The sequence below is a fragment of the Lutra lutra genome, chromosome 3, assembly GCF_902655055.1.
Source record: "Lutra lutra chromosome 3, mLutLut1.2, whole genome shotgun sequence".
Lineage (NCBI taxonomy): Eukaryota > Metazoa > Chordata > Mammalia > Carnivora > Mustelidae > Lutra > Lutra lutra.
Genome location: NC_062280.1, coordinates 125,320,277 through 125,896,992, shown reverse-complemented (window position 1 = coordinate 125,896,992; position 576,716 = coordinate 125,320,277). Strand labels below are relative to the sequence as shown.

Here is a 576,716-nt window from a genome sequence, read left to right as displayed (position 1 = left end):
TCCCTCCTTCCAGGTTTATGCAATGCATGCAAAGGTCTCTCAACTGTAGAAAGGGATTGCCTTATCCATTCAGGCTGCTATAGTAAATTGCCACAGGGCTGCATGGCTTATAAACAGCAGAAACTTACTTCTCACAGTTCTCGAGGCCACACAGTCCAAGAGCAAGGCACCAACAGACTCAGGGTCTGGTGAGAGCCTATTTCCTGGTTCACAGACAACACATTCGAGCTGTGACCTCACATGATGGAAGTGGGGAGGGAGCTCTTTGGGGTCTCTTTTATCAGGGCAATAATCCCATTTATGGGGGCTCTATCCTAACGATCTCATCACCTTTCAAAGGCCCCACCTCCTCATACCATCACCTTGGGGATTAGGTTCCAATATATGAATTTGGGACAGACACAAAATTCAGTCCGTAGCAGTGGACCATCATACCTCCCTCCTATGGTATTTAGAAGCATTGAATTAGATAGTGTGTGTGAAAGGCTAAGCAGTGTCATTCACAAGGTCATTACGTAACTGTTACCTTTCTTTTTTTTTTTTTTAAGATTATATTTATTTATTTTACAGACAGAGGTCATAAGTAGGCAAAGAGGCAGGCACAGAGAGGGGGAGGCAGGCTCCCTGCCAAGCAGAGAGCCTGATGTGACGAGGGGCTCTATCCCAGAACCCTGGGATCACGACTTGAGTCGAAGGCAGAGGCTTTAACCCACTGAGCCACTCAGGCGCCCCTGTAACTGTTACCTTTGACTCTTGCACAAAAAAAATCTTGGAGAATGACCAGCTATTCTTTAACAGGCAATGCAAGGGTACGGTTCCGGGTACCCTCATCAGATGCAAGGTCACATCACCTGGTGGGGGTGGGGGTCAGTTGTGAGCAGAAAGGACAGCAAATTTCCACCTTTGCTCTTTTGTCCTCAGCCTCATGCATGAGTCTGAGTGCAGACCCCTTCCATGCTCCCAGGGCCTGACAGCTCAGGATTCATTTTTGACTATTTATTGTGGATGGACATAAATGTAGGCTTAAGATCATCCCACAGCCGAAGGCCCCAAGGGTCTCCCTCACCTTCCTTCCTTTCTCCCCACTCCCTAAAGGTCAGCAAGAAACAATTTGACTGGGTAAATGAGGTTCACAAACTGGAAAACCTGCCTTATCATATAAGAACAATAATACACTGGATAAAAAGGTCAGATGGGGGGGTGCCTGGGTGGCTCAGTGGGTTAAAGCCTCTGCCTTCAGCTCAGGTCATGATCCCAGGGTCCTGGGATCGAGCCCCGCATTGGGCTCTCTGCCCAGCAGGGAGCCTGCCTCTTTCTCTCTCTGCCTGCCTCTCTGCCTGCTTGTGATCTCTGCCTACTTGTGATCTCTGTCTGTCAATTAATAAATAAATAAAACTCTTTAAAAAATAAAAAGGTCAGATGGGCTTAATATAATAAGCCTTGACATATTCCATTCAATGAAATTGATAGTGACATTTGCCTGGAATCACTGAGACACTTTTCATTCAGTCAGTCTTTCTTAAAACATCGCTGTGCTTATCGAGACACTATATAAATATGTATTTGCTTTCACTTACTTGGAATAAGTGTACTCCTAGTAAGCTTATGAGATTACTCATAATAAGATTTTAAACACATTTCTCTGCTTCTGTGCTACACACACCTGTTTGCATGGGGGAAAGGAAGCATGAGCACAGAGAAGATGAATTCTTAATCATTGGAGAATGAAGATCTGTGACTCCTTAATCCAACACTAACATATTCTATTCTTGGCTTGGAAGCCAAGAAGGAGGTGGGCCAGGTCTGTACGCTCACGTAAGTTAAGAACAAGTTGGGTTTGCATCTTCTCTGTAACTATGAAAAAGGGTTAGATAATTATGACAGTGGGTATACATTTTTGGAAAACACTCTCCCTATAGAAGGTAAAGCAAATTCTGTTGAGCAAGCCATGATGGGAGTTTAACTCCCTAGATGCAGAAATGCCCAGCAAGGGACCTGCCACTTGGAGCCTCTTAAGATGATAGCTCTACGTACCTCACCTCTGACCCCAAGTCACCCAGGCCCAGGGCCTGGTAAGACAGGAAGCTGCCTTAGCCTTCCCACTCTGATTCCGATCTAAAAAAAAAAAAAAAAAAAAAAGAAAGAAAAGAGAAAAACAGAATCTCTTTACTCCCCAAATTCCACATTCCTGATATATACACGGGCAATATGATAGTTGGGATTATTGAATCCTTTCATTTAAATCTCTACTGTCCTGTTAAGCATGATTTGTCTTCTCTTCTCTGTTCCTGTCACCGTGGCTTCTCCTGCATTCAAGAATGAACAGAGCCCAGCAGGCAGTGAGGGAGGTGGGATGGGCTGGCCCCAGAGGCAGGGGCACCGGCATGGGCACATCCCTGCTCCTCCTTGCATCCTGGGTTCTTGTCATGAAAGTGATGGGCTCCAGCTTGGCAGGGTCTCTGGTCACCTCCAGAGCCCCTGCCAACCCCAGAGAACCTAATTCACGAGTCATACATTTCTGGGGCTCTTTGCTAGGTGCACAATGTTTATAGAGGAGAGGAATTCCACAGACTGTGATGAAGGCAGCTCTGCTCCTTAGCCTGGTCTCCTCACGGTAGTGGAAGCCTGGATCTGGCCAATTTGAGTAACCCAGTCACTTCGGTTTAAGCTCTGTCGCCTTGGGCTAACCCCTCACTGTGTTCAGGATCCTCCCTTTTGTTTTTTCGTTTCCTCCTCTTGGGATAGGATCTGGCTTAGGAAGTCTTAGTTAACATTTTGTCATGTTTGTGATGGGGTAGGGGACAAGAGCAAGTTCTGACTCTTCTGAGGTTGTCTTTGGCTTCCAGTGAGCTGGGATTGGCCTCTCGGGTCCAGAGTATGGCCCTCGGTCCCTGCTGATGGTGAGGCTTACCCTGGTTGTGATGTCCTGCCCATGGCATCCTTCTTCCTTTGGCCCTTCTTTGTAACCTGAACTGGGGAAAGATGGTATTGGGGGGCCTATAAAATGCTCCCCGGGTGTCATGCTAAAGTTGGGGGTGGGGCTTGTGCACGTTGCTCTTGGTTTTGGAGCCAAATGTGAGCCAACATCCCCACCTTATGAGGGACCTCTCTCAGGGCTTGTTTTGCTAAAAAATGCTGCCCCTTTTTTGGGAGCCCATCCATGTCCGGACCCAAGCCCCATTTCCTCCAGTTCTCCATCACTGACCCAATTAAACTCATCTCGGCTGGAAAAATAGCTCTTGTGTTATGTTGACTCCCTTCCCCCCTGATGTTTATGGTATAATTTATTTATGGTATAATATAAGTTGTGAGAGTGAGGGAGCCTTTTGGGCATATGAACAGCAGGCCTGGCTAATCCTCAAAGGAACTTAGGTGAGAAGATATATATCCATATACCATTCTAGATATATATAAATCCCCATATCATTTTTAAAATGTGTATAAAGAAACATTAATTATATAGAAATCCGAGAAAGGTCAGAAATGACAAATGACACAACAGGGGTGGAATTCATCTGAATTGCAAACAGCAATCCAAAGAGAGGGAGGGAGAAGAGAGTGGGGGTTCCCATCAGCAATGGAAGAGATAGGAGCCCCAGGTCTGGAGGGGGCTCAAGTGAACATCCACAGGTTAGAGGTGAATGTGGAGTGCACGGGTTGGGGTAGAGATGGGGCCAGGAAATACTCTTGATCCGAACAGAGCTGACAAGGAGAGCCTAGGTGAAGATGGAGAAAGTAGGCAAGCAGTGGGGGAAGGTTTGAGCAGGACGGTGTGGAGTCTGGTTTGATGAGATGCTAGGGAGGAGGCAGAAGATCAACCCGCGGGAGGAATGAGGAGGTGTTCAAGACCGCTGGGGTGGGGGAGGGGGTGAGGAGGGCAGCAGTGGGTTGAGGAGGGTGGTATTGTGCAGGGAGTAGATAGCAGGAGCCATGTTGCAGCTGCAGGGACAACAGGGCCCCGGTCAAGGCACTCGGAGGGGACTGTGGAGAAGGGAAAGATTTGAGGAGCTGCGAGGTGGGCTGCGAGGTGGGCTGCAGAGAGGGAAGCCGCCACCCTTGGCAGCTGCAGGTGAGTGCTGAGACCGGAGAGGCGGCCAAGATGACTGAGGTGTGGGACTTGCAGGAGCAGCAGGACACTGACACAGCCCAGAGGACGAGGTTGGGCAACAGGGAAGGCTGGGTGAGGAAGGGTGGGGAGTTTGAGGTCTCAGGGCTGTTTACATTGAGCTAGAGACGTCCTGGAGCCCTTGGTACGTGACTTAGGGAAGAAGAAAGACCAGGGTGTGTGCTGGGGTAGGAGGGTGGTGGGAGGCAGTAACGGACGGTGCCAAGTGAGCAGAGGAGTGGGGCACTGGGCTCTCTCCGGTGAGAAAGACGGGGGTTCCAGTGTGTATGGCAATGAAGGGCCCTGTCAGCCCTCTGTCCCTCCATCTCTGAGCTCGGAAGGCTAAGAACCAGGGCCAGGACTCTACTATCTCATTTCACTTCCATTTCACATGTAAGGTGAAGTTTGCTGTTCTCTTTAACTTATAGCGCTGACATGGTAACTCACAAGGCAAGAGCATGGGACTTGGAGCCTCACAAGCCTTGGATTAAAATCCTAGCTCTGGAAGCCAATGTAGTATAAACATATAATGGAATATTAGTGAGCCTTAAAAAAAGAAAAGAATTCTGACACGTGCTACAACTTGGAAGAAGCTTGAAGACATCATGGTCAGTGAAAGAAGCCAGTCACAAGAAAAGAAATACCATAGGAATCTACTTACATGATGGACCAAGACTAGTCAACTCACAAAAACAGAAAGTAGAATGGTGGTTGGCAGGGGCTAGAGGGAGGATGGGTGGGAATTTCTTGTTCAATGGGTATAGAGTTACAGTTTTGCAAGATGAAAGATTTCTAGAGATCTGTTGCACAATGTGCTATATATAGTTCAAGTATAGTTAACACTACAGTACTATAACCTTAAAAATGATTAAGGTGAAAAATTGTATGTGCTTTTTACCACCATTATCATTGAAAAAAAAAACCCATATGATGGGCATAGAATATGCACTTCATAGAGATATTCTAAAGATTAAATGAAAGTAAGTATATGAAGTTCTTAACACACCACTAGCCCATAAGAGGTAGTTACATTTTAATTAAATGAAATACATGCAATTTAGTTCCCTATTATTCATACCCGAATGGTTTTCCTCTTCTTTTTCTTTTTTTAAGATTTTATTTATTTATTTGACAAAGAAAGAGAGAGAGCACAAGCAGGGGGAGTGGCAGGCAGAGAGAAAGGGAAAAGCAGGCTCCCTGCTGAGCAGGGAGCCCAATGTGGGGTTCGATCCTAGGACCCCGGGACCATGACCTGAGCCAAAGGCAGACGCTTAACCAACTGAACCACCCAGATGCCCCATGAATGGTTTTCTTTTAAGGATCTAGACCTATTTCAGCCTTTAGCAGCCTGTCACAGTGCAGCCCACACAAGAGTGACGACGAGACAGTTAATAGCAACACCCCTGAGCTCCTATACCCAAAAGAATTTGTAATGGAATTAAACAAGAAGATCTCAGCATCTCTGGTTTTGATCTGAGGAGGGTCCCAAATAAATATGTCACTATTACCACTAAAAAAACCTGAATGTAATCACTTCCGACTACATGAATGGGCAGAATTTAAATGCAACTGGCCAGAATACCAGTTTACAGACTTGCAAGGCCTTGAAAACATAGAGAAGCCCTTTGCAAAGCAGAAGTGATGAGCAACAGGCATTTGGGTGAGTCTATGGGAGAGAACAAACCTCCTTAGGAATCTTATTACTACATATTTAGGGTGTAATGTATAATTTGAACAAGTCCCAATGTAGAGACCAGACCTCACTGGAGGTCTGTGACAAGATCAATGTAGAATATTCTCAGGAGAATCACCAGAACTTGGAAACCCAAGACCTAGAGGAATTCAGAGCAGACTGGAACATTCTCTTAGCCACCCTTGGTTAAGACTTTTTCTAACTCCTTAGAAGGATTTGGAAGTTGACACTAAAGTGCCTTTCTGTATCACCTGCAGCTTGCTGCGTGAGATTTTAAGTTAACCGGAAGTAACTGGATTGGCCTTATTTTGCACCATGAGTTCAAGCTCTCTTGATACTTCCTTTTGTCATCTTCTTTAAGTCCTGGGTTACAGACAGCCACCAGCTATTATTATAGCTAGATACCTGCACAGGGTGGACCCCTTCTGACTCTTACAGTTAAAATCCTGGTGCCCGGAGTTTCCAGGTAAGCAGCAACCCTCACACAATGTTGTCTGGGTGTGCGGCCTGTAACAATAGTGTACCACACCCAGAAAGACAATATGCCAAAATATTAAAATATCCTACTCAGGCACTATGTCACGTAGAACACGCATGGCCCAGGACAGGTCAGTCCCTCCTAAGATGTCAGGGCTCTTGAGAGGGTCAGTCAGACTAGATGTGATACTTGCTTATTGCTCTCGCCTTTCTTAGGTTTGTTTGTTTGTTTTTGAAGGTATTCTGTGGTCTGTCCCACCTTGAATGACAAGATGGTCAAGGGGATGGAGCAAGGGGCTTTGCTAGCAGGCGGAAACGAGTTGACATCTCCTCTCCACTGCTGTAGTGGCTGTGCAAGCTGATCGTGTTACTTAATTGTCTGAGCCTGGGGATTCCTGGCCCTAGAGGAGAATCCTAGAAGCCCCCTCAAGTCCATGGGAAGAAGAGAGGCGATGCAGCTGAAGGGTCTGGTACACTGCCTGAGCCACAGGAGCTGCTCCCGAAGTGTCATTTGCTGTCCCAACCCCTCCCTGTGTTACCTTCTCATTTCCCCTGATTCTGAGTCTTGCTTCATTCTTTCTAATCCCAAGAACCTGCTCTTAGGCCTTGACCTCTTTCTTTGATGAGTACTTGCATTCTTGGGCACTCCCGTTCTCACACACGCTCACAGACTCTGATAAACAACCTCTTCTGTTCCTGCAAATTTCACCTTCCCTGCTTTGCACACGCTCCCCTTGCCCCCCACCCCCCCCCCCAATCCATTATTTTCCCCTGGTTAAGAAGAGCTGCAGGCCCCTTGGTTTCACAGCTGTCCCAAATGCCTTGAGGGCATGTGCCTGGCCGGCTGCTACTTCAGCGTTTTCCCATCTTGCTCCTGTTGGGACACAGATCTTTTCCCCTTATGCTTCCTACCATTAATGGATCTGGGTTCCACGGAAGGATCGTTTGTTTTGTGTCCCCGTCCTCTGCGTGTGTGTGTGAGAGGGAAAGCACGTTGTGTTTTCCCAAACGCGGCTGTGTTTCCCTCTTGAATGCCAGAACCACTTTTTAATCTAGACCCCTGCCTCCCATTTGTCGTCAGAGACCCAGCAGGACCGTGCAGCCCTGCGTGCTCTGGTGGGCCCCTCCTTCCACCTCCGTATCCTGCTCCGGAACTTTCTCCTCGTAGGCACGGTTAATTAACTCGGACTGAAGCCCCGTGTCCGCAGCTACGTGTTCAAATGAAAGGGCAACGGAGACACGGAGGATCCCCCTGCTTCCTGCAGGGAGAGAAGGTCAGTCTCCCCTTCCCCTTGACCTCCAGCCCACTTCCTCCCGGAAGTCAGGCGCGCGGTTCCATGGGGGGCTTTTAATCTGAGAAGCCGAAGGGTTTCCACACGCCTTCCAAAGCAGGTACTCTTCCTTCACCCCTGCCCGTAAAATTAACGTCTGGCTCCTGGAGGTCCTGTTCATGTAAAGCGTGTCCGTGTTCCAGAAACCACTACTGCACTGCGTATCAACTACCTAACATTTTATGAGGCCTGCCCTGACATTTAGACACGGGCTGTAGGTCCCCGCAGTGAGCTCCAGTAGGACAGGGGGCTGGAGAGGAGGGCTTGGAGAGGACATTCGATAAAACCTGGGGCTTGGCCCCCCGCAGCTTCTAGAGCGCGTGCGCGTGGAGGCAGCCGCTGTGGGGACAGGCAGCTTGTTTGTCTTCAGCTCTTCCCCAGAATGCTCTCTGGACACACAGGGTTGCTCTTTTTGTTTTGACTAATTTTGATTTATTTTTTTTAATGCCCTCATGCTTAAAAGAAAAAACAAATCTTTAAGATGATCTCATGTTTGTCCAATGTTACTTCACAGGAAATCACCAACCTCCAGGGAGCGCGGAGTCCAAGAGGGCCCGGCACGGAGGGGAGGCTGGGTTGGGAATTCGGGACCTTCAGAGCTGGGTCGAACAGCCGTTCAAGTACGGTGTGACTCGGGACCTTGTTCCCCGGGTGCAAAACCAAGAGTTACCGTGTGTTGGCTGCCAGGTTGAAACAAGGAAGAAATTTCACAGTACTTGTGGAAAGAGTATAAAGAATGATTGAGGCAATGATTATTACAATGATACTAGGTAATATAATAGAGGTACGGTATTCATGATACCCCTTTTCATTCTCAAGCGCCCCCCCCCCCAAGTAAGTACTGTTATTACTCTCACTTGACAGGGCCAGACGTTTAAGGAGGACAAGCCAGGGGGGTGGGAACGCTGCCCCCTCAGTCAGGCTCTAGTGGTTTTGCCCTTCAGCACCCACACTACTGTGGTGGTTACTTCAGCGTTGACTTTTGTAAATAAATGATCAATCACAAATATAATCCATGTTCATTGTGAAAAAAATCCAAACAACAGGAACACTGAAAGTAGTTACAGCAAAAAGGGATAGGACCGCCTCCTCAGATGGGGTTTAGCCTTTGAGGGACATCCGCTCGGGCCTTTTCCCAGAATGCACCCCGAGGGCTGTGGGTCTGCTTTAACACAGGTTGGATCACACTCTGTGCCTTGTTCTGTGTGACATTATATCTTTGGGTTTTTTTGGGGGGTGGGGTGGGCAAAGAGGCTAGCAGAGGGGGGGGGGGGGAAGCAGGCCCCCCGCTGAGCGGAGAGCCCATGTGGGGCTCAATCCCAGCACCCTGGGATCATGACCCCAGCCGATGGCAGAGGCTTTAACCCACTGAGCCACCCAGGTGCCCCGACATTATATCTTCATTTGCCAACGGAAGTAATGTGGGTTAGAGATCAGTATAGGGCTAATCTACTGGCTGTGTATTCTGGGGCAAATTACATAACTTCTCTGAGTTTCACCCTTAAAAGGGGTCTCACGCTACTTCTCTTTGAGAGCTCTTGTGAAGATGAGAGGCGAAATATGTAAAATGCCAGACATATGTTAAATAGTGGGAATCATTACTAATTCTAATAAACTATTTAAATTCTAGAATATTTTCATTCTTGAGCTGCAAAAATACTATATTTTTCTCTTGATTCGAACAAGATGGATTGTAATTTATACAGTCTTCAATGCTTTATTTTGATACATTCCCAATGGGATTTGTTCCTGTTTCCTTTTAAATATATATTTATATTAATATACATATGTATGTATATATTTTCTTTTATTTAAATTCAATCAGGCAACATATAGTACATCATTAGTTTTTGGTGTGGTGTGTTCCTGTTTTCTTTGTTTAAATCAGATTTTTTAACCTTTGATGCTCCTTGGAATTACTTGGGAAGCTTGTAAAAACCCCAAAGCAGGCCCAATGGCATCTAACTATATCACAGTCTCTGTAGTTGGAAACAAAGCTCCAGTTTTCTACAAAAGATCTGCAGGTGATCCCAGTATCTGGGCAAGGCAGAGAATCATCACTTCATAGGATGCTGTGTGTTCTCAAGAAATGAGCATATAATCAGGGAAATACAAATCAAAACCACAAGATACCACCTCACACCAGTCAGAATGGCTAAAATTAACAAGCCAGGAAATGACAGATGCTGGCAAGGATGTGGAGAAAGGGGAACCCTTCTCCTACACTGTTGGTGGGAATGCAAGCTGGTGCAACCACTCTGGAAAACAGCATGGAGTTTCCTCAAAAGGTTGAAAATAGAGCTCCCCTATGACCCAGCAATTGCATTACTGGGTATTTACCCTAAAGATACAAACGTAGTGATCCAAAGGGGCACGTGCACCCGAATGTTTGTAGCAGCAATGTCCACAATAGCTAAACTATGGAAAGAACCTAGATGTCCATCCACAGATGAATGGATAAAGAAGATGTGGTATATATATATACAATGAAATACTATGCAGCCATCAAAAGAAATGAAATCTTGTGATTTGCGATGACATGGATGGAACTAGAGGGTATTATGCTGAGCGAAATAAGTCAATTGGAGAAAGACAACTATCATATGATCTCCCTGATATGAGGAAGTGGAAATGCAACGTGGGGGGTTTGGGGGGTAGGAAAAGAATAAATGAAACAAGATGGGATCGGGAGGGAGACAAGCCATAAGACACTCTTAATGTCACAAGACAAACTGAGGGGGGCTGGGGGTAGGGGGGTAGGGAGAGGATGGTGGGTTTATGGACATTGGGGAGGGTATGTGCTATGGTGAGTGCTGTGAAGTGTGTAAACCTGGCAATTCACAGACCTGTACCCCTGGGGCTAATAATACATTATATGCTTATAAAAAAATTAAAAAATTTTAAAAAATTAAAAATAAAAGAGACCTAAATGATGTACTGTATGGTGACTAACGTAACATAAGAATAATTTAAAAAGGACATGTGATAGGATAGTTATGTGTTTTATAGTCTATTGATAGAAAGAATACATATACTAATGCTAGTATACCAGCAGAAACTGATAAGATAGGAAGGTGGTGAGACTATTAGTAATTGTTTTATTTCTTTTTTTTCTATTTTTTGAAAAACTCTTTAATGTGCTTTATAATTAAAATATGTGTACTTTACAATTTATGATATGCTATTGGATCTCATTGTCTTTTTCTGGCATTCAGCCCACATGTGTATTTAAATACTGAGTATTGGGTAATTAATAATATTTAATACACTATACCATTAAAAAGGAAAGGCAGTGAGCTCTTCCATTAGTACAAATACACTGAACAAATGAAATCCAATTTAATTCTTGCCTATATGCACATTTCCTTTTTTTTTTTTAAATTAACATATAATGTATTATTAGCCACAGGGATACAGGGCCCCCCTCAGTTTGTTTTGTGACATTAAGAGTGTCTTATGGCTTGTCTCCCTCCCGATCCCATCTTGTTTCATTTATTCTTTTCCTACCCCCCAAACCCCCCACGTTGCATCTCTACTTCCTCATATCAGGGAGATCATATGATAGTTGTCTTTCTCCAATTGACTTATTTCACTCAGCATAATACCCTCTAGTTCCATCCATGTCATCGCAAATCACAAGATTTCATTTCTTTTGATGGCTGCATAGTATTTCATTGTATATATATATACCACATCTTCTTTATCCATTCATCTGTGGATGGACATCTAGGTTCTTTCCATAGTTTAGCTATTGTGGACATTGCTGCTACAAACATTCGGGTGCACGTGCCCCTTTGGATCACTACGTTTGTATCTTTAGGGTAAATACCCAGTAATGCAATTGCTGGGTCATAGGGGAGCTCTATTTTCAACCTTTTGAGGAAACTCCATGCTGTTTTCCAGAGTGGTTGCACCAGCTTGCATTCCCACCAACAGTGTAGGAGAAGGGTTCCCCTTTCTCCACATCCTTGCCAGCATCTGTCATTTCCTGGCTTGTTAATTTTAGCCATTCTGACTGGTGTGAGGTGGTATCTTGTGGTTTTGATTTGTATTTCCCTGATGCCAAGTGAGTACATCATTAGTTTTTGATGTAGTATTCCATAATTCATTATTGGCACATGTTATAACTCTAAACGTTTGTGATTAGTGAACAAGCAGAGTGAACAATGGCATTGTAGGACCAGTGGCTTCAGGCTGAGAGCTGGGCAGCAAGGAGAGCCCCACCCACCTGGCTGAGCACAGCTCCTCACTAATGTTGCCCACAGTGACCAGTCTACATTCATTAAAACCCTTTTGGTGACTTTGATTCATTTTCTCTTTCAAGGTGTAATCCCTCAATGAGAATGTCAGGGAGGTACCAGGGATGGGCTGAGAGCAGGCAGGAAGGATAGACAGTCATTTCCACATGTAACTAAAGCTGGAGTCTAGTAATTAGTTCTCCATAGAGAAGCCTCACTTATTAAGAGGCTATTCATGAAACCCCTGGAAGGATGGACAGGCCACAGGCAACAGTGGCTACCTGCAGAGGGGAAATGTGTGAATTTGCCCTACACACTTTCATATCATATTCATATATTCCTTCTCCAAAATGGTAAATAGAGTTCTAAACCATCTATTCTTCTATTCTTCTGTCCAGTAAGTATTTTCTGTTGTCCCTTCTCTGGGACAGGTGCTATATTTTCCCATTTGCTTAATTTATACATTTACTTTGTGATAATAATTGTGCAAATAAACAGACAACTCTTGACCTCTGGAGGCTTACTGATAAGCCCGCCCATAGGTATTCAGAGGAACCCAAGGACAAACAGCAGACAATTCACTCGATGTCAACCACAAGGCAGGTGTATTTGAGGGAACAGGTCGTGGGAGGAACATACTTGGACAGGGTGGAGTGAAAGGGAAAGAACCTTTCTTACAGAAGAGATTCCGGGGAAGGAAGGAAATTTTCAGAGGTTGTTTCAGTGGCAGAAGAGAGGTTTGTGCAGTGTGGGGGAGGAAGCCCATTCCAGAGACAGGTGCAGCCTTAGAGGTAACCAAACCAGAGCAACACCACAACTCATGAGGGGGCCCATTTATCTTGGGGTACCATGATTGACAACTTCTTCATTGTAAAATGACATGTGGGAATTTTAATATGAGCTTAGAACAGTGCAGGCCCTCAATAGGTGGGTGTTAGCTAACTGCATTTATCTAACCCCAGGAATGGGGAGCCCCCTCATTTTAGAGGGCCCTCTCCCCTGCATTGCACAATCTGGGAAGATAGCACATTTATTCCTATTCTCCTAAGTGAACTGGAGACAAAGGAACAGAGACATTGAAAAGTAGGCTGGGACAGTTTAGGCAGCCCAGAGCTGCCCAGTGATAGGCCTGGAGACAGAAGGAGAGGCTCTTGGCATCTCTTGGAAGGAGAATGGTCAGTGATTAGATGGAAGGGAGGAGAAGTTTTAGAGTAAAATGAATGACCCCAAATAAAGTACTGATGATGATTCTCTGGTCAGGTCTTCACCGAAGAATTTCTAGGTAATTGTCATCAGCCCCAGGGAAGAAGACAAGAGAGGCACAACCTTGACCATTTTCATGGCCCCCTCGACCAACCTTCACTACACAACTTGTCATCTTTAATTAAATGTACCTTTCATCAGATTCATATCGTTTTGCTGCAAGTAGGTGCCCTCAGTTTTCAGATTTTATTACAACTTGCAGTGATTTTAACTCTTTGTCTGTTTTCTTTGTTTTTTTCTTTTATCCCCTGGACAATGAGCTCTGTGCGGGTGGGAAGTAGGACGTATGTCCAGGTTAATCATCCCTGTGACTTGCACAGTGACTGACACAGAGTAGGCACTTAATGAATATTTAAAGCATTAAAAGAACAAATGAATATTAAAGAAGAAATGAACAAATGAAATTTATTAACTTAGTCTAACACAAGATTAAACTACTAATCACTCTCCTGTTTTTTCCTGTTTCATTCCATTCTATCTTAGACCCATGGCTTCTATGCTAATCCCAACACTTTGGGGCACTACTCGATTGCTTTTTATCTCCTTCATCTGCCAAGAGAGACTGATACGGCAGTTAAATTCCAGAACTAGAAAATTTATCCCTTCATCCCTGCATGATCTGTTCCCTCCAGCTTCACTTCTCATCCCTTTGTGACATGTGTTCCAACTGACCCGAAGACCTTCCAGACTCTTGAGTGCACTATGTTCACTCTCTTTTGCCTCCAGGTGTTTGCACATCTGTTTCTTCTGTCTTCTTTCCTGCCCCTGCCTTTGACGCCCACGTCTGAGTTTAGCACCCTTCACCTAGGCTCCTATCCTGTATATCTCTGATTTCATCCTTAGCTTATTAACCTGGAATTGCATTTTTAAGTAATGTTTTCATTTGCTCATTCATCAGTAAATATTTATTGTGCATCCATGATATCTCAGGCACCACTTCAGGTACCAGGGACCCGGTAGTGAACAAAACAGGCAAAATCCCTGTCCTCTGATACTTACCTTTTGGTGGAAAGAGATGAGCAATTAACAAGTGGAGATACAACTATATAATAGGTCACGTGTTAAGTGCTCTAAAGAAGCAGGGAAGACAGAGGGAAATAGGGGTGGGAAGATTATTTTAGGTGAAGTTGTCCAGAAGGGCATCCTGATAAAAGAACATTTTTTCATCAGCTCACAGGAATCAGGAGAATAAGCCATGAAGATGTCTGGGGACACATATTCCAGAAACAGAGCAAAGGCACTGAGGCAAGGATGTGATTGACATATTCAGAACATTGAAGAAGCAGGAGGTGATGTAGCTAGAACAGAGTAACCATGTCTGCCTCTAGCCCAAGCTGTAAGCTCCATATGGTGAGAGATCATGTCTGCCTAGCTCAGTGTTATATTCTCCAGTATCTCTCATGGAAACTGGCACATTCTTTCAAGGTACTGTATGAACTCATCTTCTTGGAACAGCTTCCCCATTTGTCTGGCTTCACCCATCAGGTCCTGAATGGGATACACAGGGAGGAGGACACTGAGCTTGGACAAGGGCAGGTCTGGACAATAGAGGAACCTGATAAATAAAACAAGAACAGGAAAGGGTTGATGGACTGAGAACCAACCTGAGGGTTCTGCTTCATGCTCCAGGGATCAAAGCAGACCATAGGACAGTGCTTTGGAAATGGCCTCTTGTACCATATCACATCATTAAAGCTGCACTCTTTGTCACGAGTAACTTCATATTGGCTCAATCCAGTATCCTCTCCTTACTACATGTTTGATACTGCACTGAATATTTTCCCTGGATTAGTTTAGCATGACTGTTAATGGAGATTATTTGAGATGATATCTCCATTTTACAGATGAACAAACTGACATTTGGAGAGTCAGGGAACCTGCCCACCAACCCACAACTATGGCAGAGACAAGCAATGAACTCAGGTGACAGGATTCCAAAGGCTTCACTCTTAACCCCTGTACTACAATTACCTCCCTCTTCCTCCTGCCCCTTCATGGTGAGATGATCTTGTTATTGTGGTTTATTTAGACTTGCAGCTAAATGAAGGGACAGAAAGTAAATAGATCTGAGTTACACTTGACCCCAAATCAGTGTGTTTTCAAATCATATGATAGCAGTTACCCCATGGTTTTGTTTTGTTTTGTTTTCTGGATTGAGGTCAAACCTATAGGGATGAGTGCAAGAACCAAACACAGTGAGAGAGAAGGCTTTGACAAGGAATCTGTGTCCCATGAAGCTTCAAATTGTCTGACGACAGCACATCTCATGAGGAGGGAGCCTGGTGGTAAAAGCCAGTTTTCCTAATAAGAGAAAGTCTGGAGATTTTCATAAAAAATGGCAGCGCAGTTTGGGAAAAACCCTGTCATGCTCTATCTCTCCAAGACACAGATGAGATGTGTGGTGCTCCCACTGGGACAAGAACTGACAGGAATTCTTGTTCTAGGAAGGACAGCAGCACCCACCATAGGGATCAAGATATGCCTCCAAAAACAACAGTTAATGATTCATTCGCTTATAATGGAAAGGACACAATGGAGATGTTTTGGCTGTTGATGCTGAGCCTCGCTATACAGGTCCCACAATGTGAAGTAGGAAGGAAATGGTTGAGTGGAAGTTCATTAGATTTCTCTAAGTAACCTCTAACACTACCACAACCCAATTCAAAGAGACTATGGAATTCAGGATGACTGACTCAAGCCCTGCTAAGAGTGGTGAGTTCCCCAAGAAAACCTTTAAAGGAGCGGTATGGGTTTTCCCATCTCTATCTGCTTCCCTCTTGAGATTCTCTAAAGACGAAATCAAAGAGACTAAAGCCAGGAAGTGGCCTTTATCCTGTGATCTCACTATATCCCACTTGGTGTTACAGTGCCCAAAGGGGGGCCTCTTCCTTGAAGCGATAAGAAGAGCTGCTTGCTTGAAGATATCAGTGGTCATTGGAGCCTATGGTAGACTTAACAGGACAAGCGGCCTAAGTCATAATCTCTAGGAATCTCCTGTGGCTAAAACTGTGAAGAGAGTTGGCATGTGGGCAAAACAATGGGTGAATCCATCCTCCAGATTGGAGGAAAGTGAGCAGACACAAGAAAGATTCTTAGGCCAGGCCCTTACATCTCAAAAGAATTCAGAACCCCAGATCAAATGTCCTTCCTGCCCTTTAACATTCTGGGCTTTCAGTGAGAACACTGATGTCGTTATCAAAGAAGAGGGAGGCATGAGCACCATTGCTCAAAAAAGAGAGAGCCCGTTAAAACCCATCAGGATTAAGACAGAACACACCAGAACAAACTATCATGGGGAAAACTACAACATCTGCTTCTAACTGGTCTAAAGGCCATGTGGTTAGTGCAGCACGTGGCCCTGTAATTTGGAGCCGACTGCCAGGAATCCAGTCACTAGTCTCTGTGAACCACAGCGCAAATTCTGTGTATTTGAGGACACGACATTGGTTTTTATGATTGTAAATATGTTCAGTCAGAAATTGAGTGGCAGTCGTTAAAGTCAGGAAGCCAGATCTCGTTTCCAAACACAACACAATTTTGTTTTGTTTTGTTTGTGAATGAGGTTCCACTGGTGCTTGGCAGCAAAGAGAGCATCTGGCAGAGGGTTAGGAAACCTGGGGGGAGAGGGGGCTGTGGTTTTGCCACTAATTGGGTGACCGCTGGCATTTCAAATCATTCAGGATTTTAGAGCCTACAGGGTGCAGTTCCTTGGGTTTACCGCAAGGAGAGAGAGAAAGATGAATAATCCAAGGCATCAGTCCTGCCCGAACTGGCATCCATATTGAAGAGAGAAAAAACCTGAGAGCAGAAGAGAGGGCATGATGGGTGCTACAATAAAAGTATGAAGTATAAAGGAAGAGATCAATTTCAACTGGGCAAGATATTAAATAAGCATATATGGGGGCATTCTAGGTAGAGGAAAGAGCATAAGAAAAACCCCACCATGAGATACCATCTCATGCCCATTACAATGGCTACCACAAAAAAAAAAAAAAAAAAAAAAAATTGCAGAAAATAACACAAGTTGGTGAGGATGTGGAAAACTGGAGCCCTCATGCACTCTTGCGGGGAATGGAAAATGGGGCAGCTGCTTTGGAAAACCATCTGGCAGTTCCTTAAAAAAATTAAACATAGAATTCCCATGTGATCCAGCAACTCCACTTCTGGGTACCTGAAAGCACTGAAAACACAACTTGAGCAGACATTTGTACATTTTCGTTCAGAGCAGCATTATTCACAAGAGTCAGAAGGCGGAAGCAACCCAAGCATCCACTGATGGATGAATGGATAAACAGAATGCAGTCTCTGCATACAATGACATTTTATCTAGCCTAAAAAAGGAAGGAAACCCTGATCCATGCTCCAATATGGATAAATCTTAAGGACATTATGCTAAGTGAAATTAGCCAATCACAAAAAGACAATTTCTGCGTGATTCAAATTAGATACATGGAGTTGAAGTCATCAGAGCCACAGATACAGGAAGTAGAATGGTGGTTGCCTTGGGGCTAGAGGTCACGGATAGGGGCTTATTGTTCAGTGGGGACAGTTCCAGTTTTGCAAGATGCAAAGAGTTGGATGGATCATGGCGATGGTTGCACAACAGGGTGAATGTAGTTGACGCCATTGAGCTTCACACTTCAAAATGGTCATAAGGTGGTAAGATTTTTTGTGTGTGTGTGGGGGAGAGGACGCAGAGAAAATCTTAAGCAGCTTCCATGCCCAGCACAGCCCTTTACAAAGACATGGGTGGGGGAATCTCAAAAAATAGAGCAGAATCTGGAGGGAGTAGTAGGGACTGTTACCATCCCTAGACCTGTAGGGTAAAGGGAGGAAGCAGTTACTAGTTCAAAAAGGAATGAGTCCTGTGGCTCAGAGGCTCTCCTGAGAGTTACAGTGACCTTTGACGCAGGGACACTTGCAGCAGTAGACAACCCCACAGGAAGGTGACCTGGGTGGAGGGAGGGTGAGGAAATGCCCTCACTCTCTCCTTCTTTCTGGGATCTCCTGCCAGGATTCCCACTGGCCAAGGCCCAGCTGGAAGCCAGAGGTTTAAGGAACCAGCCCATGTTATCCCGTGTCTCCTTGAGTGAACATCAGCCTCACCTGGAAGGCTCGGTCAAACACAATATGCTGGAGCCCCTCCTCCAAGTTTCTGATTCAGTAGGTCTGGGGTGCGGGGCAGAGAATTTGCTTGTTAAACATCCCAGGTGATGCTGATGTTGCTGGTCTGGGGACCACATCTTGAGATGCAACTCATATTTGGTCAGCCTCTCACAACAAACAGGAAAACAGATGGAGAGGAGGCCTGGAAAGGCAAACAGGCTTTAATGAAAGGTGTTGCTGGACTCACGTTAATGTCACAACCTTGGCAGGCCTTCGTTTCTTACCTATGAAATGAGAGAGATCTGTGAGGTCCCTCTGAGCGGAAGTACAGAATCTAAGGCCGTATCTTTGAGTGAGCACAGAGGTGACACTTCTTTTTTTTTTTTTTTTTAAAGATTTTATTTATTTATTTGACAGAGAGAAATCACAAGTAGGCAGAGAGGCAAGCAGAGAGAGAGGAGGAAGCAGGCTCCCCGCCGAGCGGAAAACCCGATGTGGGGCTTGAACCCAGGCCCTGGGATCATGACCCGAGCCGAAGGCAGCGGCTTAACCCACTGAGCCACCCAGGCGCCCCCAGAGGTGACACTTCTTAAAGGTAAGGCAATTCTTACCACTATCGACTGTCTGTGGTGGATAGTAGTTCATGGAACTGGGCATGAAGTTATGTGGATCGATTCGTATCTCTGTTTTCTGATTGTTTTTCGTATTGGGTGTAGAGCTATTTGGCAAAGGATATAAACAGTTGACTTCTCCATCTTATTTCTCTACAATGAAAGGAGGCATTCACTGCATCAGATAAGCTATGTTCCAAAATTGGGGTGGGGGGGCACTTCGATTTGTGTAAAATCAGTCATCAAGGAGATACCACAGGAGGATATATCTAATTAACAAAAGCCCGGTGGGTTTATGCGAATGATGCCTATAGAATCATTATTTGGCGTGACTTAAAAGATACTTTTCTCTTTTCAAGAGCTCATTTGTTAAAACCAGAAGAAATCAGTTGTCCTCCTGGGCATCCGTGGCTGTGCACATCTGTGAGCCCGTGTTTGGGCACAGAATGTTTATGCATCCCTTGCCGTGTGTTTGTCTTTGTGTGCCATATTATTTACAGCAATGCAGATGATGCAGAGGCATAGCTGAAAGCCTTTGGAAAATTCCCATCTGTTCCTTGGTTTCCCTTTGTCTTCGTTCTATTTTGTAAAAAAAAAAAAAAAAAAAAAAAAAAAAAAAAAGGAAGAAGAAGGAAAAAAGAAAAAAATTCTTAAATTTTTATGCAATGTCTGGTTAAAAATAGTCTCCCTTGCAGCAGTCATCACAGGCAACTTCCAGGAATCTTAAAACATCTTTTGCACAATCCTTCTGCTTTCTCTTCAGGGTATTTCTGACCCAGAAATTGAAGCTGCTTGTAAATTACTGATTCATGTATTCATTCATTCAACTGTGACTACGAAGGCAATTCATGGCTGAAGGACACATTAGTTAAGTCAGGGGGAAGATGGCAGTTGGGAATTTGTGTCCCAATTCTGAGAGACGGAAGAGTTTCAGCTTTCTTTAGGGTAGATTTTCATGAGAGGCTTTCAGAGGCCTGGGCCTATGGAATAGTCAGGGCTCTATAGAACTGGTTCATTTGTTGGACAGGTTTTATTGAGTATCCGTGGCGGCTGAGGACCGGTGCTGGTGTCCCCTATGAGCTCCTGGTGTCCTGGACACAGACATGTGCAGGAGGAGCCATAACAAGGTGATGAATTCTTCCACCACATTTCTAAGGTCCTTGAGGACAGAGACTGAGTTGGGCATTTCGTGACTGTAGCTCTAGTAGTCTAGCACATAGTGGGTGCTCGGCACGTACTTGCCAGCTGCGTGCCGTAATGGAAAAATAAGCAAAAAGCTGTAGTTGCACAGAGGAAGTGCTGACGAGTCCTTCAGGGGTGGGGGAGGAATCCCAGCCCACTAGGGGAAGACGGAAGAAGAGCACCCTTACCCCTGCCTTCCTAGGAGGCCCTGGGCAGCCCACATTCTATCTTAAAAGGTTCTATTCGTTTTGACAAACAAAAGAGACCAGCAAAACAAGCCTGGATTCTGTTCTAAACACATTACCTTGAGCTGTCAGCCTGAAAATGCCTGTAGCATTTTCCATGTAAATTCCATTCTGATGGGTTTCACTGGACTCTAGGGTGGAGGGTGGTTGACTCAGGTCAAATTTCTTCTGACTTTGAAATTGACTCATTGTGAACAGAAGAGACCTGATCATTACCTTTCCAAAGAGTGTGGCGAAGGCATTTCACCTACTGCTGTCCCTACCTGCCTCCTTCTAGTTCCCTTATTTCTGGGAGCATGGGCAGGATGTTAGGTGGGGGTGTAGCTGAATATGGTCAAAGCTGGAAATCTTATTTAAATACAAAGAAAAAGAAAACTCCCAATTGATTTACACTTTTCCAGGAGCTGCCTGATCCTGGGTTAGTGAGGCAGGGCATCCTGCTTTGTTAACAGTGGGGGCAGGCAGGGGTAGGAGTGGTGAGAGGGAAAACTTTGCCCACCTGTCTCTTCTTCTGACCAGCCACAGACTGAGACACATGAAGGAACCAGTGGTTGCTGGAGCCAACTGGATCAGTTCTTGAGAGCCAGTTGTTATATTTTCGGAAATTTTGCCAAGTCATCATCCATTATTAAAATTAATTATATAAGCTTACCATTTAATAAACTATTTGTTTATAGAAAGTATTGAATGATTGAAACTCTTCGCTTCCTAATTATTTTACTATATCTTGCTATTGCTTATGCTTTTAAGGTTATTTACATCTATTGTATTGGAATGGTAGAAATACTGTATGATGGTATATTACCACCTTTCTTGTCTCCATTTTATATCTCGTATCCATTCAGCGATACCATGTTGGCAGCTTAAAATGGTCCATGGTGGGAATTTCTACACCAGGGAAATTGGCAGTGCTAGAAATAGTATATATGTTTTCCCAACAGAGAGTTGGTTATTAAACATTTACTAGCACACCACCATAAGGGACCTTCTGAAATTTCTTTGGAACAGACTTGCTTAAGTTTCCATAGACTTTGGGGTGCTATGTGCAGCCCAACTTGGTGAACTCTGAAAATAAGACAGAGATTCTGAGCAATGTTGGCTGGACCATAATACTGGGTCTCTTCCTTGCAGGCTGGTTGTTCTGTAATGGGCTAAAACCTCATTCTGTGGTTGAAAATATATAATTATATGATAGAATATAAGTCATATACCACTTATCTGTGCAGTTCAATGATTTTTAGTATATTCACAGAGTTGAGCACATCAATTTTAGAACACATTCACCATTCCCAAAGAGATCCTGTGCCCATTAGGAGTCAGTCCTTACTTTCCCCAGTCTCCTCTTTCCCCTCCAAACCCTAGGCAACCACCAATTTCTGTTCTTTCTCTATAGATTTGTTTATCTGGTCATTTCATATAAATGGCACCATATACAAGGTGGTCTTTCTTGACTGGCTTCTTCCACAAAGCATAATGTTTTCAAGGTTTAGCCATGCTGTGCCATGTGTCAGTCCTTCATTCCTGAGTAATATGCTATTGTGGGGACATACTACATAAATATACCCGCCCATCAGTAGATGGATATTTGGGTTGTTTTCACTTTCTGGCTACTGTGAATAAGGCTGCTATGTGCATTCATGTGTAAGATTTTCTGTGGATATATGCTTTCAATTCTCTCGTGTGCTCCTTTTTTTTTTTTTTTAAAGATTTATTTACCTGAGAGAGAGTAAGAGCAGGTGGACGAGTAGAGGGAGACTCCCTCCCAAGCACAAAGCCCAACACAGGGCCCAGTCACAGGACCCTGAGATCATGATCCCGAGATCATGACCTGATCTGAAACCAAGAGTCGTCCAGTCAACTGGCTGAGCCATCCAGGTACCCCTTATATGTTTTCAATTCTCGTGCATATACACATACCAAACAGTGGAATTTCTGAGTCACATGGAGACTCCATGTTTAACCATTTGAGGGACTGTAGAACTGTTTCCAAAGTGGCTGCCCCAGATTATATTCACACCAGCCATGGAGGACATTCTACTCTCCATATCCTTGATAACACACTATTGTCTTTTTAAAAAGATTTTATTTATTTGTTTGTGAGAGAGAGAGCACAAGCAGGGGGCTGGAGGGGAAGAAGGAGAAGCAGGCTCCCTGTATAGCAGGGAGCTCAATCATGGGGCTCAATTCCAGGACCAGGGGATCATGACTTGAGCCAAAGGTAGATGCTTAACCCACTGAGTCACCCAGGCACCCATGTCTGTCTTTTTTATTTTAGTCATCCTAGTGGATGTGAAATGGTATCTCACTGTGGTTTTGATTTGCATTTCCTTGACTAATGATTTTGAACATATTTTCATTGCTTATTGGCCATTTGAATATCTTCTTTAGAGAAGTTTTTGTTCAGGAGTCTTAAAAAAAATAAAGGAAATTTAATTCTCTCTTAAGCCATCTGCTGTTCAAATTAACTAGTTCCCAATCTCTTTGGCTTTTCCTCATGAGGGCTTCAACCCCTACCCTCTTTGGAATGGCTCCAAGTTCCTGCACTTCACTCTAATTGAGCCAATGCCCATGGAAATATTTTTGTGCATTTCTGAAAGACTCACTTTTGCTGCCAACTTTGCAGAAACCTCACCCAAAGATCCCACCTGTCTTTCATTATAGACCAGTGATTTAGTCCTTCCTTACCTATTCTGAATAATGTTGGCTGTAGTTGGGTATCTCCTCTCCTCTGTAGTGAGACCCTCTCTGTCTGTCCTTGAAACTCTCTTAGGCCACATCCTGTACCTGAAACACCCCTTCATGGCTAGCTCAAAAACCTTCTTCTGATATTCAAATAATCCTAAAATCAGACTTTTCTCACAAAGCCTTTCCCAATAAGCTGGACCAAGATGGTGACTTCCTACCCTTTTCCACTCCCCACTAAAATCCATCTTGTCTGAACTTGTCATCCACACAACCACACCAAAAACTCTTGCACCATTCCTATATTCATTTCATTTCACTAACTAACACATTTGTTATTTGTCTGGGGCTGGTTTGCCCAGTCATAGCTGTTAGTCTGAATCAGTGAATTCCACCTTACATTGAACTTCTAGAAGAAAGGAGCTTTTCATCCTTGGTTACAACTGCTAATGAGAATGTTCTGCTTTCTGGGTGCCTGGGTGGCTCAGTCGGTTAAGCATCCCACTCCTGATTTCGGTTCAGGTCATCATCTCAGGGTCATGAGATCAAGCCCTACATTGGGCTCTGTACCTAGCTTGGAGCCTGCTTGAGATTCTCTCTCTCCTTCTCCCTCTGCCCCTCCCCCTGTTCATGCTCATAAAATAAAATAAAATAAAATAAAATAAAATAAAATAGAATAAAATAAAATAAAATATTCTGTTTTCAGACCAGAGAGATTTGATTCAGGTTTTTGTCTGTGATCACTAGAGATACAGAACTGAAGTGATACTGTTTGTTCCCATAGCACACATGTTAACTAGAGGAAAGGAAAGCAAAGCTGAATGAGACCAACATTCATTAAGACCCTTTTTCATGTGTCCTGCCCTGTGTTTGGTGCTTTAAACACAGCACCTTATGGATTCTCACCTGAACCCGATGAGGAAAGTATCATCATTGTCACTCAAATGAGTGCCACTCAAAGCTCAAAGAGGTTAAAGAATGTACCTGAAATCAAACCATAAGTTCAATCCCTAAATTCAATCCATAAGTTCAATCCATAAATTCTGGAACCAATATGCAAATTTATGTCTATACAAATTTCTCTGTTCCTGTGGTTTCCCTAAGCATATATGGGAGGTAGTACTATTCACCATACTTTTTTAAAATATGGAGACTCAGAGCTTTCTCAGTGCATACATTGATCACAAGGGATGGAGGATAGCAGTGAAAATCCATCTAGTCTACAAAATTTATTCAGTATATATATTGTACTAATGATGGATGAGTAGTTTCATGTAGGTACAAGAAAGAAAAAATACAATGAAGTATGGTTCTAAGTAATATTTTCATAGAGAAAAGCCATATGGATCATAAGAATAAGTTTTCGACCCAATTCTTTCCTGCATGATGGTAAGAATAGATTGCTCTGGGGAAAGATAATAGGCTACTATGTATGGACTAAAAACCCTTTAAAGGGTCCCTTTCTCTGCGCATTTCTGGACTTGTAAGGTTTTTTGCTGGGGAAAGATAATAGGCTACTATGTATGGACTAAAAACCCTTTAAAGGGTCCCTTTCTCTGCGCATTTCTGGGCTTGTAAAGTTTTTTGCTGTCTATAACAGTGGGCCAGTTAGTATCCAGTTGAGTGGAAAGGGTTTTAGGAAAGATTCCATTAAAGCCACAGTGAAAGTCTTTCTCACCCCCTAATTATGAGCAACTATTATGAGAGCACCACCTGGGCTTGTAGATGGAGTGTAGTTTATTCCAGATGAGACTGTGTCTCTCATCTATCTTGCCTTTTCCTCTAGGCCTGTTTCCCTCTCAACCACTACTTGGAGAGTGGAGAGGTGAAGGCTAGGACAGGGAGGAGAAAACAAAACAGCTCTTTTGACCTATTCCTGACGATTTCACCATTGGATCTTCACATTTTTATACATCTATTTTTTATTTTTAAATGAAAATTATATGAAACATTTAAGCCACCATTGAATTTTACAAGCAGTGTGATTGAATTTTGACTATTTCTTGAGAGCATGTTTTGACAGACCAGCAGGATGGGGCCAGGGACAGGACTGTATAATACGTATATGTGTGGGGGGGGTGGGGGGATGGAGATGGTGGAGCTGAAATTTAGAAAGTAGCCTTGAGGTCTGGAGCTTCTGTTTCTCTTGATTTGTGGGGACAGAACTTGACACAGAACGATGGCAGTGGTTGAAATTTCTCCCAGTCACCAGGAAGGACACAGTCCAATGAACATACCATGTGAGCCATAAATATAAACCATGTATGTAATTTTAAGTTTTTTAGGAGCCATATTTTATTTTTTTAAAAGATTTTATTTATTTATTTGACAGAGAGAAATCACAAGTAGGCAGAGAGGCAGGCAGAGAGAGAGGAGGAAGCAGGCTCCCTGCTGAGCAGAAAGCCCGATGCAGGGCTCGAACCCAGGACCTGGGATCATGACCTGAGCCGAAGGCAGCAGCTTAACCCACTGAGCCACCCAGGCGCCCCTAGGAGCCATATTTTAAAAACATTTTTAACATTGTTAAAAAGAAATAGGTGAAACTAAATTTAATAATATACTTTATTTAGGGGCACCTGAGTGGCACAGTTGGTTAAGCGTTTGCCTTTGGCTCAGGGCATGATCTCAGGGTCCTGGGACTGAGCCTTGCCTCAGGCTCCTTGTTCAGTGGGGAGTCTGCTTCTCCTTCTCCCTCTGCCCCTCCCCTTTGCTCATGCTCTCTCTCAAATAAATAAATAAAATCTTTAAAAAATAATAATAATATACTTTATTAACCTGCTATATTTCAAATATTATCATTTTGACATATAATCAATTTCACCTCCTATACTTCTACACTTAGTGAAGGAAGAATCTCCAGGGGTATAAAAGGTCAAGCCCCAATATATTTTTGCTTTCATATCATTACTTGCATCACATTGCCAACATTCCTTTGGCCCAAGCAAGTTGTATGGCCAACCTTAGTGTCAGTGTGAAAGGGAACTATGCAATGGCATAGATTTAGGGAGGTGTGATTCTTCAGGCTATTTCTGTAACAATCTACCATACCATACTTTATAGATTATATGCTATTTGTGTTTTATGCTCCCCACATGTGCAACTTTTTATTTTGGAAATATTGGTTCTTAGAGTGCCTTGTTTTCTGTTGTAGCCAGTCTGGAAGATGGTCTCCAATGATGCTAACTACCTGGTTTTTACATCCCTAGGTACTACCCTCCCATGTTGAATAGGGTGACCTGTGTAACCAATAGGTTACTGTGAAAATGACAGGGTATGACTTCAGAGGCAAGGTCATAAAGGACATTACAGCTTTTGCCCTGCTTACTTGGACCACTTGCTTTGGGAAAGTCAGCCACCATGTTTGAGGACACTTGATCAGCTATATAAAGAGATATACATGATGAGGCATGGAGGCCTCCTACCAATAGCCAATATTGACTTATCAGTCCCATGAGTGAGTCACCTTAGAAGCAGACCCTCCAGCCTCACTCAAGTCTTCAGATGCAACTATAGCCACAGCCAACTTCTTGACTGCAACCCGATGAGAGACCCTGAACCAGAGCCACCCCTGAAGCCATTCCCAAATTCCTGACCCATAGCAAGTCTGAGATAGTAAATACTTATTATTGTTTTAAGCCTCTGAGCTTTGAGATAATGTGTAATGCAACAGTAGGTAACTAATACAATTGCCTACTAGCTTCATTTAGAAAAGAGATCAAAGACCTGAATTAATCTATGTCATATTTTGGTTACATAGAGAAATAAAATATATTTGTCTTAGATACTAAATCTAAATGTTTTCCCCAGAGGTGAAATGTAATTTGCCTTTTATATAAAAATGTATTTTTCTTTTTTTAAAGATTTGATTTATTTATTTGAGATAGATTGAAGGTGGGTGGGCAAGAGAGAGAGAGAAAGAGTGCGCGTGCAAGCACAAGCGGTTGGGGGAGGGGGAGAGGGAGAGGGAGAAGCAGGCTCTCCACCTAGCAGAGAGTCTGATGCAAGGCTCAATCCCAGGATGCTGGGATCATCCCCTGAGCCAGAGGCAGACACTTAAATGACTTGAGCCACCCAGCTGCCCCTATATAAACATATTAAAATAAGAAATAAAAAATGAATAACCAAACTTTATATCTTGAGCCAAACGTATCCAGCACCATGAAATGTATAGTTCCCTGTAACAAATGAAACTAACAAATGTTTACTTTGATTTTTATGCAAAAAAGATATATTTTTTAAACATTTTGGAGTATAGTGAGCTAAGGAATTTAGCTAAACAGCATGTCCACGGGGACTTCTAAATTTTCTTCAAACAAATCCTAGAAACAAAAATGGTTTGTGGAGATTCCCTTGGGAACTCCCCTAAATCCTGCTTTACTGCTTGGTACATTATGTGCTCTCAGTAAATAACATTGAGTCATTCAAGATTTAGGCAATACAGTGTTGTGTTGCTTTTCCTTCCATTTCTTTCTGCCTTCTTTTATAATGTCAGGAAATGCATATAAATGCAAATGGCCTTCAGAATGATAAAATCTGCCCATATATTAAAAATTCAGGCTTTCAAAGCTAATGGTCATAGCTATTAAAACATAGCCTAACATCATATACCCACATCCTAACCCTCAACCTGAGAAACTGAGTTCCTGAACACATGACAAGTTGAGAAGCAGCCTAGTTATTGTGGAGAAGACCCCAAACATTTAATAATTGGTAATATTTCTGAAAATGGTTGTGGAGGTAGGAATAAAAGCAGAAGGAACAATTGATTATCTATTTAAACAGTATTTAGGGTTCCAAATACCCTTCTTGCCTCAGTATAGTAGATGGTTGCTATGTCTATTCTCACCCTAGCAGAAGTTTGGGGTTTTATTCTCTGGAGAGGTCTGTGAACTGCAGAATATCAAGCACATACCCTCACCCTGCCCATAATCCTAACTCTAGATTTGAGAAGAAAAAAAAGAAGGTGTGGTGTATATAGACAAAGGAATATTACTCAGCCATCAAAAAGAATGAAATCATGCCATTTACAACAATATGGACGGACTTGAGAGTATTATGCTAAGCAAAATAAGTCAGAGAAAGACAAATACCATATGATTTCATCCATATGTGAAATTTAAGGAACAAAACAAATTAACAAAGGGGGAAAAAAGAAAAGAGAGAGGCAAACCAATAAATAGACTCTTAACTATAGAGAACAAACTGATGGTTACCAGAGAGGAGGTGGGTGGGGAGGGGAATGGATGAAATAGGTGATGGGAATTAAGGAGGGCACTTGTGATGAGTACCAGGTGTTATATGGAAGTGCTGAATCATTATATTGTACACTTGAAGCTGATATTACACTATATGTTAACTAACTGCAATTTAAACAAAAACAAAAAAAAATAGCCTAATCTTGGAGTGTACGTCAATTGCTAGCAATAGAATTTATACCACAGACTTACTTTGATAGTACTCTTAACTGTATAACCTCGTCTCTTATTTTGTTTCTTTTCTGTTTATTTTTTTATGCTTCCTTTTTGCTTTTCAGAGGTTTCCATGTTTTATATCCAGCATCCTGTTTCCTCTTTAGTAAAAACTTCTAAATCTCGAAAAATTAAAAATCCAGTTAAGACATTTGTGGTTATGTAATGAATGGAATGTAACCTTGTTTATCCAATCCTAACCTTAGAGTAGTCCTACCTTTGTTTTCTTTGGGTACTTCTGAAGCTTCTTTTTGAATATTGTTTTTCTGGGCCCTTTTCTTGACTTTTAATCTGGGAGCTAGGAATTCTGCATTTTCAAAGCTATTTCTCTTCCTCCTTTTTCATTCTGACTTCAGGGAAGCTAGCTACTTCAACTCTTTCCCATTTGTGTTTTGCTCTGATGATGCATTTTGGGGTTCAGCTATCTGGAGTCCTTAGACATGGTCCTGGGCCTTTGTGTCCTATAGGTGCTCTGGCAGCTTGTGTCCATATTCAGCGCTTTGGCCCCAGCGTATACTTCATTCATTCATATTCCCCCTCGCTCAGGCTTTCTTCTTCCTCTTTTTCTTTTCTCCTGTAACAGTACTATCATGAGTTTCCTTTCACTAAAGCTCCATCTGCTTAAATATTAAATAAATAACTCACCAGCTACTCTTCGGGCAGGAAACAGTTGATTTTTACCGTCTCAGGGACTATATCAGGTTTTCTTGGTGCCTCTTATGGTGGATAACGTAACTGACATGGTTGCCAAAATGTTTCTTACAGTTTTTAATATTTGCTAATTTTTTTTTTCTTTTTAGAAATTGGGCTTACCTCAATAGGTTTTGCTACTTGTTCCTTTGCTTCAGGTTCCACAAAGGCAGATCCCACTGGATCTCCAGGAGTTCTACAAAATAGTATACTGCTGTAAACAACATTGTCACATTTCCTAAATGCTCTTTCAGTGCAGCTGCAACTAACATTTTTTTGGAAAGTAACTTCCATGATCATTTAGAAGCAGCGTTAAATATGTAAGGATTTAATAACTATATCGATTAAGTTTTTCACAAATCCTCTTAGCAGGTCAGTGAATTTTACCTTGAATATAAAATATGTATAATCTATAGCTATCTATATCATATCATATCTTATCATATCTATCTATCTAATCTCCTAACCAGATAAATATTTTTAGTGTTTTATTACAGGTAGTACATGGAGGTTAAAGACTCAACTTTTAGAGTCAAATGGAGCTGGAGTTGAATTCTGGCTCCATGATTCATTAAAGTAATTTCTGAGCTTTGGCTGCCTCATCTCTCAATGGAGATAATAATGGGCATCATGTGGGGATTATATGAAGTAGCATATATAAAGTACTTAGCATTGGACTTATGCAAATCAGTGGGATCTGCCATTATATTCTTTGTTGGGCTATACTATATGTGTTTCTTGTCTCTTCCATATCATACATTTGTTTTGTGCCAAGGAGTATGTTTCCTTAGTGAAAAGTTTATTCAATATTGTACTTATTGCCCTGATGGTCTAACATTAACTTTCTGTTTGTAGGTGTGATTATAGTATTTCTATCTGTGAAATAAACCCAAAAGAAGTTGAGATATTCAACTAATTAATAGAGAGTCTCACCTAAGACACAGGGTCATTAAAAAAAAATCAATGAGCTTATGCCAATTGCCAATTCTCTACATCACATGAAATCCAGACTCTTCCCTATTTAGAATACTTGGGCTGGTAGAACTTAATGGTAGGCTTAATCTGGCCATATTTTACTTGAAGTTTCATTCAACAAATGAAAGAGAAAGACCCCCAAAATAATCAATTATAAAGAGTGAATGGGCCCAATCCAACCCTAATCCCAGTCCCAGTTCTGTCTTTTGTCTACAAGTTGCCTACACTTTATCTGATGCCACCCCAGATGTGGAAAAAGGAGTGGAAGAAAAGACAAGAGAAGGCGGACCAGGGCCCCCTCCCTTGACATGGAAAGGACATATGGATCTCCTGTGGGTTTTGGATACAGTTCAGAAAATGGCTGGGCTTTAGCTATCTTCAGGTACCCCACCCAGAGATGGGTCCTCCAGGCAAGGGCAACCCTAGAAGCTGTGTTGGGACTGTGGGTAGAAAGAGCTCAAACTTGAACTTGAGCCAGACCTCCATACCAAGGAACTACACAGCAGAGAAGGCCATCTGAAGACTCATCCAGGGAACCCACAGATGTGTTCCAGCAGAGATCCAGCATGCAGTTCCTACCATACGAAAGTCAGACTGTGTGAAGAGGCAATGGCAATTCAGAGGAAAAGTATTGCCTTTCAGTCGGGACAGCCCAGCAAGGAGCTGCTCCCCTTCCTGCCTGCCCACTGAATAGGCCAAGTCACTGGATGAGGGTGAATGAAAGTGTTTGCAGACCACCCTCCCTTCCCTTATGCTGAACTGCTGGGGAAGAAGAGAAAGGCTTGGAGTGGAATATAAAGTTAATATTTTGTGAAGAAAACATTTAATTGTGCAAAATAGCCAATGTAAAGATAGGAAGAATAATGCAGTAGCTTCTACCAATCATCATCAGTAATTAGGAACTCAGCCAAGCACATTTCATTTATGTCCTCCAACTTCCTCAGCCCCAATTATATATGAAGCATGTCCTAGATATTATACTATTCCACCCACAAATATTTTAGTATAAGTCTCTAGAAGATAAGAACTTAAAAACAACCATTAGATTCCTGAATGTTATCACATGTTCCCTGAGTGTGTCATACTTTTTAATGGCTTGTTTGAATCAGAACCCAAATAATTCCATACACAGCAATTGGTTTTTATTTCTCTTAAGAATTTTACTCTATGGTTTCCTCCTCCTACTACTTTTTTCTTTTGCAACTTATTTATTGAAGAAACTCTGTTGTTTTCCTGTAGTTTCCCACAGTTTGGATTTTACTGATTGCTTCCATGTGATGTTGTTGAACAAGTTCCTCTGTCCCTGCATTTTCTGTAAATTGGTAGCTAGATCCAGTGGCTTGATCAAGTTTAAATTGTTGTGACTTTTTTTTGGCAAGACTGTTTTGTAGGTGATGCTATATTCCTCCCCAGGAAGACTGTAATAGCCAATTGTCCTGGCCTCTCTCTTTTTTAATTGTGGCAAAAACATATATATATGTATATATAATTTCCCATCTTAGCCATTTTTAAGTGTATAGTTTAGTAGGGTTAGGCACATTCACATTGCTGTGTAGCCAATATTTGAAGTTTTTCATTTTACAAAACTGGAAGTCTATGCCCATTAAACACCAGCTCCCCACTTCTCCCTTCCCTCCAGCTCTCAATAATTCTCTCTATAAATCTGACCACTCTATATAAATGGAATCATACCATATTTATCTTTTTGTGACTGTTTTATTTCAATTAGCATCACGTCTTCAAGTTTCATCCATGTTGTAGCATGTATGCAAATTGCCTTCCTTTTTTTAGATTGAATAATATTCCATTATACACATTTTGTTTATCCATTCATCTGTCAATGGACATTCAAATTGCTCCTACCTTTTGGCTACTGGGAAAAGTGCTGCTATGAACATGTATGTACAAATAGCACTTTGTGACCCTGCTTTCGATTCTTTTCGGTATATGCCCAAAGGAGGAATTGTTGGATCATATGGGTATTCAATTTTTAATTTTATTTTGGGAACTGTCATACCATTATCCATAGTGGCTGCCCTATTTTACATTCCCCAACAGTGCAGAAGGGTTCCAATGTCTCCATATCCTTGCCAACACTTGCCATTTTCTGTTGTTGTTTTTTTTTTTTTTTCTTTTCTTTCATTCTCCTCCTCCTCCTCATTTTTCTCCTCTTCCTCCTCCTTGTTTTTATTATTATTACTTTTGGCTGTAGTCATTCTAATGTAATGGGTGTGTACTGATATCTCATTGTTGTTTTGATTTGCATTTCCCTAATTTAGTGATGTTGAGCATCTTTTCAAGTGTTTGTTGGCCATCTGTATATCATCTTTCAATGTCTATTCAAGTCTGGTCAGAGATAAATATCCCCCCCCCCATTCCCTAAGTTATCCTTTCACTCTGTTTATTGTGTCCTTTGATGCACAGAGGTTTTTGATTTTGATGTAGTCCAATTTACTTTTACCTTCGTTGCCTGTGCATTTTGTCTTATCCAATAAATCTTTGCCAAATCTGTTGCACAGCTTTTCCCCATTTTCTTCTTTCTTTTAGTCATCATTGATGATCATAGCCAAAATAACTATTTCATCAGAAGTTCCAAAATTCCATTTCTGTTCTTCTTCATTTATCAGTTGGAATGTTTCTATGAAAAGAAGTTTCTTGGGGTGCCTGGGTGGCTCAGTGGGTTAAAGCCTCTGCCTTCAGCTCAGGTCATGGTCTCAGGGTCCTGGGATAGAGCCCCACATCGGGCTCTCTGCTCAGCAGGGAGCCTGCTCTCTGCCTGCCTCTCTGCCTCCTTGTGATCTCTCTGTCAAATAAATAAATAAAATCTTAAAAAAAAAAAGAAGTTTCTCCTCATCAACTACTTTATTACCCCGAGCCTCATTTTAAACACGAAAATGCATACTTTCTCTCTAATTACAAGTTATCAAAATGATGTCTTAGTTCCCTAGCATCCTCAAAATGAGACAAATGAGTTGAGTTTTTTTTAAGTTTCATTATGAACTAACAGACTTAATAATTTTTATGTGTTTAATCCACTGCAGTTATTATTTTTTTTATGATTGATCAAATGTTTCTACCTTTAGACTCTTCAAGTTGACTCCCAAATTATTTTGGCAGGGCCCCAGAATTCTTCAATTGATTTCTTGATTTCTGGTGTCCTAAGATTTTTGAGGCCTATCTTCCACATTTTCTGCCCCAGACCTGAATTGACCATTGAGATATTATTTAAGATGGGCAGTACAGAGATTTTAAAATCTAGCATGAGACAGCTTTATTAATCTCAACATTGCACAGTTGGGCCGAACCATCCCAAGATTCTTGAAGAACAGCATAATTGGGCAGCCATGGGAAAACATAAAATGATCTCATGTTTATACCCTCCAATGAATTGAAAATTCTTAATAAATGTATAGACTCCAAGTGGAGTGGAGAGACTCCAAGGAAGCAGCTGGAGACCTAAGTTTTGAGCTTAGGGAGAAAATCCAGGCTGAATGCACAAATTTGGGAGTTATCCACAGAGACTTATAAGTAAATCTAAAGATGAATGAGATGATCTAGAAAAAAAATGCTGAGAGGGAAGAGAAAGTCGATGCTAGAGCCTTGGATATGCTGACATTAAACCATTGAGAAGAGGCAGAGCCAGCAAAGGACTCTAAAATGTTTAGCAAATTAGGAGGAAACCAAGATACTAAAGTAGTTTTGAAACTAAGAGGAGAGTGTATTTCAAGAGGTCAGTTGTGTTAAACAGAAAGTTTAAGAGAGAAAAGGACCAAAAAGTGACCCTTGGATTTGGCAGTGAAAATCATTGTGACTTTGACAAGGAGTGTGGCTGGGGATTGATGGGGATGGAGGCATCAATGGAGTGGACTGAGGAGATGGACTGTGTCCTCATGCAGATTGCAGAATAGTGGGTTCCAGCTGTGCCACCAAACGAGAGGTCAAGGAGTCTCATTACCAAAGGCCAGACCTCCAAACAAGAAAGCAGATGACCATGTTTGAGTAGACAGCTTGGAGCTAGAAGAGGATAGCAAACTAGGGGCACACCAGGCTCACAGCTTGTCTGCTTATTTTTTTTAACCACAATTAAAAAATTATTTTTTTAATTGTGGTTAAAAAAAATTGCACAGCTTCTTAGTCATTTTGAAGCATACAATTCAGTGGTATTAATTGTATGCCCACTGTTGTGCAACAGATTTCCAGAATTATTTCATCTTGCAAAACTGAAACTCTGTCCCTAGTAAACAACAACTCTCCATTCCCCCCTCCTCCTGGCCCATGGAAGCCACCATTCTACCTTCTGTCCCTATGAATTTGACTACTCTAGATATCTCCTATCAGCTACATGCTTGCTTAAGAAGGCTGAACTCAGATCCCAGAGAGCTATGAGGGAAGGTCTCTACAGAAAACTATTCGGACGATAGTTGCAAGCACAAACTGGCAAGTCCCAGAAGAGGGAAAGTGCAGCTAACCAAAAGCAGCATTTTGGGAATCCAGGGATAAAAGAGAGACCACTGAGTGGGTGAGATATTTCCACAGCCTGCAGCTGCCTGAGGGATGAGCCAGGGTGAGCTGAGGATGGACAGGGAGAGGAGTAAGATTCCAATGCCCCACGTGGAGAGAAACAGCAGACAGTGGCTGTTGTGACACCATTAGGGAGTGGAGAGAAGCAGGGTGGCTTCAGCAACAGCTGCACAGAGGCTCAGCTGTGAGGACTTTGCCCAATCTGTTCCTCCTCTCAACGGACCAAATGGTGGAAGAGCCGGGTGAGGTCCATAACAAATGTTTCTACCCATTCTCACTTCGAGCAGGCTCCAACCAGTCCCTCAGCTTGGGAAGAAGGACTCAGTCCTCCTACAGCACTCTGCCTAAGGAGGCAGGGCTAGGAGGCTGCTTCAAGAGACAGAATGCACCCAGCACACTTAGCCCATTCTAAAGGCTTGAAGATGATCTGAAGTCAAGGTGCCAAATGTTGCAACCAAAGTCTCAGATTTTCCAGTCCTAGTGCCATAACATGGGATGACATAGGCTGAGTTCCTTCCTTAGTTACTTCCTGAGAAGCCTATACTAGGGGGAGGTGGTGACAGACGAGTTCACTTGTTCATTCAGTGTGCTCATGTGGTAATGGCACTGTATGAATTTTAACTATCATACCAGCGGCCTGACATTTAGTGTTGTAGACTGTTTTTTAGCTTGCTTCCTGGTAAATTACCCAGAACTCAGGCACCCCTGCTTCTCTTCCCGATCATGCCACCTACTAGCTGTATGACCATGGCCAAGTTGTTCAACTACTCTGAGCCTCTGTAGCAGGTGTATGATGAGAATAAATAACACCTACCCCACAGAATTGTTTCATTGAATAAAATCTTGTCTATGAAGTTAGTTTATTAACTGCATATTACCAAACACTTACATCTAATTTTTTATCCTTTAAAAGATACAACTTGTCAAATTGTCAATAAATCGAACTCTTCCCATGACTTCCCATTGCCATGGAATAAAACTCAAGCTCCTTACCTGGCATTAGAGTCCATATGATTTCGTCCCTGCCTAATTCTCTGACCTCATTTCTTAACACCTCTTGCTCTCTTTCATGCAGATTCTTACCACATTGAAGTCTGTTCCTAAAGCATTCCAATGCTGTTCCCACTTCAGGGCCTTTGTAATTGTCCTCTCTCCTGCCTGTAATGCTTTGCAGTTGGCTCAAAACTTCACCCACACTGGTCCCAGCTGAAATATAATTCAGATTGGTTATCATAGCTAATGTTGTTCCCTGAACTGTTGACAGTCTCTATTACAGTAACTGATTTTATTTTCTTTATGAAATTATCGCTCTTAGGGCGCCTGGGTGGCTCAGTGGGTTAAGCCGCTGCCTTCGGCTCAGGTCATGATCCCAGGTCCTGGGTTCGAGCCCCACATCGGGCTTTCTGCTCAGCAGGGAGCCTGCTTCCTCCTCTCTCTCTGCCTGCCTCTCTGCCTACTTGTGATTTCTCTCTGTCAAATAAATAAATTTAAAAAAAAATCTTTAAAAAAAAAAAAGAAATTATCGCTCTTAAGTATGTTTTGCTTATTGTCTATGTTCCCTACCAAAAGGAACGTAAAGAATAGAATTTTGTTTTAAATATCTCTGTCTCTCTCACCTAAAATGGTGCCTGGCTTGTAAGAGGAGTTTAATAAATATTTGTAGAAACTATTTACCGCTAAGGAGATTCTTTTTGTTAGATTTTTAAGGAGCTATATTCATGGAAGCAAAATAAATTGGAAACAATAATTTTATATCGCAAAGAATATGGTTTTTCAAATATATCTCTAGTTTTTACGTACAACATTATATTAGATTCAGGTGCACAACAGAGTGATTGGACAATTCTGTGTGTTATGTCGGGCTCCTCCTGAGCAGAGCTCCCATCTGTCACCACACCGTGCTCTCCCAACACCATTGACTGTATTCCCTGTGCTGTGCCTTTCATCCCCAGGACTTACTCATTCCATAACTGGAATGAATTGTACCTCCCACTTCCCTTCAGCCGTTTTGCCCATCCCTCCACCCTCTTCCCTCTGTCAGCTATCAGTTTGTTCTCTGTATTTATGAGTCTGTTTCTCTTTTTGTTCATTTATTTATTCATTTGTTTTATTTTTTAGATTCCACATATAAGTAAAGTCATAGGGTATTTGTGTTTATCTGTCTGCCTTATTTCACTTATCATTACCATCTAGGTTTATCCATGCTCTCACCAATGACAAGATCTCCTCTCTTGGGGCGCCTGGGTGGCTCAGTGGGTTAAAGCCTCTGCTTTCGGCTCAGGTCATGATCCCAGGGTCCTGGGATCGAGCCCCGAATCGGGCTCTCTGCTCGGCAGGGAGCCTGCTTCCTCCTCTCTCTCTCTGCCTGCCTCTCTGCCTACTTGTGATCTCTGTCTGTCAAATGAAATGAATAAAATCTTAAAAAAAAAAAAAAGATCTCCTCTCTTTATATGGCTGAGTAACATACATAATTTTATGTACACACCACCTCTTCTTTATCCGTTCATCTATGGAGGGACATTTGGATTGCTTCCATATCTTGGCTATTGTAAATAATGCTGCAATAAATATAGGGGTATGTATGTCTTTTTATATTAGTGTTTTCATTTCCTTTGAGTAAATACCCGGTAGTGGAATTCCTGGGTCATATGATATTTTTAATTTTAATTTTTTGAGGGACCACCATACTGTTTTCCACTGTGGCTGCACCAATTTACAGTCCTACAGACAGTATACCAGGGATCATTCTTCTCCACATCCTCCATGTTCCTGGAAGCAAAATAAATTTCAAACTTAATAATTTTATATAACTGTAAAATAATTATGATTTACATAATATTTGCATTTTATTAGAATGATAATTTATGTAAATTTTATAAGTAGGTTTATGTGCTCAATAATTATATCACAAAGAATCTGGTTCTTCATGCCTATGTATTTTTTAATAAAAAATTAAGTTTGTATTGAATGTTATTTTGTAATCTGCTCTTTCATCCGTGACCCTGATGTTTCTCCTACAACTTTTTTAATGGTGACATGTGGGTGAACCATATTCTATTTAACTAATTTCCTGTGGTGCATGTACTAAGGAATGCTGGGTCCTGACAAATATGCCAAATTTCCCTCCGGAAGGGCTGTGCCAATTCACACTCCTACCAACAGTGTAAAAGAGGTACATTTTCCTGAACCCTACCAATACTGAATTTTATCACTCATAGAGCAAAACAAATTTTTTTTTGCTAATGTGATAAGTGAGGAACTATCTCTTTGCTTTATTTTGTGTTCCTTTATCTGCTTGTAAGTATGAACTGTTTTTCTTTGCTTTTCCATCATGTTGTATTCCTCCCCTTATGAACGTTCTCTTTATATTTTCATTGGGTCTGTTTGGTTTTGTTGCTGATTTTCTATTGTAGTATTCATCTTTTATTGATTTTTCAAGAGCTCTTTTTATAGTAAGGTGATTGACCTTTGTCACGAATTGCAAATATTTTCCCAATATGTTGTTTGCTTTTTATTTTGGTTTTGGACCTGAGGTCCTATAAGTCTCTAGCCAGGCTCATGTCCTGGAACCTAAGCCTGCCAGGAGTGAAAGTTCAGCACAAGGAAATCTAAGTCCCAGCAACAGCAGGCCTGGGGCTCTGGATAGTACACGTTCAGGGCAGGGTGTATGAGATGTTCAAATAATTCAGAGCTAAAGAATCCCAAGATAACCTCTAGAACAACAAGTTACTCTTTACTTACTGATGGACCTATGGAGTACCCTTCACTTCTGATCCAATTTTGTTTAGATTTTAAATAGGAACTTGAGAGATCCAAAGGAATGAAGCTATAATGATGAAATGATAGGTATTAGAAATCTTTTTAAATGATTTTACATACTTTCTTTCATAAAGCAGTCTTCCTCTGCCTTTTCAGAAGGCCAGTATGCAATCATGGCTAGACCTATGAAGAGAGATTCTCAGTGAGAAATATTTAGTGTGTGTGTGTGTGTGTGTGTGTGTGTGTGTGTGCGCGCGCGCGCGCACACACACACAAGGAGGAAGGGGAGTGCATCATATTACCTTCCATGTCCAAGTGATCATTTTTGATAAAATGCTTTTTGAGTAAATACCTGAGTAGATATCCTCAAAGAGGTGAGGCTGCTTTTCAGTGTGGCATGATAGCTAGAACCCATGACTCATCTTTTGCCAAAGACTTCTGGAAGATGGGCGAACCTTTCCTTGGTCGACTCTAACTCCACTTGGAATGTAAACCTACTCTTCTTGTCCCTTACCAGTGGAAAATGCTCCTGGAGTCCTATCATCAGCCCTCAGGACTGTTATTAAATATCGCTCAGCTGTCCCACGTTGGGACTTCAATATGGCTGCGGCTCCTCTGGCCTCTCTGCCTAGCAGAGGGCTTATTTCCCAAACCTTCCCTCAGCCTGTTTCATCGGTAACTTTCTATTCATTTCTGTTGGCTCTGCTTTGTGTCAAAAGTGTCAGAGAAGAAGGAAGATGATGACTTATAAGGTGGTGGGCAGGAGGAATGTGAAAATAAACAGCTAAGGCCCCAGGAGCAATGATCCCACTGGGTCAGAGTCCAGTTTTCTCCTGCTCCCTGAGGCCCTTGCTGACATCCCACGGAATCCCCTGGTGCCCCGAGGGGGCCTTTCCATGGCCAGAAAACCTTATGGTATCAGCAACATGGAGTCTAGGGTAGTGAGGAACCATAGCGTTTTCCAGCTGTATGAAAAGCACAGTGTCTCATGCTAAATACGGTTCCCTTCATGAAGCATGTGACAAGAATTATCAAAGAGCTTCATAAACATAGTGGGACAAAAATACTCGATATGAACATTTTAATCAGAATATGTGTTTTGACAGAGGCGGAAGTTCCATGTGCCAAATATTCCTACATAAATCCCCCACCCACACTACTCCGTTAACATACTAGCGCATCCAAATATTGCAGGCTTGTTACAGGATTTGCATGTGTGTCTACAAAGCTTTAACAGACCTTCAGAAAGCCAAACTTTGTAATTACAGCCTACCTTTCCTAAACCACAAGAGTTATTTAAAAAGCAGATATTCTTCACTGCCCGCGTCCCATTCCGACCTCTTACTCACTATTTCCTATAGACCCGAGTTAATCATCCCTTGTTTATTAGGCATAAATACGTTTCCATCTGTGTCCTGCGGTTCACTGGTATTTGCTCTTTTATGATCTGTCACTTGTGTCCTGCGGCATGAAGGCCCTTTTTTTTTTTCTTAAGGTAAAAGAGCAAAGTTTTGTCTGCACATCTTTCTGTTTTAGCAGACAGGTAGCAAGCAGGATGGCTGGAAGAGATACACAATGACACACTGGAATCTCTCCATCATGAAACTGTTCAGATCCTAGAGAGCTGGTCCTCACATCACATCAGGTAACCACCTTGAAAGTAAAACTAATCTTACTCTCCATCGTAGGAAACACAGTTTAATGTGGCCACAAGCGATCATACATGTCTTTAATCAGTTCAAAGGTATTTTATTGAGAAACTACTGTGTGCTGATCATTAGTTGAGATTTGGAGGAATCTCAGTAGAGACTGAGGTTAGTAGAAATGGGAAGGAAAGGAAAAACCCTTTTCTGATGTTAATCCTTCTTTAGACTGGCAAATCCTACCTTTCCAAGTTCTTTAGAATAGGAATAGTCTCACAAGGGGGAAACCCACAAATATTTCCCCAACCAGCCTGTTCGATGTCCTAGATGTCTCATACCACCCTCTCATCTTTAGGGTCTGTCAAGGCCAGGGTAAAGTATGAAGCCAAGAGGAAGAAGGGCCTCAGGAACAGGACAGAGCTCCACTCCAGTTGGAGTGGAGTTCCCAATTTTGACTCACCTTTCTTCATTTCTTTCACACATTCTTCCCTAATCTCGAGTGTGTTTTCCACCCCACAGCATTTCCAACAATTCCAACTTTCTCCCCAGCCAATAACATCCTTGGTATTTATAAAGTTTGCTGGTAATGCCACCAGTGAAATTAGATTATAACAACATCTATTCAACAAACCAAGAGATCTCTAAACCCTATGCAGCCAGACTCTCTCATTGGAAGTCATCTTTGTTATGATGCATTTTATGATCTCCTCAAGTTTGTAGTATTGTGATTTGAATCATAATAGCCCTGGAATGTGGCATCAGTTCCCATTTTATCTTGTAAATTCCAGAAAACTGAAGACCACAATATATGGTTTTGGTGGCCTCCTTGGAAGACTGGCATGGGTCCTTACATGCGGACTACATGCTATTTGGGGACTCTGTCCATGGGAAATTGACTTAGATAAACTTTATTCACACATCTCTTGAAACAATGTAGGGCAAAAAGTACTTAGATTCATTTGTTAACATAATCAGTATGTGTTGACTGTGGGTTTTTTCTTTGTTATACTCCATACATAAAGAACACTTGTGGATGGAGGGAAATCTGTAGGTGTTAAATGGGAACCAGTCAAAATGGCCTGGTCTCTGCACTCAGGGCACCTGGTCCAGTATGGACAGAGTCTATGGCAGGTGCTGGGACACCACAGTGCCAGGCAGAATGTGTCTGGTGGAATGAGAAGCATGTGTGTGACCTGAGGTAGGGAGTTCAGGGCGGGAGAGGCCCCCTTCAGCTGGGGCGAGGAAGCCAGCTCTGCAGAGTGCAGACATGTTATCTGGCAGAGTGGAATAGGGAGAGAAGCCACCAGGAGCCCACAGCTGCCTGCTGTCCCACTGGGAATGGAATGGAATGGAATGGAATGGAATGGAGAAGAAGGGAAAGGAAAGGAGAGGAAGAGAAAAGAAGGAAAGAGAGGGGAAGGGAAGGAAAAGGAAGGGAGAGGAAGAGAAGGGAAGAGAGAGGAAGAGAAGGGAAGGGAGAAGACAGAAGACAGAGAAGGGAGATTACAAAGGACTTGTCTAGGATCTGGTGCAGAATGAGAAGAGGCAGGGGCAAAACTCACTCACTTGGCTTTCAATAATAATAATTGTCATAACAATAGCCATTGGTTGAACATTTAATATGTACCAGGCACTTGGCTTTTCACACATTAATTCTAAGGAACCCCCCTACACACACAACACACACACACACACACATTGGCCTGGTTTACAGATTAGGACATTGAGGCCCAGCTACTGCATGTCAGAACTGGGGTTTGACTCGGCATGTCTGACCCGAGGCCATGTTTTCTTCCCTCCATTGTGTTGCCAACTGACCACTAGAACGGTGATTTCTGAGGGTTTTACAGAGCTGCTGTGGTACTATATCTGTTTATTTGCATGTCTAGTCTGTTCGTTCTTTTATGCATTCTCCTCAGTATTTTGGTTTCCTCCGTGTTGCTGGGCTGCAGAGTCTGGGTCCTCCAGATTGCCTGGCCAACGGATCTGAGTGTTGAACAGCTTCCCCCGCGCTAACCCCCCCCAACCCCTATGACAAGACAGTGTTTACTTAACTGGAAGTGCTGGATACCACGTGTCCATGTGCACACTGACAATCCCTGGGGAGTGTCAGTCCACAAAACCTTTCCTTCTTTTCCCAAGCAAGTGTGTGAGGCCTTGAGGTGGCCCAGATTCTGCACTCACTGAACTTCCCACAGTTGATGAGCGCTGGATTGTGGTCGAACATTCTCTCCAGCCGGCCCCTCGGGCTGCTTCAGGCTGTGATTCCTTCATTTGCTGCCCACAGAGCAGACAGCCCGGGCCCGCCGCCAGGCATCCTGGGCACTCACCACCCATGCAGGCCCTCTGATGTGGCAGAGGCCCTCAGCACCTAGGGTGCCGTATTTTCCCCTGGATTGCTTTTCCTCCACTTCTCAGGCAGTGCCTGGCCTGCTCCAGCCCCCAGGCACCTGGAATGTAGCACGTCCCATATCACCCACATTGCATAATCCGACTCTGCCCCTGGAGGGGAGCCCCTTGAGGGTCGAACTGTTTCTAATTCAGCTGAAAACGGTGGGACACCCCCTTCATGCACGCAGGATTTGGCACTTTGCTACATTCCATACATATTTGCTAGAAAAACAAATACAGAGTGTTCAGTGAGGTAAGGGCAAGCCCTCCAAGGGGACATGCCTGCAGGCTGTTTGGATCTGGGCCACTAGAACTTTGGAGAAAACGCGGGCCTAGGAATAGAACTTTGCAAACACAAATATGAAGAGGATATCGGATCTACTGAAGGAAAAACCGGTGAGAAAAAAAAAAAAATCGGGCCATCCCAGAGCAGAGCAGAAGGAGAGGCGCACACCAGACATCTCTTTGAGTTTTTCGGTTCAGAAGATACCGAGTAGATTATATCATGAAAACGGCAATGCAAGGTGAGGCTTCCTTTTCCAGCGAAAGAGTGGTTTGTGCTACGCTAAATGCGTTTGCTGGAGATCTAGAAATACAAAATGAATTTGAACCCATGTACTTCAGCCCTGGGGAGAAGAAATAGTATATATGGAGTTCCTATTCTGCCCTTTACCACTTTTGTCATCATCCCAGCAACTTGGTGAGGTGGTTCGGTTCCAGCTTTTGAAAGACGAGGACATTTCATCTTGGAGAAATTAAACAATGACCCAGCATCCCTCGAATGGGAAGTCTGGTCTCTCTGACTTCAAAGAGCTCAATCTGCTCCGTTTTCAGCTTTAAGGCAGGCCCTCCCCTTGGTGTCAGACCTTCTGTAGCTTGCTGCTGGAGAAATCCCAGCTCAGTTCAGCTGCAGGAAAGAGACCAAACTTCAAAGTCCCCTGGGGATGTTACCTCATCTGCTCTGAGGTCAAATACTTTCTTTTCACTGTCAAAGCGGTCTCCACTTGTGAGTCCATTTTTCCAGCCCCAGCTGACATCTCTATCTACGAACCGGGACCAGGACCCAGACAGGGGGACCGAGGTTGCACCTTCCCCCACTGCCCTGAGATTCCCAGGCTCTGTGAGCCTCCCCTCGGCCCATCCTGCTGCTTATCTTGTGCTCTTAACAAGTGGCCCCTGGACCTTTCCCCACTTTGCTTGCGTCTTGAGATGGAAGCTCTTAAAAAACAAACAAACCAACAGTAATTTGAGGTTATGTTAAAAACCTGTTAGAGGAAACCAACTGCCCTTGATGAGTCATCCTACATAAAAAAGGGAATGAATTTTATGGCATAATGAGCACTCCCATGCTAGCTAGGGATAACGGCTGGTAATCAGGCACATGTTCTCAACCCTGCTGCGCCTGGGGAACGGACTATGGCAGAGAAGCCTGCCAACCCCGCTGGTGGGGAGGAAGGAATGTGGGGCTCCCCTTGCCCTGCTCCTCACTGGCTCAGCACTTTGGACCAGACTGTAACCTCACAGAACTTACAAGATATAGAGGGAGAGCTCTTTGTAAATGTTAAGACTTTTTTTTTTTTTCCTAGACCTACCCATTGTTGTTTCTATCCCAATCCACAGGGCCTCTCTAGCTTCTCATTGGTGACTTCAGTATATTTGCATGTATTTCGGAAACTTATCTATTTTGGACTTATTTCTACTACCCAATTTTTGTTTTCTATTTGCCATGCTTCCTTCCTGCCTCTGTTTCTCTTAATGCTTTTAATTAATGGATAATTTTTAATAATTTGTTTAACTCGGGAAAGCTGTTATACTCACAGTTACGGTCTTTGCAGAGAAAGGATACAGATTAAAATGAGCAGTGGCAAAAGGCACATGTGTGGAGTCCAGGAGGACCAAGCATGAGCCTCCAGCTGTCTTCTCCCAGAGGATTCATGCACACGGCATTCTGTTCTCCCAGCAATAATGGGTGACACACGCAGAGGCTAACTCTGCTAACTAGCAAGCTCTCATGAGTCTTGGTGTCCAGGGTTTTTGTTGGAGGTAAGTCACTGCGACACTTTTGCTATGTGGGCCTTCGTTGTCATATCAACAAATCACTGCCAAACCCGATACTGTGAAGCTTTCGTCCTACGTTTTCTTCTAAGAGTTTTAGGTCTTATATTTAGGTCCTTGATCCTTCATGAGTTAATTTTTGCATAGGGTGTTACGTAAGAGTCCAGCTTCATTCTTTTGCATGGATGGATGGATATCCAATTTTCCCAGCACCATTTGTTGAAAAGACCATCTTTTCCCGCATTGAACGGTCTTGACACTCTTGTCAAAAATTATTTGACCGTATATACACAAGGGCTTTTTTCTGGGCTCTCTCTGCCTTTAATATTTTATCCCCACTTTTACCTCTGCAACTTTGGAAACAAAATATTCTACTTCTAATTCTTTAGTGGTTCTCAAACTTGATTGTGCACCAGAATCTCCTGTAAGACTTCCCAACACAGACCACTGGACTCCTCATCCAATGATTCTGATTTAGCAGATCTGAGATGGGGCCCAAGAATTTGTATTTCCCTTCCTTCTTTCCTTCCTTCCTTCTTTCCTTTCTCTCCCTCTGTCTTCCTTCCTCCCTCCTTCCTTCCCTCCCTCCCTTCCTTCCTTTTTTAGAGGGGGGAGGAGGAAGAGAATCTCAAGCAGGCTCTACACCCAGTGTGGAGTCCAGTGCAGGGCTGGATCTCACAACCCTGACATCATGACCTGAGCCAAAATCAAGAGTTGGATGCTTAACCAACTGAGCTATGCAGGAGCCCCACAATCTTTTTATGACAAGGAAACTGAAGCACAGAGAGATAAAATAATTTTCCCATGGTCATAATGCTAATGGCTGTGATTGTTGACATTTGAACCCCGGCACTCGCCTTCCATCCCTTGTTCTGTACAGTGTCTTCTATGGAAACAATAGATATAATGGTAATGAGAATTGCAACCAGAAATTATGTCAATATTTGTGTCAATTGCCTCACTCAAATTTAGCTAAGGAGACCCAAGGCAAATGAAATCGTAATCTGACTGTTGCTAGATTTAGTTTGCTTTTTCCTACCTTCTTCCTGTCTTCCCAGCAACAGACTTGGAATAAGATGGTGGCCCCATGAAAGTGGGGTCACAGGGATCATGTCACACAGCGGGAAGAAGGTCAGTTTTGCCATCAGCTCGCTGACCTGCTACTCCTGATCAGGGTATCTTGGCAGGGGCAGACCCTGGAGAACACATCCTCAGAGGCCATTTGATGTTGATTTTATGACTTCATTCCCCTGAAATTTCCTAGGAAACGTTGGCTGTCCTATTACCATCACAGCTGAAGGGTCTCTTGGTATTTCTCTATTGTGGTTCATTAACCACAGGGCAGGACTGGTGAAAGGGAGGTACATCTGGGTAGATTATGACTCAATACCAGTGTTTTATCCTATTTTAGTTTCTATATATTACCAGTTTACTTAGGAATCTAAACAAAAAATGTTCAAAATTGTTTTCTAATAATTTTGTCCAATCAGTCTTGTCAAACTTTACCAACAAGTAGCTCATGCATTATTCATACTTTTGTCAAATTTTGTAATTCTTAGGTATTCTTGACTTAGTCTCATTTTTACATTTAAGGCTCATTCATTCCTGTTCATTTCCAAATTTCTACCTCAAAAATCATTCCAAACTTTTTCCCCCTCATCTACCTAATACCAAGTAGACCTGCCTTGGTTCATGGGGCTTATGAGGTTAAATGTGGTTCGTACAAGTGGGATTGAAAGCAGGTTTGATTCCCCTGACAAGATCAGATTTGATTTAGTAGGCAACATTCCAGACCACATGGCTCTGTAAGTTGTGCTAGCTTCTCCTCACCCCCCCTTCTCCCTGTCCCTGTCCATACCAAAGATGCTCCATCTCATACCTCTTGATCCTGGGATTACCCTTTCCTTCAGGTTAACTGTCTTTGATCCAGTATCAGCAATGTGACCCAAGCCTAGTTCTTTTCACTGGAGTCTCTTAGAAACATACACATCTTTGTCTAGTCAGATGGTGAGTGTGGCTATTCCACTGCAGAGACCTCTCTCTGTCTTGCCATCATCCTGAAGTTTCTCTTCCTCTTGCTCAACTAAGAGGGACAGAGTAGAACCTCTACTAGATAAGCTGATGTTCAACCAGGGAATAAAATACAACTCTCCCCCTCTTACAGTCTTCCCAGACCTTTAGAGCTGATTCTCTCTTGGGGCCTTACCCTTGGTTTTAGAGAATGGAAGGAAATAGCTTCTCATAAACACTGTATTAGTGAAAAACCCGAGGACTACTTTACCTCTTAAGTTTTTTCTTATGGTCACTGGGTTTAAGGTGGGGTGGGAAAATAGGATTGGCTCTAAACTGGTGCCTCTCATAGGCTCTGAGGTGAAGAGATAACCCCAACTGTTAGCAGCTTTCTCAATGTGGGGTACTTAATGCCTCTGGTTAATTCTAGGACACTGGAAAAATTTCACTTTATGTTCTATTAGATATAATGGCATGTCTTAATAGTTTAGAGCAGAATTTATCCAAATTATTTTTCAGCAATAAAATCTCAACTTACTAAGATCTGTGTGCTTAGTAGGAGGTCCAACATCCATTTTTCCTATCCTCCTTGCTAGCAGAACCATGATTTTGTTCATGAAGAAATCCTCTTCTATCTCCTGTCTCTCTCTCATTATTTTTCTGGATCATTAAAGAATGAGACACAAACATGGTGTTTCATCATTCCTAAATATTTCTGTGCATATTGTCTCAACTCAAGGAATTTTCTTACAAAACCACAGGACAATTATCAAAACCATCAAACTAAGGTTGATTAAAATATTATTCTCTAATCTATAAACCATATAAATATTTTGTCAGTTGACCCAATAATATATGTTACAGAAAAAGAAAAACCAAGACATTGTCACATTCTTTAGTCTCCTTTTAATCTACAACTGTTCCTGAGTCTGACTTTATATTTCATGACATCAATCTTTTTTAGGATATAGGCCAATGGGTTTTGTAGACTGTCACCAGTTTGAGTTTGGCTGGTGTTTTCTGGTGATCAGATTCAAGAATTCACTTTAAGAATGACCTGTTGATTATGCCCATTGGGCAGAGAATTCAATTTCTTTTTTTTTTTTAAGATTTATTTATTTTTGAGAGGAAGAGAGAGAGAGAGAGCAGTGGGGAGGGCAGACAGAGAGGGAAAGAGAGAGACTCTCAAGTGGACTCCCCACTGAGCATGAAGTCCAATATGGGACTTGATCCCACGACACTGAGATCGTGAACTGAGCTGAAATCAAGAGTCAGGTGCTTAACTGACTGAGGCACAGAGGGGTCCCAAGAATCTGCATTTCTAATAAAGTCTCCAAATGTAGCTGAAGACACTCTTGTAGGGACCACAGTTTAAGAACCACTGTTTCAGAAAAGATTTGTTAACTTTGGGCTGAAAGCTACTTTGAGTTTCTGATAAAAAAAAAATTTATCATCTCCTTCCCCAAACTATAACAGTACCTATAAAATTTTACATTCAATCTTCAGGATCCACAGTCCTTCCACCCAGGCTAGTTCATGCATGCTCTGGGTATCCCTAAGGATCTTTAGAGGCTTGTTGTATTATTTGGGGGAAACTCAAGTATTAAAATGCAGGATTTTCCATCTTAGGATGCTATAGTAAATTGAGGGTGCATATTCAATTCTTTCATTCATTGCTTTAGCCAGAAAATATTTCCCAAGCTCTTAGCAGGTCGCAAGCATTGTGTGAGGCAATGAGAATAAAATCCCAACCTCCACAGAGGTCACATATGGCAAGTGACAGATGTGACTTGGACCTACAGGCAATTGTACCCTTCATGATAAGTATAATCTCAGGGAAAGGAACAGGTTAATAATGGCAGAATCATAAAGCCTTCCACCCCAGACCCTCCCAAGTCAAAGAGGCAACCCCACCCATTTTTAAGTCAAGGCCTATAGTCCCATTTCCAAGTGTGTGCTTATTTCAATCCTTTTTCTTTGACATGGGTGACTGGTGTTTCCATGTGAAATTCTTCTGTGTTTGGTCCTGGTGCTATGAGGTCAAACAAATGAAGCTCTTAAACAAGAGGGTCGTGGAAAGTTTCATAGAGAAAGTGGTGTTAAAACCATGATCTCAGTGATGAACAAGACTTACTTATGCCAAGGAACATAGGAATGGGATAAATGTGTTCCAAATATTGAGCATGGTATGTCAGAAAGCCTAATGCTAAAATTCAGGTTGAAGCATTTGGACTTTTTTCCTTATTTAAAAAAGAAAAAGAAAGAAAGAAAGAAAGAAAGAAAGAAAGAAAGAAAGAAAGAAAGAAAGAAAGACAAAGGAATGTGAGCTACTGAAGGATTTTTTTTCAAAGATTTTATTTATTTATTTGACAGACAGAGATCACAAGTAGGCAGAGAGGTAGGCAGAGAGAGAGGGAGAGGGAAGAAGGCTCCCCACTGAGCTGAGAGCCCAATGCGGGACTCAATCCCAGGACCCCGAGATCATGACCCGAGCCGAAGGCAGGGGCTTAACCCACTGAGCCACCCAGGCACCCCAAGCTACTGAAGGCTTTTAAGGAGAGCAGGAAGAGCTGGCATCAGGGACAGATGGGGCCAGTGCAGTTGCATAGGATGTGTACTTGGATGGTTGGAGTTTAATGATCCTATATTTGCTATATTAAAATTCTTAAGAATTCTCTCTTTGAATGTGTCTTCTGTAGGTGAAGTTGAATGGGACAGTGTAGCATGTCAGGAGCTTGGAGCCTCTGCTCATACGTGGTCCCAACTCTTGATACTTTCTTACTTCCTAGGATATATGCTTAGCCACCTATTTCCTATGCCCTGGTGCCTGGCCCTGCCTAATTCTCTCTCCTGACCCTTGCCATACTATGGCTTCTGCCCTCCACCCAGGGAAAGGAAAGCAGGAGGAGTCCCATGTTCTGCTGTTACCTTCCATTCTTGGGAGGGGTCCAGGTGCACACATGTGGAAGGTTGGATATAATAGCCTCATGGCATCTTGGGGAAGAGCAAGGCAGTGGCCATCCCCACCCCAAATTGGAAGCCCCATGGCACACCCAGTGGGCAACCCAAGCAACACAGGGTACCAAGTACATCCCAGTGTGGAGGTTGAAGCCCCTCGGGAGGTCACTATTGGCCATGGGTTGGGAGAGTGGAGCCTGTGAAGAGAGGAGATTAATTTCCTTGTCCCAAGCTAGGTCCCCATATTTCCCTGGTCCTGGCAAGAGCTTTTAATTTCCTAAAGATGACCACAGCTGTGATGTCAATGATGTGAACATAGATAGCACTGGGAGTGAGATGAGAGAACCCGGAGGGGAGTTAGGACATTTATGAATGTGAGTGACCACACTCTGAAGGAAGTGTCAGAGAAGAGGTAGAGGGCTGGATGAACTTGACAAAGCTGGCTGAAAACCAGAGGATTTGGAGACGAAGAAGTCAGATGATCCCACATTTCCAACCTGAGCAATGAGGAAATAGTGCTATAATTCTCTATTAACAAGGAAGAAACATAAAAGGTTATGAGTATGGGGAAGGGGACATCCCAGGGAAGGTGGGAATTTGGTTTTGGACACAAGTGTCTGAGTTTTCTATGAACATGCAGGTAAAGATGGCCAGCTGCCATTTGGGTGTGGAAATCCAGCATATAGAAGAAACTGAAGGATATGCATAATGTTTTCTTGAGAAGAAGCTTTCTCTAGGGTTTACCAAAAGGAGATGGTTGTTCTTTCCTCTTCTCAAGGGGACACTGCTCACTCCCAACCCTTCCCTTTACTGTGGGCCCAGGAGAAGAGGTAAATGCATGAGAATGTTCTTATCTTCCTCTTGTCATTTCAGGCCACCATCCTCTACCTCCCTATACAGAGGCTAATGCCCCACAAGGCAACCAACCCCCAACCCTACCTATTGTCATCTCCCTTCCCATTCACTTTCACACTCATGATTGATACTTTGGGTTCTGAGCTCTCAGCATGCCCTCCACCCATGTTCTTATAAATGATTCAGTTAATCCTCCAGCCTTGTAATTTCTTGATTATTCATTATTTCAAAGACCTTCATGATCACAGTACTTGAGCTACCACACCCAGGACCAGCTCACCATAACCCTGAACAATTGTGCCACAGAACACATGGACCTCCTGATCTTTCCCTACACCCCCTAATCCTTCCATTGGTCTCACTCTCTTGTTCCCAATATACCTCTGCCTTGACTGAAGTGAAACCTGCACCCTACTGTCTACTCTATTTTCTGCAAACCATTGGCTTCTTTTTATTTCCTTTTCTCTCCAGCCTATACCATGTGACTGACACACCATTTCAATCCCTCTCTCACTCATTACATCAGACCTTCTCCCTTGGCTCTCTGCTTCACCCACCCCGTTCACCTCCAGTCTACCCATTAAGTTGCTGGCGAGCGGAGTGTTCAGTGTGCCTTCCTCACTTAGCTGCTGAGCACTGCTAAATATATATCCCACTTCGGCCCTTGATATATGGCTTCAACTTAGCTGAATCCCACTGAGTCTAGCTAACATTCTACATGTCTGCTCCTTCTCTTGTTCTCGTTAGTGGTGAGATGAGGGAGTCCTTAGTGTTGCTCACTGATAATGCTGCAGGTGAGCCTGGGGTGCTTGAGAACGGATGTGAGAGAGAGGAAACCCCATGAACTCAATCTGAGCAGAGCAGAGAGATCTAGAGAGATCTAGGGACGGGCCGGGAGGAGGAGCTGAGAGAGTGAAGGCTGGATAGGAGCTCAGAGATCCAGTTATATGTCCCACCAAGGAGTCCAGACTTTATCCAGAAAGTTATCAGAGCCACCTCGTGACATTCAGCCGAAGAGTTACATGATTAGATTTGTGTTGTTAAAAGACTCCATTTCAGGGGCACCTGGGTGGCTCAGTGGGTTAAGTCTCTGCCTTTGGCTCAGGTCATGATCTCAGGGTCCTGGGATCAAGCCCCACATCTGGCTCTCTGCTCAATGGGGAGTCTGCTTCCCCCCCTGCCTTTCTCTCTGCCTACTTGTGATCTCTGTCTCTCTCTCTCTCTCTCTCTCTCTCTGTTAAATAAATAAATAAAATATCTTAAAAAAAAAAAAAAAGCCTCAGTTTCATATGAAAGTTGAGTCACCAGGCTTGAAAAGACTGGATGAAGGTGAGAGGTGGTGTGCAGAATGTCAAGAGATCCTAAGGAACTCGAGTCAACAGGACTTAGTCACTGCCCAATCCATGATGGGAAAAAGCCAGGAGTCAGATGAAGACCGTCCAGTTTCAGTGGGGCTCTTCGCCATGACAGGGGTGAATATGCTCAGCATTGGGAGAAATAAGCTCAGTTTGGGGGAAGACGCTAGCTTCACTTTCTTATCAGCTGTTCCTCAGTTCGCTGCATATGGCTTTTATCTCAACCACTGAACATGCTGTTATTAAGGTTCCCAGTAATCGTCAAGTTGACAAGCCCAATGATGAGCCCAAGCCTGTATTTTACTTCTCAGAGGCATCGAATATTACTGATCACTCTGATACTAGACAAACCCACCTGGGTGTGTGGCACCACAACAAAATTATCAGTCACACCCCCACCCAACTCATCATCTGCCTCCTTGAACCCTCTGTCTTGTATTCCCCTTGGGACGGTGCACCCACTTGGGCACTCCCTTCCAGCCAGAGCTCTGCAAGTCCCTTGTTCACCTCCCTGTCTCACAGGCTATAAAATTCATTTCCCCACATATGTCTTCAGTCTGAACATGCTCTTCCTTCACGAAGCCCCAGTCTTGGTTCAGGCTCTCATCACTTCTCACTGGGTTCCTTCACGTGTCACTTACCTGGTCTCCCTTGTCCCTTTCTCCTTTCCTTGTCTTCCACCCTGTGACCTGAGTTTTTTTTTTTTCAGAGGAGAATCTGATTCTGTCCTATCTCTGATTAGAATCTTTCAATGATCTTTGTAATTTTCAAGACCAAAGTCGAAAGCCTTAGCGCACAGGTCTCTTCCTGACTGGACTCTTCTTACCTTTTCAGCATCATCTCCTGACACTTCCCCAGAGAATCCTCTCCCACATCCTCATGCATTTCTCACCTCTAGGGGAACAGAGAGCTGTTCCTGTTCTCCTGGCTTGGAAGTGCTTCCCTCATTTCTTCATCTAGAACTTAAATCCTAGTTAACACTTACTTGTCCTTCCAAATATGGCTCATTTTGACAACCCAAAAGTCTTCTCTGAGTCCTTATTCTGAATTCAGTGTCTCTCTTCTGGACCTCTATATCACTGAGGTAGTCCTCTGTCATAGAGTGTACCAACAATGCTGTGTAATAGTCACTTACCTCTCTGCTTTTCTCTTAAACTAGATTTTGCCCCTCCCCCACATTGAGTATAGTGTCTGGCATATAATAGATATTCCATAATCAACTGTGTAGCAGGGTTGCTAATTCATGCATGGTAACTTTTGATGTGTAGACAAAAAAATAGTGACTTTGGTCTTTAAATAACCTTATCATTTTTTCATGCTACTGGGAAATTTTTAATTAAATGTCTCATCTCGTGTAAAGCTTAATCTATCTGATAATTGACGTTTTTCTTCAGGTAGCATTTTGCTTCTCTTATACAATTGTTCATTCTCTCACATAGGAGGCCTCCATTCCCCCTGCTCCTTTCTCCAAGATGGTATCTGATGTTTGGGGAAGAGACATGTAGCTTATTTGTCCTGTGGTAGTGGAGGAAGAGAGGTTCCCTGAACTTCTGCAGGCCCTAGGGTCCATATTCTGTGCTATCTGCTGGCCTTTGGTGTAAAGACCCTCTCTGCCTGATTGTCACTTGCCCAGCTTATCCTGAGTCTGAGGTCTGTGGCTGGTGAGTTCATAATCTGCCTTTCTGCCATGGGGAGAAATTGTACGGGTGCCTCCAGCTGGCTCCACCTCCCCTTATTTCTAACGGATTGCAAAATGAGATTTCACTTCATCCCCCATAGGACAAAATCAATTATTGCATTTTTCAAGACTCAGTTATTAAGTTTTCTGTCAATGCTCCCCCATGATGTGTTCTCACTCAGAGTCTCTCCTAAGTTCTCACCATGGGAAACATTTTGTCCAGGCTTACCTTCTGTGGATTTGGACTATCAAAACCTATTAATGTGAAATATGCCCTCCTCCAGAAACATTGCTCTGCTGACCCTAATTGAGCATCCGTGATAGAAAATCAGCCCACCAATAGTGTGTGTGGTAGCATGCCCCCAGTGGTGTTTCACCTACACAGGAAACACCAAAAACTTCCTGTTCCCAGGGGAAAGGATTTTTCCTAACATTCCCAATAAAAGCTAGTAAACAGAGGTGTGACTCATTTCATTGAGTCCTCTGAAGAAATAGTCGAGTAAAGACTCTTTTATGAGTCATCTGGTTATATTATTCGACAAGAACCATCTCAAAGCAGTTACCACAAAGGGAATCTGAGAGATGTGTCAAACATTTCCTCTTCCTCCATAACACGTGTTAGAGGAAGTGTATGCCCTGGGTATGCACGACGCTGTGGTTGAACATTTGCTGCTGGGCCCACACTTCATCTTCAGCTTTGGGTTCCCTCTCTCACTGTGGGTCCAGAATGACCTCAACAAGGGCTCCAAGCAGAACTGGAACCCACTGCCAACAAGTTGGAAGAAGGAGACCAGGATGTTGGAAATGTGGAGAACTGAGGAATACAACAAAAAACCAAAGGGACAGTAGTAAAGACGTGAAGTGAAGGGGATTGTTGGGAGCATCATTTATTCTTTGACTCTTTCTTGTCCCTCCAAGTAAGACCAGATAATCACCTCGCACCCACCTCCCACGGGCCCACTTCTTCACACTTTGTGACCCTTGCCTTAGGACTTGACAATGAAAATCCAATTAAAATGAAAATCCTTAGGATGCCTGGGTGGCTCAGTTGGTTAAGTGTCTGCCTTCAGCTCAAGTCATGATCCCAGGGTCCTGGGATCGAGCCCCGCATCGGGCTCCCTGTTCAGTGGGGAGCCTGCTTCTCCCCCTGCTTGTGCATAAGCTCTCTCATTCACTCACTCTCTCTCTTTCTCTGAAAAATAAATAAATAAAATCTTAAGAAAATAAAATAAAATCCAATTTGGCCCCAAAAAGAGGAAGACTTGGAAGTACAAGGGAAAGTTTAAAAGACCCGTATGGACCTGGCCCTAGAGGTAATCTTGAAATAGGCTTTGGATTTGTATCCTGAGATTGAATAGGCCATATCTAGAAGTATCAAAATGCAGGATGTAACAAGAAAAGAAAGCTGAGGTGGGGTGGGGGTGGAGGGAGAGTCAGACAGACAGACAGACAGAGAGAGTAACACAGACAGTGTTACTCAAGATAGGAGGAGAATGCACTGGGACAAGGAGAACTGAGTCAGAGCTCAGAAAAGAAGCAGAAGCAGAGCTCAGGATGTGGAATAAAGAACAGAATGTGTCCAGTGTCTTTCAAAGCTATTTGTGTATCCATGTGGGTACAGGGCCGGCTTGATGGGCAGGCAAACTACCTTTCCCAGAGCCCTGCACTCAGAAGGACCCACACTTGGGTTAATGCTGTGCGGCACCCTCTTGAAATGCTTAATCCTTTGTGAACAAGGGGCTTGTCACTTTCACTTCGCCCTGGACCCCACAAATAACACAGTCAGTTCCGGGTGAAGGAGGAGAGGATTCTGTCTGCACATGCCGGAGCAAAGAACCCTTGACTCATGACAGACCAATGTCCCCAGTTTGTCCAACGAGTCAGGAAAGGGGGTTTCCTCAGCTGTTGCCTTTCAAGCAATTGCAAAGGCCCTCATACATATTCAGTTAGCAAACAAGAGGCTTAAGAAAGATGCGTCTTCTGTTTTATATGATAGCAAAAGCCTTCTGGCAATAAAGATGATAGAAGCCATCTTTCATCTAGATTTGAAAGTGCTCATTTCAAAGAAATCCCAATAAGTGCATCCTTTGAAGAAAAATCCTCCAAAGAAATACCAGTAAGTTTGCTTTTAGTATTTGGCTTTATATACTTGATAAATCAATATAAAAGCATATATACTTATGCTCTACTTATTTTTCTGTACTTTTGGTTATTAAATGTCGGCATTTTTATGATACGAGCTCTTTTTCCAAGAATTTATTCTCTATAACATTACAAGCATAAGATGGAGATTAAGGCATCATTCAAGGTAACATGAAATTTCAATAGGTGATATTAGTATTTTCATACTATAGGTGTAGAAAATAGGTGTAAAAACATCCAAAAAGACCCACTAATTTCTTGTACCTTCAGTGTCTCACACACATAAGCACAAGCACACACGCAAACATGCACACACACGCAGACACATGACCACATATGCAAAAACACATGCAAATGCACAGACAAACATGCATGCAAACACACACAACCACACACACTAATATACACAGGCAAACACACACACATACACACACACAAACACACATTTCCATCAACCTAAACCAAATAGGCATAATTCATTTTTCTTCCAAAGCAATCTAGTTAAACAAGGGTGCCCATATTTTCACCATACAGGAAAAAAACAGTGTATCTGTCTTGTTCATTTCGGTATCCCTGTTGCTCAGCAGAGTGTTAAATCAATACTGTATTTGTTGAATAAATGAATGGAAACATCTGACTGAAAATGTTGTAGGTTTTTCCGCAGTTCCAATGTCAAACGTTGGCATGGTTTCGAAGGATCACTTACCATCGTGTACTATTGAAATAGTGTTGGTATGCCTATGGGTACATAAAGGAATATCCTACAAGCACTCACCAACAAGAGAAGTGCTATCAGAGAGACAGATGGGCAGGGAGGATGTTGGGAAAAAATTGGAAAGAAGGAAGTTTTTTTCTTTGGTATCTTCAGCCTCATCTTTTTGCTTCATTTTTCCTTTAACCCACTTTCCCCTCTTAACAGCCTCCACTGCTTGGGGCCCCTGCTCTCATCTGCTTCTTTGCCAGTGACTTCTATAAATGGAGTATCTGATAAACTCATTCATACTAAAATATAAATGGCTGCTACCATTTTTTGAATGAGCTTTCTGAATGAGTGTTTATATTTTAATAGATGATAAAGGAAAGAGTTACAACCTGTGGCACCTCCACAATTAAGGGATGCCATAAAAATGTGAGGAGCTGGGGCAAGGGGCTATCAGTTAAGTAGAATTAATCCTGTTTAAGAACAACAACAACAACAAGAATTTTTCCTTTTGAAATAGAGTAACTGCCCAAGTTGGGGCATTCTCATAGAACTCCCATACCTTTGCCTCCTTTTTATGTGCCCCAAATGAGCTCAATGTACATTGAGAGAGAAATAGAAAAAGAGAGGCAGAAAGAAAGAGAAGCAAGAAATATAAGAATCTGAGCCGACTGATCCAAATGAAAAATCATGTCTGAATGTCAAATCCTCAGTGGAGGCTCTGCTCTCTTCTTGGAGGAGTAAGCAGCCAGTCTCAAGTGAGTCAAGGCAGGACAAGCCCTCCTGGCTGGCTGACCACAGGGCGGGACTCTCTTCCGCCAGGCTCAGTCCATTTTGCCCCACCTTGATCTGCTTGGACAGCCAGACCTACATTTTCAATTAGTCTTTGACTTGTTCTTTATCTTCAGAGTCAGAACTGCCAAGACAAGTCATCCTCTTGGTTTTGAAGGAAATTGCCTGGTCCAGCTGGCCATCAGCCAGCCACGCAACGTTGATGGAACCTCTTCTATCCGCCCAGGGTCCCAGGACAGGGTCCGTGAGGTACGCAAAGATAAAGGAAAGGAGCTCGCAGTTCAGCTAGGAAATTAAGATCTAAGCACTTAAAAGGTAACCAGTAAAGAGCAACAGAATCAGGGGACTCCAACCTCTGGTGAGAAAGAGATCCCATCACCATTTTTAGAACAGGATACAACATAATTGCGTCAGGGGTTATGCAAACCAGGCTAAAGAGAAAAGAATCCAGAATTCCATTCATCCCCAACTCCGATTTTGCAAGTCACCTCAGGATGGGCCACAGTTTGCTTTCAAATTACCCAGACAAGTAGGAGAAGGGAGTTGAGGGAAATTGGAAGGGGAGGTGAACCATGAGAGACTATGGACTCTGAAAAACGATCTGAGAATTTTGAAGGGGTGGGGGGTGGGAGGTTGGGGGCACCAGGTGGTGGGTATTATAGAGGGCACAGATTGCATGGAGCACTGGGTGTGGTGCAAAAATAATGAATACTGTTATGCTGAAAAAATAAAAAAATTAAAAAAAAAAAAGAAGAAGTATAAAAAAAAAAAAATTACCCAGACAAGTAAATCACTTTAATGCACAATACAACATATATGCACATTTTGTGTGTGTGTGTGTGTGTGTGTGTGTGTGTGTGTGTGTGTGTGTATGTGTGGGGTTTATGTATAAACCCATAAGAAATACCTCTTTACCTTCATCAAGAACTTTTTTTGCTGGGGCGCCTGGGTGGCTCAGTCGCTAAGCATCTGCCTTTGGCTCAGGTCATGATCCCAGGTTCCTGGGATCGAGCCCCACATCAGGCTCCCTGCTCAGTCACAGGCCTACTTCTCCTGCTCCCACTCCTCCAGCTTGTGTTCCCTCTCTCTCTATTTCTCTCTCCATCAAGTAAATAGATAAAATCTTTTAAAAAAGAAAAAAAAGAATTTTTTTGCTGACATTATCTCTTAAGACATTAAGAATCTTTCACTGCAGGGACGCCTGGGTGGCTCAGTTGGTTAAGCAGCTGCCTTCGGCTCGGGTCATGATCCCAGCGTCCTGGGATCGAGTCCCACATCGGGCTCCTTGCTTGGCAGCGAGCCTGCTTCTCCCTCTGCCTCTGCCTGCCACTCTGTCTGCCTGTGCTCACTCTCGCTTCTCTCTCTATGACAAATAAATAAATAAAATCTTTAAAAAAAAAAAAAGAATCTTTCACTGCATAATTGTTGATTTTGTCATCCATACCTTACCTACATTTCTCTTGAATATATATACATACACATACACACATGCCTAGTGCAGAGCAATTATTCTTCAAAAGGGACAATGATCATTTTTTTTATTATCTTATATTTTCCTCCTTTTTCACTGAGAGGGGAATGATCTCCCCTTAATAAAATGTAGCACTGTAGTAAAACCACTCACCGCATTACATATGAAGAGTTTAAGTGACATCTCCCTATTTTCTTCCTCTTCCTGCTTCTGTTTCTATCCTTCCACCCTCTCCCCTTGTGTCCCGTCTCCCCCCATCTCATATGGATGTCTGTTCTTTAGACCCTTTAACTGGGATGAGAACAAGAAGAAAGAGAAGATGTGCATGAAGAGGGGAGGAGTGGGAGCTTGGGGGGAGAGAGAAGCCTTGGAAAGCTGCCCCCTAATTCTGGCTTTGTGACTTGGTGTTGGGACTTGCTGGCAGCCTCAACATCAGCTGTAGGGCCGATTTCACCCTTTACTTTCTCAAGGTCATCAGCTGTCCCAGGGGCATCCAGTGAGCATCGAATGGGAGTTTCAGTTAGACGAGGGAGTTACATGCAGATGAAGTTGAAGTGTATCAATCAGAGGTATTTGGCAACACATAGGGTTTCTTTCCCTCTACATGATCCTAGTCCTCTCCCAGCTTTATCTCAAGGACTCTAGTCTTCCACCTCTCTAGCTCTCTTCTTTCCCAAACCTGCATTAGTCACTGCATTTCCCGTAAACTATCCTGTGACAACAGTCAACCGAGGGGGGACAAGCCCTTCCCTCTTCGGTTATTGTTGGACGAACAGGCACTGAGGGTTTCAACCTCAGTGTTCAGTAAGGGCAGACAACAGCAGCAGCCGGGCGATGGACGCTCTCCCCCACATCCTTTCGGACAATCACTCCATGGTCAAGGAACTGTGAGATGGGGACGAGGAACAAGCTCTCTGGTCCCCAGGTGTGTTCCCTACAGTGCAAGGGGTTGGAATACTTTGAACCTGTCCTCCCTTGGAGTTCTCACGACGCTTATCCTCACGTTCAGTGGCACGTGAGTTTGTTCTGTTGGAAACCAAAAGATGGGGCTGCGTCCTGGGGGATGTGAGCTTGAGAGCCCTGGGTGGGAAACAATGCCCGTCTTGGGACGTGTGTGAAAAACCCAGGCAAGGAGACCCAGGACCTAAAGTATGTCTAAAGCTGGCAGTCGGACTGTGAGGGGAAGTAGAAGATGAGGAAGGTCATGAAGGAGAAGTAGATCTATGTATGGAGAGTATTGCCCATGGAGTGGGGGCAGGAACCACACACTGGAAGGGGAAAGAACCATGTGAAACAAAGGTTCTGGCTTGGGAGTTTGACAGTAGAAACCAGTGCTGATGGGGCCTGAAGTATCCTCTCTGTCGGCTTTAGAAGGATTCCAGCTGAAGAGTGTTGAGGAATAAGCCTTGTGGTCTGCACTTCACGCTGGAAAAGGAGAGACTGGCTGATGGGGGTGGACAGGGGAGTGGGTCAGGCTGAGCCAGGGAATGAAGCAGAAAGGACCGAGCTTCCTTGGTACTGGGGGACCAAGAGAAGGCTCTGGTGTGGACTTTGTGTAAAAGCAAAGGGCAGCCTGAAGGGACACTGGACGAGGACTGGATACTAGATACAGGCGGTGCAACAGACATTGAAAAATGATGACCAAGGGGTGGCTCAGTGGGTTAAAACCTCTGCCTTTGGCTCAGGTCATGATCTCAGAGTCCTGGGATCGAGCCCCGCATAGGGCTCTCCGCTCAGCGAGAAGCCTGCTTCTCTTCTTCTCTCTGTCTGCCTGCCTCTCTGCCTACTTGTGATCTCTGTCTGTTAAATTTAAAAAAAAGAAAGAAAGAAAGAAAAATGATGACCAAGGGTCATCATTTGGATTGGGCCTCTGGGCCACCAGTAAGAGGGCTGGCTAATTTGAGCCACAGCTAAGCAACTGGTCCCTAATACTATAAATGTTCAGGCTCCAGGAGATGTTCTTGGGCCTGGTAATTCTCTCTCTCTCTCATTCTCAGCTTGAGTTCCTTCTGCATTAGCTTCACCCTCAGACCCTCTCCACAAGGTGGCCACATTCCCCAGTGGGGCAGTCCCAGCCAAAAGAGGCCTCTTCTCCCCACTGTTTCAGAAGAAGCTCTAGGAAGGGGATGTAGTGGACCAAGACAACCCTCATACTGTCCCTGGGCCAGTCACGATGGGGTGGCCTATGTTCATCAACCCAAGTGATCATACTCAGCCCTGGAGCTGGGGGCAGGAGGGAGCAGGGATGAGACAGAACTGACCCCATCAGTTCTCAGCTGGAATGAGAATGGTAAAACGGTTCCCTACAGGACAACCAAGGAGCTGTGATCAGAAGGGAGGATGGGGGGCTGGGCAGGAGAAGCACACTGACCCAGCATATACCCACAACTAGACTTATTTGCAAGTAGCAGACATCCAGGAATTTCTGTCCAGAGAAATAACTTTACAGTCACTGGCTCGATCCCTATTGTATGGATGACCCATTATGAACCCACAACTTTCCAGGAGAAGCAAAAGGAAAAGGTGGATATCAGAATGGGGAGTGGTAGAAGTACTGAGAGACAGAATTCAAAGGCAACTTCTGCTAAATCTATTCTATTTCAAAGTCATAAACCCTCCCAGAATGATTTGCGTGTCTACACTAAAAGTCAGGGGGGCACAGTCCCCTTGTTAGCCTACCGTCCTGTTTATAACCTTTTTTATTTTTCACCCCCTGGGGATAAAGATCCTAATCCTTATCACCCTCTACCAGGTCCAGCCTCATCTTGGGCCACACTCCACATTATTCTTAGCGTGTCAGCCATCCTGGCCCCTTTTAGTCCTTCAAATAAACCACGCTGCCTCAAACCACAGGACCTTTGCATATGTTATTCTTTTGCTTGAAATGCCCTACTCCCTACAGCTCTTCCCTCCCCCAGCTTTACCTGGTTTACACTTCATTTTTCTTCAGACTCAGCCAGTCTTAACCTCCTCAAAGTGACCTCTCTGGCTATAATTATGAATTCTCATAACACCAGGTCCCTCTTCCAGGTACCAGGCATCACAGTTATAATTTCGGTTTGTTTGTTTGTTTTGATTGAGGTAACAGTTGTCATTTAACATTTATTTTAGGATTCTTAAATTCTATCTACTACTAGACTGTAAGGCCCATGATGGCAGAAACTGTTATTTTTTTTTTCTTTTCACCATGAAGTTGCTAGCATAGTTCCTGGTATTTGGAAGGAATTTAGATATTTATTGAATGAATAAATGAATGAAAATATAATGGAAATGAGACATACTGACCATAAAAACAGTGTCTATGCCCATTAGGAGACATTCAATTTCAGGGTAATTTCAAAATATTTAATAACCAGTACAGCAAAATCATCATCCACTCAGAACAGATACCGGTATGGCTGTCCCTGTGTGTGCCAGTGGAGGGTCAGCCCTGACTTAGATGATGTGGGAAAGTGCTTTGAACCCTCCATGGATGAGAAAACAATGTACTATAGTGGTTACAAATCTTGGTCCATGAAACTCAGAGATGCAAAAACTACATTCCCCCCCCCTTTTTTTAACCAATTTTTTTCTTGAACCTCAAGCCATTGGTGGTAAGAACCTAACCACTTCAGAACAAACTCGGTCAGGATGTTCTTGATTGATTTTGAGTTTTCCCTCCCTGCCCATGCACCTGGGATAAGTCCAGGTTCTAAAATGCTAACATGCTACCCCTTCAAGGGATCAGATCCCTGTCATCATCTGTCCATTCTGACATCGGCCAAGATGTTCCCTCTCCCTACATTGGCATTGGCTGGAATGATCACGTTTCTTCTGGTCTGTTGTTGAATCCATATGGCTCATGCTTAATCCTTCTCTGCAGGTTTATTGACTATCTCTCAATAGGGGAAGGAAAGATGGCAAACTTTTGGATGCTTTACAAGGGGATGTCTCAGACATTCCCCATGTAGGTTGGCCAGGCTGCCATTTTCATCTTCCTGCTGCTCTACTCCACCACCATGAGTGAGACTTGCCCCCAAATCAGTCTCCTCTTAGATGGAAGCATAGTTCTCCTCTACAATACCCTGCATTCCCCCTAATGTCTTCTCCTCTGCCCACCCTATTTGGTCTGGATGACAAGAGAGTGCAAAAACCCATTCTCATCTGATTATTCATTCTCCTAACTATGTTGTTTATGGTACAACTTCTATGCCCTAAGTCCTTTAAAACCCTGTTTTTGGTCTCAAAACCTTTCTCTTTTATCTTATCTCCACTATGAGACTCAAAAATCTATTTTTAAAAATATTTTATTTATTGGAGAGAGAGAACAAGAGAGCAGGGGTGGGGAGGGGCAGAGAGAGAGAGGGAGAAGCAAGCTCCCCCACTGACCAGGGAGCACAATTTGGGGCTCAGTTCCAGGACCCCAAGACCATGACCTGAGCTGAAAGCAGATGTTTAACCAACTGAGCCACCCAGACACCCCCAAAGTCTATTTTGAAATCCAAAGCCAAGGGTAGCTTTATTCTCTCTACATTTCTGCTCTAACCTCTCAAATACAAAGGCAGTGAAAAACAGAACCTCTTACTGCTTTCTGGTTGGACTGGGGATCACAAAAAATACCAGGAAGAGAAAAACACAGATAAACCCATTGAACAAGATGGTACTACCGCAATGCAAAGATGTCAATAGCTGCTTGCCCCATGAGTATATAAAGAATGCTAACCAAAAAGGAAACATTTAAATTAGTCAATCAATGGTCAGCAGTGTTTTGAAGCAATATTTACAGAGAATTCTTATTTTATTGGTCTGTACTAAATGCAAGAGTTTCCACATGTTTTCTCCTTTAATCTCTTTTTTAATCTGATGTTTTTTAGATTGAGAAAACTGAAGCCCAGAGAAGTTAAGCAACCTGCCCAGGCACCACTGCTGGTAAGGGGCACAATGAGACCAAGGAGGAGACTTCCTGGCTTCCCATCCAGAACCCTTCCCATGACATTGCACAACTAGAGAGGGGCAGGAGAAAAGACAGGTTGGAGTTGAAAGTGATTACACTGGGGCAATTCACTTGGCTGGACCTTAGGAAAGGCCCATTAGAGAAGCAGTGTGGATCAAGTCATCTTTCTGTATTTTGGCTGTTGGGTCATCCATATCTGTCTGGGGTCTTTGGGACCACTGTCATGTAGCAATGCCATTTCTTTAGCAGAGCTTGGGCTCTAATTGAGCCATGTCTGAATTCCAATTCACATCAAAATGAAGGTTCATGGATGGGAAAGTATGAAGTTACAAAAGATTTAGCTGAGTGGCCAGACTCCCAGAAGACAGTCCTGGGGCTGCCAACCTCCTTTATACTCTCCCGGCCAAGAGCAATCAACCAACCACGTTTGGTAGGCAAGTCCTCTGAGCTGCTGGGTCCAGAAAGAAATTCGAGATCTAATTCAGTCCTAAACTTAACTTCTTGGATTGTCTACTAAAATTAGCTCTTTCTGTGATCCTCCAGCTGGCCAGGAATCCAGTCATCTCCTCACAGGCTCAGCCACGTCTCGGAGGGTAGAGAGAACAAGACAGAAGAGTCTTTCTCCGTCAAACTTGAATCTGAGCCGGGGGCAATTTGGAGATTCTTGGAGTTGCTCTAGCTCCATGCTGGTGTAGCCCCAAGCCTTACTGCTGAACCTAAGAAAGCCCTATTTACCTTAAATTCCTGCTAAAAGTCCAAAGTGTGTCTTCTGTCAGGGCAGACCTTAGAGAAAAGCAGATGTGCTGGGATATTTAATCTAAATCTGCCAGCCCCAGGCAGAACTGACCCCAAATAGGGTCCACACAGGACAGACAGGCCAGCTGGGAGCATGATTTAAGATAGCGGGTTAGTGGCTTCTTAGTTGGGATGGGGTGTCTTGCACGAGGAGGGGGAAGAACGTGTTTGCCTGGAGGCTAAGTGATTCCATCAAGAAAGCGTTCAGCTGGAGTGGAGGAAAGAGAAGAATGCTCAGAAAAACTGGTGGAACCAGTTACGGTGGAGTATGGCAGGAGTGATTTGAGGGGGGTGAGGAATGAGCGTGCAGGAGGTGCCTGGTGATTCCCAGGGGAAGGGAGCCAGAACCACGCCTTGGAGCCTCAGCTGAGGTTCTGCCAATGCCCTGAGCAAGCAAGAGAAACAAAATGGATTCCAGACCACAGCACTGGATGGCCCCTGCAATCTCATGGGTATCACTGGCAATGGCAGGAGAGTGGCATTTTGGCAGGATTGGTGTCCAATTCAGTGAACCATGGGAGGGGCCAACCATAGCAGGACAAGTGCTCCCATCACAGGCACTTCAAAATGAACCTGGGCATCCTCTTCCCCCATCTTCTTACAATCCCTATCTTGAGAATAGCACCAACATGGACTTAGTCACTAAGCCAGAAATCAGCCTTCCCTTTTCCCCCGATCCCCAAAGCTGATCCATCACTATGATCTATTGAGATCCCTTTAATCTCCCTCTTCTCTACAATCCCCACAGCCAATGCCCTTATTGAAAGATCTCGCCATCTCTTGCCTGGCCATTGTCCTAGCCTCCCAGCGGGCCCTCCTATCCCCAGTTCTCCACACTATTGCTAGAGAAATCTTGCCAAAATGTAAAATCATGTCACTCCCCACTTAAAATCTTTCAGAAACTTTTCATTGCCTTGAGGGTGAAATATAAAAGAGCCTGCTTATCCCTCCAGCCTCACTCCCTTCCCCTCTGCTACAGACGCTTTGTGCTCCAGTCATTCTGAAGGACATGCCATGTCCTCCTCTGCCTCTACATTTCCCTTCATCCCTGCCTGGAGCGTCCTACCTCCCCTGCCCTACCCCTCAAAGTCTAAAAAGCTTGTGGGCCTCCAGAACTCAGTTCATGTACCCTTCCCACAATCTGTGCTGGGAACACCTGCTCTGGGCTCCCTAACCTCCTGGTCTACCTCCCTGGGCACCTGTACACTGTACACAAGACCCTTGGCCTTGAAAACTCTGGGGAATGTAAGAATATTGGCATGGATGCCCAACTTTTCCCATGTCATGTGTTTTCAGTGTAGATCTCCCCAGTATAAGCTAAATTCTGCTGGACTATTTTTCACAGGGAGACAAATCTTTTCTCATTCCCAGCTTTTTTGCCTGTGACAACAAGCCCAATTATGGCAGGTCCTGGGCTCTTAGCCTCAGGAGCTGAGTGGCCAGTAGGACTTCCAGGAAAGCAGTGAATTAGCCAGACTTTCCCCACAGCCTCGGACACTGCAAACTACCCACACCCTGGGAGAAGAACCGGGAAACTCACTGCTTGGCCTACTGGGTTTCTTCTTCCAAATCACCAACCATCTGATAAATCACATAATGTATTCCTAGTAGTGAGCAGGGAGACAGAGAGAAGGTGAACTGACTCCTCCTTCATTTCCTTCCTAGGAAACATAAGAAGTGGGAGATAAGTGTGTGCCCATATCACCTGGGCCTAATTTTAACCCCCTTCATCTCTGGATCCCTGGGGTTCATCACAGCACCTAGCACATAGTAGCTGCTTAAGAAACATTTGCTGAATAATGTAATACAGGAACATCCTACTACGTGTGCAATAGTTGGGAATGCAGGATTCTGAAATCATATTGCCTGGATTCAAATTCAGGCTCCGTCACTTACTGTGTGACCTAGAGCAAATTGCTTAACCTCTCTGGGATCTATTTCTTCATCTGAAAAATAAATATAATAACAGTACCCGGGGCGCCTGGGTGGCTCAGTGGGTTAAAGCCTCTGCCTTCGGCTCAGGTCATGATCCCAGGGTCCTGGGATCGAGCCCCGCATCGGGCTCTCTCCTCAGCGGGGAGCCTGCTTTCCCCTCTCTCTCTGCCTGCCTCTCTGCCTACTTGTGATCTCTGTCTCTCAAATAAAAAAAAAAAAATCTTAAAAAAATAAATAAAAATAATAACAGTACCCACTTTTTACAGTTTTGGGAATTAAATGACTTAATACATGTAAAGTAATTAGACAAGTGCTTGGCATGTAATAATGCTCAATTAGCATCAGATTCTTGGAAGGAGCACTGCAGATAGGAACAAGTCATTTCCAAAGCCGGGCAGTCCAGAAATTTTTCTTAGTAAAAGGGAAAAAAGAAACATGATGATGTCTATATATATACATAAGTATGTGTATATGTACATATGTCATATTTTCAGTACTCTGAGATTATGTTCTTTCTGCTCTCCTGATAGAAAATGTCCTTTACTTCATGAACTGTTCATGATAGTAAATAGTTAGTGTTGTACTTATTATCTTGACCAATCAAAGCATATATTGCTCCTCCAAGTGCTTTTTGAAATATTGCTAGTCTGTGAATAAGAAGCCTTGGAACGTCTCGGTTATTGATGTGGAGACCTCCGGGGAGTCTCTCACTCATGAGGTTATATCATCGAGGACAGTGGTTCCCAAGCTTGGCTGCATTTTAGTATCACCTGGGGAGCTTACCAAACAAACAACAACAACAACAACAACAAAACACAAAAAAACCTGATGCCTGGGTCTGACCCCCTGAGGTTCCGGTGTAATAGGTCTGGATGTGGGACATAACATTTGGCCAAGGGGAGATAGGTAAGTGATCTGGAACAAGGAGCCGGACAGTGGTCATTTATTTTACTTTTTTAGTTCAATTTCAATACAAGCTCCTCTCTCTTCGTTATTTTCAGAGCGGAAAATGGACCAAATAAAAACAAACAGGAGTAGAGAAGGGCCAGGAATGGAAAGAATAGACAAAACACTTGTTTTATAATTAACTAGCATTTTGAAACACTATCTCATCAACTAACTTTTCTCTTTATAACGTTTAAGTTCAGGAATCCCTTGATTCCTAATTATATTTGATAAAGTCTCATTCTCTTGTTTGATTTCAAAGTGACTTTTTCTAAAAATAGTGACATGACATAAGGAAAATAATTTCTCTAAATCTTCTAAAGAGCCTTTGGTATTCCTCTTCATGCCATTATTGTGACATCATCTCAAATATTTAGTCACCCAGAAATGTTCTTCCTCTCAGCTTTTAAAATTCCTTATATATTAAGATACATTTCTAATTATATTTCAAATAAGAACCAGATGTTTTGAACACTTTACTTCGAGACCTCTTCCTGAATCTTGTTTAAAAACTATTAGGTGGGGGTGGCATTTTGGCTCACTCTTCCCCTGCTCCCTCTGTATATTTCCCAAAGATTTAACATTCTCAGAGCTTTTGCCTGGGAATGTATGAGTTTGCCTCTAACAGAAAATTGTTTATAGCATTTCACTTTTCATAAAACTTGACTGTGTGTTAAGCAAAGTGAAGGGTTAATTTTGCAGGTCATGGTATTACCAGAGTTTTCTGTAACATTCTTAGAATTAAAAGGTTGCTCATTTAGTTGGTTACTCCCTTCCCTTTATCAATCCACGGTCTTCACCTTTCTTGTAAATGGAACAAGCACGCTTTGTTTTAACACCTCACTTTAACTCATGCTGTATCTTGCCTCAAGCATGCTTACAGCTCTTGTAATAAGGAAGTGCAAAATAATACGGGAACAATTAGCCAAAACTTAGAATACAAATTTCTTTTCCTCCTGAGATCTTGCCAAATCACTATTGGTTGGAGATCACATGTGAACCTAGATTAAGTTCCCACATCTTGAACTGTATGGAACACAAAACCCTCACTCCTCCTGGGTGGCAATGGCTGGGGTCTGGGTGTGAAAAATAGAAATAGAGACTTCCATGTTTTCAAAGGTCAAGACCACAGCTGTGCTTCTTACTCCAAACCAAGGTTCCTGAAGAGGAAGAGTGATCAAAGGGACAGGAACTCTGCAAAGCTGATTCCAGTGGCCAATTACTCCGTCCAAAGGTGGCTTCACTGGGAGGGGGTCTGGAAAACACACCTTTAGTTTGGTCTTTTTCATTCACTTCTGGGAGCCCCCCATGTAGAAAGAGTAGGTAAGGTAAGACTCAAGACCATTTAGTCCTCTGGTTGATATACAGAGTGGAGTTAACTATTTAAGTCCTGGACTATTTGACTCCTAGAATATGCCAGTACAAAGTCTAGTCTGGCCTCCAGCTTCTACACCAACTTCATCTTCTGCTTTGCTCCCTCTTTGCTCCACTTCTTGCTATGCCTGGGATAAGCTATGCCCTTCCAGGCCTCCCTCCACAGGCTTTCCTCCTCTTCTGGACCTAGTGAATTCACGGTCAACACTTGTGATCCAGGTCCAATGTCATGTCTCCAGCACAGCCCTCCCAGGAGTACCCCTACTCAGCTAGTCGTGGTCACCTCTATGTACCCATAACTATTTTAGCATGTCTCTCTTTGCATTTCCTCTTGTTGTAATATAAAGTTTGGGTCACAGCTGTGAACCTCACTAGGCTGTGGACCCTGCAAGGATGAGGACAGTGCCTTTGTGTCCTCTGGGCCCCACAGTGATGGCTCCAAGGAGAGAGAACATATATTTGCTCCAGGAGGGAGGGGAGGGTGGCAAACACATGGAGTCCTGGTGATTCTGCCTGTCGCTGAGTGACCGCAAACACAGTGCTCTCACTCTCATTTGCTGTGACCCTGGGAAGATGTGAGTGCTTTTCTTCAGTGTGAGTTTACGTCATGGACCGCAAGCTTACAGCAACCGTGCCTTCCCATGTCAAGTGAAGTAATGGTGATCCCTTCCAAGGCTGGAGGCAAGATCGGCTGTTAGGTTAAGAGAATAGACTGCTATCATTTGTGGGCTACTTAAAAGACTTTCTAGCATAGTTCTGCCCATAAATGAGTTTGGCCTTGCACGTTACCTCGGGAATCCAAATCCATTATAGTCATTAAAAGCCTTTTTTGCCTTTTTAGATTTTTTTTTTTAAGATCTTATTTGTTTATTTGACAGACAGAGATCACAAGTAGGCAGAGAGGCAGGCAGAGAGAGAGAGAGGAGGAAGCAGACTCCCTGCCAAGCAGAGAGCCTGATGTGGGGCTCAACCCTAGGACCCTGGGATCATGACCTGAGCCAAAGGCAGAGGCTTTAACCCACTGAGCCACCCAGGCACCCTGCCTTTTTAGATTTGATGAGCTGCTAGCAGGTGGGAGTAAAGGGACATACCAGAGAACTTTTTAGCACCCTCTTTCTCCAGGAGGAAAACACCAGAAAAAAAAAATCAATACTCTAAATACACAAACGAGGTTTAGTTAAAACAAAAAACACTGCATAGTGTGGCATTTTCCCAGAGGCAGGAGGGTGTGGCACTGATTAATGTGATCAGAAAACATCCTTGCTGCCTCCCAATGGGAGTCTTCCCAAAAAAACCCACATTTTTAAAAAACATTTATTTATTTGTCAGAGAGCGAGCAAGAGCACACGTAGGGGTGCAGCAGTCAGAAGGAGAAGCAGGCTCCGCTCTGAGCAGGGAGCCTGATGCAGGACTCAGTCCCAGGACCCTGGGATCATGACCTTAGCTGAAGGCATACACTTAACTGACTTAGCCACCCAGGCATTCATTAAATTTTTTTTTTGTTTTTTTTGACAAATGCTGCCTGAGGCTGACGCATACATATAGCAGAGGACACCAGCCCCACATAGCAGCCCATGATCACACCAGTCCTCCCATCCTCACCCTGGCAGACAGAGGCCTCTGCTCTAGAGTCTTCGTGGAGAACTGGGCAGATTTGGGAGCCTCAGCTGGAGCTGGAGCTGGTGCCAGAGCCACAGGCTGGACCATGGTTTGAGCCTTGCTCTTGGACTTTGCTGGCAGAGCCTGAGACCTTGGTGATGCACACAGGAGCACATTTCCGGAGCTTGGAGTAGGCAGTGTAGGTAAGGCAACTGAACTTGTGATTGACACTGTGGGATCTTGGGCCTGACCTCCTTGGGCTGTAGGAGAGCCTGGATAGCCTTGATAGTGCATATTCCTCAGGACCTTGGGGTCCACCCCTAAGAGATTCATATCTTTGTGACTGGGGTTTCTCGATGCTTTCTGTGCCATTTTCAGGACTGGTTGTGCATGGTGTGGTTCTTGGACTTGGCCATGTGTGCACTAAAGTCCAAGGCTCCCAAAGTGCCTGGGACCTGAAGAGAAAGAGGGAGGCCACCAGGAGATCTTCAGTCTTGGAGCAAGTTTTGTTCTATGAACTTGTGAGTTAGTGGCTGCACTGAGAGGACTTCAGGTATGCCCCCAGAATCGATCATTTCCCACTTCCTAAAGATGCTAAATTAAGAAGAGTAGGGATTGTGTCAGAACATTTCCCCCCAAATAAGGACTTTGCCAAACTATCTTTTGCCCCAAACAAACTTGTTTCCTTTGACTCTGTTTCCTTTTCTTCATGTGTAGTCTTTCCATTCTTTGGTCCAACCAATGTTTACTAAACACATAATGTGTACTGTGCTTGGCTCTGTGTATGCAATTGTAAATGAGTCCACCATAATTCTGGGATGGGGGAAGAACCTTAAACCAATGATTACAAGGAAGAATGCTGAGGGTGTTGTGAGGAAGACAGGTCTCTTACAGGGTCATATGGAGCCCCCCTTCTCTGTTGGTGGGGATGCAAGCTGGTGCAGCCACTCTGGAAAACAGCATGGAGGTTCCTCAAAAAGCTGAAAATAGAGCTACCCTATGACCCAGCAATTGCACTACTGGTTATTTACCCTAAAGATACGAATGTAGTGATCTGAAGGGGCACATGCACCCGAATGTTTATAGCAGCAATGTCCGCAATAGCCAAACTATGGAAAGGACCTTGATGTCCATCAACAGACGAATGGATAAAGAATATGTGGTATATATACACAATGGAATATTATGCAGCCATCAAAAGAAATGAAGTCTTGCCATTTGCGATGACGTGGATGGAACTAGAGGGTATCATGCTGAGCGAAATAAGTCAATCGGAGAAAGACAACTATCATATGATCTCCTTGATATGAGGAAGTGGAGATGCAACATGGGGGGTTTGGGGGTAGGAAAAGAATAAATGAAACAAGATGGGATTGGGAGGGAGACAAAACATAAGACTCTTAATTTCTTAACCCAGAACCCAGAACAAACTGAGGGTCGCCAGGGAGAAGAGGGTAGGGAGAGGGTGGTGTGGTTATAGACATTGGGGAGGGTATGTGTTATGGTGAGTGCTGTGAATTGTGTAAGCCTGAAGATTCACAGAAGTGTACCCTTGGGGCAAATAATACATTATATGTTAATAAAAATAATTTTTTTAAAAAGCCTGTTTCTTTCATCCTGTAGGCATAGCAGTATTTACCTTATAGAATTTAATGTTTTTTAGTGTTTTTTTTAAAGCCTAGTGAGTGTAAAGTATCTAATAAGTACCAACCGATTGTACTATTATTTAAAAGCCAGTTTTTTTAAAGCTTTTTATCTATTGACAACTTGAAAAGAAAATAGTGTAAACCTTTGTAATGTGTAGTTCTGTCAGCTGCCAATAAATTAATGCACTAAATAGCTTCTCAGAAAATAGGCCTACTGACTTCCTTCTCTCTTCTGCTTGATTAAGTAATTAACAGCCTGCTAGGGGAAAATACCTGACAGGACCCTTGATTCTCTGTGCCTCTGCTGAAGGAGTCATAACGTTCTGCCTCAAACAAGTGTATGGAGACATTCGTCCTGAGTGACCAGAATGAAGGCCGCTCTCCAGCCAGGTCACCTCCCAGATGCTGCGACGACCAGCCACGCTGTTGGGAATCAGGTTCCAAAGGAAGGACACCAGCCCCATACCTCCAGGCTAGGTGTGGTGCCCATTGTTTCGGAGGATTGCATTATTTAACCTCACGGGAGTCCATTCAGTATGGTGGGGCGTGGCCACACGATTCACTCTTTAGCTGTCAAATCCTGTCAGTATCAAGGCTTGTGTCCCAACTTCCAAATTCCCTGACTGCTTGCTGCAAACTTGAATGGGGGAAGTGGGGAATGTAGTGTCCTTTGTTCTCCTCTTCACACCAAGGACGATGGATTTTCCAGTGGACTTTTAGTGAGTGTGTGCCTCTAGACCAGGAACCTCACCAGGGCTTCCTGTTTTTCTCTCCTCCTTTAGGTGGGAGAGCACGGCTAGAGGGGGCTGACATTGGGTACTTGTCTTCTCCTGGTCAGTTAGGCTTTAATAAAACCACAGCAGATGAGGGGCTGGTTAACTAATTTCCCCCAAGGGTGTTTCAAAATGGTTCCTTTTCCCCTCCTCCTGTCAGAGTATGAAGGGAATTTTTTTTTTTTTTTTTTTTTTTTTTTAGCTGAGAGTCACTGTGAAAACCCAATAGAGCGCTGGGAGCTAAAATTACCCAAAGTGAAGTGGTCACCTGATGACTGGGTGTCCTTGGAGTTTTTAATCTCTCAGATATGTCCACACTGAGCCTCCAGCAACTCATCCATTCAGGTTTTCCTATCCCGCCCTGGTTCCCCAGCTTCCTGCTCTGGTAAGTTGTGACTCTATCTGCCTGTGTGTCTTTCCAGTTTGGTAGGGGAGGGGGGTGCGGTTTGTCCTGTGTCCTCACTTCTCTTACAGATTTAAGAAGAGTTGTTGACTTTTCAGTTTGTTCCGTTTTGTTTTTACTCGTTAGCTCGGAGTATCAGCTTCGAAGTTTATGGGCTGGACCCAAAACCAAGTCCCCAGTGTATTTTTCTTCTATCTATCCACAGAGCACTCTGAATAGATATGAGAATTTGCATAACTGAAACTCTGGTCATTGATTTCAGATAGTCTGTGATCTTCATAGTTCAGGAGAACTTTCTAGAAACAGTTAATTATGTATTTGGAAAGGGGCTAAGTTCTCCACGGTGTTGGCAGAGTTGAGATCTCAGATCATGGGGGTAGGAAGGCTTGCTTCTGGTGGAGACTTACTCTCATGCTCATAGTTTAATTCCAACTTGGTGTGATTAGGGTGCTTTATGTCCAGTCCACCAGGGTGAGGACAGGTGCAAGGATTTTCTCTCCCACCCCTCTGGTCCATGATAACCCAAATTCACGTTCTCCGGGACTGGTTTCATCCTCAGGACAAAAGCAGCTCAGGACTCACTTAACTCTCTGGCCTCCTCCCACCCACCCCAACCCCCACCTCCCCCACCCCCGCCGCTGATCTCAACCTAGTAAATTCCTTATTATCGTATCTGAGCTTTTAAGGTGTATGTGTGTGTTTTTAATGTAATTTACATAGCATTTTTAGTGATTTTCAGTGGGAGGGCTGTTCTAAATAACCTACCCCTACCCAAACCTGATTGTAGAAAGGGAAAGATACTCTATTTTCTTAATAGAATTTGTAAATCTGAAATTTCCCTCCTTACTCTGCTTATTATCTGACAAATCCAATGAGATTATACACTCCATTACCTTCTGTCTTGATCATTTGTGTATCCACAAGTCTTGACTAGTGCCTGGCACATGGTAGGTATCTAATAAGTGGTCATGACAGTAATAATAATAATAATAATAATAATAGTGAAATCATAACAGCAAAACATCTTTTTTTTTTTTTATGTAATCTCTACCCTCAATGTAGGGCTCGAACTCACAACCCCAAGATGTAGAGTCATGTGCTCCACGGACTAAGCCAGCTGGGCACCCCTAACAGTAGAGGATCTTAAACATGGGACACATCTAGTGTCTTAGCCGACAGCTCTACTCCAGTCCCCTCTTCTCCAAGCCATCCTACCTGTGGTGGGAGATATAACTTTGGAGAGCACATGCTCTCAATTTCAGTAGCGCTCCACTGCCTTTCCCATAGAGACCATCCATATTTCTTAGCTTGGTATCCACACAAGTCTGGCCATAAAGTGATTTTGTATTCTTTTTGCACCACGTGTTCTCTCCCAAAACCAGTCAATTTGGCATTTTCCAAACATGCAATGCAACTTTGCGCTCACTAATTCCCCTGCCTTGGCTGTTCTTCCCATTAACCTTGTCGTTCTGTTCCAAACCTCCTATTCCTTTGACACACCACTCAAATTCCACTTCTACAATTCCTTCTCATCTCCTGGCAAGAATTAATGCTCCTTTCTTTAAACTCCCAGAGTGTTTTGGGCTTCCTTATATATCTCTTATCACATGTGCTTTGCATTATAAGTATTTCTTCACATGGATTAATGCTTCCCCCAAACACTTGATGGTGCTTTGCACATTACAGACACTCAACAAATATGACTAGAAAAATGCATCATCAAAACAGGCTTAACTTGTGAACCTCCCATAATACCAAACAAGGGGCAGCTGGGTGACTCTGTAGGTTAAGGCTCAGGTCATGATCCCAAGGTTCCTGGGATCGAGCCCCGAATGGGGCTCTCTGCCCAGCAGGGAGTCTGCTTCCCTTTCTCTCTCTCTGCCTGCCTCTCTGCCTACTTGTGATCTCTGTCTGTCAAATAAATAAAATCTTAAAAAACAAACAAACAAACAAACAAACAAGATTAGAGCCAAAAATACCTGATCTTTCAGGCTCCTGGAGATTTCTGAATATAGTAGGATCAAGCTATAGTCATGCCAATGGACGCTTACTTATTTTTATTTAAAATTATCATTTAAGGGGTGCCAGGGTGGCTCAGTCAGTTAAGCATCCGCCTTCAGGATAGGCCATGATCTCAGGGTCCTGGGATTGAACCCTGCATCGGGCTCCCTGCGGAGCACAGACCCTGCTTCTCCCTCTGTCTGCTATTTCCCCTGCATGTGCTCTCTCTTCCTCTCTCTCTCTCTCTGTCAAATAATAATAAATAAATCTTTAAAAAATAAAAATAAATAATAAAATTATTTAAAATAATAATTTTAAATTGTGACATTATCACAATTGCGTGACATTGTCGAATAATGTCAATTGTTTGACACCTTTTACAAAATGGCTGGGGCCCATTGTTCTTTTCATTTCTTTTTCTCTTTTAAATTTTAAAGCACATGGAGAATTTCATCAGAGGACTCCCTTAGAAAATCTAGAACTAAAAGTTAATTCTAGCAACACCCACACCAAGTTGAGTCTGACTCACATTTTCTATCAGCAGTTCCTGTAACCTTGTTGAATTTCTCATTTGTACTATTACTTCACTGAATGCCACAACCCCAAGAAAGAGAAACCCAAGATAGCATTTCTCTTGTTTCCAGAGGCCACGTTCTACAGGTGGAAAATTCCCAAGTTACAAAACTGAGCATTTGGGGTGCCTGGGTGGCTCGGTGGGTTAGGGCCTCTGCCTTTGGCTGGGGTCATGATCCCAGGGTCCTGGGATCAAGCCCTGCATCGGGCTCTCTGCTCAGCAGGAAGCCTGCTTCCTCCTCTCTCTCTCTCTCTCTGCCTGTCTCTCTGCCTGCTTGTGATCTCTGCCTGCCAAATAAATAAATAAAATATTTTTTAAAAATTGAGCATTTGAAATCCTGTGCCTTCAGCATAATTTTGTCTGAAATAGGAATTGGTAGCTGTTATATTATCAGTTAATTACTGCAACAGATTTCATTATCGCATGCTGTTGACTACTAAGAATCTTCTAAGTTCTGCAGAAAAGTACTTGTGGTCGATGTATTCCTTCTGATTCTCTTTCAAAGGATTGACAGGGAGGAGTACTATTACTGGATGTATGACCACTAACACTATTCCAAAATGAATCAAGGCAATTTACGTGGGTCTGTATGAATGTTTTTGAACCTCCTTGTTGACCAGGAGAAAAGTTTGAGTAATCAAAGAAAAGGCTCTAAGAAGTAGTATGTTTGAATTAGCATGAAACTAAGGGAAAACAAATCTTATTGAAGAAACACGATTGCAGATCACACATGGATAGCTTAGAAGGAGAAAAATAAAAGAGGACATACAAAGGATAGATGTAATTAAATTTCAGAGAGAAAAACTCTCTAAGGAGGGAATGTCAGGGGCCAGAAAGTCTACATTGGATGCCAGAAATCTGGACGAGAACCCAAGAGGTCCTAACTGAAGGAAGGGGTCAGGGGTGGGGGATGCCAAATGATGCTTGATAGACTTTCAGTCTGCTTAGAGGTTACATCAGGTAATGTCTCATAGGATCTCAAATCTGACATCTTGTTGATAATGTTGGAGGCATATTGGTGTGGAATGTGTTGTATCCCAACAAGATTATATGCTTCAAATCCATCCTTACCATAATCACAGCCAGAAATCCAAATTTCTCTGTTCACCCCAAGTTATACCCCCATAATACTGTGTGGATCCCCAGTTGGACCCCATCCCCAGCCTAACCCCTCCTCCAACCCACTACCACTCCTCCAACTGGAGCCTTCACTTTGCAATCAGCAAAACCCTCCAACACATCTCCATTTCTTCACAAGCACCCAGCTCACCCTGAAAAGTCTTCACCGCAGCCCAAGCAAGTGTGCTGTTTCTCTCTCACACACATCTTAGAACTCAGGACCAGAAGCAAAAGCCATCTTTCCTGGGCTGCCATTACCCTTTGCAGGCCATATCTCTCCCTCTCTGTTGCACAAACCCCCACTTTTTGAGACTCCTACCCTTCACATGCCACCTTCATGCACAGACTTCCAGAACACACCCTCCGCACCTCACATACACACACTCCCCTCGTATGCTCAAGGCTTTGGCTCCTGGCTGCCTTTCCACCCCAGCTCCTGCAGGATTTTCGGCTTTTTCTATGTATGTAGGGATAACACAACTACCATGCCCGCCTCTTAGACCCTTGACCATGCAACAGTCTTGAAAACAGTCACCCCCACCCAGGTGGACGTGTGGATTAGGTCATCATATATATAGTCCCCCAATCTCTATTCCCACACCTCTCTCACCCACCACACCTTCCCAACCTTCCGACACTCCTATTCAAATACTTCCACCACACAATCCTTCAACTGCGTGCGGCTGTCATCCACTAACAGCCATGCTCTGACAGCCTTGTCTCCCAAGACAAGAGAGAATGGGGGCTTTGGAGGGGAGCCTCCCTGCTCTTCCCATCCCCAAACTGGCAGACCTCTTAGCACATACACCTGGTTCCTTCCCATCTTACCTGTCTTATGTATACTGTCCTAACGCAGTGCTCTCTCTTGCTCCCCAGGATCATTCCAATAGCTTGCTGATCTGTTTTAGTGTCTACATTCTGAGAAGGAGCATCTCTCTGATGCACTGGCAGGCTGCAGTTGGGTCATGCTGACTCTGAAGAGTCAATTGTTAGATTTTCAGGGATCTTGCCAGCTCTTGGGCATTATGTTGGTGACTCAGAATGGGCTGTGCTGAGAGTGTTTATACCACTGCAAAGGAAGCCTCTGGTTTTCCAAAGGGGATTTTATTAAACATCTAGGGCACAATCCTGTCTTACTGTCATCCTCCTGCTGCTACCGACTGGTTCTCTGCGGCTCCTCCCACCTTTATCCCTAGTGACGCAAATCTTCACAGGAGCTGACCCAGGGTTGAGTTCCAGTCACCTGTTCCCTCCTCAAGCCCATTCTGGTCTAGCTTCTGTCCCCGTCAAAGCCACTGAGCACCCCCTCGTTCACTGCTGCCCTGCCTAATAGAGCCTCCACAAAACAGCTAGGGGAAACTGTTAAAAAAGAAAATCCTTGGGGCGCCTGGGTGGCTCAGTGGGTTAAGCCGCTGCCTTCGGCTCAGGTCATGATCTCAGAGTCCTGGGATCGAGTCCCACATCGGGCTCTCTGCTCAGCAGGGAGCCTGCTTCCTCCTGTCTCTCTGCCTGCCTCTCTGCCTGCTTGTGATCTCTCTCTGTCAAATAAATAAATAAAATCTTTAAAAAAATAAATAAATAAATAAAAATAAATAAAAAAAATAAAAAAAGAAAATCCTGGAAGTTAAAATGGCTTTTAAAAACTCTGAAGGGGGGGCGCCTGGGTGGCTCAGTGGGTTAAGCCGCTGCCTTCGGCTCAGGTCATGATCTCAGGGTCCTGGGATCGAGCCCCGCATCGGGCTCTCTGCTCAGCAGGGAGCCTGCTTCCTCCTCTCTCTCTACCTGCCTCTCTGCCTGCTTGTGATCTCTCTCTGTCAAATAAATAAATAAAATCTTTAAAAAAAATAAAAATTAAAAAAAATAATAAAAAATAAAAACTCTGAAGGGCACCTGGGTGGCTCAGTCGGCTAAGTGTCTGCCTTTGGTTCAGGTCATGATCCCAGGGTCCTGGAATTGAGTCCCGCATCTCATTTGAAGAAACAATTACACTGCAATTACAATTACATTAATTAAGGCTTTGAAATAATAGCTGTCATTTTGTTTTGTTTTTATCTATTTAAGATTTTATTTTTAAGTATCCCCTATACCCAACATGGGGCTTAAACACAACGCCGAGATCGAGAGTCACATGTCCTACCAACAGAGCCAGCCAGGCATCCCTGAAATGGTAGCTCTCCTTTTAAAAACAGCAATACATGCAAACAGAATTTTAAAATTCAAAGGTGGGGGGGGTCCAGAATACACTTATCTTAGTGGGCACGGAGTATTATATGGAATTGGTGAATCACTCTGTTGTACACCTGAAACTAACACTGTTAACTATGCTGGAATTAGAATAAAACAGGGGAAAAAAAAGAAAAAAAAGGAAAGTTTAACAACATCTTTGCAAATGATCACCAAAGCCTTCTGCATTTAAGCTACCAAAATAAAGCTCCTGAATGTAAAATCTGCCTGAAATTATCTAATCAAATAAAAATTACTAAACTCATGTTCATCCTTTGCTATGGTATAAGAAGGAAATTTAAAATTTTACAAAGTTTCCACATACCTATAGATTTTTGTCAATTTACTTTTTAAAACAAATCAGCTACCCGCCCCCAACCTTTCCTTCCTGTACTAGACTGGAAAGTAAAATGGCTTTTAACAATTTCAAGGACACATGGAAAAGCGATTCTCTTACCCTTGAAATTGTTGGTAATTTTTCTTTGGAAATTATAGATGTTTTCTGATTAATCCAGAGACTCCACAGTCAGATCATCTTTTTAAACGGAAAACAGATCGTTTTTAACACACTGCTTAAAACCTTCCCATTGCGTCTCAGATAAGATCCACATGCCTTTCCTACAGGGCCCTGCATATTACAGCAATTACTTTTCTTTCAGCTTTTTCCTGTCCTCCTTTTTCTCTAATTCTGCCAGCATCAGATACACTGGCTTCCTCTCAGTCCCTGGGACACCTTCTTCCTTTACGATTAGTGGTGCTGGTGGAGGTGGTGAGGGTTGTTTTGTTTTGCTTTGTTTCAGGGCCTTTGCACAAGCTCTTCCCTCTGTCCAGGGGCACTTTCCCTTCTACTTTCTGCTGACTTCATCTCATCTTTCAGAGCTTATTTTGACTGTCACCTTCCCAAAAAAGCCAAGCAGGCAGGGGGTTCTTGTAAAGCAATATGGATAGATTAGGTCAGCAAGTTCCTTCTCTCTCTCTCTTTTTTAGAGGGAGGGGAGGGGCAGAGGGAGAGGGCGAGAGAGAATCTTAAGCAGGCTCCCCTTGGGCCCAGAGGGGCTCAATCTTACAACCTTGGGATCCTAACCTGAACTAAAATCAAGAGTCAGACACTTAACAGACTGAGCCACCCATATGCCCCTCACATCTCTTTAAAGTAAGTAAAATTTAAATACCTTAAATTTACTATCTGGTTGATCAAGTAACACTGCCTTGAATTCACTGTCTCTTCATCATTTTCTTGAGGGATGGCTTTGGCCGAGCACCCTGGGGCCGGAAGTCAATGGCAGAGAAACTCCATGGGGCAGACCCATGTTCTTCCAGCTGCCAGGGGCTTAGGAGGGACTGGTTGGTCTTTCCAAGCTCTGCTTTCTCTGTTGACAAATGTCAGCCAGCCCCACGCCGTGGGTCAGTTCCCCAGAAGTAGAGCTGAGGTGGGGATTCTTGTACACGTGGTATATCGGGAGCGTGCCCTCAGGAGGAATCCGTAGAGAGGTGGGAGAATCAGGAAGGGGGTGGGGAGCAGCTAACAGAAGATGTGGTGTCGGCTCAAGTCTAGCCTCAGCTCTGATCCCAGGGTACCACATGAGCTGTTCCTCTTTGAAGTGGAGGGTCTGGGCTTTTGTGTCCTGACTCTAGTCAGTCATTGGCTAAAGGCACCTCGGTCGTGGGGAGTACAGTAACCTCACAGATCTTGAGGTAGCTCCTTCATTGCAGGAGGCAGTGGTGAGCCCTTAACAGCCAACACTCAGCAGTCCTATGCATCCTCCAGGTAAAAGGGACCTGGGTGGGGAACCAAAAGCTATGGATCATTTTAGGGAAGGATTATTCATCCTTGGCACCATTCACATTTTGGGCTGGATAATTCTTTGCGGTGAGCGGGGACGGCTGTTCTGTGCATTGTGGTACACTTATCAGCATTCCCTGGTCCCTACTCGCTAGATGCCAGTAGCACACCCCCACCCCAGTGTCTAGACATTGCCAGATGTCCCCTGGAGTACAGAATGGCCTTCTCCTCTCCAGCCATCCTGGTATTCTGTGGTGTCCTGAGCCAGTCCTCGGAGGGAGCTCCTAGCCATGGTACTGTCTGTTCACCAGGATATAGCGTCTTATACACACATTCCATTCTGTGTATGTGTGTACACACATGTGCAGTGGGAAGCCTAAGCTTCTCTGAATATGACTGGCTAATGAAAACTGGGTCAAGCCAGAGGGAAAAGAAGGATCAGTACAGTGTAACTATTTAGCAAACTGCATGAACAGTTAAATGACTGATTGACCATGGGTGTTAAGGGAGAGGCTGGTTCCTAGGTTTCTGGCTTTGGCAAATGCAGACAGGGCAAAGAGAACAAGCTCTGAGAAGGAATAGACTGGGTGAAATTTCAGACACTCGGAGTTTGACATGCTGGGGCTCCCTTGCAGACAGACACCTGTGGAAGGCACGCACAGATCTGAGTCTGGGCTGCTGCCCTCAATCTGAGAGTCATCACCAGCAAAATCAAGGACACAATCACAGTTGTCTAGGGAGGAGGTATTTGGTGAGAAAAGAACGGGGCTGAGGGCAACCTTCACATTTAGGGGAGAGAGGAGATGGTCCTAAAGGGCACAAAGAAGGTACAGCAAGAGAGCGAGAAGGAGAAGCAGGAAGCAGTGGGAGAGAAGCCATAAATCACAGAGACAGGTAAGAGAAACAATTGTTCTAAAAAGAAAGATACAGTCCCTTCACCTGTCATGAGGCTCTGTTCCTCCAGGCCGTTAGGGTTTTATGAATACCTCCAGAGTGGAGTCAAATGAAAGTGACATTCAGGCAATTTGTTGACCTGTAATTGTTCCATATTAGGCATTCTCATGCAAGAAAAACAAAACACCTCACTTTTAATGAACATATTTTGTAAGGTGAGTGGTGAACATAACACACAAACTGCCCATAGAGCAAACAAATCTCCTACAAAGATATTCCAGAGCCCCCAGCATGGTGGGAGTAGCAAGAACTGGGAACAAGGCCTTTGTGTCGAAGCTCTTGCTCTGTGCCCCCTCCGGGAGTCTGATTTAGTTTGTTAATCATAAAAATAGGTGCTTGGGTAAAGTGACTTCCTGGTGTTCCTTCTACTCAAACATCCTAAGGCTCTAACCAAATCCACACACATTTATTACTTAATATGTCAATGGAAGTTCCATCCGACTGTCTGTGCATCAGAAGAGTGATGCAAAAGGCCTACAATGCATCAGAATAACCCAGGGAGCTTGTTGAGTCCAGGTTCCCACACAGAGGATGCTGTTGCCTAAAAGAATCCCACAATACCACCCACTGAATGGAAGGAAATTTTTGCAAATCATATACATGACAAGGGGTTAGCATCCAGAATATACACAGAACTTCTACAACTTGACCACACCAACAAAACACAACCTGATTTTAAAATGAACAAAGGACTTGAATAGATATTTCTCCAAAGAAGATCTACAAATGGCCGAGAAGCACAGGACAAGATGCTCGACATCACTCATCATTAGGGAAATGCAAATCAAAACCCCCATAAGACACCACCTCACACCCAATCAGATGGTTACTGTTAAACAACAACAACAACAACAACAACAAATGAAAATAGCAAGTTTTGGGAGGGACATGGAGAAATGGAAACTCTTGTGCACTCTCGCTGGGAATGTAAAATGGCAAAAATACTGTGCAAATAAGAGTCTGTCAAATAATTAGAAATAGTATTACCATATGCTCGAACCAGTCCACTTCTGGATATCTGGATAAATATGTATATCTCAAATAATTGGAAATAGGGCCCTAAAGTGGTATTTACACAAGGATATTTATAGCAGTAGCATTCACAATAGCCATAAAGTAGAAGCAACCCAAATGTCCACTGATGGACAAATGTATAAAAAAAAAGTGTGGTATAGAGGCTTCTGGGTGGCTCAGTCAGTTAAGCGTCTGACTCTTGTGATTTCGGCTCAGGTCATGATCTCAGGCTCCTAGGACCAAGCCCTGTGTCTGGCTCCATGCTGGGCATGGAGCCTGCTTAAGATTCTCTCTCCTCAGGACGCCTGGGTGGCTCAGTTGGTTAAGCAGCTGCCTTTGGCTCAGGTCATGATCCCAGTGTCCTGGGACTGAGTCCCGCATCGGGCTCCTTGCTCAGCAGGGAGCCTGCTTCTCCCTCTGCCTCAGCCTGCCACTCTGCCTGCTTGTGCGCTCTCTCTTTCTCTGACAAATAAATTTAAAAAAAAAAAGAAGATTCTCTCTCCTCTCTCTCCCTCTGCCCCTCACCACCTCCCCCCATGCTCGCTTGTGTGCATGCTCTGTTTCTCTCTCCCTCTCTCAAAAAAAGAAAATGTGGCAGATACATACAGTTAAATATTATTGAGCCTTATAAGTTAAGGAAATTCTGACACATGCCATAACGTGGGTGAACCTTGAGGACATTATGCTCAGTGAAATGAACCAGCCACAAAAAAACAAATATTGCATAATCCCACTTATATGAGGTATCTGCAAGAGTCAAATTCATAGAGACAGAAAATGGGATGGTGGTTGCCGGGGTTGGGGCAAGAGAGGAATGGGGAGTTGCTTAATGAAGATGGAGTTTTAGTTTTGCAAGATGAACTGAGTTCTGGAGATTAGTTGCATAACCATGTGAATGTACTTAACACTACTGAACTGTACACTTAAAACGGTTTAAATGATTTTTTTTTTAAATTTCTATGAGGGGCGCCTGGGTGGCTCAGTGGGTTAAACCCTCTGCTTTCGGCTCAGGTCATGATCCCAGGGTCCTGGGATCGAACCCCACATCGGGCTCTCTGCTCCGAGAGGAGCCTGCTTCCTCCTCTCTCTTCCTGCCTCTGCCTATTGTGATCTTTGTCTGTTGAATAAACAAAATCTTTAAAAAAAAAAAATTTCTATGATAGTCATGGGGGAAAAAGTGACATAATAAAAGTAAAGTAACAGTTCTATAAATTCAAAATAGTATATATTCATATATTCCTAAAGTCCAGCTATACTCTTAGAGTAATTAGTAATAATATATTACTTAAATTTTGGGGGGGGGGGGGTGTGTTTTAAGACCTCTTTGTTTTATAATCAATTTCCAAAGACAACTGTTAGATTAGAAACCTGGAAAGTGATATCAATCCTGTGGAGTGACACTTTTCATTTAGAATCCCCTGTTCCTCTAGGATGGGAATTTCTCCTGCCTGTGTGACCCCAGCCAGTCCTCGCCATTGCAGACCCCCAGACAACAACCACATGTCTCAATATTGAGTTGTCTGCTGGGTATTTCCTGGATGAAGTTCCCAATTCCAGATGAATAAGACTTCTTCAGAAAACTGACTTGATAATCAGGGTGATGCCTCTTCCCAGAAAAAGGATGTCCTCCCACACAACCTCCATGTCATGAGGGATGATGGAAAAGGCGGGTCCCTCAGACAGAAGACAGAGCATGTTTGTAAGCTTTGACTTCACGAAGAAGCAAAACTTCCACGCAGGTTCATTCATTCATTCTGCAAATATTTCTTGTGTACCAATATTATGCAAGTCACCAGAAAAAAAAATCACTTATTAATTATTATTATCAGTTATTAAAAATACAGGCAGAGTTTTACTAAGGCCATTTTCTTGAAGCATAATTTACATAAAACAAAGTTCAGTCTTTCAGGTATATGGTCCAGGAGTTGACAATGTATATTGTATAACCACCACCAAAATCAAGATACAGATTATTTCTATCACCCTGGGGAAGTTCTCTTGTGCCCCTTTGTTGACAGGCCCTCCCCTTTCCCCCAGCCCCTGGCAACCACTAATCTTGAGTTTTGTCCCTATAGTTCTGCCTTTTCCAAACATCAAATAAACAAAATCACACAGTATAGTAGCTTTGGTGTCTGGCGGCTTTCACTTAGCATAACCCTGTTGCGATTCCTCCATGTTGTTGCCTGAATCAGTAATTCATTCCTTTTCATTACTGAGTAGTATTCCATTGCGTGGGAGGAGCACAATTTATTCGCCCATTCACTGGCAGATGAGCATTCAGGTTGTTTCCAGTTTTCAGCATTATGAATAAAGCTGCTACAAACATTAGTCTATGGGTCGTTGTATGGATATAAGTTTTCATTGTTCTTGGAGTATTATCTGGGCTGGCGTCGCTGGGTCATTTAGAGAGTATATGTCTAAATTAATAAGAAACTGCCTGATTGCTTTCTAAAATGACTGCACCTTCTTATATGCCTACCAGTAATATATACAAGTTCCCGTTGTTCTGGATCCTCTCCAGGCAGACAAAGTTCTTCACAAATATTGGTCTCTTATTTAATTTCAAACCTGTAGGGGCGCCTGGGTGGCTCAGTGGGTTAAAGCCTCTGCCTTTGGCTCAGGTCATGATCTCAGGGTCCTGGGATCGAGCCCCACATCAGTCTCTCTCTCTGCTCAGCAGGGAGCCTGCTTCCTCCACTCTCTCTGCCTGCCTCTCTGCCTACTTGTGATCTCTGTCGGTCAAATAAATAAATAAATAAAATCTTAATTTCAAACCTGTAGTAATCATGGTCATTATATCATTGGCAACACATGGTTTTATCTTGAAGCTTCTCACTCTATAAACTAGGGTCCCAAAATATGCACTGTTTGGTTGTTTCCATATGTACATTTTTCTTTATGGAACAGTAATATGGAAGTGCCTTAAAGATCTCATTAAGTTTAAGAAACTATAGCAAGGCAGAGTTAGCCCTCAGCAGAAGAGAAATGGACATAGAATAGTATTTGCTTAGTGGTAGAAGGAATCCTAAAAGCCCTCTCTGTCCCAGCCCCAAGGGATGCTTAAATCCCATCTTACTATGGCCCTGTCGAGGGGTCATCCAGGTTATGCTCTGGTCATTTCTGTTTTGGGGATCTCATTTCCCCCTGAGGCAGGGTAACTAAAAGATACAGTCACCAGGAACATTGCCAACTATGGACAGTCACTCTCATCTCAGGGTTCACTGGTCCTCCTCTGGAGCATGGGGGCCCACATAATTCCAATCCCTATTTTTATTTGACATCTCTTTAAATATCTGAAAGCAGGGGCCCCTGGGTGGCTCAGTGGGTTAAACCTCTGCCTTCAGCTCGGGTCATGATCCCAAGGTCCTGGGATCCAGTCCCGCATGGGGCTCTCTGCTCCGCAGGGAGCCTGCTTCCCCCCCTCTCTCTGCCTGCCTCTCTGCCTACTTGTGATCTCTGTCTAATAAATAAATAAATAAATAATTTTTTTAAAAAAAAGTAAAAATGTTCTCATTATAGATTCATCTAATACTCCAATCTGCTAGGGCTTTGGGTGACTCTGATTTTATAATCATGTTTACCATCTTAACTTTGTGTCACCTCTAAATTTAATACGCAGACCTACAAAATCTTTGTTCAGCAATGCATACTGGTTGAGTATCCACGATGTCCTAGGCACTTGGGCAGGCAGTGTGAATACAAAGACAAATGGGGCTGTTTCTGGAGAGGCTCACAGCAGATGAGTGGGTTGTGAACCACACTGAAAGCTTCCCATAGGATTCTGTGAGTGTAACCATCAGAACTTGAACTCTGACTAAGTCAGGAACTCACCTACTTGCACCAGCTTCCAGTCCAGATGTCCCCATGTTGCCTGCATGGCTGGCATGAGAAAGCCTGAAGAACATCTAGAAATCCAGATACACTATGTCTGTACATGACCGCTGAGGAACGGGTCAGAATATTCAGAGGGATGAGGACCACAGTCTGCTGTGAATTGTGTTTAGTAAGAGGCCAGCCCACACTCTCACCACATCCTCACTGTCCTCATCCCATTTTCCCTAATCTCAAAACAATTACCTAAACTTACTCACATGGACATAAGGATTACTGAAAAGCTACATCACTATGAAATAGACAATGCGCTCCCGGAGTAGCCCAGTTTACAGGAACAGGTAAATAACACCTGCGTGCTTGAGTAATGAATGGATATCCTTTCAGGGGAAATTGCATCCTGGGCTGTAGCCTTATTTCAGAGTAATAGATCTCGTGTAGTGCAATTTGGGCAGTGTCCAAGAGGCTGTTGCACCTCCCACGAGGTACTTCTTGGGTTGGGGAGATTGGCAGTCTAGGAACTAAGTGAGTTTTTGCAGGAGAGGAGGAGAGAGGAGGCCCGGAAAGCGCCTTGCTCCCTCACAGAAGGGAAAAGACTGCTTTGGGCACTCAAACTCCCTCGGGAGAAAGGTAAACCCTTCAGGTATGCATACTTGATCTGCCCCACGGAGCATCTGCAGTTCCCTGGATTTGTTCCCCCTTACCTCTCCCCGCGGGCCACCCCCTCCCCCAAGGGCATAGCCTTTACCTAGGTGAGGAGGTTTCCTTTAACATTAAGAAATCCCCTTAGAACCACAGAGTCCTGAAGGTGGTTTAGGTCCCTGACAACTCTGAGCCCAAGGAGCAAACCTTGGGAAGAGTGTGGCTTCCTCAGGAAATTCTTCCTTAGCCTCCCCTTCCAGAAAACCCCCTCCATCTCAACCCCTGCTCCAGAAAGGTTTCCTCCAATGCCCAGGAAACAGGCTTCGCATCCAGAACGTGACAAGCGCCAGTCACTGTAAAGGACAAAGTCTGAACCGTGTGCGGCTTGTTTTGTTTTGTTTTCCCCCTCATTTCCCCTGGAAGAACACCCCCTCCCCAGCCCTCACGCCCCCTCTCGTGAAAGCCCGGGCGGGGGAGCGGGGGACACCGCGTCTGATTCTCTCTGCCGCCAAGGCTCCGTGAACTCTCTCGGGTTCTGTTGTTTACTCACTTCTCGCCGAGTTTCTGTTCGGCCGGGGAAGCTGCGTCGCGGCTCCTCAGATGTTATTTATCTTTTCCTGAGAGGGACTTGTGACAGTCCAGGGTGTCGTGTATCCTGTGCGATTGTTTATCCCCCGGCCCCGCCGGGGCCGCGAGCGGCCTCCTCGCCAGCACTCCGCGTCCCGAAACCCGGGACTACGTGAGCGAGCGAAGGGCGGGGAGGTTACACTTGGGCGCTGGGATGAACCCGCGTCCCCTGGAGCCCGCGGCAACGTGTCCTCAGGCAGAGGCGGTGACCCCGGGCGCCCAGGTGAACCCGGGCGGACAGCTGCGCGCTGCTCCCGCGCCCCCGCCAGCTCCGCGGAAGTCCCCGCCGAGCGCCCCCGGCTCGGACGCTCGTCCCGGCGCGGGCGGGGCGGGGGCGACCCCGAGGCGCAGCGACACCCCCACCCCATCCCCCTGCCCCCAGCAGCCGGTCCCGCCCCGGCCCGGCGCCACCGCCGCCAGGCGGGGATCGGGGCGCACCGGGCGCTCTCTGGGCCGAGTCACCAGCGGGTCAGCCCTGCCGGGCCGCTGGGCTCTCAAGGGACTCCTACGTGACCCGCTGGCCCCCCGGCCTCCCTCACTCCCTCCTTGCAGCGGCCGACGCGCGGCTGCGCTCCCGGCGAGTCCAGCCACGGTCCCGGCCACTCGCACCGCGTGGGCTCGCCCTCGTCTCGGGGTCCGCGGAGGAGCAGGCTTGGCACCCGGGCGGGGGTGGGGTGGGAGACCTTCGATTCTGCCTCGGACCCGGGCCGATGGAGGATTTGTAATGAACCGATGGGGGGGGGGGTACTTTGGGGTGAGTCTTGTCTTTTCCTTTCTCCTTTCCTTTCCTTCCTTTCCATTTCCATGCCTTCTTCAGGGTTTTCCTGCCCTTCCCCTTTTCCTTGTGTCTTGTGGACGCTTTAGAGAGTTAGGTCTCCCCGGGCATCTTCAGGAGCGTGCCCCGGGAGCGACGGCAGGACGGAAAGGGGCTGTGCCCTGGCTCTACCAGCCCATCCTTACGCCACACAGGCACACACACACAGGCACACTCACACACTTATGAGGAAAGATCAAACGCTCAGGGCGGCCCGAGGTCTGTTTTCTCAGGCGTCCTTCCCCCATCACCGCATTGTTAGCGGGACAATGGGCTCCTGTGTCAGTCTTGTTGGCACCAGTTTTGTACGATGCAGGAAACAGCATTTCCTCTCGGCGCTGGAAAATTAACTTGGATCGTGCTTTTCCCTTTTTATTGAGATTCCGCACACACCCCGGGAAACCCGAGCTCCCGGAGAGGGGAAGGAGCGGCAGCAATAGACATCCCAAAGTCCTGCCCCAGCCCGTCCCCTTCCCGCTCAGCTCAGGGCTCCAAGTCTCTGCCAAAGGAGGAAACTCCCGGCGCTGAACAATAGGATGGGGCTGGGTGTCTTAGCAGTGACCCTCCCAATGGGGCCATAAGGGCGGACTGTGCCAAGTGGCAGTCAGAGCCCTCTTGCAGCCCGTTTTATTTGGAAGGGGAACTTGGCAGAAGGAGCCCCCAGCTCCCCAAAGACCCTCCCCACCGTCTGCCTGGCCATTGGAAGTACCAGCGGGGTGCTTCAAGTTGGCTAACTTTGGGCACTGGGAGGAGTTGTCTGGGTGGTCCCAAAATGTACAGATATGAACAGCTGTTAGGTCTACAAAATTGCTAGTAAATATTATCCTACTCCCCTTATTATCCTACTCCCCTTCTATCTTGGTATTCCTGCTCCCTTTGCTCTGTCTCTTGTCTCTTGGACTAACACTTGATTGTCAAATCATAGAGATAGACAGGTGTCTTCTCTGTCTGCAGTTATTGTTCTGAATGTTTACTAAAAATGGAGACATTGGTGCCTATCCTAGATAGCCCTACCACCATCTCGTACTGTTCACATTTGTAGGTGGGGTATACTGCCAGCTGACTGCAGAAAATACTCACAAAATTTATACGTGTGTCATTTACATGCTATACACATACTACACTGTATGTTTAATGACTGAAATACCTGTACCATCCCCATCTCCTCTACCTGCCTTGATGACCCTCTGCAGAGAGGAAGATAGAGGCTCCATCTCAAATCTATTATAGGCATACTTCCCCCTTCTCGTTAATCTTTTGCAACAAATTCGTCAAACATTTTATAGGAATTTAATTGTTGAAAATGTTATTTACCATCAAATTGTAAACTCCCCACATTTTTGGTAGACTTTATTTTTCAGAGCACTTGTGGCTTTGCAGGAAAATTGAGCAGAAGGTACAGATTTCGCATATACCTCTCCCCCAAATATGTGGAGCCTCTGCCATGGTCAACATCCCCCACTAGAGAGGCACGTTTGTTAAAATCCATGAACTACATGGACACGCCATTGTCACCCACGTCGATAGTTTATATTAGGGTTCCCTTATGGTGTACATCCCATGGTTTAGATACATGTATAATGACATGGGTCCACTACTATAGTATCATACAGAGTAGTTTCCCTGCCCTAAAAATCCTGTGTTCCATCTGGTCATCCCTCTAAATGCTCAGTTTTTGAGTTTATCAACATGCCTAACTGATGTTAAGATCAAAACAGGGAATGTCAACAATGTACGTTGAGGACTTTTATCCTATATGAGTGAGATAAATCAGTGACAGGGATCAGTGGTCTATTGTTAGCACTGGCTTCCAACATTTCAGGTTTAGATCTACTTTTTTTTTCCCCTGACCATCCACATTTATCCCTTCTTCCTCTTCCAGCTGCAAGAGTTAATGGTCTGTAAAGCAACACTTAAATATTTAAATCCTCTAGGGAAGCACTAAAAGGAACCCTTTGTATTGTGAAAATCATCCCCAGTTGCTGGAGTCCTGAGTCCTGACTGAACTTGGTAAAAGCCAAGGCTGCTTAAAGCTTTGAATGAATGAATGATTGATCATATTCTATTTTGTATTTACATATTACTTTATTTGTAAGCTTAGAGAAGAGATTACAGCTTTGTGGTCCATAGAAATAAATTTGGGGAGAAACAGATGGAGCGATCTCTAAGAAGGCATAAATTGGTTGCATCCTAATTGTTCAACAAATATTTTGTAATAATGAAAATGTCGGCTGGTTCTTATGGTTAGTCTTGATGCAGTGAGACTTGTCCAGCAGAGTGTGCAAAAAACCCTGTATGACACTGTGAGTTTGCTCCTTAAGAGGTCCTAGCTGCTTTTGCAAAATACTGTCCCTGAAAACATTGTTGCTCTTGTCTCACCATGGCTTTTTGAGAGTGCATGCAAGTCTGATTTGAATTTACCCCAGGTTTCATGTATTTGTTTCAACGGGACTATGAGCGCCTTAGAAGATCACTTTGGATCTGCTGTTCAATCATCATTTCCTTCACCTAGAAATAGATCAATGAATGTTTGATGGTGGTAATAGGGATAAACTAGCAAGTAACCTGGTGATATGAATGCAGAGGTCAGAAAGTCATCATGTAGTAAATTAAATGATGTCTAATGCCCTCCAGTGGCAGCTTTCCAATGGCATTACATGGGTGGCTTCAAGGGACCAGTGGAGAAAAACCTTCTACTAGAGTGACTTTTGTATTTGTGGTCCCACGGTTTAGGACCGTTTTGCAAACATCGATCTCAGGTGAATGACAACAACAGGCAAACGCAGATTGCTATCCCAAAGCTATTCATAGGGGAAAATATTTAAAATTGAACTTTCCCTGTCACTAATCCTTAAAAAACAGCTTTCTGAACATGATCTATGAACTAGAAGATAGAAGAAACCTTTTCAGAAAAGAAATACTCAGAGCTGGGGAAAATGACGAAGGGTTTGAATCCTCTGTTCTCTTCAATGGAAATAGTTATCTGCACCCAGATTCCTAAGGCTCCATGTGTCCACACATCCTCCTGGTGTTTCCACCTGCTTTGTTGCTGCCGGTGTTCTAGAGGAAGGCTGCTCCCCCATAGCCTTCTCACCAAAGGATTAGCCCAAATTTAAGCTAAATAAGTCCAGGGCTTACTGAGCTCTGGAGCTTTTTTGATAACCTTCAGTTAGGAGGATTTCAGGGCTCCCTAGCAGCTGGCAAGTGCAGAATGGTCACATTTCAGCTTGCTTTCCAATGGACTATTCATGTTGGCTTAACTTGTGTGGGTGACTAGAGATGAGTCTTTTATGTTCCTCATGGGTTGCTGAAACATATCGGTAAAGCTATTCCTTGGCTCCGTTCAGTAGAAGTCTATATGAAAGAAATTCATTCAGGGAGCTAGTAACACACCCAGTCTTACTATTTGAGGTATCCCACCACTGCCCCTCATTTCCTCTTCTATTCCTGGGCCTCTGATCTGGTTCTTCCCCAGCCCCTACCCTTCATGTTCCTACCCTGGTTTCCTCCCTAGTAATCTTCCTTCTAGAACAGTTGCTAGGTCTCTTTTCTAGAACTCTGGTGCTGATGCTGAGACCTGGTGGAGAACCCTATCAGACACCCTTTGCCTCCTCCCTCCCTGAGAAGTGTGCCCACTCTGACATCTTACTGTGCTGTTCTGCCTATATTTTCCAGTGTCCATTTACTTCATCTTTGGCTCCTTTCCCCACTGCTGATTAATTTCTTGGACCTGGCCTAAAGATTCTGATAATCCGTGGGGCACCTACCTCTGATACAAACATCCTCAGCATTGGCGAATTCTCTCAGTCTCTGTTTTTCTCCTTTCTGGGGCTTGACTTTCCTTTGTGGGCATCAGCTTATCGTGAGTATCTGACCATTTCCCCACTGGGCCCGATGACAGCTTGAAACCTTTCTGAAAAGGAGGCGGGTTTAAATTAAAAAAAATTATATATATATATATATATATATATATATATATATATATATATATATACACATACCAAGGGTCATAGTTACAGCCCTGAAAAAAGAGAAACATGTGAGTCACGACAAGACTTGAAATACCCTGTGATGTTTGCAAGCACCTTTCAGGTTTTAGTCTGCAAGGCCAGATTCCAAGTCTGCTTCTTTTCTCCTGGGTAATCTGCTCACATTTTAGGCAAGCTGCCATCTGGAGAGCAGTGATAACTTAGGTTTTCCAATGACTAGTTTCCCTGACAAGTTTGACTCACTGAGTCAAAAAATGACTCAGTCTTTAAAAGCCACATGCCTTTCATGAATTACACGTATAAAAAAAGAGTCCTCGAATATAGAAACGCTTGGTGTATGAAACATTTCTTCCAAAATCTTAAGCATAAAAAAAAAAAATCGTAAGCATCAATATTAAAGAGGAGTATGCAGCCCTCCTAATGTCAATAGTCTATAATATTTAAAACTTTCATCTTGGGGCATCTGGGTGGCTCAGTGGGTTAAAGCCTCTGCCTTTGGCTCAGGTCATGATCTCAGGGTCCTGGGATCAAGCCCCACATCAGTCTCTCTGCTCAGCAGGGAGCCTGCTTCCCCCTCTCTCTCTCTGCCTGCCTCTCTGCCTACTTGTGATCGCTGTCAAATAAATAAATAAAATCTTTTAAAAAAACCAACTTTCATCTAAATAGCTCTACCCTTTCCTCGGTAGTTTATGTTCTGTAAATGAATTTAAACTTATTTTATTACTTAGAACATGATTTAATTAAAACACCTGGAGAAAAGATAGTAAAAATGAAATTACTTGACTTTGTTTCCCTTCTCCAGCTGTGTTGTCCCTGGTCCTACATGTATGTATTTGAGGGGGAAACAACTTTTTTTTTTTTTAAAGATTTTATTTATTTATTTGTCAGAGAGAGAGAGGGAGAGAGAGCAAGCACAGGCAGACAGAATGGCAGGCAGAGGCAGAGGGAGAAGCAGGCTCCCTGATGAGCAAGGAGCCCGATGTGGGACTCTATCCCAGGACGCTGGGATCATGACCTGAGCTGAAGGCAGAGGGTTTAACCCACTGAGCCACCCAGGTGTCCCGGGAAACAACTTTTTAACTCACTTCCAGCTTTTCAGTCCTATAACACCTCTCCCACCAGCTCTTTGCCTGCATTAACTCTGGGTTCATACTAACAGAAAGGCTCTCCTTTACCCATGTATATGGAGCCTTTTTATAAAAACGCCTGTTTTACCTCTCTCTTGCCCTCTTTGTTTCCCTCCCAACGGCTCTGAATGGAGAAAAGTGAAATGACAGGTCCAGGCCAGCAACAGAAGCACTGTGGTAGCCTTCTTCCTTATCAGAAGAAGAATTTACATTGTGGCCGTCTTTCTTAACAAGGTTCTTTGCCATTTGAAGTCGGAGTTCACGTTCAAGCATCAGACATGCCTGCACCCGTCTCCAGGCAGGTGCATGCACATGCACATACACACTCTCACAGTCACACATGCACATCTATGCACACACACCTGGTCACTCTGTCCAGTGCAAACCCATCCACACGACTGACAGGGCCATCAAGACTCAAGTGCTTGGAAATTTAAATCATTAAGAAAGACAGCGGAGCGCCTGGGTGGCTCTGTTGGCTAAGTGCCTGACTCGGCTCAGATCCTGATCCCAGGATAATGGGATTGGGTCCCATATCCATCAGGCTCCTGCTCAGTGGGGAGTCTGCTTCTCCCCCTCCCTCTACCTGACCCCTCTGCTGGTATTCTCTCTCTCAGATAATAAATAAATAAATAAATCATTAAAAAAGAAAGAAAGAAGGAAAGAAAGAAAGAAAAGAAAAGAAAAGAAAAGGAAGGAAGGAATACAGGCAGAGTGAGTAGGTTGACAGATGAATCATTTTAACGGAGAAGCCTTACTGAGCACCTACAATGGGCGGAGGGGTTAAGCACCCACATGCCTTTTCCTTGCAATACCCCTATGAGGTATGTGCTGTTTTTAAAGATTTTATTTATTTATCTGACAGATAGAGATCACAAGTAGGCAGAGAGGCAAGCAGAGAGAGAGGAGGAAGCAAGCTCCCTGCTGAGCGGAGAGCCCAATGTGGGGCTCAATCCCAGGACCCCGGGATCATGACCTGAGCCAAAGGCAGAGGCTTTAACCCACTGAGCCACCCAGGCGCCCCGAGGTATGTGCTGTTTTTAAATCTTAATCTAAATCCCTACCACCCAGACCTCCTCTACAGCTTCTTTTTAAAAATATTTATTTATTTATTTGAGAGAGAGAGAGAGAGAATACACGTGTGCAAGTGTGGCAGGGAGGGGCAGAGGGAAAGGGAGAAAGAGAATCTCAAGCAGACTCTTAACAGGGGGCTTGATTTCACGACCCTGAAAGCATGACCTGACCTGAAACCAAGAGTCAGGTGCTCAACTGACTGAGCCACCCAAGCATCCCTGCAATTTTTAAATTTTTTTATTATTTTATTTTTTTACCTGACTGAGCTGTTTCAGTCAACATTTGGGCTCTAAGAAAGCTTCAGAGCTATCGAGGAAAACCTGCAGCCTACTCTGTCTCAAGAACTAAAAATTCCTTTACGCTCTCCTAAATGTATAGATCAAAATATTAAGGCAAATTTAGGAAAGAAGCTTATGAAAAGAAGGAGACTAGGTAAAGAAAACTCCCAAGGTGAATAAGAAGGTAACTATTGCTAAATATTATGAATCAGGATTACTTCCGTGTTACAGTAAGCATAGTCTACAAATAGTGAAAACTGAATGCATAGTGTAGTTTTCCTTAAATTGCTAAATTAATCACCACTTTAAGGTGAAAGTTTTTCTGTTTCCATTCATAGGACTTGCCACTTTTTGTTTTTTTTTTTTTTTAAAGATTTTATTTATTTATTTGACAGAGAGAAATCACAAGTAAGCATAGAGGCAGGCAGAGAGAGAGGAGGAAGCAGGCTCCCTGCTGAGCAGAAAGCCCTGTGTGGGGCTCGAACCCAGGACCTGGGATCATGACCTGAGCCGAAGGCAGCGGCTTAACCCACTGAGCCACCCAGGCGCCCCGCCACTTTTTGTTTTTAATGTATGTTTTCTTTTCATTTTTTTTAACAACATAATAACATTATGTATATTTTATGGTAGTAATATGTGGTTGTACCTGTTTGGCATACCCTGGGAAAGAGTGAACAAAATTAAGCTTCAGATTTCTGTGACTGCTAAAATTAGTGAAGAGTCAAGTTTACAAATTACCCACAAATTAGGGAATCAAGATCCTGAAGATTAATTTTTTAAAAATAGGCTAAAAATTTTGGGGGTGCCTGGGTGGTTCAATGGGTTAAAGCCTCTCCCTTGGGCTCAGGTCGTGATCCCAGGGTCCTGAGATCGAGCCCCATGTTGGGCTCTTGGCTCAGCAGGGAGCCTGCTTCCTCCCCTCTCTCTCTCTGCCTACTTGTGATCTCTGTCAAATAAATGAATAAAAATCTTTTAAAAAATAGGTTAAAATTTTTTAATAGAATTTAGTATTTTTTAATCCTTTAATTGGAGTAGAGTTGACAATGTTAACATTAGTTTCAGTTGTACGACACAGTGATTCAGCAAGTTTATACATTGTACTGTGCTCACCACAAATGTAGCCACCTTCTGTCATCTGACAACACTATTACAGTATCATAGATTATATTCCCTTTGCTGTACCTTTCATCCTGTGACTTACTCACTCCAGAACTAAAAACCTGTATCTCCCACTCTTGACCCATTTTTGTCTATCCCTACCCCTCCCCTTTGGCAACCATCAGTTTGTTCTCCACAATTATGGGTCTGTCTCTGCTTTTTATTTATTTATTTGTTTGTCTTATTTTTAGATTCCATGTATAAGTGAAATTATATGGTATTTTCTTCCTACATCTGACTTATTTCATTTAGCTTAATACCTTCTAGGTCCATCCATGCTGTCACAAGTGGCAAGATCTCATCCTTTCTTAGGGCTGAGTAATAGTACACTGTGTGTATGTGCATGTGTGTGTGTGTGTCATCTTCTTTATCCATTCATCCATCTATGACACTTAGGTTGCTTCCATATCCTGGCTATTGTAAATAATGTTGCAATAAACATATGCATTAGGGAGCATATATCTTTTTGAGTTAGTGTTTTCCTTTTGGGGGGACAAAATACCCAGTAGTGGAATTACTGGGTCATATGGCATTTCTATATTTAATTTCTTAAGGAAACTCCGTACTGTTTTCCATAGTTGTTGTACCAATTTGTATTCCCACCAACAGTGCCTGAGCATTCTTTTTCCTGCATATCCTTGTCAACACTTGTTATTTCTTTTTTTTTTTTTTATTCTAGACATTCCGACAGAGCTGATGTCTCATTGTTGTTTTGATTTGCATTTCCCTGATGATGAGAGATATTGAGCATCTTGTCATGTATCTGTTGGCCCCCTGTATGTCTTTTCTGGAAAAATGTATAGTCGGGTCCTCTGCTCGTTTTTAAATTGGATTATTTTTATTTTGGTGTTGAGGTCTGTAAGTTCTTTAAATAATTTGAATATTAACCCCTTATCAGATATATCATTTGCAAATATCTTCTCCCATTCAATAAGGTTGCCTTTTCATTTTGTTGATGATTTCTTTTGCTGTGTAAAAGCTACTTACTTTGGTGTAGTCCTAATAGTTTATTTTTGCTTTTGTGTCCCTTGCCTAAAGAGACATAGCTAGGAAAATATTTTTATGGCTGATGTCAGAGGCATCAATGGGTATGCTTTTTTCTAGTAGTTTTATGGTTTCATGTCTCACATTTAGGTCTTTAACCCATTCTAAGTTTATTTTGTGTATGGCAAAAGAAAGTGGTCCAGTTTCATTCTTTTATATGGAGCTGTTTAGTATTCCCAGTGCCATTTATTGAAGAGACTTTTTCCCCTCGTATCTTCTTACCTCCTTTGTTGTACGTTAATTGACCATATAATCATGAGTTTATTTCTGGGCTCTATTCTTTCTATTGATCTTTACACGTTTTTCTGCCAATGTTGTTCTATTTTGATTCCTATAGTTTTGTAGTATATCTTGAAATCCAGAATTTTGTGATATGTCTAGCTTTGTTCTTCTTTCTCAAGATTACTTTGACCATTTGGGGTTTTTGTGTGTGTGTGTTTTCAGACACATTTTAGTGTTATTTATTATAGTTCTGTGAAAAATGCTGTTGGTATTTTGCTAGGGATTGCATTGAATCTGTAGATTGCTTTGGATAGTGTGGACATTTTAACAATATTAATTCTTCTAATCGTGGAATGTGGAATGTCTTTCAGTGTATGTTGTCTTCAATTTCTTTTGATCAATATTTTATATTTGTCAAAATCCAGGGTTTCATTTCCTTTGTTAAGTTTATTCCCAGTCATTTTATCCTTTTTGGTGTAATTATAAGTGAGATTGTTCCCTTAATTTCTCTTTCTTGTACTTTGTTATTAGTGATTAGAAACACAACCAATTTCTGTGTATTAATTTTGTATCCTGTAACTTTACTGAGTTCATTTATTACTTTTAATAGTTTTTTTTTTAACTATATAGTGACAGTTGAACTTCTTCTCTACCCATATGGATGCCTTTTATTTCTTTTCCTTCTCTGACTGTGTGGCTAGGACTTCCAGTACTATGTTGAATAAAATTGAAACTGGAAACCTTTGTCTTGTTCCTGATCTTAGAGGAAAACCCCTAATAGACTTTATTTTTAGGAGCAGTTTAGGAGCAATTTTGTCACAGCAAACTTGGACAGAAATTATAGAGTTCCCATATATCCCCTGACATGTGTGGCCATGCCCTCACATACACACAGCATCTTCTACTATCCACATCCCCTACCAGAGTGATATATTTGTTATAACTGATGAACATAAATTGACACACTGTGATTATCCAAAGCCCATAGTTTACAATAGGGCTCACCCTGGTGTTGTACATATCGTGGGTTTGGACATATGGATAAGGATATGCCACCACAATTATGGTATATGCTGAGTAGTTTCACTGTCCCAGAATCCTCTCTTCTTTGCTATTCATCCCTCCCTCCCAGCACTAACACTAGCATCCACTGATCTTCTTACTCTCTCCATAGTTTTGCCTTTTCCAGAATGTCATACAGTTGGAAACAGAGTTTCTAGCCTTTTCGAAATGACTTCTTTCGCTTAGCAAATGTTGACTTATTTATCTATTTATTTATTTGACAGACAGAGATCACAAGTGGGCAGAGAGGCAGGCGGTGGGGGGGCAGCGGTGGTGTTGGAAACAGGCTCCCTGAGGAGCAGACAGCCCAATGCGGGGCTTGATACCAGCACCCTGAGATCATGACCTGAGCCAAAGGCAGAGGCTTTAACCCACTGAGCCACCCAGGTGCCCAAATGTTGACTTTTTAAACCAGCAAAGGATTCTCTTCATATCAAACTCCTATCTTTGTATTTACCTCTAAAACTTGTTCTGGTTGCTTTCTTCTGCCCTCTGATGGCTAGATATACATTCCCATGTCACTCTTTGTGTCCCTGAGACATTACCTCAAAGCATTGAAATGTCACAGCTTTCTGTCTTTAATTACATAAAAGACAATGGAACATTTCTAATCAAAACATTCTTGCCTCCACTTATCAACTAAGAGTGACATGGACCCATTGGTGGGGTAGGGGACACATTTGGAATATATGTCTGGGGCCAGAGTATAGCAGTCTTAACTATTGCCATTTAAGAATCATAAACATCTTATAAAAATAGTTCTAACTAATGTACAAAAAGAGCATGTCCTAAAAAACATAGTCTATGTTCTCTAGATTCATTTAGTTAGAAAATATTTTATTAATATTATTGCACTGAAAGGAAAACTACTATAAAACTTGTGTTTTTATAATCTCAGTCTCGAAGATTCCAAGTAATTCTCCCTCATAATAACCAATGGCTGTTACCCCAGGTCATCTTAAGACTTCATGATTTAGTAGGATTCTAAAGCTACAGGGGGTCCAGAACCTCTGTCTCCAAATAGCTGGACCTTCCAAACAGGGGTTCTTAGGCATATAAAGATAGCGGAGCTCCTGCCTATCATGGAGTTCTTGGAGGAGTACCATGAATAACATGTTAAAATTAAGACAATAAATTCAATAATGATGATGGTGATCGTTAACAATAGCTATCATTTATTGAGTGTTACTTACTGTGTGTTCTTATACTACTTGCTTTGCATATTATCTCATATAATTCCTCACAATGAGGTTAATACTATCATACCATGATTATCCCCATTTTACAGAAGAGTAAACTGATATTCAGAGGGGGTAAGTACCTTACACCAAACAGAGGCAGATCTGGTTTTGTGCGCCAGATGCATATGCAATTTTAGAGGCTACCATTAAGAAAAGGAACTCAGGGGTGCCTGGGTGGCTCAGTGGGTTAAAGCCTCTGCCTTCAGCTCAGGTCATGATCCCAGGGTTCTGGGATCAAGCCCCATATAGGGCTCTCCTCCGCGGGGAGCCTGCTTCCTCCTCTCTCTCTGCCTGCCTCTCTGCCTACTTGTGATTTCTGTCTGTCAAATAAATAAATAAAATCTTAAGAAAAAAAAAAAAGAAAGAAAGAAAGAAAAAAGAAAAGGAACTCGGGGCGCCTGGGTGGCTCAGTGGGTTAAGCCGCTGCCTTCGGCTCAGGTCATGATCCCAGGTCCTGGGTTCGAGCCCCGCATCGGGCTTTCTGCTCAGCGGGGAGCCTGCTTCCTCCTCTCTCTCTGCCTGCCTCTCTGCCTACTTGTGATTTCTCTCTGTCAAATAAATAAATAAAATCTTTAAAAAAAAAAAAAAAGAAAAGGAACTCAAATCCATGAAAACAAATTGAGTGAGGACCTTGCATGAGGGGTCCAGAAGCTTAAGTTTCCTGTGTCATTGGCCTCTAATCTAGGACCATTCAACAAGGAGATGAGAGAGCTAGAGTTGAGCTCAGGCAGTCTGGCTTCGAAGATCAGGATTTCACAGAATTTTCTGGCAAAATTGTATGCCATCTCACTCTAGCTTGTTGTATAGACAGGTGGAGGGAGGTATCAAAGTTATGAGAAATGGTTGATAAAATATTTTAAATAGAAAAAAATTAATAGAGGAAAAGTTTCCATTAATTTGGTATTTTTTGGAAAATTTTTGCTCAAAACCTCAGTCCAGTTCCTGAGTACAGGAGTTTCACAAAAATATGGTTAATAACTGTTGCCTGAAATTACTCAAGAAAAAGAAATCTTCCTACTTGTTTTGTTTTTTAATGTCCAATTACTACATAATTTTTGGGTTATACTCTTATATTGAAAAATATTTTTAGGGATGCCTGGATGGCTCAGTAGGTTGAGCATCTGCCTTTGGCTCAGGGCATGAGCCCGAGGTCCTGAGATCGAATCCCACTCGGGTTCCCTGCTCAGTGGGGAGTCTGCTCCTCCCTCTGCTTAGGGCTCCCCTCCTTGTGTTCTGTATCTCTCTCTCTCTCTCTGACAAATAAATAACATCTTTAAAAAAATATAGGGCCAAAGTATAAAAGTGAAAGTCTTTTTTTTTTACTGTTTTATTTACTCATTAAGTTTTTAGTTTTAATTGCAGTATAGTTAACATACAGTATTATATTAGTTTCAGGTGTGCAATACAGTGATTCAACAATTCTATTCATTGTTCAGTGCTCACCATGATAAGTGTACCCTTAATTCCTTTATCTATTTCAGCTATCCCTCCCTTCCCTTCTGGTAACCATTGGTTTGTTCTCTATAGTTAAGAGTCTGTTTCTTGGGGACGCCTGGGTGGCTCAGTTGGTTAAGCAGCTGCCTTCGGCTCAGGTCATGATCCCAGCATCCTGGGATCGAGTCCCACATCGGGCTCCTTGCTTGGCGGGGAGCCTGCTTCTCCCTCTGCCTCTGCCTGCTATTCTGTCTGCCTGTGCTCGCTCGCTCTCCTCTCTCTCTCTGACAAATAAATAAAATCTTAAAAAAAAAAAAAAGAGTCTGTTTCTTGGTTTGTTTCTCTCTCTGGCTCTCTTTTCTTCCCATGATCATGTGTTTTGTTATATGAGTGAGATGGTACGGTATTTGTCTTTCCTCTGACTTACTTATTTTACTTAGTATTATACTCTCTAGCTCTATCCATGTTGTTGCAAATGGCAAGATTCCATTCTTTTTAGGGCTGAATATAATATTCCATTTTATATACCACATCTTCTTTACCCGTTTTTTTATTGATAAACACTGGGCTGCTTCCATAATTTGGCTACTGAAAATAATGCTGCAGTGAACATAGGGGTGCATGTATCCTTTTGAATTAGGATTTTTGTATGCTTTGAGTAAATACCAAGTAGTGTAACTGCTGAATCATAGGGTAGCTCTATTTTAAATGTTTTGAAGAACCTCCATACTGTTTTCCACAGTGGCTGCACCAGTATGCATTCCCACCATCAGGGCACGAGGCTTCCTTTCTCTCCACATCCTTGCCAACACTTATTGTTTCTTATGTTTTTGATTTTAGCCATTCTGACAAGTGTAAGGTGATAGCTCATTGTGGCTTTGATTTCATTTCCCTGATATTGAGTGATGTTGAGCATTTTCATGTGTAAAAATGAAAGTTTTTTTTTTAAACCTATTCCAAACCTCACCATTAAGAAAAAACCATCATGAACTAGATCAATATTTATTCCAGACAATTCTTAATGCACTCATACAAATAAAATGCAATGAAAGACTGATGAATGATGGATGAATGGTTATTTATAAATACCATTTTTAGGAAGATAAATAGGCATAGTTATAAATTTGTTCATTTTATTTGAAATTTTTCAAAAAAAAGGAGGTTAAAGTGAAACTAAATTGCAGATAAGAGAGATAATTCCTTTAAAATTTCCCTGTAGGTTAAGAAGAAAAAAAATTTTAACACATTAAGGTATTATATCCATTGTGCTTTTTTTAACTTTTTTTTTTTTTTTAAGATTTTATTTATTTATTTGACAGAGAGTGAGAGAGAGCACAAGCAGGGGGAGCAGCAGGCAGGAGGAGATGGAGAAGCCGGCTCCCCACTGAGCAGGGAGCCCCATGTAGGGTGATCCATTGGAGGACCCTGAATCTTGACCTGAGCCAAAGGAAGATGCTTAACTGACTGAGCAACCCAGGTGCCCTCATTGTGATTTTTTTTTAATTACCTTTTTTTTTTCCTTCAAATTTTAGGCAGTATCAGTTGACTCTCTGACATGAAAATATTTTATTTCCTCCTGTTTTTCTTCCCCTCCTGATCTTTGCCCCAATTTGCAATATTTACATTCTAGTAAGTAATGTATTTCCTGAAGCTGTTTACTGTGTATGTATGAATGTATGCATGTCTTCAAATGGTGTTCATTTTAAATCCTTTACCACAGTTTCCTCATTCCTGAGTTCTTCTATTTGATTAATTTTTTTAATTGGCTGGAACTTGTTGTCAAGTCATCTAGCTTTCCCCATGAAGTGTCATAGGACTGTATTCCCTGAATTCCACCATTTTCGAGAGATGTTTGCCCTTGCCTTTCTCCCTGAATGACACCCAAGGCTTTATCCAATATCCCTTCCCTTAGATCTTTGAAGGCAGTGCCCTGCTGTCTTCTGCCACTCAAGGTCATGAGGAGAGCCCTGTGGCCAGCCTAATTTCCGTTTCTTGTAAGTAATTGGCCTTTCTGCCCAAAAACCTGATAAATTCTTTCTTTATCCTTAAAGTTCAATAGTTTCAATAGAATGTATCTCTTTGGTGTTGTACTGTATTAAATTTTCCTGAAAGACGATTTGTCCTCTTGATGTGTGGAGTCAGGTTTTTATTTTATAAAATTTTTCTTACATAATTTGAATAAATATTCTCTTTAATTTTTAAAGATTCTTTAATTTTGTAATTTTTCACCCATTCTTTACTTCAGGGACATCAGTTGTCTTAAGTTGAAGTAAATTAATCTTTCTTTACTTCTTTGAGTTCTCGTTAGTTTCCGTCATATGGTTGTATTTTTTGCATATATTATCTCAAATGTTTTAAGACTTTCCTTTATGTTAATAATCAGGTTTTCAGTGGTACCTGTCTGTTCTTTTTGTTCCTAATTTATATACCTGTCATATAGTGATGTTGTTTGGCTACCAATTGGTTTTCTTGTGCCTGTAGATTCTTTTTACACTTCATTTTGTTGTTTCAAGATAGTAGGGTGAGCTCAGTTATGCTACAGTAACTAATTAGCCACAACTTCTCAGGGGCTTATCACTTACGGTTTATTTCTTTTACATGCAAAGTGTTCCAGGGTAGTTCCTGTCCCGAGATAACTCAGAGCCCAAGGTATTTGCATCTCAGAAGTCTTGTCACAGGCTAAATTGCCTTGGCAGGAGAAACTTCAGCATGAAGAATTCATATCTGCTGACCTCAAATTGGCTGAAGTTGGCCTGGAATTGATGCAGGCCATGCCCTTTACGTTTATCACCAGAATGCATGCTCTTTGCCCGGAATGGTCATAGTAACTACAAGAACAAAGAAATGCAAAATATCTGTGTTCTGGGAGGAAGGAAATGACCCAAGCTTTGGTGAACATATAGCATTATCTTCTCCACATTTGCCATACCATCTTTAAGTTCTTGTTTTATTGTTTCATGGGTTTAAAAAGGAATTATTCTCTAGCGTAAAGAGATCAGGAAGAGTTTTCTTCTTTTATTTGAGTGAAGTGTTCTCCTAAGTTAAATCTTTGCTGATCTTGTGCTTGCTTGTTCCCTCTCTTCCCCTCTCTTCTTTTCTTTCATTCCCGCATATAGCATATTTGCATAGTTGTCCTGCTGGTTTTTTTCTTTATCTTGAGTAATTCTGTCCAGACCTTGTATTTTCTCTGTTACAAAGTGGGTGACTTTTTTTTTTTTTTTACTCCTTTCCCACTGTATCTAAAAACAGTTTTTCTCCTCCAAATTATAGTTTGAGGGTTAAGCTGTGCATATTGTATTTTTTTAAATAGGACTGAGAGGAGAGTGGGAAGGGGAGAGTTTAGGGGGCTAAGCAGTATTTGCTAGGCTATCTGATTGCTTTCTCTCTTCTGAGATCTTGTTAAAATGCCAGAACCAGGAATCCCAATGCCCATGGAGAGAATATTCTCAGATTTGAGACTGTTTCTTGTGATATGCTCACTTGTTTCCCTGTTGTTGCTGTTTGTCAGACAGAAAGTGGAAAAAAGTGAAGACACTTGAATAGCTTGTCCCTCCCCAGTGTATTCATGGAGGTCATCAGCAAGAATTCTTTTGGTTTTGGGTGAAGGGGTGAAATTAGAAGTCTAGCCTTTCTATGCCTCTCAGTTCTGCTCCAGAAGGTCCTGTCTGTCCTTGGCTATTGATATTTGAAGTGTATTTCATTAAGCTGTAATTCTATCCTTGCCTCTTTGCTGTTACGATATATTTGGAGTATTTTCATGTTTTTTATTTTTCTTTTAGGTATTAAGGGAAGGTTATTATTTGGTATAAATCTCATCTCTTATTTTATTTTATTTAAAAAAGATTTTATTTATTTATTTGACAGACGGAAATCACAAGTAGGCAGAGAGGCAGGCAGAGAGAGAGGGGGAAGCAGGCTCCCTGCTGAGCAGAAAGCCCCGATTGGGTGGCTGGGGGGGGGGGTGCGGGGGGACGGACCCTGGGATCATGACCTGAGCTGAAGGCAGAGGCTTTAACCCACTAAGCCACACAGGTGCCCCTCATCTCTCATTTTAACCAAGACATCTCTTCAGTCTAATCTTGTATTTTTTTTCCCTATAAGTAATTGTCAAATTCACTACTTAAGCTTTCAAAATGATTTGCATACCATGGTCCAGCATTTTCTTGTGATTTTTTTTTAAAACACCAAACTGTACCTGTAGATTTAGCCACTTTGTTGTTTGGATCCTTTGTCATTATTACTACTGTGTGTGTGTGTGTGTGTGTTTTAATATATATACATATATACATATGTATATATATATATATATTTGTTTTCTTCCTTTTTTTTTTTTCCTTACCAGTTCTGCTAAAAGACTGTCTAGCTTTTGGTTTCAAAATTACAATAGCAATAGAGCTTCCTACAAAAGTTTAAGGTATGTTCCCTACCCTTAGTGAAATTTTTAAAAAGGTGTGAGGAGGAGAAGATTTAAGCTGTGTGTTATCAACTAGAAGATAAAATTGTAGTTTTAAGAATTAAGAAAGCAGTCAGGCAGAAGTAGCTTATTAGTCTGGTAGGACCACTGTAACAAAGTAATACAGACTGGGTGGCTTAAACAACAGATATTCATCTTCTCACAGTTCTGGAGGCCAGAAGTCCAAGATCAAGGTTTTGGTAGGTTTGGTTTCTTCCTCTCTCATTGGCTTCTAGTTGGCCATCTTTTTTTCCTGTGTCTTTGCATGGTCTTCCATCTCTGTCCAATTTTTTTTTCTTATAAGATACCAGTTATATTTGACACTAACTATATTAACCACCCCCACCCATGAACTCATTTAATTTTAGTTACCTCTTAAAGGAACTTATCTCCAAATATAGTCATATTCTGAGGTACTGGAAGTTAGGATTTCAACGTGCATTTTGAGGGAATGCCATTCGGCCCATAACAAGTAATCAGGAGAGACTTACAGTAGTGCATAGGCTAAGGGATTAAAAAACACAGTGTCTCAAAAAAAGACAAAAAAGGTATATATTTTTTTTTCTCATGAAACAATCTAGATGAAATAGGTGGTGTAGGGTTTCCTCTGTGTCATCCAGAGACCCAAGTCCCTCTTGGTTCTTGCTCTACCATTTTCTAGAGAATTGCTGTCATCTAATGCCTAGAACTTGACAGGAATTCAATGATGCTTGTGAAAAGAAAGAAAGAATGAATGAATGACGTAGTGTGCTCTGAGGCAATGAATGGGCTAGCATAAAGGAAGTAAGAATCTTAATAGAACTAACTAAGCAGGAAATATGATTAAATACATATGTCTGGCCAGATTTGAGGAAGCCTTGAAAGTCAAAAGGGACTCACAGGGGACTGGAACTGAAAGAGATTAATCAACTCCAATTCACTATTTTAAACAAATGAGGAAATTGAGGCTCAAGAAAGTGAATTAATTTATCCACATAAGTCATGCTATCCAGAACACTAAATCAATTCCTCTGATTCCATGTTAAGGTCACTGCTTCTCTACCGTAATAGGCAAAAGATGGATACACAGTCTGCAGTTTTCCATGTGGGAAGTGACGTGATGTATGCCATATTTTAGGAAAGTCGATTTTTATGGCTCTTACATATGGTATACCGGTGACCATCCATATTTTCACTGCAGCTGACACTGATGCTTATACAAACTATGATGTGTCTTTCTTTTGGTTGTTAAGAGACCCCCTTCACTCCCCCCCACCCCCATGACATTGGTCTAGTTGGTGGGAGCTGAAAGAAGATCCTTTATTTTAGGAGACAGAGCATCCTGCCCAGTATGTGTGTGGCAGACAAGGGTGAGAGTGAGAACTAGTCCTGACTGGCTAAAGCCAGTCACGTTAAATCTACTTCCCCTTGCCAATGATTGGTCTAAAGTTTGACATGTGACCCTTTTCTAGCCAATGAGACATAAAGGGGAGTCTGCTGGGTAGCTCTTGGGAGATTCTCACTTAATAGATGAGAGCCAGCTAGGAGCAGACCTCTTTGCCCCACTGCCTACTTTGAATATAGTTGCACAAGTCAACTTGAGACCATAAGCAACATCGGAGATGGCAGAGCAGAAAGACTGAGACAGGTTGCTTGGGTACTTTGTAACATTGTGGGATTATCGCATATCCATCCAACCTGGAACTGCCTTCCCCAGACTCCTTGCTATATGAGATAATTACATTTTGTCTTTATTGTTTGTTAATTTCAGTCAGGTATACTGTTACTTGCAATGAAGTATGCCTAACCAGGATATGCATTATATTTGCTTTTTAAACAAGCATTTAACTGCCTGAAGACATCCCTTTGCAGTTCCCTATAGTTTTTTTTTTTTAAGATTTTATTTATTTATTTGACAGACAGAGATCACAAGTAGGCAGAGAGAGAGGGAAGCAGGCTCCCTGCTGAGCAGAAATCCCGATGTGGGGCTTAATCCCAGGACCCTGAGATCATGACCTGAGCAGAAGGCAGAGGCCTAACCCACTGAGCCACCCAGGTGCCCCTCCCTATAGTTTCTAAACAAGACAGTACAAGATAAAAATCCAGAGCTCTGCATTCTAGGGGAGTGCAAGGTAGAGAGGGATGGGGCTGACCAAAGTGCTCAGGAAAGTCTTCACAGTGCATATGGTACTTGGACAGGACTTGGACTGTGAGTAAGAGAAGAACAGGCAGATGGAAATTGTCAGTGCACATCATAGGCAGGCGGAAGGTCCCAGTATAAGCAAATGACAGCCAGTCCTTTGGATACCATAAAGGACTTGGATTCCAGTCTGTAATTAAACTCCTGAGTGTTACAGGTCTCATGGATCCCACAGAAACCTTGTTCTTTCAGTCTTCCAGCACTCCCTGAGGACGATTGCAGGGAACAACACATCAACGGTCCTCATGGACTCCAAATCTAGTCTGTGGTGTGTGCCTTTGCTCTTTGTTGGGTGGGTTCTCTGGGTTCCTAATTTACTTTCTTCCTGAGACTGAGAAACTCTGTCCTCCTTCGTGGTCAGAGGTGGTCTTCATTTTGGTGTCAAGGGACCAGACCAACATTCTGGAAATTTCCTTCATGGTCCTAGAGGGTTCCTCTAAGCCAATGGTACTCCTGGTAGCCTGTGGCAAATTTTCTGACTTCTAGGTGTGATCAGGCTCCTTAAATTGCCTAACACTATTGCTGATGAAAAATGCCGTACATGACAAAATATTGTGTTTTTAAGTTACTCTTCAACTGCAAAGCCAGACGCCGTGGCCAGAGAAGAAAATCTGGTTTCTCATACTGCTCTACCACTAAGAGTTATGTAGCCTTCGTTGGATAGATCACTCCATATTTTGGGACTTCATTTTCTTCATTTATAAGAGATGAGTCACTGGGGCTTTTCTAAACTAAAATCATCCTTGAAGTGGTTGTTTATCATTGCTGCTCTTTCTAGATACTGAAGTCACAGGATTTCTACTTTTTTTCTCCAACACTACCGTTTTTTTAAAGCTGGAGAACATTTCAAGCACAGGGAACCAAATAAGCAAAAGCAAGTCACAGCTTGCCCAGTGAGGCAGGAGGAATTGTGGCCACAGGAGGACCCCGGCCGGTCAACTGCCTGTCACCTTCTGCCTCCTCTAGCTTTTTTACTGTAGTCCCTTATCTGTGGATTCTTCCTGGGCCCAGAGCTCAATCCGATCATGTGGAGTCATTGAAGAGGGACAGGAAGAAAACATCCCTTGGGCTCTGGAGAGGCAGGAGTCAGCCTCTGCTGATCTGTCGGAGCCTTTGGTAGGGTCCTGATGTTGACTGTAGTCAGTTTCAGCTCTGCTGAAGGAAGTTAAAGGGAGCTTTGATCCACACATGCAAAGTGGGACAGGGGCAGCTCCATGGGGACAGTGGCGATTCGTGGGAAACTCAAGGAAAGGAGATCTCTGTAGGAGAGGAGAATGGGGAGGCCTTCTCCCAGGTGATATTCTCCCATCGCTATCCACCTTGGTGGGTTATGGTTTTTGCTTATCAAAGGAGCTGATGGGTTTTCTTACAGAAAGCAGGAAACTTTGTGCTAAAACTTCAGTAATAGGGACCCATGGAGAGCAAGAATGGACAGCTGGACCAGGGCAGAATGGAAAGGAAAGGAAGCAGGGAAACATGACAGTATGACCTGGACCCCACAGGGGATGGCTAGGAAATGCAGCAGTTACTCAGGGTCAGGTCCCAGCAGACAGACAGCAGAGGGCTCCTAATCCAGAGGATGGGGTCAGCAACTGGAGGCTCTAAACATCAGGGAACACCTGAAGTCCAAGAGGAGACAGGGTCTCCAGCACTGCTTAAGGGTAAGGATAAGAGGGTCTATCCTATAGGGACAAAGCTAGGAAGGATAGACAATGGGTTAGGCCATTCAAGGCCCAGTCCCAAGGGAGATCTGGAATTTGAGGGCAGGAGAGTCAACCCCACTGCAGGTGTGGGAAGATTAGTAAGGGAACCTGCAGAAGGGCATTGCTAAGGTAATAATAGCTAACATTTATTCAGTGTTAATTTTAATCCAGGTACTATGATAAATTCTTTTCTGGATTCCTCTTTTAATCTTCCCAGCAACCATATTATGTTATCCTTGCTCTAAAGCGTAAGGGCCGGACCCAGGGATGTGAAGTGGTTTGCTCAAGGTCATATACCCAGCAAGGGACAGGGAGGGCTGGAAGCTGCCCCATACCAGGAGGGGCTCTTTGCTCTCTACTTAGTTTTATGTTGCTTTCTGGGTTCAGGTGACCTTCTACCCAAAAGTGGTGACCTTCACCTGACTGTGATATGAACTGACTTGCAGGCAGAACCATCCTTCCTTCCCCTGACTGATTAGATCATCCCACACTGACCCAGTGGATGAAGTATGGGGTTACAGGAACCAGCTCTTTCCTTCTCTCTGCTAGGCTTGGGTTTAAGAGACCAGAAGGGCAGGAGTTGGGGGGAGCATGAAGGTGCTGCTGGGGAGGGGTCGGGGGGGACTGCTCAGGGGAGAGTCCAAGCATACGGCCTCTATGCCTCTTTTCCTCCATCATATCAGGTGGTTGAAGTAAGTCATCTCTGAAGTCCATTTGTACGCTAACATTTTATAATTTTTTAAAAGATTTTATTTATTTATTTATTTGACAGAGAGAGATCACAAGTAGGCAGAGAGGTAGACAGAGAGAGGGGGACCAGACTCCCTGCTGAGCAGAAAGCCTGATGTGGGGCTCCATCCCAGGACCCTGGGATCATGACCTGAGCTGAAGGCAGAGGCTTTAACCCACTGAGCCACCCAGGTGCCCCAACATTTTATAATTTTATCTTTTATCTCCATCAGTCAGTCTTGTGGAATCTCTTTCTTTCTCTAACCATTGGAACCTCTCTTTTTCATACATTCTAGAAAAAATGGTCAATTATCTTGCAATATTGTCTTCCTATTTCTAAAATTGTCTCTGATGCTTTCCAATAAATCCCTTTCTTTAAAAACACAGTTTTTAATAAATAATATTACCATGTACCATCTTTAATAAATTTTAATAAATATCATGAAGAAAAGGGATTTTCAAAACTGGTGCATTTTTCTTTTCTTTGTCATTAGATAGTATTTTCCTAAGAGATCTTCCTATTTTCTTTTCTTCTTTTTCATTTTTGATCTTGTTTCTACTTATCTGTGTTACTTCTCAACACAGCTGTAGTTTTCAAATCAAGTGGATTTTTAAAACTGTAAGCTGTCTCCTGTCATTGCTTTACATTTATTCATACCTCTTTATCAGCGAACTTTGGATTTGCTGGAAACTCATGCCAAGGACACATATCACGACTATCCATGACACCCAAGTTCTGGTCACTGTCCCTCTTTTCTCTCTAGCTTTTTTCCTAGGTTCAGATCCTAAAACTTAGTTTGAGCTGATAGTTTGTGTGTTTCTTTCTTTCTATCTTTCTTTCTTTTTTAAGATTTTATTTATTTATTTGAAAGAGAGCATGAGAGAAAGAGAGAGAAAGAGTGCGTGCACAGAAGCAGAGGGAGAAGCAAACTCCCTGCGGAGCAGGGAGCCCTGATGTGGGACTCAGTCCCACTTGAGCCAAAGATGCTTAACCAACTGAGCCACCCAGGTGCCTGATAGTTTGTGTCTTCAATTTCAGATGAGGAAAGAAAAAAGTATTTTTATTAAGAAAACACTTTAAGGGCGCCTGGGTGGCTCAGTGGGTTAAGCCTCTGCCTTCGGCTCGGGTCATGATCCCAGGGTCCTGGGATCGGGTCCCGCGTCGGGCTCTCTGCTCAGCGGGGAGCCTGCTTCCTCCTCTCTCTCTCTCTCTCTCTCTCTGCCTGCCTCTCTGCCTACTTGTGATCTCTGCTTGTCAAATAAATAAATAAAATCTTTAAAAAAAAAAAAGAAAAAAAAAAGAAAAAAAAAGAAAACACTTTAAATATATACATAAGAGGGGGGTCTGGCTGGCTTAGTCAGTACAGCATGCAACTCTTGATCTCAGGATTATGAGTTTGAGCCCCACATTGGGCATAGAGATTACTTAAAAAATAATAGTAAAAATCTTTAAAAAAACACATAAGAAAAAAAGAAATGTATATAAATTATATGCCCATTACTCAGCTTCACATTATCAATATATGTCCTAACCTGCTTCATCTTTACTCCTCTTGGATAATTTTGTTTTTGGGGTTTTTTAAAGATTATATTTATTTATTTGAGAGAGAGAGAGAGAGAGAGAGAGAGAGAGAGAGAGAGAGCATGAGAGGGGGGAGGGTCAGAGAGAGAAGCAGACTTCCCACCAAGCAGGGAGCCCAATGCAGGACTCGATCCCCAGACTCTAGGATCAGGACCTGAGCTGAAGGCAATTGCTTAACCAACTGAGCCACCCAGGTTCCCTCTTCTTGGATAATTTTGAAGCAAATCTCAGATGTTCTAGTCATCTGTGATTACTTTAGTCAGTGATACAAGAGAATTTTATTTAATAATATTTTAATTTTAATAAATTAATTAAAATTTTAATAAGTTTTAATAATGAACTGTTATTTCAGCAAGAAATGTAAATACTTCACACTAATATTTGAATTGATGCTTTGGACATTGATACGCTTTATGTCTAAAACCAAGATTTGTCTGTCATCTCTTGACCCTAACTTTTTTTCTCTTATGTTGATAAGCAGGAGTTGTACTCTGAAATACAGAAGCAGTGATCCTGAGGAAATTTTCATTATAAACGTTTAGACACAAAGTTATCTAATAGTCTAAAAATTGGCAGAACGCAGTTTACAATGTGTCTTTCAAGTAATTTCAAGTAATTGGAAGCTGCGCTCTCCGTTTAGCTAGAACTCGATTTTATGGAATATCCTTTTTTCAACAGAAAAAACCTAAAGCCACTTGGGATACTCAGTTTTTCCACCCACCATAGGGTTAGGTGAAATTGCGGTGCGGGGAGGAGGGGTGCGGCAGGGGGAGGGGTCTCACTTTCCTACAGAAGGCAGATTTGCCAGTTTTACATCTGCTAATGACTTAGAATATTGCCACCCCGACCCCGGCCCCCCCCCTCATGTTTCTGCATTCCCGAGGACTTCTGGTTCAGATGGGTCCCTGAGCTTGGGCAGAGTGGCCCCGGGTTTCTCCGTGACTTCTGCAGCAGCTGAGACAGAAGTACGTCTGGGAGGAGCCTGGAAGAGAGGCAGGAAGGAAAGGGATGGTCTTCCACTGAAGCTGCCAGCAGACCTGCCCTGAGGCTGTGCCTGGGGTTAGGAGAACTTTTGAAAAAGGAAGGTCGAAGATGGATAGCTCTGCTGGTCACCCCTACTTACTCAGAAGTGGAAGTTAGATCCATGGCTTTTAATAAACCTCCTAGTCATTGCCCCGCCATTACACAAAACTCAGACATTACATTTAGATGTATAAGATTTTTGCCCAGTGTTAGGGTGTGCCAATCTGATGATTATCCCTTCAAACCCTGCCTTGGCTCAAGAGGAAATAAAGTGGGTTGCTTTTAATTGCCTACTCACCTCAGCCTGCCTGAAGCCAAGTCCTTCATACCCTCCCTTTCTTCCCCTACCTTGCTCATCTCCACAGCTGGTCTTCCCTCTCCCTCCTCTTCTTCTACCTCCCCTTTCTCTCCATCACCCCCCCTTCCTCTTCAGCTCCCCTTCTTCCCCTTCCCCCTTTTCTTCTTTACCCCTCCCTCTCCCTTACCCCCTCTCTTGCTCTCCGTCCCCTCCTCTCATTTACCCCTTCCCTTTCTCCTTTACCCCTCCCATCCTCTTTCCTCTCCCTCCCTTCTCTTCCTCCCCCTTCTCTCCTGTACCCATCCCCTTCCCTTATCCTTCCTCCCCTATCCTCACCTTTACCCTCCCCTCCTTTTCTTCCCCACTTCTCTCCTTTACCCTCACCCTTCCTCACCTTTCTTCTCCCCTTTACCCCACCCCTCCCTTCCTTTTCCTCCCCTCTTCTCTCTTTTAACCTCACCCCTCCCCTCCTTGCTCTCCCTCTTTTCCCCCTCCTTAGCACCCTCCCAATGTCCCCATCCTGGCAATGCTTACTATCTTCAAGTCCTCCTTGGATCCCTGGAGTTCTCTCGGGCCCCTCCCTCTTTCTCCACTCCACCCCTGTTAATTTCCCTGGACATCCCTTCTCCGAACTGCTAACCAGCCTCAAAAAGAAGCCAAAACCCTGAATAAACCCAAGCGAGATAAACAGCAGCAGCACCAACTTATGTGAAGAGCAGGTGGCCAGGAAGAGAATGAAGCCCGCAGAACAGAAAGGAGAGAGTAAGGATGTTGGCAGCCAATGTTCCCTCTGGAACTGGAGCAGAGTTTAGCAGCATCCGTCAGATCAAACCCTGAGTGCACCTGCCTGGTGAGCTCAGCAGGGTTCCCTACATGTTTGTGAGCCTGGGCTTCTTAGACCAGGTTAACTCTTGAATGAAGAAGCATGGCCAGGTGGGGGGTTTTCATATAACACAGAGGGTTTATAAGATCCTTTGGTTCTTGTAACCAGCCATACACATTTATGCTCCGTGGTGTGTAGCCGCAGAGTATCATTTGTCTTTGCGCTGAAGCTGCCTCACTCAGGTGAGGGTGAAATTCCTGATTGAGCCTCGGTTCTGAGAAGCTGAGTCGCTCCACACTTGGTCCACGGTAGGAAGGTGAGGCCTTGGCTTCCCTCCTGTCTCTCCCACTGGTGCTTCCACACTATTATTCAGTCTTGAATATTAAAGCTGTCGGTCTAACCAGCACTGAGCCTCTGAATGGGGACTAGAAAGAATCCTCAAGAGAGTGTTTGTAGCTGATAACAAGAGAGAGTGTCTGGTTTTGCAGGAGATGAAATGTTCTTTTGTATGCGAGCAGGAAGCAAGTAGATAGTCTACTTCAATAGCTTTTTATACCCACCAGGCATGCTGAAATTGATCTTTTCCATCACGATTATCTATAAAACCTCTTTGGTCAGTGGTTCAGTTAGAAGAGTGCCAATAACCCATTCTCATTCAAAGGCATTATCTCTTTGGAGGGAGGGGAGCTGAGAGCCAAACCTTTATTCCCCACAATTTTGCTTAGATATTCGCTTAACTAAATACTAACATTTAAGCTAAAAATAAAATCATGAACAAAACCTTGCAACAATTTGTAGGATCTTGAATTCTTTGTGAGGAGGCTAACACGGCTGCCAAAATAAGAAGCAGGAAGCAAACTGCTGACTATAATTAAAAGCTTGCAACTTTCCAGAAGGAGAGTTGAGGAATTTGAGGAGGATCACTCTTAATGCCGAATAATCTGGGCATAAATGAAGTTAGACTGATTTGACCGTGACCCTTTTAGCTTTATTTATTTACTTGTTTCTCTTTTAACTTCAAGTAATTGAACAATATATTAGCACTGTGGGGTGGCATCTTAAAATTATGAAGGCTGTTTCAGTTGTCCATCAAATACTTGTGGCTTTACAAATAAACTCAATGCAGAGTAGATAATCTATATGTACTGATGTAATATACAGCAGGTATATAAAGTGCTTGTCTCTCTGGGTGTTTACAAAATCAAATGACATTTTTAAAGTTCAATTACATGTTTGTAGGTTGTACTATGGGCTGCTTTCCTCCAGAGTCAGCTAAATCCCTGTCCCTGAGAAGCCCTCCTGAGCTCCCAGGGCAGATCACCTCTTCTCTGCACCCATGAGGACTCAAACCCCTCTCCACACTGTGGTCCGTGCCCTGTATTGTCATGGCCTCTTTACCTGTCAACCTCCTCTCCAGATTCTAAGCTCCTTAGAAGGTAGAGATGGTGTCTTCCCATTTCAATGCTTTTAGACCCAACACACTGCCTGGCCCCTGGGAGGTGTTGCAGAAAGCCAATGTTGAGGGCTTCTCCTTGGGAGGGAGCCTGGGAGTGACAAGCAGCTCTGAGGTGAGGCAGAGGGACACCTTGGCTCTTCCAGTGCTCCTGGACGGTGTTTGAGAAGGATCAGCTGTCAGCTTCCAGTAATTCATATTTACTATTTGCTCATGGGTCCACGATCGAGGTTTGGGGGAGGCAGAGAAAAGGAGCCAGGGAGAATGGTGAGGAACGTTGGAAACAGAAGGCCAGTGAAGCTGGCAGGGAGCCATGACTCCACGCGGTCCTCCTTTCTTCCCAACCATGAGCGTCGAGGGTCTTCGACTTAGGCTCCAAGGCACCAGGTGTGGGTTTGCAAGTTGCCTGCATGGGGCAGCCGGTGGCGCGGACCTGTCTTCCCTCGCTCTCGGGCAGCCCATAGGTGTGGCAACTTCGGGTTGCCCAACCTTCCCAGGCAGGGAGGTAGTCCAGTCCTACAGGAAGAGTCGCTGGTCCCGTTTAGGAGCCATCACAGTCCCTTTTATCAAGACCAACCATCTGGCAGATGAATAGAACTATTCCAATAGAACTATTTTTCAAACCAGCGGTATTTATAAAGAAAAGACTGGGCTGCTCAGTGGAGTCTAGGACGATTTCAGCCTTTGAAGTAATGGACACATAACTGAGGAACAACGTGGAATTAGTGTCATCGCGAGTGATCTAGTGTCTCAAGTCAATTTCATCGGGTTTTGTTCGAAGAGCAGCAGTCACTCATCTTGCAAGCAAGATGCCATCAGAAAGATTTTTTTTCCCTGAATCATTTAGGAACTAAAGCTCAAGTGCTCGACCCTTACAAGTTGCATGAGCAGTTTCACGCCTCAGCTTTTTAAAAGGTATCTTGATGTTATTCGTTGTGCTGCTTCTAGGTAGCACAGGGTTTAGGAAATGACTTGGGCGGGTGCATCTCTGCCGCCGAAAGAGACATAGACGTCCTCCCCAGGGACCTGAGAGGGTTCTCTGTCTTCTCCAAGGTGCCGGGCAAGCGTCTGGTCCCCTCGGATGCTCCCGGTCCAGTCCCCGTGCAGAGGGTCTCCGGCGCCCTCCTAGACGTCTGGGGACGATCTGGGGGGTCTGGGGCAGCTAGACCGGGCGGCAAGAACAAGGAAGAGGAGGGAGCCGGGCTGCGCCTAGCTCCTCCTAGCCAAGGACACTGTCGCGGAGACGCGGCCAGCTTCCCACGGATCGGACTTTCCGCCCCCGGGGCTGGGCGGCGGAGCTCCAGCCCGGTCCCCCTTCCCTGCTTCGGGCGGCCCCCAAAGGCTGAGTAAGCCGGGAGGAGGGAGGGAGACTGCAAGGATTTCCTGAGCGCTAAGGGAAGGAGGAAGGGACCCGGGCAGAGGGCGGGGAGCAAGGACCCTGAACCTGCCCGGGCTGCCTCCGGACGGAGTAGCCAGCGCCTCCCCACTAGCGCTCGCGCTCCGTCCCGACGCGCGCTCTGCCCCCAACTACCCGCCCCCCCCCCCCGGCGGCCCCCGCCCCTCTCGAGAGCCGTAGGGAATCAGGTCCCGGAGGAAGAGGGTAGGTGGGGAGGCGGATGAGGGGTGGGGGACCCCTTGACGTCACTGGAAGGAGGTGCCGGGGTAGGAAGTGGGCTGGGGAAAGTTTATAAATCGCCCCCGCCCTCGGCTCCTCTTAATCGAGGTCCGCTGAAGGCTCGGAGCGCGCCGGGCGGACACTCCTCGCGGCTCCTCCCCGGCGGCGGCGGCGGCAGCAGCGGCGGCTCGGAGCGGGCTCTGGGACTGGAGCGCAGCGGCCAGAGGACGCCGAGCTGCGAGGATTACGCGGGGAAGTGGTTGTCCCCCTGGTTGGAGCTGCGGAGAGGGGCGCTCGCGGCGGAGGGCCGGAGCGCGAGGAGGCAGATTCGGGCGGCTGTGGGTCTGTGGCCCGCGAGCGGCGCGGGGAGCGGGCAAGCAGGCCGCGTCGCGCTCACCATGGTCAGCTGCTGGGACACCGGGCTCCTGCTGTGCGCGCTGCTTGGCGGTCTGCTGCTTACAGGTGAGGCGCGGTCGGGACCAGAGGCCCGCGCGGGGCCGGCACGGGGCGGCGGGCGGGCACACCCTTGGGTCTGGGGCCGGGTGCACGCGGGGAGGTGAAGCTGCAGCCGCAAGGAGCGAGCCTCGCTGGGAGCCTGGGACGCCAGTTGTCGTGGGCACGCCTGGGGCCGCAGTGCCCTTCTCTTCCGTTGGGCAGGCAGTGCAGGCGTCTCGGAGAGTCGCCGGCGGAGGTCCGCGGGCATCGGCGCCCTGAACGGCTGCCGGCGCCGCGCTCGGGTCCGCCCTGGGGCTGCCCCTTTGCGGCTGCAGCGGCCGAGCCTCTTTGCCCAGCTGCCGAGTCGGCTTTCCCCTCCCGGGAGCTGGGAGCACCGCGCGCCCGGACCTGCCTGACCCCCACAGCCTGCTCCCCGGCGGCCTGGCGCGGGTCGGCAGGGCCCGCGGGAGCCCGGAGCAGTGGCTTCTAGAACGCCCGCCACACTGCCTGGGGGCTGGGCTGAGGCGCGGGCGTTCGCGAGGTTGGGCACCGGCCACTCCGTCGTGCCTCCAGAGAGGAGGAGGAGAGCCCCCTCGGAAGGGGTCGCGTGCCTGCCGGTAGCCGACAGATCCCAGGAGAGGGCAAAAAGCTGGTGTCCTTCGACCCACTTCGGGTCCCCCGGCCCGATTGCCCCCAGGAACGTTTCAGCAGCTTCTGCTCCTCCCCGCCGCTTGCCGACCGCCGGGCAGAGCGCGCCGCGTTCAGCCACCCGGGTGGGGCCTCTGCGGCCGGTCCAGCCCAGGTCGCCGACCTGAGTGAACCTGGCCAGGGCAGTGGAGAACCCAAATACCGTTAAGTTTCGGAATTGCAGGCCTAGTCTTTAAATTCCCAGAGAAGAGAGAGGACGATTTGGACCAAAAGATGCAGTTTGAGGAAACGGCGAGGTCCGCCCCTTTGCCGGGAATTCGAGAAACGCGCGGCAGAACAGTCCGGGGCTCCGGAGGTTATATCGCCGTAGTGCGGAGGTTACCCCGCACCGGGGCGTCAAAGCCCAAGGGGACTTCGGGGCCCAGATTTGTCTTTTCTGCCCATTGGGGCTGAGTGGCCAAGCCCTCCGGTTCAGTCCCCATGGACGCGGAGAGCCGTATTCCTGGAGAAAAGGTAAAATAGGAAATAAAGTACAGTAACATAAACAAGTTACTGTAGTAATTCCAGGGAAGGAAAAAGTTAGGGTTGAGCGAATTTTTTAAAATGCTTGTTAAACCCCAAAAGCAGTAACTGTTAAAAAACATTCTTTCTCAGTGGGAAGACTAGATCTTCGGTTTCTGAAAACATATAATGGTTCCTATTAGGTTGGCGAAACCATTAAGCTGAAAGGTAGGCGAAGCCCTCATGTCTGGGAACTCGCTGTAAGTTGGGGAAGTCGGTAACATAGCTATATTATATGAAATATTGCTTTTCATTTTCAAATTTTTTTTTTTTTTGGTTTTGAAAAGTCACTTATATTGAAGTATAGTTGTTCAGAGCACTGAAGTAACTTCTGAAGTCCATTCACCTGTTCTGTAAAGGTAAATGTAGGTTAATTCCTGCGAATCCAATGAAGGGAAAAGTATATGTTTCACTGGCTTTTCTGCTTCACACAAATACATCTTTACTTTTGTTTTAAAAACGTGGTTGACCAATGAAGTATAGTTCTGTTGGTGATGAGGACCAATTTAGATCGGTGCAAGCTTTTCAGAAACCTGAGTAAGATTCTCTTGAGATTTCTTTTAGATTTTATTTCCCTTAAATGATGCAGAAACGTTGAGACTCTTGTTTGATTTTTTAAAAATTGTGTATGTGTTATTATAAGAAAGCAAGGCAAAACATGAGCAAGGTGAGAGCCTCCTTACCTCCTGGGTCAGGGACTGTTGTTATCAGTGGTCCGGGGGTGTAATTCCTGAAGCATGGCTTTGTAAACCACAGGTTTGTGGCTGGCTAACAGAGAACCCACAGAACAACAGTCAGCTGCCTACTTTGTAAATTGCATCAGGGCTTTCAGACTAAACCGAGGGGCTGTGAGGGGCTGCTTCTCCCGGAAGTGGTGTCCAGAAAGAGGCCAAGTTTCTGCTCTGTGGATTTATCAGGAGTCTGCTCACTTTCAGGTGCCTTTGAATATTTGTGAGTTATTAATATTTTGAGTGTGTGTGTGAAGGTGTGTGCATGCACTGAGATATAAAATAACCAGAAGCTCAGTCAGACAAAACGATAATGCATTTCCCCCTAAAGATTACATTTACCTGCTTCCAAATATCCTGAGAAATGAAAAGATGACAGTAATTTGGGTATTTTCAAGTCCTCTATATTGCGATCTTTCCCTCTAAAAAGAATACCTCCCTTACTCTGGCTCACAGTCTCGTTTTCTTACTTTTAAGTCACCATGTCCATGATTAAAGCCACAGGCCCCTTGTTTCTGTCCCCATCTTTTGGGGGTTTTTGAGCAGCTGATATTTACAACTAACTAACTGGAAATGTATGACTTCTGAATCTTGTGAGGGAAATCTACATTAATAATACGAAGTTGAAATGTGCATGAAAATAATACTCATTTCCAAATACAATGTAATAAATCTTTCATAGTAAAGCTAATTTTACATGGCAGTTTTTGTTGTTTTCTCGAAGGTTTACGAAGCTACACTTTTTTGGTAGTGGTTTTCCATATTGCATATTGGACTATTAATTAGTTAGCACTTTTGGCAGTCCACATGGGGAGGTTCCCCCCTGTTGGATCCTGTTGCCATTGGGCTACAGGTGGTCACCTGGTCTATTCCTTAATATTTTTACCTTATTTGTTTATTGTTATTTTAAGTTTTTTCTTTCTCCGTTGAAAATTCTATAACAGGTTCTCCAGTGTCTTCCCTGGGGAACTCTAAGTGGATTTTTCGTTTTCACTGTGAAAGTCAGAAGTTAGAATAGATACCTATTTCTAATGCCCCTTCCCAATTCTTTAAGACTCAGTGAATGGTTCCAAGGAGTAGGCTGAACACGGTGTGTCCCTTTTTCTCCTGCCCTTACACATTTGCATGTAAAATGGATAAGCCCGGTAATGCCAGAGCACCTGCTATCAATCACATTGCATTTTCTTTTTTATCCACCAGCTGATTAGCTAGCTCTTTAATGGGTTGCAAGAGCTAAGCTGTTAGGTTGTCTGAACCAGTAGTAATCATAGGCTTTTTTCTTTTCTTTTTCTTCTTCTTTTTTTTTTTTTCTTTTTCCAAACAGAATCCTTAACTCTAGGAACTAAACTCTACTTCCTGACTCTGGTTACATTACCTCTTCTAAAAGGCCATCAGTCATTTTAAACTCAGAAGAATTTCTTGTTTGTTTGTTTGTTTGTTTAAGTTAATTCTCACATATTTGATTCAAAAATAACTTCATTTTAAAATTTCAGATTGCCACAGGGACGCTAAGCCTCTTATTTAAAATTGGACCTATTTTATATGATCTTTTAGAAGCAACCAAATAATCACTTTGTTCTTACCATATGTATTGAGACATTCTAAATCTACTTTGAACATGTGTAATAGAGCAGCTGAAAATATGTTGCCAAAAAGTGGGTTTTATATTGACCAAGGGGAAAAAAATGCAGTGTCCCGGAGGAAGGTTAGCCAACACATTTCAGGGTTGTGCCTGCCGTTTACCCTGGGTTTGGGAAGTTCTGCAAAGCAAGAACAAACTGAGATGTGTATGCAAGTGGGCATAAGAATGGAGAGAAGGCGAAAGAAGCTCTCTTGGCGCTTGGGTGTTAAATGCAAAGCTTGCTGGCGTTGGGTTTTTGGTGCAGTTGCATGGTTGGGAGTTTATTGGATATCAAGTAAATACAACCTTTCAGAGTATTGGTCATTGTGGAGAGGAGAGGAGGGACTGTGAAACGACACCAGACCTAATTTTTTTTAAAACAAAAATATATTATGAGGAATGGTTAAAAGCATTAAAAGCATCTGTTGCATTGCTCTAAATAATTTAATAGAAGAGGATAGTCCCTTCCATTCCACTGGTCTTAGTATACTGGTGAGGCTTGTAAGGAATGACAAGATCTCTTTCCAAATGCTTTCCAGGATCATTGTTGATTCCTCACACACTTGGGTGCCTTGGAAATTGCATGCTGCTGATGACTACTGGATTTTATACCAGATTGAGGGAGGGGAAGGAAATGGGAGGAATGGGGTAATTGAGGGAAGGATTGAGAGGAAAGCCTCTGGCTTAGCATCTGGGACTGCAGGGGGGTTTCATTAAGGAAATGGTTCCATTGAGTCTGCTGAAGATAGTGGACTAGATTTCCTGCATTGCTGCTGGGGCGGATGTGGGGGGATGTCAAGAATTCCTGGGGATTTCCCATCAGTCTCGGTAAGCTGGATGCCTGAGAGCCATATCTGATTCTTGCTCCTTTCCTTGATTTTGAGCTCCTTGTGAGACCTGATCTTGTCTCTCAGACATACAGGTTGTGAGGGCTAGATCCAACATACTCATTTCAGAGATGAGAAAACCCACCCAGAATAGTGTTCCCCCCAACCCCACTACCTCCCAACAAGTTCAGTAGCTGGTTGGTGGCAGACCCAGGCATAGAATCTGATGGTCCCAGTACAGATAATACTTTTTCTTCATTTCTGTCTTTCCTCCACCCCAAGCAGGGTAGAGATGTTCAAACATTTGCTGAAGGACAATATTACAGCGCTCACGTTTTTTTTTTTAAATGTCAGGATCTTTTTCAAATGTGGAATTTTCTTCTATTTTCTTATAGCCCACAAGGGCTTGAGATTAAGAGTACCAAAATTACGGCTGCTTAGTAGTGCACTGACAGATTTGATGATCAGATTGGTTTTCCTTGTAACCCTTCTTTTGAACTGCTGTGGTTTAAATAGTTGTAGCCTACATGACTAGCCTCGTTTCTCACCACTTTCCCCCACGCACCCTGTGACCCAGCCACGCAAGCCCTTCCCCAGTCAAAGAAATTACTCACCATTCTTAAGATGGGCCTTGTGCATTCATCACTCTGTGTTCACGCCCTTTTTCTTCAAGACCCTTTCCCTCTTTCTGCATTTCCTCCTCCTCTGCCTTCAAAAGCCTTTCAAAGCTCCGCAATCACCATCTCTTTGAGTTCCTCCTTTTAGCTGCAGACGGAATCTGTGGTTTCTTCTGTTCCGATAGGTGCCCTCCTCTATAGAACCCTTATGCGTACCCCTTTCTAGTTGTTTTCACCTTGCATCGTTACTGTTTCTTCCCCTTGCTCTCTGATCCCCGGCACCTAGTGCATATGCCCAGCGCAGAGGCCCTCGGTAAGTGCTGGAATGAATCAGTGATGTCGCCGCACTACCATGTCCAGGAAGAACGCTCCCAGGGCCAGATACGAATTTATCCCATTATATTAATGTGCTCCTGTCTGTTCAGTTGGCCTCAGTTACAGCGTATTCCTTAGAAGGCTTGCTCCCAAGAGATAATGTTGGTCTGCAATGATGACATTGTAGCAAGTGGCTAAGATGTAGGAGTTCAGCTAGGATCTTCAACCTCCGAGATCCCTCTCTCCTGTAATCCTCTTCTTTTTTGTCCTCATGCTTCACTGGGGACTCGAAGCCACCAAAGCTGGATTTCAGTCTGCACAGAAGTTCTGTCATAGCCTCTGTGGATGAGGTAGCGCTGCGGTTTTGCCCAGCAGCGTATTATACAATTTTTTAGAAACAACAGTGCTCTCAGATTTTATGGTTTGCCTTACTCATCCTTTTGTAGACTCAAACCTGAGTCCATGGGTGCTGGGCAGTGATATAAACCCAAAGACAGAGACCTGGCCACACTCAGCCCGGATGCTCCGTTTCCATTAGGGCCATTTGCTATGGGACCAGGCTAGTCTGCCGGAGTTCCTCTTTCCATGGGATGGGCTCTTCTTGATCCTTCATGCAAGTTTGTTCCTGGCTGGACCACTCTACTAGGAAGGTGTGAGACCTGTTCTTCTAAAAAACCTGAATCCCATGATTGGGGATCCTGGTGGTCCTTGCCTTCTACCACCCCCACCCACACACTCTGAACATGCCCACAGAATTATCCAAAACAAGCTTCTCAGACTGTATTCCATGGTGCAGCAGCAGCAGCCCCCAGGAACTTAATGAATCAGAGAACCTGTGTATTAATAGAGTCCACTGACATTTTCTTTGCACATTAAAAATGGAGAAGCACAGATTTTAGCAAAGGATTCTTAGCTCTGGTGTCAGGATCTAATTCCTTTTCATCTTCATACTAAAAAAAGATGGCTAAGGGACTAGACCCGGGCCAGCCAGGAGCCTCTTCTGGATCCCACATTATGTTTGTGCCCCATCTTCTCCTGGGAGACGTGTGTCCTTCTTGAAGATTTCTTTTTATAAAATCTTAGATGTGGCTTGGACCTGTAATCCAAAGAAACAGAGGTGGTGGTCTTGAATGATACCACGGTTAACCAAATCATGGGTGGCAAGATCAAGTTCTTAGAAAATAACAGACTCGGTGGGAAAAAAAATGTAAAAATGGAATTAAACAGATAGGTTTCAACCATAAGTAAAAGTTTTATGAGGTATTTGCTTTCAGAACAAAATTAGTTGGTGACATTACACAACGAAGGTAAGTGTCCTCCTCTGGAATCTTAGTGGTCAGGGAGGCATCGCTGTCCCATTGTGTCCTGCTACCCTGACAACAGGTTTTTTGGGGGCTTCTTACTGGCTTGAAATCCAGTGTGTTTGTATTCTTTCTTCCTTGTCTCCTTTCGCAAATCTTGGCAAATGCCTTTGTCTTTTCACAGATTACCACAGTGCCTACAGGCACTTTTCCTCCGCCTGGTCTTCTAACCTATTTAACTGATGGAGTGTGAATGAATTTCCTTTCAAGCCGCAGACCCACCCATGTGGTCCCCACAAGCCAAGCTATAACAATGATCAGGTGCTCGTGTTGAAAGGGGCCCGAAGTGAGCCTTATTATATAAAGGAAAAGCCTTTGCTTTCGTTATATACAAATATGAAACCACTTAAACTCAAGGCCAGCTTTAGCAAGACCCTGATTAGTAATTAATCTGCCAGTTGATTTCTGTGAAACCCTTTGCGTTTGGCTAGGGTCATGGTCCCGAGTGTTGGTTCTACATTAGAATCATTTGGGGAGCTTTGAAATATCCCTTGCCCTGGCTGCACCTCTCATCAATTTAATCACCATCCCCTGAGTGGTAGCTAGTTATCGGTGATTTTTAAAGCTCCCAGGTGATTTCAGTGGGCGGCCCGGGGCTTAAGAACCTCATATTTTATCATCCATCCCAATCACCTGGAGAGCTTGCTGCACGACAGTCCTGGGCCCCACCCAGAGTTTCTGATGCGGTAGCCTGGGGTGGGGCCGAGAATTTGCATTTCGAACAGGTTCCTCTGGGTGGCTGGTGCGCCCAATTCAGAGACCACAGTGGAAGAGCCACTGCCCTAGGGGCTGGTTGGAGAGGCCTGGCCACCTGGGAGACCCATGTGCCAATCCGTAAAAGGCTCCAAGTCATCACTAGACGTAGAACAAGGTAGAGAAGGCCTTTTACAAGAATTCTTGCCAGGAGGAGTATGTGTTAGTAGCATGACAAAAGGAATATTAGGATCAAATGCTTGGACCATGCAACCAAGAGGGGGCGAGATTGCCTTCTGAGGAAAGCTCGATCCTCTTGGCGAGTGGGGGTTGTGAGTTAGGAGCTGGAACCAAATTGCAGGTCTAGAGAGCTAATCGTAACCTTCCTCTGCCTGACACCTCGGAGCACGCAGGCTTTCCTCCAGATAAACACTGGTAAATGTCTGCATCGTCCTGTTGGAAGGTGCCGCCGTGCCATTGACCTGTCCAGAGCGCCCACCTACCTCAGGCCTGCCTTGCTGCCCTCTGGGATCCCCAGCCTTGTGGGCCTCTGCCCCCGTAACTGAGCTGCTTGGCCTAGATTTCCTTTGCTGGGAATCGGTGTCCCCCGACTTGGGTGGCTGAATTCTTCCCGTTGGTTCTGTTGACTTTCACGGCGCACCAGGGGTCTGTCCCCCCTCGGTGAGAGGAGTCGCTGCTTGTCTGGAAAGAGAGCTGTCCTCCCCTCGTGCCGAACCATGTGCTGGAAACATCCTTGTTGAACATCAACAATCCCAGCGGCGTCACTGAGAGCATGTCAGGGTACCTATGGGGCCTTCGAGGCCAAAGGGCGTATGTGCTATTTGTGCACTTGATGCTCAGATATGGAAGGAACAGATCTTTCACGCACTCTCACCACTGAATCACCGTCTGGGGGGCTGAGTCACGGAGGCATTCGTCATCTGCTGCCATGAAATAGGTTGCCCCCAAACTAATGGCCTTCCACAATAAATCATTATGCCTGCCTGAGTCTGTGGGTAAGGAATTTGGGCGGGTCTCCTCTGGCTCCCTTATGCCGCTGTCCATTGCCCCTGGCATTGCCCCTGGGACTTAGGTGCTGGACATCCCCGGGTGTCCCTCCACACCCAGCGTTTGGCCACTCAGTTGTGTAGCTCAGACTTCTTAACTCAGAAGCAGGGGCGGTCCAGGAGGGTGACTGTGGAAGCCTCCAGGCCCTTGGACGCCTGGACTTGGCCACTCCCACGACACTATTCCTCCACATCTGATTGGTAAAAGCAGGTCCTAACCCAAAGTCAAGGGCTGTGGAAAAGGGCTTCTCTCTTGAAGGCAGTAGCTGCACGATATGGTGGCCGTGTTTTCCAGTCCGTCCCCCCCACCCCCCACCCCACTGACTGTCAGCTTTTCAGTCTAGCTCTTAAGCCGACACCTGGCCAAGAAAATAAAAGTGAACAATTCTTTGGCCCTTCTAAACACTACCTGTGATTGAGATAGCTGGCCCCCTGGAAGAGCTTCCATTTCATAAATCTTAAATCATAAATCGGTCACGGTTAAGGTATCGTGTCTTGTTAGAGCTGCTGGCCTCTGATGGGTGCTGTGGTCCCAGCAAGGGAGCATAGTGGGCGCTCAGACTCTGAGGTGCGCAGGCCCGCAGCTTCGTTGTACTCGCATCAGAGGATCTTTGATGGAACACCTTCTGGAAGATGTGGGGAGGCTGTATGCTTTGAGGAAAGGAGAAAGGAGGACACCAACCCCCGAGGGTTGTCAGGCCCTTTGACTTACCTATAGGATTTGACTCAGTCCCGAGAGGTAGGTACAGTACTCTCAAACATGAAGAAATCGAGGCTGTCAGAAATGAAAGATTTACCTCAGATCGCAGAAGTGGTAAGTAAAGCTGGAATTATTCCGGTCTGCTGTGCCTGACTCCCAGACTCCCTCCACCTGCCATGCCCTGCAGCCTAAATGAAAACGGGAGAAAGAAAAGAGTATCGATGGGAATGTGCTGGTCTTCCCCTTCTTTCAAAACTCCCTCTCCTTGGAGTTTTGCCATCTCCCAAGAATGTGAGACGCCGCTGCTACTCCAGCCTGAATCAGCCTTGGGAAGTTCCACTGTTGTGTGTGGCAGACACCAGCGAAGTCTCCATCAAGATGGGATTGTGGGGTGCCTGGGTGGCTCATTGGGTTAAACCCTCTGCCTTTGGCTCAGGTCATGGTCTCCTGGGATCCAGCCCCAGATCAGGCTCTCTGCTCAGCAGGGAGCCTGCTTCCTCCTCTCTCCCTGCCTGCCTCTCTGACTACTTATAATCTCTATCAAATAAATAAATAAAATCTTAAAAAAAAAAAAAAAAAGATGGGATTGTGACCATGTGGGTTTTCTGATCCAGGACCTTCCAAAAAAATTCACGTCCGAAAAGGATCCCCAATGTCAATAAGAATTTTTTTTTTTTTAAAGATTTATTTATTTCAGAGAGAGAAAGCAGTGGGGAGAGGCTGAGAGGGAGAAAGAAACTCAAGCAGACTCTGCACTGAGTGGGGAGCCTGGCACAGGGCTTGATCTCATGACCTTGAGATCATGACCTGAGCCAAAACCAAAAGTCAGGCACTTAACTGATGAAACCACCCAGGAGTGCCTTCTTGTGTGTTTCTTAAGAATATGATTTTAGGAGCGCCTAGGTGGCTCAGTGGGTTAAGCCTATGCCCTCGGCTCAGGTCATGATCTCAGGGTCCTGGGATCGAGCCCAGCATTGGGCTCTCCTCTCAGCAGGGAACCTGCTTCCCCCCCACCCCCCGCCTGTCTCTCTGCCTACTTGTGATCTCTGTCAAATAAATAAAATCTTAAAAAAATATATGATTTTACATGGGTTTTCAAACTGCTCTCCTGTATGTGGCTTTACACTAATCAGACTGTGTAGAAGGACAAATGGGCCAAACCAGCACTTTGATTCTGGAAAAGTTCTCGTCAGAAAGGTCCACTGAGAAAGCCGGGGCTGCCCTCTGTATATTGCTTTCAGGAATCAAATGTATACCTCTCTGTGGACCTTTTAGGTCTCAGAAACCCCAAAGACTTGGAGCTTTTTCTTAATGAGACTGGACCACAGGGAAGGACCCACACACACTGGGGGAGGGGGAGATGCATGCACTGAGCCCTTCCTAAGCACAGGCTCTTCGTAATTATCCAGTGTGCACACTTCCTAACTTTATTACATATTGAAACCCCGAGGCTCGGGGAAACTGAATGATTTACTGAGGATCACACACTTACAAGTGTCCAGCCCAGTGTTCAAACCAGGTCATTCTGATTCTGAAATGGTACTCTTTCTGCCAACGTGTACCCAACGTATCTAGAATGACAAAATCTAGGAATGAAGGAAAACCAAAGAGTTTGGCTTCTGGGATGTAGAATTGATTGCTTTACGTCTGTCAGAAAAACACAACTGTCTGAGGGCATTCTCCTAGAGAGAGTTACTTTTCAGTATAGGATGGACACAGCATAGGTTTTCATTTCTTTTTTCTTTCTTTGTCTCTTTCTTCAAAGCAATTTTCAGATACACAGCAGGGTTAATTATAGTCCTGGTTTTGTACTGTTAGGTTTCCTGATGAATTACCTTGTTGATTAACAGTCCTTATAACACTGTCAAAAATGGAAGCCTTTCTTTCTTTCTTTTTTTTTTTAAGATTTTATTTATTTATTTGACAGAGATCACAAGTAGTCAGAGAGGCAGGCAGAGAGAGAGGGGGAAACAGGCTCCCTGCTGAACAGAGCCTGACGTGGGCCTTGATCCCAGGACCCTGAGATCATGACCTGAGCTGAAGGCAGAGGGTTTAACCCACTGAGCCACCCAGGCACCCCCAAAATGGAAGCATTTCTTTCAAGCCCTGTCATGTCTTGGCTCTCTCCTCCTCTGCTAGATCGTTCCTTTCAGATATTCAAACCTGCAAGTAGTCGAGGAAAGAGGAAAAAGCATTTTACTTCTTCCTTGATCAGTTACTTGGAGAGGGACAATTTTCCAGTCCACCAGAATATGGCTGTGTTCATCCAAATCTGCGAAAAACCCTGTCATGCCACCTTTTATCGTTTGTTCCAAGCCAACAGTGGAAAATGTGGTCCAATGGATATATACCTTGGATGGAAATTATAAGGACTAGTAATATATATACTGTTTGATTTTTTTTATTATTGTTTCCTTTTTCTGAGTTGGCCTTAGAGCAACCAAAAGTAGATGTAAACACTTGGAAAGGCAGCGTTGTATTAGAGGAGATTACAAACAATTTGAGAAGGCAGTGTAAACTCTCGTTATGGCATTTCGCCTGTGATTAATGGTATTGTTTTCTTTTTGGAAAACATTGTTTAACTCTCCTTTCCACTTAATGTCTCCTGCTAGATCACATTTTAGTTCAATGTTCTTTGGAAATGTTTATAGCTTTGAAATCTTTTCCATAGGGAATTCTGCTGGAACTAGAGACAAGGAAAAATTGCATGGGAATTGAGCAATCCTAGGGTCCCAGGATGGACCTTGTGTACCTATAACTTCTGGAGGGTTAGAGAATATTTGACGCACATCCTTGATGTACAAATTGACAAATACTTTGCATAGGCTATTGGCAGGGGTTCTATCGTACACTCTCCTATCCCGTTCCCTGTCCTCAAAATGGGTAAAGGAGAAATAGCTTATGTAAAGTGTTTGTCACACAGAGTCACCTGGAAGGCAAACGGGAAATTCAGGAACCTAACACAAACGCCTATTTTCAGGAATTTCTATCTCACCTTAGTCTGTCTCGACTGACATTGAACTTAGGAATTCTGTATCTGGTTATCTCTTTTTAAGAGCAGCGAAATTCCAAAATGTTGAGGTAGAGTTGTTTTGGTTGTAAAGCCCAGTCCAAGCAGATGGGAATAGGATTGCCTTTCTGGAATAACTCGCTCACCATTTCAGGATAGTGTTACGGACAAACTTGGGGTGGGAAATTTTTTTTAAGAACTATATTTCCGTAGAATGTTTTGGAATGCTATACTTTCTGCCGTGATTTCATCAGGAAAAGCGTGGATCATAACAAATTTGATTCTTCCTGTTGCCTTTTCATAACCAGTCATCATTCTAGGTTTATGTACGACTGTCTGTGGAATTCAGGCATGTGCAGAAGACAATTTCTTTTTGAAGACTATTTTATTTTAGAACATTTTAACATATTCACTTAAAAGGTGCTCAGTTATCATCAATTACCCCATTATATTTTATTTCAAGATATAAACACAGTTGTGTTTGTCGTGCTGTGTGTTTGTCATCGAGTACGTGTTTTAGTTTGTAGACATGAACTGAATTTTACCGAAGTGAATCACTCAAGTTAGTGAAGAACTTATGACTCCCTCAGAAATATGTCTTTGAAAACAAGCTATACATAGTTATGAGGTGATCTCTGTTTGTTGACTTAGATAATCTTCTACATTTCTTCGTATTCACCTTATCTACGTCTAGATGACTCATGACCTAAGAGGCTGCTCAGGGCTGAGAGCTCTTCAAAAGGAAGTGCTTGTTTCTGATTCATCTTCCCAGCTCTGAATCCAGTACAGTAGCTGGTACACAGCAGTCACTCAGTAAATGCTGGTTGAGCTGACTGAAACTATATCCTAGCCATTCCTCCAGTTCTTAGAGGCCCTTGTAGAAATCATGGTTCCACATTGGTTCACTTTCTAAGAACCTACGTGGGAGTATGGGTGAAGGAGGCTGGCAAAAATATGCCCGGGAGCAGGCAGTCAGTTTCCCAGCATATCTGTAATGTTCTGTTCCTTCCCTGCGGGCATCCTCTGATTCCAGTGACCCCTTTCTTGTCTTTGGCTGAACTGGCCATGTTCTCCTGAATTGAATCTAGACTTAGGATTCAAAATGAGGATGGAAGCTGCCCAGCCCTAGAGAAATGGTTCCCCCAGAGGTCTTTTTTCCTTAGATGAGCCCTTCTGTTGGGAAATTCTTAGCTGGTCAAGGTTCCCAAACAGCACAGAAGACAGACCGTTGGTTACGAACCTGAATTTCTAGGTACGCCAATTCAGCCTAAAGATATTAGGTGATGTTGCTGCCCCTGCTATTGTTTTTGCCATCTTGGATAAAGACATTTGGGTTGAAAACTATTTCCTCTTGGCTCTGCACCATCCCCAGGGTAAGCTAGGAAGACGAGAGGGTTGAGGAGGAGGGACAAGTTCAGTCCTGGCTAGTGTAATCAAGCAAATGAAAACTCATCATTTTCTTCTTTTCCTGTCATTGCTTCACTTCCATCTGAGGCTTCTTCCATGATTTCCAAAACACAGCATGACCTGGGCAGATCTTCTAGAGAATGTTCTTCTTTGGCTTTTATTCTAGTGGCAAGTAAAGTCAAATAAATCTCCCATTTTAAAAAAATATGCAAACCGGGGCATTGCCTCTCAGCAAAGAGGTCAAGGAAAGCAGAGTCGTACGGGCAAGAGAGTCAAGGGTAGTTGGTAGAGGAAAAGAGTTGGCTAAAAGTAAAGATGAAGCTTTAGAGGGTTTGAAGGTTTGGAAGTCTTGGAAAGAGAAAGAAAAGAGAACCAAGTATTTCCTTTACCCAGTACACCCTCATTGTCAGGTCTTCCCTTCAACATTATTCTTCTGTGAGAACGTCCTTCACTCTCTGGGCTGGGCCAGCTTCCCTACCTCTGGTGCTTTGCTGTGATAAGACATAAGGGTAATGTAATTTTATGTCTATATAGAAAGTAATTTGTAAGTAGGAAATTATTTATGTCTATGTTTACCTGTTGCTTTATCTGGCATCCAGCTTAAGTTACAAGCACTTTAAAGAATCTTGTGTGTCTTGTTTATCATTGTATCCTTCTCTTAATATATGGTGAAAATATTACATGGAGGAATAAATGCTGAGGTTAAAGATCAGAGGAATCTACAAGGTGAGGAGTGAGAGAAAGGGGTCCTATTGGGAATATACTGGGGAAAACACCAGGGTTGGCCAGCAGTAAAAGAGAGATAAGAAGGACAGATAAATGATGGGAACAAGTTCCCATATTCCTGGGATCATTGTTGGGAGTCCAATCCGTAACCCAGTGCCTCAGTCCCATTTCAGGGAGTTGGTGGCTTAACTTTATAGGGGCAGCTCCAGGACAAGGGACCTTCCTGCCCTTCTACAGAGTTCTTCCTTCTGGTTTTATATAACTTTTGCTTATTGATTTTGGGTTTGTCCTCCAGAGTCAGCTGATCCATAAGTTATTTTAAAGCCTCTTAGGTTGATGGCCAACTGGTAGAAGAAAATGGTGTTCTGTTTTATTTTTTCTTCCATCAGAGGTGTGATATCTTGGATGATATCAGACCTGCTAAGTCTAGAAACAAAACTCTAGATTAGACTAAAGAGAGTGTATGGGTAAAAATGCCCTGAGAATTAATATTCTTCCGGTTTGGGGTATAAATGACTTTAAAGTCATTCATGGATATTTGAAGGAAGCCCTTGCTATCACATACTGAAGTGAGTGAAAACCGTTCAGTAAATTCTTTCTTTAAAAATTGAGATACTGAGTGCTGTGAAATGTGTAAGCCTGATGATTCACAGACCTGTACCCCTGGGGCAAATAATACATTATATGTTAATAAAAGTAATTTTTTAGAATTGAGATATTGAGATACTTCTGCTGGAAGCATACTGCCTTTAGTGGATGACTTTCCCTTCCAGAATCCTGGCTTTCAACAAAATCTGTAGAACATTGTTCCATTTGATATAGGATTTTTTAACAGTTTGTGAAATTTTAGGAAGATTACGAATATTTACTGTGTAAATTAAGTGAGGCTTAAGAAAACATGAAAGTTAAAGGAAGCCAGATTTAAAAAGAACAGCTTGGGCAACATATCCCTCCATTGTCTAAGCGGGATTAGTCTCCAAAATATCCGTAATGAAAGCAATTGTATTTCAAATTGTTTAATTTAGAAGGAAACTGATTTTGACAACAGAAACACAATGGTCAGGAATAGTGTTTTAATGAGCCTTCGAAAGTATGCTAACATAGCTTTCAAAAACTCAATTCCCCTATGATGGATAACTTCATCGCACACACTTGGCCATTTAAATCTCAGAGGTCAGAGGGTTTGTATATATTATTGGTTACAAAGGCAGAGATCTCTCAACTTGCCTCTTAGGGAGGGAATTTATAAAGCACCTCCTTTATAGACCGTTTAAAGCACTCCAAAAAAAAGTTCTCTGTGTAGTTTAGCTTTCATAAACTGGATCAGCGTGAGCCTACAATTTACGTGAGAACCTTATCACACTCTGCCTGCCAATCTTGTTTTATTTCTACTGTTTTTATACGCAAAGCAAATGCTATTTGTCATTATTTGCAATAGATTACAAAGTTGAAGAATACATGAAAAGAAGAGACCAAACACAGGTTACCTATAGAAACGTTTTTGGCTCTTCTTGTTGGATAGCTAGTTAAGGGGCGCTCTTGCCTGCCTGCCTACTAGCTTGCTACCCTTATTTTTATTACACGCACATTTTAAGACCTTATTTTGGATTCAGAATTAAAACCTCAGCACAGTGCACTTTTTGGTTACTTAATAGCATCACAGCGCACAACTCCATGTTATACTCATTCTTCAAAAAGAACTGTGTATGCGTCTACAGATTATTTGTGTGTTATAACATATAATAGGCAGTGGCTATGCTACAATGTAAAAGTTCCACTTCCTGTCCTTCTGCTTTAACCATTCTATGGCAAGGCCCTATTGAATTGATAAAATGTTTCTCACACCTCTGGTGTGAGAAGGATGCTTTCCTTCCTAATGGAACCTACCGGGACCGCAATGTAAATAACATGTCCATGAAATTCGGGTACCTGCTCCCATCATCTCCATAGATGCCTGGCCCTTTGGCAAAGAGCACCAATGAATACAGAGCATTTGATAAAATATTTGGTAGTAGACCAAACTGTAATCCTAATGTCAGGCAGAATGGGGAAAACTTTAGGTTTCAAATTGTGGGTTGCATACACATTGTCCTAGGCTTCCAGACTGATCACTGTTTGTTTGCATTTGTATAAAGGTTTTAACCATTAAGAAATTTTTTTTTAATTGAGGTATAGTTGATATACAACATTATGTTAGTTTCAGGAATAGTTGTTTATTTGAAAATAACATGGAGGGAGGGTACCTTTGGCAGAACTAAAACTTGGCTTTCTAAACAAAAATGAGAGATGAGAAGGGTATGCTAAGGCACTTCAAGCATTTTATTAATGCTACTATCCTTCCTAATGCAGCTCTAGCCACATGCCTTCATGTCTGTAAGCATTCTGTCACTGACCACAGTGCCTTGCTTTAGAGCCCTGTGATTCTAAAGATGGTGTACCAAGTGCTGAAAGATTAACAAAACAGTTGTTTGTTACACATTACTTCTGTAAAACCAAGTATTGTGTATTTAACCTTGCAAATAGTGCATGCGTTTTCATTGAAATGGCACCTTTCCTGAACAATCTCTTTCCACGTATTCATAATGAACTGTGAATTCATTTAAATAATTTTATTTAGATTATTTATTTAATTTATTTTTATGAATAATTATAAGTTACAAATAAATAATTATATACAAATATATAGACATGATTTAAAATAATTATACATATATGAATTTAATTCATTATATATAATTATACATAATGAATTTAATTCATTAAGCAAATAAATAAAATACATTTGAAATTGAATACATTGTGAACTTCAAGTGTTCACAGCCTGAAAATGAATATGTTGTGGCCGGAAATAACATGTAAATCAACAGAAGCAACAGCAGAAGGCTGTGGGTGATGACGATTCCTTTTGTACGAGGTGGTGTCAGGCCAAGTTGCATACAGTCTTCGGAACAGTACCACTGGGTAGAACAGAGGCAGGTGGTGATCTGCTCCAAATGTAATGCTTTTCCTGCTACTGATAGAGAAGCACCACCTAACAGACGAAACCTTTATGCGTTTCTAGGGTGTGAACATTCTTCCGTTCTTCTCTCTTCACATCAGCAGATGATGGTCTACCAGACTTCTCCAGTACATACTTTCTGAGCCGTGTCTTGTGCCCTGTCAACCAGATCTTGACCCTTGCTCCAGGCAGCTCAGATAACTTTCATGACATTGTATGGTAAATTGAAATGACATGTTGTTAGACTGCTCTGTGGAGGTGGTTTTTGAACTCGTTCAATAAAAGAATAGCAGCGTGGGAGTAGAACATTTTGTGGGGGGAGGAAGGTACCTCCTTGGTCAGCAGGAGATTTCTCACTGACCGACCTTAATTAACTCTGATGTCACATGAAAAGGAGCTGTGCACGGGTACAGGTCATTGGGAGGGTAGGCTCCTGATGGTAGCCCATTGACAGGCCTGATGATAAATGAAGATGCCCTGTTACACCATGACCCCTGAGAGAATCCAGCGTCAAGGAAAGCGCTCAGAGAGGTACACTGGAGACGCGCCCTTATAAACACTGATAGTAAGAACGTCGAGGTTATTAGAGTACTTCTTTCTTGGTAAACATCTTAAGCCACACAGAATTTTCTCTTTTAAGTAACTTATAAAGGAAAAATGAACAATGCCAATAACTCATGGATAGAGTGCAGACTGCCCAAGTTCTGACGATTTTAGACATCGGCCATGTCACTTGCAGATAGTGTGATGTCCTCTGTGCCTTGTACTGCAAAGCTATTTATGGATTTTGTTGACTGACAGTTAAATACAAATTGTAAGACAGCTCTAACACGCACTATAGCAGAATTATTCAAATGAACATATCTCTAGGGTGATGCCAACACTAACTGCTGAAATTAAACATTTAATGATTTCTTGTTTTTTGACCCTTGAATTCAAGACACAAATTCTATGTAAATGACTATTTTAAATTTTCTAGTAAAGCGTGGAGATCAGATGCTCGACATTTCATTTGGGGATTACTTTGGCAAAAACTTTAAAGCAAAAAGCCAGTGACTTCTAGCTTGCTATTGCCAAGTACGTGTCAATTTCCAAATCCCAGCCAAAAAGAGCTTTCCCTGTGCCTAAAACAACAGAGAAAATTCAAACACCTCCCCCCAAACCTCTTTCCCTATTCTACCTGCTTCCCCTCACCCTTCAAACAAACTTGTTGATGTATTCACAGACAGAAATCCAAATAGATAGGTGTGTCTATGTGTTTAGGTTAACAGCCTTTTTTCTTTAAGGTTTTCCTGGACTCAATGCTAATTGTTTTGGGGGAAAATTTTTTTTTTGAAAACGAATATCATGCCTAATCGTGGGGTTCAAGTTCTGCAGCTACCATGCAAATCCCCGTGGCTTTCCTATCTTTGATGTGGTCTGTTGGTGGATGGAATATGAACCCTTCGGTCTTTCTCCATCATGCCACAAACGAGAGCAACATGCATGGTGTAATGCCCCCCATCAGAGTGGGTGCTGTCAGCTTAGCTGGTGATGTGGTCATCATAGAAGACAGACATTCTAATAGTGCATTCAGTTACAATCTACACTTCGTATTAACTTATAAATACTGTAATAAAGGCACAACACAGAGGTTGAGACCAAGATCTAGCTTTTTACTAAGCACTAGAAGTACTGTAGGAATTAATAGCCCAAACCAAAATTGTGGTAGTTTCTAGAAATTTGGATCACTTGCAGTTGCAGGCTTAACCTTTCCCCCAGCCTTGCCACCAGCCAGAAAGATTCTCTAAAATTTAGTCTGTGAGACTTAAGCTTTTAATAGCCTATGTCTTGGGGAAAGAAAACCTTCTTTTATTATGAATTATGTTTAATTAACCTCACACAACCTTGGTAAAGGCTCATGGTCTTAAAATCAAATTTTGGAAACATGATACTTGCGACTTTATACTTAGATAAAGAGGTCATTTATCATGTAGGATTATGTACTATTGAAAACATGGTATGCAGAAATCAAAGACAGATGCATCTCGCTTGAAATAAATCTAATATACAAAGCTTTGCATTAAAAAATAATCGGAAATCAATTTTAATATAGGGGGAAACACCAATAGGTTTCTTCAGGGAGCTCTAACAACATAATTTTTATGTGACTCAATTTGTTAGAATTCAATTTAAATAGTTAAAATTCAAAACAGGCCATTAGAAGTGACTTAAAATTAACATCAAATTAAATATAGAAGGTTGTAATTTGGGGAAACAATGAGTTTTCTGCAATATGTTTGTGAAAGTTCTAATACATAGAAGAGTGATGTTACCGAGCATGGAGGAAAAATGATTTCTCTAAAATCAGTCTTCTAAAGCTTTCGGCTGGAAAAATAACTAGTATAAAATCTAATACCAATGGGGTCATATGTGGCAGCAAAGTGAAAAATAGTTCCATATTCTGTGTCTTCAACTTATTGCTGTGATTACTTAATCATTAAAAAAAAAAGTTTTATGGAGGTGGAGTTCATATACCATAAGACTCACCATTTTATTTTATTTTTTTAAAGATTTTATGTATTTATTGGAGGGGGAGCACAAGTAGGCAGAGGGAGGAGGAGAAGCAGGCTCCCCACTGAGCGGAGAGCCAAATACAGGACTTGATCCCAGGACTCGGATGATGACCTGAGCCAAAGACTGATGCTTAACTGACTGAGCCACCCAAGTGTCCCAAAACTCGCCATTCTAAATTGCATAATTCGATGCTTTTTAACTATATTTCAGAGCTGGGCAACTGTCACCACTATCTCATTTTAGAACATTTTCACCACCCCGGAAAGAAACCCATACCTGCTATTAGTCACTCCCCATCCCCCACTACCCCTAGCTCCTGGCTCCCACTAATGTACTTTCTGTCTCTGTGAATTGCCTATACTAGACATTTCATACAAATGGAATCATTCAGTATGTGGCCTTGTGTAATGGGCTGCTTTTACTTAGCATAGTGTTTTTGCTTTGGGTTCTTAAATAAGAGAAATTTATTTTCTCACGGTCTGGAAGTTGCAAGCCCAAATTTAAGGTGTTGGCAGGTTTTGTTTCTTCGGAGGCCTCTCTCCTTGGCTTGTAGACAGCTGCCTTCTCCCTCCATCTTCAAAGGCCTTTCCTCTGTGCACCAGCATATTTTCAAGAGTTTTCTAATAGTACCATGTATAAATATTTCATTCCTTTGTATTGCCAAGTAATATTCCATTGTCCGGATAGGCTACATTTTGTTTATCTCTTTGTCATTGATAGACATTATGGTTGTTTCTACTTTTTGGCTGTTAAGAGTAATATTGCTGTAGGTACTCATTTGTGCACCAGTTTTTATGTAGACATGTTTTTAGTTCTCTTGGATAGATACCTAGATACCTAGGAGTAGAATCGCTGGGCTGTATGTTTAACCAGTGTTTAACCATTTGAATAAACACCATACTGTTTTTCAAAGTGATGGTACCATTTTATAATCTGACCAACACCATGTGAGTGCTCCAGTGTCCCCACATCTTCACCAACACTTGTTCTTGTCTGTCTTTTTTCATTTAATCGAACCTAGGACGTTTGAAGTGCTATCTTACTGTTGTTTTGATTTGCATTTTTCCTGCATTTTTTCCAGCATCTGCTCATGTGCTTATTGGTGGCCATTTATAAATCTTCTTTGGAAGAAGGTCTATTCAGATCCTTTGTCTATTTTTTAAATTGGGTTATTTGTCCTTTTATTAGTCATAATTATTTCTTTGACATTTCTAACTTGCACATTGGTATCAAACACTGTAATCTCAGGATCATAGAATTTTTAGGCTGGACGGAATTCTAAAAATCTGAGGCCATCCCCCGTCCCCCGTGCTCCCATTGGCAGGTGGAGAATCTGAGGCTTAAGTGCATGCCCATGGCCACAGCAAAGCTAGTAGGTGAATTGGGGAGACGACTGACTCTAAATCAAAAAGGAGAAAACGTAGATGTTTCATGATTTATCTTTAGCTAAGCCCATTTCTTACAGACAATAACCCTTGGAGTTCGATATAGTAGAGGTGACAGGAGGGGTGGCATCTGGAAGGAAGAGGGGCTAAGAGGTTTGTCTTGAAGTTATATTCAACTGTTTTTGCTTAGGTCAATAAACATCAGTTTTCTTTTTTTTTTTTTAAGATTTTATTTATTTATTTGACAGACAGAGATCACAAGTAGGCAGAGAAGCAGGCAGAGAGAGAGGAGGAAGCAGGCTCCCTGCTGAGCAAAGAGCCTGATGTGGGGCCCGATCCCAGGACCCTGGGATTATGACCTGAGCCGAAAGCAGAGGCTTTAACCCACTGAGCCACCCAGGCGCCCCTAAACATCAGTTTTCTAATGATGCTTTTAGTCCAACTCTACAGAAGCATCTTCTTTCAGTCTTAAAAGTGATAGGCAAGGCTGTCTGGTTCCCAGCGACCTAGGGCAAGTTTGCTCTGTCAGGATCCAGCGGGGTAGCTCTGAAGAAAGAGCCCGGCTCATTTGGGTTTGGCTTTGATTGCAAAATAAAGCTGTACTTTACTTGGAACTGTACTCACTCTTCCCCCCGAAGTCCAAGAAAGTGCTCTGTTCTGCGTGACGAAATGAAGGTAGAATGGAAAACTGTGTTTTGGAACCATCTTGGTGTGGGCATTCCAGTAGAGGTTTGGCGTGTGGGGAAGGAAGGACTTTTTTGTCAAAGAGTCATAATGTTCTATTCTTTCTCAACCTGCCAGACAATACAGAACAGAATGACAGTGAAGAAAATATTCAGACAAGAATAATACCCGTTTCAGGGTTCACCTACATCCCTGCACACATACTGTTTTTTTTTTTTTTTTTAAAGATTTTATTTATTTATTTGTCAGAGAGAGAGAGGGAGAGAGAGCAAGCACAGGCAGACAGAATGGCAGGCAGAGGCAGAGGGAGAAGCAGGCTCCCTGATGAGCAAGGAGTCCGATGTGGGACTCGATCCCAGGACGCTGGGATCATGACCTGAGCCGAAGGCAGCTGCTTAACCAACTGAGCCACCCAGGCGTCCCCCACATACTGGTTTTTTACGGCTATTGCACCGCAATGCTTAATAGCTGATTCTAATTATTCTATGAAGCATGTGGTAAAGCCCACTTCCATGGTCTGCGTGGTTTTTTGTTTTGTTATTTAAATAATAATTCTCCTGACAGAAGGACATCTCTTTGCCTGTCTTAACGGCAGCGATCCCTCCCACCCCCTGTGTGATTTTGCTTTCCACAGTTTCAGTCACCTGAAGTCAGCTGTGGCCCAGAAGCTGGGATCCTCCTTCAGACGTAAGGTCAGAAGGTCATTAATAGCCACACCATGCCCACGTCGTCCCCCTTCACTTTGTGTCATCATGTAGGCCTTTTATCATCTCCCGTCCTCATCGGGAGAAGGAGAGTGCAGTACGAGAAGATATTTTGAGAAAGAGAGAAGCCTTCACATAACTTTTATTGCAGTATGTGATTATACTTGGTCTATTTTATTATGAGTTATCATTGTTAATCTCTTACTGTGCCAACTTTATAAATTAAACTGTATCACAGGTGTGTATATATGGGAAAAAACACAGTACCTGGAGCGTTTGGTACTGTTGTGGTTTTGGGCATCCACTAGGCGTCTTGGAATGTGTCCCTGCAGACGAGGGGAGACTGCTCTATATTGTAGTGGACTTTGATGGAAACAGTGGTTCATAGACCACCTAAGCACCGAGGGACAATTATTTGGTTCAACCAGACTTTTAGGCCACCATGGCAAACAGTAGAAAGTTCCGATCTTCATCTGAGGATCACAGGGGGAGAACTCCTGTTCGGTTCTAGCACTCTGCCCTTGGAAATAAGTAACCTGGGGATTTGTTTCTAATTTGGCAGTGTGACTCAGAGCTACTTGCTGCAGAGAGCAAACTGGTTTTCACGTGGCTATGGATATGTACATGTTTACATTTTACATTTTTGCAAAAATCACTACCAAAATTGAGGAAATACTGACCTACAGTAGATACTCAAAAAATGTTAGTCAGATCTTCATTACTCAAGTAGGGGTGTGGACATTCAGTTGCTTTAAAGAAATGTTTTAAGACCTAAGGTGACTTCAGAGCATTTGAGGAATAAATATTTCACTTTCCTTTTTCCCTATGAGTTTTCCTGTTAAACTGTAGTCTTGGCACCTCCATTATTTTTATGAGATTCTAGTTTCCTATTAATTGAAGAATGATGGTATACTCACAGTGTCCAGTTACTTGGAAATAGTTTCCTTCTACTTCTCCTTTCCTTTGTTTGATGAACTTCTTTAACCTAGCTTCTTCATTCTGAGTGCAAAATTCATTGATGTCAGTGGAGACTATATAGCAAAAAAGTTTACTTAGCATTTTCCCCCTAGACTTTCTAATAACTCTAGTATTTTCTGTGTCTTATTTAACCAACCAGTCAGTTTTGTTGCTTTCTTTTGTTGGAAGGATGGAATGGGGAGTGCAGAGAGGAGCGTGTGGATGGCTGTGATTTGGGTCTTTGAGGTCAAAGCTTCTTTCTGATAAGGGTCAGGAGTATTGGTTTTCTACGGTGCTGATAAAGATTCATATGATTTGGAAATGAACTAGCAGGCACTGGGGTTCACCTCATGTCATGAAAAGGGAGGCTTCTTTCCCCTGGCTTCTCCTGGGTGAGAAAGCACACCATCTCCACATAAACCACAGAGACCTCTCTAGGTCATGCCAGAATTTTACACAGGGAACTTTGCTGGATTTTTTCCAGCCCATGAACAACTACTCAATGAAATCTCCAGAATTCCATGCCATAAAGAAGGGCAGAAACTATTCTGGCCTGGAAATTTTTTCAGGATAGGTGTTATCAGTTCCTGGCTGTGGCTGTAGAAAATCTTAGTGTTCCTGTGGATCACTAAAGTTGAGCTCTCTGTTGCCTCAGGAAACTCATAAAGATGAATAAAGTACAAAATGCTTTGCTGAGTACCTGAATGGGTTGACTTATTCTCTGGGGTTGTTTGATGGACCAATTAGATCTATATGAAACAGTGATTTTAATTTAAATTAGTTAATATCAAGTCATTTTTTTCCCTAGCAGTAATTTTTTTTTTTTAAAGATTTTATTTATTTATTTGACAGAGAGAGATCACAAGTAGACGGAGAGGAAGGCAGAGAGAGAGAGAGAGAGGGAAGCAGGCTTCTTGCTGAGCAGAGAGCCCGATGTGGGACTCGATCCCAGGACCCTGAGATCATGACCTGAGCCGAAGGCAGCGGCTTAACCCACTGAGCCACCCAGGCGCCCATCCCTAGCAGTAATTTGATACCAGGACCTATTGTGTATAAAAGTTACTTTTATGTTAATTTGTATCCACCAGCAACATCGGAAATGAAGCTTAAATTAATGTAATATCTTTGCAATTACATCTCAGCAAAATATTCTCTGGCAGGAAGTGGGGGAAGCAGTTCTGCTAGATGGCAGTGACTGGTCATCTCCCCCACACCAGGGCAGCACCCTCGCTTAGAGGACCAAGCTCTGAATCCACACACCACGTCTGCAAGGTAGATCGTGGGTTTTCCGGTTTTATGCCTGAAGATACTAAGGAGCAGCAATGACGGCAGGCCAAGGCCAATGAGCTAGGAAATGGAGAAATGAAACTTCAAATGCATATTTTAAAAACAGAGTCTAATTTTCCTTGTGATACTAGGACCCACAAGTAACACTAGAGAGCACTGCTAGACTTAACCGTGGAATTTGACATGTGTATCACATCTCACAGATCTGTGATCTGACATAAAAGCCTAGAGGATTCAGCTCGGTCTTCTTTCTTGAATTCTACTGCATGAACCTATTTTTTAAGTAAAAAAGTATTCCCAAAGAATGGCTCCAGAATTGGCTTAACTTTTCTTCTAAGAATATCCATTCCCTCACGCTTGTCCCTGCTAATCCTGGGCCCCTGATCTCCTGCTTTTGCCAGGCATGTGCAGCTGCCTCCGTAGGAGGGAGGGGGTGGAGGGAGGAAGAGGCGGGAGAGATCCTTATTAATATTTATTATGATGAGTTCATGCCCAAGGCCGCTTCAGGAGAGGATCACCCTCCATAGCATCCGTGGCTCCAAGATCACGGGACTGGAAATGTCAGAAAAGGAGTCAGGGATCCAAGGTCATCTAGCCCCATCTCTCATTTTCCAGATAAGAAAACTGAGCTCTGGAGAGAGAGTTGGCTTGGCTAGTGTCACACAGAGTCCCTAGGGTGGATATTATTAACGTGTTGTATAGAGATGTGTAGATTTCTAGACACTTTCGCTTGGCTTATCTCATTATCTCACAACATTCCCCATGAAGTATGCTTGTCAAATGTCACGTAGGGGTGAATAGTTCCCTTTTTCTCTTTCCATGATAGAGGGAACTTGGAGATTATGTAAGACAAACCAAAAGACTTCTAAAACTGATTGTTGGTCTATAATTGGTTATCTGAAAGAGGAAACTGGTTCAGAAAGAGAAATGACTCGCCCAAAATATCATGGCCTTGCTAATCATTGAGCTATGTCTAGAACCCAGAAAGCTTCTATACTTTGTTTGTATTTGGAAAGGAAGATCAGCCAGGCCTGTAGGACTAGATGACCCACCGTGGTAGAAGTTCAGTTTTGAATGACACTAAATTTAGTTAGACATTTAATCCTGAGAGTTTTTAATGTCACTTTATATTCTTAACATGGCTGCATTTAGGAATATGTTTGAATCTATTAATGTTCTGGATCACTGGGTTTTGGATATTATTTAAATGATTTGGTAAACTAGGATGTATAATATTTGTGAACAAGGCTTGGACTAGAAAACATTGGTGAATTAAGACATGTTAATATTACATGTACCTTTTTGCAAATGTAAGTAAGTTAAAGCTTAAAACTTGCCTTCATGGGAAGATACGACTTTAAGAAACCATGAGAAGACAATTTGCAAATAATACATTTCCAAAATTTGTTTTCCAGGATCTAGTTCAGGTTCAAAATTAAAAGGTCCTGAACTGAGTTTAAAAGGCACCCAGCACGTCATGCAAGCAGGCCAGACACTGTATCTCAAATGTAGGTAAGTGATGGTGTTGGTTTGGGGATAACCTGGTTGCCTTTTCTAAGGCCAAATCATTCCCTGGCAGAGTAGAAGGGGTTGCCTCTCAGAGAACAAAGGTGGGGACATAAGTGGTCTCTTGTACTATGCAAAGCGCAAGCCGCATGTATCTAGCTTCGCAAGGAGAGACTCACTCATTGGAGGGGAAACAGGGAAGCAATGGCCTGAATGAACATCTTTGCGTTTTTCTTCCAAGTTGTTTAAAAGCTTTCTAACATTTCAAGACCCTCAGAATAGTGCTTCCTAATGATATGGATGCTTAGGACCTGGCCTGCCCTAACTGTGTTTTGTTTTCTTATCTGTGATTGCAGAGGGGAAGCAGCCCATTCATGGTCTTTGCCTGAAACAGTGAGAGAGGAAAGCAAAAGGCTGAGCATAGCTAAATCGGCCTGTGGAAGGAATGGCAAACAGTTCTGCAGTACTCTGACCTTGAACGCGGCTCAGGCAAACCACACTGGCTTCTACAGCTGCAAATATCTATCTATACCTGCTTCAAAGAAGAAGAAAACAGAATCTACTATCTACATATTTATTAATGGTAGGGTTTCCATTTTCTACATTGTTTGTTACCCTTTGCAGTGGGTTATAAATCCGCCCTGTTGCCCTGGAAAGTGGGCATTCCTAGCGATGAAGGAAACGGGCCAAGAAAGAGCTTCTGCCCTGGAAACTGGTGGAATGCATTTTTTAATGCATTTCTTAAGGGTCACTTTCAACCATGATTTTCAAGGACGCAGGGTCAATTGTGTGTTCCCTGCAGGGAGAGACTCTTGTCTCTTCTTGCCTGTTTTGCTCACTAGATGTATCCATAGCACCTAGAACAGTGGCTGGTCTGTAGCATAGCTGGATGAATAAATGAATGACAAGATTTTAGTTCTATGTCTTAATTATCTAGAAGAGCAAAACAGAATATAAGATTTTTTTTGTCCTTTAGCACAATTGCATTCACTTATATGTCAGAATTGTAAAATACTGCTCTTTCTACTAGATTTAAATATGTAATGTTGCTAACATCCCTTGAATGTTACAGAGTTGGTTCCAAAAATGTTGTTGTATTTCATGTTCATTAAGCAACTATTATAATGACATAAGAACGGGCATGTAACCTTATATTGTAGAAAGGGCAAAGGCAAAAATGAATCATTTTCCAATTACCGTTTTTATGGTACTCTTTTTCACTCCTCGAAAGATGAACATATGAAGTGATACTCAGAGGGAAGAGATGCAAAATCCTTAAAGAAATATCAATTGACGGTAGAAATGGATGCCCGAGAAAGAATAAGGAAAATGGCCTGTCATTTTGTTCTCCCTCATTTATCAGTTCCAGCCAATTTCCCAAACTTACCGAATGGGATTTTATTTATTTATTTATTTATTTATTTATTTTTTTTTTTTAAAGATTTTATTTATTTATGACAGAGAGAGAGATCACAAGCAGGCAGAGAGGCAGGCAGAGAGAGAGGAGGAAGCAGACTCCCTGCTGAGCAGAGAGCCCGATGCGGGGCTCGATCCCAGGACCCTGGGATCATGACCTGAGCCGAAGGCAGCGGCTCAATCCACTGAGCCACCCGGGCGCCCCCTGAATGGGATTTTAAAAAAAACAACCCAAAAAAGCCCTGAGGCTCTAGACAACACAAAGCAAAGTTAGTAGGCACCTCAGGCACAAAATCAAATTGAAAAACTAAAACAGGACAAGCCACCACCCGTGTCAGTAGCCCAAATATACAGTATGGTGGGTCTACTTCCCAGTGAGGCTTCCCATGGAAGGCAAAACTACAGAATTACGTTTTGGCAGGATTCTTTTTTTATTTTTTTGAAGTAAGGTAACTAGATAGTGTTTCACCCAAGTGTAACGTATAATAACCCATAATTCAGGGGTGCCTGGGTGGCTCAGTCATTAAGCATCTGCCTTTGGCTCAGGTCATGATTCTAGGGTCCTGGGATTGAGCCCCATATCAGGCTCCCTGCTTAGCAGGGAGCCTGCTTCTCCCTCTCCAGCTCCCCGTGTGTATGTTCCCTCTCTCACGGTCTCTCTCTGTCATAAATAAATAAAATCTTAAAAAAAAAAAAAATCCAGGGGCACCTGGGTGGCTCAGTGGGTTAAAGCCTCTGCCTTCGGCTCAGATCATGATCCAGGGGTCCTGGGATCAAGCCCCGAGCTGGGCTGTCTGCTCGGCAGAGAGCCTGCTTCCCTTCCTCTCTCTCTCTCTCTCTCTCTCTCTCTGCCTGCCTCTCTGCCTGCCTGTGATCTCTCTCTGTCAAATAAATAAATAAAATCTTAAAAAAAAAATCCAGATTCAGAGCTCCTGTTTTAGGAGACAGTGGAGCAGCTGTATTTAGGGTGCTGTCAGAAACCTCTTTTTAGCTTTTATCAGCCTGATCGAGACTAAGCCACTTTTTCTGCATTCTGTTCTTCCAAACTCCTGTTTTTACATTTTGCACTTTTCCAGGGTCAGGGGTGGGGGTCAATTACAACTTACTAGCTATGCTCCATCATAGGAACATAGCCAATGTGCTTGAAAGTCTGAGGGGGGAGGTCGGCCTGGGATCTTGGCTTGGGGAAGTCAGCCCACGTCCATAGGAGGGAAGTGAGGGTGGCGGGCAGGAAATGGGTAGGGTGGAAAAGGTGCAGAGCCGGACAGACCTCCAGACAGCTACTTCTGCAGCTCAGGGAGAAAGCAGACACAAAATTTGATAGTGGTGAAAAAATAAAAAACTCAGCCATCTGTTCTCTTTTTCTAGTTCCACGTAGTATGTTATATTCTTTCTGGCACTAGTGGAGGAAAGAAAACACTTTTATTCCCATCTCTCCAGGGAAAAGAGGGAAAATTCATTCATACTAAAAGTCTCATAAAACTGTCTCCTGTGGGTTTATCAGAGTCTGACTTTCAAATCAAATACTTAAATGAGTAAAAAACAGACAAACAAACAAAAAAATCTCTTTTATTTTTTTTTCCTAAAAAAGAATGTTCAACTATCTTCACTTTTACCTTCTACATGCTTGTTGAACTGGGCCCTGAGTAGTAATGCTGGTTTTGTGGTTTTTCCCGGTAGTGATGTTGATCTCAAAACACACTCTCCTGAAGTCCAAGGGAGCTGTGATATAATTTATTAAGCAACAGTAACTTTTTCAAATAGCCTAATGTTTTATGCATTTCATGTTTTCATTATTATATCAATTCCTTTGAAAAAAGTTGGTCTTTAAAAAAAAATTCATGAGAGACAGAGAGAGAGGCAGAGACAGAGGGAGAAGCAGGCTCCCCACTGAGCAAGGAGCCTGATCTGGGACTCAATCCCAGGACCTTGGGATCATGACCTGGGCTGAAGGCAGATACTTAACTGACAGAGCCACCCAGGCGCCCAAAAAAAGTTGGTCTTATGCTTCCATTTTAATTGAATACTTACTACATTGCAAGTTTAATTTCATTCAGGGGCATAAAACTTGTCCCCCATGACTCACAATTGTCTCTAGTGTTAATAAAACTCCGACCAGGTCCTGATACACAGCTGCTATTGCTTACTAGGTACTAACTGGTTATCACTTATTTATTACTGTTGAATATTTACTTCAGAGCTCATTGTTCTGTTTGGAGAGTTTCTGCCCTGATAAGCATCTGTGGATGTATTAGCATTTCACTTTGATTTCCATGAAGTTGAGAAACAGCGTTAGATTAATCTTTTTTTTTTTTTAAAGATTTTATTTATTTATTTGACACAGAGAGAGAGAGAGAGAGATCACAAGTAGGCAGAGAAGCAGGCAGAGAGGGGGGGGGGGAAGCAGGCTCCCTGCCGAGCAGAGAGCCTGATGCGGGGCTCGATCCCAGGACCCTGGGATCATGACCTGAGCCGATGGCAGAGGCTTAACCCACTGAGCCACCCAGGCGCCCCTAGATTAATTTTTTGAAAAAGACCTAGATTTGTAGTCTGATAGGGCCCCAAGAAAAAGAGTCAGGGCTGTATAGCTTTGTCTGTGTAGAGCTAGCACGTGAATTATAACCAAACTATCATCTAGACATTGTTGACGGCCTGCTGGGTAATGGGCACCCTTCCCACCTGAGCAGTGATTCGGACATATCTGATATGTGATGTACAGAGAAATCAACCTCACTACTTTGGCATTACAGCTTTTATAAAGTCCACCAAGCCTCTGACCTAATACATTACATCAATTTAATTATTCAAGTAATTATATTTAACCACTTTAATTGCTAAATTTTCTGGTAAATTACCATTTCCTTTAATGTAATAACGTCTTACATTTGTAAGAAGTTTCGTTTCAACAAACGGTTTTGTTTACATTATGCCATTTAATTCCCACAACAACCCCGTAAAGCATCCCTCTCTTCATTTTACAAGTGAGGAACCTAAGATCCATTTCACGTTGAAGCTACAAGGGGGAGCGACCGCAAAAGTATTAGCCACAGAGTAAGGTAGTCAGATTTTTCCTTTCAGAGTCTCAGTGGTACAAGGAGATCCAGAGAGGGCAAGGCAGAGGTGGGAAGACCAGGGATGGGGCTGTTGTGCGCATTGATGCAGGGGAGTTGTGGTCCGAGGTCACTCTGAGAGCTGTGGGGAAGGAGAGAAGTTGGGGGGGTTGGAGGGATTCAGTTGGCCTTGGTGAGCAGTTGGGTCATAGTGGCTGAGGAAGAGGAGTCAGAGACCCTTGGAATTCTGGACGGGTGCCTGGGCGGCTTGTACCCATAGCCAAGTAGAGCTTTGTGTCCCCGAATTACACTGATGTGAAGACAGTCATCGCCCTCTTTTGGTATACCCTTGGCTTGTTCTTGATAAATGGTGGTTGAATGGCAGTACCTGAAAAAATATTGTATACATTCTAGAAAATTGCCTAGCAAAATGAATGGAATCTCCCCATAACTACAGCTGCAGAATTCTGGATCATAAAGAAAAACAGATTGTAAAGCACTCCTCCATGCTTTGCTAATTGCAAAACAGAGAGATTTCTAGATGAATAGTAATGTAAGGCCTCCTGAGGTGGTGTTCATCCCCTTCAGAGAGAACGAATGCTTTTGCGTGGCTTTTCTGACCCTCTGGTATACATGAGAAATTGGCTGCAGCTCAGTCTTTCCTAAAAGTTGGAGGATTTCTTTGAAATTAGTTTTGTAATATATGAGTTGTGGCCATAAAGTAAGAAAGTTGAGCAGAAGAGTTTTTAATGGCATCTCCGGAGTATGTGCTATCTTGTCAGCGTCTCCGGTTTAGTTACGAAGACCTTGAACTTAGCATGCTGAGCTCCCCACACGGTGAAGTCAGCCTGAATTCCTCCTCCCTCCACAACCAAGCCTTTCAGGGCTCTTTAAAGTATAACGTCTTCTCTTAAAAAATTATAATTGAAAAGGGAAAAAAATGGATGTGTGTGTGTGTGTGTGTGTGTGTGTGTGTGTGTGTGTGTGTGTGTTATTATTGGGCGAGTATCCTCTACTTCTTCCCTGTAAGAGAAACTTGTCTCTTTTTTTCTGCTTCTCTTTACTGATTGTTTTTCTCTCTGAGTCTATGAAAGCAAAGGGGTTGAGGCATTTTCCTGACAGATTTTCCTCCACTGGTTCTCTCATTTGTGTCAAACTGGTAAGATGTGCATAACAGCTTCATTTTAGGTAAAAAAACAAACAAAAAACCTCCAAAACTATCAGACCCACTAGGTACATCATTGAAAAGTAGTAGAGGTTCTGTTGACTCAGATATTCTGGGACAGGCGGGGTGCCTGCCTGGCTCAGTTAGGTAGAGTGTGGGACTCTTGATGGTGGGGTCAAGAGTTCAAGCCCCACGTTGGGCATAGAGGTTACTTTAAAAAGTGTTTTCCAGGTATCCTGGGAGAAAATAATCATCATGCCTTCATGTAAATGAGAGAAAGCTCTCCCTGGCTGTGCGGTGGAGACACAGACCTTCTGAGAAGGGTCCTGTGTTCTCAACTTGTACAGATTTTCCTAAAGCGCTTTTACATAATGATCTCTGAGATAAACTATGTTGGTATTATTTCTTCCATTTTATATACAAGAGAGCAGCCTCCGTGACCTTCAGAAGACAGAACTAAGAAAATAACAAGCCAGGTCAGGGATCTAGGTCTGATCCCTAGCTATTCAACTTGGTACACAGAGAGAGCTATATCTCTCTTCCATGTCGCATGAGCTAGAACATAGCAGTGGAACAGTGTGTATGCAGATAGCCCCAACTGGGCTCTGTTCCCCACAAGTGACAACACAAAGTTCTCTGGGATGGGGATTTGTGGCTCTAAGGTCCATCGCTCAGAAAAACACTCTGCCACCAGCTTAACCTGTCATTCCTCAAAAAAAGAAAAAAAAGATACTGAATCTGAAATTTAAAAAAATTTTAATAACTAATATATATTCTAAAAAATTAAAATAACAATTAGTTTAATAGTTTGAAGGCCCCGGTAGCTGGAACTTGAGCGGAGTGGGAATAGCTACCCAGGCGCCCTGAGGAAGCATTTTTAAATAAAACTTGTGTTTCCATCTTACACACATATGCACACACACATACCCACATGTAGGTAAAAGACATCAGCGTGTCTGTGTGTGTGAGTGTGTATGTAAGGTGGAAACAGAAGTTCAGAGGGTCTGATGTGAAATGTGTGTCTTATTGTGGAACTCAGAATACATATGTTTAAAATTTCGAACTGATCAAAGTTTAAACAGGTAAATGTATGAAAGTGTTAACCTGGTTTAGACAAGGTAGGTCCTATCTGTACTTTTTATTTAGGAAAAGAGCACCAGGGGCACCTGGGTGGCTCAGTGGGTTAAGCCTCTGCCTCCAGCTCAGGTCATGAGCTCAGGGTCTTGGAATCGAGTCCCGCATCATGCTCTCTGTTTGGCAGGGAGCCTGCTTCCTCCTCTCTCTCTCTCTGCCTGCCTCTCTGCCTACTTGTGATCTCTGTCTGTCAAATAAATAAATAAATTCTTTAAAAAAAAATTAAAAAAAAAAAAAAGGAAAAGAGCACCAGTTATAGAAGCACTATGGTTGTTGTTTTTTTTGTTTGTTTTGTTTTTTGGTTTTTTTTTTTTAAAGATTTTATTTATTTGACAGAGAGAGATCACAAGTAGACAGAGAGGCAGGCAGAGAAAGAGAGAGAGAGAGAGGGAAGCAGGCTCCCTGCTGAGCAGAGAGCCCAATGCGGGACTCGATCCCAGGACCCTGAGATCATGACCTGAGCTGAAGGCAGCAGCTTAACGCACTGAGCCACCCAGGTGCCCCATGGTTGTTGTTTTTTAAAAATTTTTATTTATTTATTTATTTGACAGAGAGAGAGAGAGCATAAGCAGGGGGAACAGCTGGCAGAGGGAGAGAGAAAGGCAGGCTCCCCGCTGAGCAGGCAGGCTCCCCATGGAACAAGGGATGGATACGGGGCTCTATCCCAGGATCCTGAGATTATGACCTGAGCCAAAGGCACACGCTTAACTGACTGAGCCACCCAGGTGCCCCACACTATGGTGTTTTGGGCACACCACTTCTAAAACAGAGGTGTGCAGAGAACTCAGTAGTGGGGTAAGCCCTATCCTCCTGTTGCTGACTCTGTACCGCGGCTGTGTGTTCTGCACACCACAGTCCTGAAAACGTGTTTCCCACCAACGGGTCTGACCCCCAGAGGTGCCATAGGCAGGTGGGATCCGTCTGCAGAGGGGACATGCACACCTGCTAGGTACCAGACCCTGTTGCTCGTTCTGTGCCAGCACAAAGAGCGAAGTTGGGGGATCTTATGATTTTGGGAGTCCCTGTGGTCTACAACTGTGACCCCAAATAGATTTGTGAGCACAGGTTTATCTTTTTTAGAGAATAACTGTTGCTCAAAAGCGGGTCTTTCCAAGGAGTAACAGGGACTCCTCCGACCCTCTTACTGAGGGCGCCCTGTGAAGCCTGCAGGTTCTGTGGTTTCTGTGATGCCTGCGTCCCAATGCTGCCCTCCATGGGGCCCCTTCCCCATTCTCACACCCAGTGGGGCCTGCGTGACGTGCTCTGTGGACACTGCTTAGCTGGGTGATGTCTGAGCGGTTGGTGTTTGTTGCCTCATTTGCCATCCTGGTAGGGCAGACAGCACAGCCATTGTCACAATCCGGGACATCAGTGGAAAGAGTAGCGACCTGCCCAGGTACTTAGAGCCTCGCGGTTTCCATCTCTTCCATGGTAGTGATGACAGCATTTGTAGGGGAGCGTGCACAGAGGATGTCAGCCCTCTGGCCTAACCTGAAGGGGGGTGTCTTCGTGCTTTGGACTGCATCAGCCAGACGCACCGCCCCATGCAGGGCAGATTCGTGATGGGCGGGGAGGGCCTCGCAAGGCTGAACGAACTTCCCGCGCTTCCAAAAACATTTCAGTGCAACCACCATTGTATTTTCGTGAAACTTGAAGGAGAAAATATTGTATCTATTCATCAAAATTCTCCTCCAAGGGCAAAAGATGCTTAAACAGTTTACATCTTGTAGGAAGAAAAAATTTGGAACCAATTTAAAAAACAAAAACAAAACTCTGAGCTACACTAGTTGGGTGAATTCTTTAGGTCTGGATTTCTTGGCAAATCTATGACATTATCTGTGATTGCTGGATTAATGTCTAGAGTCATCTCCAGGTTTAAGTGTCAGTTTACAACCTGTAGCCATTCTCCCCTCCTCCTGCCCCTCCGAAGAGCTTCTCCCCACACCTCCCTTACTCACTTCATCTCTATCCCTAACTTGTGGCTCCTGCCCCTTATTTTCTGAAACTTGGATTTATTCTAACATGGGATCTTTCAGTAAGAATGGCTTTCCAGAGTTTTGGTCTGGGGGCAGTCTAAGATTCCTGCCCCAGTAGTCTCTCCAGCCCAAAGTTGTTGTGAAGAAAACTTACAAGTCACCTTGCAGCACCAGGAAGCAAAGAATGAAGCCAGGTCGGCTGATAGATTGTGTTTCTTATTCTTTTTACATCGTTGCCTGATATATTTGCTCAGGAGACAGAGGAACACATTGAGGTGAACAGAGTTTGGACTCTCAGTCTTTGGAAACACAGGTGGGCTTCCTCAAACCGCAGCGGTCTGAGGCTGGTATGCATTTCCAGAATTCTACTACAAATGATCTTCTATAAAGATTTTCTAGGAACACTCTGGCTTATCTCTGCATACAGCTTCATCAGAAACTTAGTTCGAGGCCAGGTTTTGCTGGGTTGGTGTTTTTTGTTGTTTGTTTGTTTTTCCTCCTTCCTTTTTTCTCATTTGATGAAGTTGTATAAAAGGAGAAAGAAATATTTCTAGGATTTAAAATATACACTGATGACACTGTTGATTGGAATAGCAGGTTTTTCCTTGGGAAACAGACCCCTCTGCCTTTCAGCTCTGTACTCCCTCTAGGGCGCAGTCATGAAGATTATCCATTCTGTCTGTCCCTGGGGACAGCTGATGAGGACCACATGGTGAGAGTTTAGAGAAGAGTAATTTAACTCTCATCCATTCTCCTTTCCAGCTCTGTGAAAATTTGATAGAACACCTTCTCAGTATCTTCAAGCCCTGCCGTTTCATAGTTCGTTTCTAGAAACATTTTGTCATTAGATAGCAAGGGTCTTTGGCGGTAGAGAACATGTACGTGTGATTGGGGTAGAAGCCACTCCTCTTGGTAGATTCGTTGACAATCGGGGGTGTTGCACCTTCTTTCCTTGGTCCTTGCTGTTCACCTAGCATATTCCTAGGAATTCAACTTTAGCCCTTGGTGGTACCTGGCAAACATTCCGGCCTTGCCCTCAGAAAGAGCATTTTCTGATACTCCTCAGTCTCCCTACCAGAAAATTTTGGCATAAGCTGGCTAAGCTTTGCTATACAAGTGTGTATCACAAGGCATTGAGTACTAAAAAATAATCAGAATGAACATAGTCTTGAATGAGCCATTTGGACACAACCTAAGACTTTGAGAAGTTAAAGACTGAGGTACAATCAATGAGATCTCCAGATGGCAATAGAGTCCAAAAGCAATAAAACTGACCATACCCTCCCATTGTCCTTCTACAATCAAAAAGTGTGAAGAACAGTCCATCAAAACTTTATGGCTTTAAAGACTTCTAAAAATCTCCTCTAAGTGATCTTTTAAAAAGAAGAATGAGCAAGGGACTTTTTCAGGAGAAATCCCCTTAAGCTGAAAAGGCTTTAAATTTCTGATGTTATGTAACTTTCTTTAACCATGGTAACGAAACGCCTGCTTTGCCTGGAGACCCAGAGGTCTGTTTTGATCTCTATGGTTCTTGCAGTTCTGACATTCTTACGTTTTCATTTACTATTTAAAATATTCATTGCTTTGTCATCTGATGCATTTTGCTGGGTTATCTTGGCATCGTCTTGGCTCACAGATGGTGCTTCTCAAAATGGGTGACTAACTAAAACCATAAACACCCTGCCTTCCCTCATCAGATGTCAACCAGTGAGCTGTAGTCGAAACCACATGATCTGGTTCAGATTAGGTTTAAATCCCTGTTCTGACAGATGCTAGGTCTTTGACTTTGCACCAGTTTCTTAGTAAGAGTAGTGGTTAACGCTGAGGTCTCACTCTGCTGGACACCACGGGAAGCTCTTTGCACTGGGTAATGGTTTTCTTTTCCTCCGCAGTGCTCTGAATGGTGCTCGTTTTATCTCCATGTCGCAGAAAGATTAAGCAACTTGCTCACCTAAGGAGTCCTGGAACTAATACATGGTAGAGACGGCAACGAAGTTCTTGCTCTTTGCCACCTCGAACAGTCAGGAGTTCACACCTGTGAAACATTTAGTCCCAGGCTTGACCTAGGGCGTGTGCTGTGTGTTTACTGGGATGGCTCCTGCTGTTGTTATTACGATCTAAACTTCAGAGCCTTAGCTTCGTCCCCTACAAAATGAGAAGAGGACTACTTCTCGGGGTTGTCAAGAGATGAAATGACATGATAGACATAACACGGTGCCTGTACTTGGCAGGATCAATCAGCAATAATTACTTTGTGTGAAAGGCGCTGTGCTGGGCAGAATAGAAATGACGAAGATGACACCCTTAACTCTTGAGGGGCCCGCAGTTGTGGCAAGTGAGATCTGTTACAATGAGCCAATTGCAAAGCACTATGGGAAAGAGCAGTAAGAGGAACATAGACTAGGGACGCTCTGCCTGGGACACTTGTCCCCTCCCCACACCTCCCTCCAGCTCTCCTTCACCAGCTGACTCTTACTCTTTAGGTCTCAAGTTAGACATCATCTCCCCAGGCTCCCCCAAACTAGGTTTGGTCTTCTGCTGCCCTACCGCTTTCACATAGAACTCCCTTCTCCCCGGCTCTGGGAGGACCAGGACTGACTGCGCTGGTTCCAGCACCCAGCACAGGGTCTTATACATGGGAGGTGCTCAAGAATGTTTATTAAATGAACAAAAGAAAGAAACTTGGGATTTTTCAGTTACATCAGCCTCGCCTCATCTCCTGGACTTTGATGAGGAAATTGAGGGCACGCTGAGCAAACGGACAAAATCTGGGGGCAAAACTCACCTATCCTGTGGCAGAATCATGATCCAAAAAATTTCCAGCAGGCTTAAACAGTAAACTAGGATTAACAAAATGGGATTTGACAGGGGTAAGTGTAAAGGACTACATTTGGCTTGCAAAACCCACGATCTGTCCTGGGACCATCCAGAGGAGGCTGTGACTGAGCGAGCCTGACAGAGACTCCACATTAGCCCAGGCACAGGATCCAGTTTTGGACTGTGTTAATACGTAGCATTCAGAATAAAGGTGGTGTGCATCTTACCATTTCATTTATGCTTCAAGACAGACAACAAAAAAACAGGAATTCTGAGCAAATTTTTCAACCTCTCTAAACTTTATTTTCCCCTCTGTAAAATGGGCACCGGCCTCATGGGGTTGTGAGCATCAAATAATTGGATGACTTTATTATCCCCATTGGCAAGGAACAACCAAAGAAAGGAACTGCTGTGTTTAAAGAAGTAAAGAATTGGGTGGGAAAACAGGAGACACTATAGGATAGTCTCTTTCAAAGTTTTCTTATATGAGGAAGAGACTAAGCTGCTTTGTCTTTATGAACCTAGATGGCAGAAAAGTGTCATCTAAGAATGAAAGAAGTCAAAATAAGCATTTCAGTGTGACAGAAGGAAACACTTCCTTCCTAATGTTTAAAGCTATCCAAAATGAACTGTCCTGGGATGTGGTGAGTTCCCCATGTGTGTAGGTATTCAAGCACAGGGCAGGTGCTCCGTTGGTGGGTATAATTGAGATGATGCCTCAGGGTCTTCCCCCTGTTGGGATTCATTGAGGACTGGGTGTGTGTTGCTGTCATTTATTAATATCTGGCTCAGATTCATTTCATATATGGTCTCATTTCATCCTAACAATGCAATGAAATAAATTCAAATACAAGTCTCCTTTTACAGAAAAGTTGGCGAAATTCAATACCATGCTTAAGGTTGCACACTTCGTAAGTTACCAAGTCAAGCTTTGGATCCAGATCTGGGTGACACTGAACCCCACTCTTTCCAACATGGTCTTGCCCCGAGGGGGCTTCTGCCCCAGCCCCCTCAGACCTTTGTGTGCAGGATGAAACAGAGTGGGGGAAGGTGGAGTGCGGAGCAGGATCGCAAACTGGAAGTGTATGGGGCCAGATTCAGCTGACATACATTTTGATTGGCAAGCAGAGTGGTTTTGGCTGCCAATATTTAATAATTGGAGGAGTTCACATAAAAACCTGATTCCCTACTTATCTTTTAAAAATTGGAAAGTAGCCATATTGGCCCCTATTCCGCTGGCTCCCATGAGCAAGGATTGCTTCTTCCAGACCTGGTCCCCACACTCTCAGTGGCCAACTTTCTCACCGTTTCTCATCCTGCTATTCCCTTCATTTGCCTTCCTGGCCCGGCCCCCAGGGGGATATCAGCGTGCCGTGCCCAGTCAGAGCATTCCAAGTGAATGAATGACAAAATCATAAGTTTGGAAACAGGAAGGTGCTTGCCGTGCTTTCTAGATGTGGAAGCTGAGTCCGAGGGAGTCCCGTGGTGGCACAAGTCGTGGGCGCACGACCTGAACGGAACCCTGGCTGCCTGCTCCCCATGACTCTGGAAGGAATGTTTGCCTGGTAGCTGCTCCCTAGAGGAACCCATGTCCTGGCTGGGGAGGGGTGTGACCAAGCGCCCCCTGTACTCACTGACTGTACCTTTGGAAGGAATTCCATCTCTAGTCGCCATAAAACAGGACTTTCTCTGGTTTGGCTGCTCTTGGTCGGGGCAGTGGGGCGTGGGGGCTGTCACAGAGACCAACAAGAGATCACTGGCATTGATAGCAGAGAGAACTAAGCTTGATTTCAATAATGAGAATTACTTATCAGTCTGTTCCGTATTTCTGAGTTCTGTCAGAAGGACCATACTATCCCTGTGTCTGTGCCACCATTTCTCCTATTGGGGTGGATATTTGAAGGTGGTGTTGCTCCCCAGTCATTCAGGAGAGTCAGGTTTTGGTGTGGTGGAGAGAGATGATCTAGAATCAAGAATCCTGAATTCCGTTTTGGCTCAGCCATTCATATTATTCCTGTGCTCCTTCTTTCTGGGCCTTCTTTCTGGGCCTCAGTTTCCTCTTCTGTAACATGAGAGACAATGTTAGGATATCAAAATTTTACAGTTTGATGATTCAGAGGCAAAACTGGAAATAATAGGACTTGGGACGTGGCCAAAATCTTGACAGTAGAAGAGAGAGCCACAATAGTCCTTCAGAGTTTCTTCCTTCTTCCTCTCCTTTCTCCTTCATTTCTGCTTCATTCCTTCCTTCCTTTCATCTTCTTTCCCTCCATCTTGCTTTCCTTTCATCTTTCTATCCATCCATCCATCCTTCCTTCCCTGTTTTTCCTTCCTTCCATCTTTCCGTCTATCTTTCTTCCTTTCCATCCATCCGTCCTTCCTCCTTCCTTCCCACTCTTCCTCTCTCTTCCTCCTTACCTTCCTTCCTCTTTTTCTTTTCTTTTTGAGATGATTCAGGTGATCAAGATGAAAAGCTGACTGAGGTCATTCAACTAAGCCGCTTTGCGTGAACACGCAGTCAGCAAGGTTCCAGGGCATGTGGAACGCCTGAGACTGTCTCTGCCTGCCTGGCTCTTAGAGTCTAGTCAAGCTCGCCATCTACTCAGCACTCCGCTCTTATTTAGATCTTCAACTAATGTATTTAGATCTTAGCTGTAATTTTTAAAAACTGATGTTCCGGGGCGCCTGGGTGGTTCAGTGGGTTAACGCCTCTGCCTTCGGCTCAGGTCATGATCTCAGGGTCCTGGGATCGAGCCCCACATTGGACTCTCTGCTTAACAGGGAGTCTGCTTCCCCCTCTCTCTCTCTCTGCCTGCCTCTCTGCCTACTTGTGATCTCTGTCAAATAAATAAATAAGATCTTTAAAACAAACACACACACAAAAAACTGATGTTCCTCTTTTCCTTTAAGGCAACATTTAGTATGTCCTTTTTCCTGTAATCAATCTGAAAATTCCTTTGTGTGGGAGGTATGCATGTTGACCAGAAAGCTGGACTATAGTAGAAGGACCTTGGGTTCATGGACTATTCTTTATGGCCACCTCTGGGTATATAATATGTCCTGATTTCACCTTTTCTCTTGCTTCACCTGATAGCTTCTCCATAAACATCAGCTGACTGTCTCCCATGTGCCCAGCCTGTGCTGGACACTGGCCTGAGATGGTTGATTACCCTGATCTGCTCGCTGCCCATGTTTCAAGGAGCAAGTTCATAAAAGATGCAAGAGGAAGGAGTGATGGTGGACCGTTGCCTGTGTTTTCTGCTCTGCTTTCTAACTCTTGTCCTTTTCTCCTCCCTTGCTATTCAATTAGCTGTTACAGTTGGGCCAGTGGGGGTTCCAAGCGAGATAAGGCAAAACAACGTGTTTCTCTTCTGAAGAAAGGTGGCCAGGAAAGAGCTTTTCCAAAAAAGAGGCATTTCTTATTTTGTACCACACAAATAATACATTTTTAAAATTTGTAATTCGGGGAGAGCATCTTGGGGCTGGGACATGAGGACCTTTCTCTATTGGCCTTGCTCGAACAAAAATATCTGTGTGCGCTTGCTGTCTGTCTAGATGGCAGAGGCTAGCCGCTGAGCCACCACTAGGGGTAACCATGATTATATCTGTATGGTTGGTGGTAAAGTACAGCTGAGCTTTTACAATACGTGTTTGGAAAATCAGGATAATTCACTGGGAAATACCCACTTGTATACTCTGTGTAGACTGTCGTCCTCAGACACGTTAGTCAAGTGACTTCTTTAAACGAAGGTAGAGAAGTTCCGCTGGGCTCCTCACTGACCTGGGGCTGCTGAGGGGAACGGAAGGACATATCTTTTGTCAGGATGACTTTGTCACAGGGGAAAATGCCATTTTTCATTAGTAGCCCACCCGGATGCAAAGCAGACTGGGAAAAAAAGTTGCAAAGACCCGTAACATGAAGAGTTTGCCCCGGATAATCTCCAGGAACTATTCTGCCTCAAAAATCCAGCCTGTCACTCTTTCTAAGAAAGAGCCCCAAGTTCTTTTTTTTTTTTTTTCAAAGTGAGCTTTTGAGATGTAATTTAGATACCATGTACTTCACCCATTTTTTTTTTTTAAGATTTTATTTATTTGTCAGAGAGAGAGAGAGAGAGAGAGCGAGCACAGGCAGACAGAGTGGCAGGCAGAGGCAGAGGGAGAAGCAGGCTCCCCACAGAACAAGGAGCCCGATGTGGGACTCGATCCCAGGACGCTGGGATCATGACCCGAGCCGAAGGCAGCTGCTTAACCAACTGAGCCACCCAGGCGTCCCTGTACTTCACCCATTTACAAGTGTACCATTTAATAGCTTTCAGCCTGTTGACACATATATGCAGCCGTTAGCACCGTCTGTTTTAGAACATTTCCTTACCTCTAAAAGGACCCCTGTACACTTCAGCTATCCCCCCATTATTCATCCCTTAGCTCCCAGCCAGAAGCCACCACTAATATATTTTCTGTCCCTATAGATTTGCCTATTCTGAATATGTCATATAAATGGAAGAAAATATGTGGCATTTTATTATTAAATCTATAAATACATGCTGGCTTTCTTCACTCAGTACGTGTTAAAGTTTCTCCATGTTGTGTTGTACCAAGTATGAGTATTTCATCACTTTTCGTTGCGGGATGATATTCCACGGTAGGGATCTACCACATGTTAGCTATCCATTTATCTGTAGAGAGACCTTTGCATTGTTCCCACCTTTTGGCTGTGATATCCGTATCCAAGTTTTTGTGTGGACAGACGCTTTCATTTTCTTGGGTAGATACCTAGGGGAGGAATTGCTGGGTCCTTTGGTAACTCAGTGTTTAACCATTTGAAGAAAAGTCAGGCTGTTTTCCAAAGCTGTTGCAGTTGTATGTTCCTGTCAGTGGTGTATGAGGGTTCCAGTTTCTCCGAATCCTTGCCAGTACTTGTTATTGTGGGTTTTTATGTATTATTATTATAGCCATCCAATTGGGTGCAAAGCACTATCTCGTTTACTGTGGATTTGTGTTTCCCCGAAGATTCCTCTTCATGTCCTTATTGGCCATTTGTGTATCTTCTTTGGGGAAAGGTCTCTTTGGAGCCTTTTTCCAGTTTTTAATTGGGCTACTTGTCTTTACTATTGAGTTGTAAGAGTTCCTCAGTGTTTTATTATTGATTTATATATACACGTATTTTATATAATTATATATTTAAATATTTAATAGCATCTAGATATATAAGGTAGTGACACGTTATAGATATATGTGTATATCTAGATTTTTTAAAGTCTAGATTTGTATAAATGTGTACTAGATATTCTAGATAAAAGTTCCTTGTCAGATATATAATTTGCAAATATTTTCTCATTCTGTGGATTCTTTTCACTTTCTTGATAGTATTCTTTGAAGCACAAAAGTTTTAAATTTTTGATTAATTCCAGTGGATCAATTTTTTTCCTTTGTGCTTGTGTCATAGTAAAAATCCAGTGCTAAATCTGAGATCATGAAGATTTATCTCAAGGGCTTCTTTTGAGAGTTTTATAATTTCAGGTCTTACATTTAGATCTTTGATCCATTTTGAGTGAATATTTGTGTATGGTGTGATAGAAAGGTCCGGCTTCATTCTTTTGCATGTAAAGTTACTCCACCACCATTTCTTGAAAGCCTATTCTTTTCCCATCGAACGAGCTTGGCACCTTTATCAAAAATCAACTGACCAGGGGCGCCTGGGTGGCTCAGTGGGTTAAGCCTCTGCCTTCAGCTCAGGTCATGATCTCAGGGTCCTGGAGTCGAGCCCCACATCAGGATCTCTGCTGAATGGGGAGTCTGCTTCCCTCTCTCTCTCTGCCTGCCTCTCTGCCTACTTGTGATCTCTCTTTCTCTCTGTCAAATAAATAAATAAAATCTTTTAAAAAAAAATCAACTGACCATAGACTCATGGGCTTATTCCTAGATCCTTAGTTCTACTCATTGATCTGTGTATCTGTCCTTATGCCAGGACCATGCTGTCTTAATCACTGTTGCTTATAGTTTTCATAGTAACTTTTGAAATTGAGAAGTGTAAGTCTTCCAACTTGCTTCTTCTTTTTCAAGATTCTTTTGATTATTCTGGGTCCTTGGCAATTTTGAAGTTTAGAATCAGCTTGTCAGCTCAGCTGAGATGCTGATAGGGATTGCATGGAAACTACAGACTAATGTAGTGAGCATTGCCATCTTAACAACGATCAAGTCATTGAATCCGTGAACATGAGACTTTTTTTCATTTATTTATATTTTTAAATTTCTTTCCACAATGCTGTTGTAGTTTTCAAAGTATAAGTTTTACACTTCTTTTTTTTTTTTTTTAAGATTTTATTTATTTATTTGACAGATACAGATCACAAGTAGGCAGAGAGGCAGGCAGATGAGGAGGAAGCAGGCTCCCTGCTGAGCAGAGAGCCTGATGTGGGGTTCGATCCAGGCCCCTGAGATCATGACGTGAGCTGAAGACAGAGGCTTTAACCCACTGAGCCACCCAGGCGCCCCAAGTTTTACACTTCTTGTGTTAAATATATTCCTAAGTACTTTTTTCTTTCTGATGGCTGTTATAAATGGAATTGTTTTCTTTATTTCATTTTCGGATTGCTCATTGAAAGTATATAGAAATATAATTCACCTTTGTATATTTTTCTTGGCTCCTGCAATCTTGGTGAACTTACTGGTTCAAATGGTCTTTGTGTGTGTGTGTGTGTGTGTGTGTGTGTGTGTGTGTTCCTTAGGATTTTCTATGTGCAAGATTATGTCATCTGAAAATAGAGAAAAATCTTACCTCTTCTTTTCAAATCTGGATGCCTTTTATTTCTTTTTCTTGCCTAATTGTGCTGGCTGGAATGTTTATTGCATTATTCACAGTAGCCGTGGAGCCTTTAATATAGTGTTGAATAGAAGTAGTGAGAGTGGACAACCTTGTCTTGTTCCTAATCTTAAAGGGAGAACTTCCAGTATGTCATCATTAATGTGACATTAGCTATTAGGGCTTTCTGTTTTTGTTTTTGCTTTTGGTAGATTTCCTTAACAGGGTGAGGAAGTTCCCTTCTATTACTGGTTTGTTGAGTGTTTTTATCATGAAAGCGGTTTGGATTTTGTCAAATGCTTTTACTGTATCTATTGAAATGATCATATGCCTTTTGATTTTTGATCTTTATTCATTATGGCATATCAGTGACATTGATCTTTGTTAAGCCTATCTTGCATTCCTGAAACAAATCCCAGTCTGTCTTGGTGTCTCATTCTTTTTATATGTATTCAGTTTGCTAGTGTTTTGTTGAGCTTTTTTGTATCTACCCTCACAAAAGATAAAATCTGTGGCTTCCTTGTGATGTCTTTGGTTTTGGTGTCAGGATAATGCTGCCCTCAGAATGAATCGGGAAGTTTGCCCTTCTGTTTTAGAACAGTTTTTGAAGAATTAGTATTATTTTAATGTTTGATGGAATTCATTTGCCATGTAGGCCTGAGCTTCCTTTGTGGGTAGTGTTTTGGTTACTGACTCAATCTCTTTACTTCTTATAGGTCCATTTGGGTTGTCTGTATCTTCTTAGTTCTTGAAATGAACTCTTGTTGACTTAGTTTCAGTAGCTTATGTCTTTCTAGGAACCTGTCCATTTCGGATTATCTAACTTATTGGCACACAATTACAATATTCCTTTATAATGTTTTTTATTTTAGTAATGGTAAAATGCTGGTAGTAATGTCTGCTACTTCATCTCTCATTTATTAATTTGTTTTCTCTCTTTTATTCTTGTCTTGGCTTGTTTGTTTAAATGTTTTCCAATTTGTTCATTTTTTTTTTTTTTAAAGATTTTATGTATTTATTTGAGAGAGAACATGAAAGAGAGAGTGAGAAAGCACAAGCCAGGGTGGAGGGAGGGCAGAAGGAGAGGGAGAGGCAGATTCCCCACTGAGCAGGGAGCCCACTGTGGGGTTCCATCCCAGGACCCCAGGATCATGACCTGAGCCTAAAGCAGACGCTTAACTGACTGAGCCACCTAGGAGCCCGACCCAGTTTTTTCATCTTTTCAAAGAAAAAGCTCTTGGTTTCACAGATTTTTCTCTATTGTTTTTCTGTTTTCTACTTCATCAATTTCTACTCTGATCTTTATTCTTTCTTCCCTTTTGCTTCCTTTAGGTTTAACTTTCTATTCTTTCCCTAGGGTTCTGAGGTGGAAGAGTGGGTCATTGATCTGAGATCACTCTCCTTTCTCGGTGTAGGCATACAGCTCTAAATGTGCCTCCATGCAACTATAAATTTTAGCTCCGTCCCGCAAGTTTTGGAACATGACATCTTCATGTTCATTCATCTGTTTTCTCACTTTGCTTTTCATTTCTTCCTTGTTTCATTAACTAGTTAGGAGGGTGCTGTTTAATCTGTGGGCCTCTCAAGTTCGTTGCTATTACTGATTTCTGTTCTCATTCCACGATAGAGAATACTCTTAGTATTATTTCTATCCTTTTAAATCTGTTGATGGTTGCTTCATGGCCTAGCATACAGTTTATCCTAGAGAATGTTCCACATGTACTTGAGAAAAATGTATATCCAGCTGTGATGGATGGGGTCTCTTATGGGTGTTTGGCCTCACTGGTTATTAGTGTTGTTTGAGCCCTGTTTCCTTTTTGATGTTCTTTGTAGTTCTATTGAAATTGAGATATTGAAATCTTTATCTATGATTGTTGAATGGTCTGTTTCTGTCATTTCCCTCAGTTTTTGCCATGTGTATTTTGCTACTCTGCTCTTAGTTGCAAATGTTTATAATTATTATATTTTCCTGATGGATCAACCCTGTTCTTATTATGACATGTCCCTCTTTATCTCTAGTAACATGTCTTGTTTTAAAGTCTATTTTATCGAATATTAGTATAGCTACTTCAGCTTTCTTATGCTGCAAAGCTCTGGTTTGAATTTTCATAGGCTTTGATGGGCACTGGAAATGAGTGAAGAAATCACCTCTTTTCCTTTTTTTCCCCTTCATCTTTCAAATGAAATATTTTACCAGTCAACCAGCTCTCCCTGAGCATGAAGTAGAGTCCCCCACACAAAGACCTGCGTGATGTGAAAACTCTTGTGTCTAGATAGAACCCTTTCATGGGATTGGTTCATCCTCTTCATGTTATCCTCAACAAATTAAAATCACATCCTCCTCTAAAACAACAAGGAGGCCTCATGACCAGAACTTAGAGGTAAGGAACTAAAATTAAAGGAAAGAGAAATCAGGAAAAATTTTATCAAAATCAGAGGAATACGAAGATATTAGGAAATAAGATGTTTACTCTTGAACTCCTTAAGTCAGAATAGCTCCCCTGAATTCTTTGGGTCATTCACTTGCCCCGAAAGCAGTGGAAGAACCCCCAAGTGATGCTCTTGGGAAATGGCATGGAATGAGGACAGCATACCGGGACCTCTGTGTCTCTGGGCCTTACTGTGCCAGAGTGAGTACAGATTTCAAAAGGAAAAAAACACATTTAAAAAAACAGGTGTAAACCACTCAGCAAGAGCCCCCTGTTTGATCATCCACTGTGTCTGAGCCCACTTGCTGTCCTGGAGGAGTATAGTCCTGACACTGCCACTGGAGGAGCACACCTCACATTCGGTGCCAGTTTCCTGTCCCTGCTTTGAGCTCTAGGAGTTCAGAGAGGGGAGGGTGGCGTGACCTCTGCCTAGCTGTGTGTTGGCCCAAGTCCCTGGTGACAGTGTGTCTGCACCGCCAGCACGCCGACAATCTTTGGAGCAGCTCTTCCTTGCTCAATGACCAGCCAGTTTGGTCTCAGGAAACCACTCTGCAGTGCTGGCTGGGTTCAGAAGTCATTTTTAATTTTGTGACAAAGACAAATATGTCCTATGGGAGTAGTAAGTGGTTTTACTGGTGATATTAATGGAACTGTGACCTCTTCTGTATCTATGGTCCTACAAAACAAAAAATGTTTGTATTATAATATGTCAGGCAAGTTCATTCTTAGCCCTTCCTTGAAGCAAATTGCAGAGGAAGTATACTATTATTAAGCCCAGAGCATAGTGTGTGTGTGTGTGTTTGTGTGTGTGTCCGTGTGTGTGTGTGTCCACAGTCATAAGCTCATTGGCAAACATGGGGGATTTTAATGCGACTGCTGACTTTATACAAATGAGGTATCTTGAATTAGGTTGCGATGGGCACAATTCATTGCATTGCTGAACAGAATTGCAGGGGGCCCAGGGTTGATATTGGTATTGGCTTATAAAAGCCAATAGTTGTAGTAAAATTCAAGTGTTGGGAGGCTCCAAAGTGGCAAAGGGGAAGGAGACATTCAAAGACACATCGAGCTCACCTCTTCTGTTTTCATTTGGGGTGGGCATTCATTCGCCTAGAAATGACTACACTGATGTTTACTATTTCCCGCACAAACTTTTTATGCCAGTGTCCTTTATTGCAAATAGTTGCTTAAGGAGACAGTAAATTAAATGTGAAGGATTTACAGTTTAGTTATATGAATTAAACCATTTCCTGGTGTTTGTGTTTACCTTGGGACTCACAAAGAAGACAAAAATATAAACTCATAGGAGGAAGGAAAGGAATGATCAAATCCCAATAGTTTCTGCCTGAACATCTAGCTCAGCAACTTTATTTAAGGGACGAATTTTGTGCTGATAAGTGAATCTTTGTCTCTGTATAATTAACTTTTCCTCTCTGCATACATTGCTACACCCACTGAACTCTCCAAATAGACATGTAACTATTAACTGTGCAGTGTTCGTGTGTCATTCTATTGGGCAAAACTAAAGTAAACCAAATGCAGAATTGGTAGTTTTCCTCAGGTAAGAATGGATGCTGTTTTATAATTTGAGACTTAAATTCAGTATTCAAAATATAAAATAATACATGATCATTCTAGAAAATCTGACAAACATATAAGAAGGTAAATAAGAAAATAACAACAAGCCACTACTCAAACATTTTAGTGTATTTGTTTTTTTCCCTATGCCTTATCTGAATATATATTTATGCCTTTTATAGTTAAGATCATGGGTATAATTTGTGATCTTCATATATCCCAACCCCCACTCTCCATAACTTCAGATCTCTCCTAATAATAAGTAACAGCCTGCACATATCCAGTATTAACTGTCTGCCACGTACCATTCTAAGCACTTTACATTTATTCCTTCATGTAACCCTCATCATAGCTCTTGAACTGGATTTTGCAAATGAAGCACAGAGAGTAAAATGATTTGCCTGAGGTCTCACAACCAGGAAGGGGTAGAGCCAGGATTCCACCCCAATTTGTAAAGTGTGAGCTCTGCATGTGCTGACTCCCTTTGACTCAGCCTTGTAACCGCCCTGTCCCCAAGCCTGCCGTCATAGCCCTCCTGCCCCTGGGTGATTGTCCTCTTGTCATAATTTCTCTAAAACTAGACTGTACATCCTCTCCCCACCGTGTGTGTGAAAATCAGCCTTCATCTCTGAAGAGCAGTTGCCAGCTACAGCCTTTGTGTGGTGAGGAGGAGGCGGGGAGCTCCAGTCCTGAGGGTGGTACGGGGAAAGGAGGTCAGGAGACATTGGCCTCCAGGCCTGGCTCTGCTCATATCACCTCACGCATTTACACCCCTGTCTTATCTGTCAGAGGACAGAGTTGTTGGAGAGCTCTTCCTCCGTTTTGTTAGGTTCATTCATTCATTCATTTACCACACGTCTGACTGAGATGAGTACAGTCTGTCTCCTCTCCTCTAGGAACTCATCAGCCATTTTGCAGCCAGAGAAGTAACCTGCCAGTTCAATGTAGAATGTGTGAAATATTATTATTGGAGAATGTGGAGAATTTGGGGAGGGCCGCTAAGGTGGGGATGGAGAAAGGGTATAAGGAAGGGGCTGGCCTAGCAAGGCTTCCCCGAGGACAAGGAGGAATTATTTAGAAATCTAGGGCATATGAGCTAGGCTGCGATAATAGGGCCTTTCTAGTGTCTAGTGTGTGTCAAATGAGTCTGTCTTAAGCAGGCTACACCAATGTCACCTTTTTTTTTTTTTTTTTTAATTTAATCTACAGGAATTGTCTCACATTCTAGAATTGGAGGTTAAAATCAAGGTGTCAGTGGGGTCATGCCCCCTCTGAAACCTGTAGGGTTTTCCTTCTATGTCTCTTCCTACCTGTGGTGGTGCTGGCAATCCTTGGCAACCCCCACCTCGCACCCCATCACTCAGTCTCTCCCTGCATATTCATGTGTCTTCTCCCCCCACCCCATGTCTCTGACCCTGGGACACCCATACTGGAGTAGGGACCCACCCTCCTAATTCCACTGACAGTGATCCCATTTGATCCAAACGAGGTCACATTCTGAAGTACTGGGGTTGAGGACTTGCGCATTTTGGTTTTGCGGGGGACACAGTTCACCCCACAACAACATCATAGCCACCATCAAGTCTAGGCAACCACTGCCTACTCGCTGCTCCATGTCTCCATTCAGCATCCAGACTGAGCTTCCTAAAGCCCAGCAAGCCTCTGGGGGGTCTTGTTGGGTCTTTCAGGTCCAGATGGAGAGAGTTAACAGCAGACTTTTTTCCATCTGGCTATTTAAGGCTAAAGCCAAGGGTGGAAGGTGGCACAGTGACTCCTGAAGAGATCATGAGATATCAGTGGGTTCCTGAGCGTCAGGGCATGGTAGACTGCGAATGTTTCTGAAAGATCTGATGCTGATTCTGGTCCCCAGAGGAATCACAGAGAAGCTGAACAGGTGGTTTGAATCCTTGTGGCCTCTGAGACTTGGCCAGATGCCCTCCTTCTGAAGGGTGGTATCTTGGTGATGATGTAAGCCTTTTCCAGCCCCCTCTGGAGGCGCTGGGACTTACTGTGCTGTTAGTAGATAACACTGCACATACTAAAGGAATCTAATAGGCCTGGGAAGTCAACAAAGTCCTCAACACGGCTTCTCCAGACTCTCCCCCTGGCCCTGAACAGCTCAGAGCTCCTCACTCCTTATGAGTCTGCAGGAAAGGTCTAGAAAACCTTTAAGTCAGGCTTCTGTCATTCAAATGCTAATCCTCTCTACAAATTGACACCTCTGCATTACCTCTATCTGCTCCTAAGTCAGCTGACTATTGTACCCAGGGCCCTTGGACGCCTTACAAAGGCTCTGGAGGCTGCTTCCGGAGGTACTTAGCATAGCGGTGGGAAGAAGTTTATGCACAATATTCTCCTTTCTTTCTCCTTGCACTTTTATGGCTTTTTGCAATGGTGACATAAGCCTATCCCCCCACCCCCACCTACATCACAGTTGCATCTTAGGGCATCAGGGGCAATCTGACCCAAGGTCGAGATCTGAATAAGGAATTTGGTTTCTTTTTTATTTTTTTAATTAATTTTTAAAAAGATTTTATTTATTTATTTGACAGAGATCACAAGTAGGCAGAGAGGTGGGCAGAGAGAGAGGGGGAAGCAGGCTCCCCGCGGAGCAGAGAGCCCGATATGGGGCTCGATCCCAGGACCCTGAGACCATGACCTGAGCCGAAGGCAGAGGCTTAACCCACTGAGCCACCCAGGTGCCCCAAGGAATTTGGTTTCTTACAGAAGCATTCTGTTTCTGGGCAAAAACAAAGAGGGCCAAATTCAGAGATAAGAATGCAAATTTATGGATTATATTAAGGGGGACATGTGTCAGTGACCGTCTGCCTCACCTAGCTATGGTGTCTAGATGTTGATACAACCATTTATATATATATATATGTATATATATATATACACACACACATATATATATGTATTTTTCATTTTCTTCTCATTCAGATACAGGTAGACCTTTCTTAGAGATGCACAGTGAAATACCCGAAATTATATATATGACTGAAGGAAGGGAGATCGTCATCCCCTGCCGGGTCACATCACCTAACATCACTGTGACTTTAAAAAAGGTAAAACCGAGCAATGCTTCTCTCAGAAAATCTTTTCTGCAAGTGAGCACAATGAATTTCAAGTCCTTTTATCTCTCTGGAATGATTTTCTTACAGACATTTGGGCTGCTCAGTGGACTTTTCTCGAATATCCTTTTACTATAAAGGATGAGTGCTAGAGGTCATACCCAGGCATGAAATAACATGACACGTTTATGTGGGCATAAATTGGTGTGAATATAATGAACGAAAATTGTGCATATGTTCATCTAAGGCCACAGATCCAATTGTCTGCAGATGTGAGAAAAACCAATTCTTTTGCTTATCCAAATTAGTAACTTGGCAGAGAGGGATTACTCCAGATTTTGCTAAGGACAGAACTGTGAGACAGGTGCCTACAGCCACCAGCTTTTGTTTGAGTTGTGAAGTTCCCAGTAACACAAGCTTATGTCCTGCTGGGCAGCCAAATTTAGCTGCTTAGGGAAAGGGGAAAAAAGTGGGGAGGGGTGCAAGAAAGCCACACATGACATTTTTTTCTTCATATCATGTTGTAAATTATGCATGTGAAGAAAAAAAAAAGATTTGGGATGGAATCTAATAAAGATAAAAACTAAAATGTGACATTCCAGCTAATTCATAGATGCTGAGAGTTTGGGAACAGACTAGGGTGAGAGGTGGACAGGTACTCCCCAAATGGAAAACAGTGGTGAGTCCTGAGAGCTTTGAGGTTTAAGAGGAAAAGTTTAGGCTGTCCCAAGGTAGCGTGAAGCACCACCGTTGCACTTAGGTTCTCAGGAAGTGTTTGGTGGTCGTAGTAGTGGAGTCAGAAAAACTTGGAGTGATTTCCGGTATCACTGGTTGGCCTGAAATCCTGCAATATGTTGGAGGTGTCTCCTGGTCTCCTTCCCTTGCATTCACTTTCCTACATTATTGATTTGATTGAAGCCCTCAGGATAGTCCATCAGTGACAGGTTTTAGCTTCCATTATATCTATGTGTCACCACCAGTAATTATAAAGTCACTGTATTTCGGAGCTGAGAGCATCAGAAGATTCAAAACCAATGGTGGAAGGGAAAACTGAGGTCCTGGGGGAATTGGGGAGTTGGGGACCTCCCACACCACCCTGGGCATTGGAATCCGTATCTTGACTACTTCCGTGCTCTTGCCACCTTTGCTAACGGTTTAGTTTGCACTGGAGAGAGACCGGAGCGGTTAAGAACAGAGCCTTGTGCCATGCTGCGTGGACTCTGGTCACCCAACCACTTAACCTGCTGGACCAACTGGCAAGTTATCTAAACTCCCTCCACCTCAGTTTCCTCATTGGAGAGATGGGAATGGCTACAGTCACACCCACCTCACACGGGTGTTAGGAAGTAACTGAGGAGATACAAAAAAGCCCCTAGTTCTTTGTATAAGCTGAGCCCTATCAAGGGTTAACTATTATTATTTACCTAACAATTTAATACCCAATATTTGATTTATTATCAAGTGATATTTACTACCAAGCGTGGTATCCACTCCTCTTCATCTGAGGTAATAATCACTGTGTGATTAATATGGAACATGCCATGGGGCTGTGGAACGTCTCTGTTTTGGGCAAGCCCCTTTCCTTTTTGCTCTAGTGCAGATCATTTTTTCTGTGGTAAGAAACAGTCCCAAATTCCCCCATGTAAAAATCTGAGGGGGGGGGAGCTTATTTTCTCTGTTTTTCTACCTAAGATCTGTAATACACTTGAGAGAGTGGAAGAGAGAGAGAGAGAGAGAAAAGCATGCTGTTCTCATAGGGATTTGGGTTTGCCACATACATACTGAAACTATTCTAGTTATAAGATCTTTCCCTTCTACCTCTCCTCTTGTCCCTTTTAACCTGCTGTCCCTTCCTTCTCTCCCTCTCACCTACCCCTGCCGTAGGAGCCGTGGTCAGCTGGAGGCAGCCTCCCTGTCCAGTCCTTTCTTTCAAGGCTGTTTCTCCCCTGCCTCTCTGTGATACTCATAGGCACTGCCATAGCTGATGTGCTACATGGCCTTTTGCTAATTCAGCTCAGAACAAAGTTTCTTTGTCAGTAGAATACTGCTGGTGGCGGTAAGGGCAGATCAGTAAGTGAAACTTCCTCTGAAACTTTAAAGGAAACTTCAGTATATTTCTGAATTGTGCTGAGGAAGTCCATCAGCAAACCTTTCTTTTAGATTCGGCCCAGGCTTGGGGTCGCCTATGTTCAAAGCATCATAGATCTCAATCCCTGACTGAAACTTGTCTGAGCTTTTCCCTTAATAATTGGTATCAGGTTAGAGAAAAGTTCTTTTTCTCCCACTGGAGATAGAGCCGTCCTGAGCCTGCAGATAGAATCATGATTTACTAGAACATGAAATGCCTCCTTCACTTGCTTGCAAGTTCTTCGTAAACAGGGTGCAGCTCATTTCAAAGCTGTGGGACTTTCTGGTAACACAGACCCACACAGACATGCTCCCTGGGAGAGGGCGCTGGGGGTCGCCTCCCAGAGGAATTTCTGCCATGGAGTTGCAAATCCCAGCCAGATTAGGTCCTTCAACAAGCAGTATAAATAAGTGATAAACCGATAAGCGATTCCAGGTGCACTTTTTAAAAGAAGAGGAGACAGGGCTGAAAGGTAATCTGATTCTCCACCCTCACCCTTTTCCAGCAGGGGGATAAGTCACAGTGGTAGTCAGAGATGCCTCTGAAATTGGGCCGGGAATCTGGCATCAGGGGAATTTGGCTGGGCCACTCAGTGGAGCAATAGCCCTTTATAAAGTCTCATCCCCAGGCGGACTGTTTATACGGTAGTCTTCAAAAATAAAGTTCTTGGCGTCCAGCAGAAGGCATAAGGGAAAAGCAAATCATGGATTCCTTTCTTCTGTCTGGACTCATGGTATTTGGGAATACTTCTAAGAATCTGAGAACGCCTCACTCATGACAGCATCTCTGGGCTCCACATCTGTTTGCAGCTGTCTTCACTGTCCGTCTCCCTGGAGTTTCCCTCCCAGAGGCAGACTCGAGGCCCTCAGCCTTCCCAGAATGATAACGCCAGCGAGCGCCAAGTGAAAGCTATGTATCTCAAAGGACTGGGAATTACTTACCGTCCTCTGAAGACAGCCACCTCTTTACTAAATCATGCAAAATGGGAGGACAAGTGATGGCTTGTTAAAAGCTCCAGATGACGAAGCTCGGGAAGGTGACCTGGCGGACCCAGTGGAAAAGTTCCTAATTGGTTTCTCAGGCCAGTCCGTGACAAGGGTGATTCCCAGAGGCCAAGTGATAGGGGCCCCCGCTCCAAGTCTGACATGACAGCTAGGTCCACCCCGGGGGGTGCTGAGGCTGATAATGAATTACTATAATTTATCCTCATCATGTATATCTTGCTCCACGCAAAGCAAACTAAAGAGCCAAACTGGAGTTTTTACCTCTACCGTTTTCATTTTCGATGAAAACTGGGATTTCACAGACTACGAGTGAAACACTATTGTCACAGCGCTCCTACGGTTTTCTTAAAGCATCTTTTTTTTCTTCTTCCTTTTCAGTTTCCCCTTGACACCCTGATCCCGGATGGAAAACGAATAAGCTGGGACAGTAGGAAGGGTTTTATAATAGCAAATGCAACATACAGAGAGATCGGCCTTCTGACCTGTGAAACGACAGTCAACGGACATTTGTACAAGAGCAACTATCTCACCTATCGACAAAGTAAGTGGGGTTCCAAAGGCATGAGGGCAGGCCAAAACGCTTCAGGGCTTCCTTGCATAATGAGACCTTGATTTGGGGGGAAAAAAAAAAAAAGAATCTCATTTCTTATGCTTGCAGCCAATACCATCCAAGATGTCCAGATAAGCACGCCAAGCCCAGTCAAGTTACTTCGAGGTCACACTCTTACCCTCAACTGCACCGCTACCACTGCTTTGAACACAAGGGTTCAGATGACTTGGAGTTATCCTGGTGAAGTGAGTGGCATTTTCCTCTGGCTTCTGGAAGGCAGTATTTCTTTCTGGCAAGGGGCTTGCCACTGGGTTTTGGAGGTGGGACAAAATCAGCATCTTCTGACTCCTGTGGCAGTTTGAGCGAACAAGGAAGCTGTGGGTGTGGTTTGGGGGCTTGGCTCGTCTGATGTTCCATGAGTGTGTGTGCACAGATACGGTCTTTTGATGTCTGGAGGTTTTGTTTTGAAGTATATAGCCTGGTATTTCTATTGCATGACTCTGGGTGGAAAAGGGGATTGTTTCATCCTTGGAAACTGTTCTCTGGGATTTAGAGATGAGAGGGAAATTTATCACTCAGTGCCAGGCAGGGCCTATCTGCGGTAAGAACCACAACAAAAAGTTTTTGTCAGCGTGTTAATTTTAGATACCAGCAGACAGCGAGGCACCTGATTGGAGCATGTTTGGAAAAGATATTTCAAGCCAGTCGGCCAGTATTCCCTTTGTTCAGTGAAAAAGGAGCAGTGCTGTCCTTCAGAAAAATGAGAAGAATGGAGACCAAGTTGGGGCTCTTTATTCAGACCAAACGTCCCCGCAAACAAACAGTCCTGGTTTGCAAACGTGTAGATGGGGAATTGAAGATCAGCTGTTAAGAAACTTTAACTGTCACTGTGGCCCCATTGGCTGTGTGCCGGCATAATGGAGGGGGCGGATCCCAAGCCCTGTCGTGTGCCCTGTCATTCAGATTGCCCAATCACAGAATTAACTGATGATTAAATTATATGCCAAAGATTAACACGTCAGCCCCAAGCTACTGTTGTTTCTCATCAAACATCTCTTGCCATGGAAATAAAATAACTTGGCAACAAAAAAATGGAACGCATGGCCTGAAGGACTCGTCCATCGTATTTTCTAGAAAGTGATAGTGTTTCATTTAAATAAAAATGCTGTGACTTGTGGCAGTCGTTTCTGGGTTTTGATAGAAGTCAGCTATTCTTCAGTAAACAACAAGAGGGAACAAACTCTTATCCTGTTGGTGGCCGACCGCCAGTTAAACCTTGGAAAATGGCGCCATCCAGTAGAACTCTGTATGACTGAAATATCTTGTCTGACTTTTACAGTCACCACTAGCCACAGGTGGCTAAGAGGGCCTGGAGTGTGGTTCCTGTGACTAAGGAACTGCATTTCTTATTTTAACAGCCACGTGTGGCTGGTGGCTACAGAGCCAGACAAAACAGTTGTCTGAAACCCAGGATCAGCTGTTTTCCAAAGGCAGAAACAATACCAATGTTACTCAAATTTGGGAAGGAAGGAGTTCTCTAACAGAGAAGATAGAAGTAATACCTACAGAGAGTGGCTGAAAATCCCTCAGGCTGGCATTTAAGGGACCGCTTCTTTGATTTTTTTTTTTTTTTTAAGATTTTATTTATATATTTGACAGAGAGAAATCACAAGTAGGCAGAGAGGCAGGCAGAGAGAGAGGAGGAAGCAGGCTCCCCGCTGAACAGAAAGCCCGATGTGGGGCTCGAACCCAGGACCTGGGATCATGACCTGAGCCGAAGGCAGCGGCTTAACCCACTGAGCCACCCAGGCGCCCCCGCTTCTTTGATTTTTGATGGTGGTGGTTGGCATCTTCTTTCTGGTTACTGCCAAGAAGGAAGAAAATGGCCTCCCCATGTGTCTGTTCCAGCAGGGCAATATAAGGACAGGTGGGTAGAAGTTTCCTAAACATGGCACAGAAGACAGCTAAGTTCAAGACCCAAAGACCAGTTCTGTACTGCTTTCACAGTTGGTTTTTTGTTTTTTTTTTAACCCCATGCCTCCTCACATGGCAAGGATGGAGAGGGAGATATAACATATTATGTGTTATAAAATGTAACGCTAAAAAAAGAGAGAGAGCAAGAGAGGGAGAAGGAACAATGGAAGGAAAAGGCAACGTAATCCCAAAACCAGGAAGGAGGCATTGTGACCAGTTTACGCTGCTGAGCCTTGGGGCCTGCTCCTGGTGTGCCGTGGGGCAAACACAGGACCATGGCCCACCACCACCACCACCATCAGATGTTGCCTAAGCTTGTAGATGGCTTTGCATGGCCTCAGATCCATTCTGTGTGATTTAGCAGAAATTGGTAAGCCTTGCTCAAAATAGTGAAATGATGGGAGCAGGATTATTACACCTCAGCGTGTGGAGTCAGGACTCCTAATTTTTTCCTTCATTTCTAGTAAGGGAGCAAAAGAAGACTTACACTTAGAGAAACAGTGTCATGGAGTCAGGCACCAAAGATACTTACTGCCTAAGTTAGCCACATCTCTGCCCAGAGAGCTGGTTGCTGTTTAGAGAGGTGTGAGCTGGAGGGAAGGCACTAGATTTATATCCTCCAGAGACCTGGGTTTCCTGCCCATGGTGACCTCTGAGGCTTCAGCCTCTTCATGTCTAGAAGGGCAGTGATGCTGCCTATCTCCCCAGTGAGAAACTGCTGGGTTAATGTACGTGGAAGTCCATCTGGAGAAGACGACGTGCTAAATGAATGCTCCTATGGCAAATATTGGAAATGCATCAAGACACAGTTTGAGTTTCTAAACATCTTGGTGTTAGGTGGGTTTGTTTCCCAGCATAAAATGTTGATCATCTCAGTGATGATCTGAGAAATGCTCTCACCTTGAGCGTGAACAGTTACTACGTCCACCTTTGCTATACATTTTCTTTCTAGACAAAGAAGAGAGCGTCTATAAGGCAACGAATTGGCCAGCGCACCTCCGTTGCCATTGTGTTCTACAGCGTTCTTACTATTGACAAAGTACAGAACAGAGACAAAGGACTTTATACTTGCAATGTGAAGAGTGGCCCGTCGTTCAAATCTGTGAACACGTCAGTGCATATATATGGTAAGCCATTCCTGCTCTGCTTTCTATCATCGTGGATTTGGGGCGGGTTCTATAAAAAAGTATATTTTCTTTTGGCCAAGAGGTACTCTATCATGAATGATACTACTTGGTTCCCCTCTTCCTGCTGCCAAAAAGCAAAGCACATTAAGTGTTGTTTAATACTTTTGAATTAGAGAATCTTCTCCTTGCCAGTTTATTGTGGTGAGTAATTCAGTTAGATCATATTATAACCTATATTAAACTCTTTTCTTAGCATTCCATATAAACAATACAGAAAAATATGACAGATTGACCTTTATTTCTCAGGTACTGCTGTGAGTTAGAGAAAAATGTGGTGGGATAAGTTATTTAGAACTGATGTGATTTTATTCCCGGTATTACTCTGATGAAATCCTGATATTGTTGCTTAATGCCAATAGGCAAATTCTATAAAGAAGATATTTAAACATCTTTAGAATCCTTAAAAACCTTATTTATCTCCACTATCGGGGAAAAAAAAAAAAAAAGGCAAGAAGCAGAAACTTTTGAACTGTCCTGGCAGTGGCCTGAGATGTTCTTTTGATTTTCTCCCGTAGGGTTTTTTGGGTTTTTTTGTTTTTTTTTTTTTTAAATCAGATCATTTGTTTTATGGCACCTAAAGGAACTTTCTTCCATCATACTCATCTTGGGCATGGTAGATTTTCAGAAGTCTCTCTACTTTTCTGTGATTGCCATATGGATATTTGAGATGTTCCATTCTCTGTGGCTCTGCCTCTGTTTTTCTGTTCTCCTCGCAACCCTCTCACTTGAACATACCTCACTAGTTAGTGTGCTTCTGGATTATTTTAGTTAGGGATCAGTATTTGGGCTCCTTGATAGTCTTTTTTTTTTTAATTTATTTATTTTTTTTGACAGAGAGATGACAAGTAGGCAGAGAGGCAGGCAGAGAGAGAGGGGGAAGCAGGCTCCCCGCTGAGCATAGAGCTCGATGCGGGGCTCGATCCCGGGACCCCAAGACCATGACCTGAGCCGAAGGTAGAGGCTTTAACCCACTGAGCCACCCAGGTGCCCTGGGCTCCCTGATGGTCTTGATTGGAATTCTGCTCTGTTTGGTCACTGCTTCCACCCTCCTAGGAGGCAGGGGTTTGGGCTGGTGTTGCTCTGTTAAGATAAACAGGGCCTTTCCTAATCTCTTCATCGCCTTTCCTCTCCAAGATAAAGCATTCATCACGGTGAAACATCGAAAACAGCACGTGCTGGAGACCATAGCCGGCAAGCGGTCCTACAGGCTCTCTGTGAAAGTGAAGGCATTTCCCTCACCAGAGGTTCTATGGTAGGACCGTAATTATTTTCCTATCAGTTTGAGATATGCTTTGTGAGTAGGAAGATGCAGGAGCCCAATGATGGGAATTCCTGAGAAAATATCAAGAGAAGTGTCCCCAGACCCCAGTGGAAAGCCAAGAACTGAGTTGATTTCTGGGGCTGGGAGCGGAAGCAGGTAGGCGGGGCTGGAGGGGAAGGGGAGGGATGTCCCAGGATGGAGTGGGAGACCGAGGTGTTTTTGAGTGCTCCCTTCAGTTCAGCCCTTCACATGCAGTGACTAAATTTCTGCATCTCTAAACCTCCCCATGATGTCAACATCCTTTGAATGGAGTATGTTGGGCAATGAGTAGGAAGCGTCTTGAATATCTAACATGCTCTATTAACCCTGAAGAAGTGGGCCCTTGTAATGAGGATAATAATTCTTTTATTATCTGAAAATAATTCTTTTATATACAGCTGGGATGAAAGTTCCAGTCTTGTAAAATTAAACAAACATTAAGAGAGACAAGACTTATTCAGTTGTAGGGGTGGAGGAAAGGACCTACTTGAACTAATTAAGGTTTTTTTTTTTTTTTGGCTCAAAGTTTGCATATTCAGAACCTCCCGAAGCAGGTTCTTTTTGTGTTAGTACAACACCTGATGTAAAACAATGTAATCTGTTTATAATCTGCAGTCATTTTGTTAAATCATTTTTAAATGCTAATATCTTTGGCTCAAACCATTACATTTTAAACAAAGAGTACAGTACAAAACCCATTAGGAAAACAACCTGCACAATATGGAAATGGTACCATTGTAGAATCACCTCCACCAGCCCTCATTTTGCTTACAATATCACACGATTGCAGTGTTTGTTTTCAGTTTCCTCAAATAGTTAACAGGGAGTTAAAGAGAAAATTAAACTTCATGCTGCGCCCCTTTGTGGCGTCATGGTAGAAGAGAGGTCTTTTTTGTTGTTTTATAATGTATAAAAAGTCCAATTGTAAATTTCTCCTGTGAGTGTACATTAATTCCTTCATTGGAATTTAATCAGTCCAGGCTATACATTCCCTCCTTCAAAAGGGTCTGAGAGTATCCCCATCTATTAAAGAGTGCTAATTTCTTTAGTAACTAAGCAGCTAGGACCTAAAACACATACACAATAAGTCCATCCATCTTTGAAAACACTGACTTGTTCATGAGAAATACAGTCAATTAAGATGACATCTGCAGTCATAACATAGAGCATAGTCATTTCAACCGCTTGGGAACCAAGACCCATTAGTGATGGGTATTTGCGTACAGGACAAGGTAATGTTTGTGGATATGAACTAATACCATTTCCAATGTTAAAACTTCCTACTGAATACAGTAAACTCCTAACAGATTAAAAAAGAACTGTGCAATTTAGTGAACTTAGACTTGTAGCATTAAATCTTTGAGAAGCTCTAGAAAATTTGGAGAAACTGAGGCTCGCACAGACAAGCGCAGAGTGGCAGAGCTGGGACAAGCATTCAGCCTCCTGGCTCTCAGTTCTGTATGCAACTGCGTGATATCTAGGCATTGATTCTATATTTAAAGTTAAAAAGAATTTTTTTTTTAAGTTTTGTACCTTTTGTTTGTGAGTTTTGTGCCTTAACTGTTCTTCCTCAGGGGAAAAATCTTGATAATCTTGATTTTACTCTAGCTTATGAAAGGGACAACTGGTGTGACCATTTATACAACTAATAAGAACTCCACATGAGACCACAATAGGAAAGTCTATTTTTATTTTTATCTGGAGAAGTGATCTAGTTGATCTGACTTACAATGGCCCTTGTATTGCCGATGAGGCCTCACACAAAACTGAAAAACATCTCGATGGGATCAGCTAGTGCTGCTGGGTGAATTCTTAAGTCACATGGGTACCTTAAAACCCTTGCTTTTCTTTCTCCCTTCACCGTACTTCTTCGACCTTGCCAATAAATGTGAAGCATTTCTCCGCTTAAAAACCACACCTGGATTTACTGAAAAGTTGGTGTCTACATTTGTAAAATGAATGTGGAGGACTAAAGGCTTGGAGAGTCTCAACTTGAGCTCACAAACGTAAATGACAGTGTTAGAATGATCTCTGAGAGGCTGTGTGGAATGATTTCCCAATCACACTCTTCACCACAGGTTAAAAGATGGGTTCCCCGTGACTGAGAAATCTCCTCGCTACCTGGTTCATGGCTACGCATTAATTATCAAAGATGTCACTGCAGAGGACGCCGGGGATTACACGGTCTTGCTGGCCATAAAGCAGTATGGCGTGTTCCAAAACCTTACCACCACTTTAATTGTAAATGGTAAGTTTGTTGTTGTACTTTCTTCCGGTTCAGGAAAATTGGGGAACCAAAAGTCAATAGGACAAAGTCAGAGAGAACACACTTTTTTTTTTTTTTTTTTGAGAAAACACACTTTTAAGTAATGGTTTTAAAAACTGCATCCTCCTCCATTATACCGATTTCAGGTCTGCTCATTATCTTCCATAAGCAATAGGATTTTTTTGTCATTGTAATCATGATGTACATACCATGGAATCAGTTTTTTACTGTTATCAAAACACTTCTACTTTAAAAAAAAAAAGAAATGGCCATAATGACAACAGATATGTGTTCGTTTCCCTGACATCAACACCAGGAAAATGCGGTCCTTCATGTGGTAGCCCGGAAGAAAGTTACTGGACAGCTCTTGACTTCTGTCCTGTTCATCTTCCTTCCAGTGAAACCGCAGATCTATGAAAAAGCCGTGTCATCCTTTCTAGACCCGACTCTCTATCTCCTGGGCAGCAGACAAATCCTGACTTGTACCATTTATGGTATCCCTCAACCTACAGTCACATGGTACTGGTGTCCCTGTAACCATAGTCATTCCAAAGCAAGGTAAGGACCATCTGTTTCCTGACTAACTTTCAAATACTTGCTATACTTGGACTCAAGATTCTTTAAAGGACATAGATGGAAGTTGACAAATGGGATATGCAGTTATCTTTGGGGCAAAGGCTTTCCCTCCCAAGGGAAAAAGTAGGCAATATCTACTCTTCTTCCTTACTCATTTCTAACCATTTCATAATTTTTCTCTTTAGTTGATAGTTTTAGGAGCGCAGGGACAGAATCAAGGTCACCTTGTGAGCCTTTTTTGAAACTCAGGTTGGAACTCCAGTCTTGTTTTCAAAGGAGAACCTCCAGACTTGGGCTAATTCAGCTGCCATGGCCTTCCCATTTCTCATTTTGTGACCATTGGATAGGATAGAAGATCTTCCCTGCCTGGGGATCACTTCCTGTTATAGGCTTTGCTCATGCTCTTTCGTTCATCTGAAATGTGCTTCCACCCATTGGCTGCCTCCTGAGAAGTCCTTCCTTATCCTCCCAGGCTTAGCTTCTCTGCGAACTCTCCTGACTGCCTCCTTCAGACTCCTTTCCCCCTCTTCAGTAGGAACCGCACCTCATTGACACCTTCTTACTTTGCTGGGTTTGCATGTATGTGTTTTGTCTCTAAGCCCTGAGCTGACTGAGAGCACCACTGTATCTTCAGGGGCTGGTACACACAGTAGTAGAGGCTTACCGTGTATTTGCTGAGTGGCCGCGTCCCTACCTTCTGGTCATTGTGCAGCATTTCCTTGCATCCTGTTGATGACTGAGTCCTGTTTGCTCTTTTCCCATTTTTGTTTAGTCTAGAGGAATGATGCTAACTAAGGACAGTTCGTGAGAGCTAATTCGAAGGACAGGAATAGAATCGATAAGTGCAACAATCAGATACTGTTGAGACTGCCCAAGAACAATCATTCTGCCCTATTAATTGCCTTGTTGCTTTTAACTCCACTTGTAGACTGTTGGGGAAATTTGCTAATTAAAACAAAAACAAAAACAAAATTAGCTTGAGAATAAGTAAGACACAACTCTGGCTTAAACAGAAATGTCTGTTTCGGTTTCTGGATTGTTCCTGCCATTTCAACTCTTCATCTTGTGTCGTAATCTTTTGCTTAAGGTCATTCATTCTGATAGTGAAAGCTGCTGGTGAGTCCTGGGGTTCCTGAGAAGTCGCTTTTTCCACACTTGTCCCAATTTCTCATGGGAATGTCATTTTCTAAGAATAGAAATATGGAGAAATTGTAAAGCTTGAAAATCTTCTTTATCCTGTGGATGCTTACCCCAAAGGAAAGTGAGATCTACTGAGATTTTGTGTGACTTTGCTAACTTCGGGTTGCTAACTTCGGGGTAGACATCCATATTTGGGTCTCCATTTCCTTAAGACCTGGATATTTGTGCTAACCTAACATGCAAGTAAGTGAAAAATAACTAAATAATTTAAGCTATTTGGAGAAAAGTATAAAGTTGAATTTTCAGGGAATAATATAGCCTTTTATAGATTTTTTTTTAAAGATTTATTTATTTTTTTTTATTATTTATTTGACAGAGAGAGATCACAAGTAGAGAGAGAGGCAGGCGGAGAGAGAGGAGGGAGCAGGCTCCCTGCTGAGCAGAGAGCCCGATGCGGGACTCGATCTCAGGACCCTGAGATCACGACCTGAGCCGAAGGCAGCGGCCTAACCCACTGAGCCACCCAGGCGCCCCAGCCTTTTATAGATATTTTTAACTTTTGTTTTGACAATAGCAAATCTAAAATTTCAATTCCAGGGGCACCTGGGTGGCTCAGTCGGTTAAGTATCCAACACTTGATTTTAGCTCAGGTCTTGATCTCAGTGTCTTGAGTTTGAGCCCCTCATTGGGCTCCATGCTGGGCATGGAACCTACTTAAAATTTTTTTAAAAAATAAAAATAAAATTTCAGTTCTATTTAGGGAAAAGCTAGGAACTCTATTAGAAAATAACAATGTGAGGGAATATAATGTTATAAAGTTGGGTTTGAATAATGCTAGTAAAATATGGTTTGGGGAATGAAGTCATTGTAAGTAAAACTTTGGAGACATTAGCTCTCTTTTCTGATTTCTTTGTGGTACATGGAATCCTTCTCCTTGTGTCACAGAGTAAGCTTGCCAAGGTCTAGAAAAATCCTAATTCCTCTTCTCTCAAGACTCAGAGCAGTGCCTCAGGTCTTCAATAAATGATTTTTGACCATTGACTTATTCTCTCATCAAGGTACTTTTTTAACCAATCATAAGACATAAAAAATGCAAGCTTTAACTTTTTCAGTGATGCTTCATATAAGAAAAATATATGTTGTTTCTTGAAATTACCTGATACAAAATGTGCATATCCATAAGAAGGTTTTTTTTTTTTTTGTTTTTTGTTTTTTTTTTCCCCCCTAAGTCAGCATACCGGTTAGCCTATGTAAGGCCCAAATTCGGTGCTTGGTGGTTAAATCAGTACCTTTGACTTAGAAATAGTTCAGAAATATATACAGGACCTTTGTGCTCTAGGACACAAATAGAATAATTCTACTTCACCCTGTCAGAGAGGTAGAAGCTAAAATTGACAAAGAAATGGATCCTTCCTTAATTACTAGAAGTTTTCAAATACATCTTTAGGTAAATGTATTTCATATACTTAACACCTAGATTCCACTGCAGAGGAATTTCAGTGAACAACATTTGAATAAAGGAGGCTGTATTGCATGAATTTTGAGAATCTTATTTTGAGTTACATAGTGACATATTTGTTTGGTGGTATCTCTATGACATGACAGTCAAAAGAGATTAAATGATTAATACATATGCATTACTCGTGAATATGTAGACTAATGCTTGGTATTTAAATTTTAGGTTCTACTTAAAGGACATATCTATATGTGGACACAACTGAAGCACTAGGTTAGTTTTGAGGTTTAATGTGTTTAAGTAGCTCAGACTTACTAATTGGTTTAATATGGCCAACTGGTTCATGTGTCTAAGTTAAAGAGGTTCAGACTTAAATTGCATAGTTTTCTGGAGTCCGGTAAATACCTAAATATATCTTAAAGCTGTCAGAACTATTGTTCAAGTAGTCCACCTTTGTGGAAATTAAGAACCATAAATAAAATGAACAGGAATTTCCTCCTGTGATATACTGCTGAGCTGTGTTTTAGCTATGCTTCTGATTCACCTAGAGTTTGTTCTTATAAAACATTAGGAATGAAAGAAAGGAGGAAAAAGGTAGTTACTTTTCAACTCACATTCCTAATGAGCTGAGAGGAAATACAGCAGAATCTTCTCCCCATTTGCTTTTCTGCACCTTTGGGTGGTAAAGTAGTAGGAGAGCTAGAATATTTCTCTTGAATTTTTAATAGCATTGAAATAATTCATTAATATCAAATGAAGTGGGATTTTGGATTTTTCCTCATCCTCAGCAACTAGCAGAGAATTATAAGTAGATACTCCTTAACTCATTCCAGGTCAGTGGGGGCATAAACGAGGGAGTGTGCATAAGGGCAGTTAAGCTCAGAGTACCTTTCACGCGTGTGTAGTTTACAGCTTCTGTTCATGTAGAATACAGATAATTCCACGCACTTCAAAGAGACAATATGAGGTTCAAATGAGGTCATGCATTTGGGAAAGGTACAGAATGCCATTGAAAGGCAAGGTTGTGATTACTGCTTGCAGTGGGATAAAAGTGTCTAAGGCTCCAAAACTTTTTTTTTTTTTTTAAGATTTTATTTATTTGACAGAGATCACAAGTAGGCAGAGAGGCAGGCAGAGAGAAAGGAAGGGAAGCAGACTCCCCACTGAGCAAAGAGCCTGACGCGGGGCGGGTCTCTATCCCAGGACTCTGGGATCATGACCTGAGGTGAAGGCAGAGGCTTTAACCCACTGAGCCACCCAGGCGCCCCCCAAAACTTTTTTTTAAGATTTATTTATTTATTTGACAGAGAGATCACAAGTAGGCAGAGAGGCAGGCAGAGAGAGAGGGGGAGGCAGGCTTCCTGCTGAGCAGAGAGCCCGATGGAGGGCTCCATCCCAGGACCTGAGCGGAAGGCAGAGTCTTAACCCACCCAGGTGCCCTAAGGCTCCAAAACTTTTAAGGAACTTGAAAAGAATTTTCTGCCTATTACAGAGCTAGTTTCACAGAATTGACAATTTTTAATCTAAGGCTTCTGAGAAATGAACACAAGCTGTGGAAAATAAAGTGTGATTTTTGCTGTGCTTGAGAAACAGAGATATAGTAGGTGTGGGCTGTAGACTCGAGGAAAATAATAACACAATTTTTCAAAAGAAGAGAAAGGAAAGAAATACAAATGAGTTAGGCAAAAGCAAAAGGAAGATGACACAAAACTGTGCAGCAGGAAACTAAAGTAGTCGTCCCAGTTTGTGCGGCCTCCCTCACCCGCTCATTTCCTGTCATGGGAGGAAGTGGTTCTGACCTGTGCATTGGCAAAGGCCAGGGTGGGGCAGGGTGGGGCAGAGTGGGACGTGGCATAGCCGATTCCTACTGAGCGAGTCCATCCATAGTAGATTCTAGAACTCCACGTCCCCCCTGGATTTTGAAGCACTAAGCGGGACTACTGACCTGCCCATGCAATGAGCTGGTCTTCCTCACGTAGTCCTTTGCCACAGCACTGGTTCCATCTCACAGGAAGTTGTGTGGATGACGTTGTCCACTGCGTGGAGACTGGTCTCTAAAGGGGAAAAGTAACCGTCTTGGACTGGAGGGAAGGGACTCCTTCTTTGGGAAACGAAGGAGATGGATTTGTGGGGCCCCGGCAGGAAATGGGGACAAGAGCCTTGGCTTGAGGCTGGTACTCCAGACCACCAGTTCCATTTTTCTCAGGAAGAGTCTGAGATGTCTCAAGACTACTTTAATTGACGCATGCTTGAGCACCCAGGAGCCCAGCCAGTGACTGACTGGAGAATTTCAGGCCTGGCTGGGTCATTTACTCACCGCAGACAGGAGGGTGGTGAGTGGGCCGCTGCTGGGTCATCCTCCCTGATGCTTGCTCTCAACCCATTAAAATGGCTTGGCTTCCTGTCCATGTCCAGAGTCTCCCCAGTTGTTTCCGAGGTTGTCTTGTCTTCCTTCTAAAACTAAGGCCTGCTTTCCAAATGTTGAATGTGTCTGGGTCTTTTCTCCAGGGACAGTGGCCACTGATGACTCCAGCTTTGTTTTTAGAGCGCGTGTGCTTTCCATCACAGTCTACTTTAATTCCCTGTCCCCAGCTAACTATCGAGGTCTCAGATAACAGATGATAACGGAGTGACCTTTAGTGGAAAAAGACTGTTATGTGTATTGAGTTCTTTGTGAAAATCTCATTTTCTTCATCGGCTCTCTGTGGCGACCAATGAGAATACACAGAGAGAAACTTCGGCTGCTTCTGTGGCATTCACATTGTTTGCATCTTACAAATGTGTTTTGCACATCATCAGGGTTCAGCCCAAATATATTGTCACACCCATCTGTTCATCGCACCGACTGTGTGCAAAACAAAGACACACACCGTTAGCCTTCAGCATGTATGTTTTAATGATACACCATCAACCATAGCGGGCCGTTACTTATTTTCTGTGTGTGTGTACCTGGAGAATATCTAATTCCCAGTGTCAGGGATAGAGACCTGGGAAGCAAGGAAGTGGGTTCTATTCTTGGCACAGGCCTTGACTTCTGTGTGACCTTGACCAGTTATTTAATCTGTGCTTCAATTTCCCCTTCTGTAAATGGTAACGGCCCTGCTTCCCCTTTCCTATAATATACAGCTATTCATGAGTGAAATGAGAAAATCTCTTAAAGTGACGTTTTCTTCATTCAAAAAAGCTTGAAATAATTTCCTAGTTGTGGCACACGGATATTTCCCTTCTGCTTCTTACAAATTATAAAGCAATTTGACCTGAGGGTTAACTCTGAGGGTCAATGCCAAATTCACTGAAAAAAAAATCGGCCTGTGAAAGTTGAATGGTTATAAGAGAAGTCTTACATGGAAGTATGTATTCTGTGGTACAGAACTGCCTCAGTAATTATAATGTGAGTAATCACCCATTTAAAAAAAAAAACAAAAACAAAAACCCACCGTTCCTCCACTGCTGGTGTCAACCCACATTTTCTTCAGGGCTGAGCTGAACTACCTTTGCTGGTCTTGGTCCAACCCTCCAAGCAGAAGTATCATTCTTTTTGCCCAGTTAGTCCTAAAGCCTTGCAGGCTTTATTTGATCTTTCGCCAGTGAGCTCCTTCAGAATGCCAAAAAATGTCATTGGATTCTCTGCTCATGGCAGGTGAAGTGGGGTGAAGGGTATCCTGTATTACTTTCTTAGCCAAAATAGTGGATTTGCTAAGAAAAAACCCGATAGGCGTACATGGAATTTCAAGGGACTGCATCCGGAACTCTAAAGCTAGTCAGATCTGGAACCTCAAATAGTTACATGCTTGAGAAGTTTCATAGGATATAATCATCCCCGCCACACAATTTGACATCCCGTTCCTGGACTCCCTTCCTCTGCCCAGCAGTAGAGGACTGGGGATTGGGTCTAGGGAAAGCCGAATGCTCCAGGACCAACTGTGGTTTGCAGGGCTTCTTTGGGGGAAGTGGGGTGGGAGGTAGCCTACAAAATAAAGGAAGGCAGAGGCCTCTAGGAACTCTGAGAAGGGCTTGCTTAATTGCATCCCTCTATTGTTTACATCAGCAAATTGGCAAAGAAAGGAAGGCCTGAATCATTAGAGATGTGTGAGAGATAGATCATCTGAGAGAAACGTAATTTTACATACCCCACTGATGCACAAAACTAACAGGACCAAAACAAAACAATTGTTAACGGTAGTTAATTAGAAATGTACTCAAGGACTTAATTGACTGCCAGCATGAATGTCTGTTATTTTTTTTTTCTGAAACAATTTTATGTCCCCTATTCTACTATCTACGAAATGAAAGTGTTAACAGTGTAAACATTGAAAAAAGTCAACATTTCCTGGGGAGCTAAACATAGGTCCGACGTCAGAGGGAAGCATAATTTAAGAAGACCTCTTCTTCTGGAAATATCATGAACTGTGTGTTTTAAATATTTATCACATTCCTCCTAAGGGTACATATAATTTGTATCCACGTGTCTCTTGACATATTTTCTGTGCGGGGTACATAGGGGTCTGTGGACCCAAACCAGACATGCTATCGAGAATTTTAATTCGCCATATGCAAAACCTTGAATCAAAATGGGGACATTAAAGAAGATTCATTCTCCAAAGACCCCCTTTAGCAGGACTTTGAGCTTGAACAAAAAAGCTCAACTAAATCTGGCCATCTTCTCCAGGAGGCTTTCATCACAAGCAGAACGTGAATGTTCACGTACTAATGAGAAACTTCTTGCTTTCTGTTCTGTAATTGCTGGACGAGGAAGTCCAGGCTGCCCAATGTGAATGTTTGGACGCGGGCCCTTATTAATATTTCATACAAAGTCCTGAGAACCGAGCGTGAGTTCATTTGCCAAATGCCTCCCTGCCACTTTTCTTTGCTTTGTGAGATTTGCCTCTTTTTCCCACTCCTCATGGTAATACAGCGAGTCTGAGGAATAATTGTTTCTAATGAATTAACTGTCTCCTGTAATTGCTATCAAACATTTCATTGTGTGTTTAAATTAAACCAAAAGGCTGAGTCATAGGAATGGTTTTTATAGGGATCTTTTGAGCGAAATTCAGTGTTGCTTCCCAGGATTAGGAATGCCAGAAGGTAATGACACGTGGTTTGGGAAGATTCCTTAAAGAGGATCGGCAGAACTTCTCACATTTTTCTATGGCCATATTCACAGATTTCTAAAAATCAAATGGGCATTTTCATGACTAAATCTAGAAACTAATGTCCAAACACAAGAGCTTTAGATAATGGAGAAATAGGACAAATCACTTATAAAACATGCACCTGTTCTTGGAATCTACATTTTTAGTTACATCTTGACTTACTAGACTGCCCCCCTATCCTGCCCACGTTGCTGTAGCACAAAGAATAAAATCAGTAGACTGTTTCCTGAAATGTGAACTCTGGTCTGTGGTTTTGATGTAACCTCATTGCCTTTGTGGGTGAAGAAGAAGAGCCTGGTGCATTGAGAAGATAGAAAGGATGTAATGGATTTAGACCATGGCCAACTGGTGCCTTATAAGCACTTCAAGTCACTAGAACTTGTTTCTTCATACTTTCTCTCGAAGCTTCGGGGGGTATCTTATCACCTTGAATGCCACTGTCTACGTAATGATAACCAATGTAATCAATGAGCCCTTCCTAGTGTCAAAGTGTCACCCCTTTCTATACACTCTCCCTAATCTGTACAATGTTTCAGAATGGACATAATTTCCCCATTACGAGACTGAAGCTCAGTTATTTCTCAGGTGTCTTCAGATCATGAAATAAGAGAGGATCAGTAGGTGGGCATTTCAAAAGGGTTTTTCCCTTGGTGTCCGACAGGACTCCTATAAGTGCACACCTGTGCGCTCCTAGAGGAAGGCACAGAAATCCTTGAGGGGGATGGGTTCAGGGAGGCTCTGGCCTCTGGGTTTACTCTTGTCACCAGGGATCCTGTAGAGTCCGCCTGTTAAATTAGTTGCCCTGAGGATGGGATGGGAGAGAGGAAAGAGCAGCTGGGAGCTTTCGACTCAGATTTCACAATTATTTGGGGAAATGGTGATAATGAGCTGTACTGGTTTAGGCCCTAGACCTGCAGGTAGGAATAGCTCCTTTGAGGGGGTATAAACCCCAATGGGATGAGCAGGTCTAAATACAACCAACCTGAGGAGGGTGACAAGTCAGTCAGTCAGTTGGGCACTTGTGCTGCGTGGCACTGTTCCTCTCTGTGACTTTCTCACCTTGCAGGTGTATTTGGTCTCTTGCCAGAAGTCCCGTTCCCTCCTCTGTTGTTCAGGATTATTTTCTGGATCAGGGTTCAGCAAGCACTCAGTGCTCATGGGCTCACAAAGCTGTGGATTTTTGCAGGAGGTACAGGGGAGCAAAGGAGATGAAGAATGGGTGGGGGTTCGGGGACAAAAGAAAATGAAGGAGAAAGCTTGAATTTATGGTTGATGAGTAAATTATAGGGAGGACCTGGGCACCTCCACAGGCCTCGACCTAGTCACCGTGAATGCTTTATTCACTCAGAATTAGGGAATTACGGAATCTTCGAGATGAAGAAGAGCTTGTTCTATAGAGGAGAAACTGGCTCAAAGATAAATAATTATCCTTCACCTCAGGGCTAGTTAACGGCAAGCCCGGGACTAGACCGGAGTCTCTGGTTGCCCGTTGATTATTCCTGTTCATTCTTATTTCCACTATAACACTGCCTTGAGTCTCCGTGGGAGGTGCCCTGTAATCCGGATAAATAAATGAGCCATGTTGCCGTGGATGTAAGGTGGGAAGTACTGCAGTTTAGAGGAAACTCTGTGGAAGAAATAAGATCTGAGTCCTAAAGATGATGGGTAGGTTCTAGAAGAGCGAATGGAAAGGAACAAAGATGTGGCAGAGTGATGTGGGGACAGGAATGGGTCGAAGAGTTGAAAGGGACATGCTTGAAGAGGAACTGGGCTGGCTCCTCAGATCTGGCCTGAGAAAAATTAAAACCAAAAATTGGAAATGTAGGTATGGACCCGTTGTGGAATCATTCAAATGAGGGCTCAATGGATGAGCCATCCATTCATTCTACTTCCGCCCACCTTCCTGGCTGATGCGTGGCTGTTCTGCATCTGCTGCCCATAAGCCCACCCTGTCACTTGCCTGTGGAGACATAGACTTTCCTAAGCTCACTGTTGGCGGTCTTACTCCTATAGCCCAAGTCTTTGGCATGTGTCATGTGCCATGTGTCCCTGAAACTCTGTCCTGCATGTCTGAAAATCAAAGCCTCAGAATCTAAGAACTTGGATTTTTCACTTGAGCTCATAAAAAAATGATCTGGGGGTGGGGGTGGGGCCCCTGGGTGGCTCAATTGGTTAAGCATCAGCCTTCCACTCAGGTCATGATCTGGGAGTTCTGGGACTGAACCCACACTGGGCTCTGTGCTTAGCAGCGAGTCTGCTTCTCCCTCTCCCTCTGCCTCTCCCCCGCACCCCTGCTCACATGCATGTGCACACATCCTGTCTCTCTCAAATAAATAAAATCTTTAAAAATAAATAGATAAAAATTTTGAAAATGATCTGGGGGTATGTTATCCCATTTCCTGAGGCTTTTAATGTTCCATATGCCTTGTTTTCCTCATTGAACACTATGTAAGAAGATCACTGATGGCTCCCTTATTGAGAAATTCTCTCGCGTGAAAAAGCCTTTGGTGAGGTAAGGTGAGGAAAACAAGAATGGATGTTTAGAGACTGCTGAGAGCCAAACAGAAGGTTATGTCCCAAAGAAGATCCTGTGGCCTAGGATTTCTATTTTTCTTTCTTTTATAGCTGAAAATTATTGAGCATGTATCTACAGGACATTATTGTCTAATTTAATTGTCACAGAACTTCAATGAGGCAGATCCTGGGATGATTACCTTTACAGAAAATTTAAGTACCTTGTTAGGAAACCAGCCCTGGTTGGGATGTGTCAGAGTGGCCTCTCACGCATCATCTACCAAGCCCTTCATTTTCCCTCCTAGCATTGGCTCTGGAACAACTAACTTAGACCTTAAGTTGAGTAATTTGGGGACAAAGGCTCATGATCCAGAAAGCAAATGTGTTTCTTGAGGCTTGGGTAAATGACATCAAGAAGCAATTTTAAAAGGTGTTAGAATGCAGAAATACCTAGCCTCGAGTTTAAGGTCCTGGGCTCTGAAGCCTGAATCCTGCCTCCACCTACCACCATCAACTAGCTTATAGGTCAAAGAAACGATCTCTGGGCGTATGAGTTTCCAGTCCTACGTGGTAAATAGAGAAATCGCACTGACAATCGTAGGCTGTTCAGCGGACTAAATGAGCTAATTAATATACACGAAGTATTTAGCTCCCTGGCTGGTGCATTGTGAGCACTACATTTGTTTGCTGGAACTTGTCCAGTATTTTTAGATCACTCTAGGATTGCCCACTGCAAAGTAGCTTCCCTCTGAGGTGGCATCATACACACACTGTGTGTATCCTGTCTATCCTGTGAAAGCTGATAGTGGTGACAAAATGGACAAAAAAGGAAACATGCTTGCATCTTAATTTTTTTTCAAAGATTTATTTATTTGAGGTGGGGGGAAGGGAAGAAGGGCAGAGGGAGAGGGAGAGAGAATTTCAAGCAGACTCTGCATGGAACGCAGAGCCTGTCCCTGGGCTTGATCTCCAGACCCTGAGATCATGACCTGAGCTGAAACCAAGAGTCAGACACTTAACTGACTGAGCCACCCACTGACCCTGTGTTTGCATACTTAGACAGGTCTTCTGACTATGGTGATTTACTCCAAAGAGATTAAGATGGGACCAGAAAGGCAGAATTTTCAGGTTTTTTAGGAAATTAGAGGAGCTATAATATCCTGAATCTACTTGCATTTGAGAACTCTACCTCAGCATTCAAATGCGCATTGACCCAACTCTTGTCCAGTCATGGTCACGTATGGGCTCTTGACATCTTACTTGCTTGCGCTCAATTATATTCTGACATTTTTCGGATATTTTGATACATGAGCATGTATTTGACTTATCTCTTCGATAAATGTATATGTTCCTTAATAACAGAAGGAACTGAATGCTCTACTTCTTTCGGAGGACATGATTTTACTTCCTAAGTGGAATATGGATGAATGTGTATTAGCGTCGTTAAATGGTGCTGAGGATCATGAGCCCACATTTTGGCCTACTCTTGAGGAAAGCGGGGGATGATTGCTGGTTGATTTTCTATTTTCTGTTAGACCAGAAGATGCTTCTCCATGTGTGAACATCATTGCCTAAGTTGAAATCGCCTGTGACTGTCAGTTTGTCAGATATGGATAATGCTGTGCAGAGTAGGTCCAGGTCCCAGTCAGACCCTCTGTCTGCCTGTAGACAGGCCCTGCTGGCAGTGACATAGTGCTTTACTGAAGGGAGATTTGTGAGGTCATTTGAGGGTCAGTAGTGTTCCTTTTTCAGCACGTGGGAGGTAAATGATGGATGGTGGGTTGACACCTGACATGGGGTTGAATCCACATCTAGTCAGGCCATTGTCAGGATTCACTCTTCTCATCAGACGGTCAACTGAGCGAGAGATGGGGATGCTCCTCCTCTGTTGACCAGGTGGCTGGGCTAGGCCTGAAAGTTATAATAGTGAACAAGTCACAGGCCCTGCTTTTTTTTTTAAATTAACATATAATGTATTATTAGCCCCAGAGGTACAGGTCTGTGAATCATCAGACTTACACAATTCATAGCACTCACCATAGCACACACCCTCCCCAGTGTCCATAATGCAACCACCCTGTCCCTACCCCCTAACCCCCAGCAACCCTCAATTTGTTTCCTGAGATTAAGAGTCTCTTATGGTTTTCCTCCCTCCCCCGTCCCATCTTGTTTCATTTTATTCCCTCCCCACCGACCCCTGACCCTGCATCTCAGATTCCTTATATCAGAGAGATCATATGATAATTGTCTTTCTCTGATTGACTTATTTCACTTAGCATAACACCATCCAGTTCCATCCATGTTGTTGCAAATGGCAAGATTTCATGAGGTTTTTGATGGCTGCATAGTATACCAGTGTGTGTGTGTGTGTGTGTGTGTGTGTGTGTGTGTGTGTACACACACATACATATATATATCACATCTTCTTTATCCATTCATCTGTTGATGGACATCTAGGTTCTTTCCATAGTTTGGCTATTGTGGCCATTGCTGCTATAAACATTTGGGTACACATCACAGGCCCTACTCTTAGATAGCTCTCTATCTAGTGAGATAATAAAATGACAGCTTACATTATCAATCCATCTACAGTATGTTGGGCACTGTGCTAAGCACATTATGTAAATTAACTTGTTTAGTGTCACCGTGATGTTCACCATTATTGACAGGAAAGACTCTTCCATAAATTATTTCCCTTCTGTTTGTCTTTTAACTCCTATTATAATAACTAGTAAGACATGGTAACATGGGGTTACTTCTTCCGAGTTGGCAATGTTAAGAACACATTCATTTCCCAAAGAATTCGAGGCAGTTCACAAAGAGTACAATAAATAATTCAGCAAATCTGAATGAAAGGAGAAAATGTGGTAAGGCTAGTACAGAGATATGGCCCATATGTTTTTTACTTTCTAGTTGTCGAGAGACAGACACATGAAATAGACATTTGCGAGCTGAAGGGGCACATCAGATAAAAACAAATCAAGATTTCAGGGAACTAAAACCTAAGAAAAATTATATCTCCTCTCATAATCCTTGGGACATAGCATATCCTATACACATATTCCTGAACCGCATTTCCACTATAGCAAGTGTCACGGGATAGGAAATCATCACATCCCTTAGAGTTGATCAGTGGCCTAACACCAAAGCCGAATTTATTAAAAGTGAAATGATCCAGGGTGCTTGGGTGGCTCAGTGAGTTAAGTGTCCAACTCTTGATTTTGGCTCAGGTCGTGATCTCAGGGTTGTGAGGTGGAGCCTGGCAGTGGGCTCCACACTTAGCACAGAGTCAACTTGAGAGTCCCCTCCCTCCGCCCCTGCCCCACGTGTGTGCACGTACGTGCTCCCTCTCTCAAATAAATAAATCTTTAACCAAAGTTCTATTTCAGAACTACTCAAAGGATTGAAAAGACTGTAAGTCCTCCAAGCAGTTTTCTGTGTCTGTGACTCTCACAGTTGGGCTTTTGCTTGTCCAGGCTTACAGATCTGGGAAGTTGTAAAACTATGATTTGAACACAGGTCAGGCTAGGTCTGTGTTCCTAATGCCAAACTGTGATCGCCTACCCACTCCCCCTGAAGGCTCGCTGCACATTTCAGCCTTGACAGCAATATAATAAGCCATGTGTTCTCTTCCTTTCCATGACAACAAAATGTAGCCATAGCTTGAGATATCTAGAATTAATACCCCAAGACTCCTTGAATGGGTTTAAGGATATTACTTGCAGCTCCTCTTGAGATTTCCCTGAAGAATTCTAGTTTATCAAATCACCCTTCCTCAGCTGATTAATCTTTCACTTAGAGGAAAAATGAATGAACAAAATAGGTGTTCATGTGAAGACCCACATCTGGGTATGGCCAAGTAAGTATCCATTCTCAGTCACCCCGGTGACAGGGTTGCAAGGATGCCTTGGCCCTTGGCTCAGATTCTGTACAGGGGACAGGGGCAGAGTCCTGGGTAGCTTGGGAGAGCGGAGGAAGGAAAGCAGAGGCTGGGAAGACAGGCCTTGTTCTGAGTGTGAATGGACCACGAGACCCTGGAGGGCAGGAAGCAGCACAGGCCAAGACGCTCACGGAAAAGCTCTTATCGAAACAGAGGTGGCCAGGGCGCTGGATCACCTCCACCATTGTCCAAGGAGCTGACCCAGAGCCTTCAATCCCCGAAAAACCTTCTCCACTCCCCGCTCTCCATTCAGACAAGAAGTAGTTTTCATTATGGGCTCTAAGGCGTCACAAGGTCTCTCCGTGCACAAGAGAGTCACTCATCCAGGATCCCCTCATTGTGACCCTGTGACCAACCCGAAGGCCCAGGCCCTTTTCCTGAGGCAGAAGGAGCAGGAACCATTCTGTCTAAACACTCCTTCCAACTCCACACCTTTTTCTGCCAGCATCCCCTCCCCTATATTGTTTTATTTGTTTTGAGAGAATGTGAGAGGAGGGGAACAGAGAGTGTTTGCAGATTCTATTAATCTGATGGCTCAGGCCCACTGTCACTAATGTTTTGACACAACACTCATGGTAGCAGGGGAAAGTTTCCATCAGGCCCTTCTACACGATGGCGCGCCATCATGGGGAACCAGCCCCGGCTGTGCCCTCTGGCAGACTGCCAGGTGGCCCTTTTTTTTTTTTTTTCCTTTCTAGTTTTTTTAAAAGACATTTTACAGCCTTGATTTGCTTTTTATTATGGCTCTCCCTCTTTGTTTCCTAACTTGAAATGGTTCAATATTCTGTACAAACAGATTCTAATCAGAGTTAGCATGTGCGGTCAAATCCCATTAAACAGATAAGCAGAGTCCCCACCAGAAGTGCTCAGATTTCATCATCCAAGATAGAAAAAAAGGCTGGGGAGGTTAGTCTCTGTTGTGAGACTTTGTAGAGATTTCTAGAGCCTCTTTTCCAGGTAAATGTGCTTTCATTGTAAATCGATATAGACCTTCATTCCCAGGCATGGCTCAGTCTCAAGTAGGTGGCCATTGGGTATTGGGTGCTTGGCTCACCGCGGCGCACACCCACCCACCCCCACCCCAGAGGTCCTCTTTAAAGTCTGCTGCCTGCTACCAGTGTATTGGGGTTCATAATAAAACAGGCGAGCTTCATCCCAGAACACGTCCAGGGGTCGTGCAGATGCAAGGAAGTTACAGGGAAAGACAAAGATTGTGATAGAAGTTGGATTTGTTATTTCATTGCAAGATTTTTTAAAATGATAAAATTCCAAGAGTTCCTATAGTTTTAGCATCAAGACATCCTGATGATCCAAACAAACCAGAATTTATGTCAAAAATGTAATTATAAAATATGCCCTTCCCTTTTCCCCTCCACCAAAGGACTGGGCGCCGCTTCTCCTCTTGAAAGCTAATTTTTCACTTTCTCTTGGTGTCTGACTTTGTACCAGTTTGATTCAGAGGATTCCTAGAGATTTCCTCTAACCTGTGACTCTGAGCCAGACTCACTCTGTGAAGCATGATGATAAAGGTTTGGGACAGTTCCTTGGGAACAGAATTCATCCTGTGTGATGGGTTGAGTTCTGGTGTGGTAGAAAGAGTGGAGTGTATCTGGGTTCTGATCCCAGGTCTCCTGCTTTCTCTGTGAGTCTGAGCAAGGTATTTGTTTTTTCTGAGTCTTGGTTTCCTTTACTGTAAAATAATTTTTGAAATGGGCATTATAATGCCTGCTTCACTGAAGGGGGACAGTGAGAATTAGTTGGACTGTGAGAATTAAATGTGTATGGCCCCTCCCCTCCCCACTCCAGCCCAGGCCTGGCATATTACTAGTAGCTCAGAAACAGCCAGTTTCCCTTCAGCCAACCAAGAGTCAGGCTTTAGCAGAACAGAAATATTGAAAGAAAGATCAGTTTAATATAATTTATTTATTACAGGATGAAAGGCAAGCCAGAAAAAAGAAAAAAAAATCTCTCTTTATCCTGAGATTCAGCCTATGGAGTCGACCATCTAGAATTTGCTAGAAATTATTTAAGAAATGAGAAGTCTTACTGGATATCTCGAGGAGATGTGGGTATCCTAACAGGCACTAAACAGATGGTCAGTTTCCAGAAAGGCTCAGTGAAGTGTTGAGCCTTTCTAGAATGCTGCTTCAAAAAATACACAGACACTAACCATCAATGGCTGAAGCTCACCCTGCTGGAAGCTTCCTTCTGATTCCACCAGAAGTAGCCACCCACCCTCTAAAGAAAAGAAAGTGTGAGCTCTGCATTGAGGTAGGGGGAGGGGAGAGGAAGGCAGGAGGACTGAACAAAGTCTGAAAATCAGAATTGTTCAAAGCCAGCACTAAGTAAAAGCACAAGGAACACAAAAGGTTACCTTTGGGTGCACTGTGCCCCGCATTTCCTGTAAAAGGGATCCAAAGGATTTATGAAGGTGAGTGGGAACCAGGTTCGGAGACTAGGATGCCAAAGGGAGCTCTAATTTATATGACAATTGTGCGAGTTGCTTGCCATATTTTGGAAGGAAGTTTTATTCCAGAAAGGGCTAAAAAAAAAAAAAAGGCATTAACTCCCCAGTGTAATAATAGAATTGGTGTAGTGACTGTTTGAGAAGCCTTTTTCTCCTATATGCAAAGAAGCACTGAAGTGTAATAATCTCTTGTATGTGATGATAGTACATGGAAATTATGCTGCATGTGGGGTAAGGGTTAATGCACAGATTCTGGAATGAGCCAGAACTGGTGACAAATTCTGCCTCTGCCATTTACTAGCTGTTTAACCTTGGGTAATTTACTTACCTCTCTAATCTTTAATTTCCCTGTCCCTTAAAGGGGGGGGCAGTGATAGTACCTACTTTTTAGGTGGTTATGTGGATTAGTGAGAGAGAGAATATGAATCACTTATCCTGGTGCTTAGCATGTAGAAAATGCCATTATAGGAGAGTATATTGCATGGTGTAGATTACAATTATTCTAGCCCATAGCTGGTTAGCTTGTGTGTGAGGACCACAGTCAAGATGGTAGCTTTGACCTCAGTGTTGGCTCTGCCTCTGTCTGTGGCCCCAGGCTGCCATTATCTGTCTTTCGTCACAGAGGAGACAAATATTTATGATTGTGAAGGGAATAGGGCAAATCCATCACTACTACAGGAAAAATCAACCCAAAGCATCGTCCGTCTATGGAGGGTGGCATTTTCCCATTACGTGTGGAAAGCAGCAGCCTGCCTGCTTAGACCAGAGTCCCACAGACCGCTCCTACCTGCTGTTTAACCCACACATCACATGTAGGGTCTCAGTGTTGGATATACAATTGGCTGTTTTGTTTTAACGTGTTTATTATCAATTCTAGTCCAAAACTAATTTGTTTCAACTCCAGGGCAATTGACGAGATGACATGGAGTACACCCTAACCCCGGAAATTTTTTGCGTCTCAATGGTTATAAATACCTCCTTGCTATTGTATTTGTCGCGCTGTATGCAAATGGAGGTAGGAGTCCGAAAGCTCATTAGGCAAGGGACAGAGGCTTGGAGCATGGAGAGGACCCAGTGGAGCTAAAGCTGATAACGGTGGCCTTGTCCAGAATAGTGCCTGGGAGCTTTCTTATCTCCCTTTGGCAGGAGGTGCTGTGGGCTTCCTGTGCGAAATCAGGAGTGAACGCTGCTTTCCTCTTGTTGTTCGGCTTCCTCCCCCCTCAAGACGGTTCCCAGCACAGTGATTATCTTTGCATCTTCAAACATGGCACAATCTACTTCCTTAAGAGCTTGATGTATTCTTAAGGCTTAGGCAAATTCCCCTCCCCCTAAATCTCTTTTCAAGTGCTGTTATAAGTCAGGCTCCTAAATGACATTCTATTTTTATGGTTCCAATTACAAAGAGGGAAAAGGAAAAAAAAAAAACACAAATAACAAAAAACAGTCCCCAAATTAGAAAATGGCCACAGACTCTGTCCTTTACACTGGGAGGACCTTGCCATGAGTCTACCGTATAGCTTCCATACTAGGGCTTTTGCCACCAGTGGCCGCCCCTTGGGGAGGGGGGTGGGGAACAGAGGCCGACAGCCCCTCATGAACTTGGGCAGCGGACTGCACTTCCCTCGGAAAATGCCTAGACTCATTGTACTCCAACATATTTCTTTGCCTTTCCTGCAGACCAAGCATATGCAATTAAGATCTCTGAGGCATCCGTTATCTTTTTCACTTCTTTGTGGGGGGAAGAACACAATTAAAAGCGTCTTTTCCCGATATGAGAGAACTTCAGCTGTTTGACAAGGCCAAGTACACACGCACGTGTCCCATACAGGTGTGCACGTTTGTAATAAACCCCATCTACATGTAAGGCATATGTGAGCTGGTATATTCATATGTGTCCTGAGCGTGTGTGAAGGATGGGAGGTCAAACGGAGGTTCAAGGCATGGATGGAACAGTCCAGAGAACAGACAACGAAAAACAGCAGAATGACTTAGGATTTTAATAGCATTACAATGTTTCAAGTGAAGGAGACAGAATATAATTTCTCTTGGGTTCATTTTCCTCTACTAATCAGTAACAGTTTAGACTTTCACTTATTTTGCCTGATGACTAGAAAGAATATCCATAGAAATTGCATAAATTCCTTAAGGAATGGCCAGTCCTTATTATTCTTTCTTAGTTTAAATTTTATAATCTAACTGTAGAAGGGAGACATTTTGCCAACATTTGGGGAAATCTGATATATAGAGCGGGTACAATGAGGTGTCATAATGGCATTGTTGTTATCTTGGAAAATGTGCATTCTTTTAGAGATATGTGCTGAAGTATGTAATGGTGACATGACATCTGAGATTTGCTTTTAAAATACATCACATAAGGATAATAAGGATAGACCAAATGGCTGTAGCAAAATCTGGATAACTGTTAAGTCTGGGTGATGGGTGTATGGACCTTTATTATGCTAGGGCTGTACTTACCGAGATGTTTGAAACTAAAGAGCAAAGAAAACAAATGAAAGCTCTTGCTAGAAACAGCGTATCGGTCCCCATGCCTGTGTATGTATTAACAGGTGTTCATAGAGTGCCGATGACATGCTCGGCCCTTGCTGTGGTGTGAGGACAAAGTGTACAGTAGATGCAGCCCCGTTCCCTGGAGCTGCTGGCCCACTGGGGCCACTCAGAATGTGGGGAATGTTCTGGACCGGACATGATAGATCGGGGCAGGAGACCACCCAGCAAGACTGGAGTTCCTTCTCAACTCAAGGACCAGAGAGGGATAATCACAGAACATCTTCCTGGTCATCACAATCCCATCTATCTTACCTTCTTCCTCGACTTACTTTATTCTCTTGCTGTCATCTTAGGTAAATCATGATGGCCATTGGCTGCCTAGGATCACCCGCTCATTCTCTCTGGAAATTGGGCTGTGAAATTCCTCTTGGTTTGAAAATCCCCATAATCTGACCATGACAAATACACATGAGAGCCCAGAAGGCTCTCTGCTCACCACAAATTCTATGGAGGGAATGGACTATGAATGGCCCTGAGTGTCAGACAAGCATGCCTGGGCTTTAAAAGTTCAGTACAGTTGCTGGAGCTTTGGGAGCAAAAAGGATTCCACTAAAAACCAGAACATTCAGAATTTGGTCTGGGAGCAACTTTGTAGGTGTTGAGATTAATAACTATTTCCACCAAAATTTGAGTAATAAACCATATGAAAACAGAAGCTTGCTGAAAAGAATGGGTGTTTGAGAGAACATGCCAATTTCTCTCTTTAAAATGGTACTCTACCAGCTAGTTTTATATAATAAGAGATCTAGTGGACTTTTAGAAACAGAAAAGATCATTTTACAATTAAACACTTAAGGTCTGAGCAGTTAAAGGGCTTCTCATGATACCCCAAAACTTGGAAAGAAACAGACAGAATGTAGTAACTGCTTCATGCTGTGTGTTTCCATATACACTTGATTAGCCCTGGAAAAAATTAGTGGAATATTCTGATTAAAAGCCGACTTTTTATAGATGTGAAATGCTATTATTTCCTCGAGATTTCCATTCATTAACATAACTTATCCCCCCACCTCGTGTTTGCATGTTTCCTCCACTAGGAACTAATTAAAATCTAGATATTGAATTTCTACAATTTTTTTACTTAGTATTTAACATTTTTACATTTTTACTTAGTATTTAACCTTTAGAACAGGAAGGATATATGGAGATACACTGGTGTGGGCTGCGTTCAGAGCAAGCAAAATATATTTTCTGTTTCTAAGTTGTGGAGATGACTATGCAGGAAAAAACCTAAGGAATAGAAGAAAGCGTGTCTTGTTATCTTTGTTATCTCAGGACTTACCAGTGATTTTTATTTCACCTGTCACCGTGGACCATGCTACAAAGCAACATAATGATAAATTTTTTTTTTTTTTAAAAGGTATGACTTTTGCTCCAATAATGAAGAGTCCCTAATCCTGGATCCTGACAGCAACCTAGGAAACAGGATTGAGAGCATCACTCAGCGGACAGCAGTAATAGAAGGAAAGAATAAGGTATTGTCTGCAAAAATAAAGGCTGGCATATTTATTTTATTTTTCAAGATTTTATTTATTTGTGAGCGACAGCATGAATAGGGGGAGGGGCAAAAGAAGAGGGAGGGAGAGAGAGAAGCAGACTCGATCCCAGGACCCCAAGATCATGACCTGAGCTTAGCCGACTAAGAGAGATGCTTAGCCGACTGAGCCACCCAGGTACCCCTGGGATATTTATTTTAAAAGCACACACTTTGCTTCCAGTTCTGGGTTCACTAGAACCAGAAGTAATTGAAACACTCAAACAAAAATTAGGGAGAGAAGACAAGATCAGAGAGGTGTCTTCGTGGAGCAATACCCTGAACTGTTCTCCAATGGCCCACCAGTTCCCAAGGCTTGAGTACTAGGTCCTAATGGAAGAGGTGGAGTGGGCTTTCAGCCCTGGCTGATTATCAGGGTACTCCACCAATTATTATTACGCTTGAATCTCTGGAGTAGAGCTTGGGGTTCATGAACGTTCCCGGGGAGGGAACTTTCTAGCAAGAACCCAGGACTGAGAATCTCTGATACACTTAAAGTAGGGTGTCGATAAGCAAAAGCTAGTATAAGACTTAGGGTTAAACTGGAATGTTTTCCATCTCACAGAATAGCTTGTTTTCCCTCTGTCTTTGCAAGGGCAAAGACTAAGTCAGGGTAGGCAAAACCCATACAGTGTATCAGGTTTCTGTGACCTAAGGAATACAAATCAAAAGCACAATGAGATCTCGCCTGACACCTGTTGTTGGAATGGCCATTGTCAAAAAGACAAGAAGTCATAAGTACGGGCGAGGGTGTGGAGGGAAACTTTGTGCACTGTTGGTGGGTTGTAAATTTATACAGCTATTATGAAAAACATGGAGGTTTTTGGAGGTTCCTCAAAAAACTAAAAGTAGAACTACCCTAGAACCCAGCAATTCTCCTTCTGAGTATATATCCAAAGAAAAGAAAAATACGAACTCAAAATTATCTGCACCTTCATGTTCGTAGCAGCACTATTTGTAATAGCCAAGATATGGAAGCAACTTAAGTGCCTAGCGAATGAATGAATGATGGATGAATGAATGAATGGAGAATGTATGGTATATATACACACAATGTAATATGACTCAGTCACAAGAAAGAATGAAATCTTGCCATTTGTGACATGGATGGACTTTAAGGGCATTATGTTAAGTGAAAGAAAGACAAATACCATATGATCTCACTTATATGTGGTATCTAAAAGAAACAAAACCCCAAGCTTATAGGTTACAGAGCACAGATTTGTGGTTGCCAGAGGCAGGGGGTGTAAGGGTTGTGAAAAATAAGTGAAGGGGGTCGAAAAGTACAAAGTTTCAGTTATAAAATAACTAAGTCCTGGGGATTATTGTACAACATGGTGGAATATAGTTAATAATACTGAATTGCATATATGAAAGTTTGCTAGGAAAATAGACCTTAATAGTTCTCATCATAGGAAAAAAATTTGCTTTACTATGTGTGATGACAGATGTTAAATGGACTTATTGTGGTGACTGTATTGTAATATGTACAAATACTGAATCATGTATGCTGTCTCTACATTTGAAACTAACACAATGTTATATGTCAATTACACCTCAATTCAAAAAGAAGAGACTTCTAATCAGAGGGAAAAAAGGGTTCGCTGACCTAATGGGGTCAAGCAGGCCTCTTTACTAGTACTCCTTTCAGTGTTAAATAATTTTTATTGAGATATGATTGACATAAAAGGGCTGTACAAATTTAATGTGTACAGTTAATAATGACTTTGGAGATAAATATACACTAACGAAACCATCGACACAGTCAATGCTACAGATTTCTCTATCACCTCCAAAAATGTCCTCCCACTGAATGTAGGAATGTGTGAATGAATCCAGGATAACACATAGCAAAGGTATACAACACAGCATTCTTCACTACAAGTACTATGCTGAAAGTGGATCTCTAGGACTTACTCATCTAGCATCACTGAAACTTTGTACCCTTTGACCAATTTTGGAAGATTCAACTTAGCTTCTAGAAAAAGGTGCCAAGACCTGCGAAGCTCTGAGATTATACCCTGCTTTCAGGCTAACAGGTAGCCCTGTCCCAATTGTATGCTTGGTGGTTGAAGACCTGCTACTTACCCGTCAGATACAAGGACTTTATTACTCATAGCATATCTCAGGCTTCATGTTAGCCCTGGGCCCCTTGCCTCTGAGTGCCTGGGTAGAAACTGTATAGACAGTGGATTTGCACAGCAGCTGGAGGACCCTGAACCTTGGGAACCCACATTTTTTTTACAATGGGCAGCCTTTGGTGCCCCTCTTGCCTGCCATTCATTCTCTGTTTCCCTGACCTCCACTGAGCCTTAGCTAATAGCTGATGCCTTGTGAACTGGACATACCTTGTGGACCTCAGACTTTTCTTTGGTTGAATTTGGGGAAAATACACTTTAAAATCTCCTATTATCAGGAACGGGGTAGTGCTGCTTTAAAAAGTAAAAACGTTTCAACCCCTTGCCAAAATGTCTATTTATATGTGCATATGTTGACTCCTAATGGCTCGGCTCATTAGTATGAGTGCTATCTGCTGGGGTGTGGTTATGCTCATATCATCTGTGTATTCAGCTGTATTTTTTTGCATTTGGAGGCAACAAAGTGGATGGCATCATTCCCCCCACCCCCCATGTTGGATTGAACAATGATGATAGATAACATCTGAATTCCTCCTTCTGTAAAACTTTTTGACATATGCTCATATCAACATCATTCTGGCCAGCCAGAGTGGCTATCTACTTTTTAAAGATAAGTAAATCAGGGGTGATGAGAGGAATTCAAAGCCACACAGCCTAAATGTGGCAGACGAAAAACTCAAAGCAAAGTCTTCCTAGTCTCAAAGCCACGGCTCTACCAACTAGGAGCAGAGATTAAAGTGGTAATTATTTGCCTGAAAATATAAACAATCACTTGTCATGGATTTACGAAAAGTTTTTCTAACTACCGCAGTGGTTTACAACTCTTGTTCTCTAATACAAATGAACAGTAGTTTGAAACGTCGCATGATAGGTAACCACTGGCGAGAGCAGTTCAATGAAATCCTTAGGAAAGAGGAAATTCTATGAACTTGAGAGTTTAATTTGAGTGACAGTACATTTTTTTCCAAGAAAGGAAATGCCTCGCAGTAGAAGGCAAGTTAGTTGTCACAGAACACTAGAAAACTTCAAGATGCCACTAAATGTCTCTGTTTGTTTTACCTTCTCCTGACCACATCAGGGAGATGTACCGTTAATTGTTGTACATTAAAAAAGAATTTATGAACCTAATTCCAGTGGTAAGTTTTGATTCCATTCTGGCTTCCTAGCCCCAGAAATTACAATAGAAAAGAAAGTGGAAAATGAAAAAGGCAGGCGAGGTTTCAGATTAGCCTGAAACAGAAAGTAGCAACCTGACTCCGTACAGAATTACCTGGAAAGCACAGAGGGAGTGAAGTCACACAACCCGAGTGAGATAAGGAACTTCCTTGATTTTTTTTCCACACGGCGTGAAACGAGTTTATTGTCTTGTAATTTTGTAGTTATGCAAAGGTTTTAAATAGAGACCTCTAGACATAGCGGGCATGTATGTCGGCCTGCAGCCAGGAGCCCTGGGGTCCAGCTCTGCCATTTCTGTCCTGTGTAACCACCTGCAGATGAGTCCCTCTCTCTGAACCTGTCCCTCCTCCCAATGATGGCGCTCATAATCCTTGTCCTCCCTCATTTGCCCATTCTTGTAAGCATGATTGTCATCTACACCCTAATGCAGTTCCCAGGCTGATTGTGATCGAATGCAATGAAGAATATTTGTTTGGGGTGCCTGGGTGACTCAGTGGTTTAAAGCCTCTGCCTTTGGCTCAGGTCATGATCCCAGGGTCCTGGAATCAAGCCCCACATCGGGCTCTTTGCTCAGCAGGGAGCCTGCTTCCTCCTCTCTCTCTGCCTACTTGTGATCTCTCTGTCAAATAAATAAATTAATTAAATCTTTAAAAAAAGGACTTTGTTTGATATCTGTCTGCATTGAAAAGCTTTTAATACTGTTTCTCAACAAAGTTGATATCTGTGTATATAATGTATATGTGACATAGCCTCTTCGAAGCTGGAGCTGTAATAGATTCTCCTTATTCATTTCAAAGCCTAAATTTAGAAGCATTTACCACTCCTACAATTTGGGCATCTATTAATTTATCTGTGTACCTAGGGAAAAATCTATGATGATGACAGATGGGAGTTTGGCTCTTTCAGAATTATTTACGGTGGTCATGCCTTTACAATTATTATTTATTTAAAAGATTTTATTTATTTATTTGACAGAGAGAGAGAGATCACAAGTAGGCAGAGAGGCAGACGGAGAGAGACAGTGGGAAGCAGGCTCCCCGCTGAGCAGAGAGCCTGATGCGGGGCTCGATCCCAGGATCCTGAGATTAAAACCTGAGCAGAAGGCAGAGGCTTAACCCACTGAGCCACCCAGGCGCCCCATGCCTTTACAATTAAAACTGCTTTTCTTTTCTGTCCATCTTTAGGAAGTATATTAAAGTCCCAGCTTAGACTCTAAAGACTGTTTTAGCCACAGTCACATAGTTAGTCTGCACAGTGACACCCCCCACAGATCAGAGGAATAGAAATCCCACTGGAGTCCCCGTTAGATTCTAGGAATTTCCTTTTTTTTTTTTTTTTTTTTTTTTGGTTTTGTTGGTTTTGGTTTAACTCATAGAAGGGAGCAGAGGACAATAAAATTTAGTTTCCTCATTGGCAAGTTTTGGCCTCGATTTGTGAAAAATGAGTCATCAATTGGAGTTGCTAATAGCAAATGTGGAGTTTTAGTATTCTTTAATGGCGTTGCCAGACTATTGGGTTTGTAGCTATGGAGTAGGAAGTAGAAGGAACCCTGGGTTAGAAAAAACACTCAGGAAATACATATTACAGCATTCATTCTGTGAGGCGGGAGAATTGTGACAATTTTAATGCTTTAGCAGCGTTTCCATTGAAATCGTTCGGATGTTCCCTTGAGGAGTGTTACCATACGAGACCAATCCATGACAGAGGCCTTAAATCTAATGACAGAATTACAGCTTGTGTCTCATTTCCCACACTCCTCAATTTTTTCAAATTCTCACGTTCTATTTTCCCATCACTTGGCTCAAAAATGTACCACTCGAGGTTAATTTTAGTTTCTTCCATGACCTTTATAGGTCTACTTTTATGTCTCCCTGACACACTTGAAAGGAAACGATATTAGAAACATCCCGAGATTAAAATCAGGGTCCATATTTAGACCTTTTAAAACTCATTCTGGAAATTAGGCTGAATTACACATCATCCCCTCCATTCTCATCCACGAGGTTGAAACCACATTGTGGTAGGAAGTTACTAATGCTTAGGGAAAGGGAAGGAAGGAAGGGGTATGAATAACTTCCCAACTTACAGTACCTGACGACAGATTTCATCAGCGTCCCTGGATCATACAAAAGAACCCGGAGAATGACTTTCAGGGTCTATTTCTAATATCTAAATTTCTGGGGTCCTGTCAGGGCAAGTCAAGGCACCCCCGAAGTGTAGGTTCAGAGCTAAAAAACAACTATGGCAAATGAAAACTTCTTCGAGAACAAAGATAAGCAGCCATCCTGGAGAATTTCTTTTGGTACACCTTCTAAATTATTATAATTTCAAACACACGTAACGACTGAAATTCTTGGCACTTCCTCTTTTAAAGTATGAAGTTAATATTTGGTGTCCCAACTATTGGGCTGTTTTCATTTTTTCACCCTTTGAAATGACAGTATTTGGTTATGAGCTCTGGAGAATGGATTTGTCCATTTTACTTGGAAGACTTCGGTGTTCAGCCTTGCTGTCCTATGAGAAGTTTTCTCCTGTCCCGAAAAACCACATTCACCTACAACTCACACTTGAGCTCCTTTTTCTGACCCTATAGTGTTTATACTTCAACTATCAAATAGATATCTTTTGTTTTTCATGAAAATATGTTTTAGTTTCTAAGTTTAAAACATATGCTCTGGAAAAAGAAGAGCTCTAGAAATGTTTAGCGAAGTTGATCATAGATATTAATTTCCTCTTTTAAATTTCCTTCTTTAATTATGACTTTTTCATTCGTCCATCATATTCTCAAAACTTATAACAATGTATCAGTTGAAAAATAGCTTACAGCTTATGTGAAGTAAATTAGAAAGAAACTAGTATTTCTGTACATACTAGCATTTTAGCTTATGTGACCCGTCTCTTGCCAGTTTCAGGATGATTCTTTTTTTTTTTTTTTTTTTTTTTTAAGATTTTATTTATTTGTCAGAGAGAGAGAGGAGAGAGAGAGCGAGCACAGGCAGACAGAATGGCAGGCAGAGGCAGAGGGAGAAGCAGGCTCCCTGACGAGCAAGGAGCCCGATGTGGGACTCGATCCCAGGACGCTGGGATCATGACCTGAGCCGAAGGCAGCTGCTTAACCAACTGAGCCACCCAGGCGTCCCTTCAGGATGATTCTTAAGAAAGAACTCAATGGGGGCGCCTGGGTGGCTCAGTGGTTAGAGCCTCTGCCTTCAGCTCGGGTCATGATCCCAGGGTCCTGGGATCGAGCCCCGCATCGGGCTCTCTGCTCAGCGGGGAGCCTGCTTCCTCCTCTCTCTCTCTCTGCCTGCCTCTCAGCCTATCTCTATCTGTCAAATAAATAAATAAAATCTTTAAAAAAAAAAAAAGAAAGAAAGAACTCAATGAGGAGAGTAGATGGCACTCTACCAATAGAGTGTGCCATCCAATCTGAAGAGTTTTAAAGCAAGAAGCAGTCTCATGTAGAGATGAAGGGTAATATACCTACCTCACAGGGCTATAGGAAGGAAGTCCCAGCTTAGACTATAATGATGCTTTACCTACAGTCACATAGTTAACCTGCCTAGCAACAGGTTAGATACACCTCACACACTGTCTGGTGCATGGCATAGCAAGGGCTACCTAAAGGCACCCAGAAACAAAGAAATAATGTAAACTCTGACCACTGTCATTTTCTCGTTCAATTTTAGTAGAAACTTGGGAGAGGTGAGTTCTGGAGAAGGCTTGCCTCTGGGTAAGCTCTTGGTTTGGGAAGGGGTCATTCAAGCAAAATAAGAGAGATTCAAATGCATTCGTCTCTCCATGGCTCACCTGTGACCTGGACCCCTTTCAGGTCTAGGTATGTCAATTTCATTCTCCGATTATACAAAAGTTCTGAACTCTCCCAGCTGTTGGAATCACCCCAGAACGCCTGCAGAAGTCTTAGCTGTGGCAGTTGTCCATATCTGAATTGACTTTCCCTTACCATGGAGCCCAGTGCTGGTGCTGACTTGCTTTGAGTCCAGTGAAATCAAAGCAGTTTTAACAGAAATGCAGATGCCAGACTCTTGGGTGGCTCAGAGGGTTAAGCGTCTGCCTTTAGCACAGGTCATAATCTCAGGGTCCTGGGATCGAGTCCCACATCAGGCTCCCTAGGAGCCTGCTTCTCTTTCTTCCACTCTCCCTGTGTGTGCTCTCTCACTCTCTCTCTGTCAAATAAATACATAAAATCTTTAAAAACAAAACAGAAAGAAATGCAGATGCAACTTTCAGATTCAGGCAGTAGTTGTCCCTCATGTCAAAATCCTCCGGAGAAACAGAAATGCGTTTCTCACTTATTTACTGAGCAAAAAAATCGAAGAATGTAGATAAGACTCTGTTGAGACCCCTGAGGATAAACATGGACAGCTGACGTCATAAGAAAAGCAGTGCTTGAGCTGGGGGCCTTCATGGGTGTGCCTTGAGTCTGATTTTGTTGCATACTGCTTCCAAGCATCTGAGCTCAAGCTTGCAGAGACCAAATAAAGAAGTCAGAGTCTGACTTGATGGTCCGAATTGTCCCAGCGGTGATGAACTAACACTTCCTTTCACATGGTTCCCTACAAGCTTCTCTTCTAACTACTACCACGGCTCTTAAGCGGTGGGTGCAATAATTGAAAGAAATATTCTGGCTAGCATTTCCTTGTATTTACCACCTCTCATAAAAATGATTAATTAACATAGGGAAAGAGAGCCCCGAGGTCTTCCATGATCTTCTCTATTGGTCATTTGCCTCCACGTGTGTTTTTCTCTGCAAAAGAGAGAATAATACGTCTTTGATCTTTAAGCGGGAAAGTCTTCTCTGTCAGCTTAAAGTAGTCCTCCAAGGACTATTCAAGGTTAAGAATAGGGATTGTGTCACACTCACCATCTCTGTTTCCCCTACAATATCTGCTCAGTGCCTTGATACATGCTCAATAAGTGTCTGCTAGGTTGAATGAAACTTGTCACATATTGCAGACATTTCATTTCCGGTAATTTCAATAACTCAGGACAAATGAGAAGATGCAATTAAACAGATCCAAGAAACACAAGAGGAAATAATCATGTAATGTGCATGATACCATAGTGAAAATTACAGAGAATTTGGAGAAATAAGCTTGTTGGCTGAAAAAGTGAGGATTATATTCTTCAGTTTTCTTGATCTGCAGATTAAAGATAAATCATTTACTGGCTGGGATATGAGAACATAAGTAAAGAACTTAATTAGCCCATTACTTAACAACTCAGAAAAATGCTGGGACCCTTTGTAGAATCCAGGTTCATCCTCTTAGGAAGCTGACTGTCACATTTTGTTAGCCTGTAAGGCACTTGATCTAATTCGGCTTCAGTTAGGACTCCCCGTTGGTCTAGAAGCATCAGCAAGCCTCTCTAAGTTCAAAGCCAATGACCAGTTACTTGTGTTCTAGGAGATGAGCGGCAATAGTTTATAAAGTAATGGGGTATGCTTTACAAAATAAGAGAAACATAACTCCCCTTTTCATTCGTTTCATAGAAAGGATGCATTGCACTTTTGCAAGCCTGGACTGAATTTTAAAACTTGCAACAACCTGTTTCATTTTACTGATTTTTATCTTTACAAAAAGACAGCAGAGCGAGTCTTCACACCGTACAGATTTGTGTTTCATTACTCTCTGAGACATCCCAGTTTAGAAAGTGTTTTCCAGCTCACACAAATGTGACCACTAGTGTTTCTTCAAGGGCTCATGTGTCAAATAGCAGCACGAAAATCCTGTGTCTCCGTTTTCTACATTGGGAATTGGCAGACTGAGAGATGAAGTCGTTCACAAACACACAGGACAGCCTTAGAGAGCTTTCCAGAGCTTCGGCACCTTAGGAACTGCTGTGCCCTATTCTTTGAGTACATAAAAGAAATGGTCCCGCCAGCCTTTCTCTTCTGTCCTTACTCACTTAACACACCCATTACAGAAGCAAACAGCAAAGAAACCTGTTACCCAGTGGCATCCCTGGTCTCAGGTCATCCAAACAAAAGGGAAGGCCTCAGCCTCACCTGTTCCTCTCATTGACGTGGAACCGACCACCTCACAGAGCAGGACGTGCAGTCCCGCATCTGAGCTTCAGGTCTGTAATTGTTACGCCAGCAGCACGAGATAAATAAGCCTGAAACCCTCATACGCGTCGGATGTCATAGCCCCCGGTCTCCTGAGGACCTGCTTTCCTGTTATTTTTCCATTCTTGCTGGGGCTCGGCAAAGGGAGCGCCTTCTGGTAACCGCCAGCGTGCAGCACTCCCCTTGTTGAATGAATGGAACAGCTGAATCACTCCGACCCTTAGAAGACTCTTCGGGGTGTTCCAGTAGCTCTCCGCTCCAGCTAAAGTTTCCTTTTCTTTTACAGACGGCTAGCACCTTGGTTGTGGCTGACTCTAGAATTTCTGGAATCTACAGTTGCATGGCTTCCAATAAAGTAGGGACTGTGGAAAGAAACATAAGCTTTTATGTCACAGGTAAGCCGTATATCCTGTACTCCCGAAGAGAGCCCGGTGACCTCGCCGTCCTTTCAGTTCTGTTTGTCCTTAGTGCACTTAGGGCCGGAGGGATTTTTTTTTTTTTTTTTAATTCCACAGAATTGTTAAACTTTGAGCACCTTCATCCTTGCTCTCAAGAATAGTATTCTACAGTATTACCGGATCTCCGAACAAGTTCTTTCTCTGAGGTCCCGTTTAGAGCTAGGTGTGTACGTCTCCTTCCCAGGCTGGATCGTGAATTTAGGCTCTTGTCATGTTCATTTTTGAGCTCCTTTCAGTACCTGGCACAGGGTCTGGGATGTAGCAGTAGTTCGGTAACAATCAAGGACACCAAACCTGTGATGATATGTTTTTGGTTTTGAAGCCGAGAAGCTAATTGTCTCACAACTTAAGTCATTTCTACTTTTGAGGAATGAGGCTCTCCTATAGAAATCTGAAATGGAGTTTGTTGACAGTAATTAATGTGCTGGGTTTTTGGGTAGCATTTACCCATTTTTTTTTTTTAGCCTGAAATATGATGGTCTCTGCAAATCTTAAAACTTCCAAGGTACACAAATGGCACTCCCTAGGTCCCTCCACGGGTACAGGAAGGAAGTAAGTAGCTCAAAGTATAAAAACAATTGCCTGGCTCCGCACTCCCCCAATTTTCTGAGGAAACCCGGGCAGTTTGCCAGCTTTCTGGAAACTTCGCACTGCATGGGGCAGGCTGCAGCAGTTGCCTAGAATTCTCCAGAAAGAAATAGGTAGGTCTGATTGTATGAGACATAGGGGTTGTCAGATCGCAGGGAGCCTTCCGGCAAGTTAGCCAATCCTCAGAGAAGCTGTGTCGTGGGAGATCTCCTGAGGTAGATTCTCACGGAATGTCAGAGCTGGAAGAGACTGGAGAGGCTATTCAACAGGACAGCCCTTTGCAAATGAGGAAAAGGGGTTTGAGATGTGCAAAGGGACACGGCAGAGCCACGCGAGACCAAGTCAGCCCCTGTCCTCTTACATCCGAGGAGTGGAAGGGAGATCATCTCTGCATCCCTTCCAAGTAGGAAAATTCCTTTATTTAGGGGAGGATTTCGAGAGCAATTTCAAACATGCTGGTTCTGTAACCCATCTCAGGTGATTTAGATTAATTAGGAACAAAGGCTTGTACTGTCCTTTTTATTTGGTTGCAAGCAAGTTCCTATCCAAATCCATAGTCACTGTATGTATGATTGCAAATATAAAAGACATGTTCAGAAGATTCCCGTTCTGAACTTTAAGCAAGTTTCTACAAGTTTAATGAGCACTAACTGTGAAGTTAGAACAGTTCAACTCTGCACTGAGCCCTTGAACGGATTACCATTGATGCCCTGTCTTTATAGGAAGACAGTTTTAACATGAAAAAGAAGTGTTATCTGTACCCTAATATCAAAAGGCATATGCAGAAGTAATGTGGCAGATGAATTTACCAACACCAAGCCAATGCTGTCCAATGGAAATAAAAGCCACAAATGTGATATAAAATTTTTTAGCAAAACTGTATTTAAAAAAATAAAAATTAATTTTATTTAACCCAGTATATCCAAAATACCATTTCACCACGCAGTCAGGGTTTTTAAAGTATTACCCTGCATCTGTTTTTAAATTTTAAATTAATTGAAATAAAATTCATCGAATAAAATTCAATTCTTCAGTCACACTAGCCACATCTTAAGTGCTCAGTAGCCACATGTGGCCAGTGGAAAGTATGTATAGAGCAGAGCTCCAAGTCTCTGAGAAGGAAGGGCTGAGGTGGTCCTGGGGGAGGAGGGCATAAAATTGGAACAGGTCAAAAGAAGCGCACAGGCTTGCCTTGACATTTTCAGAGCCAAAGCAAGAGTACCTTTGGAGGCCCACAGGCTCTACATCCAACCACCTCACAAATTCTAAATGAAACAAACAAGCTGTGATGTTTCAGCTTCTCATGGGCAAAATACCTCCATGATAACCTGAGGTGAGATGCAAATTTAGAATATGGGGACTACTCAGAGCTCCACAACAGAAAGTGACAATGTCTGGAGGTACAGAAGGAACACCCCACCCCATCCCCACCACCGTCTTCTCCTTTGACTCCTGGTTCTGTCCCACTACTGCACCTGGGTGTATGGTCTCCACAGCCCACATATCCAAGTGCTGCCCACACCCCTGACTGATAGTCTTCCCCGAGATCTAGAAGTGTGCACATGGACGGGTGATCTGACCTCAGGAGGACAAACCTAGGGAAGAGGTCTTTGACAGTCTAGAAACAGACTGAGGATCACCTTTATAGGAAATTGTGGCATCTCAAGCAAGATATGGAAGTGGGGGTGTCATGCTTTCTTGACCCCACAGACTCTATGCTGTGAGGAGGGAGATAGCTGGAATAGAGCCTTTAGATGGGTCTGCTTGCCTGGGTCTGAAGGGAGTACTGGAAGTGGAGGTACCAAGAGTAGAGGGGGATGCTGTGCTCATTTCCTTATTATTCAGAGTCCCCAAGAAAGGTGAATTGATGCCCAGCCTTAATTGCAACACCAATACCTAGCCTACCCCCACTGAGCTTTGCATTTGCTGTGTGTCTGTCTGTGTGCGGCAGTATTAGTGACAAAGCTGATCACCTGTTCAGTGCAGACAGAGATGCCCTCCTACCTCCTACCACACAGTACAATGTATAACCATGGGATGGTTGAAACCGTTCCTAGATATCAAGACTTGTCCATAGAAAGGAGCTATGAGAATTCAATTCAAACATACATAATCGAGGCTTACAATGCTTTTCCTCTAGAAATTCAAGAGCTTAACCTTACACTGAAATGGAATGTAATTGCTCTGAATTCTTTTCTGCCAATCCTGAAAAGGTCAAGTTTTTGGTAATCATACATTAATTTGTTTACATGTATTACCTTTTTAACGAATGACTACCTTTTTCTCGCTTAAATCATTGTCATGAGATTTATTCTCACTGGAGATAAAACTAGATAATCTTAGGGATGTTGTGCCTTACGTGTGTGTTTTCTGCAAAGTGAATGTACGTTCACTCGGTGTTTATGCTTGACCTCGTGCAAGGACTGCTTTGAGAGATCTAAGATTCAACTGTACTAAATCAAAAGATCTAGATTTGGATCCTTATTGATCTTCATGTCATGCATGTTGCCCCTTCCTTAAAATACAACAGCTCACATAGGTTGTCTTCCAGACTGATGTAACCGAGTTAGCAGTGGCCTTAAGAATTCTCCACTGCTTCTACTCTCAACTTTGGTATTCACTTGTAAACAGTATCTACTTAAAACAAGCAAAACTTTCTAGTAAGCACTCACCTCTTTAGAGAATGTTATTTCTGTTCTTCAGTAGAAGGAAAGCCTTCTTTATTACCACCTGACAAATGAGACCCCTCTCAGCCTGTTGATTTCTATGCTTGTCTGTTTCGTGAACTTAATTCATATGGTTTGATCTAACCAAGCCAATATGCCCCCCGCCCAGTATATGCACCTGTGTAAGTAGATTACTCCTCCCCACAACCCTAAGTTGAATGTCTCTTCTGAGCAAAGAGGATTCTTCTCCATGATACCCAGTAAGATGCTGTGAATGTCTGTGCGTTAAGAGGATGAGTGTTGGTAGGCGCTGGTGAGGATTGTGTTAAATCTGCCCAGATACTTAAGTGTGGGAAGATTTCTTACTTTCACTTTGTTAGAAGGCAATTCTTTGGGTCTGTTTTTGTACTCAGGCTGTTAAAAAAAAAAAAAAATCCACATGAATTAGAAGGAAAACTCCCTCTGGATTCATTAACTAGTGTTAGGACATTTTATTTATCATCTTCTATGGCTCCAAAGAGAAGGCCAAAGGGGTTATCCTGAGAAATGGACAAGCATCTCTAAGAGGCTGTCCAGGAGCACGAACCAAGTCAACTTCACTGACAGTGTCCCCCATATGAGAAGCAGACCTCAAAATCCAGTTGGTTCTTTTCTTTTCCTATGTGTGTGTGTTTGCTGTTCGCTAGCCCTCCGCATGACCATGGGTGTGTTAGCAATTACCGACGGTGAAACAGGAACAGCACTGCCTTATCTCCCTGGTTTCCCAGTGTCACTAAATGCATTTTATTTTGAGATTCCTGGTGGTGCTTGGCAAAGATAAACAAAATCTTCCATCAGGAAACCTGTGAGCTATTTCCACAGGAAGTTTCAAATCACTAAAGTAAATAGAAACTCTACATGATCTCAATGGTGTTACTTGGGCTCGCTTGGGTTCTAATCACCAGGACGGGACCTCAAAACAAATGGAAAGCTTGTGGATGGTCTTTGAAGAAATGATTTGACCGCAGTCAGTGCACAATACTTCGGGTATCTGTGTAAAAGTTGACGGCTGAGGTTTTACTCTGCAGGCTTGGAAAAGGTCCCAAATATAAAAAGATGCTGAATTAGAGGGGCTATTTCTGACACCTTATTGTTATGTTAAAAATGACTGTCAGCGGCTTCTGCATCTTCTGGCACATTCTTAGATATTCATTTTAAAAGCAGGAAAACCTCTGCTGGTCTCCTCTCTCTCCAGCCACTCACGGCTTCATAAGCCTCTGCTACCCCCTGCTCCCAGGTTTCAAATGAATACTTTGGCATTTCTTCAGACGTGACACTTTATAATAAAGCCAAAGCCCAGAAAAATCAGAAAAACAAGCAAAGTCAGATTTAGGAAAGAGTTGATATGATATCTAATTTTGGACTATTGTCCCCTTAAGGTTTAAAGGTTTCTTTATAGCTTTGTGTGCAACGGATAATAATAATAATAGCAGAACATAGCGCTTTTCATCTTCAAAGTACTTTGTAAAATGTTGGCCCAAATTCTTTGCTCAAATACAGATATGCCACTAAGTAACAAGCAATGGGAGGATTTTGGGAGCAGGTCAGTTCGGGGCCAGCAACCAATTTTTTTTTTTCTTAATCCTCTGGGGAAATGGTCCAAAATGAGACTAGGGAACTCTGAGTACAAAAGCTAAGTGACAAGTCCAGAGTAAGAAAGCTGAGAAGGAGAGCTCATGAGGTGTTGCTGGAGATGGTGATGAAGGTTAGCTGGGGATTGACAAGAGACAAATGGCTTTTTTTTTTTTTTTTAAGACTTTGTTTGTTTGTCAGAGAGAGAGCGAGCACAAGTAGAGAGAGTGGCAGGCAGAGGGAGAAGTAGGCTCCCCGCTGAGCAGGGAGCCCAGTGTGGGACTCAATTCCAGGACCCTGGGATCATGACCTGAGCCGAAGGCAGATGCTTAACCGACAGAACCACCCAGGTGTCCCTACAAATGGCTTTTAATGGCATATTCACTTTCTGAAAACCTTTACTGTTTTTGAGAGGAAAAGTGATTTTTTTTTTTAAGATTTTATTTATTTGACAGAGAGAGATCACAAGTAGAGAGAGAGAGAGGAGGAAGCAGGCTCCCCGCCTAGCAGAGAGCCCGATGCAGGACTCGATCCCAAGACCCTGAGATCATGACCTGAGCTGAAGGCAGAGGCTTAACCCCCTGAGCCACGCAGGCAGCCCTGGAAAAGTGATTTTTTAACGATTTTTTTTTTTTAAGATTTTATTTATTTATTTGACAGAGAGAGATCACAAGTAGACAGAGAGGAAGGCAGAGAGAGAGAGAGAGGGAAGCAGGCTTCTTGCTGAGCAGAGAGCCCGATGTGGGACTCGATCCCAGGACCCTGAGATCATGACCTGAGCCGAAGGCAGCGGCTTAACCCACTGAGCCACCCAGGCGCCCCTGGAAAAGTGATTTTTTAAAAAATTGTTCTCCCCCTCCCCCATTACCTCCACTTCTGAAATCAGGCAACTCTTTCAATTTGTTGGCTGCCTGTTGTTCTTTGACGTCTGAGTAGAATGATCTCCGTGAAGGGGGACCTAAGCAAGTACTGTGGCTCGTTTCTACCCACTGTGCCCACCAAGAGCAGACAAGGTGATGGCACAGTAGCAGGCAGGGATACTGTCTGTCCAGTGGTTGGAAACTAGGGAAATCAGGTTTTTGGTTTTTTGTGTTTTTTTTTTTTCACTGGAGAAATTTAGGATTAAAGTGGTAGCGACTGGCAGGACTGAAGTCTCCTACCGTGTACTTGGGACTTCCCCTTCTCACCTGGTCACAGCGTATTTTGGATAAGTCTGACCGTAACACCACCCTTGGTTTTTAGTACAGATCGCTCTCTTAGGACTTCCCTATTTCGCCCGCTCACCCACCAGTAGAAGTTCCAGTTGTATTACAGGAATGGGGAATGTGGCTGTCACCCCAAGATGTAAAACAAATTGTGCTTTGAAAAGGCACTGGGGCAACCAGGGAAAAATGTGTCCTCCTAATAACCAGCCTGCTTAATACCTGCTGCTTCGCTTCCGGCAGAATGGAATTAGTTGGTTCCTACCTGGGTTTGATCGGTTCCCCTAACAGGAAAAGAGAAGTATTCACCCTTTTAATGCCGATACTGAGAGAATGTGTGTCAGGACGGTTCTTAAGATCTGAGACGATCTCCAGAGGAGACACTGATTTTTCTATGAACTGAAGTTCTCTGTTCTTATTTTATAGACGTGCCAAACGGATTTCATGTTAACTTGGAAAAAATGCCTACAGAAGGAGAGGACCTGAAACTGTCTTGCACAGTTAACAAGTTCTTATATAGAGACATTACTTGGATCTTACTGCGGACAGTTAAAAACCGAACAATGCACCACAGCATCAGCAAGCAGAAAATGGCCGTCACGAAAGAGAACTCCATCACTCTCAATGTCACCATCAAGAACGTTTCCCTGGAAGATTCAGGCACCTATGCCTGCAGAGCCAGGAACATATACACAGGGGAAGAAATCCTTCAGAAGAAAGAAGTTACAATTAGAGGTGAGCACTGCAACAAAAAGGCTGTTTTCTCTCGGATCTCCAAATTTAAAAGCACAAGGAATGATTGTACCACACAAAATAATGTAAAACATTAAAGGACTCATTAAAAAGTAACAGTTGTCTCATATCATCTTGATTTATTGTCACTGTTGCTAACTTTCCGGCTCAGAGGAGATGCTCCTCCCAAAATGAATTTGGAGATGATAGGAGTGATAATGAGCTCCCGAGGTCCCAGCTCTGGGCTCCCCACTCAGGCTGAGGGCTCTGCTCTCTGGGGCCGACTTGGTGCGCCTTTGGATTTGGAGGATCCCTGCAGTGCATTCTCTGTTGTTCTGCTCTTTGCTGTCTTCTCCTGCCTGATAGACAACAACTTGGGACTGATCCTTTCCTCCCACTTTGATGCCAACCTCTCTGTGTTTTTAAGTTTCGAAGCTACGCAAACTGAATAATTTAAACCAATGCTGGTTTCTGCCAAAGATGGACATGAATAAGTTAATTTGCCAGCTCAGAACGAGTACAGTTGAATTTGAGACTCTTACTGGACCTCTGCCTGGTTTTATTTTGTACTATTTCATCTGCTCTCGATTTGTAAATAACACCTGGAAGCAAGTGATAATGCTTATTTATTTGAAAATGCTTTTTTTTTTTTTTTTACATTAAGCGCATTAATCTTAGACTGGAGCTTCTAAAATGGGCCCCAGGAGTGCAAGATGTCGGTGTAATCCAGAGGTAATTAAAGCTTTAGCACAGTATGAATTCAGAATGCCCACCTGGGTCAAAGTCATGTCCTGGCTCTGTGCACTCTGGGTAGCCAGCCGACTAGCCAGGGCAGGCTTCCCCCTCACCGTCTCTGAGTGGACAATCTAGCTACTGACCGCATCCCCAAAAATGGACATCATGCCTTCATCTTACTTAGATATGTCCCCTGGTTGTTCTTTTAAAGAACCTTCTCCTATCTAATTGACAGCATTCAAAGACATACATACCACAATCAGGTCATCAAGGAGATCAAGGCTCTTGTGACCCATGGTTGAATGCATTCTTCTTAATGTAAATCTAGGATTTGGCCATTAAAAAAAAAAAAAAAAAGTCCACTTTCTTAATGGGATTTTTATGGGGATTAAAAAATGGCAAAACTACAGAAGCAGAATTCAGAGCCTTTAAAAAAACCCACCTCGTTTCCAATCAGGAAAGATGGAAATCTCCTCTCTCGAGCTTGTGTTTGAGGGAAAGTGACTTTTTCACCAATTTACTATGCATTGTTCTGTTGTTTTCATTTATGATTGATCATTATATGTGCCTTGAGTGAACTATTGGAAAACAAGCCACAGTGACCGAAATAGCCATGGCTGAGAACACAGTGGCCGGGCAGCCCGATAGAAGGTGACAATATGACAACTTCTCAGGCTTGGGAACTCACCAGACTGTTTCCTCCTCTAGGTAACAGCCGCTGTCCCACGCTAAACTTGTCTTTCACGTGGGAATTGCTTTTGTCAAGTGTGAAAGAGTAAACAATAGCGTTTCCCCGGAATGCCAGTTTTATGGCGCCCCAAATGCTCTGAAAACAATTAGTAACCTGGAAGTTGTCAGCCCAGAGGAAAGAATAATCAATTGTATCTGGAAATGTTACCTATGGCTCTTTTGCCTGGCGTCTTTGTTCATTCTAAGCCAGCGTGTTCCTTCAGGAAACAATGCCTTGGTGCCACAGATCGTGGGGACTCCATTTTCACTAAAGCCGAAAAAGCAAATGGGATGGTTGAGGGGTTGCTTCTGAAAAGATGGTGACGGAGACACGCAGAAGATATCATTGCCTTCCCCCTTAAAACCTCACCTGCTGTTTTGCAGGGAGGGGAAGGGTGTTAGTATTCCCAGGGGAGGATTTTAAGTACTTCCAAGAGATGATTTTAAGAATTCCACAGAGTAATTTTTTGCTGTGTAATTCATCTCTCCAGAGAGTTTCAAAAAGAAAAATCTTTTGGGAGGGTTCTGTTTTGTTTTGGTCACTCTTTGGGGTTTGGAGGAAGGGGAGGATCATGGGGGAAAAAAGAGAGGAAGAAGAGCCTGATATGGAAAATGACAGAATTGGAGTAGAGGGCATGAGGCTGGTTCCTCAGCCCCCAGTCTGAGTGAAGAAGAGAAACTATGTATTTAGAAGACCTGGCAGATCCTTGGGGCCATAACACTAAAAGCTGAAAGAAAAACCCGGTAGGGAGCTATCTTTGGCTATTGATAACCAGCAGAAATATTCTGTTAATTCTGATTTTCTCCATTTGAAGGGATCAGCTCCACTCTGTTAAGTTTGGGAAAGCAGCTACCTATTTCCATCAAATAACTTGGGGTTAATAATAAGGGTTCAATGTACTTTTCTTACCTAAAATGTCAAAACAGGCTATAAAGTACAAAGGGGAATTGATACAATGATTCCTTGGTTGATCAGTCATTGAGAAACCAATCAAAAATGAGATAGTTCACGTAGGAGAACTTTTTTTTTTTTCTTCCAGAAATGGGTACAAGGAAAAATATAATACTGTGTGTTTCAGACGTGTTTATATGAACTTTGTATTTAATTGAGAGTCCTATGTTTATTCTGCAGTCTTTTTGCTGCTTCTCTTGTCTGAAGTTTGTCTAGGACAGATAGGGCCTTTAGGAGTTCTCAGTATATTTCTGTTAAACCATTCTCCTTTCATATAAGTGTTTGCTAGTACATCTGTCAGGGAGGTCAAATGTTGTCTTTGTTGATGATGCTGTAGTTTGTAGCTATGAAAATAATTTTGGGTGTTGTAGGCCCTATATTCAGGCTTTCTTTTTATAATAAGGCCCATGGGCAATGATTGATCATTTTATCATATTTAGTGCATGGGAAATAGTCACTGTGGTAGGGAAAGCTCTTAAAATATAATTCCATGAACTGTGTCTGTGTTTTAAAAGAGATATGTTGAATTTGGCTCGCCACTGTAATAGACATTACATGGGAATATGACACTGTTCTTCATTATCTGGTCCTGTTGCACTGATCCTTTTGGAGTCTTTACTGTGTAAAAATGTCAAGATTGTAACAATCAAGCTTGTGAAAAGTTATCAGGATTCAAGATTTTGATACCTGGCTGCATTTGCAATTAGGAAACACCATTTGACAGACTGCACAGAAGGCAACCAGAAATGTTGAAATGGTTCTGCCTGGTCATGGGGTGGGGTGCAGAACAGACCAGAAAGATACACGGACAGAAGGCAAAAGAGCCATCGTGATCACTCATTCCACGCTCTGAAGGGTTTCTGAATCAGGGCCCTCCTTTCAACGCTCTTTTTAGCCTTCCGATTTCCTTTTGTATAAAAAGAGGAAAGAGCTAGGGATGCGCTCTGGAAATCAAAATTTAATGAGAAAGCCGTTCCTCCGTGGAAGGTATAGGATACTATACTTTTTAACCTGAGATTTCGGAATTGCTCGAATGAATGCTAATCCTGAGAGTTTCCCTGCAGGAATAAAAAGAGAAAGGTTTGGGGCGTCGGCAGCAACCCTGCGGGGACACAGGGTCAAGCCACTGCACTGTGTCACCTCTCCTAGCCTTGTAATCGCTCCTAAGCTGCTTTCACAGTGTTAGTACACTAAGATGAGGAAATCCGCAGTGGTCGGAGACAGCTCAGACTGTGTCATTGAAGCCAGTGGCACAGAATGTGTAAGTCATGCCAAACGCCTTTTGATTTCTGTTCCAGGATGCACAACAGGAGGGGGTGAAGACGATGACTCGGGAGGGTGGGAAAGACGTTAGGAGTTGTCTTTATTCTTTTCCCTTGGAAGCTCCAGCTGCCAATCCAGCACTCGCCTAACTAGAATGTATCCACATCAGCAGGACTGACTACTTCGTTAAATAGAGACACTGTACTCAACTGGGGCCTTTGGGGGTACTGCTGTTCCGAAGTGGGATTTTAATGTTGTAATGTATTGCATCCTAATGTATGAAATTCATTTTGTTGTACTATATTGGTTGGCATTTTATTAAAATAAATTGTATTGTATCATATTTGTATGTTTTAAGAGAAAATAATATAAAATACAATATTTGTACTATTATATAGTGCAAAAACTACAAACCTATGCCTCTGCCTCTTGAATTAATCCTTTGGTTGCTCGCACTGGGGAAGGGAATGGAAGAAGGAAATAATCAATAAAGCTTGCAAAGTTCAAGAAATTCTCCTGTTTGGTCTGCTGCCTCACACCTTAGGTGACTACGGAGAGCTGAGTCACACAGACACGGCCTCACAAACACATCAAGAAAAATACCTGCAAAATTACATTAAGCTCATTGCTCTAATAGGATATCTTTATGTAAAAATTCACTCTAAGCCTCCGTCCAAAAATCGTGGTTTTCCTGTTTCATTCCTCGTAGAGGATGCAACATCCTTAGGTCTCAGAAAAGCTGTTCTCACAGAAAAGAAGAGAACTCGTTGGCCAGCCGAAACCTGTGCTACCGAATCCTATAGCATTTTGTCCTCGATTTTACTGCGTGTTCTAACAAACATCAGTACATTAGAACTTCCTAGAGATGACGCAGGTTACACAGAGAAGAAACATTGAGGGGGCAAAATAGGAATGAAACCGTATGGTGGAGTTTTGCTGTTTATATCTGTGAAGTGTTTCTGTGCATGGCTAAGAAGGGAACACAGGATTAACCATCCCCTTTCTTTATTCACTAGATCAGGAAGCGCCACACCTTCTGCGAAACCTCAGTGACCACACGGTGGCCATCAGCAGCTCCACTACCCTAGACTGTCACGCTACCGGCGTCCCAGAGCCTCAGATAACCTGGTTTAAAAACAACCACAAAATCCAGCAAGAACCGGGTAAGAGAGCTTGTTTTCCTTGATTTCCTCTGTCTCATCATCCTCTCCTTCCCTCCACCTTCCTCTCCTCTGCCTCTAGGCAGGAGAGCACTGGTTCATGCTGAGAGCAACTTGAGCCCATTCTTCTGCACCTTGCGGAAAGATCCATACGGAATCTGCTTTAAAGGGTGCCTTGGTGGGGCGCCTGGGTGGCTCAGTGGGTTAAGCTGCTGCCTTCGGCTCAGGTCATGATCCCAGGTCCTGGGTTCGAGCCCCACATCGGGCTTTCTGCTCAGCAGGGAGCCTGCTTCCTCCTCTCTCTCTGCCTGCCTCTCTGCTTACTTGTGATTTCTCTCTGTCAAATAAATAAATAAAATCTTTAAAAAAAAAAAAAGGGTGCCTTGGTAAAGAGATGCTAATAGCCCCTGAGACACGTCTGTTCAACTTGACAACAGGGAAAGTGAGGAGTGCGCTCCTTGGTTGGAGGTGCGGCAGAACTTTGAACAGCTGGTATAGACAGGAAGTCCAGAGTTGTTTTATAATCTTTTTAATGCACTTATTATCAGTTTTCATGATTTGGTAAAAAATATTTTAAATGAGAGAATACAGGCTTAAACACAAAACAAAATGAAACAAAACAACCAGTGAAACTAATGGTCACGTGTTAATTTTCTTTCAAGAAAAAATACGTCTAAGAACAACTAGACTTAAATCAGTAAGTATCAACGCTCTCTGTTGCCTGCTTCATGATTTTGTTATGAAGATTAGAATGAACTTCTTTATAATCTTGCCGAATAATCCCATTTACATGAAAAATTAAAGTGTACCACTTATTCGCAATATCCCAACAACCTAAATCAAACAACTACCTCTTTGGAATGGTCCTTGAATGTGAATTCTCTACGCAAAACGAAATCTCCACTGGAAGGTGAGGCACAGAAAGGGCTGGTGGTAGAAGAGCTCTGATTTTAAGACGTCTTAGAAACATCTCACACTAAGCTGATACCAGACTAACCACATCACATCCCTTTTCTCCACCGAGCAGCGCCTTCTGTCGTACTGACGTCATTCACTTCATCATCCAAACCAGAAGCTGCTGACCTCCCCTTCGTCCTTCTCTCATCTGTCACCAGGCTGAGCAGGTTATGTCTACTAAATATGAAATACTTCTCAAGTCCCGCCTTCCCTCTGCTCCCTTGCTGTCCCTCTGTGGGTTCAGGAGCTCACGATCGGTCTCCTGAATGTCTCCGGACTGATCTCTCTACCTCTTTTTTCCTCTCTCGGAATCTTCTTCTCCACACAGCTGGATAAAATCTTGGCAGCTGTGACCACCTCGCTTCCCTGTTTCAAGTCTTCCCCTGGCTCTCTATCCCAAGACCAAGTTCAAGCTCTCTCACAGACAAGGCCCTCAACAACCGGCCTTCCCTACTTCTCCAGCTCCATGCTTCCCCTCCCCTGCCTTGAACCTTATATTCTAGCACTTGCCAAACCCTTGTGGATCGCAGCACACGTGCTTCTTCAACCCTCTCTGCTGCTTTTGTTCCCGTGTCCCCTCTGCCTGGAGTACCTTCCCTTTATCTAACGCCTACCTGCCCTTTAACACCCAGACTGGGTGTTCTTCTTGAAAGCCTTATTCGGCCCCAGCAAGGAAGGGGCAGATCCTCTAGTGGTCTTTATCATTTATAAATGTTTCCATTCTGTCTTACTGAGTTATTTTATAATCATCAGTTCATCTGTGTATTATCCATGCGTACTTCTACTGCTCTCTTTCCGTACTGTATCCCTACATGTTTATCATCTTATCATGCCTCATCCTGAGGGCAGACTCTAGATCTTTTATCTTTTTTGTCTTATTTGTATCTAATTTCTCTTTTTATCCTCAGAACCTGGCATAGTGCTTGGCAATCAATCAATGTTTCATGAATGAATGAGAGTTTTTCAGAAAATCTTACTCTAGTCTTAGCAAGTTCACCTGGGAGCATGAACGCCTACATTTAGGGGTGGTTGGGGAAGCTGTATCATAGAGTTTTTAAAGCTGAAGGGATCTTTGGGATATCTTTGGTCCCATTTGTAGGATAGAAAGTTTAGGCCCAGTGAGGTAAAGTGATTTGCCTAAGATGACACACTATTAAGATGGGCAGTTTCATAGAAAATGAATGCTTGAGGTATTATTCCTGAGGCATTCTACCTTGACGTATTCTACCAAAACCAAAAGATGAATACAAGGATAAATAAATAAAACGGTGTAACAGTACCTGTAGCATCCTCCCTTTAGAGGTTCTGAGTTCACATTAGTATGTTAAAGATGCCAAGAAGCCCTATGTTAAAGAAATCAGGTAAATTGCTTAAAGTATTCCCACAAATAACTTGATCATTAAAATACATTTTATGAGATGTTAATGTAAGGTGTTGGGTTCTTTGAAAGAAGTAAATTTGGCTTGTGTTCAGTTTTCATACTTTGGATGTGGGTTAAAGAATTAGGGTTGAGGGGCACCTGGGTGGCTCAGTGGGTTAAAGCCTCTGCCTTCAGCTCAGGTCATGGTCCCAGGGTCCTGGGATCAAGCCCCACATCGGGCTTTCTGCCTGCCAGGGAGCCTGCTTCCTCCTGTCTCTCTCTGCCTGCCTCTCTGCCTACTTGTGATCTCTGTCTGTTAAATAAATAAATAAAAGCTTTTAAAAAAAAAAAAGAATCAGGGTTGAACCAGTTTCGAAAGTTCATGGCCATTCTGGGACTAGAGGGTAGACAAGGCAAGAGGGAATGCTAAGGCAGTTAACTGCAAATGGAAAAAGATTATGAGGTGTGAGGGAAGAATTGAGTCCCACCATTGCCCTCATGGGTCAGGGAATTTGGGCAACTCACTTATCCTCCCTCTCTGAGCCTCAGTTTCCTTACGCATACAATTGGTAGGATCCTGACCACACAACCGTGTGGTAAGGTTTAAATGAGTTAATATCACTAAACTTGCCCCTAGTTATGGCTGAATAAATGCTATCTTCTGACCCACCTCATTTACATAGAAATTGGCCAATGAGTTGTCCGAATTTGTTGGAAGGCATCAGATGAGTTAATGAGTAATTCAGCTTAAAGTCAAACACTTCTAAATCCAACAAAGATATCTTCCTTCTAGCTTTCTCTGATCTTCAGAAGGCCAAGAGAAGACTATCTAAAACAAGTCTTAGATACATACTTGCATAAAATCTTTTATGAATTATCATTATACGATGCTACTGTTGGCATTTATGAAGTTCAATTATACTAAGTCGTCCATTTTCTCTCCTTTTATTCACTCCTTAAAACTGCTATAGCCTTTTGGAAAAGAATTTTTTAATTCTCTGGAGATAATCTCTTACATGCATGTAGTATTTATAAAATTTCACATATAAGATTTCCAATTTGAGGCATCAAATTCAGCAGCCAATACGATAGGCTCTATGACTGTGACCCACTGACTATGCATGTGGACATCTTCAAAATTCTTTTGCCAGTTCATCTTCTACCAATTCTTTATTTTCTTTTTTTTTTACAAACCTACAGGCAAAGATTACAGGTAACCAGAGTGACAGTCCTTGACTCACTGGTTATCCCAAAGGTGAACTGGGAAAACACCCAAGATCGCAGCCTAGAAAAGACTGAAAACTAGCCCATTTTAAACTAAGCCTTTGGAAAGCCATATTGAGAATAAGTTTTAAATAAAATTAAAATAATTAATAAATATATATTTAATGCAATATCTTTACAAATACCAAATATAGAATTAAATATATTTAATAAAATATATTATAAATATATTTCATTTATGAATATCAAATATAGAATTATATATAAATAAATAATGGTTTAAAATTAATTAAGCTAATTATTTACAGTTTAAAAATCCAGAGAATACACTGCACGTCCTTGAGAGAGCTGTAACGCATGGCAACTCAAAAAAACTGATATACTGAGAGGATTTTAGTGGCCTTGGGTCTTGGATGGGATGGGATTTGTTAAATGACAACTTAGCCTATTCCAAAGAAAATAGGAGAGAGGAAGCAGGGCACACGTGAGAGCTCATGCTCCGGACAAGTGGTTATAAAATGCCTACCGAAAGACTTTATGGGAGAGCTTTTCTCCTCCCTCCTCATTTCCTTTCAGGAAGCTCTTCGGTGGGGCACAGCCATTCTAGAGAAGAAACGCAGTTTCAAGAAACCCTTATGAAAGCTGCTGAGTAGTGCTTTCTTGGGCCAAAGGGCATCCGCAGGAACCAAAGGGAGGCTACACGCACAGGCCCAGGAAAGCATGTGCACGGGGGACACGAGGCAGTCCCCAACAGGGCACCCCCTGTAAGCCGTGCAGCCCCCATGCACTGATGGGGGCCCTCCCGGCCCCCTAGAGCACCTGCTGGCTTTGGGGGCCTCCATGGAGCTGCGCTGTCTGCGTGTTGCCATTTCCTGCTGCGACACCCTCCCGCCCCGCAAACAAAAGAATCTTTGCTTCTCAGCCAGTGGACCCTAGAAGCTGCCTCCACTAGAGATCCTTCTTTCACAGCCCAGTACATCGAGACCCTTCCCTTCCTTTAATATCTGATTTATTTACCATTCATGCCATAGACTGTGTCACTTATTCCCTTGCTTTATGTGGGCTTGTTTGGAACACCTTTGAAGATAGAGAAAATATCTTAATAGGTCTTCTTTATTAAAAATAATAAAAATGTATTGAGCCCTCCCAGGAACCAAGGCACTGTGTGAGATTTACAAATATCTCATTTACTTTTCACGACTGTCATCAGAGGTAGGTACTGGGCTTCGATGGCGTTTCGCAGAGCTGGTTTAATTCAACAAGCGCTGAACTAGGAACCTGGTCCTGTTCCAGGCATGTCACTTACTCATAACAATCCTAAGAGGTTTGATAAATTATGATGCCTGTTTTACAAAGGAAAGAATGAGGAAGTGTAGACGCAGGAGAAATAGCAGACTAGGTCACGGAGCCTATGCTGAGCTGTCCGAGGCCGGGACCAGAGGGTGGGATACCAAACTCTGCACGCTGAGCATGGGGGCTGACCGCTGGTGCACATCGCTCCCAGAATACACAAGCACCACTTTTTTTTTTTTTTTTTTTAATAGGCTCCATGCTGAGCGTGGAGCCCAATGTGGGGCTTGAACTTAGGACCCGGAAATCAAGACCTGAGCTGAGATCAAGTCGGTGACTTAACCCACTGAGCCACCCAGGTGGCCAGGTGCCCCTAAGCACTTTTAAATGACCTCATGGGTGCTAATAAGCATATTTTTAAAACAATGGATATTTTCTCATTTCTAACCCTTAAAGCTTAAGCTTCCCAAAGACTATAGTTTATTTTTTTAAATGCTAAAAATTTACAGCATATTAAAAATATTTAAAGCACTTTTTTTTAAAAAGGCTTGCCCGTGGCGCACCTGGCTGGGTGGGTAGAGAAGGGGACTCTTAATCTTGGGGCTGTGGGGTTCAAGCCCCACCTTGGGTATAGAGATTACTCAGAAATAAAATCTTAAAATAAATAAAATACAATAAAAGCAGACATGCCCTGTATGAAGTTAAAAATTATTTTGAACCCAAATCCAGTTACTTTTAAGTTTTAATAGGTTCAGAATTTATTCCATAGCAGCCCAACACTCTCTTAGTCACTCAACAAACATTTATAAGGCAGTACTTCGTGTCTGGTGCTGTGTAGCCTCTGCCAACACAGCAGTGAATGAAAAAGCTAAAATCTGAATGATCAAATATCTAAAGTAATTAGTTTTATGTAGGTGTTTAAATGAACACAACCTTTTCAAGCCACTACCACGTGTGTCCCAACTTCTTCACAATCATAGAATAGTGAATAGTTGGGCACCAGAGTTAATGAGTCTAAACATGGAAAAGGGTGAATAAATGGGACAAGTAGAAAATATGTCTCCCTCACAGGATTAAAATATCTTTGAATACATTAGCTAATTGAAAAAATACATCCCCTCTGTTTCAATTTTCCTACTTTCATGCGGCATATACAACTATTCCTTGTTCACTGAATATGCAGAATGCAAATGAGATAAACAGGAAATAAAGGCAGGAGAACTTCCAAATTAGACTGAGGGAAGAGAATTTAGCCGAGAATTGATCGGCTAAAATGAGTATAATTTTGAGGACCAGGTGGGGGAAAAATGTCATATGGAAGGCCCAGTAGCAAGTTGGAGATGGATTCTATTGGCCAGTGGCTGCTTGGAGCATGATTTGATTCTTAGGGCTATACAGACAGCAAACTCCTCTAAGAAACGTCCCTTTCCTTTGGGTTAGAAATGTAAAGGGTTTGTACCCAGTCTTGGAGTCATGGTGTAAAGTCATCTTGGAGACCGCACGTATGACCTCCTGGGTGTCATCGTTACTTCTCCGGCCACCTGCCCAAGGGACCTGCAGTTCCTCCAAAATGATCAGAATGCTGCCTTTCTACCTCCCACGCTTCCCAGATTCTCCACTGAGGTCCTAAAAATGTCCAAAACTGCGACAGATCTGAGCAGGTGGGGCTGCCGGCAGCAGTGCGGGGACACTCTACAGACACCAGGGGTGTGCAGAGCAGACCCGTGAGGCCTACCTAGCCGCATGTTGTTTCCACACAGGCCCAGACTGCCTCCCAAGTGACTGTGAAGAGTAAACGGGGTTTCTGAAAAAGTCATTAAAATGCCGGAAAAAGTAACAAACTTTCCTTTGAAAATATTTAAGAGGACAGAAAACAATGCCACTCTGAGACGGTTTCTAGTAAAGATTGCCTAAACTGAGAAACCACCAGCAAACTATTGCTTAAACTGAATTTCTATGCAAAACCTTTCAGAATATTTTAAGATCAGAGCACTACGCCGAGGGGAACAGCAAAGAGTTTAGAAGGAGTAAATTCCTTTTTAAATAGCCTGAAGCTGGAGCAGGAGAGAATTGCTCTGACCCCCTATTAATATCCCTTCCTAAATTGGATTTTGGTCTCAAGACCATTTATCTAATGCCCTGAAGGGGACAGCTTCCCTGTCACCACTAGATCACAGACACCAAATACATGTACCTGTAGTGCATATTCAGACTGAGGGGACCAGCTGTCCTTGTACCGGGGGCTGGGGGCGGCAGAATGACATCTGAAGGCTGAAGTAGCTTTCAGAGATCTAGGAAAGACCTGAAGGAGGGTAGAGGAAAGAACGAAAACGGATATTAATGCCTAAGGATAATCAAGTGGCTCCCTGTCCCCTTCAGGCTGTTAGAATCAGCAGCTTCGCTTGATCACTTGGTACTAATAAACTTCAGAAATGTCAGTTATCTTTTGCAAAACTTGAAGAGTAATTGCCTTCTCTTATGAAATCCACCCTTGTGGTGCATAATGAATGAAGACATGTCCAAGATTCCTGCTATACTTGGTGAATGGGAGGGCAAGCTGGCCGCTCTATCACCCCCACGGAGCCCCATCAGTCCCCTGATGAGACTGGCTAAGCAGCTGCTCCTTTCTCTCCAGTATGTCTTTAAGGTAAGGGGTGGGGGATCCATGTACCCAGACCAAGAACCCCCAAGCTTCACATGTGGCTATCCCAGTAGTTCCCCTCTCTGCCAGAATCTTCCAACAAATTCTCAAGGCTTAGTTGTGCCCCCAACAATATAAGCATAGGGGACCTTCTGAACACATTGCAGAACCAAGACTCTGTTCCTTTCTAAGGATAAACATCCATTTAGAAGGTGAGGAGAAAGGAGCGGAGTTAAGGAAAGAGTGCAGTGAAGTAATAGCAGGGAAAACATTTCCTTGGTTGGCACTGCCAGAATTCAGAGCTACAAGCCCAACCCCAGATGAAAGAGGAACCCTGACTTTGACCATGGCCTCGACAAGGTGGAGAAATGGAGTATGTCACTTTACGGACTTCTGCAATTACTTGTCAATGTTGGGCAGGTTCAGTGAGACTGACAAGCACAGCTATAGAGCTCTCTGGTTCACACCCAGAAAAGTGAAGTGACCCGTGGGTAGATTCCCATTTTGTAATGAAAATCACTAGAAGTTATTTTTTTTTTTTAAGATTTTATTTATTTGTCAGAGAGAGAGGGAGAGCGAGCGAGCACAGGCAGACAGAATGGCAGGCAGAGGCAGAGGGAGAAGCAGGCTCCCTGCTGAGCAAGGAGCCCGATGCGGGACTCGATCCCAGGACGCTGGGATCATGACCTGAGCCGAAGGCAGCTGCTTAACCAACTGAGCCACCCAGGCGCCCCTCACTAGAAGTTATTTATGGAGAATCAGTCCTGACACCCCAATCTATTTCTGCACTGAGATAACGTCCAGCTTATTTAGGTATTGTATGTTCTTAAGATGTAGCTAATCCTATCCTAATGCTTTGCCCAAAGGAAATTTCTTGGATGTGCTTTCCACCAGCCCAGAAAAGCCTCCAAGCATATACCGTTTGTGAGCCACAGTAAGACCCCACCGGGGGAATCAGACACACTAAGTTTGCATAAGCCCATGCATATAAATGGCGGGGCTGGTGGTTCAAGTTTGGTTTTGTGCCTTTTAAAAAGTCCTCTTGATTTTCAAATGAAAAATTTAGACCATAAAAGAGGGAAAAGAACCGGAGAATGTGAGCATCATTTTAGAAAGCGCCTCTCGCCCCCTTTTCTTTATTATGGCAAAATGCACATAACATAAATATCACCACTTAATCATCAACATGTGCAATTGGGTGACACTAAGTATTAGCCATCAGCACTCTCTAGTTTCCGAACTTTTTCATCACCTCAAAGAGAAACCTCATACCCATTAAAGCTTTTGACTGTGAAGGAAGCTCAACTTTTTTTTTTTTTAAGATTTTATTTATTTATTTGTCAGAGAGAGAGAGCGAGCGAGCACAGGCAGACAGAGTGGCAGGCAGAGGCAGAGGGAGAAGCAGGCTCCCCACGGAACAAGGAGCCCGATGTGGGACTCGATCCCAGGACGCTGGGATCATGACCTGAGCCGAAGGCAGCGGCTTAACCAACTGACCCACCCAGGCGTCCCAAGGAAGCTCAACTTTTTATTCTTTTGTGACGTCTCAGGACCCAGGAAATGTAGTTTGAGCATGGCCAAGGTCAGCAGCCTGTTTTGCCTGCCATGCATCTAGGGCTTGAGGGACCAATAGCAGAGAAAAAGAAATGAGAAATGAAGAAGAAGAGAAATAGAGACATGTAGGTGTATGGTGGGGGAGGAGAGATGGAATTCCTTCCCAGTGGTCACCCCCACAGATCCTAGAGATCTCAGGGCTGCACCTTGTCCAAAGTCACTAACCCCAAAACTAACAGCCACTGTCTGGGCGCTTAAAATGGGAGACGTCTTCATCCCCAGTCTCCAATTTTCTGCTTACACCAAAGACCGCCTGGCCAAAGAAGGAAGAGCCACGCTCTGCCTTAGATAATACTGTGCCTTCATCTCTTAGCAGAACAATTAAATGAGGCTTTTCTACTCCATGTGTCCAGATTTTGCATTGCCTCCTCTTCCCCCCAAGTACAAACTTGAAACAGCTAAACCAAGACCTGCAGTGATAGACGGCAGTGCATCCGGCGACTCCCAATCCAATTAAGGACAACACGCACACAAATAAGTGTCTTCACAGATGACCTAGTCAGTGGACTTGGGCATGGCTTGCATGACTGCATCAATGCTGATAAAGTCAAACTGAGAAAGTCCATTCCTCCCCACCCCGTGTTCAAGGGCTTCACTTTTGCATTATCTCCGGCTAGTAAGCAGCCTGAAGCAATTAGGTTACATGTTAGTTTAAGGAGTTATCTCATTCAACCCAGTCCTAAAATAAAGCAAACATATATCGTGCACCCCAACACACACGTGTGTACACACACACACACATACACGCACTCTATAGGGGGCCAGTCTTCTGATGGGATGGATTTTGGTTTTGCCTTAATCCAAAATTATAAAATTTTAAATTATAAAATTATAAAATATTATAAATGAATAATTATAATTAGAAAATTTAATTGTAAATTGTTGTGAAGTACAACTTTTCTCCAAAAATATTTCATCATTGTATGGCCAAATATAATGAAATTTTGCAAATGTCTAAATATACGGAAATGTATATATCTTTTAAACTTTTATTCAGTGGCTCTTTACTGATGGTCCGAAGGCCCATCATTTCATTTTTTAAACTACCCTTTTTTAAAATTAAATGATACATGAATACATTTTTGTTGTAAAAGATCACACAGTTCAGAAATAGCATAAGCTAAAAAAAATTTCCTTCTGGAGAATTAACATAGACCAACTGTTTGATTTGTATTTTGCCAGCAATTTTATCATTTTTTTTTTTACCTAGATAGGTGCAGATATACAAGTTGGGGCACACATAGATGTGGGGCAAATAATAAATGGGATTCAGTCATTCATTCACTCAGTAGTTATTCACTGAAAGCTAGCTCCGTACCAGGAATATAGGAGGTGCTTGGAACCAGACAGGACCTTGAATCTACACTCTAATGGAAAAGCACAGGTAATAAATTTAACAAACAGAACTATACACATATTGCCTACCATCAGATAGTAGTAACTGCTATGATGAACAAAACAATGTCATAGATCATAGTAAGGCACCAGAAGAGGGGTCACATAGAACAGGCAGCCTCTCTAAGATAAATATGAGTTGAGATCATGTTATGTGTTTTGTTTTAGGCCTTGCTTTGATCACAGTGTACCTTGGAGCTCTTTTTTCTATGTCGGTGCATAACATTCTGCCTCGTTCTTTTTAGCCTCCATATACTATCATGTGGTATGCATGCTCATAATTTATTCTTCTGCTGATGGAAAAACACATTCTTGACTTTAACCTCTATGCAATGCAGTACTAATACTAGACTGGTCATAAAAACACCTCTTCGCTAGACACAGAAAGGCCACTTCGGATGGATGGCTATGGTCCACAGAATACGTGCACCCAGCCTCATGGAGCAACTACCACAAATCTGAACGGAGACAAGAATCTATACAGCAGGAATGAGTGCATGTGTGTGTGCACGCACGTGTGTGTGTTTACAATGTATAGATTCGAACCATGAAACTTTAGCTATCGACTATGTATAACTATAGACTTAGCACCGCTGGACACGTTTTTTTAAGTGCCTGAATCATCTTGAAATACTTCATTAGAACAAAGGCAAGGTTCACAGTGAAAGGGTACAAGAATGCTTTTCATTCTTAAATGTTTAGAAAGACATGTGTGTTTGGCACAGTTTCAAGGTGCTGACTTCAACTACAACCCCTTCAAGTCAGCCAGTTTACAATTTCTTGACAGCTTTTGGAAACCATTCTGTTCTCATAACCCAGTTTTGTAAGTCAGACTTGTGAAGCAATAGATATTGTCCCAAATGAAAAGACCTTTGTTTATGGCTTTTCCCTTATTTGGTGGTTCCATGAAGAGGAATATTATACAGCATTTTCCACCACTGGTCTCAATCTTATTATTACTTTTTTTAGAAGGAAGGTGGAGGCAGGAAAGGCAGAGGGAGAGATAGAGAGAATCCCAAGCAGGATCCACACCCAGTGCGGAGCCTGACACCAGCTCCATTTTACCACCCCGAGATCATGACCTGAGCCAAAATCAAGAGTCAGACGATCAACCAACTGAGCAACCCACGCGCCCATCCATCCTATTTTTTTCTAAGAGCTCCTCTTCTCTCTTTTTCATGGCTGAAGAGCCAACAGTCTCACAAGGGATCCCATTTCCCATCAGGTCTCCTTTAGGCCATGTGTTTTAAACATCTCCTAATTCTCTTCCAACATAACACGTTATTATAAGGCTGTTTTTCACTATGTCTCAAATTATTCCACCCCTCGCCAACTTTTATTTCCTTTCATGTGCAAGTGCTTTGCCACGTGGCTTGACCTTAGGGTAAAATTCTCAGCAGAGAAAGCAGCAGCCCAGAGGCAATCCTTTGGAAACACTGGAATCATTTGCATTTTTAGGGCCATTGAATGAGTCCACCATTGCTTACTCCCCAAATTTGTCAGTCTCTGTAGCTTACCAAACTTGGATGTCTCTTCCCCGTAGTTGTCCAAACCTCTGAAGTTTGACTGGATAAACACAGTCTCCTCTGTGTTCTTTGTGGAATGTTAATCAGACATCCAGTTTCTAGTTTTCTTGGGTTACATTAGTCATCTTGAATCCATATTTGGCTCTTCTGGTCCCTTGTTCAGATACAGCTCTTAGCTTATCAATTCCTTTAAGAGGTATCAATCTGCAGGTACAATTTACCATGTACCTACAACTATAAACATCATCATCCTCATGGCTTCTGTTTATCAAAAAGATATCATGTGCCAACTTTAAAGAATTTATCATTTCATTGTTATTCTCATAATAAAATTTACTTTTATTAAACCTAACAGCTACTAACTAGTCTATGAGCCAGAGAGAAAATGAAAATGAGCAAAACTTAGCCCTTACTCTTGGAAAACTTAAACATAATAGATACAAGTCAGTTTGTAAGTATGTAATATGAATGGTATAAAATTCCATGAGCTACAAATTGGTGCCTCCAGTTGGAGTGATCAGGGGAGCTTCATGGAGGAGGTGTCATCTGAATTGGAATCTGATGGTTGAAGAAGAGTTTTGATGCTGACAATTAATTTGGCCAAATTGCATGGATATGTTCTTTAAGTCAAGAGTACAGATGCTTGGCTGAGCCACGAAACAGGAATCCCTGGTCAGATTGGCAGGCCAATTTAGGAAACAACAAGCAGATTTTTGTGGAAGGAACAGGAAGAAAACACATGGTGTGCATTAATTTAGTCAAACAGCTCAATTTAAAGATCGACAGATTTATTTACTCACTGGTAAATTGGATTAAAGTTCTGTTTCATGCCCTTCTCTGGACAATGTGGTATTTATGTATAAAATGCCAAGACTGTCTTTCACCTTATGGTATCATGAGAAGAAATAAAATTGTGAAAATCCCTTGAAAAGACTAAAAACTGGGGCGCCTGGGTGGCTCAGTGGGTTAAGCCGCTGCCTTCGGCTCAGGTCATGATCCCAGGTCCTGGGTTCGAGCCCCACATCGGGCTTTCTGCTCAGCAGGGAGCCTGCTTCCTCCTCTCTCTCTGCCTGCCTCCCTGCTTACTTGTGATTTCTCTCTGTCAAATAAATAAATAAAATCTTTAAAAAAAAAAAAAAGAAAAGAAAAGACTAAAAACTGAAGGAGGTGTTCGTATGTGGAAAATGTAGACTGCACCCCATGGATAAATATGTAGACCAATGTTGTCACAAACTCTGATCTAAAACCCCCACCAGCAGCCAACACGATAGATGCTTCAAGTTCTTACACTGGTACTGTCACCAGATTTCCTTGAAGTACAAGTTCCTACAAAAATAACTCCACATCAAATTTTACTTGAGCCTTTGAGGCTAATGGTTTAACACAGACCCATGAAACTACCTGAGTCTGCATCTCTAAGCTCAAGGACCCAAACAAATCTCTTGAATCTTAAGATCATAAAATTAACTGACATAGAACTTGACAGACTGGGGAGAGCTGGGTATGTAGGGCGTCAACGTGAGCTACCACCTTACTCAGCTTCGGATAGCTAATGCTACAGAGCTCCCTCCTTTTCTTCACCCCTTAAATTCCATTTTCCATGGTCTTGGTTTCTTTGGCCATTTCCTCTGTTGCCAAGCGTCTGCTGTCTGCTGGCACAGTGCTAGACACTGGGGCTCAGTAATGAAAAGACAGTGGAGCACGCAAGTGAGAAAGTCAGCAAATTCACTACAAAATGTTAAGTGTTGGAGTAGAGGCAGGCATGAGGTGATGCAAGAATAACAAAGAAGGGGCACAAGAACGTCAGATGCTTTCCAGAACATCCACATTTGCCTTGACCTGAATATTAGGAAGTGAATGCTAGGCTAAGTGACAGGTCAAGAGAGTCACAGGCAAAGTCATGGAGGCTTGTCATGAACCGTCAATAGACAAGGATGCCTCCCACCAAAGATGCCCTTAGGGATGCAGCAGCGCAGAAATTGGAGAAAAAATAGGCAGGGGCCAGATCATGGAGGTCTTTTCTTCACAAAATAAAATAGAGTCATCCATGTACATCTTCTAAGTCAAAGTTATATCTACTCTACCCAGCACACATGCTTCTGCTCACAGCAAATTTACGTAGGTTGATTTGGTTGCCGACATTTGGAAATCATAAGCTTTAACATGAAAAATCCAGATTTCTGTCGATGGAACTAGAGAATATTATGCTAAGTGAAATAAGTCAATCAGAGAAAGACAATTATGATCTCACTCACATGTGGAATTTAAGAAACAGAACAGAGGGGAAGAGAGGGAAAAAGTGAAATAGGACGAAATCAGAGAGGGAGACAAACCATAATGGACTCTTAATTGTAGGAAACAAAATGAGGGATGCTGGAGGGGAAGAAGGTGAGGGGATGGGGTAACTGGGTGACAGGCATTAAGGAGGGCACGTGATGGAATCAGCACTGGGTGTTATAGGCAACTGATGAATCACTGACCTCTACCTCTGAAACTAATAATATGTTATATGTTAATTAATTGAATTTAAATTTTTAAAACACTCAGAAGATGGGGCACCTGGGTGACTCAGTCGGTTAAGCATCCAACTCTTGCTCTCAGCTCAGGTCTCAATCTCAGGGTAATGAGTTCAAGACATGTGTTGGGCTCCACGGTGGGCATGGAGCCTACATTAAAAACAAAACAAAATGAAACCAAAGAAAAAGCTACAACCCTCAGAAGACAGCACTGGACTCAAATTCCCCGATTCCAGTTGGTTGGAGCTAAGTTAATGCTTCCACATTTAGATAGGAGACAGGCTTTCTGCACTCCACAGACACAGTCCCCCTCCCATGATCTCATCCCCAACTCATTTATGTTATGTGCTCAGCCCCTGAAGACATCGACACTTGCAAATCCTGCTCTGTGCCCTGTTGGTCCAATCTGATACAACTTCTTTCAATAAAGGGAAATCATGTTTTAACAGAAATTGTTATGTTTTTAGCGGTTGAAAATTACTTAGGGGATCCCTCTAGAAGCAAGCAGATCTACAATTAAATGGTCTCATCTCAACAACACGAAGTAGAGCACCATGTTTCTAAGTGAGTTCTACTTGTTAGTTTTAATGATTAACACCTACAGGGAAACAAAATTCATTTAAGGTGACTCTTCAAAGAACCCAATACCATTTTGCATAACAACAAAATTATAACCTATCTAGGAATAAATATAACTGAAAAGATATTTAAAGAGAAAATCATAAAGCTATCAAATGACATAAAATAATACCAAAATAACTCAAAGATATTTGATATTCTTGGAAGGGAATATTTTATTTTTTTAGATTTTAGATTTTAGATTTTATTTTATTTTTTATATCTTTTATTTTTTAAAAGATTTTATTTATTTATTTGAAAAAGAGAGAGTGTGAATGAGTTTGGGGAGAGGCAGAGGGAGGAGAGAGAATCTCGAGCAGACTCTTCACTCAGTGTAGAACCCAACAGGGGTCTCGATCTCACAACCCTGAGATTATGACCTGAGCCAAAATCAAGAATCAGCTGCTTAACTGACTGAGCCGCCCAGGTGCCCAGGGAATAATTATTAGTGGAACAATTTTTGAGCCATTTTTGCTCATTTTGCAGGTCAAAAATATTGGCAATTTTATTTGTTTCAACCTAAAAATAAATATGACAATTTCCCCCAAATTAGTACATAAATTCAATAACATTCCTATCTATATCCCAACAGTGCTTCTCACAGAATTTGACAAGCTAAACCTGAAATCCTTATGGACATATACAGGGCCAAGACAATTCTGAAGAAGAAGGGTCATACCAGATCAAATATGACGAAGCACTGTTAAGCAATCATAACTTGTAGGGGATAATAGGTTACTGGAAATAAATAGGGAACCTAAAAACAGAACCACAAGTATATGGGAACATAGTATCTGACAGAACTGACAGCATAACTCAGTGGGAGAAGAACAGATTATTCAGTAAATGATGCTGGAATAACTGGCTATTTATAGGGTAAAAATTAGATTTTTTTTAAAAAATTTTTTAAGCCTTTATTTATTTGACAGACAGAGAGGCAGAGTAGGCAGAGAGGTAGGCTGAGAGAGAAGAAGGGAAGCAGGCTCCCTGCTAAGCAGAGAACCCGATGCGGGGCTCAATCCCAGGATGCTGGGATCATGACCCGAGCTGAAGGCAGAGGCTTTAACCCACTGAGCCACCCAGGCTCCCCTAAAAATTAGATTTTTAACTCACGCCTCACATACCCCTCCCTAAAAGAAAATCCAGATGGATTAAAGACCTAAATGGAAAAAAAATAGTCTCTAAATAAATCTTTTTAAGATATATATTTTTTTAATTTTTAAAAGAAAGTATATAATCAGAGTAGGAAACCATCTTTTTAAAGCAAGCAACAGGTGCACCTAGGTGGCTCACTCATTTGAAAAGCTGATGTGATTTCAGCTCAGGTCATGATCTCAGGGTCCTAGGTTCGAGCCCCACATTGGGCTTTGCACTCAGCTGAACTCTGCTGGTGGATTCTCTCTCTGCCTCTGCCCCTTCCCCTGCTCATTCTCATTCTCTCTCTCTCAAATAAATAAATAAATCTTAAAAAAAGAAAATTAGCAAAAAGCACAAAGGATAATGGAAAACATGAATAAATTTGACTACATTAGAATTTTAAGAGCATTTGTATTGACAATTCACCATAAACATTTAAAAGACTATTTATAGGGGCACCTGGGTGGCTCAGTGGGTTAAAGCCTCTGCCTTCGGCTCAGGTCATGATCCCAGGGTCCTGGGATCGAGCCCCGCATCAGGCTCTCTGCTCAGCAGGGAGCCTGCTTCCCCCTCTCTCTTTCTCTGCCTGCATCTCTGCCTACTTGTGATCTCTGCCTGTCAAATAAATACATAAAATCTTTAAAAATTAAAAAAAGACTATAGAATAGGGGAGGAGTTGCAGCATATTTAACTAACAAAGGATTGTTATCCAAAGCATATAGAGAACCCAGGATCATCAAGAAAGAGACAAATAGGTTAATAGAAAAATGGGCAGACAACATGAAGAGGTAATTCACAGGAAAAGCAGTCCGAATGGCCAATAAAATTGGAAAAAGATGTTCCATCTAACTAGTAATCAGAGAAACATCTGTTAAACTCACAGAAAGATGCCATCTTACACCCACCATGTTGCCATCAATTACAATATTTGTAGTATCAGGTATTGGGAAGTATATGGGGGAAGGGGAGCTCTTCCTCAGTGCTGGTGAAAGTATAAATCAGTATATTTTGGAAGACAATTTTGTAATCCTATGCCTAGAGCTGAAATCCGTGTACTGTATATAACCCAGCACAGGGAGATCTTTGCAGAATCTTGTATACATAGCTGTGTCAGATGTGCATTGCAGCTTTCTTTGTAACAATAAGAGTGAAAGCTAGCTTATAGTAGAGAAGTAGACCTTTTTATACCATGAAGTGGGTTTTTTTTTTTTTAAAGATTTTATTTATCTGACAGAGAGAAACACAGCGAGAGAGGGAATACCAGCAGGGGGAGTGGGAGAGGGAGAAGCAGGCTTCCTGCTGAGCAGGGAACCCAGACCCTAGAACCATGACCTGAGCCAAGACAGACACTCAATGACTAAGCCACCCAGGTGACCCACCATGAGTTCTTTTTAACATGAGTTAAAAATGAACTCCATCGGGACGCGTGGGTGGCTCAGTGGGTTAAAGCCTCTGTCTTTGGCTCAGGTCATGGTCCCAGGGTCCTGGGATCAAGCCCTGCATCAGGCTCTCTCTCTGCTCAGCAGGGAGCCTGCTTCCCTTCCTCTCTCTCTGCCAGCCTCTCTGCCTACTTGTGATCTTTGTCTGTCAAATAAATAAATAAAAATCTTTATAAAAAAATGAACTCCATCTACCTGTATCAACAAGGATACATATTAAAACATCATTGAATAGGAAAAGTTGAAAATAGGTATATACTGTATGGCACCATTTATTTAGAAATTTCAAAGCCACAGAGCAATGTTATACATTCTACAGAGGTACATATCAGTGTAGCAAAAGCACAAAAACATGCATTAGAATGAGACACACCAACTTCAGGATAGCAGTACCTCTGGGGAGAGAAGGAGAAGGAAGGGGGAAAGTATCTACACATTTTATTCATATAAAAGAGACAGGGGGTATTAGAGCAAATATGGCTAAATGTTGACATCTGATTTTCTTCATGGTGGATACATGGGTTCTATTTTTCCTACACTTTTAAATGTCTGAAATGAATCACAATGAAAAAGTTAAACTAAGAAGAGCTCCCTTTGTAGAAGATGAGCTCCTCAGTAGAACAACGCCTATATCATACGTATAAAGTGAGTAGCAACAAGCTAAGGCATTAAAAAGAAACAAGAGCACACAACTTAAAATAAGTACGGGCGGATCTGAGGGCTGAGAGGAAGAAAAAGGGTAGTAACTGGCGAATGTCTGAGAGAAGGGAAATGTATAACAAGAACAGACAATGAGCAAGTGCCTGATGAGGGCTCTGAGTGTCCTCCTGATGGTGATGCATTGACCTCTGTGCCACTGGTCAGAGTGTAGTGTGAGGGCAAGTCGGGAAGAAGGGTGTTGCTGGTTGGCCCGGGACACCCTCTGACCCCGCCTCCTCCTCCACATGAAGGAGAGAGGACACTGAGCCAGGTGACGTTAGCGCATGGCATCCTTGAAACGATCTGCTCACCCTCACAACTACAGCCCTGTCTCCTTGGGTAAAATCCCAGACCCTGGGCTTTATTTATTTGTTGTATCAACCTTAAACCAGGATTGGAGTGATAGAAAGTTGGCTGAGGGCCAGGTCTACTGCAATGAAGACAGTGGTGAGTAACAGGATAGCTACTACTAGGAACGATCACTGCCCTTGGCCACCCACTTTCCAGCCAGCTTTTACTTTTTGCAGTTGCCATGTATGCCATATCTTGCACTTTCCAGAGCTTTCTTTGAAATTATCTCAATTGATCCTCATAGAAATCCCATAAAATAGACAAAGCAGGTACTATTCTCAATTTACAGATGGGGAAACAGACCCGAAGACATTAAATGATTTAATCAAGTTTACAGGGGAGAGTCTCATGTTTCACCCCGTTACCTGGACTTAGAATATCAGAATCACCTTGCACCCATCTCTGTCCATTCTGCATTGAGTAGGGCAGCACTTCCTGTAGATTGTTTCTACAAAGCGTCCATTTGCATTTTTTCCTCTCCACTTCCTTTCCCACCATCCAGATTTGGATCCTCAGCATTCCTTGCCTGAATTACAGCTAGTGACCTGGACTTCCAGATGCCTCTTTTCCCTCATTCCAGTCTACCCTGCATTCTCATTCTAGACTAAACTTCCTTAGACATTGCTTTCATTATGTCATTTCCCTGCTCAAAAATTTTTGTGAGCCTTTCTTTTCCTTCTGCCCTGAATAGAGACTCCTCAGCTAGGATTTCAAACCTCTCCTTAATCTGAACTCACCTTTTCCAGTCAACCACTCCAAATGCATGCTTTGTAAGTAAAAATGGCTAACAAGTCATCTATCAAATCAGCAGAGGTTTGTGTTTTCTATTTTTTTAGATGATCCCATAAGATAGTGTCTCAGCCTTGCCAGTAGACATGTTCACAGATATAATCCTTTTGGAAGGCATGTGGTTATAAGAATCAAGAGCTTTTGACCTAATAAATCTGCTTCTGGAAATCTCTTCTAAGGAAGTAATCTGAAATACAGAAAAATCTTTATGCTGAAAGATGTTAATTACACTGTGACTTAGAGTTATGAGCAGTTAAGTACAACCCTCCTATGGCCTTCTTCTGTGCTTAGAATAAAACCGCAAATCCTTACCATGGCCTGTGGTCATACGTGATCAAGCCCAACCAGTTCTCCTCTCTCCTGCTTGCTAACCAAAGTCGACATGGTCTTTTTACTGTCCCTTAAGTCCATTCCTGCCCCAGGGACTTTATAGTCCCTACTCCCTATGCCTTCAATGCCCTTTCAGATCTTCAAATAGTTCATTCTTCCCCATCTTTGAGGTCTCTACTCTGATGTCACCTTTTCAGAGAACATTCCCTAAGCACCCTCCATGCCCTGTGATCCCCTTACCCTGGTTTCGTTTCTTCATGGGTTTTGTTCCTTGAAATTGCTTATTTATAATTCTCCCAAACTAGAATTTAAGCCCTTTGTAGGCAAGCATTCATTTGACTTCTTTATTATTCTATCACCAGTTCTAGAATAGTGGCTAGTAAATGGTAGGAGCTAAAAAATATCATATGAATGAACAAAATGTGTTAAAAAATCCACTTTAGAAAGAATAAAGGGAAAATAGCTGGGAGAAAAAACTGTAGGTTTGTTTTAAATGTTCTTTATGCTTTGTAGAACAAGAATTCAATGCCCATTCATGTCAGTGGCAGGGCTGTTCTCTTGCTTGCCCTTCTCCCTGCACCTCTGATAATCCTTGGAACCTCGGCTCAAGGCCCACCTCCTCTATGATGCCTTCCTGAGTTTTCCTATTCCTTACAGATCTCCTTCCCATCCCAGGCTTTGCATTTAATTGGGTATGCCATGCTACATTTTTAAACTCTCATTCACGAAACACTTTCTGTTTGCTGGTGTGTGTGCATGTGTGTGCATGAAACACACACACACACAGAATATGTATGTATGTGTGTTTGGTAGGAATTCATTGTCCCTCCTTTCAGATAATGGGGTCTTAGCCTTCCCCCTCCCCTAAAGTCTAACATAGACTACTATCAGAGTCAATACTCGATAAATATTTGGTGGTAGTCCTTGGTGTTGAGGCTACTGGGTCTTCAAGCTGGGCTCTGAAAATTTTTGGTGCTCCTTCTATTACATGATGCTCAGTAGTAACCCTTTAGCTCAAATTTACAGAGCACTTAACCCTGTGTCCTAGGCTAGCCATTCGTGTTCCTGTATACTTGGCAGGACTTACTTGCATTTTCATCTTAAGGTTGGAGAAACTGAAACAGAAAGGTGAAGTAGTGCTCCTAGAGAGACAAAGCTGGAAGGGCTAAGACCTGGACTAAAACACCGCCTGAGCTCTTCCCCTCTCCAGCCAGTGAAGCAGGACTTCCTTTGGCCCCGAGGCCACAGATGTGTGTCCATGCAACTGTGGGCTCTCGGTCAAGTTACTTAACCTCCCCAGATCTGTTTCCACGTTTGTAAAACGGAGACCCTATGACCTTAAGGGGCGGTTGTCAATGTCAAGATTCAAAGTGTCCGTAGCAGCCTCACACGCAGCAGGCTGCGAGTCGATGGTGTCATCGTTAGGCACGCTGCCTCCTTGACATCTGCTCCGAAAGCAGAATCTGGCAGCCCCATCTCATTGCCCTCCACACAGTGAAGGGCCTGGGTCCTGTCTGCATCTCCAGAGCTGGGGTCTGAGCTCGGCTACGCGCACCAAGAGAAAACAAATAAGCAGCCCAGCCCAAGGTTACCTAGAGCTCGGATTTCCTCGTCTGAACGCATAATTATAGGAAGAGGGTTGGATTACAGAAGTAGCTGTTTTTGTGTGTTACCCAGGCCCACTAATGTAAACATCTCTCACCCCGCAGGAATTATTTTAGGACCAGGAAGCAGCACGCTGTTTATTGAAAGAGTCACAGAAGAGGATGAAGGGGTCTATCACTGCAAAGCCACCAACCAGAAGGGGTCCGTGGAAAGTTCCGCGTACCTCACTGTTCAAGGTAAACAGCTGTTGCAGAAAGCAACAAGAAACAGATCAGACGTCTATTTCCCTGTTTAACTTTCCACCTCCCGGTCTCCCGCTGCCTCCAGCCTGTTCCTTTCTCTGACCTCCTCGCCCCCTCCCCTGCGGCTCTGGGAAGTGACCCTCTGAGGGGAGAGGGGCTGGCAAGGCCTAAGGGGAAGACACTGGTGGGGCCACCCACCAACCCCCCCAGGGCCATCATTTGAACCCCATCCCTGCAGGGAAGTAGTTCCCAGAACAGACCATGCCACTGACCCACAGGGAACGACCGCAGTGGCCACGCTTGTGACAAAGAAATCCAGGAAAGCAGAGGGGTGTAGAGAGAGGGGAACACCCACACGTTGGAAACTTGTTCGTTCTTTTTCCTTTTCCAGTTCCCAAGAGTTAGACATATGCTGCTCTCCTGAATGTTTTCACAAACTGTTTTTTTTTTTTTTTTTTTTTTTTTAAAACACAGAGCAGGCTGCAAAATATCATCAGGGAGAAGCCACACATAAAAAACAGACCACATTTGAGAAAACTATTCCAAGTGCTTCCTCTTTATAGACCTCAGACAGTTTGTTGAGCAGCAACATCCAAAGCAAATCCGAGCCAGCGCTGTGGCCCTGGGGCTCCCACTTGGAAAGTAGTTCAGACCTCAATTTCGGTCCTCAGGTGCCAGGAATCATCCAAACCTCCCATGTAGAGTATCATAAAATATCAAATTGGCACCTCTTGAAATGTAAAGAGCTATGGCACGTTGAGGTTTTACATAAAAAGACACAATTTGTTCGGTAGCCTGTTTCCAAGGACTCCCCGGGAGACAACAGAATGCGCAAGTATGTGTTCCTGGCGGAGAAACGACATAGAAATCAGTTCTTCCGCCCTGGAAACTTGCACTGCTCGAAGAGTCTGACTCTGAGACTCCAGACTCCTTCAACACAGAGCATCAACCCCATTCTTTGCCAGGGAGACGATTTTAGAGAGCCTGCTGAAAAATCTAAAAACTGTACTTCCACAAATGTATCCTTTCAGAGAAAGTCGAGGGTAGCATTCCCCCAGTATTTAGAGTGATGGTCCTGTTTCTCTCCCAAAAGGTCCTATCTCTAAGAATTCTTTCAACTGGTCTGCTTACACACAGACAAAACAGTTAGTCATGGAAAAAACAATTATGAACATCTCTCTTTAACACCTCCTTCTTCAAAGGATTGTTGGTTTACCTTCTAACAAGGACTCTAGATGTGGCCCTCGGGGAGTCACTGAATCAGGCCAGGGCGGTTGCAGATCTGAGAGAAGGGCAAGGAGGTTCCGGATCCTCAGTTCAGAAGGCATTTTTCCCCCATATCCCCCAGAAGACACACAGAGCAGTTAGGAACCCCCAGACAGGAATGAGATGACTGATCTAAACCCGACAGCCAGGAAATGGCAGACATGCCTGAGAACTGGGTTCTTCAGACCCACTCCAGCCCCCATACCTGCCTTCCTTGTGGTCCATCCCCACGACCCTCATTCTTCTCTACCAGGGCATATGGGGCTGTGTCTGACCCAGCAACTAGGCAGCTTGGGACAGCTTGAGAGAAGCCCTTGCTTGAAGCAGGGATATTTCTGCAAGTTTGCAGCTCTCCACAAAGACTTTACTTCCTTTCCCTTCACCTTTTCTGCCAGACTAGTCTGGGGTTCTCAGAAACCAACTTGCTTCATGGCTTCTGCCCACAATCATGACCACCACCATCCTTCTATTTGCTCTAAGTCTAGCCTCCGGGAGTAGTCTCTCCTGCTGGGCTGTGTTTGCTGTCCAGGAGCAGAGCAGGACCCCCAGGCTGGACCAGACCCAGCGTGCTGGCCATCAGACCGCCTGACTCACCACTAACCCTCCTCCTGCCATGGCCAGTTTAGCAGTGGTCCTCCAGTCCGAACAGTGGACTCAGATACTCATTCTCCTGCCTGCCCTCCCACAGCATGACTTTTAGATCATCAGTCAGTACTTATTTTATCCTGCTTTTTATTATTCTTTGGGGATTGACATACCTCTCTTCCCGACTGAATTGTAGATGTTTTGAGACAGAACTGTGTCTCAACTGTCTTTGAATCCCTTAGCCGTGCCGCACACTTAGCAAGAGGCTACTTATTTAGTACCTTACTGTGCAGACACTGCTAGACAACTGGTATACCTAATCCCGTGAACTTGACAAGAACCCAAAGAAGTAACTAGTATTATCTTCAGTCTACAGATGGAAAATGGACACTCCAGAAGGGTTAAATGATTTACCTAAAGTCATACAACGAAGTCAGAGGGAAGGCTGGCCACGGTCCATGTCCTGTAACCTGTGGAGGGTCCACTCTTCCTCCATCCGTCCCACTCCCTGAGGTGCCGTAGGAACTTGTCCTTGAGGCCTTAGTGTAAATTTGAGCCTGCAGACTTTTTTAGTTATCCTGTCATTTGGTTTTCTCTCTACCTGGTTCTTATTTCCTACAGTGATTCCTTTTCCCACTAAATGCTTTTCTGAAGTCAGACAGCATGAAGAATTTGGCCGCCACTGATCATTTCTACACATTTCCATCAACCTGTGTCATTTGTTTCTGAGGAAAGGGGAGACCATTCTCACCTCAGTTGCCCATGTCGGCTGCCACTACGGACATCCTGACCCTGTCATCTCCTGACATCATCTCTCATCCTCCCGAACAGCCCACCTACTTCTCTCTCCTCCCACCCTCTTTCAGTTCTAGAGTGATTTTTTAAATGACTAATCTTATGACTCCTTACTTCCCTGCTTCAAATTGGCAGTGGTTGTGGATCGCCTCTCATCCTCATCCAGGCACACAAGGTCCTCCCTGGGCTCCTCCTGCAGCCTTGTGGCTTATCCCTCCCTTCACCCCTGAGCTCCCCAGCTGTGCAACTGCTCATGACCCCCTGAATGCACGCTGCCTCTCCTCTCATTTTCTGCCTACACACAGCACCTTCCTTTGGTCTCCACGGCCTTCCTTCTTCCCACCTCGTTCTCCCCCTTGGACAACCCTAGTCATCCTGACAACTCATCTTTGCTTGCTTCAGGTGTAGAGTAAAGGACCTCCTGCCTTCCCATCACTGTCCCCTCCGTACTCCCAGAGTACTTGATGTGAACGTTTAATGCAATGCTTACCACAGCTTACTCTTCACTCCTCTCTACCTGAGCATTCAATAAATGTATTTGCCGGATTGATCTACTTAGAAAACCACTGAATGTCTGAAAAAAGATGCATATTGATAGATTGTCTAGGGCAATAGAGATAAGCTAAATTCAATTTGTTCTTAACTCGACAACTTAGTTATACACCCGGGACTGTGCAGCATGTGGAACCTCAGTGTGCTTTCAAAACCTGGTTGGAGCAAATTAAGGTGCACATGAAACAATTAGAACCATATCAGTAGGGCGCCTGGGTAGCTCAGTGGGTTAAGCCACTGCCTTCGGCTCGGGTCATGATCTCAGGGTCCTGGGATCGAGTCCCGCGTTGGGCTCTCTGCTCGGCCTCTCTCTGCCCTCTCTCTCTCTCTGTCTACTTGTGATCTCTCTCTCTGTCAAATAAATAAATAAAATCTTTAAAAAAAAAAAAAAAGAACCATATCAGTAAGAATTTTAAGCTCCTTAAGGCACCTGGGTGGCTTAGTCGGTTAAGCCCCTGCCTCTTAGTTTCGGCTCAGGTCCTAATCTCATGGGTCATGGGATTGAGCCCCATGTCAGGCTCTGTGCTCAGCAGGAGTCTGCTTGGATATTCTCTCCCTCCACCCCTTCCCATGCACCCCCCCTTTTACTAAATAAATAAATCTTCAAAAATACAATTTAAGCTCCTCTTAAGGGTAAAGTAGAAACACTAGTTTATATGTGTGGCAGACCACACAGTGCTGCTGACAAGAGCTCAAGGAGTTCAGAGAGAAGAGAAAGGCCATGGGGGGCAAGCTGAGGTGTAAAGGAAGCCTCAGAGGCTGCTGGGTTGGCAAGGCAGAGGGGGGCAGTGAACTGCGAGACAACTGTGAGCCTTCTACGTTGATATCTCCCTTGGCAACAACAACATCAAGGTAATTTTAAATATTTCCTCTTGTCTAGCCACTGGCTCTTCTGAGAAACTGGTACTTTTGATTCATGACCTCTTTCCGCTCGTGTGGCACCAATCTCCAATAGCACTTGGAGAAATGCTATAGCTTGCAACGTGGTTCTTTCTTTTCGACTCGTTAATTGTCCTCAACTGCCATGCTTTTTGAGTTCTTCTGTCTGCTTTTTATAGTTTTTCTGCCTTCTTCCTGGCTCACTTTTGTAAGTTTTCCTCCCCTTGCTCTGGCCATGACAGCTGTATCCAACCTCTCTGCTTCAAAATTGTGGATAGCTGAGAAAACAGATTCCCTGATCTGTATTCATCAAACTGCCTGAACTACTGAAGCCATTCAGACGTCCATGCAGCCGTATTCCAATACGGTCACGATGAAGTAGCACAAGGAAATGAGGATGTTTAGTCTAAAAACTAAGGAGTGATATTATTGTTTTCCACAAATATTTGAGAAGCTTCAGACGGAGGGGACGTTTCACTCCTTCTCTGACACTCCGGAAGAGATAACCAGAACCAAGGAATGGAGATGGTGGTGAAATTTCAAGGAGGCAGGTGTCAGCTCCATTTTTGTTTCGGATAAGGAGATTTTTAAAAGTGGATCTTATTAGTTGGATGTGCTATCTTGAATGGATGTATTTGAAACTCATGGAAGAAAAACTGGGTCCTTAGATGCTCTTCCACTAGCAGGACGTGGCTAGTAATCTTATTAGTAAAATTGGATCCTTGCTCTCTGGTGGCTCTCACTCCGGTGGCCATGGAACATTCCCTAGCTTTTGACTTGATTTCCCAATATATGCATATAGACCCTTCACGCCGACCTATCTTGTCAGGTTGAGTTTAGGAAACGAAACCAAGCAAATGAGTTGTGTCTGTGGCTATGTTTAACAGATTTAAAGAGGTTCGTGAATTAGCCAGGAAGGAAACTGTCTGCTCTTTTTATTTCCCTTGAAAAAGGATTCTTATACTCATAGATAAAACAATGTGTTATTTTTGTATCTGAAAAGGATGAGTGGACTGTGGAGTCAGAGTGGCTTCTTTAAATAGTCACAGGTCTTGTTTGGTTTGGATTGCACAGGAGCACACGTGGAACTCTCAAAGGGGAAGCTCTAACGTTAAAAACAACAACACAAAACTGTTCGTAACCAAAATAATTTCTGAAATTGACATAGCGCTCAATAGTCCATGCGACTTAATGGAATGGTGTCAATGAAAGCGTGGCACATTCTCAACCAAGGACTTGAGATAAAGACCAAGAACTTTAAGATGGCAAGTCAGAACCACAATTATATATAAACACATTCTTCTAACAGATTTAGCCTTGCTATTGAAATACTATTTCAATAGCCTTTATAATTACACAAGAGAAAATATGACATTAAACCTTCTTTTGGGGATGACTGATGGGTATGGAAATCCTGGAAAACACAGGACTGCCTTAGGGTCCCACAGTCTAAATGCTTGGAGTGGTAGTAGAGGTGACATTTGTAAAATTATGCCGTGACAACTGAACATTAATGCATTTCAGGAAAGGACCCATAGAGCAGGAAACTTACACTGTGTTCCTTCATCAATTCAGAGTGTAAAAAATAGGAAAAGCCCCAAATTGTCTTGGGTATGCAGCCACTCCCTTGTATCCCCCTTGGCCAGGCCAGCTTTTGGGTTTCATTTCTTTCTGATGCTCCTCCAAGCCCAGAGGACCCTCCACATTAGCTCCTCTCTTCCTCAATTCTGCCCCAGATTCACTCCCCTGGCTCTCCTGGCACTGGGAAGGAAGTGATAAACTAATTCACGTATAGATGTTGGTGACTGATGTCACTCTTCTCCTGGGTGTTGGCAACTCAGAAAAGTTCCCAAGGAGAGACCAGCGCTGCCAATAGTGAGGTGAACTTGTTACTCACTAATTTCATGCAGGAGGGCTGGGGGATGGGATATGCATGCCTTTGTACTTCAAGTCTAAACAATGACATAAAGCTGGCCTTGATCAAGAATTCAAAAAATGGTGATGGAATTCAGTTCTAATAGCTTATGCTCACTGAACATGCATTAGTCTACTCAACTTCTGTGACAACCCAATGGGTTTTTTTTTCCTATGTGCAAGTCAGAATCTAAAGCACAGAAAGATCTAGGACTTTGTTGAGGGTTACAAAGCTAGGAGTGGCAGAGCGGAAAACTGGATCCATGTTGAACCATTCTGCCCTGCTGCCTCTCCGCTCTGAGAGAGCAGAGGACCCCCTATGAAGCCAGGTGCATCACCATCCCTGAGCTGTGGCCCCTGGGCCAATTATTTACCTTCTTGGTGCTTATCTGCCAAATAGACGTTAATGAAGGTATGCCCACCTTACGGGGTCGTAAGGATTATTAACACATTAAAACCGTATCTGGTCTATAATAGAAACTTTTTAAATATTAGCTAACATTATTGTTTGTTAATATGATAAACCATATGAACTTCAACAAAACTTTCTGTATTTTAGTTTTCCTACACTTAATCTGGGAGTTACCCAAATGGGGTTCCAAACCACGAAGTTCCTCTTTGTCCTAAGGACTTAGGTCAAAGGATTTAGCTTTACCAGCTTTAACCAAAACGTGTCCTAGACCTGATGGTGCATAATAGCAATTTTAAGTATCTTTCCCTAAAATTATTCTTAAAAACTTACTTCCAACTTAAATGAATACAGTATTTCTCTGTCCTTAAGAGGGGTTCCAAACCAGTATACAAAGATTCCCAAAAGGCTTAAAAAATAGTAGAAGAGGCAATTTGAATATTCCTGTGAGTCTTAGAGAAATTATGTGATAAGGTTAGCTGGATTATTGGTTATTGGATTTTAGATAAAAGGAGATAGCTCTGATTGACTGGTTCATATGGAAGATGAGGTCAAGGTGTATCTGATTCATTTGCTTTTCATCTATATATAAATATTTGTTGAGACTTCTACTGGACCAGTGTTGGAGATGCCAAATGAACACGAAACACACCCATCTCCTGATGTCTTCAGAATTCACTGGACAAGTAGCCCACATAAACTGTTACCTCAAATTAAAATAATGATCGCACCAGGGGCGCCTGGGTGGCTCAGTGGGTTAAGCCGCTGCCTTTGGCTCAGGTCATGATCTCAGCGTCCTGAGATCGAGCCCCACATTGGGCTCTCTGCTCAGCAGGGAGCCTGCTTCCTCCTCTCTCTCTGCCTGCCTCTCTGCCTACTTGTGATTTCTCTCTGTCAAATAAATAAATAAAAAATCTTAAAAAAAAAAAAATAATGATCGCACCAGAGAACACCACCTAAGCCACCCTGGCAGGTATGAGGCAAATTTCTCAGGGAAAACAGTTCTGTAGAAAACAATCGGTACTTGGCCGAAGTCTGAATAGTTTTAGAAAGAAGAGACAAACTGTGATATTTGCAGTAGGTTTGGATGAGAACCAAATTATCTTGTACTTGAAGTCCAAAAACTAATAAGAATTTAAAAAAAAAAAAAAAAAAGGAAAGGGAGTGCTAGGGTTGGGGGGAAACTTCAAAAGAATCACTCCCCCTGGGGTCACACATTTCTCCTGTGAGCTGAGGTGCTGTTGTTACCTCCACATGTGGAGGAAGATGGGGCCCTTGGTCTAAGACATGGCTGCTTGCTTCCTGCCCTTTCCTGGTGAAACTTGGGCTCATCTCAAGTCAAGGCAGGTCCCAGAGCCAGAGGCCCTTCTTTTGCATGGGGGGTTGTTCCTAACTCCTGGGGAGAACCCCCGGTTCCGTTGCGAGAGCTGAGTTTCTGGCTCTCCTGCTTGTTGATTTGGGCAGCCCGGGGCCACACAGTGCCACGTGTCAGGCTTGGCAGGATGCTGCCGCAACCCAGAGTCCAGCTTGGTGCCTCAGAGCAGGAAAGCCGGTCCCTGCAGTTGCAAGGGCTCTAGAGTAGGCATGTCACCCCTCAGGACTCAGTGCCTCCCCTGGGGGGCATCCGCCCTCCCTGTCCCAGGAGGCGTGGTCTGAAGCCTGAGAGGGTAGCTGACCTGGAAAGCTCTATGCAACAGGGTTAGTGGTCAGTAACTAAAAAGTAGAGTCACCCTAACTCTTCAGAGGGACCACATTCTTGTCACTCGCCCATATAAAAATAACCTTACCGCGTGCCCCGAAGCAGGCTTGCACACACCACCTAGGAGAGCAATGTCCTGGAGCCCCAGCGCTGGCGCCTAGTTAGTGTCAAGCCCCACCCACACTTCCTCTGGCCTCCGTTCCCCCTGCCACGGGCAGCTGGGCCATTTCACGGACTGAGCTCGTCAGCTGTCACCGGCCAGTTGAAGCTGGGTCTAGTCAGACCCGTGTGGGGAGGTTTGACCTCTGAGAAAACGTCCAAGAGCTGCGGAGATGCTGCTGACCTGAGTCAGTCTCCTCAACATAGGACTCTCCTAATGGTTACTTTCCAAATAAAGCAAATAGGACAGAGTAAGCGAGCGAGCGAGCAAGCGAGCACAGAGACTACATGATATCCTGTTAAATTCCTAGTCTAGTTTTCAGTAAGCAGGGATAGAATGCGAAGGAGATCTTTCCCCTGTCATAAATGTTCGTCTTGAAGATGTTTTTTCATAAGTTGATTCTTTAAATGTATAAGTGCACACAAACCCATTTGGTCCCACCAAAAGGAATCTTGCCTGAGTAAGGGCTGTGGAATTACTTTGGGGGTCAACTTCCTGCCCCGTGGAATGCAGTGGGAACATTCCCACGATGGGAGGGGCCTCTCCCAGGGCATTCCAGCCGGGAGGCTCTGCAGAGGTTTAATGCAGACAGTATCGTGTCCCAAGATGCTATCAGCATCTCCAACAGCCAAAGGCCAGGATGGCCTGAGCAGGTCACAACAAGATTCCACAGAACTTATTTGCAGCATAAGCAGAGAAGACTGTGAGTGTGAGTGTGTGTGTGTGTGTGTGTGTGTGTGTGTGTGTGTGTGTGTGTGTGAATACAACAGGGAAGCCTCAGACCTTTCACATGGGAGAGGAAAGCCAACCTTCTATTAACTAGAGCTTACCATATTCCCATCAAGGGGATGCATACTGAGAGAAAAACTTATCATCCTTCGAAACTTCAAGAAAGCTGTTCTCAGACCCATGAGGGTCACGGAAACAGCCACAAGCTAATAAAGCAGCAAATGAAGCCAAACTCATCCATTCACTCACCCACTAAACTCAGGATGCCGACTCAGGGCCAGGCACGCTTCCAAACACCAGAGACAGAGCGGTGAACAGAACCACAATCCTGCTGTCCGCTGCTCCGCTCGAGACTTTGAACCTGTTCACCTGTCAGAGGTCAATGCCAGCCTGTGAACTCTAGACCATACCTTTCATCTACCACCCTATGCCAGCATCGAGAACAGAGCCCGCAACACAGGTGGTGTTCCATGTGTTTATTAGATTAATGCCCATCAACAGGAATTTGACCCTGAACCCTTTAAAAGCTTCATGAAACTCTCTGGTGACAAAGCCCGTCATAAGTTACCCGCTCACTCACCCAGGCGGAGGAGCAGAGACATAAAGATGAGGGGGATGCGGCCGCAGCCCCCGGCAGCCTACATTCTGGTAGAGAAACAGCAAGGGCCGAAGCACGGCCATGCTGAAGGGCTGGCCGATCTAAGAAACTCCAAGGATTTTGAGGTGATTGGAGCCCATGGGAGGATGGCAGGAGATGAAGGTGAAGGGACAGGCAGGGTTGGGCACAAAGGAACCAAAGATTTGGATTTTTCTTCTGCCAGCCACAGGGACAGAGGTGGGGAGGGATGGCGTCTCGACAGAGGCAAGGTCACACTGGCTCAGCGAGGAGAGCCCTGGGGGGAGTCAAGGCTGGTCAGGAAGGTAGTGCTGTGGTCCAGATGACAGCTGGCGGGGACTCGAGGTAGGTGGTGAGAGCCCGGCAGGACAGGGCCATGGGAGGAGAAGGGGCGGGCCTTTGTGTTGCACTAGATGGAGAGAAAATGAGCTTTTCCCCTCTAGACAAAAAGACCCACTGCGGCAGGGACTGCAGCCTGCAGGAAGCACGTGGGTGAGAGGGAAGGACACCGCCACTCCGCTTTCTAGCTTGTGCACTTGCTGCTCTTCAGAGAAACTTCCCTGGCTCCAACTGCCGGCTCACAGCACGTAGTTTAAACCCTTCCACACAGACGCTCGACCTCTTTGTGGTCAGGTCCCGGCCTGGCCTTAGACTGCCATGGGCACCCCATCATCTCCCAGCTCTGGTCCCCACTCCTGCTGTCCCCTCTGCCTCCATGCCCTCCCCCCGCCTCATCTCTGTAGGCCACCATCCATTTCAAAGGTCACCTCTTTCAAAAATCATTAGGTTCCCTCAACCCTCCTTTCTTTATATTTGCCTTATGTCTCCGTTAGGCTGGGAGCGAGTGCCCGGAGTGTGACTGCTTTCTCTCGCTCATCTTCCCATCACCTCTGGACTGACAGTCACCTGCAGTAGGATTCAGTATCTTCTTTCTGAGTTGAAACAAAGAACCCACAAGATGTAGCGCTTTGTGTAGGAGATGGGAATGTTATTGCTACCTGCTTCGTAAGGGGGTTCTGAGGGCTGGCCGCATATTGAGGGCGCAATGATGCCATTCATACCATTTTTAAAAAAAGATTTCATTTTTGAGAGGGACAGTGACAGAGCATGAGCAGAGGGAGGCAGAGGGAGAGGGAGAAGCAGACTCCCCACTGAACAGGGAGCCCAACCCAGGGCTCAGTCCCAGAACTCCAGGATCATGACCTGAGCCAAAGGCAGAGGCTTAACCGACCAAGTCCCCCAGGTGCCCCCACATCATTATTTCTAAAGAGAGTAAGCTCCATTTGTTCTTCCCCAGCTTAATACGAGGGCTCTGTCTCCTTATAATGAGGTTAAAGGATAAAGCATTACTTTAGAATTCTCCAGAAATTGTCCCCTGGAGTCTGTAAGGAGGGAACCACTCTTCCGGCCCCCTGGGGATATTCCTTTCCAAATCCCGAAGATCCTCCTCTCTGGAGGCTTCTCCTGAATGCTTTGGGTGGAGGAGGAACTGATCAGCTTTTGACTCTGGGAAATGAGGCGATTGGGAAGGACCCCCTTGGCATCCCAGCCCCTGCAGGCCAGCTGCCGCAGCGAAGGTCAGAAATGGAGCCCCAAGTGGGGAGCCGGAGGTGGGCAGCCTGGCCCGACTGTTCAAAAAGAAGCGAGCACGCAATTGTGACAGTCCTTGAGTTTTGTTTTTATTTTTAAAATCAAAGTAGAAGAACTTTGTGAGTCCCAAAGGAGCGCTTTTATGTCATTTTTATTTTTATTTTTTTTCCCTTTTCTTTAGAATTTCCTCTAAAACCCACTGGGGAGATTTCACGTATTCCAGATTTAGCCCTTGAATGGGCTTTTGTTCCTGCCTTCATTTTTTCCTTTTTAAAAATTTCTCCTCTGATTGTTAATTAGCTATTTCTGGGATTATAGAGTCTGTAAACTCAACTGCAGAATTTCTGGAAAGCCTTTTCATTTCTGCAGTAAGATCATGTATTCTGCTTGACTCCGAAGGTAAGAGAAGACCTGTTGCAGGCCAACTCTTACGCCAGCAGGCTGGGTTCACCATGACGAACCGTTTAGGGGCACTATTCCTGTTTCCTAGCATCACAAAGACTCAAAGTTGGACGATGCCTTTTGAGGGTCATCCTGATGGTTTTCTCTCTCCAGGGACCTCAGACAAATCTAACCTGGAGCTCATCACTCTGACGTGTACCTGCGTGGCTGCGACCCTCTTCTGGCTCCTGTTGACGCTCTTCATCCGAAAACTGAAAAGGGTAAGAACATCGCAGATGAAGTTCTAGGCTTCTTTTTACATGATGTTCTAAAATGCTAGCCTCACGTCTAGAGCACACACAAAGCCGGTGTCAGACTCCAGTCCCCTTCTCCCTGGCTTCTGATTCTGGTCTGGGGAACACCAAACATGAGTCATTAAAATGCCTCTCAACCATCAAGGGGAATATTCAAACCAAAACCTAGAGCAATGAACAGAGGTCTATTTCCCAGAAACAGAAGGGATGTTTTTGATGTAAAAATAGGTCATAAAATCTTTAAAGTCAGCCTAAGACCTGCAAGTCTTCTTATTCTCCGCCGAGAAATGAAAAAGCAAAAGCAAAATAGAGACCCACCTCTGACTTACGTCTCATAACATTATGGGAGGGCACACAGAGCACGGTGGTTCCGGTGGTTCCGTACGGAACCCTCCTCTGAGCCCCACCACACAACTACATTCTTTGCTGCAAGGTTCAGCCTGAACGCAAGACATCAGCTCTCCATCATTAGGCCTGCAGCCCCCCTTGCTTCTCTGCAGTTCCAGGGAGGAGAGCCAGCTGCACTCATCCATTCATTCATGCCTCCAACATGTATGCGCCTGCTCCATACGGAACATTAGGCTGTCGCGTGACAGTGGAGAGGACATGCAGAGGGTACAGTCGGAGAGGAGCCTGGCTTTCACCAGTTACACACACAAACATGAACCTGCCACTGGAGGCAAGCTGGCTGAACGTTATCCTGTAAGGGGGCAGTCGGGCGAGAAGGGAGGGAAAAGTGCTTCAGGCAGAGGGAGAGCCCATGTGAGGCTGGGGCAGGACAGGGACACTTCAGGAACCAGAGCCTGACAGAGGCCAGTGTGACTGCCGTGGAGAGAACAAGGTAGGAGGTGAGCTGGGAGAGGAGAGGAGGCAGGGGCTGGCCACACAGCGCCTTGCTGGCTGAGGTAAGAAATTCAGTGTCTGTTCTGGGAGTAAAAGAAAGCCTGGGGGCCTGGGGGCGGGGACCAGTATTGTTACGCAAAGGGAGGCAATCTTCAGTGAAAGAGAGCTGTGTCTAGGAGGAGAATTTTGGCTTCAGCAAGAATGGACCAGAGGCAAGTGTACGTAGAACCCACCAGAAGACTTTCTAGTAGCCCAAGTGAGAAATGGTGGTATCTCTTAGTCTAAGTGATTAAAATTCAAGACATATTTAGCAGGTAAAATCAACAGGACTTGAAAAGTGTCAAGGAGGCCTCCTCCATTTCTAGAGATTTCTTAGCCCTCATTATCATGTCGGGTCTTATGATGAGCTCTTCATGGACTATCTCAATTAATCCTTCCAAAAATGCAAGGAAGTAGATGTGTTAGCATTCCTACTATAGAGGGAAAGAGAGGTTCAGAGAGGTAAAATAACCTGTCCAAAGTCATAAAGCTAGCTAGAGTTGGAGTGGAGCGTTGAACCCAGGTTGTGTGACCTTAGGCTTAGTAACCAAACCAATGAGGTGTCCTTTATGGGGTTGGTATGAGAGGCGAGGCTCAGCGGGCATCCTCTGTGATAATATGTAACATCAGGCATGGGCTGTGTGGAACGACTGGTTTTGAGATGTGACAGTGAAGGCCACTGCTCTAGAACAGCACAGAGGCCACACCACCCGCATTTTAAAAGGGAAGACAGAGCATGGAGGGAAGTAGGTCTAACACAAGCAAAGCTTGCCAAATCTAGAAGGGAGGTCCAAAGCCTACGAAAGAGGGAGGGGGAGAAAAAACATTAGAGAAAATGAAGTTCAGAGAAAGAGTTTGAAGGCTGTGGCAGAAAGGAAAGGAACAGAAAAACGCAGCCCACCCTCCTCCTCCCCATGGTCCAGAGGAGGGAAGGAACACCCAGGAGCAGAGCGGAAATAAGGCTGGAACAGTGAACCGGGATATTGAAGGTGGCCCTAGAACTTCTAAAAATTTGAAATCTTGATGTCAATAAGAAAGGAGGAGAACAAGCGATTATTCTCTCCAAAAGAGAATCCTTAGAGAATTTGATGAATTGTGGGAGGCAAAGAGATACAGGTCCTCAAAAACTATTTCCATGTGGTTTCTGTAACCGCAAGTGAATTCCTCATTGATAGGGACTGGATGCTATCCTTTTACCCCCACACTGCACAGGCCAGCGTTAGGATGAGAGCTAACATTGATGGATGCTTCCTGTGTCCCAGGCCCAGTTCTAACAGCTTGACATGGATGGTTTCATGCAATATTCACCACAGCCCTAGGAGATAAGCACTGTCATTATCATTATTCCGCAGATAAGGACACCAGGTTTAGAAAGGTTAAGCCACTTGCCGAGGTTAGGTGCGGGTCCAGAGCTGATCTGTGACTCGGAGCCTGGCAGCCAGCAGCCTCAGTGCCTGTGCCCTGAAGCACTTCGCTGTGTAGCTTCCAAGCCAAACACCTGGTAGCTGCTCAGTGTTAATGTCAATCAGAAGAATAAATATTTGTCAACTAAGATTCTACTCTCCAACTCTCCTCGAGCCCTTACTTGAGGCTTGTCTGGTGTTTCCTCTCATCTGCCTTATTGAGATAAACCATAAAATTCCATAGGGGGACTGTCTTTCATTGCCTGATCCCCTGTCTCTCTCAACACCTCCACAAGCTTCCCCACGTGTGCTCCCGAAACTGACACGTTCCTTGCTAGGCTTCCCCTAGCCTGTGCGCTTTGAAGATTGGAGGTTGTTTCTCATGGCCTTGCCTATAATGGACATCGAAAAGCATAGTCATAAAACCTGCCCGGTGTCTCCTTCAGTGCACACCCATGACCCTGGAAGAGGAATTGTATTCCTTCCCAGTCTTCTAGACTCCCTCGAGTGTCCAATGGACTGGCCCTCCCAGATTAGCACCAGCGGCAAATGTAGCTCGGGACCAATGTGCTCTGTGTCTTTCTCTGGTTTCCACTTCCCGTGGAGGCCAGGCCGATCTTTCTGCTTCGAGCTATTTGTCACACATTTCAGTGATAATTTCTGGGAGAAGGAGACCGATTGCAAGTGATGGATGAGGTGAGCTGTGACAGCCCAGAACAGGGTGAGTAAGAGCTGAAGAATGCAGGCGAGCGTGAAATGGTGTGTGTGGAGAGGGTGACTTCTCTCCTGAACTCGGGTCCTGCCTAGGGAAGGGCGACGCAAGAGGCTTCCAAAACTCATCGAAATGAAGCTGATGTAACTTCCAGGCAAGACTTTCCAAAACCCACTTTGTATGTGTAAGCAGCCTTCTTCCCCTCCGCCCCTCAACTGCCCATAGAAATGCCAACGTCACATCTACATCCGAATTAACCAGCAACACAACTATTAATATGAATCTAAGACACTAAATGTAAATCCAGTTATCTATGCTCTGAAATAAAAGATCTTATCTGGCCTTGTTGTCCATTACCAAGATAACATAAGCACCTGAAGGCAGATGCTCACCTTACTTATTTGACAATCCCACTAATGGCCAAAGAGCTCAGGACACAGCTGTGTTTTCTTTTGTTTTTTGTTTTAAAGATGCATTTATTTATCTATTTGACAGATCACAAGTAAGCAGAGAGACAGGCAGAGAGAGATAGGAAGGGAAGCAGGCTCCCCACTGAACAGAGAGCCAGACGTGGGGCTCAATCCCAGGACCCCAGGACCACCACCGGAGCTGAAGGCAGAGGCTCCAACCCACACAGCCACCCAGGTGCCCCACAGCTGTGTTTTAAGTCCCATGCCCTATAGGCTCCTGGGGCGTTGAAATAATCTATTTCTTATTGAAGGTTAATCTTACTCTGTTCTCACCGAGGGACCCCACAGTGTTTCTGCAGGTAGCTGCAGGAACCAAGGAGCCAGGCCTTCTGCGTATATTTAAATACTCCGCATGAAATATGCATCTCAGCCATCCTGAGCTCCAGGGTTCACTTCGCCACCTCTGACCTTTCTTGCAAATGCGGAAAAGCCATAGTGACGCTTCTCACTGTTGGCCTGCCTTGTGACGTATATCCCTGCTAGTACAGAATGGCCATGGAAAGTTATTTTCGGTCAGTCATTTGGAATGATATTATAAAAATGCTTTGCATGTTTTGGAGAAGGAGTATCATCGGATCATTGTCTGAGAACAAGCAACAAGGTCTCCAGAGAATCTGGGTGCATACTATCGGAGACAGTATGGACGAACCAGCCTACAGAGATGTGGCATGAGAAGAGCGAGGGGCTGTTTAATGGGAAGTGTGTCCTTCTGACGTGTATGCAGAGGAGTACTTTCTGTACCCAACCACACGGTTTTGACCGAATGGACCAAAATAGCAGCACATGTTTTTTAAGGGTTTTTTAAGCTGTTTCCTTGTTGGTGACTTTGAGATCTCTTTCCTTCCCAGTCTTCTTCTGAAATAAAAACAGACTACCTATCGATCATAATGGACCCAGATGAAGTTCCCCTGGACGAGCAGTGCGAGCGGCTCCCTTATGATGCCAGCAAATGGGAGTTTGCCCGGGAGAGACTGAAACTGGGTAATGTATCAGCAGATCCCTAAACCCACACCAAGCACCTACTGCATACAACACACTGTGCTCCGAGGGCTCCAAAAGTAAAACAGACTCGGGATTCTCCCCTCCAGCTGCTCACAGACTAGCAAGGGAGATGGGCACAGAGGGAAATAATTCTAACAGTATGCTGGGTGCCAGTACAAGGGGACCAGAGAGGGGAATGCCAGGGTGGCTCAGTTGGTTAAGCATCTGCCTTGGGCTCAAGTCATGATCCCGGGGTCCTGGGATCGAGCCCCACATCAGGCTCCCTGCTCAGCAGGAAGCCTGCTTCTCCCTCTCCCACTCCCCCTGCTTGTGCTCTCTGACAAATTATAAATCAATCAAAATTTTAATTTTAAATAAAAAACTTTTTTAAAAAAGGGGAAGACCGGGGCCCCCACTTATTCTCGCCACAGTTTCTAAGCACCTCCTCTGAGCAGCAGACACCCGTCTAAGCCATGAGGCTACGCAGGTGTCTGAGTGCCATCCCTCCAAAGATGAAGGAGATCGCCACAGAAGGAGATAAGTGAAGGGCACGGATAGTTTCACCACGGGGCTTTTAAGTACAGGCACTCCTAAACAGGGACATTTTTGAGGACATAGAAATTTGTGACCTAGAATACAATTCAAGATGGCAAGGAACAAACAGCACAACCAAACATGTGGTCAGAGCGTCAGCGCCCCTTCAAGGCTGTGGACCACACAGACCTGTAGGCACAAATCCACAGATTCTATACGCTCCATTTCTGTGGGTGTTCAAAACGTTCAGACAGAGAAGAAAGCCCCAGGGGTCATTTAAGTTTCATTTCTGAAGAGCAAGGATGGTTGTTGCCCCATAAACATCAGGCAACCATGCTTTCCTCCAGCTCAGACATCACAATGCAAATTAATCTCCAGCCTGGGGTAGCACAAAACAAAAGGAGCCTCGGTGACTCTTGCCCAAAATATTTGGACTGTGGCTTCTGAAAAACTTCTACTCACTCCTGTGTATGCCAGAATCATTAATAGTTGGAACCGACAAGAGATCATGGATCCAGTGTCCTGGATCTTGTCAGGAAAGAGCCCGTCATTCCAAATTCGACGCCTCGCCTCCCCCAACAGGCAGACTATATTGGAGTGGGGGGTCTGAGGGGACGGTGAGGGAGAAATGGTTCTTATAATTGTTCTCTTGGGCCTTGAAATGACTCTGCTTACGTTTCTTCTTACATGAGAAAGAATACTTGGCCCCAAGAGTACGTTCTGTTTGGCTTGGGGAAGAAAATTGGAAATCAGTAACAAGCTGGAGAGACAGGCAAAAGCCAGCAATGGCTGCTGACGGGGAAAAAAAAAAAATCAACTAAATTTAGAGTAGTTAAGGGCAGGTGGTACACTAGATGAGTTCCTTCTGCAAGTCTAAATTATATGGCGGCTAGCCCAGCCCCTCCATGACCTTGGCAGAGAACTGGGATAATTTTCCCATAACCATAAGCCATTCTCAGGCCACATTGCTTTCCAGAGCTATTAGTCACAATCAAACATGCCTCTTCCCATATAGGACATATGAGCTTTTTGTCCTATCTCTTCACTCCTTCACCTAGTGTCCCTGTGCTCCCTATCACACTGAGGGACACTGCTAATCCTTCCACCAGATTTCCTGTGGGGCCTCCGTGGGTTTAGATAATCCCATTTCAGGAGGTTCTCCTTGTGGAAGATCTGTCTTATGGTTCTTTCCCTTCCTGGACTTGCCAGATGTTATGATTTGGCTCATGTGCTTGTGAGTGTCTTTGATGGGTGAGAGAATGGGTAAGAGTCAGCTCACTCTGTCTTTCAGTGCAGAGCCTGGCTGTAAGGGCTAGAGGAATGCAACTCCTACTAGCATGGGAGCCCAAGATTTGGGGGGCGGGGGGGGTTTGAGCCAAATAAATGACAGAAAGTAATCTGAAATAATGTCTGGCAATTGAAAGTAACCAAGATTATGTCTGGATGGATGGAGAGAAAAAGCTAGTTTGATGGGCAGAGTTACAATGGGGCTATAAATACCCAGAAAAGCACACTGTGTAGGGAAATACACAGACAAGTGGCATCCAATTTCAGCTTTTTGTACTCTGTTGGTTCCTATTAGCAGCCCTGTTGAGAGAAGTTGGAATTTATAGTACCTGATAGATGGATACAGTAGGAGTTCAGGTCAAAAGTGTTGCTCCCATTGAAAGTCCTACAATCCAGGAAGAAAAGGAATCTGTTTTGTTAGTGCTTCCTCACTAAACCTAAGGGAGATGTCAGCTCTTGTAAATGTATCACAGAAGCTGGGATAATGTCGGACAACACAGCTTTCTATTGCAAAATAAAGTCAGAATTACCTAACCTAGGAAACAACATGGGGAACAGGGAATTCGCAAGCAGACAGCGCCTGGGCTGGCATTGCCTCTTAGAAGGCCAGCTCTGCACATCAGTGCTGCTGGGCACTGTCCTTGGAGTGTCCCAGGGACCCTGGCCAGTCAAGGACATTCTTGAAGGAGATTCCAATAGCCTTTCATTGTATGGCCATGACCTAGCACTTTAACGAACCAGTCAGTGGCATGTAGGTAACACCAAGGAGGATTTTAAGGGAAAAGAAGGATCAGGCAAGGTCAAGCCCAGGGTCACTGGGCTCTCCTGAAACTGGAACAGTGGGTCTGGTCTGCCAAAGGATTCCAATGCATCAGATGATTAAAGAGCCCATAATAGCTTCATGCTGTTTTATGAGGCAGCAGTCTGCTTCCAAGAGAATAGATGAAAAGGCTGAGGGAAGCCAAGTGAGAACAAGCTTATTCTCATTGACAGAAGCAAAATCCCCAAACACTAGTTAAAATCAAGTGTGTTGTGCTGACAAAGAAGGGAATGTGTAGGGGCTGAGGGAAGAGGATTCTGCCTGCCCCCAAACAAAGCAAGAGTCTCCGTGGTATGTGGAGAGGTGTCCTAAGATCGAGATCATTACCGGGTTGTCAGGCTGGGGACACTTTACCTACCTGGCACTGCAGAAGGAAAATGTTCTTTCACCCCAAATAAGTAAGGAATGAACCTCCAACAAAATGCCCTGATCTTCACAAGTCTGCTTGTGTTCTTTCCACACGTGATTTCCACACTCACTACCTGCTGGGTCCGCCCAAAGCACTTTTATTTAAACCTAGAGTCCCCATTCTGGTCTGTTTCATGGACAGTTTTATCCGAAGGGGGAAACAGAGCCCGTATCCCTGTCCATGGTGCCCACTCTGGGAGGAATGACCTTTATCAGTCACTACCTGTCCTTTTGAGAAAAAGCATGTGATGTCACCAGTGTTCCCTCCTAATGAAGAGGGAGTCCCCAGGAAGCAGATAAGAAGAGACAGCTACAAAGAGACTCTCATGATCACATTAATAATTGAATTTTTCCTGTGTCCTGACTGGATGCCTGGGATGGTTGGTAGTGAGGGGACAATACTAAGCCGAGCCAGGGTGACATCATCTTTGTTACTGAGTCATTGCGCAGACAAGTATAAAGTTGTAATTTGATAAGGAAGCAGGAAAGCTTCATTATCAGCTTTGCAAGAATCTTGAAAACAAACAAACAGAAACCTATGTCTTTGCGGGGAAGAGACGGGAATATAAGGGAGGGAGGGAGGAAGGAAGGTAGGTTGGTTGGTTAACTCATTGAAGATCCCTTATCAGGACAGTCTGAGAAAGAGGACTAGGCTGAGAGAGGAGGGGTGGTGTGGAATTAACACTCTTAACTACCAGGATTTACTTTTGACCAGAGGCACTGTGTTGGCCGCTTTTCCCGTCAGAAGAACCCAGCCTGAGTGACTTCTGTGGCTCACTCTTCCTTTTGCCACATCATGCTTGAGGTGCATTATTTCTCTCGGTTCTATTTGGCTACCCATGTCCTGATGTAAAAAAGGACCTGAGGTTTTCCAGGGTTGGGGGAATGCCCTCTTCACAGAGCATCACCTTCACGGTCTCCAACCCAAGGGTTCCTCTAGATACCCGTAACTGTATGAGACTTGCTGTGAGTGTCTCACAAGTTCCCAAATTGCTACTCTTACTTCTGCATGAAGGCCCCGAGGTCACTTCTGGGAAGAGTCAGACGTGGTTATCTCTCCCTCCCAGTCACATGGTCTCATGCGAGGACAAGGAAAGAAACATGGTGACAGTGGTCACAGAACATTGACAGGGGGCATGAAAGACATCTGACTTTGTTATGACATTTGGCAACCATGTCTCTGTGGCTGAAACAAATTACTACAAGGAGTTCCTAGGTTCAAGTGCTGTGCCCTGGAGATGTGGGCATCATGTAAGGGCACGTTAGGATAGCTGGGAGTATGTTGCCTCAAAGGAAGGCTGAGAAATTATTTAGCGACTTTTGTGTAGCTATGGGGTGTTATTAGAACCGACAGTAGTGAGTATCATTCTGTTTCTTCCTTTCTGTTGAAAACAGATCAGAAAGAGGGGCATGTGCGCGGTTCAGTTGGTTAAGCATCTGCCTTCTGCTCAGGTCACGATCCCAGGGTCCTGGGATCGAGCCCCACATCTGGCTCCCTGCTCAGCGGGGAGCCTGCTTCTCCTCTCTCTGCCCCTCGCCTCTCTAGTGCATTCTCTTTCTCCCCCTCTCTCAAATAAATCAATAAAATCTTAAAAGAAAACAGCTCAGAAGAAATCACCTTAAGAGGCAAGAAAAGTGGCTTAGGTTAAACAAAGGGAAGTCTTGGTTGTCATGTTGTTAAACAATGGAAGAGACTCCCCAGGAGGATTTGGTGAAGAGGAAACTGGTCACCCACCCACAGCAAATGCCTTTCAGGGGCCCAGCCTAGCTGCAAGGGACAAAGGCCCCTCAGAATCCCAGTGAAGAAGTGGAAGGAAGATATCCAGAAACATGTCCCTTACTTTGGCTCTTTGGGGCTGAGCTTATTGGGGATTCCATTCAAAGTCTACATGGCTCACACACACACAGAGGACACCAGGCACTCTCTTCCTGAACAAGACTTAACCTCACCCTGCTGACTTGGCAAACAAATGAATGCCTTCTTTTCGTTGCAGGCAAGTCCCTTGGAAGAGGGGCTTTTGGAAAAGTGGTTCAAGCTTCTGCATTTGGCATTAAGAAGTCACCCACGTGCCGGACTGTGGCTGTGAAAATGCTGAAAGGTATGGGGGCCATAGCTTGGCTTTCAGCAGAGTGGTTGCATTCCTAAAACCCTAGTGCAAGCTCGATAGGACCTAGAACAGACGTGGCTATTTCTAGCCATGTAAATGGTCTTCCGCTGCTGGAAGCAGGCTTGGATTCAGGAGTTTTAGATCGGGCCAGTGAGAGCTCAGAATAAACGTTATAAATGAAACCACCCAGCACTGTCCACGGGAAAACGATTTCTGTCACCTCAAAGATCTTTCTCGTCTCCCATTGTGGCCTCTAAACTACCAGGGACCCAAGCTCACTGCAACCACAGGTTCAGAGTTTTGGAATGATCCATTATGACCTTATAATGGGAAATTAGCTGTGTATCGTAAATCCCGGAGGCTTGGCTGGGGCTTGAACTGACTATAAAGTATAATTATGAAGCTGCAATAATTGAGATAATCAGAATGCTTAACTATTTTATACTGTCAAGTCCCACCCACAAAACATTTCCTCTTTAGAAATTAAAAAATATATATATCTTTCTAGTGTTGACAAATACTACCACTCTCGGAAGCCCTTGGGAGGTGGAGTCACGTGACAAAGTGATTTATGACCCCCACAGGACAGATGAAAATGAAAATAGGTGGAAAGTGCATAACCCAGACTCCCCAAAGAGGCAGGTGTCTTTTTTTTTTTTTAAAGATTTTATTCATTTATTTGACAGAGATCATAAGTAGGCAGAGAGGCAGGCAGAGAGAAAGGAGGAAGCAGGCTCTCCGCTGAGCAGAGAGCCCGATGTGGGGCTTGATCCCAGGACCCTGGGATCATGACCTGAGCTGAAGGCAGAGGCTTTAACCCACTGAGCCACCCAGGCACCCGAGGCAGGTGTCTTTTAAAATATGGAAAATACTTCATTTCTTCATTCACGGTGGAATTTTCACGTCTTTTTGACTCATTTGAAGATTCTAAAACCAAAAAGTACTCGAAACCCCGAAGGACATTTTTCTGGTTTTCCCAGCTCTCTGAGATAGGACCAGGGGATCCTGGGGCATGGGGGGCTGTGAGCCCAGCCAGGCAGATCCCTAGGAGAGGCTCCAGGAGAAACGACAGTCGCATACAGAGAACGAACGTATCCTTTCTTCCAGCATGGATGCCAGCATTACAAGAGCCCCATGAAATGATATTTTCTACCCCAAAAAGGCTGTCCTTGTCAGGCAAAGGCTTTGAGAAAGCTCTCCAAGGAACCTGACCGTTCTACCAGAAAGTAGCCAGGGAAGGAGTCTTAGACCCACGAATCAGGACTAATGCTCTAAATGGACTGCCCTAATGATGGCAGGCCTTCCTGTGAGCACCCCCGCCCTCCAGCACCCTGCCCCCACCCCAGTCCCAGATGCTGAAGGGAAGAGGCATCACCACGTCCTCCATGTGAGAAAGCACCAGACTAAGTGCTTTCATGTGTTAGGCTGAACCACATGAAGTTGCCATTTTTCTGATTTTTCTGTCTCCAGCCTTGTGAGGTAGCTATCATTCTCCCAGTTGGTAGATGAGGAAACAGGGCCCATAAAGGTTAAATCATCTCTGCAAGGCACCTCAGCTCCCCAGTGCAAAAGTCAGGGTTTGAGAGCAGCCCTTCCCCCTCCCCGCCTCCCCCTCATCACAGCGCTACACAAGAGGGGCTGCTGAGACCGGTCTCTGGGAAATGGCCCAGTGCTCCAAAATCCTTACATGATCCTAGCCCAAGTTACAGAGGCAACCTAATATCCAACCTTGAACGAAGTTGAAACTTCGTCTGGAAGCATCTGCTTCCTCAGCTTGTCCGGTTTCCCGGCTGACTACCTCACATCGTCTCCCCGAGAGGTGGGTCTGCTGCTCATGCATGTCTGTCCTGGATCCAAGAGAACACCTGCCTGGAAATGGAACAATCCAGTCAAGGGAGCCTGGTTTCCCCACTCTGTGCCAAAGGGACATAGAAGCGGGCAGGGGCTGTTGAGTTTGAGGGGGATGATGCTGACTTGACAATTTTTAAAGGCCCAAAGAGTGTATTCTTCGCAATACAGAAATAGCAGGGCACGATATCTTTATAAATCCTCGTCTTTTTTAAGCCACGAGCCTTGATTTTTAAAAGATGGCCAAATTACCCACTCCATGAAATTCCTAAAAACCATTTTCATTCAGCTTTTTTGCTCGAGTTGGTTGGCCATCTGTTTCTAGGAGAAATTGAAAAGACAGAATGTCAGGGGTGTCTGGGTGGCTCAGTGGGTTAAAGCCTCTGCCTTCAGCTCAGGTCATGATCCCAGGGTCCTGGGATCGAGCCCCGCGTCGGGCTCTCTGCTCATCGGGGAGCCTGCTTCCTCCTTTCTCTCTGCCTGCCTCTCTGCCTACTTGTGATCTCTGTCAAATAAATAAATAAAATCTTAAAAAAAAAAAAAAAGACAGAATGTCAGACATAGGCCATCAGTCAGAAGCTCCTTCAAAGTGCCCTTGAGGTGGACCTTTAACCTTTTTTGGGCCTCGTGCCCATGTCTGAAATGAGAAAAGTGTTCATGGTGTTTATCTTTCTAACAAATATTTGTGAAGCATCTACTATGAGCCAATCCCGATCCCATTGAAGAGATTCTAGAGTTTATCTGGTTATTACTTTAAAAATAATTTTAAAAAGTGATTTGTGCTTGTGAAGTGCCATGCACATGTTCTGACCATTTCCCAGACTGTTCTACAGAAATACTCGCATCTGTGTACAAAGATTACATGTTGGCTATCTACTACAGCGTTATTTGTAATGGCAAAACACACACACACACACCCCAACTGGAGACAGTTCAAATGTGAAGAATGCTACAAGAATGGGAAAAGTCTCTGACATATTTAAAAAAAAAAAAAAGCAAATACAAAAAAAATACAGAGAGGATTCCATTTATGCAAACAAAACAAGAAGACCTTTAAGTGGGTATATGTGTTTATAAATACATAGAAGAAAGTCTAGGGAGATAAGTGGTTGGAGTGATTCTCACTTTTTACTCTGTATACATCATATTGTTAGAATATTTTACAAGATTATATGACTTTATTTTTTTTTAATTTTCTAAATGCCTTATAAGTTAACCAGTAAGAAAGACACCTCCCCGCCCATTCCCCACCACCACCAAAAAAAAAAAAAAAAAAAAAAAAGAGCGAAAACAAACAGAACAAACTTAATTTAGGCTTTAGACTCTGCTAAAACTTAGAGTGATGTTGTTTATCTCTGCGAATGAAGTTGAAGTCAGATGCTTACGGATCCTTACAACTCGAGATAACCCTGCAGACTCCAGGGAGGAAAAGGTTATAGGGAGAAAATAACACATTGCAAAGATGTTTACAGAAGCAGCCATCCCACTCCTGCAGACCCCCGGTGCTCCTTCTTTTTAACTCTTCAAAGAGGGGAAAGTGAGAAAAAGAGGGGAGGTGTGGGCTCATCCCCCGTCTGGAAGACTCTTGCCGTGCCTGGTTCTGTGGGGCAGAAGCCTTTGGAAGGCGCCTCCACAAGGTGCGCAGCTCTGAGTCAGCGCATTGCTGAGCAGACCAGGTCCACCAAGAGGAAATGCCCAGTGACTAACCCCACCACTGCTTCTGGGCCTTACTGTAATCAAAAGGATGTTGGCTCAGGAGGGAGGGAGTAATGAAAACAGTCTGGAGACCCAGTCTTTCTGCAGAATGTGGGGAAGTTAACGAAGCAACCGGCTGAGCATTGGCAAACATGGAGGGCAGGAATGCCGCCTCCAGCGGAAAGAGCCCCATTGTCCTGTCGCCCTGACTCTTCCTTGTTTCTCACACAGAGGGGGCCACAGCCAGCGAGTACAAAGCTCTGATGACTGAGCTCAAGATCTTGACCCACATCGGCCACCATCTGAATGTAGTCAACCTCCTGGGAGCCTGTACCAAGCAAGGAGGTAAATGAGAAGGAAGGCCCCCTCTTCCCTGTCCCCAGGCCGACAGCAGAGTTGGACATACAGCTCCTTCTCCCTGTTCCTCCTCACATCCTGAAAAACGGCCTCTCAGTAGATCCAGAGGAAACAATTTGTCCATTTATGGAAAGGCACTCCCTTCCTAGAAATGCCTTCCTTGTACAGTTAGTTGAAAGGTTCTAAAGAGAAGGATTCCCTTCAAGACTTCCATGGGCTCCAGGTCAAGTGGAGAGCATTTTTGTCTGAGAACGGCTTTGAAGGAGTGTGGCCGGAGCTAAGGTAAGGGATAGAAGAGTGAGCTTTCCTTGAAGTTTCCCATAAAGGAAGGAGTCCCTACTGGTGGGATCTCAGGAGGAGGGGATGTGAGGGACCCCCAGAAGGGCCCTTCTCCTCAAACAGGTTTTCCTCTCTGGGGCAAGTGGCTGGGACAGGGCTGTGGTTATGACTCAGGGCTCCAGCATGTTCCTGAAGACCTGTCTACCTTCCCCTGTAGCAAGGTTAGCACTTGGGTATAGGTGTGTGATTACTGCTTTAGCCAGAAAGAAAGATGCAGAACACCTGTGCAGTCAGTGTTTTCCAAGGTCAACAAACGTAGTAGAAATGAAGGGTAGTCAGGAAGACACTACCTGTTCAGAGTAGCAGTGGGTACAGAAAGCAGGTGAGGGCTGGGAGGTTCCAACTAGAGTCCTAGAGACCCAGCCTAGGGTGCCTGCTTCTCCCTCACCCTTGGGAATGGACAAGTGACAAGCCATCTGTTTTCCTGCAGGGCCCCTGATGGTGATTGTTGAATATTGCAAATATGGAAATCTGTCCAACTACCTCAAGAGCAAACGAGACTTATTCTTTCTCAACAAGGTAAGGAATTTAGGGGGTGGAGGTTTAGGCTATGGTGGCATAAAGCAAGAGAAACCCGCATTTTTCTACTAACCACTAGGCCCCAAACCCAATCTCTGCTCTTTCCTTCCATGCTAATATATCACACTTTTTGTGGGCAGAGCAGAGAACACGTAATCCCAGCATGTGCAGCAGCAATTAGAGGTTAAAATTTCGAGTCATCTACCTGACTACCCATCCAAGCATCTTGAGCATTTTCTTCCCTTCTCTCTCTCCATATGTACATGGACACCCACGTAAAGCACTTAGTTACTTGTTTCTTTAAAGAAGATGAAAGTAAGTAAAATTGTCTCCATTTACGAGAGAAAATAAAGACTCAACTGAGTGATTTTGCCATGACCATGAAGCCAGTGACAGGGCCCAGGAAATTATTTTCTCCTTTTGCTGTGCCCTTTTCTTCACCTTCCCCAGACCCTCACCACCCCTGTCAGCCCTGTGCAAACACAGAACCAGCCTTACCCACTAAAATAAAGCCATGTAACAAAAGGAACATGTAAGCTTAAGTCCTGAAGGCAGAGATTACTGAATGGAGGAATAAAACTTTGCCATTGTGACCCATCCTACCAGGGCTGTGTCCTTCTCTGCGCTGGAGCCGCCTGGGGGGCAAGGACTCAACATTATTATTACCTGATAATCAGCAGTGTTGGTAATGAGTCTGTGCATTGTGGTGATTAAACACGCAGACTCAGAATCAGACTTCTGGGTTTAAACCCTGTCTCTGTCACTCAAAATCTGGGACCTTGGGCAAGTTACTCAATCTCTCGGTCTCAGTTTCCTCCTTTATTAAATGGACGTACTGACAGCACCGAAGTCATGCCATTGTTGACAGAATCACATTTTTCACCGAGTTAAGCACTCCAGACATGTTAATGGTCATTGTCACGATTGACCCACTGAGCGAGAAAGACTGGGAGAGTCCATCTTAATGCCACTGAACTATATGACCTGTACAACGGATAAAGTGCCACACATCCATGAATTACACCAATCTGTCACATAGTAGTCATAGAACATACAAATAAGAACCACCGGCCAGCTGCCCAGTTTTCTCATGCCTCCAACTTTGGCCCAAGTGAAGACACAGGTGGTCTACCCGACTTGGAAACATTTATCGAGAACTTATTGTCTCCCATTTTAAACCATGCCCTCCAATAGTTAGAATCTCAAAGCCAAAGGGGCACCTGTCTGGCTCAGTCAGTAGAGCATGTGACTCTATCTCAGGGTCCTGAGTTCAAGTCCCATGTTGGGGGTAGAAATTATTAAAAAAACAAAACAAAACAAAAAAAACTTGAATCTGCAAAGGACCTTGTGTTCAGCTAGTTCATGCTCTCACATTATAGATATGCCCAGAAAAGTCAAGTGAAAGATTACCTTAAGGACACTCACTTATGCGGACGTGAAGTCTGGGAGAAAAGAGCCCCGCTTTCTTGACAACCGTTGCAAAGCTTTTCTGGGCCTTACGCTGGATAAGGAAAGCAGAGTGGGGGCAGGAGGGGGGAAACACCATTAAGAAAAAGGGGAAAGTGGTGGCCCGGGTTGGGAGCAGTGCAAAGTCCCCTCAGTCCTGAAATTCTGGACTGGCTTCAAGAAGAACTAAGGCGGCAGCATACCCCAGGGACCTGGGCAGGATGGAACGTTTGAGTTCATGCGTCCTTTGTTTAGAAGGCTCTGCTTCCTCCTCTGGCTATATTTAATGATTCACTCCCCTGTTGGTGGAACTCAGTGTTTTCATGGAAAACACATGGCTGTATTTCATATTTGGAACCTAAAGGAATATAAAGAGAAAGTGAAGGAAAAACTGAAAGCCTAAATAGAAATGGGATATTTCGTTTTCCAAATAAATGCAGCAGTATCTCTCAATACTATTTGTAATAAATTTACCACATTCTGCCAGAGTCTTGAAAGTTCCATACATACACCTTTATTTCACAGCGGTGGTTACCAGTAAGCCAAGCTGAATGCAGCACTGATGGAGTCAAGGAGGGGGGTGAGGGAGCTTGAGTTATGACCCCTGCAGACGTGTCCAGGGCTGGGACCCCTGGGAGGACGAGGAAGAAGGCGTCCTGGAGAGCAGAGAGCATGGATTGTCATGGGCTGAGCCGTGAGCAGACCTGTTGAGCACTTTCCTCCTCACACCCTTGCCAGTGCCTTTTCCCTGCTGCCTTGTGTTCTGACCCCGGGTCTTGTGAAAAATCCAATTCCAGTCCCCAGCTGAGCAGAACCAAAACTCTAACTGCCTCTGGGAGACACAGTAACAAAGAATTACAGTTTACCTCTTCTCAGGTAGGTCACGTGGGGTGGCAGTGGGGGTCTACGCTGGGGCCTGCCTGTCCCCCGTGCAGGGCTCCTGGGGGCTATGGTAAAGAGGCAAGAGCCTGGTTACCTCCCACCCTGAGTTTGTCAGGTTGTCCCTGCGGTGGCTCCCTCCTGTCCTCTGCTTACTCCCACTGTGCCCTCTAGTGGAAGGATCTCTCCTAACGTGTGACATGTCTGGGGAAAGCCAAGCAAGGCCGTGCTGTGTGGCTGGCGAGTCCCGGCTCTGCCACTCCTGGCAGGTGCATCAAGGGCCCCAGTCCCTCTCAGCCCCTTCCTCAGTACTGACAGCTCGTGTGACTGAGCCGAGGTCTGTGCTCCACCAGCACATGGCCATGAGGCCACCGGGCATGCCAAGTTTGTACTGTCAACAGTTACCAGGTGAACTACCAAAGATGATAAAAATCTTTTCCGGTTCCATGTGAACACTCAGAACCAACACACCCTTTCCTAGGAGACCAAATATCATAAGATAGAGCTTTTCTAGGGAGGAAAATGAAACCCCAAAATGGAGGTAATTTGCCCCATATCACATAATTAATGAAAGAGCCAGATTACACACCAGGGCTTGGATGCCCAGTCCAGGATGAAAGGTCTTCTCTACTCTTACCAGGATTCAGCTGGATCTTTGTTCTGAATGGGGGGGGGGGGGGTGCGATACAAAGAAATGGTCATGGTCCCTCCTTCTCCAAAGATACTAGAGAAATTGATAAGTACGGCCGTCTCTCATTACTCACAGGCGTTATGCCAAGGGAAACCCCAAGTCCACTAGGGGTTTGTTTCTATTATTTGGATCATCTTTCACAAGGTGGCATGCGGTATGGAAAAAGTGGTTAAAGGCATGGACTGGAATTGGCCAAAGCTGGGTCCAAGTGTTGCCATTTACTACTCGCCCGTGACTTTTATTACTTGCCTCCTCGCCCGTGACTTTTATTACTTGCCTCCTCCGAACCTGTTTCTTCCTGTCTCAGCAATAACTACTTCATAAAATTGTTACAAAGACTAAATGAGAAAATGTCCCTAAGAGTCTTAATATACTGGTGACCCTGAGCAAGCACTCGGTGAATACCAGTGACTGTTAATATTTCTTTATCGTACCTAAGATGCTATCTTGAAATCCACTCGAAAGCCCAACAGACTCCAGAACCCCGTGAAGAGCCAGACATCTGAGCCCTAGGGGCCTTGCCACCAATTTACCACCCATCTTGTGCAAGGACATTCTCCCAACTCAGGCACCCGCCCCTGGAGGGATTAGTTTCCCCCATCGCTGTTCTGAAACTCTCTTTCCTCTGTGTCCCTCTCGGTCGGTCCAAAGGACGCCGCATTACACGTGGAGCCTAAGACAGAAAAAATGGAGTCAGACCTTGAACAAGACAAGAAACCAAGACTAGATAGTGTCACCAGCAGCGAGAGCTTCGCAAGCTCCGGGTTTCAGGAAGATAAAAGTCTGAGCGATGTTGAGGAAGAGGAGGGTAGGTATTAATTCCTTCCTGTCCTACAGTCTGAGATATTTTTACAACATACTGTGCATCTCTGACATTTTTTTATTTATCACCCTAATAAACATCCGTGGGAGACGTGAAGGGTAATGTCCTGAGGAGATAAGATTTGAATTAAGATTATTTACAGAGTTACTAATTTTGACAGGGAACTGTGCAATTGTCTCCCCTCAGGGCTTTTTGTCCAAGAGGATCATCCCCCCACCTCCACCTCATGCCTGGGGAGAATGGGCTGGAGGCCTGGAAAAATCTCTGATATTCATGTTGAAACTCCAATGCTCTTAAAAATGAACTCTGATCTACTTGTTGGTTTATGTTTTGCTAACATTGTTCCAATAAACTGGGATTTGGTGGAATAACAAGAACCATTACAAACAGTTACGGTTTTAATGCTTTCCAGACTCTGATGATTTCTACAAGCAGCCCATCACTATGGAAGATCTGATTTCTTACAGTTTCCAAGTGGCCAGAGGCATGGAGTTTTTGTCTTCCAGAAAGGTCAGCCTTGCCTTTTACTGTTTTCCTTCTTTGCCAGGCCCAGACATGTGGACATTCTATGGACCCACGCTCACCGTGGCTCTAAATCTGCCCTTCCTAGTATTTGCTTAGACTTATGTAGAGGAAACATCACACCAAGTGCCTCGATTTGTCCTGATAGGGACAGAGGAGCCCCAGATACCCATGAGTAGACCTGGATTCCAGGGGAAAATCTCCCCAGGCTTCAGACCAGACAAACCTGGCCACCACTGACCACATTGCCCTCTGGTGTGTTTTCAAAACTGGCCAGAATTTCAGAATACACAACTTCCTGGGAGAGCTCCTGCTAATTCATCCATGTGGAGCATGCCACGAAGTTGCAGCCAGATCATGATCTGACCTTGGTGGCTCAGAACTAAAGGTGGGGGCGGGGGTGATGGGATTTTGCTCACTGGGAGCCATCGATGGCCAGCTTGGTTTACTAGGAACGCTGTCCTGCCAACCAGTGGCAAAGTGGACTTGGGGCATTTTGTGGCTTTGGGGCCTAGGGAGGGGTAGGTGGGTGCCTATATGTAAAGAAACGCCTTCGTGTTTATGGTCAACCCGTGGGCTCTGGAAGTTGCTTCCTTCATGTAAAGGAAGCATGTGAAATGGATCCTCCAATTAAGAGGAATTAGGACACCGAAAAGGCACAGGGCAACGGTGGGTCAGATTAAGGAAACGCAGTGATGATGTAAATGTTTCGTTCTAGTGCATTCATCGGGACCTGGCAGCAAGAAATATTCTTTTATCTGAGAACAATGTGGTGAAGATTTGCGATTTTGGCCTTGCCCGGGATATTTATAAGAACCCCGATTATGTGAGAAAAGGAGATGTAAGTCAGTGTGGTGTTTCTTTGACTCATTTATACCTGGGATATTTATAAGAACCCTGATTATGTGAGAAAAGGAGCTGTAAGTCAGTGTGGTGTTTCTTTGACTCATTTATACCCTGTCATCTTTAAACCACAGACCAAAGCCCTGGGTAAATATTTACACACTCCCTGCAAATATGCTTTCTGTGCAGACGCGCAGCCCAGATGGGCTGTGTACCAGCGAGCCCTCGCGAGGGGCTCAGAAAGACCCCCGTCTCCTGGTTCTGTTCCTCTCCCCCATTGCTGGCTTGGTACCTTTCGGGCAGCACTGCCAGAGCCTGGTACCCCGAGAAGTGTTCAGTCCAGTGGAGGGCCTGGGAAGACCCCCCTTGTTGCCCCCCTTTGACTCCTGTGGGAGTTCCCTGTACTCTGTACAGCTGGAAGGAACAGCTTGGACTCTTTCCCTCAAATAAACCCGGGTGATTGATTCAGCAGGTGTGGATAGCTCAGGAAAGGGTGGAGGAGGGTATCAGTCTTATCTCTGGGAGGAGGAAATGGTTTACCTCCCATGCCTGCCTTCCCACCTAGCATCTCCCTGCTGGCTCCCACTGGCTTCTCTTCCCCGCTTGTTTTTGAACAGAGTGTTATTTTTCACCTTTGTGGGTGACCTCCTGTGTCCTCTCTTCTCCGGCCGGAGGGCTGAAGCCTGTGTCTGGGCTCTGAGGAGGACTGAGGGAGCAGCTCTCCAACTTCACGTCCCCTGGAGGGCTTATGAAACCATAACTGATTGAGCTCCGCCCCCCAGAGATTCTGATGGGAGTCGTGGGTGGGGCCTGAGGGTCTGCCTTTCTAACCAGTTTCCAGGTGCTGCAGACACAGCCGCTCCCGGGACTAGACTTTGAGAACCACTGCTCTATACTCTTCTTGTAAAAGGAGAACACCAAATCTGCCTCGGGAGCGCTCATTTCGGAAGTCTGTCCCTATTTTCTGTCATCTCTGTCTCTTCCAGCCTCTCCCACTTTTGTTTCTCCCGCCCCTCGCCGCAATCCCAAAGTTCCTGTCAAATCCCACCCATCTGCAGTGAAGGCCTAACCCTCCGGGACTCCTGCTGTCTGAAGAGATAGAAGATTTGTCCGTACACTTGAAAACCAGCCAAACGGTCTCCTCAATGATCTCTCACCTTCCTTCCTTCCAACGCCTTTGCCCGCTCCCGGATTCAGTGACTTCTAGAATCCTGCCTTTCTCACACAGGAATGCCTTTCTACATCCTCCTTCTTAAACACCAAAAACCAAAGCCCTGAAAATCGTCGATTTTTCCGGATGTGTCCTAATTCAGATCAGCCTTTGCCAGGACCCCGTAGAGCACGTGCCTTTTAGAGGAGAAAGGACTCCCAGAGTCCTGGAGGGAGGACAGGCTGGATACGTGGGAGGGGCTCACCAGACATTGTCCGCTCTATTAGTGTGACAACGTGTGTTATGAGAGTTTCCTCCATTTTAGGAAACCATAGCTGTTCTAGGAAATGATTTGTGGGCCAAGTGTTATCTGGGAGGTGACTCTATGGGTGCTTGGGTTGAACATGCTTTGTTTCCAGTCCTTCTGCTCAAGGCCCCCCACCCTTTTCTAGACTCGACTTCCTCTGAAGTGGATGGCTCCCGAATCTATCTTCGACAAAATCTACAGCACCAAGAGCGACGTGTGGTCTTACGGAGTTCTGCTATGGGAAATCTTCTCCCTAGGTAAATCTGGGGGGATGGAAGGGAACAAAGAAATGGCCCAGAACCAAAGGTCTGCATCCTCTGTCGAGTGTCCTCCTGATAGACCTACCCTGAGATCAGCTTCTAAAAGATGCCTGGGTCCTTGTAGGAGCTCCCATGAGGACGGTGCGCGCGTGAGTGCCCTGTACTGGGAGGACACTCTGTAGGAACACACATGGGGCTGGGGGGCGCCAGCATCACATCTGCCGGTCTGACTACTTTCCCTCTCCTTCTCTCCTTCTCCTAATTCCTCAAACCCCCCCAATTCCTAACGCCTTGCTCCTTTTCCCCCTGCATCACCCTCCCCTCTTTAGAAAGACCCCAGCAAGCTCAGCTCACCTGGCATCACTGTTAGAAACGGGCCACAGCTCGTTTCTAGGGCACAGCTGGCCCTAGATGCTGGTTTACCCAGGATGAGCAATGGGAACACAGTTGCATTTATTCTGCTTCCGATAACGTCCGTGCTGGGTGGTGAGAAGCCCTGTTTGAGGCCCCGGGCACACAGATGTGCACAGGGCCCACATCTGCTTGCAGACACACACTGATGCTCCGAGGCCTCCCAAGCGTGGGGTCTAGCCAACAGTCTTTTGGACCTTGCCAAAAATTTGCCTTTCAGAGCAAATAAAAGTCACCCAGTAACATCCCTGGTTTCCTGTAATGTGTGAAAATCATTCCCCTGCTTTCGATGACAGACACCTGTTGCTTCCAGTCCTTGAAAGCAGCTTGGCGTCCGCAGTGGCCCCACAGTGACACAGGGCCAGAGCCGCACGCCTCCCAGCTGCTTCCTACGCACTAGAAAGTGCAGACAAACACATGTCAAGAGAGACTAGATGCTAGGTTTACAGCAGAGCCGGCCGGGAGGCAGAGTTGCCCCCAGCTCCAGCCAAGCATCCCCCTAAAAGGAAGGGTCATGTGGGTCTCCTGGATGGGAGAACTGGCAGAAGGCAGAGTCTGGGCCCCGCCTTGGGCACACTCCAGCACACAGACACCCTACCCCGTTCAGCCTCACCCTGGAGCTCAAGGTCCCCTTTCCCTCGGGTCGCTCCCAGCAGCATTCACAAGACAGTGCTGAAGTAAAGCATTCTCATTGAGGTGTGAATGACCCATGACTATCCAAGCCCAGGTCCACTGGGGTTTTAAAAAGATTCTCAGTCACCCAAGGTAGGAGTCTCAGATGACGGGCTTTCTTGAGAGTTCCTTGTTGGGGAGGGGAACGCCCTGCCGAGGACACCCCTTTTCCTGACATGGGAATGGCCTATGGGCCTCCGACAGCCAGCACCACAGGACCCACCAAGCAAGCCTGTGGTACTGGCTGACCAGGGTCTGCAGAGCCTCTCCGCGGGTGGTACTGGCTGTGGAGATCCATTCCATGGGGGATATGGTCCTAAGCCATCAGTTGAAAGAGAGGAGGCAGACATGAACTCGCTTCCCGCCCCGTGGTCTTCTGCACCCTCAGCCATGACAAGCCCTGTGCTTCCCGTGCTCTCTCCCACAGGTGGGTCTCCATACCCGGGTGTGCAGATGGACGAGGACTTCTGCAGCCGCCTGAAGGAAGGCATGAGGATGAGGGCCCCCCAGTATGCAACTCCTGAAATGTGAGCCCCCCCCACGTGCTCCCTCCCCCATCCGACTGCACTCTCCCCACCAGCACACCTCCGAAAGGGGACGTCCTGCTGATGTTCAGCCCCTCTGAACGTGCTGGGAGTACTTGCTGGAAGTGGGACACATTATCCCTGACCTGTGCCTCCCTATTTCCCCTCTTGAGCATGGACATGACTTTTCAAGGCCATTAGCTGGAACTGAACTCAGAAGTTGAGCTTCTAGGCGTGAACGCAGGCACAGTGAACAGACCACCCAGGCACAGAACACATGACTTTGTCCTCATTCCCAAAGAGGGAGCCAGATGAGCTAAGCAGCCTGGGGGATGGAGGGCTAGAAGCCACTATGGGCCAGCCAGTCCTCCATTCACGCTAGAGACCCATGAGGGGTTTTCACGTGGAGTTCAAGGGAAAAGGTGCAGGAGAGGGAAAGGGGACTCTCCCGAATGAAGTGGTAATCATCCTCCCCAGAAGGCTCTGTGGGCATTAAGACTTCTCAAGACTCATTCTAGGAATTAGCAGCTCTGTGGAACTTCTTGAGGGGGTCCCCACTTACGGTCCTAGAGTCTAGGCTCCGCATGAAGGCATTCTCCACCGTGCAAACGCTTGCTGGCCTCCCTCAGACACCCTGCTGCCCCTGAAGCTTTGTGGAGGTTTTGCGCTTTGAGGCCTAAGCAGGAACGGGATGACACCGGGCAGTTCCGTCCAGCTGCTGACAAGGACTCGGGCTTTCCTGCGGCAGCACCACCTTTCCTGAACCGGCAGGCAGCCCTCCCTGTCCTACCTGCACAATGGGGTCTTGTCAGAAGCCCTCGGATGGCCTTTGGGGAGGAGTCAGAGGGAATAAAGGAAGTGTGGGCTTGGCCAAAGCTCAAGGTTGCAGTCTCTTTCCTTAAGCATCTGGAGACAAGACTAGGTCAGGCCCCAGATCGGGGGATGAGGGGAGACTCAGGGCCTGTGAAGGAGCGTGAGTGCAGAAAGGAGCTGGGGCACCTGTCTTGTCAGGCTACTGTGGGGTCTGGTCAGGAAAGTCCGGAGATCTTGATGCAGGGCTCCTGAGACCTGGGAACGGAACTAGATTAGCCCTCAGGATGACATTTGGGCTACGGAGCCTGGAAGGTACAGAGAGCTTTTAATCGCTTGCCTCCTTTTGCTTGGTGGAGAGGCGCAACCACCGGGAGATCTGGAGTAAAATGAGATTACTTTGCACTTTATGGTTTTCTAAGTGTTTCCCCCACACAGATCCATCGAAAGCTCCCAGCAATCCTTGAGAGGCAAATAGGCAGATGTTATAATTTGAATTTGATGAGTAATGAGACTAATCCTCTCAAAAGTGAAGTGATGTGTCCTCCATCAACTAAGTAGCAGAGGAGACGGTTAAAGGCCTGTCTTTTAGATGGATTTCCCTACGTCCCAGGACTGTTAAATTAGAAATATACCCCACATTCCTTAGGAAAAAAAGGTTTCTCTAATGTGTCCACTCATGCTTTGAATATTCCTTCCACTTTTCGTATAACCTGACAATCACGGAGTGCCTGGGTGGCTTAGTTGTTAAGCGGCTGCCTTTGGCTCAGGTCAGGATCCCAGGGTCCTGGGATGGAGCCCCGCATCGGCCTCCCTGCTCAGCAGGAAGTCTGTTTCTCCCTCTCCATCTGCCCTTTAGCTCCTGCTCTAATAAATAAATAATTCTTTTTAAAAATCTGACAATCACAAGACTAGTTCTCAACTACTAACTGTAATAATAACTGAGTAACATTTAATATTTTTTAAGTGCTTAAGATATTAAGTGCTTAAGTGCCAGGCACTGTTTTAAGGGTCCTTGAACACATACTAACTTACCTAATGCTCATAATCACCCTACAAAGTAGGTACAATTATTCACGCCATTTCACAGGTGAGAAAACCAAGGCACAGAATACCTAAGTGGTCTGCCACATGGCTAGTAATAAGTGTGTCTGAGCCCAGAGTCCACAACACCAGGCTACATGCTTGCAGGGTCTAATACCTGTCCAGATTCCAGTCTAAAAGGACAGTAGAGGTACAAAGTCATATCAGCTTTGGGCTGAAAACCCCCTTGGACTTTATCAAAGCTTTAAGTCTTCACATGAACCACTCCAGGAAACCCCTGAAAAACCATGCAGCCTGTAGACAAAAGGATGAATCCTCAATGCTGGGGAGTTATAGAAATGGTGAAAAGCAGTGGCTTTGTGAAATGTGTGCGCAGAAGGCTAGAATCCAAACCTTCAGCCATTCTCAAGCGTTCAAGAGCTGGTGGCGTAACTCGCCTTCTTGTTTGCCCCACAGCGGGAAGGCCTGGGTGGAGGACAGAGTACAGCTCTCAGAACTGGCCCCTGTGACCTGAACTTGGCCTAAAGTGGCGTGCACTTGGGGGCTTGGGTGATAGTTGAACAGGAAGCCCTTCCCCCAGCTGGTTTCAGGAGGGCTGTTGGGGTGGGTGCAGCTCGCGTCTCTTTACTGTGCTCAACCTGTTTACTTAGTGATGTAAACGGTTCGACCCTGAGTGGCTGGTTCCTTGCCCAGGGCCTGTTTAATCAGATGTCTTTCAATAAGGAAATAAGCAATGAATGTTTTGATTTTTTTTTTTTTTTTCCTTTTCCTTTGGTGTTTGCGGAGATGATTTGCATTGGATTTTAAGCAAGAGGCATGGAAAGTAGAAATCAGAAACCGAGAATCAAAATAAAAACAGCAAGTAGTTGTAGGTGGTCCCTTCTGCTAGTTTGGGCTGAGAGAAGCCAGGGAGAATCCTGTTCACGGCGGTGTTTGGCTCAGCAGGGAAAGGGTACGGAGAGAAGCCAAGGCCCCCAACAGGACTATCCCCCTTTTTTGCCTGGTTCAAGCCTTTCTTGCTTTGGTTACCTTTTATATATTATCCACATATACACTGAATGTCCTTCCAACAGCCTCCAGGACTGCTCATTGTTAGAACGGCCTCGGCCTCAGGCTGGTAAGATGGAAGCAGGCCAGAATTCATCACGTCACAACCAGTGCAGCCAGGGGATGTGGGACCACGGGCTTTGTCCAGGGACCTCCTGTCTCCTTGGTAAACGTTTTTGCACCCAGCTCAAAACATTAGTCAACCGTGTAAACTTAGTAAACCGTGAGTTCCACATAGGATTGGGCAGATGGTCTTAGGCCCCTTCAGACCTCTGGCCACTAGCAGGCTGGCCTGGGTTGCCTGAACAGAGCAAGTGTCCTGAGCCCTGGCTCAGAGGCTAGTGGTCAGGGATAGTCAGGGGCCTTGGGCACTGCAGCCCCTGTCCTAGGTCTCCCAGACAGTGGGGACAATAGGCCCTGAGTTGGAGAGCCTGTGTTCCCCCTCCTCACTCTCAGTCTCCTGCGTGTCTGTAAACTGAGCCTCGTAGAGTGGTCCTTGACATTGGCCTTCCCCGCTCTTGGGACCCACTGAGCCCCACCACACCCCCTGGGAGTTAAGTAAAATGGGTACAGTAGATGAAATAAATATGCGGATGAGAGGGAACCAGAGCCATCTTTGGAGAAGAGCCTTGACCCATCAGTTTGGACAAAGTCAGGAGAATCTGTGATTCAGACAAGTGATCCTTAGGAGCCCCAGTCCCTTAATCAAAGACTTAGCGCTCATTGGGCACTTGAAAGTAGATGCTCAACTCCACCATCTAGTAGAGGAGCTTGCCTTTGAAGACCAGTACCCATGGAGGGTGTCCAAAGACCACATGGGGCCACCCCTGCCCTGGGGGACCTGAGGAGACACAGCCCGGACCACAGTGTCTTGCCTCTCAGAGTCGTTTCTCCGGAGCGGTACTTCTGCTATTCAGGCTTTGGCCAACACTGAAGGACAAGGTACAAGACAGTCCCACGAAGTTGTTATTTCCTAGATGGAAATGACAGTGTTGAGAGGCAACTAGGACATCTTCCTTTCGGATTTCAGTTCTAGGAACAGCCAGGCTTCTTCCAAGTATCTGGTCTGTTTTTAACTTTTGCCTTATGTGCATCACATAGTTACTCCTCCTTTTCTCCAGCTGCCCGGAAGCTCGGAGCACTGCCTCGATCCCCCTCCTCAGTCAGGATATATATTTTGCAGATTAGCCTTGCTAGGTCTTCCCAGAGACCAGTCTGACTTCACATCAGATGCTAGAGTACTTTTGTGGAAGGGCCTGAGCTAGGTCAGGTGTGTGGAGACGTGGTCCCTGCCCCCATAGCAGCAACAGCCAGGTTCTGATCCGGTTCCAAATTCTGAGGCCATTCGGACTTTGCTCCGACTTGGTCAGAGACCTCTCTAGCCCAGATGATCTTCTGAGAGAAGAGATTATGAATAGTAAACAGCTCTCAAGGAGAGCCAAGAGCCCAAGGAGAGTAAATCTCCAAGCCTCCTGCCGGTGTTCTGCGGAGGGGGTGGGGTAAGCTGAGACCTTCATTCCTTCCAGCAAGACCGAGAGAAGAACCCAATCTCCAACCTTTCCAATCTCCAAGGTCAGAGGAGAAGACTTGTAGGGGAAGCCTGTTGACGTTTAAATCCCAGGACGTGATCTAGCTTCTGTGAGATTAAGACACACATGTCCATACCTCACTCAGTCTGTACCTAGCGCCTTGAGAGGGGAGGGAGGCCCGTTGGTGACGGCGGCTTTGAAATGCTGGAGCTGGGCAGGGGTGGGGCGGGGCCACTCACAAGAACCTGCAGGCTGCCCAAAGAATGACCCACACTCTATACACAAACGTTCACCTTCTGGAAGGGACAGGGGTCCTGTAAACAATGCCTTCTCCAAACCCGTCTCCACTGCTGAGCTCCATTATGGAGCTATTAGGCCATGGACACACCACATGCTTCTTAAAAAAAAAAAAAAAAAAAAAAAAAAAAAAAAGATTGGCTCAGGCTTCTTAACAGCCTGAGACTAGAAGTACTACGAACAATTTGCCCATGGATATTGGGGTCTATGTGAGCTTTTACCTTTAAGGGACATCGCCCTGCTTTTGAGAGTGAGGGGAGGCGCGCACCACTGCACAGCCAAGTGCAAGTCCGTGGTGGGGCTTCCTTTCGCAGGAGCCCAGCTTTATTCAAGAAGAGCTCGCGCCTTCCCTCCTGCAGAAACAACCAACACGCCAAAGAACCTGGGTGGCGATGGGCTCCGGAGGGTTGGTTTGTTAGTCTGCCTTTGTAGACGTGTTTCCCACTACTACAGGACCTGGTCCCAGCAGCCTTGCATGGGAGGGTGTGGCCTGTCCACGTCCAAACGTGAAGGCAAACATGATATGCTACAAGAAGCCTAGTCTGGGTCTACGGGACAACATGCATCACTTTGCTGACGGGTATGGGGCAATTTACACGATTACCACTGGTCTTCAGCTAGTTCTGTTGTGCTTTCCCCCCCACAGCTACCAGATCATGTTGGACTGCTGGCACAAAGACCCAAAAGAAAGGCCAAGATTTGCAGAACTTGTGGAAAAGCTAGGCGATTTGCTTCAAGCAAATGTACAACAGGTAAAGCTGAGTTTATCTCGCATATGAGAAGCCTCAAATGCCTTTGAATAGAAGTCAAGGGGGTGTTTTGTTTGTTGTTTAAGAGCTATTAATAGCAGAGATTAGCAGTTAAGTGTGTGTGCATGTGTGCGTGTGTGTATGCACAATTATCTTCCCAAAACACAACAGAGATGGCAGAAATGACACAGCTGAAGCTGGCCTATTTCCCAGACATGGGTTGAAATAGAAATTTGTATAATTAGAGTTCTATCTTTGGTATTTTAGGACGGCAAGGACTATATCCCATTAAATGCCATACTGACAGGAAATAGTGGGTTCACATATTCACCTCCTGCCTTCTCTGATGACTTCTTCAAGGAAGAGATTTCACATCCAAAGTTCAATTCAGGAAGTTCTGATAATGTCAGGTAAGATTTCTTTCTTTCCCCAGTCTTATAAAATTTTCAAACATTAGACAACAAGTCTACCTCCTAAATTCAGCTGTAGTTAACGTTTTGCTCTACTTTGTCTCTATGTATAGACTTTATAGGTGTATTTTTTTCTTTTTGCTGAACTTAAGGCATTATAACATTCTACCCCAAAATCTTGTAAGAAGGTCGTTCTCCTGTGTTGCCACGTCAAAATGATCACACCAAAGAAACAGATAATTCCCTTATTAAATATTCCTATTTCTGTAAGTTCCCCCAAATGTCTTTTATACCTTAAGAAAAAGCAAAAGACAAACACAGGATCCAATCAAGAATAGCACATTACACTTTCTTCAGTTTTATTCTAGAATGCTCCTACCTCTTTCTTTCCCTCCCCATAATTTTTTTTTAATACGGCCTTAAACTTTTTTTTCCCCCTTACTTGAAACACTAGCCTATCTCTCATTACTGCAGAAGAATTTGAAGAGATACAGGGTAAAAATACTGATTTAGTGCCTCTACTGTGGGGGCAGGACTTGGCTCTTGGGTACTAATGATTACACGTGTATCACACATGTTTGGCACAAGTGGTTACGTGTATCAGCACATCCTTAGTAGTGGTTACACATGCATCACACACCAGTCCTAATAGTACACGAGGATGTTCACCACTGCTAACGGTTCCACGTGTATCATACGCATTCGGTACTAATGGGCACACAGACACACACTGTGTGTGGCCTGGCCCTGTGCCCGGCTCTTTGTGGACATCAATTCCTTTAATGCTCTCAACAGTACTCTATAGTAGGTATTATTAGTCCTGTTACACAAACGGGGACATTAAGACTCCATGGCAGATGGCTTGCCAAAATGGTGCATCTAGAAAGTGCCAGATTGGAGTTTGTAACCTAGGTGGTTGGATACTCGCTCCCTGTTCCCATGCCATCAGAGCAGTTTCTAGGATATTTAGACCATCCTGTGGGCCTTGTGGCATCTAGGCACAACCCTAGAGCTTTGACCCCAGTTCAGCCAAGGGAGGCACGGCTAAGGCTTGGGGCAGTCTGAAAGGACCGATAGCCATCTCTGACAGGCCTAGAAGGCCAGCCCGGATCTGTGGTCCTGGGTTATAGGTAAGTGGTACCTGCTTACACTTCCCAACCAGCCCAAGAGGCTGACACAGATGAATCACCCTTTTTTAAGATTAAAAAACCAGTGGGGATGAGCGATATCTGATTCTATCAGGGGTGGGGGAGGGAAGTTGTCAGTTATTTTTGCCTTTTTAGGATGCTGCTTAGCCTTCGGCCAATAACTAGCTTAGCTAAGAAATTCGGCCTTACAGGTGATGATGGGGTTTCAGATGGAGAAACTCAGTCTGTAGGTGAACTTGCCTTAGGAGGAAGCACATAGCACAGCTCTCTGCAGCCTTCCTAATGGAGCATCAGCAACAGACCAGTAGTTATAGGAGAAAACACAAAAATACTACCCATTTTTCCCAATCTGGAACCCCAGAACAGAATATACAGAACTAGCTGTTAAATCAGCTGTGTGACCTTGCAAGGTCATTTCCCTGATCTCCTCACACCCTTTGAGAAGTAGGCAACTCTACATGATCAAGTCCTATCCCTTCTCTGGGCATCATTTCTCTCCTTTACAGGATAGGGTGTTTAGACCGTGTGAGGATTCAGGTTTCTTCTAGGCCTCACATTTCTCCAGTTCCACAAGGGACTGGAAGCCCAACCACTGAGGAGTCGCTCAAGGGTCCCTCTGGGGTTTTGCTCAAAACTATGCAGTGTGGATGGACCGCCATGGGAAGATCCCGAGGGGGCACACAGCAGGAGACCTTCAGCCTCAGTAGCCAGGGGATTCCTGGGGGACTGTGGTTTACCTTAGCTGGGATACAGCGCCCGTAGTCTCCCAGCTAATAAAAGCTGGATGCATTTTCCTGTCTTGACTATTCTTTCTGCTTCTTCATCAGATACGTAAATGCTTTCAATTTCATGAGTCTGGAGAGAATCAAAACCTTTGAAGAACTTTCACCAAACACCACCTCTATCTTTGATGTAAGTAATGGGATTTGCATACTCAAGGCACCATGCCAGGACCCTTTTTGCGGTCTCTATCCAAACTCTGGTAGTCTGGTGGCTCTCAGTCCATGGGGGTCAGTCAAGAGTAGTGGCGGAAATGACCATTTCAGGGGAGTGACAAGACTTAGCTATACAGAGCTAACTTGAAAGCAGGTAATTCTATAGTTTGACCATGACCCCGAATTCACTCCAGGACCACGTCTTCACCTGGGCATAGTTGAGTCCCTTAGGAAACCTCATAGTGTGTTTCTAAGCTTCTTGGCGATCAAAGATGGAATCCTGCTTTCAGATTAATGGAGGAACTCAAAGCTGAGTGGCTGGGTCTTCAGGATCTAACAGAAAGCTCTCCCTTAAGAATAGCCTTGCGGTCCTGAGAGAAGTAGACCCAGGCCTCATGCTCCTTCCCACTGAGGCTCTAGAAGCTAAACAGCCACAGTCCTACCCAGCCACACTGGGAGAAAACAGTGCAGCCTGGCAAACACCAGCTTGTCCCTCTGAAACTCTGGGATGTGAGGTTGAGAGAGTAAAGGGAGGAGTGGGGGGGTGCTGGGCAGGAGTACCCCTCTGCCACCAAGCCCCTGACACTTAAAGTGTGATCTCCAGATAAGCACTGTGGTCACTAAGCGGGCTAGAAATGCCAAGTCTCAAAACGCATCCACACTCACGGAGTCAGACTTTGCCCTGTCACAAGGTCCCCAGGGGACAGATGTGCATGGCAAAGTTTGAGGCCCAGGTCCCATGAAAGGGCTGGGAAGCCCACCCCCGTGGGAAAGTGATGACTGCAAACACTGTGACCTTGAGACCCAGCACAGTCATCATTTAGAAAGCACCAGGAGAGTTTCAAACACACTAGAGAGGAAAAGATGACTGGAACACTTAAAAGCATTACAACTAAGCCGCAGAACACAAAAGAAAAGAAGCTGGAAATTTTGTTTTTCTGCTTCTTAAGCTGGCTTTAAGTGCCAGGAAGTGATGATGAGCCAAACATGGAAGATTTCTGTCCACCTTACCCCTTCCCAGCCCGATACAGTGGAGACCGCAACAGCTCCTTTGCTCACTTAGGCTTGCCTGCTGGTGAGTACACACACGAACACAGCCCTGTCAGAGACTCAGAGGGACAGAGTGTGGAGTCCACACACTGGGAATGCAGAGTACGCAGGAGCCTGCCTGGGACTCCACGCTAAAGCTGAACCAAGGAGAAAATGGGATTGTTGCAAACCGTCACCATGGAGGGCCCAAAAATTCCATAGGGTCCACAAAAAAAAAAAAAAAAAAAAAAAAAATACCAGGTCTTTATAACGTCTTGCAGTGTTTGCATCTTAGGTAGGCGCCAAATAGCGGCATACTCACAGACAACAATCCTCTGCTATAATTCACTTTCATAGCTGTATACAATCATTTGCATCCAAGTTTACTTTGAAAAATGCTCTCCTGTGACCTGCAGCTTCCCCTTTTGTTTAAAGGGATTTTTGTCACCTTCAGGAAGAAGGACCTCAAAGTCACAGGGTCTTGACTGGTAGGTTTCACAAGAAACATAATAGGCGTTTCTTGCCACTGACAACACTTTGATTTGCGCATATGGAGAACGTGCTTGGTCTTAATAGGCAGAGGAGGACAGAGCTTGGAGTGACTTCGGACGGACGTGCATCTCAGTATCATGCCCTCCAGATTGGACCTCTCTGGGGTCAGCCAAGGAGTGACATCTGTTTCCTTCCTCCCTCCAGGATTACCAGGTAGACAGCAGCACCCTGCTGGCCTCCCCCTTGTTGAAGCGCTTCACCTGGGCTGAGAGCAAACCCAAGGCCTCTGTGAAGACTGAGTAAGGAAGCTGGGGGGTCTTTTCTGTGACCAGCCGGTGGGGGGAGGGGTGTGAAGGAAGATGCTGGGGAAAACGCAGTGGGGACATTCGAGGACCACTCACCCTCTTGAACTACAGTGCTCGGGCATTGCAGAAAAGCACTTTTTGCCCTCAGATGGGCAAGAAGGAGGGTATAAAAATCAGAGAAATGAGCACCAAGTGCTGAGAAGGATTCGAGAAGTAGAAATGTGCGGATAATTCTAGCAGGACAGGCAGTCCAAACACATGAAACACAGTGTCTCGGCTGGAAGGAGCCCGATTCAAGGCCCAACTGAACAGTGCAAAAGTCAGATGGAGACATGCTTATGGGGGGGCAGGGAGGGCAGCTGGCCCGTGCTTATATCCGGGGCTGGCAGCATTGGTATGGGAAAGCACACGGTCCTGTTTTCCCAGCCTAAGACATGCCATCCTGAGAAGCCAACGCTTCCAAGAGAAGGCTGGTTTCCTGTTGGCTCCTGGCACCCTACCCTCCCTATGGTGGCCATTGGCAAGTGCTGTTGGAATTACCTGGGCCCCAGCTTTTTACATGACCGGCCCTATCACCGCAGCTTCTCTGTGCTAGTCTCTACCTAGGGATCGTGCTGGACAGGCAAAGGCTGAGCTGATCTGTAAGGCATTCCTACCTTTCCCGACTCAATGCCTGCCCAGCTCCCTCAGAGGCAGAACGTGCTCCTCTTTCCTCTAAACCAGGGGTCAGCAGACTTTTTCGTCAGGAGTCACATAGAAAACAACTACTTGGGATGCCTGGGTGGCTCAGTCAGTTAAGCCTCTGCTTTCGGCTCAGGTCATGATCTCAGGGTCCTGGGATCGAGCCCCACATTGGGTTCCCTGCTCGGCAGAGAGGCTCCCTCTCCCAGTCCTCCTGTCCTGCTCCCCCTGCTCATTGGCTCTCTCTCTCTCTCTCTAATAAATAAAATCTTAAAAACAACAATAGTTACTCAACTCTGCCATTGTAGGATAAAAGCAGCCATCACCCATCTATAAACAAGGAGGTGTGGCTATGTTCCAGTAAACTTTACAGAAACAGATGGTTGTGGCCAATGAGCGCATGAAAAGTTGCTTAAGGTCATGAGTCATCAGGGAAACGCAAATCAAAACCATTACGAGATATCACTTCACACCCGCTAGGAGAGCTAGAACCAAAAAGTTGGCGTTGATGAGGATGTGGAGAAATTATAAGCGTCGTGTGCTGCGGTGGGAATGGGAAATGGTACAGTCACTTTGGGAAACAGGATAGCAGCAGTTCTTCCAAAGGTTAGAGTCACGCAATCCCCCTCCTTCGGTATATACCCAACAGAATGAAAACATACGGCCACACAAAAGCTTAGTCACAGAAGTTCATGGCAGCAGCATTCATAATAACCCAAAGTCAAAACAAGCCAACTGCCCTTCAGTTGATGAGTTGATAAAACGCAGTACACCCGTACAAATATTATTTGCCAATAAGAAGTATGAAGTACAAATCCATGCTACAGCGTGGACAAGCCCCAGAAACACTGTTCAGTGAACGAAGCCAGTCACAACAGACTACATAGCATAGGAGTCCATTTACGTAAATGCCAGGAATAGGCCAATCTATAGAAACAAAGTCAGTCGGTGGCGGACTAGGGCCGGGAGTGGGCAGTGTGGGGAGGAACGGTAACCGGCTATGCAACTGGGTATGTGTTTTGCGGGGTGAGGAGAATGTTCTAAACGAGATTGTGTTGATGGTCGCACCATCTGTGAATATACTAAAAACCTTGCAGCTGCACACCTTAAACAGGTGAGCTGTATCTCAATAAAGCTGTAAAAAAAAAAAAAAAGAAAGAAACCAAGCAGATGGCCAGCCCACAGGCTGTAGTTCGCTGACCTTGATCCACGTCAAAATGTGACCCCAAATGCCCCTCAGGGACAGAGTTAGCACAATTTAACCACCACAAGGAAGTCTGAAAGGGAAGCACGCTGCCAGGCAGACATCTTCACACTTGTTTCCTTTTAACATGAGCACCATGATGGAACCAGCACAGAGTCCCCTCAGAGGGGAGCGGGTTAGGGGACCCTCACAAAGATGACATGGATAAGGGAGAAAAGAAAGCAGGCTACCAACAACCTTTTGTTCCCTATTTTGGAACACTTACTCGAGATCTCTGTGAAGGAAAGCAATCATCTCGCCCTTGACTCTGACATTAAAAATATGGAGAATGCTTGACGTGTTAGTCCAGGCCCCATCGGAATAATGCGGTAACACACGAGGTTTTCTCGTTCTCACCCCAGCGTGAAGAAACAAATGAACATGAAAGGGCAAGAGCAGCTTTTCTTCCCCGTGTATCTATCTCAGGCTGGATGTAACAGAAAGAACCAGAAGCCAGTTTCTTCTCCTTTGAGCCTTGCTAGCGACAGTCCCCTAACATCCATTTTCTAGAACACAAACATGGTAGGGAAACAGCTGTACTGACCCATTTGTATGAAGCGCGGTTTGTTTTTTGAGGCTGTTGTGACACATCCCCACGAAGTTAGAGGCTTAAGCCAGGAGAAAGTCATTCTCTTGTACTTCTGGAGACCAGAAGTCCCAAACCAGGGTGTTGGCAGAGCCGGGATACCTCTGGAAGTTCTGAGGGTGAATCCATTCCTTGCCTTCCCTGCTCTGCCCTCAACCACCGCCTTCTGCGTGTGGCTGGCAGTCTCCATCTGCCTCCCTTATAAGGACCCGTGTGATTGTATCTAGGGCCCACCTGGGCTGCTCAGGCTCTGCTCCTCCTCTGAAGACCTTTAGCTTCATCACCTGTCTTGCCACATGAAGTAATAGTCTTTTGTCAAAGCACTATTCACAGGTTCCAGGGATTTGAGATCAACGTGTTTTGGAGGCGGGAGCATTTTTCAGCCTACCCCGGTAGCCAACGGGCCCGAGAGCAGGAGAAGAAGGCCATACCCGTCTTGGAATTATTTTCCACCCGGGATTATGGATTTGCAGTATCTATTCACTCAGTCCAGTCCCTGGCCAGAGGAAGGCATCTCTCTGCCCGGTGCCGCCAAGCTAGTAGTAGAGAAACAGCTCACGGCCCTAGAACAGAGCCCCTGACCTGAGACGGAGAAGGGGTTCAATAACCATTAGCTCTATGGGACGCCTGGGTGGCTCAGTTGGTTGGACGACTGCCTTCGGCTCAGGTCATGATCTCGGAGTTCCGGGATCGAGTCCCGCATCGGGCTCCCAGCTCCATGGGGAGTCTGCTTCTCCCTCTGACCTTCTCACTCATGCTCCCTCTCACTGTCTCTCTCTCAAATAAATAAATAAAAATCTTTAAAAAAAAAATAACCATTAGCTCTAGTACAGTTATGAGCCAAGACCTAACAGGAAAGAGTGGACATTAGCATTTGTTTTCAAGCAATCGGTTTTGCATATTTATTTATTTATTTTTCTTTTCTCTCTTTAGCTTGAGAGTAACCAGTAAAAGCAAGGAGTCGGGGCTTTCTGACCTCATGCCGCCTGCTTCCTGCCCTTCCGGGTGTGGGCACATCAACAGAGGAAGACGCAGGTTCACGTATGACAATTCAGAGCTGGAAAAGAAGATTCCGTGCTGCTCTCCTCCCCCAGACTACAACTCGGTGGTCTTATACTCCACCCCGCCTGTCTAAAGTTTGACACATCACCTTTCTAGAACCACACAAGTATTTATGCCCCCTGAAAACTAGCTTTTGCCAGTATGACACATATATAAATTTACACCTTTACCTTTCCACAGGAGCAAGCTGCCTTTTGTGATTTTTAATAGTGCTTTTTTTTTCTTTTTGACTAACAAGAATGTAACCCCAGATAGAGTAATAGCGATAAGTGAAAAACACCACTGGTAAATCCTCACATTATTCAGTGTGTTAGAGAAACCCTTTCTAAGCCCAATGACTTACCTGCTCCTACCCCCGAGACCACAGGGCATTTGATGATTTGGGAGATGCACTGATCCCGCAGTGCAGTATGGACTTGATAGGGCCCAGCCCCCTGGAACCGGGAGGCAACCAGCCCCAAGCCGGCCTGTTTAATGTCTCTGGGGTCCTCTAGCAGAAGCAACATAGGAGGAGGAGAAGGAAAGAAGGGAGAAAGGAAGCAGAGAGAAAACAGGACAGAGCACTGTAGGGAATTTGTGCTGTCCCAGATGGGAAGGGAGTAGGAGAGGGCTATAAGCCATGACCATGCTGTGGCTTCCAAAGCCCGACTGAACCCAGTCCACATGGAGAATTCAGCCAGGGAGCAGGCAGGACAGAAGGACGAGGGGACATTTTCCGGATTCTGGCAGGCAAGAAAAGGATGAACATATTTTTTTGGAACTACAGAACAAATTTTAAAATCTTACCTATGGGACTGGATCTATGCCCGTTCTCATATATGGCACATTTTAAAATTTCTAGCACTGAACTTGTGCTTAAATCTGAGCCAAGACTGCAGGCCCCTCTAGCAAGATACACTGAATACTCACCCTGAGCTAAGCTGGCTCTGCGGGCGTGACGGCCTCACACTTAGCAGGTTCCTTGCTCCGATCTGAGTAAGCTAATTGGAACGAGTTTGGCCTGTTTAGGGTTACCGGTCGGGCTTTAAGCCACATGTTCCAAAATATTGTCAGATTCTATTTTGAATCTTAATATATAATCAAGATACTTCACTCAATTTTTTACATTAACCTGTTTTGTCCAGTTAGTTATAAAAGGAAGCTGAGGAGGATGAAAATGAGTCTTGGGGATGGTTTCCTCTATACCAAAACCAGGACAGATGGAGCCAAAACAGGATGAACAGAGTGAAAACCCCATCTCTATACCAACCAAACCAACTCACTGAAACAGTTGGGACCCAAAGGATAGGAAGTCAACCATGTTTCCTTTTTAATGGGGATTCTACTGTCTCATGCTAGTCTACTAGAAAGATGTGGAAGAACATTAACCAATGTTTATTAAGCACTTTATGCTCCTTGAGAAAAAAGGTGATATGTAACTTATGCAAGATACTTTTAGAATTGGGACTCAGGATATTAGTTAATGAGCCATCAAGAGGAGAAAAGCCTCTTTTCATCTGCTTTGGACCTTGCCTTGGGTCTGGGGATGATGGAAATAGGGAGACAGGGTACACAAGGGTGCCGACTTTTCAGGGTCTGAGGATCCTGGCTCTCTCAATTGGCTCAGTTTGATGCTATGTATTTAGGATGTATGCACCTTCTAAAACCAGTCAAGGCTGGACAGACAACAGTGACCTGCTGCTTCTGGTGGTAGAGAAGAGTATGCTTCCCTTTATGCAAGGAACTTAACTCTAGAACCTGAAATATACTAGAAGAATCTTTACTTCCTTCCCTGTGTGTCACACTCTGGTTTCAAGGTTCTTAGTATAAAGAGCTGGGACGGTCAGCACACCCCAAGCGAGGCGGCAGGTGCACCACTGGTGGCTCTGCTGGGGAAACCTCTGGCCGGCGGAGAGGTGAGGCAGGCCTCTCCAAGAGCCCAGGGCCAACAAAACCGGGCCAGGGCCAGAAGAGGGGATGAGCTTTGTTCTTCCTCTTCTTTGCATGCACAAAAGCACCTGGGACAGCCGGCAACAGTATCAATCAGGGAACCAGAAGGAGGTTGAAGAGGGAAAATAAAAGAAGACCTCAATTCTTTGATGCTTTCAAGTCAGATAAGGAGCCAGCAGTGAGTGAGAACAAAAACCTGCACTACAGGTACCGCATCTTGAGTTCAATGATCTGATTCTGGATTGTTCAGACTTTAGTAATGTCATCTTTCCAAAACAAAAACAAAAACATATACTAGAACTCTGTTAATTCAGCTGCTTCAAAGACTCAGGTTTATAGCCTCCACGAGTCCATCAGTCAACAATGGTTCCATCTAGAGTCTTAATGCAGAAAGAAAAGTGGAAGCTTGCAGGAATGGGTCTATCTAGTGGCAAAGGGCTTGCCACAGAATGGTTTGTTTACCGGCCCTGAATATTTATTAAACAGCACTGAAAACTAAAACATTAATTAACCGATGATATTATTGGAACCATTTGCCATTTATGACAAAAATAGTTGGCACTGACAAGTAAAGCAGCATTTCCTTTCAGGATTTGTGAGACCATGTATGTGTGACAGTGTGGGTGGAACAGGACTGAAACCATATGCAAGTCTGTATCTAGTTAGTCTAAGAAATGATGCTCAGACCTTCGTTTTAGCCCATGGAACAAATTCGTCCAAATCCTGAAAAATGTCATGTAGGTCTTCTAGCTGTGCCTTGTTTCCCAGCCAGTAAGAATGTCAGACATGAAACAGATACTTGCCAGCCCCTTTTCACTGGTGAAAGGAGGAGCGCATCTTTGACAGTGGTAGTAACTGTATGTGTATATACGTGTGTGTGTTTTGTGCGTAACTATTTAAGGAGACTGGAATTTTAAAGTTACTTTTATACATACCAAGAATATATGCTGCAGATATAAGTAAGACTTAATTTGGTCCTACATCTCTAGTCACTATGAATGTATTTTGTATGCTATCTTCATATAATAAAATTAACTTCTAAAAACATCTACATATTTTCTCCAATTTGCTTATACATGAAAAAAGGGTCATGGGTTTCCTTGGGGGTGGAGGACTGGTGTTCTGAGAGCTTTCTCTCTGTGCTGCAAGATGACAGTTCTAAAGCATCAGTAAATCAAAACCAAACTCATGCTAGGCACATGGTCCGGAAAACAAAACACTAAAAAGAACACAATGAGAGTAAAATGTACACACTGAGGCCAAGTGCTGGCTGCAAATGGAAATGCCCTTAACTTAAAAAGCGGTGGGTTTTCCCAGACACTGATTTTCAGCTAAGAAATGATGACCACAATTACAGGGTATGTGTGTGCATTTACGGTTGAGTATTAGAGGTGGTGTGCAGGGAACCATACAAAGTAATTAGACAAAAGCCCAAGACACAAGAGCTTCCCTAAGAAAAGTACACCAGCCAAGTGTCCTTTGCTTGTCTTTTCGTGGATTACATCCTAAAAAGAGAAATAATTCAGATCATCACTAATAGACATAAGTGACCAACACATCATCTTGGAAAGTGGTCTTACATCACCTTCCTAAAAACATCATGAGGAAACTAGACTGGAGACATGTAAAGGAAATCAGGCTGATTCTCTTGGGTACAGAGGCAAGAAAGAGGAAAAATGACTCATTCCAGTAAATGTGCGGTTAACTGAAGAGGACACAAGGCATTTTATCTTCATGAATCTGAAATCCTTCAAAAATATTACTGATTTTCATAACATAAGAGTAAAGTCACTCATCAAAGCACATGACTTAAAGAATGCTCGAAGAATTGGTGTCACATCATCGTTTTGAAATTTTCTCATGACTCTGGAAACTTACAGGACCTTTGGGAATTGTGGTTTCTTTCTTTCTTTGCTTCTTTCTTCCTTCCAGCAGAAGGATGGCCCAGTAAAGTTTACTGGATTCCTTAGTGTTAAACATATTACCAGACTTTTGGGTTTCACAGGCCAGTAAATTTTACAAAAATATCCTGGATTCCAACATAGGGATGACTAGCATTCTATTTTTTGAACTAAGGGTATTTTAAGGGAGAAAAAAACAAACAAATAAACAAAACCAACTAGATGCCACAAATGTTCTATTTCTCAGTCTGGGTACCTAGGTGTGTTCGCTTTGTGATAATTCGGAGTTATATACTTATTTGCGAACCTGTGTATATGTGTGTGCTATTATTCAATAAGAGATTGTTAAAAGAACAAAACCCATTTAATATGACAACTTTTCACAGAAGACCCATTTTAAAAAGATTAAGGGCTTAATCTCAGATGAAAATAGATTAACTTCATGAGCCAGCAACTATGCTAAGTGCCTTAGAGGAATAAACTCATTCATTTTTTCAAAGCAATCCAACCCAACCGGTAACATTCATTATACCCACATCAATGGGAAGATTGAGGTAATCAAGAGAGCTTCAAAATCTCACCCTCACATCTACCTGCCTGCCAGCACCTGTGCTCCACAGTCAGCCTTCTCTTCTGGACGGCCAGTTCGAAACACGTCCTCCTCATGCAGCTGGGTTCCTTCCTAGGCTCAGGGACACGGCTCCAGAAACACAGCACTCCCTCACAGCCATCAGCTGGTCCCTTTCCCACTAGATCAGACAAACATGCTATTTTCTCTCCCATGTTACAAAACAAAAAAACTTCCATCCTTCTTTCCCCTCTACCATTACATTGCTTTACTCCTCTTGACAGCAAAATTCCTTGAGGTGGTTAGTCTCTGTTTATGATCCCTCCCCCACCAAGTACTCTTCACTCCTCTCAAACCTAGCTTTCTGTCCCGCTCACCGACACCGCCCTTGATAAGGGTATCGGTTATCTGCAAAGTGCTAAATCCAACAGCCAATTTTCAGTCTCAGCCTTTCTGGACTCAACAACTTGCCCCTTTATTCCTGAAAATGCCTCTTTTAACTTTGATTCCAGGACATTGCACACTTTTCTTTCTAGTTCACAGGTCACTTCTGTCCCTCTTACACATTGTTTCAGTCACCCTAGGGCTCTGCCCTTGGACTTTTTCCTCTCCTCTGTTTATACTAACTCCCTTCATGATCTCAACCAATCTCAGGGCTTTAAATGACATCTATATGATGACTTGCAAATTACATGTACAGACCAGATCTGTCCCCCAGGCTCCAAACTCACACACCTGCGTGTGAAACTGGCATCTCTTGATGCTGTGGCAGACTGTATTTTCCAAAAATAGTGGCAATAACATCTCTCATCCCACATGACCTTTGGCAATGTGTCCTTGCCACTTCCCCATCAAATTCCTCTCCCCCAGAATCAGAGACACCTTTGTGACTCACTTGTAATCAACAGAATGTGGCAAAAGCGACACTGCAGGACTCTGAGGCCAGGTCAGAAGAGATCATGCCCTTTCCATCCGAGTCTCCTGGTATACTCATGCTTCAGAAGCTCCCACTAGAGACCCAGTTGCCAATAATTGAGAAGGCTGAGCCACAGGATAGGGCCACATATAGGTGCTTCCACTGGCAGTCCCCAGCTGAGCCCAGCTTTTAGGTCATTCAGTCCCAATGCCAGACCAGATGATTTCAGCCCCCAGCCATTGGAATTTTCCCAGCAGAGGCCCCAGACCTAATGGAATAGAGATAAGCCATCCCAGCTGTGCCCTGCCCAAATTCCTAACCCACAGAATTCCTGAGAATAATAAAACGGTTGTTGTTTTATGCCAGTAAGTTTGGAGTCATTCATTACAAAATAAGTAACCAGAACAAATGTGTACTGAACATCTTAAACGTAATAGGCCCCAGACCAAACTCACAATTGTCTTTCCTCACTTCCCCAACCTTCTTGCCCACCCTCCAAAGAAACCTTTGTTTCCAAGTATCTTTCAATTCAGTAGAATCCTCTTTCCTGTCAGCATCATTTCAAAATCTTACCAGTGATTTTGACTTCAATAATTGGATTTTGATCCAATATCAGGACATCTTTTTGGCTCTACCTTTAAAATATATTCGGAATCTAATCACTTCACGCCACCTCTACTGCTATCACTCCAGTCCAAACCCCTATCATCTTTTGCTCAAAATACTGCAAGGGCTTCTTACTAGTAACCAAAGAGATCCTTTTTAATTATATCAGGTTTTTCTCCCACTTAAAATCTTCCTGCAGCTTCTCCTTTCAATGGGAGTAAAAGCCAAAATGGCTCTAAAATGATCTCTAAAACACAACCCTCCTTCCCCATTACCTGACTTCCCTTCCTTACTCTTCTGTAGCCACACTGGCCCCTTTGCCTGGAGTTCCATTCCATTCCAACCTGGAGTTCTTCCCCCTCAGATAGCTGCATGGCTGGCTCCTACCTCAAGTCCTGCTTGACTAGCACCTTCTCGGTGAGGGCTACTACCCAAATCATCCCACTGGAAATTCTAGCAGCACCACCACATTCCCCACACCTCAAGTTGCAAGATGAAACACAGGGATAATCCAAATTCAAATTTCATATAACCAAATTAATTTTTTAAGACAAGTATCCCCCATGCAATACCTGAGACATACTTATGCTAAAAAAGAAATTATCCACGGTTCATCTGAAATTCAACTCTGTGTTCTCTATTTTTATTCGCTAAATCTGGTAACCCCACCGCCATCTTTCACCCTACTTTCCTATCTTTCCATAGCCATTAGTACCACCTACGCTACTATGTATTTTGTCTTCTCCCCACTAGAATGGAAACTCTATATAAGAGCAGAAACTCTGTAAGAACAGAAATATTTGTCTGTAGTGGTCAGAGTTGTTCTGTTGGTTCCTCTCGAGCAATGCCTGGCATTTAACAGGCACTCAATAAATATGTAATGAATGAGTGAATCCCAGTCATTCAACTGTGGGTAGGTGGTTTCCCAAGATCACAGAGCTCTAGGTAGTACAGCCACTACATGGACTCAGGCAGGCTTGTTCTGGCAAGCTAGTTTCTTAACCATCATGCAGACTACTTTAAATAAATGTTAAAGACGTGTGGTTTAAAAGTCTTTCTTCATTGGGGTGCCCAGGTGGCGCACTCTGTTAAGCATCCAACTCCTGGTTTCAGCTCAGGCTGTGGTCTCAGGGTGGTGAGCTGGGGCCCCGTGTTGGGCTCTGTGCTCAGTGTGGAGTCTGCTTGGGATTTTCTCACCCTCTCTCTGCCCCTCCCATTCATGCTCTCTTTTTTTTCTCTTTCTTTAAAAATAAAGAAGTCCTTTTATAAAAATAAATAAGTAAATCTTTCTTCACTGTACCCCTTCCCCCACACTTATACGAAAGATATCTTACAGATGCATCCCTAAGAGCACAATTGCTCAAGGTGGAGGGAAACGCCTGGCTTCGACTATTCAGAGCACAGGAGATGTAAGTAATAAACCGGTGTGTATGTCCATTCACCAGAGTGTAGGAGATGTTAACATTGGCCTAGCTTTAAGAGAATATTTGTTTTCTCTTATGAAATTTAAATCTAAAAGACCCCCCAAAACATTCCCTATTCTAGGCAGACTTGTCTCTCTTCCCAATGAACCTCCAATGGTCATTTTAATTTGCCATCAAATCCATGTTTGTTTGGTTTTTATCCCCACAAGGACCTTCTACACTTATTCTCTCTCTTTCTCTCTCTCTCTCTGAATTTCTACAAGCAACTCAACAGGTCCTTCAGTGAAAATAATCCCTCTTTCCTCTTCACTCTAGCTACCCTTCACCTAGGCCTCAAGTCTCTTACCACCCTCTATTCTGTATTTTTTAACTTTTCAAATGTACAGGAAATAAACAGTAGGTACTCAGATTCAACAAATGTTAACATCTTTGCCATTCTTGAAATCTACTCTTATATTCTGAATAATGTTTCTGGAAGACCTATACCTAAATAGTAAATTACTGAAGTACTGAATCAAAGGCTAGCCACCTACCATTCGCTATCCTTTCACATAAGTCTCCTTTCCTCAACTACATTGTAAAAGCCAGGTATTATACAGAAATGTTTGAGTATACTCTCTCTCTGCCTGCCTCTCTGCCTACTTGTGATCTGTGTGTGTCAAATAAATAAATAAAATCTTAAAAAAAAAAAAGAAATGTTTTGAGTATAACTATGCTCTTTATAAACAACAAACACTTACATCTGCATTTTTAGTACCTAGAATAGATCCAAGTAGGCATTTCACAGATAGTTGGTAAATTAATGAATAAACATGCCACCAACAATTCCTCTAAACACACAGGCAGTATTCAGCCTTTGAAATCTCGATCATCAGGCAAATATCATCTTCTTAAATAAACTGATACCAAAAAAACGACAAACTTCTCTGTAATTCTTTATTAAAAATACGGCTGTACACATAGAGACTGAAAACAGGATTAAAGATGAATAACCCACATGGGATCATGACATCAGAACTTAACATACTGGTGCTTTTTAGGGAAGTTGTTGACATCCAAACCACAGAACCAAGGTCAAAAGCAAAATACAAAGGTACCCTCAAAAATATTTACAATGAAGTAAATACACTAACAGAATTTAAAATAGGTACAAAAAAATGAAATGACCAACGTTACATGATTTCAAGGGTTGTCCTTTCTGTGCTTTGATCTGTCATAACAGAAGATATGGGAAGTTTATATCCTTAATTTGACTATTCTCAGATATTTAAATCTTCCTCTGAATTAAAAAGACTATCTTTTAGACAACCTCTCAAATGGAATTACACTATGGAAAAGAGGGCTCCCCCAAAAAACACCTAAGCAGAACTAAGAGTTCTACTGAAAACCATTCCCAATAAAAACTAAATGAAAAATAAATATAAAACAAAGCTTAAAAAAAATATGTATTACCTGACACCATCTGTTTTCTGGCCGACAATATTTACTCATGAAAACATATCAGCTGTCTGTCTACCTTTATATTCAAACCAAGTCCTGAGGTTACTAGGGGCTGAAGCAAACTAGCACTTAGGATGCAAACATTCTTAGGTTTGTGATTTGAACCTGCCTTGCAGAGGGAAGTTTGCTGGTCTATACAGGATGAGAAATTCAAGCCCTATTTTACCCCTGCCCTTCCTTAGCTTTCACAAAACATTGGTCCACAAATTAAATTTTCAAAAAGTTCCCAGATCCCAAAACTAAAATAGATGATCCCCTTTCATTTTCAAAGAAAACAATATTGGAAAAAATCTCCAGCCCGCTTATAAATTAAGCATTTCATATTTCTTCTAGAATACAAGTAGTTCTTTTTTGTACAAAAGAATTACAATATGATTTGTCAAAAAACATATAAAAAGACAGCTGCTCTTCCTCAAATACATGAGCTAATGATAAAAGACTTTTGCATGTTAATGTCTCCAAGTTCTTGTTCCTTTTACATAAAAAAGAACATTATGGTGGCAAATGTTAATTATCCTTTGAATATTGAACATTATGTTCTTTTAAAATCCATCCAGATCAAATGCAATAATTGATTTTCTTTTTAACTCAACAACTGATGCTACCAAACGTGGACTCAAACACACCTGTTAAAATGTGTAAAGCGTGTCTTTAGTCTTCAAAGCTTTCAAGTGAGGAGAGGTGTTTTTTCTTGATGCAAATCTCAAGGCAGAGAAAATCATTTTAAAGCTTATAAAAAGTGGACAGAGAAATATTAAAAACTTCTCTGAAAACTACAAATATGTATAATTATTAAAATTGAAGACCGTAACATCAGTTGCAAGTGCTTGGAAGTCTTTCCTGACCTTTTGAGTTTCCACATTTTCTTCATAGTTGCATGGTGAGCACCCAGTGCTAGTAAAACATTCAGTGCTGGGAAAGGAGATAGAGTCTTCATTACTGTTTTTTTGTGAAAGAAAATTCCTATGTATTTGGCAGTCTTCAGTATCAAAGTATAAGTATTTCATTAACTAGAAATTCCATGAATACCCAAGTTTGGCGACAACTGCACGTCCAAATATTAAGAAAGTTAAGAAGAGGAAAATTCCAAACTTTTGAGATTGACTTATTCAGGAATATCCCACATAGTGAAGTTATTATCAAAAGTACTATTACTTTGGGCTAAGCAGTGACTGCAAAGGCACAGCAGATTGTTATCCCTCCAGATTCAGGCTGTAAAACTTCAGAAAGCTCTTGATGCCAGACCACTGCTGTGTTTAGTTCATCTTCTGAACAGTGTCTCTGTGTCTGTATCCAGTGTAAAGTACCATAATAAAGCTGTGGTTCAAAGAACAGAACTTTATACAAAAAAAGCGAACTGGAAAGAATCTAAAGCAATATACTCCTGACCTTCAGGCCTTAGCAGAATTTTTTTTCTATTAAAAAAACTGCATAAATGTAAATATATCTGACAAGCAGGGAAACAGCTTTTTAAAAAAAGACTCTGGTCAAATTTGGAGCAAAGAGCTTTACGTGCTCCTTAAGTTCCTGTTTATCCAATCCTCACTCAGAAAGGATTTACATCTACTGATGGGGGAATTCGTATCCAACAATTCACTGATCTCTCTTTGTGTGTTCTTAAAAACAAAACAAAACAAAACAAAACAAAACAAAACAAAACAAGGAAAACCCAAAAATCTTCATTGGAACTAACAGTGTGGGTGGCATACAGAGCTTGCATACAATACTCTTACAAGAATTATACACTATACTGTACTTCTGTGAAATTATTTACCTGGTCCATTATGTTATTCAGGGCAACCCATCCCCAAAAGAGCAAATTCTGCAACCCTCAGTGACAAAAACGCTGCCCAGCATTGTTTCCCAAAAATGTCCTTGCAAATAGTTTCCCTTAATAGGTAAGTATACAATGTGGCAAAAGTTCAGAGATCAGAAAAAAGTCTTTAAAAAATTAAAATTAGTGCATATACAAGTGGAAGAAAACAAAAGCAGGAACACCATTCACCCAATGGTGCCCCTTAATCTAAAATAAATTCTTCACAGATATGGCCCCAATGGCAGCCACAGCTCTAGGATAAGTGAAACATTCTTCCTTTCAAGTAACAGTGTACCTGACTGAAGTGCAAGCAGCTGTGCTCATCTCTTGTTTGTTTCCCAGATGTGAAATGAGAGGATGAGAACAGTTCAGCTGTAGTGCAATTTGCTCTCGGTTAAGGTCCTCAGCCATGTCCTGCGTGCTTTTTCAGCAAATACTACAACTGACCATTCGCAGCTGCAATCAGTTCTTGGAAAGTGTTTTCGAAGCAGCGCTTTAAGTCACTGTAAGTCACCACAAGTACGCTCTTCTCGTCTCTGGAAATGAGGCTGATTTTCTCTGGCACACCAGCATCTAACTGAAACAGACAGACACACAAAATGGGAAGTTCATACGGGGCAGAGGATAATCCACTGTATCTATTCTAGCACAACTTTTGCAGCACTGATGAATATTTTAAAAATTTTAAAAATGTCTCAAATAAATAAATAAAATCTTAAAAAAAAAAGTTATAAAAATTTTTAAAATGTCATATTCCCATCTAGATATACTTAAGCATTTTACATCACTAATCAGCATGCACACTTCGCAACTTGGATGTTTCCACCTATTTTTCATGCTTAGTTCTTATCTGCATTATATTCCATCATGTCATTATTCCTTCCTTTTTTTTTTTTTAAGTAAGCTCTAAACCCAACGTGGGGCTTGAACTCACAAGCCTGAGATCAAGAGTCCCACAAGGAACCCCGGTATCTTCCAACTTTTTTGTGTCAAATTATAGAGCAATGAACATATTCACCTACTTTTTTTTCTTCTGAATAATTACTTCCTTTGAAGAGATCATTAAAAATATAAACACTGAATCAAAAAGTACAGATAATTTTATAGCTTCATACATACAGCTAAATTGTTTTCCAAAGGGTATCAGAAACCACTGATTTATGAGTTGTACCAATTTATAAGCAATTCCATATCAAGTGCATGCCTTGCTATTTTTATTTACATTTTTTTTAATGAAAGTTACAAAATGTTTTCCTACGTTTATTTGTGTTATTTCCACTGTAGGAGTGCCAGTTTATGATCTTTACCCACTTAGCAGTCAAGATTTGGTAGTAATATTTTAATGAGGTCTTTACAAAGCATACATACTAATCCTTAGTCCATCAAAGAACTTATCTGTTATGGTTTTCACCTTTTCTGGTTAGTTTTCGGTGTATATTTTTCCTTCCTTTTTCATTAAGTCATTTGTTAAAATGTTTAAAATTTACTAACTCTGAAGGCTCAAACTTTCAAATCATTTTAACAGTTAATCTGTCATAATTTCTACCAAAATATGCTATGTAAGATTTTAATTTTTTATATCATCAATATGGCCATCCATCCCTTTTAATTTATTACACTCTTTTCAGACTTAGAAAATTATCATACTTTCAAGTTTGGGATAAATTTTATTTACTACTAGCTATTTTATGAAATGAAATAGAATTTTCTTCAAGTTATCAATTATCCTATTATTCCTTAAATACTCTTCACTTAAGGTATCTGTCTATGGCTCTATTTCATAGGATCTACCAGCCAGTGTTTACACCAGTGCCACATATTTTTAGTCACTGGCACTTTGCTACTATGTATACTATTTTCTAAAATCCAGGACAATTGTTCTTCACTCATTACTTTCAGGAAAAATGTCTTCCCCTTAAGGGAAAGAGCAGATAAATGTATAAGTCGTACTGGATTAGTTTAATTACTGTCTTAATGTAGATTACAGACAATACTCTTTTCAAAGAGTTGTAAGGAAGTTCCAGCAAGGCAAAGTCATGCCTAAAAAAACAAACAAACAAAAATACAAAACCACGTTTTCCCTGAAGATTCCCTGAAGAGTTATCACGCTTACATTACCAGCTCTACATTCTGCGCCATGGTAGGTATTTCCTTTAGTACTTGTAATTTAGGGGCAGTTTAGACCAGAGGTCAGCAAATGGTTTCCATAAAGATGGCCAGATAGTAAATGCCTTAAATTTTAGGGCCGTGGAGTCTCTGTCACATATTCTTCTTAGTTTTGCTTTTGGTTTTGGTTTGTTTGTTTGTTTTACAATCTTCTAAAAATATCAATACCGTTCTCAGGTTGTGCACTCTACAAATACAGGCTGTCAGGCCCCAGTCTGCTGACTCCTGAGATTTAGATATAAACCTGTACAAAGACTAGGATTTATTTACTTCTGGAGACCTGTTCTACACTCTGTGATTTCAAGCAATTCGTAAGGAAAATGCATTCCTTCTTTCCTTTGTAAACTGTCTCCTAGCCCTTTCAAAAACACAAAGCTCACCTCTCAAATGAACTCATAGATCTCCATCTACCTAAGTTCATCTACTCACCTCATTCTCCACTTAGAGTGCTGGGCCTACTGTGCTTTTACTATTCTAACACTGGATTACTATGCCCACAGTTAACAGTAAATGAACAGATAACATGTAGGACATTCAACAACACTCACAATAACTTAAAAGAAAGGAATTCAACTTTTAAAAAAATTTTTCAATATAAAACTGTTTTTGTTTTCCCACCCATTGCTTTTGCGACATTTTATCACAATGAAAAGATCCACAATGAAAAATTCTATAATTATTCATGTTGATGTTAAAAAACCTGCGTAGTCTAGAAATTGTTATTAAGTAGATATACCTGGTAATTATTAATAAAATACCTTCTAGGCTGGAGTAGAATACATCTACACTTAAGTCTCTTAATATTTGCAACTCTGAAAATTGTAGATGGCATTGTGATCTTAAAAATCCAGATACAAATTACCTTGTTAAGACAAGAAATGATATGACTGAGGTCAATCCAAGGAGCACCCGCTTCTGTCACCTGATGGAAAAGATGATCCCTAAAGAGTTTCAAAAGATAACGGTCTCCAGTCTCCGACCAGGTAGGATCCTTCTGAAACCTGGGGAAAGGTAATATTTTACCTCAATAACCCATGCTGTCTACCACATGGCCGTGTTGATTCTTCAGACTCTGTACTATTTTTATTGTTTTCTCTGGTAAGGAAGTAGGGTGTGTGTGTGTGTGTGTGTGTGTGTGTGTGTGATTTATTTTTTTAATCCTCCTAAAGTTAAAGGGAGGCTAAAAAAATTTTGTTTTCAAATTTTATGTGCAGATTGCTAAATTTTTAAAAAATAATTTCACACAACATGGAAGTATACAAATATCAGTTTCTAAGTCTCAAAGGCAATCATCCCTTTCACACTCCTATTTTATAATCACTTTCTTATTTAAGCTCCTACCATTAGATAAAAATGGAAGAAAAAGAAAATGTCTTAAAAGATCTTTAGAAATAGGTTTAAAGAGATTCTTTTCCTCCTCTTACCTTTAGGATATGGAGTAGAGAGATATGATCAGATATATGTTCAACTTTACTGGTAAGCATAAAATAGAGAAATGTTTAAGGAAACAAAAACAAGAACTAGAGAACAGTGACAGTGATCATCTGGTCAAAACGACCACTGTCACTTTCCAGTGACTTCTGGAACTTATGGTCTAGTGAGGAAAACAGATGTTCAAATAAGCAAAGAAAGTTGCATACTGAGGTAACGCCATCAAGAGAAAGGGAAATGGTATGCAACAGAAACATGAATTCATCTGGGAAGGCAAGGGAAGCTTTCCACAGGAAGCAGTGGATGCTCTTCCCAGAGGAAGTGGTCAGAGGCAGCAGTATTTGCAAGGAACAGAGCATGCAGCACTTCAGAAACTCAGCAAAGATCAGTGCTGGATGCGGTTGGGGGCGGGAAAAGAAGGAGGCTAAGGGAGAGACGGAGAATAAGAGCAAGGAGAGGGAAGAGAAAACACAAGAACAAAGAGGGAGAGAAGGCTAAAAGCGGGGAGGAGAAACTTAAAAAAAAATGAGGCCGATTTGAAGCAAAGATAGGAAGGGAGAGATCAGATTATGCAGTCTTGGTTAAAAAACTAGGTCTAGTTAGACTAAAAAACTAGTCTAGGTTAAAAAACTAGAAACAAACAAACAGGCCTATCTTCTAAGAACAAAATGGAAAGCCTACCACATGGCTGAAACACAATCATAACCGAGTTTTGCAAAGATCACTCCAGGGACTTTCAATTAAAATGCTAATTAAACACACCCATTTATCTCAGGTCCATTTCAAAACCCCACCAAATTGACAGTAAATGTCTAAAGAGGGATATAATAAACACACAATGACAAAGTGAGCAGGAGCAACAACAGAAGAGAAAATTGGAAGGTGAAAAACAGGTAAGTGGTATGATCAGCTTTGTTCATACCACTTGTTTGTTTTGAAAAAACGGAACTCGGATGCTACAGAAGGCACACATGAAACGGGGAAGCCACAAAAGCAGGCCAGACCAGTGAGGCCCAGGAAGGGAAGTCATTGGTACCACTGAAAGCGCAGGTATAAACTAAAGCTGGAAATGGCAGAACTGATGAAAAGTTCTATAAATAACAAATAGATAACCTCTTTTTCATCCCTGCCTCCACTTCTGCTTTGCAGAAATTTGCCAGAAAGGGTACCAGAAATCTTTCTAGACAGGGTGAGCAAAGAAGCTCCAGCCTCCAGGATGCCACGAAGAGCAAGAGATGGTGGCTGAGACTATTTAACCAACACTTTCCTTTTACTTTGGCTACCCAAAGCTAGACTCTGGGTTTACACTACAGACAAAGGCTGAAGATTTTTTTTTTCTGGATATGAACTTACCCGAGAGAAATTCTGACATTTAAGAATCTACCAAAAACAGGCAAAAATTATACATAACAACATCACACTACTTTGCCACACATTCTACAATCCCTGACCCTGCAAGGACCTTCCCATTAGCTTTTTAGATGAAAAAGGTCATTTTTTTTAAAGTTTATTCATTTATTTTTTTAGTAATCTCCACACCCAATGTAGGAATCAAACTTACAACCCCAAGATCAAGAGTTATATGCTCTTCTGACTGAGCCAGCCGGGTACCCTGAAAAAGGTCATTTTTTTATTTTTTATTTTTTTTAAAGATTTTATTTATTTATTTGACAGAGATTACAAGTAGGCAGAGAGGCAGGCAGAGAGAGAGAGAAAGCAGGCTCCCTGCTGAGCAGAGAGCCCGATGCGGGGCTCGATCCCAGGACCCTGGGATCATGACCTGAGCCGAAGGCAGAGGCTTTAACCCGCTGAGCCACCCAGGCGCCCCAAAAGGTCATTTTTAATATGAACGCACAGCCAAGGATCAGAAATCCTTTGGAAAATGAACAAAACAAAACAAAACAAAATCTTGATTCCTATGAGATATTGCAGGAAACAGAACTTAGAACAAAACAAAACCTAACCAAAAATCTTTAACTGAGAGTCTCAGAGAAACAAGAATTAGATGCTGTAAGACAAACATTTAGAGAAGAGACAGTTCTTGAAAATTAAAAATATGACAGGAGAAACTTAAAAATTCACAAACCGATTAGAAAAAAAAAACTTTTATTTTTAGACAAAATAAATTGAGATAATTAACTAGAAAGTAGAATAAAAAGATACAATAAAGAAAACAGTAGAGAATATTAGAAAATTAATTGTCATTGTCTAACATCTGAGCAATGGAAATTCCAAAGGGTGAAATGATCAAAGAAACAACGAAGAACTGAAGGACATCAGTTTCCAATTATTAAAAGGGTCTGGATACCTGTTAATTCATCAAAATGAATCAACAAGGCATACCAAGGCAAATCACTGTGAATTTCTGAACATCATTGATAAAGATTCTAAAAGCACAGGGGAAGGGCAAGGGTTTGAAAAGAAAATGGCTTTGAATCTGGAAGTTAAAAGACAATGGTGTAATGCTTCAAATTTTGACAGAAATTATCATTAGTATTACTTAACTATGTACTAGAGGTACTAGCTAACATAATCACTCCAGGGAAAGTAAAAGTATAGATATTAGGAAGGAGGAAATGTAACTATATTTGGAGACAGGACTATGTTTCTAAGAAACCCAAGAAAATCTAGTGAAAAACGATCCAAACACTAAGATACCAGGGTACAAAATGTATAGAAATCAGTAATTTTTATGTGCCCCGATAATAAGCAATCTAAGAATTTATTAGATTAAGAAGATTAGACTAGATTTAAGAAGAAAGAATGGGTGGGAGGCTCGCCTTTACAAAAGCAACAAGAAAAAATACCTAGTAAACTTAGTGTGCTACAACAACATACGGCACAACTTCAGCATTTACGAATAGTAAAGTAGGAGTTAACAAGTATGATGACAGACCATTACCTTAGTTAAGAAACTCAACATCTATAAACACAAATGCTCCTTAAGTTTATTAATGAACATGTTAACTTTTCAAAAAAATCCATCAGGTTTCCTGATTTTTTTTTAAGCAAAAAAGCTGATTCTAGAATTTATATAGCAAATTAAGCTGTTTAGGGAAAACAAATAACAGGCAATGAAGTGGAGATAAGAAAGAACTAGCACCTACCAGATTTTAGAACATCAGTCATTAAAATACTAATGCGAAAGGAGTGCTGCCTTAAAACAGCGCAGAAGAGCTAGACTATGCAATAAATACCGTTTGGGCTGCCGGGTAGTCTTCTGAGGGGAAAGGGTAGAGGAGCTGAATACATACCTCATACCCTATATAAATTCCACATATATAAAAATTTAACATGAAAAAAAGTAAAACCATAAGTACTCTAGAAGAAACCATGAGGTAATTCCTTTAAAATAGTGGGAGTAGAAAAGGCCTTTCTCCATTCTATGATTCAAAATCCAAAAGCGTAAGAGAATTTTGATTAATTAAGACTACATATATAAATGTCTGCATGGAAAAAAACTGAGCAGAGTCAAAAGAAAAATGACAAACTAAAAAGAAAATGATCACAAAGGTAACTCTCTCTAGCTTGTATACATCAAAAAGACAGACAATTCAACTGAAAATAAAAATGAACTAAGGATATGGACAGATAAAGGAAGAGAAATGGATCAAAAACATAAAAATGACAGGCAACATGCTCGTAAAAGTTAATACAAAATAAAACTGCACTGAGGTTCAATCTCTCATCTAACAGGTTGACAAAAATCCACAAGCTGAAAAAGTATTGCTGGCAAAAGGCTCTCATGCCTCATACACTGGGAAACCCTTCTGTAACAGTCTACAGTCACACAACCACGGACCTAACAATCACAACTGGGCCTGTATCCACGCACATATAAGACTGAGTATGCATAAGTCAGTCCTGCAGACTGTTTATACTAGCAAAACACTGAAAACAACTCAAATGTCTATTGGTAAGGACTGGAGAAATAAATTATGGTGTATCCACAGAATGGACTATTACATAGCTATATAGATTAAAGAAGTAGAGCATTAGGTTAAGAGCATGGACTCTGGAACCATACTGTCTGGATTCAAATTCTGGCTCCTATACTCACTAATGATGTGACCCTATTAAAGGTATTTAACTTTTTTTAAAAAAAAGTTTTATTTATTTGAGAGAGAATGAGGGTGAGCGAGAGCAGGAGCAGGGGAGAGGGACAGAGGGAAAGGGAGAAGCAGACTCCCCAGTGAGCAGGGAGTCCGACACAGTACCTGATCCCAGGACTCCAGGATCAAGACCTGAGCTGAAGGCAGATGCTTGACTGAGCCACCCAGGCGCCCAGTTTTTAGCCTCTCTATGCCCAAATATCTCTGTTAAGTGGGAATACTAATGGTACCTGCACCACAAGGTTGTTACGAGGAGTAAGGTTAGGTCATATTTGTAAACTACTGAGAATAGTGTTTGGTATATGCGAAACATACCAGAACAAAAAGATTTCCAAAATACAGTTAGGAGGAAAAAGCAACATACAGAACACTGTGCATGGTCTCTAATTTGTATATATTAAAAAGGGGGAGGAGGGAAATTAGAATATATCATTGTAACTCAGAAATCTTTATATAAAATAAAGATTAGTGGGAGAAAGTGGAAAGACTGGGGACGTTAAAAGTTGGGAGATTTTTTTTTTTTCACTGCAAACCCTTTTCTGCTTTTCAAAAAACTGGTTCATATTAATCTATTCAAAAGACTTAATTAATAAAAAGAATTTTCTGAGGACTATCTAGAATTCTATACTCACTCATACTATCAATAAAGTGTAAAAACAGAATAAAGATATTTTCAGACTTAAAAAGACTCAAAAAACTCACCTTTCTCAGGAAGCTACAGGAGGACGTGCTCCAATAAATCAAAAGAATAAACCAAGGAAAAAGGCAAGAGACAAGGTATCCAACACAAAGGGAGAGACAATGAGAACTCCCAGGATAATAGTGAAGGGAAGCTCCAGTTCTAAAGAGTGAGTGTGAGCAGGCCTAAAGCGCAACCAGCCCAGATAGGAACAGAAGGACAGAGGCTCCAGAGGCAATTTCTCTAAGGGGGAGAAAAAAAAAAGGAGCTGATAGATTACCTATTTTTGACCATATGGAAAGGTGTTTCATGACTCTGGCAGCGAGTCTGGAATAAACTGGTGGTCAATATTTTTTCGTTTGCTTAGTTTTCTATATAAGACAATTAATAACCCCAGGAAAACAAAAATAAAAAAAAACACAAAAGAAAGAAAATATAGTCATGGTTGACTATGTGGTACAACTATGAACAAATTTACCCTGTTCCACTGATGTCAACACTGAATGAAGATTTAACTCAAAATTATGGATTAAGTGGTAGAACGTGCATACTTGTGTGTGTGTTTGGATGTGTGTGTGTTTGGGTAAGGGAAGGGGTATGAAAGACAAACCCTCATCTTCCACAGGGCAAAGTCATTAGCTAAGTTAAATACTGGGGGGGAAAAAAATCAAAAATAGTACTATAAGCATATCAATTTTTAAATAAATAAATGCCAGAAGAAACAGCCAGAAGTTTTTTTTCCTAATGTCATCTTCTCTTCATTTAGAAAAATTATCATGAAAAGTATTAATTGAGTTTTTCTGTTTAACTTCGAAGGAAGGGAAGTGAACATGAATTCTGTGGTCAAAAAAACTCCCTCAAGAAATATTTATGCATCATCTATCCCTATTAACAGAGGTAATGTTCCTGTAACATCACTTACACTACATGACAACAGCTATAATACTGTTCCACCTGTCCTTGACAGTTACAACTTAGTACAGACATCAACTCTACTTCTTTCTTGAACATATGGTAACTCTAACCTGCAAATGAGGCAGAACTAAATGACAAATAATGTAAGGTGGTGGTGTCATTGATATGATGGCTATAAATAATGCCCTTTAATAGAAGACAGGGGGCATGCAACAATTAGACCTGTCTGAAGTCTCTGATCTGCCTACGGTAAACTGAACTGACCACACTTCAAAAAAGGAGACAGGATAGAGGCAGTACTGATTGTCATAAAATGTTCCCTCCTGTATAAACCGCAACAGAGAGTTCTAACAGTATCTTTTCTGTACGTGTATGTGTGTGTGGAATCCCTAAGAACAACCACATCTAGGCTATAGTTAAAAAGCAGCGTCCTAATTGCTACCATAGCAGGCTTAAGGTCACTTCACATGAGAATTTTTCTCTTTTTCCAAATAAAACCAGTAAGATTAAGGAAAACACATTCCTATTAGCACCCCTGATTGAAAATATACTGTAAAATACTGAAAATCCTTACTCCGGCCTCTCATTGATTGTTCCCAATTTTGCTAGAAGCCTAAACAGTCTTCCATTCTGAACCTCCTATAAAACATTTTGAAAAGAAAGAGAGTATTAATATTCCAGCTAACTGAATATAAAAGCAAAATTTTAGAAAACTGGTATCCTATACCAATATTACCTTTAAACAATAAATGCTAAATCATAAAATCCCCACCTTTTGGTTATAGTTTTGAATATAATATTTCCACTTCATTCAACAGTAATATTCAAGGAGATCATGCAGCTGGGCATTTTTAAGAACAGTTAAAGTAATGTACATGAAAAACAACATCAAGACTATGTCAACTGACTGTAGCAAAATCATGAAGAGAAAAAAAAATGCCCAGAGAACTAAGAAATCAAAATACTGAACCTTAAGTTTGGACAAATATATCTGCAAATAGTCTTAGCCAATTATGCCCTATACTTAGCACAGAAATTACTATGTTTTCTATCTCTCTACACATATAGGTGCCAAGTGTGTATATCTCTTTGTAACTAGATCGTTACCTTTGCAAGGTCTTCCTCTATGACATCATTTCTCATTTGAGCAGCATCCAATTGAGTATAAAATCGAGCACCAATCATGGGCATGATGTCATTTACACTTCGCATCCTGTTTTGGTCGGTCAACAAATACCTGGTGAAGATAAAGAAGAATCACTTGAATGCCAAACATGTAATTTAAAAAACAACACAACCTACAAGCACATAGCTGTCGCTGCTACCATCGTATTAGTTTACATAAATTCGAAAACATTTTTTCATGCAAGTCAAGTTCACTTGTAAAACTTAATGATTTCTTGGGTGCCTGGGTGGCTCAGTTGGTTAAGCACCTGCCTTCGGCTCAGGTCATGATCCCAGAGTCCTGGGATCAGGCCCCACATTGGGCACTCTGCTCAGTGGGGCGTCTGCTTCCTCCTCTCTCTCTGCCTGCCTCTCTGCCTACTTGTGATCTCTGTCTGTCAAATAAATAAATAAAATCTTTTAAAAATAAATAAATAGATAAATAAACAAATAAGACTTAATAATTTCTCTGGAAAATTTTAAGAGCCAATAGAAGAAGTAAGTCTCTTCTACATCTTTGCTATTATGAAAATGAGAAAGGAAACTTAAGTAGGGTTACACTTAATCATTTCCATTCTCAAACGCTTTCTTACAATAGTGGGAAATGAAAAGACTGTTACAAACTTTCTGGAAGGGGTGAAATAGGGATGGTTATAGGGAAGAGATTTTTCCATTGCTCTTCAAAATATTTTTTGAAACTAAAACTGGGTCTTCAATTTTGATAAATTAAACAAGGCTCAACTTTTTAGGAAGCTGCCTTCTGCTTTGCAACTTCATTTACTAGTTGTCATGTTATGCACTAACATACATCAGAAGAGACCAATTCAGTTTCTTCTACCATTATAACTGAGGCAGAAAAATACTCTATTTTAAAAAGCTACCTGCTAGAATACAAAGATGACCGTGACCTGTTACTGCCTATCCTGACCGTGAGCCATTTCCTAACCATTCTCACTAGCCTCCCCTTCTCACACTCTCTGCTTATAATTCTATCTTACTTTCTTCATTGGACTTTAGCACTACCTGCAAACACCTTATTTGTTTACATGTTTGTTATCTCCTCCCCATTAGGTGGAAGCTCCAGAAGTTAGGGATTTTGTTCATCTTGTTCACAGTATCTTCAGTCTGGCACAGAAAAGGCATTCTTTTGTTGAATAAAATACTCATGTGGATAATCTATGTCTTAGCTATTTTTCTAGAATTACTGATATATTTATATCTAACTACTTAAAGTTATTACAAGCTTTGTAACTCTGGCAAGTTACTTTACCTCTCCATGCCTCAGTTTTGTCATCTCTAAAATGGAGCTAATTTATAGGGTTATTGGGAAAATTAATTCATTCACATGAGTTCAAAAGTACCTGATACACAGTCTGTTGCTCTATACAGCTGTTATTAGTATGAAAGTACTGTTTTACTTAATTTTTATTAAGGAAAATTTATAGACCGAATAGTATAATGAATGTCCATGTACCCATCACCCAGTTTCGACAATTATTAACATATGGCTAGTTTGTTACAATTATATCCTTTACTCCCAGTTTTTTAAAAAAGAAAATTTGGAGATTACTACTTGAGATTATTTGAAACATCCTAGATGTTGCAAATTAAGGCTAGGAATCACTACTGTGAAAACATATGAAACAAATATTTTCATTTGAAAGAGCAATCATCTGATTATTAATAGGAACACTGGGCAACTACTGGCTTCCAGGACTCTGTCATGAGCAAGGACATTTACACTAGTGTAACAAAGCACACGTAGGCATCCCCATCCTCTAACCCTCAATTCTATATCCAGGACTAGTCCAAAAAAGAAACTGAGCCATCCAAGACTACAAAAAGAAATCAGAAGGAACAGCTTAAAACTAAGACACCGAAAAGGATCATTGTACTCCAACTGCTTCTAGAACAGAATGGGAAAAATGTCAAGAGATAGCCTAGCATCTGTTCTCTAGAATAACTTAGAATAAGAATTATGGTTGTCCACCTTCTAGAATTCCCCAATGTTAGATATATCTCAGACAGGTGTGTGTCTGAGTCTTTCTGCGATGACTGTACACCACAGTGGGTTCCTCCTAAGTCAAATACATTTCAAGCCTATACTCAGGGACTTCTTGAGAGTCTGAAGATACTGGAGCAGAAGCAAAGGGACCCTGATGAACATGCTTTCTGGAATGGATGTTTTGGCTACAGAGTCTGTAACTGGATCACATCAGAGGTTTATTTATGACAGTGTTCAGAGAGATACCGATCACTCTAGAGCAGCACTGTCGAACTGCACTTTCTGAGGTTATGGGATATATTAGCCAGAAGCCACATATAGCTTTTGAGCTCTTGAAATGTGGCTAGTGCAACTGAAGAACTAATTTATTTTATTTTAAACTTAAAAAGTTTATGTAGCTAGTGAATACCAATGCAACTTTAGAGGCCAAATGTTTAAAACATCAATAACTAAATACACTGATATATGAATTTATTCAAAGAAGTATATACTTAACAATAAAGAATTTAAAGGTTGTTTAACTGTGTTCTGCCTGATTTTGAATAGTAAGAACTAAAATACAATCTATTAAAAGGTCTTTATGAAAAAGCTCTCTCACCTCATGATCATTACATACACTTAACTGTATAATAAAACTTACAAAATCAGATTCTTCAGGTCAGAGGAGTAGTTGATTGTCACCAGTTCCATGGCTTTCTGTAAATTCTCTCGCTGAATTCCTGCCAAAGAGTTGCAAGCCAAAGCCAACACAACTTTTCCTAATGATATCAGATCTGCTTGCTGACATGGAAGAATAAATATAACTTTTAATTTTTATTTTATAAGGCACAAATAAAATGCACTGCCACTACTGCTGGCACCTTTACAAAAAAGCTGCAGAACTCCCAGCACAGGGTTCTCAAATACTGGCGCTCAGAATCACCTGGGAGCTGGTAAGATGAGCCTCTCCACCAGAGATTCTCATTCGGTAGGTCTGGGTGAGCAGGCCCAACATTTTAAAAGCACCCAGACAATTCTGATGAATGTAGCTCCAAGAAACATTACTCTGAGCAATTTACAAGCCAACTATGGAATTGCTGCTTTAAAATTAAAAAAATTTAAAAAAAATTTTTTTTTTTTTTTTTTAAATATAGACAGAGCTGACATTCTTATTACAAGAAATTTAAGGCTGGTTACTATACACTCGCTTTACTATGATCATTACAACTTATAATATGCCCCCCTTTTACTTTCCATTATACCCAAAATACAGTGGGAGTTTGAAGAATTATTGGAAGAAAAGTTATTCCTTTATTCCGAACACAACATAACCATTACCTGATTTCAGAGCATGTTTTTTAGAACATCGAAAACACTGCAAACCCCAATAACATCCTGTCTGTCCTTGTTTCCAAAATTTTTTCCTTATATTATAACAGTTTTTTGAGAGCTCTGTAGCCACCTGGTAACCATTTAAATATCTCTCTATCTGCCTGCCTGCTTACCTCCCTACCTGTTTATTTTTTAAGATTTACCACTCTGAGGCTTTCTTTCTAAAAGAACTTTCAAAAGACAGCTAGCTGAATTGAGGTAAGCTCTCTATTACCTATTACAACTCCAGGAAACAGAATGGTTATCCAAAGTGGCCCTTCTTGGCAGGTAACTATAATAATTATATGCCTAGGAGAATGGAATAGCTCAGCATTAAATACAATCATTCGAAGTAATTTCGAAAGAAAACTGTAGATCTTCAAGATCTGAGACCTGATCTGAATTACTGGATACATTTACTAAATACTGATTTACTATAAAAAGTTTTCAAATCTAACTATACATTAAAATCAACTGAGGAGCTTAAAAAAAAAAATTACCCTGTGACCATCCCCTTGACCCCAATTCTGGTGTTACCAGTCTGGAGTAAGATCTAGGTATTAGAATTTTTCAAAGTTTCCACAAGAATTCTGGTATGCAGCCAGGGTTAAGAACCACTGGCTTCGTGGAACATGGAACGTTTATAAATGGTATAGTTGCAAAGTAGGTGACTATTTGAAGGAAGTCACTAATGAAACTTAAGCACTATACAGCTACCCTTAACATTTTATGCAACATTTTATAATAAAGTATAAAGAAGAAGTCAAACTCCCATTACTAAAATAACATCAAAAAATCCAAATTCAAAAATTCATCCAAAACCAGCAATAATGAATCTGACACTTTGAACATGAGATCCTATAACCAGTGGAAACATGGATTAAAAAAAGTACTCTGAACTCTATCAGAATAAGAGATGCCAAGGATTTATGTCAAAGAAACTTTTTACAACTTCATTTGTGGTACAGAGTTAGGAGCCCAGAAAGGCAGGAGGGGTGGTGGCATGGGAAGGAGCACTATTACTGTTGCCAACATTTCTGTTCTCTGGAGGGCACTGCTATGAACGAACTCAAAATGGATTCCTCTCAATCATTCTCAAGGTCAAGTAAAATATTCCAAGTTATATAATGAAACCATAAAAATGTGGGTCAAGAGAAATCAGTACATGTAAATACTAAATGTAAATTTCTGTGTTTCAATCCCATATCCTCAGCAAATTGAAGGTTGCTATCAGTTACCAAGTATTTGAGCAGCATGTACCAACACACAGCCTCCCAACCCTTAAAACAATAGAATTTTCAGTTTGGCTCCACCCTGAATTGATGCTGTAACTAAACCTCCCACCTAGAACACTCCAGTATTTCCTATTAATGAGACAGGAAAACAAAGTCCAAGATAGCTGAAAGACTGGATGGGATTTTAAAATAAGAACATCTGATTTTGAATACATCCCACCACCTTTCTAAAGCTGACTCAAGGTGGGAATGCCCACTTTTAGAAATAAGGTATACACATCACATAATCCAGATTAAATTAGAAATGATTTTAACTAAGAGGTTCATGAAGTCCTGTTTAATTAAGAGAGTTTAACATCATAAAAACTTAGTAACTCTCCTTTCCTTATTTGCCAGCTAAATAGTTTTCCATTTGTTATTTTGCTTCTTACCTCCATCTGGTTTTTCCCCCCATTTGTTGAATTCTGGAGGTTTTCCCCCCACTCATTTTCAGTTTCTTCCTGATTCTTGATTTCTTGATTTTTCTCTGATTCTATCTATGGCTCTACTTATGTCCACTTTACTGAAAGTCAGTCTCTATTCACGTGTCTGAAACAGACTATGAAAAATAGACTACAAGAAACAATGCACTCCTTTCTCATGTACCCTCTTCTCTACAATCACAATCCCCCACTGGGACTATCTTTAATTCTCTCCTTTACCTTACCATAAGCTATATGAAAAATCTTCCACACAAACATCACCCACCCCCAAAAAATAAAGGGGGAAAAAAAAAAAGAAAAACTGAGATATCCTTTACCTTTGGAAAATAAAGGGAAGGTGATGACTGGTTGAAAGCAGCCTGAGTTTATGAATGAAGGCAGTTCCTAACTTACCAATCAATTGTCCCAAATGCTTACTTAAGAGTTGTTTGTTTGGAACTCTAGAGTTACTTTCTCTTAAAAAGAGGTGTTTTTCAAGGTAACTACACAACCACTAACATAACTGAAATAATGTATATTCACAAAGAAAAAAGGGAAGATAATACTATTATGATACTCAGAGAAAACCAAAATCAAAGTAGTCTTATACCAGTAATTTTTTTTTTTTAAAGAACTCTACTCAAGAATAAAGAAGAATGAGAGCCTGAAGGCTATACTTGTAAAAAACCAAAACTGTAAGGTGTTTCATTTTTTAGTGAGGACCTGGGGTTTCCAGATACTTGCAATAAAGTTAGGTGGCACTGGTTCTAAATAATGTCTAATTTCTCCTCAAAAATTCAATATTATTTTCCTGGATACATGAAAAATCACTAGTATTTCAGTCAATAATCAGTCACTTCTAGAAGCAAAGCGATTAGGAAGAAAAATCTCCAGAGCTTGTTAGTTAGGCACCAGGTGTAAGAAGCTAAGAAGGAAAGTCACTAAGAACCACCACCCTAGATAAGAAAGAGTGAGCAAATCCCCTTCGGCAGAAGAAAGCTGCTGGGGGGAAATAGTAGTCAAATTCTTCTGTGTGGTGCCCACTAGATGGTGCTACCAACCAGGACAGCTTGGCTGCTGCTGAGTTTGGCTGGGCAGGAGCAGAGGGGAAGGAAGATGTGAAAAGTCTGCATACAACTCAAAGTGATGAGTGGCTCTAAATCTTGGGAACTGTACTGTCCCTCATTCTGCAGTAAAAGAAGAGGTTTACTAGGTACTACTTAGACTCTACTAGTTCTCATTCTTTTTCTTTTTGTTCAGAAATTTTGGCTTATAATATAAAGCAAACTAAAATCTTTTTTTTAAGGATTTAAACAAAACAAGTCAAAATGAGAAGGCAATGTAAAGGTAAAGTGTTTTTTTCCTTCCTTGTTTCTCCATGTAATTAAGAGATTCTGCCTTATATCAAACTTCTATCAGTTAATAAATATTCAGAAACACCAAAAATTTCTCACACAAAAATTAACATTGTCTTAAAACAGCACCTGCATATCCTCTAAAAAATGTGAGGTACTGCAATGATGAATGATATGAAATAATTACTTTACAGAGCCATGTTACTCGCACAGAGTAATCAAGGCAAAAGCAACACACTTAATGCTCCCTGCAGAGACAGGGTCTTATTCTCCTAGGCCTCGTATGAATCGAGAAGTATGAAATAAACAGCAAAAAACATCAAAGGGGCCTAGATCTACACTATTATTATGACTAGACTAGAATCAAATTCTGATTATATACAAGGAATATGCAAAAGAAAAAATTTAGAAAATGGCAATACAATAATATTCCTTCAAAAATATTTCTAAAATTTTTGGATTAGTAGGGGGACAATATCTAAAAGTAAAAATAACAGCTATAATTTTAACACATTAAAGAATTGAAAAAATGGAAAATGTCAATTAATATTATTTATTCAACTAATTAATCTGTTTTAATCTATGCTGAGGAAAAATTTCCTCATCACATAAATACATTTTCATTTGAACAGTTAGTCTTTGACACTGTCATTAACTTTCTATATTCCCACTTGTAAGGGCTCTACACTACATTCATAACAGTGACTAAGAAATAAATGTTCATAGTTGACACAGAGACACCCCCAGAATAAATTGAAATATAGATTTAACACCCCAGAAACACTTTAAAAATAAACAAAATCTGTCTTAAAAGAAAATCAAGCCTTAAGTTATTGAGGAAGTACCCATGTTCATTCTTACTCACCTGGTATTGAGCCATTAATGCCAATGGATTATTATTCTGACTGTTATCAAATGTTAAAACATCAAAAACTCCAACACAATTTACTCGCAACCTTTAAAGACCAGAGAATTTTAAAAAAATTATTAAAATGAAAAATTTTTTTAATTTAACATTTCCTATATTATTAGGAAGGATCTCAGAATATTATCTAGTCTAACCTCCCCATGTAACCTCTATCAAGCACCACTTTAGAGATGAGTTGGAAATTAAAGCTCAAAAATACTAATGACAGGCCTGGAATGCTATAGAGGCCAGAAATGGATAAAGTCAGGACTACAACTCACACCTCTGACTACCAGGCCAGTGGTCTTTTCACCACACCAAGCTGCTTCTTTATTAGTTATTCATGAAGGAGAACTAATTAGATTTCTCACATTTGCTGAAGATGTATTAGGTACCATTCACATGTATTAGTCATTCAATTTTACATGTATTCATCATTCAATCCTCTCAATAATCTTCTGAGAGAGGTACCTTATAAATGTGGAACAGATAATAATAGTACCTGTCTTACAAGGTTGTTGCATACACAGAAGTTACAGAACTTGCTCAGGATCATATAGCCACTAACAGACTTAGAATATGATGAACCCAAATAACCAGGTACCAAATCTTGAGCTCTTTATGCTATGCTGTCTGAGATAACTCTCAAAATTACAGTAATTCAAATAAAATTGATAAAGTCAAGGGCTGTTACTTGATTTTGTGTCAGTGGTTCTCAAAGCAGGGGACCCAGTGAACAGCAACAGCATCACCTAAGAACTTGCTGGAAATGTAAATTCTCAGGCTTACTGAAGGAGAACTCTGGGGTGGAACCCAATAGAGTGTGCTTATTAATGAACCCTCCAGGTAATTCTGTTTCATGCTACAATCTGAGAACCACAGTTATACACAGAAAAGGTATATTGATATTATGTCTATATCCCCCCAACCCTAACTATATATACTTTCCAAACCCTTACAAGATTCTTGGTTAATAACCAGGCATTTTATTAAGAATTCAACATTTCTTTTTTAAACTTACAAATGAACTCAAAGTCACAGCAGTTGTTCTGGATGGAATACATGAAAAGGTAAAATTAAATCAGTTTACTAAGCTGTCATAGGTTAGACATGCAATAAAGAAACCAAAACTCAAAATGCTAGTACCTTGTTTTGCCAGTTATCAGAATCTTTGTTGGGTCCATAACTCGACATGCCAAACCTGCTGTGTGAATGGTACGCAATGCAGAACTCAGTTGGACGATATATGCCCAAATAAGAGACTCTGGCAATAATCCTGCATGCTGTCTGGGCAATGGTCCATCATGCTGACCTACAAAACAAAAACGACACCTTTTAAATAACCAACTGAAATACTAAAACATCAAACCAAAATTAACAAAAAAATTCATGTATCATGGCACAATTTGTCAATTTATTTATTTCAAAAATTTTATTTATTTGAGAGAGAGAGCGCACATACAGAAGGAGAGTAAAGGGAGAAGAAGGCTTCCCACTGAGCAGAGAGCCCTATGTGGGACAAGATCCCAGGTCCCCGGAATCACAACCTGAGCCGAAGGCAGACACTTAACCAACTGAGCCTCTCAGGCGCCCCATAACTTGTCAATTTATACATACCTACATACATACATGTATGTATATATATATTAATCTACACATATAAACTTACATGTTTATTAATATATATTAATATATTATACGATATATTAATGTATCATAATATGTTAACATATAAATATAAGTTTATATTTTTATTTATTTATATATATAAAGTTCAGTTTATTAGTAAGAAATTAAGAGACAAACTCCAATTTTCTATTTACGAGATTATACCTTTATACTGTTAGCAGCAGCAGAGCTCTCACTGAAGTTCTCTTTTCTGTGACCGTTGTAATTGCCGAATAAACCAAATTATTTAAAGAATTTATATTTATTTAGTTGTGAACCAAATAAATGTAAATTCTAAATAAAAACAGGATGGTGAAGATTATTATTTTACTTAAAATAATCTTAGCCTCTATTATTGTTTAGGTAGGTGAACAATTTCATTCTGTGGCTTAAAAGAAAAATGAGTCTCTACCATCATTTATGCTGAATATTTTCTTATTCTCCATAAACTGCCCAGTCTCGTTTCTTACAGCCATGTCAGTTAGGCAGGATGGTATCCAACTCATAAAAATATAAATGTAAAACACTGAGTACTACTATCTAATATCATATCTAATAATATCATATCTAATATTTAAACAAAAATAATCCTATCTATCATGAGAGGAATAATTTTGATTCTTCTTTTTTTTTTTTGAGAGAGAGAAATAGAGAACAGGCACACAAACAGGGGTGGGAGGGAGCTGGGAGTGGGGAGGGGAAGAGGGAGAGGAGGAGAGAGAGACTCTTAAGCAGGTTCCAAGCCCAGCACAGAGCCCGATGTAGGGCTTGATCTCACAATTCTGAGGTCATAACTCGAGCCAAAATCGAGAATTGGGTGCTTAACTGACTGAGTGGCCCAGATGCCCCTCATCTCTTGTTTAAGTGCTTCTTGAGGGTGCCTGGGTGGCTCAGTCCATTAAGCGACTGCCTTCAGCTCACATCATGATCCTAGAGTCCCAGGGTCAAGTCCCTATCGGGCTCCCTGTTCAGTGGGGAGTCTGCTTCTCCCTCTGCCCCTCCCCGCTTTCACATTCTCCCTCTCTCAAATAAATAAAATCTTAAAAAATAAAAAAAATGCTTCTTAATACTATTTCCTGGGTCACTGTTAATCCTTAAATCAGTGGAAAAGGAGCCCCATAAATTTAATAAAGATTTTTTAATTATTTCAGGGAATACGACCTTATAAATTCAAGTGTTCTTATACTGTGAACAAATTTTTTGTGAATTAGGTATAAGAGCAACACAGTTAAATGTTAATTGCAGGGGTAATAAAGAGCAAATCTGTGGACTGGGATAACATTTCCAAGAAAAAACAAATACGAAATTAAAAAACTGCTTTCCCTCAATTTCAACAGGTTGAAGATAACACATTCTGGAAAACAGTGTTAAATAACTCAAAAAGTGGCTCTAGTGACAAATGCCAAGACGTCATCAAAGATGACTATGAAGACTTTAGATCAAACTATTTAATAAACATGGTAATAAGAAAAAATTATTTATAGAAAACACAGTGCTTACTTACTCTGTGCCGGACTCTGTCTTCACCTTTATTATTGTTAACAGCAGCAGAGCCTCCTGGTGCCATTTTAAACCTCTTATCACAACTCGTATAGTACAGTATGACATGATTATTATTCCCATTTTTTTTTTTTAAGATTTTATTTATTTATTTGACAGAGAGATAGAGAGCACAAGTAAGCAGAGCGGCAGGCAGAGGGAGAGAGAGAAGCAGGCTCTCCGCCAAGCAGGGAGCCCGATGCGGGGCTCGATCCCAGGAGCCTGGAATCATGACCTGAGCCGAAGGCAGCTGCTCAACCAACTGAGCCACCCAGGCACCCCTTATTCCCATTTTCTAAACTAGTATATTTCTTATATGTAATCTTTGAATTTGTACCAAGTTAAATAGTATAAGAAAACATTAGACTTCCATCTATGTCTCTCCAAAAGTTTATACACACACTTTTTTCTTCCTTTAATATTCACAATAGGAAAACTGACAATTGCCTTATATGAGAAGTTACTACAAATTGAAGTATATGCAGTATGTCCAAGGAAATCTACTATTCAAACAATATTTTCAAATATCAGAAAAAGGAATGACTCCTTTGAAAATGTAAACATAATACATCAAATAATCAATCAACACCAAAAATAAAGATTAAAAAACTAACTAGAAAGGGGTGCTATCATCAGTGGTTCTCAACAGGGGTCAATTCTGCTCCTTAGGTCACACTTGGCAATATATGGAGATATTTTTGGTGTTGCTACTGGAGAAGGGGCTACTGGCATTTAGAGGGTAGAGGCCAGGGCTGCTGCTTAACATCCTGGAATGCACAGGACAGCCCCCACAAAATCATTATCCAGCCCTAAATGTCAACAGTGCTGAGGTTGAGAAACCCAGCTATAAATTAAAGCCAACAGTCATCTCACAGGTGTTACTACTAAAATAAACTTGAACAACTACAGCTATATTCATCTATAGGAAAAGTTATACCACATCCCCTTCAACAAAATTATGTATGTGTCTACAGATGACAAGGCAAAAGGAAAAAAAAATGACCACACCATATGACCAGATTTTTAACGTGAAAACAGCCATGTAACCACAGCTTTCTTCTTCCAACTGCCAGAAAGCAAAGTTACAAGTAAACAGAAGTAACATATTTTTATCCACAATTCAGTCTCTTTAAGGAGTCACAATCCAAAAGATAGTATAACGTGGATTCACATCTTTCTTCCTCCTTAGTTTTTCTCAGTATGTACTCAAGAAAATTTTAAAGAGATTAAAAGCCACAGTAAAAAATGCATGGTTTGTCAACTTCAATAATAAACATTTTTAAAAAAGAATTCAATGCATCTTTTCCTGTCCCTAAACAAGAAAATGATACATACATTTTCCTCTCCAAATAGAAGTTAATTAACAGACATCTCAAAATGGACCTACTTTTACTCTGAAGTTATTTTACCCTTTAATAAACATCTATTGGAACATAGCTACAATATTTTGGTTCTTTGAACTACGAATACTGGAAAGAGGCAAAAAAAGAATATATTCCTGCTTAAGTAAACGCTACCTGAGAATTTATTTTGAAAACTAATTCCTTAAGTAACATGAAGTCCTACCTTTAAAAAAAGGCATCTTTTTAGGGAAATCATTTCATAAATGCTATATAGTCACACAGGACTATGAGTCATTAAATTATATTCAGAGAATATAAAACTTAGGGGAAAATGGGGGTTTTGGGGGTGGGGTGGGGTGAGCCTGGTGGTGGGTATTATGGAGGGCACATACTGCATGGAGCACTGGGTATGGTGCATAAACAATGAATTTTGGAACACTGAAAAAAAATTAAATTTTTAAAAAAGAAATAAAAAAGATTTAAAAAAGAAAATACTTAAAATAAATGAAAGATGCAATGACACGATATGATAAAAGGAAAAGGAAATGATATGAAAGGAGACCAAACAAAACAAAACAAAACAAAAAACCAAGACTGGAAAGAAATATACAAAGAGATGATAATGGCTGTGCTTTGGGCAGTGAAGCTACAGGCATCATTTTTCAAACAGTCTTTCTTCAGAAAGCACTGTATTTTTAAAGAAAAAACATGTTTAAAAGGAAAAAACTTTTATCATATTCTTGGTTATTCAGTCTTCAAATACCTCCAAGAATCTTTCATACCCTGTCTTCATCTCAGTCTACACACACACTACCCTATTTCCCAGCTGGTTATGGATTGACTTCAATTCTTTAAGACATTTCTTTTTAAAATGCACTATGATTACAGGGACAAATTTACATACATTTTAAAATACAAAACTACTCTTTCACAGAGCAAAAGCATTTGTCAAAACATAGTGCGCTTGCATCTTTTTCTTACCCCACTTTCTCTTTGTGAAATAGGCATCAGCATTAGGGTCATTAAAGTGTCTGCTCATCATAGTCTCTCCTCCAGCATGGAAATCATATGCAAACACAAGAGCTTAAAATAAAACACAAACACTCATTACTGCAATCTGACTTCAAATAATGAAGCCCGTAAGCAGAAAGACAAGTACAAATTACTCACAGGGCTCTGCAAATGCTTTAGTGGTAAATACTTCACGCAAGGTTACAATATTTGAGTGCTGAATTTTTTTCCACATATCGACCAACACCATGCACTTCGTGTTAACAAGACGAAAACCTGGAAAAGAAAATCTTTTCGACTCAACTGTAAATGACATCTCCCCTTTATTTCATCAGAAATGTGAAGAAAAAGCCATGTTATGTATCATTTGTGAGCTATTAATTTCCAAATGAAATACGTTTATTTATTATCCTTTAAACTTGCATATTAAGTAAATAAATATATGCAGGAATATTTCAGTGATCTTAGCCTCAACAACATGCTTCAAAAAGAGGATAATTTATCTTCCTTACCATGTATCCTGCGAAGGCAATATGGCAGATCATCTTTGCTATTTACAGCTTTGTAGCAAGATGTAATGTATCCAAAATTACTTGATTTCTGTATCCGGTTGGGTGGTGGCAGTGGTTCTAGAGGGAACAGGCTATGGTAGCTATCGACTTCTGTAGGGACTGCTAGAGTAATTCATAGGAAGACAACTTTAATTTCCTGATATTCAACAATCTCTCAGAGTAATAAAGAAACCCAATCTACCATAAACCACTGGTATCAAAACATACTTTTGAATTCTGGAAGTGTCAACATTCATAACAATTCTATAAACAAAACTGGTCTCACTATCAATAAAAATAGGCATTATAAAACAACAAAAGAACAACCAGATTTCATACACTCGAAAACATTTCTTATCTCTAATAGCACAATACAACTCTTTGTTTCTCAGCTGTTAGGAACAATTTGTGTTATCACTTGGAGATGTTAAACATTTCTTGATTCTGATGTTGAATAAAAATCAAGATAGATTTTGCGTCTATAAAGTTTACACAAAATATACTTAGTGGTGTTAAGCATATGAATTCTTGTTTTTTAAGGCGTAAAGAAATTCAGAACAAGTAACATTAAATTAGAGCATATGTGTGACATGTCTGTGTATGTTATGTGTAAATATGGCAATCTATCAAAACATTCAACCATAGGGTAGAATAGCACAATTTTAATCCCTAGCAAAATATAAAAGAGAAAAAATGAAAACAATTTTACCATTATGCTTTCAATGTTCCTCAAAGTACGAAAAATTATGTTTAAGAATAACCGGGATAATGCATCGGAATTTGCTCATGATACTCTAGTTAGGCATTAAAAAAAGCTATTTATCTCGAATCCCAATTTGTTGTTTCTTATAAAAAGACTAAATGTATTCAGTGGCTGGTTTCTCTACAGAGTATAGGCAATTTTTTTTCTGTTACTGGTTTTACAATCCAAAACGACAAGAGTTTTCTAATGTTTCACATACAATCAAATTACATTTTCCAATTGGACAGCTTCAATTCTGTTAAATATTTTGAATGACTCAGGAATGTTCAAGATATTTCAAATGAAAAGCAAGCTAGTGAACATGCAGAATATGCACAGAAAATCATCTAAGGAATACAGCAAAAACTTTAACAATTGTAACCTCTGAGTGGGAGGATTTTTATTCTCTTCTTTACTCTAGTTCACACTTGCCAAATTTGTTACAATAAGTATGTTTAACACTATTTATATTTTTTATTTTTATTTTTCACTAGAGAAAGAGAACATGTACATGCAAGCGGGAAGGGGGAAGGAGGGCAGAGGCAGAGGGAGAGAATCTTAAGAGCACTCCACAATGAATGCAGAACCCAATGTGGGTCTTCATCTCACAACCCTGAGATCATGACCTGAGCCGAAGGCAGCGGCTTAACCCACTGAGCCACCCAGGCAAACTTGTTTAACACTATTTTTAAACACAGCAGTAAATCTCTTTAAAAACAAACAAACCAAAAAACTAGATGAAAATCACCAGTAATTTTTTACTTATGACTGTTAAGAAATACATATAAAACCCTATGAAAAAAACTGTCATTCCAGAAGACAGGTTCAAAACGACCCCTCTTGCCTTTACTAAATTCTTACATTCACTAACTCTTAGTTTTTGAAACCATAGGAGACAGAACTCTCTATTTCATAAGTAAGGAAAATAAGGATCACATGTCTAGACAGGGAGTTGGGATGCAAATTCTGGACTCTGATTTTTTATAGTCTTGTGCTCTTAACCTCCAGACAGTATTTTGGCCATAGTGCAAAACAAGCACTGATTCAATCTAACTTTCAAAACAAGGTCAAGTAGCATGTTCTTCTGAAATAAAGCAGTACAAGGAAGGTATATACACACAAGGGAATATAGCTGTAATTTCTGCCCATTTATTATTTTAATAATCAGTGTAATTTCCACATACAGATGAAGAATAAAATTTTGTTTTCTGGCTATTTCATGAGGAGCATCTAATAAGAGGAAGTCATTAATTTCAAAATAGTAAAAATATAATGAGTGCCTACTATGTATTGGTGAACCCATATTAATGAAATACAGGTTATCAAGACACTTAGAAAAGAACGACAGAGATTTACAGAAAACATAATACAGTAAAAGGAAAATAGCTATGAAACTAGTACAACTCACTGTGGCACTGGTCCTTACATTTTAGCACCTCTCAGAATCATAGAGGGATTAGTTCACAGTTTGTTGGGCCTCATGCCCAGTGTTTATTTAGTAGATCTTAAGTAGGGCCTAAGAATTTGCCATTCTAACAGGTTTCCAGGTGATACAGAAAAGATGCTGCTGGGTCAAGGACCAGAGTTTGAGAACCACTACACATGGAAACAGAAGGGAGAAGGGAGCCATTCCCAAGGATACTAAGAAAGATATAACAGAAGATTTGGTACATATACTACAAACTGAAGGATGAGACTGCTTTCAGTGAACTAAAACGACCTAAGAAGAGTGCTTTGCTTTATGGCGAGGGAGTGAGAGAACCACCACCACCAAGGCTTGAATGTGTACACTGTGTTCAGGAACTGCGAAATTTCATGTGGTGGGAGAATACGGTACACCACAGAGGAGGTGCCAAGTGGAGAAAAAACTGACAGAGTTATGTTGGGACTGGATCAGAGGGAAATGTAAGTGCTATACTAAGGACCTGAAACTCACTATGCCAAGCAGTAGCACTCATAGCATCAGTGGGACAAAGAGTGAGTGAGGGACACAATCAACTAAAAATCTTACACTCTTAACTCCTTTATTTCTATTTGTACTTTCAAACAAGGCATGTTGAGTTCTCTACACTGCAGGAAAAACAAACAAACAAAACTATGGATCAGTAGAATACTAGGCACTATCCAAAGGATATCCTTCCAGTGTCTGATTCTGATGCTATGGAGATATTTTACACCCAATCTGCATGTAGCTAATTGCTAGCAATGCAAAAATAACTCCTATCCTCCTCTATGAAAAAGCCAGTTTGCACATTCATTTTAATAGTCCTGCTCTATAATAGGTCTTATAAAAGGCTCCTCATGACTTAAATATAATCTTCAAAATGCTTTTTATGTTTGTATATTATGATTTTACCTTGTTTCAAAGAGTAACCTTTTAACACTATATTTCTCACTCTACCCTGAAATAATCAAATGTGGCCTAATATTAACCTTAAAAACCAAATGTTTCCACTGATAGAACTATTCATTGTTGTTGTTCTTTCTTTGTTCCTAGCTCAATTGAACAAATGCACGAAACTAAGTACAAATAAAGGGAAGTGCCTTTATGAATAAAAGGGGATGCCTAAATATTAAATATCAAAAATCAAAATAAAGAAAAATCAACTTGGAAGACTATGGACAGAGCTGCACTCTTTATTTCAGCCCCAAGTGTTAGCTGGGGTACAAGTCCACCAAATAATACTAACAATAATGATAAAAAAAAAAAATGTCAGTGTCTTTGCTCTACTCAAACCTGCCTCCCCTCAAAGAACACATAGAATGATAGGCTGGATCTAAGGTATCGACTGTCTGAGACTCACTATTGTTTCTTAACCTCAGCACTATGGACATATTGGACTGGATCACTCATTGTCGTCGTGGACTGTTCTGTGTATTGTAGGGTGTGAAGCAACAGGCTAGTAGCCAGTAGCACTCCACTGCCAGGTGTGACAACCAAAACTGTTCCAGACATTGCCAAATGACCCATGAGGGGGAAAATCATTCCTGGTGGGGAACCCCTGATAATAATCGAAATAAATTACGATTTCAAAGTTGATAAGTACTAATCTGGTGGGAGTATGAAGTAGAGAATGGAAAAGGAAGAGAAAAAAAGAAAACAGCAAGACCAAACACTAATAAGTCAACATGAGATGAAGATTAACAGTAAACATAAGACACGAAAAAGAGCAGTTAGAGCAGTGACAGAAAAAAAAAAGCATTTATTAAAATTTGTTGAACACAGGGGCACAGAACTGGATTAACCATAACCTTTAGCTTGTGACACTCAAATCACTGGTTCATGTCTATGCAGGGACTGCTTTTATTTAATTATGCTTAATAACATAATAAGCATCTGCAAACTCAGCACTCAAAAGCTCAATTACTTTAACCTACATCTAAATATATGGCTCTCTACTAACCTCTGCCTTCCTTCTCTCACTTCCTTCTCTTTTTATAGTTTTATTACATATAAATACACACATACACATATACACATACATTTACATAAATGTAAATACATAATTTTAGTTAACTTTACAAAAAGCTATCATGCTATATGTAGTCTCCTACAACTAACTTTACTATTATATTACTAAGAGTCTTCTGTATTGTTGCACGTCAGTAAACTTTCTTCATTTAAGCCGCTGTACAATGTTCCACTATCATTTGAATTGATCAAAGTTTCTGCTATTTTAAGCAACATCATTATGGATACTTTACACATTTTGCATTTGAAAATGTGTGGGAGGGGCACCTGGGTGGCTCAGTTGATTAAGCCACTGCCTTCAGCTCTGGTCATGATTCCAGAATCGTGGGATCGAGTCCCATATCGGACTTCCCGTGCTCTGCGGGGAGCCTGCTTCTTCTCCATCTCCCTCTGCCTGCCACTCCCCCTACTTGTGTCCTCTGTGTGTGTGTGTGTCAAATAAATAAATAGAATCTTTAAAAATAAAAAATAAAAAAGAAAGAAAAGAAAGTGTATAGGATGGGGCGCCTGGGTGGCTCAGTTGGTTGGACGACTGCCTTCGGCTCAGGTCATGATCCTGGAGTCCCGGGATCAAGTCCCGCATCGGGCTCCCAGCTCCACGGGGAGTCTGCTTCTCTCTCTGACCTTCTCCTCGCTCATGCTCTCTCTCACTGTCTCTCTCTCAAATAAATAAATAAAATCTTAAAAAGAAAAAAAAAAAGAAAGAAAGTGTATAGGAGTTTACGTAGTTCCAGAAGAGAACTGCTGGATCATATCGCATACCAGATACTCAGCTTTAGTAGTTTTCCAAAGTGGTAACAGGTTCACCAGTTTATAGTACCAACAGCAGTGTACTGGAGAACCTGCAGATCCGTATCCTAACACTTTATATGACCAGACTTTAAAATCAAGCTCCTGAGCGGCTCAGTCAGTTAGTGTCTGCCTTTGGCTCGAGTCATGATCTCCGGGTCCTGGAACAGAGCCCCGCATTGGGCTTCCTACTCAGCAGGGAGTCTGCTTCTCTCTTGCCCCCGCTCTGCTCCTCCCCACTGCTCATTCTCTCTCCCTTGCAAATAAATAAATATAATCCATAAATGAATGAATGAATGAATGAATGAATAAAATGATATCTTATTTGTATTTTCCCCTAATCATCAATGATGTTCAACATCTTGTCATATATCTACTGGTCATGTGAATTTCCTCTTTCTTCACATGCCTACTCCTCTCTTTTGGCCCTTTTTCAATTGAATCATCTATGCTTTTACCTGATCATGTTTTTTATATTCTTCATCAGCTGTGTGAATACCTTCTTCCAGGTTTTTTCTTTACTCTGAGTATCTTTGGATTGTTTTTAATTCTAATTTAGTAAAATTTATCAGTATTTTCTTTAAGAGACAATGATCTTTGTCTTCTGTAGAGGAAATCTTTCCCCACTGAAATATTAAATCTATTCACCGATTTTATAGTAAGAGTTTCTATAGTTTTGTTTTATACAGTTGAGTTCTTAATCAATTTGGAGTTGATTTTCAGATGTGGTTAAAGATAATGATCCAATTTTATCATTTACCATAAAAAAAACATTTTTCCAATGCCTCCTTTCCCCACTGACAATGCCACGTATACCACAGAATGTGTCCAGGCTCTCCTTAGCCTGGTCCATTAACCGATCTGTCTAATCCATTGCCCTGTCCACAGTTATTACAGACTCAAATCATGCCTCCCCTCCCTCAATACACCCAGATTCTTGATCATCATCTTCAAAGTAACTTGGGTAGTGTAGTCTTGGCCCTTTGCTCTTTGATAAATTTTATCATATAGTATGAAAAGCTCTATTATGCTATAATATAATTTTAAAAAATAAAGATCAAACTTTGATTAAAAGTTTAGGACTTTCATCCCTCTCTTCTAACTCCCAGGTTAGAGAAAGAAGTTAAAGATTCAGTTCACCACTAAAAGCTAAAGATTTCATCAACCCTGCTCACACAATGAAACTTCCAATTAAAACAAACACAAAACCTTAACAGTAGAATTCAGAGAGCTTATAAGTTGGTGAACACACTGAGGTACTAGGAGAGTGGCACACCTGGAAAGGTTATGCATGTCCCTAACCCCCCTCTCCCGCCTTACTTTGCCCTAAACATCTCTTCCATTTGCCTGTTCCTGAGTTGTATCCCCTATACTAAACAGGCAGTAGTACCTAAAGTGAGTCATTGTAGCAAATTACTGAACCAGTGGGGTGGGGGGATGGGGAAGTGGTGGTAGTGATTGTGGAGACCCCCAAATATGTAGTTGGCCACACACAGTGTGGGTAGCCTGGGTAACCCATTTCAGCTGGCATCTGAAACAGGAGTATTTCTGTGGGACTGAGCCCTCAATAAATAGTTAGGACACAAAATCGGCGTCAGAAGAATTATGAGTAAAAACAGCTCGCATGCTTTGACTGCAATTATACGGAACCTACACATCAGTTTAGAAAACCTGACATTTTAATCATTATGTCTTCCTATTTCTAATATAGTATTTTACTCTATTTATTCATCTTAATATCTCTTAGTAAGTCTCCCCCATTGAGATTATTTCACATATCTTTTGCTGTATTTATTCCGAGCTGCTGATAACCTGAAACAACTGTAAGTAACCTCTTTTCATCATATTTTGAAGTTAATTGGCTACTGGTCTATAGATATTTAACTGACATGTATTAATCTTATATCCAGCTATTTCCTAAATTCTATCATAATTTCAAATTATGTTTAATCTCCAATTATATTATTTATACATGACTGATATCATAAAGACTGGAAAGGCAAAAATAAACCTATTTTCTCCTTTTACCCTGGCTAGGGCCTCACAGACAATGTTAAATAATGAGGGAAAATTCTTTTTTTTTTTTTTTTTTTTTAAGATTTTTTATTTATTTATTTGACAGAGAGAGATCACAAGCAGGCAGAGAGGCAGACAGAGAGAGAGGAGGAAGCAGGCTCTCCGCCGAGCAGAGAGCCCGATGCGGGGCTCGATCCCAGGACCCTGAGATCATGACCTGAGCCGAAGGCAGCGGCTTAACCCGCTGAGCCACCCAGGCGCCCCATGAGGGAAAATTCTAACCTGAAAATCTCAAGGCTATGTTAAGTTCTAAACTGAAAAGATTGGTCTTGAGGCATAATAGGTAGACATATTTCTTTTAATTCTTTAGCAATCAACAAGATACACAGTGCACTATGCTGAATCCTTGATTACAACCACATGTTTTGAGATTATCTCTATGGCAAATGTATTCCTACTACATTATTTGTAAAGTTCTGCTAAATTATACCATATTTAATCTTGCTATATACAGAATAAGCTAAGGAAAGAGATTTTAATTGCATTCTAAGAAATACTGTGGTAGAATCAGAAAAACCTAGGTTTAAATTCTGACCCAACCAGCTGATTACTAGCCAGTGGTCTTAAAAACCAAGTTACTTAGCCTTCCTGTCAACTTCAGTTGTCCTCATACATAAGAGGGAAAAGACAGTATTCACGTCTAGGTCATAAAATTTTTGTGAGAAAGTAAGACATAAAGAATTTAATTAGCACACTGGTACACCATAATTTCAAAAATAGTAACTACCTTCCCCCTCTATTTATCCATATTTCATCAAGTTTCAGAAGACACTAATATTTCCGTGCACAGTGATGTAAATCACCATGAATTCTAAAAGCACCTTTTTTTTTTGGACGGACTAGAATATTGTCACGAAAGTGAAGTGACTACATGATCAGTGGCATCTTGGAACTCTTCAAAAGTAGATTTCAAATAAATATATTCATAACTAGCAACTGCTGCTCAAGACATAAAAACATGTACATAAAGATTATAATATCCTTTTTAAAAGGATAAATTCATATTCATATTTTACCTGGCATATCTGCTTGATCAATTTGAGCCATTGTTATTAAATGCCTGTTAATCAGCTCCTAAGAAAAGAAAACAAGTATATTTACATATAAACATAGCTTCTGAAATCAGATTTTCTATTGTAACTAAGTAACATAAATATTAATATTTTGGGGTATGTGTACTTTTTAATGTTAATAACATGAAATGATATTTCTAATAATGATAAAATGTCTAACTAGATAGGACAGACCTAGCCACAATTAGGGTTGGGGTGAAGTAGCTGTCTATAACCCAAAGCACATAACTAACCCTGTGGTGGCAAACTCAAGGCCAACTCTAAGCTTGTCAGTAATTCACTTGTCAACACTGGTACAATACTGGAACAACCTACTTCTGTAAAATAAAAATTTTTCTGAGAATATAAGTATAAAATGAAATTCTACATATCAAATAGCACCTAGGTTAGTTTACCTTAAAAAAACTATTTGATAAAACCTACTTTATAGAAATTATTAAGTTCTTTTAAAATGAGGTTTATTTCTAGGCCAAACTACTTATTCTCATCCTATAGATATTAGCAAAAAGTTGTCTGAAGGTTAGAAGCCATTTAAATAATTTATTTAATTACGTTAGAGAGACTTTTCAATGTACAAGATAGGAAGTATAAAAAGGTGGCCCATTTAAACAGCTGGTCTGTTTTATGTCCCAATACATACTTACAATTTTCTTGAATAACAGGTTTCCTTAAATAAACAAATCAATGAGAACTCATAAATTCTAAATTCTATCTACTTTAGTACAGCATATTTGATTAAGTTGTATGATTTGAAAAGAGCTTTGTTCTTTCTCCAGTTGTTTGCTAAAGCACAACAGACATGAAGTATTTCCACCAGGGACTCTGAAAGCATACCTGTCGGAGTTCATCAGCCATGAAGAAGGAAGGTGCATTTGCTTTTGGTTGCATATAAGCAACATGAGGTGCAGTTGGAGGATAAATATGATAGTTTGGAAATACCTAAAAAGGTAGGGAGGCAGGAAATGTAATGACCAATTGTTCTCAACTGATAAGCTTTATCGTTGTTTTGATAAAGTTTTAATCTTTAAATGACAATGATAGATAAATGGATACATTTTAATGATAATGAATTAAACACCTCAGAAGAGCTGTTATTACTATACTTTTTGAATGAACTCACTTGAAAAATAATCTCATAATGTAATAATGAATATAAAAATCTAACGAGAAAGGAAACATTTCTTCAACTACAATAAAATTTAACTTCCAATGAGAAGCCAAAGCTGCTCTTTGGAAGAAAAGTTATAGTTTGTAAATATTTTTTAAAGCAGTTGAAAGAGAGGATAAAAGCAGATATTCAAAGTGTTTGGATTCAGTCAGATAATAAGGTAACATTGCCCTGGCTCACCAAAGAACCACCCCCTTGACGGGCTTTTTGTGGCCAACCTAAACAAACCGTTATGTACATACTGGCTAAACACTTCTCCCATCCAAGTACTAACCAGGCCCGACCCTGCTCAGCTTCTGGGATCAGACAAGATCGGGCATGTTCAGGGTGGTATGGCCGTAGACCCGGCTAAACACTTCAAACTGCAACCGTAAAGAGGACCAGCTGACTTACTCTGGGCCTGGGTTTGCAGCTTAGGTGAACAGAAGGGAGCAACAATCTACTTAAATACTTTCTGGGCAAACTACAGCCAAGTTACTAAATCTTCCAGCTTCTTGGAACTGAACTCTTCCCCACCCCTTGCTTCTTCTCGTTTCCTATGCCTTTCCTTCCTCTTCACTGGTCCCTGACACAAAATCGAGGTACATTCTAAACTATCTTTTCTTTCTTCATTTTACAAGCTGAAACACTCCCCCCCCACCCCACCCTTTGAAAAATGAATTCAGCTGATTTATGCTGCCCTCAGATGATTACTCTTGCTCTGAATCTCAATCAGGAAGTGATTTCGCAATACCTGTAAGGTTTCCTTTGACCTTTATCTGTAGGGAGAATAATACCTCCTTTTTCTTGCCTTGGTTTTCTTACACCAGATAGCACAGTTTGGCTTAACCACCTCAGGTTTACCATGAGCATATTTTTAAGAGTGGTCTGAAGGGTAAAAACATCATAAAAATGTGCCATATATAATCTCTACAAAAACAGTTGAGACAGTTTTGTGACAAAAGAACCTCTTTATAGATTAAATTTTCTCTTTCTACAAATATGATAAAATAAAAATGTAAATAATTACAAAATATAATAAACCCCCAAAAAAGGTAAAACATTGATGGAATTCTTACTTGAAAGAACCAAGGAAAGTCTCTACTCTACCTCAATTATTTGACCTTCTGTTCGGCAAGCTGTTCTGTGATAATTTTTGAAAGATCTCTGACCAAAAACAAAACAAAACAGAACAAAACTATTAGCTATTTATTAGTTTTTAAAAAGCATTTTACATAATTTACAAGTACTTCTATAAAAGTTTTTACATTTATTTCTCATAAGGAGGTCAGGTATTATTATCCCCACTTACAACTGGGGAAATGGGCTCAGAGGTACTAAGATTCAAAAGTCACAAAACAATGGCAGGACTGAGACTCTTAAAAAATATAAAAGAATTCTGTCATCTTTCCATTCAAATTGCCTTTTAGTAAAATATTAATCAAAATAAACCATTAATTTAACTTGTGAGATCAAAATCTGCTTACTAAAATCCAAATATACTTTTCATTTAAAATTGATGAAACTATCATCTGAAATTATATCAAATGTCTACAATTTAGATCAGCTCTTATGTTTTCATGGAATTTGCCTTTCTAACTCACAAGCCTTTCAACTACTACCACTTATTTTGCTGTATTAATTAAAAAACAATTTTTGAACACAGACATAATAAAGCTAAAAGGTACAATTTGTGGAACATGATGACATTTCCCTCTCTGCCCTTTCCCTCCTCCCTCCCTTGTTAGTTCTTTCCTCACCCATGATCAGGGGCCTCCCCTGGGTTTCCCCCTTCCTTACCAAAAACCCATTTTGGAGACCTCTTATCACTACGGGTCCTCCACTATCCAGAATCACTGCCTCATCTGAAGCAAGAGTTAATCATGAGTTTGCTTTCAGTAACTAGGATAAGAAACCATCTACTTTCTCTGACTTCTTACTAGAAGTAAAACTACCTATAACTATAAACAAATGTAGCAAACCTCAACTCTAGGTAGCACAAGTATAAGGTAACCCCATGAACAAAACATGCCATGAAGTACTAAACTGGAGCTTGAATATAATCTAATTTGTGATTAAAACCAGATTTGTCCAAAACTGGAGTTATTATTACTGCAGAAACAGTTTACTTTGAAGAGATAAGGAGAGATTAGAATTATGGTCTAAGTTAGAAAATCAAATACTCACTTTTTCACATCACAATAAAAAGATGCAAGAGGGGGTAAACCTCCTCATTAATCTCATTAATAAGAAGGAACTGTTGTAAGAGTACTATCACTTCTCCTTTAATGCAGACATACCATTCCACTCAAAGGTGCTGGGGTTGTGTCTGTATAGAAGTAAGTCGTCCCACCGACAGTTTCCTTTTGGATCACCTGACCAGAAGATGGAGTCTGAGAAACAGGATTATTAACAGGTGTAGAGGCACTAGAAGGCACCATGTAATTTGCTGGATTTGGAGTGTGACTTCTTCTTCTAGGAGCAGGAGAAGTATGCGGAGTGATCTTGGGAGAATGAAGAGGGGAAGATCCAGCAGACAAGGACATTCCTGAAGAAGATATAAAAGTGTTTCTTAGGGAGCAAAAATTGGTTTAAAAAAAACACATCTGGAAAATTAAAATGCAAACATTCATTTGGAAGAAACATCATCTTTAGCAAATTCAAGGCAAAAATAAAAGCCATAATTTTATCTTGGTTTGTTTTAGAGAAAGCTTTGATGAAAGCAAATGTAAAGATGTTTCTTTTTTCAAAGATAGACATTTTCAAAAAAACTAGGAAATTTATTGCAAGAATAGTCTCCTCCATATCAAGGTTTACATGAGAAACTTCAACAGTAAGAATCATTAGTAATTTGACAAATTAATTTAATGGAAAAATGAGGAATAACAAACTGGGACTTAAAAGCCTTTTTAAAAGCCTTTCTTTCATAAAGGACCCAATTCCCTTTTTGTGAAGAATCATTTAAAGCTATGGCTATTAACAATACAAACACCACGTTACCCTAAAGTACTATAGTATTAAAAATCAAACTATTTAATGAGTTTTACTAGACTTCTTTTGGCCAAATACAATTAACAGAATGGTTTGAAAAAGCAAAACAACTAAGTCTAGTCTTAGCTGAAATACATGACAGCTTACACATTACATTTTTTAATCAAGCAATATATTGTTCTGATGCCTTTTATCTTTAACTCTAAATAGGCATATACTAAAACAAATGAAAATTTCTGCAGATGCATACTTTCTAAAATTAGGCCAACTGATGCCACTAGATTCTAACAAAAGTTTTATTCAAACGCAACTAGTAAGAAACCAGTCTTTGTAAGGCATCCACTATTATGATTCTAAGGTGAAGAAAGGGAAAGGATAATTGTCATAACCCTTCAGGAGATTCCAAGCTAGCTGAGAAAACAAGACCAGGTCACATGTAAAAGACAAAAAATGACTTACAAAAACACTCAAATATAAATCAATATACTGCAAACTACATGCATAAATGCAGATGAAATACAAATTAATTAAAACCAGGTAGGTTAATCAAAGGCTTAATGGAGGTGATCAGTTCTGAGCAGAGATTGAAAGTGGTTTCTAGAGCTATAGTTACACTTTCTGAAAAACTCGGCTTATCCACAAACTGTTTTCTGACCATTTGGGGAATGACTAAAACCCACACCTTTAGAGTAATGTGCCATCTCACAATGCAAGGAAAAAGTTGACCAAAATGCCTCTGGTCAGAGAAATATAATTAACAGGGACAGGAATTTCAATGTTGAGGCATTCATAAAACACTAACATTGTTTTTTGGAAAGATGTAGCTGGACAAAACTAAAGTGAGAACTGAATTAACACTAACTTTACTCTGAATAGCTCTTTGCACTTTTTAAGAGCCTTAACTTATTTTGTCTGGTTTTCTGAGCAACTAAATGAGTTGGGCAGGTGATGCAGGTCAAGTTACAAGCACCATAGTCGAGATCAGAATTCAGACATCAAGAGGTTTTGATTTGACCAGTGACATTTGTGCAAATTCAACAGCAAAGCCAGGACTCAAACCCAAGTCTCCAAACTCCAAACGTAACACTCCTACTGCTATAACACAGTGTCTACTGCACTGACATTAAAATAGGCCAGGCATTCTCAAGTACGTCTTAAATATGTCTGACAGACTTTAAAAATCTAAACCACTTTTCAAAAAATCATTATTTATAAGGAAGCCAGGCTACTAAATTAAGATATAAGCTTATTAAAAAAAAAAAAAAAAAAAAAAACAACTGTCCAGAGTTCTATTCTTCTAACTCTATATTACACATTTAATTGAAGGATAATCCAAAAAGCAAAAATTGAATTATTTAACTATTTTCAAAAGATAAATACTCCCCACTTACCTAATGTGAAATTATTTAAGAGAGTTTTCCTAAAGCTAGTGTCCAAGTCTTTCCAAGACAAAACTGGCCAAGTCACCAAAGATGAATAAATTTGTTTACCACCTTTAAACTTAAAGTAACAGCAACAAATAATAGCTACCAATTCTTGACCACTTTCCACGTGGCAGACCCTAATAAAAGTACTTCATTTACACCAGTCTGTGTAATCCTCACAACAACCCTGTGAGGTAGGTATATAGTATTCACCTCACTGCGAAGAAAAAAGTTTTTAAATATATTGTAAGGACGAATCTAGGTTATTAAACCAAAGAACCAAGACTCAACTCAGGTCTGTTTGATTCCAAAGCCTGTACTCTTAGCCAATATGCAATCCAGTCGCCCAGTTCCTAAGTCTTGTACTAGAGAGCCGAAAGGGGATCCATTGCCCACAGTAGTAGCCAGTACTCAGTTTGTGATTACATGAGCCACACAGGGTGGAGGAGGTACAGCATGGGGTGCAGGGAAAGACTCTGACATCAAAGTAGGTGTGCAAGTGAGACAAAAGGTAGAATCTCTCTTTAAGGCTGAATACGTGGCAAAAGATTTACCAAAAACAATCTGTGGTCAGTTAAGAAGGAAATTCAAGTATAGTAGAATTTTTAAGTCGTAAAGTAAAACCTTTCTCTTAAGAATTTGTAATTTTGTAGCTATTCTAACAGAACGTTACAGCTCTGAAATCTGAGTTCATATATCTGAGCTGAGGCGGATTATAGTTATTTAAATACATTCAAAATGAAACATGTACAATATTAAGCATCACCACTCATAGGGGCAACAGACTATTTAAATGTATAGGAAGCTAAAAATGAAATTAACCCCTAAGTTACCGAAACATCAAACCTAGTCACATAAGGCACAGCTTTGTGCCACTAGAATACTTTACAAACATGTTAAAGAACTGAGTAAAAAATGCACACATCTGCTCAAAGAGAGGTATTCTGTACCTAACTACTGTGAAGACAATGGGCACAACATAGTTAATGTCAACTGCCTAGATACAACACTAACTTATCCACAGCACAAAGAAGTAGAACAATATTATAGAAATGAGTAGTCAAAAATAAAAACGAATTAAAATGAACAGATTTGGTTTTATCTCTCTCACATGTAAATACTCCTTTATAAGTTCTATCTTTCCTTATACTAGGGATAAGTGCTACTTGTGATTATTACAACACCAACACCCTGCTCTTCACTGGTATTCAACCACCAGAACACTAAAGCAAATACAGTAACCACTGAGGATTCTGTACCATAAGAGACCATCTGGAAGAATGAAAATCTGTATTTAAAAAATGATTCAGAAATATTTCACTTTTTATTTATTTTTTGTGTTAGTTTTTGTAGTTTACTCTTAGAATGACATTTTGGTGACATCAGATACCATAACTACACTATAATTTATCAGGTGAATATGCAAACTGTGAGACCTAAATCATATATGTTAAATTAACTGCTTTAGAACATTTAAAACAATCTTCTCTTAAATGTATCCTAATTCAAATAAAAGTGAGGAAACAGTAAAGAGATGCTCCCTGGAGGAGTTAACCAGAGGAATTAACAAAATGTAAGAAATGATATAAAAAAAACTTCAAGGCTAATATATAGAGACAAAGTTATCAGTGTTTTTGGATGACATGATTCTATACATGAAGAACCCAAGAAAACTAACAGAAAGACTCTTGTAATAATGACAGGATTCATTAAAGCAAATGGTTACAATATTAATATATGCTAAATGAACAGCATTCCCAAATACAAGCAACCAGTTAGGGCAATACTGTTTCTAGGGAATGTGAGAGACTGAGGTAACATGAAACCCTCTGCTCAACCCCCATCAATGCTGTGAACAGATGGAACTACGAGATATAATACGACCCAAATTTAAAATATAGCTCGGGTAAAAAAGAACAACAAAAAAATCCAAGAGTAAGAAATTTTTTTAAAATTTGGAATTATGAAGTTATACTGTGGGCAGTTTAAGAAAAAACCTAGGCTAATTGAGGCTTTAATGCCCACATGTGAATATGAAACATGGCCTTCAGCCCATAACACATGGGGAATGGAATTCTAATTCAGTGTGAAGCCAAGAAGTCTGGAATAGCTGCCACATCAGTGAATGTAGAATGAGAAAACGTCTTTCTACCTACTGATGTATAGAGGCAAAAAAGTAAGTTTGCTTGTGGAAGAGAGATGGAGGAAAGAAGAAGGCTGGGGTTGTATCGAGAGAGAAGAACCAGGTGCCTGTATCATGCACAGGTATAGGGGAAAAAATTACCAGAAGACATGTTATAGGCATCCCAGTGAGAAATTAATATAAAGCTTGAACTGCACTGGACACTTGCATGAAGCAAACACTAACTGTTCTGATGAATGCTTCTACAACTCAGAACACACAAAACTCGATCTCTCCCCAGAAAAACAATCCCACTTTTTAAAAGAACTCCCAAAATAAGAGTCAGCATGCACAATATACTTGAGAATTAATACCCCGAGAAAAAGGAATCTCAGAAAACAGAACGCTGTAAAAGACATAAAACTATAATGATTAAAGACATGAGCGAAATGACAAACATTATGAAAAAACAGAATATTTGTTCTTCTGAAACAGAACTAGACTCTTTAAGAGTGAAAAACAATCACTGAAATTAAAGGGAAAATTCAATAATAGTATGCAGAATATATAAAGAACTCTTATCACTCAACAATAAAAACAAATTTAAAAACAGGCAAAGGATGTGAATAAACATTTTCCAAAGAAGATATACAAATGGGAAATAAGCATATAAAACAAGCTCAACATCGTTAGTCGTTAGAAACATAGAAATCACAACCACAAAACCACCTCACACCATTAGAATACAATCAGAAAAAAGGACAGTAACAAATATTAGCAAGCAAATGGAAAAACTGAAATCCTCATGCATTGCTGATGGGAATGTAAAATGATGCAGTCACTTTGGAAAACAGTTTGACAGTTCTTCAAATTGTTAAGCATAGTTATCCTATAACCCCAAAACTCCACTCCTAAGTATGTTACCCAAGAGAACTGAAAGCATATGTTTAAATACACACTTAAACCTACATGTTCATAGCAGCATTATGGATAATAGTCAAAAAATACAAACAACTCAAATGTCTATTAACTGATAAATGGGTAACTAAAATCTGATCCATCCATACAATGGAATGTTATTCACCCATGATAAGATGGGGAAAATCTGGTATGTGCTATAACGTGGATGAAGCCTGAAAACATTAAGTGAAAGCAGCCAGACACAAAAGGCCATTTATTATATGATTCTATTTATATGAAATGTCCAGAACAGGCAAATCCTTTATAAAGACATAAGTCAATTAGTCTTTCCAAGAACTAGAGATAGAGAAAATGGGGAGTCACTACTACTGGGTATGAAGTTTCCTTTTAGGATGAAGAAATGTGGAATTAGATGGTGATGATGGCTACACAGTTGTGAATATGCTAGCATACTCACCAGTTAGTATACTCTGAAATGGTGAATTTCATGATTTGGGGGTTTTAACTCAACCAACAAACAATAAAAATATTGGGCTTAACTAGAAATATTGAGCTTATATTAAGAAGAGATTAAAACTCTACTAACAGAAACAAAAGGTGACTCAAACAAAAGGAAATAAATATATAAACATTTAATAAATAAATATATAAATATATAAACATTTCAATTCTACCCTTAACTAATGCTAGTTCGATATAATACCAATAGAATTTTTTATAATTAGGCAAACCAATTATAATTACTTGAAAAAATAAACATTAAGAATAGTCAGGAAAATTACTAAAGAAAATTAAGCAGAGTAGAAGAACAAAAGTAAAAGAAGAAAAAAGTATGATAGAAGACCAGAAGATAATAAAAAGTGATAAAAGCTACACTAATAATAATAAAAAAAAAACTACAGTGATAAAAATGTTTGATAAAGAGTCACATAAATAGTGGGTCCATACAGAACGGGCACAGAACTTGACCTCAAATATGTATGAAGAAATAAGATAAAGGTGGCATTTCAAACTTTAGTGGAATAGAGGACAGAAGTCAGATATGACCATTTACTGCTGGCACTAAATGATACAATAAACACAGATATAAGCAAAGTTAATTATTTAGAAAAAAAAAAGATATAAGCAAACTGACCCTTTCATTCATTTTACCCACATAAATTTCAAATAAATATTCAGACTGAATACTTAAGAGTTCAAGAAGAAAAAACACAATGTTATGAAGACACAGAATGAAAAAATCAGAAGAAAATGTTAAGTCAATTTAACTTCTTCAAAAATAAATTGCCAACACGGCAAAAAAATATACTTCCAACACCTAAAGAAAGGCTAATCTGCTTAATATAGTTCTTAAAATCATTAAGACAACAGAAAGCAATTAAAAGCAAAAGGAAAAATTACACTACTAGTCATTTTGTGGACAAGAAAATTAAATGCCTCAAATATAAAAAAGGATGCAGTTATTCACTGACAAAGAGATGCAATTTAAGACCAGCATTACCACTGGCCTCCTTCACAGACTGGCACAGATTAAAAAGTTTATTTCAACAATTATTAAAAAGGTGGGTAGCATATAAATACTGTCACACACTTGTAGTATCAGTTATTACAATCTCTTGGAAATCAATTTGGCAATACCCATCAACTAAGACTTTTTAATTAACATGATAATGGTAAACAATTCAAAGCCATAAAATGAAAAATAAAAGCTGGGAACTCTATAAAAGTGGGTATTTTTGTCTTGCTCATCTTTTAGACCCACAGGAGTCACTGAATAAATGCTTCGCAAAAAAGCGCTCAGGTTACTTTTAAATCCCTACTAGGAAAAAACAAAAAGTAATTATTTTTTTCTTTCAGAGAAGTTAAAAAAAAGATGTCCTCTCAAATACAGATGCAGCTGAGATGCCAGAGTAAAGATCTCCCTAAATGTGAAACATCAGAAACATTCCTTTTAAAATCAAGACCATGACAAAAAATGCCAATTATGACTATTTCTAAATAATACCACATTAAAGGCCTTAGCCAATGTAACAAAATGATAGAAGAAAGGTTGCAAAGGAAAAAAATAAAACTATCATAATTTGCACACATACAAGAATCTATAAAATATTAGAAATATCAAAGTAACCAACATAAAAAGGTCAATCCCATTATCTACACACTAGATACTTAGAAAAACTTTATTTTTTAAAGACACCAATTATAATGCCAACAAATACTATGAAGTGTTTCAGAAGCTCTAACAAAATATATTTAAGACCCGAAGCACAGAAAATTACATAACTCTATAGAAAGACCTGGAAAATAGGAAAAGAATAGATAGTCTATGTTCACAGATACAAAGATGTAATGATGATCTCTTCATCTAAAGATTCAATACAATGAAGACACCATGCTGCCTCATGTATCCACAAGTCTCCCAAGCTCCTTCCTCCTCTGGGACGTTAATCAATAACCCTCCTGGCCAACACCAAATTCTCTAAACCCCATCCTTACGGTCAATTCCAAATCATCCTTCTAAAAAGTCTTCTCACTCTATAAAAAAATTTTCTCAATACCCATATATTAAAATTATTCCCATCATTTTGGATTTTATCTTTTGCAGCAGGTACCACACATTTTAAATTGTCTCTTTGTAGGAAAGAACCATATACCTTAATCCTCTCTGTATTCCTAACTATACTTTGTTATAGCACAGCTGTCAGCACACAAGAAATCTGTTAAAAATAAATAAATACAGAGGTGAAAGTTTCCTCTTTTTGACATCAACAACCAAGATGCTAAATAGAGAAACAGCCATGATCAGGAAATGGAGAATGCCATCACCAGAATTACCTGAGTATAACAAGAAGCTGGGAAGAAAAAAAATCAATGTGTATGCTATCAAGTGACACAGATGTTGACCATTGCTATTTAAAAGCAAACGTGAAACAAGCCAAACACTGTTGTGAAAGAAAGAGAGGAATTTGCAAGAATTTGGAGTGAAGGACATTGTTCTTAACAGAACAGTTTGATTATTCCACCATTACTCTTTCCAGGTTAATGTAGCTTGCATAAACTTAGCTTACGCTAATAATTTTAACAAAGTCCCAAAACCAAATTAAATCCCTAGTAATAAATTGTCATGTATGACTATACTGAAGAGAACAGTTTAAATAAGAAATTATCAAAATACATCTCATACTGAACAGATGGAACTTAAATTGAAGAAAAATAGAAGAAGCACTATCTTCCCAGCAACAGAGTCAATATTTGGTGCCTCATCCAAGAGAAAATCATACTAAGGAATTCATGTGATAAAACCCAGTTGGTACAAAAAACAAAGTTACTACTAAAACTACATATCTTAATTTACTCATTTTTAAATGAAATTCCCCAATAACACCACCCTCCTAAAATAAATTGATACACAGTTACAACCCAAAACACAGACACTAAGTTTTTACTCCTAAACTCTAACAGGGTCTTAAACATAGCAACAATACATTCTTTTCCTCGACTTTGCTGATGATTTAAAGGATGGGTATAAAAGGTCAACTCCAAAGTAAGGTTCAGAAGACTTCTCCTGACTTGCTCTTTCAGTGCTTCAGACACAAACTTTAATTCTTAGTTCATTTCTATCACTAACTGTTCTTAGCCGAAAGAGAAAGTGAATTTCAGTATTTTATTGTAATCATTTTAACAATTAAAAGTTTGGATATCACGGAGTTATTTACAATTTGATTATCTGCAATTTGCAATCTGCCAAACAAATTATTTGAAATTTTCAACTGTCAAATAAATCCCCAAGATACTCTAGGTAACTCTACTGTATGCAGGACAGATTTCTACTGAATAGAACCTCTTGAAATAAAATGTTAAGATTTACAGAATAACATGAGAAATGGACTAAACTCTCCATGTAATAATTACTGTATAAATAAAACTGCTTTAAAAGATAATCAATCCTTAGAATTTCTCCATAAATTTAGTAACAAAGATCCTTGGCTGGGGAGTCCTCAGGACCCCCCGCCCCCACGTTTAGAAATTCACCAGAACGTTGGGGCACCTGGGTGGCTCAGTGGGTTAAAGCCTCTACCTTCGGCTCAGGTCATGATCCCAGAGTCCTGGGATCGAGCCCCCGCATCGGGCTCTCTGCTCAGCAGGGAGCCTGCTTCCTTGTCTCTCTCTGCCCGCCTCTCTGCCTACTTGTGATTTCTGTCTGTCAAATAAATAAATAAATAATCTTAAAAAAAAAAAAAATAAATAGAAATTCACCAGAACGCAAGGGATTCAGCTTATAGTTGCACTCATGGTGAAGATTTATCACAGCAATGTAACAAGCATACACATCCATTTTCTCAAGGGAAAAACACACACAGGTAGAGCCCAGAGGAATTCATGTGTAGGTCTCCTTAGGCTCTCTTGCTCTCATGAGTGTTCACACAGCTCACTATTCCTCCAGTAACATGTGTACAATACATGTGGTGTGCAGCATAAACAAAGCTGTTTACATAAAGAATCAAGGAACAGTAAACCACCCTCACAGGTTGCGGAACAAGAGGAACACTCCTTAAACTCCAAATTCCTGGGCATTAGCCAAGGGCCAACCTTGAAAGCAGGCGTTTTCAAAGACAAGAATCTTTAGCCTGCTATGTCAGCTCACTTCTGCACAGACACCTTGAATTGCATCCAGTATAGTCACCACTGTTTCATAATTTTGCTCTATAGTAAAGTGAATATTGTTACAGAAAAATCTAAGGGCAAATGTTTTGTTTTTCCCATCTAAACACATGCCTCAGGGAAGGAACAGAAGAAAAAAAGTAAAAAAAGTAAAAAAAGTAAAAAAAAAAGTAAAAAAAAAGAAAAAAAAGTAAACCTTAAGATAGGGCAGTGAATTTCACAGTGAATTCACAGTGAATTTCACTTTTTATCTACACACCTTTAGGAAAGATTACATATATTAGTGACATATACTCCATGGCTAGGAAATACAGCAAAGAAAAATTAAATGTAGTTCATATAAAAAGGAGCTGAACCTATGTGCTTCATCAGCTCCTATCTCTAAGAATTTGACCTATTTAAATATACACACTAAATGTTATGGCTTATACTAAGATTTTAGCTACTAACACTAAATAGAAAAGACTTTTTACTATCAATAGTTAGGTTGTATTTCTTAGCTTCTAGCATACAAAAATTGTAGAAGCTATTCAAAGTTTACTTACTTAAACATTAGAAAATTATGAAACAAAACTTTATATTTAGTAAATAACTGCTGGATTCTGAGGAATCCTACATGAGGATCATCTAGGTTATGATTTGGTATATGCATCATAAAAGTAGCTGCTTTCAGTTTCAGTAGCTTAAAAACTATTCACAACCTTTATCTCAGAAATTCTAGTTCTAGAAAGTATCCTAAGAAATCACCCTAAATCCTGAAAGATATTTATAGTTAAATGTATATATAAATATTCACAGTTAAGATAAATGTATATATATAACAGAACATACACATATGCTTTTTTTTTTTTAAGATTTTATTTCTTTATTTGGCAGAGAGAGACACAGTGAGAGAGGAAACACAAGCAGGAGGAGAGAGAGGGAGAAGCAGGCTTCCCGCCAAGCAGCGAGCCCAATGCAGGGCTCGATCCCAGGACCCTGGGATCATGACCTGAGCTGAAGCCAGACCCTTAACGACTGAACCACCCAGGCACCCTATATGCTGTTTTTAAAAAGATAACACTATGATTCAACTTTTTAATAGATAAAATAACTTTTTAAAAACCAAAGACAGTTTGAACGTTAGAGAAAATATTCTCAATCAACTAAAGTCTATTAAGATGCTAAGAATGGTTTTAGGGGAAAACAGCTCATTGTAAGTGATGCATTATAATGTGAACTAAAAATTTTTCTCATGACATAGTTATTTGATCCAGTTAGGAAATATAGAAAAGCTATTTAAATAATTAATAACATTACCTAAAATAAAATCAATTTCTTGTAAGTTTACACTCTGAATAACCTTGAGCATAAGCTTGTTTGATAAAATATTAAAGTCATCATCATCTATATTGCCTTATAATAAAAGAACATAGAAATTTAAAAATCCTAAATTTAGAAAAATCCTTAGTCAATATTTTTGTTTCATGATAATCACCCCACTGAGTCACCCTTAAAGTCCTAATTATCTTTTTAAAAATAATTAAGAATCTACTTAATCACCTACTAAAGAGAATTAAGAATCTACTTCATGAACTTACCAATAGTCTGAAGAAAATATTTTATAATTTCCAATTTTTAAGCCAGAAGTAGACTAAGTTTTTTCTCTCTTTTTACAAATCAGACAGTTGGGGCCCAGTGATTTGTTCAGTCATAGAAATTTAGTGATCATACAAATGAAACTAGACTCTAGGCCCCTTGAGTGCTAATACAGCTCAAGTGTAGTACTCATGCTGTTGAATTTGACCTAAATTTAAATCCCTAATGACTATATAAAAGTAACGTACCTAGAAGGAAAAGTTATAGTGTAAACAGAAAACCTGGTTAAAGGCAGAAATGGCAAGTTTTTTCAGTCAAATATAAAATATTAAAGGAGGGGAGAATGGTGCAACCAATTAAAAACATTGATCTGTTAAAAAGTTTCTGGAATTCTACATAAGTCTCAAAATGATACCATCAGTCCTAAAGGTTTAGGTACTATGAAAAGAAATATGTGACTATGAAGCCATGTATACCTGCGAAGACAAGAGTGATTCAGAAGGCCCTTGAATTTAAAAATTATGGAAGAATCAGAGTTTCTAAAGAATCCTAGCAATATGGATGTCTAGGTTATTTTATTTATTAAAGATTTTTTAAATTTATATATCTAGTGACATTAGTTTTTCTCCCCCTCAAAAGTTATTATTAAATTGATAGGATGCATTTTATAATAGATGACACTTGAGAATCCAGGAAAATATGGTAAATCTAGATTATGGTTTCGATCACTTTTCTGCCAAACAAGGGGACTGAGAGCAAGATTCTTCAAGATCTTGCCATCAAGTAAAAAAGTCTATTTTAATAAATTTTAATTTAGAAACATTTTATTATCACTATTAAGCCACAAACTGAGGTAAGAAAACTTTCAAATAAACATACAACTGAGATAAGGATCATACAGGCATGTGTGTATTTTAAATATGGATCTAATCATCGAACAGACTGTACAAATAAAACAAACCAGCACCCAAAAAGCAACAGAATTAGGAAGTAACAGCTAAGATATTAGGCTTTACTTCTTTCCCCATAATAATTTCATCATCCCATCAAGTTATCAAAACTGGCTAAAAATGTTCGTAATTAAAAGTACCAGGTTTAAGGTCAAAATTACCATGCAACTAATGAACCTATGTATAAAAGCTCATTATCTACAGCCCAATTTTCCAAACTCTGACATGACAGATGATCATTTGCACTTCTAGCCTGAACAATAAAAAATATTTAGTAGTGAACTAAAGTACTGACTAGGTAAAATTCCCATTATTTTATATATTCTAAATCATGCTAACTTTCAAATGACTAAAATAAATATATTTGCAATCCTAAACCACAGGACTATGTGTGTTACCCACAGATGTACTTTTGGCCAAAATATTCCCTATGACATGCCATACCCTATTTTTAAAGGCCTCCAAAAAGACAATCCACAGTATTCCTGAATAATTTACTATGGCCTAGAATATTAGGATAAATACTTGCTTTCTGTAGTTTAAATCCCTCACTGTTTCAGATTTTAAAATCCATTTATTTAAACATAATATTCTCATTTCCTCAAAGATTGATACTAAAAAATACTGTACTTTTCAAGGCAAAAATTGGTAATTATCAAAAGCATATCACAGTATTAACCACAAGCCAAATTGTAAATTATTCACAGATCTAGTAAAATACACACTAATCAAATTAAGTTCAGTTTAGTCCTAGAAGTTTCACACCACAAATGCAAACTACCTTTGCAAAGATGAAACAACCCAAATGCCAAAAGGTTTACTTGAAAGAAATGTTTACAACCCCATGTGAAAAAAGGGTACTTGGATTCAGCAAAATCCTATGCTGACCTTGTGAGGGTGTACTAATTCTTGCTGGCAACAAATAGCAGTAAAATTTCTATACTTTAAAGAATTGTTCCATGAAGTGTGATAAAATGAAAACGGAGTCAATAAGGATATTCATGTTAATTGCCAGAACTGATTCCTTCACAAACCCTGTTTTCACAACAGCAACCCCTTATGATTAGGGGAATTAAAAGTTGCTGAACTCAACAATCCCTTCAGTTAAACCAACAGACCCCTCATAGAGCTGTCCAACGCTGCCCAAACTATCCATCCTTTAGTCGGATCAGTCAGTTTCATGAATTGTAGGATTTATCTTCAAGTCCAGTGCTGACTCAGAGGGTAGCTTGTTCCCTAGAGAAAACAACCAACAAAAATCAGAACAGCTACTGCTCATAAGCTCTTTCAACACCCAAGTGGAAAGGATAACTTACTGGGTCCAAAAAATAGTTCAACTTCCTTTCAACTAGAGAAATAGCCAATAAACTGAGGGCAGCTATGTGCCATAGGTCTTGGCTAAAGCTTTCACTCAGTTACAGCAAAGAAATGTTAAATAAATTAAAAAGCTTATATGAAAAGCTATCACACAAACTATATGGTTTCTCACTCAAGAAGAAATTTACAGGGAATATAAATGAAAAGTATTCCAAGGGCCAAAGCTGTTGTTTTGTTTTGTTTTTATCTTTGAAGAGCTGATTTTTGTGTGCACGCACACACGCACACTCATTCGTGCAAGAAAGAGAGAGTGAAGTGGGTGAAAATTAAATGTCGCCACCCAGAAGTAGTCTACATGTCTTAGGGTAGCTACACTTAACGCCATACATAAAAAAACTAGTGAAGTGTTACATAATCCCTTAAATCCAAGATCTTCATTCATTAGTTAGAAAAAATACTCTGAATCAAAAGATAAAAGGAGTAACGTGTTCTGTTTCAGGACTTGGCAATAGTAGGTTGCCTTCCCTATTATTTCTAAAACCAAAAAATCAACATGCACAGCCTTTGAGCTTCGAGATAAACCACAACAGAACTAGGGGGCCTTTCCACTTCAGGAGTTAGGGATTTTGTCTACTATATCATGCTATTATGGAAAAGGGAAGCAAAATACTCAGTAAGAAAGGCAACTAGGGATCTCAAGCTAATTTCAGAACACAGAAATGTCATTTTGTCCTTTCACATGAATTAGATTAAAAGATTTTCATAAAACAAATACGTTACTCAAGACTGTCTCCAAAAAGAATCATGAAGGTGACCAATACAACTTTTCATTTTTTAAAAATTTATTAATTCTATTATTTACTCATTCAACTGTGGGAAAATTCTAATCAAAATCTTTCCCTTGTCATTTTCAAGTTGTAATTAGAAAATTCTTGATTCTCAACTAAGAATCTCTGTGCCTGACCTCAGATTTATGGAAGATAAAACCAGCAGAACCGATACCCTGCCTTGAAAACTGTACTCAGTTGCATATGAGCATCTGACACTTTGGTCAGGGGTTTCTGCTTCGGTTTGGCCTTAAAGTCTTACTGACTCCTCACATTCCCAGCCTTTGTCAGAGAAAGAGTTGAGCCCTAATGAGCTAAGACACATACTGCACATCACTAGAGAGTCACTCAAATCACTGTCTGTATTCTCTGGTTCAGAGGAAGAACAGTTCAGAAAAGCTCCGACGCTCCCAGCTTCCTTCATATGTACCGGTAAGTTCCTTCCTACTGAAAAATAGGCCTTGTGGGCCAGTGGTTTTCAAACTTTTTCAGGTAAAACCCTAGGCTTCCAGAGTTGCTTCAGGGTTGTGTAAATTTCTTGATTTGAAATTCTTTTATCTATTTTTTCAATATTTATTAAATCAGTAATAAAAATCACATATGCAGGTCCAAACAGTATGCATTCATTTTTAGCATAGTAGAGATTATCACCAACATACTCAGTTTGTATCAGATTACAGTATTTTCATGGACATCCCAGAATAAAGTCTATCTCTCCTGTCACCGCACACGCTCTCTCTTTCTCTCTCTCTCTATATGGGTTTTTTGTTAGGAAGGTAGACTCTGGAGTAATCTTTATTTAAATGCACAGGTACTTATACAAAATTGAACAAATAAGTGTACAATGTACACATGTGAATTGTGATTCTTATGTTACTATATGATAGAAAATATAGAAAAGGAGACTGAGTAACAAAGAGAAGTTATTATCCTTTACCCACCAATTTCAATCTGTTGTGTTCAACAAAGTACCACACAGACTTGTTATTGTCACTGAATAACTTTATGAACAAATTTTTAAAATCTAACCCTGTAATACCAGTTTTAGTGACTTTATATAAATTTAGATTTGGAGATTATGTATCATCTCCACAAGCATTCTGCTGCTTTGAAAACCACTGTTCTAAACTCTAATTAAGGCTTGGTATTCCTGGTTCACAGGTCCCCTAGGGGCAGAAATGGTAATTAAGTCTAGTTTCTAATGCCTGCTGAGTGGGAAGTTCCTGCTACCAGTACTCCAAATCACCTTACCAGTCTTACCTCCTACTAGCCTCCTCTCCCCACATTCTCACAGCTCTCAAAACACAGTATGCCAAACTCTGGAGTGTTAATGGCAATCAAAACTGGTAAAGATTTTAAGAGAGGGGTACTAGATACTTTAAATATATGGGAAAGGTATCTATCTCAGTGCCATTTTTCATTAATTTTTCCAAGTTTCTGCCCAATCTAACCTTTTCCACTTGCCTAGCAATTTTTTTTTTTTTAAGATTTTATTTTTAAGTACTCTCTACACCCAACATGGACTCCAACTCATGGCCCTGAGATCAAGGCCACATGTTCTACTGACTGAGCCAGTCAGGCACACTTGCCTAGCAATTTTAGTCTTAAAATGAAATCCCACTCTTCTGATATAACAGAGATGAAATATCACACCACATGCATCAAAAAAATGGTAGACTTCAAAGATATTTCTTTGAAAAGATAAGTGAAAAAGAAATTCTATATATCAAGAGCAGTGACTAAAAGCCTAAGGTGGAGAAACAGAATTATCCATAGGAGCTAATGATAGTCCTTTAAATTGTCACGTGGAATCACTGCACATTGGTACCCACCCACAGCTTGTTTTAAAAAAACAAAACAGGGGCATCTGGGTGGCTCAGTCAGTTAAGCGTCTGGATTTGATTCAAGTCATGATCCCAGGGTTCTGGGATCCAGCCCCCTGTCAGGCTCCTTGCTCAGTGAAGAGCCTGCTTCTCTCTCTCCCTCTGCCTTTCCCCCTGCTCGTGTACTCTCACTCCCTCTCACTCACTCCCACTCTCTCTCTAATAAATGAGATCTTTTAAAAAATGACGACAGAGTGCCAACTGGTTAAAACAAAAGCAAAACAATACCCCGCCCTAACCTAGCTTCTCTAAGGAAACTCCATGGACTTCCTCACCATCAGCACTTAGGAGTAACAGCGCCTGTTCTAACAGAAACTTGCTTCAAGCCTACGCTTTGGTACCACATCTGAGATTTTCTTCACAATCTGTTCAGTCTTTTTTACCTATTAGGTTGAATTACTTTTTGAAAGTTCACTAACTGAGTAAGAGCATTTCTAGATGATGGTACTCAACTGGTTGAAACAAACTAACAAACAAAACCCAACCAACTTCACAGATTCTCAACAGTGTTTAAAATTTAAAGAAATCCTATCCATCCTTTAAAACCCATCTCCAGTATTTCCTTTTCCATGGACCTTTCTGGCCTGGACATCCTCATTCAAATCAATTAAAACCTCACTTTTCTTAAAATTTTCTGGCATTCTGAACTTTTTTTTTCTTTATAAGTAAAAGGGCAGATATCAGAATCTCCTGGGGTGCCTGGGTGGCCCAGTTGGTTGAGCGTCCGCCTTCAGACCAGGTCATGATCTCGGAGTCCCGGGATCGAGCCCTATTCGGGCTTCTTGCTCCGTGGAAAGCCTGCTTCTCCCTGTTTCTTGTTTCTTGTTGCTCCCCCCACTTGTGTTCTCTATCTCAAATAAATAAAATCTTAAAAAAAAAAAAGAATCTCCTACGAAATCTTTAAAAATACAAAGGACATTGCTCCAGTTGTCTAGTTTGTGATGCAGTAGATCTTAGATGGGGCAGGGAAGGCTGTATTTTAGAAGCACCAAAGATTAATCTGTAACTATATGGAAGCTTACAGGAACCACTGCATTAGATTAGGAACTGAACAAGGTTCCAGGAATTCAAGAAATAAGACCCAGTCCCTATCTCATGAAGTTCACACTCTATCATAAATAAAGCCCACAAAAGTGCTCAAAATTTTCTAATTTAAAAATTTACTCTAGGGCTCCATCTGAGATCACAATAATGGATAAAATGTTAAAAACGCCTTCAGAAGAAGCATTTTTTTTTTAAAGATTTTGTTTATTTATTTGACAGACAGAGATCACAAGCAGCCAGAGAGGCAGGCAGAGAGAGAAGAGGAAGCAGGCTCCCCACCGAACAGAGAGCCTGATGTGGGGCTTGATCCTAGGACCCCGAGATCATGACCTGAGCCGAAGGGAGAGGCCCATCCCACTGAGCCACCCAGGCACCCCCAGAAGAAGCACTTAGCTTTAGTGAAGAAAATGTATATAAATAGTAAAAAAAAAAAAAAAAAAAAAAAAAAATTTAAGATTTATTTTTTTTTTAAAGATTTTTTTTTTTTTTGACAGACAGATCACGAGTAGGCAGAGAGGCAGGCAGAGAGAGAGAGGAGGAGGCAGGCTCCCCGCTGAGCAGAGAGCCCCATGCGGGACTCGATCCCAGGACCCTGAGATCATGACCTGAGCTGAAGGCAGAGGCTTTAACCACTGAGCCACCCAGGCGCCCCAAGATTTATTTATTTTAGAGAGAGCGAGAGAGCACATGTGCAAGTGAGCATGAGAGGGGCAGCAAGAGAGGCAGAGAAAGAATCTCAAGCCGACTCCCAGCTGAGCATGGAGCCCAACGCAAGGCTCAATCTCATGACCTGAGCTAAAATTAAGGGGACACTTAACTGGCTCAGCCACCCAGGTGCACCAAAACAAAGACAAAATTAAAAAAATATATTATGATATACTCAAGCACTACGGCAGCACAGAGAAGAACGACCAGAGAGGTAGAAATGGCTTTGGGGAAAGAAAAGGAGGCATTTGACCTTAATCAATGAAAAACAGGCAAGATCTCAAGAAACTGAAGAGCCTTCCAGGAAGAGTAAGGTCAAAGCAAAGGCACAGAGATGGGAGCGGGGAGCTGACCATGTTCAAATACATATTCTTAAATAGGATGTATACTTTTTAACAGAGTAGGTCCTCCATGAGGTAAAGTTAAAGGGATGAGGCTTACTTAATCAGAAAAGAAAGCAGCAGTCTTTAAACAGTTAGCTTCAACTGTTTTAATCCTTTTTTTAATTGTTTTAATTCTAAAAATATTCACTTAGCATCTAAACATAGTTTCCACCACCAGGGACTTCATATTCCAATGGGCATAAAGAAGACCAATCATTCTAAATTAAACAAAAATAAAACTTCAAATTATAGTAGTTCTTATGCTCGCTTCGGCAGCACATATACAAATTATAGTAAGTTCTGACAAGGAAATAAAAAGAACCACCTGAGGAAAATAATGGTGGGAAATGTCCTTTAAATTAGTCAAGAACTTTTCCTTTGTGGCATTTTAGCTGACACCTAAGAGAAGGAAAGACCTAGTCACAAAAAGAACAGGTGGAGCAACATATGCCAAGAGCATGAGCCAAAAAGGGGCTGGACCTATCTGAAGAAGGCCAGCACGGCTGTAACTGAATACACAACGTAGAGGGGAGAGTAGAAGGGTAAGATTTAGACAAGTATACAATACATGAATTATGTAAGCCATAGTAAGGAGATTGGATTTTATTCTACTAACAATTAGAAGGCCATGACCTCATTTACATTTAAGATTACTTTTGCTTTTAAATGGGAAATGAACTTCAGGGGTAAACCAATTAGTCTATCATGGCTAGGACCAGGGGCAGTGTATGTTAATGTATGTTAGAGATACCATATGCAAAATGAATTGACTAGATTACTCATTAACTCACTGTGGATAGTGAGGGAAGAGAGCAAAGACGAATCTTTAAGTTTCTCAACTCAAGCATCTTTCAGAGGGTGATGAGAGGTTTACCCAACTTCATAAAAGCCCTGATAAGAAAAAGCCTTAAATCCAAAAATGGAATGCAGAATAATTAATAAATCCTGAAATGAAGTAAGGACTATTCTTCTAGGGTAATTAAGAGATTTTTAAACAGCTTAGCTAGCTTAAGTGGGAAATGAAGCTGGGGAAATGAATTAACCAGTTGAGGATACTTGCTACCTATAATTTTTTTTATAATATATACAATTCACATGCATACCCACAACAGCTCCATCATACTCATATCAAAATTCCAAAAATGAAAAATTTTAGGACAACACAGTAATATTTTCTTTTAATTATAAATATATGTAACTGAAAATATCTGAGGGAGGGAAAAGTCCTGCTCTGTCCCACTGTAAGAAGAGGAGTGCTTTTCCACTGTCCCTAACCCCTTAAAGTACTGGTTCTAGGAATGGACATTGGAATTGCCAGATCAGCTGTCTAAAAACAGACATGTGCAGAACTGGGGGGAAAGGAAGGGAGGATCTGGGTGAGAAATTGGAATGGTGGGTTTAGGGTGAGTCTTGGTCACAAATTTTTTTAAAAACACCCTGGAAAATGTTGACATACATCCTCAGTTAATCTTTAAAAGATTAACGCTAATCCAAGCTAATTTTCACATAGTTTTAATTAGTAGGTTTTTTTAGTATTAATGGCTGAGGCCATGAGGTAATAAATCCATTACAGTCAGAAATATTTTTATGAACATAAGCAACAGCACTTTGTCTTACTGTATATTAGTCATAAAAGTCAAAATTATTGAAATAACAAAACAAAAGGATTAATTTACACAATTACGTTTAAAATAGACCTTTCCCCTTTTGGGGGGTGGCGAGCAGGTGTCATATTTCCTACTGACTGTAGTTTGAATATAGTAAAAACTTTATAATAAAACCAAGTCTCAACATCTCCTTAAGTTTCTCCAAGCAATTCCCCCATGTGGTTACTAGTTATGTCCTGTGAATAGAGGTACATACAAAAATATCTCCAAAAGTTAAGTATGAGAACCAAAACCCCTAAATGTCAATTTATCAAAATTTTAAAAATTGGAAATGTGTTACTTATTTTACCAAGGTTTTTTTTTTTAAAGGTTTATTTATTTATTTGACAGAGAAGTCGAGATCACAAGTAGGCAGAGAGGCAGGCAGGGGGCGGGGAGCAGACTCCCCGCTGAGCAGAGATCCCAGGCCCCTGGGATCATGACCCAAGCCGAAGGCAGAGGCTTAACCCACTGAGCCACCCAGGCGCCCCATTTTACCAAGTTTTAACACAACAGAATTATAAATAAATTACTTTTCATTAGATTAAAGTTTTTAAGTTATAAATATATTCCTTTATAAAATACAGATGGAAAATTTGAGAGCTCTCTCATCAGGGAGATTAGTAAATAAGAAAAACTATAAATCTGATTTTTGCCAGTGAAATGAAATGATGAGAATGAGATGAGACCCTACTTCACTTCTACCCCTGGGACAGCTCTCAAACTTCCACAAGGAACAGATAAAAAGTCCAATACACGAAATTAATTTGCAACATAAAAAACTGCACACAAGCCACACAATATATTTTTCCTCCAAAAGAAAGAAGTCACAACTCCAAGAATAAGACAGACATAATTTCCAAAATATTAGGAAACCATGCAATTGAGCAAATCACAAAAATCCCTGCTTCTCTATAGAAGAGATTAAAATGCGTAACAAATTTAAATAATACTGTGCAAAGTAATAAATGAATTAAATGGAATTATAAGCATTTAACACAAAAAAACCACATAGAACTGTAAATCAGACAAGCAAAGAAAACTCTATCCTGTTTATAGTCTTTTATTCAAACTGTTTTAAGATTTTATCATTAATAATTTAGGTAGATAAGATTACTAAGAGAACTTCTCAAATTGTTTTTGTTTCAGAATTACTAAAAGCAACCACCCAAAATTACTGTCTACAATTCTTCCAATTACACCAATATATCTGTTTTTGTTTGAAATTACTGGTTTTAAATTCTCATTTTCTAGTTTAACAACATGCATTCTGGCTATCTGCTAACCTTTTCAAATAGGAAAAAAATAGTAATAAGGAAAAAACAGTACTCTAACCTGAAAATACAGGTAAAAGTTTTGTACTGGGCCTAACCTAAAAACTCATTCCATAAAAAGGATAGGGAATATGTATACTCACAGATCACATTTAGTAGAGGCATGATATAACCTTAGATCTTACATATAAATTACTTTCCTGAAAGATTACAGCTTTTATCCAAAGGGAGCATTTTGAACAATTTTGTGGCTAAAGGTTATTCATGACAAAAGTTGAATTAAATTAATAAAAAATAAATACCTTACCTGAAAACTTACTCTGATTCTTAATACATATATGATCTAAATTTGTGGATATGTTTTTTTTTATGGAAATTAAATTCTCAATGAAGTATGTATTTCCTAGATTTTTTTTTAATTGAAGGTAGTAGAGCTTCATGTCCTACATGCAAATGCATCCCACATAGAGGGAAAGAAAGAGAATCAAATCATCAGCTACCACTGAAATGCTTTTTTAAAGATGTGATAGAACAATTTTCTAATCTTGAAGTCTCCAAAATCTAGATGCAAGGTAAACTGAACCTTGGATTCAAAGAACCCCCAGTACTTGTGGTATTCCTGATTGACTCTTATTTTGGCCATCCTCCAGTATCCACCTTAAGCCTTTTAATATAGTAGTGAGTAACACAAACCTAAATCTTGTTTTTAAAGACTCCATCAAAAGAAAAAAAAATTGAACTAAAAATTATTTAAATAGGACCGAGAAGATATCACAAGTATTGTTTTTCATTCTTTTAAAAAGTATATAAAGAACCAGCAATATTTTTACTTTTAGGAAAATATAAAGAAAAAGCACAAAATGTTTTAAAATACTGAATCACGGTTAACATTTCAGTTATAAAAATTACATTTGATGAAAAGTACAAATATTTTTCTCTTCACTATATTACACAAGAAAAATGAAAAGTTTTAACACCATCAAAAAGTTTTCTTTCTTTCTTTTTTAATGTAAGTAACCTTTAATAGAAGCCATGTGGATTTGGCCAAAATAAATACAACTCAGTTTTCATCTCTGGTTTTCTCCTCAACCTCTAGAAAATTTTAACAATGGATTTATATAATCATTACTTCATTTTGGCTGATTAGTTACATGTGATAAAAAGTATCTGGACTACCTGGCTATTAAAAACACTAAAAGCATTTGAAAAATCTATTACGTGTCTTACAGCTTCCTGAAAAAAATTATCTAATCTCATTTACCAAAGTTAGGCAAACGATGTAAATTCGTATTAGGAATTTAACTTGAGTTTTATCAACCATATACTCTGACATACTACATCTGTTTGGCTTCCCATGTCTACAAACAGTATTCTTCCCTTTGGCCTAACTTCAACCTTACCTCTGTTAACAGCCTTATTTCCATGAGTTTTCATTAATTAATTTGACAAGTATTAGAATATTAACTACATGTAATCAATAGTGCCTAAACCCTAAAAGTGTTAATAACTTATCCACATTTTTAAAAATGACTGTATAGATTTGAATTACAATTTTAAGAACTGTATCCTCTGGCCTGTTTGGTAGGTACTTAATTTGATCACCGTAATATTTGAAGAAACATAACAGTGACCTGCCTGTCCCCAAACTTGGACTAATGATCTAAAATGGTAGGATCTTTCCTAGCCTCTACAATGGTGGCGACTGTTTAAATCATAACATTGATGCTATTTAAACGAAGAATTAAAACCAAATGGGAGGAGGACAGGTATCTCATAACAAAACCAACTCTTCTAGATCAAAAGAAACATTTTTTTTTTTGCTTCTCAAGTGATAATGAGTATTTGAGTAAATGGATTCTTCATTCATAGTGACAAATTATGTTTGTACTGTTTATAAACAAGAAACTTAGCTCTAAGACAGGTGTGTCTGATTATAAAAATCATAGATATTGGGGTGCCTGGGTGGCTCAGTGGGTTAAAGCCTCTGCCTTCAGCTCAGGTCACGATCCCGGGGTCCTGGGATCGAGCCCCACATCGGGCTCTCTGCTCAGCAGGGAGCCTGCTTCCCTCCCCCCACTCTCTGCTTCCCTCTCTGCCTACTTGTGATCTCTGTCAAATAAACAGAATCTTAAAAAAATTATAGATATTCACAAAAATAATGTAAGGCTAATATTAATGTTATTTTAACTTTGGATTTCTTTCCAATGAATAAAAGCTAATACCAAATTTAAAACAAAAATTGAAGTCTGACTTCAAGAAAATGTTGTGATAGAATCAATAAATACCTGTTACTTCTCTAACATAACAATTTAGTTGACCTCCACATAAAAACTTTAAAGCATACATAATAAAATGTAACATGTAAACAAAAGGTATTTGATTACTGGTTCAAGATCCATGGAGTTTAAAATTTTAAAGAGCCATGGTCTTTATCAGGAGCCAGAATAGACATCAATGTATTATAGTAATTAACTTAAAAACTATTTTGTCCTTTTATCATTATTAAGGTGGAAGAAATCTCCATTGCCCAGGTGTCTTTTTTTTTTTTTTTTTTTTTTGAATTCTGTTTATGTTCTTGAATGAGCTTCAGTAACCCCTATAACAATTCAATGGAAAACTTATCTGATCACTTCAGTTATCCAGAACATAGCCAAGAACTAGAAAAAAACTAGTCTCGAAGGATAATTTAAAGTCCATGTATCTTATTCAAAGGAAACAATTCAAGTCCTTAACTCAAAGTCTTTTTCTTATTTGAAAAAAAAAAAAAGTACTAAAAAATGTGTGTGTGTTCTCAGCCCTTAGCAGATCAGGAGGTAAAGAAAGGGGTTATAAGAAAAAAGGAGAAAGAAGACAGCATAGAGCACTAAGAACAGTGAGGTCTCAAAGAGCTTCCCAAGAAAAGCAATCTTATCAGCAATACCTGGAAACAAATTAGAACAGTCAATTTTCTGGCTCACCCAAACCTATGAAATCAGGAACTCTGGGGATGAGACCCAAGAAGGCTGGTGATTGTGATGGACTCTCAAATTTGAGAACTGTCCTAAAGGTAGGAATATTAACAGCACAACACATATATCAATAAAATGCCAGTAAGGGGGCGCCTGGGTGGCTCAGTGGGTTAGGCCGCTGCCTTCGGCTAAGGTCATGGTCTCAGGGTCCTGGGATCGAGCCCCGCATCGGGCTCTCTGCTCAGCAGGGAGCCTGCTTCCTCCTCTCTCTCTGCCTGCCTCTCTGCCTGCTTGTGATCTCTCTCTGTCAAATAAATAAATAAAATCTTAAATAAAATAAAATAAAATAAAATGCCAGTAAGAACTCAGTAGAAGGGTTCAAATAAACTTGCCTGAGTATGTCCATTCAGGAGCACTTCAACAGTTCAGAGAGCAAGAGAAAAAGGCCTTACCTTCAAGGTATTATAATCTAACATAATGGGGTAAGAGGACAATGGGAAAGTGAAGAATCTAAGTAATTATATAACTTGAAGCAAACTGCTCTAAAAACTCTGATACCTAAAGGGTATCAATTCGATTCTGGCCCAATATGATCACTGAAGCGGACAAAGTTAAGCATGAGCCATCAAAAAAAAAGGATTATATTCTAGCTGAAACAAAAGAGTACTACAAATTTTAGAAATCTACAAAAAATTGCTGAAAATCTCAAGTTTTGACAGTTAAAGCCATAAAGCTTCTGATATATTAAAAAAAAAAAATCAAGCAGGGCACCTAGGTGGATCAGTAGGTTCGGCATCCGTCTCAAGACTCTTGATTTCAGTTCAGATTGTTATCTCAGGTCATGAGATCGAACCCTGAATCCAGCTCCGTGCTGAGTGTGGAAGCCTGCTTAAGATTCTCTTTCTCCCTCTCCCTCCAAACCCATACCTGCTTGTGTGCGTTCTCTCAAAAAAAAAAAAAAAAAAGGTAAATAAATAAAAAATCAAGTATGCTGGAAACCTCCATTTCCTGTGATCCTAAATAAATCAATTATTGCAGCTTCTTTATCAATATCTTTAGATACCAAAGATGCAAAAAGATAGTGTCCCAAAATGTATAGACATGAGATAACGAGGATCAACTGTTAAAATCTTGCATCAAAAGAAGACTGGCAAATGAAACTTAACTGCTTAAAAAAACCAAAGTTCAAATTTTGGTGGACAGTTATTACTGGACACCAGACAATTTCCAGGCTTGTCCATACCAAAATCCCACTGATGTTCCTCCTCCTCCAGTTGCCTGGAGAGATGCCCAGAAACCACCTGATCTGGGTCTCTAACTGATTTCATGGAAAAGAGCATCTCAGACAACCTAAATATCTGCCCTGGACTAGTAGAAAAGCAAGAAATAAGTTTTGTCATGTGAAGAAGCCCTTACAGTTTGGATCTGTTTGTTTCAGCAGGTTAGCCTACCACCATATCACAACCAATGGACAATAAGAGTACAAGCCATAGTAACTATAGTCTAGGGAGCAGTTTGGAGACAATAATTATACTAACATCCTATTGATCCGTACTGTTTTCTTTAAGGTACAAAATCCCCCAAAGGGACTATCAGTTAGTAGTTACTACTTATAGGAATACCAATCTAAAATCTGGAAACCACATCTACAATACAGGAAGATATTTATGAAATCACAAGAAAATATCTCATTTCAGGCATATCAATGTATAAGAGAGTCATGACTAAAAAATCCAGAACTAAACATTATCACCATAAACATGCAGTCCACATTTGATTGTTTGCTAGTATTTATGTTTAGGCTTTACTAGCCTATGTGTACTAGGGCTTTTAAAATAGATACATCTTTAATTCCTCTCCTTTTCTAAGACCTTTCCCATGTGCTCCACATGGACTGCACATCTGAAAAGAAAAAAAGAGTAAGAAAACAGGTGGCTTTCATATATGAATTTGACTAGTCAAGATGAGAAGAATCAGGGAAAATTCAAGACAAAGAAGAGACTGCTGGAGGGGAGTGGGGTGAGAGGATGGGGTAATTGATGATGGACACTGGGGACGGTATGTGTTGTAATGAGCACCTGGTATAAGACTGATGAATCACAGATCTGTACCCCTGAAACAAATAATACATTATATGTTAATTAACTGATTTTAAATTAAAAAATAAATTCTAAAAAAAATAAAATAAAAAGAAAGAAGAGGCTGCCACCTTTCATGTCATTCCTATAGAATTAGAGGACCACCCCCAACTAAAGACATGACATACAGCACAGTTAATTTTATTCACACACTCTCTCCCTCACTGAGTACATACAATGCACCAGGCCCCATTGAGCCAAAAGGTTAAAGAAGAAATGATCCTGAGCTCTCAACCCATTTGACTTAAGGGGGAAGCGGGGAGTGGGCAGGGACCTGACTCCAATTCTCTACATCCAGCTAGAAATCCAGAATGCTCTTGGGCATTTAATAAATACATGCTCTCTCTGCCTCATTTCATCCAGAACCACTACAACACTCTGATTTACTTACCCCAGATTCCAATCCTACATTGCTGAAACAAAACTCCCCTCATCTCCAGATAGCCTTGGTGGGATTTTCTGTCAATAACAATTTGTCATTGACAGACAATGTCAAGGAAGTCCAGTACCTTTTAAAGTCCCTTTTAAGTCTAGTACAAATACCCAACTCTCCTTTTGCTACCTCTCTCATCGCTGTGTTCATTTCTGCCTCTTTTTAGTGTGCCTATCACCTACAGATCAACATGTCACAAAACGATAGAATTTTACATTAGAAAGACTTTTAGAATCATCAAATATTAGCTTCTTATAGAAATGAGGATGCTAAAACACAGGGATCAAAGGGTGTGCCAAAAACCACACAGCTATTTTATTATAACTAGAACCATGTTCTAAAGGTAATTGAGTCATGATCCAATGAAAGCAGCCAAAGAGAAGCCGATGTTGCTGTAGTAGTAGATCACTGAACTTCAGTAGAAGGGAAACCCCTACCCGCTCCCATCCAGTCCCTACCCCATAGGTAAGGGACAAGTTAGCCAATAGATGAGATTTAAACAGGAAGTCCACAATAGGACCTCTAAAACCTAACAAGATGTATTAACAGGGATTCCCCAACCAGTAGAACAGTATCTACTGGTAGCTATTAAGCCTTACCTGACAGGTCTCCAAGACAGCTGCAGCAGCCACATCCCCCTCTGCGCCATTAACGTCTCGCCTCAGTTTCCTGAAATTCCCAACCGGGAAGGGAATACAGGCCCACAGGCATTCCCAACCTAGTTATGGCTCTACAGTTCTACTGTTAGTAAATCTTCCCTGGGACAGCACCATCTGTATCCATATACATGCATACAAAAAGCAGTCTCCATCTAGGATGAGCTTAATATTACAGGGCAATGAAAAGGTTCTCTTCAAAAAAACCTCAGAGACCCCTGATCTTAACTATAAATTTTTATTTCATTTTTGAATGTAGAAAGTACTCCCCAATTAGAAAACCTGGAAAGGTTTGAGTGATTCTGCAGAATATACCTGAAAAACAAAGTAGTTACAAAAAATGGAAACAGGCAATTTAAAAATAATACTTACAAATATCTTCACTGGTTTTAAGAATGTTTCAGCACCTCAAGACACAAAGTGACTCTAGTTTTGGTATAGTCAAATTTTCGAATGGCACATTTCTGTTCTTATAGGACTATTAATATCTATATTCTCTTGAACATTTGCAATTTAGAAGTTTTCAAAGATGTTCATGAAATCATTAAAATTCACTATATTTAAAAATACCGACCAATTAAAACATTTTTTCCCAAGACAAAAATGAAGCTTAAGTGAGTAAGCACTTATTAGGCACCATCTATATGCCTGTTTGTGCTAGATAAGAAATGACATGGTTGTCTTAGGGAACAGGGAACTGGTAATATGCTTAGGAAATCTAGACTGATATTTTTAAACGAAGAATATTTTAATGCTAGATTACCTCTACTACTATTAAGAGTAAAAACAATTCAGACAAATCAATTCAGATGAAATATCAAAAAAAAAAAAAAAATCATGGCAAAGTTTCCTGACTGGGTTGAGCCACAGAATTCATTTAACAGTAGACTTTTAGAAAATAATTATAGGAAAATCTAAATAGAGTAACATACTATAAAACATGGTGATGTTTAAGAATTACATAAATATTTTTATAATTTTATTTTCAGTAATTTTACCACTGAGCAAAACATAAAATAATCTAAAATGATAGATTATGAAGTTTTTATGCCTTCAGTGATTACAATGTAGAACCTAAGATACACAGTACAATTTTAAATATGAACTTGGATATTCACTATCAGCAAGACCACAGCTTCAACCTATCAGTAGAGTTTCCTATTTTCCCACAGGTACATAGGCTCCTTAGCTGGATATCAGAGCAGTAACACAGCTCGCAGGGTAGACATATCTATGCATTTGATTTTATCCACAGCAGTGTTCCAACCACAATGACTTAGAGGAGTTTGTGATTTCTGACCTATATGAGTTGTTAATTTTGACAACATATCCCAATTTGCCCTCTCTCTTGTTTTTCAGTCATACAAATTGATCAGTTATATGGACACACATATGTACAACTTGTCCAAAAAAGAAAGTATTTGAAAGGGCTATCACGTGGAAAAGATTCTAATTTTTACCCCATTCAACACAAAGAGAAAGAACTAGGTCCAGTGAATAAAAGACAAGACAGAGTTTAGTTTAGCAAGAGATACAACTTTCTTTTTTATTCAAACTTAAAATGTACACTGAGTTAGCTCGCTTAGCTAATGAATTCCTTATTACTAAGAAGAAGTTAGATGATAATCTGTTAGGAAAGTCACCTCTACAGTGGCACAAGGCTCAATTAATGTTGACTCCAAAAAGTTCCACCTAGATCAATGATCAGTATCAAATTATTCCATAAACCAACAACTATGCAAATGAAATAAATTACACCTCCATTACTTTGCCAATGATATGAAATGCCACAGAGCTAATGAATCACAGAACTTTATTATTTTTTAGCACAGAACTTTAAAGCTAAAAAGAAAATATCCTTTTTAGGATCTATCTCAACATTATAAAAATAAAATATTTTTCAGTAGCACCATTTGATACATATACCTAAAATTATATATATATGGTTTAATATTTTAATATTTTAGAACAAAAATGATGAAAAATATTAATTTCCCCTTTTCCCCCACACCTTGCCCAAGCCAAAAAATAAATATTAGCTAATTTTACCCACCAATTCAACAACCTCAAGAATATAAAAGATTATTCCAAAAAAATGGATCTAAAACTATATTTTCATTAGATTTTTCTAGACTATTACAGTAAGATTTATAATAAATGAATAAAATTATTTAATGTTACATGTAGTATAATTAAATGCTTCTCCCCAAATCAATGATCTGAGATTTGTCACAATAACATATTAAAATCCAGCTAATGGTCCAAAAATCTGCACCATCTTCATCTTAAAGAATGAATTTTTGAAAATACTGAAAGTCACTTATGGCTCTCTTTCTTCTTTATAAATTAATGATGGCATTTTCAAATTCAAAAACTCTCTTTGCCCCTCTCAAGTATCCATACGCAATCAAGCAGAACAAATCCTGAGTCACAACTGTGCATTAAACCACCAAATATATTGGTGAACTCCCTTGAAATGTATGCTCCCACTGCTACCTCTCTTAAAATCACTCTCAAACAGACTATGGTTGATACTGGGGTAATTAAAGCACAGCAAAATTTAGTCTACTAAGTCCACTATCAAGTCAAAAGACTCTTAGGAAAAATTCTGACTAAAAAAACCGTTCAACAATTAGTTCTCATGATAAAATTAGTTTTCATGGCACAAAAAATTAAGGCATAAACTATCATTTCATATACTTACTGTAGTCATATTTTCATTTCTAAAGATCTATTCAAAAATGTCACTTAAAGCAAAAACTAATAGAAAAATAGATCTTTATCTATTACTTTTTAAACATTCTTACTAAAACACATTTAGGAAATAGATTTTGCTAAGTGTGTGTTAAGCCAGTGGTTCTTAAATTTCCGAAGTCTGTATCTCTAAGAAGATAATTCATGCTGTGATCAGAGAAAAATGTACATTTGCAAATAAAGAATATGCATGTAACTATCTCAAAGACTATGAAGTCCAAGTTGAGTGCCATACCCCGAATACTCCTGTAACTATGCATAGCAGATACTTAGAAAGTAGCAAGCTACTGTTCTTAGGTTAATTGTGCATAAAACAACTAAACTTATAAATCCTTGATTTCCTAAGAGAGCAGAAAATGGCTGTGTGTACAATTCAATGGCAACTTAACATATGCTGCATATTTTTAATAATTTAAATACCTTTGAAACCTAATGAGCTATCAATAAATTCAAACAACTTTTATATAAAGTTTTACTTTTGTAGTAAAGCTTTTTAAAAATGCAAATCAGGTTTAAAAGTGATAAGAACATATTCGCTCAGGATTCACTCAGAATCTACTGTGTTCCAGGAGGGCTTTTAATTCCTTATAATTTGAGGAAATTCAAACTCTAATTATCTACTTAATTTTGCTCAAATATGTTCACATTTTTGGTCAAAATGAAAATGACATTACTCTAGTTGACATCTGCATGCCAAAGTATTTAAGGTTTCATGTTTTTTTAGAAAAATGGTACTTGACATATTTCCAAGGGCAATAATTTCTAAAACACAAATTAAAAAAGAGAAAATGAAACTTCATAAACTGAAAATGATCAATAGGTTATATCTACAGTAGACAAGAAGCAGCAAAGATAAATTAAATCGCCACTAAGGTAAGTAAATAAACTCTATCACCTTTTTGATTCTACAACTTAAAAGTAGAAATACCAAAAACCTTTCCCAGGCCATGGGGAAAAAAAAAATTTTTGTGGGTAAGAAGTGATGAAAGACATTTTTTTCCTTGTTCCTCTCCAGAAAATGTTAAGCCATTAACTAAAAGGAGAAAATATGAAGAAATAATAAATGCAAAACCATTCATCATTCCAGTATTTGTAGAAAATACTTAATCTTTTTAGTTGATTTTCATTTGAATGAAGAACAATTTTTAAATAATAGGTATTCAGGAATACATTTAATATGTATACTGATCTATTACCAAAGGTTCCAGACAGTAATTACTTTCATTAATAGGAAATAAAATGACCATTTTAATGTTAAAATATTTAGAAGAATAATAGAGAGCTATATAAAAGAGTAGTTTCTCAGTTAATTTAATGTTTTATATTAATTAATTTCATCCTAAATTTAAGTTGTTGATACCCAACTGAGACCAATGAAACTTCTACCTACACACAATGAAACATCTACCTACCTACCTACCAAAGAGCTTAAAGAAGTAACGAATCATTAATAAATTTTCTATTGTTTTCAAGATTTAAAATTTCCTTTGGCATTTTTAACTCCTTTAATATTTAAAAAGCTTATTTTTTTTTAATGGCAAGCCTGAACTAATCTGATCAAAGATGTGAACAAAATAATTACTTTTGCAACAGGCAAAGATGTGTTGTCGCGCCAAAATAAACTGGTACTTCACTAAGAGAGTCAAAGTTTTCTGATTGGCATATGGATACCGTGCTTGTGGGTTCTTTATAAACACTGCTCAGAAGTCTGGACAATCTCTTAAGAAATTTTAGATGTATAGCTGACATGTAGATTATGTTCATGTAAACAATGTGAACACACCTCAATGGGACAAAAATCATAGTAGCATATTACTTACAAGTAAAACTTTTAGGCTACCAGGGATATTCAATTCTGACACTGCTCTCTAGGGAAGAAGGGAAAATATTTACAAATTTAACTGAACCTGAAAAGAGCCAAAGTAGAAGAAAAGGTAAGCAGACAGGAGAGGGGGAATGGGTCGAAAGGGAAGGGAAGATGAGTGGGAAGGAAGAGAGCAAGAAGGAAAAAGGTAGCAGAAAGAAGCATTGATAAAATCCTTAGCAACATAAGGATATTCTGCCTCTAAGTACGCTTGATACTTCATATACTACCTGATGCTCTGTTTCATAAAGTTATCAGTACTACTCTCATTCTTTATTTCATAAAGATCTTTGATTTCAGTATCAGTATCAAAACCGAAGAATCTTATTAACTGGATTAAGCCCTGGAGGCAATATTAGCTTCAGACTGATCTAGGTAGACCCTTTGGCTTCAATGGCATCCAATTTCTGTTTTTTGAAACACTGAAGAAACACTAAGTGATGATTATCCAGCACAGGTTCTAGAAACATAATCCTGTGAGTAATTTCAAACAGTTTATAGAGACAAGATAATCTACTCTGCACTTATTATAAACTCTACATAATTCTCCACACCTTGGATTTCTAATTAAGGTACACAGCAGCAGGGATGGATGATGTTATTTAACAAATTTTTCATATTTCTATATTAAAATAAATGTCTATTATATGGAGTAGAATGAAAAATTTGTATGAATTTTTAAGATAAAAGAGAGGACTTCAAGAAAATAGGATTCTGGAAGGGTCACATTGGACCCCTGAGGTATCAGTGCATTTATTCAAATTCTTCAGCCATTATGGGTAAACATGGATAAAAAAATGATTGAAAAGTACTATTTTCTTGACCTTGACAACCCCTAAATAGATTTCTTTCCTACTGTTGTTTATAATACTTCAGCCAAGTTAAAATTACTACTATAGATTTATAATCAAACACCTGAAAGACAATACACCTAAACGTGTATTTAGGATGACAAAGAATTTTTTTTAGAAACTTACTGTAAAAAGAAGATTCTGAAGCATATATACATATCAATATTCTATTTCTGAGGCTTTTACAGAAGTTTTTGAGTGAAACAGCATTATTATTGATTTGAAAAAATAGGGAAATACTAAGGTCCAAGTAGATTATTTTTTCTAATAAACCATTTTCTACTTTAAATTTCTTTTGTGCTTTTAAACATGCTTATATTAAATTTTTGATTTTATTTAAATTTTGTTTAAAATTTTCAACTGTACATTTGATCTATGGTACCAAAACTAAGAACATAAAACTCAGAATGTGTCTAAATGTGAATCATTCAAGTATACAATTTCAGTTCTGATAAACTAATAGCAAATAGTGCTTACAGATTTGATATCTGGAACTCACTGGAAACAGTTACTCAACTTACCTGGTGCTAATCCAGCAGCAGCAGGACTTCCCATGGATGGGTGAGAGAACACTTGAGAGAAGGCAGACATATTTGACTGGGACACGTTACTCAGCCTGGAGGTTGATCCTCCTTTAGGAATAAACTCGCTTGCAGTAGGATTTGGTGTCTATTTAAAAATCAAATATAGTAAGTTAACACACTTTAAGCCCAAAAAAGACATTGAATCTACTAGGCATTATTGCACAATGATTTACGGAGTAAAATATTTTATTGAAAGGATTTACAGTGTTTTTAGTTTCTGTATTTTGGAGTATAATAATTAAATTTCTTGAAGGAAATTTTTTAATCAAATTTGAGGATTTTAATCATTTCATTTGCAGAATTTAACCCCAGAAACATGTAAAATTTGCCTTGACTGTCAAATATGCATCATTACCAAACTATACTAACACATTTTAGAGAACTGGGAGGTTGAGACTACCTCAAAACTGAGCAACAAGTTTCAAGTTTAAGATCTTCAAACCACTTCTACCAGGATAAAGGTCAAAGCGCCTTTCTTCCAAAATTAATCATTTCCTTTTTTTAAGACACTTAAGACATCTCCCCAATAATATGGTGCCATGTATTTAAGTAACAGAGTAAACACAAGAAAAACATTTAAAAACAAGGAAAAGGTGGGAGGAATCAAGCTATAAGAAAAACGTAACAGAGGCCCCAATGCTTTCAATGCCCTACAAGTATCACATGTAACTTTTGTTGATAATTCAAGTATTTTACTATGCGATAACATGGAAAAAAATTTTCTTCACAGTTGTACTATGCCACAACATTTTATATATTCAAGTGGCATAGTACTTTAGGCTTTAAGAACTACTGAAACATTATGAGACTGCATAACAAATTCATAAATGGCTTGTATTTTGTCAACATGAAACAAATAAATATCCTCAAATTTTCTGAAATGGTGACCATTTTAAATTCTAGATGCCCAAGCATAATAAAGATTCACTCTTCACATTAATCTTCTGAATTCAACTTTCAAATGGTCAGCCAAGGAGATAATTTAGTATGGCTCACACTTCAGCCCACATTCTATGCATACATATAAACTAAGTTTAAAATGCACTGAATCATGATGTAAAGCATTCAATCACTTAAAAGTCTTTTAGAACCGATCATTAGAATGTAAAAATGCATTTCCACACAAGGCAGAAAATAAGATGGACTAATTCCTGTACAACCCGAGAACAGCTTCCCTAATTCAGTAAGGACACCACTCTACACTGCCAAATTAGAGTTCAAGTTATTAGATTCAGAAGACTGTAAGTCAACAGGCTGACCTAAATTTAAACTTTCCAACAAATAAGAGTTTACCAATTACATGCCTGCTAATGTTAAAAGCAAAGTTCATAAAATGTAGAAGAAATGTTAAACTGGGCTTAATTAAAATATATTAAAGAATGAAATCTCTTTAACTGTCACATCTAAGATATGAAATTCTAAAAAAACAAAACAAAACAATCCCAGGCCTGATCCAAAATATATTTTTCAAAGAGAAAAAAAAAAAATCCTCTTCTATCACTTGTGTGTGTGTGTGTGTGTGTGTGTGTGTCTGTTTCAAACACTTCCAAATTCTAAAGTTTTCAAAAATAGTGGTATGTTCTACAAAAGTATGGTCAATTCCTTAATTTCTGGGAAAATTTCTAGAAAAGTAAGTCCATGCATTTTACTATTATACTACTCCCTAGTTCTAAGGGAACGAATGGCTACTAACAAGATCACTTCAGAGCTAAACCAATGTGTTTCAGTTAATCTTAAATCTATTTTAGAAGATGAGAGTCAAGATAAAAGTAATCAGTATCTTGGTAAGAGTCCAGAGTGCCTAGAAGAGATGGAGACTTCAGGATTATAAGATTACTAAGAGCAAATTTGGACAAAGAAAATTATATGTGTAAACAAAAAAATCTTAGTAGCATATTGAATTAGGTATTACTGATTTTCCATGTCAGTTATATCTTATATTTACTGTGAATAACAGATTTCAAAGCTGAGCTACTCTAAATTAAATCTATTTCAAATTAGTTTGAAAGCTTACTTTTTAAAGGATCCTACACAGGAGAAAAAGGAGGGAAAAGTCTATTCCACCATTCCCAAACAAATCATATATAATCCCAGGAGCCCCTAATGAGGTCTTCAAGATGAAGAGACTGCTGCTGGCTACCCAGAGTAGCTGGCTTTGTTCTGTTCTATCCTGTCCACCCTCATGGCCCTAACTCCCATTGTTTTGTGAAGATAAAAGCTGGAATCTTTTTTTTTTTTTAAGTGTCATGAGACATGGAGCACCTCCACAAATTTAAGTTCATGTCCAATTGGGAAATTTGTTTCTATATGTACAGTTTGTGAGAGAAAAAACATTTTATAAGTTGCTTTTGTATGCATACAGAATGTGATTTACCCAAGATTTAACAAAAAGTATATATATGTCATTTTAATAAATTATAAAGAGCTTCCAAATTTATTAGAAGTTATTAAAATTGATGTAACCATGAAACTTTACACACTAAACTGCAACCTTTACAGATTCAACAATCAAAGATGCAACCTACCCAACAATGAATTTTAAATAAGAAGTGAAAAGAAAAGCCTAAAATCCTCTCTCCTTTCTCTTTTCTGATTTAAGATGGCAAAGCATTTCCCTTGAGTGGATGGTTTAGGAGTATATTTTATTCAACTCTGAGTACTTGAGATTAGAGAAAAGGTTAATGGATTTAACTGACAGAAAAAAACAATTACAGAGGATTTAGGTACAACACAAACCAAAATCTAGGAATAACAGAGTAGGGCTATTATTAACAGGTAATACAAATTCTTATACTATCTAGCCAGATTAGAGAACTATCAGAAATATTTAAAGTAATAATTAACAATCATTATAATAAGAATACTTTTTATGATACAATTAGTTAAAATAATAACTACAATTAAAAGATGTATTCTTAAAATGACTTTAATTTTTTGGCTTAAATTATAAACACGGGATTTATAAAGTAACAAAAGAGTATAGGCACACACCTTTAACATGTTAAAAAGAACAATTTTTTTGAAAAATAAGCCAAAACTGGTTAACTACAACCAGTATACCATATTAAAATCAAATATCTGTTCATCAGAAAGGAATTAATTTCTTTTAGCTTTAGGAAGTGAAGGTTACATTTATAAAGAAGACTCAAGGACTTGGGCTGTACAAATTCTCTAACTTCAACACCTCTAAAGAGAATGGAATAAAAAGTTTTATTACTCCTGCCCTATGATTTTCATAATCCTTACATAACTATCTAGGGTATGTTCCTACACTATTATATTTGTTATTTCATATACAGGTAACTATATTTATATTTATAATTTCTATTTCTATTCTAGTACTTACATTTTAAATCCTAATTTTCAGCATTTCTTAAACAGCTCTAAATGCATGTTTTTAAAAAAAATCAATGTTTATTCAAGTCAAGTAACAGACATCATTTTGGGAGAATTTATCAATAAAAATAGTTTGTGGTTCTCATACACTTAAATTTCCACTACTAACTTGCATGCCAAAAACAGCCAAGTGCTTTTTATAAACTGACACCATCCCACAACATTTAGCTATGATCCCTACCTGTACTCTCTAAACAGAAATAGACTAAATCAAGAGTCCTACTCACATTTAGTTTAAGAAGCACTACTGCCATTGTTATTATACTTAAAAATAATAATTAACATTTCAATGTAGACGTCTCACTCCACCAAAATGATAAAGCATTTCCTACCCGTATGGTTTTTTTTTTTTTTTACAAATGAACTAATTTTCTGATGAAGTTTTCTAACTTAGGTTTAACACAATTTTATGTTTTTCTATTACATGATTCCATGGAAACTGTTGCTTTTAAAGTAAAATTCAGTATTTAATACTCTGCTGGACTCCACTACAAAGAGAACACTTATTTAAGACCATAATAAATGAGTCCCAGAAATTAAGGCACTAATTTAATAAATAGTGCAACAAAATAAAAAGTAACAACCATTAGTATGTTTTTAAAATTAAGTAGAAAAACAGGAAGTTTATATTAAATGAAAACAGAACACCAAGTCTTATGTAGTATTTCACTGCAAGTATGTCAAAAAGGTCTGTAAGAAGAAGTTGTCTTAAGGTGACATATGGCTTAGAAACCACTAATGCTTTTGAGTATTGTTCAGGTTTTTTAAAAATCAAATAATAAACCCATAAAACTCATTAAATACCTTCCAAGGTAAAGATCCTTATAAAGAGCTCAACTTACTTTATTGTCTTAATGGCTTAAGTTGCTATCAGTAACCTTCTTATTCTCTGAATGAAACCTGACCTGCTAATTTTTTTCTTAACAGCTTTATTTAGATACAATTGACTTATGAATAAGCCACACATATTTAAAATGTAAACTTTGATAACTCTGGTCACAGGCAGACAACCAAGAAACCATTACCCAAATCAAGATAACGAATATATCCATCATGCCAAAAAGTTGCCACAAGCTTCTTTTTTAAATCCCTCCTTCCCATTCCTCTCTACTCCCTTACTTTGGTCTTGAGGCAACCACACATCAGCTTTCTGCCACCATAGATTAATCTGCATTTTCTAGAATAATATGAATGGATCTGACATACATATTTATATGCTGGTTTTTTCCTTAGCTTCTTTCATTTGGCAACATTAAGATTCATCCATGTCACTGCCTTCCAATACTGCATTCCTTTTTTACTGATTAACAGTCAATAACATCACTATACCACAATTTGTTTATCTTTTCATCCAATGGACAAAGGTTGTTTCCAGTTTTTGGCTATTAAAAACAAAGCTGCCAAGAACACTCGTGTACAAGTCTTTGTATGGATATATATTTAACACTGTTAAAAAATTGGTAAGCTGTTTTACAAAGTGGTTTTATTATACTTTAATATGTTCACCAGCACACTGTGGAGAGATCAAGATGCTCTAGGTACTCAGGAACGTGTGCTTTGGTCAGACTTTTATATTTGAGACTTTTTAATAGGTGTGTAGTATCTCAACGTGGTTTTATTTTGCATTTCCCAAATGACTTATTTGCCACTCTGTGTCTTCTATCATGAAATGTCTGTTCACACTTTTTGGCCATTGTTTTTGGATTTGTTTTTTATTGGAATTTTGACAGTTTGGGATAGAAGTCCTTTGTCAGTGTTCTCCTCAAGGATTTTGATGGATTCCTTTCTCACATTGAGGTCCTTCATCCATTTTGAGTCTATTTTCGTGTGCGGTGTAAGGAAATGATCCAATTTCATTTTTCTGCATGAGTCTCTGTCTCATATATTCATATTTTAACCCTGCTATAAGTACATACACATTTAAGAATGGTACATCCATGCTCTTAAAGAACTGTTCCTTTATTTTTATTGAATAACTCTTTGTTCTCTAATATTCTCTGCTCTGAAACCTACTTTGAAGCATCAAATCAAGATATCTATTCTACATCCTACATATTTCTCAGATTCAACTGTTTCTACAGATGTCACCATCAGTGCCCTAGTCTACACCACCATCATCTGCTCTCAGGTTTACTGCAACATCATCCCAATGGACCAACTAGACTCCAATCTTACTCAACTCCAATCCTTCCTATATTTTTCAACCAGGGTTAAAGAGAGTAAGAGACAAAAACAGAAATAAAGAAAAGGAAGAAGAGGAGGAAAAAGAGGAAGTGGGGGGAGAAAGGAAGAGAAGGGGAAGTTTTGTTTAATGACTTATTGATGAAATCCAGTTAGATTGAACAGATCAAGTTTCCACTGTTCTTGACTGAATCAAGTAAATTTTTAAAAAAAAAGGATATGAAATGTTGATTCAAATCTTAGCCTTATCTACTTTTTTTCTAAAACTTACTCCAATCTACCATCTTTATGACTATTCTTCCTTCTTTGGAGTTAACAAGAGCCCAGTTGGGACTAATTCAAAAGATTTGTGTCCAAGGGGTGTGTATGTGTGTGTGTGTCTGTCTGTCTGTCTGTCTCCTGGCAAGGGCAAAGAGCAGTGAATTACTTGGGTAGGTAAAAGAGGGGATACTGATAATGAGGGGAAAAGGCAGGAATTGGCAAGCACTGTGCCTTGATAAAATGATCTATAAAGGCATAAAAAGATGAGACACAAGGACAAACAACAGCCCTATTCAGAGCTATTTTTACCAGTGTTCAGTGTTCATAAGTAATACAGAATAAAGAGGAACAGGATGAAATGGAAAGGAGAAGTCAAATGGCTAACGAGACCCTCCAAGTTCACATTTTTACAGGATTTTTTGGAATTTAATGGGCTGTTATTTCCCCTTATTTCAAGTATATCCAAATATGGTCCATTTTAAATTTACTATCAAAACATACTCAACTTCTGGGCTATTCAGAAACTAACCTTTTTAAGACCAGCAAAATTTCACCTTATAAGCTAAAAGTTAACATCTAAAATACTACTACTGTGAAATCAATCTGTTTTCTGAAGCAATCTGGGCTCTCTGATAAACACACAAATACAGTAAATATGATTTCTAAATAAATCAGAATCAAATTTGTGAAGACTGTGGAAGAAAGTTGATTCCTAATGCTTCCAAGAGATACAATTCAATGTTGTCTTAAACAGAAGTTCTCCTATTTATAATTTGGCTATCTTTAGAGTGAAACAGTATCAGTACATCAGAACCTACAAGTAAAAATCTATTCAAAATAAGCTTCATATTATGATAGAGTTAAACAGAAAAACTTTCAGAAGCTCAGCAAAAAATATATATATATAACAGCTTGAAACTATGGAAACATAAATTTCAAAAAAAATAAAAGTACTCATTAGTCCATCCTTTATGAAGTTTGGTCATAACTAGGTAATACCCTAAACACTGTTCTTGAGAGTAGTTTGATAATATGCATCAAAGTAAAAAATAAGCTGCCCTAGTACTCCCAACATCTAGGAACTAGAGCTAAAGAGAAAATAATGTATGTAGAAAAAATTAAGTTTTGCACATATTTTTTAAATTTATGATTTTTTTAAAAAAGGAAGTGACTAAAATATCTCTTGGTAGGAAATCAGTCATGTGTCATGTGGATTTTGGTACCTATAATAGCGTGTAGCCATTAAAAATCATGTGAACTCATTTATTTTTATTTACCATAGAAAGAAGTCCAGTGAGTAAAAATAAAATAGAAATTAGGCTGCAATACAGCAATGATACTAAATAGCTATCTCTGTAAAATGGTGTACTAATGCCTAAGAGAAAGGGAAGAAGGGGAAAAAGGGAAAATGTATGTGCACACAAGCATATGATATAAAGGATGTAACTGAAGACGCTCACTAAAATGTTAACAGAGATGTCCTCTCTGGGTGGTGAGGAAACTGGAGACATTTTTGCTTCCTTCTTTGTACTTCCCTATAGTATCTGAATTTTTTTCCATTAAGTACATATACTTTTTACAAAAAAGTTGTAAGAAAGTTTAAGATTTGTTAATCACAAAGCCACTTACACAGTTCCCTTTTCTTTGCCTATCATCATCACTGAACAGCACGGTGTTACACAGGAATTCATGTAAAATATGCAATATTTAAATTGACACCAACAGAATAAAAAAGCAAAATCTGTGTACAGTGGATAGAACACATTTTCAAACAAAAAACAGGTGAACTGCTTCTCCTCTTCCACTTGAAAGTTATTTATGTTACCAGTTATCCAAGAGCAATAATCAGTAACAGTCACAGAAGCATTATCACCTAGCTCATTCTCAATATTCCTCTACCTATTTGCATGTCAATTATCTCAAGAAAGCTTAAAAAAATTACTCTCCCTAAAAAAAGCAAAACTATCCATTCAGGTCAGTTAATGAGTAATCCAGGACAATGAGACCATCACAGCATTCCAAAGAGGCAAGAATTACTATACAGCTATAACTATTTTCTGTATCTATGCAGTCTCTAACCATAGCTATATAATAGTAAAACCTATTAGCTACATTGCACAGTAAGAGAGATTTACTTAGAGGCATTCTCTCCAACCAAAAACTCTGCCATATTCCATTATAAGATTCAAGATATATTTAAGATTTTTTTAAAGATTTTTCCATAATGATATTTTTTGACATGAAACTATACCAAAGAAAGTTTTAAGAAACTGCACAAAGCATTAAATTTCAGGACTACCACCAAGCCAAATATTTTTATTGCCAAATAATCACTAATCCAGGTTCATTCTTTCAATTATTTAAATAGCTAATACATAGAAGATACTGTGCTAGGCACTGTGGAGAAGCAGCAGCTATAAAACACAGGCACTGTGTTCTAGAAGCTCACAGATGGGCATTTCACAGATATGATGTACCCTGAACCTAATTCCACAATCCCAAGGGCTCAGAACACCTAGATATCAAAAAATATTAAGTATCTACAGTGTGCCATATACTGTTAACCTTTAAGACAAGTTAGATATGCATTAATTAGAGCAATTAAAGTGCTAGGGAAAAGTGAACAAATGCTTAATGCTGACTGATTAGGTCATAAAACTATATGCTCAAAATGAATCCTAAGAGACAAGTTTGTTGAATCAAGACAGAGAAAAGGGCAAAGCAAGCAAAGCAATGTTCAAACACAATGTTCAAAGGAAGAGGCAGAAAGAGCATGGTACTCTTCATGGTACTACAAATAGTTCAGTAGGTCTATAGCCGTTATCAGGAAAGAGATCAATAGGTATACCCTGAATACCTTCCTGAAGGATCTGAATTTTATACTAATGACAAAGGTAAAAAACAAGATCAAATATCAGTCAGGTAGTGGTTTGAAAGTTAAGACCAGAAGCAGGATACTAGATAATAACAGTCTTACAATAATAACAATCCAGGTAAGAAATGAAAGTGGACCTAAATTATAACTCAGTAATATTAAAAGTGAAGACAATTTCAAAGCAGCCCAATCAACAGCACCTGGTGGCCAAAAGATGTGACAAATAAGGAACATGGAGGAGTCAAGAAAAACTCACAACTGGGTGATACCATAATCACGACAGACGGCAGGCATATACAGACATGTGTGAATAAAACACATTTAAAGAAAAAGATGTGATGTTTGTTTTAGACAGAATGAATTTTCAAAGTCTTACACCACATAAATGAAGATGTTCTGAAGAAGTTAGTATTCAGAGAGAATGCAAAGGACTGAGGGGATGATAAAAACAAACAAACAAACAATCAAACAAAAACAACCCTGAAAGTCAGCTATGGATGGGGAGTAGCTGAAGTAATAAATATCTGCTGAGACCCCCAAGGAGCACCGTGTGGAATAAATGAGAAGGGAGTGAAGGACAGAGTTTGAGAGAGTTCCTGAGGTCAAGGCAACAAACAAGAGGTCCTCAAAACAGACTAACAAAGAACAGCCTAAGAGCTAAGTTCACAGAAAGAGGAATGGTCAGCAAGGTCAAACGCATTAGAGATCAAATAAGAACTGGTACTTTTGGTACTTAGGTGACCATATCAAAAAGTTTCAACATAGTGGTGAAAGCGAATGGCAAACAATGGGAATTGAGGGATGAATTAAAGGTAAAAAAAGTAGCAACAATAAGTAGTAAGCATTTCTCAAATTTTACTGCAATTTCCCAAACATATTGATGCTAAAACATTTCTTCAGATAGCATTCCTTACTCCCACGGTCCCAGAGCAAAAGAAATTTAAACATTACATGATCACAAGCTAGGAGGAAGAAATCACTGTTGAGGGAGACATTATATAAAACTGAAAAGGGATAAATAATAAATTGTTAGAGGGAATAAAGACAGGTTCTGAAGCACATAATAAAGGAACAACTGTTTGTCTGAAACAGGAGGAAAAAGAGTAAGAAAAAAGTTATGAATGAAAATGCTGTCCACAGGTTGAAAGTTACCACAAGAAGCAATTCATTCTCATGCCCTTTCTCCCTCCAGTGAAGTACACAAGTCATTTACTCAAAAGTGACATGGAAGGGGTGAATAGGTTTGAGGAGTGTTTTGTTTTGTTTTTTTTAAAGATTTTATTTATTTATTTGACAGACAGAGATCACAAGCAGGCAGAGAGACAGGCAGAGAGAGAGGGGGAAGCAGGCTCCCGCCGAGCAGAGAGCCCGATGTGGGGCTTGATCCCAGAATCCTGGGATCACGACCCGAGCCGAAGGCAGAGGCTTTAACCCGCTGAGCCACCCAGGCACCCCAGGTTTAAGGAGTGTTAAAGGCTTAGAATACCAGCTATAAAGGGAGAAAAGAAGTGGGCCTGAGGTCAGAAAGCAGTGCATACATACTAATGCTGTTTTCGCTGCACCATAGTTCTAGAACTCTTCAAAGTCCTGAGGAACACTGAGTAGATAGAGGGTTTAAGTTTCAACCTTAAAAAATTCCAAACCATTCCAGTCTAAAGCCCAAACCATCCTGTCTCCTAGGGCCTAACGTCTAGAAATCACCTGAATTAATACTAAAAATCAGAAAGTAACTAAAGATTGAGATATATCTGGTGAGTTTCAAAAACCTCCCTGGGATCTTAAAATCACCAGTAACAAGCAACTAGAATTCACAGGAGAATTTGTGAGTCAAAAGATCTTAATGTGAGCATTCTTCTAATTAAATACTCCTTACAAGAAATGCCATTTAATCAAACCACAAGGCGGACAAATGCCATCAAACGAGATGCTGACAAGTATGAATCTCCTAATAAAGCCAACAGTCCAACCATTCTCATTCATTTACATCACTCCGGGGGTAAGCTAAAACAACAGTAACACTATTGATTTATGATCTATAACCCATTATTTCCAAAAGTCTGAGACAAAATGAACAGAAATTTATTTAACATATCATTACTTCTAGGCAAATCTTAACCTGCAATACCCTGAGAAGTTCACAAAGCCATGCACCTCCCATCCTTTTATTCCAGCTGACACCTGATTTTTTTTGGGTGATGGACATGGGGGAGGGTATGTGCTATGGTGAGTACTGTGAAATGTGTAAGCCTGACAATTCACAGACTTGTATCCCTGGGGCAAATAATACATTATATGTTAATAAAAATAATTTTTTAAAAAAGACTTATTTATTTGAGAGAAGGAAAGAAAGGGAGCATGCGTGCAGGGGTAGAAGCATAGGGAGAAAAAAAGATCCACAAGCAGACTCTCTGCTGAGATCAGGGGCCAACAGAGTACTTGATGGAGATCACAGCTCCAGCCAAAATCAAGAGTCGGATGCTTAAGTGACTGAACCATTCTGGCAGCCCTTAACACTAAGTCTTATGGGAAAGGTGAAAGCACACTGTTATGCCTTCTTTTTTTTTTTTTAAGATTTTTTTTTTTTTAATTTATTTGACAGAGATCACAAGTACACAGAGAGGCAGGCAGAGAGAGAGGAGGAAGCAAGCGCCCCACTGAGCAAAGAGCCCGATGCGGGGCTCGATCCCAGGACCCTGGGATCATGACCTGAGCCAAAAGCAGAGGCTTAACCCACTGAGCCACCTAGGTGCCCCTGTTATGCTTTTCTTAAAAAAAAGGGGGGGGGGCATTTTTAAACAAATTTTTAAAATATTCAAGAGAGTTGGCATTAAAATGTGAGCCCCTAAAAGACAATTAATGTTACTGCCTCTTTCTCTCTATATGTATATAATACACACACCATGCCACATACATCTGAATATAACTGATGGCATCCTATGTAAATATAAAGAGACCAAGTTTAGGAGTGAGATAAGGTGAAACTGACGGAATGGAAATTTATTTAGTATCTACTATGTGCTTGGAAATTTGAATCCTCACAATTCTGTAAGGTAAGTGCTATAATATTGCAATCCTAAACAATGGTATCTGAAGAACTATATAATCACAGAACAAATCAAAAATTTGGAAACTGACATACAGATTGGTCAGGCAGAGAAATGGATAAACAACCTAGGCAAAGACCAAAGAATGATAAAGAGAATTTACACTTAAGTACAATAAAGTACTACTGATATGGAGTCTCGGGTGACCTTCCACCTACCATCTGCTTGGTGTTTGGGCTAAGATGATGAGAAAAATATAAAATGGAGAAGCCCTGTGACTTAACAACTATGTCAATAAGTAATTAAGACTACTACCAGGATCAGAAGATTAGGAAATATCAAGAACACTTAAACAATGATAAACCTTCATGAGTTTAAAAAAAAAAAAAAAGATTCTCTAACATATAAAAAGAAATAACTATCCTCTGTTCTAAATCAGCTGTGATAATAAAAATAAGCAATAGTAATATGGTGGCTATAAATCCCAGAACAATTTTTAAACATAGAAAAGTACTGGAATAAATTACCACAAATTATATACACTGCCTAATGAAAGGAAATTAAACAGTAACATTTAGAGACAGAATACATTAAGGGTACAAATACAGTAATAAATACACGCTCAGTCTCAAATATTTACAGTCCAATGGGAAAAAGCAAACAGGTGAAGAAACAATATAAAACAATGAAATAACTCATAAACAACACCAAGTATTACAGAAATAGGTAAAAAAAAATTCTTTCAGGCAAGTATTTATAATGAAGGTAGTATTTGAATTAACTCAAAGGAAAAGGAGGAAAGTTTTTTTTTTTTAGGCTCAGTTAACAACGTACAAAGATACAGAGATCTGACAATGTACTTCATATTATATGAGGTATGAAAGATTCCATTTGATTAGAATTTCGTATGTATGAACAGTTAGATAGAGAGCCCTAGATAAGTAAAACACACCCAAAGGGATTTGACAAAAATTATACAGAAGATACCCTTAGGGTAGAAACTATGTCAGTAATGTTAAAAAAGGAAAGAAGAGGAAGATACTGCAGAATTTTAAGGAATAGGGATTAGAGGCAGACAACATAGTAGCAAAATCTCAGATTTAGAATTAAACAGGGCTGGGCTAGAATCCTAACTCTACTGCTTATTAACAATAAGGTCTGGGCCACCTGGCTGGCTCAGTCAGTGGAGCGTGTGACTCTTTACCTCAGAGTTATGAGTCTGAGCCCCACAGTTGGTGTAGACATTACTTTAAAAATAAAATCTTAAAAAAAAAAAAAAAAAGCTTTTCTAAATTGCAACTTATGCTATTTGTCAAAAGAGGATAATATGTCACTACTGTGGCAAAGCCTTAATATGATGGCAAATAAACTGTCCAATGTACTATCTTTCAATTAGTCAAAACTTCAATAGTTTCCTTCTTATAATAAATGTAGAATGTGAGATGACGGGGAGAAATTAAGATATGTAAGCCTCAGTCACTGGACTGGGAAGATGATAAAGTCATTAAAGAAGAACTACAAAAGAAACTGCAGATTTTGAAAATAGAAAAATGCCTGTTATAGACAAGCCAAATTTGCAATGACAGTGGGATACATATCAACATGCAAAGATATCAAAAAGCACAAAAAAATATGAGTCTTGAACTCAGAGACAACCCTAATAGAAATAAAATTTTAGGTCTTAGGCATACAAGGGAAAGCAAAGAATGAGTGAGCCAAGAACAGGAGCTCACGAGGAGCTAGGGGTAAAACAAAAAGTCATGACTGAAAAAAGGAAAGTTTCAAAGTAGTGAGGTGGCCAGCAGTTTTAAGCACTGGATAAAACACCCTATTTGGTAATTAAGGAGCTCTCTGACAAATTTTGAGAGCAATTTCAGCAAAAAAAATTTTTTTTTAACATTTTTACGTATTTATTTGAGAAAGAGAGAAGAGAGAATGAGCAGGGTGGGGGGAGGGCACAGAGAGAGGGAGGAGAAGCAGGCTCCCTGCCGAACAAGGAGCCCTATATGGGGCTTGATCCCAGGACCCCGAGATCATGACCATAGCCAAAGGAAGACCCTTAACTGACCGAACCACCCAGGTGTCCCAATTTTAGCAAAATTTTGATGACACCAAACTGCAGACACTGAAGGCATAAATGGGTGGTAAAGAAATCAGAGAAAATAACGAATCTATTCCATGGGTCCTCAAGTGGGAACTCCACAAAGAGAATAATGGAAACAGGATGAACATTATCAATATTTCAAAGAGCCATATGAAAAATAAATTTAGCCTTCACCACACTATGAAAAACTAAGGAAAATAATAAATGCCTTTGATTCTTTAATTAGCATGTTTTTTATATATATACACATGTATTTTTATATGTATGTTTTAAATGAAAGCATGAATCACTGTCTTACAAATGTGTAAACAGGCTCTCTCATATAAGATCCTTAATGGAAAATAAAAATATATATATATATATATATTAGTACTAAAAGGGGATCATGGGGCTCTTGAAAGAAATCCAACACTGAAGAGAATAAATGCAATTATGAATGATTCATGTGGAAACCTTCAGAGAAAAGTTTCTGTTGCTCATTTTGGTATAAGGGTTTTGTTGGTTATCTTTTGTTTTCAAAAGTGGAAAAACTTCTAAAGATGTTAGCTTAACACTAAGAAATCAATGTAAAGAAATGTTTCCAGTTCCAGAAAGAAAAGTAATTAAAGGTCACTGAGAATCAGATGGAATCATGAGGAAAAAGGACTGACCTTAACCAATCCTGCTGTTACGCATAAGTTACAATCCATGGATATAAAATATGTATGCACTCTCATCCAAAAACAAGTTGTCCTACAGAAGTTCAGTTAACCAGTTAGATAATTAAGCTAACCACAGCTGTAGTTCAATAGAGGGTATATCACATAAAGATTAAGAGAATTTAAAGTCTGACAAACATGGGTTAAAATGTCTGCTCCTCTATTTACTACTACTATTTAACCTTAATGTTACTTAGCTTCTCTGAAAATGTTTCTTCATTTAATAGTAATATTCCTCTCTTGAGCTATTAGAAAGACCAAAAGGAACAATATATGTAAAGAGCTTAGCACAGTGCCTGGCATAAGGTAACCATTTAAGAAACACAGCTATAATTACTAAAACAAAGTACAAATAAACATTTCTCTGACCTTAGGATTGAGAAGGCCTAAGATTTAAAAGAAAGGAAACAAATGAAACAGGAAAGATTAATAGATCTGGCTACTCATATTTTTTTACTCTATAAAATTTTTGTGGACAAATATGTTAAAAAGCATCATAGAGAACTTAAAAAAAAAAAGGTAAAGATTTGATTCACACGAATTAGTTTCCTTACACATCAAAAAGATAAAAACCCCAATTTTTAAAAAAAAAAGGTACTGACATACTCCTTGCACTGCATAAACAACACCAGGTATCCACAGTTTAGGAATCCACAAACATAGTAATGGACAACAGATGGGCATTTTTCAATACTTCAACATGTGATGATATTGCAAGGTGATACTGTCCTTCCAGTATCAGACCAAGCAACTAAAGCATTCCTCATGTCCTTAAAGGAAAAGAACTAGCTGAAGTATAAAATAATAGTAGTAGTTGAAATAGGAGATTCAGATAACACAAATTCAATCTTTTGTACATTGAAAAGTTTATCTATTATAACCTGTTTTAATTAAAAATAAAACAATTCCTAGCATACATTCTTAAAGTAACCTAACGATTTTTCAAGCTGTGCTACACAGAGGTACCTCAAAAGCTGACAATAGGATAAGACGGGGCAGCTGTGGAAAAGCCAAGTGGATACACCCGTGCATTTATCACTGTTTTACCCCACAGCCTACAAGCACTTCCAGTTCCACTTTTAACAGTTCTATACAGTTAGGGCCCCATTTATTCTGATTTTTTAAAACTGAAAAATAATTCTAACAATCCACATCAAATCTCTCTCCTACCAATCTAAAAAGACAAAAATTCAGTGAACTACACTGCTATTCATAATTGACATAGTCAAAACTTTTCAATGAAATTATAAGTGTATCATGACATGGACTTCTCTCCCCACCCCCAGGCTTCCCTTACCTTTAGAAAATACTATGAAAATTTCATTTGGGACAGAAACTATGTTTTGCAATATTTTTGGACTAACTCCTTTATTTTTGTGCCCAAGGCAATAAAGATATTGCTATGGTATTAATACTGAACAGACCAAAATATTGTGGAACCCCTTCGTAACACAAGGCTGGTGACAGAAATATAACCAAGTTGTTACCTTTGTTATAGCTTTTCTGTGTGTGGTACATGTATGTGGGATTACAGACGTTTGGCTAGCAATATACATTAAAAATACCCATGTATTCAGAACATTTGGGAAAGAAAAATATTCTGCTTACATCTAAACTGAAATTTGGGTTAAGAGCTATATTATACCATTACCAATTTTTTAAAATGAGAATAATTAAACTCCAAATTAAAACTGAATCTAATTCAAATTATTTCATAGGTACTTCAGAATCTTATTCAAAAGACAATTTTTGAGTTACAAAATCCATTTTCATTATTCAGTATTGATAAGGGAGAGTCAAAGACTAAAATGTACGTGCCTATGACAACATAATATTGAAGCTCGTTTTAGAGCCAATACTTAACAAGTTTGTTTACATATAATTTTTATTTAGTAAAAATGTACAAAAAGTAAACATATGAAGCTTCCTGTTATTCAGAGTATAAATGAAGTTTCCCATAATATATTTTATAATGATTTTTTAATATAGTACCCTGAATAACTTTGTGTATTAAAAATAACTGACCTCCTATCTGTTAACAAAATCCAAAAGGGAAAAACTAAATTTAGTATACTTTTAGAAAAGTAAACTATAAGCAGAGAAAGTTCAAAAAGTCACCAAAGTCATTTAGTTGGTTAACAAGCCACTAACCTTCCTTTGATTAAAAAAAAAAAAAAAAAATCACCTAAAGATATCAACTAAACCATTCAATCTCATGCCCACCATCCCACCCAGACACAGAAAGCAACCAAGATATTCACTTTCAAAAAATGTCTAATAAAATTATTTTTACCTGTAAATTGTTTTCTGTGACTCTGTTCCACCAAACCATATTGATGGGTACTCCTGATTTACACCTGTCAGCAAGGCAGCCAATAGGGTTCTTTGCTTTTCGTGCCTTTGATCCCATCGGAACTAGCCTCTCCTCCAGCATCCCCAGGCGATACTTCCTTGGCTAGGAAAAAGAAGGAAAGAAACCAGGCCACTCCTAACATCCCCCACACTAATCTAAACTAACATAACTAACATACAGATGATACCAGGGATGGTGGAATAGGAAACAAGTAAAATTTCTAAGACACTCCCTCTAATGTCCTTATCACCACCCACCATTTCCCAACCCCCTCCCCCAATACATACCTCCAAAATAACCCACAGTCCTAACAGGCTGAACAACATATAGGTAAAAAGCAACAGATGTTTTAGAAGTATACATTATAATTTTATTTTATAAAACCTTAATGAATAGAAATTAACTTATCAGCAAAGTTAAATGCCTTGCAAATTTTTTTCCACTGGCACTTACCTATTCTCACTGCAATATGAAGAAATGCTTCAAAGGGCACCAAATACAGGTAAAAAAAAATTCTCCAAACTATGTCTTTTTCTGTTCCCATTTTGCTATCTTATTTCCTGCTGAGGAACTACCTCCACTTAAAAGAAGCAGTTAATTCCTAAGGAATGGATTTTTAAAAGTTTTTTAAATTCTATGCACATTAGGCAAAAGTACAAGTCACTATGTCTTAAGTGGGCCTTCAACTTAAGGTATTAAATGAAATAAGCTCAAATTTTGTAAAAAAAAAAAAAAAATACACAACTTTCATGGGTGTTATGAGTATACCGGTAATGTACACAGAGTGATATTAAATAGCTTGTCCAATAAAAGCATGAAGTCACTGGCAAACATTATAATGAAGTTAGTAAACAACCTTAGTAGTGGTTGGCAGGGCTTTTTTATATGTGAAAATTAATGATAGTTTCCACCACCTTACCTCTCTAATTTATAGCAAATTTGCAGAAATTATATCTTTATAGGAATTTTTCCTATAAAGATAAAATATATTTATCTTTATAAAATAAAGATAAAGATAAAAATAAAAATAAAAAATAAAATAAAATAAAAATAAAATATATTTTATATATATATATATTTAAAAATATATTAAAATAAAAAAATATATTTTTCCCTTTAAGGAATGCTAATCATTCTTGGGGAGATAGTTTAAGACCTGAAATAACTTATGTTTACTCACTGTTCTGTCATAAGTCTGCTAAAGCAAATAGTTAAAATTAACTTTCTTCAAAAAAAGTGTCCTAGCCAAACATATGAAATATATAAAATATAATTTTGACCACTAGAGAAAACTAATTTGAAGAAAACACTTGATTTCTAAATTTCAAAATGACCATGCAAATAATGCCTATGAAATCATTCTATGCAAAGTAGACACTAACTACAGAAATGGGCCTCTGCTAGTAGTCTTTGACTTAGGAGGAAAAAAAAAATTAAACTTGCATAAGGTAACTAAACTACCTACCATCTCAATAATTACAGCAGTGGATAAAGTTCCATGAGGCTAAAATAGTTCCATCTCCATGCACTCTTGTGCCAATTCAATTACTCTTTATGTCTATATCACAAGCAACTTTTGTGGATGAAAATAAATATGTACCCATCAGAACATATTATAAATGAAAGAATTTTAAAGCAAGTTATTTCTAGTAATATTGCTCACAACTACAAGGCTTTGATACACAGCAAAAATACTACACCTTTATTAAGCTTTCACTAATTTAAATTTTATATTTTAGAAAATGTCTGGGCTAAACAATATCTTAACTATTAGAAAAGTTCCAACACATCAGAGTATTTATTTAAACAAAATAACCTATCAAATAGGATTACTACAAGGGCACCTAAATTTCAGTCATATATTTGAAAGCAAGTAGATTATGGCGTTAAATGGTCTTCTGTTATTCAGATCCTTCACAAATGCAGACCTGCTTTGAACTGGTTATTACAATAGCACAATTTATCTTCTTATAGCAGTGCACTAAGCAACGTAGAAAAAAAGTATTTAAATTAATCCACTGTAGCATTCTCCCTCCCCAACAGCTCATTTTTCCAAAGAAGAATTCACTACTCTCTCCACCCCAACCCTCAAAAACCTATAATTAGCCTAATGCCTTCCCTCTTAGGTGGAAGAGATCCCCAAACATGTGCCATTATAGATTTAACTTTCTTCGATAACTAGCCAGAGATTAAAATCTAATCCAAAAGTACAGCCTTCTATGTGATACTGAATGAAAAGACCTAAGATATCAATACCATTTAAATTACCATCATAAGCAATGGAAGGCAAAATGACATCTGAAAAGGGATAGCAGCAATAGAAAACATGAAGGTGAGGCAAAAAGATTACATATTACTGCACGAGACATAAATTAGAGTAAAATCTCAACTGTAAACTAATTTCCAAACTACCCTATTATTTATCCCTTGAAGGAAAAAAAATGTATGTTCAACTAAACATCTAAGAGACTACTTTGTATCAGGAATTGTTCTAAATATGTTAAATAAAACACACACCTTTCCCTCAAAGAGAATATAATGTAGTAGGAAACAAAGTCATGCAAACAGAACATACTGTGATATAAAGAATGCATATATAATTAAGGTAACATAGGGCAGAGACAAAGAGTTCACAGAGAAGACGAATGCAACTCTGAAGAAGGAATAAGTGCACCTAGATGTAGGAAGCAGGTGGGAGAGAGAGGTACTGTAGGCTTGGAAAAACGTGTATGTAGAGGCACTGTGGTGTTAGGCGAAAACCCCAAGTATTCAGTCGGCCCTTTAGAGAGGGCTACCCCTGAAGAGCAAAAAGATGAGTCTTCAAAGCAATGAAAAAACTGTTCTATAGCCTACACCAAGGACTTCAGACTTCATCCATGGGCAATGGGAAACTCTTAAAAGCTTCTGAATGAAAATTAAAGTGGAAACAGGCAGACAAATTTGTGGACTCTGACAAATTTGTGACTCTAACCTAATCGAGGTTAGAGTTTCTCAACTCTATAAGCACTACAGACTTTCGATAATTCTTTGTCATGGAGGCAGTTCTGTGCACTGTAGCATGTTTGGCAGTATCCCTGGCTTTAACCTCTAGATGCTAGAAGCACCACAGTCCCAGATGTGACAACCAAATACATCTTCAATGTCATGGGGAAACAAAACTGCCCCCATTTCAGAATCACTGGTGTAGGTGAAGGATGTGAACTCAAGGGAACTGAAACGGGAATAGACCTAATAAAGACTGGTTGGGGAGAGAACTGCTAGGTTAATGACAACTATAGGTGATTGAAAGTGGGGGCTAAGGAAATCAGAGAAGCCAAATAGAAGATGAAGAAATAAAAGGGACAGACAAAATTTTATGGAAAATGTTCACCCCTAAAGTTATTACCCTAAAATTCTTGAGATCTTTAAAATCCAAACTCTCTACTCCAGAGCAAACAAAAGCAACATCCCTCTTCCCTTTTCCTTAGCTTCTAGTAATCCTTTCCTAGACCAATCTTGAAAATGTGAGAGTTAAAAAAACAAGTATGTCCTCTTGTTGATCCTCTATTCTTGATAGCCTTGCCCCTCTATGGAATTCCACTTATGGAATGCAAGCATTTGTAAATGTCCTGTCCTATCGGTAAATAACCAGCTTTTGTACCCCACCTCCTAGTAAGTCAATATTATACATCAAAATTCCCAATCTCTTTTTGTTCCTGTAGAAAATATACAGCAGGGTCTGAAACTGTTCCTCCCTATCTCCCCCTTCCTCCCCTCTAGTTACAAAATTTTTACTTTAAGTCTCAAGATTTACTCTAAGAGTGAATTTTTATCATTCTTCACAAAATCTAAATAAACAGTACAGTAAGAAGATGAAAATAGTTTTACCCTTTATACTGAGCATTTAAAAAATAAAACAACAAGTTAGATCTGAACAAAAGTATTCAAGGATCCTTCCGTATTTAAGCTATAATGAACCCATGAATCTTCTCAAGATGTTACTAAAGATTCTGATTCAGTGGGTCTAGAGTGAAGCCTGAGACTCTACATTTCTAAAAGGCTCCCAAGACTGCTAGTACTGCTTATCTGGTGACCACACTTTAGTGAAGTTCCAGAGAACGTCACAGAAATAACCTAGATAAGAAACAACTACTGGTCCAGACAGAAACTGAAGCCACTCCCTGATATAAAAAGAGAGAAATTCAATAGTTCAACATCCCAAATCCATAAAGCTTGACCCAGATACTTAGAGCCTTCAAGACCTTTAAGACCATTACACATGCAGCCCCCAGAGCCCTGGCTCATCAAAATTTCTTGCCCTGGTTCATAAAAGCCATTTCCAATGGTTTAGGTCTAAAGGAAGTCCACCTTCATTCCTTATAACTGAGGTAAGTCTCTATGTCGAAAATAGAACAAACAGTAAAAGCTAATTTTTAGGACTGTTTGAGTTCAAAACTCTAAATGTATGCACATTTTTTCACATATTCATTCAGTCAACATTTCAGCATAAGGTTCTATGCCCTTCTTCCTAGAAATACAAAGCTAAGATGTATCCTCTTCTGAAATTTCAGTCAAGCCAAAGAAAAATCTATAAATACCATGCTTGTAATAGAAAATTTAATTAAAGCTACCAAGTAACGGACCAATTTTTCAGTGCACAATTCTTTTGGTACAACTGCAAAACAACATTTCATATTACCAGCCATATGTAGTTATATGTCATCTAATTAGTAATAAACTAGAAATCAAATTGTTATCCTAGTACAAAAAGTTTCCAATACCCTGAAATTTAAAAACTCTTTTTGGACATCAAAAACAATTGTGCTTTCACCCTTTATGCTCTGAAACAATGAATGATGATTTAAAGTTACTGTGAATGACATTTTTGGATGATTTTCATTTTATTAGTCAAAACTGCTCCATATACTTAAAAACAGTGGTACATATATATGAATTATCTTCTTTTAGACAATGCTTAACAGTTACATAAATTCATTACCTTTTGCTATAGTAACTCAGCAACCCACCTCCTGCCACTCTTGATGGTCTTAGGTCCACTAATAGAAACCTCTGGTCTAGAATCTACTACATACTCATTTGAAAATAAACCTGCATTTCTTTTATAACCTCTTCTAACTCACAATGGTCTTCCCTCAATTAATTAAATGCCTTGGCATTTTAGCATATTTATAATTATGAGAACTAAATATGAGACTGTAATTCCATTAATTCAGTGGTTAATCTAAAGTCACTGGGAAAAAACAGACCCCAAACAATAAAACCACTTGAATTTTTAAATCAAATAAATTAATTTTCATATAATCATCAAGATAGGGAACTATACCTCTACCTAATTTGTTACCTGGATCTTAAAGGCTCCTACACCTAATTAATTTAAAACAGTAAATCCAGACCTACAAGTCACTGTAGCGTGGGCTCCAATCATTTTCTACATGGGTAAAAGACTTAAACAGTCAGAAACAGAGCAAGCCAGCTGCAAAGATTATATTGTATTTTGTCTTGTCAATTAATTATTAATTATGGGCTTTTTGTGAAAACATATTAGACTCCTTAAGTTTTCATTGTTCAAATAAAAACAAGAGTAGGATGAAATAGACAAATCAGTCTATCAAGAAACAGGCTCACTGTTAAGACTCAGGGGCAGGTAAACATCTGTAAATGAAAAAGAACTTTTAATTTGTGGAATCAATGCACAGGATGACAGGATGAAAACAGAAGATGCTGCTATAAGTAAAAACTGATCTAAATGATATCAAATAAAGCAAAAAAGGATTTACATACACATGCAAACACATTTTTAAGCTCTACTATGAATCAGTCCCCCAATATTATCTGCATAAATTTAAGAAAGCCTACAAAGCAGTCATTACTTTTGTCCTTAAAACCTCAATATTACAATGGAGTTCTACTCCAACAAAATCAAGATCAGTTGGAATACTCTTGCTAAGCAAGGCCATATTGAATTTCGAAAGAACTAGAACACCAAACTGCAACTTCTTTCATTCTTTTGCTTTAGAATGGAACTAGAATATAAAATGTAGATAAATAAAATACCATGACAAAAAATTATTTTAAGTGAACATGAGTAAAGTTGTTTTTTTAAGTCATGAACCTTATTTCCACAACAAACGATCAACTGTAACAATTTTAAGTTTTTATAATGTGTTTCAGTACCTTATCAAAACCAAAGATCGTGCTAAAACGCCTATTCGCTTGTTAGCAAAATCTTCCCTTTTCATGTATTTATATGTGTACCCTTGGTTAAATTCAATCTTAAAATGTAACAGAGGATCTTCAGATCTGCTAAATAATATATATACTTGGTATTACTATTATACTCTAATATACCCTGCTATAATTGAACTTAAAGTAAGGTAGTGGTTAATCAAAAGTAAATCTCACACACATTCAGAAACAGATAAACACATTTTAAAACTACAGAATCATAAGCAATCAAGACTGGAACTACCATTTAATAAGCACAGGGCACTATGCCAAGCACTTTATACCCATTATGGTATTAATCATCATAATTCTGTGAGACTGGCACAATTGTAGAACCAACTTTACGGATGAGAAAAGTGAGGCTTAGAAGAAGTTAAAATAACTTGCCTATAATCTCACAACTAATACAACGTCAGGCCCTGGAGTTTGTACTTTTACATGATACTCTGCCTCCAATCTGAAGAAAGCTGTTCCATATTCTATAACACTCCTAAACATATTTCACTCTTACATTATACTAGCTAATCCTAAAATGACCAAATGCCAATTTCTAAATGAATCAATCTCTCTTTGAATCTAACTGGCATAGATGGTTATCAATAAGAAACAAGAGCTACAGAGGCTCCATTCAAAGAAATAAAATTAAGCAGCTCCCTGTCCCCATTTTCAAAATGCTTGGAAAAAAAAAAATACTGGGAATTAAACAGAGTTGGAGAAATTACACAGTTTGGGTTAAATTTAGCTAAAACTTCAGCTAGCATGTTTGTGATAAGAATTCTAAACTCACCTTTACTAATTCATTACTGACCCCTACTTCGTAGGAAAACAGAGATAGCCACCAGTAATGCCAAGCTATTAAAATCGGCTACTCCACTTTGTAAATACAATGATCAGAGAAAAGTAAAAAGCCAACCACACAATCTCAGAGTGAGCTACTAGTTCCTAAATCCAAGTAGTATATGCACCACCGTTTTATCAAGTTGTCATTAGGCAAGCCAAAATGCCCAAAGCTAAAACAAAATAAGGACTATACAATTACATATTGTACAGAAAAGGCATGCTGCTTCATTCAGTTCACACGTTTAAATATGGTTAAGTATCAAACACCAAACCACCACACATCTCTTTAAAAAAAAAAAAAAAAAAAAAACAAACAACCCTCTAAAACAAAGATCTGCCATGAGATCTTTTATAATCAGTCAACAGAACAAATTCCTTACAATCATAAATTTGAAGATTCTTTCTTGACCCAAGAAAAGCCAAGTGGTCACTGCACACAAAGTACCAATTAAAATTAAATACACAAAGTAGTACAAGGCTGAACTCCTGATTTGTTACAACAAAATTTAATCTGTTCTTTCCAAAGCATATCTCTATCTCAACACAATCTTGGAAATCCAGCCTGGAGTACTTTTTATTTAGTAGGAAAACAAAATTAACTCTTTCAAAGTTGAGCCCTTTTCTCTAGGAGCTATCATATTTCTAAACAAGTTTGAACCTAATGTTACTTACGCAGCATTTCAAAGAAAAGAAAAGATTAAGATTGAGGTAAAAGCAATAGAAAGAAAGTGAAATTTAAATTTGACAAAATGCAGAGAAGATTGAGAACATATTCATTTGCTAAGGGAAGTTAATTACTATCGATCATTAGCAATAAAAATGACAGTAGATTCAAATTACATGAAAACATTGATAGTTCCTTCAATTTAAAAATCACTGACTCAGCAAATAGAGAATTATCATGTTATTTTAACAAAATGAGCTTAATATTTTGTTCTTTTTAAATGTACTTAATAAGAGATCATCAGAGTAAGTGTGGCATTTCAAAAGGGACAGCATAAATCCATTATGAAATTCAAGACCAAAAACAAAATGGGGAGAAGAATTGAAACATCTCATAGAAGAGGTTTAAATCTCTAACACACACAGAGCTTTCAATGAATTTAAAAATAGCCAAATAGAAAAATGAGCAAAAGACATTAAAGAAACACCAATAGCCAATTAACATAAATGAGAAGTTCAACAGCACCAGAAATTAAATTTAAACAATGAGGGGGTTTTTTGCCTTCTACAATGACAGAGATGTTTTCAAGGCTCTAGGAAAATCGCCATCTATGAATAGGAATATAAACATGTGCAACATTTCTAAAAAGTTAAGTCAAATATCAAAAGTTTAATTGTATACTCTTTCCCTAGAAACTCTGCTTATGGAAATTTTTACTGAGATAATCACATAAATGGAAAAAGAAACAAGCATAAGGTCAATGTTTTATTCCTCTCTTGCATATTACCAGTAGCCTGTTTCCACTACCTGTTTCTCACTGTATCTAAGACTCATTTTATCTCTCATATTGCCCTAAAGACTTTTTGTTTTCTCTGAAATGTAAATAATTATCTATATCAATCTACATAAATTACTTGATCTCCCAAAATTTCTATTTCCCAAATAATCTCTCTCAAAGACCTGTTGGGGAGATTAAATAATATAAAACATTAATTTATGAAAGAATTACTTAAATTCACCATATTACCTGGAACAGATACAGAAAATCATTATCGATACGAATAAAATCAAGTTTCTATCCGTCTGCCAGTACATCATAAGAACTCTCCAGAGAGCTTTTCACCAAATTTGAAGCACATGTTTGAGAAGTTAACAGCTATGTGAGGAGGGAGCAAAAAAGAAATGTTGGAGGAGGAGAGGCCTGAACACCTCAAAGAAAAGAGACATCCTCAGAGCAGCTATAAGAGAACTACTTCTCCAGGGGGCAGTTATAACACAGCCGGATCCAGAGTGGGCAGCAACAGGTGTTTATTTATTCAACAACAGTTAACAATTTCCAAATAAGGCTAGAAAGGTCTGGCTAATACCATGTATTACTACAATGAGAACCACCATTTACTGGGCATTTCTACCCAGGAAATACATTTCATTTAGTCCTCGTAACAACTCCACACAGTAGGCACAAGATATTGTTATTATTCTCATCTTGTGAACGAAGAAAGAAAGGTTTAACTAAGCTTAAAGACACAATGATAATCAGTGAAGAAATGGAGATTCAGACTCTTGGCATCCAACTCCAAACCCTAAAACTTTAACCATTATTCAATACCGCTAGATTATTATTATTCCTACTGTTTGAGAGAAATAAAAATTCACGAAGGGGCTCTGAGCAAGCTATAAACAATAACCATGGGTGCTTCTCTGCCTATAGGAATCTGGACTCCAACGACTCAACCAATTCCCATATGGACCCATATGTTAGCTCTAAATCTACAACCTTACTACATCTGGTTTAAGTTGGGATAGTACACCTTCCCACAGCACGGCAAGTGGAGATGAATGGAGGCTCAGCCTAGTCCACTGAAAGAAGAACAGCTCTGTTTAATTTGTAATTTTAAACACAATTTTACATAGAAACATGACTTGCACAATACTCATAGGTAAATGATACCGATGTGGCTGACCTGCAAATCTAAACGCTAAGTAAAACAGTATTTGAGAACAGATACAAAAAAGTTCAAACACTGTGGTTTTACAAGTTTAGTTTTATATTGCAATTTCCATTATTGTGGAAATTAGTTATTGTTTACTATCTTCTCCATTTTCTCCTCACTTTTTATTTTTCCTGAGATCAATACTTGACTTGATGTTCCAAAATAAATTTAACCATCAGAAGAATTAAGAAAGGATTTACAATCCAAATTGTCTCTGCCATAATTCTATTTTTTTTTAATTTATTATTTGACAGAGAGAGACACAGTGAGAGAGGGAACACAAGCAGAGGAAGTGGGAGATGGAGAAGCAGCCTTCCCACAGCAGGGTGCCTGACGCGGGGTTGGAAGCCAATGCGGGGTTGGAACCAGATGCGGGGCTTGATCCCAGGACCCTGGGATCATGACCTGAGCCAAAGGCTGACGCCCAACGACTGAGCCACCCAGGTGCCCCTGCCATAATTCTATTAATTTCTCCAAATTTAGTTTAGCTTTCTCCAGAAAAGAACCCTACCATAAATACTCTCCACATTCCTTGTTACTCCATATTTTGTTCTCAAGAGTAGAAACAGTGTGAAAGTCATCTTTTGAAGACATGACAACCAAATTGTTATAAGAAAAAACTTAAATGTCAAATTAATCAGAAAATACAATATATATCACCAGTAAATTTTGTAATAAAGATGACTGAAAGAGGAATGTATAATCTTGAGGTAGAACACAGTGGGAAGGAGGTTCCAAATTGAGATAAAACATGGAAGGAAGCAGAGAAAGTTTAACTAAATTAAACTTTAGTTAGTGAACTTTGACCTCAAGCAGAATAATCTAGAACTGAACCTCTAAAACCTTCATCTCCTCACAAATAAAACAACAGCAAATAAGCCAAACCCCTTGGTCCCACCTGGTTCCACTTCCCTCATCCTAACAGTTTTAAAATCGAGAACAGAAGAAATAAACAGGATACATCACAAATCTTTGTCCCCTAAGTCTAAAGACTTTGTTAATAAAATGTTAAAAACTTACTAAAGTGAAAGTCTGTTATCCCAATACTAGAAATGGAGCGCAAATGTCCAGGTAAAGCTGCATATTGACTGAAACATCACTGTAAAGTATAACTAAAGCAAGAAATATAAATGACAGGCACCAGAGCCTTTTTGCTTTAATGGGAGTAGTGGGCAGGGCATGGGGGGCGGGGGTTGCTGAACAGGAAAAGGACTCTTGATGGCTTAAAAAAGAAGGCAAAGAGAGGCTAAGAAAGGTATACAAGAGAAAGCCAATAATGCCAAATACAAATTTTGAGGGCTTCTCACTCTGCTTAGGACATGTCTCAATCATTTGTGGTCGCCCTGCATAAAAATTCACAGCATAGCAAGAATATCTACTGAGATGTCATAGTACTGATTCACTTCATTTATACATATCTGTATTTCAACACCTAACTTTGTTATAAAGATACTTTCTTCCCAAAGGATTCTTACCCAAAACTGTACTGTTCTCTAGATCACAGTTGTGAATCAGGATGACTCTCACCTCTTTTTCTCCCAGGCCAGTTCACAGCATCATCTATTTTGCTGTTAAGGTTTCCTCACGTATTACTCTCAAATGTATTAGCTCTCATTTTCATCAAAACTCCATCTCCAGCATTTGGGGGACTTAACTCTCCTACAGAGTACACAGCTAGGATTTAATTTCTTTTACCGCCACTCTTGGCCAACAATAATTTTACACATTTTCAAACACTGGTTACTTTCCCTATCTATAATATTAAATATATCTAATGTAGAAAAAAAAATCAGTGCTTCTCAAACATCAGTTGTGAAATACCATGAAGATTCAATAATAATTTCCTAAATATTGTGGTTGTATATTTTATAAAGTAAAAGTGAGTTATTAGAAAAATAAGCACATATTTGGATGCTGCAGTATCAAATTATCAAATTATTATAGAAGTTTCTAAAAATTTACTTTTAGTATTTTAACTTACCTCCCTACACACAGGTCACAAATACTTGAGGGACTAGCCCCAAGCCCTGCACATGAGCAATACTGCCCTAATGCATATCTTCTCGGTATACAACTCTTCAGGAAGTTTGTCACACATCTAGCAACAATAAAGCAACCCAGACAAACAGCTATGAACCTGTTTAATACTGTTTTTCACATCCCACATTTTACTTCAACCAGTTCCTATAGATGCAACTTCCTCAGTCATCATCTCTTAGCTCATCTATGATACAGAGAAACTAAAAAGTTGCTGATGATCCTAACTCTCTACTTGTAATCAAGCAAGACCTTCTCAGTATTTGCCTCAACATATTCAAAACTTGATACTCATACTTCAAAAAACCCCAACTCAAAACATCTTTTCACCATAAATGCTTCTACATCTAGAGAATTCTCTGGTATTTAGCAATCATCATATTTAAATTAATACTAATTAATATGCTGTAAGTAGGTTCATGTATTGCCTCTTCAACTAGACTTGAGAGGGCAGTAAAAACATCAGTACTCTTTCAATTTCCCACATAGCACATAGTAAGTCTGCTTACAGTAAAAACAGTAGACTGATCAGATCCCAATAACTCATATACTCTCCAGGCAAAGTGTAGTAATATCACCAAATGAGATTTCCAGAAAATAACTTAGCTATGAAATAGTAGTAGGTATGGCCTATCTGTTCTCCAATATCATTATGAAATAAAATGTCTCTAAGTAATCATGACAGCCTGCTTAGATTAACCTAGAATTATATTTACCTAAATTTGAGTTACTTCCACTGAAACTGCATCATGAAACAGTCATTAAGCATTACTACAACAAAAGAAAGTCTACAGATGCCTTCAATTCACAACATGGAGCATGCAACACTTATGGTAAGAGTTTTTCTAACACAAAGAAATTCAAAACGTTAATTCAACCATTAACAATTTTAAAACATATGCAACCTGTACCAAACATAGTAACTATATAGTCCACTACTGGAAAAAAAAAATCTTATGTCCTTTCATATTATTTTAAATGTAAATGGCAAGAAAATATGGCCCTTCAAAGATATACTATGTGAACCCTGAATTTCTAAGTAGAGATTAATACATAGGTCCTTTCAGTTTAGAGAGACACTGAGTTTTAAGATTAAAGACACTGAGATTTAAGATTAAAGATACCATAGGCATTATCCAGGCCATGTTCATCATTTCATTACAACCCAGGAAGTTGCACCAAGGTCACAAAGCTAGAGGACCTCAAAAGTTTCAAAATAGTGCTCATTTCACCATATTAATCTGCTTCCATTCCAAATACTGAGGTCACATTGGTAATAACATTTCCATTTACCACTTTCTTTTACTAAAATGAATTTTAAAAGAACAGGCACTATATATCCTCCTTTTTCCAGTCTCCAGAGATTGCTACTATTTTCTCAAAAACAAATGTGAGTAGCTCTAACTCATATATTTCAACTTAAAGGTATAGTCCACTAAACCCTCATATTAGGAACACTTTTTAAGTGTTTATCTGCCATTCTAGTTTTACTTTCTACTCATAGATTGGAAAAGCAATTTATCACAATTAACTGATTATTTAAAAAGGGGACCCCCTAAGACTACTTAAGGGCTTTATATTTTTCCTTACACCAAATAGCTCCAGATAATCTGATTTCTAGCTTGTATCTGCTTTTCAGCATTTCAGTTTCCTTCCATATTGACTGGCTTTGCCTACCGTCACTTCCCACTACTGCCAATGAGTCAATTCTATTCCCCTTCTACTATAAGGATTCAGAAACTACATATTCCAATTTATGAGAATAGCTCCCTACACACAGTAAAGCAAGTGTAAATGTGTTCTTGATGATAGCCCATTAGTAAGTCTATAAAATCAAGCCCACACATTTTCATTTATCATTAAAAGCATTCAGTAATTATCTCCTTGATCTTTCGTTTCAAAATGGAAATAATAGTAGGTACATAAGGTACTGATGTCATTTATATCTGATCCCATGATTCTTGAGAATATCTAGGCTTCTTCAATTTCATTTTATACTACCCTCTGATCAGATAACTTCCTAAAAGCATCTTAAACTTGCATCAATTTCCTAAAATTAATATTCTTTATATGAGGGGGGAGGGTCTTTCTTCCATTACTTAAGAAACTGAAATTAGTTATAACACTGCAGTAATTTCCACCAAGATTTACAACCTCCTGAACATCTTTAGGGGCTACTAACCCCAACTAAAACTACCACCTCCTCTACATCATTATTACTATTGACATAATGATTCTCATTAAGACTCAAAGGCTTCAAACTTCTAGTAGAACTTCATTTCTCCTTGTCACAGAGCTAGTCCCTATAAAATACTTCAAAACCTATGCATGGCCTATCAACCTCAATGCCAAATAAAATTAAATTTCTAACATGAAGAGATTTTAAGCTGTTTTCAAACAGGTGAACCAATTATGAAAAGTTGGAAGATTTTTAAGGTTGCCTTGTCATGAGACGTTTAAATTAGGGGAGAAATATTTGATATTTTAGACAAAGCAGTCAAAAAATAAAGTTAAGACATGATTAATGTGCCTGTAAAGGGTCACATCAACAGCAACCACAACATTAAATTAGATGTTTTCTTAAAAACAGAATACATTAAGATAAAGAAAATGAGCAAAAGGATTTCATCCCTTCACATAAAAAATCTCTATTTCATGCACAGACACAAATCAAATTCTACATATATGAAATATATACCAAGGAAAAGGGCAAACAAAAGCAAGAAAAATATCACAGTCCATAAAAACGCCCCCCAACTTAAGAGAATATTGACCATTATATAGGTGATGATCCCAGTATCACCTCTGTATTCCATTTAGTCTCACATAAATTTCAACTTCACCTACCTTTCTTCTCTGAGAGATGTTGAGGGCACCAAAATCATTAAACAAGGATGAAGCAGGTGAAGTTAGAGGATCTGGAAGGTAAGTTACATAAGTTTCCATACAGACAACTCAAGTAACTCACAAATCTAATAAATTTTTAACTTGACAATGCTTATAACAGTAATAAAAATCATACACCACAGTTACTGTTAAACTCAATGCCTCACATACAACGGACGTTCAAATATTTTCTAAGTGACTAAAACACAAACTGGAGAATACTTCGTTCAGCAAACACTCAGTACATATTTAATCAGAACCTATATGGATTAGGATGCATTTGTTTGCTTACAACCAAAAGAAAAATCAAACAGAAAAAAAGAAAAGAGGACTCTTAACCATACTATTAGTAATGTGTTTAGGAAGGAAGGAAGGCTACCTGTAGTAAATGTTTGTACGCTTGAGACCAAATCATGAGGAAAATTAAAGGGGCAGTGAGGTGGGTAATATCGTAAACCACACTCCAAGTTACTGGACTTGGATTTTAACACTTAAGCAACGCCTTAAAACCATCTATTCTAGAGAACATTACATATTTACAAATTTATCACCAGATATTTTAATTCTTACTAAAAAGAGAGGTAAAGTTTTTAAAGATGGAAATACTACATGTTTTACAACATAAACATGAAATACAAAGATTTTATAGTTTCAAAGTTCTATTACTCTGTGGCCAGAAATTACAAACAAAAGTGTATCTCTAAACTGTTTTTCATTTAATAAGTCAGAAGAGCTTCTGAAAAGGTATGTATGATATACATAGAAAATCGTTATCTTCAATTCTGAGCTCTAGTTAATCTTATGTTTCTCATTAAATTGTTTATAAAATTCTAAAAACCATAGTAAGTGTTCTCATTTAAAGGAACCTTAAATCTCTTCATAATGCAGTATAGATTGCTGCTTAATTTCTCCAGGTTCGTCTGCCTGAATTTTCATAGTCTGGTCCTTCATTAGAATTAACAACGTTTAATAATGCAAAGAAAGAGAAGCTAATAAAATAAAAAGATGTAAAATATTTTTATGTAATTTATACATTCAAGGCACTTAGAAAAAGAAGTATTATTATTCATCCTTTAGTCTACTTTTGATAGCATTTAAAAGTCAACATATAAACTCCATGGGAAAGCTAAAAATATTACTATACTACAAATTTTAGTTTCAAATAATTTTATTCTATATTAAAATGTTTTTTCCTACAGCAAGAAAAAAGTTGAGATATCCAAATAGTGATTGAAATTTGAAACATACACATAAAATGTCTATCTCAGAAAATAACATGCAAATTCCTATTCTCACCATTAATAATAGTTGTTAGCATTTTATTGATGCAGAGTATTAACACTCAATTGTTACATATTTTAAGAAACCATTCCTGAACATCTGTTTTTATTTTTTGTTTAACATTTGTCTTTTAAAATAGGATACAGAAAGATACTTGAAAATTCCATATCAAAAGCCTTAAAAATGATCATAATCTTTGAAACAGTAATTCCATGTCTAAGAATGTTTCCAAAAGTGTAACTCAAAATATGAATACAGACTCATACACATAGTCCAATATTAGAATACATACTTCTTTAAAAAATGTTTTAAAAAAATAGTTTAGTAAATTATGAAAATAACCAATAGAACTCAATTTATAATGATCAAGAAACACTCATGATATAATTTAAAAGTATACCTAATGCAATCTTAAGTATTATCATGTATATACTTGGCTAAGTATTATTACATATAATGTATGTATACATTTATATATATTTTCACACTCAGACATAACGATTATTTGGAATTATATGGAATCCAAATAATAGTTATTTGGAGTGAAAATAACATCATTCTTATTTTCTTCCTTACACCCATTTATAATTTTTAAGATTTCTACAATGAACATATTATTTTTAGAGTCAGAAATAGAAAAGAGAAAAAGGGACCAAGTCTTACCATGGCCTGCATATGGCTTGGCACTGTCATTTAGAAGGCTTGGGGAGCTGCTACTATTAGTCATTCTCTGAAAAACAAAATAGATACATATAATATCACTGAGAAATACAGAATTAAGAATATTCAACTAATTCAGACTCTCTCCGTTTCTTCCCTTCTAATCCACTTCTCATATTACTGACACTCTAATCTTCCTACAAATGTTGCTACATGATTACAATAATTCATGCAAAAATTTCCAAATACTCTCTATGACATATCAAACAAAAATTTTACTCACTAGCTAGATATTTAAAACCAATGTTGCACACTAATTTTGAATTGCATTTCCTTAACTTATTAGATTGGGCAATATACATAACTATTAAGTCTCTTTGTCTATAAAATAAATATAAAGTTCAATATCCATCTCAGAAGATATGAAGTGACTATGTATAAAGTCAACAAATGCTTTCTAACATCCTCTCCCAATGGGTAATACTGTTCAGATACCTTATAGATTCTGTAAAATCAGGCTATTCTCTGTTCTCTAAACATGTTCCATTCTTTCTTATACTCGATAGCCTCTAGTCTCTTCATCCTGAAAGAGCTTCACTCCATACCCACAAAACACAGAGTAGTGAAATTAGTCTCTTTCCATCTATCATCTACGTACTCCACTGTCATCCCACCCCAATCTCCACCCTTGAAAGCTCACCCTGAATCCAACCTTATCCCACCTAACCTTATCACTTCCTAAAACCTTACCTCCTACTCAACAAATTTAGGAATAAATGAAGACTGTAGATATCCCCCACCACTGGAATAAACTTCACTGTTTAGTGCCACATAAATTCATACTAAGGATACCTGCATCAAAGGATACTTTGTTTCCACTGGGCTTCCAAATCCATTGACTCCAATAAAGCTGGTGCTGAAATAGGAATCTGTGAGACTTGAATCCGTTAAAGCACCTCCATCTATTCCAGGAACTGAAAGATAAGGAAAATTCAAATATTTTAATTCTTTAAAAGCACAAAATATTGATGTAGTTTCCGTGTCTCTAAATAAACTCTGAAGTCTTAAATCTCGGTCACATTTATTATTTATCTGTTCATAACAAAAGGCAGGACCAAATAAAACTTGCTCAGCTCTAAAAATATGTTCATCAATGCTCAAGTTGATGGATTTCTTTCCCACAGATAGAGTAATTTATTTTACATTAGCCACAAAGCACCACCAAGCATAACATGAAGAAATAAACCAAACTTGCATTTCATTTTCTTATCATTTTCTTTAACTTTGCAAGACAGCAGAATATAAAACACTGCAATTTCTCCTGTGAATCTTTATATGAGAAAAAGACGGAAGTTTCTCGGGGCTGTTTCTCTTAACCTAGCTTATGAAACAGACCAGCAGTCTCACATTAACTCATAATTCAGTAAAAACAATTCTGCAGATGTAGCAATGAGATAGAGTTCAGGAATATAGATAAGCTGTTGATTTGGGGATAGGTGAATACAGAATGATTATAACTAGTAGGACAATCCAAGATATATCAACAAAGTAATGGACAATCTGTTGTAGATGCTACCTTCCAGTAACTACATGGAATGATGCTATTTTCCAAGCTGCCAGTTAAGTACAAAGTTGTATGCTTTACAAATAAGCTAAGCTTCAAGTAGGTCGTCCACTTCTAGGCATAGCCTCTGATGACCACTGAAACCACTCCAACCCCCAAATAAGAAAAAAACTAAACAAAAAGCTGATGGCTAAATATAGGGTGCTATGATCTGAACTTCTGTATAACCACAGAATTCCTACGTTGAAATCCTAACCCCCAAAGATAATGGTAAAGAAAGTAGGGCCTTTGGGAGGTGCTTAGGTCATGGGAGTAGAGCCCTCAGGAATAAGATTAATATGCCTATAAAAGATACCTACAGAGATCCCTAGCCCCTTCAACCATGTGAGAGCATGAGGTACCCATTTATGAACCAGGAAGTAGGTTCTCACCAACCCCCACACAAAATCTAGCAGTGCTATGATCCCTGACTTCCCAGCCTCCAGAAGAGTGAGAAATACATTTCTGTTGTTTATAAAACATCGACTCTGTGGAATTTTATTACAGTGGCCCAAATAGACTAATTTTTAGGGATTACTTGTAATCCTGAGGTAATTTTTAGTCTCTATTTTTAAGATTTATTACACAAAATGTCCACAATTAGAATGTATTCCTTTTATAATTATAAAAAGATTTTTAATGGTTCATATCTTTTAAATTAGTGTTTATAATTTCAGATGTAGCGTTAGAATATAATCAGAAACACTGAAGATTTTTACGTGAAGTTGTTCATCACTTTGTCCATTTATATACAAGTATTAAAAGTACTATTTTAGGGGCGCCTGGGTGGCTCAGTGGGTTAAGCTGCTGCCTTCGGCTCAGGTCATGATCTCAGGGTCCTGGGATCGAGTCCCGCATCGGGCTCTCTGCTCAGCAGGGAGCCTGCTTCCCTCTCTCTCTCTCTCTCTCTCTCTCTCTCTCTCTGCCTGCCTCTCTGCCTACTTGTGATCTCTCTCTGTCAAATAAATAAATAAAATCTTTAAAAAAAAAAGTACTATTTTAATAACAAATAGACACAATGTGAAATGCCCAACAACAACAAAAAAATTAAGTAAATTCCAACACACTTTGAAAGAGTACTATGAAATTACTTAGAAATTATAATAATTAATGTCTGGGATTTATTAATACTCTAGCAAATCAAAAACTGGGAGGAGAGAGAAAATAAAACTGGCAAAATGCAGGTCCTTATTGAAGCTGGGTGATAAGGGATTATTCTATTCTCCTCTCTACTTTTATCAAAGTTTAAAATTTTCCATAATAAAAGGTTTAGAAAATGAGGTTAATAAATAATGGTATGTATCATAACTGTTTACAATGTGAAGTAAAAAGGAAATGTATTTTTATTTACAGTATAATTAGTGTGCTTACATATATACACACACAAATTATAAGACTGAACACACATACATATATATATACACACACACACAGACACACACCAAAATTTTAATCTTGTATTATTGGGTTGAGATTGGGAGAGATTAGTCTTTTCTCAGATTACTTTTCTATAATGTAGCTATTTTTATAACAATGACAATGATGATGACAGAGAAATCCATAAGGGGCTGAGTTCCTATATTCCACCAAAACCCTTACAGCATCTACTATTTACCTTTTCCTAATAAAATAAAATAGTTTTCAAAAACAGTACAATTTCAGAGTCAAATTATTTAAATACAGCATTTTTATTTCAATGTTTTCAAATTCTAAATCCAATTTCCTATGTTATAAAGGTACTACAATAAAACTATTATTGAACATGCCAGAATTTAAGTATCTATGTTCAACGTCTCACCTTAGTAAGTTTTAAGCAAGATCCACTGGACTAAAAATAAGCACCTAAGGGGCGCCTGGGTGGCTCAGTGGGTTAAAGCCTCTACCTTCGGCTCAGGTCATGATCTCAGGGTCCTGGGATAGAGCCCCCCATCGGGCTCTCTGATCCGCAGGGAGCCTGCTTCCTCCTCTCTCTCTGCCTGCCTCTCTGCCTACTTGTGATATCTGTCAAATAAATAAATAAAATCTTTAAAAAAATTAAAAAATTAAAATAAGCACCTAAGCATAACAAAGTATTTGCAAAACAAATGAATATTAAACTGTCAGAGGACAATAAAGCAATCTTATAAACATCCCATCCTTTATAATATTGTATCATTTAGAAACAGAGTTTAACCTAATTTATTAACAAATTTCTGGTAGTGACTGATTCTTGCTATATTAAAATTGGTTTACATTCCTTTGGAATACACAACTTTGACACAACTTTTATGCTCCCTAACAAAGAAACAACTTACAAAGCTTAACAAAAAAAAGAGAGAGAGGAGGGAAGAGGGTTAAACGTGGCCCGTAATGAGGGTTAAAAAATTAATTAAACATTCCATATAAACACCCAAAACTGTAAACAACTGGAAAAAAACATAGGGAAGAGCTACTTGACATTGGTCTTGGCAAGAATTTTTTGAATGAGACACCAAAAGTGCAAGCAACAAAAGCAAAAATAAGCCTGTAGGACTGTATCAAATGAAAAGTATCTAGAGGGGCACCTGCGTGGCTCAGTGGGTTAAGCCACTGCCTTCGGCTCAGGTCATGATCTCAGGGTCCTGGGATCGAGTCCCGCATCGGGCTCTCTGCTCAGCAGGGAGCCTGCTTCCCTCTCTCTCTGCCTGTCTCTCTGCCTACTTGTGATCTCTGTCAAATAAATAAATAAAATCTTTAAAAAAAAAAGTATCTAGAGAGCAAAAGAAACAATCAGCACAATAAAAAGGCAATTCATAAAACAACGAAAATATTTGCAAACCATCCCTCTGATAAGGGATTAATATCCAAAATATATAAGGAACTCCTATAACTCAACAGCCCTTCAAAAATAGCCAATTAAAAAATAAGCAAAGGACCTGAATACACATTTTTCCAAAGAAGACACACAGATGACCAGCAGGCATATGAAAAGATGCCTGATATCACCAATCATCAAGAAAATACAAATTAAAACCATAATGAAATACCCCCTTACACCTGTTAGAATGACCATTATCAAAAGATAGAGATAAGTTTTGATAAGGCCATGGAGAAAAGAGAATCCCTGACCACTGTCATTGGTACTGTAAATTGGTGGAGCCACTACTGAAAACAGTATGGAGGTCCCTCAAAAATTAAAAACAGAACACATAATTCAGCAATCTTACCTCTGGTTAAACTAGTCCCCCCACCCCGCCCCCTGGCCTTCTCCAAGGTTTCACTTTCCATAGTTACCTATGGTCAACCTCAGTCAAACATATGGAAGCAGACAATCCTCTGACATAGCATCTTAAGGCCAGTGGTAAGCTAATACTATGTCACAATGCCTACATTATTCACCCTACTTCACTTGATCATGTAGGCATTTTATCAACTCACATCATCACAAGAAGGGTGAGTAACAGTATAATAAGATATTTTGAAAGAGAGAGAGAAACCACATTCATGTAACTTTTATTACAATATATTGATATAATTGTTGGATTTTATTATCGTTCTTAATCTCTTACTGTGCCTAAATCATAAATTAAACTTTAGCATAGGTATATATGTATACATAGGAAAAAAAACATGGATACATAGGATTTATACTATCTGTAATTTCAAACATCCACTGGGGGTACTGGACTGTATTCCCTACAGATCAGAGGACCACTGTATCCCCTGCAGATAAGACAGGAGTACTACTTTGTATTAATAAAAAGAAATGGAATCACAATCTTGAAGAAATTTCTACACCCCCATGTTCACTGCAGCATTACTCCTAATAGCCAAGACATGGAAACAACCCAGATGACCACTGACAGATGAACAGCTAATGAAAATGTGATATATATAGAAAATGTGGTATATACATATATGTATATGTGTATGTATTCTGTGTATACAGAATTCTGTGTATGTATTCTGTGTGTACACACACACACACACACACACACACACACACACACACACAAAATGAAATATTACTCAGCCATAAGAAAGAAGGAAATCCTGACATTTTTGATATCACGGACGGACCTTGAGGGCATTATGCTAAGTGAAATAAGAGAAAGACAAACAGTATATGTTCTCATTTATATGTGGAATATAAAAGAGCCAAACTCAAAGAAATAGAGCAGTGGTTGCCAAGGACTGAGAAGCAGAAGAAATGGGGAATGCTGGTCCAACTTCCAGCTCCAAGATGAGTAATTTCTGGGGATCTAATGTACATCATGGTGACTATATTAAAAAACTGTATTATATACTTGAAACTTGTTAGAAGAGTAGAGTTTTAAAGTTATCACCACACACAAGAAAATGTAATTACATGAAGGGACAGAGGTGCTGACCTACCTATGTGGTAATCATTCTGCAGTATGTATTTGTATCACACCATCAAGCCATATACCTTGTTATATGTCAGTATCTCAATAAAGCTGAGAGGAAAAACTCCACACATATACTTTCACTTAACTTTTCCTATTTTGGAAGGAAGAGAATGGGATTTGATACTTCCAAGAGTAGTTAGGAAAATCAGATCCTGAAGATACTGGGTTTTTCTAAGTTACTAAGAATAGACACATGTCCTACCTACCTTATGAGATGCACAAAGAGAAAAGGCATGTAGAGTACTTTTGAAGTTTAAATTACATAAGCATAAGACACATTAGAGACTTTCATTACCAAGACTAGACAATCAAGAACTTTTCACTATCTCAACCCCTTATTTTTGCAATCCACTTTACATAAACTTTACACCATCTCTATGGAATAATAGTACGCAATCCACTATAAGTAAAGCTTACTATTTCTAGGAAAGCTCTATATGATCATCTCTATTATTATAACTTGTATCTGTACAGAATACTAATCAATTCAACAACCACTGTGTAGATAAGAACCTCGGTCCAACTGTCAACTGTGGCAAGGTTGATACTACTCTTACTTTGCAATTAAGCAAACTGATTTAGAGAGATGAGAAAGCTTGCCCTATGCCACAAAGCTAGTAAGTGACAGAACTGGGATGTAATGGCAATCTCTCAGTTGCATGAAACTGCCTTCCAGTTTTTCAGAGAGGGATTAGAAATCAAAAGATGAAATTTCAAGTCTACACTTTTAAAATGATAATGAGGCATTCATACTTTGAACCAAAGGATCTCTCAGTACTTAGAGAATCAGAACTTCTATATCTGTCAGCAGTTACCCTGCCATTGTTAACATATGAATGTATATGACGATAACCCACTTAAAAAAAAACAAAAACCAATCTCACAGCTTCACTAAATAAATGTTCATCATCTTCAGTCTTGTCTCCTCTTGATGAAATGGGTTTAACTTTCCAAAAACATTAGAATAAACTAATGTTACCCAAAGGGAATTCTGAAGTCAAGTGGAAAAAGCTCGAAAAACTAAAAGTAAATCCATTTCTTCACTACACAACTTCTCAGAGCCTATGTCTACAATGTGAACTGTGACAATTCAAAAAGGAGACAGAGTACTTCCCAAATGTATCTGACTAAGGAACCCTTTCTACATGGAGGAGCTTCAGGGTCTACAGTTCCACAGAACACAAAAAGTGACCCCTGAAAATACTGAGTGGTTTTTGTCTGCTGAAGAGGACATCACAGCCAAGATGCTGGCAATACTTACCCTATGTGATGAAACCCAAACTTCTCAGTCTGACATTAAAAAGCCCTCAACGGGGGCTCCTGGGTGGCTCAGTGGGTTAAAGTCTCTGCCTTCGGCTCAGGTCATGATCTCAGGGTCCTGGGATCGAGCCCCGCGTCGGGCTCTCTGCTCAGCAGGGAGCCTGCTTCCTCCTCTCTCTCTGCCTGCCTCTCTGCCTACTTGTGATCTCTTTCTGTCAAATAAATAAATAAAATCTTTAAAAAAAAAAAAAAGCCCTCAACGATCTGTTCTCAATCTCTATCATTTCCCAAGGTACTAGGTTTGACTTTCAGTTTTGCCACTTACTAGCCATAAAGTCTCGGGCAAAATACTTATAAAATGTAGACCGTAACATCACTTGTAAAATGAAACTCATACCATCTACTTTGCAAACCTCAATGAAAAATTATGAAAAACAATGAAACAGTGTAAGAATCCTGACAGTTGCACAACTCTATAATACAATCTACTAAAAACTGAGCTGCACACTTACAAAGGGTGAACAGAGCATGTAAATTGTATTCCTAAAAGGCTATTTTATAATATCAGTGGAGAAATAAGGAAGTATTCAATAAATAGGCTTGAAACAAGTGGGTATCCATCAGTGAAAAAAAATGAATACAAAGATATTTCCAAAAGACCAAATATTATAGTGTAATCAAAGCAAATATATATATATGTATATATATATATACACATCTACTATAATAATATCTTTACAATAATCGTAACATTACTGAACTCCCTCCTCCAGTTAAAATGATACACTCACTAAATTTTCAAAGTCTACACTTTACAAATAGAGTACCATCAATTCCTACACACACACATACACCCACACACACACCCCTAGCTCTATGTTCTTCAGACCCAGATATATGATGGAAAAGAAAAAAATACTTGGAATTAGACAATGAGTTCCACTCCTACTTTTGCCACTCACTAGCTGTATGACCTTGAGCAAACAATCCTCTAAGGTTCATTTCATCTGAAAAAGGAGGCAACAGCCTCTCAGAGTTGTGGTAGGGACTCAAGTGAAGCAACCTATGCAAACTGCCTCATAGGTCATCATAAATATTTTTTTCCTCTTCTCCTGTCTCTAGAATACACTGCCCAATTATTCCAAGCTGTTAAAACCTCTACCCCTTACCATATCATTTATACCACTCATCTGACTAAAAATATATACACATATACACATTTCCTTTGACTTTTATTGCAGCCTTCAATTATTTAAATCTTCAAATTCTTACATGTTTCTGTAACATCTACCCATCTAACTTATCTGTTAACTGAGATTTGGGACTACTTCTATTTTTTTGGTATTATCTAATCCAGTAGCACATTTGTATAAATACTTACTTACAGTTAAGCCCTTTTAAAAAATAGGTATCTTTAAAAGTTAATAAAAGATGCACTATATTATGACTTTCACATCCAAGCTTCATAAAATACCAATGTAAATGGTATCATCATCTCCAATTTTCCTAATTACGAAATTAAGACTCAGAAGTGCTAGATGATGGTTAAGGTGGATGCAGGACCAAGAAACAGGGGCTCCTCCACCCACTCAGCAGCCAGGGGCACCAACCTTTTGGTACAGACTGAGCAAATACAATTTGCCCATACGATCTGCTTCAGCCAGGTGCCAACCACTGACCTCCAACTGTTTGTTTGTTTACTTTTAAGCAGGCTCCATGCCCAACATGGGGCTTGAACTCAAGACCCCGAGATTAAGAGTTACATGCTCTACTGAGCCAACCATGCACCCCACTTTGACAACATATTTAATCCAAGTCTCAGTTTCCTCCTCTGTAATAGAAATGATCACAACTACTTTCCAGGGCTGTTGGGAGAATAATTCAGTACAATGACATGCCTAGATGATACTATGTGCCTAATGATTCTTTTTTGTGGTTATCATTTGGATCCATTTACAAATTTAGTTGTAAAAGTTATCTTGCTTTTTCTGATGAAAAGCTAACATGTTCTTTGTATAGAATGCATTAGGGGAAGTTTTTCACGTAGTTTTTTAAATGATGAAAAGGTAGCTTGGAATATTTCAGACATCCCATAGGAACTGTCTGAAAGAAAAGACTGGAATCCAAAGCAGGTGGCTGGACAAGACGTACATGTCTGTGTGAAGGACTGGACTTCCCTCAAAAGCTCCTGAAACTAAAAAAAAGTCCAAGGGAACTATGAGAAAACTCATTAATGGCTACAAATATTGTATTTGTGATAAAGTTTCTGTGCAGAACCTGAAAGAGACCATTCCACATTCCAGATTCTCTACCTAACTCTGAGGCATCATTAACCAACATTGATGATAACTAAGGAGAAGAAAGACCTTAGTAGCACACAGCATCAACCATAAATCAAATATAATTTTATGTACATTATCTCATTTTTTACCCACTCAACAAGTTGAATGTATCCTCCCAAAACTCATGTTGATGTCCTGATCTCAGTATCTCAGAATGTTCTTATTTTAGTACAGAATCATTGAAAATGTAATTAGTTAAGATGAGGTCATTCAGGTGAATCCTACAGTACAACTTTTTATTTTCCTGGTTTCATTATCAGTTTCCTTTTTCTTTTTTCCTTTTCAAATTTTTTATGTAAATCATAGTTAGTTGACACCAATATAATTTATGACTTTATAAAAGGGGAAATCTGGACACAGACACACACACAGGAAGAAGGTCTTGTGAAGATGAAAACAGAGATCAAGGTGATGCTTCTACAAGCCAAAGAATGCTAGAGACAACAGGCAAACCACCAGAAGCTTGGTGAGAGGCATGGAACAGATTATTTCTCACAACCCTTAGAAGGCGGCAACCCAGCCAACACCCTCATCTCAGACTTCTAGGCTCCAGAACTGTGAGACAATAAATTTGTTGTTTAATCACCCTCCCCCAATACACACATATAATAAAAATAAAAGATTAAATGGGGGATTATTAAACCAATAAACGTAAGCTTTAAAAAAAGTATCTCAATTGAACATTAAGCTCAGAAGTTTCTAAGCAGCCAAGATAAAAAGGAAAAATGTAAGTTAAAAATACTCACCTAGTAAAATAACCAAGACAAATTCCTTGAGCAAAAATACTTCCTAGTACTAAATTCTTTAGAGAAATTTTTATAAGGATTTTTATATCTGGAGTACTGATCATCATGCATCTTCAATACAGATAAAAGAAAAATTTCTAGGAACATTTTTTTATATTAATTCTCAATAGAAGTAGAAAACATAGTATTAAACCACAACTCAACTGAGATAATTAAGGGCTAAGAATGTTGTTTAAGAACTTCCCTTTTTAGCCATTTACCTAGACCAATCTTCCCCTCCTGAACGCTCATCTTTTTGCTTTGAAACATTCATTTCTGGTTCTGATAGACAAATTACATATAGACAGATAGACAATAATACCAGCTGCCATGTATTGCTTATATATACAATCTCATCAGTCCCTTAAAATATATATCATTATTGCCTATTTTGGTGGCAGTGCCAGAGACAAAATTTGAAACCAGAACAAACTTACTTCAAAGGCTACAAAAATCACTACACTACATTCCTCTCAGCCCTTCCTACAGACTCACCTTTACAACGACCTATTATTAAATCTTCAAGTACAATGTGTTACAAGTACTTTTAAGCTAAAAACTCTAAATTTATCCTTAACTCCTTTCTCTCTCCCATCTACCCTCTGAAGTAGGTGCTTCACCAAATCTCTCTCAAATGTGTCCGATTGCCCTAAATCAAGTCCTTGGCATTTCTCTCTCCCACTGCCACAAGGCTACTCCAAACTGTTTCCCTATCTCCATCCTTGGAAGCCAAAAACTCCTATGGTTATCTCTTTAAGACATAGATCTTAGTCACTTCACTGAGCACAGCCTACAAGGGCCTTCACAATGTGGCCACACAATCTATCATCTGGTTCCACTCTCCATAATAAAGCCTCTTCTCCACATCAGGAGACTACAGAACAGAACACAAGCATGCACACAACTGTCTCTCAAAATCTGTGTCCCTGTCATCTGCCTAGGATGCCCTTCTTTCCTACCAGGTATGCTTCATATATCTTTCAAAAAATAGTTCAAATATTCCCTCTTCATGAGACCTTCCAAAATATCCCTGAATAGAGTCTGTTTGTATACAACTTTATACCTATACTGTCACTGTACATACTTATGCCCAAATTTATACATTTCAAAATCCTTTACTAGACTGCCCATTCGTAAATGGCCAGAACCACGCATTTTTGCGTTCGCTGATACAGTACGGTATCTGGCACCAAAGTGCTCAATAAAAACTTGGTAATTTGGGGCACCTGGGTGGCTCAGAGGGTTGAGCCTCTGCCTTTGGCTCGGGTCATGATCTCGGGGTCTTGGGGTCGAGCCCCGCATCTGGCTCTCTGCTCGGTGGGGAGCCTGCTTCCTCCTCTCTCTCTGCCTGTCTCTCTGCCTACTTGTGATCTCTGTCTGTCAAATAAATAAAATCTTTAAAAAAAACCAAAACAAAACTTGGTAATTAAGCTTTCTAATCAGTGCCCAGAGTATACATATACCATATCATACTTATTGAGTAGTCATCTGCATAAAATATACCTCCAGGGGCAAGTTAACATTGTTTTAAAAACTGTAAATTCTATCTGGCAAACTGGCCCTTACGAAAGTTACCACACCTCTGCACCAAGATAGACACACCAAGGCCTCTGAGAAGATGGGGGGGGGGGGGGGATCCTGAAACAGCAATTTTACATAGATCACAGTGGCTTAATAAGAGCTCAGCTGAGATCCTAGTGTTTCACAGTGGAATATACATAGTTCACTGTTTTGAACTGAAAATTTAAGATATACATTACTTAGTTTCCAGAATCAAAGACGAACTGTATGTAGAACAGCAAGACTCTGATAACAGTGGGCTCTGAGGAGCACTACAATACCACAGAACTTCCACGGTACACTGGCTACAAACTTGACAATAAACAACTAAATAAACTGGGTTCTCACATGAAGCTATTTAATATTAGTACTGCCCCTTTGATTACTTACTGAAACATGTCTTACAGCAAGACAGTTCTCATTTAGAATCTGTGCCAAGATGATTGGTTTCTCTATGCAATCTCAATCTGCCAATAAATAAATGTTTTGAGCATTCCATTCTTCTTGCTTTCTCAGTTGAGTAAATCAGAATTTATTAATGTATTTCTAAAACCAGCTTACTCCTTGTGCCAAAATATCAGTGTAAGATCATCCAAACCCATAGTTTAATGAGAAGTTAGGAGCAGAGTTGTTTTTTTTTTAATAGCAATTAAAATCTTTTAACAAATTTTATAATATATAAATTTATAACATATAAAATTTTGGGGATTCTGTTTACAAATACTGCCTATCCTACTCACTAAAATGGAAGGTTCACAAAGGAAGGAATCTATCATTATCGGTTACTAAGGTATCCCAAGAATCTAAAACTGTGGCTGACATAGAGCAAGTACTCAGTAAATGTGTGTTAATCAAATAATTAAATAAAATGAATGAATCACCACTTTTAGACCTAATTATACTAAGTTGAAAGTCTGCCAAAAATCTAAGTTTTTCAAATACATTATTTTGTTTACATTAAATCTTTTTATAATATATATCAGAAGACTCTTCTAAAATTTTTACTTTAAAAAGTGCCTTTATCACTTTTCCAAGCCTTGGGAGTTGAAAGAAAATTCCCTGTCCCATCATCGTCAAGACTCTTCTACAGAGACAGCTAACATTTCTATAAAGTCTATGAGCCATAAAAGGTCACTTATGAAATTTAAGAGGCCCAATTCTATGTTGTTTTTCTTCACCTCTGTTCTCATCCTTTCAATCAAGTATACGGTCAGATTCAGGAAAAGCAATATTAAACAGAATAAGTTTAGGAAAAGATAAGCAAAATAATAAAGTTATATCTAATAATATATAAAGTTCTTTCCCGTTTTTCCAGCTCTTTCATGCTCTACCTAATCTATGAAAGCACCCTAAGGTAACCATATCAAACCAGGGGCGCCTGGGTGGTTCAGTGGGTTAAAGCCTCTGCCTTCGGCTCAGGTCATGATCCCAGGATCCTGGGATCGAGCCCCAGACTGGGCTCTCTGCTCAGTGGGGAGCCTGCTTTCCTCCCTCTCTCTCTCTCTCTCTCTCTCTGTCTCTCTACCTACTTGTGATCTCTATCTGTCAAATAAATAAATAAAATCTTAAAAAAACAAAAATGCAGATAAACATTGAAAGACTATTAAATAATAACACTAGTCTTTTATTAAATATACAAATGAAATTTCCCAGAAAGTATTAACAAATACTAATCTATTAAGTTGCAAAAGATGTGATTTACAAAACTATCTCTAGATATCTGAGCCACTGGGAAAAAAATCTTGCTGGGGTAGATTTGATATTGATGACTAGTTCAAATATCTTATTTCAGCTAATAATGTATAAAATACAGATTTTTTTATCGAGCTATAATTGGCATGGAATATTGTATTAGTTTTAGGTGTACAACATAATGATTGGATTTACGCATATACCACAAAATGATTACCACATTAAGTTTATTTAACATCAGTCACTACACAGTTACCATTTTTTTCTTATGTTAAGAACTTTCAAGATCTATTCTCTTAGCAACTGCCATATACACAATACAGTATTGTTAACTATAGCCACCTTGCTATACATTACATACTCAAGATTTACTTATCTTATAACTGGAAGTTTGTACCTTTTGACCATCTTCATCCATTTCTCACATCCCTCCACTCCCCACCTCCAGAAACTACCAATCAGTTCCCTGAATCTATGAGCTCAGGGATTTTTTTACATTTCACATATAAGTGAGATCATATGGTAGCTGTCCATAATTTTTTCTTAATGTACCAAGTTTGAACGAAATTACCAAATTACTTAAGATTCTATATGCTTAATATGTGTACATATATTTTGCGTGAGTTTATGTATAAATGTACATAATGCATTAAGATACAACAGCTTAGGGACACCTGGGTGGCTCAGTTGGTTAAGCAGCTGCCTTCGGCTCAGGTCATGATTCCAGCGTCCTGGGATCGAGTCCCGCATCGGGCACCTTGCTCAGCGGGAGCCTGCTTCTCCCTCTGCCTCTGCCTGCCATTCTGTCTGCCTTTGCTTGCTCTCTCTCCCTCTCTCTCTGACAAATAAATAAAATCTTTAAAAAAAAAAAAAAGATACAACAGCTTAGTGCCATTATTTGTAGTAAGACTATAAATAACCTAGCTATCCGTTAAAAAGAATAATACAGTTGGGGCGCCTGGGTGGCTCAGTGGGTTAAAGCCTCTGCCTTCGGCTCAGGTCATGATCTCAGGGTCCTGGAATCGAGCCCCACATCGGGCTCTCTGCTCTGCAGGGAGCCTGCATCCTCCTCTCTCTCTCTCTCTCTGCCTGCCTCTCTGCCTGCTTGTGATCTCTGTCAAATAAATAAAATCTTTAAAAAAAAAAAAAAAAGAAGAATACAGCATACAGTAGAATATTATGCAGCCTTTAAAAAGAGCAAGGTAGATTTCTATGTATGAATGTGGAACAAACCACAAAGTATGAAATTCAGTGAGATAATTCAAAGTGCTTCCATGTGTGTGTACACGTATATGTGTCAGTAGATGGTAGAGACAGGGAAATATAAAACATATAAATGATTGTATAGGCAAAGAGTATTTCTGAATGCACACATTATAAAGAGTGACTATCTTTTGGAAAGGAATCAGGCAACTAAATAAAGAGGGAGACTATTTTTCATTGAGTACCCTTTTGTGATATTTAAATTTTTAACCTGTGCATGTATTACATTTTTAGTTCCAAAAACAAGACATTGTTTCCCATTTTTTTTAAGCTGGAATTTTTATAATAAAAATGTAATTAAAAACTCGCTTTAGAAAAATAGCAACGGGATACCTGGTTGGCTCAGCCAGTGGAGCACGAGACTCTTGATCTCGGGGTAGCTGAGTTCAAGCCCCACGATAGATGTGGAGTTTACTTTAAAAAGAAAAAAATAACTTTATTTTTTAAAGAAAAAAATAGATAACAAAACAGACATCAAAAAAGGGGAAAGCTTTTTTATGGAAGAGGATTGTTATCTACATACCAATTAACCCAGCCAAGATTAGCGAGATCAACATGCCCTTCCTGTACTGGATGTTAAACTGCTGAGCAGTCTGTGTTTTAAGAGTTGTTGGGAGGGGAAGAGGATCTAAAGATCAAACATGAAGTAATTTGTTTCCTAGAACATGAACATTTAGAAAACAGAGCATTTCAGAGCTAAAAGCATCTTGGACAACATGTACTCTATCCCCATTCCCCCATTTTACAGATAAACATTATTTCCATGTGGACTAAACGACTAGCTTAAGATCACAAAGTGATTTTGTAAGAGCACTAAAAATCAAAATCTCTGAGCCACCAGTCCAGGAGTAATTCCTGTATACCTGCAGAAGACACAAATACTTGTATATACTGGCTTTCTAAAAGCTATCTGAAAACACTACAAAAAACAATTATTTTATCATATTCCACTTATATAATCTCAAACTAAACTATTTTATAAATAGGATATAAAGTAAGTTAATATGGGAAAAAGGTGAGAAATACTGCTACAAAACTTAAGTGTGTGTGCATACACACACTTCTCTCAAAATTCATATACTGAAGCCCTAACCCTCAACATAATTGTATTTGGAGGCAGAGCTTTTAGGAGCGCAAAAGCGTTATATTAATAACTATCAACCCCAGGTAATAAGATAAGATTGATCTACTTTGACTTTATACATTCCTGAGCCAATGGAAATTTTTACAAAAAAAGTTTCATAACTAAAAAAAAAAAAAAGATTAAGTGAAAATCAACCCTAAAATATATAAATAAATATTCAAGTCTGCAAATAAATACTCCTAGCACAAATCTTTAAAATATTATCTCTGGGTTACTGCAAATGTTCATAACTTTGCACACAAAGTAGACATGCCTACAGAAAAGCAAACCAAAAAATGCTGCTCTGTAATAAATATAAATTTCCTGAGTTAAAAAAACAGAGGAAAAATTCAGCAATATATACAAATGAACTCTTGATACACACAACTTGGCTGAATCTTGAGAGAATTACGCTCTGTGTGGGCAGAGGGGGACTAATCCCAAAAGATTTCATGCTATAGGAGTCCATTTAAACATTCTTAAAATGATAAAGTTATAGAAATGGAGAGCAAATTAGTAGTTGCCAAGCTTGGGGAGGGAGTAAGCGGGGGGATTACAAAAGGGCAACTAGAGGGTGATAAACTGTTCTATGTCTTGACTGTGTTGGCATGTACACCAACATACTTGTGAGAAATCCCACAGAACTAAATGCATACGTATGGGCACAGAGGAGTACAAATCAGATTACGGAAAGATGAATATGATTAAGTGGGCTATATCAATCAATGCTGGTTTTAATGCTGCACTACAGTTATGAAACATGTTACTGTCGGAGGAAAATGAGTGATGGAACAACAAGTTCTCTGTATATCATTTCTTAAAACTGCATGTGCCTCAACAATTATCTCAAAATAGAAGGTTAATTTCAAAGTGGAAAAATCCAGGACACCTGGGTGGCTCAGTTGGTTAAGTGTCTGCCTTCTGCTCAGGTCATGATCCTAGGATCCTGGGATGGAGTACCACATTGGGCCCCTGCTCAGCTGGGAGCCTGCTTCTCCCTCTCTTACTCCCCCACCCCCGATTTCTCTCTCCCTCTCTCTCTCTCTCTAAGAAAATCTTTTAAAAAGTGAAAAATCCTATAAAAGGGCAAAAATATAAAGATATTTTGCTTTGTTTTGGCAATGATTTATCTTCCTATATGGCTATTTCAAATGCATTCTATGGAAAGAAAGTGCACTTTTATGCGCTTTTACTCATTAACTGAATCTTACCTCAACTTATGATAATACATCCCTTTTTGAATATTCCTCATAAAACTTATCAAGGCCTAATATTATCTTATACCTGTGTTTGTATTCTCTTCTAGAATAGAAACTCCATTAGGGCAGAATTTCGTTTTATTCTATGTTATATTCCTTACACTTAGTTTGGCCAAAGCTTGCCACCTTGCAAGCACAATATAAAATGAGGGAAATGAATGGTATTATAAAGTCTTTGTTATCCACTATGTACACTGTCCAATAAAAATGTTTAAACCTATGCCAGCTACCCTAATGACAAACTCCCGCTCCTCACTTTCCTGTTAGCTAATAGTGTAATTCTGTAATTCTAAGTAAGTGTAATCCTGACTTAAACGCAGTTTGCCACACACACTATATTATCCAAAGTAAATGAACTTAAATTTATCCATTGTTCTCTTCCATTTGGATAGACAACCACACACAATTCCATAACCTAAGTATTTCACTGGTCTTAAAAGTATATTCTCAAAAATTGGAGGAAAGAAAATACCCAACTTACAGATTTATTATTAATAATACTGATTAACAGCAACAACTACAACTAAACCCTCACTAGGGGCTGAGCAATGCACTGGTACTATCCCATGCAACCCTATCACAACTGAAGTAAGTGCTACTATTACCCCCATTTTTAAAATAAGAAAAACTGAGGCTTAAAGTTTCAAACTTTACACAAGATCCCAAACTAATAAGAAAGCCAGGATTCCATCACAGATGTGTCTTACATCAAAGCCTTCACTGCTAACTAAACTAACTGAACTGAAAAATACATCTGTTTTTGATAAACAAATCCACTAGATTTCAAATAATGTACATAAAATATAAACATTGGCATATAGTTTAACTGCTGAAAATTGAGCACCTTAAAGATTAGAAGTCTAGCTAGCCGAAAAATAGAATTACATTATTAAAATGTCAAGAATCAGTAATTCAACTGAACCCAAATCAAACAATATTTAAGCCTCAGAAGATCCCAAGTCCAACAGAAATATGAAATGTCAAAACCTTAAATACATCTTCAGGGGTGCCTGAGTGGCTCAGCTGGTTAAGTACCTGACTTGTGATTTTTGGCTTAGGTCATGATCTCAGGGTTGTGAGATGGAGGCCCCCTTCAGGTTCCATGCTGGGTGTGGAGCCTGCTTACAATTCTCTCTACTTCTCCCCCTGCCTCTTCTCCCACTGGCACCCCCAAACCCCCCACCACTGGTTCCACCAGCTCTCTCTCTTAAAAAAACTTAAATACTTCTTTAAAGTATTTTTTTAAAATTCTTCTTTAAAAAAACAAAAACTGTTATTTCCCAAACAACAATCCTGAATCCCAGAACATGTTTACTACTATACTGCCAGGTGAGCAGAAGAGCTGGAGAGCTGGACTAAGAAAATATAATACTCTGTATACATAAAAGGTAAGCAACAAATTAAAGTATGGTTCCTTCACAAGACCGAAACATCACTGCAACTAAGTATATTAAGAAGAAAAAGCTTTTGTGTTTCAGTTTTCCAATGCAAAATAGGATAAAATTTTCTTTTGCATTTACCTCTAAAGTTTTAACATGATCTGAAACATGAAACACTAAGGAAGAAATTCTGCAAAGGTTGAAGCAGAAAGGAAGGGTCAAAAACTCAAATGCCAAAAGTAGCCAGACACACAAGTCACCTAAGTCAGAGAGTAAGGCAAAACTGAGAGTCTTGCCGCAATGGTCCTAATTCCAATGGTCCTAATTCCAATATGAGTAAGAGCTGCCCTTCAAAGGAAGTCTGAAATCTACTTCTATAGTACATCTTTTGATTTTTTAATGTTGTTAACTAACTACAATCCACCCATAAAATTTGAGCCACTGAAATGGCTAAAACTGTAAGACAGCTAATGCCAAGTACTGATGAGAAGGTAGAGCAACTAGAACTCTCACACATTGCCACAGGGAATGTAAATATGGTAAAACCACTTCAGAAATCATCTACTAAATCAGAACATATGCATATGTTGACCCTGCAATTCAACTCCTAGATGATCCAACAGAGAAATGCATAGACTTGTTCATCAAAAACCATGTTCGAAACGTTTTTAATAACAAAAATTGGAAACATTCCACTGCCCATCTGTAAAATGGGAAAATAAAATGTGCTATATCCATACAATGTTAAAACTATACAGAAATGAGACTACAGAAGCTGTTTCAATCACAGGAATGGATCTCACAGATAGATTTAAAGAAAGAAATCCATTCCTATAAAGTTCAAAAAAAGTGAAAAATGAATCTACTGTGTCAGAATGTGGTATTAGAAATCAAAAGTCACATCTGGGAAAGGGTACTGACTGGAAGGGGACAAGAGCAGGACTTTTGGGGGGTACTGATTAGGTCCTACTTCTTGATCAGAGTAGGGATGATAAACTATGTGTTCATCTTGTGAAAATTCCAAAAACTTATGATTTGTATACTTTACCTGGGTATGTATACCTCAATAAAAACTTTTAACACACACATGCACACACAGAAGATTCCATGAAGCCCAAACAAAATATTTCTGCAGGCAAATCTAGTTTATCAGAGCAGATCAGTTTGTGACCTCTCAGCTAAGGAAGCACTATACAATCTTACCTTTAAAGAAGAGCAAAGAAAAAATAAGAACAAAATAAAACCGTGATGCTAAGATGATCAAGGCAGCAACTAAAAAATTTAAACTTCTCCTGATAGCGGCTCTTAGGATGTGTTGCCTCATTAAATTACCTCATGCACTTAACAAATCAAGCCTCTTTCCAAAGATAGAGCAAAGAATCCAGTAAAAGGTAGGAAGTAAACTAAAAATTAAACATTTAAGTGTAAAAATTCTAAGCAGCCATTAAATTACCAACACAGTCCTCTTTTCCTGATTCCTGAGCAAGTTGACTTGCCACTCACTGATAAGAAGCAATCTGCTCTCGTCTAAAAGGAGTCAGAATCTATATACTATTCAGTTACCAAGTTTACAGCACAAAAGATGAGCCTCAGGCTTCACCCAGGCAAGTTAAAGCAAGCCCTACAGAACCTAAATACATAACTCAACTATTTAATCAAATATTTGTTAAATGGCTAACTATTAAATTTTAAAATGCCTTCTTTTGCAGTAGTTACCTTTTCTCTCAAGATCCTATATCCCAGACAATTACTTTCTTTTTCTGAGGTATGGAATGATCCTACCTTTGAGCTATTGCCAGTATCTTTTTTTGACCTCCCATATTCACCTGTTTACAATATCCTGTCTTATCTTTCACGTCCCAAATCTACTACTTCCATGTATTAGAAAATCACAGAAAAATAACATATTAAATCGGATGCCAGCATTTTTGAAAATGCCTTTTTGTATGTAACAAAGCCACCAACCAGGTTCCCAGTACTATTCAAACACTGATCAAATTACTTTGAGCCACAACTCACACAGCCAGCAAAAGTTTACCTTGAAAATGCAAAGTTGCTACTCCAAAGTGATAAATTTCCACCAATAAAGTAACCATTTTTTACAAAACACTTTTAGTTACAAATTAATCTTCTGAGCACATCAATCTAGCCAAATACATGCGCATTAAAGTCAAGTCCATCACAGCAATCTTTTTTTAAAAAAGCAAGTCTCTAGGAAAACACTAAATCCTCAAAAAGCAAGTAACTGCTTAAAAAAACAACCAAAAAAAGCAAAAATGTATTAATGTCCAAGTTAAGTTGCCTATCAAATTATTTTAAGATCTAAAAACTGTTTAGAATGCCCAAGAAAGTAAGCTTTTCCCCCTTTTGGTTAAGAAATGGTCAATATACTTTAAAAAAAAAGAAAGAAAGAAAGAAGTAGTCAATATACTGAGAAACAAAAAAGAAAAATCTGCCACCTGCTCTGCTTCTGCAAAATAGATTGCATTTACACTAATGATAGTAAACTCCACTCACTGAAAACTCTACTCACTGAAAACTAAAAAGTTGAAAGGCAACAGATAATGACAAGAGAAAAAGTAAAAAATACCAACAGCCTTAAGATATTCGAACGCTAGTGCTCAGTTACACACAAATGAACGCTGCCCCGGACACGTTTTCAAAGCTCCATGCTAAAAGTCTGCATGATACCAAGTTGTATTAGTCAGGATCCCTACTGACACCAGCAAACTTATGTTGGCTTCAGAAAGACTACGTTGAAATGCAAGTCTTCATAAATTCCTACTCTAAACTCTCGACTAAACCTAAACATAATATAAAAGCTGCTGTCCCTTCACTCCTAATCCTTAGAAAGCATTTCCTGCCTGGAAAATCTTTCTCCCATAAGGCTTACACAAACTTTTTCCGTTCTTTCAACTTACTCCGGGAAGCCTTAAGCCCGCCCATCACCTCCCGCCCCCTACCCACACACACCCACTAGGGAACCTCAAAACTCCGCAGACACCACTCCACACGGGCACGCAAAACACATGTGCCTGCAAACCCAGCCCCTTTCCACACCCCCCGGAAACGACACCCCCTTTCTCACACACCGCACGCCACAGCCCATCCCCCTTCCTCCCCGCCCCCACTCACAGCACCCCAGTCCACCCACCCACGTACGGGGGAACCCAGCCTCCCCTCGCTCCCCGGCTCGCCTAGGGCTGTGAGGAGGGGAAGCAGGAAGAAGGAAGGAGGGCTAGGGCCCGGACTAGGCCTCTCAGACTGCCTAGGGAGGTGAAGGGGGGGACCCGCGGGCAAAGCTCGTTGCAGGGCCTCATCCGGGCCCCCACCAGCCCCAGGCCTTCGCTCCGCCGCCGACCCCAGGCCGGGGCGGCCCTCCCAGCCCGGACCACACTCACTTGCCAGCCGCGGTCCATCGAGTACCCCGCTGCTGCTTCCTCCGCCGGCTGCGGCTCCTGCACCCGGACCCCCTAGGTCCGACTTCTTGGGCCCCGGAGGCGGCCCGGCTCCCCCGCCCGGGACCGCTCCAGGCGGAAAGGCGGCCACGGGCGCGCCCGCCAGAGCCAGGGGGACGCTGTTGCTATGGAGGCCGAGGCCCGGGGCAGCTCCGGCGGCCGGGTCCTCATGCAGGAACTGACACTCCTCCCCGTAGAAGCAAGTCTTATCCTTAGCGTAGTAGCGGCAGTACTTCAGCTTCACTCCCGCCGCCGCCCCGCCGGGGACACCCCCGACCCCCGGCGGGGCCACCACCGCCACTGCCGCCGCCAGCGAGGAGGACGAAGGGGAGGCGGCGGCCGAGGGGGGCGGGAGGCCGCCGCCACTGTTCATGGCAACGCCGCAGCCTCGTCTTCCGCTGCCGCCCGAGGAGCCGCCACCGCCGCCGCCACCATAGACCGGGGAGGGAAGGAAGACGCTGCCCGTGCCGGATAAAAGCCTGGGCGGGTGGGTCTGTCCCGCTGCGGGAGCCGGAGCCGCCCGGGGAGAGGGGGGGAGGGGAGAGGGGAGGGAGGAGGGGGTAGGAGGGAGGGGAGGGGAGGGGGAGAGTTGGGATTCTCTCTCACTCACTCTCTCGTTCTCTTTTCTTAAAGGGGCCGCGCGGGACGACGGGGTGGGCGCGCGGGCCCAGACGGCGAGGGCGCGGACTAGGGAAGGGGGAGCGGTAGCGGCGAACGGGCTGGGAGGGTGGAGAGCCGGTTTATTTTTAAATTCTGCCTCCACTCGCTCTCTCGCGCTCTGGTTCCTCCGAGTTGTTTATTCCATTTTCCTCTTCCTGAGAGGGCTGTCGCCGCTGCGCAGGCGCGCCGAGGCGCGGTGGCTTGTGGGTAGCGGGAGCGCGAGGGGGATGCCTCGCTAGGCGTCCGGCCCCCGGGGCAACCGCGAGCTGGCCGGCGAATGGATGGGGTGTCCGCGGTGGCTTTCCGGGACGCTGATTAGGGTGGTGAAGTTCTCACGAGATGAATACCTTCCTTTTTTGTATATCCTCGTACTTATAAAGCCAGGCGTCCTTTTTGAATTGAAAAGACAAAATTAACAAAATGTAAACGGTCAGTTTGATGGGCCGCACCTTAGCAAGGAGCTTAAGCCCTTGCTCTATTTGGAGAATAGTTTCATCTGTTTGCCACACTTCCCCTACCTCTTTTCTCACCGCCTTCCTCTTTTTTCTTCTTGAAGGTGATGAGAGCTGCAGGACTGATTACCTTAAGTTCTGGGCCTTCTATCAAAAAACTGAGCCAACAAAAAGGTTTATTTGGACAAACCCCCTGCTCAGTGCAGCACCTGTTTTCTCTATTTATATTACTGAAAGGCCTCAGTAAAATATTACGAAAAATAAGATGCCACCTGGGGACAACTCTGCCTAGGCAGCCTCAGAACTTTTCATTTATAAATGTGCTAGATTGCTTTTCTCCAATCAGCCTAGTCTTGATTTGAAACTCATTTTTAAAAAGATAGCTTTTCCCTCAGCAATCTCTGTTTTGCCGCGCTATATTAAAAAAAAAAAAAAGTTTTCCCTTGCTATAAAGGGAAAAGTAATTTTAACATTTTCGTTTCTCTCCTCTGTAAAAGATTTTCTCAGAAGGCAGTATCACAGCTGTGAAGGGGGAATATTTGTCGACAGTACTTAAGGAATTGTGGCAAACAGAAGAGATCACAGAAGAACGGATATAAGCAAGTGTACTACACTGCAAAAAGGGGGGAAAGTGGATCCCATACATCACAAACTGGTAAGCCTGGTGATGTTCCTTAACTAAATTCAAAAATAACATTGTCTTCTGTCTTTTGTTTAAAAACACTTGAGTGTATTTATTTAGTCAGCAAATATTTATTAATGCCCATTATGTGTAGCAGGAACTGCTAGGACCTGGAGAAACAAAAGTAAACTAGATGCAGTCTTGTCTGAGTTCAAATGGATTGTTTATCCCTCTGGTTGCAGAGCCCCCCATAAAATACACAGTGATTAATAAGGCAGTGCCTTAAGTGCTAATCTTAACACATTGGCTATTAGAGAATATTAGAGATGTTAGACTTTCTGGAGAAAGTTGATAACATAGCAGAAGTTGAGAACATTGCTTTGAATTCAGACAGTGAGCTAAGGCTTAATAGTTGTGTTTCTCTAGGTAAATTGCTTCACTTCTCTGTGCCTTATCTGTAAAACAGATAATAGTATCTACTTGATAAAGTACAAACTATTGTATGTAAAGTGTCCCGTGCTTAGTAAGAATTCAGATTTTAGCTATTGCTATTAGAATTGCTGCTAGTAGTAATCAGCATAGAAGGGTGCAGAAAATAGCTTTACAGGCGAAGCACACAGCTTGTGCAAAAGGCCTTGCAGTGAAAGAGAGCTTTCATTGTTAGAATAGTGATCACAAAAGTCTCTGTATGGCCTGTTAAAGGATTTAACTCTTTTTTTTTTTTTTAAGATTTTATTTATTTATTTGACAGAGTGAGAGAGATAACAAGCAGGCAGAGGAGGGCGGGTGCGGGAAGCAGGCTCCCCGCTGAGCAAAGAGTCCATGTGGGGCTTGATCCCAGGACCCTGAACCCAAACCCCAGCGGAAGGCAGAGGCTTAACCCACCAAGCCACCCAGGCACCCCAGGATTTAACTCTTTCTTGAGGGCAATAGAAAGTTATTACAGGGGGTGCTTGGGTGGCTCAGTTGTTAAGCATCTGCCTTCAGTTCAGGTCATGTTCCCAGGGTCCTGGGATTGAGTCCCACAATGGGCTCCCTGCTCAGTGGGGAGCCTGCTTCTCCCTCTCACACTGCCCCTGCTTGTGTTTCCTCTCTCGCTATCTCTCCGTCTGTCAAATAAATAAATAAAATCTTAAAAAAAGAAAAGAAAAGAAAGTTATTACAAGGTTTTAAAAAGTCCAAGTAAGGACATGATCAGATTTCCTTTTGGAGAAAAACATTTAATTCTTATAAGAACCCTATGAGAAAATTAAGAAAGATGGGTTATCACCATTTTGTAGATGAACAAACTGAGTAAGGTCTGGATTTACACAGAGTTACCAGCTTATAAGTTACAAAGCCAATTTACAGAGAATTCTAATTATAAAATGTGCTCTTGGTTGAGGCGGGCACCCTGGGTGGCTCAGTCAATTAAGCAACCAACTTGATTTTGACTCAGTTCATGACCTCAGGGACCTCAGCACCAAGTCTGCTTGTCCCACTCCCTCTGCTCCTCCTTTTGCTCTCTCTCTCTCAAATGAATAAATAAAATCTTTTTTTTCCTAAGTGCTCTTTCCATTATACATTTACCGTTCCTAAGTGAACATGTATGTTTACTAATGGATTAGAAAGGAAAGTGGTATCTATAGTGGACAACAGAGGTTCATTAAATTCATGCCAAATTAAGCATATCATTCAAATAAACTTATTGAGAATCTGTGTGCTATGTATCAAGCAAGTTCTGTGCTAGGCTCTGATACACAAAAATGTGTAAAATACAGCCTGGGAATCATGAGGGGAAATGCCAAAGAGAAATCACCCCTCAGTACCCCGTTTGACAGAGTTTTCTATTAAATCATTGTGAACAAAATGGAGAAAAATAGACTAATATGCTATAGTTAGGTGACTTAAGTATCTTTGATTAGTCATAATCAATATCCAAAGAGTATTGCTAAATTGATACATGTCAATATGGTCTTTACTATCTTCCTTTGGACTCTGTTCTCAACATTTTATGAAAAAATGTTATTTGCTGCCTAGATGAAGAAATATATAATATGTTTAGCAGATCTGTAACGTGTTGTAAAACCAGTGGGGATAGATAATGCAATTAATGACTTTAGGATTTGTGCATGTCCATCAGATGGAACAAAATGGACCAGTGCTAACAAAATGAAACCTGAATTAAACTGGAGGGAAACAGAGCAAACAGACACTTTATTTTTTTTTTTAAGATTTTATTTATTTATCTGTTAGAGCACAAGCAGGGGGAGCTGCAGGCAGAGGGAGAAGCAGGCTACTCACTGAGCAAGGAACCCAGTGCCGGACTGGATCCCAGGACCCCGGGATCGTGACCCAAGCCGAAGGCAGACACTTAAGCAACTGAGCCGAGCCACCTAGGCACCCCACAAATAGGCACTTTAATATATTACTGATGATACAGCCTTTCTTTTAAAAAAAAAATTTTTTTTAATTTTGTTTATTTATTTGACAAAGATCACAAGTAGGCAGAGAGGCAGGCAGAAAGAGAGAGGAAGAAGCAGGTTCCCTGCTAAGCAGAGAGCCCGATGAGGGGCTCGATCCCGGTCCCAGGACCCTGGGATCATGACCTGAGCTGAAGGCAGAGGCTTTAACCCACTGAGCCACCCAGGCGCCCCAATACAGCCTTTCCCTGTGCCCCCCCCAAAGCAAATAGGCAATATTTTTTCGAAACCCTTTAAAATGTATGTTACCTTTAAACTATTCTATTTGCAAATATGTCCTAAGAAAATAACTGTAAATAAGGAGTTTTATGCTCCCCTGTAATCATTGCAATATTTCATGTGAAAGCCAAAAAAGAAAGACTTGCTAACAGTGTAAATTCTAAAACCAAGGAGAATGGTTAAATAGTCAACTATCCACTTGGAATATTATGCAGCCATTAAAAAAGCAGCCATGACAATATACAGTAGTGCTTATAATACAATGTAAATATTTAACATGATACAAAATTGTATATGCTGTGTTATTATAATGGTGTAAATAATAAAAAGAAACCTAATAAAAATAACAATAAAGTAACTGCCTCAAAACATCAACAGTGGTTTTACTAAGGTGGTAAAATGACAGTAGTTTTTTCCTCTTTCCTCTTCTTCCCAAATTTGTATCATGAACATATATTATTTCTATAATAGAAAAATAAGCATTAAAAATTTATTATAATTTAATCTTAACCTTTTAATTCTAAGAAGTTAGTACCTGGATGTTTGTTAAATTTTCTGTGTATTTTTGGTTTCATTTTATTTTCAAATAATTTTGTGAAGACAAGCTGGACACTCATTTGTTGCCCATTTCTTCAAATTTCCCAAAGTCACTGAACTAGTGCTCTTTCCATTATACATTTGCCAAAGTATATTTCTAGTTCAGTGTTTCCCAAAGTATATTTCACAGGTGACTAGTTCAATAGTGTATTAACTGCTTTTACACAAAGGAAAAGGTTCTGTTGTTGAGAAAGTTTGGGAAATGCCAAGTTAAACACTTTGTCTTTTTCAGATCCTTGAATATGTTGATAAGTTGTAATTCTCCAAAAGCAGGGTTTAATAAGCAGAATTTACCATAATTTTTAAACTTTTTTTTTTTTTTAACTCATCTTATGGAGTCACTGTTCCTCAAACACACTTTGAGGAACACTGGCCCAGTCAACTGCCTTCTCACTTTTTTTTTTTTTTAAGATTTTATTTATTTATTTGTAAGAGAGAGCATAAGAGTGAGCGAGCACAGGCAGGCGGAATGGCAGGCAGAGGCAGAGGGAGAAGCAGGCTTCCCCGCCAAGCAAGGAGCCCGATGTGGGACTCGATCCCAAGATGCTGGGATCATGACCTGAGCCGAAGGCAGCCACTTAACCAACTGAGCCACCCAGGCGTCCCAGTCACCTGCTTTCTCACTGTCCTGGTATAACCTATTTTAAAATGTGTCTGCATTCTTCAGTCCCCCAAACCCTGCCATTCCAACCCTTCTACCTTGCTGTCTACTTCATGTGGCCATAAAAAGAAAACACGGAGGATGCCTGGGTGGCTCAGTGGGTTAAGCCGCTGCCTTCAGCTCAGGTCATGATCCTAGGGTCCTGGGATCGAGTCCCGTATCGGGCTCCTTGCTCAGCAGGGAGCCTGCCTCTCTCTCCGCCTCTGCCTGCTTGTGTGCTTTCATTCTCTCTTTCTGATAAATAAATAAAACCTTTAAAAAAAAAAAAAAAAGATGGGCACCTGGGTGGCTCAGTGGGTTAAGCCGCTGCCTTCGGCTCAGGTCATGATCTCAGGGTCCTGGGATCGAGGCCCGCATCGGGCTCTCTGCTCAGCAGGGAGCCTGCTTCCCTCTCTCTCTCTCTCTCTGCCTGCCTCTCTGCCTGCTTGTGATCTATCTCTGTCAAATAAATAAATAAATTCTTTAAAAAAAGAAAAAAGAAAGAAAGAAAAGAAAACACGGCCTATGTCCTTAGAACAGGAGCCCCTTCTTCCCATCTAGGACTGATCCGTTCACTCATGCTCCAGACTTAACATTTCCTCGGGGGTCTAGTGTTCTCCATCCAGCATCTTTTCTGACTCTCCTAGAATGTGAATATGTAAAGTCTCACACTGCAATAATGTGTAAGGCATCCATTCCTTTCTACTGTGAGCCTTTTGAAATCTGAAACAAAAATGTTTCTGTTTTTGTTTTTAAAAATACCAGAAAGAAACAGTGCTGGTAGGAGGGCTAACTAATACAGCCACTTTGGAGGGCAATTTGGCAAGATTTGTAAAATTTTCAAATATCCATGCCCGAGACCCAACAATGCCACTGTTGGTATCTCCCTTAGAAAAAACCTTTTGTGCTCAAGGAGGCATGCATCACAATGTTCATTTGAGGCATTGTTGATAAAAGTGAAATCGGAAATAACCTAAATGTTCATAAATATAGAGCTAGACCTATGTGTGCCATTACACACCAAGAGGTGTTATTGAATGAAAAAAAAATCGCAAAAGAGGTAAATATGGAATGTAGTACCTTTTATCTAAAATAAAATTTATTGGGGCGCCTGGGTGGCTCAGTGGGTTAAAGCCTCTGCCTTCAGCTTAGGTCATGATCCCAGAGTCCTGGTATTGAGCCCCGCATCGGGCTCTCTGCTCAGCAAGGAGCCTGCTTCCTCCTCTCTCTCTCTGCCTGCCTCTCTGCCTACTTGTGATCTCTGTCAAATTAATAAAATCTTAAAAAAAAATAAAATTTATTTCCTACAATGATACATATAAATGTGCACAGAAAGGACGAACCATAAACATTACATTGCTATCAGGATGGAGATCAGGAGCAGTGGTGAAAGGGGATTTTAGCTTTATCTGTGATATTTCAGATTTTACAAGAAGTATATATGCCTGCTTCAGTAATTAAAATTTGACTTTAAAGAAAGAAAATCCTCACTCTCCATTGGTTTCCTTCTTTTGTCCTAACTTCTCTTCACAGGCAATTTATTTGAATCATCCATCCTTTCATAACCAGTCTCTTCATCTCCATTCATCCCTTAATCGAGAATAATCAGACATTGCCCTTGCCTTGTTTTGTTGTTTTGCTTTCTTTGTTTTTTGGCTTTTTTTTTTAATTGCCCTTGCTTTGTTAAAGTATTTCTTTTTAACTAGAGCCACTGCTGATATTCATTAATAAATTTATTAGCTACTTTTCAGCCATTTTATGCTTCCTCTGTAATATTCAACAGTAATAACCATTTTTGTAGCACTCCCCACACAGCTTGCAGTCACCCCTTTCTGTTTTTTCTTCCTCCTCTTTTTGCCTCTACCTCTGCCATTCAGTTCTGCCCACATGGTAGGTCTTGCAGAAATACTGTAAAATGCATTTCAAGTCATTAATGTATTAAAACTCAATACAATGCATAGGACATCCTCTGAAACTTAAGCTTGAGTGGTGAACACAAAATGTTAATGTTTATGAGACACAAAAGTGCACTGGATTTGAAATTAAAATAACTGATTTGAAACCTTGTTTTTACTACTTTAGACCCATGTGGCTTTTAGCAAGTCTCTTAACCTCTCTTAGCTTCAGTTTCTTAATTTTTAAAATGGAAATGATACCTACTTTATGGGGCTGTCTTGAGGATTGAATGATCTCTCTGCCACTAAGTAAACAAAGTTTCTATTTCCAAAATAATTGTAACCACCTTTCTGTGTAAAAGGCATTTTACTTCTCACAACTTTATATCTTATTGCCTTTAATATTACTTCTTCTAGCACTCTCGTTCATACATTTTTCTTCTTATATGATGATGACCTTGACAGTTACTGTAATGATGCCTCAAATTCCACAGCTTTTCACAGTATACAAAACCAGTCAGGCATAGTTTTCATCTCTCCTCCCAACTATCCTGTGAAACAGTTAAAATGCGAATGTTATTTTAATATTGGGAGCCTGAGACTTTAAAAAGATCTCTAAGGTTCTATGACTTGCCCCAAAATAGTCCACTTAGACTCTGTAAAATCTTGTATTTTATCATCTTTCTCCTAACCTATAACCATTTCAATAGGGTTTGTGTCCTCTCATTCTGGATTTTCTTACTGTTTCTTTAGTTCACCTTGAGATTAATATAGTTCCTCCTTAACCTTCATTAAAATGCACCAAATTCATACTTCATTCCATTGGATACTCAATTAAGATAGCCCTCAAGCAAGTCTGGGGTTTTGAAGTCCATAATTACATACTAATACGGAGGTAGGTAACTTCCAAAATTATTTACATGTGCTTTAATGGTAGTATTTACAAATGCAGCAATATTCCCATTTCTGGATGGAAGAACTATGAGGTATGATGAAATAATGAGATTTTTTTTCTCCTTCACCTGATAATCTAAGTGAACATTACTTCCCAACCTGTCATCTTGGTAAAAACAAGGCTTGTTCTAAGTTATACCATGTTTTTTTTTTTTTTTTAAGATTTTATTTATTTATTTGACAGAGAGAGATCACAAGTAGACGGAGAGGCAGGCAGAGAGAGAGAGAGAGGGAAGCAGGCTTCTCGCTGAGCAGAGAGCCCGACGTGGGACTCGATCTCAGGACCCTGAGATCATGACCTGAGCCGAAGGCAGCGGCTTAACCCACTGAGCCACCCAGGTGCCCCATAAGTTATACCATGTTTTTGAGATTTATTTATGCACCCTAATGACATTTCTAAAATATCATCATGGTAGCAAATCTTTGTTCTTTAAGGGAAGACCAGATTTTTGGAGATGACCCAAAGTTATCAGAGCCAGGTGTGATAAATGATAAAAATAACTGAACAGGGTCATGTCCTTTTTTATTTAAAATAATGATGTCAATATAAATAAAACCAATATTCTTGTGTGGCTGAAAAGCTGATGCTGAAAATAATTTCCTAAAACAACGGCAAATTTATAAGTATGTAAGTGTATGATGTTCCCATGTAATTATAATAAGTATTCTACAGGAAATGTGTTCATTTGATTTTATAGTCTAATGTGATTGCTTTTTGAAAAATATCCTAGGATCTTATTTTTCACACATTTTATATCTCCTCCAAAGTATTTTGTAGGCAACTGCCTCCTTCATAAGAGGGCTGTCTCTTTAGGAAAGATTCATTCTTAAGTATCTTTTACTAAAAACAAATCTTCAGACAACTCCAAGTCATTTTCATGCTATGAAGATTATATCCAAAACTGCAAATAATCCATAAGTCATATTTGCTTTGGAATATAGTGTGAGAATTATATTTTTTCTGGGTGGCCTCTAGCAACATTCCCCCAGTAGCAGATTGCTAAAAGCTAAAGCTGATGTTAATTTGTATTGAATACCAGTAATAAGGAAAACTTCACATTTTCTGAGTAGTTAGTGATAGTAGCCTGAGTTTAAAACATTCTCCATCAAGACAACTAACGTGGAAACTACATGTAGATACGTTTTTTGACTATTTTTGAGTCTCAGAAATGAAACTGACTGCATTTATATCTATTTCTTCTATAGTTGCAAAATTGTGTGTCCTCTTATGCTCTAAGTTCTGCTCTATAATTCTATATAAGATTATTAGCAACTTCCTAGTGTTAATCTTGTTTTGACAAATTTCTGGTGCACTTAAAACAAAAGTCTCTTTGTGGCAGTTAGAAATAACTGATATGTTGGGGCACCTGCCCTGATGGCTCAGTCGGTCAAGCCTCCAACTCGGATCTCAGCTAAGGTCTTGATTTCAGGGTCATGAGTTCAAGCCCCGAGTTGGGCTCCATGCTGGGTGTAGAGCCTATTTAAAAACAAAAAACAGTTGATATGTTGAAAAAAAATTGTAGTGTATCTGTGACCCTCCTTAGAAGAGGTAGTCTTTTTTTTTTTTTTTTAAGATTTTATTTATTCATTTGACAGACAGAGATCACAAGCAGGCAGAGAGGCAGGCAGAGGGAGAGAGGAGAAAGCAGGCTCCTCGCTGAGCAGAGAGCCTGATGTGGGGCTCGATCCCAGGACCCTGGGATCATGACCTGAGCCGAAGGCAGAGGTTTTAACCCACTGAGCCACCCAGGCGCCCCTAGAAGAGGTAGTCTTTCATCAGCGTCATCATACTTACATACTTGTATGTAGTATACAGATTTTAAGTCTTTGTGGTAATAAAAGCAATTTGCTGCCTTCCTTTACAAAACTCTCGTTCTATTCCTGTGTGAAGGCAAACATGAGTTTAACATTAGTTGTACCTTGGAAATAACCCTGATTATTAAAGGAAATCACTGTTAGCATCCATACAGCTACCACCAGCCTTACAGAAGTAGCTTCAATTTAGCAAAGCTCACTGCTACCATTTCTGTTGCTTAGGCAACCCCTACTCCAGAAAGTCCCTTCAACATTCCCATGTGTAATATGCCCATTATTATCATTTTCATTATATTTTTAGTTATATTAAATTTTTATAAATAATTACACTAAATTTTTAATTATACTTTTATATGTATGTATTTTTATTTTAGAAATTATATTATTTTAAATCTAATAGTGCTATATTAATCATTTATTTTACTATTGCAAAGATTAAATATTTGTTGTGCAGATTTTCTAGTTGGTACTCTGATGAAAAGCTTTATATCAGGAGACTTGCTGAAAAAAATGTATATGTTAAAACAAGAATCTTAATTAGGATATGCCATTAGTAAAATTAAAATGAAGCTCCTTGAAGCAAGGAACTTTGTCTTTGGTACAAGTCTACTCAAACCCCCCTAGAACAAGGATCTAGGTACTACAGTGTTTTTAGGATTTTTGATTGGCCTAAGTGAAAACAAAAATGAGTGAAAATATTAGTATGAGGTAAAGAAAAGTTAAGGCCAAAACATTAAGTGTGAAAAAGAGGAACATTTTGGAAACATAAAAGGTGAACTCCACAAAATAATAATAATCTTAATAAACTTTCATATGCCAAATAATATTACTGAATGCCAAAATGCAAGAACACCTAGCAATACAGAACTTGGTTTGAGTCACACACAAATCAACACACACACACACACACACACACACATAATTATGATGTTAGAGTTTAATAAACCTCTTTCAGAACTTAACAGACAAAAAAAGGGGTATTTATATTTATAAATATTTATATTTATTTTTAGATATTTATATATATTTTTATTTATATTTATATTATATTTAGATTTTATATATTATATTATTGTATATTCTCTATATACAATATATAATTATATAATAATATATTTATAAATATTTATATTCATATTATATTTATATTTTATATATTATATTTATATTTATATAATATATTATATATTACATATATAATACATGCATGTATATACATGTATGTATATACATACGTATATAATATATGATATAATTATATAATAATATATAATATTTATATTTATGTTTATATTATATTTATATTTTATATATTCTATTTATATTTATATATAAACATCATATATTATATCTATTACATATATAATTATATAATTATATATTTATAAATATTTATATTTTATATATCATATATTCTATTTATATTTATATATAAATATTATATATAATATTAATAATATAATCAACTGGCTTATGCTTCAGGCAAATAGAGAACTTTGCACCCAATTGCCAAAATATATATTCTATTCATATAACTATGGAAGATTCACAAAAATTAAACATACCCTTGACCATAATATAAATCACAATACATTTCAAAAGATAGGGATTTTATAGGCTACATTTTCTGATTATAATCCAATATAACTACAAATCAATGCTAAAAAGAGGATAAGAAAGCCTACCTATTTGGAAATTAAAAAATGTTTTTCTGAATATTTCCAGGACCAACGAGAAAATAAAACTGAAATTACAAACATGCAAACACCAATGAAAAGAATACATACTGCATCTTAAAGTCTAGAAAACACTGCTATATTAAGAAGAAATACATACATAGTCTTTTCTTATTTTTTTAAGATTTTATTTATTTGACAGAGACACAGTGAGAGAGGGAATACAAGCAGGGGGAGTCAGTAGAAGCTTGCTCCCAGCTGAGCAGGGAGCATTATGCAGGGCTGGCTCTCATGACTGGAGCAAAAGGTAGATGCTTAACGACTGAGCCACCCACATGCCCTGAAGTCTATACATAGTCTTAAGTACTTTAATTATGAAAAAAGAATGAGGGGCACCTGGGTGATTCACTTGGTTAAGCGTGGGACTCAAATTCGGCTCAGGTCATGATCTCTGCTTCATGGGATCCAACCCACCTCCCCACACCCGCCGGGTTGGGCTCCGCTCTCAATGAGGAGTCTGCCTCTCTGTCTTTCTCTCTCTCTCTCAAATAAATAAATATTTTTTTAAAATTTTATTTATTTTTTGAAAGAGAGAGAGAGCTCTCACAGTGGTGGGAAGGACAGAAGGAGAGGGAGAGGGACAAGCAGACTCTCCACTCAGTGGGAATCTGATGCGGGGCTTGATCTCAGGACCCTGAGATCAAGACCTGAGCCAGAGTCAGACACTTAACCGAATAAGCCACCCAGGTGCCCCCAAAGACAATTCTTTTTTTTTTTTAAACATATAATGTATTATTAGCCCCAGGGGTACAGGTCTGTGAATCGTCAGGCTTACACACTTCACAGCACTCACCATAGCACATACCCTCCCCAATGTCCATAACCCCACCACACTCTTTCTCCCCCACCCCCCCACCACCCCCTTCTCCGCAACCCTCAGTTTGTTTTGTGAGTAAATAGATTTTTTTTTTTTTTTTGACAGATCACAAGTAGGCAGAGAGACAGGCAGAGAGAGAGAGAGGAGGATGCAGGCTTCCCGCCGAACAGAGAGCCGGATGCAGGGCTCCATCCCAGGACCCTGGGATCATGACCTGAGCCGAAGGCAGCGGCTTTAACCCACTGAGCCACCCAGGTGCCCCCTTGTGAGTAAATAAATAAATATTTAAAAAAAAAAAAAAAGGAATGAATAGTAACAAACTCATTCAAGGACAAAATGAACTGGGAAACAGGAGGAAAAGGAAATGTGTAATAAAGGAAAGATCGAAACTAAGGAAATAGAAAACATCGAAAGGTTTTAAACAGATGCACTCCTGGCAAGTCCGATGATAACAAGAAAAAAGAAAAATATGCATCATTATTATCTTTAAAACACATACAGGAAATAACTACCACTCTATAATACAATGTCCAGTGAAAATAATCTTTAAAAATGAAGATGAGGGGTGTCTGGGTGGCTCAGTGGGTTAAAGCCTCTGCCTTCCGCTCAGGTCATGATCTCAAGGTCCTGGGATCAAGCCCCGCATCAGGCTCTCTGCTCAGCAGGGAGCCTGCTTCCCCCCCACCCCTACCTGTCTCTCTGCCTACTTGTGATCTCTGTCTGTCAAATAAATAAATAGAATCTTTTAAAAAAATAATTTAAAAAATGAAGATGAAGGGGCGCCTGGGTGGCTCAGTTGTTGACAAAAATCAGACAATCAGTCTTGACAAAATGAGAAAATTAATCACTAGCAGACCCACACTAAAGGACTTTAGATGGATGGAATGAAGAGCAATAGGGTGAAATATATCAGTAAAAACCAAATGAATATGGACAGTATAAAACAATAGCAATGACTTTGTGGGGTTTTAAATAGATGTGTAATTAAAAGATACAAAAATAACACATAACTCATAAGGGATCTTGGGGCACCTGGGTGGCTCAGTCAGTTAAGCGGCCGCCTTCAGCTCAGGTCATGATCCCAGGGTCATGAGGTCAAGCCCCAAGTCCATAGAGCCAGCTTAAATTCTCTCACTCTCCCTCTCCCTCTGCCCCTTCACCTCCACTCATGCTCTCTCTTTCTCTCAAAAAAAAAAAAAAAAAAAAAAGTGGAAAGTGGAAGTGGGATAAAATATTTACAACACATAAAATAGGTAAATGATTTGTAACCACTATATATAAAGAATTCCCTCAAATCAGTAAGAAAATGATAACCCAATAGAAAAATTAGTAAGAAATTGAACAGGCAACTCTCAAAAGATGATATATAAATAGTCACTAAGTATGAAAAGATTTTCAACTAATTAATAATCAGAATGAAAATTAAAACAAAAATGAATACTACAGCGTAGCTGACAAACTGGCTAAAATTTAAAAAGTGATAATACCAAATGCTGACAAAAATATGTAGTAGCCAGAATCTTTATATACTGCCATTGGGAGTTGAAATTGGTACAAGTGCATTGGGAAATGGTTGCTGCTATGAACATGGGCCTTATTTATTAAAATAAACACAAACACAGATATTTAACTCTTATGTGAATTCCCAACAGAAATGCATTTATTTCTTTGCACCACATATGTGCCAAAAGCCATATACATTATTCCTAAAAATATCATTTATTACAGGTTAATACTGAAAAAAATACTAATGCCTATAAATCATAAAATGAATAATTATGGAATATGTTCAACCAGTAGAATACTATAGACCAAGGAAAATACATTAAGTATCGGGGCACTTGGGTGGCTCAGTTGGTTAAGTAGCCAACTCTTAATTTTGGCTCAGGTCATGATCTCAGGGTTGTGAGATCAAGCCCCATGTTAGGCCCCACACTCAGGGTGGAGCCTGCTTAAGATTCTGTCTCTCCCTCTCATACTACCCCCCGCCACAGGCTATCTCTCTTAAAAAAAAAAAAAATGCATTAACTATTGCTACGTGCAACAATATGGATGGAGCTCATAAACATAATGTCAAGAGAAAGATGCCAGGGAGTACATTCAAAAGAGTACCTTCTGTATCATTCTGTTTATATAAAAGTCTGGAAACAGGCACAACTAATCTGTAGTGTTTAAAGCCAGTATGGTGTCTATATTTAGGAAGGAGAGAGAAAGTCATTAGGCAGGAGACATGTAGAGGACTTGTGAGATAATAGTGATGTTTTATTTTTTGACTTGGATAGTGGTTATATGTATTCACTATGTGATAATTCATTAATCAGTAACACTTCTGAATTATCTACTTTTCTCTTTTTCTACATTGTTAAAGTATTTTTAGTAAATGATATAATAGATAACATTAGGCATTTAAAAAGTGCTATGACAGCAGATATGGAAGAGATTGAAAGATTTTTATGTGCGGTAGAAACACATAGCATAAAATTTTCCATTTTACCCTCTTGTAGCCATACAGTTGGGTAGTGTTAACTATATTCACCTTGTTACAAAACAGATCTCCAGACTTTTCATCTTGCAGAACTGTCTAAATTCTAAACAATTTCCCCTTTCCTCTGCCCCCAGCCCCTGGTAACCACCATTCCACTTTCTGTTTCTATGAATTTGACTATTTTAGATGCCTCATATAAGTGGAATCATACAGCATCTCTTTCTTTGTGTCTGGCCTCCTTCATTTAGCATAATGTCCTCAAGGTTCATCCAGAATTTCTTTTCTTTTGAGGCTATATAATATCCATTCATCCATTGATGAATATCTGGATTGCTTCCACCTCCCAGCTATTGTGAATGAATAGTGCTGCTGTGAACATAGGTGAGCAAATATCTCTTTGAAACACATGCTGCTTTTCTTTGGGATATTGGAACCAAAAGAGTTCCAGTTTCTCTGCATCCTCACTGACACTTTTTTTTTTTTTAAATAGTAATCATCCTGATACATGTGAAGTGAAATCTCATTGTGGTTTTGAGATTAAAAGTATATTCTCCGGGGCAGCTGGGTGGCTCAGTCGTTAAACATCTGCCTTCAGCTCAGGTCATGATCCCAGGGTCCTGGGTTTGAGCCCCATATCGGGCTCCCTGCTTGGTGGGAAGCCTGCTTCTCCCTCTCCCACTCCCCCTGCTTGTATTCCCTCTCTTGCTGTCTCTCTCTGTCAAATAAAATCTTTTTTTTTTAAGATATTATTTATTTGACAGAGAGAGCGAAGAGAAGCAGGGAGAGCTGCAGGCAGAGGGAGAAACAGGCTCCCCACTGAGCAAGGAGCCCCACGCAGGACTTGATCCTAGGACCCTGGGATCTTGACCTGAGCCGAAGGCAGATCTTCAACTGACTGAGCCATGCATGTGTCCCAATAAACAAAATCTTAAAAAAAAAAAAAAAAATAGAAAAAGAAAAAGTGAATTCTTTAAAAAAAATATATATATGTATATAAATAATCTTTTTTTTCTATTTTCCTAATTTTTCTGATCTTTAAACATCTTTATTGAGTTACAATTCACTTATTATACAATTCACCCATTCCCAGTACACAGTTCAGTGATTTTTGGTATAGTCACAGATTTGTGCGTTATCACCACAATCAATTTTAGAGATTTCCATCACCTCTAAGTGAAACCTTATACCCTTTAGTTTTCATTCCCCTGTGTCAGCCCCAGCCTTTAACAAGTATTTTTGTACTCTCTGCCTCTATAGATTTTCTATAGATTTCCCTTTTTCAGAAATTTCAAAAGTATTTTTAAAGGAATGTAGTCTGAATGCTATGACAGTGAAATTGAAAATTTAGAGGAAATGGGCTTTCAAAGCAAAATTTACATTTTCAAAACTGACTCAGAAAGAGGTTAAAAACTCAGGAGATCAATAGCAATGGAATTAAAACATGACTTTGAAATATAACTTTTTAAAATATAAGCCAAATCCAAACGGTTTTGCCTCTGAATTTTATATAAACTTCTAAGGAGAGAAAATTCTCAAGGACTATTCTTGATGCTAGAAAAAGAGAATATCCTGGTTCACTTTATGAAACTAAGATAACTAAGAAACTAAGATCACTACCCAAATATCCTTGTAAAGATATTGCCAAAATAAATAAATTTACTGGCTAATTTCACTGTAGAATATATGAACATAAATAACCTAAATAAAATATTTGCAAACTGAATCTATAAACATCTAAAAAATTTAGGATATGAGCAAGTTGAATGTAAAAGAATAATAAATCATGACCAAGAATTGTTGTTATAGAAATGAAAGGGTTGTTCTAAATTAGGAAATCTCTTAACAAAGTAATTCTATCCACAGATTAGACGACATTATATCAATGGGTGAAAATAAATAATTAGAATTCCTCAGTTCTTTCATATGAGCTTTAAGTAAATTGGAAACAAAAGGAAACTATTTAAGGAGGATGTTATTTAAAAAAAATTAAGCATTTCATTAAAGTCAAGTTTATTAAAATACGGAAAAAGACAAGGATGCTTGCTATCACCATTACTTGTTAATGTTTTTAGAGAGATTTTCTGATAGTCAGAAAATAAAATTAACACTATATTTATAAATGATGTGATTGCATGGATTGTATATATAGAAAATCTGAAAGTTATACTATCCAGTATGGTAGCCACTAATCACAGGTATCTACTGAACACTTGGAATGTGGCTGGTCCAAGCTGTGCTGCTAGGATAGGACAGATACTAGATTTTAAAGATGTCGTGTAAACAAAAAAATATAAAACATCTAATTAATAATTTTGCATATTCCATGTTGAAATGATAATGTTTTGAATATATTGAGCTAAATAAAATATACTATTACAATTGTCTTCACCTTTTTCCTTTTTATTTTTATAATATGGCTACTAGGAAACTTCAAATTTTGTATGTGGCTTGCATGACAGTTCTATTGGACAGCACTGCCCTTCTGTGTCTAATACCAATATAAATTAAGAAAAAATGTTAAGGTGGCTGAATATTAGAAAAGTAGCTAAAAATAAATAACTTTTTCTCTTTAAGAACCAATTAGAAATGGAACTAAAGATATCTCTACTTATATTAGTGGTACAATTATAAACCATGTAAAAATAAATCTAACTAGAACACTGCAGGACTTATATGAAGAGAGGTATTAGTAATTTATTGACAAGAAAAAGTATCTGAATAAACAAACTAACAGAAATGCCTGTGTGGGAATATGTCATATCATTAAACTCTAAATCCTTGAAAATTACATACATAAATCAAAATCCTCACAAGACGACGGGCTGTTAGGGGATTTGTTTGCTTGGTTGTTTGTGATATTTGACTCTTTTTTGGTATCTGAAGCCAAGAATTTAATCATCATAAGAACAAATTAATAGGGAAATGAGGGAAGACCTGCTTTAGCAGACATTAAAACTTTGTTATAAAGTTCCTATAATTACAAGAGTACAGTACTGGCACTGGAACAGATAACTAAATAGTAAGAAATAATAATAATAAGAGAAAAATACATCCAAGTTTTGTGAAACTTAATCTATGGCAAAGTTGTTGTTTTAGTTCTATGAGAAAAGGAATTTTTAAAAATAACTGTTGCTGCTATGATTTGCTGTTTTAGAAAACAAAACAGCATGTGAAAATTCTAGAAGGATCCAGCATATAAAAATAAAATCCAAATGGGATATAAAAAGTAAATAAGAAAATTTAGGAGAGTGTGTATATAGTATTGCATCCAAAACCTTCAGCAAAACTGGAAACCCAGTAAGCAAGAGAGAAAAATGAGATTCAGAAAATGACACTCATTTGAAATAAAGAGAGAAAGAAATCCTCACAGTGAATAGTGAGGGGAAGACAGGATGAAAATATTATGGGCATACCTTCCAGATTTTGAACTGTTTTTTATTAAAGCTTTAAATAATATACCTGGATAAACTTGATAAAAAAAAAAAAACAAACACTAAGGGGTGCCTGGGTAGCTCAGTCAGGTAAGTGTCTGACTCTTGATCTCAGCTCTGGTCTTGATCCTGGGGTCATGAGTTCAAGTCCCCACTTGGGCTCCACTAGTGTAGAGCCTACTTTACAAAAATGAACACTAAGATTTAAAAAATAAGTAAAAAGCTCTGTCTGTGTATGTGACGATGATAAAATCTTAAAGTATTAATGATTATTTCCTGTTACCTCATCAAATTCATCAAGAATTCTCTCAAATATTATTGCCCCCATTTTCAAAAGAAAATGAAGCTGAGAAAGGTCAACTAAATTACCTAAGATCATATAGCTAAGTAAAAGAGAGCAATGTTTCAACCTAGACCATCTTAATTTAAGAGCTATGGTTTTTGTTAATACCTCTAGTAGAATCAATATTGTTATTCCTTTCCCCAAACACCTCTCCCACCTAGCTCTGCTTTCCCTTGTCTGTTCTCTCCCTCCCAGGTAGGGTTAACTGTTCTCTGGACAGGTGTATAATTAGGTAGTATAATTAGGTAATTTTTGTTTAGGCAACTATTCATAGTGTGTTAAGGAAGGTATAATATACTACATAAGTTATTTCCATGCTAAACACACTAAATATATTTGCTAATATATATGCTAAGTATAACATACTACTTGAGTTATTTACATGCTAAAAAACCAAATTAGAATTAAATCATAGTTTTCAAAGGAAGAGAATCACCGAAGTAGAGACATAGTTGTGATAACTACTATTGGAGGAATAGTTAGTTGTAGGTTTTTATTTCCCCCTGGATTTGAATTAATCAGATGTATATGGTAAGTTTTTCAAGGCTGTCAATTTTTTATTTTTTATTTTATTTTTTTAAAAGATTTTATTTATTTATTTGACAGACAGAGATCACAAGTAGGCAAAGAGAGAGGAAGGGAAGCAGGCTCCCCGCTGAGCAGAGAGCCCGATGCGGGGCTCGATCCCAGCACCCTGGGATCATGACCTGAGCTGAAGGCAGAGGCTTTAACCCACTGAGCCACCCAGGCACCCCAAGGCTGTCAATTTTTTTAAAAAGATTTTATTTGTTTATTTTTAGAGAGAGAGAGCACGCACACGTTCATGTGAGCAAGGGGAAGGGCAAGGGGAGAGGGAGAGAGAAAGAAGCAGACTCCCCACTGAGTGCAGAGCTAGATCTGGGGCTCGATTTCACAATCCTGAGATCACGACAGGAGCTGAAATCAAGACTCTGGGGCTCTGGGGCACCTGGGTGGCTCAGTGGTTTAAGGCTCTGCCTTCGGCTCAGGTCATGATCTCAAGGGTCCTGGGATCTAGCCCCGCATCAGTCTCTCTGCTCAGCAGGGAGCCTGCTTCCGCCTCTCTCTCTGCCTGCTCTACCTGCTTGTGAGTCTCTGTCAAATAAATAAATAAAATCTTCAAAAAAAAAAAAAAAGAAGAAGAAGCTGGGGCTCAACAACAGCAACAAAAACAACAAAGGAAAGAAGAAAGAGGAAGAGGAGAAAAAAAGAAAAAAGCAATTTATACTAGGCAGTGGTGTCCCCAGAGCAGCAACTCAAACCATCACCTTGAGATTTCCCCCCAAGACTGACAAACAGGAACGTGTGAGAAGGAATAACTGTTCTGCCTGCAAGGAGAGGATAAAATAATATCCATTTGAAGACTGTTGATAACTCTGTGTTTGAAAATTTAATGACTAGAGGTCAACTTATTATGAAACTAATGAAGTTGGGCTTACATATGGCCTCACAAAAGGCCTTGGGAGGGGCCCTAGAAATGTGTCCTCATAGTCATATTTGTTTGTAAAATTTTCAAAAGTAATACATTTTAACCATAGCTAATTCAAACAATTGTTTCTTTCCACTCGTCTTTCCCTTGAGTTGGGTTATGTTTGGGTGTATTTACCTAGTTTGGGTTTAATGGAATATAGTTAAGGGATTCATAGTCAGTTCTATGCATTGATAAGTCACCGAGAATCATCCAGGTTATAGGAATGGCTTCTAAGAGCGCTCCTACCTCCAATGTCAACTTGCCATGAAGCATAACACAAACATCTAGGACTAAAGCCAAGTCTGTAGCCTAGTCTGTAGAAAAGTCTTCTAGTCAATTCTTCCAGATAACATGTGAAATTGTAAGCTGGAGGCTTTGGTTCTCATCAACACCTAGTTAAAATGGAAATCCTAGCCTGTCGGGAACATGTTCAGTAGTGCAATGTATACACATATAAATGAACCATTCATTTTTTAAGAAATAGGAATGGCACAATATAGAATTTGCCAGAATTCCTGTGTGTGTGGAGCAAAGCCTGTAGCAGTATTACAGACAGCCAGTATGTCTTTGGATGAAGTTATATTTTATGCTTCTATGATTGATTGAGTTTTAACATATCTAACGCCTCTTGTTCTGACAAATTCTGGTTGTTCTAGACAAGATGGCATGCAAAGCTGGCACTAAGGCAATGAAATGACCCTGAAATCTGACCATTCATATGTGAAAGAAATTTAATTGAGGTTTTACCAGATTTGAAAACAATACTAAAAACTGACATGGCATAACCAGTCATGAATTGTAATGCAGAAATTTTAAACTATTAATAACAATAAAAATTTTGATTGACCATACTTTATGAAAGACTTAATTATCTTTCCATTCTTTCTAGAAAATATTATTTTCTAAAAACAATGACATGAGAAGAGGCAATGAAACTTTATGGAGCCAGAAAGGGTAGGAAAAAAGTGATATAAAGATACACCAGACAGTTAATTATTAATTAATTAATTAATATATAAATGTAGAAATAAAATTATTTGTTTTAATTTTGTTATATCTCTGGTATTTGTCAACTTTTAAAAATCTATAACCCCCCCGAAACAAATAATCCAATTGGAAATGGACAAAAGACATGAACAGACATTTCTCCAGAAAAAAACATACAGATGGCCAACAGATACATGAAAAGATGCTCAACATCACTCATCATCAGGGAAATGCAAATCAAAGCCACAATGAGATGTCACCTCACACCCGTCAGAATGGCTCAAATCAGAAATAAAAGGAACAGCGAGTGTTGACGAAGATGTAGAGAAAAAGGAACCCTTGTGCACTATTGGTGGGAATGCAAACTGGTGCACCCATTGTGGAAAACAGTATGGAGGTTCCTGAAAAAAATTAAAAATAGAATTACTATGTGCCCCAGTAATTCCATTACTGGGTAATTACCCAAAGAAAATAAAAACACTAATTTGAAAAGATGTATGCATCTTATGTTTATTGCAGCATTATTTACAATAGCCAACATATGGAAGCACCTCATGTCCAACAATAGGTGGATAAGGAATATGTGAGAGATATATATATAATGGAACATTACACAGCCATGAAAAGGAATGAAATCTTATCATTTGTGACAATATAGATGGTTCTAGAAAGTGTAATGGTAAGTGAAATAAGTCAGAGAAAGACAAATACCATATGATTTCACTCATATGTGAAATTTAAGAAACAAAACAAAGGAAAAAAGAGACAAAAAAACGCAGACTCTTAAATCTAGAGAATAAATTGGTGATTACCAGAGAGGAGGTGGGTGGGTGAGATGGGTAAAGTGGGTGAAAGGGATTGAGAGAACACTTATCATGATGAGCACTGAATTGTTATAGAATTGTTTAATCTCTATATATTGTACACCTGCAACAATATAACACTGTACATCAATTACATTGGAATTAAAAAAAATAAAAATCTGTAATTTGTTATATCTTTTCCAGTTCTTAATAAATATTTACTTTTGTGCCTAATTCTATGTTTATAAAGTTGCATTCCTTTTTAAAAAAGAAGGGTCCCCAAATTATATATGATTCAAGTCCCCCCACGCCCCAAACCTGGATCCTCCCTTTGGCTCTGACAATGAGGGAAAAATACCCCAGGACCTTCAGTTTAGAACTTAGTTAAAAGGTAGATACAGGTGGGGCGCCTGGGTGGCTCAGTGGGTTAAGCCGCTGCCTTCGGCTCAGGTCATGATCTCGGGGTCCTGGGATCGAGTCCCACATCGGGCTCTCTGCTCAGCAGGAAGCCTGCTTCCCTCTCTCTCTCTCTCTCTGCCTGCCTCTCCGTCTACTTGTGATCTACTTGTGATCTCTCTCTGTCAAATAAATAAATAAAATCTTTAAAAAAAAAAAAAGGTAGATACAGGTATACATAGCAGAATAAATGAATGAGTAAACTAATGAACTAATGGAAAAGTAAGCCTGTTCACTGCTGTAGCCCCAAATTCAGAAGCCTAGTTTCTTTTAGAGTACACAAATACACTTAGGCATCATGTGTTCTGGGCCCTTTCTGTTCTTCCTTCTGTACTCTATTCCTTCGAGATCCCACCCAGCTGACTCATGGCTTAAACACCATCTGTAGGAGACTCTCAGATTTATATCTCCAACCCGGACTTCTCTTCTGACTCCAGACTTCTTTATAAATGCTTACCTGACATTCTCACTTGAATTTTCACAGATATTTCAACAGAACCATCTTGAAAACTACAATCTCATTATTTCAACAAACTTCTCTGCCAGCCTTTCCCAACTCAGTAAAGGGCACCTCCAAAGGCCCAGTTTCTTAAGGCAGAAACCTGATGGTCATCCTGAACACCCCACCTCCCAAACTCCCTTTACCCCGCCTTCAAAATGGATCCACTCGTTCCCTTCCCCTCCACTGCCATGATACTTGTTCATAAGACGTTCACTTCTCTCCTAGACGACTGTTAGCCCCCAACTTTATCTTATGCAATCCATTTTCCAAAATATTGTCCAATCAACATTTTTAAAATATTTTCAAAGGGTATACACTTTCAGTTGTAAGGTGAGTAAGTTCTGGGAATCTAATGCTCAATGCGGTAACTAGAGTTAACAATACCATATGACATATTTGAAAGTGGCTGAAAAAGTAGATCTTAAATGTTCTCACCACACACACACACAAAAACTGTCATTATGGGAGGTGACTGATTGTGGTAGCCTTATTGTGATTAGTATTATTGTGATTAGATGATTGGTAGCCTTATTGTGGTAATGACAACATATACATGTTTCAAATCATGTCGTATGCCTTAAGCTTATATAATGTTATGTCAATTATATCACAGTAAGGCTGAGGAAATAAACAAAATTAACCAGCTGATCAAATCACACCTCCCAAATCCCCCCATTAAGATCTTTATTCATTTCCCACTGAATCAATATAAATCCAAACTCCTTGGCATGTTCTTCAAAGCCCTGCATGATGCGATATACCTGTGTACCTCACCTCTTGTCAGAGCAGCCCCCCACTGGCTTTATTTGAGTTTCTTGACACACCAGATCTTTTCCACTTCAAAGTCATTATAGACACCATTTCCTCTACATGGAATACAGGCCCGTACCTCTATCCCAACACACACACTTGATACAAACCCTGCTATTAGTCTCAGTTCAAATCTCTTCAGGGAGACCCTTCCTCCCCAACCCCCAATTTAAACTGGGTCTCCATTGTTTAGTCTCTCATTAGCATTTAACACTTTCCCCCTTTTAGGATAGATCATAATTTGTAATGATAATTTGTAATGATAGGTTATTTCCTTAATGTTTGTCCATCCTACTGGCTATCAGCTCCGCAAGGACAGTTTCCATTTACCTCAGAACTGGGTGCACAAAAGCTTTCAACAAACACTTGTTGATGAATGAGCGGTATAATGCCTACTTAAAGTTAGATCAAGCCTATTAAAATTATGATACAGGATTAGAAGAAAATAATCTCTGTTCCTATTATTTTGTGGTATGGTTTTCATGTCAATATTGTCTGTGAGGCATATCAATGCCAAATATTTGCATTTCCTCAGACAATTATATTGACTATTGGTTGAATTGTAGACTTTTTAAAGTTAAAAACATTTTTAGAGTGGGAAGTAGCCTTGTGGATGAAGAAACAGAGAAGCTGTGGTCTACCAAGGTTAAGTTATACAGTGTGAATGGAACAGCTAGGATCGGACACCAGATCTTCTAAGAACTGACATGTAGTGATTTTTTAATTTTCACTAGAAGGTAGCAGTGAACTGCAAGAGAGAGCAGGGAGCATGAAATTATAAATGTTAAGTAAACAAACTAAAATATTTCAAGATATTCGTAATTTTTACCCCTACCCCTACCATATTTCACACTATATTCAGGTCTGTTCAGTAACATTGGCTTTTCAAAAAAAGAACTTTCAGATATTATTCTGTAATAATTAAATATTTTATTATTTTAAAACTACCTGTAGGACTATATAACAACTTAACATATTTTAGAACATTTCTATATTCAAAAATGACTATGTGGATTGGATTATTATAGTCCCTCAAATATAGAGTAAGATACACTGTTATCTTACATAATACCAGGGGGGAAAATATCTTCTTACCAATTAGAATTTTTATTTTATATTTATTGAAAGAGCTGTTTTAGACTTACTTAGACAGGTTTTTTTTAAATTATGTACAGTCTTGGCATCCATAAAAAAGAAAATATAAGCAAAATTAATTGGCTAGTTTCTCTTAAAACTTCTTCATTTTCAGAGCCCAGCTCTTCTGAATCACTTTCTGACTAAGAGTTCTCAATGTCTGTGGTTTTTCCACATAGTGCTTCTAAAAAAAAAAACAAAAACAAAAACAAAAACTCTAGGAATTGAGATTTTTGGTTATTTTTTATTTTTGTAAAGATTTTATTTATGTATTTGATAGAGAGACAGCGAGAGAGGGAACACTAGCAGGGGGAGTGGGAGAGGGAGAAGCAGGCTTCCCGCCAAGCAGCTTAGCCAGATGTGGGACTCTATCCCAGGACTCTGGGATCATGATCTGATCCAAAGGTGACGCTTAACAACTGAGCCACCCAGGCACCTGGAATTGAGTTTCTGTGTTGTTGTTGTTTTATTTTTTTAAAGACTCCATTTATCTATTTGACGGAGAGAGAGATCACAAGTAGGCAGAGAAGCAGGCAGGGAGAGAGGGGGAATCAGGCCCCCCGCTGAATGGAGAGCCCATGTGGGCTCTATCCCAGGACCCTGAGACCATGACCTGAGCCGAAGGCAGAGGTTTAACCCACCGAGCCACCCAGGTGCCCCTGGAGGAAGGTTTTAATCTGTGGAAAAGAAGATTGGAAGGAATGGAGGAAGGAAGGGAGGAGGGAGGGAGGAAAGAAAGAAAAGGGAAAAGAAGAAAGGGAGAATGAAGGAAGAAAAGCAAGAGAGAGCAAAGACACACTACATTTCTTTTTTTTTTTTTAAGATTTTATTTATTTATTTATTTATTTATTTGTCAGAGATTGAGAGAGAGAGAGCATGCGCACAAGCAGGCAGAGTGGCAAGCAGAGTGGCAGGCAGAGGTGGAGAGAGACGCAGGTTCCCTGCGGAGCAAGGAGACCAATGCGGGACTCAATCCCCGGACCCTGGGATCATGACCTGAGTGGAAGGCAGCGGCCCAACCGACTGAGCCCCCCAGGGGTACCCAGACTACATTTCTAAGCATTTATTCCTGTGCTTTGATTTAGAAACTCAGCCTAAGCTTAAGATCCTATCAATACTTGTGTAGTCCATTTCCCCTGTTACAAAAGGACAGAAATAGCTTTAACTTCAGGAAAACAAATTAACTGATAAGGTGAACATTCTCTACTTTCCTACTGTATGTCTCTGTTAAATATCTAGAAATAGCACATGTTTACTATCAGCCTTCTGAAGTTTTTCATAGTGTACAACTGCATCCCAATCTAAAATGTAAACTTCTAATTTATATCACTGGATTCATGGAAGATTGAATGTATGGGTATATGTGTGGGCGGGGGCAGAAATCTGGGTTGTTTTGGAAATATGCTAATCAACCCAGGGATGTTGTGATATGAAGGTAATATTGGTTGGCATGTCCTTGGAAAGTTACTCACCTTTTCAACTCTTCTTTTTTTTTTCATTCCAATTCTTAAAATGAGTTTATTCCATTCATGATTCATTAGCCATTTTGATTTTCATCCCCATATTTATTAATGGAGAATTTTAAATCCCTAAATTATCAGATGGGTGAAAAACACAAATAAATGAGTGCTTTCAAAGAATTTACACATTTTGGAGGGATTCCCTGATGACTCAGTGTTCAAGCTGCACTGTGTAGAGAAAGCATGCTGTCCTCAGGGTATGGGTATAAGTAAAACCACCTAATACTGAAGATACTCTAGTGGCTACTAACGTAATTATTGATAACATTTTTTTTTTTCTGGCAGCCTTTTGGTTTAACTCATGGCTAATATTTTCTTTTTTTTTTAATTAATATATAATATGTTATTTGTTTCAGGGGTACAGGTCTGTAATTCATCAGTCTTACACAATTCACAGCACTAACCACAGCATATATCCTCCCCAACGTCCATCACCAGCCACCCCATCCCTCGCACACCCCTCCCCTCCAGCAACCCTCAGTTGGTTTCCTGAGATTAAGAGTCTCTTATGGTTTGTCCCCTCTCTGGTTTCGTCTTGTTCCCATTTCCCCTCCCTTCCCATATGAACCTCTGTCTTGTTTATCAAATTCCTCATATCAGTGAGAGCATATGATAATTGTCTTTCTCTGATTGACTTATTTCACTAAGCATTTTACCCTCTAGTTCCATCCACATCATTGCAAATGGCAAGATTTCATTTCTTTTGATGGCTGCTTAGTATTCCATCATATATATATATATATATATCACATCTTCCTTCTCCATCCATCTGTTGATGGACATCTAGGCTTTTTCCATAGTTTGGCTATTGTGGACATTGCTGCTATAAACATTCAAGTGCATGTGCCCCTTTGGAGCACTACATTTGTATCTTTGGGGTAAATCCCTAGCACTGCAATTGCTGGTCATAAGGTAGTTCTATTTTCAGCTTTTTGAGGAACCTCCATACTGTTTTCCAGAGTAGTTGCATCAGCTTGCATTCTCACCAACAGTGTAAAAGGGTTCTCTTTCTTCACATCCTTGCCAACACCTGTTGTTTCCTGATTGGTTAACATTAGCCATTCTGACTGGTGTGAGGTGGTATCTTACTGCGGTTTTGATTTGTATTTCCCTGATTCATGGCTAATTTTTTAAAGTGATCTCTACACCCAGCATGGGGCTTGAACTCATGACCCCAGGATCAATAGTGGCATGCTCTACAGACTGAGCCATCCAAGCTTCCCAACTCATGGATGATTTAATTGGTGAAATAGTGTTGTGAAATTAATTCATCCAGCAATCATGTATTGAGAATGACTCTGTACTAGAGTTGCCCTGTGTGGTATAGTAGCCACCAGCCATGTGTCCCTACTGAGCACCTGAGAGAGAGCTAGTGCTGCATTTTTACCTTATTTTTAATTAATTTAAATCTAAGCACTGACTCTCAAATCAGTTATTGGAAAACTTTTAGGTATGTCTGGAACAATTTGGGTATGCAAATCTACCTTTTCAACCCTAAATTTTTGGAAATGCTAAATAGTCTCAAGCATTTACTTGTAAATAAGTAAAAACTTAGCATCCATATTGAGATGTACTCTAAGTACAAAAAACCACAGTGGATTTTGAAGACACAGGGCAAAAAACACTAAAATATTCTATAATATTTTAATAGTGATTACATACTGAAATGTTAATATTTTTTCTATTTTGAGTTAAATAAAATATATTATTAAAATAACTTCCCCTGTTTTGTTTTATCTTTTAAAAATGTGACTACTAAAAACTTTCAAATTTCGTACATGGCTTGCATTATATTTCTAGTGGACAGCTCTGTCCAATGAACTAGAGGTAGAGTCGAAAATGATTTCATCTATCCCTTGGTTTCAAGAATCCTATGACTTCAATTTCAATTAGTCTGAGCCCCCTGCTCTCACCATCCTCTTCAGCATCAGTTACACTACACATCCCAGCCAATACACAAATATGTGCCATTGGGCCTAAAGATCCAAGTGTGGATGAATCAACACAAATGCGTTCCTCCTACTAAAAAATGTCAATCCAGAGGAAATTTTATATGAATGATAGAGTAAAAAAATTTACTTTTTACATATGATTACTAATCAAGTCTCATCTTCTTTATTTTCAATACCCTCGAACTTCTCCTTTTATAGAATTTCATGATTTCCTGCTTGACCAAATTTCCATGCATTCCCCAATTCATTTATTAAGGTTTGAATATAGGCTAAACAAAGGAGAGTATATTAGTGATCTGCTGTTGCTTAACAGATTACCCCAAAATTCAGCAGCTTAAAATGATGAGCAATTGTTTCTGTGAGTCAGGAATCTGGGCACAGCTTAGAAGGGTTCCTCTGGCTCAGTTTCCCATGGGCTATGATCAAAGTCAGGGCTGCAGACATCTCAGGGCTTGACTGGAGAGGATCACCTGCTAAACTTATTATGTGGCTGATGTTGGGCCCCATATCCTCTCCGTGAGGAAACTCAAAGTATGGCAGGTGGCTTCCCTTAGAGCAAGTAAGTGAGAGAAGATTGAGAACACGCAAGATGGAGGCCTCAATCTTTTTATGACCTAATCTCGAAAATGGCGTCCTATCATTTTTGCCATTTTCTATGTGTTAGAAGTCTACACTTGGGGTAGGTCTTAACATGAAAGCATAAATACCAGGTGGTAGGATCCCCAGACCATCTTAAAGTATAACCAAATCGGTTAATGAGTCCTTGAATAATTGAGACTGACTCAAAGAAAGCCTTTAAAGTGACTCTTTTTAAATTGTTAACTATAAATCTAGAAATGTAATCGAATGCTTTTTAAATTAAATAAATAAATATATATACATATATATATGTATATTAGTTCTGACTAAAGATATTTGGTTACTGTTTGTTGGAATGCTAGGATTTTTAGGATTTTGTCCATGATTTATGAGGAAAACCCGCCCCCCCAAATATGAAATATAGTCCATCCCCTAAAATCATAATAGCAATATTAAAATTCTCAGAAGCTTGTATTTTGAAAAATCTATAATCATAAGTGCTCGGGTCAAGTTTTGTTCATAGGCAAGTTATGGTTAATCCCTCTTAAAGACTCTTCCCTGGTACCATGGACGTTGAAGTATTCCTGATGCTTTTCCATGGCACAAAAACATGGGCTGCTCTGAGAGGGGCACTCAATTCCCATTTCAAATTAAAGCCCTCATATGAAACAGATCCCCCTCCTTTCATTCACCTAAGTCATCCCTCACTATACCCCCACGTGAGTTTTCCACTGTGACGTGATTCATCCGCTGATCTCTGCCCACAAGGCCATCACATAGCCCTCATCCTGAATGATGACAGATCCGTTCTATTTCTTTCCGTTAAACCACGTTCTCCCTGTCCTTTAAGAAAGGAAGGAAGGAAGGAAGGGAGGAAGGAAAGAAGGAAGGAAGGAAGGGAGGGAGGGAGGAAGGGAGAGAAAGTGGAAGAAAGAAAGAGAGAAATCTGCCAAATCTCACTTTCCAGATGAACCTCAGCAGCTTTTTAATCACAATTAGACTTGAAAGAAGGTGCAGACCACGGAGGGGTGGGGAGTTGTTCTCGGACTCACGTACTGACATTTACGATTTCAGAGGTAGAGGATTTTCAGGGTGGAACCATGGAAATGGGCAGATTGTGATCAGAGCTTTTGGGAGCAAGGGTGTCTATGTTATCGGGGGCAGAGAGCTGGACAGGTGTATGTCCTCATGACAATGGTTGGGCGGAGGGGTGCAAATGAAGGAGGAAAGTAACTAACTTGCGGAGGGGAGGCAAGTGCAACATCCCCTCAACTTGACTCAGGAAAGAGAGGTTGCAGTTAAAAAGGGGTGGCAGTGACTAAGAAAAAATACATAATGTATTGGATTTTCATTTTTAAAAACCAACGTGGCTTGAAGAAGTGATCAGCCAAATACAGGCTGGCCCGTGAATTATTCTGGAAGATGCATCTATGCTCTAACCTCCTAATGACAAATCTATAACCTGTGACCCTAAATTTATATCACAGCCAGACCAAGCTTCTCTTAGAGAAGTAAACTTGCAATGTATAAAGATAAGTTTTTAAATGGTAAAGATAAAATTGATCCCAAATAACAATGTTAATATTTTTGTTCAAGTATTATGTTTTGTAAATCATTGTTACAGTTTCTATATTTTACTCATGATTTGAGATATTTGATGTGTTTAAGAGAACCTGACATGTTAGATTTATGCTTTTAAGTGAAATACTTAGAAATATTTGACTAATTAAATTTATAATCAATATTTAAGGGAATCCAATTATTAAATCTACAAGGATTCCCTTATTATTCATGCAAATATTCCTTGAATGTTTATAAAGTTTGATTAGACTTTATTAGGTAAGGAAGAATAAAGTTACTAAATGTGTGATAGTTTAAAATATCCAAGAAAATTTGTAAATGCATTAAGTGTTTTGGAATATTTAATAATAAATTTATAGTTAATAATTTAAATTTATAAGATGATGGGTGTTAACCCTGAAAAAGTAAAAGTGGATATTTTGAATTTCAAGACAAACTACATTGGATTTATAAATAAAATAAGATTCCTAAGTTGAGCTCAAAAGTTTCAAAACACTTAGTTGAAAAATTTGCGACCATTACTGAATATTTTTTTCTTTTCTTCTTTTCTCACCTTTTTTCTTTTAAATAATGTCTATGTCCAATATGGGGTTCAAACTCAATCCTGAGATCAAGAGCTGCACGCTCTACTAAATGAGCCATCCAGGTGCCCCTATTAATGAATATTAATTAAAATAAAAATAGCTATAAAATACCAACAACATGGATTGGTTACCTAAATTTTGACCCATCGGTATGATGAAATTTCTAATTATTACAAATAATTTTGTAGAAAAATCTACATATAGACAGCATTTGATTTTTTTTAAAAGCAAGCTATAAAAACATATATAAGATTATCCTGGGGCGCCTGGGTGGCTCAGTGGGTTAAGCCTCTGCCTTCAGCTCAGGTCATGATCCCAGGGTCCTGGGATTGAGCCCCACATCAGGCTCCCTGCTCAGCCGTTAGTGTTTGTCCTTCTCCCTCTGCCCCTCCGCCTGCTTGTGCCCTCTCTCTCTCTCTCTCAAATAAATACAATAAAAAAAAGATTATCCTATTTTATAAAAAGATTTTATTTTTAAATAATTTCTACACCCAGTGTGGAGCTCAAACTCACAACTCCTAGATCAAGAGTTGCATGCTCTACCAACTGAACCAGGCAGGTGCCCCAAGATGATACTATTTTTTTAAAAATACTTAAAAAAATCTTTATACAGGGGCGTCTGGCTGGCTCATTCAGTAGAGCATGTGATTCTTGATCTCGGGGTCATGAGCTGTTTTTTGTTTGTCTGTTTGCTTTTTTAAGATTTTGTTTATTTATTTGATGATGATTATTAAAATTAATTGATTTGATTAAACTAATTCCTTATAGTAAATAAAAATTACACTTGATTAATTAATATTTATTAATTTTAAAAACTATGTATATATACATACATGCATAGAGAAAAATCTACTAACATCAGATTGTTAATACTAGTTAACACTTGTGTCTGAATGTGTACTTTCCAATTTTTTTTGCCTTAAAAATGTATACTACTTCTAGAAATTCAGAATGTTCTTTTTAAATAAAATAGAGGGAAAAAAAAGAGACAATGGTATAGGAGAGGCAATAGAGAACTGGCAGAATGTCCACATTCCAGGCTCCAAGATACATGAAATTGGGGCAAATAAATAGCACTTGAGAGAGCTACAGAGGAAGCCAGCTTTCCAGGTCCAGAGGGGGAGGGAATATTTTATAGAAAACTGACCACACTTTTCTCTGTAACTCTATTGTGCCTGGCACAAGTTTCCATCCAAACCCTAATCACACTTTGGTGCGAGTGTTTTTGGTTGTGTTTTTAAATATTATTTTTAAGTAATCTGTACACCCAAGGTGGGGCTCGAGCTTACAACACCAAGATCAAGAATTGCACACACCACCCACTGAGCTAGCCAGGCGCCCTGCCACAAGTATTTTTTTATGTGACTATCAATCCATATTAGATTGTATGCCTCTTGGGGCACCTTGGTGGCTCAGTCGGTTAAGCATCTATCTTAGGCTCAGGTCCTGATCTCTGGGTCTTGGGATTGAACCCTGCATCCACATTAGGTTCCCTGCTTAGTAGGGAATCTGCTTCTCCTTCTCCCTGTGCCCCTCCCCCACCCCATGCTTGCTCGCGCTCTCTCTCTTAAATAAATAAATAAAATCTTTAAAAAAGAAAAGGATTGCATGCCTCTTTATTATTTTATTTTATTTTGTGTGTGTGCCTCTTTAAATGTAGGAACTGTCTTCCTCACCTAGGTAACCCCAGTGTCTAGCACATAGAAGGCATTTAATAAGTGTTGCTTGAAAGAGGGAATGAAGAATACTTTTCATTTCTCTTCTTGCCTCTCCACTTAAAAATGCATACTGATTTGAAGACTTCCTATCCCGGAAACACCAATCTGCTCTAAAATATCTCCTTGCCAGTTTGCCACAGTGATTGAAATTCTCCCTATTGAAGTAAACTTTTTTTTAGTTAAAGCATTATGTCCAAATGTTCTACTTTTGAACTTTATCCATTCCCAGCACCGGCAAGATGATCATGGTTGCTGAAACTGAGTGATGGAAATGTGTATCATTTACATTGTTAACTTTACTTTTGTGTATGTTTGAACATTTCTGTATTAAAAGATAGCTTAGAAATCTGTCCAAAAAATTCAACAAGTCATGCAACAAATCCTTAATGATTTATGAGAGTATACTGTATGCTGGTGACTGTGCTAGAGTCTAGGGACACGCATGTGAATAAAAGGGGTGTAGGTGGGCTGTGGGTAAGTGTGGGAAAAACATACAGTGCAATATATAGACATGAGAAAGGAAGAGGATGTACCTAGCTCACAGCTGGGGTGCAGTCAGGGGCTGACAGAGTGGTCCAGAACAAATCTAGAAGGCAGGCTGGAAGGGGCAGGGAAAATGGTGAGAAGGGGGAGGGGGTCACTCGAGACAGAAAACAGTATCAAGTATCAAGACATGGAAACCAGGTAGAAAGTGGTGAGTTTGGAATTCTTGTTCACTATGACTCTAACTTCGGGTACCTATGGAGGAGTAGTGGGAATAAAAAATAGGCTGAGTACAGGCTAAGCTGTTATTACAAAGATACCCCAAGATACAGTGGATTAAACACAATCAAAGTTTATTTCTCTCAAGTAGCTGTCTAGAGGTATGTAGGTAGCCCAGACTTTCAGGGTTGCTCATTTGAGTCCTAAATGCCTTCCATACTGTTGTTCTACCAGACCCTAGGATGTGGTCCCATCTGCATCATCAAAATGGGTTGACAGTCATGTCCACATTCCAGCTCAGGAGAAAGAAAAAGCTCAGGGGAAAGAAAAAACAGACTTGGAAGGCAAGAAATTGCCTTCAAAAAATAATTTACTTAGAAATAATTTAAAATTTATTGAAAAATTTTCTAACCAGTAAAAGGAATTTCTGTATCTCCTTCATTTAGATTCTCCAGTCAATATTTATTGCATTTATTCTCTTGTATTCAGGCTCTCTTTCTATATGCATATAGAAAGAGGCATGGCCCTAAAATCTCTGATTTCCATTTCCCTCATGCAAAGTCACTCTCCTCTCTAACTAGGAAACAAACCCTCCAAATCAGGAAATCAACATTAGTACACAGTTTCAAGATGTCATTCAAATATTGTCTACAACAATGTCTCTTTCCCTTTCTGGTCCAGGATCCCATTCAGGAATATGGGCTACATTTTGTTGTTTATTTCTGCAGACTCTTCAGTTGTGGAACAATTCCTCAGTCTTTTGTGTCCTTGACAGTTAAGAGTACAGGCCTTTCATTACTTAGAATGACCCCCAATTTTAGTCTATCTCATGTTTCCTCATCCAGACTCTGGTAAGGCATTCTTAGAAGGAATACCACAGAAATAACACTGTGTTCTTCTTCAAGCATCCCAAGAGACATTCCATGTTGACCCATCCTGTGGGTGATGTTAACCTTGATCACCTAGTTGAGCTGGCACATGCTAGGTTCCTCTAGTCATTTTTTCCACTTTGTAATTGATTAATATTTATAAGGGAGGGTTCTAAGGCTACACCAATATTCTAGTCTTTATAGAATGACATGTGGCATCATCCAGGCTTTACTGAAACAAAGTGTTATGATCCTATTGTGTTTTAGAGACTCTCAATGAGATGGAGACAGTGATAGTTGTTGTGGGGTGACTGTGATCATTTAAGCAAGATCATTGTGAAGACTAATGGCAGTGGAGAATAGAAAGGACAGAAGGAACATTAAAAAAAAAGATATTTAGGTTATATATCCCAATCTAGACCTGATGATGAGTTGAACGTGGAGATTTAAGAGAAGAGGTCAGTAAAAGGATGAATAGTGACTGGGATAGTGTCTTTCAGGAGGAGCCCATTTTGGTTTTTTTGAAAATGTAGTTGGTGAGAGGGGTATAAACTGAAGATACAGACCTTGGAATCTTTGGTGTTGAGATGGTGCTAGGAGTAGAAGAATCACTAGGAAGCCTGGAGGAGAGAAGAGAGGGGCTTCAGTTCAGGGGAATACCAGCATTTAGGGATGGGAAAGAGAAGGCAGACCAGCAAAGATTGAGAAGGTATGATCCGAGAGGTGGGAGGATGATGGTTGTAGTTAGTAAGATATTAGCAGATTAGCTGCCTACAGCTTAACAGAAGTCTAGAGGGATAAAACACAAGACTTCACAGATGTGCATGGGAGTGGTAGGAAGTACACAAAGACAAACCCAAAAATTCCCCTAAGGTCAAGAAGTGGCACGCAGACCCTATAGGAACAGGTTTGTGTAGGAAGAATGTGAAACCTACAGCTTTTCTTCCATCAGCTTCTTGGTGTGAGCTGGGTTGCTCTATTTGGAATCCTCCATAGGCCCTAAGATGGTTTGCTGTCTTCCATCCCTACCTGCTCTCCCCACTCACCAGCCAGGCTTCCTGAGCAACAGAAAATGTTACCAATTCTACTTTTATTATCTTGTCACGAAACACAAATGCATTTTAGTATTTTTAAGTATTTTCGTTTAAGAAGCTACAAGAGAAGTAAAGGAACAAAAGCCACAGGAACTCTGCAAAAATACTAGATCAGTTTGTTTGTCACTGTTTTCTTGGAAGTGTAAATGGCCCTAGGACAGCTCTCAGTCCCACCCCACCCCCACTTTCTGAGGATGCTAGAGATGCCTGGGGTAGTTTCCATAGTTCGCTTGGGTCCTAAATAAAACGATTCCTTTCTTAAATACACGGTTATTTCTGCTGCTGACCCTTGGCAAGCTTACAATTCTCGGTTTCTTTCTTCCTTTTTTTTTTGTTTAAAAAAATATATTTATTAAGATATAAATCACAGACCACCAAAGTCACTCATTTAAAATATATAATCCAGTGGTTATAGTGTATTCACAGAGTTGGGCAACCATCACCACAATCTACGTGAAGAAAATTTTAGGACTCCAAAAAGAAACCTCAGACCCATTAGCAGTCACCCCTCCTTTGCAACCCTGCTTCTTCCAGCTCTGGGAAACCACTAATCTACTTTCTGTCTCTGCTGATTTGCCTATTCTGGACATTTCCTATAAAGGGAATCATACGGTATGTAGTCTTTTATGACTGGTTTCTTTCACTTAGCATAATGTTTTTAAGGTACCATATTGTAGTATCTACCTCTTGTTTTCATGGCCAAATAACTTTCTATTGTACAGATGCATCACATTTTGTTTTTCTATTTATCAGTTGGTGGGCATTTGGGTTGTTTCCACTTGTTGGCTATGAATGAAGTTGCTAAGAACATTCATGTATGAGTTTTCGTGTGGACATGTGTTTTCATTTCTCTTGGTACCTACCTATGTTGAAATTGCTGGGTCATAAAGTTACTGTAATGTTTAACCTTGTGAGAAACTGTCAGAATATTTCCCAGAGCAGCTGTACCATATTAAATGCCTACCGGGAGTGTGTGAGGGTTCTAATTTCTCTACATCTTCCCCACACTTGTTATCTGTCTTCTTGATTCTTTTTTTGGATCAGTACTTTCTGCTCTTTTCTGTAGGGGACTTATAGGCCCCAACAAAACGGTCCTTCTATGTTTTACCAGCCCTGTGGACAAGAAAAGCCAATTATTTTTCAATCCCTAAAAATTGGCTTTGGACCAATCTGTACTGGCCTGGCATACCTAGTTTCACCCTTCCTGAAGTCCCCTTCCTCTGGCTCCCTAGGATGGGATGCTGTCCTACCCTCCCCCACCAATTGAATGAATTGAATGTCCTTATATCCCTTGCTCCCGAGGACTGTGGTTCTTGAAAGTCCTTTCCCTTTCCTGGATACCAAGATAGTAGAGTCCTTGGTGATTTTCCTTGAAATGTGATGTACATTTCCTTGAAATGCAAATGGACCCAAGTTCCCCTTCTCCCAGACCCACTCTTCTCTATTCCATCTGTCTGAAGTATGTTAACTAGCTCGTTGTTGATCACTTTTTTGACTTGCTATAACTCTACCCCTTCCCTTCCATTTTGTTTTTAGTTCCGTTATGTTATATGATGCTGGTAATTGAATCATGCTGTTCTCCTTGAGCCCAATATTGCTTAACAGAGTGTTTATAAACTTCCAAGATTTTAGAATCAGACTTATGATTTTTTTTGGCTTCACTGAGAGTGATAAGAGAATGTAATGTTTGCTTTTGAGATTGATTTATGTAACTTGGTATATGATCGAGATTTCTCAAGTGCCAAAGAAGTCCAAAAAAAGATACCTTCTCTGCTTGTAGGATGTAAATGATTTGTTGATTATATATTGTTTGAGTCTTAGCATGCTTAATTGTCATTTGACACTCTGAGATAAGCCAAGGAGTCATTACATTGGATGCAACCATCTTCAATTCTTGTCTTCTTTTCATGAACTCCTTCCTTTGGCCTCTGGAATCCTCCATCTCTCCCTGCTTCCGTTTACCCTCTTAACAGACATCTTTAGAGTAGGAATAATAAACTATCAGATTGTTATTAGAATTAAATAAGATCACCATTATAAAGTGCTTAGTATAGTGTTTGGCAATTATACTGAGACATGATGGTTAAAAGCAGGACGATGGATGTGAGCCAGTCTGAATCCCAGTAGCCTCACACTAGGTGAAAGACCTTAGGTGTGCCACCTAACAGAGCTAGGCCTTGGATTTCTTTTGTTTGTTTGTTTGTTTTAAAGATTTTATTTTATTTCTTTCTTTATTTTTAAAGATTTTATTTATTTGACACACAGAGAGAGACAGAGAGCACAAGCAGGGGGAGTGGCAGGTAGAGGGAGAGGGAGAAGCAGACTCCCCGCTGAGCAGAAACCTGACACAGGGCTCCATCTCAGGACCCTGGGATCATAACCTGAGCCAAAGGCAGATATCCAACTGACTGAGCCACCCAGTGCCCCTAAAGATTTTATTTTTAAGTAATGTCACACCCAGTGTGGGGCCCAAACACACCACCCTGAGATCAGGAGTCGCATGCTCTCCCTGTTTGTTTGTATGTCTGTCTACCAAGTGAGCCAGCCAGGCACCCCTGAGCCTCGGATTTCTAACTGGAGAAACCAGTTCCATAGCACTCCAAAAAGCCACAAGTCAGAGATCACCAGTTTGCTTTTTGCCTTCCAGGCATTTGGGATATATATATATAATCTTTAAAAATCTAATACATGTTTGCACTATTTTGTATCCTTTTTTCCCCCAGATTTTATTATTTATTTATTTATTTATTTATTTATTTATTTATTTATTTATTCAGAGAGAGAGCATGAGGGAAAAAGATGGGGAGAGACAGAAGGAGAGAGAGAATCTCAAGCAGGCTCCCTGCTAAGCATGGAGCCTGATGGCAGGGCTTGATCCTACAACCTTGAGATCATGATCCCAGCCGAAACCAAGAGCTGGATGCTCAACCAACTGAGCCACCCAGGTGCCCGTTTTGTTTCCTTTCTAATGGAAATTTTTAGAGGCATAATTTTTAGTGCTGCCGAAGCGAGCACTAGAGGCATAATTTTTAATGGCTCTCATTTCTGTGTTAAAACAAGTTAAAAGTAACTCATGTTCTATTTCTTTGTAAAAGCAAAATATTAAATTACAATCTACCCACAGTTAATAACTAAGCTACAGAAGAATCATGTGGATTAATTTCTAGGTACCGATCTTGAAACCTATGTGTTATGGATGGAATTGTGCCTCCCCCTCACCTCTACAAGTGTTATTTTGGAGTCCATAATCTCTGTACTTTAGATCATGACCTTATATGGAGATAGGGTCTTTCCATAGGTACTCAGATTACAGTGTGCTCATTAGGTGGTCCTTAATCCAGTATGACTGGTGTGCTCATAAGAGAGGGGAAATTTTAGACACAGAGATAGACAGACACATACACACAGGGAGAATGCCACGCGAAGATGAAGATGGAGAACCGGGGCAATGTAGCAGAAGCCGAAGCATGCCAAGGATGGCCAGTAAACCACCAGAAGCTTGGAGTGAGGCATGAGACAGATTCTCCCACACAGCTCTCTGAAGGAACCAAACCTTACCTCACCTCCATCTTGAATTTCTAGCCTCCAGAACGGTGAAACAATAAATCTCTCTTGTTTAAGTCACTCAGTTTGTAGTACTATGTTACAGTAGACTTAACCAACCAATACATTATCTGCTGCCAAAAATTCTAAGGAAATGCTTGTTTTGAACTCCTCCTAGACACAGAACTGTCAGTTACCACACAATCCTTCAGTGGGAGTTTTGTGGTTCACCTGTGTGCCACTGAGTTTGTGTCTTGAAGAGAGTTTCCAGGGTTGGGCAAAATCGTTCATTCTAATTCAGGTGGGTTATGACAATAAGGAGCAGCTGGTGATGTCTAAGGGAGGACAGTTCTCTTCCACACATTTGGGGTGACTTAACTACGCCATTATTTCAAAATCTTTTCCCCTGCCAAATCTTTCTATTACAGAAAATTTCTAAGAAAAATATAATGGGCTTATTTAAGTATTGCTGGGATTCAATATTAGTCACACATGGTCAATTTTGATTTCCCCACTCAAACCTTCCCACATCAAATGATTTTGAAGAACATCTCAGACTTTATATCATTTTTCACAGCTGTATTGAGATCAAATTGATCTGCCCTATAGTTCACCTCTTTCACACGAAAGTGGTTTTTAGTATATTTACAGAATTGTGCAACCATCACCATAGTCTAATTTTAGAACATTTTCATCATCCCCAAAAGAAACTCTGTATTCAGTAGCTGTCATTCTCTATTCCTCTCTCAAGCTCTGCCTTTTATCTGTAAATACTTCATATGAGCTTCTAGAAAGGTAGGAACTATTTAAAAAATATGTAACAATTTTATGATATGTAAGCTTTTTAAAACAATAATATCAAAGATAAAAATCATGGTCAGGGGACGCCTAGGTGGCTCAGTTGGTTGGACGACTGCCTTCAGCTCAGGTCATGATCCCGGAGTTCCGGGATCGAGTCCCACATCGGGCTCCCAGCTCCACGGGGAGTCTGCTTCTCTCTCTGACCTTCTCCTTGCTCATGCTCTCTCTGTCTCTCTCTCTCAAATAAATAAATAAAAATCTTTAAAAAAAAATTATGGTCAGCTTTTCTTGACTACTTCACATTTTCAGTTTGCTTGAATTAGGATCCAAAGGAAATCCTTACATTGTACATTGCAATTGCTTGATGTATCTATTAGTTTTCTTTCCATCTATAGGTTTTCTCTGACCTTTTTTTCCTTACCAATTTTTACTGAAGAAAATAAGTTACTTGCTCTATAAAGTTTGCTAGGGTTCTGGGATTTTCTGATTGTATCCTTGTGTCATTATTTGCCATGTTCCACTATCTCTTGTATTTCCTATTCATTGGTAGCTGGATCTAGGATCTCAATCAGATTCAATGGTTTTTGCTTGTTTGGATACGACTACTTCATAGGTAGAAGTGTCGTGTCAATATTCCTTTTAAATTTCCTTTTATTGTGAAATACATAATACCTGCAGCAGTGTATAAAAATAGTTGCATAGTTTAAAAAATAATAAAACAGACACCCAGCATCCATTGCAGAGGTTAAAATAAAAGTATTGCTAGGTCCTCAGAAATACCCAGCCTGCCTTCTCGAATGAAATCTTCAATTAAATCCTTCTCCTCCCACCCCATTCTAGAGTTAAGCACTATCCTGATTTTTGCGATTATTCCTTCTCTTTCTTTATGCCCTTTATGAATATATTCCTAAAAAGGGGCGCCTGGGTGGCTCAGTGGGTTAAAGCCTCTGCCTTCAGCTCAGGTCGTGATCCCAGGGTCCTGGGATCGAGCCCCACATCGGGCTCTCTGCTCAGCAGGGAGCCTGCTTCCTCCTCTCTCTCTGCCTGCCTCTCTGCCTACCTGTGATCTCTCTCTGTCAAATAAGTAAATAAAAAAAAAAACCTTAAAAAAATTCCTAAAAAGATTATTGTTTGATTTTGCTTTTGGGTCTATCATTCCATGAATTGCTTAACTGTCCCCCGCCCCATGAGATTCATCCATGTTGTTTCAAATATCTGTGGTTCATTCATTTTCACCATTATATAGTATTTCATTATGTGAATATATGAGTTTATTCTTTTGTAGTGGTTATTTAGATGGTTCCCACTTTTTTGACATCACAAACAATAATGCTATGAACATTTTTGTGTATGTGTCCTGGTGCACGTGTGTAGAATTTCTCCAAAGTATATGCATTTGTTTATATATACTGGGGTGAAACTTTGGTGTATGGTATGCACACATTCAACTTAGTAAGTTATGTCAGATTATTTTCCAAAGTGTTTATACCAGTTTAGACTCCCACTAGCAATAGATGAGAGCTACCCATTGCTCTGAATTCTTTTTTTTTTTAAGATTTTATTTATTTATTTGACAGACAGAGATCACAAGTAGGCAGAGAGGCAGGCAGAGAAAGAGGAAGGGAAACAGGCTCCCTGCTGAGCAGAGAGCCCGATGCGGGGCTCGATCCCAGGACCCTGGGACCATGACCTGAGCTGAAGGCAGAGGCTTTAACCCACTGCATTGCTCTGAATTCTTGCTGATGCTTGGTATTGTCAGTTTTGCCAAGATGTAGGTTCAAGTTTGCTGTTAATAGAAATGTATAAAATTAGGGCTCCTGGCTGGTTCAGTCAGAAGAGCTGTAACTCTTGATCATGAGATCCTGGGGTCAAACCCCATGCTGGGTGTAAAGATTACTAAAACGTAAACACATAAGTAAACTTTTAAAAAAATGTGTAAAATTATACTCTCTAGTTGATATTTCAACTGGATTCACAAGAATCCTATTCAAATATTTCTTCTGCTTGTCCCTTATTTTCAGGAAAGTGTAAAGCTTTGATTTTAAAAATGATATGAAAGCACTTCACCTATAGGTTGTTATTGAAAATATACCATGATTTTTGAAGAGGGAGAGGGATATGTTTGTGTAATTTGAATGGCCACTTCTTCTAGCTATGTAGCACTAAGCATTATGGTGCTAAGCATCTACATGAACTATGTCCTTTGTAGAGCAAATGCAAGTCCCTCCATTCAACCCAGAAATAAACTTACTCATCTCTCTTTTGATTGATTCTTTAATCTCATTCCTCCTTGTTACTTCTTGCCCCTGTAGGAGCTTCTTTATATTGGGATTTATATCAGGAGATCTGGAATGAAAATTTCACAGTTGGCATGCATAACTAGCTGTGTGGTCTAAGGTTCTAGATAACGTAGGGCTAACTTCTCAGAGTGATGTAATGAGGACTAAATTAGGTCCCCTATGAGACATAACTCTTGGCATACTTAAAGAATGATAGGCATTATCTCACCTCCCAAAGGTTAGCCTATATTTCATACCTCAAAGTATTTCAGTCCATAAAATTTGAGTCCATAAAATTTGGTCTTTCTGGAATTATTTCAGTCCATAAAATTTGCTCTTTCTAGAATTATTTTCCCTCACCAATTTACAGGGAAAATTTCAGTCCATAAAATTTGCTCTTTCTGGAATTATTTTTCCCCACCAATTTACAGGGAAAATCAAGTGTGTGTAGAAGCCATTCCTAATTTCTCTTCTCTTTTTTTTTCCTGAAGGCATAGAAATTATTATTTTTATTAAATTTCAACTCTTGAGCACATTTTTAAAAGTATAACTAACATACAGTGTTATATTAGTTTCAGGTGTACAATATAGTAATTCAACAATTCTATACATTACTCAGTGCTTACTGGGAAAGAGTGCTTTCTATCCCCTTTATATATTTCATTCATCCTTCCCCCCACTTCCCCTCTGGTGACTACCAGTTTTCTCTCTATATTTATGAGTCTGGTTTTGTTTGTCTCTTTGCTTGTTTTGTTTCTTAAATTCCACGGATGAGTGAAATCATATGGTATTTGTCTTTCCCTATTTCACTCATTTGTTATTTGACTAATTTCCTTCCCTCTTACCACTTCTCATAGAGATTTTTGCCTTGTGCCCAAGATTCTTTGACAAAACATCATATCTTCATGATTTTGTGTTCTTGAACCTTTTTCCTCCCAAGCTGATATTCTACAGACTTGCAACCCTCAGTTTCTTTGAAAGCTTGTGATAATCAAGCTATAAATAAAAAGTAATGTGTTTGATCTTGGAAGTTAGGAGGATCACAGCCCATCTTTTTTCTCCTTACTAGCCTACTTCATTTCTTTTATCTCTTCATGCCTCACTTAACTCATGCCTCTTCCTCTAGTTCTTTGTTGGACCCAAGGTAGATGCTGACTATTTTTTTGAAACTATTAATTGTGATAAAATCCACCAAGATGATATTTGCTATTTTAGTAATTTTTAAGTGTACAGTTCAGTAGCCTTACGTACATGCAGATGGTTGTGCAACCAATCTCCAGAACCCTTTGCATCTTGCAAAACTGAAACTCTGTACCCATTAAACACCAACTCTCCATTCCCCCCTCTTCCCTCCCACTCATGGCAATCAGCATTCTACTTTCTGTCTCTATGAATTTGACGACTCTAGGTACCTCATACAAGTAGAATCATGTAGCGTTTGTCTTTTTGTGACTGGCTTAGTTCACTTAGCATGTCCTCAAAGTTCAACCATGTTGCAGCACCTATTAGAATTTCCTTATTTTTTCTAAAGTCTAGCTCATTGTACATATATACCACATTTGTTGGTCCATTCATCTGTAGATGGATATGTGGGTCGCCTCTACCTTTTGGCTATTATGACTAATGCTGCTATGAAAGTGGGTGTACAGATATGTCTTCATGACCTTCTTTCAGTTCTTTTGAGTATATACCCAGAAGTGGAACTGCTGGATCACACGGTAATTCTATTTTTACTTTTTTGAGAAACTGCCATACTGTTTTCCACAGTGGCGGCACCACGGTAGACACTTGTTTCCGTCATACCCTATGGGATAAAAATTATGGTGCTATAGACTACAGCTGAGGGAAAGGATCGTATGGCCAAGGATGAACACTGCCAATTACCATGCTTCTTTAGAAAATTATTTACGTAATTTAAGGCACGGCATTCCTAGAATTGGGATTTACCTGTAAACCATTTGGCCCGCTCCACTAATCTACAGATGAGTAAGCTGGGACTCTGAGAGGGCAAGCAGCTTGTGAGGTCAAGGGGCTAGTTAAAGAAAGACCCAGAACTAGCATCCAGGGCTTTCCAATCTTCAACTTACTGCAAAGAAAATAATTTTCAACTGGAGGTATATATTCGATGAAGAACAAGAATTATGGGATGGATAATTCAAGCCATCCTCTAGGATGTACTCTGTGTATTTTGCTTTTGTTTCCATGGCTGGTTTTTAGCCTCCCTACTTGCCTCGGTTGACATTGAAACCTAGCCTGCCTTCCTCATTGCCACTACAGAACGGGTCCTGAGCATCCTTGGAGATCGAGGGGGAGACAAAGAAAATCAGTCCGTTAATTAGGATCCACCGACCTCGAAATGCGACCCTCGGCTCTTCCGCGCGCCACCCAGGGCTGCGGTTGTGTGGCGCGGATTTCGCTGCCATCCCGGGACTTCAAAGACCCCCGCGCGCGAGGGGGACGGTTTTTGGCTCTCTGCTGTCCCCAACTCCGGGCTCCAAACGGGAGGGATCAGGGACTCCCCGGGGCAAGGCAGAGCCCTTGCCGCGTCCCCTCCCCCCAGCCACAGCAACGGAGCTCCGACCACTTCCCCAGCGGAACGGCGCCCGATCTCCCCCGCCACAATCGGGGAGCCCCGGGCGCCGCAGAGCGCGCCGGCTGCGGACCACGGTGGGCACGTGGGCTCGGCCGCAGCGCTGCGCCAGGCACCCGCTTCCCGGCTCGGCCCAACCTCTCGGCTCCCGCCTCGGCCTCTGCCGGTGCGGAGAGGGATCCTCCCCCCTTCCACTTTGCACCAGTCCGAGGGAATTTGCGGTCGGTGACGCGCATCCTTAAACGAGCCACCTGCAGCGCGGGGCGCGCCGCTCTGGGCGGCATCGCAGGGCTGGGCCGGTGCGGCCTGGGGACCCCGGGCTCCGGAGGCCATGCCGGCGTGGGCACGCCGTGGCGGCCGGCTGCCGCTGCTTGGTAAGGCCCCGCACGCCCGCTCGCCGCCCCCGCAGCCCCCGGCGTGGCCCTCGCCCCCACCCCGCCACTGTGGACCCGGGCGCGCGCCTCGGTCCCCGCCGCCTCGCTCCTCCCCGCGCTCGCTCTTCCCTCGCTCCCGCGCCCCTCCCCTCTTTCGCGCCCTCCCGGCTCGCCCCGAACTTGCCCGCGGCCTCTGCCTGCCCACCCCATGTCGTCCTGCCTCTTTTCTAAAGCCGCCGCTCCGGCTCGGCCCGCGTCCCGAACGGCGGCCGGGACTCCGCGGGCGGCCTCCCGACGCGCTGCCGGGGGCCAGGGCCGGGGCCGGAGTCGGGGCCGCGCCAGCCGCCTGCCCACCCCCACCTCCCCGCGCCGCGCCGCCGCCCGCTCGGTCTCCCGCGCGGGCTGTTGGGCCGTCCGCCCGAGGCCGCGGCCCCAAGGGTGGCCCCAGGTGGCTCGGGACCGCGCCTGGACCGACCCCGGAGACTCCCGGGTGGCGTCTTGGACTCTTCTTTTGAGGTTCTGATTTACGGAGTGAACTCTGAGGGGGAAAGGCGCCCGCGTTCTCCCCCAGAGCTAGTCATCCCGAGTAATGACCCCCCACCCCCGCCGCATTTCGGTGGGATCAACGAATAGCTACTTTGGAAATGTTATGCAAACAGGATTTACATATGAGAATACTAGCTGCCCCTTCTAACTCTACTCGATTTTTATCCTGGCATTAAACCCCAAGGGGGTTTTCAAGGACTCAGCTGACTGTTCCCAAATAATCTCCTGGATGGCATGGTCGGCGTAAGAGAGAGAGAGAAAATCCCCTTGAGATCCAGCTCATCGATTGGGAAAGATAAGAGGGTTGGTTTGAATTTAGGGTGAAGGAGACATTTGTGGGAGCCTAAGGAGCCCGGGAGCCTTGGGTCCCTGTCTAGTCCTGCAACCTTTGGACTGGCACTCACCGCCCCCGCCCCGCTGTCCCCCTCGGTCTCCATCCAGTGAGGGTGCCCGATGGTGTTTTCGCCAGCTCCAAAATTCGAGCATTCTAACTTGAAATCTTTGTGGTACATAGACGTGCAGGAATTAATTCCAATAGCTTTTGTTAAAAATAATTCAGAATTAGAGATTAAGAAATGTAACATAAGGGGTAGAAGAGTGGGAAAACAGACCTTTTCATTTCTTAAACATTTATCTTTGCTAATTGGTAAATATGTACATTTCAGATGTATCCTACAATATGTTTTCCAGTCTATTAATACAAAAAGCTGGCTCTGTTACGTACGACATTAAGTAGTAAGCGAATTTTTCAATAGCACACAGAGGCTTACAAAGATTCGTACTTGCAACTATATTTAAGCTGCACTGAATTCCTTTATATTTAGGAACAATCTCAGAAATTTCACATCTCTTTCCAGATTTTTCTAAATGAGGTATAATTTGCATACAGCAAATATGCACCCTTCTTAACAGTACAATTCCATTAGCTTTTATAGGTGTAGGTACCCACAGAACCTTGAATACAGATCGGGAACAATCCTAGCCCCACCCCCTCTCAGTCAATATCCCCTCAAAGGTAACGACCATTCAGACTTTTAATACCCTCCCTTTGCCTGTTTTTAGGCTTCATGTAAATCCAATCATCCTATGTGCTTTTTGATGTCTAGCTACTTTCACTCAACTTTGTGATTAGGAGATTCAGCCTTGGTCTCAGTAGCGATGTTGTTTTGTTTTTTTGTTTTTTTAAACTGCTGAGTACTATTCCTAAAATATCAATATACTATACAATTTATTTTTGCAGTCTGTTGTTGAAGAACATTTAGGTTATTTCCAATTTTGTTTAATTAGGGATGACACTGCTGTGAACATTGTTTTACATGTTTCTGGTGGACATAAACACTCATTTTTCTTAGGGTGCTACCCACCGGTAGAATTCCCAGATCATAGGGAAAGGCATAGATTCAGTTTTGGTAGAAACTGTCAGTTTTCCAAAGTGGCCCTACCAATTTACATTCCCTCTGGCAGCTTTTGGGAGTTCCAGACCCTCACATCTTTACCAATATTTGGTATTACACATTTTTCTTGAACAAAGGAGCAGAACGTGAGAAACTTCACGTGAGGACTTCATAATATTTAAAAACTTTAAATTCCTTGACTTCTAAGATGCTATCCCCATTTCCCTTATATTATCAGCTCTACCTCTCATGAAAAATGATGAAGCTTTCTAAGTAGGATTTAAAGAATGGGAATGTGCTCTCCACTGTTTCCACTGCATCATGTGCTGAGACTGGAGAAGAGGCGGGGGATTTTGATATTTCAATAAGTGTGATGCTATCTCTTTCATTCATGTTGGAAAATTCATAGAACCTTGAATTATACATTTTATTGTCATCCTCTGCCCTTGTTGCTTTTCTTGCTTTTTTTTTTGCCTTCTTGTGAACCTCTAGCCTGAGGAAGGAGTGATTCAGGAGGAGGTGGAGGGAAGGGACTGCTGGGCAAAGATAGGTTTGCATTAGATGGGACACCAGACCTGATGGCCTGATAATCAGGTCCCCTGATTCTAAAAGTCTAGTTCTAATTGTTGCTGTCATATAAGTTTAGATCGTCTATTCATGTCTTCTTAGGTCCGTCTCATAGACCCATAGTAAATTATCTCTGAGGTTGAGTTCTGGACTCTGTCTTCCATGAAAGGGTGGCTCCTCTTTTTATAACTATAAAGGCACTTTCAGGAACTCTTCATTATGAATCAAGATTTTGTCATTGTTGTTGTTGAAGTCTTCTATCGTTGAACTGCAAAACAATCAAGAGAGGAGATATTAAATGTGAAGGAGGAAGACATTACTTATATTCCAGAGAGGATTTAGGATAAGAAAGTTGAAAAGGAAGTGTGCATGAGAAAGAAAAACATTTTTTTATCTCATAAAATCTTATTGAACACATATTTCTGTGCTGGGCACAAGGGATACAAGGATGGAAGAGACTGAGGATAAAGGAACTTACATTTAATATCTAATTCTATTCTATGTAAGAAATGCATGGTGTTGGGAAGAAGGCATTTTCTAAGTGGTTCTTTGAGCAAAGCTTATCAACCTCACTTTACCCCCAGAGAGCATCTCTCTCCCTTGCGAAGCCCACAGGAAGGTTCAGTGCTAACACTTTCTACAGTATTTTTTGTTCCTGTCATCTTGTCGCTCTTCAGTGAAACTCAGTAAGCAGTGTAACAAGAGCCCTTAACGTCCAATGTTCAAGCTCACAAGTTTGCCAGCTCCCCAGACACCCACCAGATACTGCCTTTATCTTTGGGTAAAGATTCTGATTTGACAAAAAGCAAATAACCTCAAAAGTATTATATCATATCATTTTTCTTTATGTTGAAAAGACCTTGCGGAGACAGGAGTAAGAATTTGGAGGGGGGAATATGAGGGATTGAAAATTAGCTTAACTTGCTTTATAATTTGCATATCTTGGTCTAGCCCCCCTGCTCTATCCTTCATTCACTCTGAAATAACACACTCTTGTGAATCTCACTATAGGTGGTTTGTCTAGGTAGAGCTTCTTGGTTTTCGTCAGGTCACATTGTGATCTTCAGATTTTTCCATGACTTCCAGAAGATCCTTTGCCACTGATTAGTTAGGTAGACATAGTTATGTGGCCAAAGGATTTTTGGTCTTTTGGAGGGGGGTGCACTTTATATGAGCTATGAGCTTTATACATAGGTGACTTACTTACATTTGGTTGCTACCTTCTATGGCCATACCATCAGTGGTCCTCAAGGGATAAAAGCTTTTGTAGAACTCATGGATGGTCGTTAATTTGTATCATGCAGTTCTGGTCTATGGGTACCAACACATGTGGAGGAAATTTAAAAATAATATAAAGTACACACACAGTGTTCTTTTGTGGCTAGAGGAATTGCATAAGATCCTAAAAGAGGAACTATTGTTATTTTTTAGGTTTAAACAGTAAAATATTTTTTTTCACTGCTGTCATTATAAGTCAAATGGTAATTATTTACAGTCTACACTAAAACAGGATATTGTCATTATTTATACAAACTGTTATGTTTGGATTAGAAGATGTTCACTGAACTCTGTTTTCAAATGCTTTGCTACTTGAGTTAGGATTTTCCTAATGGTAGGGATTCTGTTCTTGGAGGCAATGCAGATAGATATATTAGGACTAACAAGACAGTTAGGAAACATGTGCTCTTTCCTCTGGCAGAGAAATTCTCAGCACTTAAGTTCCTCATTTGTAAAAAGGAGATAAGCAGTATCTTACTCCTTCATCAGATAATTCCTGTAAAGTACAGCTGCATTCTTTGTTAGGCAGGTGCTTTGCAGAAAGGGAAGTATATAATGTCTTAAGAAATCATCAGGATTTAGAGTCACAGACAGGAGTTTCCTCCTTCCCTTCTTAGACATTTTTGAGTACTGCCTTTATCTAGGACTTGTATAAGTCCCCCATAATACTGGTTTCTGCCCTCAAAGAGCCCACAGTCTAATGTTGGGGGTGTTGGCAGGAAAAAATCCAGCATACAAAAGGGAAATTGCAGTGCAAGTTTGGAAATATGCACAGACTGATCCTGTAACCCAGATGGAGAAAGTAAGGCAAGGCTTCCAAGCAGAAGTCATGCCAGAGCCGGGACTAGAAAGGTAAGGAAGAGTTGACAGGGGAAGGGAAGGAAGACATTCCAGGCCAATTGGACAGCAAAGGAAAGGTCCAGAGGTAAGAAACACGCAGTGGATGGAAAAGTAGAGTTCCTTTCTAGGTGGCTGAGACACAATGTACAAGGCTTCTGGAACAGAGTGATTCTCATTTGAAAGGTTGTGATTCAGAAAATTACTTGAAGACTGTTCAGTGGACATCTTTCAAAAAACATTCTGGGTTGTCAGAGGCTCCGTGTCTAATGTTTAAGGAGTGTTTTGGTGATGTGATGAGGGGCTCGGACTTCATCATGTACAACAGGAGTTTCTGAATGGAATTCAGTTATCCATGTATTCCTCGGGGGTGTGCGTACGTGTGTGTGTGTGTGTGTGTGTGTGTGTGTGTGTGTGTGTGTGTTGGAGACAGGGTTTATTGCATTCATCAGATTTTCCAAGGGGTCCGACTTAAGAAAGAGTAAGCACCATTGCTGTGGGTCGTTGAAGGGTTTTAAGCAGAGGAGGGGGCATGCTTTGATGAAAATTTTAGAAAGACATTTTTTTTTAAGAGATTGTATTGATTTATTTGATAGAGAGAGACCAGCGAGAGAGGGAACACAAGCAGGGTGAGTAGGAGAGGGAGAAGCAGGCTTCTGCTGAGCAGGGAGCCCGATGTGGGGCTCGATTCAAGGACCCTGGGATCATGAGACTGAGCCACCCAGGCGCCCCTAGAAAGAAATTTCTGTAGAGAGGATGGATGTCAGGCTGACAGGTGCGCGGCAGGGAGGCCAGCTAGGAAGTTGTGGGCAGTCACCCAGGCCAGAAATCACTAGAGCTTGAATTGGGGCAATGGTAACAGAGACGCAGAGCTGCACACTGATTTGGGAATTACCAAGAGGTTAAAATGTCAAGGCTTGGCAATGGCCTGGCTGATGGGAAATGAGGGATGTGGAGGAGTCAAAGATGGCTTCTGGGTTTCTGGCTTCGAAAACAGTAGCCCTGTTGTCACTCACTGAGAGGGAAGAGAAAGGAGAGAGTAAATTTAGGAAGGAAAAAAACTTCAGTCTGAATTGAAGGTTCCTGGGACTCCCAGATATGTAGTGATACACACCAGGAGTACGATTTCAAAACTCATGAGCAAACAGATGACAGTTAAAATCATGAGAATTTTCAGGAAAAAAGAGCAGAGAATGAGTAGAGGGGACGAGACTTTAAAGCTACCCAGTTGTAAGGGAAAGCACTCCTGTATGTCTCTCCCTCTCCAGTAACAGCACTGAACATTTCTGGCCACCAAAAAGGTGTGTGCGTGTGTGTTGTGTGTGTATGTGTGTCTTGCAGTGGGTGTTTCCCACACCAAGCAACTCTCAGACGCCAGCTGATGTCCTATAATGTCACTCAATTCTGACACTATCTACCAGGAGACAGCCGTGGTTTTCATGACACACCCCCTACCCTGGGTTTGATTAATTTGCAACAGTAGCTCACAGAACTTAGAAAAGCATTTTATTTACTAGATTACTAATTTATTAAAAAAAAAAAAAAAGGATCTAACTCAGGAGCAGCCAGAAAGAAGCCAGGCATAGAGCAAGGTGTGTGGGAAGGGGGCTGGGCTTCCACATCCTCTCCAGGAAGCCTCTCTCCGGCAGATCCATATGCTCTCCAGCCCGGAAGCTCATCACACTTCCAGTCCAGGAATATTTATGGAGTTTAATCAGTAGCTCCCCTTCTTCCCAGAGGTTAGTAGAAAGGGCTGAAAGCTCCCACCCTCTGATCACTTGGTCTTTCTGGCTATTAGCCCCATTCTGAGGCCATCTAGGGACCCCACCCAAAGTCACCTCATTACCTGCAACTCCAGTGTGCTCAAAAGGGCCCACCATGGATAACAAGACACTCGTGTCACTCGGGAAATTTCAAGGGTTTTAGGAGCTTTGTGCCAGGAACCAGGACTGGTCATATATATTTATTATACCACACCAGTCCAATCTACTGCCCTCTTTTACCAGGTGAGGGAAATGGGGTCCAGAAAGGTTAAAGAACTTGCTGAAATTCAAAGTCATCCAAGTGGGTAACTCTCAGAAGAGGGGCTGGGAACTCAAACCTTTTAAGTCTTCGCCAGCTCTGTGTTTCCCGGGAGACTCATGTTGGAGAACCTGAAAATGAGGTGAGCTGACATGCTCTGATTTGTTTTATAATGTCTAAATCCATCACCCTTTCAGTGGAGGAGATTTTAGTTGTACCTGAAATTTTATTTTTGATTGGTGCTACATTTTTTTTTCACTTACCCCCACCCTCACCCCAGCCCTGTCTCTTTAAAGCACACCACTTTTCCAATTCCAAAGTTGTCCTCATTGCTTAGACTGCATTTGGAACTGGACTCTGGGAAGTGCTACTAGGGTTTGTGAATGGATTCTCTCATGAAGAACCTTAATCTCAGTGGTGGCAAATTCTTCCTTTGGCTTTTTAAAAACTGAGGTCTATTAAGGTACGATTTTCCTAGTGCAAATTTTACCCTTTTTAGTGCATGGTTCCCTGAGCTTAACCAACACCTATCATCATATAACTAGCACTACTATTAAGATATAGAACATTTCCATTCCCCCCAAAGCTTCTTTTATTCTTCTTTATAGTTAATCAACCCCAATACCCACCTCCAACCTCTGGTGACTAATAATTTCTTTTCTGTCCCTATAATTTTTCCTTTTCCAGAATGTCATGTAAATGAAGTTTTGTAATATCTAGACTTTTGAGTCTGTTTCTTTCCCACAGCCTAATTCTTTGAGATTTATCCATGTTACGTGTATCAGTACTCAAAAGCCAAAAGTCCATCAAGTACCTTTGAAGATCTATTTACCTTTATTAAGTGCTTCATGAACTGGACAGTTCCCATCTAGCAAGTAGAGGGGAGCTCTGTACAAAACAGAAGGATTTTATAGACAAACATGGGCTGGGACCTTTAGCAAAAGAAAAGATTGCTTCTGACAAGGTCACCTTCCTTTAGGGAGATAGACAGGGTGTCTTGTTAGGTGGATTACTTTGTCTTTCTTTGGGGGATGGAGAGGGCCCTTGTGACAGATGAACTCGTGGAAGCTCACCAGAAAATTTCTGACTGGTTAGTTAAGACTGTATTCTAGGTAAGGTTGAAATTGCCATTAGGTTAGGTATTAAGCCCTGGTTTGGTGACTTGGCCATAGCATGAATAACTCTGTTTTGGGCTTCTGTTGCTTTTTTTTTTTTTAAACAGTACTTTTTTTCCATTCTATTGCTGAATAGTATTTCATTGTTGGATGTGCCACAGTTGGTTTATCCATTGACCAGATGAAGTTCATATGTTTGCTTCTAGTTTCTGGCAGCTATCATTAAAGCTGCTATAAATAGTTAAATATAAGTTTTGGTGTGAGCTTAGGTTTTAATTTCTCTTGGGTAAACACTGAAAAGTGGCAGTGTATTGCTGGAATGTATGCTCAATGAATGTACAACTTTATGAGAAACTGCCAGTTTCTCAAAGTAGTTGAACCAATTTCCATTCCTACTGACAGTGTACAAGAGTTGCAGTTGTTCAACATCATTGTCATCACTTGGTATGGTCAGTTTTTTGTCTTTGATTTTTAACCCTTCTCTTAGGTGTGTAGCAATATGTCATGGTGGTTTTAATTTGCATTTCCCTAATGACTAATGATGTTGGTCATATTTCTGTGTGTTTAATTGTCACCCTATATTATGTTTGGTGAAGTGTTTCCTAAGATCTTTTGCCTATTTTTAATCAGGTTGTTTGTTTTGAAGATATTTTTTCTCCGGTCTGTGGCTTCAGTTTTCATTTTTTTAAGAGCACTTCCTTTGGGGAGCAGAAGTTATTAGTTTTGATGACATCCACTCACGGAAAAAAATAGCCCTAGAATAAACACTGCTCTAGTCCTACCTAATTGAGTTTAAAGAAAGACCTGAAAGGAAAAGTGTTTCATGAACTTAACTAGATCCCATAAAAATGTTCAAAAATATGTAAACAAATACAGAAACATCTGATATGAGGTGAAAGTTACAATTCCTGGTTTCCACTTACAAACTAATAGACAAACAAAGGATTAAAAATTCAACCCACAGAGAAAAATCAGCCATCCAAAAGGGACCCAGAAATGACATAGAATATAAAATTAGTAGACAAGAGCATTAAAATAGTTCTACATAGTTCTGAAACTAGAGGAAAGATTATACATGTTAAGCAGGGACACAGTAAATATTTTAAAAAATCACATAAATTGAACTTCTTGAGATGAAAATTGCAATTAACTGGAAGGAGTTGACAGCAGATTGACTGCGGAAGAAAAGATTGGTGAACTTGAAGACAGCAATAGAAACAATCCAAAATGAACAGAAAAGACAAAATAAAATGAACAAAGAATCAGTGAGAACTGCAGTTGGTCAAATAGATGTGTAAGTCTACTGTCAGAATGTACCTTTTTTTCCTGGATGCTTTCAAGAGTTTCTCTTTATCATTGGCTTTAAACAATTTGATTATAATGCACTTTTGTAGGTTTTTTTTGTTTTTGTTTTTGTTTTTCCTGAGTCATGTATTTGGGTTTTTTTGGGCTTCTTAGATCTGTGGGTTTATAATTTACATTCAGATTTGGACATTTTCTCCATTACTTCATCAACTATTTTTTCTGACCTCCTTTCCCCTGTTCTTTCCAATGACATGTATATTTGACCTCCGAAAGTGAGTAAAATAGAAGACTTTTTTTATTGTTTAAACTCCTTTGAAAGATAATTGACTCTTTAAGGCAAAATAATAACAATGACTTGTTGGGTGTATAATTTATGTCGAAGTGCAATGTGTGAGAGCAATAACACAAAACTTAGGAGGGGTGAAATTGAAATACACTGTTGTAAGATCCTTATATTTTATATGAGGTGATATAGCAGCACTTGAAAAACTGCATTAAGATAAAGATGTATACTATAAACCTTAAAGCAAGTGCTAAAATAACAAAACAAAACATTATGGCTAATAATCCAAGAAATGGGATTACGTAGAATCATAAAATATTCTCACTTACTCCCAAAGGAGGCAGAAAAAGAGGACAGGGGTGAAAAAGAACAGATGGATCAAATAAAAAACAATATGATTAATTTAAACCTAGGTATGTCAATAATTTCATTAAATTTAAATAATCTACACATCAGAATTGAAAAGCAGAGGTTGTCAGACTTGGTTTAAAAAAAAAAAAAAAAAAAAGCAAGTCCCAACTATATGATACATAAATAAAGCCAACCTTGGATAGGAAGACACAAAAATGTTAAAAGTAAAAGGATGTAGAAGAGGAAATCCCATGCCAACACTAATCAAAAGCTGGAGAGGATGAATAACAAAGTATATTTTAGAGCAAAGAATATTGGTAGGAGCAGAAAGTCATGTCATAATGCTATAGGACTTGGATCATCAAAAGGACATAAAAATCATAAATATTTATGCATCTAATAGCAGAGTTTGAAAATGCATGGATCAAAATCTGATTGAACTGTCAAGAGAAATGGACAAATCCACAATTATATTCAGAGTTCAGCACTCTTTCCAGTTATGGAAAGTCTTTATAGAAGACTTAAACAACAATGTCAACCAACTTAATCTAATTTACATTTATAGAATATCCCACTCAAAATATTCCACTTTTCAAGCACACACAATATACTTACCAAGCTAGGCTATATTCTGGACCATCAGATGAGCTTCAGTAAATTTTAAAGGATTAAAGACATACAAAATATATACTGTGACTTCACTATAATTAAATTAGAAATTGCTAGCAGAAAAATATATGGGAAGTCCTCAAATATTTGGAAACCAAAGAACACATTTCTAAATAATCTGTGGATCAAAGAAGTAACCAAAAGATAGATGAGAATGTATATTGAACTGAGTAAAAGTGAAATGCAATATATTAGAATTTGTGGGATGTTCCTAAAGTGGTACTTAAGAGGAAATTTATAGCACTAAATTATTAATTATTAAATGGTTAATAGCCTTAAATTATAACACAAATTCAAACTAATGAACTGGATTTCAAGCATAAGCAAAATGAGGGAAATTAACAAATTAAAACCCATGTAAACAAAAGAAACAAACATGATGAAAGTGAAAAATCAATAAAATAGGGAAAAAAGGAGGTAAATGCAACCAAGATCAATAAAAGATCAGTAATATTGCTAGACTTCTAACCAAATTGATCAGGAAAAAGAGAGAAGACACAAATTTCCAAAATCAGGAATAACAGAGACAACATCACTACAGAATCTATAGATACTAAAAGGATAATATAGTAATATTATTAACAACTTAATGCCTATAGTTTGACAACTTCCATTTAAAGGAAAAATAATCCTTGAAACATACATACTACTAATTCATTCAAGGAAAATTGATAACATAAACAATGCTATACCTGTTAAAGATACTGAATTTGTAGTTAAAAATATTCCCATAATGAAAACTACTGGGGCAGAATCCACCAAATATTTAAAGAGGAAATAATACCAAATCTGTACAAACTTTTTCAGAAAATTTTAGAGAAGATAATGCTTCTCACCTCATTCTATGAGGCCAGCTGTACTCTGATACCAAAACCAAAGATATTAGAAGGAAAAACAAAAATAAACCTACAGACCAATAATTACCATGAGTATAAATGCAAAAATTCTTAGCAATCCTTTAACAAGTTGAATTCTACCATATATAAAAAAGATAACACATCATATTCAGCTGGTTTATTTCAGGAAGGCAAGGTTGGTTAACATTTGCAAATGAATCAATGAATCACCATATTCACAAAATAAAAAAGAAAAGCCACTAGAAAAACAAAAACAAACTACATAATTATCTCAATAGATACAAAAAATACATTTGACCAAATAAAACATACATTCCTAATAAAATTTCCCAACAACTTAGGAATAGAAGTGGTCCTCTTCCAATTAAGTAACAGCATCTGTAAAAAACCTTTAGCAAACATCATACTTTTAATATTAAGTGGCTGAATATTTTCTACTAAGATCAGAAATAAGGCAAGGGTGACTATTCTCACTACTTCTCTTCAACATTGTACTGGAGATTCTAACCAGTATAATAAGGCAAGAAAAATAAATTAAAGACACCCAGATTGGAAAAGAAGAAGTAAAATTGTCTTTATTTTGCAAACAACGTGATCATTTATGTATAAAATCCTATGAAACTTACAAAGAAGTTACTACAACTAATAAGTAAGTTCTATAAGTTTGTAGGACAGAAGATTAGTGTAGAATTTCAATTTTGTTTCTATAACTAAGAATCAGAATTTGAAGTAAAAATGTCCAGAAAGATGAAATACGGATAAAGGTAAGATCAGCACATTGAAAACTATAAAACTATAAACTATAAAAAATTGCTAAGAGAAATGAAAGATCTAAATAGAGATGTACCATATATATATGTATTGTAAGACTCAGTATTGTTAAAATGTCAGTTTTACTCAGTTGTCCCAGTGATTCAATATAATTTCTATCAAAATCCCTGCAGACCTTTTTGCAGATTTTGACGGGCTGATTCTAAACTTAATATGAAAATGAAAGAGACCTACAATACCCAAAACAACTTGGAAAAGAACAAAGTTGGAAAACTTATCATCTTGATTTCAAGGCTTATTATAGAGCAATAATCTATACGATGTGGAATCAGAATCCAGATAGACAAATAGATCAATGGAAAAGTATAACGACTTCAGAAATTAGAATATGCAGTCAGTCATTTTTGATGAAGGTATAGAAGTAATTCAGTGGAGAAATCAAACTCTTTCAATGAATGGTACTATAACAATTGAATATTCCCACGTAAATATAATCATATGAAAAGTTTTGATCCATAGTCATACCATTTAAAAAGTCTACACAGAATGGATCATAGACCTAAATATGAAACTAAAATGTACATTTAAAACCTGAAACTATGAAACTAGGAAAAAACCTTTACAACCTTACATGGAGCAAAGATTTTTTGGATACAAAACCAAAAGCATGGTCCATAAAAGAAGGAATGATAAATTGAACATCTTTAAGATGAAGAATTTCAAGTCTACAAAAGACAAGCCACAGATTGGCAGAAAATATTTGTCAATTACATATTCTATAAGGACTTGTATCCAGAATATATTTTTAAAAAGAAGTTTCAAAACTTGAAGATGGCCATATAAAAGTTTCCTGAACTCACTTTCTCCCATGGACTCACCAAATCTACGGCTACACATGGAACAATTTCTCTGAAAGAAATCCAGAAACTAGCTGAGTGACTCTTACACATCACACAAATGAGGAAAAAACCCACACTAGAATGGGTGGAAAAGGCAGAGACACATGTCAATCTCACGAGAACCCAATCCCCAACATAGCAATACACAAACCAGAAGGAACTCACAACTCTCAGCTTCTCCCTAACGAATGAAGGGTTTGGACCCAACATCTAGCATTCCTATCATTAAGACTTACACTTGAGGGACAGACTCCCAAAACAAATGGCTCTGAAAACCTATAGGGGGCCTGCATCTATGAGACCAGCCAGATTGGAGCAAACAAAGAAACAGTTCTTTGGGCCTGGGAGGACTCCCTGTGGTCATACCCCTAGAGCTCAGTGCAGAAGCAACAACCCAAATGCACATCTCCCAGTCTTTCCCTTAAAGAGACCTGTTTGCAGCCTGAGGGCTAGGCTTCCAGTTTAACATACATCTAGGAACTGACTGTGATCCTGCCCAAAACTGGGGAGGCAAGCACCATCTCCACTTTTTCCTCTGTTAGTATCTTCCTGAAAGGAGCATGTGCACATGTTTGGAGCCCTGGATTTTGTGGGTGCGGCCTAGAAGACTCACCCCTTAACTGCCTGTTGCTGGTTCAGCAGAGCTTGTATTGAAGGGTCCCCCAAGACTTTAGCAAACAAAGAAACAGTTCCTAAGTGGCTATGCCCCAGGGCTCTGTGCAAAGGGAGCAGACGGAAACTTCCAGCTCTTGTCTTTTCCTGAAAGAGGTCGATTTGCCTACTTGAAAAACTGTTGCTTGAGAGTCTGGCTTCCAACCACTCTTCATCTAGGTGCTGACTGAGATCCTCCCCTTTGAGGCACTCACAGATCTTGGCATACCTTTACTATTAAGAGCCAGTAAAGGGGCACCTGGGTGGCTCAGTGGGTTAAAGCCTCTGCCTTCAGTTCAGATCATGATCCCAGGCTCTCTGCTCAGCGGGGAGCCTGCTTCCCCCTCTCTCTCTGCCTGCTTCTCTGCCCACTTGTGATCTCTGTCTGTCAAATAAATAAATAAAATCTTAAAAAAAAAAAAAAAGAGCCAGTAAAAACAAAAAAGGTGGCTTGGACAATTACAACAGTTTGAGAGGCAACCAAGGTCTTAGCCTGGACTGAATGACAAGGTTTATCTCCTACATGAGATCATTCTGTGAATATTGGAAGAGGTAGCTGTTTTCTCCAGTGCATAGAAACCAACACAGAGAGGAAAGAAAAGTTAAGAGGAATATGTTCCAAACAAAAGAATGAGATAAAACTCCAGAAACAAACCTTGGTGATTCACAAAGATAAATTGTTTACCTATTAAGAGTTTAAATTAATGATGTGCTATGGTGAGTGCTGTGAAGTGTGTAAACCTGGCGATTCACAGATCTGTACCCCTGGGGATAAAAATATATTATATGTTTATAAAAAATAAATAAATAAATAAATAAATAATAAAAAATTTTTAAAAAAGAGTTTAAATTAGTGGTCATAGTGGCTTCACAGAAATACAGACGATCATAAGACTACTATGAAGACTTATATGCCAACAAATTGGACAGTCTAGCAAAAATGGGTAAACTTCTAAAAAAAATACAACCTACCAAAGACTGAATCATGAAGAAACAGAAAATTTGAATAGAATTACTAGGAAGGAGATTGAATCAGGACTGAAGAACCTACCAACAAAGAAAATCCAGGACCAGATAGCTTCAGTGGTGAAATCTACCAAATATTTAAGGAAAAATGAGTATCGATCTTTCTCAAATTCTTCCCTCCCCCCAAAAAAGAACACAAGAAAACACTTACAAACTCATTTTATGAGGCCAGCATAACCCTAATACCCAAACCAAGGCAAAGACATATATATGAAAATTACAGGTCAGTATCCCTGATGAAAATAGATGCAAAAATTCTTAACAAAATATTGGCAATCCAAATTCAACAATACATCAAAAAGATCATTTGCCATATCTAGTGGGATTTATTCCAGGGATGCTTGAATGGTTCAACATCTGAGTGTCAAACAATGTGATATACCACATTAACAAAATGAAGGGGAAAACCGTATGATCATCTCAACAGATGCAGAAGAAGCTTTTTTTTTTTTTAAATTCAACATCCATTCATGATAAAAACTTTCACAAAGTGGGTTTAGACAGAATATACCTCAATGTAATAAAGGTCATATGTGACAGGCCCATAGCTAATATCATGCTCAGTGATTAAAAGCTAAAGGCCTTTCTTCTATCATTTGGAAGAAGACATGGATGCCTACTCTTCCCACTTTTGTTCAACATAGTACTGAAAGTTCTGTCAGAGCCATTAGGCAAGAAAAGGAGATAAAAGGCATCCAAATCAGAAAGGAAAACGTAAAACTAATTCTGTAGCAAGTAGCATGTTATTATATACATAAAACCCTGAAGACTCCAACCAAAAAGTGTTAGAACTAATTAAGAAATTCATTAAACTTGTAGGATACAAAATCAATATATAAAATTCAGTTCTTGGTTCTATACACTCACAACAAACTATCAGGAAGAAAGTTAAGAAAGAAATTCCATTTACAATTGCATCATAAAGAATAAAATATCTAGAAATAAATATAACCAAAGAAGTAAAAGATCTGTACCCTGAAAAGTATAGATATTAATCAAAGAAATTAACTAAGACAAATAAATGAAAAGACTTTCCATGCTCATGGATTATAAAAATTAATATTGTCAAAATGTCCTTACTATTCGAAGCCATCTACAGATTCAGTGCAATCTCTATGAAAATTCCAATGGCATTTTTCACAGAAATAGAAAATCCTAAAATTTGTGTGGAACTACAAAAGACCCTAAATAACTAAAGCACTCTTGAGAAAGAACAAAGTGAAAGGCATCACACTTTCTGATTTCAAACACTATTACTGAGCAATAGTATTCAAAATAGTACAGTATTGGCATGAAAGTGAACACATAGATCAATGGAACAGAATAGAGAACCCAGAAATAAACTCATACACCTATGGTTAATTTATGACAAAGGAGCCAAATTATACAATCCAGGAAGGATAATCTTTTCAGTAAAAGATGTTGGGAAAACTAGACAGCCACATGCTAAATAATCAAACTGGACCACTATTTTATGCCATATACAAAAATCTCAAAATGGATTAAAGACTTGAACATATAACCTGAAATCATAAATCTCATAGAAGAAAACATAAGGGGGTAATCTTGACATCAGTCTTAGCAAGATTAGATTTTTCAGATTTCACACTAAAAGGAAAGGCAACAAGAGCAAGAATAAATGAATGGGACTACATCAAACTAAAACTTTTGCTTAGCAAAAGAAACCATCAACAATATGAGAAGGTAACCTATGGAATGGAAGAAAACATTTGTAAATTATGTTTCTGATAAGAGATTAATATCCAAAATATGAAAAGAACTCATGCAACTCAATAGCAACAACAACAACAAAAAAAAAAAAAGGAGAAGAAAAAGAAATTTGGTTAGAAAATACATAGAAGAAATGAATAGACACTTCTCCCAAGAGGACAGCATCACTAATCATTAGGGAAATGAAAATTGAAACCACAATGAAATATTTTCTAACACCTGTTAGAATGGCTGTCATTAAAAAGACAGAAGATGACAAGTGTTGGTGAGGATGTGGACAAAAGATAAGCTTTGTGCACTATTAGAAGGAATGTAAAGTGGTATAGCTACTATGGAAAACAGTTCATAAGTTACCCAAAATAATAAAAATAGAACTACTATATGATCCAATAATTCTACTTCAGGGTACATATCTATAGGAAGCAAAATCACTATCTGAAAGAAATATCTGCACCCCTGTGTTCATTGCAGCGCTTTTTATAGTAGCCAAGATTTGGAAACAACTTCAGAGTCCATTGATGGATGGATGGGTAAAGAAATTGTGAGATACGTGGATAGATAGATCTACTATATGTAGTTTTCCATGGTAACTGTACCATTTTACATTCCCTCCAATAGTGCACAAGGCTTCTCTTTTGTCCACATCCTCACCAACACTTGTCATCTTCTGTCTTTTTAATGACAGCATTCTAACAGGTGTTAGATAATATTTCATTGTGGCTTCAATTTTCATTTCTCTAATGATTAGTGATACTGCCCTCCTTGGAGAAGTGTCTGTTGCACATTTTCCAACCAGATTTCTTTTTCTTTTCTTTTTTTGCTGTTGAGATAAGTATACATCTATCTATCTGTCTATCTATCTATCTATCTATTTATCTATCTATCTCTGAATACTATTCCACCGTAAAAAAAGAAAGGAAGAAATCCTGCTATTTCTGATAACATGAATGGACCTTGACGGCACTATGCTCAGTGAAGTTAGTCAGAAAGAGTAAGACAAATACTGCATGATCTCACCTTTATGTAGAATCTAAAAAACCAAACTCACAGAGAGAAGGGATTGGTAGTTGCCAGAGGCATGGGTAGGGGGTAGGAGAAATGGTTGAAGGTCATTAAAAGGTACAAACCTCCAATTATAAGATAAATAAATTCTAGGGATGTAATGTAAAGCATGGTGACTATAGTTACCAATACTCTGTTATGTATTTAAAAGTTGCTAGGAGGGGTGCACCTGCATGGCTCAGTTGGTTAAGTGACTGCCTTTGGCTCAGGTCATGATCCCGGAGTCCTGGGATTGAGTCCTGCATCGGGCTCCCAGCTCCAAGGGGAGTCTGCTTCTTCCTCTAACCTCCCCTCTCATGCTTTCTCACTCTGTCTCTCTTTCTCTCTCTCAAATAAATAAATAAAATCTTAAAAAAAAAAAAAGGATTTCGTATTTAAAAAAAAAGTTGCTAGGAGAGTAGATCTTAAAAGTTCTCAGCACAAGAAAAAAAATTATTCCTATGTGAGATGATGGATGTTAATTAAACTTACATGGTAGTCATGTTGTAGTATATACATATTTCAAATCATTGTGTTGTATACCTTAACCTTATACAATGGTACATGTTGACAATATCACAATAAAACTGGGAGAAAATACTGTCAAAACTCGATAATAAGAAAATAAGCACCCCAATTTTAAAAGATTTGATGAGGGCAAATATGTAAACAGACACACTGCCAAAGAATATATAGTATGTCATAGAAACATCCAAAAGGATGCTCAACATCATTAGGAAAATAGGCCTTAAAACCACAATGATTTATTATATACTTAGCACAATGGCTAAAATTAAAAATTCTCATCATACCAGGTGTGCTGGTTGAGGATGTGATTTCCACAACTGGAATGACATACATGACAGTGCTGTACAATGACAATACGAATATAAAATGATACAGCCTCTTTGGAGAGCAGCTTTGCACTTAGAAAGAGACATGACCTGAGTACTCCAATCCTTGGTATTTAGTCAAGAAACATAAAAGCATATGTCCAAATCAAGACTTTTATACAAATATTCATAGCAGCTTTATTTGTAAGAGGCCAAAAGTGGAAACAATCCAAATTCTATCCACAGGTAAATGAATTAAAATATGTATTATATCTGTATAAAAGACTACTACTTGTGAGTTGAAAGGAGTGAACTATTGATACGTACTACAGTAGGGATGAATTTAAAAATAAAACAGAATGAAAGAAGCCCGACAAAAAAAGAAATTTCATACTATGTGATTCCATTTATATGAAATTTCTGGAAAATTCAAGCTCATCTATGGTGATAGAAAGGAAATCAGAAGTTGCATGGCATGTGGTTGTGGGGTGAGTAAGAGGGAGGGATTACCAAGGAGCATGTGGAAACTTTTAGGGCTGAATAAGGTCACTATCTTGACTATGATGATGGTTTTATAGACTGATTTGTACTTATGTCAAAACTTATCAAGTTATACACTTTAAATTAGGTTCAGCTTACTGTATATTAATTATGCTGAATAAAACTATTTGAAAAAAAGGAGTAGGGAGAAAAAAGAACACTAGGAAATAAGACAGGGAAGTTTCCTAAACTCTCTGATCTTTGCCCCCCTGGCCACCCGCCCCCCATCCCTTGCAATTGTGCTTATTTGATTTTTTTTTCTTTTAAAAGACTAGGGGCTGGGGCACCTGACTGGCTCAGATGAAAGACAATGCAACACCCCCCACACTTTTTTTTAAGTCTTATTTATTTAGAGGCGCCTGGGTGGCTCACTCATTAAGTGTCTGCCTTTGGCTCAGGTCACCTTCCCAGGGTCCTGGGATTGAGCCCCACATCAGGCTCCCTGCTCTGCAGGAAGCCTGCTTCTCCCTCTCCTACTCCTCCTGTTTGTGTTCCCTCTCTCGCTGTCTCTCTTTCTGTTCAAATAAATAAATAAAACCTTTAAAAATGTATTTATTTATTTGAGAGAGAGAGAGAGCACGAGCATGCGAATCAGGGGAAGGCAGAGAGAGAGAGACTCTCAAGAAGACTCTCAGGAGCATACAGCTCTTGGGGTCATGAGTTTGAGCCCCATGTTGGGTGTAGAGATTGCTTAAAATAAAAAAGAAAGGAAAACAAAAGACTAAGGGCTATATTAGGAGAAATAAAAAACACATAATAACTAAATGCTGATAATATTGTAGTCAAACAATTACATTCTCACCTTACTTGTGGCTATATAAATTGGTATACCACCTTTGGAAAACCAAATGGCAATGCATATCAAGAACTATTTAAGTATATCCTTTATGTATTTTTATATCCTTTAATCCACTAGTTCCACTTCCAGAAATGTATACTAAAGAAATAATAATTTAAAAGTGAAATGCTTAGATAAAAAAAGAAACAGTAAAAAGCTTAGTGAAGTAATTTATTTTATTTCATTTTTTCCAAAGATTTATTTAAGAGAGAGAGAGCTTGCATGTGCATATGAGCAGGGGAAGGAGTAGGTGGAGAGAGAGAGGGAGAGAATCCGAAGCAGACTACTGCTGAGCTCAGAGCCTGATGCAGGGCTCAATCTCACAATCCTGAGATCAAGATCTGAGCTGAAATCAGCAGTTCGATGCTTAACCAACTTAGCCACCTAGATGTCCCTTGGTGAAGTATTTTAAATGGCAGAGGGCAAAAAAAACAAAACCACAGAATGTATAACAGCAAGGGAATGATTAGGTCATTTTTGTTAGTGCCACCAAAGGAAAGCAAATCAATTGCATCTAGTATCATAAGAAATGCTTATGATATATTATTTTCAAAATCAGAATACAAAATGATTTCTACTCTATTAATGCAATTAGTTAAAAACTATGTCTATGGATGGGAAAGGTTCTAGGGAAATGAAAATGGTTTATTTGTCAGGATGTCATGATTTAGGGTGAATTTCCTCTTACAGTTCTACTTGTGTTGGTATAATATGACTTCTTTAATAAAGAACAAAATAATAAAGATAGATGAAAACAAACCAGTGAATGTATCTTAATATGCAGTTCTCATAGCTACAATACTGAGATTTTAATCAGATGATATGGTACAAAGATGGTTGAACACATTCATTTACCTTCCACCAAGAATCCACTCAAATGACAAAAATTTTTTAAAGACATAAACTTACAAGGACAATGACACTGGAGAGACAGAAAATAAAATTTAGAGAGATTTAAAACACATGAAGAAAGTGGAATCAAAAGATGCAGGATGAAAAAGCTGAAAAGCAACCTGATTTCCATTGTAGGACCCCCCCCCCCAAAAGAGTATAAATTGCCAGCAGCAACTCCCACAACCTGGGCAGCCAACTTGAGTGAGGACTCTTCTTTGGGAGATCTGATTAGCCCATGAAAAAAAAAAACAAAAAACAAAAGATAACCGCACAGAGAGAATGGAGCAGCAGGTCAAATCATGCCCACAGAGCTTACGATGAACACTTTGGACTTCATTCTTATATATGAGCATACTGTCAAAGATCATCAGTCATTTTGGAAAAACATCCAAATGATAGGAGAACAGAAAGTGAAGGAGAGAGAAAGAATCAAAGAAATAATTCAAGAAAACTTTTGCTGAGAGGTGAATATGAGTTTCTGGATTGAAAAAGCCTACTGAGTGTCTAGCACAATGGATGAAAACAGACTCTCCATAAGGCACATAATTCTAAAAATTTAAGTGCACAAAGAAAAGATTTCACAAACATCCATGAAGAAGGAAAAATTGTTTGTGTGCCAATAATCATTCCTCATTCCTCAATATTTCAAAATGCTCAGTAGCACCCTGGAAAGGACTGCTCTAAGTACCTCTGTTCCTGATTTATAATAAGACTTGCCTTTTATGAAATCATATGTCATACATACTTTCCTGTTGGCCTCCTTTGCCTGATTACATTTTGTTTTGTTCTTTTGTTGTGAAATGAATGCGTATTTTCTTTTAAAGGTGTGCATGTATCAACATTGTTGTCTTTATTTTGTTTTACAGTTGTTTTCTCAGCAATGATATTTGAGACTATTACAAATCAAGATCTGCCTGTGATCAAGTGTGTTTTAATCAATCATAAGAAAAATGATTCATCACTGGGGATATCATCATCGTATCCCATGGTAAAGTAATATTAAAATTCTAACTTTAGCTCTTTTCTCTAGAGGCCATACTTTGTAAGCTATCGAGGCTTAGCACGGCTATATGGGTTTTTCCTTTTGTGTGTTTAAATATATTATGTACTTATATGTACTCCATTCTATCCAGAGTCATGTTCTTTCCTGGATTCAGGAAAGACACAGATACTCAGCATGAATAAGTAAAAGGAATTACCCTTTCTCCTTAAAGAGAATTTATTTAGGCTTCTACCTTAAACCCGAGTCCCTAATTTCCAAGTGCCTCCTGGATCTAGATAAAACAGATTTTCCATTTGCTCATTAAAACCCACCTATAGGGGCGCCTGGGTGGCTCAGTGGGTTAAAGCCTCTGCCTTCGGCTCAGGTCATGATCCCAGGGTCCTGGGATTGAGCCCCACTTCGGGCTCTCTGCTCAGCGGGGAGCCTGCTTCCTCCTCTCTCTCAGCCTGCCTCTCTGCCTACTTGTAATCTCTGTCTGTCAAATAAATAAATAAACAAAATCTTTAAAAAAAAATCTTCTAAAACCCACCTATATTTCATTTCTATTTCCCCGAACCTGTACCTATTCTTATATTAATTGATTTCCGTTTATGGGCCTGTCTAGTTTCTGGTCTTGAGAGGTCGCATTATTTTAGACTACTTCCTCCCCTGCACCTTCACATTCAGTCAGTTATCAAGTCTTGTCAATTCCTTTTCTTTGATAGTTCTCATATAATCACCTCATATTCTCTGGTCTCATAGCTACTTCCCTCGTTAACTCCTCCGTAATCACAATAATATCATAAGTGGCTTCTTCCTTCTCCAGTTCATTCTGATAGGGCTCCCAGACGATTCTGAAGCATGGCTACGTCCTTTACAGCCTGCCTTAGAACCTTCAGTGGCTTCCCATTAAACTGACGTGCAAATTGCTCTGTCATCTGACTCTGGCTCCTTCAGGTTCCAAATTTGTTTTCCATCACCCTTCTTCATGCAATTCTTCTAACAGCTTAGGTATTTACTCAAAGGAAGGAAGCTTAGATAACAGAGAACTGAAAATATTAGAAACACGTAACAAAAAGTGAACATAAAGTGTAGCCAATTCCATGAACATTTCCAGCTAAGGATTCATACCAATATAAAGTCATTCTGTTTTCTTCTACATAAATAGAATACATAAACACATAACATATACTACATGATGCCCTGGACTTCACTTCCTACCCCCTAATATCAGAGATAATAAAAATATTCTCAAATTTAAAATATAGTGTGAAATAGGTTCCCATAACATTCTACATGCATGGAAAACTCCTAATTTAACACATGATTTTTTTATGCCAGAAGCATGGCTGGTTTTACTTTTTTAAAAACAGATATTGGCATCATAACATATTGCTTATTAATAATTAATATTTTTGCATACAGTATTTCAGTGTGCTCAGAAAAATGTTGATATTATTGGCTATGCTGTTTTAAACATTCAGTGTCTTTTCAACTTAAGAAAATAGCTGCACAGGGGCGCCTGGGTGGCTCAGTGGGTTAAGCTGCTGCCTTTGGCTCAGGTCATGATCTCAGAGTCCTGGGATTGAGCCCCGCATCGGGCTCTCTGCTCAGCAGGGAGCCTGCTTCCTCCTCTCTCTCTGCCTGCCTCTCTGCCTGCTTGTGATCTCTCTCTGTCAAATAAATAAATAAAATCTTTAAAAAAAAAAAAAGAAAATAGCTGCACATATTGAAGTGTTTTCTTAGAAAACACAATCTGTAAAAAAAGCTAATAATTGGTCTTGGTTCCTAGGATTAAGTCCTGTATTTTTTTTCATGTTGTAGAAGTTATGTTCTTATGCAATATTTAGGATTGTTTTAAGACCTAGTCTCTCAAACAACATTAAACAGATAATCCTACAAATCCTAGATGATGCAAAGATGAGCAGTCTACATAATTTGCTTTCACCTTCCTGAAGTTGAAGCTGCTCCTTTTGGGCATTTTCCCACTTTAGTGGGGAAGTGTATTGTTAGGGGAGCAGCGGTCTTTAAAAAATTTGTTTTGATTTCTTCCACAGTTCACGTTGCTCAGATGAGACATCTTTCTGAGACTCTTACAGTTCAGGAGTGTTTTGAATAACCAAGCATTCTAGTAGACGAAACTTGACCATGTAACTCTATTAAATAAGCAATTACATCCTTAGCTGTATTACCAATAAAACCTGGAACCAAAATAAGATGATTTTACTGTTCCCACAATCCACTTAATTGTTGTTTGAAACCTGAATGCTTTCACCATTTATCATTTCTGTTTGAAGATGAATGTAATATACACTGAGTTTCTCCACTGCAAAGTTACTATTTTCTTTGTAAATAGCAGGTATTTGGGGGCATTTGCCAATATCCTGTTTCTCCTCCAGTTTTCACCTGCTGGTTTTAGCACCCATTGGTGGATCTTGCCTACAACAGTTACTACTGTGATGTTTGCCTAATGGTAATTTTCTTTTTCCCTTATTCCCTCTACATTTCTAAATTGGAATTGCGTAAGGAAGAGTTCTCTCTTCTCTCCATTTTATTTATTTATATCAATACGGACTCAGAAATATTTATTTTATTCTGTGATTTATAACCCAAGACTATCAGTTTTATTTTGTTACTCAGATTTGTACAGCTTTTGTCATTGGGAGCTACTTCAGGTTGATTTCTATGTCCCTTCAACCTGTGCCCGTGTTTTCTCAAACACTGACTTACTTTCCAGTAATTACAATATAGTTCAGGCTCATCTTGCATTTTTCCTGCCTTAGCCCTAAAATTAGCCACTTCTCCAAAAAACAAAACAAAACAAAAAACAAAACAACACTGGGTTTTTTGGAGAATAGTATTTAGAAACCATGGTCTGAGAGCTGCGTGTGCTCATTGCTATTGGGATGTCATTGTCTCTGGGCCCTCTAGGAAATGTATGTATGTATGTATACAATCTCCCCCACCACCACACATGACACTTTGTCTCCCTATCATCTCTACATCTACCTACTTACCTATCTCTAGATCACCATCAATTCATGCTGATAGCTATGATGTCAATTCAGCGTCAAAGGTTTTATTCTACCTTTTCCTCTTTCCATATTTGTATTTCTCTCTCTGATAGTCAGAAACCAGGTTCTCATTATCTATAATAATTGACTTACATAAACCTGGTAGATATAAAAACAAATTTCAGAATTGCTAACCCACATTCCAGTGAGAAACAGATTTACAAACTAGAATAGAGTCTTTGTGCATAATTATTTTAGTCTTTAATCATACAGTATCCAGTGTAGTATTTTTCTGTTATTTATGTTAGTTCTTTTCTTTCCCACCCCCTTTATCATGGTTACATTATGAATCTGTAATATAATTAAAATTTTTTTACTATTCCATTTTGAGTTCCCCCCAAATCCTGGTTGTTTTAATTGTTTATTTTCTTAAGTATGTGAAACATGTTTATGGTCCTAAAAGCCAAAGGTGTATAAAAAGATATACTCAAAGAAGTATTACTCCCTCTTCATACCTATAACTAAGTTTCCATCCTTTTCCCACCTACTTCTTGTTTATAGCCAATCCCTTTAGTTTTTTTTTTTCTTTTTTAGAGAGAGAGAAAGAGTGTGCTGGGCACGGAGGGAGGGGTAGAGGAAGAGAGAGAATCCCAAGCAGGCTCCATGCCCACTGTGGAGCATGACAAAGGCCTTAATTCCACAACCCTGAGATCCCAACCTGAACCAAAATCAAGAGTTGGTCACTTTACTGACTGAGCTACCCAAAAGCCCCCACTTCAGATTTTTTTGTCTTAGTCCTAGATTTCTTATGCCCAAATAAGCAAATACATGTGTATTTTCTGAATCCCCTTCTTTCTTACATGAGGTGTAGTATATGTGAAAGTAGCTAGTTTTCACTTTTTTTCGCCTAACAGTATATCCAGATCACTCCAAATCAGTTCATTGAAATTGTCCTCATACTTCTTTATAGCTGCACAGTCCTCCATTATGTGGAGGTACCATTGTTTATTCAACCACTCTTCTGTGTATGAGCATTTAGGTGGTTTCTAGTATTTTGCAATTACTTGTTTGTGGGTATAGATTTATACATGCAGTCCTCGAGTGGGGGTTGTTGGATGGGTGCACATGTAATTTCATTAGCTATTGCCAAACATTCCTCCAGAAGGGTCACACTGGCTTATATTCCTCCAGAAATGTATGAGAATAGCTGTTTCTTCACAACCTCACCAACACCATGTGTTGTAATACTGAAAAATTTTTGGCAGATTTATAGATGAGAAGTAATACCTCAGTGTTGTTTTAATTTGCGTCTTCTAATGATAACTGAGGTTGAACATTTTATTCTTATGTTCAAGGGTTTTCTTGATATCTTCCTATTCAGTTCTTTTCCCCATTTTTCTACTGTGTTTTGGTCATGCGTCCCTCATTGGTAACAAGTTCTTTATATATTAGGGGTATTATATTTATAATATATATTGCAAATATTTACTTCTAGTATGACAGATTTTTTTTTACCTTGTTTTGATTTGTTTTTGCTTTATTCTGTGCCTCTCCTTTAAGATCCAGCTCAATTTCTGGACTTCAGTGAAGCCTCCCCACTACAACCCTCCCAGCTTGGTAGTTACTTCTTCCTCATCTGAAGTTCCAGGACACTTAAATTTACCTTTCAAAATACTAGTATCTTTTTAGAGGGCACATCATATTTCACCTGGTGTTTTAGTTATTCCTTCTTACTAGACTTGAAACACTTTAAGGACAAGATCAATGTCTTTTCTTCCAACTCCCATAGTGCCCAGTACATGGTCTAGCACTTAACAGATACAGAGTAAATGAACTTATCATTTACTTGCTGAATAAATGGGTAAGTAAAACCAGAAGTATGGTATATGATCAGTAGCAGAAGACCTACCCTGCTCTTCACCTGAAGAAGCTTGTGTGTGCGTGTTTGTGGGTATGCGCACACGCGCGCATGCGCGCACGTGTGTATGTGTGTGTAGGCATGCTACACTATGTGTTTGAGGGTAGAAGGTGAAGGGTCCAGAGACAGAAGTTGCTACTACACCCTCTTTCAACGTGTCTCAATTACTTAAAGTAGGGAAGAAGTGTGGTGGTGGCAAAGAGCCTGTGGGGATATCTGCCCAGAAAATATTTTGTTTTTTAAATTCCCTCCAACACAAATACCAATTTACTATTACTGTGTAGATTCTTATCTACATACCAGTAATCACAAAAGCAGTCACCTATGTCTTATGCATTTTATGACTATTGTTTGTATATTAGTTCGTTAGAGCTGCTGTACCAGAGTATCACAGACTGGGTGATTTAACAACAAATTTATTATCTCACAGTTCTGGAAGCTAAAAGTCTAAAATCTACATGTCATCAGGGTTGGTTCTTTCTGAAGGCTGTGAGGGAGGCATCTGTTCCAGGCCTCCGTCCTTGACTTCTAGAGGTTCGTCTTCATATTCACATGGCACTTTTCCTAGCAGGTGTCTTCTTCAGATTTCCTCTTCTTTTGAGAATCCAACACAACAGCCTCATTTTGACTTGATTACCTGTGGAAAGGCCTTATATCTAAATAGGTCACATTCTGAGGTAGTGGGGGTTAGGATTCAACACATGAATTTCAAGGGGACACAGTTCAACACATAACCATATGTAAAACATATTAGAAATGCAGCCTAAACTCAATTATCTTTTTTTTTAAAGATTTTATTTATTTATTTGACAGAGAGAGTGAGCAAGCACAAGCTAGGGGGAACGGCAGGCAGAGGGAGAGGGAGAAGCAGGCTCAAGCCCAGCAGGGAGCCCGATGTGGGGCTTGATCCCAGGACCCTGGGATTATGACCTGAGCTGAAGGCAGACACTTATCCAACTGAGCCATCCAGGCGTCCCTCCCTCTATATTTTTTTGAAAGATTTTATTTATTTATTTGACACAGAGAGAGAGTACAAGCAGGGGCAGAGGCAGAGGGAGAAGCAGACTCTGCTGAGTAGGGACCCCGACATGGGGCTCAATCCCAGGACCCTAAGATCATGAGCTGAGCCAAAGGCAGGCGGGAGCTTAACCAACTGAGCCACCCCGGTGCTCCTATCTCTTCTTTTGAGAATTGTAAATAATAGGATTTTCAGTTAGTAATACATTCTCCAGCACAGTGGGCAGTACATAAACGCGAATCTATTTGATAAAGGTCCCAGCTAAGAAGAGGATGTAAAAACATGCACGAATAGTGAATCCACCTTGTTTCCACACAGGCATCAGAACCCCCAGAAGACCTCGGGTGCGCCTTGAAGCCTGAGAGCACAGAGGCTGTGTATGGAGCAGCCACTGTGGAAGTGGACATGTTGGCATCCATCACACTGCAAGTACTGGTCAACACCCCGGGGAACATTTCCTGTCTCTGGGTCTTTAAACACAGCTCCCTGAATTGCCAGCCACACTTTGATTTACAAAACAGGTGAGTGGGGGGCAGGGTGGGGAGAGCACCCACAAGGATTTTGGGAGGAAAACTTCCTTGCTGTAGAATGTAGTTCACCTGGAGTTTCTTTTCAAATATCTATCCATATCCATCCTAACTGTTATCTCCAGTGAAATAATGAACTAAAAATATAGTTAGGGCATGAATACATGGGGTTATGTGTTTATCAAACCTATAGGATGTCTAACACAGAAAGTGAACTCTAGTGTAAATTACAAACTTGAGTGAGTACCAATATTGGTTCACCAATGGTAACAAACCACACCCATGTAAGATGTTAACAATAGGGAAAACTGTGTGTGTGTGTGTGTATGTGTGTGTGTGTGTTGGGGGAACATATGTGGGATCTTTCTATACTTTCCACCTGGTTTTTCTGGAAATCTAAAATTACTCTAAAAAATAAAGCCATGTACCTAAAAAATTACATATAGATATAGTTAGGGCCTAAGAAGGCAGTGAGCAGCTGGAAAAATGTAAAACAAACAGCGAAAGAATATTTGGGATTTTTATGGTCTCTTGTTTTTTTTTAATTGGATCTTGTCTTAAAGATAGAAAGTTAGAAAATGTTCATTACATTCTACTTCAAGTAGCCAGAAGCTTCTTTCTGGGAAATGCTAGGAGAAAGAACATTTGGTTTTAATCTATTTTGTTTCACAGTATGATGAGCAGAATTGCCAGTGATATCCACGAAGTATTTTAATAGGAAACTGATCTGGGTATGATGGAACATGGGCCTCATGATCCAGAAAAATATTTTAGCTAAGAATTGTGATGGAATGGCCAAGTCTGTGTTTGACTCTGTTCTGATTGTGCCCTCCCACCCCCCCAACCCGCTGTCTGGGTCCCTCTTGCTGGGACCAGATGGGGGCAGGAAGAAAGAGACAAAAGTCATTCAAATGCCCCTCGGTAATTCTAAGGCTACTTTTCTCTCCAATTCTTGGGGTGTTCTGGTGCCCCATGGTGTAGAGGAGTCTCTGTCTTTCCAGAAACCATGCAGTAAGTGGGACCCAAATGGCCTACAGTGGTTATCCTGCCCGACTGAGGTATGGGGGAACATTTCTGTGACTGACTTGTACCAGATTGTTTGCATTTGTTCCCTTAACGTCAAATAAACTTGTAAATAATTTTTAGGACAGTGGCTATAATTCTAAAGTTTGCTTCTAAATCTTGGAACACATTCATTTTCCTTTCCTCTTTTGAGACTGTATTACTCACTTCTGTTTTTTGGTTATTTGTACCTTGGGGTTAAACCAAAGCACTCTTCTATTAAAAATTTTGGCTTAAAGAAATGTTCTGGTAATCCTATTAAAATTTTATGCCACAACATTTCCCACTGGATTGAGACCAAAAAGCAAATGCAGGGTTGTTGTCATTCCATTAGATTTTGCCTTTTTTGATTTAGGACCAATGGTCCTATTTGTCAGTCCATGTCACTAGTCTTGACTAATAGGCTTGACTGATCGGTATTACCTAATCTTGTAGATTAGTTAATACCAAAACTATTTAGCAACTTGTCCACGATAGAGACTTACTGTGGAAATCTAGCTCTGGGCTCATGGCTAGAAAGCTTGAATACCTAGGCTGTGATCACTGTCTTCCAGTTGCCTATGATATGCATTAAATGTTCACAAATGATACCAGGAAAATGAGTGGTTCAGAGAACGCAAGCACAGAACCAGAGTATCTGCAGGCACTAGTCAAATATATCTCCTACTAACCTACCTACGAATAGTATTCTGGAACCAAGCAGCTTGGAGCTCTAGAGCAGGGCAGGACGTCTCTGCAGAAATGTGCATTTGGATTGCCTGGAGGAGACCTTGTTCAAATGCAGATCCTGATTCAATGGATCCAATGGGTCTGGGCAGGGCCTGAGAGTCTGACTGTCAGTGGATGGTGGGCTGAGACTAACACTGTTAGAGAAATCTTACACTCTTGAGTAGTAAGCATCTAAAGGTCAGAAAGCATAAATTTACACCCAACATCACTCAACAAACTATTAGAGAATATTTTAAGCTTTAATGAAAACAGGTATCACTGAACACATCGAAGTTTCTTGGAAAAGATTGCTCCTAGACAAATGTATCGGTATCGAGCCTCTAAGAAGTTCAAAGAGCAAAAACTGGGCCATCTTTCTCCTTACATATATGTGATTTTCTCCTTCACATAGGATAATGGCTTGTGTTAGATTTTGCTTGAATTCTTTCATCTACAGAGAGAGTCACGCAGAAGAGAATGTTTCTTAGCTCTGGGTATCTTGCTCGTACAGTCATCTAGGTCTGCAAGTGGGGAAGTGAGGCCGGTGGCCAGGTAACAGAACACGACTGTGAGGTGCTCGTCACTGAGAGGAATGGTCTGCTCTTGCTGGCTGGAGTGAACCCCCAAGCCTGTACATTTGGTCCATCCAAGAGGCCTGAGAAGCATGGGGCAAAGGTGCTGGAATGGAGGTCCCTCACTCTGAGGAGAGGGCCTGAATGAAGTCCAAGTCAAACTAACCAGGCTCCGGCAGAGTGAGAAGCTGCCAGCCCCCGGTGCCACAGTCAGAGATGGAATGTGGGGGCCCCCTGTGCTACCCGCTGACTCAGGGTGAAATTTTATGTTTTAGTTTCACACATTTTCCAAGATAACCAGTTCTCTTTCTTGTTTTTTTTTTTCTTCTTCAGAGGAGTTGTTTCCATGGTCATTTTGAAAATGACAGAAACCCAAGCTGGAGAATACCTACTTTTCATCCAGACCGAAGCTACCAATTACACAATATTGTTTACAGTGAGTATAAGAAGTAAGTGCACCTCACTACTGGGTATTCACAGTATTCCAAAGGAGTGGTTTAGCCCTTGAGCTTTCTGCCAGCTGCTGGGGACACAATATTCAGGTTTCCCTCAATATGTGGTTGAATAGTTGAATTCACTTCAACCATCCGGCATGACCCGTGGACTCTCAGAACATTCTCTGTTCAGCCCCCTTTTTTCAGTGACATGACTGACAGGGAAGAAATGGAAAATAATTTTGACCTTGACCGTGGAGTTAGAAGTCCTGGGTTCTTACTCTGGATCTGTTCCTACCACCCTTGGCAGGTCACTTAATCTCCCTGAACCTCAAATTGCCTACCTGTAGAATGGGGATAAAAATACATAGCTCACAGGATTGAAAGATCCTCACACCACCCCGTACAGCTCTCTGAGATTGGAAGATGTCCGTGTCCGCTCTAACAAGGTAGTCACCGGCCACACATTGCTCTTGAACACTTGACATGTGGCCAGTGTGACTGAGGACCAGGTGTTACTTTCATTCATGTTAAGATGTTACAAACTGGACTTAAATAACCACATAGAGCTCATGGATCCTTGATTTGTACAAATGCTAGAGCACTCCGCAAACCGCCAGGAACCATCCAAATGTTGTTATCTGTGGAGGCAACTGTGCAGTTGTCAGAATCACCCCGCATGTGTGCCTTCTGGCTTCTTGTTTCCTCCCAGTTCTGTGCAGGCCTAGGAATTGCACCCCCTCAGCTCCTAGACACTGAACACTTCACCTCACACGACATGCAGGGACTAGAGGTAGGTGCCTTCACATACATCCTACTGCCTTTAGGGACTAAGGCAGCACTCCCAAATCTCTGGGTTTATGCCATTTTATATTATATACTTATTTTTTAGGTTTTATTTATTTGATAGAGAGAGAGAGTACAAGCAGTGGGAGCAGCAGGCAGAGGGAGAGGGAGAAGCAGACTTCCCACTGAGCAGGGAGCCTGATGTGGGGCTCCATCCCAGGACCTGGGATCATGACCTGAGCAGAAGGCAGGCACTTAACTGACTGAGCCATCCAGGCACCCCTAGGCCATTTTTTTTTAAAGATTTTATTTATTTATTTGACAGACAGAGATCACAAGTTGGCAGAGAGGCAGGCAGAGAGAGAGAGAGGAGGGGGAAGCAGGCTCCCAGCTGAGCAGAGAGCCCGAAGCGGGACTCGATCCCAGGATCCTGGGATCACAACCCGAGTGGAAGGCAGAGGCTTTAACCCACTGAGCCACCCAGGCACCCCCCACCCCAGGCCATTTTAAATTAGGTTACCTGGCCACACCTGAGTATGAGGCTTCCTCTTCCTTGTAAGTGGCTTGAAGGCACAAAGCCAGGGTCCAGTCCACGGAGGTGCCATGGCTCAGGGATAACCAGGGACGGTGTTCTGCATGTACCATCTGTGCTGAGGGGATGCCGCTGGAACCATCTCATTGTCTCACAGCCATTCCCCCTTCGTGCGGCTGGGAAAACAGACACACTGGGCACCACTGGAGGCCAGGTCTACGCAATCTGCACCACACTGCCCTGGGGCTTGTGGTCCTAGCTGCTAACATAAAGAGCACCTGTGGCCATTTAGATCCCTAGAAGTGTCACCTTAATTGGGGCCGGGGGTGGTGTGGTAGGTTTCTAAAATCGGCCTGTAAGGCAAAAAAATTAAGTAGAGTCAAAATTTGTCAGAAGTTCTGAAAAGCCCTTTAGTTTACTCTGATATGTGTAGGACCAGAGACCTGAAAGCCCAAAAATCAAAAGAGAACTTTTGTTTCTCTTTGATTTTGGTCTTGTTCCCTGTCCCCTCCTCAGTCCCTGATCCCACTCTGTGGGACAACGGGTCTCTGTGGTTCAGTTCAATTCGGAAGGGAATCAACGATTCTTTGCTTGCTGTCTTTCTTTTTTTGCCAAGTGTTTAGAGTTGAATTTGTGTCAGGTAAGTGGTGTCTGCTGTTGTCTTTATTATATGTAGGGTATCTTCTTTGCATTTCAGATTTATAGTGTAAAAATATCACAACAACTATTCAGGTAAATTGTAACATGCTTTTAGCATTCTGGGCGGTGTGGCTAGAAAAAAATCAGGTGGAGGAAACTTGGCAACAGCCAATGTGAAAAAGAGGAAAGGGTTTACTAGCAAACCACAAGTTTAGCAGTAACCAGCAGTTAAGGCCTGGTCACCCAAAAAAAAAAAAAAAAAAGGAAAGCTGAACCTTGGCAGCATTCATGAGAATGGAATGTCTAGGTTCAGGAAATGAATGGATGATTGTTCTTCTCAGACGAATATTGACAAAACAGAGCAACCAGATAGTGAAGAACTTGGTTAAATCCAAACAGCTGAAGGACTTAACAATGTTTAGCACAGAGAAGAAAATATTTTGAAGGGAGGAGACTGATGGCAGTGTAATGTAATGTACTCTTCTGGCCTATGAGTCAGGGAACGTGGCCTAACTAGTTATACCTTGGATGGGGGCGGGGCACCTGGGTGGCTCAGTTAGTTGGGTAACTGTCTTTTGGTTTCAGCTTGGGTCATGATCTTGGGATCATGGGATCAGGCCTATGTGGGGCCTGATCAATGGTCAGAAATTGCAAGCAAGGATAAAAACCATCACATAATGAAAAAAGATATGTGCAATTCATGTAATCAATAAAGGATTAATAATTATAATAGGTAAGTAGCTTCTATAAATCAGTAAGAAAGAAACAGTAGAAAAATGAACAAAAGACGAGTAGACATTTCACTTTCAGAACACAAAAACTAAATGGTAAATAAATATATTAACATAATAACTGAGAAAACCAAATTAAGACCACACTGAGAGGGGTGCCTGAGGGGCTCAGTCTGTCAAGCGTCTGCCTTCGGCTCAGGTCACGATCTCAGCATCCAGGGATCAAGTCCTGCATCAGGCTCCTTGCTCAGCAGAGAACCTGCTTCTTCCTCTCCCTCTGCTCCTCCCCCTGCTTGTGCCTGTGCTCGCTCTCTCTGAGAAATAAATAAGTAAAATCTTAAAAAAAAAAAAAAAAGACCACACTGAGATACCATTTTATACCCACTAGATTGTTGAAAATTAAGAAGTCTTGGTCAGTATACAGAGCAAAAGGAAATCTCATGTCCTGCTATGTAAGTTAAATTAGTACCACCATTTTGGAAGGCAGATTATCATTATATGTAGAGCGGAACATGCTCATACCATATAAACCAGCAGTTTTCCTCCTAGGTGTATTATTAAAGAAACTTACAAGCCTGCCTCAGTACAGTACAGAACGTTCATAGTATCATTGTTGGCAAATACAACAGACTGATAACAAGCTAAATGTCCATTGCAAGAAAATGGAATAATAAATGGTAATATATTCACCGATGGAATATTGTATAGCTGTAAAAAAATGAATGTAATATAGCTACATGAAAACCATAAGGCAAAACCACCAACATAAGGCTGGATGAGAAAATGAAGTTATGGAAACCTACATATTGAGGGATACCACATTTTGAAGATCAGAAACAAACAAAGCAAACCAATATATTGTTGGGGGACACACATCTATGTGGTGAAAATATTTTTAAAAGCACAGGAATGATAAACACAAGATTCAGGATAAAGGTTACCTAGGATTGACATGGCAGGGGGCATAAAATAGATTTGAAGATATTTATTAATATTCCAGTTATTAAGTCAGATACGGGCCTGTGGGCATTTGTGTTTATTATTATGCTTTGAAATGTACACTTCATATATTCTTTTGTGTGCATATATATAATATTTTAAACAAATGTATTATAAGATCAGAAATTGGAATTTAGAACAGGGAAACTTTCTTTTAAAGGTAAAGGTTTGTTGATAAATGGAATGATCCACCCAGGGAGGTAGTGAACTCCTGTGGCTAGAGGGGTCCACCCAGAAGTGGAAAGTTTGTATGTTAAGCATTGTGGGGAGCCAAAGATGGGGGTGGGGGGAGAGGGGAGGTATGATGGTCCCAAAAGAACAGGAAGCTAAAACCGAACCTCTCAGTTCTTTTCCAACTCTAACTCTCTCCTACTGTATTTCTGTGTTTTTGTATCAGCATATTTCTGCCTAGTTCTAGATAAAATAAATCATGGGAAGAAAGCTGAGTCTTAAATATATGAGCTTTAAGCTGTTCTCGTTTTCTTGTTCCTATGCAAATCACTATTTGTATTTTTACATGACCTCACTCCACTTAAGTTTAGTTGTCTGTAGGTTTATGAAATATCCCAAGAGATTAGCTAAGAAGACAAATGCTGAAGTAGACATTTCAGCCAGAGTTGAATTTAATGTATTGGAATGGAGAAGATCCATTATTGTACATATTTGGAGGGGAGCAGATGAGGCTGCTATGGTATAAAATATTTAACCTTCCTTAATAGTGCAGAATTCTTTTTCTGAGGGGGCTGCTAAGACAATTAGTTTTAAAATATTAAAATGTTACTAATTTATGATACTCTAGACACACTGCTTTATACATTAAGGAGACCTTACTTTAGAAAAATGGAAAATCAGGATGCCCTGGTCTGCATATCTGAGAGCATTCCAGAACCGACCGTGGAATGGGTGTTCTGCGATGCACAGAGTGAAAGGTATGACATTTATAGAGGTAATTACTATTTTTGCTTTATTTTTTGGTCTTTTTCTAATATAGCTGACATCACACTGTGTGTACCAATTGGCTTATCAGAAGAATGGGGATGGGATAGTACTTGCCTTACGCTACAGGGATGAAATGAATCAATACACGTGAGCTCATTGCAAGGCTGGCGCCTGCAGATAGTCCCATATGCGTGTTTTCTTTTGTTTTTCATAGGTGCCATAGCTACACTTTCACAAAGTGAGAATTCATGCAGTTTGAACTAATAAAAATTTACTAAACAATTTTGGTGAAAAATGGTACTAAGCAGGAGAAAAAGTAAAAAAAAAAAATAGGTTACCAAATGGTAGGAATGTGATCACAAATTTTAGAGGACAAAGAAGAGATTACCTGTAGATACATATGTAACATAAGCATGGGGGGGGAGGTGGACAGTCTGCACCCCAAAATAATAATAGTTGTTATCTCAGGGTGGTAGAAATATGGGCAAGTAAAATTCTTTGGGTTTTTCTCTATTTTCCAAAATTTCTACAGTGAACTCAATTACTGTTGTCTTCTAGTAAGAAAAAAAATATCATGAAGGAATGATATGTCAACAAAGAAAAGAATACATTTGGCTAAAGTGATAAGGGGGAGAAACGTATGACCCACAGCCTCCAAAAGCAATTCCTGCTTTCGGAAAGGCAGTGGTTAGGGTAACTCCCTGGGAGGAATCCAAGTCTGTCTTACGCTGAGAAGAGGGTGTGAGGGGCATGGGATAGGGATGAGGAGGTAAGGGTTAGGGTGGGAAGATGGTGGGGGTGGGATGATGGGGTGGAGTGGAGTCTGGAGGTGGGGCTGAGGGGTGACAGTGAGGGCACCAGGGTGGGGGCACGGTGGGGGTGGTGAGGGGGTGGAGGGAGTGGGAGGGCATGGCAGTGGGGATGAGGAGGTGAGGGTGGGGGGCTGAGGAGGGATAAGGGTCTGAGGAAGTGTGGGGATGTGGATGGTGGTGATGAGGGGATGGAGAGGGGGGTGAAGGGGTGAGGGTGAGGGGTACCGTGTCAGGTCCTGAGACCCACTGAATTCCCTCCTGTGTCTCACCATGCCTCTTCCCTGTGAGCTCTGCGGATGGGTGACTTCTGCAACATTCTTCTCTTCCTCTCCCTCATAGTCCTCTTTTGGGCTTCAAAGAAAAGATACCCACCTTGTTGTGCTGTATTGAAACCTAATGGTGCTTTTCCTTTTCTCTTGTCTTTTTTTCCCTCTTTCTTCTTTCTCCACTCATTCTCTCTTTCTCTCTCAACAACAAAAGAGGGCAAAATTTAAGCTTACATAAAAATGTATGTAACCTGGCGTTCCTGACTGACTCAGTTGGGAAAGTATGGGACTCTTGATCTCCTGTGGTGAATTTGAGCCCCATATTGAGGGTAGAGCTCACTAAAAAAAAGGAAAAAAGTATGTAATTCTGTCTAGTGTTATTCCTTTTTTGTTTTTTTTTTTTTTTTTAGTGTTATTCTAATTGGTTGAGATAATGAGTAACTACCTAGAAACCTTAGATTTGGGTTTACCTTTCAACACATTTCTTTCTCTCTCTTTTTTTTAAGATTTTATTTGTTTATTTGACAGACAGAGATCACAAGTAGGCAGAGAGAGATGGAGAAGCAGGCTCCCTACTGAGCAGAGAGCCCTATGCGGGACTCAATCCCAGGATCCTGGGATCATGACCTGAGCAGAAGGCAGAGGCTTTAACCCACTGAGCCACCCAGGTGCCCCAACGCATTTCATTCTCTTAAACAGGCTCTAGAACCTTTCACTTTGTTTTTCTCCCTCACTTTCATTTGTAACTTTTAAAAAACATGTTTGGTCAGACAGCTCTTTTTTTCTACTTGCAGCTGTAAAGGGGAGAGTGCAGCTGTTGTTACAAAGGAGGAAAGCGTGCTTCATGAGCTGTTTGGAACAGACATAAGGTGCTGTGCAAGAAACGAGCTGGGCAGGGAGTGTACCAAGCTGTTCACAATAGGTAGGAACCATGAGACGGGGCTCTTCTCTTTTCAGTGACTGTTCCTTAGGAAAAACCCGACACTGAACAGTGATTGCTTAGGTCATCATTCACTTTTAGAGCTGCCATAGTTCTCTATGCCACTTCGAATATTTCGGATTCCGCAGCTGCCAATTTCTTTACGAAAGGGTAGACAGTTTCTAAAGGATTCTTCTATCCAAGCAGCGGGTACCATTTGAGATGACGGTAAAAATCTTTGGTCATTGGAACACTTGGGATGTATTCTGTAATGGGGGGGGGATGGAAAAATCACCTTGTTTTCTCACTTGGGATGTTTTCGTCCTTCCAGATCTAAATCAAACGCCTCAGACCACACCGCCACAGTTATTTCTTAAAGTAGGGGAACCCTTATGGATAAGGTGCAAAGCTGTTCACGTAAACCACGGATTCGGACTCAGCTGGGAGCTAGAAAATAAAGCGCTGGGGGAGGTAATATGACAAGTTTGCATTCTGAAACTGCAGATGGCCGCAAAGTACGGGTTGAAGTCATTAAATTCAAACTCTTGTTTTATTAAAATCCAGGGCAGCTCCTTTGAGATGAGTACCTATTCCACAAACAGAACTATGATACGGATTCTGTTTGCTTTTGTATCATCAGTGGGAAGAAACGACACCGGCTATTACACTTGTTCCTCTTCAGAACATCCCAGTAAATCAGCTCTGGTTACCATCATAGGTAATGCGGGCTACTCCCTCTGTCTTTCTCCATCCTTTCAGTTGCTTTAGTGTGGAATGTGAGGTATGGACTGCAAATTCTGATATCGGTACACAGTAGCATCAAAAAGCTGAGCACGAAACTGAAATAGAATCATTTTGTAACTAGAAGCTACCTGCCCCTTTCCTTTTCCACTTAAACCGTGCTCAGTTGAATGCCACTGTCTTTGTACTGTCATTGTAACGTGACCGTCTGTTTGTGGATGTTTGTCTACCAATAGACTAAGTTTCCAAAGGATGGAAATAATCCCTTCTATATCCTTGTGGTCCCAGAACCTGGCAGAGAGCCTGACGCAAAATTGGCACCTGATAAATACTTGTTCTGAGAACTGCAGGTGACGGGCAGGGACAGAGAGAAGGGACAAGCACTTAGATGCACAGAAACTGGGTGGGCTGTGCAGGATTTGAAAATAGCCATGCTTCAATAATCTCAGATCAGGTGGCAGCCTCAGACATGCTAGGAAATGAAGTGATTCTCATATCAAACTAACAAGTAAGTCCTCCATAAAGAAATCTGGTGAATACTGCTGGCCAGATTGTTTTATTTGTGCCCGAGATGATTTTTAGGTGGGACAAATCACTCACCGAGAGAGCGGTTTTCACTCAGCAGAAGGCTTCCAAATTCTGTCAGTCAGTCGCCCCAACGTGGACATGCTTACCTGGGCTGGGGGAGCTCTTGGATCTCTTGAAATTGTCCATAAAATATGGAGGTTGATTTATATACATTTCTTTGGGGAGGGAGTCAATTACTGACATCCAACTCTTAGAGGAATCTTGACTGTAGAAGGTGACGAACCCAGGTTGATAACTAGGGAGAGGACTCTTGAATTTCTTGTTGACTGTCAGTTCTGACCTGCGGCATGGCCACGTCGGAGTTTTCTTATGTGAAACTGATGAATAAAAATGTATTTTATCTTTACAATGTATGTCCATATGAATCCCATCTAATGTATAAACGTACTTTTTTTTTTTTAACAGAAAAGGGATTTATAAATGGTTCCAAATCGAGTGAAGACTATGAGATTGACCAGTATGAAGAGTTTTGTTTTTCTGTCAGGTTTAAAGCATATCCGCAGATCAGATGTACGTGGACCTTCTCTCGAAAATCATTTCCTTGTGAGCAGCGTGGCCTTGATGACGGGTCCAGGTGAGCCAACAGACTGCTCAGGAGCTCTCTGGGCTTAGCACAGCCCTCCTTCTCACCCCCAGAAGAGCGGTTCTGTATTACAAGTTTTCATATTACTGAGTTGACATGGAAGATGAGAAGAGAAAAAGCAAAGACGAGGCCATTGTAATAGTCTTAGAATCAGTTCAAATCGCAGAACCCCCTGCACAAAAAAAACCCCAGAAGGAATCCTACTAGTCTGAGTATGGTTCCGCGGCATTTTCTGAGTCACTCGATTGTTACTTCCTATTCGAGAGTACTGTGCTTTACTAGGTCGAATCTCCCTCCGCACGTATGCAGATGATTGAGGAAGTAAAACCCATTAAAAACAGCAAAACATTACCTACAAGTGTATTGATTTAACTTTTCAAAAATATCAATGCAGAAATAGCCTAAGAATAAATGCTGAAGGAAAATTCCATTTTCCTGGGGATTTGTACAGCTGTATTCAAGATTGTCTTACAGGACAAACTCTTCGTTCCCTCTTCGGGAAACAGAAAACAACTCTTTTTTTTCTGGTGTTTCCTAGAGCTGTGACACCTCTTATCTCTTAAATGTCATCCTGTGTACCATGATTTCATGCGAGGCTCTGAGTGCCTGAAAGACACTTGTCATCCCTCAAACACGTCAGTGGTCTAGAATAAAGCATTTCTTGATGTGTGGTCCATAAACCACTTCTGTAGGAATCATCTGGGCAAATGTTAAAAATGTTAAAAATATGTTAAAAATATGGGAACATGTCCCATTCTAGACATGCCCAACAACTGGGGCAAAATGCCCAGATTCTACTTGTTTTCCTTCCCTTTGGTGAGTCCTGTCAAGGGTCTAGATCTGTGTTCTGCATACACTAGCTAACCAGCCACAATGGCTGTTGAGTACTTGAAATGGGCTAGTCCCGACTGAGATGTGCCATAACTGTAAAATACACACTACATTTTGAAGACTTAGTTTGGAAAATAAAAAGACTGTAAAATATCTCAGTTTTTAAGCTGATTATAAGTTAAATTATAGTATTTTAGATATATCCAGTTAAATAAAAACAATGTTTAGTTTTTACTTATTTTTTTCTTTATTTGACATTTTATTTTATTTTTATTTATTTATTTACCTTTTTAAATTTTTTTATTTTTAAAAGACTTTTTAATTTATTTATTTGACAGGGAGGCAGTGAGAGAGGGAACACAAGCGGGGGGGGGGGGGCGTGGGAGAGGGAGATGCAGACTTCCCTCAGAGCAGGGAGCCCAATGCAGGGCTCAATCCCAGGACCCTGGGATCATGACCTGAGGGAGACGCGTAATGACTGAGCCACCTAGGTGCCCCGTTATTTTCTTTTTCATAGCTAACTGGAAATTTTTAAATTACCTGTATGGCTTGCATTCTGTTTCTATCAGATAACATTGGTCCAGGTGAAGAGAAAAAGTTGTTTTTTTTAACCTGGATTCATGTCTGTTTCACAATTACTGTGCTATTCTTCATACCCCAAAATGGTTTATAAGTGATCTTTGTTTGCATTTTTAGAAAGACTGTAATGCAGAGTTTGCATGGAACCCTCTGTCCTCTCTTGCCCTAACCTCTTAATGTCCAAAGCATTCATTTTGCAGTTAATCAAGAACACAGTCTTTGACCTGTGAGCTGACTGATACCCACTTTCTGAATTGGGGTTTCTCAAAAGCAAACTATTGACATCCTGGGCTGGATAATTCTTTGTTCTGGGAACTGTCCTTTGCATTGTTTGATCTTTACCAGGATCTCTGGCCTCCACCCAGTGGATGTCAGTAGAAACCCTACCCTCAGCTGTGACAACCAAAAATATCTCTGGACATTGCCAGATGTCCCTGCTTTGGAGAAATTGCCTGAGGTTGAGAACCACTGCCACAGATGGATCACCCCATTGTCATAAACTCTTATTCTGAATTATCAAACCTTTGAATGTAGGCAGCTAGGCAGTCAGCCCCTGTCTTTCTGTTGAATTGACCACCACAGGCCTCTGTTCGGATGAATATCAGTGATAACAACATCCACTCCCTTGTTTGTATTGTGACCCATGTCAGAGAAGCTCTTAGTGCTATGGGATTCTCTCCTGAACCTGATTCAAGGAGCTAGAGGATCAATTTATGATCTTTAAATATCTTCTCGATGGGCTTGAGAGGGTCTACAAGAATGAATATGATAATGTCTCTTTCTCTCTCTCCAACCCCCAGAATTAGACTGGCACATTCATGATCAAGGGGCATCTTGGATACGATTCATTGCTCCTTTGCTGCTGACTTCTGACACAAGCTCTTGAGTTTTTACAGAATCACTGTTAGAGGACCATGTCTCTCTCTTATACAATACCTCGTTGAGGTAACTTGTATTTAATGAATGAATGAATGAATTCATCATCATCCCTGGAAGTGGTGATGCAGGGCCTGGGCCAGAAGGAGTCAGTGGCATCCTCTGTGCCCTAAGAGGACCACACACCAGACACTCACACAACACCCAACACCCAAGAGTTTGTTTTATCTGAAAAGTTCTAGAAGAGCTGCAGTGTTTGTTGGTGATACTGACACACTGGGTACAGGGTTTGTCAGTGATAATGGTGTGCCTGATATCCTGTATCACCCTATAGGCCATGTAACACACAACACAAGGGGAAGACAGACCGTCCTTCTTCTTGAAGAAGATGCTCAAAATACCGAACGAAAAGTGAATAACGAGAAATCTAAACGTAGCTTCAAGTGAGGGCCCTGAATGTCTTTTGCTTTCCACACCAGGCTCTGAGTTGAGAGAACAGGTGGCTAGCTCAATATTGGATATAAATTTTTTTATTTAAAAAGTTTCCTATTTACTAATAAGCTAAAAGAATCATACAGTGAGCATCCTTTCCCTTAACACATTCAAAGTTCAAACAAAACTGAAATTTGTTGTTCAAAGTTCAACCAAAGTGAAATTTGTTGGTGAAGGACCATATCTTAATCATGTTGCAACAGATGACTTTATAAGCAGAGTGACATGAGCTTTTGTAGTGATAACTGGAAGGCCCTCTGTAGGAACCCACCTCATGAAAAAAGACTATGTGGTCGTTGTGCATGTGCTGGAAGTCTGTCAGCTTCCCCACCTTCACAGCTTCGTTTCTCCTATTTACTTCCTCAAACATCACACCCCAAGTGTGAGGGCTTGTCTTTCTGTGTTTACATTTTATTCCACTGTAATTCTCTAGCAGTCCTGATATCTTCATCTTGAGAAGGGGTCCTAGGATAGTCATCGGTTGCTTTGCATAATTTCCTGTCCCTCTAGACTTCCTTATAAATGCTGAATCTACCTCAGCCTTTCCCAGTTTTGTGGTTCAAACAAACAAACAAATCTTAAGATGTTAGAATTATTTAGTGATTCCTTCTGAAAGACTCTCCTTAGCTTGCCTGATTCCTGTGGTTTTTCTTTTCCCTGGAGTATTTCATTTTCCACCTCCAGTAGCCTGGAGTTCTGCACACACTGGGCATTAGGTGAACATTTAGGGGAGACAGCAGGGGGGTGGGCATGTGACTTCTGAGCCATAAGATGCTGTCCTTCTCAAGAACAGATTAACAGGAAAGCAGGCTCTCAAGTCAATAAATGATATGTAATTGCAGAAGTGTATTGAGCCTCTCTGGGAAGACTCTTTTTTTTTTTTTTTCTGGAAAGAGATGGGCCTTGAAGGCATCTAGAAAGGAGGAAGAAGTCGTGTGGGTTCAGTAAAGCACCGAGAGCCCCTAGCAAACCTTGTCCCTCTTCGCTGCTGCTGTTTGGGGCACCTGTCCTTTCCTCCCAAAGATGCCACTCACTGAAAGCAAAAGAAACTTCTTTAAACTCTGACCACATACCAGACAATGTGCACATCTTTTATGTGGATTATTTCAGTTAATGTCCATAATCCATTTTTTTGAAAGATGGAAACAGACTGTTACTTGCCCACGTGGAGCAAAGACAGTACCCTTCCTTTACTCCTGTTTTCTGAAACTGCTTTTTAAAAAAATAGAAATAACACCAATAACTCTACCTCCAGAGATTATATTTCAGACTTTTTCTATGTAACCACCATGATAGAAACATATAAATACAGGTTTTATACAACTATGGCATTAATTTTGCCATTTCTAACCTGATTTTTTATTTAAAATATATCGTGAGCATCTCTCTATGATACTGAATATATTATATCTTATCTTATTTACATTAGCATCTTAATGGCTGCACAGTATTCTGCTTTTTGGACCATTGTATTTTAACCGAATCTTGTTGATGGGCATTTACTTTAGTTTTTGGGGTTTTTTTTGAGGCTTTTTTTTTTAACTTTAAAAATTTTTATTTATTCATTTGACAGAGAGAGATCACAAGTAGGCAGAGAGGCAGGCAGAGAGAGAGGAAGGAAAGTAGGCTCCCCACTGAGCTCGCCAGGACCCTGAGATCATGACCTGAGCCGAAGGCAGAGGCTTTTTTTTTTTTTTTTTTTTTTTTTGACAGAGAGAGATCACAAGCAGGCAGAGAGGCAGGCAGAGAGACAGGAGGAAGCAGGCTCCCTGCTGAGCAGAGAGCCCGATTCGGGGCTCGATCCCAGGACCCTGAGATCATGACCCGAGCCGAAGGCAGCAGCTTAACCCACTGAGCCACCCAGGCGCCCCTTTCTTTTTGTTTTAATGTGATTTTCTCACAGTATACGCTACAGTAAAGTTTCTAAATTTCTTTTATACTCAAAATGATTACTGGAGTTAATAAGCCTCATTGTAATGATAATCGAACACATACATTGTGTTCAATATGTGAGCTGGGGCCCATTATAGATACATCACACAAAACTACTTAAAAATGTAACACAGTGTTCTCCTCCCACAACCATACGTGGTCAGTACTACCACTGTCTTCATTTCACGGATGAGGAGGTACAGAGAGGTTAAGTGACTTGCCCAAGGTCACACTACTGGGCAATGGCAGAGTTGGGATTCTGGCAAAAACAGTTGACTTCAGAGCCTATGTTTTTAACCACATCACTATACTGGCTCTGGACGCCAACTCATTTCAAAAGTGTAGAAGTCCCAAACCCAGAGTATAAGAAAACAAAAATGTGAGCGATGCAATCATTTTCTTCCGTTATTTAAAAATAAAGCGTGCCTCCTAATGAGATGGGCCATGCTTTGTTATTCAGTGCATAATGGTTCTATTGCTCCAGGTTTGCTGACTCCCCTGAGATAAAATAAAAACAAGGATGTATTATATAGTGTCATATGAAATCATCAAATTTCATCAAATATCATCAAATCATATTATATAGTGTCATATGAAACCTTCCTCCCACCTCTTTATCTCCCTCGGGACAGGAGTTGGAACAGATCAGATCCAACTTCAGCCTGGCCATGTCCCCCTTCTGCAGTGGTAGAATCAAGGGCTTCTTGATCAGATAGCACTCGGTGCTGGGGAGAGCCTCCCCCGGTCCCATCAGCGTTTTGCTCTCCACTTTCAGAAGCTCTCAGCTTCCCCAGTGCATGCTGTATTATTCTCCGCATGCTGATTTGACTTTAATAATCCCTTGCTCTTTGCAGAAAGCATTCTTCACTTAGAGAACAAGTACTCCCCGAGCCACTGGGAAGACCCAGCCCTTCCTCATCCCCTCTCCTCTAGACACTACACGGAAAGTAAAGAGGACCTTCATTTTGCTTGTGCAGAGAAGAAAACTCTTTTCGTGGTTGTATGTCACCAAGATACTCCTTCACTGTAAACTCCAATGTCCTGATCTCCCATCTCATGCCAGCTGGCCATTTCTAGAAAAACCCTGAGGGGAAAGAGGAAGCTTTGTATCTCCAGATCACCTGGTTGGTTATTCCCCTTGGAATTCCCAGAGGAGGTTGTGACCCGTTGTTGCTTTTGCTAGGGTTAACTGTCAGTGAAGGGTGGAACTGGGGCCCAAGCAGTTGAAAATGGTCTGGATATGTGGTTTTGTGATCAAGCTACTTAGGTGACCCATTTCCTACCCGGAAGAGTGAGAACATTTCAGATGCTCTCTTGTCTATCCCATGGCAAATCGTACTCCATTAAGACAGCACGAAAGACTTAGGAGGGAAAAAGTTCACAAAACATTTTGCTTTGGTCCGCATGATAATCACTAATTGCACTGGTAGTTTCTTCAGTCCAGTTGATTGGTGCTCTTGGTGTCCAGTGAGAATTAACATTTTCTCTTTTAGAAGCATGCATCTTTCCCTTCTTGGGCCACTTACACTCTGCCTTCCTAAAGTCTGGGAATCACAAGTAGCTACATTTACTTTTCTCCCTAATGTTATACTGGTGTGTTCCCCCATCTTTCCATCACTTCCACGTCACCAGCCATTTCCTTGTTGTCCACAAGTAGGTCAGGATAAGAAATTCCTCTTTCTACTTCAGCCTTCTTGTTGTTAACAGGGCAAACAAACAAAAAACAAACAGGGCAAACAAAAAACTCATTAAATGCTCACTCTGATAGGCCAGAGAAATGAATTCCCATATCGCTATACAAAGTCAGAATTACCCTTTAGCTTTGGAGTTGAGGGCACAGAACACTGGTGTCAAATACACATGGGCTTCAAAGCTGCTCTATCAGTCAGGTGCCAGGTGTGGCTGTTGAGTCTTAGAGAATCAGCTGGGATTCCGCTGTCTCCCTCTTCCGTACCCAGCACAGCACCTGCTAGTTGTATTCGTTTTTCCTGGTGCCTCTTGGGTTTGCTCTTTCCAATCCTTTCCCATTTTCCCTGCCTTAGATAGCACTCGCTTTTGCGTGCTCTGAATTCTCAAATCTGAACTTTTACTTCTGCTCTCATTGGACTTCCCACTCTACTGGAGTCACTGGTCTGCTTTCACCACCAATGTGAAAATGCTGTGAGAACAGAAACTTACCTCTTGTACCTCACTGTTGTATCCCCAATTCCTCCAATAAGTAGATTCTACTGTTGGTAATACAGTGAATGAATGAATGAATTCATTAATTCCTATGTTACTGCAACTGCCTCCAGACCTCTCTCCTGCCATCAGTCTAAACTATAGTACTGTTCGTGGTGTTCCTTTCCTGTTCAAGAATCCACAGCATCTTCCTGATTTCCCCATGAGGTTTAAATAATGAGGCTTGTTTTTCATGGATCCCTGATTACTTGGTCCCACCCTACCCGTTCAGTCTTTTGTCCCACATCTCAACTTGTGCTTCCCTGCTCCTCTCCCTGTGGCCGCACCAGTGCCTGTCTCACGGCATTGAGGACAGAAATCATATTTTATAGGTCTGCATTCTCCATAGCTCCTAGTTTAAGTCTGGTTTCCACACCCCGTGTTCTCCTATTCACACGTCTAGCCTAGCAATATGTTTCTCATATATATATATATTTTTTTAAATTTATTTTTTGTTTACTGTTGGTAGGTTATATAGAGGTAGCCAAATTAAATATCTTCTGAACAAGCCTTATATTTTCTTATTCTGTTTTAAGGGAAATTTTTTTCTATTTCTTCGATGCATAAAGGCATATTCAAAAGCTCTTTGATCCCCTATCTCCCCTATAGTATCTAATATCCGGCTATAACATTCGGCATCCTAGATACCGGGTAGGCATGGTGGCTAATCTCCAATACCAAGTTGTCCGTGTCCAAATGTACTGAGTGGTCGATGAGCACTCCAAGTAAATACTGGAGCCTGAAACCACCTACAAGTTTCTGTACAAACTCAGTGGATTTGAGACCTTGTCATTGTTAATTGCTATTAAAGTCAAGGATCGGTTATAGGTCCTGCCTTGGACCAATGTCAGAGAGCCATCCTTTTAGGAAACAGGGGGATTATGGGCTCCTCTCCCTATAGAGGTTCTTCCAAATGTCTGGGAAGTCAGACTAGTCCAGACGGTATAGAACAGTAGGGGCAGGAACCTTTTTGTCTCTCTTAGGAACCCCAGCCTAGAGGAGGGTTTCTCAACCTTAAACGTGCATATGAATCGTGTGGAGATCATCTTAAAAGGCAGACTCTGAGTCGGTAGGTTTCGGGTGGGACCTGAAATTCTGTATTTCAGACAAGCTCCTAGATAATACCAATGCTGATGTTACCTGGCTGTGGACCATACCACACTTAGATTAGCAAGGGCCTAGCACACAGACTCCTCCTTGTCCACTGGACTTTAGGGAGTCAGAGTCTCAAGGAAGGCTCCTAAGCATAATGACGTTCATTTCAGCATCCCCTATAAGGATCTGGCTAAGTGGATCTTTAATTCTTTTTCAAACAGCATATCTAAGTTTTGCAACCATAAACACCAGCCGGGAGAATATATATTCCATGCAGAAAATGATGATGCTGAATTCACAAAAATGTTCACGCTGAACATAAGAAGTAAGTTAAATTATCAAGAAATCTCATTTTCTTTTCATAACTCCTTCATTATGTATCAACTATGACCAGAAAGAGCTAAGTAATGGCTTAGAAGGGATGCTATAAGTTATTTTTATATGCTGAAGTATGTTGAAAATTTACTTCAAATCTACTGGCTTTATTTTTTTTTAAAGATTTTATTTATTTATTTGAGAGAGAGAGAGAAAGGGAACGCAAGCAGGGGGAGTGGGAGAGGGAGAAGCAGGCTTCCCACTGAGCAGAGAGCCCGAGGCGGTGCTCGATCCCAGGACCCTGAGATCATGACCTGAGCTGAAGGCAGAGGCTTAACCCCCTAAGCCACCCAGACGTCCCTACTGGCTTTGTTGTTTATATATAGATCTATATATCCATATATAGATAGATAAATACCTGTATATCTCTTTCTGTGTTCATCCCTTGAAGCTAAGATAATGCTTCCATGTCCCGTCTGAACACGCTTTGGTGTAGTGCCTCCTTGGTTTTGGTACCTTGAAAGGTCATGTTAAGGAACAGCTAAAAGTCATGATATCTGCCATTGGTTTGTCTTAGTAATTTCTGTTTCTTTAAAAGAAGATATAAAAAGCTGAGAGTACATTTCATTGGACTTTTGTAAGGGTTTCTCCTGAAGCTCAGAATCATTTTGATTCTTTGAGGTTATAGAGTAGCGCGCCTTGGCTCTCTACAGGAGGGGCCTGGCCATGGAAAAGGGGTGTTTTGCAGATGGGTGGTAGGGCTGCCTGGACAGAAAATTCCATACAAGGGGTAAAAAGGGAATAACCAGAGGGCTTGAGTCATCCTGCCTATGAGACACCCTTGCCGAGGCACAAACAGCTTGGAGTGGACAGGCAGCCTCGATGAAGCGAACGCTGAAGCCATTTCTGGAAAGTCCCATACCACAGGAGCTTAATTTAGGTGTTATTTTCTACAGGGAAACCTCAGGTGCTAGCCAAGACATCAGCAAGTCAGGCTTCGTGTTCCTCTGATGGCTACCCATTACCATCTTGGACCTGGAAGAAGTGTTCAGATAAGTCTCCCAAGTAAGCAGGACATTGGTGTCTCTTGTGTTGGAAGAACATAGAACTCTTACTCTCTCTGACATATCGACTCTTTCTCATGAATACCTTTAAGAAGAAATGGTGAAGTATTTAAAATGTTTACCTTCTGAGTCAACCATAATTCTCAAAGGTCACAGAGCATTTCTGATAACTTAGAACAGCGAAATCCCTTTCCAAGCTCCCGAGACCAACCCTAACTTCTAATCTGACCACAGCCCCACCTGCCTGATTTCTGTCGGCCATTTCTTTTCAGCTGCACAGAGGAGATCACAGAAGGAATCTGGAATAAAAAGGCTAACAGAAAAGTGTTTGGACAGTGGCTATCGAGCAGCACCCTTAACATGAGTGAGGCCGTGAAGGGATTCCTGGTGAAGTGCTGTGCCTACAATTCCCTTGGCACATCCTGTGAAACAATCCTCCTAAACTCGCCAGGTATACAGTAGTCACTACCATAATACACCACCTCCAGGAATTCCCCACTAGAAGGCTGTCCCCGTCATTGGCTTTTATTGGGGGAATTTCACCAGAGTGCATAGGTTCGGTGTGTGAGACAAGAAGGATTTTTGAGTCAGGCAAGAATCCCCACTGAACCTTTGCCATTTTGTAATTCAGGGACAGAATGACCTCCGCTTACGTGAGTGTGACTTACGCATTACAGTGATGGAGGCAGAACCATAAACCCTGAGAACAGGAAGTATCTACTGAAAGATCCAACTCGAGAGAAACTGATTTAGTAATTTGGGGTCCCTTCCATTTTCCCTCTTGGTTCATCTCCTTCTGTTCTTTTAGCCTGCTTTTTTATACTTTTGAGTTTGTTTTTTTTAGAACCCTCTGAACTTAAACAAGTCTGAACCTGCCCACCTACACGACCAACTTCCCATTCATAGGATACCTTCATCGGGAGAGCACAAACTTTTGGTTTTTTAATCTGACTTATATATCCTATGGGTTTAACTCGATGTCATTTGTATAACCCTAGTAAGTGATTTTTAAGAATGGGATCAAAGTCAGTCACAATTTTCTAGGAAGGGAACTTGGCCTTTAGATGAACATTGCCTGATTTTCTGGGGGGAGAGGAGTATTTGTCGAGTGCTTGCGAGGACTGCAAATGATAGTTCCTCAAACAGGAGGTGAGAGATGATAGAGATTCTAGTCCAACCACCAGGAACACGGGTTCATTGCTCGGTGACACTCTTGCCTTGCAGGGCCCTTCCCTTTCATCCAAGACAACATCTCCTTCTATGCAACAGTTGGGCTGTGTCTTCCCTTCATCGCTGTTCTGACCATGCTGATCTGTCACAAGTACAAAAAGGTAAACGCACAGGTGAAAATTCCTCCCTGTTTCCCATTTCTGAGGGACTGCCTGTTGCTCATGGACCCATTATTTCATCTCTGAAGCAATTCAGGTATGAAAGCCAGCTGCAAATGGTGCAGGTGACCGGCTCTTTGGATAATGAGTACTTCTACGTTGACTTCAGAGAATATGAATATGATATCAAATGGGAGTTTCCAAGAGAAAATTTAGAATTTGGTAAGAACCGACTGGTCCCAGTGTTTCTGTAGCATTTCTGTTGGAAAATCTCTAACATGCCCTCACTGACCATTTGTCTTACAGGGAAGGTATTAGGATCAGGTGCTTTTGGAAAAGTGATGAATGCAACAGCTTATGGAATTAGTAAAACAGGAGTCTCAATCCAGGTGGCAGTCAAAATGCTGAAAGGTACAGTAAAGTGGGATGCCCGGGTGACTCAGTCGGTTAAGGGTCTGCTTTTGGCTCGGGTCGTGATCCCAGGGTCCTGGGATTGAGACCTGTGTGGGGCTCCCTGCGCAGCGGGGAGCCTGATTCTCCCTCCCCTCCCTGCTTGTGCTCGCTGTCACCATCTCTGTCTCTCTCTCAAATAAATAAATAAAATCTTTAAAAAAAAAAAGTACAAGTGGAATGATGTCCACACCATGCACAAAAATGGGAGGCATGGTCTCCCACCTCCTCATCTACTCTTTTCCATCATTTTTTATGGCTATGGCTTGCCATTCTTCAGGGCTTAAAGGGGACTGACTTGGGGTTCGGGTCAACCAAGTTGTGATTATAAAACACAAGTCGCAAATGCAAAACTCCGCCTCTTCTTCCTCTTCTGGTTTTTTTGAGTGTTTTCGGCTTCAGTATTAGGGGGTACTTTTACTACAGGCAGATGTTCTCACATTTTGACACACACTCTGGGTAGAAGAACAAGTTGAAGCCCTCTGTATTCTCACTTCCCACTCGTGGCTTCATGCCCTCCCACCTGGCCTCCACCGCCATCCTTCCCCTTAGCATTGCTCCCCCAGCCAGAGCCCCACTCAGCTTCTGCTGAGGTGATCAGCAACTTCCAACAAACTAAGTCTAATGAACATCTTTCAGTCTTCATGCTGCTTGAATTTTCAGCATAAATTGGCACAACTGACTGTTCTCTCCTTTAAATGCTTTCTTCCTCTGGTTTCCATGTCACCATATTCTTCTGTTTTCCCTCCTCCCTCTCCACCTGCTTCACCATCCTTTGCTGGCTCCTCCTCTTCTACCCAGTTTTCTGGGTGGGGTTCCAGAAGGCTTTCTCCTGGGCCTCCTTCCCTTTTCCCTCCACACACTTGCCACAGGCTAGGTCAAAGACAACCTGACTTCATCCCACATTCTCACAATCATGCTTCCCTTCTGAGCCCGAGGTTTTGTCCAAATGCTTGGGTGTCTCAAAAGTGTCTGTAATTCAGACTGAACTCCTCCAGCCCTGGCCCTCCACCAACGCTCCTTGTCTGTGACTGGTTACAAGTACTAGTGATTAGCCACATCTCCCACAGTCAGGCAAACCAGAAACCATCTTCATTCTAGCACCCTACAAAGCCATCCCTTCCAGGTTCCCTGCTTGGTGTTCCTTGAACCCATCCTCTCCAAGCAGATCATTGTCCTACTTCATGTTGCCAGGTGCTTTTAATTACTCCTGAACTAGTCTACACAGCCCTGCGGGATCTGGCTGCCCACCTCCCCACCTTGCACTCAGCATGGGAGCACACTGGCCTTCTTTCAGTTCCTCCAGAGCTCCATGCTCCCTCCCTTCCCAGGGCTTTTGTAACAGGCTGATCCCTCTGCTCACCCTTCCCCTTTCACGTAGTTCTCTCCCACTCCTCTTCTAGATCTCAGCAGAAATATCACTTCCTCAGGGAAGCCTTCTCTCACACCGCAGAAGAGATCAAGTTCCATGCCCTATGCTCTGTTAGCTCTCTGCAGACTTCTTTCCCATGCAATTTATTACAGTTCTAATGGCATATTTGCTTAATTATCCCATTAATGTCTCATCTGCCACATTAGTCTGTAAGTCTCATGAGGGCAGGGGTTGGATCTGTTTATTGTGTTTTCTGTATTTTGATCTTTGCCCAATCTATTACTTCAGTATGAAATATTCCCCCTCCCTCCCCACTGTAAATTCACCTGGTTAACTCTTATTTTTCCTCACGTCTCAGCAACAGGCACTTGGCGTCTCTTTCCACACCTCTCCATGGCTAGGTTAGGTATCCCTCTTGTGTGACCCCACAGCACCCCCCCCATTCATTTGCCACTTTGTATTTATCACACTGTTATAATTGTTTATTTACTCGTCTTCCTTTTCCAAGAGACTCTAAACTCCAGGAAGACAGAGGCTGTATCTTGTCTTTCATTCCTCCATTACTTGGCACGTTGCCTCATACACTGTAGACATTCAATAAACACTTGTTCAGTGAATGAATGGAGAAGAGTAAATGAAAGTCGGGTAATGACAGTGCTTTGAAAAAGTTAAGCACACCATAAAATATATCACTTTGGTTGAGAGGAACATGCCATGGACCTCTATAAAACATGAAACAGCGTAAGACATGACCCATACTGGTGGGTCATAGTGCTCACAGTGAAGAATCTCACTCCCATGCCAAGATGTTGGTAGTAAGGATACCCCCCAAGAACTCACTAAATCAAAATTGATAGCATCAGTGATCTGAAAAAGTTAGCATAAAGTCTAGGTGTCTTCCAAGGCAAAATAATGACACCTGGGAATATCGAATCAAATTTTCAGTGAATGCAAAAAAAAAAAAATTACTATGTCTATGAGAAAGAAGACATTAACAGAGGAGTAGGTGCCTGGTGTGTGGAGAGGAAAGTCCAAGGACCCTGCCCTTACCTCTAGGGCTCTAGTACACTCTTGGGCAGGAGTTCCCCAATCACCTGGGCACCTCACTCTCAGTGCAGGAGACCTTACAGTTTATCAATAACTACCCTCATGATATGCTTCTAAGCAAGATTATGAGTACAATTTACCAAACTATCTAGACTTATCTTCAGGGAGAGAATGCACTGGCCAACGGATACATTCTAGCCTATTTGCCAGATATATTTCTCATGATCAGTCAATGAGTCTCTTGAGAACTTGGTTGGAGGGAATTGGTCTCTTTGACCTTCTCACCATTGGACCCATTGACAAATTTAAGGTTTTAGACCTGAGGACCACAAGCTGGAGCCAACCTTGCTAACATACCCATCTTGTCTCTCTGTGTCCAACAAATCCAAGAGTCAAAAAGAAAGTTAAGTTTCTCCCTTCAGTCAGTATATTTACTAACTTGTACTATAGAGGAAAATCATGCATTTTGTTTTATTTTGTTTTTTGAGGGTCAACTCTACTGATTTTTATTTGGGTAAGTAAAGGAACGTCCAGCAGAAAGGCACATTATCAGACCAAACTTTTATATTGCAATCTTTGAAATTCTGTCTTAAACACAAGATAGTATTATTCAAAATTCATGTATTATTTTCTACATTTTAAAATTTTCATGCAAATCTACTCTGAACTGAAGAAAGTTTTCGTTTATTAAATGATCTAAAATACCTCTCTTACTTTAGTTTTATATTTTTTCATGCTCTTCCATCGACAGAAAAAGCAGACAGTTCCGAAAGAGAGGCTCTCATGTCTGAACTCAAAATGATGACTCACCTGGGAAACCACGAGAATATCGTGAATCTGCTGGGGGCATGCACACTGTCAGGTAATCAATTCCTACTAAAACCCTCTCATCAAAAATATTTTAGCCTGAAGACAAAGAGGACATTTGTTCTCAATTTTTCCTCTTTCCTCCATCTTCGTACGGGCCCTGAAACCCGAGCGGAGTTAGACATTGAGCGCTCTGAGAGTGGATGAGTCCGTGTAGAGAATGCCTCCCTGCACCGGGCCAGGCCACAAAATTCTAACCTCCTTAAAAACAACAGCAGCACTGCTGGTGCATTTTGTGGACTCTCATTCTACCTGCTCAGGTGGAGCTTCTCCCCAGGCTGTGAAGCTGGCCTCCTTGCCGTGGGGAGAAAAGCCGCAGAGCTTGGCCGCTGCCCAGCTGGGTCGGCTTCAAATATGGGACGACAAGGGCGGGATGCCAACCTTCGTTTTCCCAGCATGCAGTGGCGCATGCGCTCTGATTCACTTCCACCTAGAAATCCCGGAAGGATGCGCTCGCAGCTCGTTCCTCCTGGGACGGGGACAAAACAAAAGAGAACAAGAGCGGACGGATCTAGGAGGATACCCGTGACCTGTATCTCCCTCCTCAGGCGAACAACAGATCCGCGTAGATTTGCCAAGTGCTCACCACGCTGCTGGCATATCATCTCCAGTTGCAAACTGGAGAATCCAAGTGGCCACTGGTTATTGGTGAGGCGATGGACAGCAAGGGCCCACATGAAAGGCAGGAAGATACCGCTTTCCAAAGGAGTTAGAGCCAAAAGCCAAAATTGAGTTTAAAGTATAAGAGATAAACTCAGAAAAAGTTGTACTCTCCCCAAGTCAGGGAGCAGTAGGCTTTCCTAGGTGATGCTGTCTGCCACACAGACATCTGAAAGAAATATTTGGAATTTGTATACCTATGATGAAAATTCTATTTCAGGACCAATTTACTTGATTTTTGAATATTGTTGCTATGGTGATCTTCTCAACTATCTAAGAAATAAAAGAGAAAAATTCCACAGGACATGGACGGAGATTTTCAAGGAACACAATTTCAGTTTTTACCCCACTTTCCAATCACACCCAAATTCCAGGTAAGAGAAGTGGGTCAGGGTTTCACCATGATATGTCACAGAACACAGCCCCAGTGTGATGGTTAAACATCCCGCACTGGGCAGTCTCTGAAGGCCAGAGTCCAACCTCGTGTGGTCTATGGGCTCTAAGATCTAGAAAGGTCACTTGTCTTCGCTCTAGCTTCTCTGCTGATCTGGAACAACGAGACTTTCGCTTTCCTGTGGTACAAGGGCTGTAGCTGTCTCCATCCATCTGTGCCTGAATCACACTCTGGCCACATATTCAGTTTTGGGAAGAGTATATTCTTCAGTCCTTCAGCTCTCCTGGATGAAAAACTTTCCCATGACATATTCACAGAGAGTAGTGCAGGTCTTGGGAGGTTGGTGCAAAAGAGCTCTGAACTCACACATTGGGTCTTCAAAAATCAGAATGGATTAATTGACATAATGTGATGGGGACGAAACTGAGTAGCGGTAACATTTGTCTCTATGTTCTGTCAATGTCAGTTTATCTCTATGTTCCTCAATCCACAGTGTCATCCTATTTCCTCCACACACGTGAAAGCTCTCCCTTTTCCTGGTGTGTAGGTTTCAGCATAGAACTTTGGCCTCTTAAGACACTGAGTCTTTTAAGACAGAGATATTACATCTTAAAGCCAGGAGACCCCTTGGAGATCCCGATGGACATCTTTGTGTAGTTGCCCGAAACCAATTCATGCCTGTCACACCGGTCTTGTCTTTCACACTTCTCAGTTCGTGCTTTAAAACTGAGAAAATTCTGCAGTGTCATCTGTATTCTAGAATAGAGTCTCTTAATGAGTCAGATGGTGAGATCAGCATTCCATGGTTAGCAACAGCTAATGCTGGTCAACAGGGTCTTTGATTCATTTTAGTCACTGGGGTATTAACGACACTGAAGCGACTTAGGAATATTTGTGGTCTGCAAGCATAAAGCCATTTGCCAGAGATAGGGGAAATTATAAGTCGGGGTGAATTTGTATGCTGGAATAAATGAAATCATTGTCTGTATATAATGCACACAGAATTCCTCAGTGAAGGATTTTATGTTATTCACCACAAAAGAGAGTTTTGTAATCACTGTTAATTAATTTCATGGGAAAAGGAAATGTGCTTTATTTACAAAGACCAACCTGAGAAAAGAGGGATGGTAAAACACAGGTCTTGGAGCACCTGGGTGGCTTAGTCATTAAGTGTCTGCCTTCGGCTCAGGTCATGATCCCAGGGTCCTGGGATTGAGCCCCACACTGGGCTCCCTGCTCAGCGGGAAGCCTGCTTCTCCTTTTCCCTCGGCCCCTGCTTGTCTTCCCTCTCTCACTGTGTCTCTCTTTGTCAAATAAACAAATAAAATATTAAAACAAACAACACCACACAGGTCTTTATAAGAAGATCTGTATTATAGGAACTTTCATAGGGAAAGTGGGCTTTTAGAAACAGAAGAGGTGTTTGAGTCCTAATTGTATATCTTGTTAGCTTCATGATTTCAGCAAACCTTTATCTCACCAAGTCTTTTATAAAATGTGACTCTCATACCCAGCTTGTCGAGTTGTGGCAAGGACAGAGTGAGGTCCTGTTTGAACTCTGGGACCCTGTACAGATAATGGGATCACTCCTCTCATTAGACTTGGCAAGCTCGATTCCACACGTTTTTAATGTCCATACCCACAAAAAAATGGAAAAGTGGATGGTGTGCTTCTAATCTAAAAGCCCATTTATAACTAGAATTCAATTTTTTTGATAAATTGTTTTTTTTTTAAGATTTTATTTATTTATTTGACAGACAGAAATCACAAGTAGGCAGAGAGGCAGGCAGAGAGAGAGGAGGAAGCCGACTCCCTGCTGAGCAGAGAGCCCGATGTGGGGCTCGATCCCAGGACCCTGGAATCATGACCCGAGCCGAAGGCAGAGGCTTTAACCCACTGAGCCACCCAGGCGCCCCTAAATTGTGTTTTTTTTTTTTAAATAAAATGTCTATTTAGAAAAAGAACATAAATAACAAAATAATTTTTTTTTAATAGTATGCCTGGTTCGAGAGAAGTTCAGTTACACCAGGACTCGGATCATATCTCAGGATTCAATGGGAATTCATTCCAATCTGAAGGTAATATTTTATTCTAACTAGTAACATCTTAAAATAGAAACAGGCATGGGAATTCGGTTAGTTTTTAAAAAGTGTCAATGCAAAGCATGCTTTTATTTGCTAATGTCACCTGTAGGCTTTATTAATGTATATTTGCTTTAAAGGTAGTGAAAAGCCAACAGTTTATATATTGTGGGTTTGATGTCAGCGTGCAACTAATAAACACAGAGAGCTATATTATTTGGTCAGGTTGTTCTTTTTAAAATAATACATTAATTAGAGCCACCGATTACTGACATGTGGAAAAAAGATGAGTTCTAGAATCAGACGGAAGTTGGGTTAACCTTGAGTTCCTTCACTTTCTGGCTGGAAGATTTTGGACAATTTGTGTAATCATCTGAGCCACAGTTTTGTCATCTGTAAAATGGGCCTAATAGTACTTTCGTCATAGTACCATTGGAAGGATTAAATATATTTTAAGTATAGTAAGTGCCCAGTGCCGTTTGTGAAATGTGGTGGCGCAATGTTAATTCTTTCCCACGTGACAAAACTACCTTGCACAAAAGAGGAGGATCAGAAGCTCCTGACTGATCAGGGGGCTGTCTATACAAAAGCAGCTGGACAGGTTACCCTTCTAACCAAAAGAAATTTTTGGCTGACCCTTCAGAGGCCCCACAGGTTTAGCGTGAACAGGTTAGCCCCAGTGCTACTGGGAAAATGCGGTGGGAGCTTCCTTTGTAGTCTGGGCACTCCTCCTCATTGTGGCTTTGATAACGTCCCCATGGAGATGTAATGGGGCAACTTCTTAAACTTGGGGCAAGCATGAGGACCAGTTTTGTTTGACAGATGAAATTGAATATGAAAACCAAAAAAGGCTGGAGGAAGAAGAAGACTTGAACGTGCTGACATTTGAGGACCTTCTTTGCTTTGCATATCAAGTTGCCAAAGGAATGGAATTTCTGGAATTTAAGTCGGTAAGCCCCTTTTGAAGGAGAAACTAAACAGCAACAACGAGATAATTTTGGAAATGGGATGTGCTTTCCTTTTTCTTATTTCAACTTGTATCCCTTACAGTCTGTATCCCCCGCCATCCACCACCACCCTCTTCACTGTTGGAACCACCTAGAATGTTCATTATAGCAGCTCTGGGTGAATTTTAGGGGGAACGCCCGAGATCCCTTACTTCAGCTTTCCCAGGAGGTCCAGAGTCCCCTGAGACTTCCAGATAGGAAGTCAAAGCGAGGTCTACAGCGTCAGTCCTTCCTTGGGCAGTCAGTCCAGGTTGTCTAAGCTGTGTCCTGTGTGTGGGCATTTAACCCTGGATAAGCGGGGCTTCAAACACAGTGTGCTGGGATCCTGGTGCACCTGCTACCTTCCCTTGCTTCCCACGCTAATACCAGACCCGAACTGCTATGATGGGAGGGCCGTGCAGCCTGCCTCAAACCATGGTTTCTACCTCAATTTTGCCTTCTTTCTATCATTGTCTCTCAGCCCTGTTTTGGGATATTTCAAGGGTCTCTTACCTGTGAGCATTCCTCTGGCTGCTTTCTGTCCACACCGTCTCATGTTCTGTTACCTTCTGAGTATTCCCCAAACTCTTCCCTCTTCTTTTCCCTTTGAATCTTTGCTTCTCTTTCTCCCTCTTTTCTCCATGTCCCTCCCTTTGCCTCCTCCCTCCTCCTCCGTCCTGAATTTGGAGAGAATCATTTCAGCGGTATTTTTTTTTCTTTAAAAAAATACTTTTGGGGTGCCTGGGTGGCTCAGTGAGTTAAAGCCTCTGCCTTCAGCTCAGGTCATGATCCCAGGGTCCTGGGATCGAGTCTTGCATCAGGCTCTCTGCTCAGCAGGGAGCCTGCTTCCTCCTCTCTCTCTCTGCCTGCCTCTCCGCCTACTTGTAATCTCTCACTTTGTCAAGTAAATAAATAAAATCTTTTTTAAAAAATAAAAATAAAAAATTACTTTCTGTAATATATTGTCATAGGTTAGGTATATCTCAACTTAAAAAAATTAACATGAAATGAATCAACAGTTTTGAAGAATAGAAAAAAGTGATGTTCACAATAGCAATCAAACCTGTGAACCATCTTGAGGTAAACAGAAGAAATATACCAGACCCAAATGAAACATTATTAAATGCCAAAAAGGAGGCCTGAATAAATGAGCTCTACCATGTTCATGTATGAGAAATTCGGGGTTTATTAGAAAAGCCAATTCTGTCCAAGTTAATCTGTATGTTTAACACAACTCCAGTTAGAATCTCAAGGATTTTTTTTTTCTCCCTCACGGATGTTGAAAGTGTATGTTACCTTCTTTGCTTTTCTTTTTCCAAATATGAGCATCCTTGCTCACAGGTTAAAAAAAAAATTCCTGCCTCATAATATTTTCCCACCCCTCATCTCTGAGGCACATTCTTTTTTTAAATTCAGTTAATTAACATATAATGTATCACCGGTTTCAGAGGTAGAGGTCAGTGATTCATCAGTTGCATCTAATACCGAGTGCTCATTACATCACGTGCCCTCCCAATGCCTGTCACCCAGTTATTTCATCCTCCCACCCCCTGCCCTCCAGCAACCCTCAGTTTGTTTCCTATAGTTAAGAGTCTCTTATGGTTTGTCTCCCTCTCTGGTTTTGTCTTATTTTATTTTTTCCTCCCTTCCCCTATGATCCTCTGTTTTGTTTCTAAAATTCACATATGAGTGAGATCATATGATAAATGTCTTTCTCTGATTGACTCACTTCACTTAGCATTATACCCTCTAGTTCCGTCCACGTCTTTGCAAATGGCAAGATTTCATGTTTTTGATGGCTGAGTGCTACTCTGGTGTAGGTATATACCACATCTTCTTTATCCATTCACCTGTCTGAGGCACATTCTTCTCCTCATCTTCCCTGCCTGCTGTTGGCTTCCTCTTTTCTCAAGTGTATCTATAGTTCGTTTATCATTCACCTCCTTGACTACAGTAGTGGTTGCGTGTCTTTATAGACCTTGGAGGGCCTCGACCTCGATAGTCTGGCCTGATTTCCTGCCTGTCGTGAAGTAAATAGGCAAATTACTCACAACCTAAGGTCAAGGGCCCTGTGTTTTTCCTCTCTGGGCTTGTTATAATAAGAATTTTTTTGAGGAATATCCAGTTTCTGAGACGCTCCCCCCTTATTTTCCCTTTAGGCCCTACCCCCTGCACCATGATGTCACTGTCTCCTGGTTGTCTTTTCTCCCTACTTCTCTGGTTGCTCCTTGCTTTCCCTGTAGCTGCCATGACTCCATCCACCATACTGACTAGTGCCAAGTCCGGCTAGGTGCTGAGATAGAGTCAGAGCTTATCACTGACAGGGGAGAAGGAGATAAGCAGACGGGCAAATCAAAGATGACCCTGTAGTGTGGTAAATATTCGTGTTCAAGTAAAAACACTCTGGGCTCTGGGAACCCAGGGAAGGCACAGACCCATCAGAACCAGGAGGGGGAGCGGTGCAGAAAAGGCTTGGGGAAGCAGCTCATGCTTCGGCTAGAGAGATTTCTGAGGAAAAGGAAAACTGGCAGGGAACATGGGATAGGGCAGGGAACACAAAATCAGGAGGAAGTCTGTTAAGGAAGGTCACGAGTTAAATGTGTGACATGTGGTTCCTTGGGCAACAGAGTAGGGCCTCGTCCAGAAAATATTCTTATCTAAAGCTCAGGAGAAATGTTTGGGTCAGGAACAGAGGTTGGGTGATGGTAGTTGCGTCTCTTGGTTTGGACGAAGGGACTTGGGAAGGTGTAGACCGAGAGGGTGCTGCCCCAGGGAATGAGAGCAGGCTTTCCTGGAGCTGCAGAAAGAAACAGGTTCCATTAGTCAGTAGGAAGAAAACAGGGGGCCAGTGATGTGCTAAATTCACAGAAGGAGGGATGTGAAGGAGGGGGGCCCGGCCCATAGTACCAGGTGCCACCAGGATGCCAAATCCAATCTCAATCGGTTTGGTTGCCATGCGCGTCACTGCGGGGCCTAGCCCAGGCAGCTGGGGCAGACATCTGGGAGGATGAAGGCCAGGTGTGGGGGGCTGGTAGGAACGTGGGTGAAGCGTGAATGGAGTCTACAGGCAGTGGACAACACTCTCAGAAAACTGGAGAAGGAGGAAGGAGAGCTAGGGGGATTTTAGTCTGCCCGGTTTTTGCTTTTATTTTTTCAAGATTGAAGAGAGCCCTTTGGGCCTTTAGCTCCTAGTGCTCTGTTCCTTTGAATATCTTCCTTCTTAGGGTTAATTCTCTTGTCAGACCACTTGGCTTCATGTCATGTCCTCTGTCCACTCAGAGTCTCCTAATTCCACTTGAGTCAACCTTCCCAAACTTATTTTTCATTTTTTTTTCCCAAATATATTCTTTGGTCATACTCTCATTGCCAAAGCTGTTTTCCAGTCAGAAAGGAGATAGTTTTTCTCCACCCCTCAGTAAGAGTGCTGGACAATGGCCTTGGAAAATCCCTTTGGGAGGGAGCTCAACACTGGACCCCGGTATTGTGTCTTTTATTTATAGGAAGACACAACACCCAGCCAGGTTTGATCTCCTTTCTAAGAACCTACCTCCTTGGCCTCCGGGAATGTTCCATAAGTAGCACAAGTGACTGTATGCACAACTGCTGAAGAAGTGGGCCATCTGCGTTCACTCTGTGTGCTGCAGGTCCCGTGTGAGGACGGCCGGTGGCCCAGTAAAGATAAGACACCTCGAGGAACCACACTTTCCTGTCATCTGTAACTCCTGCTGAACTTGAAACTGGAAGCAAAATTGCCCTCTGTGATGATCTCCTCAGAGTAAATAACACGCCAATTTCATTCTTTGCAGTGTGTTCACAGAGACCTGGCAGCCAGGAACGTGCTCGTGACCCACGGGAAGGTGGTGAAGATCTGTGATTTCGGACTAGCCCGGGACATTATGAGTGACTCCAACTATGTTATCAGGGGCAACGTGAGGCCACTATCTCTCACACGTTTTTATACTGTTATTTTGTGTTTTGTCATTGGGACGGTAGACACTGGCACTCAGTGTAGCGAGGGTTTGCTTGATGGCAACATCAAAAAGCTTCCTCCCTGCAGTCAGCTTTCTTACATTTAAAAGCTTTTTCTTTTTTTTTAAGATTTTTTTTTTTAATTTATTTGACAGACAGAGATCACACATAGGCAGAGAGGCAGGCAGAGGGAGAGAGGAAGGGAAGCAGGCTCCCCACTGAGCAGAGAGCCAGATGCAGGGCTCGATCCCAGGACCCTGAGATCATGACCTGAGCTGAAGGCAGAGGCTTTAACCCACTGAGCCACCCAGGTGCCCCTAAAAGCTTTTTCTGTGGCTTCAAGGAATATTCCAGTTACAATTAAAGCTGAGCAAAATAGCATCACATCTGTCCTTGGACTAGTCAGAACAGACCAATTAGGGACCTTGGAGTACAAGCCACACTTAAAAAAAAATTCATTACTTGAACTTACTTCAGTTCCATTAGCTATAAAGCGACTAGAGTCATGTTTCCAATTACAGGAATTTGGCAGTCGCTACAATAAAGCATTTTTTAAAGTAAAACATATCAATTAAATATTAAATGTAAATTTTAAAAGGACACAATATTTAAATTAGATATGAGCTAATGAATATTTAGCATCGTATTACTGTCACACAGGAAGATATAAAATTTGACCAAATCTACTTGTTAAAAAAAACAAAGCAAAACAAAAACCCAACTAGGGACAGACGTGTTATTTAAGAACTATTAGAAATACTAGATGATAAAATTGTGTACTGGAAAGAGTGGCTTGTAAGAATCCCAACACCTAGAGTTAAGCCCCTTTTTTTGGAATTTCCCTGTGCTTTATAGTCCCCACTTGTGAAATAATAGTGACTTGGTGCTTACCAGGTGCTAGGTACTTTTCTTAGCGCTTTACGTACATTCAAACATTTAGTCCTCACAGTGCCTACTTGTGGGCTGGGAAACCGAGGCACAGAACATAATTTGCCCCTGGTTACACAGCACATGGACTAGAGCGTGAATGGTCTGAGCCCCAAGCCTGTGCATAACCACTGTGACAGGTGCAGCATTTCCCATGACAATTATCTGCTTACCACATTGGCGTTGTGGGAATAAACCAATAAAACCAACATGAAAGCACCTGTCTGGGTAAACAGCCAATAAATGTTAAAAATCAAATCAAACACTATTTCCATTAGAATCAAATAGCCATCTCAGCTGATTTTAGATCCATATCTCCCTTGTTGTAGCTGAAGTCATAAAGATGATTAAAGCTCGTGGGCGACTGTGCGGTCTTTACCTTACTAGCTGGTGGTCTTTTATGTGGGAAGGTGACTTCCATTTGGCACCTCAATTAAGTCTTTTAATTAATTAAATTAACCAGACAAGCCTGTATGATTCTATCAGCTCATCGGTTTGTGTAGGATTTAAATAGGGTTTCTTTCTTGAGCTTTGATTTTTTTTTTTTTTTTAATTTCCCTAAGTAATCTCTACACCCACTGTGGGGCTGGAACTCACGACCCTGAGATCCAAGGTCACATGCTGTACTGACTGAGGCAGCCAGGTGCCCTTGCAGCTCTGATTTTACTTGGCAGATTAAACGAGCACAGTGAAGGGCTCCTTACTTCACGAAAAAAAAAAATACTACGAAAAGCTGTGTCCCAGTAACCTAGCTGCCTCTGTGTCTTGATGCTAACCCGACTGTACTGACTCTAAACCTGCCTTTCGTGCTACTGGAAATTACTAAAGCCACAGAAGCCAGCCTGGTGTCATTTCTGGAAGTGATGACATATGCTCCCCTCACCACATTCTTGTAGCTGGCATTTCCATTAAAGTTCTTCCAAGAAATGCTTTAACAAAATATTCCGCCAATTCACCAATATATCCTTACCTCTGGGCAAAGGACTGGTTACTCCCTAATGGGAATTATCTGCTGTTAAACTTACCCATTCCAATCACCATCCTTTGTTCTGGATGAGCTTTAAAGCAGTGGCCAGCTGTGCGGCACCTGGGTGGCTCAGTGGGTTGGTTCAGAGTCACATGACTCTTGATTTCAGCTCAGGTCATGATCTTGGGGTCATGAGATGGAGCCTGTGCTGAGAATGTCAGGCTCTGAGCTGAGTGTGGAGCCTGCTTAATATTCTCCCTCTCCCAGGGTGCCTGGGTGGCTCAGAGGGTTAAGCCTCTGCCTTTGGCTCAGGTCATGATCTCAGGGTCCTGGGATGGAGACCTGCATCGAGCTCTCTGCTCAGCAGGGAGTCTGCTTCCCCCTCTCTCTCTGCCTGCCTCTCTGCCTCCTTGTGATCTCTGTGTGTCAAATAAATAAATAAAATCTTTAAAACAAAACAAAACTAATTGCCCTATAAATCTTCATTGTCAGGACCAATTTGAAACAGAATGATTTCAAATAGTAAAAAAAAAAAAAAAAAGATTCTCCCTCTCTCGCTGCCCCCTCCCCCCGACACTTGCATGCAGGTGCTCTCTCTCTCTCTCTCTCTCAAAAAAAAAAAAAAAATGAAAGATACTGCGTTGGGGTTTTTTGTTTGGGCTTTTTTGTTTTGTTTTCTTTTCTTTTTTGTCAGGCTACTATGTTAGGATGTTGATTTGAAAGTGAAAAACTTCCATTTGAGGAATATGATTTTCTCCATTAAGTATTGAGAGTGACTTTAGGAAGCGAAGAAATTTTATCATCTAGCTAGTAAGAGAAAAGAAATCCCCTTCACCGTTCAATCTGTTCACCACTGATCTCCTCCTGGACTCTGCACAGGCTCGTCTGCCTGTAAAGTGGATGGCTCCCGAGAGCTTATTCCAAGGGATCTACACCATAAAGAGTGACGTCTGGTCGTATGGAATATTACTCTGGGAGATATTCTCACTTGGTAAGTTTTGCCCGTGGCCGCCATCCCCGCCCCCTCCACACCTTATCCCTGTTCTTATATTAAAGCATGCATGAAGGGTGCCTGGGTGGCTCAGTCAGTGAAGCCTCTGCCTTCGGCTCAGGTCATGATCTCAGGGTCCTGGGATTGAGCCCCACATTAGGCTCTCTGCTCAGCAGGGAGCCTGCTTCCCCCTCTCTCTCTGCCTGCCTCTCTGCCTACTTGTGATCTCTGTGTGTTAAATAAATTTTTAAAAATCTTTTAAAAATAAATAAAAATTAAAAAAAATAAAGCATTCTTGACGTGCCACCTTGTCATCTGTTATATATGTGCCACTTCATGTCTTATTGTGGTGTCTTTGCCCCGCCCCCCAGCCTGTACCTGCGTGTGAGAGCAGGAGCCGTGACTTTCTCCACTTACAGCTTCGCACCAAGCAGCATCCGGCCCATGGGCGCTCTCGGTACCTGCTCGTTCACTGAATGACTAACCAAAAGAAATGGTGTATCCTCCCTCACTTTTCCCCCAGGTGTCAATCCTTACCCTGGTATTCCGGTTGACGCTAACTTCTACAAACTCATTCAAAGTGGATTTAAGATGGATCAGCCCTTTTACGCTACAGAAGAAATGTAAGTTCAAATCAGACTGCACCGTGGCTGAAATCAGGAATTTACAGTCTCTCTAGTTCCAAATGCATGTCAAAGAAAGTAAAACTCCTTAATGCAAAATCCATGATTCCTCTTTTTTAAAAAGAAAAAGAAAGAAAAGGAAATGCTTCCTTTTTGTTTTGGGGATTTCTGAACAAAACTGAAGATACTGTGAATTAGAGGCTTCAGTTCTTTTGCTGGAAGGGGTCCCTCAGGGTGCTAAGACTCCATCTCCTGATTTCTGGTCCACAGAATGCATTTCTGTCCGTCACCTAATTTGCCCTTCCTGGTGGGAGTTCAAAGTCAAGTAGAGTACTTGCCACAAAACAAACAGGCCACAGATGATGAGTAGCTCCAGCAAGAAATGGCGGGAAATGATCAGCTTTTCTTCTTTCGGATTTTCTCAGTTTACTCCACCTTCTCTTGGTTTTACAGATACTTTATAATGCAATCCTGCTGGGCTTTCGACTCAAGGAAACGGCCATCCTTCCCCAACCTGACTTCATTTTTAGGATGTCAGCTGGCGGATGCAGAAGAAGCCGTACGTAGCTTCATAGTACTTTACAAAGCGTTGTTAGAAAGGAGAGCAGTAACTCAGAACACGCACTCATTTCCTAAGAATCAAAGTATCACGTTGTCTTTCTCAGCATAGTTTGTCTTGGTTGCCCTCTGAAAGTTGTGTGGGGTGAGATATATTTATTGGTAAGCGGGGGGAAAAAGCTTTCCCTAACGTTGTCAGCCTATTGATTAAGAAATTGAATGCTTTTAAGTATTTAATTAATGCATAGGACTAGACAACTAAACAAAACTTAATCCCTGATCACCACTGACCTTTCCTAATTCAACACGAAGCTTTAGTATGGAATAATCCATACAACCCAGACATATAATACAGCAGAGTGGAAAAAATATTGACCTGGAATCACGAGAGTCTAATCCCAGCTCTAGCACTCTAGCTCCTCATCGCTGTATGACTTACGACAAATCATTTTACTTCTCTTGGCCTCGGTTTTCGCACCTATAAAATGGGTTGCAGAGATAGGTGATCCTCGGGCTTTGGGAACTTGGAATCACTTTGCTCACTCTTCCCCTCAGTATTACAATCCAGCATAGTGAACAAAGCCATTCCCTAGAGGAAGTGGACAAAGGACAGACCTCGAACCTCCAATACCCAGGTTCAAATTGTGGCTCCATCATTTACATCTTATAGGCCTCGATTAAGTGACATAATCTCTATTTCCTTATCTGAAACATAGAATTAATAAATCTTGCTTTAGGAAGTTGTAAGGAGTAGGATGTATGTGAAAAGATCTATTAGCACATAGCAGGCCCTTAGTAGTTAATCAGTAAATGTTTGTCACATAGGAACCTGACTGCTTAAATGGATTGTCTGTTCTCTTTTTCTAAATTATTAAGAGCCCATTTTCAATTCTGTAGTCTCTCCAGAGACCTGGGTGGGTGGGTCATGTCCCTTCCTCCTGGTAGGCTGTTTTAAAAAATCACATTTGGAAACTAAATTATTGTGAGGGAATTAGGCCAACAAGGTCGGGGGAGATGGAAAACCTCAAGGCTATCGAGTAGACCGCCTGGACACAGTTAATGACCCTATAAGATAAACCAAAAGAGTGAGAGAGAGAAACCAGAAGTGGGCTCCAGAGAGGACCGAATAATTTCTCCTTGCCCGGCAGCTGGGTGTGGCTCCACAGAGGTGTTATTTGTACCAAGCTGTGAAGAAAGAGTAGTATTTTGGCTGTTGGGAGGTGGGGGGTGAGTGGGGGTGTTCCAGGCTAGATGAGTAATATAAGAAAGGTTCAAAGTTGAGAAAGTATAATGGAAGATAAATGGTTGTGGCTGAAAGTATAGGGTGGGTGGGGGAATATGGAGAAAAACAGGACTGGAAAGGTAGTGGACCAGGGCGTGGGCTCTGCTACTGCTCAGAAGCCCCTTGGCTTTGTTCAGAACCCCTTATCTTGGAGTACAAGTCTCCTTTCATGTCCCCCCTACCACAGGATGTCCAAATGCCCTTCCCTCTGTTCAGGGAATCAGGGTTGTTGAATGGCAAGCTTTTCCACAGGTGATGATTCAGCCGAGGGGGTCTGAGCTCAGAGATACCCCTCCAACTTCCCTCCCCCCACCACCATTCTCTTCCTCTCTGTCTCTGACCCTCTGTCATGGAAGGTTCTTTTTCCTACCAGTATCAGCCACGGATAGCAAGCTCTGTCTTCTTCAGGGAAATTCGATTAATAGTGTCCCCTCTGGGTGGGATGAATACACCAAGAGGAACATCTTGGTACTGGCTGGTGCAGTGGGATCCAGTCTAGAAGCCTGGGGAGCAGAGACGAGATTGGATTTCAGTCCCCACCGGCTGGGCACCTCTGAGCAAAGCCTAGTCTACACAACCATGCCAGGCAGCTCTGCCCACTATGAGTGAACCCTGGTTCCTTCAGGGAATGCTTTTCCCTTCACACGTCCTAAGCACAGCCATGTCTAGTCTCTTGGGTGGGAAGACAGGCCTTGCCAGCAGGCCTGAGGTGATATTTCCTGGTATGCATGTGAACGCTTTTTGTACAGTCTCTGCTTTTGCTTCTTCATGGACTAGGGAAGGAAAATGGCCCTCAGGGGACAAGTGAGAAGGGGAGAGAAGCTCACTGAGAAAACACAGGTTAATGCTTTTAGGTATAACCCAACCCCAGTGGTATGGAGCTAGAGCAGGGAAATCACTGAATAATGTGCTAAGGCATTATTCAGACAGTGGTGAACCAACAGGGGTTTTTAGAATGGACAGATGCTCCAGTATTGGTCTTGATGGCCCAGATCACTACGACTGTGACTGATGTTAGTTAGGCTTATTGTGGTAATCGTTTTTGCAGTATATACATGAATCACATCATACACCTGAAACTAATATAGAGTTATATATCCATTATACCTCAGTTAAAAAAAAAAAAAAGAGCCAGATCGAGCATTCTCTCCTCTCCAAAGACCCCTGTAGTTTCCCTAGTCGGATTTCAGGGTCCTTCTCCTGAGTCCCCCTAACACTTTGTCTTTAACTGTGTGTGAGACTCCAGTGATGGTGTGTGAGATTTTGCTTTATGGGCCTGTCTTTCCCACCACTAGACTTGGTTCATGAGGGCAAGCAGACACACTGCTCGTCTTCACATCACCTGATGCGGTCCCGTAGGCAGGCGACACTCACCAGTTATCAAATAAATGAGTGCCTGTCAGCACGATGGTACATCAGAGGTCACATCCGCTTTGTTCACTATGACATACCTAGTTCAGCCATTACATACCTAGTGGCTGGCATATTGCTTAGCGGATGGAAAGTGCTAAGCAAATATTTCTGGAAAGAAGGAGGGCAGGCAGGCATAAAAGTAAATTTGAGAAAGTAAAATCCTAACAGAGGAAGTAAGATCAGTTAAGAGGTGACTGTGGCAACAGAGGTGAGTAAAGATGAGGGGTGAACTAGACGGTGGGGAGAGGAGGTGCAGAAGGAAGGGACACGCACAGCTCCTGTTTCGGAAAGGGCCTGAACTCACATCACCGCTCTTCTCATGTCCATGCCCACAAGTCATAGGAAATATATACGTAGAATATAAATATATTATCAATATATAATGTATTTATATATACTATATCATAAACAAATATACAAATATAAAATAATATAATATAAATATTTTTTAAAAATGAGCCACCTGGGTGGCTCAGTCGGTTAAGCGTCTGCCTTCAGCTTAGGTCATGATCCCAGGGTCCTGGAATGGAGCCCCACGTCAGGCTCCCTGCTCAGCAGGGAATCTGCTTCTCCCTCTGCCCCTCCTCCACTGTGTTTTCTCTCTCTTAATTTCTCTCTCTCTCTCATATAAATATATAAAATCTTAAAAAAATAAGATACATATATACATACACATATTTTTTTATTATATTTTTTTAAAGAAGTGAGGCCATAATCGCCTTTGAAAGCCAGAAGGAGATCTTTGTGGACCAGAAACCGTGGAAAACCCCTGAGACAATGAAAGTAGTTAGGACTGAATTGGGAAGACCCACAACAGAGAACTCTTTGAAAGTTGAAAGAATGAGGACTAGTGTTTTTCCAGAGAGTAGGGAGAGTTCTGGTGGGCTCATGCAGAAGTTCCGCAGTGGGACGAGTCACAGTGTTAAATACACATAAGAATAACATGGGTGTTAAAAATGTAAGTATACCACTGTGAAAACAGAAATATAATCTATAATCTCAGGTTCAGGGTAGAAGAAAAAAGGACCATAGAAAACCTGATCAACACCACAAAGTGGGGAAGAGAGAAACAAAGAGCATTCATCGAAATAGAAAAAGCTCCAAATGTCAAGATTAGTAAGTCCACTTAAGAAAGAGAATATCAGGGGTGCCTGGGTGGCTCAGTGGGTTAAGCCTCTGCCTTTGGCTCAGGTCATGATCTCAGGGTCCTGGGATCGAGCCACGGATGGGGCTCTCTGCTCAGCGGGGAGCCTGCTTCCCCCGCCCCCTCTGCCTGTCTCTCTACCTACTTGTGATCTCTGTCAAATAAATAAATAAAGTCTTTTTAAAAAGAGAGAATATCAAAATAAATGAGACTGTTATCACACAGATCACATGTACTAACCTCAGTGCAGTGAAAGGAGAAATCACCAGTCGTACCCGAAAAGCTCCCTGTGTCCTACATGAGAAATTGAAACTCATGCTTCTTACAGAAGCCTTTGGTTCACAAGAAGGTGAAGGAGGAAGGAAAAAGACATAAAAATAGTCCCTACTTATTAGAACCTGTAGGAACCAGCCAAATTTATAACTCTAAATTCATTAGAAAACAAAGAATGAAAATGAATGACTTAAACTTTCAACTCTAGAAGCTAAGGAAAAAAAAAACCACAATGAATAAGGAGGAGGGAGTAGGGGAAGAAAATGAACAAAGCAGAAGAAAAGAACTAATAGAGGGGCGCCTGAGTGGCTCAGCCCGTGAAGTGTCGGACCCCTGGTTTCAGCTCAGGACGTGGTCTCGGGGTCCTGGAAGGGAGCCCGTCATTGGGCTCCATGCTGAGCATGGAGTCTGCCTGAGATTCTTCTCCCCTCCCTCTACCTCCCTCTCTTCCTCCCCCCCATGCTTGTGTGTGCTCTCTCTCTCTCTCTAAAATAAATAACTAATGTTAAAAAAAATAAAAGAATAAAGTTACAGGCAGAATTAATTAAACTGAGAGTAGCCCCCAAAACAATAGTGATGATAAAGAAACACAGAAGTTGTTTTTTGAACTAATAATAGTAAGATTTAATGGCAAACATTTTTTAAGTGTCTGCCATACACTCTACTAATATACTACCCATAAGAACATTTAATTCTCACATCAATCTCACAAAGTAAGTTCTAGTATTACCTCTTTTGCAGATCAGTAAATTGAGATACAGAGAAGTTCGGTCATTTGCCCAAGGTAACCCAGTGTAAGTGTCAGACTGAGGATTTGAACACAGGAGTCTGGATCTAGTTTACACTGTATATATTAATATTGTATGTTAATACGGTGTACAAATATACCACTAACGCACACTATGAAGAGAACAATTAGGAAAAAAGAGAAAGCACAGATGACATTCAGAATAAAAAGAACATACTTTGGATAGAGACACCATTTTAAAAAATGTAAGAAAATTTTATGCACCTCTTTCTATTGATGTACTTGAAAAGCTAGGATTTCAAAATCTTTGTAAGGAGAATATACACATGTATTACTTGTGCAATTAAAAAATTCATTTTAAAATCACTTAAAGGAGTGAGGGGGTGGGAGACACAGGCGTCCAGTTAGGGAATGAAAGTCACCAGGATGAAAAGCAATAATAAGCACAGAAAATATTCAGTCAATGGGGTTGTCATAGTGCTGTATGTTGGCAGAAGGGAGCGCCGTTCTTGGGGCGCACGGCGTAATGTACAGACATGTTTCGGCGTCACTATATTGTACTCCTGAAACTGGTGTAACACTGAGTTTCATCTATACATCAATAAAACTAATTAATTACTTAACATAAACAAAAATCTCTTAAAGCAATGGACAGGAAGACATTAAAAGCAGGGACACACCAGAATAGCACCCAGTCTCTGGCTGTGGGAGTACAGCGAGGTTGAGAAGATGATTCTGAAAGTCCTGGATCTTGGGACCGGAGTCAGGGCGGTTCACTAAGTGAAACTGTCGATCCAGGAAGGAGAGAAGGATCAGGGATCAGAGATAATGGATTCAGGTGTGGAGCTGTTGGATTTGAAGTGTTACTGGTATTTCTGTCCCAGGCTTCCTTAGATGGTCGAAATTCAGTGCTGGACATGAATATTTGGTTCGACAAGTCATAACCAACTGCTAGGCCCGCTCTACAAAAACGACGTATCATTACTGTTCATCCTTAAGGATAGAGGTGACTGTTATCGTGAAGACCAGGTTTAAAAGGAGATTTTTGTCCATTTGTTTTCCAGAAAGAAAAAATAAGAGGAGGAAATGGTCCATTCAGTGAACACGATAACTGCCAAATGAACTAACACAAACAAATACACAGTAGTGATGGCTAGGGAGAGGGAGGGAGTCTGTCCAACTCACATAAGAATCCAGGATCCCTACATCACAGAGTTCTCATAAGTAATAAGAAAAACCTGGATGGCCCAATGTAAAAGGGCAAAGGAGGGAAGCAGACAATTCCCAATGAAGTGCAAATGTTCATCGCATCTAGAAAAAGATGTTCGGCTTTGCTTATCATGAAACACGCAGGCCAGGAGATCAAACCTTCCCTGGACAAAGGGCTAGAGTTAACAGTTAACAGTTAAAGGACGACAGTTAACACCCCTGCCGTAGGACTTGGGAGAAAGCAGCATTGTTCCCCGACACAGCGGAGAGGAGTGGAAATAAGTAATGGTTTCTGCCAGGCAGCCTGTCGAGGTACGTCGCCATTCCAATGTGCATTCCCCTTGACCTGGCAGTTCCACTGCCCTCATTCACCCTGGAGACAGACCAGTGTGCACTTCTCAGTTGATGTTATACAAACAGTCCATCGAAAGGTCAGTTATGGTTCATCCATACTATGGAATGCTAGGCTACTATTAAAAACATGAATGTGCTCATATTTAGTAAATAGTGAAAATGTGTAACATTTGTAACCTGCAAACAACATCTTAGAAATTCAAAATAAGGTTCTGAAATAATGCCTACACTCTGAGCCTACCAACACAAAAATGTGTATACACAGCAAGCCATCTCTCATGGGGACTACCTCTGACAATTTTAGTTTTTTTTCTATATATCTTCCTATATTGCTTAAGGTATCTATATGAATGTGTGTTAACTTTAAAATCAGACAGAAAGTAGAGCTGTTTTCATTTTGGAAAAACATTTTAAAGTTACTGACCTCCCAAGTGAAACTCAAGAATCACATGTATTAGTTGCATAATGAACAGATCATTTTTAGTGGCCTTTCTCTTATATGGGTTTGTTTGGCTTTTTTAAGATTTTATTTATTTATTTGACAGAGACAGTGAAAGAGGAATACAAGCAGGGGGAGTGAGAGAGGGAAAAGCAGGCTTCCCGCTAAGCAGGAAGCCCAATGCTCGATCCCAGGACCCTGGGATCATGACCTGAGCTGAAGGCAGACGCTTACCAACTGAGCCACCCAGGCGCCCCTTTTTTATGGTTTTACTGCTCAGCTTTTGGATTTCTGGATTTGGACTTTATATGCAAGAGCAGAAATGATACTGGAATCAGCTATTTGATGGTGACTTGATTTCTACATTAGTAAACTGAATTTGGTTTGTCAATTAACATCCTCTAAGATTGTCCTCTAAGACTTATGTATCATAATAGCAAGTAATCTGCAACATAGGCCCTTGACATGTCTGTCTTCCTTGGATGGTAATCAGTGTTCTGTCTTCTCCCCCACCTTCAGATGTATCAGAACATGGAGGGCCACGTCTCAGACCGTCCTTCTGTCTACCAGAACAGGCGACCTTACAGCAGAGAGGTGGACTCGGGGCTCCTGCCTCCACAGGCTCATGATGAAGATTCCTATAGAAACAGTTGAGTCTTAAGGCTTTCCTCCCTCTGACCCCCTCCTTAAACAGGCTATAGATTACCAAAACAGGATTAATTTCATCACCAAAAGAAAGCATGATCTCAACTGCTGCTTTGCTGGGCTTTTCTCTAGAAGCTCTCTGTATTTACTCTTGTTTTCAAAGGGACTTTTGTAAAAACAAATCATCCTTTGCACAAGGCGGGAAGAGCTGATAAGTACTTTTCCTGGAGCATCTATCCAGATCCAAAGGCCTTCTTGGGCTGGCTTGAGTGAAAATCGTGTACCTGAGGTACAGTACGTTCTTGTAAATAGATAACACAAAAGCATTTTGCTAAGGAGAAGCTGATATGATTTTTTAAATCTATGTTTTAAAATAATATGTAACTTTTTTCAGCTATTTAGTGATATATTTTATGAATGGAAATAAAATCTCTTCTCTAGAAATGTTTGTCATTGAATTGTTTACATGTCCCGTTTAGGGCAAGACTTAACAGGTGGGCAGGAACCTAACGAATTATGTACAATGATTTGTTTGTGCATGTGTATTTTTTTTCCTACTGAGACGCTCCGGCCCTCCATCAGATTCTTAAGAGGACGCATGACTCCTGCCCCCAGACTAGGGCAGAAACGCTGAGGTCTGCTGGCTTCTCTGCGGCACTCCGTGGAGAGGAGAGAGGACGTGGAGAGAGGACGGCCTCTCTCGTCCTTCGAATTCAGCTTAGCTTCTTCCCTCCCACAGGCTTATAAAGCTGAACTTGCCCTCATCCTTATTTTCCAGGTGTGGTTCTTGGTGAAGTGTGTGGTGAAGTTCTCCCTTTTTTCTTTTTTAAGATTTTATTTATTTGTTTGGGAGAGAAAATGAGCATGAGAAGGGGGAGGGTCAGAGGGAGAAAGTACTGCCTGATGTGGGATGCAGTCCTGGGACTCCAGGATCACAACCTGAGCTGAAAGCAGTTGCTTAGCCAACTGAACCACCCAGGTCTTAACCAACCAACCTCCCCAAGGTTTGCCTTTTCTTGTCTTCCCTTCCCGGGCGTGGTTAAGATAAGAACCTTGAAGCCAGTCTGCCTGGGCTGAAATTCTCCTTCTGATGCTGCTTAGCTGAGCAACATTGGGCAACCTTGGGCAAGTAACTGAACTTGATTGGGTCTCAGCTTCCTCTTCTGGAAGACGAAATAATAATGGATGACATCTATCTTACACAGTTCTGGTAAGAATTAGATGGACTACATATAATATATGTATGTTATAATAGACGCACAGATGGTCCCCAACTAAGGGCGGTTCAACTTAAAATTTTTTGACTTTACGATGGTACAAAAGGGATACACATTCTGTAGAAACCATTCTTTGAATTTTGAATTTCCGGAGCTAGCGATATGCAGTTCAATGTCTATCACAATGCTGGGTAGTGGCAGCCCCCAGTCCACTATGGGATCCCAGGGTGAAAAATCAAAACACTGACAGCCATTGTATACCCATTCAACCGTTCTGTTTCTCACTTTCAGCACAGTATTCAATACATTACATGAGATATTCAACACTTTATTATACAATAGGCTTTGTGTTAGATGATCTTGCCCAACGCAAGCCTGACATCAGTATTCTGAGCACGTTTGAGGTGGGCTAGGCTAAACTGTGAGGTTTAATGGGTTGGAGTATTAAATGTATTTCAGCTTATATATATATTTTTTAAACATTTTATTTATTTATTTGAGAGAAGAAAGAGACAGTGAGAGAGAGCATGAGCGAGGAGAAGGTCAGAGGGAGAAGCAGACTCCCCGTGGAGCTGGGAGCCTGATGTGGGACTCGATCCCGGGACTCCAGGATCATGACCTGAGCTGAAGGCAGTCGCTTAACCAACTGAGCCACCCAGGCGCCCAAAATGTATTTCAGCTTATATTTTAAGCTTACTGGGGGTTTACTGGGACATAACCCCATCGCAAGCTGAGGACGAGCTATATATATATATTTTTTTTTTAAAGAGATTTTTTTTTTAAGATTTTATTTATTTATTTGACAGAGAGAAATCACAAGTAAGCAGGAGGACGAGCTATATTAAAGAAAGAGAGTGCCTCGTCCATAAATGTACCCTAATCTGTCATTTGCACTTCCCTCTCTGGTTTTAATCTTTTACTTTAGACGAGGCCACAAAAACTAGATTACACAAATCCGTTCTTCACGTCACCCCTTCTCCCAAGCTCTGGGCCATCCAGTGTTTTCTCTGGCCACAGAGAGATCTGTCTTCCTAAAGTATTCCTGTGCACCCGCCACTTCCGGCGGGCGCACGTCTGGTGGCTCCTGGTATCTATCAGCTAAAGCCGGATTCTGCCAGCGTACAAGCCCACCACAGCTGGGCTCCCCTGCATTTCTGTGTCAGGTTACATAAGGACATCTGTCTCTGTCGCCAAAACCATCTGCTCGTGTTCAGTGGGTATGTCTTGGGCATTCCCATCTCCTGTGTTTCTTTTCCTCACTTGCCACCTTCCTGGGATGCTTCTTCCTATTCAAGTAAGCCCCTGCTTCGTGGCCAGACTTGAGCTCTGTCTTATAATTCAGATCTTTCTCAGCTCCACCAGTCGTGGGTGCTGGCTTCCTCCGCTGAAATCTATAGGCTCCTTGTCCATATCATCCAACTGGCTCTTTTTTTTTTTAAGATTTTATTTATTTATTTGATAGAGATCACAAGTAGGCAGAGAGGTAGGCAGAGAGAGAGAGAGAGAGAGGAAGGGAAGCAGGCTCCCTGCGGATCAAAGAGCCAGATGCGGGGCTCGAACCTAGGACCCTGGGATCATGACCTGAGCCGAAGGCAGAGGCTTTAACCCACTGAGCCACCCAGGTGCCCCCCAACTGGCTTTTAACATAAACTTTCCTTCCGTTTCCTTCCCTTCCCTTCCCTTTTCCTTTCCTTTTCTTCCCTTCCCTTCCTTCTCTTCCCTCTCCTCCCCTCCCAACCCCCCCCCCTCTCCTCTTTTTCCCTTCCCTTCCCTCCCCTCTCCTCCTGCCTTCCCTCCCCTCTTCTTCCCTTCTCTTCCCTCTCCTCTCCTTACCTACTCTATTCTTTTTTCTTTTGTTTTCTTTTCTTCTTTCAGAGACCGAGAGAGAAAATGTGTGTGCGCGCATGCGCGTGCACGCACTCACGCCTGAGCAGGGGGAGGGGCAGAGGGAGGGCAGAGGGAGAGGGAGGAACAGGCTCCCTGCTGATCCCAGGCCTGACATCATGACCTGAGCAGAAGGTAGGCGTTTAACCGACTAAGCCACCCAGGCGCCCCAAACATTCCTTATTTTCACCTGGATTTTTTTTTTAAGCAACAAAAGCATATCTTACAGTTCTATAGTCAGTTCAACAAATGTCCTTCTGGGCTAAAATCAAGGTGTCATCAGTGTTGCCTTCCTCCTGGAGGCTCTAGTGGAGACTGTTTCCTCACCTGTCAAATTTCTAGATGCTGCTGGAATTCCTTGGCAGTTGGCCCCCTCTCTCCTTCCTTATAGCCTACGGTATTTCATCTCTCCAACCATTCTGTAGCCATGTCTCCCTCTGACTTTGAACTCAGCTGACCCTGGTTCTCTGATTTTAAGGATTATGTCTTTTCACTTGAATTTTTAGAAGTTTGAAAGTAGATACGATTTATTCCAAGTTGTATGCCTAATTCCTATTTGTGTGTACAGTCAGGACACGCACCATACGTGTATTCAATTATTTTTTGCCTATTCAGGTTAAAGCATAAAATATGCTTGATGTTAAAAATTCAAAGAATTTTGTATTTTTTCTTATAGTAATAAGTGAAATTTACCCTTTATGCACCCATCCCAAATCCCAGATTGCTTCTTCAGAGGAAATGTTGTTCAAGTATCAGGTATAATTCTTCCATCTTCTTGCTTAAATATACTTAATGTTACAGGTATTTACACAAACACGCACCCCCACCAAACTCTGTTTTTTATATAAATGGAATTATACTAGCACTATGGTCAAACGTATTTTTGTTCTTGACCATGTATTGATATTTTCCCAACTATACATGTCTGTGTACCACTTGTGGCAAGCCAAGCAAGCATGGTGCTAAGACTGATATATGTTTTACCTTCTGTAATTTTCCTAGCTGCCTTATGAAGTAGGTACTAATATGATACCATGTATTTCTGGAGAACTTGGAGCTTAATTTAGTAACCTGTGGTCTCCAAACCCCTCTTAACACCATGTGGTTACTCTTGGGTTCTACCATTATTTTATCTATTGCATTTGTTTATCCATTTATTTATAATTGTGGCAAAAAAACAAACAAACACGTGTCGTCTTAACCATTTTTCTAAGTGTATAGTTCAGCAATGGTAAGTATCTTCACAGCCCATCTCCAGAACTTTCTCGTCTCTTACATCTGAAACTTTGGCCCCCATTGTGCAATAATTCCCCTTTTTCCATCCCCCAAGCCCTAGTAACCATCATTCTATTTTCTGTTTTTCTGCATTTGACTACCTCATCTAAGTGAAATTATACCATATTTGTCTTCTTGTGACTGACTTATTTCATTGAGTATCCTGGCCTCAAGTTTCATCCATGTTGTAGTATGTGCATATTCTCTTTCTTTTTAATGCTGATACTATTTCACAGTATGTGTGTATATCTTATTTATTCATTTATCCACTGATGGGCATTCGGGTTGCTCCCACCTCTTGCCTATTGTGAATACTGCTGCTATGAACAAGGAGGTGCCAGTACCTCTTGGGACCCTGTTTTCAACTTTTTTGGTATATTTTCATATGCTTTTATAGAGAAGTGGGATTGCTGGATCAACTGGTAATTCTATTTTTAAGTTTTTGTTGTATTATCTTAAAAGACCCTAGTGTAGTGATCATGTGTTTCTTTGGCCATCCAGTATCAATTCCCATTTCTTTTGATAACAGCTCTGTGGTTGGGGGCATGGCTTCTCCTGATGGTATGCAGTGGAGTGGGACTTCCATAAGCGGTCTTCTAGCCAAGGAGGGTCCTTGACTGAAGCTCAGCTCATAAACTTCCTCTCTTATTCTGGAACTTTGCATCTGGACTGGATTCAGGCAAGGATCAAAAAAGGAGTTGGAACTCATTATTCTCACAATACCGGTCTCCGACAAAAGTGACAAGCAGTTCCCACTTCATAGATCCCTGGAGCTGCTTTGGTCCCTCTTCTTGCACAAGCCTTGGTCTCTGGCCTTCCTGTTAGGCCTGTGAGCCACCCAGTGTCCTTTCTGTAAATCCCCTTGCCCCAGGAGCCCAAATCTGTCTCCAGAGCTCACAGCCAAGACCCTTGGCACACACACCTGAACCGATTTACAGTCTCCTCTGCCAAACTGAGGATTTCATCTGCTTGGCCTTCTCTAGAAAGTCCTCTCTGTTTTCGTTGTCCAGTGATCTCCTTTCAAGTTTCAAATAATTTATCTTTATTTGTACATGATTCCGTTATGTTGACAGGATCTGAGGAAGTAGAGTCACAAGCATTGAGTAAGCCCTCTAGAACTGCTTGACCAAAACTGTGGGTGATCAGAGGGAGGAAAAGAAAAGCAAGTTAACTTTTATAGGAATGTTCTCCTTTTCCTTCTGCCAAACCTTTTTTAGGTCAGACCCACATATATTCTGAACATGAATTCACTGCGGATGGAACCAAATAAAAACATTTATACATGGAATCACAAACGCGACGCGCCCCTTGCAGTTGTAGTATCTACGACACCAAAATTTTTATTTCCCTGAAAATGAATATTCTCTTGTTGATGAGCTTCACAAAAATGGCACCATACTCTATATAGACTTCCAGTTCCTGCTTTCTTAAAAAAAAAAAAAGGTATCAATATCATGCTTTCTAAGATTCACTCGTCGTGTTCTGTGGATCTCAAACTCTTTCATTTCATTGATGTGTGATGTAACTATACAATTACCACTATTCATTCATTTTCACACTGATGATATTTGAAGCTTTTTTGGGTTAGGTGAGATAATGGGTTCATGGTGTTCATTGATATTATCTTACTTTGTAATATAACTTTTGTAAATACCAAATATGATATTTATTATTTTTTTCCATTTTATTTTACTTAATTTCTTTTCAGTGTTCCAGCATTCATTGTTTATGCACCACACCCAGTGCTCCCTGGGGCACCTGGGTGGCTCAGTGGGTTAAAGCCTCTGCCTTCGGCTCAGATCATGATCCCAGGGTCCTGGGATCGAGCCCCTCATCGGGCTCTCTGCTTAGCGGGGAGCGTGCTTCCTCCTCTTTCTCTGTCTGCCTCTCTGCCTACTTGTGATCTCTGTCTGTCAAATAAATAAATAAAATCTTTAATAAAAAAAATACATGCCCTCCATAATAGCCACCACCAGGCTCACCCAACCCCTCGCCCCCCTTCCCTCCCAAACCCTCAGTTTGTTTCTCAGAGTCCACAGTCTCTCATGGTTTGTCTCCCCCTCCAATTTCCCCCAACTTCCCCCAACTCACCCAAATATGACATTTATTTATTTGTTTGTTTGTTTTTAAAGATTTTATTTATTTATTTGACAGAGATCACAAGTAGGCAGAGAGGCAGGCAGAGAGAGAGAAGGGGAAGCAGGCTCCCTGCCGAGCAGAGAGTCTGATGACTCTGGGACCACCACTGGAGCCGAATGATAATATGATATTTAAATATCAAAAATGATAATATGATATTTAAAAGGCAACATTCTCTGAGGAGGGAAGGCATTTTAAAAACTGTATTGGGGAAAACAGAATTAGACCCTACTAAACCTAGCTCTTATCGCAGATCCGGGATTAGTGTAGGTCAAGTTGTGTCTCTGACTTAACTACACATTTTTTTTTTAAGATTTTATTTTGGGGTCTCCTGGGTGGCTCAGTCAGAAGCGCTAGCGACTCTTGACCATGGGGTTGTGAGTTCAAGGCCCACGTTGAGTGTAGAGATTACATAAAAACTAAATCTTAATTTTTTAAATTTCTTTTAAGTTTTATTTATTGAAGTAATCTGACTAAGCCATTCCGGCACCCCAAACCACACATTGTTACCACGTGGAAAAACACAACTTACAAGCACTGATTTTAGAGATGTGTTCTTGCTACTGCGTGCAGTCCCTTCCATCTGACCAGTAGGTGGCGCCCTAGGACTGCTGTGTTTTTAATTAACCCCAAACAGGGGGCTGGACTTCATTCCTACACCCTGCCTCTGGAAAGGCAAATTTTAACAAGCAGAATAAAGAAAAGGCCAGTCTGTTAATTAGAAGGAAGAACAATCCTCTACACAGATCACTTAAATTCATTTATTCAGTACCTGATTATTTCTTGACTATGATAATGATTGCGCATTTTACGCACATTATTTTCACATTCTCCACATTAACAGAGCAGTCTGTCAGTTTCTTTATGGAACTCAGTTTTTACCATTTGATTCTGCACAGCACGTTTACCAGCACAGGGGACTGACTTTGGAGCTTATTCTTTTTGGAACACTTTCTATGCATAGTGTTGCCTGAGCCTGGACTGGCTCCCAGTTGAAAACAGAGTCTTTTTCTCAAAGATCTTTTGGAGTAAGGAAAACAGCCAGGGGTGTTTGGCCTGCAGCAGGAAGATGTCCTGGGTGACCTCTTATCAAAGTTCCAGCCCTTCGATTATCCACCTTCTGTCCCTCCTTCACCCACCTCTGCCACTTGTGTTACTTCCTGATCTTCCTCTTCAGGAAGGGACTTTCCCAGTGACATGATTATCTGAACCCCTTTGCCACTCCCACTGTCATTTCTGTCAAAAATAAATTACCTATCAGCGTTCAAATTTGCTTCTGTCTATGCCACCATGACCCTAAGCAACAGAAAAAAAGGCGAGGGGGAATTATCACCTAAAAACGCCACACTGGGCCACCTGGGTGGCTCAGTCATTAAACATCTGCCTTCGGCTCAGGTCATGATTCCAGGATCCTGGAATCGAGCCCCGCAATGGGCTCCTTGCTCTGCAGGAAGCCTGCTTCCTCCTCTCTCTGCCTGCTTCTCTGCCTACTTGTAATGTCTGGCAAATAAATAAATAAAATCTTTTTTTAAAAAAAATTTCATATATTTGACAGAGAGAGAGACACCAAGAGAGAACACAAGCAGGGGGAGTGGCAGAGGGAGAAGCAGAATCCCTGTTGAGCAGGGAGCCAGATGTGGGCATGATCCCAGGACCTTGGGATCATGACCTGAACCTAAGATAGATGCTTAACCACTGAGCCACCCAGGTCCCCCTCATTGCACTTTTTTAAAAAGCTTTATTGATATATAATTTGTATACCACACAATCCCCCTCTATATGGTGTACTGTTCAATACATTGGCTTTTTGCTCAGCTGCAAATTGCCTTACCTTCTGACCACTTGCCATTTCTTCGATTGATTTGATCGGTGAGGGTCAACAGAGGTGAAGCCCAGAGTGCTGAGTTAAGCCCAGCGGCATGAGCCACTGAGTTCCACATTAGTAATTTGTATTTTGTTGTTGTCCATATGTTTTTATGTCCGTGATTATTTAATTCCTTAACTTTTCTGTGTCTCGAAGTTCGAATGTTAGTAGGTAATTTGGAGTTTCATTATTATACAATAGATAGAGCAAAATAGAAGTTTCAGTGTCTAGTCGGTGCCAGAAAGGTAGCAATATCAGCAGGGAGGTCCTTCCTATCCTTGTGTATCAGCATTGCCATGAGAGGATGGAGTTTCTACTTGAAAATTCAGATGTCTATCTCCTGCTATTCTCAGAGGAACTGAGAACCCCCAGGCTCCACGCCCCAGGCAGGATTTCCTTTGTAGGTAGGGAGACCCTCAGTGTGCAGAGATAAGAGCAGGAACTAGTAAGGGGTCAGGCCTGAGGGGTGGGGGACAAAGAGCCATGGACCCAGGATGGTCTTCTTTCTTGGGTTCTGGGCTACCTTCTTTTCCCAGATTCCAAGAATGAGGGTGGTAATAAGGCTGGAGAGCCTGGACAGACCAGTCGTGGGGATCCAGCCAGACTCCCCCTCAGTCTTATCTCCCCACAGTCTTATTTGGACATTGCAGATGCTGCACAGGTCATGCTAGAGTGAACCGAGGCTCAGGGCGGTGGTGCCCTCAAGAAGGGGAAGAAATGGATATTGAGCTATTAGCTGGGTCTGCAGCAAAGTCCGCATGCACAAGGAAAAAGCTCTAATGGCAGAAAGGATAAAGGAGAAAATTCTGTGGTTGGTCCAACGGAGAGATTGTATACAGAAAACATTAGCCCATGTAGAGCTCTGTAAAGGAGCTGTTTTCTGTACTTCTGTATAGTCACTAATCTTTCCCCAAATTCCACAAGGTAAATACATCATTATCCCCATTTTACAAAGAAACTGAAGAACAGAAAGTTTGATCACTTGCCAAACATCTGATCAGTGACAGAGGCAGGATCAGAACTCTCCTGGGTCTGTGCTCTCCACACTGAGTTCTACACCCAAAACCGTGTACACACTAGGGGATTCTATGTGTTTTCCCAAATACATGGTACATTATATATCCTTGTTAACTTCTATGAAGACAAGCCAGTAATGGCAGTCTTCAGTCACTGGATTTACTTCCTACAAACGCAAACCTTACCAGCTTCTTTTCAAGAGATGAATTCTTGGTCCCTCTGTCAGGTAGTCAGAGGGAACCTGGGCTGGACAATGTCTACATACAGAAGGAGGACAAATTCCATGACTACTGAAAGATGGTCAAGGGCACTATTGTCACCCGGCTCTCATCAACCACAGTGGACAATGTAGTTGACTTATTAAAGCTAAGTTGGCCACTCTGCCCTTGAGTTTTGACTCCGATGGAGGCAAACATGTAGCTACTATGACTTTCACAAATATGTTTGCATTTTTTTTTTGTTCTAAAGGGAAACAGCAGCAATTTATTTTAAAATTTTGACCCCTTCTTTTTTTTTTTTTTTTACTTTATCTTCCATGGTATCTTTTGTTTTGAGTACACATGAAAGCTATTAGAGTGAGAAATTAAATCTTTGTGGTCATTTGGTCAACTAAGTCACCCCATGTTCAGTGGGTACCTACCGTGGGCACGGTTCTAGGCACCCAGGACACAGAGGCAAACAAGACACACTGTCTCTAGGCTCATGGAATTAGTCGGGGCTGAGAGATGATATGCAAATAAGTAAATACATTAAGCAAGGTGATTTCAGATAGGTTTGTATATATATTCAGGAAGAAACTAACACGTAATGGTGTCTGAGAGACAACTGAAAAGGGGACACCATTATCTCTTAGATGCCACATCCTGTGTAATGAGCATTTATGAAGTACCTGTCATGTTAAGCATCTGAGATACAGAGAAAAGATAAAACACACGATCTGACCTCTCTAGCAGCAACCGATGGGAAGTCACACATTAGGCAGGTGGACTTGTGACCTGTCTTTGAGTTATCAAACAAAACTTCCTGGGATACCCTTGACATTAAAATGTTAATGAGACCAAAAGTGTCTCTGGCTTGAATGCCCACAGTGAAATAAGGTCCCTTCCAGCTTGGTGGGAACAATTTGGTGAGAAACGTTTCCCATATAGAGATCTCCACTCCCCGGATTAGAACCTTAGCCTCAGTTTGCTCATTACACAAGGATTGTGGATCTACTCCTGCCAGAGGCATTCAAAACATGCCAAGCTGGTGTTGCATAAAAAAAAAAAAAAAAAAAAGCTTTTGCATTCAGCAAATATAAGCTGGCGAGCAGAGCCAGGGTCACCCGCTTTCGAGAGAGGAGCTGCCGTTCTGCGGCCTCGGGTTGAATGCAAGCAATGGACATTGAGAAGGTCAACTCCATGGACTTTGGGGAATTTGTGGATGTGTTTGGGAATGTCATTGAGAGGTGTCCTCTGATTGCCGCTGCTGTTTGGTCCCAGCGCCCGTTCTCCAACTTGGAAGATTTAGAGAAGCACTTCTTTGCCTTCATTGACGCCCTTCCGCAGTCAGGTAAGGCTTCGGCATTAGACGCTGAGAATCTCCACAAAGGGATTTCAAATATGCTTATCAAAATATTTTTATCTTTTTTTAAAGATTTTATTTATTTATTTGACAGAGAGAAAGATCACAAGTAGCAGAGAGGCAGACAGAAAAAGAGGGGGAAGCAGGCTCCTTGCTAAGCAGAGAGCCCGATGCGGGGCTGATCTCAGGACCCCGAGATCATGACCTGAGCTGAAGGCAGAGGCTTAACCCACTGAGCCACCCAGGTGCCCCTCAAAATATTTTTATATGTTTCAGCCTAGTTGCTTATCGCTGATCAGCACTTTTTATTGTAAGGTTTACTTTCCTCAGACTTAGTAAATGCGAGTCAGACATTTGCAAGGTGTTAGGCCAAAAGTGGAATTAAAGACGTATGTTGGTCTCAGCTCAGGTCGTGATCTCAGGGTCATGAGTTCTAGCCCCTTATTGGGCTCCACACTGGGCATGGAGTCTATTTTTTTAAAAATTGTATTAAATTTTTAGAAAAAGAGACATATGTTGGCTCAGGTAAAGGAGCTGTTAAATATTAAAGCTATGAGGTCAAGAGGGAAGAGGAACAGGCGCTTGTTTCCTCAGGCCTCACAGTCACTCAGAGGCCAAAGGTCAGGCGGAGGGCCCACCCTCTCTTAGCCAAGTGTGTTCACTTTGGGAATGTCCTGTATGCAGGAGAGGAGACAGTACAGTATCAGAATATCTCAGGAGCCCAGGGGAAAGAGCAGATGGCTGACATTTTTACCAGAAAGGGCTAGTTTGGACTGGACTGCCAAGGAAAGTAAACTCAGATCAGCAACTCCCTGAGGGAGTGAAGGGGAAAAGACAAAAATCTGAAGGAATTCCTCTGGAGAAAGGGAAAGAAATTGTTGATTTCCTCTGGGTAGAGAGAGAGAAGGAGACACTTCTGGGTGTGGGGTGAGGAGAGGCGGGGGTGGAGGTTTATTCTAACCCCAAGTGACTCAGAATGACACATGGCCTCACAAAGATTCAGAGGCCCAGGATTAGAGCCCACTTACTGGGCTGTCCTGTATATTCAGAAAAGCCCGAAGGGAGATGAGGGGCAAGGGCTGCCTTCACAGAGGGGCCTTCTACAGAAATCTGGTCTGTGTGTGGAGGGGTTGGGGGGAGAATGGCCACTCTCTTCTCCACCATTACAAGGCCAAGAAACAGAACTCTTGCCTACCCATCCAGAGTTTGATATTCAGGATGGTTTCCAATTGTCAGATGAATGTCTCCCAAAGAAGGAACTCATTTTAATTTATTTTAGGCACATTTAGCAAGAGGGGAGGAAGGTGTTAGAAAATCAAACTGACAGAAATATCAGGACTATGTTGGCAGTCACCCAGTTCTCAGGGCCTTTCTCAGCTCCGCCACTGAGTTCAGACATTAATGAGGCTGATGGACACCAGAGCCTTGTGACTGATGACTCACAGGAATGTTCAGCCCTGGCTTGAGGAGGGAAGGGGTTCCCCTTGTTGGCCCACAGCCTGCAGAGTGAGCAGGAAAGAGCAAGAACCCATGTTCATGTTCACCATGTTCACCAGAACCCGTGTTCAAAATGTCTGACAGGAAAATGTGGGTCAAATGAAAGCCTTCTAGGCCAGAGGGAAATAATTTTTAAAGGGTGTGAATGCCTTATGAATAGCATTTTTTTCTATCACGTTAAAAATAAAAGGGAGAAAAATCCCATTATCTGTCTTAATACACAAGGGATGATGGGGCTGGGTGATGGGGCTGGGGAGGGAAGGTATTACATGGATAATTTAATTCCAGTATTCACTGGTTTATCCAGTTACTCGACATTTATTTAGAGTTTACTGTGCCAGAAACTTAGATAATAAAATTAAAACTTCCCTATTTCTGTCTTCTTTCCCACCAGCAGTCACCCTGATAGGTTTGAGCAGAGGTTCTGGGTAAGGTTTAGTTAAGGGACGCCTGGGTGGCTCAGTCGTTAAGCACCTGCCTTCGGCTCAGGTCATGATCCCAGGGTCCTGGGATGGAGCCCCACATCAGGCTTCCTACTCTGCGGGAAGCCTGCTTCTCTCTCTCCCTTTTCCCCTGCTTGTATTCCCTCTTTTGCTGTCTCTCTGTGTCAAATAAATAATAAAATCTTTAAAAAAGAAAAAAAAAGGTCTAGTTAAGGTTAAATCCAATCACAATCCTGAGCAAAATGGGATTTGGGGATTGGCATTCACTCCCTCTCTCCGGAGGCTTGTTTTTGATCCTTCTCCTAACTCAACAGGAACTCTGTATTCCAGTCAGTGTCAGGATCTTACATCATTCAGTAAATAGGATACTGGGACTTAATAAAGATTTAAATGCATGAAATGATTTAGAAGGTGAGATCATGAAATGATTTTCAAAGATGATGGTTCCTGGTATTACCCTGTCCCCACACATTTTCCCTGGAGTGACTTTAGTGGCAAGTCAGTGGGACAAAATGCCCAGAGGAAACTGGAGGGTTGTTTGCTTCTGGACTAGATGTTGTTCTGTGGAGGGACTTCCCAGTGGGCTGCTTCTCAGCCCTAAGCCAGAGTCCACACTCTCTCAGACAGCTGGGAGCAGAGCTTCAATGCTGTATGGGTGGTCACACTGATGAGGTTGCTGCTGCTGATGTTGTTAGATAAGCAACTAATAATAACAATAGCTACAATGCATTTCACCCTTACTATTGGTGTGTTTCAGGCACTTTTCTCAGCACTTTGCATTTGTCAACTCATTGAATCCTTGTAACAATCTTATAAAGCAAGTATTATTATTATACCCATTTTACAGATGAGAACTGAGGCACAGAGAGATTAAATAACTTGGTCAGAAGAACACACAATTAGAAAGTGGCAGAACTGGAATTCAGAACGCTGATAGTCAACCCAACAGCTTTTGCAGCATTTTTAGAGAATCAGGGAGGAACAGCTAGAAGCATTTTCTAGGGATTACGTCTATTCATTCAGTAATTTATTCAATTAACATTAATGCCCGATGTTCCAGACGCTATGTTCAGCTGTTTAAATAAGCAAATAAAATAGGATTTACTGACTAGTCTAGCTTTAATCTTTGCATGGTTGGGAACAAACTGGGTGTAATAGTCTTCGAATCCTAAAGCTAAAAGGCACCATAAAGAAAAGTTCTGGTTATGGTAATCTACTTGGTCAAGACTTTGTTTTATACATGATCTAAGAAAACTGTCTACGGGGCACCTGGGTGACTCAGTGCGTTAAGCCTCTGCCTTCAGCTCAGGTCATGGTCTCAGGGTCCTGGGATCAAGCCCTGCATCAGGCTCTCTGCTCAGCAGGAAGCCTGCTTCCCCCCTTCCCCCGCCTACCTCTCTGCCTAATTGTGATCTCTGTCAAATAAGTAAATAAAATCTGAAAGAAAGAAAGAAAGATAGAAAGAAAGAAAGAAAACCGTCTACCATTAGCGAAAATGAAAATCTTGTTTCTAGAGTAAACTAAGGTTGACAATCTATTTCCATTGCACTATGATGATTATTGGTCAGTAGGTGGCAGTCCAGGATTAATATTCAGCTCTAGCTCAATTGGCAAAGTACTCGGAGTCAATCAGTTCCTCATTTCCAGGCAAGGGGCACGGCAAAAGTAAAGGGAAGATGGTTGAAACACCTACCCATACACACCTACCCTCACACACACACAAACACACACAGTCAATAACAAACCAATTCGGTATTGATTTGTGTTAAAAATCAAAGAGGAAAAAAACCCTCTCATAACATAGGGTTAATCGTGTATCTCCTTGTGATATTTCAAAATTGCAATCGTTCCATAATTTATTACTTAATACATATTTCTAGTTGTTGAATGAATAAGAAAGATACTCATAATTCCCTGAAATGCAGATTATAAGTTACTTAGAAGAGACTATTAAAGGGTGTTCAATCAAAAAAACATATAGCACTCCTTCCTGAGAGTGATGTGTTGGTCAGGTGCCCACTGTGCCCCAGGAATTGTACCAGGCACTGGGGACAGAGCAGTGAACAAGACAAGTGCCTGCCTTCAATGAGTTTACATTCTAGTAAAGAGAGACAGGATTAACATGAATAAGTGAGATACTTTCACATTCTAGGAACTATTAGAAGAAAGTATGTAATAAAAGAGGTCATTCTTAGGAAGTGACTTTTGAGTTTAAGACGACTGAAAGATGAGAAGGAAGCAGTCTAAGATCCAGGAGAAGGCCATCTGAGAAAAGGAACTTAAAACTTTTGGCATTTCGGGAGCACAGAAAGCCCACAGTGTGGGGAGAATAGTGAAAAGTGGAGAGATATAAGGAAAGAGAGGTCAGGTAGAGGGCCTGCGGATGTGGTAAAAATGAGGGGAGATGCTCATTTGGACTAAGGTTGGAGCAGGAGAGATGGAGAGATGTGACTGGGTTCTCAGAATACATTTTAGAGTTAGATTTGCAGGTTTTTTAAACGTGTATTTATTTATTTTTGAGAGAGAGTGAATGGGGGGAGGGGCAAAGGGAGAGGGAGTCTCAGGCAGACTCCCCACTGAGTGTGGGGCCTGACTGGGGAGGGGGGCTGCTGTATTTCAGGACCCTGAGACCAGGACCTGAGCTGAAACCAAGAGTCTGCAGACGTTTAACCAACTTCACTACCCAATCGCCCCTCAATAGTTGTTTTTTTTTTTTAATGGATTTGGGGGGAAGACATGTCAAAAACAAAGAGAAATTAAGGGTAATTTAAATTTTTAATCTGAGTAACTGGATGGGCAGTGGTGTCGTTTTCTACAATGGGGAAAACTTTACAATTGAGAAGACAAGGTAGAAAATGGGAGCTTGTTATGTCTGAGGTGCCTAATAATCATCCAAATGAAAATATGGAGTGTCCCTATGAATTATAACACAGGAACTCATTGGCAAGCTGTAGGCTGGACTGGAACTGGGTGTCGTTAAAAAAACAAAACAAAACTGAGGGCATTCCTGCTGGTGGGCTCCCTGCTTATGGGGAGCCTGCTTCTCTCTCTCTGTCTGCCCCTCCCCCTACCTCATTCTCTCCCTCTCTCTCTCCTTCTCTCTCTCTCAAATAAAGAAATGAAATCCTTAAAAAAAAACAACCCAAAACTGATGACATTTAAAGATATAGAACTCAGTGAGAACATCTGGGCATCAGTGTAAATACAGAAGGGAAGACAGGTAAGTACTGAGTCCTGGGGTACTTCCTTGTTAGTGATCTGTCAAAGCAAGAACCAGTGAAGAAAGGAGGCAAGCGCTGGTAATCTTTTAAGAAGGAGAGAGGAACGAGCATGTGACATTCTCTCCAGAGGCTGAGGAAGAAGACCGGGCACTGGTCATGGGGCTTGGGCAAGATGTCCATCATCTGTGGCCCTGATGAGTGTGCATTGGCTAGCGGGCGGGGCTGAAAGCATAACAGAATGAACGTGAAATAGGAGGCGAGAAAGCGGGGAACACTGAGTAGACAACTCCTTTGAGGAGTTCACTGTAAGGAGGAGCAGCGATATAGAAAGAAACTAGAGGACAACAGGGAATCAAAGGTGGGTTTTAATTTTCTTGATGGAATGGGTGATTCTAAGGCATGTTTGTCTGTTGATGAGGATAACAGAGCATGGGGTGGGGAGGAGAACTGGATGTTTGAAATTGGAGTCTTGAGATGAAAAGCAGGGCTTGGGGGTGCCTGGGTGGCTTAGTCCTTTGCCTTTGGCTCAGGTCATGATCCCAGGGTCCTGGGATGGAGCCCCACATCGGGGCTCCTTGCTCAGCGGGAGGCCTGCTTCTCCTTCTCCTACTTCCCCTGCTTGTATTCCCTCTCTCCCTGTGTCTCTGTCAAGTAAAGTCTTTTTAGAAAGAAAGGAAGGAAGGAGGGAGGGAGGAAGGGAGGAAGGAAGGAAGGAACGAAGGAAGTCAGGGCTGGCTTCAGGAACACAACAGAAGGGACATGATCCATTGTACCAGGAGGGAGAACACGCTAGTTCCTACTGATGTAGGGACTCTGGTGGACTGGAATGGGGTTCTAAGCCAATTGCCTCTTCCGCAGTGGCCACCGTTGCCTGTGCCGTTCTCCTGTTGAAATAGAATGAGCTCTGTGCCAGGAACTCTCCTAGATGCAAAGATTCATGACTTGTGGTCGTAGCAAATAATACATGTCTACATACGTGTGACAAGGCAGTGGCACAGGCAGTAGGATTTTAAGAAAGACTGAAGATTAGGCAGCATTGACATGGTCTTGAGAAGCACAGGATACTCCACTGAGCTGGGCCCGCCCCCCCCCCCACAAGGGTGGGGAGAGTGCTCATGGGGTCAGCGGTGTGGGGCAATAAAGGAAGAGTCTTTGGTTGGATGGGATCAGGTTCCCTTTTTTTCTGAGCTGCCATCCTCTAAGGGACTCCCTGTACCTTTCTCTTTATCTGCAGCTCTGTGTGTGTGTGTTTGTGTGTGTGTGTGTGTGTTTTCTTCTCTTTGCTCTGCCCTTTTCTGGGCCTCCCTTCTCTCCTCTTCTCCCACTCCTCCCTGCAAACAGTGTAAAACACAGGCTGGATCCTGGGCAAACATTAACCCCAGGCTGCATTTTCAAGAGGGGAATCGAACCCAGGGGAGTGAGAAGCGAGGTGTGAAAGCGAAAAGGAAAGAGGGACCAGCCCCCCTGCTGCACCTCTACCTCTCTCTGCTCTGTGGTCAGCTAGCGGAGTCCGCTGGGGAAGGACCCCCATGCAGGCGCCACCCAATAGCTAACTACTTCCCCCAAGCTCCAGTTAGGTCTCTAGAGAATAAGAAATAAGGGGGGAAGGGAAGCTGAGAGAAGGGGAGTCGGTGAGAATACTGACTGTCAGCCAGACCCCCCCCAACACACACACACACACACACACACACACACACACACACACACACACACACACACAGGGCCCCACTGTCTACAGGCTGCTTTGAAAACCTGAATATGCAAGGAGGGAGAGCCAGGGGGAGCCCTCAGGGTCCGGACTTGCAGAGCCACGCACGGCTCTGTTTCTGTTTCCCCATTCCCAGCCCGCCGTTTGCCAGGCCCAGGGCAGGGTGGGTGCGGAGTAGATTCTGCGTGGCAGGTGTCCGCTGGGCACAGCCAAGCTCCAGGGCCAGCGTTTGGGGCCAGGAGTGCAGGTAGGGAATTTAACACCTTCATTTTCGCCCTACCCGGACCGGGCTGGACGCAGGAAATGGAAAAGAACCACCTGGGATAGGCTCCTGAGAAGGGGTCTAAAACAGTGGTGTTAGAAAGATGGGAGAATTGGCGACACGGGTTTCATTTAAATAAGCGCCCCTTAGCCTCGTAGGGGCAGCCAGTGCCCCCAAATCGCCTGGCATTTGAGCTACTAAGTGACCTTGGGTAGGTCACCTAATCCCATCGGAACTTTCATTGAATGCTTTCTTAAATACAGATGTCCCCACCCCAGTTATCCCTACCTGGCCACTGTCTAAGAGTTAGGTGGTGCCATACCAATCATCGTTTAATTGGGCAGAAACTACCAGGTTTGAGTACTGGGAGGTTTATGCCGTAACTAAAGAAAGTTTTATTTTTTTTTAAAGATTTTATTTATTTATTTGACAGAGAGATCACAAGCAGGCAGAGAGGCAGGCAGAGAGAGGAGGAAGCAGGCTCCCTGCTGACCAGAGAGCCCGATGCGGGGCTCGATCCCAGGACTCCGAGATCATGACCCGAGCCGAAGGCAGCAGCTCAACCCACTGAGCCACCCAGGCGCCCCCTAAAGCAAGTTTTAAATGATCTTCCTTTCCAACAGAGCTCATGGCTAATCCCAGGGCCACAGTCGGATACTCCCAATTGCACCACAGTCCCATTACAGTGTTTACTACGACTTCTAATAATGGCTGTTTATTGGATGTTTGCTAGCATTAGGCACTGTGTGTGTGTGGTTTTTAAAGATTTTATTTATTTAAATAAAAGATATCACATTTAAATTTAAATAAAGAGAGATCACCAAGTAAGGATAGAGACAGGCAGAGAGAGAGCTGAGGAAGCAGGCTCCCCACTGAGCAGAGAGCCCGATTCGAGCCTGGATCCCAGGACCCTGAGATCATGACCTGAGCTGAAGGCAGAGGCTTAACCCACTAAGCCACCCAGGGACCCAGGCACTGTGTTTTAGGGAAATGAATTGTCTCTAATGCTCACAGCTCCTCTGCAAGTTAGATGTCATTATCCTCATTGTACAGATTATGGCCGTCTGCTGACCATATCTGAAATCCTGCCCAGCCTTGACCATTTGAATTATCTCTAGAGAGCTAAGCAAAATGGCTGGCCGGGGCTCAGGGAAACTCCCTGGATTCGGATTTAAAATCTCAGATGTCAATCACCAGGGATTTCCAATTTTAGGCCTAGGAGATTATGAGAAACTATCTCCCAAGAAAACTCCAAGGCAGTCTGCAGTGTCTTTGGAACCTACAGTTGGAGAAGGGGAAGGAGCCTCAGGCAGGGTGGGTGATGAGTGGGTGTTATTTTCCTAAAAGGAAGAAAGTCACTTTCATTCAAAGGGCTGTGGAATTCCGGCTGGAAATGGGTTTCTTTACACTTAATCATCTGTAAGCTTCTTTGGATGCTTGATTCCAGAAGCCCAAAACTCACACTTAGGATCACAAAATCCTGGACATTTATTTGCCAAGCCCCGTGGATGTTATCCCTCTGGACCCTCCCCGCCCTTCTCCTTTGGAACAGAACGAAACCCATTCTGTGGCTTTTGCAGGAAGTCTTCAGGCCCTCGTGTCCGGCCCTCTGAGACATCAAAGCCCCCTTGAGAGCAAAGGACTTTGAAAAGATACGAAATGCTCGGTCTCCTTATCGCGTCCCTGCTCCCTCCCGAGCAAGTCGTAAATTCCGAGCCCCAGTGGCCTCTCCCCTCCGCTCTTCTTGCCCCAAGGTCTCAAAGGACAAACTTGTCACTTCCCGCCCCGCCCCTGGGTCCAGGCCGAGGCCCCTGAAGCTGGGACGGAGGGGCGCAAGGTTGGGGACGTGTTTGAGGGGCGGTGGCCGTGGGCACCCCTGCACTTCCAGGACACCCCTTGATGCCCTTCGTCACCTCCTGAAGACCCGGCTTCCCTGGCGAAGCCCTATTCGGGCGGGGCAGGCGCCCGGGCTCGGGCGGCCCGCAGCCCCGTGCGCCCTCTCCGCCGCGCGCGCGGGGTAACGTGTTCCCGTCGCGTGTCTGTGCTTTCCTGCAGGCCAAGAGGGCATCCTGCGCTGCCACCCGGACCTGGCGGGCCGCGAGCTGCAGCAGGGCACGCTCACCGCCGAGTCGCAGAAGGAGCAGAGAGGCGCGGGCCTGACGAGCCTGAACACCGACGAGCGGCTCCGGCTGGCGGAGCTCAACGCGCAGTACCGCGCGCGCTTCGGCTTCCCCTTCGTGCTCGCCGCGCGCCTGAGCAACAGGGCGGCGGTGCCGCGGGAGCTGGCGCGCAGGCTGCACTGCCCGCCCGCGCAGGAGCTGCGCACCGCCCTAGGCGAGGTGAAGAAGATCGGCCACCTGCGTCTCGCTGACCTCCTGGGCGCGGAGCAAACCTGACTGTAGCGGCCGCGCGAGCCCGGGACCCGGGGCGCACGTCCGGACGCGCGGGGACGGGAGCTGGCGCGGGCCGGGAACGGCGTCCAACACGCGCGCAGAGGGAGGGGAGACCTGAAGCCACCGCACGAATAATGAGCCCTTTTGTCCACCCACCCACACGCGCACGCTTTGCCAAAATCTCTGTAGAGGTTCGTGCTTTGGCCCCGATTTATCCAGCTCACTGCTTCAATTCTTCACTCCCTTTGCAGCCCGTTGACACCACCAGCCTTTGTGGATTCCAAAGCGCTTATTCAGCTCTTGGGTCCGCATCCTCTCCCGTTAAGCCCGAGCTGCAAAGCAAAACGGGAGGAAAAGGCATCTTTTTATTCCACAGCGCTTTGTTTTTTCTTCCCCACCTCTTTTCCCGTACCGACATTAACATGTGAGCAGAAGTAGTTTTCTCCCTCTGGGGCGCCTACGGGAGCCGGAGCCCAGGCGAGGAGAGCGAGGTACTGATTTGGGTCCTCCGCGCCAGGCAAGCCGCGGGTGGGGGGTCCGTGGGCGAATGGGAGCCTCGCGACGGGCCAACGTTGGGAAGGCGCCCCGTGGGGGCAGGCGGAGTAGCTGCCACAGGCACTCTTGAAAGAGGGGTGGGAGTGGGGGTGTCTCCAAGCTGGACGGGCCTGAAAGTCAGGGGCAGGCGGCCTCTCCGCCTCTTCCAGAGATCTTCCCTCCACCCCTGACTCTCCCAAAAGTCGTCCCTTGAGAGTTGGGTCGTCAGAACTTCAGGCTGCCCCGGGAGAGAGCTATCGGTCATTAAAAGTTAATAATAAAATAATAATTATTTTATAATACTCACTGGATATTCTGGCCCCCAAGGTGAAGATGAAACCACCCTCCACAGCGCTGATAAAGCAGGTAATGAGGAAAATGGTGCCCATTGCGATCTTTCTGGCCCGCGTAGGCCGTTTCTGGGGAAGTTACCAACCCTGGGACTCCAGAGCTGTCTGCCCTGAGAGCCAGAATGTCCACTCATGCAGAAGGGGTTCATCTCACACATTCTCTCTCTCTGGGGAGCGTGGGTTCTCCCCACACACTGGAGGGTTTGTCTGACCCCAACAACACGACTGAAGTTTCTGTTGGCACAGGAGAAACAAGCCATACCTGCCCTCCTAGATGCAGACATGGTAACAAGTGAAGGCCCTTTTGAAGACTGGAACCTCCATTAGGGACCATCCCAGGCCCAGGGTAGCAGCAGCAACAGCAGCAAAAAAAATCTTCTTTTCACAAAAAGTGTGGCCACACCTCGGTTGGGGGGGCTGAATCCCACAGAAAGAAGCCGCTCTGACCACACCAGGTATTTCAAACAGGGAACCTCCATCCCTCCTTTCCCACCGTACAGGTGTTCTCTGCTCAAGGTAAGGGGGTAAGATTGAAGCTGGTGATGGGGCCAGGTGGGGGTGCCAGGGCAGTGAGCTGTGGCTACCCACATCCCTATAGATTAGTGCCAGGGCCTGGCTGGCCTGGGCCTGTGCCAGAGGCCTTCTCTGGAAGCGAGAGCACCAGGTGCTCTACAAAGGCAACTTGATGACTCAGTTCCTGTGCTCTAGGACCCCAAGGCCACGGTGGGCCCCTTAGGCCTGGGGCTAGAATCCTGCTTCACTTTAGATGGGTAACTTGGGGGCCTAGGATACAAGTGCTACAGACTGGGTCTGAGACACACTAATCCACTATATTCAAGCCACCCTGTCCAACCCTAGGATAAGTCCTGCTTAGATAGATGGCCCCCCACTGCAGAGTCTGGACTGTCCCTGTAAATGGGCTCGACCTAAGACAGCCAGGCTTGGAAGGTGGGGGGACGACCTTCCAGCTACAATTGTAGACTGAGTGCCCAGGAGATCTGGACCTCTCAGGCTGGCTCCACCTGGGTGTCCTCAGTCACACAGTTACATTTCAAAGCTTGCCCGAAATTGCTTCTTTCTGCAGGAGGAAGTTCTGTAGGGGGAGACCCTGGATCCACCCCTGAAAGGAGCTGGGAGGTTCCTCTGGCCAAGACTCCTGAGCTCTTATAGCCTTGCAGGCAGACGCAGGACGCGGGACGTAGGCGCCAGGCTGGCAAGGGCCCTGGCAAATACAACTGACAGCTCTGGCTTTTTTTTTCTCCAGTAGGAGCAAAGAGCCCGAGGCCAGGTCTTGTGGGAGCGGGTCACCTGTGGCTGCCAAAGTCTGGGAGAGCAGTTTTCTGTGGACTCACACAGCAACACGCCCTGGGCTTGTGCTGGCCTTGGCCTGGCGGAGACGTTTTTTCGTTTCCGTGCTGCCCTGCGCAAGAGGCGGGAGACAAACCCGGATGGCAGAGACGAAGGGCCACCGTCTGAGGCCTTCATGTGTGTGCACCAGCACAGGTGGCGGGATGGCCTGAGAGCGTTGGGCATCTGGGGTTCCAGAGTTGTTGGTGCAGATTCTAGGGTGGATAATTTAATATTTTACTTACTAATTCGTTAACACACAAACACAATAGCAATGCAAAAAATAGTTGGAAGGCGAGGAGCTGCTTTCGGTCCCCTAACCCTGCAGCCCTTCCAAGCACGCTCCCTTCCCAGGTGCTGGTACTGCTTTGCCAATTTTCACCCCCCTCTTAAAATGTCCAACCCCAACCCAGCGTGTGCTCTGAGCAAAAAGACCGAGAGCTCCCGCTAGGAATCCACGAGCCCAATCCTAGCTTGGCATTCACATGTGTAACTGAGAAACCAAATTGGGGAGGGGTCTGCTTTCATTTGCCCAGAGACGCCGGCTTTTTGGTCTGTGTGTCCAAAAGATGTCCACGGACACGGGCATGGGAAGAAGAGAAAGGGGGAAAAGGACAAGACAATTTCTTTGCATAAATTTCTTTATTCATTTTAAATTTGACACACTTCCAGAGATCAGCCTTAGGATGTCAATTCCAGTTCAAAAATAAAGAGCTCTTTTTAGAAAGTATGTACTGTAGGACAGGAGTAGATGGAGACCTTCTTTGGTAACTGGTGGAAAACTTGGGATGAAATTTATGGAAAATTGGCCATTCAATAAACTAATAAACAGCAGTTAGCAGGTGCCTGTGAAAGAGAGAATAAAAGAGAAATAAGTGGGATGCGGGAAGTAGTCCGAAATGTTGCAACAGCAGAACCTGATTGTTCTGGTACTATTTGGTGTGGGGGGTGGGGGGTGGGAGTGGGGAGTTTGGATTCCGGGAATCGTCTAGTTGGTTTTGTGTTTCCAGGGTGGCACCAGCAACCTTAGTAATAATTAACATCCATACAGAGTCTTATGGGTTCCAATGTACCTATAGTAGCTCATTTAGTTTTAGTGGCTGGAACAGCTAGCTGTGTGACCTTGGGAAAGTCGCCCAACCTCTCTGAGCCTCGGATTTCTCCCCTATAAAGTGGAAGTGCGGCACAAACAGTAAGTCCCCTGTCTCCCCTCCTGGGTGAGTAGCTTCCCAGTGACTCAAGGAGCGCTGAACCTTATCTGAGCCCCTTCCCTCAGCCTCATAAAGACTACTGTGTAGGGTTTCCTCGGAACATATTTTCATATGATAAGCAAAGGTCACTCTAGGCACAGACGTTGTGAGTGAACAAATGGTAACTGAAGGCCTTCCACGTCAAGACCAAGTGATAACGTTTAGCTGCTGCTGGCCCAGGAGCCCGATTCTCCTCAGCATCAAGGGTTTTTCTCCTGGGGTGAGACCCCAAGGCCCTCCCTTGAGGGACTTTAAATCATTCTCAGTGCTCTTCCGTCACACGGAACGAGAATGGGTTATACAATAACTCTACACTGACCATAGACTTTAATTTCGGAAGAAAGAATGAAAACAGGCCACCATCACCTATTTTCATGATATTCACCCAATGAGCAAAACTGGATTTCTATACCCAAATATCACCCTCTCCCTTGAGACTCTTTCTTTTCCTAAATCTCCTGGCTTCAAGAATATGGATAGAAGAGCATAATGAAAACTGTAAATTCCTTGCCTTGGAATAAGAAAGCCTTGGATTCCTCTGTGAGACAAATAAGGCAGTGGATTTCCCCCATGCTCCTGCCCCCTCTCCCTGAGTGGTAAAACTCTAGTCCACTAAAGACCTCCCACAAATTCAGGAACTTTTCCTCAGGTAGAAAAGCCCAGACACTCAGTTTGCCGCAGAGGGTGGGTGGGGGAACATTCTCGACTCTGAGGGGGGCAAGGGACATCTGCTCTTGTGAGGGAAGCCTGGGCAGCTGTGGACAGCTGCGGCCCTCCCTGTTGTTCAGACCGAACACGTTGGGGATCCATTGTGGCCTGATGGGGCTGAGCGGGCAATGGACTCTGGGGACGCCCCACAGAAAGGACACTGCCATCGATTTCCTTCCCAGAGATATTAGCTGAGTGGGCCGTGGCAGGGGAGGGGGTGTTGCGGTCAAACCACCCATTATTGAGCCTTTCTTTGTGCAGGGGGGTTGCCAATTGGGTGCAATGGCTGAAGAACTCCTTAAACACCAAATTAAGTAGAGATCTCCTCAGCAATGTATATTGCCAAGCTGACCAATTGTATCAAACCACATTCTCTTCTTTCCCACTCTTCCTTAATTATGCCGGGAATCCAGGTCAGTGCAGGGTGAGGGTTTCCTGTGCGGAGGGGGAGAGGGAGAACAGAAATGTTGCACTATTTGGATAATTCCCTTGATCTGAACGGGATTCCAAAAGCAGACCAGCACGCTAAGGTGGGCAGAGATGGCCTGCCCTATCCACGTTACAAGGATCACAGGTGCCCCAGTATTCAGGAGCTACAAATATAGGGGAAAGGAGGGTCCCCCAAGCTGGAGCAAACACTGGGGACCTTTGAGCAGGGAGAGAGTCCTGTCAATGATCTGTGGATTCAAGGAGTGTCCCATCTGCCTAGAGGAGCAGCCCGCCCCTTCCTGTGCCTCACGCTCCCCCACCCCAGCCCGGTGCCCCTGCCCTTGCCACCAACCAGAATCCTGGAAGCCCTGACCCTCTCCAAGGAATGTTGAATGGCCTTTACAATGTTAGCAACAAAGAGACGTCCCTTTGATAACCGAGTTGTGGCTGCCCTGTAGTATTCCTGATGCTTTATTTACCTGGGTCTCTTTCTTCCGACCCTCTCCTACCCTTACAAGCTTGCTTTAGCTCTGGTTCCATGGGGTCACATTCTGCCTCAGGCCAACTCCAGCCTCTAGCTTACCACCAGTGCCTCCTCCAGAGCGATCTGCTGAAGGCTTCTCTGCTGGGGCAGCTAGTTGGAGACCAGAGGTACTGGCTGGAAAGGAACCTTGAGCAGAGAAGTTGGGGACGACTATCCCAGGCAGTTCTCAGCTCAGGCCACATGGTTCTAAGAAAGCTGCCAAGTACCTTGGGTCCAGGACTGAAAAAGCTCTCCCCTGGGGCTTTGTGCAGGTGATGCCAACATCCTCCCAGGGCCCGCATCTGCACCCAAAGGCTGGCAGAGTCCCATCTAGAGCAGGCCTCCAGAGGGTAGGCACCTGACAAAGACCCACCAGAGGCTAAGCCATCATGACAAAAAGACACATGCAAGCTTCCTTATCAGCAGCCAGCCACCTTCCAAGGCTCTCTGACTGCTCCTGCTGCCCTACCTCTCGGGGGCCCACATGGGCCTCTTGGTTGAGAGAGCAGCTGGATGTGAAGGGACATTTCCAATCTGAGGAGCTTGTCCAAGGACATCAGTAGAGGCTCCTTTCCCTCACCAAACAGCCTAGATCCAGGACCTTGGGGGCAGGGGTGGGGAGGGGTGGGGGGTACAAGCTACTGCCTGCAGGCCCATTTTCCATGAAGAAAACCAATTGTTTTTTCACCATGATTTCTTTTCTCCAGCACTTGCAACCCAAATGAGCCTCAGATTTACCTGTGGTCCAGCCAGCACTGGGGCCCGGCGTGACCCCTGGGGCCAGAGCAACCCCGGCTGCTCCCAAAGCATTTGGGCGGGCAGGCCAGAATCCTTTCTCGGGGGCAGAGCACAGAGACACAGCTGGAAAACCGGGACAATTAGCCAGCGGCCGGCAGCCGAGCCATAAAAACGCAGGAAGTGGCCACTGCAGGGCGGAGGGAATGGCTGTCCCCAATAAAGTGATTGTTCCAAAGAATGCCCACATTCCGAAGACACAGGCTTGAGCCTGGGCCTCGGCTTCCAGAGCTCCAGGCTGGGGAGGGGGTTGTGGGGGACAGAAAGAGGAATTGTGTCTCCAGGAAGGGGAGGGAGATGTTTGGTAGATCAAAAGTCTGCAATGCCCACCATGTAACCTCCCACATTCTCAGCCCATTCTCATCAGGATTACAGACTCCCCCTTTCTCCCCCTGTCCCCCAGCTCAATGATTTGGGTTCTGTAATGTATTTATACATATACATATATACATATGTATAATATGCGATGTATTTCCTATTTTACTTCTTGAGAGGTCCAGTGACACTCAATTGTCTGGTCCAGGTGGGAAGGTCCACATGGAGAACCTGCTCCTGGCTCCCACCTCTTGAGTGCTCAGCTCTCTGACCCTCCACTGAGCCCTGATTTTTAATCATCCTCCTTAGGGAAGACAAAGGCCTGATGGGACCAGCAAGCAGGAGATCCCACAGGCCTGGGCTAGTTCACATCCTCGGGCCTGGCCTCTCTCCAGTCTGCAGCTTTGGTGGGTGTCATCTGTAAAAAAGGAGAGGCCAACACCAGCTTTGTTCCCCATCTCGGGAGACGTGAGGATCGAGGGAGATAAAGAGCGCTGGAAGAAGGGCTCCAGAGATGAGAAGGTGAAGTGACAAATACCAGAGAGCGCTTCACAATGAGAACCGACAAGTGCAGCTCTGGAGATGAGCTGGTTTCGAGAGCCGTTCAAGGCCACCCAGAGGTCTTGCCCAGGCCGCGGACTCGGCCGCTGCGATCCTCAGATCCTAGTCTGGCAGCGCTGGCTGGGCCTGGAGAGAAGGGCTGGAAGACTACCGCGGGTTCACTCCCTGCGGCGGCTGAACCCAGATGGGCGCGTGCGCAAGACGGATCTCAGCGCTCTTGCGCTCCCGTTGGGGCAGTTCCCGATCCAGGCCGCGCAACACAGGTCCCCACAGGGGCCACCGAGCTCCGGGCCCCTTGACACAGTGCTTCAAAACCAAGGAGGAGACTTTCTCAACTCCTCCCTACTCGGAGTTGTTCAGAAGCAATCATTAGGAACAGCCTGGGTTCCCTTCCCATCTCCTGGAGATGAAAGACAATTTTCCTCCTATACTGTTTTACTTTGTAAAGCAGAAAGTTTTTTTTTAAGACAAAGGTGTGATTATATGACATATACCTAGGGTACACATTCTGGCTCTTTTTTTCTTGATTTTTAGCCGCTGATTTCAGTAAAATAAACATGTACCTGTAGGTTCGCTGAATCTTCACAGACAACATGCTGTGTCACCAACACCCTGCTCAGGAACCCAGAACTTTCCCAGCACTCTAGCGACCCCATTTTGCGCCCCCCCCATTACTGCCTTCCACTAGTCTGACTTTTACCACAGGCTCCTTGGTTGGACTGTTTTGAATATAAATGCTTGAATATAAATGCTTTTTAAAAAAACTAATTGCCTTAATTTAACTTAAATCCCAAATGTGAGATGAACTCGGAGATGCAGCCTGAAGCTAGGGTCATAATTTATGTCCTGCGAGAGGCAGCAGTTTCCATGGGGGAAGAGAATAACCGATTAGCAGTGACAGTTGTTTGGGGCGCGGAGTCCTGGCCAGGAGCTCAGGGAGGACAGGAACTGGCCCATCTCTTAGGGCTTAGCTCGTCTTCTCCCGGGTTGGTCAAAAACGTTGTCATCAAAGTAATGGTTCCCTTTTCTTTTCTCTTTGGTATAAAAGGAGCTAGTGATGCGCCCCCACCCCCGCTTCCACCCCGCAAATGCATACACGCTACTACTCAGTCTCCAAGCCCAGATTCCCACCAAGATAGCTCCCCCCCCCTCCTTTTGCAAGTCTCTTGATTTCATTCTTTGAACCTGTGATTGGAGGTTAAAGTGCACCAGGTTGGAAGGAGGAAGCTCTTAACAATAAAGGTTTGAATATTTAGCTGTGGTCGGGTCTCTGGAGCTCCCCCCTCCCCTTATCTTTTAAAATGCAAATCGTGTTTCGGGGGGTTGTGCGCAGGGTGCGCGCTGCGCCTCGACGTCTCCAGCCATTGGTGTCTGTGTCATTACTAATAGAGTCTTGTAAACACTCGTTAATCACGAAAGGCCGCCGGCCTGGGGCTCCGCACTCCAGCCTGTGGCGGGTCTTCCCCGCCTCTGCAGCCCAGTGGGAAGGAGGTGGGAGGAAAGAAGGAAGAAAGGGAGGAGGGAGGACGCAGGCCAGAGGGAGGGACCGCCTCAGAGGAAGAAGCGCCGCGAGGAGCCAGCGGAGCTCCGCGGGCTGGGGCGCAGCCGGCCGCCCTTCTCCGCACCCCGCCTCGCCCCTTCCCCTTCGCGCCCTCCGGCAGCGTCCTGCGTCGGTCCCCAGGCAGCATGGTGAGGTCTGCTGTCGGGCCCTCGCCACCATGTACGTGAGCTACCTCCTGGACAAGGACGTGAGCATGTACCCCAGCTCCGTGCGCCACTCTGGCGGCCTCAACCTGGCCCCGCAGAACTTCGTCAGTCCCCCGCAGTACCCGGACTACGGCGGTTACCATGTGGCGGCTGCGGCCGCCGCGGCCGCGAACTTGGACAGCGCGCAGTCCCCGGGGCCGTCCTGGCCCACCGCCTACGGGGCCCCGCTCCGAGAGGACTGGAACGGCTACGCTCCGGGGGGCGCCGCGGCCGCAGCCAACGCCGTCGCCCACGGCCTCAACGGGGGCTCCCCGGCCGCTGCCATGGGCTACAGCAGCCCCGCCGACTACCACCCGCACCACCACCCGCACCACCACCCGCACCACCCGGCCGCCGCGCCTTCCTGCGCCTCGGGGTTGCTGCAGACACTCAATCCCGGCCCTCCTGGGCCCACAGCTACCGCCGCCGCCGAGCAGCTGTCCCCCGGCGGCCAGCGGCGGAACCTGTGCGAGTGGATGCGGAAGCCTGCGCAGCCGTCCCTCGGAAGCCAAGGTAGGCGGTGGCGGCGCCCGGCAGGAGGTGGCTGCTGGGCTGGCCGCGTGTCCAGGGCGGACCGAGGCGTCCAGAGCTGTCTAGGGGCTCCGCGCCCCGAAGGCCGGGGCGGGAGACTAATTCAGGGGGCCTCGACTGCGGGGCTTCTCTACTGTGCCTGGGCTGGCAGGGGGTGGGGGCGGGAGTGGATATTTTGGTCTCCCAGCCCGTATTGGGTTTAGCGCAGGAGAACCTTCCTCCCTCCAGCGGTCCTTCATTCCTACCATCCCAACGCTCTGGGGACGCTCCCAGGAATGTCGGCGGGAGCAGGCGGTGCAGGAGCGCGTCCTCCTCCACTTGCCACCGCGAGCACCGGGTGCGCGGCTTGGAGCCTCGGGGGAAAGGGAGCCCTGCACTCCATCGGCCGGGCTTTAGAGCATTTCTTTCCACGCCACGGAGCCACTCAAGAAGAATGGTGGCCCCGGGGGACCAGGAGGGCTGCGAGGCTGTGCTCGGGACGAGGTTCGACCATTCGGGCCAATTCAAGGGATCTCAAGAGCTAGGGCGAGTAGGAAGACGTGGGGCAAAGCTGCATTTGCAGCAAAGGCCCCAGGAACTAAGGGGAAAGGAGGGCGTCCCCTCATTGAACCTTTGATTTGCGAAGATTCAGAAGCTGGGGGGCTAGGAT

General features: G+C 41.4%; 5 protein-coding genes and 1 long non-coding RNA gene across 22 annotated transcripts in view; 5 read left to right on the top strand and 1 right to left on the bottom strand.

Moving 5' to 3' along the window:
* Positions 1–116,862: 116,862 nt before the first annotated feature.
* FLT1 (fms related receptor tyrosine kinase 1) lies at positions 116,863–294,453 on the top strand. 5 transcript variants are annotated; one of them, XM_047723031.1, is made up of 30 exons: positions 116,863–117,330; positions 143,571–143,667; positions 144,018–144,244; positions 168,972–169,096; positions 172,613–172,775; positions 172,893–173,029; positions 175,711–175,885; positions 177,080–177,197; positions 179,324–179,493; positions 179,910–180,069; positions 200,686–200,800; positions 210,545–210,653; positions 217,210–217,518; positions 222,211–222,357; positions 243,950–244,081; positions 255,837–255,943; positions 260,292–260,424; positions 265,468–265,572; positions 269,356–269,469; positions 270,251–270,339; positions 274,007–274,163; positions 274,591–274,688; positions 275,419–275,541; positions 277,146–277,257; positions 278,771–278,870; positions 284,241–284,346; positions 284,611–284,753; positions 286,729–286,813; positions 288,562–288,656; positions 292,106–294,453. In XM_047723031.1, exons 1-30 carry the CDS (start codon positions 117,267–117,269, stop codon positions 292,305–292,307), a joined length of 4,017 nt encoding a protein of 1,338 aa, XP_047578987.1. In that variant the 5' UTR covers positions 116,863–117,266; the 3' UTR covers positions 292,308–294,453. The 5 variants fall into 5 exon arrangements, with proteins under 5 accessions (XP_047578987.1, XP_047578988.1, XP_047578990.1 ...); XM_047723034.1 differs by lacking the exons at positions 243,950–244,081; positions 255,837–255,943; positions 260,292–260,424; ... (11 more) ...; positions 288,562–288,656; positions 292,106–294,453 and adding exons at positions 223,382–223,478; positions 233,081–233,147 and having other exon boundaries at positions 116,870–117,330; XM_047723033.1 differs by lacking the exons at positions 243,950–244,081; positions 255,837–255,943; positions 260,292–260,424; ... (11 more) ...; positions 288,562–288,656; positions 292,106–294,453 and adding exons at positions 223,382–223,478; positions 233,004–233,073 and having other exon boundaries at positions 116,870–117,330.
* A 6,047-nt stretch (positions 294,454–300,500) lies between these two features.
* On the bottom strand, positions 300,501–428,428 carry PAN3 (poly(A) specific ribonuclease subunit PAN3). 5 transcript variants are annotated; one of them, XM_047723026.1, is made up of 20 exons: positions 427,595–428,428; positions 406,392–406,513; positions 405,543–405,609; positions 403,560–403,630; positions 388,893–389,054; positions 371,978–372,125; positions 338,386–338,633; positions 337,196–337,252; positions 335,773–335,877; positions 334,882–334,939; positions 326,748–326,906; positions 326,395–326,511; positions 326,206–326,307; positions 321,821–321,986; positions 320,633–320,723; positions 316,007–316,146; positions 313,305–313,434; positions 312,772–312,836; positions 305,923–306,061; positions 300,501–303,471 (listed from the first exon to the last, which is right to left on the bottom strand). In XM_047723026.1, the coding sequence occupies exons 1-20, from the start codon at positions 428,022–428,024 to the stop codon at positions 303,331–303,333; spliced, it is 2,718 nt and encodes a 905-aa protein (XP_047578982.1). In that variant the 5' UTR covers positions 428,025–428,428; the 3' UTR covers positions 300,501–303,330. The 5 variants fall into 5 exon arrangements, with proteins under 5 accessions (XP_047578982.1, XP_047578981.1, XP_047578984.1 ...); XM_047723025.1 differs by having other exon boundaries at positions 326,748–326,909; positions 427,595–428,426; XM_047723028.1 differs by lacking the exon at positions 337,196–337,252 and having other exon boundaries at positions 326,748–326,909.
* Positions 428,429–428,484: 56 nt separating this feature from the next.
* On the top strand, positions 428,485–443,484 carry LOC125096244 (uncharacterized). 2 transcript variants are annotated; one of them, XR_007126111.1, is made up of 3 exons: positions 428,485–428,740; positions 429,261–429,418; positions 443,297–443,484. It is a non-coding gene; the product is annotated as an uncharacterized LOC125096244 (long non-coding RNA). The 2 variants fall into 2 exon arrangements; XR_007126110.1 differs by lacking the exon at positions 443,297–443,484 and adding an exon at positions 431,621–431,807.
* A 29,500-nt stretch (positions 443,485–472,984) lies between these two features.
* FLT3 (fms related receptor tyrosine kinase 3) lies at positions 472,985–546,939 on the top strand. 4 transcript variants are annotated; one of them, XM_047723015.1, is made up of 24 exons: positions 472,985–473,146; positions 494,461–494,582; positions 500,845–501,047; positions 503,729–503,844; positions 508,316–508,445; positions 510,328–510,455; positions 510,784–510,923; positions 511,017–511,170; positions 512,187–512,355; positions 520,611–520,714; positions 521,661–521,769; positions 522,041–522,219; positions 522,993–523,099; positions 523,186–523,318; positions 523,403–523,507; positions 526,717–526,827; positions 527,713–527,866; positions 529,882–529,964; positions 530,790–530,917; positions 534,760–534,810; positions 537,696–537,807; positions 538,331–538,430; positions 538,884–538,989; positions 546,370–546,939. In XM_047723015.1, exons 1-24 carry the CDS (start codon positions 473,104–473,106, stop codon positions 546,502–546,504), a joined length of 2,922 nt encoding a protein of 973 aa, XP_047578971.1. In that variant the 5' UTR covers positions 472,985–473,103; the 3' UTR covers positions 546,505–546,939. The 4 variants fall into 4 exon arrangements, with proteins under 4 accessions (XP_047578971.1, XP_047578970.1, XP_047578968.1 ...); XM_047723014.1 differs by having other exon boundaries at positions 534,760–534,813; XM_047723012.1 differs by having other exon boundaries at positions 472,988–473,146; positions 534,760–534,882.
* A 10,265-nt stretch (positions 546,940–557,204) lies between these two features.
* On the top strand, positions 557,205–570,052 carry URAD (ureidoimidazoline (2-oxo-4-hydroxy-4-carboxy-5-) decarboxylase). Of its 4 annotated transcripts, none has more exons than XR_007126147.1 (4): positions 557,205–557,442; positions 566,641–567,169; positions 568,137–568,317; positions 568,947–570,052. XR_007126147.1 is itself a non-coding variant. In XM_047723256.1 (2 exons), exons 1-2 carry the CDS (start codon positions 557,259–557,261, stop codon positions 566,979–566,981), a joined length of 525 nt encoding a protein of 174 aa, XP_047579212.1. In that variant the 5' UTR covers positions 557,205–557,258; the 3' UTR covers positions 566,982–568,061. The 4 variants fall into 4 exon arrangements, 1 of the variants encoding a protein (XP_047579212.1); XR_007126146.1 differs by having other exon boundaries at positions 568,109–568,317; XR_007126148.1 differs by having other exon boundaries at positions 568,094–568,317.
* A 5,152-nt stretch (positions 570,053–575,204) lies between these two features.
* CDX2 (caudal type homeobox 2) overlaps positions 575,205–576,716 on the top strand; it is a 7,516-nt gene continuing 6,004 nt past the window's right edge. Inside the window, exon 1 of one of the 2 annotated variants that reach the window (XM_047723011.1) lies at positions 575,205–576,049. In XM_047723011.1, coding sequence (XP_047578967.1) covers positions 575,509–576,049 — 541 coding nt within the window. In that variant the 5' untranslated portion in view covers positions 575,205–575,508. The remainder of the gene's footprint in view (positions 576,050–576,716) is intronic. The other variant, XM_047723010.1, reaches the window with a different exon arrangement.

What these genes read in the sequence shown, in the direction of transcription:
- FLT1 (XM_047723031.1), top strand. Translation starts at nt 117,267, where the DNA reads ATGGTCAGCTGCTGGGACACCGGGCTCCTGCTGTGCGCGCTGCTTGGC. An exon ending in CCGGGAGAGACTGAAACTGG is followed by an intron (nt 260,425 to 265,467) that starts GTAATGTATCAG and finishes TTTTCGTTGCAG; the next exon opens with GCAAGTCCCTTGGAAGAGGG. An exon ending in AGCCTGTACCAAGCAAGGAG is followed by an intron (nt 269,470 to 270,250) that starts GTAAATGAGAAG and finishes GTTTTCCTGCAG; the next exon opens with GGCCCCTGATGGTGATTGTT.
- PAN3 (XM_047723025.1), bottom strand. Translation starts at nt 428,024, where the DNA reads ATGAACAGTGGCGGCGGCCTCCCGCCCCCCTCGGCCGCCGCCTCCCCT. An exon ending in CAGAAGGTCAAATAATTGAG is followed by an intron (nt 335,878 to 337,195) that starts GTAGAGTAGAGA and finishes CTACCTTTTTAG; the next exon opens with GTATTTCCAAACTATCATAT. An exon ending in TGATCAAGCAGATATGCCAG is followed by an intron (nt 326,910 to 334,881) that starts GTAAAATATGAA and finishes GAATTACTCTAG; the next exon opens with CAGTCCCTACAGAAGTCGAT.
- FLT3 (XM_047723012.1), top strand. Translation starts at nt 473,104, where the DNA reads ATGCCGGCGTGGGCACGCCGTGGCGGCCGGCTGCCGCTGCTTG. An exon ending in GGCCTTGATGACGGGTCCAG is followed by an intron (nt 512,356 to 520,610) that starts GTGAGCCAACAG and finishes TTTTTCAAACAG; the next exon opens with CATATCTAAGTTTTGCAACC. An exon ending in GTTCACGCTGAACATAAGAA is followed by an intron (nt 520,715 to 521,660) that starts GTAAGTTAAATT and finishes TATTTTCTACAG; the next exon opens with GGAAACCTCAGGTGCTAGCC.
- URAD (XM_047723256.1), top strand. Translation starts at nt 557,259, where the DNA reads ATGCAAGCAATGGACATTGAGAAGGTCAACTCCATGGACTTTGGGGAA. An exon ending in TGACGCCCTTCCGCAGTCAG is followed by an intron (nt 557,443 to 566,640) that starts GTAAGGCTTCGG and finishes GCTTTCCTGCAG; the next exon opens with GCCAAGAGGGCATCCTGCGC.